The 433016-nt window shown below is 41.0% G+C and overlaps 10 protein-coding genes across 21 annotated transcripts; 4 read left to right on the top strand and 6 right to left on the bottom strand.

Moving 5' to 3' along the window:
* Positions 1–23227: 23227 nt before the first annotated feature.
* Positions 23228–69386, top strand: ptchd4 (patched domain containing 4). Its single transcript, XM_056363539.1, has 3 exons — positions 23228–24403; positions 35725–36220; positions 52606–69386. Exons 1-3 carry the CDS (start codon positions 23804–23806, stop codon positions 54285–54287), a joined length of 2778 nt encoding a protein of 925 aa, XP_056219514.1. The 5' UTR covers positions 23228–23803; the 3' UTR covers positions 54288–69386.
* A 23256-nt stretch (positions 69387–92642) lies between these two features.
* opn5 (opsin 5) lies at positions 92643–149290 on the bottom strand. Its single transcript, XM_056363531.1, has 7 exons — positions 149041–149290; positions 135107–135253; positions 116192–116311; positions 102872–103042; positions 101828–102162; positions 101458–101702; positions 92643–99325 (listed from the first exon to the last, which is right to left on the bottom strand). The coding sequence occupies exons 2-7, from the start codon at positions 135237–135239 to the stop codon at positions 99259–99261; spliced, it is 1071 nt and encodes a 356-aa protein (XP_056219506.1). The 5' UTR covers positions 135240–135253; positions 149041–149290; the 3' UTR covers positions 92643–99258.
* Positions 149291–160198: 10908 nt separating this feature from the next.
* LOC130187854 (uncharacterized) lies at positions 160199–164687 on the bottom strand. Its single transcript, XM_056405779.1, has 5 exons — positions 164565–164687; positions 163077–163222; positions 161017–162893; positions 160613–160823; positions 160199–160507 (listed from the first exon to the last, which is right to left on the bottom strand). Exons 2-4 carry the CDS (start codon positions 163199–163201, stop codon positions 160657–160659), a joined length of 2169 nt encoding a protein of 722 aa, XP_056261754.1. The 5' UTR covers positions 163202–163222; positions 164565–164687; the 3' UTR covers positions 160199–160507; positions 160613–160656.
* A 9984-nt stretch (positions 164688–174671) lies between these two features.
* cd2ap (CD2-associated protein) lies at positions 174672–226409 on the bottom strand. 2 transcript variants are annotated; one of them, XM_056405068.1, is made up of 19 exons: positions 226068–226409; positions 214942–215099; positions 208695–208872; positions 206744–206844; positions 205968–206097; positions 204855–205033; positions 202497–202584; positions 201960–202054; positions 200234–200332; positions 199200–199253; positions 195981–196017; positions 194589–194651; positions 190526–190676; positions 190177–190286; positions 186797–186909; positions 185994–186077; positions 181980–182188; positions 181315–181378; positions 174672–178027 (listed from the first exon to the last, which is right to left on the bottom strand). In XM_056405068.1, exons 1-19 carry the CDS (start codon positions 226069–226071, stop codon positions 177986–177988), a joined length of 1959 nt encoding a protein of 652 aa, XP_056261043.1. In that variant the 5' UTR covers positions 226072–226409; the 3' UTR covers positions 174672–177985. The 2 variants fall into 2 exon arrangements, with proteins under 2 accessions (XP_056261043.1, XP_056261042.1); XM_056405067.1 differs by having other exon boundaries at positions 186797–186912.
* A 7941-nt stretch (positions 226410–234350) lies between these two features.
* On the bottom strand, positions 234351–239511 carry LOC130187704 (transcription factor 24-like). The gene is made up of 4 exons (XM_056405545.1): positions 238234–239511; positions 236758–236910; positions 236290–236454; positions 234351–235164 (listed from the first exon to the last, which is right to left on the bottom strand). The coding sequence occupies exons 1-4, from the start codon at positions 238399–238401 to the stop codon at positions 235027–235029; spliced, it is 624 nt and encodes a 207-aa protein (XP_056261520.1). The 5' UTR covers positions 238402–239511; the 3' UTR covers positions 234351–235026.
* Positions 239512–239786: 275 nt separating this feature from the next.
* ephx1 (epoxide hydrolase 1, microsomal (xenobiotic)) lies at positions 239787–247322 on the bottom strand. Of its 2 annotated transcripts, none has more exons than XM_056405543.1 (9): positions 247187–247322; positions 244317–244511; positions 244049–244229; positions 243748–243966; positions 242741–242870; positions 242259–242473; positions 241682–241790; positions 241398–241520; positions 239787–240810 (listed from the first exon to the last, which is right to left on the bottom strand). In XM_056405543.1, exons 2-9 carry the CDS (start codon positions 244497–244499, stop codon positions 240603–240605), a joined length of 1368 nt encoding a protein of 455 aa, XP_056261518.1. In that variant the 5' UTR covers positions 244500–244511; positions 247187–247322; the 3' UTR covers positions 239787–240602. The 2 variants fall into 2 exon arrangements, with proteins under 2 accessions (XP_056261518.1, XP_056261519.1); XM_056405544.1 differs by having other exon boundaries at positions 247199–247308.
* A 332-nt stretch (positions 247323–247654) lies between these two features.
* srp9 (signal recognition particle 9) lies at positions 247655–249997 on the bottom strand. The gene is made up of 3 exons (XM_056405546.1): positions 249814–249997; positions 249604–249672; positions 247655–248649 (listed from the first exon to the last, which is right to left on the bottom strand). The coding sequence occupies exons 1-3, from the start codon at positions 249883–249885 to the stop codon at positions 248530–248532; spliced, it is 261 nt and encodes an 86-aa protein (XP_056261521.1). The 5' UTR covers positions 249886–249997; the 3' UTR covers positions 247655–248529.
* Positions 249998–254562: 4565 nt separating this feature from the next.
* Positions 254563–366438, top strand: enah (ENAH actin regulator). 7 transcript variants are annotated; one of them, XM_056404553.1, is made up of 14 exons: positions 254563–254952; positions 307863–308028; positions 310694–310871; positions 328520–328592; positions 343041–343375; positions 348337–349143; positions 353168–353502; positions 354017–354159; positions 354402–354450; positions 355290–355341; positions 355570–355636; positions 359040–359124; positions 360310–360367; positions 361360–366438. In XM_056404553.1, exons 1-14 carry the CDS (start codon positions 254948–254950, stop codon positions 361395–361397), a joined length of 2391 nt encoding a protein of 796 aa, XP_056260528.1. In that variant the 5' UTR covers positions 254563–254947; the 3' UTR covers positions 361398–366438. The 7 variants fall into 7 exon arrangements, 6 of the variants coding, with proteins under 6 accessions (XP_056260528.1, XP_056260526.1, XP_056260531.1 ...); XM_056404551.1 differs by lacking the exon at positions 254563–254952 and adding an exon at positions 282015–282148; XM_056404556.1 differs by lacking the exon at positions 254563–254952 and adding an exon at positions 282015–282148 and having other exon boundaries at positions 348988–349143.
* Positions 366439–369912: 3474 nt separating this feature from the next.
* Positions 369913–382803, top strand: lbr (lamin B receptor). 3 transcript variants are annotated; one of them, XM_056363405.1, is made up of 14 exons: positions 369913–370056; positions 374158–374332; positions 374758–374973; positions 375407–375505; positions 375647–375818; positions 376226–376452; positions 377331–377385; positions 377810–378004; positions 378147–378250; positions 378939–379064; positions 379208–379376; positions 379640–379720; positions 380155–380277; positions 380758–382803. In XM_056363405.1, exons 2-14 carry the CDS (start codon positions 374162–374164, stop codon positions 380916–380918), a joined length of 1899 nt encoding a protein of 632 aa, XP_056219380.1. In that variant the 5' UTR covers positions 369913–370056; positions 374158–374161; the 3' UTR covers positions 380919–382803. The 3 variants fall into 3 exon arrangements, with proteins under 3 accessions (XP_056219380.1, XP_056219382.1, XP_056219381.1); XM_056363407.1 differs by having other exon boundaries at positions 376256–376452; XM_056363406.1 differs by lacking the exon at positions 369913–370056 and adding an exon at positions 370642–371850.
* An 8890-nt stretch (positions 382804–391693) lies between these two features.
* ube2j1 (ubiquitin-conjugating enzyme E2, J1) lies at positions 391694–432549 on the top strand. 2 transcript variants are annotated; one of them, XM_056405467.1, is made up of 8 exons: positions 391694–391756; positions 409642–409715; positions 410677–410808; positions 411379–411463; positions 419707–419812; positions 424863–424992; positions 425362–425490; positions 429038–432549. In XM_056405467.1, the coding sequence occupies exons 2-8, from the start codon at positions 409656–409658 to the stop codon at positions 429323–429325; spliced, it is 930 nt and encodes a 309-aa protein (XP_056261442.1). In that variant the 5' UTR covers positions 391694–391756; positions 409642–409655; the 3' UTR covers positions 429326–432549. The 2 variants fall into 2 exon arrangements, with proteins under 2 accessions (XP_056261442.1, XP_056261441.1); XM_056405466.1 differs by lacking the exon at positions 391694–391756 and adding an exon at positions 391816–392178.
* The last annotated feature ends 467 nt before the right edge of the window (positions 432550–433016 follow it).

Genomic DNA, 433016 nt, shown 5'->3' on the forward strand with positions numbered 1-433016 from the left:
AAGTATATGGGCCAGACTTGGCAAAGCTAACATGCTCACAGTGGCAATGCTAACATGCTCACATTGGCAATGCTAACATGCTGATATTTTGAAAGTTTACAATGTTTATCATCTTTGCTCAGCAATGAAGCGCGGTAAAGTTTTCTAACCCGCACTAAAGTTGAAGAATGCGGATGATGGCAATATTGCAAAGTGTTTTTAACAAGCAGTACAAAACTATTAAGTTTCATATAAAATGTCGAATGTTTGGACACTCAAAAACAGTCAAAATAAAAGCATTTTTGACAGCACACAGTGGATCAACACTCGACCTTTTGTCTGACCTCAGGATCCTCCACAACTGAAGCAGAAGTGTGTGACAGCTCTCGTACAGCGCGGCTCTGAGGACACTCGGCTCAGTCCAGACACTGAACTGTTTCCTACCGAGCTCCATAACTGAGCTGTTACAGTTGAAGTGGATGCAATGGTCTTGTGTCAGATGTCTGATCTTTTCTTTCTAGTTTTTCACTCTAAGAAGCAGCTAAGCTTTCACTTCAGCTTAAATTCAAGCGTCTAAATGCAACTCCATCAGCAAGAGTGAACAAACACTCATTAGAGGGAAGTCTGCAGCCGTGAAAAGGTGAAGAAAACATTCGTAAAACACATCTAACGAAGCACCGTAACTTACTAGATTTTTATTTCTAAGTGGATGTTTATTTGCTCTAGTCAAACTCAACTGGCCATAAAAGCTTCAGTCCCAGTGGAACTGTTGCATATATGCTTGAGGCAGAAGTCACTCGTCCAGGCTGTTGTTTCTTCTCCTCATACTGAGGGTTTACTTCAGATTTACACCTACAGTATTTTGTGATTAGAGGACACAGGTCTAACCACTGCACCAGGGTTATTGTAGATGATGGAGGTGTGATTCATTTTGTTGCTTCTGTCCAAATAGCTAATCATCAATAACTGGCGTTAACCCAAGACGGTTCCTGATCTGAGGACTAGAATGAAACTTAACACCTTCCTTAACCAATTGGTTTTAGCTGCTTAAAAGAAACTAAACCTTGACCATAAAGAACTCAAATGCTCGTATGAATTGTTTTTGTAACGGTCTATCCGTTTTCAGAGGCGAGGACAAACTACACTGTCCTGCAGACAGAGCTGACTGGGCTTTCTGATTGGTCAGCCATTTCTGATTGGTTGAAGTGAAAAGTGTGAGAGGCCTCGAGCAGCTTATTGAGTTGGAAGTAGAAAAGGAAACAAATCCTAATAAATAGAAGCATCATTAAGAAATCCTTCATTATTGAACTCAGTAAAGCTTAACTGGTTCATAGTTAGCTTCATTGATCCAGACCACACCGGCACTGCTTCAGCTGTATGTGATTGTGTTGGCAGAACGAGCAGCTCTGTGATTGATGTCTTTGTGTGTCTTGTGAATTTCGGATCCAGTCTGGTTGATTTCTTTATGTTTTTATTCACGTGTTTCTTTGTTGCTTTCACTTTGTAATCATTGATTCCCCCCGAGGTCGTATTAAGGACGGCGCTACGATGAGCGCGTGCACGTGAACATCCTGAGCCAGTTGTTCTGTTCCTCTGGACTTTACCACGTTAAATTTGAGGGAGGAAACAATGAGCTCTTTGTCTTTGTTCTTCCACTTTTGTTTTCCTGACAGCACTACTGAGACTAGTTCTTACCTGAACATGAAACATAATGCAGCTTGGCAGCTTAATTATCTCTTTGGTCTGACCCTCGATATTATCTAGCTGCTTTTGACCATGTTGTATTTAAAGCTACTGTTTCAATTTGTCAGGCTTTTGTCTGCGGGTGAGGGAAACATCCATTTAGTTATTATAGTTTCTCCAGCAATCATGGTGTAATGTATATAATCAAGCTGGAGAGAGAAACCAAGGTTTTATACTGTTGTTCTAATTATTCCTGCTTCAAACACAATCACTGGCTGGATTATGTTCAGAGGCAACATATTTTTTTTTTTTTGAGTGAATGAAGCGCTGCAGGAGCTGGTTGAGGTGAACCAAAGCGTAAAACTGTGACACAACAGACCGGGGTTCAAATCCAGAGTCCTGATTGGTTTAGGTGAGGGAGAGATCATGATTTGTGTTAAATGTAAATTAACAGCTTGTGTCTGAAGTCACTGTGAATAATTCTGTTATTAAACCAAACCAGGATCTTTCCCCAAACTTAACCTACAACCTTTAAAGAGCCGAAGAAGAGTCGAAAAATTAACAATAAATTCTGATTACAGTTGTAGAAAACATAAGTCACGTTTCCCACAGAACGTATTTACAGTTGCAGTTTAGCTGTATATAAATGTAATTTCTAGGAGACCAGGATATTTCTGAAAGCCCTGTTTTGTTTTGTTTTGTTTTGTTTTGTTTTGTTTTGTTTGATTTTTTTTCAAACTTTTTTTTTGTTATAGTAGAACAGAATATATTTTTACAGTCCTAGTTTGTGATTGTATGCATGGAAGAGCTCAGTCCGCTGCCTCTGTCGGGCACAAGAGAGAAACCGAGTGAAACCAAGTGTGTGACAAACAATTTCAATTTATGAATGCAAATCACACCCCAACTCCTCTCCGTCCTCTTATCGCTGATTTCTTCCCTTTGGTGCGTGTGTGTGTGTGTGTGTGTGTGTGTGTGTGTGTGTGTGTGTGTGTGTGTGTGTGTGTGTGTGTGTGTGTGTGTGTGTGTGTGTGTGTGTGTGTGTGTCACTGTAGCAGTGTTTATTTTTTCTTATTCATCAAGTTGGTGTCTGTCATGCTTCTGTGCGCACATATACATCTGTACACAAGCCTGTCGTGTGTGTGTGTGTGTGTGTGTGTGTGTGTGTGGTTTGTTATTTCTCCCTCTGGAGCTAAAGAGGAGAAAGAATCTGCACTGTTGATGAGTTTAATGATTTCATCCAGAGCAGCCACCGGGTCAGCGTCTTCCAACACACACACACACACACACACTCTGTGGCTTTTGACAGTATGATGAATTGGAGCAATGTGGAAATACAAACAGGCGCAGATGCATTCGGACACCCACACATATACACACCCATTCACTCCGTCGCCCACTGTATGAACATTCATGCAGACACAACTAAACATGCATTCATCTGTGTGTTTGACACACACACACTAAAATATTCACACAGCCACCGACACATTTCAATGAGAATACAGACACAATCTAATATATGCAAACAATTATATATTGCCACGATTGCATCTGCATTGAGACACACACACACACACACACACACACACAAACCACAAGATATTAAAGTACATCTCAAGCAGAAAGTAATTCGATTTTTTTAATGTTTCAGTTTGCTTATAGTTCTAGTCACAAAATATAAAGTGCAACATGGTGCATAGTGCACATTAAAAAGCATGTGTAGTTAGAGCTCAACAACAATAGTAAATGTATTTCTGTTCCTAGGCAGAAAACAAGTATAAAAAGGAGGCAGGAGAACATTTAATGAAGGAACGTGGGCTAACGCTGCAGGACGGTCACGTGCGCTCCTGTGCTTCGGTAAGTCTCCGTGCTCGTTGACAGTTTCTGCAGCATCAGCAGGTTTCATTCATGCTTCACAATCACCAGCTCATTCATCAGCTGTGTGGCCACCAGCTGACCAGTCACGCCCAATCATAGTCATGCAGGTGTCCTGACACTTTTAACCTACTTGTAATGATGCTGATACCTAACCTGGTCTTTTAGGTTAAATCTGTCTGTGACCATATTAATGTAACTGCTATAGATGGTTCATTTGATGGAGTCAGTAACTGCAGTATAGCTCAGATTATTTGACATTATTAGGAGGGTAAAGGATGAAGTCAAATACTGTAATTATGGTCTGTAAGATAAAGAGAGAAAATCCAAAGGATTAGGTGACATTGTGTTGCTAACAAACTAATCACTCACCATTTAATTCAATAAAGAGGTGTTGAGGCGGAAAAAGGAAAATTAGCTTGAATGTTAACGGGATAAGTTGTTATTGTTTATTTGCTGACCCTGTCCACAGCTCATCACTCAGCTTCTGTGCCGGTGCTCCCAGCTGTTTCTCTAAACTGGCAGTACGCTGATCTGAATCCTCTACAGGTAATACACTGATTATAGATTATAGATAACTACCTCACACAACCCCACGTGTCAAATAACCTGAACGGCCGCTTTAAGTTAACTTGGCTGCACGAAGCAAAATAGGCAGGATTCCTTTAAGCATTTGGTAAATGTAACTGGTTTTGGCCGCCGGAGCCTCCATACATGGTTCATATCATTTAAAGTGGCCTTGGAGCTGATGCCTGATGCCTTTCTACAATAATATAGAGCACTTTGATCTGGGGCAATATTTCCTTCCTCCATCTTGGAGAAAGAATCCATCCCTAATGTGTAGCTCTCCTAGACCTCGATGAGTAGGAAACTGACACTACAGCAGTGGGTAAAATTAGATTTTTGCAAAAAATTAAAAAAAACTAATTTACACTGTGCACTTTCCTTCAGTGTAATTTCCATTGATCTCTTTATCAGGAAACCCCTCTATATGAGAGACAATCTATTCTTTATTAAGTGTCTTCCTCCTGACTTAGCCGTGGATTTATGGTGCTGTGAGCCCAGTAAAGGTTATCCACTCTGCAATCGCTCAGTCCTCTTCCTCCTCCTCCTCCTCCTCCTCCTGAGACTCCTCCTCCTGCTCCTCCACATCGCTTCCTTGGCTCCCCCTGAGACGATAAAATGACCTTCACCCTGACAGATTGTTTCAGCTCCATGATCAACACCGGCCACAATGAGTCACCTCCACCAGAGTGACGAAGGAGGGGAAGGGGCGGAGGGCTGTTTAATGACGCAGGGAGAAAGGGATGGCAAGAGAGAAGGGGAAGGGCAAGTGTGAGAGATGAGATGATAACAAGACAGGTGTAGGAAGGAAGGAAGGAAGAGGGAAGAGAGAGAAATAAAATAAAAAATCTCATCCCTCTTTTTCCATTTATGCTGCTGCATTATTCACCATCAGAGAGGAGGAGGGAAAACCTCCTCAGGAAACCCCCCAGTCAATTAATTAGCAACTTCCTGCATGTGGAAGATGGGGGGTGTAAGAAAGGTGGAGAGGATTGCCAGCAGAGGTGGAAGGTTGGAGAGGCCTCCGGGACCGTGGAGAGAGTGAGAAAAAAAAAAGAAAAAAGATGGAAACGGAGATGGTGGAATTGAAAAGGAAGGGGAAAAGGCATAATCTCTCTCACTGCCAGGAGATGTTTGTTCCTTTTTTTTTCGATGGGGAGCAGGCTTCACCACTCGTGGCACATTCGGATATCCTATGAAAAATATGTTGAACTGTTCCCGGAATAGTTTTGGGAAAATACACGTATTTGCTTCTTTTTTTCTCTGTTTTTTTCTGAGAGTTAGAGGACAGCGCTGATACCACTCATAAATACAGAGCTGGAGCTGGGAGGAGATTGTTGTAGCTTAGCATAAAGACAAGATTCAGGGGGAAACGGCTAACCCGCCTGTGTCCAAAGAAAAAGAATAGCCAACAAAGCTAAAGCTGTATCTTATTTGTTTAATCCATACATCAACAGAAATATAAAAACAATGTGTTTTTTTTAGTGGGAGTAATGTGTCCTATAGATCTTGCCAAACAATTTCCAGATGCAGTGACTTCCAGGGTTTAACACAGTGAAGTTGCCAGATTTGGCTCTAGACTTAAACCTGAGCTTTTACAGATCATAACAGTATCTGGCAACCCGCGCTCTAGCTGGATGATTAGAGCATGTAACTCCCAGTGAAACCAAAAAACTGTCATTTTTAAATGTATGTTTCTGTACTAATTAAACAAACAAAACATATGTTGATTAGTGAGGTTCAAGGGGGGTTAATAGGTGTATTTTTTGTTTTTGCATTCTGTTTTTGTTTTTTGTTTTTTTACTGACAGGGCCAGGCTAGGTGTTTGCTGTGCCTGCAGTCTATGCTAAGCTAGGCTAATCCCTCCTGCTCCATACTGATAACTTTTTTAGCTTACTCTCACGATGAAAGTGGATAAGTGTTTTCCAAATAGTTGGAACAATTCTCTGAAGCCTTTTTGATCGCCGGCCCCGCCCTGATTAGTTTCACCTGCTCCCAGTTACCTTTACCTTCCTTGTGTGTTTAGTCGCTGTGTTCTGTTTTGTTCCTGCAGTTGTTCCCCAGAGTTTTACTTTCCACCCTGCCTGGTGTCACTGTTTATGCTCCTTCATTCTCCTCAGTTTTTTTTTCCAGTGCTTCAGCCTGCACTCTGGACACTGTTTAAAATTTAAAGCACCTTCACTGCACCTACTTGCCTTTGTGTGTCTGCATTGGCCCGGACATGATTGAACTGCAACACTACCAGCGTATCTAAGGTAACATAACATAATCCTATCTATGCTAACTGAGCCTGCTAGCTAGTTAGCATAGCTACTAAAATTAGCTTTGCTCAGCTCAGGCAGCTTGTTCACAATCTACACCAGACATTACTGAAAATATAATATATATTATATATAATATAATAATTTTAAAGAAATTATATTGTTGTATTTTTGTAAATGTGCACAAAGTTTTCTCAGCTTATGTTCAACTGGAGTAAATAGTGCATTTGTTGGGGACTATTTTCGGCAGACTAACATTTGGTGTGCCAGCGAATATTTATGGCGGCAGCAGAGTGGTGAGGCTCATTTCCATGTTTCAAACAGCTGTGGACACACAGACACAGACAATACTTGTTATTCATTACTGGATTTGGTCTTTTCCTAACACTTTTTTTTTTTTTTTTGACAACGAGAAAAATATAAACTATCACCAGACTTATCCCCTAATGAGCAAATGTTGAACAAAAAAAACAACAAGCAGCATTTGCTTCATGCCGTGCCAATGAACTCTGGATATTTTTGAACTTCTCTCAGACTCTGTGCAACAACAACACAGTGCAGCAGAGGAGGAGATTTTAAAGGAGGCATTCCCTGCTTGGCTCATGGCCGATGGCGGTGCTTGGCTGTATTTTAGCTTCGGGGAGGGGGGGGGCAGAAGAAGTTTTATTTCAGGGAAAGGAAGCTAAAGTTGGAACTAAATGAAGGGTGGGTGAGAGGATGAGAAGAACAGATGGAGAGGGGGTTACAGGTGAGAGAGCAGAGCAGGTGAAGGGGTGGAGAAAACATGCAGAGGACTGATGGAAAACATGGAAAGAAGATTGAGGATGGTTGCACAGGGACCCCACCCCCCACCCCCCACCCCCCTTCAGCCTGGAGGGCTGTATATTTCCATAAATGCTACGTCAGCATGGCGGCAAATCAGCTGTGACAAGTGCCGATGATTAATGAGGTTAGGAGCGACTGCTCCAACATCATTTAACAAGTGGCCATATTTTTTGACGGAGACTGTTTTACAGTGCATTTCAGAGGCGGTTAGAGAATCTCCATGTGCGGATACAGGCACCTTGTACATCCGGCTTACAGCCGCTCCCACCACCAGTGTTATTTATGCATTTCACAGAGGAATATATTTTCTTGACGGTGTCTGTTGTAGATCAAAGGTGGAGGATGCAGGCGTGCAGCGGCGGATAAAAGATTCACATCCTTCAAGTTGGGTGTCCGTGCTCCACATCCTTCAACAACATAAATTAGTATAAGTATATACAATTAAAAAAAATATATATATATGGAAAGCATAGTTCAAGCCTTTTGAACATAACATGGCGTCTTTATTTGAACATCAGAATATTTTAAATACTAAATAAAATATATCCTGAAACCTTGGTTTGCTCCGTTAGCTCCCCGTGCTACTACAAGCTTCATGGGTGAAACAAAAGGTGGTGCGTTCACATGCTCCTCAGGCGGTCATCTCGTTGTGTTTGTGTTCATGTGCTTTTAAGTCGTAATGTGGAAACATTATAAATTAAATGTTGCAAAAAAATATAATACTTTGCACCATTAATCAAACATTTCGGTCAACGTTTCAGCGTCATTTTGGTATTTTTATTTAAGTTCAAGAAATGCTTACATTCTCAGCTTTATTAAAAGTCCATTATGATTTCATTGCTGAATTTTGAAACTCCTGAAAATCTTTCATGACTTTCATGGTTTTTGGGAAATGAAGACAAGTAGGATGTACTCTGCTTTACTTGATCACAAGTCACACATATACGTACATGTAAACTGTGAGAAATGTTCCAACAGTCCTAACAAGTTAAGGACATTTCTTGAATAAGTAATAGAGTAATAGGTTTTGAGCTTTTTCCTATTTAGGCAAACTTGTTTTTATATAATCTAGTCAATTCCAGATGTTATAGTGGAGGTTCAGTTTCAGTTTTTCATTCAAACTGGTCTTCTTTGACCTGCCCCCTCTAGCAGTGCTGATTAAAAACGGATCAATAAATAATTACAATATAAAATCCATAAGATGCCCTCTTCCATACATGTATGTCCAGACTCCAACACATACATGCCATAAATGAACTGTATATGGAGGTCAAACAACAGGAATATCAACATGTAGTGCTTCTTCTTTCTCTCCTATAGAGATAATGAAAACCATTATTCCCTTATGCTTTTTTTTTCTTGTCATTCAGGTTTGACAGAAGAGAAGAAAAGATGAAACCAGCATCAAACCTGGAGCTCTGGGAGCAAATGATATGAACCGACTGATTCTTCAGAAATTTCCCATTTCATATAGTACAAGTACATTATCCAGAATTTCGTAGCATATGTCAATATCACGGAGGCACTTACACAACTGCAACCATTGTTCAGGTAACAATGTGTATGTTAAGCAGGCTTCTAGCTTAATCACAGCTGCGGCGACTCTTTACGAGACAGTGTCGTAGCTCCAAGTGCAGGGGTGGTTGGGACTTTGCCATCCAGGCTCTTAGGTTTTTACTCAGTGACTAAGAAGCTTAGGGCAGCAAAATGAGGGTGATAGTTGACATCCCTTCACAATAAACATCTCTGCAGACATGCTTTTTATATAATTACTCTGTTTCGTTTTGATTGGATTTGCCTGTTTTATATGCCTATTATCATCATATTTATTGGTACTGCAGCAGGAACTATGCGTGTGTTTTTTCATCAGCAGAGGAAAAGGAAATGGCAAGAGGAGGAAATCCAAACCTTTCTGTTAGAAGGCCTCAGGCAGCAGGTTTATCAAGGGCTGCAAATTTCAATTCAACAAATGTGGAGGTCTTCTTTAACCTATTACAGCCTAAGGCATCCTGAGCACTGTTTGAAAACAACCTCCAGAAACCTGAGGAATTTTTCTTAAAAAACTTGGTGTTCACCAAAACCTTTTATTACTCAGCCTCTGAAGCTGATAGAAACATGAAACATAAACCATTCATGTCTGTCTGTATGTGTGTGTGTGTGTGTGTGTGTGTGATTTGATGTTCACCAGGAACATGCTGCAGACCGCTCACCCAAAACTCCAAGGACAAACCCCAGAGCTGATTCCCAGAGGGCCAGTGGCGGAGGACAAGGGTCAGTGCCGACACATTAAAAAAAGTGTTCCCAAAAGGTGAAATGTAATGTAAAGTACAGTGTCTTGTCTTGGCCGGGGGGAGAGCAGTGGATTTCTTTCTCCATCTGTGGCCTGTGGTCACATGTAGACTGCACCGATTGAGACCACAACTACATTTACCACCACTCTGAGTGACCGAGTGAGTGACGCAATTTTGATGAAATTGTCGTCATGCCTTTGTCGTTTTAATCCTTGTGAAGTTGGAACAAAAATGCTCCTGCTCCTGTAATATTTATATTGCATATAAGCTGTAGAGCAATCTATAATGAAACAGTGATTCAATCTCGCATTAAGGTCCAAATTCACTGAGCATTCGTCTATTACAGCAAAAGAGGATGAAATGCATTTTTGACTTGTCTTCCATTTACTGTAAATTCCCCTTTTCAGAAATGTAAAAATGTGATGCACATCTCATCGTTGAAAATCAATTAATCAATCGATCAAATCATTATCAACGCTGCCACTGCAGAGGAGTTACGAAATGTTAAATAATCATAGCTAATGATAGAAGCAGAGCTAAACTTGTGGTGATGCAGTCGCCTGGAAGATAAAGGTTATGAATTACTGCTGTAGTTTAACCCCCTTCACTGACAGGGGAGCTGTGGGTCAGTGAGGTGTACGAGTATCACTCCCTCTGTACCACTTAACAGGCTTTGACAAAGCCACTGGACCCTTAACTGCTCAAGGAGTCGCCCAGTAGATAATAATAAAGCTGTGGGTTGGACTGGGCGGCGTCCAGCTGGGCATTGCTTGTCTCTGAATAGAACAGACACTGAGCAGACCCACTGTCGTTTATAATAAAAGAGACAGACTAAAATGGGTAAAAAGGCCAAGCTGCACAAGCATTAGACTGGTGACACGACACAAGTTTTTCAATCCATTTTAATTATCTTATTTATTTACTGTCCAATGGCAGACCCTGCTATCCTTTGAGGAGACGGAGAGCCAGAGAGTTCAAAACATCTCATAGCCGTTAGCTGTGTTGCACCATCCACCCTCGTTTAACCCTTTAACCCCCGTCAAAACATCAGTTGCTCCACAAAAAGTGACACACTTTACAGATACAGTAGTTATAAGACATTACTCAATAGTGCAAATACATAAGTAAACAGTCCTAATTTGTTGTCCTGTTAGCGACTGATCTAGCTACCTTATGCACTGATAGTTTAGCAAGGTCAGCTAACACAGAGAGCTGTTGTGACGGAGTAGCACTAACAGTTTCCCTGGGTAGCGTTTCCCCAGCTGGCTAGCATGTTAGCTCACCAGCATTTGAAGAGAAAGCAGGTGAGGATATGGACATGGATGACACCAAGTTACGATGATGTAAGTGCTACCGCACTGGTAAATTTTTATGGAAGCTGTCATTTTTTTTGTATGTGTAGGCGGATGTGAAATGTCCCTCCTGGCCCACCCCTCCCCCACTCCAGAGGCTCGCCTCAACGTGGTGTCAGACCTTCAGCTTTATGGTTAGCACCTAGTTAGCACCATCTATCTTGTGAGGATCACTCATAGCTGCTCTGTGACTGGACATTCAAGACCAGACTGACCACATTTTGTTTTCTCCTAGGGAATTCTGGGTAATATTCTGTAAATTCCCCCCACCCATCCTGAGAGGAACAGCCACTGAGCAATTGCCAATTAAAAAGGACAGACTGACAGATTGGATTGTGGCATAAAATGGGCGGACATACTGACAGACATAGGTGATTTATGGTGTGTCTGTGTGTGTGTTTGTGTGTGTGTGTGTGTGTGTGTGTGTGTTTCTGTGTGTGTGTGTGTGTGTGTGTTTGTGTGTGTGTGTGTGTGTGTGTGTGTGTGCGTGCGTGCGCGTGCGTGCGTGTGCAAGTGTGAGGAGGAGAGGTGACAAGCCTTCCATTCAGGGACCACCAGTGCAACTGCTCATAACCTCTGCAGAACAGATGGAGAGGACAATGGGCACTTAGGGAGGATGACACAGAGGTATGTTTTATCAAGTTGAAAATCCTCCGTGTGTGTGTACTGTATCTGCTACCTGTGTTTCCCACTCTCATAAGGACATTGCTCAGTGCTTTCTTTTCTCCCTGCAGGTACACTGATGTGATGTTAGAGGCCATAAAGATGCTAACTCTGCACAGGGATTCCTCCATCCCCCTCACAGCAGCCGTTGACTTCTATCATCTACCTCCTAGTATTTTTTCTACTCCCTTGCTCTGCTGCTCTGTCTCTGCGGAATAAAAGCCCTTTTCATGTCGGTGAGTGGGGGAAGAAATCTGGAAGGGTATCTCTCTCTCTCTCTCTCTCTCTCTCTCTCTCTCTCTCTCTCTCCTACACAACTTTAAAACCATTCCTTCAGGGGGTTGTTATGTACTGCATCTGCAGATTCACAAAACATGCTTCCTGGTAAGTGTCCTGAAGAGTAAGCACTGCTGCGTGTTCATATGCTTCGTTCATCAATTATTAACACTGTGCATTTGCGTTTCCACAGTTATTTTCTAAATAACAACAAGGGAATGAAAATCAAGCAAGAAAATGACAGATTGTGCATTTTAATAAACATATGGAGCATCAAAAAAATCAATCATAAAATCAGACCTGTGCACATGCACCTAAGTGCTGATTGCAATACAAGAACCAGTAAAGTCAATGTTAGTGGTTCATCAGGTTGTAGCTTGAAATCCTCCGGCAGCAACTAAGAAACCACGTGCAAATTCAGACAACATCACTAATTTGACACCACACGCGGCTGCAAATACTCACAACACACAATACAACCATATACAGACACGTCATCTGTGCTGCTTGTAGCGGTTCCTGTATTTGGTTGCATGTTTGCCATACTGTACCAAGCTGTGGTGAATATGTCAGTGTTGTGTTGACAGCCTGTTGCACGGCCCAAAGTGTCTCTAAATGATCAAGTTAATGCAGGTTAAATGCAAAGCTGGAGTCAGGACATGTAGCAAGAGAGAGACTGGATTCAAAACAGCATGTGGCAGAAAGAAAAGACAGTGGATGGATTGGAAAAACACTATAAAAGATAATGATCTTATCATGCAAACATTAACTTAATTGAGAATGAGCATAGCAGCGCAGAATGGCTAATGTTCCTCATCCATTAGCCACCTACACGAATATCACAATATCAGTTTAGTAGCCTCAGTGACATTCAAGACAATCGCTGTTATACACATAATGCATTTCTTTCTCATGTGCATACTTCAATAATTGGTGTAATAAGAGGGTCGAGTGTCACTGAAGGTTTCCTCAATTTATATTTAACAAACCGAGAAAGAGAAACGATGGCTCCGTGCTCTGGAAACAAATCCCAGCGCACCACAAGTGTTTGAGAGTGTTTGCTCTGGACAATTTGTGCCGGAGAAACAAGAAAAAGATACAATTATATCAAACCTGGCACTATCGCTGTGTTGTCTGCACTTGACCGTTGTTCAACAGAAAATATGAGGTTACAGCAACTCACCCTCAAACCACAAACATTTCTTCCATTTCTTCCTCTACAGGTTAAACAAACACTGGTGTATTTTTTACTTTATTGGACAGAACAAAGCTAGGTATCCATCTCTCTCTAGCCTTTATGCTAAGCTAGGCTAAACAAATCCAGACTACTGCTCCATATTTAACACCCACACGTGAGAGGGGTTTTCTCATCTCAGTTTCAGGAAGAAATTAGAAACAGTCACAAACCAAAAAAGATGCTTATTGGTCCTGGTATAGGTAATTACTTTTGAGCAGGGTGTGATGGCCAGTTAATGACACCCAATTTGGGTTAAGTGGGCTTACTATGAACAGTAGAAGACTCATTAGGGTCTAGTCTGTGGGGGAACAAGCAGAATCAATCAGTGAAAACGCTCATTAAGCAAAAGCTGTAGATTTTTTTTTTTTTTTTTCACTAAGTCAAATTAATAGGCAGATGAAAAAGTTTCTTCTTATTAAGATTTCTGGAGAATGAATAACCCGAGAGGCTGCTAAATTTAGCTAAAACTGGTTGAAGATGTCTTTCTGTAAAGATTAATGGTCATTAGAGGAGAAGCCGAAGTGAAAAAGAGCATGAATCCGGTGACAAAGGCCTGTGTTTTTGTTCTTGACATAATTAGGTGGAGTCTGTGTCTGTGTGCACTTTAGGATCAACCCGTAACGCAATGACAGCCCCCGCTATGCTCACCATGTGATGCTGCATCGGATGAGTTCAGCAGGTTCAGATGTGCCGCTGTCATGAAGGAAGAAGGGTGCAGTCATCGACTGTTATTGATGGAGCGGAGACAGAAATAGAAACATAATGCCTCATTATGTGCAGGTATTTTTGGGACACTAGTGACACTTTTCTGATGTTCCTTGTGCTGACTGTGAGCTATTTCCAGGGAAGCAAACGTGTTTTCTTTTGATTTCACTACTTGAATCAGATGCTTTGTAATAGCAAGTAAAGGTCTAAGCTGACATTCAAAATTTAACAAAAGACAAGTGGACCACAATGTCTGAAATAAAAATCTTAAAGTCACATTATAGAAATGAAACTGAATCGGACATCGAGTTTAAAATAATAGTTTGACAGATGCTTATTGACTTTCTGGGGGAGAGTTAGATGATAAAATCGATATCTCATACTTGCCCTCTGAATGTAAGGCTACAGCCAGTAGCCAGTTAGCTTCTTAGCTGTCGGTTACTGTTGGAGACAACCAGGCTATTTCCTGTCCAGCTAAGCTAACTAGCTAACATGTTTCATATTTACTGTAAAGATGTGAGAGTGGTCTCACTCTCCTCATCTAACCCTCCGCCAGCAAAGCAAACAAGTAGAAGAAGAAAAACAGTTGAGCAAGAGGTGGGAGGGAAGATGGACAATCAGGATGGATAACACAGTAATTACTGGCATGGCAATGATGAATGATCAAAGGATCCTGAGACAATGTGGCTGTGGGTGGTCCAAAGTGACAAACCTACTTGGAACCGTGAAGCCACCAGGGGAGGCAAAATGCAGCAGCAGCAACCAGATGCAGCTTTTGCAGTGCTGCAGCAGGTCAGACACGAGGCATCGAGGCCAGGTGGAGCACCACACTGGTCCCACCGTTGCAGCTGGTGAGAGAAAGGAAGAGCAGTCGTCCCTTAAGGATTTGCGTCGACAACAGCATGTGGCACGAGCATCACAACGAAACGCTGAGCAGGGAATCAACAAGAGGGACATCAGAGAGGCCAATCCCAAAATCCAAAGTCAAGTGGCCAAAAGCCAGTGACGAGCATGCATGGAGAGGCTTCGACCAGACCCTACACATCACCCTCCACAACAAGCTAAGAGGAAGCACAACCTCTAAACTGAACATCTTTAGTTGAAAAGGGAGGGAGAAATCCTCCAGTTGGTAAAGGAGTGGCATCTTGTGCAAAAATCATGGAGGAAAGCCAAGGACCACAAAAAGGAGGGCTAGAAGAATCGGTGGAACCAGATCAAAGTAAGACTCACACAGGGAGAAAGCAAGGGTGAGCTTCTCCCAGGACCCCTTCAAATACGACTGAGCCATCCAAGAGAAGGAGACCAGGACTTGGACCACTGAGCATAAGCGTTCTTCTCAGTCGTGGCAAACCTCACGACCAGCTACCAACTCCCCCATCCTTTTCTCAGCATTTGAGATCATCCTAACATGTGGAGGACATGTTCCGAGGAGTCCGACCCCAGTCAGGGTCGACGAAGGAGCTACAAGGTGACATCACCGCCCAACTTCAGACAGCAGCGTGTTCCTCCACACTCCTGAAGAGGCTTGAGGAGAGCTAACATTGACCCAGATGAAAATAAAACCAGCCAAGTCCTGCGGTCTCTCAATCTGGAAAGGAGTCAGGAAGCTCCTACAGCACAGCCTGAGGTCATTTTCTTCACTGTGTCTGTTATTGCAGCTGTTCAACAATGGCCTGGTACTGCCACACTGTACTCAGCTCAGCTAGGAAAGGTAATGCAGTAAAAAAAAAAAGAAAAAAGAAAAAAGAAATACCTCCCAGCTCAGCTTCAGCTTCAAGATGACGATGCACTGATGACAGAGCAAATTATAAACTGCTGCCACATCTGAGCCATTAGGTTATACAGTGAACACTATGAAACATTTAGCTTCCAAATGTAATTACATTTCCTCAGATAATATGGACACATTTCAAAATTTACAGCCGTGTGTTTGTAGTTTCCGTTCACTGGAGCATTGCCATGCTTTGCCTGAGCTGCCCAGCCAGTGTCTATAATGGCATTTCAGAAAAGGGGATATTACTGATGGGAAGACCAAAAATAAAAAAAGAAATGACGTACTGTATGTACGTCTTTGTAGGAATATACAGCCAGGATTCCCAGCACCGGTTCAGCCCAGTCTGTATAATGGAACCAATAACATTATCAATAGGAGATATATTTATGTAAGAATTACCTTTTCTATGAAGAAGAATGTCCTTTTTCCACTGAAAATTACAGAGAAAGAAGAGCTTGTAGAGTCTTGGACAGGAAGACTCAAAGCTGAAATGCTGCCAGAGGGGCTTCTTCAAAGTGCTGAATTAATGGTGTGAATAGTTCTGTAAATGAGAGATTCCAGTTTTTGATTTTTTAATACATTTTCAAATTTCTAAAATGATGTTTTTACTTTATTATAGGTAATTTAGTGTTTGTATTTTTGACAGATAGGCCTTTTAATGCCATTGTTAGCTGAGCTCTGTCTCAAACAGGAAAACTGAGGTTTAATTCCACAACCAGTAAGATTATTTTTTTTGCCCTCAAGGAGACGCGTGTGGGGGTGTGTGATTTTGTCAATCCATTTTCGTAGATGTAATGTAAGCATGAAAAACTGGCTTCCTTTGTGCTTGCATGTGCGTCTGTTTGTGTGTTTCTGTGTCTACAGTTGAATTTGATCATCCTATTGTGAGTGCTGCCTTGTGTTTGTGTGTGAGTCTCTGTTCTTTGTGGAGGAGCTGATGAATGGCTGTGATTAGCAGGGAGGGTGACACCGGAGCTTCTGGAGCGCCCTGCAGGATTACAGGACATCACCGGCGTTTGAGAAACAACCACTGAGGTAGAAAATCGCCACCATGAAGTGACACATTCATACACGTACATACAGAAGCATTTCAGTGACTTAAGAAAAGACAGATAAATATACACGAAACACACTAGTATATTATCTGGAAATACTTAGAGGCTGCACTTAAAGACATACAAAGGTTGGAACACTTGATTGAGTCTGTGCTAGAGCTTTTTCCAAAAGTCAAGCCCGAATAAATTCAGAATAAAATGTAATTTCCTTGACTTTACAAACACAACCCATATACCTTAATGTTTCCTGTTAACAAAGATAAAACTTTTAAAATAAGTGTTTTAGAGCCAGATAAGAACGATTAAACATCAGAGGTCAGCTTCGTCCAGTACCGTTAGAGACCACAAACCAAGCCATAAATCAAGCATAGACTCAGACCTAAAATTTAATAATAACATCGCATCTCCAAAACAAATGGTAGAAAAACATAATATTTCACAAAAATCAGACCAAAACATTATGTCTCGGAGGGGCTGCGACGCGAGCTGTCGCTAACGTTTGCTCAAGTCATTTCTGTAGATATTTTAATGTGGAAAACTTGTGAATAACTATCTTTTTAACCCTAAAAATGCAGTTTGTGAAATATTTTTCATGAGACCTGAGTAATGTCTGCTAGTATTCCTTTCAATCTGAATACAACGCCAACACCCTCCAGCGATAAGGGAGGACAGTCTGTACGTAGCCTGAGGGGGCACAGCAGTAGTTGATGGTGATTCAGACAGTGAAGTCAACAATGTTCAGAGAGAGTTTAGTAAGAAAATAAATCGGAAACAATAAAAGTGACAGAGAAATTCTAAATTGGATATGAGAGGGACATTATACCCTGTGCACAAGGCATTGGAGTATCAAGGGGTACATTTAATTACTTGGCATTCTTGTGCCTTTACAGGAGAAGTGTGCCGGCAACCGGATACAATGTCTCTCATTGATTTCCCAATCTGAAAAGGGCATTGCTGGTGAAATATGCATTTTCCTGTCTGCATTTGACTTGCTTTTTATTTTTTTATTTTTTTACTGCCATTTCATCATTAGTTTGCACTTTTACATAATTGGTAACCAATATAGGGCATTACATTGAGATACCTTTGCATTCCTGGCAGCCAACTTCTGTATTTAGATAACCTTGGTTTGGCATGAAACCAGGGTCATGAAAAATTTATGTACAGTAACTCAGCGACAACATCCGCTGTCAATTACAGTAAAAGAAAGCTATTATGTACACAGCGGTTTACACAGCGGTTTACACAGCGGTTTACACTGGTTTTACACGCTGTCGCTCCAGCTATCATGTTACCACTGGCGACCCTCTCTTCACTGACCACAGACTTTGGTTTCCGAGGGGAAGCACTTGGCATCCAATCAGAAGCTAAGTGGGATGTGGTCGTTGGGTGGCCTTTAACTGAGTCCTTCCAGACGGGAGGATTTATTGTTCTGGAAATTGAAAAGAATAAGGACGTAGTATTTTCTCACCCACTTAGGCCTGTAATCCATGAAACATTTATTTTGCCGCAAACTGTGCGTACAGATGAGAATTCAGGCTTTAGCAATGCATGTGACAGCTAAGTCATACTGTAGTATATATCGGTGGTGTGCTGTGACTTTTACAGATAGGCAAGCAGAGCCTTTTTCTCTCTTAAATTCTGGGCCTGTCCTGTCTCATCACATTTTTTGTGCTGCCTCTCTTTCCTGTGCTGAAAGTCTCTCTCCTGCATCTTGCTGCTCTCTGCCTTGACATCTTCACCTTTTCTCCTTCCGATCTGAAGACGTTTAAGGATTATTCTTCTGAACTGACAGTCAATATATGAAATGTGCAGTATGGGGGGAAAAAATATATAAAAATTGTTTCTATCAAAATACTTTTTCCATTAACTGACAATGACAGACTCCAGTGACAATACAGCATCCTGTGTTTTCCTGCCTCAGTGTTGTTAATCTTTTTTAGCTCATAGTCTGGACTGTAGTTGGGAAGCACAGGGGAGACGCAGGAACGCCGGTCTTTAGAAATTGTAGCTTTAGTTGTACCACAAACAGCCTAAAGAGCATATACATCGCACTGTACGTTCACAGCTGTACTGCTAACTGCTAACTAACTAGCTAACTCTTTCCTCCAGACGCCAGCTTCACCGCGCTCTCTCTCTCTCTCTCTCGCCAGCTAGGCACACAACCTACATACTGAGCTGTTCCTGAAAGGAGCTGCTCTACTCCTGTAACAATATTCTGTCTCAAACTTCTCAAACTTACAGCAGATCTTGCACAGAGATGATAAATCTGTGTAATGTTCTCGTTTACTTGCTCTCCTTTCCTCTTGAAGCTTAATGCGAGAGTTTAGTTTCCACACACTCCTGCGCATGCATATAATGCTGCAATATCATAACTGATCTCAGAACGGGGGGAGAAGCTGAGTCAAGAACAGCTTGACAAGCAAACAAGGCTAATGCTAGTCACCAGTCAAAGATTTCAGGATTATCCTCAATGCGAAATCCTCCAAAAAAAGGCTGCTGTCCCTTCCACTTGACAAGTTTGAGCCTCTGTCAATGGGACACGTTCACACCCGCAAAAATGACAGAACCGGCAGATACAGAGGCTGATCGTCAAGCTAGCTTACAGAAACAATAACCTGCTGCCACCACAAGTGGGCAGTAAAGTACATAAAGAACGCAAAAAGGCATCAGATCCTTGATGTGTCCTGTTTTGGATTGTTGAGGTCCACTTTAAGAATATTTAGAAACTTACAAAACACATTGTTTTCACATTTATGAATTTGACAAATGCTTTAAGTACATATTATTATGTTACTTAAATTTACAAAATTTGGTTCACAATCCCTTAGGAAGGGGGAGACATGTCCCCCCCTGTCCCCACCAGGATTTCCGCCTATGGGTCTGAGATCAGATGTAAGGACAGATATCACTTCCGAATCAGTATCGTTCTAATTGATGTCTATTTTTAGCTCTAACTGGGCAAGCTGTATGCCTTGCATGCCACTCGTACATATCACGGCCTGGCAACAAATGGCATGGCACTGAATTTGAAATGATCTTCACTCAGTGGGTAACATGTTAGATATAATACCAGCTTTAAAATGCCCCAATTCTGCCTCTCTCTGGCACTGAATGGGCCGTACCAACCATGAGCTCTTTGATACCAATGTTTTGTGTTAGATAAAGGCTACTCCTACCCAGCTGATAGTGAGCCACAATAGAGGGTTGTTTATCTCAAGTCCTCAGCAACGGAGGCCGTTGTGCAAGCTGAAGAATGGGAGGAGGAGGAATGCTGAAATGCTTGAAAATTTTTAAATAACTGTTTGTTCAACAAAAGTGCACAGACGTGAATTCTGCAGTGGTCTAATAATCAGGGTTGAGGCTTTGTCATGTAAATCAGCAGGTACATCCAAACAGCACCTGACAATCAAAAGGAACAAATGAGAACAAATAAGGCTGCTGCATCTTTAGCTCGGGAGGCTTGGCTGGCAGACTGCTGGATGAGGTTTTACTCATGCCAAGAAATTATTCAAGTGCAGAGGTAGTGACTGTACATGCCCTACTTTTTATGCTACTTCACTGCTGTTTCTCCAGTTGTAAGAGGTGCTGCTTGTAAAATCAGGCTCCACTGAGGCGATATTAAGTTCTGGGTCAACAACAACGGCAACACTCACACAATGAGATCACAGTTCGGGGGATTCTTCAGTGGCTTCCTTTGTATACAGATTGGGATAGGGGGGTTCAATGATGATTACCACTGTAAACCCAAGAGTATACAAATGGTATTAACCACGTAACAAGCACGAGTTAATCCTGATCCTGGGCTGTAATGGATTTTTCAGTGATGAGATGTTCACTAAAAGATGTTAGACCAAGACGAGGTTTAATCCGTTATGTGAGACTAGTCAACTAGCTGCAGGCAGCTATGTGAATGGGCTGGCTGATTGTAGCACATGCCGTAGCACCTAATGTCATTGGCGCAAATTATTATTATAGAGGTTTCCATTTAGTGAGTAGATTTATAGTCAAATTATTTAAAACAAACATTTGTTGATAAGAAACAAATTGCCTCTCAGGGGTCACTAAAGTACAACAAAAATTGAAATGTTAATGGCCTTGAAGCTACCTAATCTTGAGGCATGGTCTTATAATGGAGCTGCGTATCAAAATCTACTTTTAAAGATTCACTTCACCAGTCTTAAAGGTCCCATATTGTATAAAGATTTCGATGTAGTTTTTGATTATAAAGCAGATATAGGTTCTATATTAATACTGTGAAAGTATGAAAGCGCTCAGTCAACAGAGAAATGCCCCGACAAAAGTTGTGTTACAAACTAGGTGTGTGGAGTTTCTATAGATGCTATGGAGAACTAAAGGTCAGGATATCTCAGCATCTGCTTCATTGACCATTCATTTGAGGATCTATCTCTCACAAGTTTCTTTTATGCCAATACAACATTAAATCCCTGCAGTGCCATTTTAATACCTTTTAATATGTCAGTTTATATTATGATTAAATGTTGGCTATTCATAAATAATGTGTGTTTAATTTCAGATGATAACATGTTACACATATTCCGAGGTAACAAAACAGTTTAGTACAATGATCCATGCAGCCCTGACATTACCTCACAACAGTAATGAAACCCCTTTTTAGATTCATAGTAATTATAGGGTAGGGTTTTGACCAGGGCTAAAAGGATTAGGCGATAAATCAATTAGTCAACCGACGCTGAAAAATGAAATGGAGAGAGAGAGATAGAGAGAGAGACAGAGAGAGCATGGTGTCAGCTTTTCAAAAGTGACAATTTGCTTCTTTTTTTCTTTTTTAATCATTTGTAATGTTATGCTGAAAATCTTTAGGGCTGGCCAAACAAGAAATTCGACGACATCATGCTGGGCTTTAGGAAGTTGCCATTGCTTTAATCATGAAAATAATCTGCAGCATGAATCAATAATGAAAACAACTGTTAGTTCCAGCCCTAGTTCTGTTACAACATATTGTACTTGCAAGCTGCATGGAGAGGGAACGCGATCTTTTAAGTATGAAAGCTGCAGCAGCAGTTTAAGTACTGAGAACAACTGCATTATGCAACCAATGCAGTTCCGCCCGAGACCTTCACCTGATAACCTCACCCTAATCGGGGCCGTTGTATTTTGGTCCTGGATGGCTCTCTCATGGAACCCAGGAAGTTTAGTCACAAAACCATTACTAAAATATGAAATATTATTTGACAGGAAGAATGTCGAAAACAAAAGAAGAAGTAGCATGATGTTATTTCAAGAGCTTCAAAGTCCATGGAGGCACAGTGTCAGGGTAGATGGATGGTTAATTATAATTATAATTCTTTGAACTGGGAAGTTGTTGTTAATTTCCTTTTTCCAACCATTCACATTGCTTTAAGCCATTATGATGACGGTTCCCTGACATTTAAACCCAAAACATGGTTTTTCTTTGGCCCTAAAACATATTTTTTGAGCCTAGACCAAAAGTTGACAGCCGCATCAGAAAACTATCATAAGAATCATTTTTGTAATGGTGATTTGTAACGTTTGTTTTGCTATTGCTACATAGCCAATGTCAATATCTGTTCACTCACCAGTCTAGGAGAAACGTTGCATGTTCAGCATCAAACTTCATTCTTTATCTCGCCAAGAGCTGTCTCCAGTGGTGGAAAGCAACCTTCTTGTTTTACTTCTATTTCTATCACTTCTTGTCTTGTACTGAAGTGAGCATGCTAACCAGCTAGTCCCGGCCCAGTCCGACTGTCACTTTTCCGATACCGAGTCACTGTAGCGTCCAGTCTGCCCTGAAGAACAAACGCTACTCAGAGGATGTATTGGCTGAAGTTAATGCTAACTCTGGCTATGTAGCAATAGCGAAACTTACAAATCCTGCAGTAAAAAGTGGGGTCTTGTCAATACAAACCCATGTAAAATCTACTTCATTTGATTCAATCCATTGCTGGATTTCTTCCTTGTTTCCTGACTAATGTTGCACAGCATCATTGCACTGACTGTCGCCAGTGAACCGCATTGATATCTAAAACTGCTGTCTATTTTTGCTGACGCTTTGGTGCAACACCTGGAAAGAGACGACTCAAGGTCAAATCTGGTAATTTATTAAAAAATACAGCATGTCTGCTGCTGCTGCCATAAAACCTTGTCCATCACAATGGACATCTTTCAATCATTATCACATCTGCCCTGTAACATTTTCACAGAGTTAAAAAATTGCCTGGAGGCTTCAATCTTCATGTACCTGCTCCATTCATACTCATAGAAGCACAATAGATAGATAATTACATGTACCAGCCTCCATTTAAAACAATAGATTCGATTAACAGAAGTGTTAACGGCTGGGGTTGTAGAGTTATGTGTGTGAAGTCACTTAAACAAGCAAAAAAAAAACCCAAAAACCAGGGAGGTCTGTATCGTCTGGACCAGTCACACCACCCTGCCTGGCCTGTATAAACCACTCAGCATGAGGCACAACACAAGGTGGGTTTCCCCCATTCATGAAGCTGAACACTGACTCATCCCTGCAAGTGCTTTTTGGTCATTCAGCCACCTGCAGGAACATCTTACAACTCCCATCTTGCCTGTTGCCTCCACTGTTCCTAAAATAACCAGGCACCACCATCACCCCCCCCCCCCCTCTCTCTCCTCCCTCCCCTTCCTCCTCCTCCTCCTCCTCCTCCTCCTCCAGCCTTCTATCCTCCTCTTCAACCCCCGCCACATGGTTACAGTGAAGTACATAAATCAGGCGCCACGGCTGCTGTGAGAGCCGAGGAGAGGAGGCAGACAGGAGGAGTGCACACATGCACATCACACCGTCACGGCTCGTCGCTGCTACTGCAGCCGGTGCAGCGGAGGAGACTCGCTCGGCTTTTATCCATCACATGGAGGCGGAATGGCTTGAGCTCAGTCAACGCGGACTCGTCTCGATCGGCTGATTGCACGATGCTCTTCTGACTGTCTGCCTTTCTGTGTGTGTGTGTGTATGTGTGTGTGTGTGTGAGAGAGAGAGAGAGTGAGAGAGAGAGAGAGCGAGAGTGTGTGAGTGTGTGTGTGAGTGTGCGTGTGTGTGTGTGTGTCCATCCGTCCGTCTTGCCGCGAATTGCTGCAGTGCTGTTTTTCCAGGTGTTGTGGTGTGTGTGAATGTGTGTGTGAGTGTGTGTGCGCGCGTGTGTGTGCGTGTGTGTGAACGTGTGTGATGTTGTAGCCTGGTGTAATTCTCTTACGAATTGGACTAAGCCGGGGAACGGAGTCTGATGTCACATGTGCTTCATCGGAGGAAACGGGGCATCTGCAAGCTGGATTTTGTGGAGGATGCTGCGGCAAGTGATACACAGAGGGCTCAAGGCTTCGTTCTACTGGCTGGGCTTATTCGTTAGCAGGCACCCCGTTTTCTTCCTCACTGTCCCCGCGGTCCTCACCATCATTTTCGGATCTACCGTTCTCAGCCGATTCAAGCCGGAGACGGACCTGGAGGTGCTGGTCGCCCCGACTCACAGCCTCGCCAAGATCGAGCGGAGTCTCGCCAACAGCCTGTTTCCCATCGACCAGTCGAAGCACAAGCTGTACTCGGATTTGCACACCCCGGGCAGATATGGCAGGCTGATCCTGCTCGCCAAGTCCGGGGGAAACATCCTGGAGCTAGCCGACCAGGTCCTGCAGGTCCACAAGCAGGTGCTGGATTTACGCGTTAATTACAAGGGATTCAATTACACGTTCGCGCACCTCTGCGTCTTGAGCCACAGAGACAAGCGCTGCCTCTTGGATGATATCATCACCATCTTCGAAGATATCAGGCAGGCTGTGCTCTCCAACAGCACTTTCCTCAAGGTGCCCGTGAGCTATCCAAACACAACATTAAAGGTGAGTTTTTTTTAGTAGTTTTTTTTAATTATTATTATCAGTGTTTGCACACACTGCAGCTCCTCTTAACATGCATGTGAAGCCGGGCCTGTGGAAACTATCCAACCCCCGAAATCTCTCCTTCAGAGCCGTGGTGACAGTGCAGCAGCAGTCAGCATGTGAATATCTGGAGCAGGCTGGCCCTTTGGTGCTTGCCATAATTTCTGAATGAACACAGTGGGCTTGTATTCTCCCAGGCTGTGATGTGGGGCTGCAGATTGCTACATATATCAGCCAGTGAGGGAACCCTCTCTGTAACACAGACAGCCGGTTTGCAGTTTTCACCCTCCCTTGTTGGTGCAGGTGAATTGATTGGCTGCATATAGACCCTGACTGCTCCACACATACTCACACACATCACACACATACAAAAGGATATCCTCTGTCTTTTTTTTTTCTTTCTTTTTGATGCAGTGTCTCCCTCTGGCCTTTTCCTGGCTGTACATGCTTTATAATGACATTGCTGTAGAAGCTAATAGACTCCTGCTTCTCTCTATTTTCCTCTCTGTTGCTCAGTGGGATTTGACCGCACACATTTGTATCAGTAACACACGAGTTTCTCCCAGTAGTGAAACATGTGGATATGCTGCATGTGGTCATACAGGTGCTCACTCTGTAGGCCCGCCAGTCCATCAGGTGCAGATGTGCTCTGCAGAGTGTGATCAGGTGTTTGTGAAGCAAGTGAGGCTTTTAAACTGAAAAACTGTTGCACGCATGCAGGGTTTGAAACACTTACTATTTACCTAGCTTCTTAAAGATGAAAACCAATTTTCATCACTGTCACAACACCAGGCAAAAACAGTGCGAAGGTTATGGGTTTATTTTGCATCAGCTGCATGGTGTGTGCTTTTTATTGTACGGCCTTGAGGAACACTCACTGCACTGCACTGCACTGCACAGCTCTGCTAGAATATAGACATCACTATAACGACCAGCTTTATTCAGCACTGCTCAAATGGATTGTGAGGTCCATGCCACTGTATGCTGATATCGCACGCTCAAACTGTCACAAGCAGCATATTCAGTGTATCACGAGCCTGGCAGGTTGTAACTTCCATTGAGGAGCTGCCACAGCAGCGAGAGCCATCCATGCAGCATCAGCGTCCGAGCGGAGCGGCGAGGGCCATTCATCATCCTGTTGCTCAGCTTTTCTTTCAAAAGTTGACATTTACAAGATCCGTGGTTTTTTGCAGGGCATCGATGGATAATCAGATTTTTTACAATAACACACAGAAAAGCTGCACGGTTTACGCTCTCGTAGAAATGATCGACACAGAGTTTAATGTGAAAAGAAAATATACATTAGTGTCTTTGCTGCTGGAGAATGAGGCAATTAGAATGAGTCACTTCTATATCTACAAACAGCCATGTAGAAGTCAGTAGATAACTGTATTCAGTATCATTCTCCTTTTTGAATTTACCCTTTTGTACCTCTACATTTCTCACGTTGTCATTGACCTTGTGTCATATGTAATATTTCTTCAGTAGGAGGAAGTTCCAGTCAAATACATTCATACTGTCTGTGTTTAATAATATCCCTTTTGTAGCGACCACTACACTTGAATTTAAATTTTCACTTGTGGAAAATTGGGGCACCACCTTCATTAAATAGACAATGAGAGACCAAGTCAGTCTTATAATCAGAGGCTCTTGATACAGAGATCTGTGTATGTGCTTTGAAGGAATACACAAGACCATGACTTGGTGATAATTGAAGATATTTCTTTATAGCTTAATGTCTGTAAGGAGCTGAATAAATGAGGCATTGATGTTGATTACATAACAGAGAGGTCAGATGAGTAAAAATGATCTTTTGAATGACAAACTGATCACTTCATTTGGCAATAATGAAATGAAGTAAGTGGTTCAGAGTCACCAGAGAAAGGTGGGACGCTCTGAAGGTAACAGTTTCTCTAGGACTTAAAAATAAGAAATTCAAAGCACTGAGTGACGTGAACTCTTAGCACAGCAGGAGTAAAGTCTTCCCACTATTGGAGCGTTGTCTCAGAGCGGGTTGTTTCACTGGCGACTCTTCCCTCATTTTTGCAAGCGGAAGTTCGTAGGCGATACGGCTCCTGCTGGTTCCTGCTGGTTCCTGCTGGTTCCTGCTGGTTCCTGCTGGTTCCTGCTGGTTCCTGCTGGTTCCTGCTGGTTCTTGCTGGTTCCTGCTGGTTCCTGCTGGTTCCTGCTGGTTCCTGCTGGTTCCTGCTGGTTCCTGCTGGTTCTTGCTGGTTCTTGCTGGTTCCTGCTGGTTCTTGCTGGTTCCTGCTGGTTCTTGCTGGTTCCTGCTGGTTCCTGCTGGTTCCTGCTGGTTCCTGCTGGTTCCTGCTGGTTCCTGCTGGTTCCTGCTGGTTCCTGCTGGTTCCTTGGTACGTCATGGTCACTTTCCTGGACTAGACTCGTTGAAGAGTTTTGAAAGTAATTTTTGTTGACTAGACGACAACACTTAGAAAATACTGTCAAAGTGATACTTTCTGAAGTACAGATATGTAAATGACAAATTGAGGCTTTCATCTACCAATTAAAATGTAGTTAGCATAAATATGGCCACATCACTGACGACTTGTCACCTCTTCTCTTCGTGGCAGCTCTTTACTTTTCAGGTTTCTGTGACTGTTGAGCTGTTGCTTTCTGTGTTGACACACAAGAAAAAGAAAAGCTTCCCCTCCAATCCAACTGTCCTACTTTTGATATCGAAACATTAGTATGCGGAGTGTTTAGCTAACACAGCTAATCCTGCTGACGCTATACTACAGGAAGTGGGGCTGTTTGTCCTAAAAAAGACTTTCATATGATTGCCTAGAAACTGGTTTATTTCTGTGATGTGACTGAAGCGATGCCACTTATCTTTAGAATATAAAACTATCCTGTGGTCCAGCCTCTTCTTTACCCATGCGCATGCTAACTTGTGCCTGTGTGTCTCTATGTGACACATGTAAAAGTTTAACACGCTTGCATGCACTCAGGCACATGCACATTACTATTAACAAGTCGTGTGCGACATGAAGGACAGTATTTCTCTCTTGAAGGTTGATGTGACCTCTTTCCTCCGCGACTCTCCTCACTCTGTGTCAGGCTCTCTGCGCTCTCCATGTTCCTGAATCCTTATTCTCTCTGTCTGCCTGTCTGGCGAGCTGTCTGGGCTAATTCATTTGCCTGACTTCTTATGCCTCATCCCGCTCTTTGATGTCACAGCCGGGATTTATTTCTGTGCTTGTTATACAGAGGTAGACTTCGTAAAAAGTCCTACTTTTTGCTGAGCTGAATGTTAGCTCTGTTCCCAGGAGAAAATGCTTAAAATATATTCTTTGTTTTGCTCTGTCTTCTGTATTTTCAGTTGCGTAATCTTTTGAAGCTGTCAGGTAGTACAAGAATAAAAATGCATCAAAGAATACTAGAAAAAAGCAAAGCAAAAGCAAACGGGGCTAAATGAACGAACAATGGACAATTCCAACATATGGAGGGGAAATATATCTAACACTGAAATACATACATTAACAAGAAATACCTGTGGGTTGTGAGTCTGTAGCTTCATCCTGCATTCATACCACCAGCAACCTGATCACAATGCCAATTAGAGCTTAATTAGCGCTTGTTGATTGTTAGTCCAAGTGCAGAAGTTGTTACGGCAACAGATTGGACCTATGGCAACGCTGGTATGTGATTATCTGCTTATAATCGATGGGCCCCAAAATATCCTGGTGGACCAGCTTATTTTAGATAATAACAAATATGGACAGCTGTTTTCCAGCCGCCCAGATGTTATACATTAAAATGTTTGTTGTCACTCTCGTTAGCGCAAAATCACATCTTAGTCATCTCATTATCAAACATCAACAAACATTTTTAATAAGGATTCCTTGGCTTTACTTTTTCGAAGAGGTCTGATCCGAAGGTGCTGTTTACAGTTGAACAATAAACTTGTCAGTGCTCTCTGGTAGACAGATTATGTAATGTAAACAAGGCTGGGGAAATGTGACAGTGTTATAGTGCTGCAAAACCTATTGGGCAGCAAGTGGAGACTGATATTTGGGAGAACAATGTATCAGATTTTGAATTGCAAGACGATCTGTAGCATCCTGTCCTTCATTAGCATGTTGGTTTTTTATCACCATAAAGTAGTTTTGTTGCTCTTGTCCTTACTAAACCTTAAGGTTCCATATTTTACATTTTGTCAGTGTTTTATTTGACGTGATGATCCATAATAAAATATATTTGTGGTTTACAGGAAGTCCTGACGACTCGTTTCAAGGCTCAGTGTCTGAATACAGGCTGTGAGCATTTCTCCGTGGACTGAGCGCTTTGATACTTTCACAGTATTAATAAAGAACCTAGACCTGATCTATAATCAAACAACACGTTGACATCTACCTTTATACAATATGTGACCTTTAACCATGAATGTGACGGATCATTTGCAAAGATTTTGAAAAGCACTGACAAACTGTGGCACCAACTTAAAGGGTTGCTAGAACGGAAAATAGGTTGTTTTGGAAGGGAGTCACAAATGACTAGTGGGAGGACTTTTTGAATTGCTTTAGTTTAGTTAGTCATTCTCCCACGATAGAAATTGTTTCTTAACATACCCAGTGTGTGTGTGTGTGTGTGTGTGTGTATATAAATATATATATATTACCATTGTTTTCCTGACCTACCTGGCTATAAAGTTTCTCTATTCTCTTGTCAAATGACTGAAGCTGTATTTCATTGTTTACCTCTGGTACCAAACGTAAAGTCTCCTGTACCTGATGTCCTGGTCTGCTCCATCAGGCTAATTCAAACTGTTCAGCAACATTAATTGGACATCTCATTTGGGATCTAGCCTGTTAATCATAATTTTGTTTCATCTCCTTATTCAGTCTCATCATTGTGTTCGTGTTAACCACTATCCGTCTGTGGGACTGTGGGGGGGACGTACCCGTGTCATCAATGTCATTTTCAGTCAACATAAAATGGGTGAGCAGTGGCAGTTGGCTTGGAGCACCTAATGTTTTTCAGTCTCAGAGATATGCTGATTCAAGAGTTTTTATTTTATTAAATATTACATGATATTTTCAGATAATATAATGAAATTGATATCTGAAGATAATGGGCTTAAAATATAAAATGCACATGGTTTGGACTGAAGGTTGTGATTTGTCTCTGTGAAATTGTGTGGTACTTAGTGTCAAAGCCCATTATCTTGAGAGAAGAGTTTGATATCTCATGATAATTAGATAATTAAGTTGTTATCTTCTGATAATGAGGGGCAACTTTGGCCGCTCTGGGCTCCTGTAGTTGAAAGCTCCGGTGGTTAGAATTGATTTATATAAAAAAGACACACAGGTGTGCCATCTCTGCATTACATTTATCCTAACACTGATAATATTGTGTTGGACAAGACCAAGCTTCTTGTTCCATTCATGAGGGGACAGTGAAATTGAGTGCTGGATTGAATTAAGTTATTGAGCAGTTTGGGTTGTATGCAGCACGGCAATGTCAAGCTAAGGTCAATGTTTGTTTTACACCCCCATTCTCTTTAATAAATCATAAAACTGGAGGTGAGAGCGGCAGCGGTGAGGCAGCAGGAAAAACAGCTGATATGCAGAAGCAGGTCTGTGGCACCTTGAATGCCGCAGCAGAGCCGATGTGATGTGTGGAGGATGGGAGGAGAGGAGACACGGCGCAGGAATTAGCCGATGAGGTTAGGTATGTGGATGTCAATAACTGGCTCGCCCCAGGGTGCGTTTGGGTGGCCGGCAATAAAAAATACAAAAGACAGTCAATAGTGTCTCCTGAAACGACATTAAAACCCTCACGTAGGCATTTTCAGTATAAAATACATAAATATTTAGTAGGCCTGACCGATGTGGTTGAAATCAATCTTAGAAAATACCGACAATACTGCAAATGTGAAATGATGGTATGACTTAACTCTTAATGTAAAACAGAACCTTTAGTAACGCGTCGTTAGTATTTCCTCACACTTTGCTTGGACTCGTTCATTTAAACAGCAGAATGATTTAAAACAAATCATTTTATTGTGATACAATGCAACTGAAATAATAGTAATAATAATATTGATTTACTTTTTTTCTATTTGATGAATAGATTGGCTGAATGAATGAAAGCCAGTGAGTAAAACAAATTAGAAAATGGTGCATTCATGACCAAAAATACTGTAGTACATTGTTGCTAATCTTAAGTAGCGTCACTTCAAGGTTTGTTCGTCAATGTTTTGGATTTATGATATCATCAAGAATGGAAATTTTTTATTTTTGGATATTAATCAAACATTTATAGCTGCTAGTTTGCAGGTTTCTTGATTTAAAGGGGTGCCCCAATGATTTAGTACTTCCATAAAGCTGGGGGAGTTGTGAGGGGCAGAATAAAAAGAGACAATACCTGATACTTTGACATGGGGTTTGATTTATATGATTTCATATTGCACTTTAATTATATTCCCCTGGTAGTTGTGTTTGTATTCATTCATTTCACGTTGTGATATAGAGTTATAGTGGACTATACATGTACTTGCAGAACTTTGGTTCCAGTCTCAGGCTGCATACACTTTTGGAGCAGGTTTTCCTCCCCCCATCGCATGATGCTTCACCGTAGGGATGGTATTTGCCAAGTGATGAGCGGTGCCTAGTGTTTGCCAGACATAATGTTTGGAGTTCTGCTCAAATGATTCAATTTTTGTCTCATTAGACCAGATAATTTTTTTCCTCATGCTCTCAGAATCCTTTAAATGCTATTTGGCAAACTGTAAGCGGGCTGTGCGCTGTTTACAGAAAGTGGCTTCCCTCTTGCTACTCAACCATAAAGGCCTGATTGATGGAGCGCTACTGAGACGGTCGTCCTTCTGGCAGGTTGTCCCATCTCTGCAGAGGACTTCTGAAGCTCTTTAGAGTGACCATTGAGTTATTGGTTAACCCCCCTGACCAAGGCGCTTCTTGCCTGGTTACTGAGTTTGGTCAGGTGGCCAACCCAATTCCTGGCGGTTTCAAACTTCTTTTATTTCACAATTACTGAGGCCACTGCGCTCTTGGGAACACTCAAAGCTTTGGAAATGGTTTTATATCCTTGCCCTGATCAATGCCTGGCCACACTTTTATTACCGGAGGTCTACAGAGAGTTTTTGGATTTCACGGCTTTTATTGTGCTGACATGCGGTGTGAATTGTGAGACCTTATATACGCGGGTGCATGCCTTTCTAAACTAAATGTCCAATCAATTCCAACTCAACTCAAATCGAGTTCTAGACACATCTCAAGGATAATTAAAGCAAACAGGAAGCACCTGAAGTTTGAAGCAGATACTGAATAATTATGTGAATAACAGATTTCAGTTTTTGATTTTTAATACATTTCTGAAAGCATGTTTAGCCGTTATGTACTAATGAGTGCAGATTGATGGGCAAAAACGGCATCACACTCAGCTTTACCTCATGTTTTCTCTTTACCAATTAGCAAATGTATGCATGCTAACACGCTACACTAAGATGGTGACCATGGTAAACACCAGCATGTTGACATTACCCATTTGAGCATGTCCGTATGCTAACACTATTGTGCCAATGTTACAGCCTGACAGAGCTTCTGGCGTTGCTGCACACTCTTGTCTTATACTCACACAGCCACAGAATACATTGTACGTTGCCATGTAGAATTATGGTGCTACTTCAACAAAAGAGTGTTAATATGCAAAAGAAATATCAATTAGGTTGCCTTAGAAAAGAGTAATCGTATATTAACATTCTTTTATTGATTTTTTATTTATAGTTTTTCTGTTTAAATTAGTTAGAAAAACCTGGAAACACCTCTCCCAACAGCCACATCCATCTTTTGTCAGGGAGCTCAAGAGGTGTCACATCCCCCCTTTTCACTTATCACTCAACCTCTCACAGATATCACACATACTTGCTGTTGTGTGGTGCCCCATCCACACCTACTCTCACTCTGTCGTTCTCTCTCTCCCACACACAATGGCACCGAGAACTATATTTTGTCTTTCTAAAGGCTGCCACAGACAAGAAGAGAAAACTAAATCCTGCGCATTTTCAGAAGCTGAGCTGAGCAGACATTTTGCAGATGATTTAGAAATTGTTGCCCTGATAATGGCACAATATTCACCGTGTTGCAGCTGGTTATGGGTATGCATGTGTTTCAGCAGTTTCAACAGTCTGAGCATGTAATGGCTCAGTCTGGGGTGCAAAAGTTTATAGATAAGTGTGTTGTGACTGTTGAGATTTATCTGAAATGCTTTAGTGAAGTTAGGAAGTCAATGTGGTAGATTAATTTCAGCTTTGTGCAATTACACAAGTGAAATGAGAGCTAAAGCTTTCCGAGTTCCCTTAGCAATTACTGAGTGATTACATTACAGAAACACGCTTGTACACTGTCATGAAATGATAAATTTCAAAGGCTGAGTAGGATTGTTTTGAGAGTAATAATGTAGTATAAAAATAACATGCAGATATTGTTTTATATGTTAATAGTGCTAATATATTAGAGGTAGTCAGGAAACCTGGCTCTTGACTTATGGATGGGATCAGTTATGTGACTTGAAGGTTGCAGTTACCACTGTGGCCGGTTTATTCTGCTGCCCACATAATGCCAGAGGAGAATAATGCATCCATTTTTGTCTCACTGCAGCAAATTGCTTACAAAAATTGAAGCAAACAATCATGGGGATTTATTTATCTAGAAGCGTGAGATTTATATCAAACTCCCCACTGTGAAACAACATATTGTGGCTGTTTGACTGTGCTGGATTATTGTGCTCATAACAAGATAAATCATGTCTACAATAAGCTGCAAATTAAGTTGACATTGTTGCAACAACAAAACAGTGTCATGTTGGGGTTCAAACTCACATCAAAATGTTGCGTGTGTGTCTTGCTGCCCTGATTAAGTGGGCTTAGGAAATATTTATTATGTCAGTGTTTTATAATAATATATAATATATTGTACAGTTAAACCTGGCGAATAAGCCTATAGCTTTGATGTAGTGTATGTGCATGATTGCAGGAAATGCGCACTGTACTATATTTAAATGTGTGTCACACACAGTGTCTGTACATAAAGACGGATGACATGTCCCGGATAGGAGCGTTGCCATCTTGTTGACATCATGTGTAGCCAGAGTCTGTGCAGTAGTAATCATGAGTCAATCACAGCTGTCAATCATGATGTCACACTCCCGTTTTATAGCTTCAAATAACTAATAAAAACTAAACCTATCAGAAAAATGAACCCTTGAATACACAATAGTGCACTGAGAACTGACAGAAACTATGTTTGGGAAAAATGTACTTGACATGTACTGGCGGGGTTATGATCTATACTGCCGCCAGCCACCAGGGGGCGATTGAGATGTTTAGGCCTCACTTTTGGGGAGCTGTGATGTCGTCCATCTTTATATACAGTCTATGGTGGCACCCCTAGGTGGCCACCATTATCCCTGAAAGCTGGCATGAATTTGCATGACGAACTAATGCTGCACTTTTCTTGTACATGAACTGTCAAATCTTTAACGCTGATTCCTCAAGCTGAACTGTATCGCTGCCTGAATCAGGATCAAGCATCCTGCATTGGATACTCTGAAAAGTGCCCTTTTCATCTTAATTAAAAGTAGTTACATGAAATTCCTGATTTATGAATTTCTGGTAGCTAAGTAACAAACTTAGCATGTGGGAAGTAGGATTCCTTTGAAATATCTCTTCAGAGACCTGACGGGGCAAATTCTCATAAATATATCAACATATTATATTGTAATTTCATTTTGTTTCACTGTCTTCCTGAGCCAACTCTACTATCAGACTGGACTATCACAGGCACATTTTAGTTTTTTTGAATGAAGCATTTCATTTAGTAACTGCAACAGAGTCGCCAGGAAGTGGGTGAGGTGGATGACGGAGATACAGAGTGCACGGCTGTCAGACCAGAGAGATCAGGGTTCACATCCACATTCCCACCTGTTCTTAGGTTTTAGGCAGCAAAAAAACTTTCTCTAATATTAACAAAGTGCTGTGAGAAGCTACACAACCATAAACAGTTGAATAATACTGTAGCAAGATCAGATATTTAATTCTGTGAAGATTGTGCAGATATGTTCAGTATCAACATATTTGTGCAAAATAAATCCAGTTCAGTTCCTCTTTACCTTAATAGAAAACAGTGATTGAAATCTGTGAGCCGGTCACTTTGTGATAAGTGATCTCTCAGGAAACTCAGACAATGTCTTCAGCAGAAGCATTTGTTGATCCATCGGGGAGGAGAGATAACTACGTCACACTTTCTACGTTACCAAAATGCGGTTGTTCTGGATGGAGCCACATCACGTTACTGACTATTGTTTATCTCTTCAGTGCTTCTTTCCCACCCAGAGAAGATGTGCGTAAATCATGACCCTGAGGGCAGTTATGGCTATTCACCGGAGACTCTGTCTTGTTCTATCTCTGAGGGTCTGTGCTCGACCTTGGTTGCCACGGTAACTGCCAATGGGGATTGGGCAGTAGTGGACATGTGTGTGCCCTGCAGAGAAACATGGCCTAATACTTAATGAGACCTAATAATAAAGGAAAAACACCTAAAGAAGGAAAGATTCCTTCACAAAACCCTAATCCAGTGGCAGTTATATATGTATATATATGTTTTGTTCTCGCAAATTAGTTGTATGTAAAGTTGTTTTCTTGGGGACAGGGTTGCCTGAGCTGCAAACAGAGAACTTCAAAATCTGAACTACTGTATCCACCCAGGCCACACTTTTATGTCAAACATGAGAAAGGTTTTGCCAACAATAACCTCTTGTCTTTATTATGCTCTGATTTGTTCCTGAGAGACTAATGCTGCCCACGTTTATTGTCCCAGCTGTCTTATTGAACTCCTCTTCTTCTGCTCTGCACATTTCTTATTTCACAATTGCATTACCTTCAAACACTCGACACTGTGATGTCTTGCATTCACCGTATAATTAGATTAATTTAAAACCTCGCTATGGAGCTCCACATCTACCTTCGCGATATATCACCTGCTTTGTCCGCAGCTGTAATAAGGAGTTCAAGTCGAATGATGAATCAACATTAGAGCAAGTAAGGCTGATAACTACTGCTGCAATGCTCTGTGGGGTTGGAAGTTTCTAGCATGTTGTACAGCAGGCTCTTTCCCATCACTGATGTCTGTTGTCAAGGGCAACATGCCTGTGTAGCCACGAGCACTGCAAACACGTAGAATAATGTATTTTTATGAATTGTACCTTTCGTCAAAGCTAATTGTCGGATATCTCTAAATCCCCTGCAGGATGGCCGCGTGTCCTTCATCGGCCACCAGCTGGGCGGCGTGTCCTTCTCGCCCAACAGCCGAGACCAGCAGGTCAAGTTCGCCCGCGCCGTACAGATCACCTACTACCTCCGCAACCACGGCCCCGTGGTGCAGGATGCCATCGCCGAGCGCTGGGAGAACGAGTTCTGCGCCCTGGTCAGCCGGCTGTCCACGTCCGAGGCGCCGCACGCGACCGACCAGCTCCACATCCAGTCGCTCACCTCCTTCAGCCTGTGGCGGGACTTCCACCAGACGGGCGTGCTGGCCAAGGGGGAGGTGCTGGTCAGCCTGGTGCTGGTGCTCCTGGCCGCCACCATCTCCAGCTCCATGCGAGACTGCCTGAGGGGGAAGCCGTTCCTGGGCCTCCTGGGAGTCCTGACCATCTGCATCGCCAACGTGACCGCCGCGGGGATCTTCTTTATATCAGACGGGAAGTTCAACTCCACGCTGCTGGGGATCCCATTCTTTGCCATGGGTGAGCATGGGTCACGACTCTGTGTGTGTGTGTGTGTGTGTGTGTGTGTAGTGGTTAGTTAAGGGGCTTATCAGGGTTCGACACTCACTGAGGGTTGATTGGGGAAGGGATTAGCAGAATTGTGTTGGGCTTTTCCTCGGAGGGGATGCCGGCAGTTCATTATTGTTGTTGCCACCAAACAGACAGAGTGGCATGTGTGTGTTTCCCATGTGTGTCTCTGCAGTTGTGCAGCGATTTCTTTTGTTAGGCAACTTTGCATGTTTAAGCATCGAGGACACAGTCCCTCAGTTTTGTTGTGCAGGTTTTTTGCTGAATGAATGTTATCTTCGATGTGGATTTAATAATAAACTCGATCACAGTTCACATCAACCAAAAGAATCCATCAGAATCCCAGAGCACTGTATGGGAACAACACTGATGGAATTCATTATTAAAACACATACAAATAGATTTATTTCATGTTTGAAATTTGCAAGTCATATTTCAGTGGTGTCACACAACTATGATGTAAGGCGTTGTTTGCTGAAAATGATTAGGAGTGGGTGCTGTAAACAAGGCAGGTTTGCCCTGTGCAAAAACTTGAGCTGATAAAATCATCAACATTCATACAATTGAGTCATCGCTGCGCGCAGTCGGGGGGGCAAAGGAAAGGAAAAGATGATTTTCAAGGTACATGATTCTGAAGGTTGTGAAGCAAAAGCCTGTGCAATATAATAGAATAGGATGGACAGTAGGGGGTGTTTAATGTTCTGACGCATCAGGGATATAGGCACGATTTTGTCCCTTAACCCCTCCAACAAAGAAGAAGAAGATTTCTTCTATTCTTTTTGTATTTGTTGTCTGTTCATTTATATTTCTAAAAATTCTTTTAAATGTGTAGAAAACAGATTTCTTTAGGGAATTGCAGAGCTGTAAAATTCATTTTAACTGCAGATATGCAAAAGCCCCAAATCCCCCATCCCCGAATAAATTGCAAAGGGCATGCATTGTCATGAAAATGAACACACTTTTTACAGTATTAGTTACTTAATGACCAATATAGCATCATTCCCACATTGCATCATCATTTACACTCTTGTTGTCTCAGACTCTGTTTCTCTCCCTTTGTCTCTTCCCCTTTTCTCCTTTTTCCTCCTCTCTTTACGTCTTCTCTTATACATTGTCTATTTACAGCACAGTATATCTTGCATTTCCTCCCAGTAAGGTCACTGGGTCCCTGGGGCTTTAGCACAGCTCTGCCGCAGGCCAGCGGACAAAACTGAAGTTTAAGTAAGACTCAGAAGCAGGAGGCTGGAGCAAGTCCATGTGACCTAGAGAGGAGAGGAGAGGAGAGGAGAGGTGTATCATGGGGGGTGGGGTACTGAGAGAGGCTTAACAGGAAAGTCAAGGAGAAAAGAGCAAAGAAAAAAATGTATGTGATGTATAGGAAAACGGAGGGTGCAGAGAAAGAGGCAGGGGAACAGACTGAGACTCAGAGGGACGAGGTAGAGGAGATGGCAGAGAGAAACTCGCGTACAGACGGAGGAGGTGGAGAAGGGCCAAGGAGATGGAGAGGACCTGATTAAGTCTGTAATTTCATGTGACAGGACCTCAGAGGCAGCAGATGTCCACCTTCCTCTTGGGAGGTCCTTACTGAGACACACCCCTATCACTATATCAACGCCACATCAGGGCAGACACTGAGAACTCAAATGGATACTGATACCCAATCTGTCAGAGAGGCGCCCTCTGTTGAGAAGTCATCACTATTTAAAAGCTTTCCGCGGATTTTGATTTAAAGAGCAACTCTGAGGTTTATTTCCTCACTGAATTTAAACTTGAGGCTAAATGGAAATGGTTTGGTTTATATTGGTTTTACTTTGTGTGTGTGTGTGTGTGTGTGTGTGTGTCACATTATCATTGTTCTATAAGTCTGTGTCCCTGCACACTTTAGCAGCAGTGAGTCAGTTATCTGGATAAACTGTCATCCTGGTTTGTTATTGTGTTACTGCAGTTTTAAACTACAGGCTGTCAGGACACTGGGCCTCGTGCAAGAACCAGTGGCAGATACAAGTGATTTACCTTTGTGTAAAGTGGACAGTTCACAATCATTAGACCTGCAACTCTAAAGCCAGAATTTGGAGTTTGAATATTGAGATTCCAAAACAAACTAAAAGAAGATAGATAACTAAAACAAACCTGCGTTCTGCTCACTCCATCATCATGATCATGGCTTCCTAATTTACTGATTATATTATTGCTGTATATGCTATAATATTATCCTGTCTAACAGGTGCCGTCATTAGAGTGTCTATTGACGTACTTTTGTAATCTCATTTAGCCACTTGTTAGCGACCGGGCCTTTTTTAAGAGCTATTTTATGTTGTAGAATAAAACGTGAAAATGTCTTAAACTTGTGTTAATTAGGCTTTACATCTGATATCTAACCAAAAACCCACATACTTTTGGACAAGGGAATTGTAAGTGCTAACATGCTAACTCATTTCCGGGGTTTAGGATTAGTCACAGGCAGCTTTGCTTTACAAAAGACATTTTTTTAGCATCTAACATATTGTTACTGCAGGGACTTCCTGCGTCCAGCTGGTCAAACCATTCGCTCTTTATTCCTACAGTACAGCGCCGTTCTCACTACATGTTGTTGACTATCATACTATTAATATTTATGTCTCAGCGCCAATGACAGCTGTGGGTGGAGGCATCGTGTTTTCGGGTTGCCCATCTGTCTGTCCCACTCTCATGAACGTGATATCTCAGTAACACCTTAAGGGATTTTTTTTTTCTAAGTTTGGTACAAACGTTCACTTGGACTCAAGGATGAACTGATTAGAATTTGGTGTTAATAGGTCAAAGGTCAAGGTCACTGTGACCTCATAAGATACATTTTTGGCCATAGCTCAAGAATTCAGACGCTAATTATGACACAATTTAACACAAACATCTAACAAGATAAAATGATGAAGTGAGGGACATTTTATATCCAAAGGGTCAAAGGTCACATTCACTGTGACATCGTAAATGCTCTGCACAGACACGTTCTTGGCGGAGAGTTTTGAAGAATGTTTTATATTTGTTATTTTGAGCTAATGCGTTAGCCCGCAGCGGCTGGTATCTGACAGCCACATGCTGAAAAACGTCTTTACTGAAGCAGAGGTACACAGACGCTTCTGAGCCTCAGTCTGCACACTCCCATGATTCATTTGTGGTGGCGATATACACCACAGACCTAATTATCTTATCTGAATACGGTCCCATGGCTTCTTAGTTGGTTCTTGTGCCCTTCATCTCCTCTGTGGAGACAACAGTAACACTTGGGATCATAGTGTTCTATTTAAAACCCCTACGTGTAAAATTGTTGGGTTATTATAGATTATTTGAAATTATACTGACAGTGCAGGTTTTTCTGTGGAGAAAAAAATTGTGTTTTAATGTTATGTTAATTACTTGCGAACGTTAAAGTCAGCCACGTGTTGTCACGCTCTTCCAAAATCCTGCAGCTACATTCAGTGGCTTTAGAAGTGATAACACCTGGTTTGTTACCAGGCTGGGCCGAGGCTCTGGTAATGTTATGGTATCTCAGATTGCGTTTGAGGGGGAAGTCCACAATATGAACAATGGTCTCCGCTTTCCACGGTACTTAAACTCCTCCATTAAAGCGCCATTGGGCACTATAAGGAAAGAAGTGAGTAAAAGTGTATCATTAACATATTCTTCTTTACTATCAATATGCTAATATAAAACACATTATAACAGCACTCCTATTTATCTTTGTTTCCCCTGGTCTGTAGCAAATTTACTAGGTTGACACATATTAGAAAGGCACATACCTGCCCTTGTACGATCGCTTCAGTAACTGTCCACAGACTTCCATGACAGTATATTAAAAAGCACGGGTGAAAAAAAAAAAATGCATTAGCAGTCCTGTGAGCACGCTGGGCTCCATCACTGTGAAGTAGAAAAAAGTGTAGAACAACCAAAACTTCCATCCGCCCCTGAAGCTCTCTGTGCGGTGAAGTGGCCACATGAAAGCCACTCCTGAGTAAAAGCTAACCACCCAAATGGTGTGTGTCCTTTTGGTCGCTTGAAGCCGAACAACTCTTCTGCTTGATGGGATGGAAATTAAACTCTGACATGAATGTTAAATGCCCCCCCCCCCCCCCCCCGAATTTAAATCGCTCAAGCCTTTTTAATTTACAATACCAATATGATACCAGAGTTTCATATTGAATTTGATGCCACATTTTGCCCAAACACATTAGTATAAAATTGTCAAAATTACGATTTCAAAGAAGAACGTCCTGATCAGAAAATAAGACTATGTGGTCCTACTTTCTGTTGCTACTAAAACGTACTGAGGTTTGATACCCAGCACTGTGAGGCACATAACTTCACATAAATTTAACATTCAGAGAACAAACAAAAAGATTTTTGTGACAGAGAGTTTGGTAGCATCTGAGTTGTTGAGACAGAATTTTTTCCCCCTGATTTGGCTTGTAAAATGTAAAGCTGTGTCATGGTTTCCCTGTATCGCTTTCATCAAAGCCTCCTCTCACATCGTAGTAAAAACAAATCCATTATTCTCTCTGAACAATCCTGCCAATGTCACCTCTGGCCTTTGAATCACGTAGAGGAAGAAACCCAGCGCGGGGCAGGTACCACCACGTGTCGCTGGACCTTTGTTTAATATGGAGCAGCTTCTCCTCCTGTCCGTCTCCCCTGTGTCTATCTGCCCTGTCATCTGCGAGCTGGCCAATTACTGCTGAGCTGAGCTTGTCACTTCGTTCTCTCTCTGGATATGTGATGGCTGTTAGAAGTGTAAAAACTGGCAGGGACATGAGAGGAAAGAAAGCAGAGCAGGACTCATGAAACATACATGCTGTGACATTACAGAGGAAGTGATGGCGCTGTCTGTCTCCAACAGGCCAAAAAACTGTATTTTATTTTCTTAACACAACATGCAGCGACTGTGTGTCCCACTGGGACATGATGGTACTCCTTGGTGCAGAGCTATAATCCCATTTTTTTCACCTCGGCCACATTTGACTCACAGCGAGAGCATAAATTGTTTCAAATTGCTGCTGTGCATGAAGTGTGTGCAGGTGTTGGTGTTTTATTTCAGATAGGAAGTCAAACAACAACCGTGATCGCTCGCAAACATTCACACTTTTACACCAAACATCCCCTTTGTGGCCACAGCAGTATTGAGGTTACGGCATGCTCTATGAAGTCATATCAAATATTCTGAACACAAGGTCACACTTATTGAGCTATCACTGACTTCCATTTGCTGAAGAAGTCCATGAGATACGGTCAAAAGTGAATAGCTACTAGAGTGGACCTTGCATTTAAAATATTAAAACGCAGATGTGGTAATAACTGTTTCTTTTACAGGCCTTTAATGGCAAATAAAATACAGAGATTTAATTGGATTTAATTCCAAGAGGAGTTTAGCAGGTGTTTCCATGGATTTGCTTGTTTGCAGTGTTGTGGATAATACTGGGCAGATTGGACAGTTGTAATATTATTACTTTGTGATTGGCACCAATACATTGATTTATATAAAGTTTTCTTATTTTGCTGACTGTAATCACGGTTCTCAAATGCACATGTATTCCAAAAAATAACCCGATACTGATTGTAACCAGGTAGTAATGGATCAATTAATAGAAGAAATACCTGATCAGTTTTGTGCTCAGGCGCTGCCAAGATGGCGACAGCAGAGCAGCCCACTCTGAGCTTTAAAGCCGCTCTTCTTGTGGGTGACGTCACAGAGGCTTCGTGTATTTTTCTCATGACAATAATGAATCAGGCTTCCATATAATAAAGAACTGTGTTTGTCGACTTACTCTAGTTACCGTTTATATACTATTTAAGTTTCTGGTATGAATTTGGATGCCTGTAGGAGGAAGGGTGATTAAAGATGTGTTGATGGAGGAAATTTCTCTCCCTCGTGGCCGCTGTCTGAGCTCTGCCACATCAATCTGAACCTGTGCTGTTCCTGTCACAGTTACTGCATGATTTACAAGCTGTTTGGACTTTTCTCTGTCTGGACACTGATGTTTTTAAGGCCTGATATTTTTTTATTATTTTATTTTTTTGTATCCTGTGAGTGTAAGATAGATAGTGACACTCAACATTCATAGCCGGTCATGCGCAGTGGCCATCACCGCTGACCCTAGAAAAGCCTTCTGGGAATTCCTGCCTGTTCCAATAAGCAGGTCTGGATGACTGATGATCGATCTATGGATGTTATTGCCGTGAGTGGCTCTGGGATGATGGCGGTATGACAGCCTCAGGGTCGTTTTTTAAGGAGCGGGGGGGGGGGGATAATAAACCAGCTCCATACATTAATTAATATAGCTCCAGGATGATGTGGTCCCAAATTGTAAAATACACTATTTCTGGAAGAGCAAGTCATTACAATATCCCTGATGTTTCCACCAGAATTTTAATGTTGCCGTGAGCAACAGGAAGACAGATTTTATTCTGGGAGCTGGAGTCATTCCTGGCCCCATTCCCAGTATCATGTACTGATTTTATTTAGATTTTCCACTCGTGTCCCCCCTTCTCAGTTCATAATTATATAACCAGTGCTCACTAGCCTGTGTCACAGCATCTTTAATTGAAGACTGTGAAATTTGCACTCTGCTGTATTTATAGTATAACGAGACTCCGTGTTAAAACTGACTGCGGTGTCAGGAAGGAAAAGTCACAGTCTAATTAAATCTCACAGCGCAGTTTGCGACTGCTACGTCCCTCCACATCACCATGGTGATCTGGGAACCTGTAGGAGGGTTATTTAATGCTACCTGGAAAGGGGAAGTTCACTTTTGTATTTATTTGGCTAAAATAAGGCTACTTGAGGACAAAATCCAACCTCAGGCGCTCGACTCCACCAGACATAGAAGGGTTTTTGTTTTTGTTTTTTTATAAATTCATTTCCTGAAAAAACGCCCCGGAAATGAAAACATTAGTGTGGACATAGCCTTAGGTACAAACTGGGGGGCATGGAGTTTGAAAAACAAAGGGGCTTAGGAATGATGCAGTTGCATTATGGGAAGTGTAAGATCCAGTGTTTTCCGAGCTTGACCCCATAGAAAAGACTAAAAGTCAGGATGTTCAAGAACACAAGCGGTGAGGACAGGTTGTAAATGAACCTCCAGCTTAATCCTAGGATGAAAAAGGCAATTTAACAAAGCAATTTATGACAGAAAAGCAATTTCTTTCACTTTCACTTTTTACCCTTAAACCATGCTGTGATAATATAATTGGTATTTATTTAAAACATCTCATTGTCTGAGTGCAATTTTTCCTTGGCCTAATGGAGTCATTTTTAAAGAAAGCCAAATATGAACATGAACATCCTGCTGCTTTGATTTTTGTAATGATTATTCTTTTTATTTAGCTTTGACATAAACCTGCTTGTTCCCCACAGTATTACTCCCTAAACCCGATGTGGGGCAAATGAATAATAATAATAATAGTTGTATTTTGCAGAATTATTTTTGAATTTGCGACCAGATGCTCCCAATCCATCTGAGTCCTGGATAGCAGAAGTAACAGACAATAACAACCTTTTTCCCCCCAACTGAAACAGAAGCTTGTGGAGTTTACTTTGATTCCAATCTGTTCCGAACTTCTGTATCTGAAAAAGCCTCAAACATGGACATGAATTCTCAGCAGGTGTCTGGAAACAAAGTGCAGTGTCTGCTGCTCAGGCAGCGACTCCAGCAGCTACACAACCATCTAGAGACACACCTGATAATAAAGAGTTACAGCCTCATTTGTCAGCTCCCTACTGCCTCGCTGCCACCAACCGTGAATTAGTTGAGGTGTTTGGTTGTGTGTGTCTCCTCTCACAGCTTTTAAAGTTTACCTCCTTGCACCTTCATACTGTCATAACCATGAGGACTGGCTCTTTTGGGGTGTGATGTTGCATTTTTATATCCTGGTGGGGACTTACACCTGAATACACATTAACCCATGGAGACTCACAACACCACAGGGACAAAACACTGAGGTGGGGACTGTTTTTACTTAAAATAAAGTTACATTACAAGTTACAAAAACAAAATACAGCAACAATAATGATTAACATTAAGAGTCACACGTGCACGTTTAGTTGCAGGATCTGCACACGGACATACCTACACATGCACAGCTGTAATTATACATACACACACCACAAACAGTATATGGCTGAGATGTGCTAATCACATACACACACACACGTGAGAGTTTTAGTGAATAAACACACAAGTGTATGTATCTGCATTTCATCTTCACTGTCAATTTTCACTCCCCATAGGGTGTGTGTGTGTGTATGTGTGTATGTGTGTGTGTGTGTGTGTGTGTGTGTGTGTGTGTGTGTGTAGATGTATGCATGTGTCATATGTGGCTCCTCCCCATTATGTCAGAGAGTATTGATCCACATATTACTTTCTGAGTCCAAAACAGCTGACCTGCACACCCACACACACACACACACACACACACACACACACACGCAGCACACGCAGCACACTCTACTCAACATAACCATGAATGTGCCTTGTAATGAATGGCAGGGAGAAACACACGGAGAGCTAATGCTGCTCATGCTAACGTATTTAAATTCAAACCGTAGCATGAAGTGTTTAAGTTAAATCATTCCAATCTATTGATTTACCAGTGTGCACTAAAATGTGACAGAATTTTAATCAACACTAGCGATATCACATCTCTCCAAGTGTGACATATTATATGCCATTAATCGGGCAGCTGTATAAATCTTCATTGATGTGTGACAGGGAGTAATGGAAACATTGGATTTGAGACCACTGCGGGTGATGGCCTCAGGTCTGCAGCACGCTGAAACAGCACTCTCATGTTCAGGCTTTCATAGAGAAGAGAGATGATGATACACAACAATTACTGGCATCCTTTTCATTAGGTATCAAGATGGCTAACTGGCTGACAGTGAGTCAATTTATTTGAAAATCGAATTTTAAAACTGCAAGAGCTGAGAGTTTAAATTTTAATCAGCAATGTCGGGGTTAAATTCGTCTGAGTTATACTGTGAGAAAAAAAGAAATGTGACCTGAATCTAAAAATCACAGCTTGTATTTCCTGTGTTCTGGTGGCTGACAGTTTATTGGCCCATTAGAAGAGCAGCAGAGCTGCACCACACATCTGTCCCTTTATAGTAATGGCCAAACTGACTCAGACTGAAATGCCCCAAAAAAATGAGACATTCAAAGGAAAACTATACGACTCACGAGCTAAAAATAAAAACAGAAAATTAAAAGATGGATAATTGAGTCTTTATCTGACAAACTGTCATTATAAATAACTTCTACAATAGACCTGAAGAGTGTAACTTCAGTTCCATTTCACATCTTACAGTCTCAACCATTTTTATAATTAACTATCTCAACACTTCTTAATTATGGAATGCCATCTTAATTAATATTAAATAAATAAATCAATACATGAATAAATAAATACAGGTAAATAAATCCTGTAGAAACATATAAATAATAATAATAATAATGTAAATATATAAATGACTCAATAAATGAAAAACGGAAATAAATAAATGTAGAAGTATGAATAAAAATCTCCTGACATAAAGGTTTATTTATTTATTTATTCATTCATTCTTTTATTGATCTATTCATTTATGTATTCATTTATACAACTATTTATTTATTTATTGACACACTTCTATATTTCTATTTACATTTATTACCTACTTCTCCCCAACACTGTACAGTATGTGCAGCTTAAAAAAATTCCCCTTTTGGGTTTTTTTGGGGTTTTTTTTTCACAATTCCACGAACTGTATAATCAATATATTTTTTATTGCGTACAGAACGAAAGAAAAACCCCACTATAATTAATTACAACAAGCCCCACGATGCTGCCTCCTACATTTCACCCTCTCATTAGATTTGCCATTTGTGTCAGCGTGTGAACATTGACCGGGATGAGAACCACTTTTATTGATGAGAGTCAATGAGCAGGTGTGTGCGCAGGTTAATTAATTTTTAATGGAACATCCAGCAGGAAGTGGGTTTTGAAAGAACCCCCCTCATCACAGCTCTAAGTATTGCCATCAAAGCGTCGTGAGGTTGTGAATTTTTAATGGATCGACAGCAAAAAAGGTCTAACTTTTGTAAACCGCGCATCATCACTTCCTGTCTGTGTATTTCGGGTCTGTTGTGGTATTTTTGCGCCGAGTGTCATCAATTGCTTGTGAAGTCATTTCACTTCAAAGATGAGACAGTGGCAGCGATCTCAGGCCTGTGACAGTCGTGTTGATCGCTGTGGCTTTTTTAGTGACAGATATACAAAATATTAATCACTTGGGCAAAATTTAGAATCAAAAAAGGCATTTGATTGTTCGGTGCCTGTGTGTAATGATAAGTGTTCGCTCTCTCTGCTTTAACACTTTAAGGCAGAACTGCATCCAGTAAATTATTCGTCAGTTTTATTCATCCCAAAGTCAGTGTCCACTCCTTATTTTTCTGTTTTCACAATTCAGTCAAAGCTCCAAACAGCACAACTCCAACAAAACGCAGTACAGCAACAGACACTCACTCTCAGGATCTGATGCAGTCCAGGAGAAACACAGAAATCTGATTCTGAGTAGACAGACACATTTTTGACATAGCTATGTATATGATGGTCTGTGAGTTTGGCATCGGTGGTTTAGTACAGCAGCTTGGATAATGCATTTGTCCTATAACTCAAAATGATCATGCTTTAAGTGCTGTTTCAGTGTGGTGTAATATGATTGATGGGGACCAGCTTGTTGTGTATCTGCAGGCCGACACCGACAGAAACAAAGGCCCATAAATAAATTAAGCTGTGCAAACACACAAATTCAGGGAGCTCCCTTTCCTTAAAATAATAATAGCATAGCCAAGTCTGAACGCTGCAGCTCTTCAACAGAGAGAGAAGCTACTTTATTAGATTGTTACAACAATAAAACCCTGCTGCTGGAGAGAGATGAAGAAAACAGGAACGAAAAGACATATATAGATGTTAAAAACGAAGAAATTTTGCTGCAGAAAAGCAGCAGAAACATACTTTCCGTCTTTCAGAAGGGGACGACTTAAAAATGCAAATGACCAGATTTGCCATTTCACACCTGGAGGCAATTCCAGAAAAATCTGTTTCAAACTCTGCCAAACTCCTACACAGAAACCAGGAGAACGTACCGAGCTGCGCTGGGGAGGGTGTGAGTGTACGTGGGTGAGTTTGTGCATATGTACATTAATGTGTGCATTATTAAAAGTATTAAAGGTGAGGAGCAGTATTACATTTTTGCTTGTGATACTAATTTCCATTGCATCATTGGGTCAGTAGTAAACAAGACTCTGTTTGATAAGCAATAAATGAAACCCACATATTTATTATGACACCAGCTTCAACAAGTGACAGGGACATTCTGTGTTAAAACCAACCACTGGACGATTCTGCAAAAACCCCAAATGGTGCCAATGACGTCTCAACTGAAATAGTAAAATATCTTGAAAACTATTGGATGGATTGCTGTGAAGTTTTGGTACATACATTCATGGGGGTGATTTTTAATCATTTGAAAGCGGCTAGAACATCAGAGTTACCACAAGTCATTTCACAAGTTCATTTTCCATGTCAGCATCTCTTGACAGAAGCAGTGGCTTGCAACCAATCAGAATGCAGAAGTGCTCCACACTAGAGAACACTGGAGAACACGACCATGTAAACTTTTGTTTGGTGTAGCTAAAAGAAAAGTATGTCTTCATGTAGGAACCTCTTGCTCATAGAAAGAAGCGGAGTGAGAAAATAGGTTTTGAGGATCTTTAAGTGTAATTTGAAGCCAATGAGGAAGGACTCCCTGAACTTGTTAGCTTTCATTTAATAGCACATCTGATTCTTTGCCTGAGAGCAGTTTGTTAATCTCACCCTGCAGTCTGGGTAATGATACTGTCTTTTAGCAGTCATTACCTCTGTAGCCCTGCAGCAAGGTGAAACTCACCTCCAGGAAAACAGTGTATAAGCAAACAGCTGCAGTTAACTAGGCCAGCAAATGAAGGTAGCATTGGGGAAATGTGTGTCTGAAATTAAGAGTGAAATTGTAGAAATTTCCTTTATGATGGAAACCGGGGTTTATATGATGTTATTAACCAAATATTGATTTGGAAGTGAAGATTGCTGTTGGTCTCCCCTGTGTCCCCTCTTCTGCGGCGGGACCTCCTCCTTGTGATATTGGCTCCTCTGTCATCACCACCTGTGTGATGAGCCGGCTTGGTTACCAGTCGTCCTGATTGGAAGAATCCACGGTGGGCGGGAGCGGCCGATGTGCTCTCTCGCCACATGATGGATGTGCTTCTGGGGTCGAAGTGCCACAGAAGTTTTAGAGCAGCAGTGTAGTTTAATGACTCGGTGGCCGGTGTGGGCCAGGGGAGGAGGGGAAGGCAGAAGGCCTCCATTATAGCCTCACTGTGCTCAGGCTGTGAGACTATAAGACTATTTCTTTCTCTTTTTTTTACACCCCCGCCTCTTGTTTGGGAAGAAAATAGTCTACAGGACAGCCAGTGACAAACTGCCCTCTTACAATCCATTCAGGCTTGTACCTGCATCTTGGAGATGCTCGATATACAAAGCCTCTTGCCTCCTCATCTTTCCAGTCTGAGCTACAGCTTCTCATCTTTCTTCCTCTCTTTATCCATCCCTGCCTCCTGACACACTGCTGCAGTGGCTCGCGGACAGCACAGGCCATCCCCCATTAAACAGACGGGGAACAGGTGATTCAGTAAAAGGTTGCAGAGGGTGTATAGAGGCTCTCAGTTGTGCTTTGCAGCTGCTGTCTTGGTGCAAAGGTTCATCGTGTTGGAGGTAAAAAAAATTACAAAAGGTTATCACCAGCGATACCAGTATTTATACTGAAAGAAACAACGAGGGCCAGAGCCAGCGTCTGAGAAATACAGAGGTCATGAGACTAAGTGCCTGCTGAGACTCGAATAAATTACATAGTAATAGTCAAGTCAATAACAATCGTCAAGCCTGGCAGAGATAAAAGCATGCACGACCTTCTCAGGGTCTGCAAATGAGAGGATCACAGTGTGATCTGAGTAATATGCTTTACACAAGATTGCAGTACGTTAGTGACCTGAGCATCATATTACAGGTCAGAGTAAAATAAAAAAATAACACCAAGATTACAGCCTTCCCATTCAGATAGAGCACCCAGACTAGACATTAGATATATTAACAGTGCAAGTACTGGGACCGAGGGAAGGAGTAATTATAGGGATCTGTGATTTCGAGTCGTTCAAATGGTCATTCAGCACTTAATATCAGCAATGTAAGAGATAATAGAGGGCTGCGGGAATGACGTATTTTTGTTTCAGCAAAAAGCCAATGGGATTTTTATACAAAATAAATGTTAAAGCTAGCTTAATTAGCCCTGTAGAAGACATGGAATTTAAGTAGAAGAATAGCTCTTATGTTGCATGGCAGCTAGTTAGCTTTAGCAATACAGTATAGTATTATACAGCATAAACACTGTTAGTTCTTTGTAACATAAGACTGTTCAGAAGTTTAGCAGCAATAGAAATACTTAAGTCACTTAAAGAGTAGTTTCTGTGATTCCAACATAGCCAGTTGATTAAAATAGCAGCGTCCACTGTCTTGTAGTCACAAGAAGAACTGATATTTTTTTGTTGTAAAAACGTAACTTCAAAATAAAAACAGCGAAGAAATTATTGAGGACTTAATGTAATTGTCCCCAATAGCAGCAGGAAGCAGCTAAACCATGCAGCATGAAAAGCACATCTGATCTTTATTTTTTTTCCCAGGCTGACATTACTGGTAACAGCCTGCTATTATCTCAACACAATCCCCAGCCATTGCACTCAGCTGTTCAAAGATACTGAGGACCAGGTCCTTCACTGCAGCTGCCAGAAAGTGTGTTACGCTGCCTGCAGTCTCATATAGAGGCAAATTCATTTTGCTGTTCTGCTGCTGTCTGTGTGTGTGTGTTCATTCCAGTGTGTGTTTGTGTTGATGGCGAGAGTCTGGTCATCCCTGCAGACTCATAGTTGTAGCTATAAGGTGTGTGTGTGTGTGTGTGTGTGTGTGTGTGTGTGTGTGTGTGTGTGTGTGTGTGTGTGTGTTTGTGTGCTTGATTGTTTAGGGGTGTTCATGGTGACATTTAGTTTGGTTTCGTTTTCATCACTGCAATAATTGTGGCAAATGGGAACCTCTCTCTCTCTCTCTCTCTCTCTCTCTCTCTCTCTCTCTCTCTCTCTCTCTCTCTCTTCTCTCTCTCTCTCTCTCTCTCTCTCTCTCTCTCTCTCTCTCTCTCTCTCTCTCTCTCTCTCTCTCTCTCTCTCTCTCTCTCTCTCTCTTGCTGTTATTCCCACGCCCCATCTGGCCTCAGTAAAAATGTGGAAGTTCAGTTTTGCGTCTTTCAGCATTCAGACGTCGACAGAACTGTCGGTTTTCTCCAAAGATGATTAGCATTGAGCTTCAGTCATGCTTCCAGCCATGTGCTCCTCTCCCTCCTGCCTTTTCACTTTCTCACTGATTAAAGCTCAGGCTCTGTCCACACTGTGCAGGCTTTGCTGGTTTTCCATCATTTGTCGATTACATTAAATTCGTAAATCCATCACTAACTTTGTGTGTTAAGTCTCTAGAGTGAGCATAAAACTTTATTTTGGCACCTGATTTTGATTTAGTTTTACACCAGCCAGCAGAGAAGACTTTGTGACTGAAGCTCCTGCCCCAACAATGAACCCTCTTTCAAAGTCACTTTGATCTTTTCCTCTTGCCATGTTGATCATGCAAAGTCAGAATCAACTGGCTCTGCTCAGCAGTTTTATACATACCACAGAGCGTGGCTGGATGTTTTCTTTTTAACTTCGGGAGTTTACAATTTAACCTTAAACCAATTAAGATTACCAATTATTCAGATTATTCATTGAACTTGGACTGGAATTTCTGAAATTAAAATCAAAAAATAGCAAGAGGGCGGTGTTCCAGAACTTTTGACTTGTAGTGTACACACATACATACATGCTATAGATAGATATATTTGTGGTTTTAAGAACCAAAAACCATCTCAATGTGGTTTTACATCTCCTCTCTCAGGCTTCTCTCTGGAACTATAGTAACAACAGGTCGGTGAGCCAATCAGAAGAGAGGAGGCTCTGAGCCTCTCTTCTGATTGGCTGACTGTTTTTTGAGTGATCTAATAGAAATATAGCAGATTTCATGTAAAACACCCAGAGAAACCAAATCCTGCAGTGATGTTAGCACTGATACTAACCAGGGACACTTTACCAGATGGGCTCATTGTTTTTATCTATCTCCACCTGCCAGCAATCAATCACTGTAATGAATCCCCGAGCTTTTCCAATCATGTCTAAAAAATGACACACTACTTAACATCCTATTTGGTAACTAGTGAAGGGAAACACATCCAGATGCCCCTGGTGTAACATCGGAAAAACAAGGGGTGTGAATTTCCTCTGTCTCCACACCCTCTAAACCAACTGACACTAACTAATTGACTTGCAGCACAGCTTAATAAAACTAAAAGCAGGAAGAACCATCTAGCCGACTCATTACATAGACCTAATCCTTTATAGTGAATTAACTTTTTTCCTCTGTCAAACAAGGGGAAATTTATAATGCTGCCAAGGGTAGCAATCCCCCTTATTCCCCCTGTCCACCTGCGAGGTCTGAAAGGAATATTTTAAAGCTGATGTAAGCAGAGAACATACGGATGGGCCAAATCCACGGTTCACTCTTACTGAAATATTTAGTACGTAACCCCCCCCCCCCCCCCCCCCAAACACACACACACACACACACACACACTCACACTCAGAAATGCAGCTCTGGCATTTTACAGATAAGCGAACAGTGTGCTTGGGTGGGTGGGTGTTCCTGTGCGGGGCCAAGGATGTTCAATGTATGTTAATCTGCCTTGTAATACTAAAGTTGTTTTGATGTCTTTTAACAAAGCTCTTTTGTACTGATGATTCAACCAGGAGAGTTTCATGCCCTTCAAGCCTTTGAAATAGTTTCTCCCCTTTCATCGTCTATGCAGGAAATGAACAGGACTTCCAGAAGCCAGGGTGCCTGAAACAATTCTTTAAAATCATAAGAAAATTATTCTTCCTGCTTTACAACAAAACATACATGTAAAGTCACAGATAATCAAAGCATTGGCAGTTTGGTTGCACGTCCTATTCATCATGCAATGGTACAACAAAATATCTGAAATCCTGCAGAGACATGGACCATTTGTCTTCCCAGGAATGATCATATGATGCAAACAGAACAGCTTTCCAGACTGTCATTTTGGATGTGCACAGTGTTAACACAGCTCTCTCTCTCTTTTCTTCCAGGCCATGGAACCAAAGGAGTGTTCGAGCTGCTAGCTGGCTGGAGGAGAACGAGGGAAAACCTCCCCTTCAAGGAGCGCGTGGCGGACGCTTTTGCCGACGTGATGGTGTGCTACACCATGACCAGCTCGCTCTACATCATCACCTTCGGCATGGGTGCCAGCCCTTTCACCAACATCGAGTCGGTGAAAATTTTCTGCCAGAGCATGTGCGTCGCCATACTGGTCAACTACTTCTACGTTTTCTCTTTCTACGGCTCCTGCCTGGTGTTTGCCGGACAGCTGGAGCAGAACCGCTACCACAGCGTTTTCTGTTGTAAAATCCCCTCGGTGGAGTATCTGGACCGGCAGCCCACTTGGTTTAAAACCATGATGAGTGACGGCCATGACCTGTCCACGCACCACGACAGTGTCCCCTACCAGAATCACTTCATCCAGCACTTCCTGCGAGAGCACTACACAGAGTGGATTACCAACACTTATGTCAAACCCTTTGTCGTCATTCTCTATCTCATCTACGCCTCCTTCTCATTCATGGGATGTTTACAAATCAGTGATGGGTCGAATATCGTCAACCTGCTGGCCAGTAACTCTCCGAGCGTTTCGTATGCTCTGACCCAGCAGAAATACTTCAGTAACTACAGTCCTGTGATCGGGTTTTACATTTACGAGCCCATCGAGTACTGGAACTCCACGGTGCAGGAGCACCTGAAGACCCTGAGTCATGGCTTTAACAAGATCTCCTGGATGGACAACTTTTTCCACTACCTGCGGGTGGTCAACGTCAGTGCGTCAACAAAGAGCGACTTCATCTCCATCCTGAAAGGCTCCTTCCTGCGCAGCCCGGAGTACCAGCACTTCACCGAGGACATCATATTCTCCAAGAACCGTGAGACTGACGAGTACGATATCATTGCCTCGCGGATGTACTTGGTGGCGCGGACGACAGAGAAGAAGCGCGAGGAGGTGGTGGAGCTTCTAGAGAAGCTTCGTCCGTTGATGCTAATCAACAGCATCAAGTTCATTGCCTTCAATCCCACATTCGTGTTCATGGACCGCTACAGCTCCTCCGTCATCTCGCCCATCCTGACCTCAGGCTTCAGTGTGCTCACTATCCTTATCCTCACTTTCTTCCTGGTCATCAACCCCTTGGGGAACTTCTGGCTCATCCTCACGGTCACATCCGTGGAGCTGGGTGTCTTGGGTTTGATGACCCTCTGGAACGTTGGCATGGACAGCATCTCAATCCTGTGCCTTATTTATACCCTCAACTTCGCCATGGATCACTGTGCACCACACCTGTACACTTTTGTGCTGGCCACCGAGCACACTAGGACGCAGTGCATCAAGTTGGCACTGGAGGAGCACGGGGCCGCCATCCTGCAGAACACATCCTGCTTTGTGATCGGGATCATGCCCCTGGTGTTTGTGCCTTCCAATCTGACCTACACACTGTTCAAGTGCTCCCTCCTCACTGCGGGCTGCACTGTGCTGCACTGCTTCGTCATCCTGCCGGTCTTCCTGACCTTCTTCCCGCCCTCCAAAAAGAGACACAAGAAAAAGAAACGGGCCAAGCGGAAAGAGCGGGAGAGGGAGAGGGAACGGGAGAGGGAGAGGGAAAGAGAAAGGGAGGAGATAGAGTGCATTGAAGTCAGGGAGAATCCTGATCATGTGACAAACGTCTGAGTAGTCTGTAATTTTAGCAGTGCACATCAGTGGGTATCCGTCAAAGTTATTGGTGGATGAGAGGTGTTCTCCAATTGTTAGGCGCCTCTAGAGGTGCAGGGGAGTCCGATATGTCCCCTGAGGAGTGGGCACTCGTCACTCCCAACGAATAGCAGCTAAGCTGGCCAGAGTAGAGCGCAGCCCCACTGGTCAGTCATTCAGTCCTTCAGTCTGGACAGTGTATCTCATTTGCACAAACTGCAACATGCTCATGGTTCTAAAGCTCTTTCCCAACTATTTGGAATTTAAAAAAACAAGTTAATTGCCAGAACCTATGCTTGCTAAATCTGTAAGTAAATTCTAAACACACAGTATGTTAGTCCATTTCAATATTAGCAATTCTATGTTCATCTCCTGCAGCCCCTTACCTCAAACACAGCGAGTGAGGAGCATAGCAGTCTGTTGGTGAAAGTGCTTAGGGTGATGATACAAAGGTGTGCAGATTATACCTGTGCACAAGACGACTGTGCACGCACCTTACTCCTCACACCTTGATAACAAAACCAAATTCTGTGGAAAGAGAGAAACTGTGGACCGAAAGCACACTGCATGCTTTTCTCTAACATGACAAACAGCTGAACAGCTGAACTGGGCAGATGGCATACACTGTGTCCATTATGAAGAATTATCTTGCACATTGCATTATGTGAATAGAACTGTCGAGGTTTATATAAGCAGGAAGGAGGCAAATATTTCAGAAGTCATATGAGGTCTTAGGCAATGGCAACAGAAACTGCAGTGGGCTGCAGCCTATGAAGAGGAAATGATAAGTGACTATTGTGCAGCAGTATTCTGAAAGGCAGTAATCTTAGAGTATGACTTACGCAAATCCTGAACTGCTTTTGCAGACCAGTAAAAACCAAAAGTGAAGAGGAGTTTCCAAGGCGGGAAATATCAAACTTTCTAGAAGATTGATAACAATGGGGAAATTTCTGTGAGTGCAAATATCTTTGTGATCCACTCACCGGCGTGGCACCGGTAATTGGAAGTTCTGAATGTGATTCAATAGTCGGTGGTGCCATCAACTTTTCTTTGACAGATTTCTATAAAAAAAAAACAACAAACAAACAAATAAACAAAAAAAAATCTCAGTTAAGTTTAAACTTTCACACAAAAAAACAACCATGACTCATGAATTGTTCCAGCTGATTTGAATGATTGCTATTCAGTGTTGTTCAGGTTTGTGAAGCAGATTATGAAGCAGGCTTTAGATTAAGCAGCAAGGTACTTTCTGGAAAGTGCACTGTCTCTGAATAGAGCTGAAGTGAAACTACAACTTACGGGTTTTGTTCCAAATGTAAGAAAGTTCCATTGAAAATCACATTAATAAAGCGAATGACTAAAAACCCAGCCCTGCAACATAACCCTGCTGAAGAGCATGTTGTTCACTCCGTTTGTCTAGACAGGAATGGTACACTTGTTTTATTAATATTTTTTTTTTTTTTTATGTTTATGTCTTTATCAGCTGAACTAGTCATTATTTTTATGTTGACATTGCATCGAATGACTAAGTGTAAAATGAAAGGGGTCGATCATAGGAACAGGGTCATCACCCGACTCTGCTTCAGTTCCCCTCAACCTTTTAGCATCAGCTTAACTGTTTCGGTTCACTCTCACCACTCTCATCAACCGTGTTTCCAGCAGCCGGCAGCTTTTGCCGGTGACACAGCTTCATCAAAGCTTCCCTACGCTACCTGCCCTGCAGCAAACAGCAGGCAAACAAACTTAGTAACTACCAGATGAACATAGTGGAGCACTTAGCAGCGAAAGAGCCTGACATTTTTTCCGAAGGAGTTGGTGGAGACCAAAACAGGGCTAGAGTGGAGATTCAATACGACTCCAAGTGAGTGCTAATGCTACTCCGTTGTCTGCTGGATGTGTACATAGGGAGTTGTTTGCTAACTAATTTGCCACATATATTTAAAAAAGGTGATGAATTGTCGACGCTTTGTTTTGTTCCTGCTGCTCGCATGTGGCCAAAAAGCAAAACCAACTAATGCTGCTTTAATGAAAACCCATTCCCTGAGACTAAGGCCATCTTGGGTTAATGTCAACAGCTTGATAGACTGGATATCATGGACAGGCTACTAGCTAAGGAATTAACAGTCATGATGTAAAACACCTGCAAGGCTATGCTCGGAAAGTTTCATAGATTTTTTGTTTTAATGCTAATAAATTAATCCTTTAACTTTGTTATAATCATGAAGGTTCTGCATAATAGCATATACACTCACTGAGCACTTTATTAGGAACATCATACTAATACTGGGGAGGGCCTCAGCCTCAGTTCTTTGTGGCACTGACGCCAGAAGATGTTGGAAACTTTCCTCTGAGATCGTACTCCATGCTGACCAGATCGCATCACATCATTTCTGCAAATTCATCAGCTGGTGAGTCAGTGTCCACTGCAGCCTCAAAGTTCTGCTCTTGGCTGACAGGGGTGAAATCTGATGTGGGTCGTCTGATGTTGTAGTCCATCCACCTCAGTGCTCTACTTTCTGAGAAGCTTTTCTGCTCACCACAGTTGTAAAGGGTGGTTATCTGAGCTACCATAGTTCTGTCAGCTCCACCAAGTTCGGCCATTCTCCTCTGACCTCTTTCATCAACTAGACATTTTTGTTCACAGAGCTGATGCTCGTTGGACGTTTTTGTTTTTTTTCTTCATTCTGAGCGAAAACTCTAGAGACTGTTTGAGTGAAAATCCCAGGAGATCAGCAGAAATGCTCAAACCAGCCTGTCAGTTGTGACATCATTCTGACGTTCGATGTGAAGATTAACTGAAGCTCCTGACCTGTTTTTATGCAGTGCACTGCTGCCACATGATTGGCTGATTGGATGGCTTAATGAATAATCAGGTGCACAGGTGTTCCTAATAAAGTGCTCATTGAATGTATGAACACACACACACACACACACACATAGAAATATATATATATAGACCTGAAGCTTATCTTGTCCATGTAATAACCAAGTCTATTTTAATGAATTACTTAAAATAACATTCTATCACAAAAAAAAAAAAACTCTCCATAAAATCCCTTCTTCAATTTTCAGTCCAAAATGGCTGCCGTTTCCCCATTGGGAAAACACTTATCTACGTCTGCCAAGCCCGATAAGAATCTCTGTTGCAGTCCGAAAACAAACACACTCAAGGTCATCAGGCCCAACAGATACCGATCTCACACTGACCTCTGGCAGGCAGATCTTATCCAGTGGCAAGTGAGCAGATGCGGCTGATTGCTGACCAGTCAATACCTTGGTAGGAGACTGACTGGGTCTTACAGGGCTGACATTGAGGGGGACACTGCTGTTTTTATTTCTCTGCGCTGCCAGCAAGAAAGTGGATGACTCTCACACAGGTCAGCTAATCAGGCAGCTGGAGGGAGGTTAGAGTATTCCTACTGGACCAGATGTCCAACAGTACGTGTTGATGTTTGACAAAGGAGTGCATACAAATCGCTAGTTATCAAAAAGGCTATTAAACCTACTCCTTAAGTAGATTAATATCAGTGAGAAACAAAAGGTGAAAGCATCATCTTGTGCTCGTCATACTTTACCGTGAACACGTCTCCCGCTTTTGTGGAATTAGAAAATGTTGACTCGTCAAGAACCTTATATCTTTCATCAACCAGACGTAGAGATGAGGAGTTTATGGCGAGCTACTCTCTGCAGCAGCTGCAGTGAACGTCACATTATGTAAAAGCCATGTTGTGTATGTATAGCAAGAAGGCATGAAAATGTTTGAAAAATGGGAAAGAAATGAAAAATCTTAAATAATTTACTTCACAAAATGGACTGTGTTTGCATGGCACTGTATTGTATGTATGCATGTATTTAATTTTTCTGTATGAAGTCTGCGTATTTTTTATTTTCTATTTTTTTGCTACGCTGTAGTGCTTTCTGTTTGTTGTTTCGATGGATATTCTGTAACACCATGTGCTGCAAAAGAACAAAATGAGTCATATCTGTTCCAAAACTAAAGCCAGAGGATATTTCGTGTGTAAAATACCTGTAAATTACTCTTTTCTATATTTTCTAAGAAAAAAATATATGATAGAAAGATTTTTAATGACAGAATTTTCTTAAAAAAAAGAACAAAAAGGGAAAAAAGTTGAACACAGTAGGCCAGTAACAAACAGTGGAATGTTACCAGTATACTAGATCTTATTCCTTGCACACTACAGTGTCAATGTTTGTTGATGATTCACGTTTCTATGTGGGAAACTGTTGCCACCATTTTATTGTTTGTTTGTGTGTCTTGACTCCTTTATAACATCTACTTAGCACTCACATTTATTCAGCAGTCCTTTTCTAAACAACAACAACAACAACAACAACAACAAAATTCTATCATGCTTTGTAATGATCATTTTTAACAAACAAAAAGGTTAGAAATTTACAAAATATACATGGAATCTCCGATTTATGTCATGAACATCTGCTATGAGCTTCGCAGCTAAGATATCAATATTTAGCATTATTGTTAACTCCTCCGAAACATCACTTCTAGATAGAAAGCTATTGCGACTGGCTTTTTGTTTTTACAATTAGCATAATTCCCAATGCCAAATGCTGTCTTGATTAGGCTACTATGTATTAGCACCATCATATGGCTTCATTAGAAACTAATAGAAATTCCTCTACAGCAACACACTGAGGACTCACCAATAGGTTATTGAAACAGCATGTGATCTGTGATATTTAAAACACACTTTATCAAACACACTTCATATTGTTTTTGGCAAACCTTTCATGGAAACCCTGCTTAAAGGATTGAGCCTGCAATTATTTAATATTTTCCTAATGTCAACAAATCCCTTGAAAAGATCAAAACCAACAGTTTCTCAAGACTTTCTGACTTCCCTACCACGTCAAGCCTTGTGGTTCCCATCATCAAAAACTTCATCATTATAAAGACTAATTAATTCCCGGAAACAGCAGGGCACTGTAGTATTTATCAAATGTTACTAAAACCGTGAACTCATATGTTGCATGAATCTGATCAAATCACCAGTACTACAGTGCTAACAGTAGGTCTGGCTGGTAGCCAGAGTTCAAGGGGCAAAAAGTGTTTGAAAGTTTGGTTCAGTTGAGCCCTCTGGCCCCTCCCCAACCGTGATGTAATAGGAAACACTACGAGTTGTATTACAAATATAAAAAGGAGATCAATGAGTCACTGTAGACTGTTAGCTTTAGCTAGCTTTAATAATATTTAGCTCTCTGCAGCGGCATTAAACGCATGGGCTCACTAATAACTGTACAATACTTTTGTATTGTTTAACAAAGAATTTAAGGCTGACAAACAGCAACATTAACTGTGACAAACACAAGGCTATGACTACACTCCCCTACAAACACAAACACACACACACACAAACACACAGACCATAGAGCCTCTTGTAGCAGAACTGCTAGCACAGCTACAACATAAAGCTCTGCCAGACTTAATTTTTTTTGACAACAGTGGAGCTTTATGGCACAGAGGAATATGATAGATCAGGCTTTGGCCACAAAACAAGCAATATTTGTACTAGTAGGATCAATGGATTAATGGTTTTGGTCTCTCATGGGATTTGTAGACGACAGCATTGCCAGTCTCATTCTTCAAAAAATAAACCTGGTGTACTTTATCATTAAATCTGAAGAGGTGCCAGATACAGCAGCTGACATGCATTTCCTCTGCGTGTCTTTGCTCAGAACATTATACATGTGTTGTAAATTTTGGTTGTTTGAGTCACATTTACACACCTGCTTTATCTTCATATGAAAACTAACTTTCATCTATAAATGCAAAAAGATAACGGTGACCATTTTTACAGTCAGTCAAACCTCTTTAAGTGTTGCACATTTTCTAATGTTACAAATAAGTCATTAGGTCCTGCTGTATTATTGCCCTTTTTGTCTTCTATGGTGATACTGTGATATTACAGCTGATGTATCCTTATGACAGATGGGCTTCAAATGGGGTGTTAGGTGAGGTTACCTCAGAATCTTTTTTTTTTTTTTCACTTAGACTAATGAGTACAATGCATGATAATCAAAAACGCAAAAGCAGAATTAAAATAGAAATATATACGACTAAACATTTGCTGGTATTTCAAAAGTCAGTGTTTTGGCAGGTAGATTAGATGAGTGTACTGTATGTCTCATGGAGTCCTTCTGACCATGCACCAGCACATTTTCAGTTTCTACAACCAGGGACAGCACAATATTTCCACAATACAGGGCAATAAAATTATGCAATCGCCACTTCGCTTGTTGAATAATCTACTTGGTAAATCGGTTTCAGCCACGGCCTCAGAGGACAAATTACTGTTTTATTGTAACTCATCTATCTCATGTGTCAAGCCACAAAAAATAGGCCCGTGCTCCCCTCATTCATCAAACCTGTTATTTAGTGGCATCTAGTTCAGCATTTCCGATGATGTTTCAACATTGTGCAGAAGGTAACAAGCTCAGATGGAAGTGAGGTTATTTTAGTAACATTAGTCCCATAGAGTTCGGTTCCTGTTGGTGAAACAGGCATATTCTATAATGTTTATCTTCTATCTATCTATCTATCTATCTATCTATGATGCAATGATTTGTTTTCTTCATAATTCATTCTAATTACTAACCTGGCAATACTCATAGGTTTTGCATTCCTGTCAAAAAGCTACTGTTGTGCTACTGTTTCCCTATCCTTGCCCACACAACACTGTCTGACTGATGGTCTTGTATAGCTTTCCTGGTGTGACTTTTTTTTGACCCAAACATCTGGAACAAGGAGCATACGGTGGAAATGTAAAATGTGCCCATGTAACTGTAGTAAGAGTACACTTTGTTGTTTGTTCTTATTATAAGTGTGCATTTGGGGGATTCTGGTCTGTTTGATTTAGCCAAAGTCTGAGCCTTATACTGTGTCTTAAAAGGGTATACCACCTGATTTAAGAAGGTACATATGCAATGTGTTTTTTGTGTTTTTTGGACAGTCCTGTCATTAGCATGGTCAGCTCTCCCTCAAACCACACACTGCAAATAATAGTTGCAAATGGCAAAGGAACACACTTTTAGGGTTACATATGGTTATCCCCATACACATCCCCTGAAAAACGAATATGTAATGTATCTGCAGAATTCCTGGTAATACTTTGACTGTAAGATAGACCGCACAAAGCTTTCTACTTCTGGACTACCAAGAACTAATTTGCTACTAATTCTGGGTTAATTCTTAATTAAAAATGAAATCTTTTCAAACTGAACACATGGCAGAATGAGTTATGGCTTCAATCTGCCAAGCTTCAGTCACTCCAGCTTAAAGCTTGTAACATTTAGGCTACAGAGATGTTTTCCTATTTATAGCTGGTACTTCGGGTGCAGCAATAACAGTTAAAAATTTCAAGTGGCCACAGCTGTCTCTTTAAATTGTTAAATCTTTCTTTAGCAAACCACAAATTCTTCTTTTTGTCAGTTAGCAGGTATTACTAGTCTCACATCTGCTATATTGTAACACAAGTTGTGTAACATTATCAAGGATGAGGTTGTTGTCCATGCCAGAGCAAGAAAGGTTGTAGCAGCTAAACTGTTCTGTAAAGATAAAGATTTAGTCATTGTCCTCCGGATGCTCTACAATCATATTTTAAAAGTAACCATGTATAAAACATCAGTGGAGTGTTTCCATTGGTTTTATGAGTCTGGTTATTCATTCTGGGAGTCAAAATGTTCTTCGAATTTTGTACAAATTTGGTGCGTTTCTTAACGAGTCTGTAACATTTCTGAACGGAAGAAAATGTTGTTGCTAAACTGTAACTTGATTGAACAGTGGCAACAATGTCAACAAGGGACAAACGTGAGATAATGCTGAATGGTAAAATATTATTTAACAGTAGCATAAATTGAGAACTGTCATCAGTCAGTCAGCTCAATGACTGACTGCATCAATGCATCATCTTTATTAATGTTAGCTAACATTAGCTAACACTAGCCGACATTAGCTACGAGTCATAGCACAGCAAGAAAGGTTGTATTGGCAAAAACCCTGAGTTGAATCAGATGTAGAGAAATCAGATAAAAACACAATTCCCTTCTAGTTAATCTGCGGTACATTTTAAAATGTCATTCATTCAGTCGCTGTCTGGTTTTACTGAGCTGCTCCAAACGTTCTGGTTTTGAGGTAGACATGATCATGAAACCTGACCGGACTGTTTGACGAGGATAAGTTTCTCAAACTGGGTGGTATTCCTCTTTTAAGAATTGTAAGCACCTGGTAGCTTCACACGTCCATGCTCTTCATGTAACCAGTAGCATTGCCTTACGTATGTTTTCCAGTATTTGCGGTACTTTTCTTACATTATGACCGAGATATCAGAGTAACGTTACGTCTTCAGAACCAGGTGCAGGAAAGATCACTGTGAAGAAACGATGTTGATTCTTTGCATGTTGTGTGAATAGGTGAGTTTGAAGGTAACTTGTCGCTGATACTGTGGAATTAAGGCTTTACAGTGCTGTTTATTCTCAATGCCTTTCTCATACCTATTCATCTTACAACAGTCACTTGCAGTCACATGACATTGTACCTGTGTTGTTGTTATGAAACTGAGAGAAGAGCATGCATGTTTGTGCCCAGAAAATTATGATTCACATTTGTGCGATTTTGCAGAAATTGTAATCCCCTTCTCCCCACCTCGAGTCAGCGTTAACATTCCCCATCTTGTGTAAATGCTTGTGTCGCACAGCTGTTAGACCAGTGTACAGCTCTGCATGGCTTTGTATTGTACACAGACACGTTCACACATGTGGCCAAGGTATACTCTTCTAAAGAGGAACAGGAAATCACCGGCTCAGTCTTTGTTTTGATCGTTTTTTTTCTGGTCGACTTCTCGGTAGTTGGCAGAGCTTGAACTCTGTTTTGCTAATCTATGCCTCTTACCAAGCAAGCTGGAAGATTTAACCTCATTTGACTGCAGTGACAGAGAGAGAACTACAAGGGGAGAAAAAAAAAGAGAGAGCTAGGCGAGGATGAGAGAAATGTTAGAGGGAGGAAGAGATAAAGAAAAAGGATGCCAGCAAAACAGGAGGTAAGCCCTCATTTGAATTTGAGAAGATTTCAGCAGCAGGGATGATGGGAAGTTTTTTTCCGGTGAGGGGACTTGTCGTGTGAATGGAGGGTGACTGCGGCACTGAGGGAAATGTTCATATTAAGTCCTTTGCTAATGTGATGAGTCTTTACCGGCTTAGTTTACTTACCGCACAGAGGAAGTTGGTCGGTTGTGACAAAATGTAGATTTGCTTGTTTCAGAGGAAAGGACTCCATCTTGAAAACGGCACATTTTTACCGCTGTTGTCAAGACGATGTCACTCTTATTTTCCCCAGAAGAAAGGCGAGTTATCTGAGATTTATCTAAGATTTTATGACTTTTTACAGGGGTACTCCAGCATGTTCAAATTGCATTGTCATAACTTGGAGAACTTTCAAATAATGGTAATTAATGCAGCAAAAAGCAAAATATCTGGATTTTTAGTTCCTACTATGCAGGGACAGATTAACCCACTATGGGGCCCTAGGGCTCATCAGCCTAATATCAACTGACATTTTAAAGACCTACATGAACACAATATTTCAGCCAATGTTTGAACAGCTTTGGTTATTTCACATGAGAGATTTCTGTTCCTGTGTTTTTGTTCTGTCTTCTCTCACTGGTTTGAAGTGGGCGGGGCTCAGCTGGACACAGATGATGTCACATATTTCCTTGCTCCAATTGGAGATCAGCAACATTTGAATCAAAATGTGATCACAGCTGAGGAGTAGTTTGCTCACAGTATGTTGTCAGCACTCAAATGTGTTCAAACCTCACCCACACGGTTCTGATGAAACTGAATAAAATCTATATAAACTAAAAATGTTTTCTACCCAACTTTAACTTTTATTGTTGCTTATTGCGATATCATGGATATTAAAGGTACAGACGCCCAGTCACAGCCTCATGTGGGTAAAAATAGAGCAGCCACCGTGGGGCTTCTATCATTGCAGTTTTTAATTGTGCTTCACTGGTGCATACTGGCAAACAAATTTTGTAATTAATCAAATTATAAAGTAGCTGCCTCACAGACAACCTGGGGCTTTTAGGGTCTAGGTCGCTGGGGCAGTTGCCCACTTTCCCCTGTTTCTTTGCCAATATTGGTCAAGCTCCAAAAACGCTGGATCTTACACTTTCCATAACGCCACTCGATGGCATCTTCCATTAAACTGTTTCTGCCTCAATCAACACCTTTAATACAATTTACACTCCAGGTTATTAAACAGGTTTCCTGCTAAAATTTGTAGTTTGACGTGTAAATTGCTGGAGTGCCCCTTTACACCTTGGTAAACGAGAATTCAGCTTTTAATTTCTTCTCAATTTGATGGTATGTATCAAACTAATATGTCTTATATGAAGCCGTAGAGAAAGTAGAAAGACGGCAGTGTGTGTTTGGGCTTTATACTGCATGGCAGTGGAAGTTTTACTGTACACAGCGACATCATAGGGGCTTTTTACAATCCCCTAACGTTTTACTTCCTGAACTGACGGAGACTGGCAGCGGGAGCGGCTGCTGTCGTGTTGTGCTCCGTTGCAGTATTATTGCGCCAAGCTGCCTTGGCCAGAGATATTTTTGGCTCCCACCTTGTCTTAATCCTGTCGTGATTCTCCGATGGATTATTCATGCTTCCTCTCTTCCTCTCCTCCTTCCCCCTCTCACCCCGCCTCCTCACTTTCTCACCCTCTTCTTTTTTTTTTTTCCTTTCCTCATTTTACACTACCCCATCCTCCCCTCCTGAGCACCTTCCCTTTCCACCAGTCTTCCTCTTAATAGAGCCATATCATTATCATGCCTGCGTGGTCCCAGCCTGAAAGTGTGCGCTCCCATGCTGGGGATCATTTCTATAATTTATTCATTCATTAGGTTATGTAATGTATCTGCAGTTCTCTCCATACCCTCCAAATATATAAATAAATAAATATTAAATCAATAATCCTGTTAACACCACAACCGACCTTTTAATGTATCCCTCTTCTCTCCCCTTCATTTAGATTGCTTCTGCTCATAACCTGTTGAAGCAGTGTGAATTCCCCGCCGAGGGCTGCTGTGATAATTACTTGACAATTGTCTCCTTTGCTCTTTTTCTCTCCCTCTCTACCTAAAGAAAAACCACAATGACTTCTGATGATGAATATAGTTGAAAAGTATATGAACATATATATTTCACTAGAGACTGAAAGTCCATTAGCCTGAGTATGAGAGAACTGCGAGGGAGAGTGAAGTCTTTATTATTTTATTTATGGTTTGTGACTATCACTGTGCGAAGTTGCTCACGAGTAGTGCAGCAATCACAGGAAGTTGCTGGTCGTGTGCTGAGCGGAAGTGACGCTCAGGCTCAGTTGGTTATCTAGGTAACTGTAGTTCTAATTCTATATTTTATGCTGTGTCTCAAATCAGATACTTCAGTCAGTACACTCACATGTAGTACACTGTGTACGCAGTGTACTCAACTGGCGTAGTGTGCGAATCTCAACAGGGTAGTGTTGTCTCGACTGAAACACTTCTGTTGTGCTCTCACCGGAAATGACGATTGCAACATGCGACCTCGATAGTCAGCCGCCGCTTTGCTCGCTTGATTTGAAAATGAACGCTTTATTTTCCCGCTCTGTTATGCAACATGGAAATTGAGCCGCCGCCTTTCAAAAGTTTGAAATTACATTCATGGTTCCTGCCCTTCCACTACGTAGTCGAGGTGGCGACCGTTGAGATTGAGAAGTGTCCGTCACGAGTTCAACATCCGGATACTTGTAGTGCACTGCATGGTGCCGTACCTGACAATGTGCACGCACCTATGCACGCAAAATAGAAAGTGTGAGTTCGGAAGTATGTGAACTGAGACGCAGCATTAGTTTGTCTTAAAGACTATGAACAGATCTTACAACTTGCTGACCTTAGTGTGCATCCAGTCCACTTTCAGTTTCAGAGTACGTCCACACTAAGCCAGCGGGATTTGAAAATACACCATTTCCTCTTCCATTTTGGCGCTTTGTCCGCACAATATTTCACTCCTTATATACGACAATAGCTGTGACCGAAGTGTATTTTAATGCTTCGAGGCTATTTTCTTCCATTCTACATTTGCAGCTACACTGAGTAGAGTGCCTGAATGCATCCTGTAGAGACGCACAGGGACGACTGACGCTGCTGCAGCTCTGCTAACATGTTACACAGGCTGTGTAGGCAGCATGTAAGCCGCTCACCCAAAGACTGTGGGTTGGTGCATTTGACACCGTGTTGTGTGTTTTAATGTATAAACAGTGTAAACACCAATTACAGGATGTATCCCTACACGGTAGCTAAGATTTTTTGTTGCCTCTATACATTTCGGTGATCACTCATTTTAAATGTCACTATAGCAGATTCTCAGTACAGGTGTTGGGATTAAGTTGTATTCATGATGATTCTGATCCATGTCTCACTGCAGCAAAGCGGGATTTAGTCTTTGTCTGATTCAGAGGCAGCTTTTATAGGAGCTACTAGAAAAATAAAAATATATTGATGGTAAAATTTGTACACGGGGGAAAATATTTAGAGGGTTTGATCCTTTTAACACGTATCTATCATACTACTGAATGAAGCAAGGATTAATAATCTATGTCAGAAAAACCACTCAGAGCTGAGTATACATCAAACACTGTGCAAGTCCCATTGGTGTATTTATGATGTATTTAACTTGAGATATAAAGAGAAATTCATATCAAATCCATAGGCACAGATTTTCTACTATATGACCCCTAAGCAGCTCTACACTTGCTGTTTCGAATGACAACAGAAACAGAAAAATAATGTGAATGAGAACAACATTGAGTGTCAATGCTTATCAGATGCTACCAGATGCCAGATGCCATTTTCACTTTGTTTTGGCAGTTTACTGTGAACAGAAGTTTTGACAAAAATGACCTTAAAATACTATTGTGGATTGTTAAATTGAGTCACTTTTATTTAGACCAATCCTTCAATTAATTAATAATTAATTAATAAATTCAACTAATTTAAAAAGGAGAAAATTTATAGTATAGTGTGGATGAGTGTTGTTTTCACATTTAAATAGTGTTTTAAAAAATGAGCTGGCTTAGTGTTGACCTACTTTCAGACTGATGACTGTAGTTGGCTAGGTGCTACGTTGTGTCAGTAAGTGGTCTGTAGACAGGAAAAGTCAAGAGTTTAAGGATTCAGTGATGAGTCAGTGTGAGTCAGTTAATCAACCTGTTTTCAACAGAAGAATAATCTGCATAGCTCTTGATAATTATTTCACGTCATTTATCAAGCAACAAAATCTCTTTCCAGTTCCAGCTTGTTATTTGTGAAGATTTGCTGGTTTTCTTTGTCTTCTGCGACACTCAATTTAATTTTACCATTAAATTGAACTAATTTAACCTTTTTTTTTTTTTTTTGGACATAGCAAGATATTTGATGACATCACCTTGGGCTTTGATAAACTGTGTTGGGCAGTTTTGACTATTTTCTGATGCTTATAGACCAAATGATTAATCTTGGAAATAACTAGCTGTTTAATCGATCATGAAAATAATAGTTGTAATTTGTCACTACTGACTTTCTAAAATAAAGTAATAGCACAAAAAAAAGAGTTATAATAGAAAAAAGTAGTTCTGATACACATTTAATGTCGTTTTAGGCAGTGTAATAGTATCGTGATATTTATCATTACACAGATTAATATTTAAATTCACCCCAAGTCTTCGATAGATGTTGAGAAATTAAAATTTGGATGAATCATCCACTGCAGCTGCTCATAAACAACATACGTATGCATGAAATAGCTACAACACAAATACTGCAGCATGTACTGGCCCTTTGGTCGTCACTGATGTTCTGAAATAAACACACATTATCCAATAAGGATTAGATGAAAGCAAATACATCCTGTCAGCTTGTGTGTACTTCTGTGATGTGTGTGACTTCTGTTGCAGCTGTACTCTCATGAACTCTACTTTCCTCTCAGATGTCAACATCAGCTAATGTGGAATAACACAAACCTTCACGACAGCAGCAAATGAACAAGCAGTCTTCCATAAATGCAGACATATAGGTGACAAATTATCAGCGGGGAAAAAGACCTCTCGGACATCCTAGCTATAGTCATCAATAATGAACAATAGAAAATAGAAACGGCAAAGGAAAAAAAATGCAGAAGGGTCAGACTGAAATCACCTGGGTAAAATATTATCCTGAATCCTTTTCCTAAAGCTTTTTCACAGTGACTGATTGAACAGCCAACTGCATCATCTGCCAAAATTTTTCCAATTTTTGGCAACAACTGCCGAATCAAAAAAGATCCGGACGTACACGACACGTGGAAGGATTTTGGATAGGATTTGAGCCCAGGCTTGTGTACTGTATACATTACTCTTGTAGCTGAAGGAGCTAAACACCACCAATCAGACCAGCCAGAAGTAGAAACCATAGTGAGTCGATGATATACAGGAATGTCTCAGTTTCAATTTATTAGACGACGTATGCTTTTGAATGCTCTGAATATTTTAAATGTAAACTCTTTTTCTACTGCCTGCTATGTTGAAGCTATAAATAGTATGCATATGATCAATCTTTTATACTTGACAGAAAAAAAACATGATTTTCATTAAAAGAGCTTTTGTCTATGAACCACTTGCAGTGACGTCTGTTGTTTTTGTCTGTTTTAATTTCATTTCTGATTTTAGTAAATTCCCATCAGCCAACTAAAAAGACATGGCTGTGGACAGGTATGGAGAGTTTAGCTTTCTTCTTCTACAGAAGCTTAAAGCACCTGCCTGTTGTAATTGTGAGATCACAACTGTAATTATGTCCCTATTGTGAAATAACACCTGAAGTGTTGTTGCTGCCGTTGACAACATTTTTATGGATTATTATTAACATACTTTGCAAGTGATAAAAATATATCCGAATGTTTTTTATGGCCAAAGATGAGGGATACAGTGTGTAATAAATTTAGAGGCAGTGAAACCCTCTTCCTAAGCTACTGCAACTTTGAAACATATTTAAATAAAGTCCCTTTTGATCTGTTTTCATTCATCAGAACTGTGTTTCCTCCTTTGTAGCTTACTAACTTTTAGTGCTAAAAGTACTCACTATAAACAGATTTGAAAGGACTTGCTAGCCTAGCAACATTCAGGCTACATATGCAACACTTTCTTGCAAAGAGCTTCATCGTTGCATTTACAATACAAGAGGTTATAATATGCCCTCTGAGCAGTGCTTCAGTTGTCCAACTGGAATGGGGCTAGCTGGTTAGCATGCCAACTTCAGTACAAGAGAAGAAATGATAGAATTTGAAGGAAATTAAGAGGGTAGTTTCCCACTGATGGAGACTGCTCTTTGTGAGTAAAGGAATGAAGTTTGATGCTGAACTTTCAATGTTTCTTCTAGACTGGTAAGTAAAGAGCTGTTAATGCTAACCTTACCTATCTAGCAATAGCAAAACTTACAAGTAACTACTTTAATTGATGTAATGCATGGACACACAAAAAAACCCAAAAAACAAACAAAACAAAAAAACTCCCCACACCATCAGCTTCTGTATCAAGCTAACATGTCTCTGAATGAACCCACAGAGTGAGTGACATCTCCTTTAATGAGGTAGAAGTTCAGGAGTTTACAACTCGGGAGGGTTGTGATGGCAGCAGTCTTATCCACTGTCTCCACAATTGCAAGGTAAAAAGTACAATGGCTTTCACATTTCACCCTTGAGAGACTTTACTGTACATTCAGACCGAAAGCAACGAGAATGTTAAAGTGATCAGAAGTCAGTCATTGTCCATGTGAGCCAGCGTCTCTTGACACTGAGCAAATAAACAAAACAATGCATGGACATAGGTGTCTGAGATTGTAGGTTCTCCAAGTGAGTTAGTGAAGTGTAGCCTACAATGAATTTTTGTGAAAATAGGAGGGAATTGCAATCATAACTAGCACCATGGCATGCAAAACAGCAGACATGCTAGCTTTCTACATCAGAGTGCCCGCAAACTTCAACAGCATCCTTGGCAGGGCAGCCAGAGCAAATTTTTTCGCAGCTTGGGTCTGAGCGTACAGTTTGATAACCTTAGTTGAATATACATGTTGTCAACAGGAATCTGCTGTTTTGATCATATCACACTCAAGGTCAACTATGTTCTGTGGCTTCTGTCTAGTTCAGTTGGATTTGTGTGTAGCTGTGACTCCAATTTTACACCACTTGCAGCAATCACCAGATTGCCCATATGTGATTGTGGTTTACTGCTTTTGCCCCACTGTTCCACATCGTTCATGAGAGAAAAGCCCAGTAAACCTGACAATGGTCAACGTGTAGATTTACAGGAAGTGGAGGAATGCCAACGGACCAACACATATTTTAAAAGAGCCAGCAAGAGACAGATATTGCTACCAGAAGCAATCACCTAATTAATCTTGAGATCACAAGGAAGTAAAGTTTGTCATCTCAAGATGACTGAGGCGAAACAAAAACTACCATCAGCATCTGCTCTTGACTTCCCTTTTCAACAAATTACATCCATCAAAGTGTTCTTTGGCAAATGAACTAACGGCTCCAGTGGTGCCGCTCTTAGACAAATGGAAGAAAATGGTGGTTTTACAGAGCAGCTCCACTAAATGAAGGTGTGAAATGATTAAAGTGGGAAATTGGACAGTGCTGAACCGGGTCGTGTATACTTGGCAAAGCTTCCCAGCATTAATCAAAAGTTGAGGGCATTCACATTGTCAGCCTGATGCTAATATGCTAACATGGTACACAGCTGAGTAATAAAAGTGAAACATAAAAGATTTGTTTGATGTAGGTTTTGAAGAGAATCAGACTGTTGCAATGCTGACATTTACATACAATTCATACAGTCTGTATATCATAACAAAATAGGCTATGTACAATATAGAGGGATATTCCTTTTGTCTATCTATGTGACACATATGGTAACATCATACTTGATATAGGGACATATATGTCATATATATGTTATAAATCATCGTACACTGAGGCATAAAGTAGTATATGTGAAGGCATGAAAAAAGTCATAGTATAATAAGGTATAAAATATGTCACAGTATAGTAAAGGATAAAAATTTAATAAAAAAGTCATATTATAGTGAGGCATGTGAAAGTCATAGGCATAAAAACATCAAAAAATGTCATACTATAGTGAGGCTTAAAACCTCAGAGTATACTAATGTATAAAACATCATACTATAATAAGGCATAAAAAAGTCATTAAAAATGTCATACAATATTAAGGCATGAAAATGTCATAGATAGTAAGGCATAAAAATGTCAAAAAATGTCACAGTATAGTAAGACATAAAAACGTCAGTATAGGAAGGCATAAAAATATCATAAAAATATAATTGAATAGAAAGGCATTAAAAATATCACAGTATATTAAGGCATATAAAAGTCATAAAAGTGTCGTAGTAAGGCAAAGTAGTCATAGTAGTAAGTTTGACAGCCCCAGGGGCTTGACCAGGGTTTGTGTTTGTGTGTTGTTGCTGCTGTGTTGTGTTCTGTGTTCATGCAGGGTCGTGGTTGGGCGGAGGTGGAAGTCATCAGGGAAATGGAGGCAGCTGGCCCCTGTCCTCCACCTAGATCATATAACACCTCCGCATCGTGGCACTACCTATCTTCTGTTGGAGTTTTGATTTTCTGTTTCCTTTGTTAGTCTGGTGTTAGGTCCATCTGCCTGTTTCATTCGTTGTATTTGTTATTTTTGTGATCTTTGTTAAAACAACATAAATTTCTGTCGAATAAAATTCCTTTGTTTTGGTTGCCTTCCCTTATTTGCTATGGTCTCAGAGGTGGGCCATAACATAAGCCATTAAAAAGTCATAAAGATGTCATAGCATAGTTAGACATAAAAAGTAATAGTACAGTAAAACATAAAAAAGTCATAAAATATGTAGGGTATGAAAAAGTCATAAAAAATGTCATAGAAGGGACAAAAGTGTCATAGTGGAGTAAGGCATAAAAAGTTATACTAAAGTAAGGTATAAAGAAGTATAACAGAGCATAAAATAATAAATTTCATAGTATAATACAGCATAAGAAAAGTCTTAGTATATTAAGGCAAAAAATTTGATAGTATAGTAAGGTATGAAAAAATCATAGTATAATACGGCGTGAAAAGGTTAATGTATAGTAAGGCAGAAAAATGTTAAAAAATGTACCATAGCAAGGCATAAACAGTCAAACTATAGTAAGGCATAAAAATGTCATAGTATAGTAAGGCATGAAAAGTCATAAAACCATCATACTTTATTGAAACATAAAAAAGTCATAAAGTACAGTATGTAGGGTATGAAAAAGTCATAAAAAATGTCATAGAAGGGACAAAAGTGTCATAGTGGAGTAAGGCATAAAAAGTTATACTAAAGTAAGGTATAAAGAAGTATAACAGAGCATAAAATAATAAATTTCATAGTATAATACAGCATAAGAAAAGTCTTAGTATATTAAGGCAAAAAATTTGATAGTATAGTAAGGTATGAAAAAATCATAGTATAATACGGCGTGAAAAGGTTAATGTATAGTAAGGCAGAAAAATGTTAAAAAATGTACCATAGCAAGGCATAAACAGTCAAACTATAGTAAGGCATAAAAATGTCATAGTATAGTAAGGCATGAAAAGTCATAAAACCATCATACTTTATTGAAACATAAAAAGTCATAAAGTCATGGTTTAGTATTCAATAAAAAAGTCAATGAATAGTAAGGCATGAGAAATCATAAAAAGTCTCAGTAAACTAAGGCATAAAAAGTCATAAAAATATCACTGTGTAAGTAGACATAAATACTAAAAGGCATGGTATAGTAAGGCATAAAAAGTCATGGTATAGTGAGGTATAAAAATGTCTATGGCATGGAAGGGCATAAAACATCATTAAATAATATGGCATATAGAAGTCAAAAAATGTACATACTATAGCAAGATATATAACATCATAATGTAATAAGGCATAAAAATGTGAAAAAACGCAATATATTAAGGCACAAAAACGTCAAGAAACATAATAGTATAATAATGCATAAAACATCATAGTATAAGACATAATAAAAACGTTTAAAAAAAAGTCATTATATTAAGGCATAAAAAAGTCAATAAACGTCATTGTATACTAAGGCATAAAAAGATCAAAAGATGTCATAATACAGTATGACGTAAAAATGTAAAAAAAACATAGTATAGTATGGCATAAAAAAGTAAAAAAATGTCATTGTATACTAAGGCATAAAATATCATAGTATAGTTAGGTATAAAAACGTAAAAAAATGTAATAATATAGTAAGGTAGAAAATTCATAGTATAGTAAGGCATAAAAACATCAAAAAACATCATAGTATAGTAAGGCAGAAAAGTTACAGTATAGCAAGGCATAAAAAAGTAAAAAAAACGTCATAGTAAAGTATGCCATTAAAAACATCTAAAAATGTCATAGTATAGTATGGCATAAAAACTTCAAAAAAGTCATTCTATGGTTAGACATAAAAAATTCAGAAAACGTCAATGTATACTGAGGCATTAAATGTCATAATATAGCAGGGCATAAAAAAGTAAAAAAAATGTCATAGTGTAGTATGGCATAAAAACGTCATAGTATAGTAAGGTATAAAAGCGTCAAAAAACATCATAGTATAGCAAGGCATAAAATAGTTAAAACATGTCATAGTATAGCAAGGCATAAAAAAGTCAAAAAATGTCATAGTATAGTATGGCATAAAAAAGTCAAAAAATGTCATAGTATAGCAAGGCATAAAAACTTCAAAAAACGTCATAGTATAGCAAGGCATAAAAAAGTCAAAAAATGTCATAGTATAGTAAATCATAAAAAGGTCAAAAAACGTCATGTTATAATAAGGTATAAAATGTCTTATTATAGTAAGGCATAAAAACATCTAAAAATGTAATAGTATAGTAAGGCATAAAAAAGTCAAAAAATGTCATAGTATAGTATGGCATTAAAACATCAAAAGATGTCATAGTACAGTATGACGTAAGAACGTAAAAAAACATCATAGTATAGTATGGCATTAAAACATCAAAAGATGTCATTGTATACTAAGGCATAAAATATCATAGTATAGTTAGGTATAAAAACGTCAAAAAATGTAATAATATAGTAAGGCAGAAAAGTCATAGTATAGTAAGGCATAAAAACATCATAGTATAGCAAGGCATAAAAAAGTCATAGTATATTAAGGCATAAAAAAGTCAAAAAACGTCATGTTATAATAAGGTATAAAAATGTCTTATTATAGTAAGGCATAAAAACATCTAAAAAAGTCATAGTATAGTAAGGCATAAAAACGTAAAAAAAACATGATAGTATAGTAAGGCATAAAACGTCATAGTATAGTAAGGCATAAAAACGTCAACAAATGTAATAGTATAGTAAGGCAGAAAATGTCATAGTATAGCAAGGCATAAAAACGTCAAAAAACGTCATAGTATAGTATGGCATAAAAACGTCAAAAAACATCATACTATAGCAAGGCATTAAAAGGTCAAAAAATGTCATAGTATAGCAAATCATAAAAAGGTCAAAAAACGTCATGTTATAATAAGGTATAAAATGTTTTAGTATAGTAAGGCATAAAAACATCTAAAAATTTCATAGTATAGTAAGGCATGAAAACGTAAAAAAACATGATAGTATAGTAAGGCATAAAACGTCATAGTATAGTAAGGCATAAAAAAGTCAAAAAACGTCATAGTATAGTAAGGCATAAAAACGTCAAAAAACGTCATAGTATAGTAAGGCATAAAAAAGTAAAAATGTGTCATTTTGTAGTAAGGCATAAATTGCCATAGTATATAGTAAGGCATAAAAACATCTAAAAACGTCATACTTTAGTATGGCATAAAAAGCTCAAAAAACGTCATTCTATGGTTAGGCATAAAAAAGTCAGAAAACGTCAATGTATAGTGAGGCATACAATGTCATAATATAGCAGGGCATAAAAAGGTCAAAAAACGTCATGCTATAATAAGGTATAAAATGTCATCGTATAGGAAGTCATAAAAACATCAAAAAACGTAAAATTAAAGGAAGGATGGACTGTGGCGAAAGAGAAGTACATGGAGATAATCTTCAAAGGCACAGGGAAAACACGGCAACTTCAAAGAAAAGTACAACAAGCTGGAATCGATCCAAGACCCTTCTCCTTGAGAGGCAACGGTGTGAACCATTGAACCATCACATCAGCCGGATGCTTCCAAGAAAAAATACAAACATATTTCAGTAAAAGGTAAATATGTCGAAAAACTTCACGCTATTGTGAGACTTAAAACATCAGAGTATATAAATGTATAACATGTCATACTATAGTAAAGCATTAAAAAGGTCATTGTATAGTTTGTCATTAGAACCTCAAAAAACGTCATACTATAGTAAGTCATAAAATGTCATAGTATAGCGAAGCATAAAAACGTCAAAACACATCATAGTATAGTAAGGCATGAACATGTCAAAAAACGTCATAGTATAGTAAGGCATAAAAAAGTCAAAAAATGTCATAGTATAGTAAATCATAAAAAGGTCAAAAAACGTCATGTTATAATAAGGTATAAAATGTCTTATTATAGTAAGGCATAAAAACATCTAAAAATGTAATAGTATAGTAAGGCATAAAAAAGTCAAAAAATGTCATAGTATAGTATGGCATTAAAACATCAAAAGATGTCATAGTACAGTATGACGTAAAAACGTAAAAAAACATCATAGTATAGTATGGCATAAAAAAGTAAAAAAAATGTCATTGTATACTAAGGCATAAAATATCATAGTATAGTTAGGTATAAAAACGTCAAAAAATGTAATAATATAGTAAGGCAGAAAAGTCATAGTATAGTAAGGCATAAAAACATCATAGTATAGCAAGGCATAAAAAAAGTCATAGTATATTAAGGCATAAAAAGGTCAAAAAACGTCATGTTATAATAAGGTATAAAATGTCTTATTATAGTAAGGCATAAAAACATCTAAAAAAGTCATAGTATAGTAAGGCATAAAAACGTAAAAAAACATGATAGTATAGTAAGGCATAAAACGTCATAGTATAGTAAGGCATAAAAACGTCAAAAAATGTAATAGTATAGTAAGGCAGAAAATGTCATAGTATAGCAAGGCATAAAAACGTCAAAAAACGTCATAGTATAGTATGGCATAAAAACGTCAAAAAACATCATACTATAGCAAGGCATTAAAAGGTCAAAAAATGTCATAGTATAGCAAATCATAAAAAGGTCAAAAAACGTCATGTTATAATAAGGTATAAAATGTTTTAGTATAGTAAGGCATAAAAACATCTAAAAATTTCATAGTATAGTAAGGCATGAAAACGTAAAAAAACATGATAGTATAGTAAGGCATAAAACGTCATAGTATAGTAAGGCATAAAAACGTCAAAAAACGTCATAGTATAGTAAGGCATAAAAACGTCAAAAAACGTCATAGTATAGTAAGGCATAAAAAAGTAAAAATGTGTCATTTTGTAGTAAGGCATAAATTGCCATAGTATATAGTAAGGCATAAAAACATCTAAAAACGTCATACTTTAGTATGGCATAAAAAGCTCAAAAAACGTCATTCTATGGTTAGGCATAAAAAAGTCAGAAAACGTCAATGTATAGTGAGGCATACAATGTCATAATATAGCAGGGCATAAAAAGGTCAAAAAACGTCATGTTATAATAAGGTATAAAATGTCATCGTATAGGAAGGCATAAAAACATCAAAAAACGTAAAATTAAAGGAAGGATGGACTGTGGCGAAAGAGAAGTACATGGAGATAATCTTCAAAGGCACAGGGAAAACACGGCAACTTCAAAGAAAAGTACAACAAGCTGGAATCGATCCAAGACCCTTCTCCTTGAGAGGCAACGGTGTGAACCATTGAACCATCACATCAGCCGGGTGCTTTCAACAAAAAATACAAACATATTTCAGTAAAAGGTAAATATGTCGAAAAACTTCACGCTATTGTGAGACTTAAAACATCAGAGTATATAAATGTATAACATGTCATACTATAGTAAAGCATTAAAAAGGTCATTGTATAGTTTGTCATTAGAACCTCAAAAAACGTCATACTATAGTAAGTCATAAAATGTCATAGTATAGCGAAGCATAAAAACGTCAAAACACATCATAGTATAGTAAGGCATGAACATGTCAAAAAACGTCATCGTATAGTAAGACACAAAAAAGTCAAAAAACGTAATGCTATAGGAAGGCTGGACTGTGGGAGGAAGCATAAGTATAAAGAGATAATCGTCAAAGGAAAAGGGAGAATTTGCCAACTCCGCAAAGGAAAGTCCCATAAGTTGGATTCGAACCAACATGATTTTGTTGAGAGGCGACAGTATTAACCATTACACTACTAAGCATTAAAAAGAACAGACACAAGTAGGTTATCTAACAGAAAGACATAGAAAGGTCAACAGTCTTCATGCTGTAGTGAGTTTTAAAACGTAGGATTATAATAATGCATAACATGTCCAACTATAGTAAGGCATAAAAACATCATAGTATAGCAAATCATAAAAACATCTCAAAATGTCATAGTATAGTAAGCCATAAAAACGTAAAAAACTGTCATAGTATAGTGTGGCATAAAAATGTCATAGTATAGCAAGGCATAAAAAAGTCAAAAAAAATGTCATAGTATAGTAAGACATAAAAACCTAAAAAACTGTCATAGTATAGTGTGGCATAAAAATGTCATAGTATAGCAAGGCATAAAAAAGTAAAAAAAATGTCATAGTATACTAAGCCATAAAATGTCATAGTATAGCAAGGCATAAAAAAGTCAAAAAATGTCATAGTATAGTATGGCATAAAAAAGTCAAAAAATGTCATAGTATAGTATGGGATAAAAAAGTCAAAAAATGTCACTGTATACTAAGGCATAAAACATCATAGTATAGCAAATCATAAAAACATCTCAAAATGTCATAGTATAGTAAGGCATAAAAATGTAAAAAACTGTCATAGTTTAGTATGGCATAAAAACATCCAAAAACGTCATAGTATAGCAAGGCATAAAAATGTCATATTATAGCAAGGCATAAAAAGGTCAAAAAATGTCATAGTATAGTATGGCATAAAAACATCAAAAAACATCATACTATAGCAAGGCATTAAAAGGTCAAAAAATGTCATGTTATAATAAGGTATAAAATGTTTTAGTATAGTAAGGCATAAAAAAGTCAAAAAATGTCATAGTATAGTATGGCATAAAAACGTCAAAAATCGTCATAGTATAGCGAGGCATAAAAACGTCAAAAAACGTCATAGTATAGTATGGCATAAAAACATCAAAAAACATCATACTATAGCAAGGCATTAAAAGGTCAAAAAATGTCATGTTATAATAAGGTATAAAATGTTTTAGTATAGTAAGGCATAAAAAAGTCAAAAAATGTCATAGTATAGTATGGCATAAAAACGTCAAAAAATGTCATAGTATAGCAAGGCATAAAAACGTCAAAAAACGTCATAGTATAGCAAGGTATAAAAACGTCAAAAAACGTCATAGTATAGCAAAGCATAAAAAAGTCAAAAAATGTCATAGTATAGTAAGACATAAAAAAGTCAAAAAATGTCATAGTATAGTATGGCATAAAAACGTCAAAAAATGTCATAGTATAGCAAGGCATAAAAACGTCAAAAAACGTCATAGTATAGCAAGGTATAAAAACGTCAAAAAACGTCATAGTATAGCAAGGCATAAAAACTTCAAAAAACGTCATAGTATAGCAAGGCATGAAAAGGTCAAAAAATGTCATGTTATAATAGGGTATAAAATGTTTTCGTATAGTAAGGCACAAAAACATCTACAAATGTCATAGTATAGTAAGGCATAAAAACGTCAAAAAACGTCATAGTATAGCAAGGCATAAAAAAGTCAAAAAAAGTCATAGTATAGTATGGCATAAAAACATCAAAAAACGTCATAGTATAGCGAGGCATAAAAAAGTCAAAAAATGTCATAGTATAGTATGGCATAAAAAAGTCAAAAAACGTCATAGTATAGCAAGGCATAAAAAAGTAAAAAAATGTCATAGTATAGTATGGCATAAAAACATCAAAAAACGTCATAGTATAGCAAGGCATAAAAAAGTCAAAAAATGTCATAGTATAGCAAGGCATAAAAACGTTAAAAAATGTCATAGTATAGCAAGGCATAAAAAAGTCAAAAAAAGTCATAGTATAGTATGGCATAAAAACATCAAAAAACGTCATAGTATAGCAAGGCATAAAAAAGTCAAAAAAAGTCATAGTATAGTATGGCATAAAAACGTCAAAAAACGTCATAGTATAGCAAGGCATAAAAACGTCAAAAAACGTCATAGTATAGCAAGGTATAAAAACGTCAAAAAACGTCATAGTATAGCAAAGCATAAAAAAGTCAAAAAATGTCATAGTATAGTAAGACATAAAAAAGTCAAAAAATGTCATAGTATAGTATGGCATAAAAACGTCAAAAAATGTCATAGTATAGCAAGGCATAAAAACGTCAAAAAACGTCATAGTATAGCAAGGTATAAAAACGTCAAAAAACGTCATAGTATAGCAAGGCATAAAAACGTCAAAAAACGTCATAGTATAGCAAGGCATAAAAACTTCAAAAAACGTCATAGTATAGCAAGGCATGAAAAGGTCAAAAAATGTCATAGTATAGTATGGCATAAAAACATCAAAAAACGTCATAGTACAGTATGACGTAAAAACATAAAAAAACATCAGGGTATAGTATGGCATAAAAAAGTAAAAAAATGTCATAGTATAGTATGTCATAAAAACGTTAAAAAACGTCATAGTATAGCAAGGCATAAAAACGTCAAAAAACCTCATAGTATAGCAAGGCATAAAAAAGTCAAAAAATGTCATAGTATAGTATGGCATTAAAACATCAAAAGATGTCATAGTACAGTATGACGTAAAAACGTAAAACAACATCATGGTATAGTATGGCATAAAAACGTCAAAAATCGTCATAGTATAGCGAGGCATAAAAACGTCAAAAAACGTCATAGTATAGTATGGCATAAAAACGTCAAAAAACGTCATAGTATAGCAAGGCATAAAAAAGTCAAAAAATGTCATAGTATAGTATGGCATAAAAACATCAAAAAACGTCATAGTACAGTATGACGTAAAAACATAAAAAAACATCAGGGTATAGTATGGCATAAAAAAGTAAAAAAATGTCATAGTATAGTATGTCATAAAAACGTCAAAAAACGTCAAAAAACGTCATAGTATAGCAAGGCATAAAAAAGTCAAAAAATGTCATAGTATAGTAAGGCAGAAAAGTCATAGTATAGCAAGGCATAAAAACGTCAAAAAACCTCATAGTATAGCAAGGCATAAAAAAGTCAAAAAATGTCATAGTATAGTATGGCATAAAAACATCAAAAAACGTCATAGTACAGTATGACGTGAAAACATAAAAAAACATCAGGGTATAGTATGGCATAAAAAAGTCAAAAAATGTCATAGTATAGTATGGCATAAAAACATCAAAAAACGTCATAGTACAGTATGACGTAAAAACATAAAAAAACATCAGGGTATAGTATGGCATAAAAAAGTAAAAAAATGTCATAGTATAGTATGGCATAAAAACGTCAAAAAACGTCATAGTATAGCAAGGCATAAAAAAGTCAAAAAATGTCATAGTATAGTATGGCATAAAAACATCAAAAAACGTCATAGTATAGCAAGGCATAAAAAAGTCAAAAAATGTCATAGTATAGTATGGCATAAAAACATCTAAAAACGTCATAGTATAGCAAGGCATAAAAACGTCAAAAAACGTCATAGTATAGCAAGGCATAAAAAAGTCAAAAAATGTCATAGTATAGTATGGCATAAAAACGTCAAAAAACGTCATAGTATAGCAAGGCATAAAAAAGTCAAAAAACGTCATAGTATAGCAAGGCATAAAAAAGTCAAAAAATGTCATAGTATAGTATGTCATGAAAAGGTCAAAAAACGTCATGTTATAATAAGGTATAAAATGCCTTATTATAGTAAGGCATAAAAACATCTAAAAATGTAATAGTATAGTAAGGCAGAAAAGTCATAGTATAGCAAGGCATAAAAATGTCAAAAAACGTCATAGTATAGCAAGGCATAAAAAAGTCAAAAAACTGTCATAGTATAGTATGGCATTAAAACATCAAAAGATGTCATAGTACAGTATGACGTAAAAACGTAAAACAACATCATGGTATAGTATGGCATAAAAACGTCAAAAATCGTCATAGTATAGCGAGGCATAAAAACGTCAAAAAACGTCATAGTATAGTATGGCATAAAAACATCAAAAAACATCATACTATAGCAAGGCATTAAAAGGTCAAAAAATGTCATGTTATAATAAGGTATAAAATGTTTTAGTATAGTAAGGCATAAAAAAGTCAAAAAATGTCATAGTATAGTAAGGCATAAAAACGTCAAAAAACGTCATAGTATAGCAAGGCATAAAAACGTCAAAAAACGTCATAGTATAGCAAGGTATAAAAACGTCAAAAAACGTCATAGTATAGCAAGGCATAAAAACTTCAAAAAACGTCATAGTATAGCAAGGCATGAAAAGGTCAAAAAATGTCATGTTATAATAAGGTATAAAATGTTTTCGTATAGTAAGGCACAAAAACATCTACAAATGTCATAGTATAGTAAGGCATAAAAACGTCAAAAAACGTCATAGTATAGCAAGGCATAAAAAAGTAAAAAAATGTCATAGTATAGTATGGCATAAAAACATAAAAAAATGTCATAGTATAGCAAGGCATAAAAAAGTCAAAAAATGTCATAGTATAGCAAGGCATAAAAACGTCAAAAAACGTCATAGTATAGCAAGGCATAAAAAAGTCAAAAAATGTCATAGTATAGTATGTCATAAAAAGGTAAAAAAAACGTCATGTTATAATAAGGTATAAAATGTCTTATTATAGTAAGGCATAAAAACATCTAAAAACGTCATACTTTAGTATGGCATAAAAAGCTCAAAAAACGTCATTCTATGGTTAGGCATAAAAAAGTCAGAAAACGTCAATGTATAGTGAGGCATACAATGTCATAATATAGCAGGGCATAAAAAGGTCAAAAAACGTCATGTTATAATAAGGTATAAAATGTCATCGTATAGAAGGCATAAAAACATCAAAAAACGTAAAATTAAAGGAAGGATGGACTGTGGCGAAGGAGAAGTACATGGAGATAATCTTCAAAGGCACAGGGAAAACACAGCAACTTCACAAAGAAAAGTAGACCAAGCTGGAATCGATCCAAGACCCTTCTCCTTGAGAGGTAACAGTGTGAACCATTGAACCATCACATCAGCCGGATGCTTCCAAGAAAAAATACAAACATATTTCAGTAAAAGGTAAATATGTCGAAAAACTTCACGCTATTGTGAGACTTAAAACATCAGAGTATATAAATGTATAACATGTCTTACTATAGTAAAGCATTAAAAAGGTCATTGTATAGTTTGTCATTAGAACCTCAAAAAACGTCATACTATAGTAAGTCATAAAATGTCATAGTATAGCAAAGCATAAAAACGTCAAAACACATCATAGTATAGTAAGGCATGAACATGTCAAAAAACGTCATCGTATAGTAAGACACAAAAAAGTCAAAAAACGTCATGCTATAATGGCGTATAAAACGTCATACTATAGGAAGGCTGGACTGTGGGAGGAAGCAGAAGTATAAAGAGATAATCGTCAAAGGAAAAGGGAGAACTTGCCAACTCCGCAAAGGAAAGTCCCATAAGTTGGATTCGAACCAACATGTTTTATCATGAGGGGCGACAGTATTAACCATTACACCAATAAGCATTAAAAAAAAACAGACACAAGTAGGTTATCTAACAGAAAGACATAGAAAGGTCAACAGCCTTCACGCTGTAGTGAGATTTAAAACGTAAGATTATAATAATGCATAACATGTCCAACTATAGTAAGGCATAAAAACAAAAAAAAAAAAGTCATAGTATAGTATGGGATAAAAAAGTCAAAAAATGTCATTGTATACTAAGGCATAAAATGTCATAGTATAGCAAGGCATAAAAAAGTAAAAAAATGTCATAGTATAGCAAGGCATAAAAAAGTAAAAAAAAATGTCATAGTATACTAAGCCATAAAATGTCATAGTATAGCAAGGCATAAAAAAGTCAAAAAATGTCATAGTATAGTATGGGATAAAAAAGTCAAAAAATGTCATTGTATACTAAGGCATAAAATGTCATAGTATAGTAAGGCATAAAAAAGTCAAAAAATGTCATAGTATAGTAAGGCATAAAAACCTAAAAAACTGTCATAGTATAGTGTGGCATAAAAATGTCATAGTATAGCAAGGCATAAAAAAGTTAAAAAAATGTCATAGTATAGTATGGGATAAAAAAGTCAAAAAATGTCATAGTATAGTGTGGCATAAAATGTCATAGTATAGCACGGCATAAAAAAGTAAAAAAATGTCATAGTATAGTAAGGCATAAAAACCTAAAAAACTGTCATAGTATAGTGTGGCATAAAAATGTCATAGTATAGCAAGGCATAAAAAAGTTAAAAAAATGTCATAGTATACTAAGCCATAAAATGTCATAGTATAGTAAGGCATAAAAAGGTAAAAAAAATGTCATAGTATAGTAAGGCATAAAAAACATCAAAAACATCATAGTATAGCAAGGCATAATAACATCTACAAATGTCATAGTATAGTATGGCATAAAAACATCTAAAAACGTAATAGTATAGTAAGGCATAACAACATCAAAAAAAGTCATACTATAGTAAGGCATATAAATGTTACAGTATAGTATGGCTAAAAACATTTTTTAAAAATCATATTATGGTATGGCATAAAACCATCTCAAAATGTCATAGTATAGTAAGGCATAAAAACAGTATAGTATGAAATAAAAACATCAAAAAAGATCATAGTATAGCAAATCATAAAAACATCTCAAAATGTCATAGTATAGTAAGGCATAAAAACGTAAAAAACTGTCATAGTATAGTGTGGCATAAAAACGTCATAGTATAGCAAGGCATAAAAAAGTAAAAAAAATGTCATAGTATAGCAAGGCATAAAAAAGTCAAAAAATGTCACAGTATAGTATGGGATAAAAAAGTCAAAAAATGTCATTGTATACTAAGGCATAAAATGTCATAGTATAGTAAGGCATAAAAACAGTATAGTATGAAATAAAAACATCATAGTATAGCAAATCATAAAAACATCTCAAAATGTCATAGTATAGTAAGGCATAAAAATGTAAAAAACTGTCATAGTATAGTGTGGCATAAAAATGTCATAGTATAGCAAGGCATAAAAAAGTCAAAAAATGTCACAGTATAGTATGGGATAAAAAAGTCAAAAAATGTCATTGTATACTAAGGCATAAAATGTCATAGTATAGCAAGGCATAAAAAAGTCAAAAAATGTCATAGTATAGTATGGCATAAAAAGGTCAAAAAAATGTCATAGTATAGTAAATCATGAAAAGGTCAACAAACGTCAGGTTATAATAAGTTATAAATAATCATAGTATAGTAAGGCATAAAAACATCAAAAAATGTTATAGTATAGTAAGGCATAAAAAACATAAAAAACATCATAGTATAGCAAGGCATAATAACATCTACAAATGTCATAGTATAGTATGGCATAAAAACATTTAAAAACGTAATAGTATAAAGGCTTAACAACATCAAAAAACGTCATACTATAGTAAGGCATATAAAGGTTACAGTATAGTATGGCTAAAAACATTTTTTAAAAATCATGTTATGGTATGGCATAAAACCATCTCAAAATGTCATAGTATAGTAAGGCATAAAAACAGTATAGTAAGGCATAAAAACATCAAAAAAGATCATAGTATAGCAAATCATAAAAACATCAAAAAACGTCATAGTATAGTGTGGCATAAAAACGTCATTGTATACTATGAAATAAAAACATCAAAAAACGTCATACTGTATTAAGGCATAAAAACTTCAAAAAACGTAATATCATAATATGGCATATTGTAAGGCATATGTAATATGACATGTAATAAAGACATTTTAAAAAATCATATTATAGCAAATCATAAAAACATCTAAAAATGTCATAGTATAGTATGGCATAAAAATGTCATAGTATAGTATGACATAAAAACGTCAAAAAACATCATAGTATAGTATGGCATAAAAACATCAAAAAACGTAATAGTGTAGTATGGCATAAAAATGTCATAGTAAAGTATGGCTAAAAGCATTTTTAAAAAATCATACAATAGCAAGGTATCTAACGTCATCATATATTTAGGCATAAAAATTTCAAAAAACATCATACTATTGCAAAATGTACAGTGTGACGTAAAAATGTAAAAAAAAAAAACGTTAACATAAGGCATAAAACGTCATAGTATAGTAAGGCATAAAAACGTCAAAAAACATCATAGTATAGTATGGCATAAAAACATAAAAAAAACGTCATACTAAAGTAAGGTATGAAAACGTCATAGTATAGTAAGGCATAAAACCATCAAAAACATATTATAGTAAGGCATAAAACTTAAAAAATTGTCGTAGAATAGCAAATCATATAAACATCTAAAAATGTCAGTATATTAAGGCATAAAAACATCAAAAAACGTAATAGTGTAGTATGGCATAAAAATGTCATAGTAAAGTATGGCTAAAAACATTTTTAAAAAATCATACAATAGCAAGGTATCTAACGTCATCATATATTTAGGCATAAAAATTTAAAAAAACATCATACTATTGCAAAATGTACAGTGTGACGTAAAAATGTAAAAAAAAAAAAAAACGTTAACATAAGGCATAAAACGTCATAGTATAGTAAGGCATAAAAAAAGGCATAAAAATGTCGCCATACTCTACTAAGACATAAAATGTCATAGCATATTAAGTTTAACGTCATAGTATAGCATAAAATGTCAAAAAACTTTATTGTATAGTATGGCATACAAAAACTCATAAAAATGTCATAGTACATTGAGACATAAAAAATGTCTAAAAAATGTGGTTTATTAGACCGTTTGTTATAGTACGGCATAAAAAGTTATAGTATAGTTTAGTTTAGTATATAAATTCATAAAAATGTCATCGTATAGTAACATTAAACACATACCTTGATATAGCACCATTTTATGTTTACTCCTGCTAGCAAGCTGACTGCCTGCCTACAGAAGACAGAAGGCAGGGTTAGCTTGCTAGTTAACGCTAGCTAACATGGTTAAATAACATCACTGACGTTAGGTACCACTGTGATATTCTCACATGACGTGAGCCTTCAGATAGCTCCCGCCCTTTCAGTCAATCAAATGCTAGCATGCCTAAATCAGTTGTCTTGGAGACGAAGCCTTTTGGAGAGCACACTGGAATGATCGAATATGACTTCACTCCAAACATAGAGTGAAAGCGTTCACTCAAATATTGGTAGGGACAATTCTGTCCTCCCAAAATATTGATAGGGACATGTGCCCACCATCCATATGCAAACCTACACCCTTGTGAGGGAGTATCTGTTGGAGTAAAAGGCGTGAAATGTTCCACACTATTGGAGACTCTATAATAAGAAGCTTCTTGATGCTGGTCGTGGTCCTCTTTCTTTTTATTTCCCCCCTATCTACATGTGTGTTCTAGTATTTTTGACCTATAAGCTCATTGGTACTAATTACAAAAGCCAATCAGATAATGAATGTAGTCCATCTGGCACGGTGAGAGGCAGGTGAAAAAAGTGAAAGAGGCAAGAGGAGTGAGGAAGAGGAGAGAAAGATAGCAGCTGTGAATTCTTTTAAACCTGCCACTTTTCATCCCTAAATCCTTCTCACCCTCCTCCTGCCTGATGCCAGAATCTCTCCAGAAATGAAATATTCATCGAAAAGCCCTGGATTTTATCTGTTCCTTATCACCCTGACAGCCTCCTCCTCTGCTGCTGTTGCTGTGGTCACTATACCACCACAGCTGTGAGGCCACCGCTGCCGCCTGCATTACCGCATTACCACTAACACTACCGACACCTACTGTATCTTTGCACTGTTTATTCAAAGAGCTCCTCCAGATATGCAATGACCATCCTCCAGCTACACTTCCAGCCACCCTCCCTTTCTTCTTTTCTTCTTCTTCTTCCCACCCACACGGGAAGACAAGAAGAAGAACAAAATGGTGACTACAGTACAGTATAATGAGGGAGAGGGGGTGTCTTTCTGTGTGCAGATATGACAGAAATGGGAATATGGAAGATTCAGTGCACATTGTGGTGCATTTGGGAAAAGCACCATTACTGTATAAGAATGTAATGTTTCCTATTGGTCTGAAATGAACTGAAATCACATGAGATTTCAGTTTGGAAAATATTATGGAAAATATTCCATATGACTGGAGGAGGAAAATAAGCACTGGCTCCATTTTTAGACCTTGTAAAATAAATTCACAGATTTGCTGTCATTCATGCTTGTGATGCTGAAGGTGCTTCAAACAAAGAGCAACTGCGCCACCTAGAGGATTCTCTGCATTCAACTGTTTCATATTAGATTTTTATTTAGTGTTCAAACAGTTTGAGCTTGTAAGACACTCTGAAAAGTTACAGTTATAATTAATCTTATTTTTTATTATGGGCAAAGACTCATGTTACCTACTGAAGTGCATATTTGACACAGCTGAGTACACAGGGAAAACAAAAACTTATTATTTACATATAATTGCAACCTCACATACACTGATACTTCAACACTCAACACACTTTTTGATTTTCATGCTTTAACTTTCCCTTTTCTATATCCTGTTCTTAATTATTTTGCCTATTATAAAAAAAAGTTTTACTCTTTTTTTGTCTTGTAGCGTTTAAAACTTAATAAACTAAACTTTACAAAAAAATCTAAGTGTCTTTATTTTTATTTATTAATTTATTAGTTTTTATGTATCTAGCTATGTAAACATGTTGCATCACTGTCATTTAATCACCTGTTGTTTTCAAGCTTCACTAATGAAATGACATTTGAAAATGCCACCGATTTCTTGTAATCTGCTTCTATGTGTTCCATCTCTGTGCTAGTGCTGGATTTGTTGTAATGAAGTGAATCTAACACTGTCTGTCTGACTGTGGCAGTACACTGAGAAACATCAGCTGAAACATTTCTGCTTGTTAGTTTACTGCATTATAAAACAATAAAGTAACTTAAATTCTATGTAATTTTTTAATATATTATGAAAAATGTTATTATGTTTTATTGTAGCTGATTTACCTTCACTGCCCTGTAGAGAACTTTGTGTATGGGCTTTGAAAAGTGCTATAGGAATAGTTTATTATTCTAATGGCAGTTTGCTACTTGCAGAATCTTATAGAGACAAATGAATGCATATGGGGTCAAAGGTCAGGATTAACAAGAAGCAGCTCAAACATGAAAGTAAGTTAAGATCACATCCACAGCTTCTGCAGATGTGGAAACTGGTTTATGTTGTTCATATACTTCACCACTAGATGGCAATTGAAGCAAAAGGAACCACAGTCAACAAACACTAGGAACATCAGTCAATAATGTGACCTCTTGTTGCATTCTGACCGTCTGACTGATCTTCTGTTTTATAATGTATGCCTTGTCATACCCCCATACCCCCCCCCCCCCCCCCCCCCCCCCCCACAAGATCCAAGTTACGTCACTAAAGCACAACAACAAAATAAATAAAGTGCCCTTAAGGTCTTGCATTATTACATATTCCACATACCCTGTCTAATAGAGGATCCTTTCCCACAATCTTTTAAGACTTTCAGTATTTTACTTAATATTGAGTTTACACGGTGCACCTGCCAAATTACTTAGTCTTTAATTAAATTACCACATACATATGAACTGCCGCACAACAATCCTAGGGCAGCTAGTATTCTGGTTTCTAGAGCTCTGGGCAAAATATAATGAAAGCCTGTATATACTGTTGTGTGAGCTGTATGTATAGAGCACATACTACACAGACAGTGGGGGCAACAAGGGGTCAAAAGGAGGCCACAGGTCTTGGGACCGCTAATCCAACCATGGGAAAGAGAGAACATGAAGTCAGAAGCTAACCTTTTGGTTTCAGGCTAGAATGATAAGAATTCAGTGGCTGGAGCAGTAAATCGAATTTTTTAAAGATGGAAAGAACACGTTAGCTCGTATCTGACTTTGATCATTTGCAGTGTATGCGTGGGTGATTCAGAAAACAAAATTCCTGTTCTATTATTTCCTGTTATTTTTGTGGCGTCCAAAAAATGTTATTAGGTCTATTCAATTCAAGGCAGTGAATCAATCAAGTATCTTTCAAAATACTAGAAATACTTGTCTGTTTAACACAGTACAACTGAACAACAGACTGATGCCAAAAAATGCCAACGTCCACAAATGGTAAAGCTAGTAATGCTATCATGATTAAGATTATAAACTGTCAGTCTGATAAATGTAGTGAAATTTCATTGAATATTTATGAATAGGATCTTTGATCAAGTCTAAGGCAGAAGCTGCTCTGAGCTCAAATTCACATGCAGCTCGGTTAATTTTAGGCAACGTGAGGGAAGCCCAAGACTGTCAGTCCCAAACACTGGCTCATTCTGATCTGTGTTATTTAATAAAACCTGACGTTCAGAGTTACAGCAGGATATTTTGATTCTTGACTTACTTCCTTCAGAAGCACTTTTATTGTCTAAACAGCAGTACTTATTAGTGTCACAGGGCTGATAGTAATTGGACAATTACATATAAATAGCCTGCCTTTCAGCCATTTTCGTGATGTTTAAAGATTGAGTCTCCAGTGACCAATATAGTTCTATTGATCAGGTATCTCCTGATTAATTACTCAACCTGGTTTTTGAAGGATTTATCATTAACTGAGAGAGACTGAGGCTAATTCTAGTTTTTCATGGCACAATGTTTAAATGACTAAAACTCAAAGAAGTCAAAGAGTTTAAAAAGAGCTAGTCAAGAACAGTTCCTCTTAACCACGTTTTCTGCACACATGCACTGGATAATGTTTACCCTTTGCATTTACCTTCCTTCGCTCTACCTCTCTTTCTTATCTATTATAAGTGTGCTCCCTCACCCTTTCCATCGTCTTTCCTCTATCCCTCCTCTCTTACGTCTTTCTGCTTCCCCCATATTATTACTTCCTCGTCACCTCACCTCCTATAGAGGTGGTTCCTGGTCTACTGGGGATCTGACCTGTAATGAACCAGCCACCTCCTTCAGGTCTCCCCATTATTAGATTTGTTGCCTTCACATTACTTGCTCCACAACACTGCTCAGCCTCTGATTGGCTCGCAGTCAGCGTTCCAGTTCGTGCCAGAGGTGTCGAGGGGGCTGAGGTCAGGGCTCTGTTGTCAAAAATACTGTTTGCTATAGCATTAAGATTTCCTTTAATTGGAACTAAGGGGCTGAGCCCACACCATTAAAGAAAAAGCCTCAGACCAAAAGCACACATGTGGGTGGAGGTCTCCATATGTAATATACTGGTATTTAGTTTTTAGTCACTCAACAGGAACTCATGATTAGTCAAACATAAACAACTACCGAACTTAAATCTAACAAATCAACTGAGAATGAAGGAATGAGTATATGTTGTGTGAGGTTTTATATAACTATACTAAAAGAAACTAAAAGAAATAAGAAAAAGATAGATATACTGTACATAAAAAAAATACAATGCTATTTACATGCAGATGTACTATAAACGAACCGATTAAGTTTAGTTTAATGTGACCTCTTAGTTCATAAAGTCTTTCTTGCCAAATCCTTTCTATCCATTTGTACAGCTGTGGAGATGTTATTTGCAGCCACTACTAAGTAATTAATTTCAAAGCCGTCAGTCTTAATATTTTCAACAGACTCACTTCTCGGTTTATCATTTCTCTCGAGGTTGACCAGAACTTGCAAATAATAGTTTATACAAAACGAATATTTAACGACATGCTCCATTTCTTGTGTATAACTTCCCAAAATGACTTTGATTCAGGGAAACACCAGAGGATATATATGGGAAATAATAATAACTGTCATTTATTAAGTAATTTACTGAGCAAAAGTCCAAATGTATTCCTCCAGCTTCTCACATGTGATTCACATGCTTGTTATTTGCTTGTTTTCTTGGAGAGTACAAAACAAACACATTACACAAACTAAATGTGGCTCATGGGGATTTTCCTTCACTAATTACCAACAATTTATAGCAGTTTATGTTGTGTAATTTTTACACAACATAAATAATTTCTTACACAACATAAAATCTTTGTGTTTGGTGCAGACCATCAGAAACTCTTGACTTGACTGGACAATAAATAAAGGAAATATGGAGTATAAGTTGTGGACAATCATTATTAATCATATTTGAACACTTTAAAAGTCAAACCCAGTATTTGGTCTATCTGTATCATGAAATATTCAAGACTAACTCTAATTGTTATTAATTTAGGCGGGTCAGCGCGGTGGCGCAGTGGTTTGCACTGTCGCCTCACAGCAAGAAGGTTGGACCTTCCTGTGTTTGCATGTTCTCCTCGTGCCGGTGTGGGTCTCCGGCTTCCTCCCACAGTCCGAAGACATGCAGGTTAATTGGATGATCTGAGCCCCGCCCACTTTCACCTAGTGAGAAAAGACAGAGTAAAAACACGAATCTCACAAGTGAAAGAAAATCAAAGTTGTTCACACTTTGGCAGAAAGTCTTGTGCTTATGTAGGAGCTCATGGCTCATAGTTAGAAGCTGATTGAGAAAATAGGTTTTCAGGGCCTTTAAAAGTCATTACTTGTCCATAATGAGCTCAGAAATAACACTAAACACTGACACTACAGTAGTTATGTCTTCGTAATGGAAACCAGGGAGTCATTTACCATCCAAGAATCCAAGCTAAATAATGAAATTCACTTCTTCTTGATTCATAGGTGTCTGGCTCAAGGGAGCAGCTGTAAGAGACGCAGTGAAACAAGAGGGAGCAAAACACATTTCATTCACATGTACGTGCACTGTTGCACCTTTATTTGAGCTTCGATCCAAGACTTTACAGAACATGACAGAAATCTGCACTGCAAAGTAGGTGATAAAACAGTACAGTCAGTGTGCAACATATGGTGCTTCAGATACACAATAACACCTCACTGGAGTGATTCACGTGATTTTATGTGACTTCTTTATCTCCTGGGATTTTCCCATCAGAATTTCAGTTGTTTTTTTCCTGCACAATAATGTGAAAAATAGACAGATCCTGGTGTATAAGAAAATAACATGTTTCTTTATTGGAACCTACAGATACCAAGTCACATTAGGAAAAAGGAAAATATAGATTATTTCACCAGTGTATCTCGTGATATGATATGATACTTACTACCAGTCATTCTAAACCTCATTATCAAACACTGGAAATACAGAACAAATTCTTCTTCGAGCATATTCATACAGATTTTTGTAAATATTGCCAGCGATCAAACATGTTGGATTCAATCACATCAATCACAAACCCAAGCAAATATTATAACAAAACGGTAAATATTAGCCAGGCCATCTGTGAGAGCTCGTTGTGAGTTCAGCTTTCCAAAAAGAAATAAAAAAAATAAAAAATGAAAATTATTATTTTCATGTTCAGATAGATCCGAAAATCACCACACAAAACACTGAATTTAATTAAAGAAATAAAAAAAAATATAGAATAAAAATAATAAAATAAATAAATGAGTGATTTCTCGGCCTCACAAGCACATTACTGTTGTTTGCACCGTGTTCACCAAATCATGTGCTCCAATTTTAAACTGTCCGCAGATCAGTCTCAAAGAATCATATGGATATCACATGAAAAATAAATACAAATTCAGAGAGCGAGGGTGAACACACTGAACATCGACTGGACTTGACACTGCATACAAGTGAACAGTTGGTGTGTTTGGTACTCACAGGTGGACAGTGTATGGGGTACATCAGGTATCAGTGTCATGGCTATATTCTGTTTTTATTCTTAAGAGCACATACTGTTGTTTTCCATCTTTATTTATACATATTATTGTATATTGTCTTGACTTTGTACATTCATTGTGTGACTATCATTGTTTTCATTTATCTATAGATTCTGTCGTGTCACTCTAAAATCACAAAATAAAGCCATAAACACCATCTTCCCATCTTCCTTGCTTTGTTGTACATTAAAAAAATATGTAAAAGCAAGCAAATGTTGCGACTAGGAGTTTCATATACTTGATAGGATAAATTCATTGTTTCCTTTTTCTTTTCATGAGCTCAGGAAGAAGAAGAAAAATATTGAATATCTCCCAGCCTTAGGCACAAAGACAAATTATTTGTTTTTTGAGAACAATAATTAGATCCCTGTGTAGTTAAGTGAAAAAGCAGTGACGACAGATCAGACTGGGCAAATTCCAGGTGTATGTGTGTGCAATAAATAATAATAAAGGATAATAAAGACTAAATGATCATATTCATATGAATGAATATGCATTTTAGATTTCTTAGTCATCCAGGTTATTTACAATACTGTATGTGGTTCCATGTGGCCCACAGCTCTACTTATCAGCTCGGTCCTCGGACAGTTTCTGACCAACTAACAACTGTAACTCATGTGACCGATGAATCTAACTCGACGTCACAAAACCTTCAGGTGACATCAGTGCATGAAAAAGATGATAAAATCAGAAAACAGCAAATCCAGCTGCACATTTGAATAGAGTGAAACAGTTTATTGTGGTTTATATGTCAGTGTGTTCATGGAATATGGTAAATAAATAATTGCATGCCGTTACATTATATCTGTGAGTCAAAATGAATAATAATCATGAAACACATGTAATACTGCTGCCGTCTGTGTAGCTGGATATAACGTTCATAAACAGAAGTGATTGACAGAATTAAACAGGAAATATGTACAAAGTCAAAACAATGTGCAACGATAATTCAATGTGATACACAAAGATGAAAAACAACAGTAATCTCATTGTAAATTCTGACAACAGTATTGAGCCTGTGTGTAAGAACATTTTTGGAACAAACGTAACTCCCATACATTCCCCATCGACCGACAGACTAGAAACAGACCGAGACAACTAACAACCAATACCTGAGATTCAATTTGATGCCAAACAGGGACATCATAGTCTCCACCACCATCATCATCACCATCATCATCAACAACAACAACAACAGGCCAGGTCACCTCAGTTCAGGATTTCTAATATTTATTATGTGAAATATTAAGGCTTATGATTATTCACCAAACTTTAGATATGAAACTCTCCCCGGCCAGTGATATAATGCTTTACTTTGTGCATAAACATTAGCAGTATTGGTCCTGACTCTCAGTACACAGTACAGTGTGCTCTCTGGAAAACTAAACATCAGTTTCCATGTTGCTTCTATGTTGACATTGGCTTCATACAGACCTGACTGAAATTACATAACATGACATCTGAGCCAAGGATATTATTTTCTCCATTTACACATAAATAATTATGGGCAAAGCAGCAAGCTATGAGGGTCCAAGCTGTATAGAAGTAGACAGTGCAGAACCAAAGCAATACTGAGCTGGTGCAAAAGGTTTGGTGCAGGAGTGTTTTACAGGGGTCTAAGGACACAATGTACTAGGATATATGCAAAATGAGAATTGTGCACAAAAGCTAAGTATTGGTTACTTGTGTGATATTCCCAAGACGTTACAGAAGAGGGTTAAAAAAAAAGGGGCTAATTTATAACAACACAAATGACACAACAAAACTGATGCGAAGACACAGTGTGTAAATCCAGTGGATAAATTTAGACTTGAATAAGTGACACTGAAGAGTTGCTAGAGAATCCACAGTGTCTAACTTATGTGTGTTGCAGTGATAATAGAGGCCAGTCAGGTGTTTAAGACAGTAGGACATGTCCAAACACTTAAGTTTGAGCTGAGTGCAGACACACATGGGAAAACAAAAGAGGAACAACGTGGCATGTTTACAAAAGGCACAGCGAGACAATGACATACAACTTTCAGCAGCAAAAGGAGCATCGCTGCACTAGAAAAGGTCCCATATTACCAGAGAATTCAACGAAACTGCAGCCATTTGTTGAAGAAATGTTGTACAGGAGGGTTTATTGGCCACATGTTCTGAGAATCAGCCAAATGAATAAAAGATCTGCACTTTGATGCCGTCTTTTACTGTGACTATGACTGATTGCTTTGACATTGTCTAGTGCAGTATTTGAGGTAGGTCCAAATATAATGATGAAAGTAGAATCATCTTCTCCATTGGTATAGATTGTCTAATCACCCAACACAATTTCAAAAAATTACATTTGTTTTACCGAAAGTAAAGTGACAACTTTCAAACCCAATGGCCATAGACATCATGTCCATACTGGAGTATTCTGAACTTCAGGATTTGATGTCCATTGCCAACATTCAGTGCCACTGGAGGAAGCATTGGTCCCTTTATGTAGCGATCGGGATTGTAGGGGTGCGGATGGTCTAGGTGGTGGTAGGTTGAATTTGTGGAACAAACTTGCAGAGTTCTTCATCATTCAGAGGGCTTCATCTAGAACCAGTTCTCATCCTACCAGGTGTGACTGCAGGAACCTGTATTGCAGAACTTGACGTGGAAAGGTTCGTGGTCCTCAGGTCATTTACATGCTGAAATAACTCAGGCTTGATCATTACAACCCAACCTTTGCATGAGCCTCGTGTCACAAAAGGATCCTTCCCCTTATTTTAACTTACTCCCTCACACCCACTGGATGACACTGAAAAGCTTGATCGAGTACCTTCAACAATTTATGAATGATGGCGTGAAGGTGCAAGCGACAGACGTGCACAATCTGCAGTAAGTGATTTTTTTTTTTTTTCTTTAAATATTGCTCATGTTCATTCCAGATATGTGTATGCATGAACATTAAAAAGAACATTTTTATGAATGAGAACCCAGGTGTGTTTTAAAGGGAAGACGTTAAACCAAGTAAGTATTGAATTTAAAGGAAAAGATGTTCTGGGATACATTTACACAGTTAGGTGGAGATAAGTCTGGCCATAGGAGACTACGATACATCTAACTGTTCAGACAAGACTTTCAATTTTCAAGCACTAAGACCTGCAATACAAGGGTTCAGCGGGCCACGTTTCAGTAGGTTAGAGGAAGGTAACGCTGAGCACAACAGTCCTTGTAAACCAAGAAAAAGTCCATAAAGCAAAAACACAATAAAGCCAATTTGTTTTTGTATTGTTTGACCGCTTCTACGTCGCAATATTGGCCATCCAGCTGTAGACATGCTAGCAGTTTAGCTTGCTAATGTTAATTCTAGCTTCATTGTCCCAAATTGGTCACAGGAAACTTGTCTTGCAGGTCATACCAGCCTGTCACTCTCATGTATCTCCAAAAGCCTTAGTTATGGAGCTGGAGCTAGGAGGCGAGTTAACATTAGCGTTGCTTTACATCTCTGGAGACAGCTCTTGGTGAGTAAAAGAATGAAGGTTGATTCTGAATTCACAACATTTCTTCTACACTGGTAAGTAAACAGATGTTAATGCTAACGTTAGCTATGTAGCAATAGCAAAACTTAGAAAATAGCTGCTTTAAAAAAGCAAGATACAATGTGTTAATAAAAAAAACATGGTTAAGCTAGCTGCTTCCAGTCTTTATGCTAAGCTAGGCTAATTGCCTCCTTGTCTACCTTCTACCTTCATAAAAAAACATGAGTGGTATCCGTCTTCTCCTCTAACTCTTGGCATTAAACAAAATGAGTGCATTTCCCACAGCGATTTCTTTAATGCATCATGGGAAAAAAAATGATTATTTCTGGCTTTGGCAAAAAAAAAAAAAAAAAACCACAAGAAAGTGTGAACACAGATTAAAAACGGTTCCTGAATTAACCATAAATGTTCTTGTGTCAATTTTGTTTTCCGATACAAGAACATAAAAGTCTGGAGTTGTTTCTTTGAATGAATATTGTATGTCCATCCACTTCTCTGCAAAACTCCACAACATATACTATACATGTGTAACACCAAATTCTTGTCAGTGCATAATGAACTGTTTTGCAAGTAAAGTGCACTCATCCTGTCTGTCTGTGTGTGTGTGTGTGTTTCCTCGTGAAGCATTAAGCCTTGAGCCGTTTAGCTCACTCGTGAACACTCATCTCAGGAATAAAAAAGCTTTTGATAAGTTCTGCAAAAATACCCTGGAAAAGCAATATCAAAGTCTCGGTTTCACTGATTTGACTCACAAAATGTCTCCTTGTGTGCAGTTTAACATCTGATGAGAACATAAGCTGAAGAGATTCAGTGTCCTCTGAAATACATGCACCGAACACTTTATTTAGAACACCAAACTAATACTGGGTAGTTCCTCCCTCGTTGCCCTCATAACAGCCTCAGTTCTTCGTGTCATGGATTCCACAACGTGTCGAGATTGTTCTGCATGTTGACGTGACCACATCGCATCATTTCTGCAGATTTGTCAGTTGCACAATCTCCTGTTCTAGCAGATCCCAAAGATGTGGTGAGAGGGGAGGCCAGCGAAGTTCACTGAGCTCACTGTCGTGTTCATGAAACCAGTTTGAGACGAGCATTATCCTGCTGGAAGTAGCCATCAGAAGATGGTGAACTGTGGCCATGAAGGGATGAACATGGTCGGCAACAGTACTCAGACAGTGGCATTCAAACTGTGATTGATTGGTTTTAAAGGGGCCAAGAAAACACACCCCACACACACACATCTTTACACCACCACCACCAGTCCGGACTGTTGACACAAGTCAGGTTGGATCCAAGGATTCATCTGCTGCCTCAGCAGAAATCCAGATCCATCAGACCAGTGTACGTTTTCCAGTCTTCACCCGTCCAGCGTTGGGGAGACTGTGTCCACCGCAGCCTCAGATTTCTGTTGTTGGTGACAGGAGTGAAATCTGACGTGGCCCTCTGATGTTGTAGTCCATCAATCCTCAAGGTTCGACATGGTCCTCATTCTGAGATGCGGTTGATCTGCTGTAGCCTCTCTGTCAAGTCCAACCAGTCTGTCCTCTCTCATCGACAAGGTTTCTGTCCACAGAGCTGCTGCTCACTGGATGTTTTGTTGTTTCATGCATCACACTGCTGCCACATGATTGGCTGATTGTATAATTGCACGACTAAGCAGGTGCACAGGTGTTCCTGATAAAGTGCTTGATGAGTGTAGTCAGTATACAAGCCACAGGTGTAGGAGCAGCTACAGTAAAAATACAACTTTGTGCATGACGATTACACCCAAACCAGATTTGAAGATGGCTCACATATTGTTCTCGTTTTTTAGTTTTTTTTAATTTGCAGTTGAACTTTAAAGACACGTTGAAAATAATTTTAACAAAAAAAATTCTTATAGCGTATTCACTCTTTTCCGAGTTATAGCTCCAGATTTCACATGAATCTTCTTAAGTTTTCAAACCTGAGTCGAGCCACATACTGTTGTCACAACAGTGTAGTCAGTCGCCCCGGTGACAGGCGTGTTTTTGTTTTGTTTTTTTGTTTTTGTTTTTCAAAGCATGACAGACAGTGTGTCTGCGATACTGAAAAATGAAAGTAAAGAAGTCCACGCAACATGTCACTTGAATGTCATCACCACTGTACAAATAATGTTAAAACTCCACAGATTGAGGAAAAACCTTGTGGGAAAGATGTGGGGGAAGAGCAGCACGAAACTCCAGCTTGGGTGTAAAAACAAGCAGCGAGACTGACGGTGAGCAGTTGATGGTGTCACAGCAGATGACAGGCAGCGTGTGACTGGGAAAGTGCAGGGCACGGAGGTCATGGAACATGGCAAACTGTCCTAAGTAAAATAGGTAAGGGGGGGGGGGGGGGGTTCACACAGTCTAAAGTGTCTGTCTCACATTTCGATGTGAGCGTCTTTGGCTGGTGGTGTGTCCTTTAACGAGCCAGAGATGGTGTAGAACCTGCAGGGACACGAAAACAGGAGAGAACGCAGGTATCAGTGTTTGTTTGTTTTAAAGACCCCCTCCGATGAAAATCAAGCGTTTCACCTTGTGAACATCCATATGATGGTTTTTATTTTGTTTTTTTTAATTAATACAATTAATGAGAAATAATCAGTCAACACCACGGCTGAGTATTTCCACCTCAAACTGCAGTGAACCAATGACCTGTAAACCTTGCCAGTACAGAGAGCGAGAGTTAGCATTAGCACAACCACTAACTCTGTGTCAGCTACTGCCAGTTACAAGCTAACAAAATAAGCTAACTGCGCTAACTGCTCTGATACGTCTGCTAGTCTCTGATTCTGGTCTCAACAGACTCCTGATCTGAGTCTGAGTCTGACTGAGGCTCAAACATGTGGCTGAGTCTCTCTGATGTTTCTTCATCTTCATCTTTCACCTGTCAACCTGGAGCAAGCAGGTGGTGGGCGGGGCATAAGGTCTGATCCAGAATTTTTCTCGATGAGGAAAGTAAGTAAGAGTAAGTAAGAGTAGATGAGCTTCACTTTTTATGTGTGAAAAGCATGTGAAAGAAAATATTAATCACAGCAGAGTATTTTTACAGAGTTTAAAACATGTCTGGAGGGGAACATAAAACTGTGCAAATTTACCTCTAACCATTTACTTCTAACTTTTACAAGTTAAAGAACAGAAAACTAAGTGTAACAAATAAGTAAACACACACATGGACATGACACGAGCTGAAATCACTCCCTGCACTTAAGTCGATGGTGAAGTTACTAACAATAAAAACAGAGCTCTCTGTCAGACGTCCTTGAGAAACATATAGAAGTGCAGTTTTTCAATTAAACGCACTGAACGGTGTTTCAGTTCACGACAACGACAAACGATTAGAACCCCTGCACTGCCCACAGTCTTACTGCACATATTGTTGTATTTCTCATTTATTGTGCGGTTATGCCAAAATGTGATGTTTTACATAATTTAAAACTGTCCATGTCTACAGTTATAAAAACGATGATAGTGCATTATGAACCTTATATGTCAAAAAATGTACTAAAACTGTAAAATGACAAGAAAAAAAAAGTCAGTTTTATAGATTTTGTTTTCCAATTTCCATTTGAGCACTATGTTTCAAGGTTTGGCCCTGTAGTTCCCATGATGCTCAGGGTGATGGAAACCTGAGGCATAGTGATATCATGTACACACTTTTACCATGCACAATAATTACAAAAGGATTATTACAATAAACTAGTTGCCACACAATGAACCCCAGGGTATTCAGCGGTTTCCTGCTTGCGTAATGATACTGAGAGGTGAAATAAGGGTTAACTAAATTAATTCTTTAATTAGAGTTCAGTCAGAGACCTTTTTTATTTATCAACTAATAATTTATAGTAAATTATTATAACACTGCAGATTTGGTGGAAAAGGCATTACTGTTCAAAGAAGCTTAAAAAACAAGGATTCTGCAGAGAGAACTAATCCCTACTTAATAAACATAATGATATATGAACGGAAACATAACAACAAGAATGTCACGGTTCAGTGGTTTCTGCATCCAAATGCAGACACACACACAAAGGCAGGTAGACGCAGTGCAGTGTAATACCTGAAGGAAAACAGGCGGAGGGGTGGATAAACAGGAGTTCAGTTAGATATGCAAGCAGGAAACTAAAAGAAGGAGATCCGCACTGAGGTAGCAAGACACAGCGTGATCCACAGGAACATGAACAGGAACAAAAACAAAAAAATTCAAATGATATCAGTGGTAAACACGAGGGAATACGGACAAACTGACAAAGAATGAGGAAAACACAGAGATTTAAATACAGGAAGGGAGGCTGGGGTAATTGGGAACGGGTGAAACATAGACTTGAAGACCTGAAGTAAAACAACCATTCCAGCGGGAGATTGTGACAATTGCAAAAGCTTGGCATACAGCAAGGAGATACAGCACGGACATGAGCCTATTAGCAGAGTAAGTGTGTGAAGTGTCAGGTTATAATGTCCATAACATCAATTATGTATCTAGTCAGCTGATAGCCACACAGCAGCGAGTGAGCCAGTGATTAGCCAGCGAATGCAAGTGCAACTAAATCAGCAATAAAGTCAAGAAAAATCTGTTTTACCTCGACTTTCTAAAATGACTGCGTTTCTTCAGGACCTTAAAACAGGAGGATTTTGCACAGGAGTTTTTCAGGTCCACAACCTGGTAGATGATGGGGTTGTACATGGCCGACGACTTGGCCAGCAAGGTGGGGATGACAGACACAGGAATGGGCACCGAGTCTGGCTCACCAAACGCAGACACCACTGACACCACTGCATAAGGGATCCAGGCTATCAGGAAGCCTGCACAGATCAGCATCGCCACCTGGGAGAGGATACAAAGCAATATTTAAATCATGTCATGTCCTCTTTCCTCTACTTCCTCTCTGTAGCAGTGTTACTTTGTTCTGCTTATTTTCATGGCCACCTCTCCTCCAAACCCTCACCCACCTTTGTGAGTTTCATCTCAAGGTTGTGGTTGTTTTTGATACGGGCGTCGAAGTGCGAGATCTCCTTTGCTGAAGACTTGACCTTGACGATGATCATGGCGTAGGAGAAGACGATAATGCCAGTGGGGAGGATGAGACAGAAGAACAGGATGGCCATGACGAAGCTCTGGCCGGACACAGAGGCCTGGGCCAGCCACCAGTCCAGTGTGCAGGAAGTCCCGAAGGGCTCGGGGGCGTAGTTCCCCCAGCCGACCAGGGGCATGGTGGCCCAGAAGGCTGCATACACCCACACAAACACCAAGCACAGGAAGGCATGGTGGCGTTTTAGCCATGTGCCTGGGAGTGAAAGAAAAGAGAAGTAGAATGATGGATGGCTTAGTGGTGAGATAGATAATTAAAAAACCTATTTTTAAACTGTCACACTCCAACCTTATCTTCTGACTCTGACCTCTGGTGCGGTGTGTTGATCATGTAAATTAATCTGGCATAGCTTTAAGATGTGTGTCCCTGCTTCTTTGCTGTGCAGCTGTGTGAGATGTGTGTTTCAACTACAAATGATTTCACTAAACCAGTTAGGGGTTGGTAATTGCTCACCTTTGGGCAAGAGACAAGTTTGTTGTTAATCTTTCTGCTATCGCTACATAGCTATCGTTAGCGTTAGCATTAACAGCGGTTTACTTAACCTACCGGTCCAGAAGAAATGTTGCAAGTTCAAACTTAATTTATTTAATCTCCAGCGGTGGAAAGAAACGCCAATTCTTTTTTTGCTTATCCTATCACTTCTTTTCTTCTACCCGAAGTTAGCATGCTAACCAGCTACTAACTCTGGCCCAGTCTGCCCATTTCGTCACTTTCCGATACTGAGTCACTATAGCGTCAAGGCTGCCCTGAAGAAGTTGCGCTGCTCGGAGGACGTATTATAACTTCTTGTCTTGTAAACACAAGACTGGTAAATAAACAGCTGTTAATGCTAATGCTGGCGATGTACCAATAGCAGAACTGGGTGGATAATAATAATAATAATAATAATAAAGGAGATACTGACCGTATCTGAGATGGCAGATTTTGAGGTACCGGTCCAGGCTGACCATGGTCATCGTGATGAGGCTCCCGCAACCAAAGAAGAAGCCGGCCCAGCCGTAGAAACGGCAGCCCTCCCAGCCGAACAACCAGCGGTGGGAGAAACTAGACACTATGAAAAAGGGCTTTCCTGTCACTGCAAGGACAGAGAAAGGGAAAGATGGAAAGATGAGGAGAAGGAAGATAAAAGAACAGGATGTATGAAATAAAAATTGGAAGGAAGAAGATGGGAGGAGAATGAAGAGAAAGAGAATGGGAGCAGAAACGTAAAGAGAGGAAGGAGAATGGGGTAAAAATATTAGTATCAAATTCTTTAGGTTAAAGTTTCTCTGAAAAGTTTGATTTTAATCATGAAAACACTGTGACAGAAAATACACATGTGACTTTTAATGTAAACCAATGATTTATTAAATAACCAACCAACTTTAACTTTTCAATGAACAATAATTATTGATTGATGAACTCGTAAACTAATGGCTTTATACAAAGACAACATATTTCTCCACCACAAATCACACACGGAATTATTTGTTAGATACTCTATGTGACATATATAAAAATATAGATGAATACACTGCTTCAAAACCCTAAACTGTATTTTCATTAATACAGGCTCGAGTGCTATAAACTTGAGCCCCAGTCTGTCAATATGACTTAAAAGTTAAACTTGCTGGCCCTGCCGTGAGGCAGAAAAATCTCAGTCAATGTCTTGTAGTGCTGGTGACAAAAGCTCCTTTCTCCTTTGCCAGTGTTTTAGATTCAAAGGATAAAAAGCATAAATACATGTGACAACTCTTGTGACAACTTAAAGAGTAACTCATTAATGAGCAGTGCAAAGGGGAGTAACAACAGAGAGGGGAAGGAATCCTCATTGTAGATATAAACATAAAGGATGTAGTAGTAATTCTGGTAGTAAAGCTTCCTTGAACGCTCTTGGCCCTGAAAGCATGAATGCACTGTGAGTCATATCCTTTAAGGTGGCAATATCCTCCACACACCACAAAGGTTAATGAGCTCAGCACAGCGCTCCGGTGTACTCCTTAGTGCAGCAAATCACAGTGAGTCCCTGATTGTGGCAGTGTGTGTCAGATGTGGGTTCTTCCTGAAGAGTTGGACGGGCCAAGAGCCATGTGTCATGCAAAACCCGAGTGGCATAAAAAGGGATAAACATCAAAACCTCTCGAGGCAAGGCTGCATGACACATGATGAGCCAAATGTTTTCTCGGAATCACTGAAAACCCAGCGGGGCATGTACACACGTTTGCACATGGTCGCTCACATGTTCGAAGGCTAAACAGCAATAATTCTGAGTCACGACAAAAACCACAAACAGACTTTGCCCTTTGACTGGTGTAGCCCGGTACCAGCAACAATCACTGTTATTTGTCTTCCATTTCATGTGGAACCTTGTTGCCTGAAGGTATGGAGTTGACATGAAGATGAAGTAACTCTCCATCAAAACATACACCGAATTCATTTGGAGTGGAGGATTTTTACATGCTCCACCCCCACTTCACATTAGGATTGGGCAAGTTTTTATATCTCGATACAGTCCGAATATCGCAATATACAATATTATAGCTGGAAAACAGAAAACTGAAAAACAGTTTTTCGATATTATGAAAAAATGAAAAATATACAATATGGTGGTAAATATCATGATATTCAATATTATCTAATATCGGTCCACGCCTACTTTAGAGTAGGGGTGGCTGTCTACGGGTGGCTGTATAAATTGCTGTATTAACAACAAGCAGGAGCAAGCATAGAAGAGCTAAGCAAAAGTAGGGCTTGATCTGTATGAGAGCTATTCAGTAGCAGCTCTCTCTAAAGGATAAACACTGGTGTCAATCTTTCCATCTTCCTTGATCTGTCTATAACTTTCAGCCTCGGGCCTTTCTGTTCCTCCTGCAGATGTAAATCGCATTTACTGATTTTTTTTTTTTTTTTTAAAAGGGTAAATCCTTTCCTGGGTTCTGAAGATTTTAGCAAATGGTGTTCAAACAGGAATAAATAGTACATTTGTCTGGGACTATTTTTGGCAGTGGATTTGGCTACGGTGCATTCACAGCAGCAGGAGAGTTTATGTGGGATTCATGTTAATGAAGAGACTGATTGCAATGGTGTGGCTTACTGATTTGTTTTTAATCATTTTTGGACAATGACGGATTTGGATTCATGGACAGTACTTTTCAGTCAGACTGATTCATTGTATGATTTATTGACAATGATAAAAAAAAATAAACAAAATGAAGAATATCACAAGGCTTATCTTTAATGAACTGTTTCAAATATTTCCTCAGATAACTACAAAGTTCAGAAACATTTCTTGAAGCTAACAGCACTGCACTGACTGACGTTGTAAAAATATACACCACCTCAATGTGGGCTTTTATTCTGTAATCACAGCAGAGACGTGCTGAGAAGCACGACTATCACTGAGCCTCTGCCTTGTCCTTGAACAGTCTCCCACTTCATGTACAGCAGAACTAAGAGGTGTATCTTGACTGCGTACAGATTTACTGGCACAGGGATTGATGATACCAAGAGCTTAAGAAGTTTGTTGCTAGGCTCGCTCCTCACTTGCATGATGGGACTGGCTTTTGTGAGCTGGGGTTAAAAACAAAGGGAAACGTCTCTTGGCTCCCAACCAGATTAGGATTAATCCTCTGGGGATCACCATTGTGAATTTCATTAAAACAAAGCCATCAGTTTTTACAGATGAATCTTGCAATTGACAAAAGTGTAGGTCAAGTGGAAACACTGATGTGGTGGTAGTGTTTGAGGAAAGAACAACAGTCTTAGGAAACATTCTTTCTAAATTTGATGGTAATTTTGGCCAGAAAATGTCAAGATGATCTGCTCTGGACCAAAGTGTTGGATGGAAATACATGTCAACTCAGTGAACCAGCTGAATGACCTCACTCAGTCCTTAAGGGCAAAGACTAATATCAATAATGGAGAATATTCATAATGTTAATGTATTTGTCCTCTTTTGATCTGGAGACTGTCTGTCCTGGATTGATCTTCACACGTAAGGACGAGACAAGGTTCTTCTCAACTGCAACTCTCACTGTTACTTCTATCAATTCTCATCTGTGTTTTTGTTTTGAAATGGCAAAAAATTTGAAATGTATTAGCCAGTTTTTTGACACCTCAAGTAGGGCTGGGACAATTATCCGACGTAATCGACGCTGTCGATTATAAAAATTATTTGACGTGGAATTTTAGTGTCGACGTGTCGTGTAAAACCACACAGGGTAAATGTTCATAGAACTAAACCGGAACTTTCTAATGGGACCGTTTATGTCCATCGTCTTTGGTTTACCCGGATACAAGCGCAGCGCAAGGGCTGGGACAACGCGGTGACGTAATTGAAGTCATTGACTACGTGAATGATTTGCATCTGTGTAATCTATTTGAACAACATGGCGGCGTCTACTAGCAGTACAACGGAGCATGTGGAGCAACGCGGCAAAAAAGGCTCGCACACAGTTCTCCAAAGTTGTCATGCACGAGCACATAAAGAGGAAACACCCTGGTGCAGCGAGTCAAGATGGCAGCAAAACTTAATTGCAATAAAATTACTGTTAGGTTAATAAAAAAAAAATAATGGTTAGATTAGTCGAATAATCTAAAAATGAATCGCTAGATTAATCGTTTAAAGAAAAATCGTTTGGGACAGCCCTAACCTCAAGAGACTAGTTTCGTTCAGGACATTATCATTTTCATTGATGATCAGGGAGAGCACACCGTGTCCTCGTAAGTCCCACTAAAAGGCTTAAGGAGAGAACAGGTCAACCAGAGAAGGATTAGAGAGGATTAAAGCTCTGAGGATGACATCAAGTATTATGCAAGGTAAAGAAATATGTAACTTCAAGTTTCAATTACATGATTTCACTTAAATAACATCTAAAAATAAATAAAAAATAAAAATTTTTTTCAATAACTACAAATTATCTTTAAAAAAAATAAAATAAAACTTTCCCAATTGTATTGTACAAATAAAATAATTATCTAGTGTATAAGTGTATGTTTATGGTATGTAATAAAAATAAATTCTGACATCATCTTCCTCCCCCGAGAGGTTCGTCCATCAACGGATCAGCTGCATTACCTAACAGATCGGTCAATGTTCTTATTTCTCTTTCTAAATGTCTATCTCCACACAAGAGCAATCACAAGGAAAATCAAAGAAGCAAAGCTGTCACTGCCAACGTGTAATGACATGGTTCAGTTCACAATCAATACTGTATATTTCTTATAGAGCATATCCTGTCTCAGTTTTTTTTCCTGGGTGTATATTTGTGTGTTTAACAGCCACACTATCTAAATGAAATCTATGCATACGGTGTGACATACAATCAAAGGAAAAACACTATCTGCCATGCATTCGATGTTGTCACACTTAGCATATAACTTGTATAGCATGCGATGCAATAAAACTAATTTCATGCATGATTGAGCCTGAGTCACATACAGATTTTTAATACAATTCTCATAAGAAATGTTAAAAGGAGCTATTTGTAAGTCTTGCTATTGCTACATAGCCAACGTTAGCACTAACAGCTGTTTACTTAGGCCTACAAGTCTTAGCAAGAGCTTCAGCCGTCGTTTGTTTTTACAAGACATGAAGTTTTAATATGCCCTCTGAGCAGCGTTACTTCCTCAGGGCTGAACGGACGCCACGGTGACTCCCGACACCTGCACTGACCAGTAGCATCCAACAACAAAAAAATAAAAAACCCAGGAAAACATGGCTCATATATGTGGTTTGCTAACATTGTTATGGAGAGAGCAATGAGAACGGAAAGAGTTTTTAAAGACCACAGAAATGATTTTCCAATTGTAATTCCATTGTAATATGTAATATTCAATGTAAAATTTCCTTTTGACTGTTGAATTCATCCAAAAAACACATTTTCTGCCGGGGGGTTGGATGTGGTTCCTTGGTCTGCCATTTTTAAAATTTTGTAATTAAACACAGCAGTGCTTTGAGTGAAGTGTTAACATCAGCATGCTGTGGTTTTATTGGTTTACCATGTTCACCATCTTAGTTTAAAACGTTAGCATGCTAACATTTGCTAATTAGCACTACACACAAAGTACAGTTGAGGCTGATGGGAATACCAAGAAAAAAGAAAAAGTCAGGGGAAAGTCGTGAAGATCCATCCTCAATTGACCGATTTCTGTAACAAATTTCATCCAAAATGATGTTGAGATATTTCAGTCTGGATCCAGTTGAACCCCGAAAAACCCTAAAGTCACGCCGCTGGCTTGACCAGCTGGATTTTCTAAGAAAACGCCTTAAGCTCTCCTAAAAGTTATACGCTCCTAATAGATGCGGCAAACTGGTCTCCAGCAGGGCCAGATGAAGAACTTATGACTGGTTCTAAAAGATCAGAGTGACCGAGCAGAACAGCTCGCAGGCAAGTGCCTACTGACTCAGTGAGTTCAGCTAGTCAGGTGGGACCATCACCTTAAAGGCTGTGTGTAATTCTAAGGGGCTGGGTGAGAGGTGGTTATTTACAATTTTCCTTCTCATATTGCAAAATCAGGAACCAGCTAGTCAAAACAGCCTCAGACCCAAATTCTTTTGCTGAATGGCTCTATTCAAAGAGAAGCACACAAGTACACCACAGACTTCTGTTAGGACCCTCCCTGTCAGATAAGATACAAATGCAACATTGGCCTCGTTCAGACCTGGATTCAGAATAGCGATCAGGCGATCCGATCACAAGTGGACAGCTCAGACTACATCAGTTCACACCTGCTATTAGAATGCGTCTCCACATGCGTCTCGAGGGACAACCCATACATCATTTCTGTTTGTGACATTTTTAACCAGTCTGACTATGACAAACGGGTTCAGTGTCCGTGTGTGTGTGTGTGTGTGTGTGAGAGAGAGAGTGAGAGAGAGCGAGAGAAAGAGAGAGAGTGAGTGAGTGAGTGAGTCGTAGCCATGTCGTTTAGAGGGGTGAAGTTACTCTTCATAAAAACCTTGTGAAGTTATAGCACAGTTATCAGTGGGTTCATTTGTTGTGTTTACTGCCACTGAAGAAAAAAATACTCTGTTGTTCTGATGGCATGGTAAAGTTTCCGTCACCTGTATGTTACCCAGGCTAAATTATCTTACAACCACAGGGTTCGGAGCTGCAGCTAAACCAGTACAAAATGGATAAATAATGAAAATAAAACAGCAATTTTCAAAGTTGTAGATACAAATCAATTCAACTCCAAGCTTAGGATCTGAACTCATGCAGTGTGAAATTTAAAGATCAGGCGGATCATGATCTTGCAAAACGATTGGCCACACCTCTAACAATCTGCTTTTATACTGAGAATATTTTCATCCCCTGATGACATGCCACAGTCATGCTTGTTCATAAGTGTGTCAAGTCTTCTGCTTATTTCTTACATCAGATGACTGTATATTTAGCCTGTCATTAAAAAAATAAAAATAAATCATTTTTAAATTTGGTAGAGAAACAGCTGTTATTATAGTTTCTATAATGGTGATGCAGTAAGAGCAAATTAGGATGGTTTCACTTTTTATATCGTGCAAAGATGCAATGTGCTAATAATTGTAGGACTTGGGAATTAATAAATGGTACACCTTGTTCATGTATTCAGTGGTATGAAGGGAAACTGGCCCTCGAAGCTGGGAATTTCTAAGCAGTGTGAAATTCAAACATTATCCAGCGGGACTGGAAGAAAAAGGCATAATTTTGTTTTTGATCTTCTGTGTCCATGTGAGCTACAAGACAAGACTGATATTTCTTTCTTTTCAATCACTCCAAAGCTTAGCTGCAGGACTCCCAACACCTGCTGGTCCAAAGAGACTGTGTGAGCAACTGAGATGGACCAGCCTCCATCTCTCATCATCCCACCACCAATGTCTGTCTTTGAAATAACAAGCACTTCACATGCAGACATCAAAGACACACAGGTCACTGAGGCAAATATACATTGCCTTGAAGCTGGATTGGTCTATATGACAATAAATACGTGTATATATGAATGCATATATGTGATTTATATATGTGACAGACAGATTTTAATGGATTATACTAACGTATATTTATTCTGATTTCAGTGTTGTTACAGCAAGAAAACAAGGATGGAACGAGGATGTATAACGACAAGCATAATCAAGCCAGTGCAGAATGGAAGGTGTGTGTGGAAGGTGAAAAGCACTTTGCCGATGCAGATCTGCCTGCGTTCAAGTGGACAATGAAGGGACAAGAAAGACGGAAAAGCAAGATAGAATAGCGGATGTGAAAGCGTTAACGGAGGGCACAAAAGAAGAAAAAACACTCTGAGGTATCAGTTAACATCAGTCCAAAATTCCCTCTCTTTTAGCTCCATTTTGCTTTCGACCAACTCTTGCGGGAAAGAGCTGTCGGTCTTGCTTGACACATCTGCCCTGCTGCTGTTGACAACTTTCTTATATACATTGCTTGTTCTATTTTTATTGTTTTTTTTTCATTTTTATTTTCTATCTTGAGTAATTTGTCTATATGTGTTTGTTGATGGTTTGTTATTTTATCCTTGTGAAATTATTATTATTGTCATTATTATTATAATAACAAGTTTGATGAGACTGGGTGACATTGAACTATTGAATAGTAAAGTTACGGACCATAAATCCAAAATAATGAGCTAAAAGTGGCTGAAATGTTGGGAACCTGCAGAGTTGGTGATAATCCTCTCTTTTCGTCATCACTCGTGACTTCTTCCACTGTCGATGTGAAAATATTGATTGCAGCTTTAAAGTGCATTTGTATTAATCATAAAATGTTGACCCTTTGTATCAATATTTCTTATTTTAAGTGAATAAACATGTATGGACAGTTCTACATTTCTGAATCGATTCACTAAAGCCAAAATTAATTTTTGTTTATCATTAATAATGTTGACAGAATTAAATCATACAGTTACATATTTGTAGATATTCCACGGGTTTCAGGATGGTCATTCCCCTTTGGCGATTTTAAAGCTTTACTACCTCTAGAGCCTCTAGAGGAGGATCTGGACCTCTCTTCTGATTGACTCTCTTTTGATTGACTCTTCTGACTGTTTTCTGAGTAATCTAATAAAAATATAGCAGATTCAGGTAAAACACTCAGAGAAATCAAATCCTGCAGGGTTGGACGGTGGGTTTTAAGACTCAGTTTCTGAATACAGGCTGTGTGCATTTCTCTGTGGACTGAGGCTTTGATACTTTCACAGTATTAATATAGAACCTAGACCTGATCTATAATCACACTACACATGGAAATCTACCTCTATACTATATGTATAATATATATACTATATATACAAGTAAAGTGAGAGCCTGAAAATATCATGACACCAGGAATTATGAGTTTCCAAAGATTCCCAGCCCTAAATTTGTGGTTTATTACAATGTTAAACAAAGTATGTGGTACTGATATTAATTTTTCCTATTTGATCATTCTTCAGTGTGTGCCAGGAGTTCTGCACACACATGAAGGACCAACACAACGCATCAGTGTCTGAATTATTATTGGTATCAGCATGAATCTCTGCATAGCACAAGCTGAACAGTCTCAGTATCCACTGTAGAAGCTGCAGAAAAGCACGTGTCAGTGTGCAGAGTGAATGTGAGGCTGATGGCCTTTAGATAGACGACTGCATAAGTGAGGCGTGATTAGTGTGTAAGGTATTGTGGGAAAACCATCGAGCTGAAGCAGTAGAGGTAAAAAATAAATAAATTAAAAAAAAGAATTGGTGAATCAGTTCAAGTCCTGATAGCAAACTGATTAATGGAGAATGACTAATCAAAGGAAGGAATTGTAGGAAATTACAATTTACACGTTAGAGCTGTTGAACTTCAGTCAAACAATCAAACAACGGGCAGAATGAGGATGTTGATGAAGCAGAGGAAATCTTCAAGCATTGAAAATGTCCAATAAAGTCATTACACCCTTGTGAACCGGCACAGCATGACCTCTCTGACTGAGGATACCCCTGTGTACCAAGACGCTGTGACCTTTACGCTAGTACTCAACTGGTGGATGACCCATTTTGGAATAAAACTCTCCACTTATTCTCAAATTATGCTGATTTCATCATTCATGTCACAAGGCAGACTTGTTTAATAACATTTATTGTGAGCCAGGACAACTGCGTAAGTAGCCGAGGGGAAACCACATGGGCTTGATAACCCAGCTTTGTTCACTTTCGGGACACACATGGTCTCTGTTGACTTGACTTTGACTGTGTCTGCACAGAGTGGGGCAAACACAGGTCAGCATCCCACACTGAGGTGCAGAATTCAAACAGAGCAGACAGATAAGGAATAAGGTCAGGGATCATCAAATGCCAGCAATGGTTTGTAGTAGTTTATCTATGAATTGCTCTTAAGTTCAAAACATGGATTGACAGGCAGCTCGTATTTTTCTAGTTCCCAGCTCCTCTCGACAGGAAACAACTGAAAGGGGAAATTATTTGACCTCTGCCTTGAAAGATGTCTTCCCCCGAGTGTCTCGTGGTTTCTGCAGCTGCACTCACATCATAGCCAAAGGAACAGAGTGATAATATTTTCTCATTATTTCAACCACCACTCATTATGTGCAACTCACAGGGACACTGACATTAGGATTCACCTTATTCAGAGAGGCTAAATGGGAACAAGCTGCAGCACACGTTGATCACAAGTGCACTGAAAATAACCGAGCTTTGACCCAGGGATGAGAGCATCTACAGAATCTGTTGATTTACTGCAGTATCTGCTGACCAAGTTGTTACAGCTCTACATAAAAGTCAAGTCATCTGCGGAGAATATGACAGAAACCACATGGCAAAACCACATCATATGTTTGCAATCTATTTCCATAGTCGCTCCTGGTTGGTTTGCACATGTTGTGAAATTATTATTCTATCTAATGGCCTTTGAGCTACAATTTATGAATGAAAATGTCTAAACAAGAGTCACGCTGGCTTACTCACTTGCCCAAACATTATTCTTTCTTTCTTCTTCTTTCTGTATCGGATCAATTTGAAAACACGTCACGGATATGAAGAAAAAAATAACTCACATAATCCAACAACCCTAAAAAGGAAAGTTAAAGTTTAAGATCTAGCTAGCTATTTGGCTGTGTTTTTATTACCCAAGATAGCAGCATAGCTTGATGTATAGCAGTGTCATCCGTCACCCGTGTCAGAACTTTGTTGCAAACTGCAATATCCTGACCACTATTGGATATCAGATAGCTGTGTACAACTGTATGGATATCAATTAATCCTTCAGATATTAGTGATCCCCTGAACCTTCCTCTAGTGCTACAAAGAGGTTGTTTGGTTTTTAGGTTATGGATTGCCACAAAATTTGGCATGGATATTTCCTACTCAGGATAATCCGTTAGAACTGATTTCCTCATTTCTTCTCTGACACCGTCAAGTCAAAACTTCAGTCGGTCCAATTGTTTGCTTTACACCCATACACCCGCAAAACTAAGGATGTTCCCATTCGAGGCACTTCTTTAACTGGAAGCTGCAGATTCATCAACATACCTGCCCTGCTGCCTTCAGATGGCTGTAACCAAAATACCAACAACCCATTTTTCTCATCTGAATGAGCTCTTTTTCCAACAGGCAGACAAGCAAAGCAAATTCTAAGGACAGGAAAATACAAAACTGTTAAAGCTATCCTTGCAATGGTCAAAGCACCACTACAAAACACCTTGGGTTGCACAAATCACCTTATGTTTTTCTACTAAAGTATGACATGTAAGGTTTAATTTCTCCTCAGCTGAGGGAACTCCTTAAGGGTGATGCAAAGAATCTCAAGGTTTCAAGGTTAACAAGGTTGTAGGAGCTATTTATTTGTTGTTAGTATTTAATTGTTGTTTTATTAATAATTAGTATTGTTTGATTGATTATTCTAGGTGTTTGCTTTATTTAGATTTGATAGTATTTTCTTTTGCTAGTTGTGTGCTTAGTTATTTCCTTGTTTAGCATATTTAGTTTTTTGCGTAACTAGTATTTTGTTTTGTTTATGAATTAGGTAACACTGTGGGCACCTGAGGTTATATAGGTAGGAAGGCAGGAATAGGACCAGAATGCACCTGGGTGGGCTTATGGTTTTTTTTTTTTTTTAACCAGAGCAAGAGAGGCCTGCAGGAAACAGGATTTCTTTGTTCTTTGTTTGCTTGCTTGTTTTTGACAAATTAACCATAAGAAACGCAGAAACTTGCAATGCAATGCACTTCTTTTGCCTGCGTACACCACATGCCCATTGTGCGTCAGTGGCCTTTTGATTTTATTCATTTATCACCATAAACTTAGCCATGTTGCAGTTAAGATAGAGTCAGTGGTATTTTGGTCGCTGAGGTCTTTTGTGCAACGGTTTGACTGACTTTAAGTGATTCTTTAAGTATAAGACTAAGATAAGGAGAAAACCTTAAATACTTCGGTGAAGGTTTTAAGGAAACCTTAAGGAGAAGACTTAAGGGTGTTTTGTGCAACTGTTTTTATTTTAAGAAAACATTAACTCGGACCTTGCTGCCTGGTTACTTCCACTTTGTGATGCAGAATTTCTGTCAAGCACAAGCTGAGCTTAAAGTAGCTCCTGCTCCAGAGCAACTGGAGACATCATTCAAGTATTTTTATTGGTTGGGTGGTATTACCCATGACAACTAAAGTGACCTTTACATGTAGAATCAATTCCTCCTTTAACAGCTGAAGGAAAATGTACTCCATGTCTTTGTTCTATAATGTGACAGTGTCCAGTGATGACTGAGTCATAATCTAAATGTCAAAGCTTTCCTTTGAGGTCAGAGATGTGAACTGAGAAATGAGTCACAGAGACACGTCAATTTTAGTTATTAAGGGAGAAAGTTAATAAGGACGGATTTTTAACTGATCCGTGGCTGGTGACAAACAGGCATTAAGGGTTTGAACATTTAACAGAGGACAACATAATAGCATGAATGTGATTGGTGACATAGAAAAACAAAACAAAAGTTAATGAAAAGGCAGCCGACAGATAAACAGCCCCATCTTATCAAGAGGGCAAACAACTGTGGGAATGGAAATTACTTCATTCCTCTGAGAGCCTCTACTCCCGGCACACTGTGAATGAATAAATAAATCAATAAATAGCCAAATGCAACATGTATGAAGACGGACTGGATGAGAGGAACATTAGCCGACCGACACTTGAGCATGCACATTTATATTCAGGCCTGTTGTATTTGTTCAGGACGAAATTTTAACCTCATGAAAATGTAATCATAGTTATTACTTGAAGGGTTTTTGTGCATCTTCAGACACAGTTGCGTGGGGAAGAGGTGGGTACACACTCTGCATAAAAAAGGCTGTCATGATTTTCCCTATTTCCTGTGATGTATTGCACTTACATGAATGAATCAAATATGGCACTGCTGTTATGATGTAAGATACTTGTATTTTTGATGTTCTTAAAAGAGATTCTTTCTTATTTATTCTCTCTGTAAACTGTGAAATCGCTTTGGGTGTTTCAGACTTTTTAGCTAAGTACTTGATTAGATAATTGGTAACTGATTTGATTGATGTCATTCAAACAAAGTCTGCCCTTAAGTGAAGAGTAAATCTGTCATGGTGTTTGTTTTTTGTCGTTCTCTAACTTTAAACCTACCCAGACATGTTTTGCAATCACTTTATCAGTGTTAAGAACCACTTGACCTGACTGTCAAGCTTTTGTTTCACTGTGTACTCCAGTGGTTTGTATGTATTCCAAATTTGAGATGAAGTAGCTCAATGCTCCTGATTGAGAACATTTAGGAGGCTATGTACTAACCCTGTTTAAAATTACAGTTTTCAGTTAAGCATTGCACATTTATTAGATCCACTAGGACTTGATGGGTTATTCTCTGGGTTAATCTACTGGTAGTTTGGTCCATAAAGTTACAGAAAATAACAAAAAAAACAAAAACACTCTTTCTCTTGAATGTCCCTAAAAAATGTACAGTTTAAAAATTGATTTAAAAATGTGTTGAAGCATTTATGGCATTTTTTGCTGAAATGATTTATCAATCATCCAATAGCTGCTGAATAATTTTCTATTGATTGATCCTTTTAGGCTACATATGTAAATGAGCTGTGTTGAGCTGTGCCGTCTAGAAAAGCAGTGGAGCACAAAACAAAGAGTGATTTGCTGCTGAAGTTGGAGTTTTGGTTGTTCATCGTGTTGTTTATATCACAGTAAGTAAAGATACTTTAGTTTATACTTGACAGTGAAATAATGCTGGTCTTGTGCTTATGAATTAAATTACAGTACCTGAAATGCCAAAGTCGAAAATGGCGAGATTAACAGTCATGAGCTCAGGAGGCTTCAACTTGGTCTTTCGTTTGATGGTCATATAGATGACGTAGCCATTCCCTGTTGCAGACATTATTCCTGTGAGAGACAGAGGAAGTTGTAGAGAAAAAACAGTTACACTTCTGAGACACCAGTCAAAGCTGCCTCCACATAAAATTGAATGCAAAGTGGATGTTCAGATTGGATAGTTCAAGTCTACTGTAGACGACAAAGTAAAAATGAATGTTTGCTCCTTTGACTGACTTTTGTTGGAGTGATATAAATACTGAGTTATCCTATTCAAGAAACATGTCATTTAGTAGAGAAATACTGCACAGAAGTCAGTGAACAATGCAGGTAAGCAGACAGAAACAGGTCGAACGGACATACACAATGGAGGAATCGAATTACTGAATCGATTGGAGTCATTGAAGCATGATATTTTGTTGTGTAGGATGGAGGTGGTACTGAACTGGAGCGATTTTTAGCAATGATGTAGACTGACAGCCAACACAGGAAAAAGCCAACACCCCATCAAAATCAGCTTCAACAAACGGTCAATATGTACGTTAGTATGTACAGTTAGAAAGATAAATGTTGTACATTACTTTCACACCATTACATCAACGGGAAACATTACACATTTGCATCAGTAGGTAAAGTACAATTTTGATAGAATTGTAGAAGAATTTTACTTTGCACTCGTTGAAAATTGGGGCATTTGCTACCTAACGGTAATATCAACTGGGTTACTGAATAGTTGGACAGTTAATCCACGATAATCAGAAACATAACCAAGGAGCAACATCAGTGTTATGTCACTTCAGGAATGCAGCTACAATTTATTACCACAGCCTGGCTGACTTCTTATCTCGGAGTCCAATCAGCGGTGTGTGTGTGTGTGTGTGTGTGTGTGTGTGTGTGTGTGTGTGTGAGAGTGTGTGTGAGAGAGAGAGAGAGAGAGAGAAAATGGGGTGTGTGTGTGTGTGTAAGACAGAGAAAGAGAGTGTGTGAGGGTGAGAGAGAGGAAATTACATGTTTAATTGTCATTTCCAGTTTGTTGAATGAAGCCTTTGAATGTGTCCTCACTACAGGACGTTAGGAAAAGTGTCCACACTTCTTGAAAATAACCAAACTCAATCCCACTCAAACGTAAGGTTTATATAAAAATGGACCCGTGCATCGTTATGCATGTTAGCTGTGTGTTTAGCTGGCTACTTAACCAAGCCAAGCATCCTAATATGTGTTGTTTTGGACAGTCTGAGTTTAGTTCAATTGTAAGAGTATTCCTCTTGAGATCCAAACAGCAGCAACCTATAGATGTGGATGAGGCGGAAAGACCTAATAAAGCTAACATTCTTACATAGCTAATGTGTTAGCAAACATTTACCTATTTACCTGGTGTACAAAAGTGCAATATTCAGTTTCTTTGGAGCTGTTTTCTGTTTTCACCTCCATCTTTGTCAACAGCTAATTTTAATTGCCTTCTCTTTAGCATACACCGGGTCAGCAGAGCTTTTCTGCTGCTGCAGGAAAATACTGGCAAATTAATGAGAGCAGTGAGACTGCATACAGCACATTGGAGGACCATAAAACCAAAACAATGAGCTATAAAGCTGCAATGAGCTGCACAGCTAGGTAATCAGTCCCTGTTGGTCAACTTCTTGTGAAAGTACAGCACTGTACTTGATTCTTTGTGCTCAGCAAACTTGAAAACTGACATAAGAGAACAAGGTCTCAGTAGAGCTTCATGCTATAGCTGTTTAGTCATGACTTTCTGATATGAAGTGCTAAAAGTTGAATGTTTTCAAGTCATAGATCTTAATAACTACTCCTCCCAGCCTCGCACTTAATTATCTTATGTCTAGTCTGGAGCCATTCGGCTGTGAAATATAATCCTAACCCTAACAGGCAAACTGCGCTCCAGGCCCGAGCCCAGTCCCAGACGGACCTATAACCTACGAATGATTAATTATTAATATCTATTTTAACAAGCACAGCTTTTCTAGGCTTTACGGCACTGGTCACATGACGCTACTCAACCAATCAGAGAGAATGGGGGAGAGGGATATAAGAGGGAAAGAAAGAGACAACATGGTGTTAAAGCTGTTCAATTGTTAAGATGTGTTGAGATTGTTTAATATAAAAATGCTTGAGACTGTTAGGATGTGAAATGGGGTTAACAAAAAATCTCAAGCTACATTCTTTTTATGTCACTTTTCTAAAATTAAGCACTTTATTTTAAGATGCACATATGTCAAATATATCTATTATTTATTACAGCCCTTATTACAGAGAGGAATATTTAGTCGACCATCCCTCCAGGTCCCCGCTGCCCAATGAGATGTTATTCAAATTCAGAATTAGTTGCACCTGATGTACACAAATATAAATTTTATATATCCCCAAATCATAATTGCGTCATAAAAGTGTCAGTCATGTAATAACACAGCTGCTAATGAACACAAATGTAATGCCCAAAGCAGTCACAGGAAATCAAGCGAAGCATAAAATTCAAATCGAATTAAAAACTAAGTCTGGTCTGATGAATCTCGACTTGTGCTAAGGCACGCAGATGGTGGGGTCAGAGTTTGGCACCGACAGAGTGAATCCGTGCATCAACTTGGCTTGTGACAACAGTCAAAGCTGCTGGAGGTGATGTAATGATGTGGGGACTATTTTCTTGCCAGGCTTCAGGCACTTGAATACCAATCAATCATGGTTTGACTATTGATGCTGATCATGTGCCTCCCTTTTTGGCCACAGTTCACTCAGCTGTTTGAGAGACACAGTACTAGTGTGGTGTTCCTAACAGAGTGCTCAATGAGGGTAATTATTATCATGAATTACTCTTAATTACACGCTCAGTCGTGAGTTACACTCAAGTGTTTGATAAAAGCAAACAACGCGGGCTGCCTCACATCTATCAAAGTTAATAATAATTAGTAAATAGTAAATAATCCCATATTTTTTTTTTTTTTTAAAGTATATTTTTTTGGGCTTTTTATGCCTTTATTTGATAGTATAGTGGAGAGAGACAGGAAACGGGGAGGCAGAGAGGGGGAATGACATGCAGTAAAGGCCGTCCGATGCGGGATTCGAACCGGGGCCAACTGCAGCGAGGACTGTAGCCTCTACACATGGGGCGCCTGCTTAGACCACTATGCTACACGACACCCCAATAATCCCATATTTAATGCTGTTTCAATCATCCACGACTGCAGCTCAGAGCTACACAAGTATTCATTCAGCGCGTGAATTGTTGCGTAGATCTGCTCCCAAGATCTCAATAACAATAGCCATTGATTGAAAGGCCTGGAAGCTCATAATTTGTACCCATGGAAACCTATCCATCTTTCGACCTCTCCACACGTATTTTGTCCCACGTGACAGAAATGCAGCATTTTTGAGACTAAATTAGACAATTAATACATGAAAGATACGTAACAAGAGTCTTGTCGAGAGACACCCAGAATGCAACGTGTCGCATTTTACAGATAAGCAAATATATGTGCCACTACACCCGTCAGTCATGAGAAGATGATAATGTGTCCTAAGTGTCTAAAGTTTAAAGGGGTAAATTTTCCAGGTGTTGTCTGTGTAATTAGCCATTTAAATGCTTTTGTGTCTGTCGAGTTCTTCCATTGTTCACTGTTGTTTGTGCATAAACCTGGCCCTCATTTATGCAGCGACTGCAGTAACTTTAACTGTAATTTATTCTCATCCCTCATCTGGCAAAATAAAAACAAAATTTATAAAGACCATTTTTGGTGGAACACTTTGCCCCAGGAATGACTGAGCTTGATTGAAATCGCCCCATGAAATGACATAATTAAAAATGCCAGTCAAACCTGAGATGATGGAAAACCACTGAGAATGTGGCGCTCATGTTGGTACCATGCGTCAATTTCAGTCACTCCTCATCACTCCGTGCACACAGATGGCCAGAAATGTAATTATAGACACTCTGTAGTTGACTTTAAAGAAATAGTAAATTCATATGCTCTAAGATGCTTATGAGTCACCATCACTAAGAGTAATCTCTTTCTCTTTCTCTTTCATCTCTTTCACATAGTGAATGGGGAGTGATTCTGGACACAGCACCTGTCTTAAAAGCCACAGATGGAAAGAATCTCCAGCAGTTTCAGCATGTAACGTAACAAACTGTGGTCTGTTTATCTCTCCCCTGATCAGTTTACCTCTAAATGACATGTGGGGGTCTCAACCATAGTCCGTCCATGTGAGTCATCTATGCGTTTGTGTTAGTTTATGGACAATCGCTACCTGGTGAATTGTTGTTGTAACCGAACTGATGAAATGAATAAGCTATTTTCTTCTAAGGTAAGATATCAAATGTGTTATCTAGCTTCAGTCCACACAGAAATGCACAGTCTGTATTCAGAAACTGAGCCTTAAAACGAGCCGCCTGGACTTCTGTAACTTTGTGATGTCACAACAAAGCAGTCACCGCTCTCAGCCATGTTCCAAGCCCCGCCCACCTGGACCACCATACAACCTTGCAGAAGTTGGTTTCTCTGAATGTTTTAGCTGAAATCTGTTATATTTTTATTCAATCACACAGAGAACAGTCAGCCAATCAGAATCAGGTTCATCACCTTTTAGTGTCCCCCGGAAACACCTGCTTCGTGTTGTGAGTATTTGCAGCGCATGTGTTGTCAAATTGATGAAGATGTTTTCTGAATTTGCAGCAACCATTGCATGGGAATGTGAATGACACAAAGACAATAAAAGCTTCAGGCAGAACCATTCACATCAGGCAGTCAACAACCTCTGGCAGCAACATATTCCTGTCATCAAATCATCACTACACTAGGGACTGAAATATAAAAAAAAGATCCTGACATTTCCGGTGAAGAAGAGACTACAGGCTATAATTAGGGAGGAGAAAAAAAAGTAGAGTGGTGACGGAGAAAAATATAGCAGCATGGTAATGTCCCCATTCTGCATCCACATTGTTATCAATGAAGCACAGGATCCACCGTCAGATGACGTGACAGTATCCACAACAAGCAAACTGATTTTCATGGCCTATTGTGTGTTCTTCAGTTTACTGTACACAACAATGAGAAGAGGAATGCAGCAAGACATTTTCATTCAGTGCAACAAACACGTCATGTCTAATGTGAACTGACAGTGAACCCTGAGAGGGTTTGTCTCACCAATGAAACAACTGGAGTGTAAAATTGTATTGTAAATACGGTTTAAATATGTAATGTTATATAACATTTTTTTTCTTTCTAACTTGTAATAACAGATAATAAATCAAATGTTTGTGTGTGATGTGATGTGATGTGATGTGAAACGGCTCTTTAGCTTACAAATGTACAGAGATGTCAAAACTCAGAACAAATGGAACCAAACAGCAGACAAAGTTAGCGATTAGCTGGTCAGGAGCTAAAAGGGAGGTAAATATGTGAATAAGTTCTCCTGCTCCCAGGTATTAGTAAAAAAAAAAAAAAGTCAATAATTGCACCTTTAATGGAGCTATTTGTAAGTTTTGCTATTGCTACATAACAAACGATAGCATTTACAGCACCTGGTAGTGATGCGACAGTCTGCGGTCTGGCAGTGAAATGATTCCCACACAAAGTGCAGCAGTGTTTTCTATCGGCTGACTAAGCACATCTGCTCAGTCAAACCTGAACAAAGGTGAACTGTAACCTGTCAAATCCAGTGGAGCTGGAGATCGCAGCACAGACGCAAATGCATGATTGAATTTGTACATTGTGCAGGATTCAATAGCAATGAATGGGAAATGAAGCAAATATTCAGAGGATGGAAACGTAATGTGACCGTACGTTTACTGTGTCTCCGCCAGGCATAATTTTTGCAACTGCAGGAAAGCAAGTAGTCTAAAACAGATTTGTCACTACATACCTCTAAATACAATTACACAATTGACTAAACCAATCTCATATGTGGGACCTCTGAGCGATGTCTCAGTAAATACGAAGCAAATTGAAAAAAATATGAGCTCTTCATCTTGGATTTTTGACATGCGTCACATTGACCTAACAAGGCAGTTTAAAGATTAGCTGTTCACAGTAAATGTAGAGTTGACAGGTCATTTTGCAAAGCAGAAGAAAAAAGTGCATTTTCAGTGGTAATGAGTAACCTAGGAATTAATATGATTCTGTATTAATTTAAGGTCACTAATAGAACAGTTTAAAATGGTGTTTTTGATTGCACTTGGCTCGAGAGGCTGATCTGTGGGGATAGTCGCACGCCCCAAGCGTTTGGCATTAAGGCACATGGCACAAATATGATGCCAGGTGGGGCCGACTGTCTGTTGGCTCCACCACAATCTGACTGGCTATTTGTCAATTACTGTTGTTGTCATTACCTCGTACGTCTAACACACACACACACACATGTGAAAGTCTGCCCTTTGAGAGCCCAAATGGCTCAGTGATCACCAGCTGTAGGATATTGTTATAAACCAAGCAGCTGGTAAAAAATAATCTTTCTGAGAGGATTACCAAACATTAAAGCAGCAGGAGTCATGTAGATAACATGCTATAATTTGGCTTATTTTCTAACGGCGGATATAAATGGAAGGGAATCAAGCAGCATCATCAACAACATGTTCAACAAGCTGAGGAGATCAGGTGCCGAGTCACATTAATACCTGTATTAAACTGTTTGGAAAATGTGTAATAGTGCATTATGTCAAACTGCAACATTGTGTAATTTTCTGGTTTTGCTTCTGTCTGAAGTAACTGTTGCTGCACCACTTTTCAAACTATTAGAATTTACGCCTTGTGGTTGTACGCCTCCGCCAACCAGTCAAGTTACGGAAAATATGCTCACAACCTCTCCTTCCTGAGTTATAGCATTGAATAATAGTCGGAAAGTTTTGTGCAGGACATTATGATGTCACACTATGGATATTTAATAATAGTGACTAAACCTGGGGTGTTTGGAGCAGAGATTGGAAAACCGTGTGCATGAACTTATTCATGATATTACATGAGGAACAGAAAGCAGCAGCAGCGCAACTTACACTTATTATTGTGAAATATACAGAGCAAATTTAAAGACGCACTCAGTCCTGTTTCCCCGTTCTATTGTATCTTGCACGTACATGCCCTTTTGTCAGCACAGCTACAGCTATTAACGCAGGGACATTCTCTTATCTGGGAGCTTTCAAACAACACGGCTGTACAACTGAGCAGTTCAGCAACAACAACACTAATCATTTTCTCTCCTCGCAGGTTTCCATATAAAATAAATCTCATCCCTGGGTTAAGAAGAGTTAAACTCTCAGTCATAAACCTGCTGCCCTGTCAGCTGTTTTTCATTCACCCACTTTGACTTGCACAAATACATTTTTCACTGCTGAATAAACCTGATTCATTCCCAGTTTATTCATGAGGGCTGTTGAAATAAAATGGGAAATTAAATTAATAAATAACACAATGAGAGTACTGTATATCTCCTCATTTCCATGCACGCATATGATGCACTGCACAAGGAGCAGAAATAATAGCAAATAGAGGCTCTCGGCCAAGACTGGGCTGTTGGAACCACTGACGGAGAAAAACCAAGTAGGGAATTTGAATTGATAGAAATTGAACTGGATGAACTGCCTCTTCCTCTGTCCAGATATTTCTGTCCTCATCCAATGCAGCTTCTCTCTTATTCAATAGCTGATATATTGTTCGAAGAGGCTGATCCTCTACAGCTTCACTCGCATTGACCTCCGAGTTATAATCCACTTTCTCTGACTTGTCCTGTTGCTGCTGCTTAGTGTTAAAGAAGCCCCTCGGTCCGATCCGACGACCACAGGGACATCTGGAGACGGGCTTAGCTGTGCGTCACACTGGCTTATCATCAGGACAGTGGTTGTCAGTTTAATTCTTCTTACACTATGTACAAGCCCTGGCTTGTGTGTTTGCACCTCCTGACCAAACCTGGATTGGCCAAAAATTGTAAGAGTGAAGCGTTGTTGGTCCCCATTTTAGGTCTGGTCCCCTCAAAATTTCAGAAAGCTCCAGAAAAGAAGCAAAAGAAAATGCAAATGAATGAGTAATATTAAGAGCTGATTCTGCTCTCCTCTCTTCTGCTGTCAGCTGTCATCTCCTCCCCTTTCACCTCCGGTCCTCATATCCAGTGTCTAGGTCGAGCTCATCAGAGTCCAATCCTCATCACATCCAGATCTCCTGTGTTCTCTTCATTCCCAGTATCTAGACCCGGGGGATGTCCTATGCTACACACAACATCTTCCCCCTTTCTAATATGATAACATGACAAGGTCTAATCACCAAACACTCTCACATCTCTCACTTTTCCTGTTTCTGCACATGGCAAAAAAAGTTCCCTTGTTCAATCAACCTGAAGTTTCTCCTGATTGAAATAATATATGTTGCAGACATGACGCTCAATTGATTGGAGTGTTCATGCCTGAACTTAGTGGAAAAAAGTCGGCTTGAACAGGTGGAGGCTGCAGGGTGACTGAGGTAAAGTAAAAGCCAAATATAATGAGGCCGTGGCCTGGCCTGTTCCCCTAGAAAGAGGGAAAATAAGAGGATATAGTGTTGGAACAAACATGAGCCGGGGGAGATGAATATAGCAGTTCAGTACTAGATGTGTGTGTGACATTTTAAATATGAGAAAAATGTTATAAAATGAGTGGCGGCCTTTAAACTATCTTCAGTTATAATCACAGGAAGAATGGTTTCTAATCATGTAGTGAGAACTTTTGCTAGGACTTTGTGCTCATTACAAATTAGACTTACGCATCAGTAAGATTCCCATCAAGCGGGATCCTCGTCTTTTTCCACAAGAAGGGAGATATCGGCGGTGGTAAGTGACGAACGCGGACAGCCTTCATTAAACATACTGTGGAGGAGACGAGCAAGTTCGTCGCAAAATTGCTTATAAAATTCTCGGCCATAAGCATTAGAGCCATTGCTCCTGCCACTCCTCACAGATTCAATAGTGACTGTAATCTCTTCCACGGTAATGGGCTGATTAAAATGGGTGGCAGTGTCTGAATGTATAACAGGTTGTTTAAGTTATCAGTTGGACGCTCTGAGGTGTACAGAGAAGAAGTGTGTAATTTTTCTAATGTCCCTAGGATAGGAAGAGGGTTCGTGAAGCTGATCACAGTGCGTCTGTCTCCATAATCAAATCAGAAAAGGTTGTGTAATTTCATTATTATAAGAAGAGAGGGAGATAATTTCACCCCGAAGAAAAAGCCTTTAAAATCTCCCTCTGTAATGAATTGGAAATTAACTCTGTTTTTTTAATATCAAGAAATAAATCAACAGAATAAAAACGTTTTCAAGACCAAGCAGTAGAGAGTTAAAGCGCCACTTAGGGCGATCTATTGAATACAGGGTGAAAACAATATTCATTTGAACAGAGGCGTGATAGGTAATCAATGAATGAAACATTGTAAGTAATCAATCTGCAAATAAGTACGGTGGAGATTTATGGTGGAGCAGAAAAAAAAAAGATTTTGAGGAAGGATTTCAGAACCTCCAGGGGTCTATGTAACCACTGTTTGTATGTTATCTATAAACCAAGTCAAGGACCTAACCACTTTAAAATTAGCAGCTTTTTTGGGGCTGTATCTATCGAGAGCTGGATTGATAACCCTGTTCAAATCGCTGCCAAGTATGAGTCTTTGTGTATTCAGACTAGGAATGGAGGACCAGAGTTCAACAAACACAATCGGAAATCAAACCATGGACAATGAATGTCCTGAAAACCACACCACAAAAGGCAGGTTAACAGTCAGGAGAACCTTTTCCCAAACAAAGGAAAGTACAGGCGGGAAAAAACATGAAAAACTTGTGGGTTCCTGGCGGCCTCCGTCGATCTTTTCGAGCCTGTGCTCTCAGTCCGAGATGGGCGGACGGGGAAACCACTTACAAGCCAAAGACCGCAGGTAAACAGGCTGGTCTCGACCGCCATGATAAAATATAACTCTCCTTAACAGAACCTAAGGACTTGGTCTTGGTCACTGGCTCAGTGCAGAGGTCATTGGGAAGCTGCTAATGTTAGCATCCTCAGCTAACCCGGTTGCTGCTAGCCAAGCGGAGGCTACTTAAAGAACCTAAAGGTTACGTGTACGATTCCCTTTTATTTTATTTTTTTACTGCAGAATGCCATGCATGTATTGTCAAATTAGTGAAGATGTTTTCATCATTTCTTTGTGTGTTGTCTATCTAACCTCTTTTGAGTGCAGTGAAAGAAACAGACACTTTTGTAAGTCTGTGAAACAGATGCAATGCGAATCTAATTTTGTTTTCCTACACAACAACATCTGTGGAGACAGACATGTTAAATTGCTGTCACAAAGATATTGTCATGGAAAGATGCTGTCATGGAGAGATGCAGCACTCCCTCCTCTATTTAATGCTCTCTATCACTTTCCCACACAGGTCATCGGTCTCAGCAACCAGCTTAGCTTGATTGATTCAAGGCCTTTGACTGTTTATCTTGCCACCACAAAACAACACTTTTCACAGTTTAGCACTTTTCTTGTCAAGTTAGAAGTAGAAAAATATCTAAGAAACACATATTCAGATTTTGAGCAGAATAGAGTAATAGGCCTTCCACCTGACATGCCGCCAGTAGGAAAGATAGATCATGACATGGATGTTAGACCACCCAGGTGGAAGGAGGTTGAGGAGGTAGTCAGGCGTGCAAAGGCTTCTTCGGCCCCAGGGCCAAATGGAGTCCCCTACCGGGTTTATAAAAGCACACCTGATATCCTAAAATTTTTGTGGAGGCAATTAAGAATAGTTTGGGAGAAACAGGTTATTCCCAGAGCATGGCGTAGGGCAGGAGGTGTTTTTATCCCAAAGGAGAAAGAATCCTCAGACCTGAGTTAGTTTCGAATGATCTCTCTCCTAAATGTAGAGGGGAAGATCTTCTTTAGCGTAGTCGCACGGAGATTAACTAGTTATTTAGAAAGGAATAGCTTAATTGATACTGCAGTACAGAAGGCAGGAATACCAGGGTTCGCAGGATGTTTAGAGCACACTAGCATGATTTGGCACCAGATTCAGGCAGCCAAGACAGAGAAAAGAGACTTGAATGTCATATTTTTGGATTTAGCAAACGCGTTTGGTTCAGTGCCACATAGCCTTATTTGGGAAGCATTTGATTATTTTAAAGTACCTGGAGTAGTGGTTAATTTAGTAAAATTGTATTTCCAAGATATTAGGCTGTGCTTAAGCACAGCAGGCTTCACAACAGGATGGCAGAGGCTAGAAATAGGCATCATGGCAGGGTGCACGATTTCTCCATTGGCATTCACAATGGCGATGGAGGTAATCATTAGAGCTTCTAAGTGGGTTGTAGGTGGAGAGAGGCGGCAGGATGGGGTGCGCCTTACACCAATTAGGGCCTACATGGATGACATGACGTTGATAACTACAACGGTGCCATGTATGAAAAGAATACTTGAGAGACTTAATAAAAACTTAAAGTGGGCTAGTATGAAAATCAAGCCTAGTAAGTCTAGAAGTATCTCTATAAGCAGAGGGAAGTTAAGTGATAGGAAGTTTGTAATAGATGAAGAGGAAATTCCAATAATTAGGGAAAAATCAGTAAAGAGTCTAGGTAGGTGGTACAAGGCAGACTTGAATGACGGAGAACAGGTAGTGCAGTTTCGGAAGGATGTTGCTGAGGGACTGGATAGAATAGATAAATCAGGGCTGCCAGGAAAGTTGAAACTGTGGTGTCTGCAGTTTGGGTTATTTCCCAGGCTGATGTGGCCACTGTCTGTATATGAGATTCCAATATCCACTGCAGAAAAAATTGAAAAATTAGTTAGCTTTTACATTAGGAAGTGGCTAGGTGTTCCTAGATGTTTAAGCACAGTGGCACTGTATGGGAAAGGCATACTTCAGCTCCCAGTAACTAGTCTAGTGGAGGAGTTTAAATGTACCAAGGTTAGGACAGAGCTCCTGTTATCTGGGAGCAAAGATGCGGTAGTTAGTAAGGTGGTTCCAAACCCAATCAAGGGGAGAAAGTGGAATCCAAGAATCGCAGTGCAGGAGGCAGAAGCAACGCTTAGGAATACAGAGATTGTGGGTAATGTCCAAATAGGCCGGGGAGGCTTGGGGCTTGGCCCAGGCAAACCGGTGTGGAGTAGAGCAGGTCCCAAGGAGAAGAGAAAGCTAGTTGTGGAGCAGGTTCGTAGACAGGAGGAATTATTAAGGGGTGCTAAGGCAGTGGCCCAGGCTAAGCAGGGACAGTGGGTGAATTGGGAAGGTGTAGATAAGAAAAAGCTTAGCTGGAAAGAACTCTGGAGCATGGAGGAAAGTAGTATTAGATTCTTGATAGGGGCAACTTATGATGTACTGCCAACTCCCCAGAACCGAAAACTCTGGGTAAATGGAGACCCACTATGTTCATTGTGTTCAGGTACGGCAACTTTAAAGCACATTCTGTCAGGGTGTAAGGTTAGTCTGTCGCAAGGCAGGTATACGTGGCGACATAACCAGGTTCTAAAAAGCCTAGCTGCAGGAATTGAAGAGTTACGGAGGCAGGCAAATTTAGGAGGACCTAAAACAAAGAAAGGTGCAATCAAGTTTGTTCAAGAGGGAGAGAAAGTTGGTAAGACAACAAGAAGGCAAGGCAGCTTAGAAGGTGCTTGTGATTGGGAAATGCAGGTAGATTTAGGAGGAAAGCTTCTTGTTCCCCAGGAAATAGCCATTACAAAGCTAAGGCCTGATATAGTCTTGTGGTCTAGGAGTAGAATGAAAGTATATTTCATAGAGCTGACTGTTCCGTGGGAGGCCTTAGTTGAGGAAGCATATGAAAGGAAAAAGCTCAGGTACGCAGAGTTAGGGGCAGAAGCAGAGCAGCGAGAATGGAAAGTTAGGATTTGTCCAGTGGAAGTAGGATGTAGAGGATTTGTTGCAAGGTCTGTTGTCTCTTTGGTAAGGGAGTTAGGAGCAAGTGGACAGAGTGTGAGGAAAATTGTAAAGGACATGTCAGATGAGGCAGCAAGATCCAGTCAGTGGATTTGGATGAGAAGGAGTAATGGTAGCTGGGGGCCCAGCAGGGGGAGCACTTAGGATAGATAGACTCTTAGGAGAAGCAAGGAAGAAATCCAGGAAGAGGAAGTGTTTTTAAGTGGGGGTGTGGCCTGTGTGAGCCTCTTTGAGACCATGCGGTTAGTCCAGGTGAGGTGGCCTGTATTGTTTGCTTGTATCGAATTGGTTTGTAGTGTGTCTGTGGCTGTTTAGGTGAGTTTGTTTGTTTTAGGTGAGTTGCATGGTGTGGTGTTGGAGAGTATGGGAGGTGTAGAGCACAGCCTAATCCGGCGGGGGAGAGCCAGCCTAAATAGGCCCCTCTCCCTGACTCTACATCCCTCATTGTCTTGGAGAGTGGGGGGGTGGGGGGGGCAAGAGCACAGCCTAATCCGGCGGGGGAGAGTTTAGCTCAAAAAGGCTTCTCTCCTTGACTCTGCCTCCTTCAAAATGGCCGCCACTTTCTCCAACTGTATAGGGGAGTTTGTTTGCTGAATCTGCTAGTGTGTTTTGTCAGAGTTGATGATGGTGTTGTTTGTGGTAGCATAGGCAAGATAAAGAAAATGGTGGTGTGAGGAGCAGTGATGGCTGGCATTAGGGGAGTGACTCTGGGACGCCAGTGATCACTGTCTAGCCTCCTGGAGGTGTTGTGGGACCAACTAGACGAAACACTGGTGAAAGGAGGTTCCCACCTGATGACCCCAAAGACATGTTAGTTATCACTGCTCATTAGTCTGTACAGCTAAATTAATAGTTATCATAGGACATGTTAAGCTTAGGGAGCTATTCACTGAGTCTGGTCCATTTTCTGTAGCACAAGCTTTGTGTTTATCTTAAACTTGTCCCTATCATTTATACTGTGACTGAGCTGACCTATATCCCCATACTACAATCCATCACAACTTCTCTATTCTTCTCCCCGTTGTTACATGAAAAGGGACGGAAGAATTCATGCCTGTGTTCCCATGAAGGCACCAAGCAGGGTTGCTAGGAGATTGACGACATAAGGCAATTTAAGTATTCACCATGATTCATTTTTAGTTGCATAATACTGTTGCCTATCACTGTTTTTCCCACTTACTGGAATAATACTCTATGCTGACATAGAAAATAGAGGTGATGGCAGCCTGTATCTGTACAGGGGGGTAAGTGAAGAAGCCAGATAATAACTAAAACCACATAAGCTTATGACTGCTCACATTCAACGCTTTCATATCCCACTGCTGATATAAGCATGTCAGCAGACCTCCACTCAGCCCACTGACAGATAAAAGAATCTGTGTTTGTGTGGGATCAGTGTGTATGCAGACCAACACACAGATTAATATGTTGTTGTCAGGCCTTTGTTTAGATGAGGCCTCCTCAGGATTATCTTGTTCCTTACAGGCGCTTGGTCCGAGAGTCAGTGTGTGTGCATGAACTGGTGGGGTGAGGTGGGAGGGGAGAAGGTACAGAGCGGATTAAATTATATTTCTACATGATACTTGTTACACCGTGGCACAGCTGGTTCTCCAATGGAATAAAAATATTTTATAACTGCATTGAGAGTGGAAGCGGAAGACAATGAGATATTGTTGAAAGTAGAGCCCGACTGATCTATATTGGCCTATCAAAGATATATCGGTATTGGCACATATATTCTCAAATACGCGCTGATATTAATACTTTTGTTAAGAAGCAATAATGCAGTGGAAATGCTCGGGTCAAGTCAAGTTATATACGCAGCATTTTATGTATATTTTATTTACATTTTATGGATGTTTTTTATTTATAGTCATTTATTTTTATAGTTATTTTATTTAATTCCCAGTGAAATTTACCATTTCAGTGCATTGATGTCATTTTGGACAATAAAGTTTATTGTTAAACTGTAAAAAAAATCCTGCTTTCATTACATATCTTTTTCACAAAGGTTTACATATATATATGTACACATACTAAAGTGCCTCCTAATTAGATTTAATCAGGTCTGTCTCACCCTGTCTTATCTTAAATATCAAACCACCCACATGACACCTGACTGTATCACTATTTGAAAGAGGCACATAATGTATTTAATTCCTGTCTCACCCTTCACATTAAAAAGAGATGCAGAAGCCTTCGGTTTAATTTGTAAGTAAACAAAACCACCATTACTACAGTGGCATCTCACTTGTAAACCCACATACTAACACTGTAATGTATGTAAAGGATCTTTATTCTTGATTTGAAGAGAGATCCATTAGAACCTGGTGCATGTTGGAGATATATCCAACAGTTTCTTTTAAAAAAGATTATCTGAAAGACTCAAAACTCTTTGATCAAGTTTAGTATTTTAAACTGCACACCATGAACACCACAGTGACTATTCTGTGCTGTTATCAGCTGCTACAGCAATTAAGAAATTGTAAAAAGGAAAAATGTAATAGCAAAATCCACAAAGAAAGCTGGAGACTGAGCAGTCTGCCTGAATTTTCAAGTTTTCAGTGAATGATGTTTGGCATTTGACGAGGGTTAGGTCAGGAGAGTTTATTTAAGATTTGGGGAAGTTGGAAATCTTGTGTGATGCACCTTTCTTATCTTAAGTTAGGACAGGAACATTGACTTAGGAACCACTCTTCTCTGTATTGACTTTTGTCCTTAATCAGATCCTAACCCTTATTACCATTGTTACCAAACAACATTTCTGTAACATCGTTAACTCTGTTCATTGATATGCAACTTTGCCCACATGGAACCAGAAATACTAAAGGATAAAAAGTATTAAAGATTTCTATCATCATATAATGTAATCCTACAAACTGCTGCAGCATTAAAATCCACACTAACATACTATTGGCTGGATAAAAGCACAGGGATTGGTTACCCTGAAAACTCATTAGCTGCTTAAAAACACATGTAACTGGCCCTAAGCTCCTGTCCATGCCTCTGAACTACCATCAACTGTAATCTCCTCCATCAGTGTTCACAGATCAACACTGACAGAAATCAAAGGGCAGCAGTCCTGCAACAAAACTCTATTTGAATGTTTATGTTCTCGTATTTTGCCGCTAAAATTATCCCCATTTCCCACAAATCCCCTTAATAGCCTTTACAACTAGAACTTGTACTTCGCCTTCCCCATTAGACCAAAGATTTAATAGAACAAGGACATGATTTATTGATCTTAAAAAGAGAAAACAGCAACTTTACGTACTGTAGATTTGCCAGTCAGTACTAAACTTACACTGTGACCAAGCATGATCTTGACAACGACGCCCTTTGTGCTCCTGGCCGCCTGAAGCCATGTCCAAAGGGACTTTATTCCCAGGAACAGTCAGTAATTTGATTTGCTGTAGAATCACAGTAATTGTAGTCAGTCATCTGCACATTAAAAAAAAAATGTTCTTTGGAATAATTCTCGTTTAAATCCGAGACAATTAAAGAGCATATAGGTGGAGGAGGAACCCTGAGTAGAACACAGGGGGCAGATGGTCCTGAGGTGTGATGGATTCCAGGTCGAGGACGGGGGCCTTTGCCGCAGCTGTAACTTAGTTGTGAGGTAAGGTATCAAAGCACAGCCGGGTGTTTGCATGTAAAGACAATCAAAGATCTCTTGGAGGGGGCAGAAGATAAAACTGGATAACAAGTGACTGGATAACAAGGTACTGGAGAGCCATATTAGAGATTACACAAGCCCCTCCCCTGGCCTGTGGGGTTGTGTGGGGTGTGAACGCTGACACCGCCATTGGTCAGTGAATCTCAGCCCCAAAATCATTCTGAAATTACAAATTACAATTTCTTCCGGACGCGATTCCAAATTCAATTTCCCTTCTAAATTACCTCGACAAAATACAACAAAGATTAAAGAAAAGTCCAAAAATGAAAAGAAATTTGTGGAGTTTTTCTAGCAAAACTTTATTTTTTCCTTCTTTCCAGCCTCATTAATCACCTCTAAACCTCCTCAGATTCATCTTGGTTGGGTTTGGAATGATGCCGTGTCCCACTTCCTCCAGCGACGCTGCTCTAGTGACCCTCGTGCTACTGTTGCTTAACCACTGAACTTAACTGCTGTCTAGTAATATATTAAAAAACAATATAATAATCGGCCACAGGGGAGTTTTATAGAACAAGTACTTCAAGCATTTTTTGCTGATTTTACATCTGTCCTTTTACTTAAGAATGACTCTGAGTGCAGGACTTTTACTTGTAGGCGAGTATTTTTACATTGTGGTGTGTTGTTACAGTTACTTAAATTAAAGATCTGAGTACTTCCTGCCACTGACTATGTTAGGTTACTGACACACTTAAAATGGAACAGAGCCATTGTTAAGAGTATTAATATCTGATGAATCGGCCGGAGCCTCACAATATTCACTGTTTATTCATTTATTTTGCATGGCTCTCTGGTCAGTTAGATGGGAGAGTTTTTGAGTTATTTCTTCTTCTCTCTCCCCACTCTTTCTCCTGAAATAGGCGGAAACAGGAATAGAAATAAGCCGCCCACCCTGAGTCTGGTTCTGTTAGAAGTTTTTTCTGCGAAAAAAAGTTTTTCTTCTCCACTGTCTCCAAGTGCTGCTCCTGATGGGAACTGTTGGGTTTCCCTCCGTAATATTGTCTTGACCTTTCTCTGCAAAGTGCCTTGAAATCATTTATGTTACGATTTGGCGCTATTTAAGGAAAGTTGAACTGAATTGAATTAAATATAATTACATTTGTCCATCCGCAGTACTGGTCGGTAATTGCTATGAATTAGCTGCACGTATACCACTGTGTGGCTAACTGTTAGAGCTTCTTACATTTGCTAACTCACATGTCTCTGGTTTGTCTTCAAACAAGAAAACACAGTGACCTAAAAACACTAACAGGTGACATTATCATATGCGTCACCATTGTCTTTGATCCATCTTTTATGTATTTCTTTACGGCATTTATTTGATATTAACCAAGATTACATTACAGCTAAAAGAATTGCATTTCATTACTGCATGGATTGTGCTAGAAAAATGAATTAGAAATACCATAATACGCTTCAATAGGATATTTCAAGAGCATGAAATGAAACTAAAGTAATTCCAGCAATTACAACAATACAAAACCACAATGTTTCCAGTTGTGCTACAGTACATATGTGTTTTCCAAAGAGAGATAATACCAGTGACATTGATGCTAACAAAAACATCTGTAGTGGAATTGCAGAACGGAGCAGAAGTCTGAGTAACTGAGCGGATAACGCAGCTCGAGGAGAAGATTGAAACGCTGCATCAAATACATCAGAGTGAGCAATACATTGACTCTGTAACAGCTAACGTACAAGGTGCCAAGACACAAAATGCTAACATTGACATTTACAAAAGACAAGTGGCTCTGAGATCCTGAAACAAAGACTTTTCGCTGCTGCTGGAGAAATTGTTGATTGAACTGATGACGTGTATCGCTCCCCCCTCACCGCACCCACTGCTCCACATCCCTCTCAGTAGATACACTCACAGGTCTGTTGCATATTGTCATTGTTCTAAGAGACACACATGTACAAACCGAAACATTGCACAACTATAGAAAATAAAACACTGTGCACAGCAGCGCGGGGACTATGAACTACGGCATTCCTTCATATGCAGTCTGTCAAAGTAAAATCAAACCTTAATCACAGCTGCCTGTGTCCTGCACACCAACGTCTGGAGAGTTCAACCAACTAACATGACAAACCTCAACCGAACTGCTTCTTAGTGGCTTCATAACGTGTTATGTGTTCTCTGATATCAGTGTACATGAGTAAGTTCAGGTTCTGGTTATTGTATGCGCCATCTTTCTTCTTCTGTTTGATTGCAGCAACACTTGATATCACATTCAGTCAAAAGATGAAATAAACATTTATGCAGAGATGAAGAGGGAGTATTTTTCACAATAAGAGACCGACCTATGATGCAGATGTAAAAAGCCGCCACCATATCCGCCTCCCTGGAGAGTCTCGAGGCGAACGGGTCGCCACGGAGCAGATAATGGGGGACAAATGAGGGGTGCGGCCACGTCTCGTTCTCCATCACTGCCATCAATGGGGAATGCCCTGTGAAGTGGAGGAAAAGGCTTAAACAATGAAGGCGCTTCCACACACACACACACATATGGCATCAGGTAAGCAGGACGCATAACTGCATAAATATACCTACAAAACAATTCATGAGCCAATATATATCATGACTCCCCCCAAGCCAGCAATCACAAACAGATGCCACAGGTGTCACCAAGAGATTGCCTTATGTCACTCTAGCAGTGAAGGGAAACCAGCAGCACATTTTGCAGCTTTCCTGACGGATGAGATGATGATGAGCGACTGAGTGAGGTCTAACTCATTTGTGCAGGTTCAAAAAACAGAAAAGGAACCCCACAGTTTTTCTTCACAGAGAGACAGTAGGAAAACACACAGGTGTAAATAATAAAATGAAGCACGGCTAAATTTAATTTAGCTGCTGACGTGTGACATAGCAAATTGTAAACCTGTAATACAGACCAAAGTGAAGAGCCAGTGTTAGCTATGTTAGCTAGTTGTACAGATTAAAAATGTGGCAGAATTAAGTTAAATTAGCAGCTAAAATTAGCTGCTCCCATTAATACTGTCTCCTCACTATAATGCTAAACAATAAACCAAGCTCACAACCTAGTTAGCCAGTTAGATATGTAGCATGCACAGCCGTTACAATAAGTAAATTAAAGATGTTCTGTGTCAGATAGTTGGCATTGTTGTTGCTAACAGGTGCTAACTGGCTAAATGTGGTAGCAGCTGAGCTTATTTGTTTAAGAGGCAGGCGACATGTAATCGCCTGAAAGGTGCAATGGGGAAATGACAATAATAGGAACATTTTTTGTTGAGGTAATGGAGTCATATCTACACATCTTTCCTTCAGGAAAACATACACATGCCCTAATTTAAACATAGCTTACAGAACAACCAAAGAAAAACCACACCTGATATAGATTTTAAATCTTCCTATCCTATGCATGACATAAGGCCTACGTTATGTTACCTGCTACATCTCTGCTCTCCAACATTTTTTCACTCTGACCAATAAATAAAAAATAAAAAAATCCAATTCTGTCAGGAACACTCTCCTTCAAATTTACTGTTGGTGTCCTGGTGAGCTCACTTCAAAGCAACTGCTTCCCAATCTGAAGGTCATCTCAAAGGAACCCCTGCTTCTCCCCATGGTAATAAAAATGAAATGAGCTAAGACATGGCAACATGTTGGGCGTTATCTCTACATATATGACAACAAATTTTATGGGGAGATATATAGCTGAAATTCCTGGTGCATTATAGAAAGAGTGATAAGGTAATAGTACAGCAAGCAGCTGGGAATGCAGTGAAGCTGCTGACAGCAACAATACGACCAGAGACCGAATAACAGCCTTTAGCTGTGTGGAGCCATACGCTTAAACAGATTGCTCTTTGATGTGGAATGTGTGTGAGGGTGGATATTTGGCCCTCAAGCTGATTGCACCATTTCAATTGACAGGGCTAATGACTTGTTGTCCCATGAACCCTATACACTTGGGCTGGCTCTTTTTAGGGATAGTGGTAGAGAACAGTCTCGTATTGGTTAACAGGGGTGGGGGGTAATGAGAAGACGTGACCCGATGTCATGACAGCAATCATTGAAGAAGGAAGCTGTGGCAGTGGGAAACAACAAACAGCCCAATATCAATCAAAATTGTTGACTTCTGTTCCATATCCTGTTGCCCAATCAGTAAGCTAAGCTATAGTTGCTCTCTTTGCTAATGCAAAACATATAAAAACCGGTGATCTGTGATTAACAAAGAGTCATAACTTTAAAACATCTGAGAAGTAATGGAGGGATGCATCTTGGTTTCAACACCCTCCCTGAAAAAAATGGTGAATTAAAGTAAAGCTGTTGGCTGCTTTTAAAGTAACATTAGCTTGTCTTACAGCGTGCATTGTGTTTGAAATGAGAGCTGCAATTTCAAATAATGTTTACACACACCTCAAAGTGAACATTTACTTTTCAAAGACTAAAGAGAAAGAAAAAGAAACTGTGCTGGTTCTTCCAGCTAATAATCTGTGTCCTCCCTTAGAGAAGTGAATAGAGGTGGCAATTAGGAGTCACTTTGCTGATTCGAATTCTTTCATTCAGTTCAGGTGACGTATTCACAGTCACTGACAACAGTATGTAGCTGATAAGTAAAGCTGATATAATTATAATCAGATAATGATACAGCCACCAATATAACACATAAGAGAATCAATCAAGCTTGATACAGACTTGATTCAAGTTTTTTTTTTTTTTTTTTTTAAAGGCATTGTTTGTTAATTACTTTAAACCTAGTTTGGCATTTCTGTACTTAAATTACTCCTTACTTATCAGCCAACATGTACCTTGATACCATCAGCAAATATCAGCGTGGACAGTCATTTCAGTTTAAAGATTCTGTGTAAACAAACTGAACATTTCTACACAACTAAATAGATTATGTCCTCATTGCATTGTCGCTAGATTATGAATACAATAAATATGAGTACATTATCTGTGTTTGTGTGCAATGAAGTGATAATTGCGAACACTGTAATTAAGGCCGCGGTACCATGAAGCTGTTTACAAGATTCTATGAAGAAAAGTAATCAACTCTTCAGGTCATACATTTGGAAAACAGATGCTGATGATAGCTTATAGCTGAAATGCTGTCGTTGCTTGCCCCACATTAAATAATAAGACTATTTTCCTGTGAGTGCCGGCATCTTGTTCATACATTTGGAGAACCTGTTGGATATAGAGAAAGTTTGTAGTCCAGCGCTTTTAAATAAGACTGAACTGACAGAGCAGGCTCAGAACTTTCACTGATGCAAAGTGGATATAACACTTTAAATACACATATTTATGAAATGCAGCATCCACCATGTCCAAGCTGTGTACAATATGATCCACCATACAATCTATCAACTTGATAGACAAACAGCGCCAAACAGCCCTATCACTGGACAGAACATTATTAGATATTGGTTGATTACTATATCTGCACATGCAACTGCAATTTGATTAATGTGTGGTGAATGTCAGAGAGGTTAAGGTCTTATATCCACTATTAGTCTGAGACAAGATGCAATCTCCAGTCTGTGGTGTGAAAGTAACATGCACTCCTCCACCAGCCTGACCTCCACATCCTTTGTTTTCGCTTCACTGCACAAAGAACACAATTCAATCTGTGTCATCACAGAACATTACACTTATACAAGAAAATGGAATTTCTGTGATTGCTGGCTTCTGCAGAAGATTAACCTAAACTGGGTTGCTGGTATGAATTTGTATGAAGAAGCAGTTGAAGTAGTTTTAAGAGTAAGCAAAAATAGAAAGGGATGAAAATTGCAAACTTTCTTTGTAGGCAGTGAAATAAGTTTTAATGTGAGTCATATTGTGTAAGTGAGTTGAAATACTTAGAGACAAACATAAGTGCATATAGCCTATAAGCCAAACCGCATTGCTTCATAAATATCCGGAAATGTGCATGTGACTTGACCTGTGATTACAGAAAATGTATGTAATGAAAAATGTATGAAATGGAACTGGTTCAGACCATTAACTTAAAAAACTACAACATATATATGAAAGTCCTTAGAAATATTACTTATTCAAGTAATAATAATTATTCAAGTAATCAACTTAAATGTGATGATTGTATTTTCTTTGGCGCCAAGCACCCAAAATATCATTCACTGCAGATTTAGAGGAGCTATTTGTAAGTTTTGCTATTGCTACATCGCCAGTGTTAGCATTAACAGCTGTTTACTTAACAGTCTTGCCAATAGCTTCAGTCATTGTGTATTTTACAATACAAGAGGTTATAATAAGCCCTCAGAGCAGTGCTACTTCTTCAGGGCAGATTGGACGTTACAGAGACTCAGGATCGGTAAGTGGCGAGACGGGCCTGCCGGGCTGGAGCTAGCAGGTAAGCAGGCGAACTCAACTTTGTCAACTTTTTTTCCCCAGTACAGCGCAGGCGCGTGCTCCAGTGAATTGAATCCTTACAGTACCATGCTTGTTTAACTTAATGTCTACAGTCTGTAGATAAAGACGATGAATCAAATCCATAACACCAGCTCATGAAGCATGTACCACACAACAACCTTTGTAGTCAGGGCTCACTAACAAGGTATTCAAAAGCAAAACTGCCACCACATCAGATCCACACATGCAAACAACAACAGCAGACCATGTCACCAGATAAATCTGAGGAGTCATCAGATGATTAATCAGAGAAGAAAGAAGAAAAAACAAAGTTCTGGTTCACTAATCTGTTTTCAGTTTTTAAGACTTGTTCTCTAATCTTTGATTTTTGGTGAGATATTTGATTATTTCAACATTTATGGAAATTAAACCATGTGAGAAGTTTAGAGGGATAAAATCACAATTTGCTGGATTGTAAACAACTCACACATCTGAAATCTGACCCATATCAAACACTGCTTTTTATAAGATGTCAGAAGCCAAAACGTTGAAATGTACTTAATTACTTTGAGTGAAAGCAAAGAGGGTGTTTCTTTAAAACCTAATATCAAACAGGTAAAAGACTAACTAAGCCACCACAGCCACACAAAAGACTATTAAAATGAATAATAAATTCTGTGTCAATGTCAAAACTTCTCTCTCAACAACTAATCGCCCAACTGTCTCACTGTTCATGACTGAGCACCAGTGTTTGCTAACATTAGATACTGGTAATGAAATTACAAGCTAACGTTGGAAATGAATGGGCGCTGTCTGCTAGCTATCGTCAGTTAGCTAAACTGTAACTTGACGCAAAAGTTAGAAACAACATAACATCAGCGTTCGTCTGTAGATACTTCACACAGTCTAATTCAGAAACAGTGGGTAAGACAATAAAGTGTATGACGCCAACTGAGTAGTTTGCTAATGCCACTTACATTTTGAATCACTGTCGTACGGGGACACGGACGCAACGCGAGCAACTGGCGCGAGCAAGGAAAGTAAACAAGATTTAACGTGAGGGGTTAGGAAATGGTACGGTCCACTTAAGGGGTGTCTGAAATCGTATCACAGGATTGTTCCAAGCTGGAATATAGGAAATATATTGTAATAGTTTTAATTACAGGTTAGAAAAATATATAGATGTTGCAAACCCCACGGATTGTTGTTTTTGCCTCTTTTTTTTGGGGGGGGGGGTCCATATCTTAATCGGCCCCAATACCCCCCGTAATTCAAACCCTGCATATGGTCTCATATACCTGAATTACTGACAAGAAAGTGAGTTCATAGGCAAAGGTCATTATTATAATTTGTTTGTTTTTGTTTCGTTTTGTTCAAATTCATAACACTGACAGATTATCGTTATAAAATTGCTTGTTATTATTATAGCCTGTTACATATTCACTCCTTTTAGCTTTGCTTTTTATCTCAACCAAGAGAGAGAAATGTCTGGCTCTTTAGCTTATAAGTGCTCTGTTGTGCTCCTGGGTAATAATTCTCTGTTGGGATATCACTACAAGTTCCAAACACTAACAGATAAACCACAACCAAACTTATTCCCAGCCCTGCTTAGAAAGTCATATTGTACAGGCAGTATTTATGGAGAAGAGGAATTACCTACAGCAACAGGGTCCATCTTGATAGAATTAAGATGTTATTGATCGAGTCTTAAGTATGAGCCGTGAAATCCTGTGCATCCAGGATCACAAGACCAACTCACTTCATTCTTTCAGTTCATTTAATTGTGTGCAGCTGATTTCGGTTGAATTCAAGGCTCCACTTTTAAGTCCGATCAAAGTTAATCCACAGATAGACAATTATTCAATGATTGTGCTTTCCCCCGGAGCCACCTGATCTCTAACTAGGTCAGTCCATGCTCTTTTGTCTAAATTAAGTGCTTAACATTGGCTGTAAGAACAAAACATTTTAAGCCACTTTCTTAAAATGATATTTTTATTTTTCTATCTTAGATGACCTCTTCTTTATCCAGAAGACATTCATTGTCACATTAAGAAATTGCATGTGTTCCCTGCCTCTTTCTAACATGTATGTTAAGAGTTATTTTATCCTCTAATTTAGAAAACTTCATAGTCTGTCCTCTCTTTCATATAAAGCACAGGCTTTCGGCTTATAAGACTTTCCTCCTCAGTTTACCCATGCAGAGCAAAAAGCACCACATGCTGAGGATTTGCTGCCTGCACAGTGATGCAGCAGGTACCTACAGAAATTAATCTTGTTAATCACAACCTCTAACAGAGGAGCACTATGATACGGATAATTACAATTACCGGTAAGTGCTTAAATCACCAGTGCGGTCAAAATACATTACAATAGGACCCATTTTCTGCCTGTGCAGTTAACATGAATCACCACATGTCCTCAGGGGATATTACTCTTACAGATCCGATGATGAATCCTCATTGTGTTGATAAAGCTTTTGCCAGTTTATCTGTTTTATGACAATAATTAAAGCGCCAACCTTTAGGGCATTTTTTGGTGAAAAATGTTTTTTCATATGCGCTAAAAAATCACAGTACAGGAGATTATTATGTGACTTGGTTATTAGTCATGTGTGTGTTAGTGAATAATGTCTGTCACTCAGCTAACTGTGTAACTGTCTACAGACCAGTACATGACAGCTTATGCTAATAACACTTGAACATTGTTTTTCCAAGGAGGATTATATTCAAAGATCCCCTCTGATGAAAATCAAGACATCATACATCACAAACCTAAGGAACCAATCCTATGGCTAAATAAACCTGAAACCCTAAAACCTTGTCAGTGCAGAGCGCGAGAATCTGCGTTAGCACAATCGCCAACACTGTGTGTGCCATTGCCAAGCTAACAAGCTAACAAACAACAAATAAAAGATGCGCTACTACTGCTGCGCTAACTGTTCTCGTCCGTCTGCTAGTCTCTGATTTTGCTGCACGACAGACTCCTCATCTGAGTCTGGATCTGACTGAGGGTCAAACATGTGGTTGAGTCTGTCTGATGTTTCCTGCTGCAGGGCACAAGGTCTGATCCAGATCTCTCAATTAGGAAGTGAGAGTAGAAGTGCCTCCAGCCCCTGTCTTCCTTTTATTCACTTTTGATGTGTGAAAACCATGTTAAACAAAATATTAAAACATGTCTTGAGAGGAACTTTAAATATATATTTAAATATTTCAGGGTTTTTTTGTTTTTTCTATTATTTCGATGTAATTTTTTTGCTGTATGAAGATTGTGGCACCTCAAATCCAAGTAGCATGTTCTCATCATGTGTTGATTTTTAGCTGCAAAGCTTTGTAAGTCATGAATAATTTTTTTTTTTTTTTTTAAATCTAAGTATGAATGCATTTGGAGCATTTCTGTGTGTGACTTAATGCAGCAGAACAATCTACAAAAACAACACTGAGTCAGTTTATCAGAGCTGGACATTAAATATGACCAGGAACAGAACAGACTGAAAACACTTAATAAAGCTGAGAGGAAATGTAGATTTGGGTAGTAATTCACAGTTAATCTGTCATATTACAATTACATTGTCCATCATCATTTTTCAGCGCAAACTGTCGCTTTTTTGATCTTTTAATGGTCGTCCTTTCTTCCAGACAGACACTGTTTTTCTGATTAAAAATGAACAGGCAAAGGCTTGAAATGCACTCCACTAATCAAGTAGAGAGTAAGTCAAGAGTGAGCAGCATGTCCTCTCTTATGAATGTAAAACTGCTTGTTGCAGGGAGAGCACTCACTCCCATGAGAAAACCATGAAAAGGAACCTTTTCTATCAATACGATGCTGTATCGATTCCCTTAATTATTCCTGATCAATTTTCTGTGTGGGCAAAAAGGTAGGTCATCAAGGGTTTCGAATGTCAACCCAACTGTTTTATGATCTCTGAATCTAACCACAAAGTATAAACGGACCCTCAGTAGTGGACTCTATATAGACAGATCTTTCAGTATATTGCCAGACTATCCAGCCTTACTTGAAATGACCATTTTACAGACATTACAATGAGACCGGTCGTCATCTTTCTTTATGAAATGTCACTGTGTGTGACAAAGCTTTTCACTTTGTCGTGCAAAACACCGCGAACCGCTCAGCATACATTCTTATGAATACTCTCAGATACCGCCACCTCCTGGCATCTGATCCAGCGTTCATCGAGTGACGGTGCCAAGAGAAAGTTTGTAAACCAATTGAATTACCTGTTTTTCTGCTTAACCAGTCATAAAATGTGTCACAAGCATAGGGAAGATAATTTTGCATTTTTATGGCACAGTTCAATTAAATATTCACAGTACTGGTGGAAGAAAAAATAAGTAAACCCTTGGATTTTATTACTGGTTGAACCTCCTTTGGCATCAATAACCTCACATAAGCGCCTCCAGTAGCTGCTGATCAGACCTGCACAACATTCAAGAGGAATTTGGGACTGTTCTTCCTACAGAACTGCTTCATCTCTATTGGATTAAGGTCTGGGCTCCGACTCCAAAAGGCCGTTTTTCTGTTTAAGTCATTCTGTAGTACATTTACTCCAATGACGTTTTCATGTTGGTATGCAGTGCTTTTTTTACACTTTACATATTGATGCATGTTCTTCCCCAACAATTCGACCTTAGTCGTATCAGTCCACGTAAAAGAAAACATTTTCTGTGTTGGGGAGTTTCAATGTGCTTTTCTGCAGTGATTGTCTTTTTCAGAGCAGCGACTTCATCTGTGGACACCATGCTACATTCAACCATGCACCATTTGTGTATGGTCGACTTATAAACATAGATGTTATCAGTTCCAATGCTTTTTCTAAGACTTCAGCTCTTACTCTGGGGTTCAGTTTTCTGAGTTACACTTTCAGAGTCAGCTGGCCACCCACTTCAGGGGAGACTAGCCACGGAACCAAATCATCTCCCTTCATCGACCATTTGTCTCTTCAGTATGGACAGGAACAATACAATGCTTTGTGTGTCTTCGAAGACGCTCAATCACCCAGGTCATGGTATCCCTAAGAGCTGTGCAAGGCTAAAGGACTCGCTCAAGGTTCTTGAAGACGTTTCTCCTCATCTGAAAAGTTTCTACGTCAAGTCAAGTACAGCTCTTAGAGAATGCTTTGTGAGATATTCGTTGAAACAGATTGTGTTTGCTCATAATTGTAAGATACATAATCTTGGATGAAGATTTTACCACATTTTCAGTCAAATGTGTACATTAATGCAGGTAACGGTAAAGGGCTCACTTGCCACTATATTTAAGGATATTAAGAGTCCAGAGTCTGAGTGTTTATTGTTGTAACCGTGACAACCAAGGTCAAGTATGTGTACCACCAAAAGGGGCACTATTTCAGGAGACACTGCTAAGGTTTTCTGCCTGGGACCTGTTAGCTTTAGTCTGTGTTTCAGAACAGTACAATCACAAAGCTAACGTTAACTCATCTACCCAGCTAGCTGCAGCTAGAGCTACAGCTTATTTAGTTGGCAAAATTGACGGTCACTGGCTAGAAATGCGACCGTCAATTATATTTTCTCAGTTAATCCAATCAATCACCCAACACAGAGCATGAAGGTTAAAAAGGAACAGGTAAATAGATTATAAATTCTGTCATTTCAAGGATGCTTTATCTCAAAAGAGGCTTTGATTTCTTTCAGAACGAGTGTCGTCACAGGAGATTATGTTAATGCCGAAAAAGAATGAGACAAAGGTTACAACACAGATCTGAACATGGTCAAAGAAAAGAAGGAAAATCCAGGTTTTGTTTCCTTTTCTGTGCAGCTAAGAAGTCAGAATGTTTTTCAAAGAGAGGGCTGCTTTTTCCACAGTGGATTTTATAAGTCCGGTTAGGAGACTAAACACATTAGACTGCCATGGTCCATAACATGACGGTGTAATGTGGCTGGAAACGAGGGCCTGAACCTGATGCAGGGGCAACATCTAACACTTTGGAGCAGCGCTGCCTACAGCGCTCGATCAAACATCTGAAGGGGGATCAGTTTCTCTGATATCTGCATATACGGATGTGACCTGGAATACAAAACACTCCCTACATCAAAGAGTACGCATCACATATTCAATACGTTGGGAAAGTCTGGGGTGTTTGTGGTGAGAGCTGAACTGAACAGAGCAGCACACACAGGAAACACAGCTGAATGGTCACAATTTAACAGAAATGGAGAAGAAACAAAGAGAGAAATCTCAATACATTCACGATAACATCTAGAAGCTACCTGGGTCATTATTCCTGGAGTGATGATTACAAAACTGAATATGGAGAAAACAAAACTATTTTCCCACCTTACGCCCCTGCAGCTGTAAAATGAGAGCTTGAGTCATTAATAATTAAATTTTATTTGATCTTTCCTCATACTCATGCAGTTTGATCGGTGTGGTCAAACAGCGTTGAGAAGGTTTATGGGAAAATTTTACTGAATCTCAAAATGAACTGATTTTTTTTTTTAAAAACTGTGATAAAATATGACGATGGAAAAACAAGGAAGGTGAAGCGAAATCGCACATTTTTGCAGGTGAGGTTGAAAACAACGCAGCAGACATTTAACACCTCAGCTAGAAGTTCACACACGTGTGAGAAAAAATCTTTAAAAAAAAACATCTTTAGTAGGATCCAATTGGACCGGGGCCACAAACAGGGGCACGTAAAAAAGTGTTAAGAGTTAGACTAACACATGTCTTTGGTCTATTCATGAGATTTGCTGACAATAACAAAAAATATAGAAAATCAGCATCTTCATTCTCCAGCACAGACATATGTTTATCTGAGTCTTTAAAGTCAAACTTGTTACACAGCTGCGTGCGACTCCTGCCGAAGCCTCTCTCTAATCTCTTGTACCCAATCCAACTTTTCCAACTTTCTAAAATTAATTTATCATTATCTTATTGTATCTGTGTCACATCCGGTCACGTCTGTCAATATAATTCAATTTGACTACTTTTAAATGGATTCAGAAGGATTCAGTATTCCTCCAAATTTTTTTTTTTTTTCTTGGCAGAACAGAAAAGGCTTTTAAATTTAATCCAGCTGGTTTTTCTCCGGGATGAAATTTACACACAAAGATATTTGAGAGTTAAATGAATCAAAAAGGGAAGTATTTAAATACAGACTTTATTTTTGGTTTGTTTGGCTACTCTATCACTTGACTTAATTATAAAGTCAAGTCATCACCTGCTCTGACTTAATTATGTGCTAACAATCCACTTCAAAGCAGTTCTCCTCCAACTTCGATGCACTTCGCTTGGATTGTCTTTTCACACAGAAACATTTGGCATCTTGCCAATGAGTCAAACAGCGACCACACACTTCTGAAATCACTCAAAAGGTTAAAGGAAATTAAGCTGGTGAAACTCTAATATCGGTTAAGTTAAGTTAATTACATGAGCGTCTGAATTATGACGAGAAAGGCAATTCTTAATGAACTTAAAGTGCCTTCACATTTGCATTTTACTTGTTTGGGGGATGCCCGGTGACCATGAGACCATATATCTTCATATTAAATTTCACTTTGTGCTTTGTACTATCATGTTGTTATTGATACTTCAGGATGAACCGATAAGTAGTTCAATGATCATTATGTGGGTTATCAGGGTAAGTGTGAAACAAGCCATTAAACCATGTTTAAGCACCAACCCGTGTCTGGTTGCTGCAGGTTATTCATACACGTCTTGGCCTTGACGTCATGCTTTGGGAAATTAAAACCTAAAACCTAAAACTGTTCTGTTTCTGTACATATATTCATCACGTTTCATTTTGCTGCAGCCAAACCGTGATGATATTTGACATTTCATGCTTCAAACTGACCTGGGAAGCACTTGGAAATGTTTCCACGGCACAAGCAGCTGATTCAAACAGATCCCAGAAAGATTTTTCGCAAATGAACAACAATAACTTTTCAGCTGCTTTCAGCCTTTTTCCAACACAAGATTCAAAGATTCCTACTTGCTGTCCTTCTACTTACTAACTGAGCCTCTGTAGTTATAGTTCTTTGTGTGCTGGCAGTATTTATATAAATCATGTGGAGCTTCTCTCGTCTGGATATTTGCAAGTGGACAATGGTTTGCAAAGTTTAAGTGGGACAATTTTTTTCGAGAGTGCGGTGAATTACAACCCCAATGCCTGACTTTAAGGAAAATTTCATGCACATATTTGCATGAAATTGACAGTTTTTATATTAAATCTTTAAATCTGACGGCGCAGTTTAAATATCCAAACCTATTTTCACCACAAATCCCCGCGTTTCAAGTACATGTCTCCCTCTTTTCTGCTTTCAAACTACGCTCTCTTTTTCGAGAGCGTTTTAAACAAAATGTTTTCAAAGGAAGAAACTGTCTGAAGACACAGTTTTTACTGCGCTGGCAGATTTATTATAAGAAAATGAGGTTGAAATTTCCTCATATCATTCAAAATGGTAATGTTTCTGTTTCTCACACTACTATTACATATAATACAGATTATAAAATCAATAACTTTTAATGCAGGTCATGCAGTACACTCTGAAAGTGTATCTCAGATGTATTTCTGTGTTAGGACTGTTTACATCTCTTACCACAAAATACTGAATTAAAATACATAAAGTGTGTAAAGAGTTTAAAACTGAAATATCCCTCTAGTCATCAAAAATCTATATTTATCTCAGGAACACTGTGTTTTGTTGCCGTAGCTTTTACTGATCTTCAATTCAACCTTTTGATTTGTTAGATGAATCCAGATCAGCAAAAATACAAACATACTTTGCATAGTTTTACGAGGTTTATACAACATGACCTCTCCTGGTTGATGAGAATTGCCTTTCAACACGATTTCGAACTGATCACCTGATTTAATTACCTGCTACAGAAAATGACATATAATTACACGTGTTTCTGCTCCCACTTACCATAGCTGCATTTACATGGACTCTATATCTGGGATTGGTGTTGATGTTGCTCTTACACGACACTGCTGTTGGGTTTCTGGAGTTTTCAACAATTTATTAATGAGGGGTTTAACAGGGAGTTAGACCTGTTGCCCCCAAACATAACTGACAACACTCTGTAGGATAAAATATGAGGCTATACTGTAATTTGTTTTGCAAACAAATATATAGCCCATGTGACATATATAAACTTGAAATACTTGGTTTCGTAACAATGCTTTATGCTCATTTCTGTATTTTGTTTTATAAACCACCTCGTTGCAAAGGGAAGTGTCATCTTTTTTCTTACTTACATACTGGATTATATTTATTAGGTTTTCATATGGTCAATAAAAATTAAACAAAATACATATCTTATGAATGTGCCATGTTATCAGTATTTTTACACATGCAGCTGGGAGCTCTGTGGGACCCCAAGTAATGAGGGAGGAAACTCAGCTGAGAAAATCACACCTTGTTTGTTACATGTGCATCAAAATATTATATATATTTCTTCTAATACATTATGAAATAAACGTGCTGGCAGTATTTAATTGAACGATCTTATTTTATTTTATGTTAATTATCTACTATCGATTTTGGACACTAGACAATGGGAAAACAGCATTTACATGTTTTTAATATAATAAAGGTTTATCTAACAAAACGAAGCAGCAAAATAACGGGGACACATTTTAAATATTCAAATATTTGACTTTAAGGTAAATGTCGTGCACAAAATCGAATAAAATTACCATTATTTTTTTTTTAAAGAGAAAAGTCTTCCTACTTAATGAAGCCACAACAACATCGTTCAGTTTCAGCAGGGAGATCATTCAAACATTAAGACGTGTCATGTTCACACATGTTGATGTTAACATTATTAACATTTACGTGTTAAGTGTATGAACTGTTCTCACTGTGGGAGGAAGACACGAGACAATAAATACTAGGGGGTTTGGTTCATCACTCACCCTTTGGTCATCGGTCACCGGGCATCACGAGCACGAGTTTAACCGCCACAAATAAACTGTTCCGATGTCAGAAGAAGAAGAAGAACAAGAAGGAGAAGAAGAAAAGAAAAAAGCTGGAGGGAAAAAGTCACTTCGCGTCCTGATGATGAAAAATATCCGTGTGGATCAACTTTACCTCTGAGCCTCCACATGAGAGCAGAAGCATCAGGTCTGAATGTCTGACTTCAGGGATCATTTTGTTGAAGCGCGTTAGTCAATAAGCTCCATCAAGTGAAAAGAACGGCAACTTCCGGTCAAATCTTTCAACAATAAAACCCCCTTCTCTCTCTCTCTCTCTCATGTTTTCACATTAACCCTCTCTGGGACTGAGCGGTTCCTCGCAAAGCTGTGGACTAATTGTCTGTTCTGAAAGCTTTTTCACAGTGAATAAAGCAGCAGCAGAAGAGAATGCCTTTAGATCCCCAGGGACCGATTGGTTTATTGATCAGCACCGATGATGACTCAGTTTTTCTAATTTCAGGATTCAAATTATATTTAAGGCTCATTAAGGAACAAAAAGCAAATTGAATAAAACATTCATTAGACTGAAAGTCAACAATGAGCTAATGGACACATGAATTTCCCCTAGGGAATAAATAAAGGATCTATCTATCTATATTTTGCATTGCAGAGGCTTTTGGGGGACATTTGTGGTTAGGGCTAGTTTGACTCTCCATTGAGCTGCTGGACTCCTGTGAACCGGTTTCCTGCGCCAGAATGACACCTGACCCCAGATTTGTTGTGTGGTAATTTAACACAACACAAATGAATAAAGGAAATTGCATGTTGCAACATTAAAACTGAAATAATCAAAGTCTTAAACCAGATTCTAACACAGGGACCCTTTGCAAAACAGAGCTGCAATACAAGGTAACAAAGCTGAGCAACCTTCAAGCAGGTTGTATCCCACCTTCATCAATATAAGGCAACAGAGGCCATTGACTATCGGTAGTGGGAGAAGAACTCAGATCTTTTGCTTAACTACAGTGTAGAAATACTCTGCTAGAAGAAGTTTACTTAATACATGCAAGTATTAAGTAATGCAGACTATAGATTATAGATTCATATAAAAATATCAATATATAATATAACCTTTATTTTGGAAGGAAATTGTCAGATTTCCTGCTGCATGTGTGTGTGACTTGACCACCCGCTGTCTGTTGCAGAGCTGCTGCTCTCTGCTGAAGCGTTGCTGCAGACACTGATTGAATCTCAGGGAAAGATAAAGATGTGGTTTACTGAGTGACTACTGAGGGATTAGGAAATTAAAAACTTTCACGGAGCCATTTTAAACATGACAAAGAACACACACACACATACACACGACCACACACACACATACACACGCGCACACAACTCATACTCTACTATGAACAATTAATCTATAATTTTCAAAACAGCTTGAATTACTTTACTTCGTCTTAAAACTTCTGTGCACCAGTTGGATTTTGCAACGTTTGAATCAAAGTAGCTGCGTGAGTGTTGAACCTGCGAATGCATATTACATAACATCTTTTTTTCCCCCAAAATGTTGCCTATTTAGTCATGAACATTTATGAGTGATCCAGTAAAAAATGTAGCAGATTTCAGGTAAACACCAAAATCCTGCAAAGTTGGATGGTGGGTCCAGGTGGGCGGGGCTTAGGGCATGGCTGAGAGTGATGACAGAAGTCCTGACAGTTCGTTTTAGGGCTCAGTTTCTGAATACAGGCTGTGGATACTTTCACATTATTAATATAGAACCTAGATCTGCTTTATAATCAAAAAAGACATGGAAATCTACCTTTATACTATGTGGGACCTTTAATGTTATAGTGAAATATTCCAGATTTGAAACCAGATTTTCAGTGGCTTTAAGGCGGGAAACCCCATCTTATTCCACACACTACACGTCCTCACCATGAAGTGTAGGAGGAACCTCTAAGAGCAACTTTACGTTATAATGATTAACAGTATGTATGGCCAGAGCAGGAATAGCCAATGAGAGACAAGAATTTTACCCTCATCTGCCCCATTATTCATTCTTAGGAAATTCCCTCAGTGACATTCTGCAAAAACATAAAGTATCAACTTAATTTTATTCTTATTAATACATTAGACATAAGGAAGGGAGGAATTTTCTGCTGCTAATACACGAGGTACGTCAGAGAAAACGGATTTAGAACCAGATCTACAGGTGCGCACAATGAAGACGAGTGGAAGGTTATTGCAAACCAAATCAGTGCAGCTTTAGTCTTGTGTTGTTGTTTTTCACCGTTGAGAAATTACAGGGAAACAGCAGCTGCAAATTACAGGCTAAATTTATCCTATTATGTGTATTTCTCTAAATAACAAATGATTCATCTTAACTGATTCTAAACAGTTGTGCAGGGAAGAAATGCTGCATGTCCAGTTTCCCCGTGCGCCAACACATGACAAATGTACAGTACATGCATATAAATCAGCCTCTGGCAATGAGACCGAGACGTTATTTAGTGTTGGTTGTAAAATGAAAACTATAAGACTCTGTATTTGTCACCTTCCCCTGACCCTGACTCGTTCAATACACTAACTGCACCGTGCAGCATCGTGTAGCATTTAGCAGCTGAAACAGGTATTTCCACAGGAGTGCATTGATTTCCCTCCATACATCAGAAAGTGACAAGGAGCTAAATGAGAGGCGTGTTCCTCTCCAATGGACAGTTTCTCCTTTAAAGATGATAAAACTTTTCTCTGTTTTAACACCTTATTCTTGGCTGTCATTATTTCTGACATGCATAGCCACATAGCCACAGCGGCAGTATGAACAATACTACCACTGAATAAATGGCGACATCATTAACGGATTTGAAACATGACATCGAGTTGAAGCATCTGACCGGTCTTTTGAAATATCTGAGTGAATGATGATCACAAGAAGTCGCTAAGAAAGAGTGAGACCATGAACCAACAGCCGCAAGGTTCCTCCACCTGAGTCACACTCACAGCATTTATACAAACAACTTATGCTCACATTGGTTTTTCTTGGCTTTTAAAAGAAATCTCTGTCTGTGACTCTATAGTGATTGGTATATTTTGAGAAGGGGCAGTGATGTGAGGCTGGGATAGACGGGTAACAGGAGGTTCTACTAGGAAACATTTTTTTTTATAAACAGAAGAATTGAACGTGAAGTACTTCATTTATTTTTGGACTTTGAACTTAGTTCAAATTCAAAATTGTGAACCATGAACATGAACTAGTTCATTTTAACCCTTGTCAGCCGAACTTTGAGCTCGCTCTTCAGTACGTTGACGGACTGGCAAGATGTCTCTCTCCAGATGCATGCTGGGATTGAATTCAACCCCTGTCACCCTGAAACCCTGAGCAGTTTACTAAACAAGTGAAGGCAAAGATGAAGTGTCTATTGTTCTGTAACTCGCTCCAAGCGGATGTGATTTCCATTTTTTTTTTGCGTGCCTTTGTATAAGGCTGCAACAGTGACGTGGGCGCTTATGTGATGAATGAACTGCGTAGTATAAACCTCATACAACACTCAGTATTACGCGAGCACCGTACCAGTACCCGGGAAAAATAAACATAACATTCAGGTCATGGGCAGAAAAGTGGATGAAAGTAATGACTGAGGTGATTGACCCTCCACCTCACAGAGAATCAGCTTTCCTGCCGAGGCGCATGTTTGTGGATGTGGAGCTGCCTCAAGTGTTTGTGTCATCATTCATTACACTGAGTTCAGAAACAAGTGAGACACTGTCCTTTGTTCTAAGACCAGATCGACTGCTGCATCAAGGATGGACTTTTATCCTGTGATCTCAGCCTCCGTCATGGTCTCTGGCATAAACAAAAGCTCATCTTGTTTAGCTGCTCGGTGCAGCTGGGGTCACACTTTTAAAAATGCAATACACTGCACACTGGAGTATTTACAACTTGTGTATCACTGAGACTGATGTTATTCCCGGGTTGAATTTTTGAACTACTTTCAAGCAGCTGTAGTGTTGCACTGTCTGCATGTATAAAAATGCAATGCACCACATTGAAGGAATATTAGCAGTGAAAACACAAACACTGCTTTATAGTTCCAGTTTCACGCTCAGAATTCAGACACTCAGACGTAATGGTGAGTGACAGTAAAACCAAGTTTCAATTCTACATCCATTTACACAACAGCAGACTGTTTCACATAGGTGAGCTTTCATATTCTGATGGAGGACTCAGTGTACACCACTGCTGCTGGCAAGAGGGGAGGAATACGTCTCTTCAGATTCACTTCAATAAATGCTTTAGCTCACAGCCTTTCATCAGACATCAGCTTTACTGAGTTAAAGTAAGGGCAGATGACTTGATAGTGGTATGTCAATTGAATTTGAATTAATTCATTAGTCCTTGCCAGATGATCAAGCCAATTAGTCTGAACCTAGAGGAAGAGATTGTGATTATTAATTAATTTTCAGTGGAACAATTAACATGTTGTTGATCAACTGTCATCCCTCGCTCTCAGACGGAGCCATCGCTGCCTCTTCAAGCTTAACGCACAAAGTTTTGTTTCAACACACGTCTGCGCATATGTGTAGTGCTTCGATATCATAACTGATGTCAGAACAGTAGCAGTTGAGTCAGCGGTTGTGGATACTACTCTGGTAATTTTCTCTGCACCGTTGTTCTGTCTCTCATCGAGAGCGGAATGCATGGCGGTATATACAGCTTGGTTAGCGACCATTGGTTGTACACCACTTTTCACGCTGCATTGTGGGATACTATGAGTCCACTCTATGGGGTATAGTAATTATTAATATTAATATATTCGGACAGGACTACAAAATAGCAAACTCACCATATAGTGAATTATATAGGGGAGAAGTGAGTGATTTCAGACATAGCTAGCGTTCAGAGAGAATACCCTGCTGCTACCACAAGAGGGCAGTAAATCACATGATGCATGTAAACAGGCAACAGATTCTTCATGGGACGGGAAAGCTGTTCTGTGATCAGATGTAAGGAGAGTTATCGATTCCACACCTTTACCTGGAGGGACTCCGCTGACAGAGACACAGTGCGACTACTCCAGTTTATATTTTAGACGTTTCCATGCAATCCGTCCCCTCCAGTGTGGGGGGAAAAAAAAACCTGACACACCTGAAATTGCAGTGATATGCTGTTGGCAGCTTCCACTTAAAAATAAAGATTGATTTCATTCCTAGCATACCTCTCTGATACATAATATTGTATGATTCCCATTTACTTCTAGAGGTGTCATTAACTGGGAGCAGCTGAATCCACAGGAGACCTGGTCCATCATCGGTGGAACCATTTGGCTCCATCCAACATTATTGTCCCTTTTGCACGACTTACTCACTCCAGCCTGCTTTAACACCTTTAATGGAGCCTTTCAGTAGAGGTTCAGTCTCGGGTCAAAGCTCTAAGCCTATGCATTGTTTTTAACGGTTCTGTGAACTGTGAGAGAGCAATACTTACATTTTAAATTCACAAGAGAACCCAGATAAAATGCCAGTTAAGATCTCATTCAATCTCCATCCATCCTTGTGATGAAACTCCAGCAGCTGCCAGTTGAAGCTGGAGAGGCTCAGGAACATAGTCACAAAACATCCTCAGGTCAAAACTAAGATTACCACATAAGACTCATGCTTTTTCTTTTTGAGGTGAAATGTGTAGAAAACATACCTGCAGACTAGTCACCTACTGCTGTTTTAACCAAAAATTATTTGTGTGCTTCATCTGAAAAGTATCAATGTGCATATACAGTGCATTCAGAAAGTATTCAGACCCCTCCTCTTTTTTTTCACATTTTGTTATGTTGCTAAAATCAATTAAATGTATTTTTCCCCTCATCATTCTACACTTAATACGCCATAGTGACAATGTGAAAACAGACATTTTAAGAGATTTTTGCAATTTACTTAAAACGGGAAAACTGAAACATCACACTGACAAGTCTTTAGATCCTTTACTTGTTTGAAGTTCGGCAGTGATTACAGCCTCCAGTCTTCTCGGTTATGACGCAACAAGCTTTGCACGCCTGAATTTTAGGATTTTCTGCTCTTCCTCTCAAGCTCTGTCAGGTCTCTCCAGAGATGTTCGATCGGGGTCAAGTCAGGGCTCCGGCTGAGCCACGCAAGGACATTCACAAAGTTGTCCCCAAGCCTCTACTGTGTTGTCTTGGCTGAGCAACCCCGAGCAACTACTGAAGAACTCACTTCAGACATCACCGACCCGGAAGACACAGGTGATACCACTTACTGTACAGGGGAATGGCAGATTCCAGAGAGAAGGTATTAATCCCATAATACAAAAAGGATAAAGCTTATTCATTATTCTTGTTGCTGTCAGAAAATACTATGAAATGACCAAAACAACAATGGGGGATAAAGAGGTAAATGAAGAGCTAAAGACTACAGCTCAGGTAAATAGCTTGGAGCTAGCTACAGTGTATTTGTGTGACTAGCTTCTCCTTTTGGTTTAGCTAATTGTATATTTTACATTGGTAATGGATGACACATTTGGGGTTGGATGGTTCTTTGGAATGAGTTTATAATCTGTCCGAACTAATTTGTAAAACATGTAGTTCGACCGAGTCAGAAATCAAGTGTTTACACCGACCGCTCGCACTCAAAGGTGGACAGGTCACAGAGGTTTCTTTTCTTTGGATTTGTTGACAAGTGAAAACAGCCTGGTTCGTGAAGAGAGACCAGCTTGTTTACAGCACACTCAAGTTTACCAGAGCCCAGTGAACTGTCTCATGACTGACTCATTTATATATTATTGACAAGAGCAGAGCGGCTCTGTGTAGCCTCCCTACTGGTTTCAGTTAATTGGTTTAGAATTGTTCAATCAATGCGGATCCTGGTGAGGACTGAAGAGTCAAAGACATTACTGTATCACAAACACACATACTCCCATATGCACAGGCGTGCTCCTCCTCCACTCCCTGTTTTTCCGTATATCTCCCTCTTTACCATCTGTGCAATCTCTTCCTTTTTTCTCTCTCTCTCTTTCTACAACCACCAGTTACTTCAGTGACACTATCAACCAGCTTGCACCTGTCCAATCAACACCCCGGCTCCATCAGCAGCCCAAAATGGAAACACAGGTGTACTTTCATATTGCATGTCAGCACTTTGTCAAAAAAAAAAAAAGTGGTGTGGTTACTATAGTTAACACAAAGTCTGCACACACATTTCACACATGCTGCGTGTGACGCTGCTTATGGTTTAACAATATGTTGAGGAGCTGCTGAAATGTACAGTGGTGGAGTTATATGAGACTCATTTACCATAAGCTACTGTATGGACGGTTGAGAACGGTAATATTAAAGCACAGGTGGCACCATTGGCGTATTGTTTTTAGGTCGTCCGTCTGTCTGTGTACGTTCGACCGTCTCATTCTCGTGGACGCGATATCTCAGTGATGCCTTTATTGAACTTCTTTGGCAAAAACATTCACTGGGACTCAAGGATGAACTGATTAGATTTTGGTGGTCAAACATTTAGTCATAACATCAGCAAACTGTCTGTTAATATCTAGGTAAAGTTTGCTAATGGTAGCTACCATCACCATGCTACTGGGCACACCAGCTGCCCGTTTTCCTGAATTAGATTTAAGATCTTATTAATTTGATTTCACACTTGGAACATGAGGCACGATGGTAAAGTGATTGCAAAGGCTTAAATTAGACACTTTCGCATGAACACAAAAACACATGCAGCCACACCTAGGTCTCGTGGGTAATCCCTGACAGGGTGACTGACTCAAATGTTCTGCAGGAAGGAAATTCCTGTGGTGTAATTCAAGTTAGAGGAGGGATGATGGAAGTCTTTTTTTTTCCACCTGATCAGCGCCCCGCCGAAAACACCGTATGATCACAGGGATGAGGTAAAGGCTGATGCACTCACATGACCAGATGCCATGTCCTTCTCATGACCCTATCTGACCAGATAGCACTCGGGAGATGTGAGAACATTTTAATTTAATACATTTGATTGTTTGTTTGTTTGTTTTTTTTTGCACCTAATTCATTGTTCAGTTAACACTTTCCTGTCCAGACTTTTTTTATTTACTCAGTAATTAGAATTTACTTCAAAGCAAAATACCGCAACTGAAAATATTATTGCATTTAAGAAGCATAAACTGAAAACTAGCAGTAATAATCTGCTTAGAGAGTAAAACTGTGATTCCCTAGAGAAAATGATATTTGGACTTCAGCTGTAAATGATATTGATTCATCCTGGGCACAGCTGCTTTGTTGCTATTTTACTGTATAAACTCAACATGTGCCACAGCTCACCTGTTAAACCTGTGACCAGCATTCGGTTAATAAGGCTACAATAAGATCACAATGCCGCATCAGAAGATTTAAATAATTTAAAATGCACTCTCTGTCCTGCTTGACAAACAAACTATTGTCCATTTAATAAAAAAAAAAAAAGTCAGGGCTTTTTCCATCATTCTGTGAGCAACCGAGATCTAATTTTACACTGCACATGGTGTGGTACAGTGACAGGAGTTGTTTACCCGGTTGAGATGTTGGAGGCGTGCAGCCTGTCGCATGCAGCTCCTCATCTAACAGCTCCACTGTGGCTGCTCCTTCTTATTCAATTACTGTTAATCAATACCTGTGGTACATTTGTGTTCGTCGGGGAAAGGAGGCTCTGTGGCGCACACAGCACTTTATGCCTTTCAACAGCTTAGTTTTAATTATTCAAGTTTTTTTTTTCATGTTCTTAAATGGAATTTTAATGACATTTAATGTTTTAATTTTAATGCAGACTATTTCTCTGCCTCTGTAAAGCTCTTTGAATTTCCATCTGAATGGTGCTGTATAAATAAACTTGCCTTGCTCCATTACTCACTGCAATATTTCAAACCGATCTACTGTCAAAAAAACTACTACTACAAAATAACCATTGTCTTGTTTTGCAGACACATTTTTAATGACACTACTTCATAACAAAAGTGAACTCGTATTTCGCTATTTAAATGCTTTTAATGTGAAGCTGCAGCACTAAGAAAATGTCAGTTTTCATTTAGCATTTTTCCAGGAATGTCACCTCAGACCTCCCAGTTCATAAAACTATAAATGTATTTATTCAAAATTGGTTTATTCAAGCATTAAACCAAGGACGGAGTCTACGCAGAGTAAGATGTCCAGTTGTGGTGATAGCAAGTGACTTGACTTGAATTATGACACTGGGTAAAGTCGCACAGTAACATAGGAAGTTCTCAAATGCTAACAAGTTTGGCGCCACAACTGGTTCCTTTGCGTGTGTTAGCCCTGAAGTGATTAGTGAACCAATCAAATTACAGAACCAAGACTGTCGGTCTCCGCTGACATAGGAGGGAATATCAGTACAGAAAAATGAATAAATTCATTTTTTTTCACTTAAATAAGTTGCTTATTGTCTTGTTTTGTATTTTGATCTATTTTGTAAAGATAAGTTAAATCATTAAGTTAAATTGTGTTTGGTGTTTTGTTGTTGCAGCTACTGTCGTATTTCCATTTTCATTGTGCTTTGGACCAAGAAAACAGCACAAAAGCAAACACAAAGAGAAGCAGTGGAGACTGGTAAACACACATTTGTTGCAGGGATGACGGAGTTGAATGCAAATAAGAAACTGACTCTTATTGTCTGAGTTGAATGTGGATTGAAGCTAAGCTTGTTGTTTGCGTTTATTGTCTACGTTTTGTTTACGTACTTTCAGCAAACGGTACTTCATGTTTCCTAGCGTGAAGACATGAGAGGCATCAATCGGCTTTACATTTGTGCTTTCAGCTACATGCTGATGCATCCGCTCGGAGATTTATCAGCTGACTGAAAGCATCAGAAGTCAACTTTTTTTTCTTTTTTTTTCCCGGAGTAAAGCAGCTGCACAGTAGGTTTACGGTCCCCAGCTGAGATGTGCCGTCGTCTTGCCCACTAATTTCTCATCTTCCCGGGGACTTGTTCTTTACATGGTGAGCTTCTTTTCAAATAGCTGCAGCCTATGAATTCAGATTCTTTCTCTCACGTTTCCCCCCGTCAGACTCATTTCACATATGGCAAGACCAGTTTATTTCTATAGCACATTTCATACACAGAAGCAATAAAAGTGGTTTGCATAAAAATAGATTTAATAAAGAATAAATGTCACATTTTGGTTTGAATTAAAAGAATCAGAAATAAAAGAGGAAGAAGAGGGGAAGAAAATATGGGCATTAAAATCTACTAACAATATAAGAATAAGAATGAAACCAGAATCCTTTCACTCATTTATCAGTTGAAGGGAATGATAAATGAAAACAGCGGCGCAAAGGTTGGAAATAGGAACAATATACATTTCAGATCACGCTCCACTGACTGTCTCCTGAGAGGGAAGATTATTGCAATCTCTTCTTTTCTGAGGAAATAAAGAGCAAATACTGCAGTAATCTCAACTGAAATGTCTGGAAAAAGAACATGACGAGAATGACCCAGGATCTTCTTCATATATCAGGAGGGTTAGAAAACAATTGAATTTGCAAACCCGAGATTTAGAAAAGAAGATTGTACTTTTGAAACACAGACACTATGAAGTTAGGGGTCATTCTGTGAAGCGCTTGGTAAAGAAGTCGCAAAACAGGAAGCAGATTAAGAACAAGATATTTTAACATTCAATAAATCTTCTTAATAATGTTAATAATGTACAGTTTTTGTTTGTTTTGTATTATTTATGTTTTATAAAATTAGACCAAACAACACAATATTTCCAGAGCAGATGCTTAGTACCTCTGTGTTAATGTGTGTTAATGTGTGTGAGGAAGCGGGAAAGAGAAAAGATGTATTTTTCACACTGCATCAGTGAAAAGCGGCAGACTCTCTCTCTCTCTCTTATGACGCTCTTACGCAAGAAGTGAGTAATTACTGTCCACACCCTGTCAATACAGTTCAGCAACTGTTACTTGTTCTAAATGTTCATTGTATTCAATTGTGCTGTAACCATTATTGCACTTAGTTTCAAAGGCATTCAATCATTTATATTGTTATATTACTGGAAGTATTGTTTGTGTAATGATTAGAGCTCAGCACCAGTGTGTATTACAGTAAGTAGAGCAGGTAAGATCAGTCTGAGTAAGTTGCTGGTGGCGTAAACCATAAACTGCAAACCAAGGTGTGTAATGTCAGTCAGTTTTATTCATCATATTTGCAATAAATGGGAACATCAGCGAAAAAGAAGTAGTAGTAGAAGTGTATATTAGGGCTGCACGATTCCAATTATTTTTGGCAGATATTGCACTTGCAATGTGAGTCACGATTTCAGTTGGAATGGTAATTTGCATTTCACTTTCACTGAGAAAAATATAATAAGTGGCTTCTTTTCAAATAGGGCTGGGACTCCTCTTCTGTCGTTGGTCTGCAGAAAGGATAGGGGAGGAAGATTTTAACAATTCCCGTTCTGCTTTTCAGTGTCTTGTCCTGAGCTCTGCATCATGAATAAGCGATAAAGGCAACAAAGACAAAAAGAAAAGTGGGAAGATTTTTAACAAACCCTGGTTTTTAGAAATCTAGAGAGTTCCTCATAACTTACCTGTTGTGGATCAGATCTTCACACCACACATGAATGCTGGGGCTTTACTCGCTCTCTGGGCAGAAGCAAGTGATGAAGGGTCTGCCCATTGCGCTGGTAATAGAGGAGAACGTCCTCTTTTGGGACGAGCACGTCTTTCTGATGAAGGCAGGTATTCTGCACATGCATGGACACCAGCATCGCTGCGTTTCTTCCCTCAGAGAATCATCGTCTTTGTGTGTGTGGAAAACAAATGAATATATACATTAATTTCTTCTCGGGACCTGTAATTATTCAGCTATATTATTGATTCACTGCATGATCAATATAACTGCAATAAAAAATGGATTTAGTAATGAAATGTTGATATTTGCAAAGTGGGGCTCTCAGATTGACACTTGTTTGGAAAAAGATGAAGTATTTACCAGGAAGCTCATAGTCGTCCTGGTCGGAGGTTAGATCGATGACGGCGGTGGTCTCGCTGGTCTTCTTGGACGTTTTCTTGCAGCACAGTCTTTTGAATTTCTTGATGAAACCACAGGTCGTTTTTTTTGCTGCATTTTCATGAGGCGATGCCAATATTGGAATTCCTAGCTGTTTCCTCAGCGTGCTCACAATAGCCTCTTCAAAGCTGGGATCCCCTGCTGCCGTGGCCCTGCGCATCTCGCTTACAGAACCAAACTCCAGCAGGAGGTCGGCAAAGAGAGTCTCTGTGATGTCCTCACAGTTTTTATTCAACAGGGAGGCTTCGAGAGCCTCGTTTGAAATGTGCTCACATGCTTTCTTTATAGCCTCGCTCACTATTTCAGTGATTTCAATCCCTTTCTTAGTAAGCATATGCTGAATCAGCCAAGTCATCACAGTACACCTTAACAGCATGTCTGAGTGCGTCGAGGCCTGGGACTCACTGACTAAATCATACGTGTCATCCGAGGCTTGAGAACTAATTCTCAATGGCACTGCTACATGCTCTCCTATTGCATCTATTGTAAGAAGTAAGTCAGGCTGGAATAACAAGTCCTGTAAACTAGGACCCGGAAAGAAATGTCCAGACCTCTTTGATTTTAGCGCTGACCACAGGAGAACCTGCGAAACACAACGAGCGACAACCTCTTCTGTCTTCATGTAAAGGATACGAGCAACAGCGCCCGGGGCGCCGATGTCGGATCTCCTCAGCTGTCTATAGGTCACACTGTCGCACACGCGTGTTCTGGCTGGCACTAATGGAATCTGGTAGTCAACTCCGCTCATTATCACATTGAAGATTCTGTCTGTGAATTCTCTCATCTTAACTTTGTCGACATCCTCCAGCCCATCAGAGGCGGCTTTTTGAAGGTCGTATGTCTCTTCTGCCCCCTGCTGTTCCTCCAAAAACTCTTGTACCAGTTCATCAGCTATCTTCTTGATAATGTCTAACTCCTTCATGGGATCTATTTGATTGAAACAGCCTGTTATGCTAATTACAGGAGCTGAAAAAAAGGGAGGGCTCTTAGGATGGGACTTGGGTTCATCGCTGTAAGGTACAACGCCTGGTATGGCGTCCCAACCACCGCAGGAAGGCATGGAAGCTTCCTGTCCATGTGTTTCACTGTTTTCCACAGTCAAAATTCGTGTGTTCATGCCAACTCTGATATAAACATCTTGATAGTTGCTGAAGTTAATTTCACAAAGTGGCTTTTGAACTCCACCTTTTAGGACTTTGACCATGTGAATGATGTAATTCCTCAGCTGTTTCACTAAGTCATGGTTGAAATTCGAAAAGAGTATGGGGGGCTCCACTTCCATGCCAGGTTCAGGCAATGTGGTCGTGCTCAACTGAGCTCCAGTCAGCTCTTCAGGTGGCTTCTGAGCATCGATGGCTGCCATCAGTATGACGGCCATTTGGAAAGCCATGTCTGTAAGGTCTCTAATGGAAGTCACACAGCCACTGACAAACAACACTGGTATTCTGGACTCCAGGATGGGAGCAGAAGTGGACAAAGTCAGGACTGAGTTCACTGTCCTTGTGATGTGTCTCACAAGTAACTCTGTGAACGACTTGGTAGATACTAAATTCTGCACATCGATCTTCATACATTTAGTCAGCGCTTGTCCAACAGAATCCTCCAGGTAGGCGTGGATCTGGTCCTCAGTCACGATGGTTGAATAAAAGGCCTCATTGGTTCTCATGTATCTGTAGGCCTTCGGTATCGCACAGTCCAAGATGGCCTCTGCAAAAGTCTGGATAATATCCATGCAAGAGAAGGCCAGCCCAGTAACCACATCATAGGTGAGAAGGCCGGAATACAGGAAGTCCCACTGCCTGTAAGAAAACACATAAACAGTCCGAAATCTCAGCACAACTTATGTTATGTAATGTAAAGCAATTTGTACACACCGATTCTTTATCTCAAATGTCTCTAACTACCACACTGTCACTGTTGTAATATTATAGCCATGACTTTATATACCGTGTAAACACTGTATTTTAAGCTGCAGTACTTACTGTATTGGTAGCTGTATCAGACATTTACTGATAATAAATGAGACGTTGTCTTGATCAACAGGTGGCAGGTCAATATGCAAAGGTGTCTGCATCGATGCAGTGGAACACCCTGGTTGTTCTGTCATGGTGATGTTCCTCAATTCAATCTGAAAGACAGAAATCCAACCGGAACATTTTAATCTTTGCAGATGTTCCATTATAATAATAAAGGCACTGCAATAGATTACACAACACAGATGTGCACGATGATGTGTCGAACTGCGTGTGACACTAAGGACACCTCTTTAAAGAAAGTAGAGTTTGATAGAAGTGATCCAATATGCTAATACATGCATTAGGTGAGATTAGGCAGCGCAACAAGCTGTAAAACACAACACTGACATATTAACACCTCATTATTTTAATATGGAAAACAGCAGACACAGATCAACATGAGTGCTCTTTTTGGTGTCACAATTTGTAAGACCTGTTTAGATCTCCATCAACTCCTGAGAGTCTTTAGCTGCTTAATGCTCCATAATGTTCACCAGCTAGATATGAACTTTTTCCTGTCTACCGTTTGATGCTGGGCAGGTAGTGTACAGTGGATTTGTTAGCCTGCTGTGGCTAAAAACAATGCTATGATAGCGGTGAGGGTAAACTAAAACAATAAAGTTAAACCAAAACATTACGAGTCATTACGAGGGACTCCTTCCACATTTAACAGCAGTCATCTGAGCCATTGTTAATGTAAGAATATTGAGTTTAGCACCTTTAAGGCTGCGTTAAATTGTTGAGTCTGAGAAAGAGGTCTGAGGAGTGTTTTAGTGTCTTTCAGCTCATGTTTTAGTTTTTACGACACACCACTTCAATGCTTTTGTTCAATCTCCTCGCCCTCATTTCCACCCACTGCCTGTTTTCAGCCTGACAACTACAAAACTCAAAGTTCCTGGAGACCTAAACAGAGCTAAAAGGAGAAACTCATATACTGTCACTACGCTAACTAGACTGAAAGGGTTCATCAAATGTGTAGAGTTAACCTGTAGTACGAAATCTAAAATATAAATAAGCACTACTATAAATAAATTATATTAATATTTTATATAACCCTAATAGCAATGGGTGTTGCTCATAAAATTATTTAATCAAATGAAGATGGTAAGATTATTATTAGTAATGGCTGGGCGGCATGTAATACCAAAGCACGTGACACTAGCAGGCCACCACACCAGTGCAGATGTTTGAAATTATTCAGGCTGATAAGACTTCTGTTCAGGTTGAAAGTAGGTGAAGCAAAACTGGGAATTACATACTGTAAAAAAAACCAAACTACATGATAATGTTCAGCTGTCCTTCCCAAAAACCAGCTCAGCTCAATACCTGAAATACCTGAAAACACCTGTGTGCTTGTACCACCTTGTCCCATCCTTTTCGCTTCATAACAAGACTTCAGTAAACATAACACCGACCCACACACTCATTTCACCAGTAACTGACCAGCTAGCTTACCTTGTTGTCTTTTATAGAAACGATGGTCTGGTCGCTTCGGGTTTTTCCTCTCAAGTTCCCGCCGCGTTCAGTCTGTTTTGTGGAAAGTCTTAGAACGCGGAGCCAGTCAACAGTTGAGCGCCGTTTGACTTCGATGTGACGTCACTGCGACGGAGTTCTGGAACGTGCGCGCGTCACATCAATATCATAACATTACAGTACTGTACATGTACTATGTATACGTGTATATACACATATTTATCTGACAATATACATGTTGTGGAGTAACATATGAGGGGTTATGAAATATGATGTATTATTACAGATTAAACCATCTATTAATACACGATGCAATACATGTATCTGTTATACATAATATATAAAATAGCCTAAAATACACTTTATGATAATATAACACTGATACAAGCTCTCTGCACACTGAATACTTGTACTTTTGATTCTTCTTCACATTTTGCTGATAATAATGTATGTGTGTTTGTGACATTTAATGGTGGGATATTATTACTTTGCTTGATTAAAGGATCTGAGTATGTCTTCCTCTGTTGTTAAGTGATTAATTTAGAAGTTAAAACCAGAGGAGCCTGATAATTAAAAACCTGAATGTCATCTCTTTCTCAGATACAGAGGAGTTTCATCAGATTTGGTGCATGTTGTGTCCCATGATTAGGTGTCCAAATTATTATTAGATATATATATTATATAGATATTATATTATAGAAACATGGAAGAATGAGTGAGAATGGATAAAATTGTCTTAAAACAAAATATGTTAAAAAGAAAAATCTAAACTCAATTTAAAGGAGGATCCATCGCAACACAACAGACAATAATCTATACTTAAAAATGTGCAGGACTCAGGGTCAAGCACTACATCTGTTCTTTCAATAAATATCTTAAAATAAATAAGTTCTGGGTATTTTCCCTAAAAGCTATTGATTGATGCTGCATTTTAGGCTGCAGCGATATTTCTACAGTGAAAACACACCAATCATTTTTCTGCTAATAGATATTGGTCGACTCATTCACTCCTACTGGAGCTCTATCTCCTGCGTGCTGCCAGATGCTGCTCCAGTCTTTTACAACTGTCGCCTACGTTGAAGAGGAGAGGTTGCTTTCAAGGTTAAAAATAATAAATTCTCTGGTTACAGAAAATAACTAGTTGAAGCTGTCCTCCATTCATCCAGGCTAAAGAGGAGGGGAAAAATAACAACACAGAATCTAATCTTTTGTCTGTTTCTGCAGCCTTAACAAAAGCCTCTTAAATAGTTTGAATTAGCTCTCAAGGAAACCTACCTGTACTGAACAGAACATCACCTTTCCTTCATAATAGAAAAATGCCCTTTTTCTAAAGTGGAGGTATTTTCCCCAGTAACTTCATGCCATTTTTTCCAAAATGTCACATTTCATTTCATGTCACTTTTCAAGATTGTAAAAGGTCGTGTGCACATCCGCCAGACAACAGCAGGGTAAGTGCTGTGGACAGACAAGTCATGAAATACGAAACAAAGAGTCCCCGAACACATCACGCAAATACTGAGTCTGAGGAAGACCTGTTGGTAGAAACGTCACTAATAAAACATCGATGTGAATTTAGTGTGCAGATTCTCTTCAGCCATGAAGCTCACCGCATTTTACCAGTTCACTCTCGTCAGAGTGTCTGAGTTGTGATTCTGTGGCGTCGGTTGTTCATTTAAAAGCAGAGACTCCCTGATCGTCATCAGTGGATCAATGGGCATCTGTCAGCCAAATGTGATCTAATACATTTATATTCAAAATGACCAAAAACAAATGCAAAATGACCAAAACCAGATGCAAGTGTGTGTGAAATCTTTGTTTGCGATGGGACTGGCAGTTCTCAAGTTAGGCTGGTTGGTGAGAACTTGAACAATTAATAGTTTAATTTGCCTTGAATCAGCATGTAATGTGCCTTATAAACGCATTAAAGTGTAGTAAGTGCTAAAAAATGGGCATTAGAAAAAAGATGAGCGAACGGCCTGCTGAGTTTCTGGGAACGTCAGTGGAGCTGAAAAGGCTGATAATTCAATCCCGAGACGAGGCGCACAGCGGGAGCCTGATGATTGGTTTGCACTGATGTGCTGTGGCCTGAAACACTGCTGGGGTTGTGTCAGGGTTGGCAGTCTTGATTGTAATCTGTGAGGTCCTGCTCTTTGTCTGGGACACATGAGGCTGCTGTTTGATCCATGTGGCGTGCGGACATGTCAGAGGTGGACAGGAAACACATGCAGCGACAGGCATGTGAAACGGCAGCTATAGGTGCTCAGGTGGACGGGGGGTGCAAAAGGAGGGTGAGGGCTGAGCAGGCGAGTCTGTGGAACAGAACCAGGAGCATGGCGGGCAGAGCAGGTGGAAGATTCAGCAGAACGGGTAAACAACGAAGGAGCTCGGGAAGGCGAACACACACTGGAGCCTCAGTGGAAGGAGACCTGGAACACAGGTAAAGCACTGGGTTATCATGAGACAAGAAACAAACACGAGGAACAACTTGTAACTTGAGCAGGCCGTGTGTTAGCATCACAAGGCCGACTGAACGATCTGGCGAGGAGTGGAAGGATGATCCAGGGTCTCTGCAGAGGGTGATTAGTGAGTTGGCAACAGGAGGGAACTGGATAGTCCGCCCAGAAAACACACACACACACACACACACACACACACACACACACACACACACACACACACAAACACACGGACACGGACTGAGACAACCTGGGAACAAACAAGAAACAAAAGGGAGGGAATCACAGCTGAGACAAAGGGAAATGGGGAGGGGCGGAGCCAGATGAGTCAGGATGTTTCTGTATCACAGTTTAGCTAACATTAGCTAGCAAACACCGTTTACACTTCAGCAGCTAAACTCATTAAACACTGACACGTATAAAAGAAATATTAAAGCTACATATGAGATTTTAAACAATAATATAACAGCAAACAACTATTTTCTATGTAAAGATATAGTGGTGTAATGGCGTCCTGAGCAGAGAACAAAGCCACACCCCCTTTCTGTGTGTTGTAATCCAATTTTAATTTACTCAACTAATTCAAATACAACCCCCATTAATTTTCTATGAGGAATAGGGCAATTTTGAGTTACTAAAGGGATGCTGATGTTAGCCTGTTAGCCTAGCCTTGCAGGTAATGCTCTTTGGCTCAGCAGTGAATTTCCCAATTGTGGGATTAATAAAGTTAATCTAATCTAATCTAATCTAATCTAATGAAAGTACATTTCACTGGGAAAAATCTGGTCAAGCATTAGCATCAAAACTAATATTTAGAGCCTCTCACCGACTTAATCTTGCTCATGTCGGTTCATTTGGTTAATGCTTTCCCCAATATGTACGTTCATGAACTGTCCCCTTGACAAAATACCACCTCACGTGCAACCACGTGCAACTAGAGGAGGCTGAGACTTTTGGAAACCATGATGCAGACACCTGCCTCGCCTCCTGATTGAGCAGTGATGGATAACTATTAAAGTTAACTCCAACACTTTGTTTAATCACTTGGAACACAATCACATTTCCGAATATGCAGAGTGCATGGCTCAAATAAAGAGAGACGGATAAGCACCAAAGTATTCATTAATCGTAAGTTTGAAATAATTGTGGTATTGATTTAAAGTCATATCGCCCGGTCCTAATCCAGTCAGTAAATTATAGCCTGTTGCACTTTAACAATAAGAATTGAGCTGAACAGTACAAAACAAATATATGTTAGTAATATGGTAACAGTTCCTTTGCCAGTGGCTGCATCACAGTTTTTCTGAAGAAATTGAATGAAGCTGCTGTTTCTGCTGCTGTGTGTTAAAAGAGGAAAACACATCAGAGGATTTGTGAACATTAACAAGCTTAGTTGATGCACAGTGCTTGAGGCATGGTGAATGAAAATAAATTGAATTGGATGTTTACATGATATAAATTTCAACTCTTATTAACTGTGGAAAATAAAAAATTCTGCCCTATTAGCCCCATTACGTCTGCACTGAGAGCAACATGAAAATACAACAATTTCAAGAGTGTGAGTCAGAAGAATCTGCTCACGTCTCAGTGAAAAGGGTGGACAGGGCCACACACACACACACACACACACACACACACACACACACACACACACACACACACACACACAAACACACACACACACACACACTGAAACAGTCTGAAAAATGGCCTTTGGGTGAAGGCGTACTGTATGAAATAAAAAAAGGCGTGTGTGTTTGTGTGAGATTCTACGACTGTGAATGAGCTTAACACATGAGCTAACAGACATTCTACTTTTAACACACATTTAGACATGTATCTTATAGACAGGGGGCTTTTACAAGTAAACAGAAGGAATATACTGAAGGGATAAATTAATTAATTTCACTTATCACAAACCTGGAGTTGTGGTCCGTGACAAAACGTCTCAAAACCCTTCGTCCTAATTTGCTATATATTCATGGTTCCCAGAGGATGACTTCTAAAAACTCTAAAATCTGGATTAGTTAGTAGTTTTTTGGATGAGACATACTGTATGAGTGGATTATAGAATATGTGAATAAAATCATACACACGGCAGCAATGCGCAGAAAACAAATAAAGTAAAAGAAACAGTCATGTCTTCATGGTGAGTGTTAAAAGGCCAAAGAAAACAGCTGGGTCTTTGGAGAGGTTTTAAAGATAACACCGGAAGGAGAAAATGTAATAGTCCACAGTTCCAACAATGGAAAATCCTCAATCGACTTTGGACACTTCTATGGTAAGCAGTGGACAGAGGGCCGTACAGGGAAGATCACAGGGGGAGATATGGTCTCTCTTCTTGGTACCAGTGTGGAGTCTTGAACCGGAGAGAGCTGCAAGAATCGAGGTGAGAGGAAATAAAAGCATGACCTACATTCTCCAAATGTTTAACAAACAGGAATGATTTTCATTTTACGACTTAGGTTATATTCTGGTTTATCTGAAGGAAGCTCCACCTAGGATTTTTACATCATCAGTGTGATTCAGGAGGGAGTTAACGCTGCACGGATCACAAGGTTTAAGCAGGAGGTAAAGCTGGGTGTCGTCTGCATAACATTGGAAGGACATACCGTGTTTTCTAAAGATATACTCCAAGATATGCTGGGGATATAAAATAACATGGAGCCAGAAGGGTGCAGAGAAAGAGGACACATTATCAGCTCCAACAAAAGCTGATCTGATTTCTCTTTAAGATTAATGTGATCAGCACTAAAAGCTCTCCCTTGGTTTTTAATGTACAAAAAAAAAAAAAGTAATGATTATTGTTTTATATTATTTTCAGAGGCAAATTGTGTGATTATGTTTTATTTTTGAGACAGCATGTAAGGTGGATCTGTTTACACTAAAATCATTTAAATAATCATCCTCTAGACAGATTAAAGTCTGCCCTCACTAAGCTTTCACACTCACTATCATAATAGACCCTCTCCACGAGGCGGGAAACTGAACACCTGTTGTGCCTCCATTATAGAGTTTCATGGAGGCTGAGCCCGATGCCCTTTCTGTGGCAGTGCAATTATCCCATGTCCAATTATGTCTTCTGCTTGTCTGTGATTTGTCGTCACTATTCTGAAGTAACGACGGTGATTTTAGATGAAAGTGCAATAGTTTAGCGCAAGCATCAATATGCTGGGGTTTTCCTGACTGTGGTGGATGAGATGTGCAGTGATAATGACATGTTGAGTTGAGCCGCTAAAAGATACTATGCTGATACCATCTTGGTTTTCAGGGGAAAGTATTTAGTTGATGATATGGTGATTCCACAAACTTTCAAAAAGCAACAGAAAAAACAAAAACAAAACAAAACATTATCTTTCATTTAGAGTCGTTCGTGAGCCTAGTATTCCCTCTCTTTTCACATATAAATAAATAAAGCATCTATCTATCTATCTCTGTTTTTGGTTTCAACCAGCTCCTGAGGGAAATATCTTGCTCTTTACTGTGTTAATCAGCTAGCTGTAGTAAATAGTCAGCTGTAGTATTTATGTTTAATCTGCTGCTATTTTTCATCTTTTGAGTGGATGTTTAAAGGAGATCATTGTAAGTTTTGCTATTGCTACGTAATGTTAGCATTCACAGCGGTTTACTTACAAGTCTTGGCAAGAGCTTCAGCCATGTTTGCGTTTACAATACAAGAGGTTATAACACGTTCTCTGAGCAGCGCTACTTCTTCAGGTAAGACTGGACGCTAAGGTGACTCGGTATCGGAAAGCGATGAAACAGGAGCTAGCTGGTTAGCATGTTAACTTCAGTACAAGAAAAGAAGTGATAGAAATGGAAACAAAACAGGAAGGATGCTTTTCACCACTAGAGACAGCTCTGGCCGAGTAAAGGAATGACGTTCGATGCTGAACTCACAACGTTTCTCCTAGACCGGTAAGTAAAACAGCTGTTAATGCTAACATTGGCTATGTAGCAATAGCAAAACTTACAAAGAGCTCCTTCAAAGCTAAACTATGAACATTTTAATGTAAAATAAGTTAATTATTTACCATAAAAACAAACGTTAGGTGCCTCACACATAAAACAAGTCTCTAGGACATCCTTCTTCCACCTGTGCAATAGTGTGCAAATTAGAATCATCCTGTTTTAAAAGGAGGCTGAAAGACTAGTCCATGCATTCTCACCTGTAGACTGGACCAATCATTTCTTATCATCAGGATGTCCCAACAACTGAGTGAAACGCCTCCAGTTGAACCAAAATGCTGCAGCATGAGTACTGACAGGCTCAGGTGAGCCCTGAACCAGCCCTTAGTTATGCTGCTATAGGCCAAGGCTGCTCCCATGTTGCACTGAGCACTTACTGTCTCTCTCTCTCTCTCTCTCTCTCTCTCTCTCTCTCTCTCTCTCTCTCTCTCTCTCCATGCATTTATATCACTCTACTGCATGTCATTAACTTTGTGTTTTCTCTCTCCTGTAGTTTGTGCTTCTCCTCTTTGTCCTCATTCTGCAGGTATCTCTGACTCTAGAGCTGCAGGATTGAGATCTTCTACTGCTGCTCAATGGTCATCATCATCATCATCATAATCATCAATTTTATTTTTATTATACCTATAAATATCATTATTATCATTTTAACAACCGGTCTGGTGGTCTCTCGCCGTAAAAAAGGCATTTTCTTCCTCTCCACTGTCACCAAGTCCTCAATAATGGTGATAACTGTCAGCTTTCTCTCTATAATATTGTAAGGTCTTGACCGTACTCTGTAAAGTTAATGTTATGTTATAATGGTGCCATGTGTCGACCTTGTGTGCGTGCATCCCCCACCCCGTCTTGCTGCACTAATGGAGATGAGTCAAGGTTCAATTTAATTGTCCAAATTTAAAATATAAAAACCAGCGAGGGAAAAAAAAACATTTTTAAGCTGCACTGAGATAAGTTCAGCAAGTCCCAGTGGCAAAATGTGGACGGATGACTATAACCTATAATAAGAAAATGAAATGGCATCGACCAAAATTCACATGATACCGATAAAAGGGCCAAAGCAAAGAGAGGCCAAATTAAACTTAAGAAAGTGGCAGAGAAAGGAGGAGGAGGAAATTCAGATATCATGCTCATTTGTGACTGTTTCCTGTTTTGCTGCTTGCCACAGAAACCCTGGTGGATTGGTTTCATTTACCACAGGAGGCCTTTTGTTCCTGCTCTTACTGTCCAAACAAACATTCATCAACATGTTCATACACACAAGGTTGATTTTTATCTTCTGAGCTTTTTAAAATAGAAAAAAAAAAACAGACTTCCAGGAGTTTCCCCGTTTTTCTAATTTACATTTTCAGCTGCCCTCTGACCACGGCTCCCTTCCTCTCCCTTAAGTTAAAGCTCACCCTCATGTCAGAGAATGACCTTTAAGATCCTCTGGAGAGACTGTGCAGCATGCAGTTGCTTAGCGCCGCAGCAGCAGCAGATTATTCTGAGGAAGCAGAAAGAGAAATGATGTGCTGAGACATTTCTGCGTTCTGTATTTCACACTTTCCCCGACACGTATAAGCTAAGGTTGCATTGCAGTCTGGTCTACTGAGACAACAACCTTCCTGTCCTGTACATCTGTTCAACACAAATGTTCAAGACAGTGTGAAATGACTTGTTCAGAAAGAAGCTCTTGCCTTTGAATTATTGCAGACTGACACCTAAACCTGGTGCCAAATTCACTTCAACATTATATATCAGCAAACCGATACTATCAGACAATCTGGAGTAATATGTTTTTAACTATTTAAAAAGGTGCGGAAAACACTTTTTTCTCTATAAGCTTCTCACCATGAGTAACACACTACTATATGAATAAAACAAACAAACAAACAAAAACAAAAAAGGTGATGCCAGGTACGCACTGAGTTGGGTTTGAACCTTTAATTAGAACCTGATAATTGCGTGTTAGTTTAGTGACTCTCAACGAAATCTGAAGAAACCACATCCTTCCTGACGAAGCAGATTTTTAATTTTAGTTTTTACGTGTTCAACTCAAGGGGAGACGAAAGTTTGTAATACAACTCTGTGTGAAGAGTTAGAGTTATGGCTGGTGGCTGTAATACGACTGAATATTGCTTTAAGACGTGGAGTCGGAGTTTGGATAAGAGCAGATGCCCTGGAGCAGAATTATAAATCTACATTTATAATTCCTCATTTGTAAACACTGCACAGTCTCATAACTGGGCTCAGTCCACTTCCTATGCAGAATTTATAATTCACTGATAAATAACTGGCACACCAGGCTAGACAGAAAGGAGTCCGATACAATATCAGATGAACACATCACCAACGGCTAATTTCACTGTAAGCTGCATTTCCTAAGAAACTCTCTTTCTTTCTCTCTCTCTCTCTCTCCTCTGAACACTCAATAGTTTCCACTCAATATTTCCAAGAACGCTGACATTTTGAAGAATTCAAGCATGAAAAAGCCTCGAGGCTGTTGTGAGGCAGGGAAAACTTTTAAGTGATGCCAGTTGTCAGGGCAAACAAGGCACGCAGAGCTTCGCCAGTTACAGCTAAAAACAGACATCAGTTACAATGATACCAATTTACTGCCCCCTTATGGCCACAGCAGGCTATTGTCCCTGGACGCTAACGACCAGCCGCCGTATATATAGGTTGCGTCATTTTCATGGGCGTGGCTGTGTCCCATCGACAAAGGCTTTTTTTGGATGTTGCGCAATGTGGATAATCTTGGGATCCTTGACTGGTGATTAGCTAAAGCAGAAGTGTGCTTGCCAAACTGTCTTTGACTCAGCTTCTACTGTTCTGAGATCAGTTGGGATGTTGCACGCGTTATTACTCACATGTGCGGATGCCGGTGAAAACTAAACGGGCGCATTAAAAGATTTCTTCAACACTTTTCTTCCTAGGCATTCAGCGGTAGCATTAGCAAGTAAACTAGCAAATTACACTGTGATTTATCATCTCATTAATATAAGTCGTCTTACTAATCGCCTTGATCAACGTGCGTGATGTCGAGGAGTTAAGAGTTGAGGCATCATGAAGCTACTTGTAAGGTTTGCTGTTGTTACGTAGCTAAAGTTAGCATGAACAGCTGTTTACTCACCAGACTTGGAAAGAACTTCAGTCCTTTGAGCAGTGCTACTTCTTCGGGGCAGTCTGGACGCCACAGTGACTCAGTATCGGAAAGTGACGAGACAATCCAACCGAGCCGGGGCTAGCCACTTAGCATGCTAACTTCAGTACAAGAAAAGAAGTGATAGGAATAGAAGGAATAGAGTAAAGGAATGAAATTTGATGCTGAACTCGCAACGCTTCTTCTAGAGTGGTATGTAAACAGCTATGCTAATATTAGCTATGTAGCAATAGCAAAACCTACAAATACTTCCTTTAAAAGGGTAATTTTGAAGATTGCCATAGAAGTGATTTTTCTTTATCGTTTATTTTTCCCGTATACTTCACATTTGATATGTTTAGTGTCAGTTCAAAGGAATAGTCCTGATACTTGGAGTGCAGAAAGATGAAGATGTCCAGGCAGAATGCATCCAGATCCAGGAGCGCGGGGTGTAGTAGCTTCCTCAGCTCTGCTTGCCTATCTGTAAAAGTCACCACATGCCACTGAGGGACGCACAAAGACAAAGAAAAACAGAATAGTCTGTGACAGTAAATAAAGATGATATTTATTCATTTTTTGGAAAGAATCTCAGCTCATGCAAGGATACAGCTCATGTAAACAAAATCACTTGAAAATATGTTATAAATGTGCACAGATTTTTTGTTTTTCTTGGTGTCAAACTCTGGAATGTACAATACGTGATAGTTAAGCTGCATTACAGATATAACATGAAGAGCTGTCACCCAAACCCCCTGGTCCCTCTTTCCCCACATTGTAATTATTTCATTGCCCAGCCACATTGTTTAAGAGTCGTGTGCTAAAAGAAAGGTTGTTTTATTTACGTCAGGCATCAATATATTGCATGAGTGCCATGCTCGTTAAGGTCAGATATACAGTATCAACTTGGTCAAAGCGCTCCGGAGTCCAGAACTTAGCATCATGGACGCGGTTACACTTCAATGTTTTCGTGAGCAGACACCAGCGAAAGCATGCACACGCGCGCACACACACACACACACACACACACACGCACACACACACACACACACACGTTGGACACATGGAATCAAGCCTGAGGATGTTTAAAAGTAAAGTAACGCTTCTTTAAGACATTTGTGAGATATCTGCAAGAATTCTTTTTTCTTTTTTTAAAAACAAAACAAACAAAAAAAAAAACCCCACAGTATTAGATATGAAATAATTACAGAACATTTGACTTGAAAATTTAATCTACTGTCAATATTGTGACTAATACTCAGGGCTTAAATATCCCTCTAACCCGTATGGAGGCCAGAGGGGGTTACACTTGGTACTCAAAAGCATCTCAACACCGAGATAAACTGGTTATCGGCACAGAACTGCACACTGTACACTCAGAGCTCAGGGATACAAGCTAGGCCTCACTGAGGGTTACTCGCATCCTACATCGCATTAGTTCGACTTGCACCATGCTCTACATTTCTGCAGCCCTGAACCTTGTAAGCAGTGGTGAGAATCCACATATCCCAGTATTACAAAGAACAGTTAGTGTCCTAAGTGTAACAGTAGTTCTGTGCTGACAGAGCAGCAATGTGCAGTAAGCAACCAACCCTTTGTATTTTCTGTTGATGAGCTTCATCTTAAAGCCCCTATGTGTCCTGAACACTTCAGACTTTGTGAGTCAGCCAAGCTAGCAGCTCTGTGAGATTATTCTTTGAACTAAATGTTAACATACTCCAAAAATATGTTTCGTAACGACGTGACCAAATAAAGCAATTACAAGTTTTTGTTTGTTTGTTTGTATTTTTTGTACTAAAATCTCCACCTCAGAACGGATCTTAGTAGAACTGTTTGAGGGGAAGAAAAGGGATCGCTGTCATTTTTTAAAATATATATAATAAAAAAATGAATTGCTGCTGCTGAACTCCTTTGCTGGAATGACGCAGAAGTGTACTCCAGGGTGTGCGAGTACACTGTGACATCACTGGTGGGTGTGGTTACCCAGTAGAGTGTGGTCAGAGAGGGCATCTAAACACTGCTTTTCAGAGTGGTGTTAAAGTTACTCTAAAGTTTTGACCTGATGGTGGTGCAAGATGAGATGTCAGAGGATCACCAAAGTTAGAAGGACACATCATCCGATAATGATAAACATCTGTAGTAAATTTTGGGCCTGTGTATGAATTTAATGTTGAGATATTTGACCAAACCTTTGACCAGTTGGTTGGTGTTATGTAGAAAGGGGATCACCAGGGTCATCCTTTGGGGACCATGAATGTCTGTTGATACTTATCAACATGTTTCAATCTGGACCACAGCAGCGAACTGACCAATCAACTGACAGACCCACTGATGACTGATCTCCAGAGCTGTGATGCTAGCGTGGCTAAAAAAGACATTTTGGCAGGCACATATATTGCACCAATTTGCAGTGGGATTGTTTCAAGAGAACAATTTTTAAAGATTACACCATCACACAATTCTACACAAAGGGGCTTTAACCATTTGCTCCTCCAACAGAATGAGAATAAGGAGAATATGAGTTTATTTCATTATAATTTTACGCTTTTACTTTATGCTTCCAGTTATTTTAACTTGTGTACTTGGAATGTGGGAAGAGATGTGGATGAGACGACAGGCATGTCGCATGTACAACAACGACAGGACAACGGATGAGTGCTGTGCAAAACACAGTACAGAGCAGAGAGACGAGGCTCCTCTCGGATCATTAGTTTCACTTTGAATCAAAGAGGGATGGGAGACGGGAGAGGAGAGGTGGAGTGGACCGCGGCAGGGATGATGATGGCCAGATTAAAAATGGAGATGATTGTAATGAGGCTGTCTTTTCCATAAACGTGCCAACATCTTGTTGCAACAACTCCTTCCTTTCTCTTCTCCTTGAGCTTTTTTTTTTTTTTCTGCATGTGGAGGTTTGTCTGCATCACCTGCAGAGATTCTGGCAAAAAAGGTCTGAGAACATTCCCAGTGGGTGCAACAGTCTGACAAAAATAGAAGAGACCAGCACAGACGAGGCCCTCGGTATAGCATTTGACTAGGCATGTCAGTAGACTTTAAAAATATAGATATACAATATCATGCTGCAGATTTTCCAGACACCATCGTGGTAAATGTAAGCTCCCATCAAACACTTAATAGAGTTTTGTTTTTAACAGGCACAGTAGTGTTACCCTGGATAGGAATGCTAGAAAACATATAAAAGACAAAGAAAAACAGAAAGCAGAGCTGTGTCTCTCTCTGAAGCGCTGCAGCCGTGGAGTGGAGTACTGCTCACAGGCGCCGTGGAAGAAAGACAAAATAATTTGCTGTGAGGATCCAAAGTCGGTAACTGAAATCAAACATTTTCTTACTTTTTTTTTTCTTTTCTTTTTTCTTAAATCAACTATTTGTGCATTATCAAAAAAAAATATGAGAAAGAAAATTAGGCGAGGAAAGAACAAGCGCCCCCTGCTTTATACAAAGTCAGTAGTACTGAGAGTGAACCTCCTCCCTGAGGAGATCGAGGAACACCAGAGTGAAGGGGAGAGAGTGTGAGTGGCAGAGTTACAAGTCCAGCGCAGTAGTTTGAAGTAAGGCCTCAGTTTTTCTTGTGTTGGCAAAATAAAAAAAAAAGAAAAAACAGAAACATATACATCTGTAACTTAATTACATCTAGCTTGAAAAAAATTATATGTGCAAAATGTAAATCTTACAAATGTGGGGAGAGTTTATTTTTTTTGTAGATCACTGAAAGAGGATTGTGCTCGAGGTGGTTCATCTGATTCCCCACCCTCTCTCCAGCCGTCCAACTGCCCTCCTGCTCTCTGGTTGGTCGACAGGCCGGCAGCTGACATTGAGGCTTGCTGTTGACTGCAGCACGAGCTTCACGTCGAGTGGACGGTCCTCTTTAGCTTTTCAATCTCCATCTGTGAGGACACACACAAACACACACACACACACACACACACACACACACACACACACTTGCTCAGACTGGGAAACTAGACCAAGTTCGGGTGAAATAATTCACAGTGCTGTAGCTGCCAGAGGAGGCTGAGCCCATGATTCAGCCAACATCACCCCCGCTGTGAAGCACAGCGGTGGAGGTGTCCCGCTGTGGAAGGGATTTTTTAGTGGCGGGGATTAGGAGAATTGAAATGACAATGAAGCCCCATGCTGGAGGAGAACATGAGCTGAGCAGCAAATCTTAACAAAGCGTGTTCACACTGATTCTAAAGGTGACGGACACGACTTTGAAAGTCACTAATAGACCAGTTAAGTTTATTCTGCCCAGTATTTATATTTCTTTAGCCCCCTGTTTTTTTCTCTGACTTTAATAAAAGATGTTTGAAACTCAGTAATTTCAGGTCATTGTCTAAGCAGCAAGTTTGCTGTATTTGAAGGCGATCCAAGAACATCTTAACACATTTTTTAAGGAACACTTTTGGTTATAAAATAGACCGGAACAGATTAGGAAATTGATTTCAAGCATTCCATTCCTCTGAAAAAGCAACATTAACTCTTTATATGTGCAGATTGATCAGAGCGGATTCAACTTTTAACTGACTTGAGCAACAACTTCCATTGGACAAACAGTCCAAACACATACGTGCACATGAAATTTTCCCGACAAACTCAGAAACACCAACAGGACTTAATGGTTCACGAAACCGGACACCGCTACAACACACACACCCAACACACACACATACAACCAAGATGAAACGATACCCAGAAAACAAAAGAAAATGTTTGCGTTACGGAAATAAGAATGTATAGCTCTGTCCGACTGAGAAAGAGAAAGAGAAGCTGAAGCGGCAGTGGTGGTAAAAAATAAATAAATAATAAGAGACTCTGAGTACTTGTGAAGTCAGTGGAAGAAGATTTTCTCATGAAGGGAAAAGGGAGAAAGCTGTAAATCCTCCATTCCAATCATCATCTTGTTCCTGTAACCCTCATTACTACAACTACTACGATGGAAGCATCTGAATGAGCACCCTTAGGCGCTGTCTGACCCCTGCTGTTAACTACTGGATCTCTACAGTGTGGATTTTTCAACCCGAAACATTGTTAAAGACTCTGAAGGCCGCGCGTGTCTGACTATAACTTCGATTTTACGTAACACATCGTACATACGTGCCGTAGAACAGCAAGATGGTCCAACCGATTCCTCCCACTCGATCTGCCTCAGACAACAGGAGCTGAATGTGTCTCTGCACGCTGCATCACACACTCTGTGCAGCTTCACAAGAAGGAATTGCCATCACACTTGTTGTCCCAGGACTCAAGTCCTGAGGGACAACAAGTGTGACGGCAATTCTTTCCTTTATTCATCTTCTTCTTTGACTAGTGTGTGTGTGTGTGTGTGTGCGTGTGTGTGTGTGTGTGTGTGTGGGCTGTGTATGCCCGGGGCTCTCTGCAGGAGGTTCTCTCCTCTTGCAGATTGATTTATATTGGGGGCCATGCTGCGCAGGGCTGGGCCGTGTCCGCTGCCGTTTCACTGGAAAAATCTAATGGTCACAGTCCAGGTCACGTCAGAGCGCGAAGAGGCTTCTGACTGCAGCGAGGGAGAGTCTTGAGGGACTGTGAAGGTCAGCGAGTAAAGCAGCCGACCGACTGAGCGCTGCGCTAACAAGCTAGAATGGCTTGAGGGAAAAACGCTGGCTGGGGAGTTCTTCTCAGCGGTCACAAGACACTGTGTAAAATAGTAAAATTACTATTACTAAAAAAATGGGTTATACTTGTTCTCCATTTGTACTAACTGACAAACATTTTCTTTTGAGTCGTTCACGAGCATCTGACAAAAATAATAAATATGCAGGCGTTCCAAATCCTGGTCCTCATCTCTGCTTGAAGAGTTGCATAGTGGGTAATGTAGGCGCCAATTATTGACAACAGAGAAGGATGTTCTGGTTCTGCTGCGTAGATTTCGATCTGACTTTTTTTTTTTTTTTTATTGTCTGTCATGAGACAACGTTAAGAGTGCAATGCTAAATCTTAAGCTCCAAAAATGCTGGATCCTACAGTTCCCACAATGCAACTCCATAGTGAATTTCAAGAGACCCTCCCTGTCTCTAAAGATGTCTACTTCACTCAAACTTTGTAACTTTTGGTGAACATTTTTAAGTCTCAAGCTCAAGGTAAGAAAGTAATAAAACACAAAAACAAAAGCACAACCCCAGCTGGAAGTTTTATCTGATAAGAGGCAGTAGGAATCATGGGGCTGACATTTAACAAAAGAAATCTGGTTTTGAGGTATTAACAGGTTGATAGAAAACATGGCCTGATGTGCCTCCAGCAGATTCATTCACTTAAACACATGTTTAAAGGAGCTATTTGTGAGTTTTGCTATTGCTACATAGCCAATGTTAGCATTAACAGCTGTTTACTTACCAGTGTTGTGTTTACAATACAAGAGGTTATAGTAGGTCCTCTGAGCAGCTGCTTCTTCAGGACTGACTGGACGCTACGGTGACTCGGTATCAGAAAGGGATGGGAGCTAGCTGATTAGCATGCTAAGTTATGTGGAAGAAAAGAAGTGATAGAAATAGAGGCAAAATAACAGGGTTGTTTTCCACCACTGGAGACAACTCCTGACGAGTAGAGCAATGATGTTTGATGCTGAACTCACAATGTTTCTTCTAGACTGGTAAGTAAGTAAACAACTGCTAATGCTAACTTTAGCTATATAGCAATAACAAAACTAAGAAATAGCTCCTTCAAGTTGTAACAAACAGGGTTACTTTAATGAATTTAATGAACATTATCATATGGCACTGAGGCACAGAGGGCTTAGAGTATTTTAATATTAAAATGTATTAACTATGTTCACAAGCTGTAGCCTGGGGTCGCTCCCTGCAGCTGTGAAAAGTTATTCACAGGTTTCAGTTCCTTGTACTTCTGTGGCACTTTTCATATCAACAACTGAGGGCAACGTTATAGAGAACTGTCTGAAAAACAACTGTAAAAACATCTGTTTCCCAACATGGTCTCATGAAGTAGTTCTTGAGAGCCCATAGACCAGCTCTTACCACACTAATCAGAGATGGTCTCTTTAGCCTCTTACTGCTGTTGTTCGGTCATTAAAACTCATTACTGTATGCACCTGTCAGTTATGCGCTGCATTAACTCTGCGCATCAATATTTGACTAAACTAATGAGAGTAATTCATGTGGACAGCCCAGCGGTGTGTTGCTGTGTGGATCAATGTTACCTGCAGGGCCACACGCTTTAGCCTCTCCTCATCCAGCTCTCGTCGCAGCTCCTTTATCTCTTTCCTGGAAACAAATAAACACACACACACACGCACTCATTAGCACGTGTACACTGCCGCAGCATGATCTAACTACTGTGTGTTCTTTGCAAAAACAAGTTTAATTCAAACTCTATGGCGAACGTTTCTTTTGATATCAAACAAAACCTAAATGCCAACACACTGTGAGCTAAACATCCACAAACAAAAACTAAATGTCAGAGCAAATTCACTTCACTGAAATTACGAGTAATGCTCAGTGATCCATATTACGGATACAGACCTATATATAGTGTATTATGATATATAATGATACAGAAAAGTATTAAGTAACCAACATCACTTTGATGTGGAAAATGGGGGGAAAATTGGTTGAAAAAACAAACAAAAAAAAGAGCTTAGAGGGACTGGAGTGTTGTGGATGCATATGAACAGAAAATCACATTATTCATGTCACACCTCATCGTCTTTCCACAAGCTTAGAAACCTTGCGTGATACATTTGGTTTAACACATTCAATTTAACACTTCTGCCCCCTCCCCTCCTCGTCCCCTCCCCACAGCCTCTTCAGGCCGGCGTATTCAACCTCTTCAAACCCTGTTACCATGCGCACTGAGTCTCATTACATTTGCTGGTCCTTCAGCAGATCCACAGACATCAGCAGCTCCTTCATCTGGCCCCTCAGCTCGTCCAGCTGGGAACTCGGCTCCTCAGGCTCCGGCCGAACCCTGCTGCTCTGAGAGACGCTGTTGGAGCTCGGTGCTGCCGCAGGGCTCGGCTTTGTCTCGGCGGACCTCTGGAGAGACGGTGACGGGGATAAGGTGTTTGAGGAAGGCTGCGGAGATAAAGAGAGGAGGAAAAATGTAAAATCAAGGCAGACAGTTGGAGATCTTCAGGGTGTGGAAGTGTATTGGAGAGATGAACATATTCCCTTATCTGACTGAAGACAACGTTTCACATTATGTCCACATTCATCAAATTATCCAGTGACCCTTTGTGCAGGGCTTTGACATCCTGGAAGAGACCACTTCCATCAGGATAGAAACGTTTCATCATAGTAGGGGGAGAAATACCACGACAATTTCACCATTGCATCACAGTGGGGGGGGGTGTCAGCATTCAGGCCTGTGTCGTAGCTGTGATGTACGCCACACATCCACATGCCTATTTGTCAAGAACACAGCGAAGCATGACTCCTCCTCGGACTGTGTCACTTTATCTGTGGTTTTTGAACTCACTGGACTCTCAAATATGCCTTTGTCTTTGTAATGAAGGATTTTTCCACTGATCTCTATTGCATGCTTCTCTATGCAGATGCCGATGACAGTCTGCTTGATGGTGACGTTCTCTGTCATCCAATGAAGAGTTGCTGCTCGGTTTTTCTATCTGTATCGCACTGATGCAAAAGCATCAACTGGCTCTTCATCGACTGTGCGTTGTCTTTTGTTAAAGGTCCCATTTGTATAAAGGTGTTATCCATGTGCTGTTTGATTATAGATCAGGTCTAGCTTCTACATTAATACTGTGAAAGTATCAAAGCCTCAGTCCACAGAGAAATGCACACAGCCTGTATTCAGAAACTGAGTCTTAAAACCAGCCGTCAGGACTTCTGGAACTTTGTGATGTCACAACAAAGCAGTCACCAAGCCCCGCCCACCTGGACCCACCATCCAACCTGTGCAGGATTTGGTTTCTCTGAGTGTTTTTACCTGAAATCTGCTATATTTGTATTGGATCACTCAGAAAACAGTCAGCCAATCAGTAGAGAGGCTCAGAGCCTCCTCTCTTCTGATTGGCTCACCGACCTGTTGTTACTTGATGCTCCAGAGAGAAGCCTGAGAGAGGAGATGTAAAACTACATTGAGATGGTTTTTGGTTCTTAAAACCACAAATAAATCTTTTCATGGACATGAAAAAACGTAGAGTGGTTAAACGTCTTCGTCACAGAACCGTTTCCATTCAGACTCCAGCTGCTCCAGTTGTTCAGCTCCAGCCCAGAATCCAGTGGCTTTAATGTCTCCTTTCGCCCACGGGCTCACATACTTTCTTCTGCTCTCTTCCTTCACCGTCGTTGGTGAAGATGTAACAGGGGTCAGAATTTCATTTTGAAACATTAAGAGGACGAAAAGACGGACACACGTAGTGCACGTCCTGTAATTTCACCTCTGCAGGTCTGAGCCACTGTGTTATGAGAGCTCCAAGCCAGGCTTTACTCTGACTGGTCTGTGTGTGTGTGTGTGTGTGTGTGTGTGTGTGTGTGTGTGTGTGTGTGTGTGTGTGTGTGTGTTTCCTTTTAACAATAGGGTGGTCTGATGCTGTGTACCCCCCCAGCTGAACAGCCAGGTCTAATTAGTCTCAGTTAACCATGACCAATCCAGACTAGATAGCATCTGAGGCAATTAATGAAATCCTGAACTGGAAGACTGAACAGCAGGTGGTGGTCCACTGTCTCTCTTTCTATCTCCCTCGCTCCACGCTTTCTTCCGCCACAAACACACACACCACAGAGAAGTGTTTCAGAGTCTGGAAGGTGACAATTATGTGACATGTGTGTTTTGTTTTGTGAGGCTGTTTGAAGGTAAAAAACGTTTTTAGCTTTTTTTTTCTTTATGTTTGTGATATTGTTAACGCCATGTTGCTCAAAGTCCGGCGTCTGCACTGAAGTTATTTGAACTTTAGTTTCTTCTACGTTTCCATCACACAGTGGAATAACAAAGTGGGTGGCAGTGCTCTAGCTCTGCACGACAGAAGTCCATGTCATGCTTTCAAAGAAGGTGGATGTGACAAAAAGATTTTTAAAAAAAGCAATAAAAAAACAAGGGCGGAAGTGTTTCTGAAGGCCACACACTATGTGAGTGGTGATTGTGCATCTCTTAAAATCACGATCACCGGATGTCTTATATTTCTTTTCTTTTTTTTTTTACTTTTAGTTCCCTTTTTTTTTTTTTTAGTTTGGCTTTAGTTTCTTTTCCTTTCTTTTTCTCTCATTTTTCTTTTTCTTTCTATTTCTATTTATGTGTTTATGTTTATGTTCTCTCTGCAGTGAGTCGCTCCAGTAGAAGAAAAGACGTGATGGATAGGTGTTCATTTTTATTATTTTGAGCTCATGTTCTTTTTTCTTTTGCCTGTCAGCTCAATCTTTATCATTTCTATTATTTCTTTGACGCTGCTGAGATCTATATCGTACCATCTTGGTTGTTGTTGGTTCTGACATCTATGTTACTTTTCAATTCTATCATGGCAGCTCCAGTTAATCAGTGTCAATGGCTTGATTTATTCAATACCGTACAACAAAAGTATTGCCAATTTATGCTTGATTAATTGATTATGTGACAAATCATGTTCATTCATTCACAGAGGGCTCCCATGTGTAAATGAGGGAGGCGGATGTTGCCGAGACTGAAGCCTGTGTTTGTGGTACAATTATTATATGATCTGTGTGTGTGATTGTGTGACCGTTAGATGACTGGTGGTGTGATGTAATATTTTTCATGTCAGTTTTCTTGTTGTTTAGACATGATAACAAAGATTTTTAAACTTTTGCATTTGATCAAAACAGTGTCATTGTTTTTTTTTGGTTTCCTGAATAGACGGTGTACCCCCACACACTGTATAAGCTGTTCACTGGATGTTTTAATCCTTTCATTTTAATACGTGCATCCCAAGGGTAAAAAGCATTTGTGATGCAAGGTTAATGGTGAGGCTCAAATTAAACCCAGTGCGACTGGAATCAGGAGGAAAGACGAGGATTTAAATCCACCGGAACAGGAAGAACAACACAGAGCTGTTTTACACAACAGGATTATTTGACTTGTTTTTCCAAAGGGAACTCATTGGATCCGACCATTACTCTTCCCATGCACTTGTTGATGTCGTCATTAAGCAAACGAGATTGGACTGAAAAGACAAGTGGTAAAATAAGTGTGCTTATGTTTGAGCCAGGATTTTCTAGTGGCGGTTCAAGCGGTTATTTGTTTGTACTTTTCTGGAGGGTCGCTGCTTCAACACACGAGGACAGGAGACGCTGTGAAAACGCACAAACTGTGATTTGTGTGAATGGGTGAATGTGGCTTGTAATTGTATTCACCAGGTCTGTGTCAAATGTTTTAATCTGTGTTTTGCTTGAGGACAACTTGAATCTGAATCAGACCAATTTACTACAGCTCACATTTAGTGAGCATGACTACATTACTGTGATACTTTTCCATTATTGTACTCATTACATTACACAGAGGATTTATCTTATTCTACAATATTAGCTTATATTATATTATTATATGACTGTGATACAGTTGTCTGGTTGTGCCAATAATGACAAACTGCTAACAATTAAAGCTGATATCAGATATCATCCAAACTGAACTACAAACCCCTGCTACGCTAACATTAGCTGTTGGTCATTGCTCAACTGTTATCTAGCTAATGCCAGCTAACACCACCAGTTTGTGATGCATAGTTACTAGGTAACAGCCAAAAGTTAATTTGAACTTGCAAAATAAATGTTGACAAATCTCAGAAAATCAAAAAATGTGAAGGCTGCAAACAGTATGGATCCTGCTGTTGGTGGATAAAGTGCCATTTGTGTTGTTTACCATCCGTGACCATGATTGGAATCGGTGAATAATGTTGCTGTAACCTACCTTTCTGGTTTCTGTTAGCTTTGGTTTGGCTGCATCCTCTTCACTGAGCTTGAAGGATTTTTCCACACTCACTTCCTTGTTGGGCTGCGAGAGAAAGAGTTTTATTTAGTCTTTAATTTACATCAGTATTTTCATGTGATTTTGAGTTTACAGCTTCCTGACTGACTGACTTACCTGTCGTACAGATAGAGACAAAAAACATGTGATAATCATCTGCCATAGAAGTGCCAATCCACAGTGACATTAATCTTGCACAATTGCTTGGGTGAGTGCAGCCGACTGATATTTTGACAAGTCACTGCTCTGAAAGGTGATTTGAAAAGAGCCGAGCAGGCTGTCATTAAGTGGGCGTTTACCACCTCTCTTATGGTCAGGAAGTGGCTGTCAAAGTACAAATTGCGGATCCGTGTTCCACTAAAATGTGCAGCTGGTGAATGGTTTTTACCATCACCAGCATGCGTGAATGAAGGGAGGTGACAGGTTTCAGAAAACTGAGAGCTGAGGGTCGGCAGAGACAAAAGGAAATCAATGGAGATGCACATAAATTTGAGAAAAGAAAAATTACGGATCTGATGTATAAAAGGTAAAAAAAAAAAAAAAACCCTGGTGCATGCTGGGTATCAAACCTAAACGCTATTTTTGGTCACTGCACAAATGTGTGTCTAGCATCAAGTATTTAAAAACTGTCACAAACATGAAACTGGCACTAAATGTCTGAAGAAAAATGTATTGCCAACATATTCTTTGAGTAGATTTATTACAGAGCTGTGATCTGCGTGTGTGCGAGTACGCTGAAACCTCACCGAATGTCCTCCAAACTGGGCGGGCAGCCTCCTGCCAGGCATCTTTGGTCTGTTCGCAGTGGGGTGAGACAGCTTCTCCGAGGTAGACGACAACTCATCAAAACTCATCAGATCTGCTGAGGGTGCACGAGAGAGGTGGAGACGGAGAAAGAGATAAGGAGGGAAGATAAGATGATATTATTATTTCTAGTGGATCATTTCAGCCATGACTTAGGGAACAAACCACAGCTGAACTAACACGTCTAATTTCATTTCATTCAGTCTGAATGTAATCTAAGTGCTGGCTAACAGCTTGGGCACAGGTTTACTTCCTGCCAGCGATTGATAACAGCGAGCATAAAAATGACTTATTTAATACACTCATATGTTCAAGGGTGAAATGGTCCATCAAGCAGATAAAAGCTGTACTCAACACAGTGTAATTAGGACATATTTTAGGAAGTCAATACAAAAAAACAACAACATGAAAACAAATTGTAAGTTAAGTTAAAGACTCTTGAGTGTAATCACTTTGGACTTTATGGATTTTAATGGTGTAAGCACAAACAAAAAGCTCAGCTATAACATGTTCTGAAATTTTGAGTATGCACTTCCTTAGGCAGCATTTAGCCTCTTTGATGTATTAGCCAACAGGCTAAAGCTAGCACTATAAATAGATTGCATTTCCTCTACCCGTTTTACCTCTTTAGGAAACAGAAGAGTTAAACAATGTAAAGGATCTTCGACCTTATTAGGCTGTGTGTGTACTGAGCACGAGATTCCTATTTGGTTCTGTAGTGCCTCTTAGCTCTGATCTGATCATGGTCCCTTAGAAGTGGTGATACTCATGTTTTTAAATCTCATACTTGGTTTGGCTTTAATAAGTATAAACCTTGAACACATACTGTCAATGACATGAATGTGTTGCTAGTTTCCTTTATGGTACAGTAGAGCTCTAAAGGAGAGGGATTTTATTTTACTTGCTGCAGCGTCAGTGGTAGTTTAACAGCAATCGAAAAACAAGACTAGACCTAGCACGTGGCTCACTCTCCGTTTAGACACTCAGATTTGTTCACTTATTAATCCAAGGTGTCAAAACGCCGTTCTGGATCGTTCTGGTCCTGTCTAAACCCTGCTGGCAACTCTCTCGCATGGAAAGTAGCTAACCTTTGTCCAAAAAGTTACTAGATTTTTCGCTGAAAAAAAGTCTCTAAATCTAGCGACAAATGCGTTAAGTTAGCTATAAACTGTTCTTGATTCATTTTGAAAGAACGACGGCCAATGGGGAAACTCCAGCTCAGTCACGTGGCATTCGGCTGAACAATGGCGGAGCTATGATCACTCAGTCAGCCATGGACATTTGGGCTATGGTCCAGCCAAAAAGAGCAAAGTAGGAGCAACTGTAATCCATTAGTGAATGAAAACAGAATATCTGCTACAAAGAGAAACAGGAAACGGCATCAAGAGAAATGTAAATGTTAGTAAAACTGGAGAGTGTGTACTGCTATAAATAGACAATGAGGAATACACTCCTGGTTCCTTCTGCGGTGAAGGGGAAATAAAAGGCTATGCAGTTAACTGCTTATGTGTGGTACCTTGAAGTAAACACACAGCTTGTTTACGAGGGTGTCGGTATGAGGAATGAAGAATAAAAAAGGAAAGAATGAGTCATTCCCACTTTCATTATGTAACGCTGAAAAACTTTCTCAGCTGCTGTGTGACAGCACTTTGCACCTACCCACTGGTAACCTGCGACGGTTGGATGGCAGCGCTTGTGACTGGAGGAAAGATTGAATTTTCATGTTCCACGGTGAGGTGTGTGAGACTGGCTTGTGGTGAGCGATGAATAGCTTTAGCAGCTCTTTACCACCTTTACAAGGCATCTGCCATGAACACAAAACTCCCTAAGGTTGGATCTATTAAACCCATATCAGATGTCTTTCCTCTGTGACCTTTCTGCCTCCCTCTCCGCTCCACCCCGTGCCTCCATTTATCATGAAACTCTCCTCTCCTTCTCTCAAAACATCAACCTCCAAACTATTAATCTTTTCAATGATGTCAGTTCATGCCCCTTTCCACAGTTTCTTTATCACCTCCTGTCTTTTTTGATTTCTCTCAGACGTACACTGCGCTACTTTCGTTATGGGAAGCGATGTCAATTGAAGCTGCATATCTTCCTCTGGGCTTTCAAAGTTTTTATTGGAGGCACATTTGCATATTGATGCACAGATCAACTTTTCCAAACTCAACTGAAAGTTAAAGTATTATAAGTATAAAGTAAAAACTGAAAGCTGAACACTGTTAATTGACAGTTTTTTTAAAGGTTGATGTGAGGGAAAAGTTCATGAGGAATATTTCACTCACTGTTACCATTTATTATTTATTCTTCTACTCTAAACTGCAGCTAATTCAGCCTCAGGGTTTGATGGACTCATACTTTTAAAGTATTCACGTTTGTCTGAAACTAACTATAAAACGGCAGAAATACATTTTTTAATTTCTTCTTTAAACATTAAATGTGCAAAACCTTCCTTTTAGTTTCACTATTTGTGTTTTAATTATAGATAAATTATAAAAGATTTTTAATAGATTTTCTCTAATGGCAACTTGTAAGTAATAAACTCTCTTAAATGAATACATCAATGAAAATACAATCCGATCCATGTCTCTTCAACATGCAGAGAGACTAATCAATTCTCCATTGAGAACCGGATTCTTGATTACCACTGAAATCAATATCAGTCAATAACTTGCAATTAAGCTGATTGGTCCAGATGAAGGTCACTGTCTGACCAAGGAGGAAAACACAGAGAAATAGTGTCATTTACTGACCAGAATCAGTGGTTAAATGAAAACAGACGTTGGTATATTTTTCTGAAGTGAGGGACGAAAAGAAAAAACTTGTGCTGTTAATAACATTCTTTGTTACAAACGTTAGTGGCGGGAAAAGCCACTTTTATCCACAACTATGTCCAGATGTATGTCCTTTAAAATGAAACAGCCTGTGGACAGAGTTACTTTCTTATGTCGATCAGAGTTGCCTGAAGGTTTTATTGTGATTTAATACCAAAATTCGATTTTTGACATTCGTGAATTGATCCAGACTTGAATCGAAGAAGATAAGACTCATTCTTTTCAGTGTCTGCGAGCCGTCACTCACAGAGGTTGTTCACTGTTACAGGAAACGTCATTTGGGGAACTCGTTCGTCGGCAGCTTGTGGCCAAAAGACAAGAAACTGAAAAGCTTTTCCAGTGGTCAAGGTGAGAAGAAAACTAATTCTATACCTGAATGCAGCTCATTCTTGATAAAAAATTATGACAATAAAGATGTAGAGCAAAAAGAAACTCCTCCATTATCCAGGGTTTAGACTGTAGTTTGAAATCGTTTGCGCTGTACGTACCCATATCAGAGGACTTCTCCCCCCAGTCTCCAGACAGTGTTTTGGGTTTGTTGGGCAATAATGGCTCAAAGTCGGACTTTGGTCGTGTGGAAGGCACCTCTCCATTGTGCCTGCAGTTAAAAGAAAAGATAAACGATCAAAACATTTACCAAATCCACAAGAAACCACAGGAAATGAGTGAACTCTCTTTACAGGATACTATTTCCTGTCTTTGTTATAGAAGACTGTTTGGACAGAAAAGGACAGGTGTTGTTTAAAACATCAGTAGTGCTTTAATAGATGAACAAACACGCTGCATGGATGGAGAGGTGATAGACTGAGAGACACAGAGTCTTACACGGGGACTTACTTGAGGTTTGGCGAGGGAGCGAGAGGCTTGTCGGGCCTCTTTGGTGGTATGCTTCCCTGTCTGCCTTTCCCTGGAGGGGGGATCGGCTTCTTGGGTGGGACCACTGGCGCTGCAGGCTTGGATGGTTTGTGATCTGGCGTGGGCTTGTCAACTGAAACAGAGGGAGAAGAGTTGAGAGGAGGGTTGGAAAGGAGAAGGTGGTCAAAATGATGGGAAAACAGTGAATGACGTGAGAGAGGAGACGTGGCAGAGAGAGGAGGAAGAAGCACAGAGAGAGAGAGAGAGACTATATCCTCAACAAGAAATATAACAGTTAAACTGACGAGACTAAATTTCACCTTCCTGCTGAAGGTGACTGAAGTAAATAATTTTTAGTCTGAGTCACAGAAAGTCTTTGTTTTGTTTTTGTGCTGAGCTGAAATGAACACAGCTGAACTTTTAGTCAATAATCAGCCGTTACCTCATTTACCCGACAATGACATTTTGTTCTGAATGGAAACAACCAGTATGTGGGCGATGATGAACCATTAGAAACTTTCACAATATCCTCAAATCATGAAGCGCTGCAGCGGCACAAGAGAAATACACGAGCTGACTGTTCAAAAACATCTGGGGCTGCACAAAAATGACAACAATGAACCTCTCAAATCGTCCATCATCCAGGTTTGCCCACAGTCTGAACACTGCGTAGACGTTCAGCTTTGCTTCACGTATGAATCGCGAGCATGTGATTTAAATGTCTAATGAAGCTTCTGGTCGACTGAGGAGGTGAAAAACAGTCAGAGGAAAACATCAAATCTGTGCGGAGCGATTAGGAGACCAACGAGTGCGTCACAGGAAAAGGTTTTAGACCATTATAAGGGAAGATTGCTGATTATTGCATTTTAGTAATTGTCAATTAGTGGCTCTCTTTGAGGTTAGAAGAAGAAAAGCCAACAGGCTGCTTAATTAACTCAATTTAAAAATGAGATTATTTTATAGGGTTACTTTTCTTTAACTGGTTATAAGTGTTTTTCACATATTTAAAAGAAGTCAGATACAGTTTACTCAGCAAGTGTTACACAATATTTTTCTAATGTAATTTTCAGCTGGTGCAGTAATTGGCTGTTTTTTCCACAACACAGCTGAAGTGTGAAGTCTTCACCGCCTGTTTAACTGCTGGTCCCTTCTCACTGAACTTAAGTAAGACTTGTGGGACTGCGAGACCTCACGTCCCCGAGGACCTGCTAGGAAACAAGTGGAGGAGAGAAAAGAGGAAGCGGAGGCCGGTGTAACGAACGAGACTGCAGAGGCAGAGGGGATGAAAAAGCAACAGACATAAACAAAGGAAGAAAGAGGACAGAGACGTCGAACGCGTTGGAGCCAGCGGACTGGCGATAATAACAGCAATTACTGAAGTGAAGCCTTGCATGCAAAAAAATAAAAAATTAATAAAAAAATGAAGGAGCAGAAGTGCGAGCCACATGCATTTGCACTTTGTGACTAACACTTGAGTGTGTCAGAAAAGGTTAGAGCAGATATGTGAAAGACCAATCTGAGGGTGCCAACATCGAACCCTGCGGGCGCCGCGGTGAGGGGGAGGGTTTCTGGTTTATTTCGTGTATGAGAGAAAAAAACAGATACTCAAGTGTGCAAAAGTGACAGAGCTGCAGAAATGACTGTTCCGTCGCTAGGTGACCTGGAGGAGGTGATGCTGATCCCCCTGCCCCCTCACTGTAAGATGTTATATTTCAGCGCTGTCACTGTTTGTAGTTGGCTTGGAATCTGTCTGCTATTTTTATATTTATACTAAAACAAAAACTAAAAAACTCCTATAATGTGTCAGAAATAAAAAGATATCGTACAGTAACGAGACAAGCATGTTTAGATTGACTGATACTTTATCAACCCGATGAACTCTCACTTGTTTTCAATGAGAAAGTTGAAGTTAAAGTTTAAAGTCTAAACTAAGTTTAATGTCGCTCTCAGTCAAATCAGATACTTGTATGATGTTTATGCTCTTGATGCTGCGTGTGTGTTTTGCATGTGAATTAGCATGAACTCGTTTAATATGTGGAGATAAACTCTTCTCAAATGACTCTAAGTGACAATCGCCTGCGCTGCCAGTTTAACATGACATTAAAGAATAGTGAAATTTATAAATAAAGATTCACACGCTACACTGACACTGAGCTTTAATAGCTGCTGGGCTGAAACACGTTAGTGGATATTTAACTGCTCTGAATGATGGATGCACCTAGAAAATTCAAATAATGATACGATACTGTGACGTACAGAGGGGTCAAAGGTCTGACACCACTTCGCCGTTCATTTGTGGGAAACTGGTCTCATACATTTAGTCGATAAAATGACAAAATAACTGAACTGTGAAGAGAAAACTGAGAAAACATCCTCAGTGTACTTGCTTTGTTACGCCTTTGTTATTATTATATTATTATACACATTGTTTTCATATTCATCATGTAATTATCTTTTCTCCAGGAACACTAAATGTTCACAAGTTGTGACATAATTATAACTATTACTGTTCTATTATTGATCAGTTTTCATTTCGATTAACAAAGCTCATTATCGCCAAACTGAACTCTAAACAGACAATTCAAAACTGTGAGGTGCAAAAGATACAACACTGACTCAGCAGTTTAGGTAATTTCTTGCACATGCAAGCGTGCACATGCGCGCACACACACACACACACACAGCTCATTTCCTGTGTGTGGCTCAGTAACATAGAAACTGTACTGAGACCACATTGTCTTATAACCATGAACGACTTGACAAAGCTTCAACATGTGATGTGGTTACAAGGAAAACAGACTGAACTCAGGTATGAATGTTTCCTGCAATCACAGAGCAGCCACTAGTCACCACTAACTGTTAATGATTCATTTTCCTCCCCGTTTCTATTTTCTCGTAGTTTTAGAGCAATTAAGAAATATACAAAAATAGTAAAATGACAAAAGTATACAAAAATGATGAGTAAAATGTCCCCAAAATATAATTTAATTGAGTAAATAACCTAAAGTTATCAGTAAAATATCTGAAAATAATTAGCAAAATATGCTTAAAAAAAAAAAAAAAGGCCTGGTTTGAGAAAGTGAAGAAAGCTGAAGACTGAGAACTCTGAACGTCTCTTGTTGAGGAGAGTCAGGCATGAGTGACAACGAATTCTTAAAACTACAAGCACAACAACCAAAGCGGAAGCAGAAGTTAGATGGAGCAAAAAAAACAAAAATACAACAACAAAAAAAAACAAAAGAAGAAACACTGATAAGGAACCACTATGACAGTTTTGGTGGAAATAAAACTCTCAGAATTGTGCTGGTCAGTACGGTCACTCATCAGCATCAGAAAAGGACTGTCAGTCTTTTCTCAACTTGTCTTTAACTGGATCCCAAACAGGAAACAAACGTTCCACTTGTATTTACAGTTTAAGGGCTTCACGAGGAAAGGGAGGGAAGGATTTCTGATTTCTTTCCTTGCTCTGAGACAGTTTTCTTTTTCTTTCCCTGATAGCTTTCCAGCTTATCCTACACTTTGGACTGCAGGCTGAGTTTACTCTAACACCAGAGATACTGAGCAATCTGCAAGAAAAATGCATGACTGTCAAAGCAGAGTAATATATCTAAAACGTAATGTATTTAATCCAAACAAAGTTTCAGCTCTCGAGGAGTTTTCATGCTGCACGTTCAAACATTTTAATGTGTGGTTTCTGCTCTTTAAACTAACATTTCTGCAAACAGCCCACAACGCACAGAAATGTAATTCTCAGAACAGTCACGCATGAGCCAATGGCAGTAAAGAGGAAGAGGGCAACAGCAACAGCTTCTTGAGTAAGAGACTATACTGTCTTAATCTGACTGTCAGCTCTGCTCCTCACTCCAGAAAAAACCTGGAGGGGCGGCAGTGTGAGCTTCCACAGAAGAAAAGTTCCACTTCTGCTTAATGTGTGAAATGGAGGAAAACCTGTTACAGTAAGGAAATGAGAGGATGAGAGGAGACTGGGAGGATGAAAAGGGAAATCGGCTAAATGAAAGTTAAGGAGAGGAGAGTGCGACTGTACCTCTGTCCTCTGTCCTGATGGGATGGGGTTTCCTGTCGGCACTGGGAACCTCCGGTTTGGGACCTGAGAAACGAAACATGGTCCAGAGAACAGTCACCTCTGTCAGTCTCACTCGACGGACTCAAGACTCAACAGACGACAAGAGGGAACACACACTTTCACAAGAACAATTACAAGAAAAAAAAAAAAAAGAAAAAAACTACCTCACCTCTCTGACACTCACACACACACGTGCACACACACACACATGCATGCATACGCACACAGTGCCCTCTACCAGATATTGAGAGACAGACATATTACAAACATATTGATCCACTTTCATCTTCATCACTGTTCGTGTATATTTGTGTTAATTCATTTGTAGTGTTGTTGCTTTGAGACGTACAGTATGTTTAAGAATCTCAACACAGGCAGGAAGTTGTGCACATATTCACTGATGTATGTCTCAGAAGCAGATGCAGGCAGACACACACACACACACACAGACACACACACACAGACACACACACACAGACACACACACACACACACCACAACGGGTGCAAATTCTGTGTTACTTCCTGTGCAGACAGGAGAAGAAGAGTGCATTCTGCAAACTGTAGATCTTGGTGCTGATACCAAGCACTACGACTTTTACCCAAACGCTGAACCTGCTCTAAATGTGAAGACGATGATGCCTTTGACTTGGTTAGAGGAGTTTCCTTGGAAATTCCTCACCAGTATCAGGTTGAATCACAACTCAAAGGAGATAATTAATAATAATAAATCTAGAGTATTTAATCTCTGCTGTATGATTGTGAAAAATCCATTAAACTAAATTCTGTGTGGTTGTTAAAAAGGTCTTAACAATGTTTAAATTTAACTTGGTGAAACCTGCAGAAACCTCTAATTAGCGTGACTTGGCTGTGATATTTAAAAAGGAAAATGTCACACTCTTTGCATGGAGCAAACATCAGATATTCACGTTTCCTTTAATAGTTTTTTTTTTTTTTTTTAATTCCCAATCATGTTAAAAGGCCGTTCAGGATCTGGAGGGATCATCACTCCACCTTACACAATAAGCTTGTCCGACCCATTTTAAATTGACATTACTACACTGAGCCAGAGACATGCAACCAAGCATGTGAATGAGATAATATGTGTTTTATGGGACTTTTCTCTGTGTAACAGAAATGCATTCTACTACTCAGATCTCAGTCTTAAGTCTTATCTTTAATTACATACATTAGTCTTACTGTGTTCTGCTGAATATAAAGCAGAAGCATTCAAAATGAAGTGTGTTTTTGTCGGAGAGTGTTTGACTGCAGGATCCGTTGCCCTTCCCTCTTCACACTCTTTACTCCTGCGCTGATAGCGTTTAATGAGGTGAGGGTGTAAGGTGTTCTTTACCTATGCTTTTTGATGGTGGAGGTGGCTTCTTTGGTTTCTGAGAAGCGAAGAAAGAGAGAAGAAAAATAGGTCAGAGTTACATCAAAGTGGATGATGACTCATTAACGTACACTGGCATCTATTATCTCAATTACATAAACCTCAACCTGATGGGAAGGAGAAGACGGACAACAAATTAGGTTTGGTCTCAATGAGAAAATCTAATAACATCCACGATTAAATACGAGAACGCAAACCTTTTATGGCAAGGGAAGAAAACAAAGTAAGGAATTTTATATATATAGAGGAGACGCTACAATTAATTAATAATATAAAGAGCCAATCATGTTGTCCAAATCATGTGTGTACATCTTTTAGCTTTTTGTATCATTTTAAAATCACACTCGATTACGCTTCAGTTTAATAATCCAATGAACACCAATCAGAACTTTGCTAATGTAACATCATTATTGATCATAAATATTGTACATCATACTAGAAAAACACACTTCCACTGCTTTTCAATTTGACAAAATGGTTGTCAGTTGAATCTGATTTGTGCCAATTCAATACTAAAAATGTATGTTTTTTTTTTGTTTTTTTTTTTAAATCAATTGTAAAGTGATTTCAGCTGTAACACTGCATGGAAACAGAAACTGACAGTCTGCACTTTAAGCACAGATTCTAACTTGAAGAAAGTTCAGTTTCTTCCAGTAAATGAGCTGCTTTTGCTTTGTGGTCTAACACATTTGTGTTTGTGTAACCAATGACAGAATAACGTCTCTGTTCATCTCTGTGGGTCACGTACAGCCGAACACCTTCTTGGCCCAAAACATTCAGGGCGCTGAGGTCTCGAATAAATAAATATAGAAATAAAAAATAAAAAAATCGTATCCAAGCTGAAACATCTTTTTCTCATGACTGATCTCACTGAGGACTGTCAGCTCCCAGTCCTTGGCTCATCTCCTTATCAAAACTTGGTTTCCAGGGTAACAGCTACAGGTGCATTCATAATCTGTTCAGGCTCCATCACTTTTTCACATTTTGGTATGTTGCAATCCTTCAAATTCATGTTTCTCTCATCAATCTACACTCAATAACCCACAATGACGAAGCAAAAACAGACGTTTGCAGCATCAGCTTCTCTTTGTAGCTGTAACAGCAGGAGAGCTGCGAACATCCTCTCCACATAGTTTCAACCAAAACTGAACATGTAATGCTTCACAAAGCTAATATCTATTGTAAGGGTGTTGCATTAAACACTACAGTTTAAACATTTTTTCTTCCTATAACATTCACGTAGACTGTGCGACTGCCTGCTTTTTTTTTTCTATTTAATGAATGTACATTATCATCTTCATCAATATCCATTAGAGTGAAATGGAGTCAGCTGAATAATCAGGGATGGTGCACTGACTACTGACAGCCATTAAGTTAGCAAGTCATTTACAATCCAATCCTGTTGTATAACCCCTGTGGGTGTTACACTTTTTTTTTTTCCAATTAAATGTCATCCTGCCAGAGGGTTTTATTTCACACCTTTATAAACAAACACTTTTGATTATTTCTTTTTTATCAGGAGGATGTCTTGTGTACAGAGTGTTCGTTCTCACTGAATGAGATCAGTGTGAAGTGTGACAGCTTGAATAAATGAATTCTGATAAGCATTAAATAAGATTAAATTGAGGGTCTCACAACTAATGAATGAAGATAACCTCACGGTATCCTTGAGGTTTCATGTCACTGTATTCAACTGTGTGTGCAGCCTACAGAGTCTGAACAAACCAAACATGGAAAATCATCTCATGCAAGAATATGGAAACTGATGTCATCTCTGCATTGGATGTTATGAAGTAAGAAAGAACAGACGGAGGGAAGGCCAAGGTTTGTTTGAGTCTCTTTTCTGTTTACGAACATTTGACGAGTGTTTATCAATCTGCCTCTCAAATGGGTTTCATCGGCTTCAGATTTTTGCCCACTTTATTGTGTTTCAGATTCAACTGTATATGGATAAACATTCTGTCCATCAAACTACACTCGACAACCCATAAAGACAAAGTGAAAACCTATTTTTTGAATATCTTGCAAATGTATTAAACATCAACGATGTAAAACTCAGACCAGAACTATTTCTAAAGCTCCGAGTGTTCGCAGTAATTTTGAATTTGAAGAAGTTTGGAACCAGGACTCTTCCTTCTTCAGACCTGAGTAACCAGGCAAAGGTCTCCACTCCGTCTGGCTGGGTTTAATCCGTGTGCTCAGAGTTATTTCTCCTGCACAACACAGTTCAGACTCTGCAGCTCACCTAAAAAAAAAAAACACACATTTCTATGTTCCAGAAGGAGCTGTGTGAGATCTGATAAACTGCTTCAGGTGTTGTCACCTGAGTCGGCGTTGGTTGTTCCTGAAGACTAAAAGTTTGAAACTGTAAAGTGAAAAGTTTGGAGAAAATCCAGGGTGGATTTTCATCAGTGTTAACTTTGTCAAGGAAAACTATGATGAAAAATATTCATTGATGATCTTTGTTCACGACCAAAATGAGACACAATGTCTCACATATTTCATCAATAATTAAAAAGTGGAAAAATTAACTAATTGTGGTTTTAATTCAAAGTCTTACTCAACAACCTGCGTTCCTCTGCAGAGTCACACACCGCAGCTCTGGACTTACAAAACCGTTGATGTAGTTGCTTGACCTTTAATATGAAGCGTTTTAACTTCGGTCTGTTTCAGTCAGTAACTCGATGTGATGTCACCACGTTTTTGAAGAAACCGATTTATGGAGTAGATTTCTTGTGCAATCCACTGAGAGTTAAGCAGCAACAAAACAGCTGGAAAAACTATAAAAACGTGCAGAAAGCATGTGAACGTCCATGAAAAGGTAAGTTACCGGAGCTTTACTGTAACTTAAAGTGCTGTGGACGTGGATGTAACGTTTGAGTTACTTTCAGTCGGCTATCTTTTCGTGTTGCCATCGGAGGGAATGATGAATATAAATCATCCTCTATGTCTTTAGATTTCCTCGGACAAAAATCCAATGACTAAAATTTGACTATAACAAATAAATATTTGTCTAAACTAGTTCCCAAACTAAAACCAGTGAGTCTGATCTGTTGCTATGGCAGAGGACGGGACTCCCTCAGGTATTTATCCACTGTCTGTCAAAGTGTGTGATCAAAATGTGTTACACGGCAGCAGGAGAACAAACATCTTCTTTCATCAAGGGCACAGCTCGCTTACCTCCTCCGACTCCTGCTTAGGTGATGATTTCACTGACCCTCTCGACATTGGAGTCTGAAAGATGAACACAGGGAATATAATCAAGCACGTAATCTGTACAATACCTCCAAATCACTTCCTTTAAGGACACCTCGGAGGGCTTTAATGTCCCTCACAGGAGCATGAAAGAGAGTGGGGATGAGAAATCAGTTAAGACTAAACAGAATTGACACAGTCAGCTCGAGCACTTTTAAACGCGATCTGGAGGCCGTCTTCAATGATCGTTATAGATGCCTGGGAGACACTTCTTAACGATAAGCTCCTTTAACATAAAAGGCATCTGGCTGATTATCAAGAGGCCGTAGCACCAATGTGGAAAAAGCCTTCATGAGAAATCAAGCAGGATTTCTCGCATTGTAGATGTGAGAGCTGAGATAAAACCAGCATTTTTTGTGGATTAATCTCTCATCTCCTACTGTAAAATATATTATTTGTTTTAGTTCCTCTTTTTAGTTAAGTAATATTTATCTCCGTTAAGATGTTCCAGTTCACCTCCACTTTAACTTTTGCCAGACATTTAATCACAATACAGAGTGTTTGAGCTTTTTAACTGATAAAAGTGAAAAAAAAACAAGATTTTCATCATTAAAAGAATAAAAAATGTATTTAAATATGAATCTTTTATACGTGTGTATGTGTGTGTGTGACTGGTTTTTATCTCTTACCATGAGTCAAATACACCAAACAACATCTTTAAGACTTCTACATTAAACTGCAATTGATTCATTTTTAAAAACAAGTAATTATGTGGGAATAAATACATTTATACACTTTCCAGCAACACGCAATGGTGATCATTAAATTGTTTTGAATTGTTGACCAACAGTTCAAAACCCAAAGACAGTCATAAAACAAAGAAAACCAACAAGTCCTAGAGATTGGAACCGCAGTTCTACTGCTGTAATGTTTGGTATTTTTTGCTTGAGAAAAAAAGCAATGACTCAGTTTTCACAATAAATGCCAATATGTTCATTTTATTCCTTCTATGATCTCACCTCTTTCTCTGCCTCAGGAACCATGACCACAAAGTTGTCAGGAAAGACGCCTTCTGCGCCACCGACCTCCCCTCGCCACCAGCCAGGCTCTCCTGTGTCCTGTGAGACAAGCAATAGAAGAAGAAAAAAAGAGTGAATGGTGGCTGTCTGATAATCTTATTATCTCTCTTTTATCTCCTTGTTGTCTCTTTATTTTGCACCTTTTAAAGTCAAAGCCAATAAAAGCTCCACTGTAAAAACAAACACTTTAGCGCTACTGGTCATTTTACATGCATTTCTGTACAGTCGCCACTAGATGGTGGTAGCTTTACAGAAAACCTCTGGCCAGTGAAACTGAATGAATTGAGGTTATGTGTCACAATTCTCCTGCCATCAAATATCAGAGTCAGCATACTCAAGAGTCATTCTTAAAGAGCTGAGCCAGTCTCTGGATGTTTGAGTTAGCTGGTTGCCTTGTAATGGATTGTTGTAAGACTCTACAACAGGATTAAATCAGTCAACTGAGACAGCTAAAGCTAAAGGGGCCCCTTCAAAAACCTGGAGGTGTGACAGAAAGATCATAGCTACTAACTATGCACATTCAAGTCAGATAACAAAACTGAAATGATGAAGAGTAGAACAAAGCCCTCTCCTGCTACACGGCAATCACACCATTGTTTGTAAATCAACAAGTGTGAAAGTGTGAAAGAAGGAAATGAAGACATGCGAGGTGATTAGTGAGTGACAGGTTACTGCCGTCTTCTTGGAACACGTCTGACTCTGTAGGGAAAAGGTTCCTCTCTCTCAGTCTGCACAAACAGCCATCACCACGTCAGACACACACACACCGAGGGCCACACAGTAACTCGAAGACGAACGCCGGAAATCGGTCAAAAACTGTTGCAACACCGTGTGCATTTACTTTGAGCCAGTTTTGAAACTTCAACATATGTTTTGTTTTAGTGTAGTCACTTGTATGATCAGAGCAGGTATTTTCTGTTAATTAAAAAAGTCTGTTCCGTTGATTTTCCAATGACACAAAATCTAACCTGCGACCTTTATCTAAGCTTTATCTGGCTGTCCACATCCAAGCTGACAGAGCTCGAGAGGATCTGTAGAGAAGGAGAAAATCCCCAAATCCAGATGTGCAAATCTTGTTTTGCGTAATACCCAAGAAGACTCGAGGCTGCACTCTCTGCCAAACCTCTCAGAACTTAGTTGAACAAGCTTCAAGTAAGTACTGATAAAGGTTCTGAGCACTTCTGTCAATGTGATATTTCCTCTTTTTATTTATTTATAAAAATTTCTAAAATTCTGTTTTTGCTTTGTCGTTATGGGGGTATTGAGTGTAGACTCGTGAGGGAAAAAATGAATTAAAAAATGTACATAAATGCTATCACTACATAGCCAACGTTAGCATTTCAGCATCAAAATTCATTCCTTTACTCATCCAAAGCTGTCTCCAGCGGTGGAACTTTAACTCTTGTTTTACTTCTATATCCATCACTTCTTTTCTTCTTCTTAAGTTAGCATGCTAACCAGTTAACTCCAGCCCGTCCTGTCTCGTCGTTACACTGAGGAAGTTGCTAATAAGACTTCTTGTCTTGTAAACACAACAATGGCAGAGACTCTTGTTAAACGACCTTCAACACAACTACCACCCACAACAACCAATCTATCAGGTTAGTTCAGCTAGTAAAACTTCTCTGGTTTCACCATTTCAATGCATAAAGGACTGGAAGCTTACCTTGCTCAGGATGTGGATGATATCACCCTCCTTCAGGCTCAGCTCGTCCTCGTTCGTGGCCTCGAAAGCAAATGTGACCTTGCAGTACTCTTTAGCTGGGGAAAGCAGAATATTGGCATCTATTACTGTGGATACACAGATCACAGGGGGTTTACGTGCAAATGCACAAAGGGAAAACATCCGCATGCTACATGTAAGTATACGAAGCTATTATTCGACTATGCTAGCACAAGCACAAATGCGCATACACAAGCCAGATCTTGGTTTAGCTTAAAACTGGTGTATCTGAAAGTCAGTACATCCTGTCTGCCGAACACATAAACAACCCTGTGACAACTGTGACACAGGGTTTTCAGACAGTGGAGCTGTAACTAATGACAGATGTAAATAAGGCTAACAAAGCTAGCACAACAACTTCAAGCACGTAAACAGGACAAGCAGAGAAAACAGTTTTTCTCTCACAGTCATGACCTGATGACGTTAAATACACTTTCCACATGTCAAACCATCCTTTTCAGCACTTTTATAGTCTTTTACCTTTGGATTTGCTGTCTGCGTCTGCTCTCTGCAAGTCTGTCGTGTTGGGATGGGCGGGCTTTGCAGCAGATGGTAATGATGGGACTGGCTAAAATGAAGCAAACCATACATATGGAAATGATTCATTGGATATGGGTGGATATATGGCCTCATGTAGAGGAGTCCTGTCAATGAGACGGCTTGCGTCAGAGCTGAATGAGTTGAATCATCTGATCGTGGCTCTGTGATTAAGTATAAATGAGTATAAATAATGCTGTTAATTGAAAGAAATATAACTGAAAGAGCAAGTAAAGAGTGAAACATAGAGAGGGCTTGGATCTTTTCTGCAGCAAATGATGATGAGCAAGTCACAAAAAAAAGAAAAAAAAAAGAGTTATATGGCAATTAAGAAGCTAAAAATGAAAAGGGATATGTTAGTTTTGAACTTAACTTCTTTAAAAGTACAAAACAGAACTTTTCTGTGTGATAGAAAATGATCAAAAACGTAAAAAAATAAATAATAAAATGATAATGTCAAAAGAAGGATGCTGCATGTCTTTGATATTTCTACTGCTGGGGTAAGTGGATTATGTGAGCTGGTCGAGGCCAAATGAAGACACCTGAGGTTGTGAAAGGGAGAGTGTGAGAGCATGCGACGTGGTGGCATGTGAGGAGTGGAGGAGAGTGAAGGAAGCCGTGTAAGTGGTGAACCAGAGTGTGAGGGCTGTTGGGAAGAGGAGAGAGAGAGAGATGGGAAGAAAGGGAAGTGTTTCAGATCAGAGCTAAACTGAGCCTGTGTTGTTATTTGTTGTTTGTCAGTGTGTTAAATCAGTGAACCACTGGGCTCCATTCTTTCATGTGTCTTGTTTGTTAATGGCAAAATGCAAGATTGAGCAGCTGATGACCCACACAGCATGATCTTCACTTCATTGTTTGCAAACTGAACGAAATGATCCACGACAGAAACAAGCTTCAATCTAAAATACTGTGTGAGGTGAGGGCAATATTTCCTCACTGAGTTTTTTTTTTTTTTTTGTCAGGTACATTTGCTGATGGCGGGGGAAAACAAGTGTGTTCACAACAAACAGAAACTTCAAAAGAATCTGGGCCTGTTCCTTCAGTGTAAGCAGTAAACAACAGAGCTCTGACGCTAAATCTGTGTGAGGCTGAATCAGGAGATTTCCTCCAAAACAATAAAGAATGGAGATAAATGACACATGCCATGTAGATGTAGTAACGTGATGTTATTGAGACTGCGGAGGATGTTTACTTAAGACTTCTGCAAATACGTGTCAGGGGGGATATTTTTGGTAAAACTTATTATCGTCTTTGATTAGATTATATCTGTACAGAAATTAAACACAAACGTAAGAGGCCGTTTTTAATAAACGTATGATTGGCTGCTTCGTCACGCTGCACTGGACAGAAGCTGCTCTGAGTCACTACGTTAGAAACAAACAAACACACTCGTGCCAGACACCAAAGAGAGAAAGAGAAAGGAAAAGTGGTGTGAAAATTAACAGGCTGGTGCATCACTGCTTGTGTTGTGCTGAACAAAGATCTCCTGTAAAGTAACAATCATAATGCATCTTTTTAATTTGCTGTAAGATTTTTTTAGTTGCATCACTTTGGTGTTTTTCATTGTTTGAACTAGTGCGACATCTCACCCTCTCACTCTCTCTCTCTCTCTCTCTCTCTCTCTATCTGCTGAAACTTCCCTCCGTCTGTGCAGCTGATTTTACACCTGCTGATCTCGGAGGTTAGATTTTAGACAGGAAAATAGGCTCAGCACCTGGCTGTGGACTAACCACTGAGTTTCCTTTCCCGCTTTAAAATACACATTGCATGGGCCACATCTTAAATTTCATACGAGGAAAACCTTGGTGTAGTCTGTAAGTAAATAAGCACATTTGCTATCAAATTGTTTAATAAATAAATAATAATATTTAATAAATATCCTCTCAAAAAATAGTAGTAAATACAGTAGATGTGCAATTTAAAACTACATGTTTCAAAAACTGTTTTAAGAGCAGTTTTAATATCCATGTTGAAACCCACTTTGGTGATCTGTTTTAAAAAAAAAACAAAGTTTAAAAACCTTTAAGTGCTTCAGTTATTTTACTTTTCAATATAATTCAGCTGTTCTAAACCATTTATTTCTGAACAATATCTTCTAAATGTTTGATGCTCAGTATCTCCAAACTGATCGTTTTAATACTGGGGAATATACAACGTTTTGCAGTGTTATGTATTTGCAGTGATAATCATATATGTAAATATACAGAAAGGACATATCATGATGCTTTTTTCCACGTTCAACTTTCACATCATTTCTTGTCATCATGTACACTGTATATTCTGAGTTTGCTTCACACTTACTCTGTCCTTCTTCTCCTCCATGTCGGGGCTGGGCAGTCGGACCTTTAGCTTGACCGAACCTTCCCTGAAAATATCTCCGAAGCCGACGCCTCGGATCTTCTTGGGCTGAGCGATAACGCCGTTCCCTGAGGCAGGCTGAGGCGATGTGGGGGTGGTCACACTTTCCACTGCACTTGCATCTGGGGAGAAGATACAACAGTGAGTGAATGAATCCACGAGTATCACATTTTACTGCTTTCCCTCCCGCTGTAATACCGTGTAGCACAAGACAAATGATTTGTCTCGTAAAATACCAATTTTATTCCCCTTTCAGCCACCGGAGGGTGCAACACTTGTGTTTGTGTATAACCTAAGCTTTACAGTATTACGCAATTACATATATGAATGAAAAGATTAATTCATAAAAGCTCAGTAACTCAAGTCACCACATCTCTAATGTAGAACAGATGCAGGATGGGGGACTTGTATCATATTCCATTTAGCACTAATATTTATCAAATTAGCACATTCAAACGCAGTCTCACACACACACGCACACACACACACACACAGAGCTGTTAAATGAGCTGCCGTACCTCCCAGTCATGTAACTAGCAGACAAACGATTTAGCAGATTAAAGCCTCAGCCAACCTTCTTGTTCAGACTTGTTTCAACTGGGCTGCATTCACACCTTAGCAGCTCCACCACTAAATTTAATTATACTGACGTGCACATTAATGTGTGATAATGCAGCAGCAGCAGCAAAAACAACAACAACAGGGTGGTGAAAAACGCTCTGCATTAACAGTTCTTATATTTCAGCCAGAGAATTAATGTCTGAAAAATATATAAATATCTGTGGATGTAAACAGCTGTTGTCGTTAACTAAAAAACTATGTGAACGTCCTGCTATTGTTCTTGTACAGTGTTCCTGAACATCATGTTCATTTTAAATGTCACTGTACACGGACTTGACAGCCACATTAAAGTTTACTGAGCTGCAGCAAATGCACCTGCCTTGAGCTTTGTTTTGGCATCAAGTCTAAGCAAACATTAAATTCCAGCCTCACTAAGCTGCACCCTTCACACTTCATAAAGTCCTGCTTGTTTTTTTTTTATGTCTCTGTCTTTACCGGTCTCATCTGCTGCTGCGGCGTCATTGGACTCTCCGTCCTCTCCCATGGCGTCCAGCTCTTTGACGAAGTTGGAGGGGAACAGTCCCGACTTGCCGTTCACGGTGCCGCTCCACCAGCCCTCTTCAACCTGCACACAGACAAATAAATGGAGTAATGCAATAAATCTGATGGTGCTGGGGTCCTTTGCTTCCACTGGGCTCAACTTTAACAGGAAGCTGCTCTGGATAATGCACCTCACCCACTTTTTCTTATCTATCCACAATGCATAAAAGAAAAACAAAACAAACACGTTGAACAAGATCTGAAGCGGCGTCTCCAATATTCAATCCTGCAGTTAAGGAAGTAAAAAAAACAAACTGTGAGGAAATTCACCAGGATGTTTAAAATCAATCGATACAGAATAATCACAATGATCTGTTTTCCTTCTCAAGTCAAGCTCACCACACAAAATTGTTTTTTCTTTTTTTTTTTTTTACAGAAACATATTGGAGCTTCTTGTTTTACTCAAAGTGCTCTCTGCCGCTCGGATCTCTCACTTGTTCCAACTTGCCACGACCACTAATAACCAGTCATCAGTCAGTGTATCTTCAGTGGTTAAAAACATAACATAAATGTAGTATTTTACTGAAGTCTGGTGTGTTGTTTAGCTGAAACACTGGTCTAAAAAGACTAAAGCCAGTGTAGATGTCACAGGAAGAGAAGGGGCACTCAACGTGACCTGGTCAGATTTCTTGTGACATGTATGAATCAGTAAGTGATGATGTTAAAAGTACCTCTTCAGTGATTTCTATGATCTCTCCGATTTTCAGCTCCAGCTCATCTTCATTCTGTGGTTGATACTCAAACAGCACTTTGCACTGTCTCTTCTTGGGCTCTGTGAAAACAAAGGGAGTCAAAGAAACAGCAGTTAGTCAAAGCAACCTGCTGTGTGGTCTCACATGGGCCCGCGTGCCCGTCTGCGTTTTTTGTTTTTGCCAAATAAACCGTATGAGCACGTCTCTCTGGCCTCCTCCTCCTCCTCCTCAATGTCAAAGGGGGTGGTGTGAGAACTAAGACAGGTGACATGTAAGCAAGGTTAAAATCCAGGAAGTAGGAGGGCAATAAAGAACCCCACCCCTCAAGGAACAGCCGGACTGTTCTGCAAGGTGATCCCGTGGCAGGCAGCAGACACACCCTGCTTAACAACTTTAAAACCAAAGAAGAAATGGTGTAAAGTCCAGTGACTGTGTAAAAAACTTAAAGTGAGTTTAGGTAATAAGAATACAAGACATTATGTTTAATGTGCATGGGGCCCAGTCTTGTGACGCACATTTCTGTACGAAGCAATAACAGACATGTTGTATGATCTTCAGGTTTAAACACTGGCCCTGGGTATGTTTCTTTGTTATAAGATTTCTTCCTGAGCCTCTTCCAAATGCTACTGTCCCTAAATCCAAATACAGACAGGTGACAGCTGCTGCTTTAGGTTGATATTCTATCCTGCTTCTAAATGTAAAACACATCTTTCAGGAAGGTACACGACAGACTGACTAACTCCATTTTGAGCCACCATCCAATCAATGAATAAATCATCAGAAAATCCGAAAAGGCATCAGCAATCGTCTTTTCAATCATTCAATAGTTGGAGATCATTCAATAACTGGCACAAGCCTGGTCAGTTTTATTTTATCGCAGTATCATACTGTCGACAGGTTTGAGCGTTTGCATTAACGTGTGCGTTTGTCCCGTTTCACCTGTGTATCAGTTAAAAGTGGTCGCACAAAATTCATCACCATGATCAGATTTCAAACAGCGCTGTTTTGTTTACAGGTGAGTTTTTCCCTGAAGTCGATCTCTGATCTTTTTTCTGTCGGAACAGAAACACAGTAACAGCAGCTCAGGGGGAGACAACAGAGACAAAACTGCATTCATGATAGGATCTCTGAACAAGACTGGACACGGTGGAGGAATGCAACACACATACATGTGTATGTATACATACGAGAGTGACTCAGTGGAGGGCGTACCACCGCCAAGCTTCGCTGTGGCCAAACATTACGTAATCCAGATTATTATCTGCATCTTGTACAAAGTCATACACCTCCATAAATGTTCATAAAAATCTGAACATTATTTCCTAAGAAACTGAAGAAAATGTAAAAAAAAAAAAGTTTTACAATGTTACATCAAAGGGATAAAAAACTTCCTGGCTCCGCCCCTTTAACCAGATCTTTAATGGGATCTGCCCCATCACTCGTGCAAATCAGTTCAGTATTTTGTGCGCAATCCGGCCGACAAACCAACAAACAGACACAGGTGAAAACATGACCTCCTTGGTGAAGATAATAATATTGTTTTAACCTGCGAAACGCCACATGCTTGGGATTTGCAGCAGAAATGTAAAGACAGTTTAAGTCTTGTGAGGCCTTCGTGTTCCTGTCATTATCCGTTCAGCGAGTCTAACGTGGCCAGCTGCAGTAAGAAGTAGGGATGTCACAAGACTTCAGTACCAAGTCAATGCCAAAATGCTGAAATCATGACGGTACTTGTTTTTCTACAGTACCATAGGCACTGAATGTAGTGAAGATGTCAAAGTGCAGGAAATGAGAAGGCAGAGCATAGTAGCAGGTCCGCTGTGAAAAAGACAGCTCAGGCATTGATAGTGGTAGAATTTCAACAGTGTTGGTACATCCCGTGTACGAGGTATGACTTTATCCGAACACACACAAAACTGAAGCATCTTACTCTTTGCAGCTGCGGGCGGCTGAGGCTGGAAGCCGCCAGTCGGGATGCCGATGGTGCTCATCCTCTGAACCAGGTTGGCCACGTTCCCTGCGCTCTTCTCTCTCCTCGGAGGCTGAGAGGCCTCTTCTTTTGGCTCGTTCTTTGTTTCCTTGACCTCTTTGGATTCCTTCTTCACTTCCTAAAAAAAAAAAACACACATCACACACATTAGGTACTACTCATGTCCTGACCACTGACCATAAACAATATTTTCTAACCTCAACCTACAATCCTGAATTAAGTAGATGAGGATATACATACTGTGTCAGAAGATCGGCAAAATAAAACCCCAAAAACCCCTTTGTTCCCCTTCGGACTGCAGCCAAACACAGTGTGGTCACCAATCCTCTGGATGTGGTCAGAGAAACATTTTTCCCACAATGACAATAAACAAAACTCATCTCCAAACTACAAACAACAGCTACGCTTACACAAATGCACATCGGACAGGAGGCAGGCACCTGAGACACTGACAGTGTCATCAGAGAGGGATTATCAAGATGTTGTTCAGATGGAAAGGGGAAATGTGAACCACCGTGCATCGTTTTCACATTGCATAAGGGGAAGTGAACAGTGTGTGACGTGACGATCAGCGTTCTGGTGAGCTACAGAATCACAGAATAAATCGGAACTATGGCAACCAGCACCAGCGCTCAATGCAGCATTGTGCTAGTCACAGCCCACTCATGCTAAATCTAGCTATTGCTAATGATCCCAATTACATCACAGTGAGGCTGTAAAACAGCTGCCACATTCTCCCAGCCTGGGAAACTCCCTGACAACAGCGCAAAGTCCAAAACACACCTTCACTAGATACTAATCAGGATAATAAATGGCAAGTGTATAGATGTATGTGGATACGCCAACATAAACGTGCACATACAGACTGCCACATTCACACTTCATTTACACCTATGGGTCATTTAAGAGACTCCCATCAACCTAAACTGCATGTTTTCTTTGGAAGGACACTGATGCCTTCATCACTCAGCCCTCTCTGACTGTGTGCATGTGACATTACTGACACATTAGTCAATGACCAGGTGGCTATAAAAACTAATATGTAGGAATCCAAGTGTCTTACTTAACGTCACAATCAGTTTTATCAGGTAAATCCTGAAAGTCCAAACTAACTCTTTCTCCTGTTAAAGACCTTTTCACCTCAGTGCAGCTACTGACACGTGCATCATATATGCATCGATCCACCCTCCATTTTTATGGAGATAATTCCCAAATATGCCTTCCACTAAAACCAGGAGACCCAAACTGTATTTAGGCTCATAATGGGCTTATAGTAAATCTCTCAACAATGAAGGCACAGAAAAAAAAAAAACCTTTCTTTTTACTCCTGACTATGTGATGGTCTTTATCAACTTGGAAATCAGGGATGTCAAATAGGTGAAATGCATAATTTACCATCTTGATAAAGTCCATCTCTAATATTGCAATACATGATATGATCACGAGTTACATTCAGTTGTTCTTTTTTAATAAAACAAACTTATATTATTGTATTTTATGAGTCAAAAAACATGAAGCAATAGAAACAGTTGTGACCAGGTTTAAGAGGGTGGTGCATCCCTTGCTTTCTGCAGCTGAAAAGCATTTCAATGGTCTCCTCAAAACTCAGACGCTTAACCACACTTACCATACTGCATCTAAATTGTTCACAATAGATAAGATGTAAGTAACACCTGTTTTTGTATCTCTACATTGAATTTCCCAAGAAACATTACTGATTTATGACACTCAGCATATCCTGCAACCCCCAGGTCACTCCTGTTTGTCACTCAGTGTAAACCGAAGTCAAAAGGAGATCCCAGACGCAGAAACAGGGCAACAGAGTCAGTATATCATCTTTAAATCTCAAAACGAACCTGCTATATAAAGAAAATGCTCATGATTGTTGCTCAAGTAGACCAAAAGAGATTGGACTGGTGCTAAGTCGTTTCCAGATGTAGCAGTTAAATTAAATGTGTGAGAGAGACAGAGAGGGAGAGAGTGTGTAGCTGAACAATGATCCACTATCCACTTCCTGATTCACACACGCTGACTTTGCAATTTCACTAGAGAGGAAGTCCAGCTGTGTGTGTGTTGGTGTGTGTGTGTGTGTGTGTGTGTATGTGTGTGTGTGTGTGTGTGTGTGTGTGTGTGTGTGTGTGTGTGTGTGTGTGTGTGTGTGTGTGTGTGTGTGTGTGTGCGTAAAAATGAATCAGCTACAGAGACAGATTCATTAAAGTTCACAGCTCTGCTGCAGAAAACTGACAACTACGAAGAGAAAAGTATGGGAGGACGATGAATAAACACAAACGTGTTACTTTGCCATTCTCAGTTATCAGTGAGTTGTTCACCCACAATGCTGAAGAGTGTGAAGGGGTCTCTGCTGAGCGCTTAACAAGTGTGACCACACATCGCCCCACACACACACACACACACACACACACACAAACTGTTTTCCACTTACTGATGCCACACATCCAGGGTGTTAATTAGATCGCACATACACTGAGCACATCAAACACGGGCACCATCTCTTCTCCCAGCGTGGTAAGCTAACTCAAAAGCTTTCTCAGTTTCTTCTTGTGTTTGACAATCTTATGCTTGAAACTGTGAACTTTGCTAAGACAACAGCACAACTCACTTCTAAGAAGCACTCTGCTCTTTACTGTAGGAGGTGAAATTAATTAGCGTTGCATTAAAGCACATCCCAGCTAGTAGATGTGTTTTCTCTCAGCAGCACCGACTTCAATGCTCAGTTGGCAGTTTTACAGTTTCATAATCATCATGAGTGGATCTATCAGAGAACAGTGACCCCCCCGACAATGATTTCATCTAATGAAAATCCACTTCCATCACCAACAGGGGACATAAATAAAGGGGAGGGCATTATTTAAAAAGGTAGTCTTCATTAACTTCGCCAGACTCATAAACCAGCTGGTATTAGCTTATTGTAGATAGATAAATATTGATTTATAAGTCAGCAGATAAAGAAGAAATACTGGTAAAGAGATGGCAAAGATATATTTGAGGTGTGCAGTCTGTGTTTGTCTTAAATCTCAGCTGATTTCTTTCACAAATGCAGTATTGGTCAATTTATAATGTGTCCTTTAGGGAACATAAGAGGTGTGCTCCACTGACAAAAGGAGAGGGGGGGGCCTCTAAAATCATAAGGAGTTTAATTACTGTAGTTTGACCATTAACAGTCAGCAGCTGGAGCTGGAGCATCAGCTGTTATACACTTGTGGAGGTAATTAAGCGACGTTAAAACCCTCAGCGCTGGATCGCTTTGTGTCAAAAAGTGGATTCTCTGAGTCACAACTCGACACACAGACATGAAACACACACCTCTACATTCAGTATGATTTGCGGTTCTGAGTGTATCAGTATCTGTGACATTCATCATCGTCTAAAACTGCTTAGGAAAAAATGACGCCCCTCATAGAACCTGCCTGAGAATAATCATGTTTTCATGTTTTCTCATCAAAGATCTAATCAGTGTGAAAATAATCCAGTGTCTGTACATCAACGGGTTTACTGCAAACAGGAGGCGTTAAAGAGCTAATTCAGCATATTTTGCCAATTTGACAAAATGTAAACAAATATAAACCGAAAAGAAAACAAGTCTAAAGTTTTAGTCCACAGCGCAGCTCAATTAATATAATATACTTTCACCAAATTATTGAACGTGGCAAAATCTGTTGACTGATGTTTTACTAGAGAATGAATACTAAATTAAGTTACTTGTTTTGTGGTGGATGTTACTTGTCTTAATGTATTGAATTCATAAAACAATCGAGATCTTGTTTGTTTGTTTTTTTTCTTTCTTTCTTCAGTATATGTGTATTTTTTTTTTTATGTGTAATTATTACATGGGTGTTGAAATTCCTCAAAGTGGGTCGTGATAAAATTGAAAACAAAACTCACCAACTGTATTCCTCCAATGTGTCATATACACACACACTCACATAAAATCATACACATTCAGGATAAGCAGTGAAAAGTGGCAAAACAAATTTGTTCCAAATTAGAACTGAATCCAAAATGCCAATTGAATTTCAATTCTGCTTATCGGTTCCTGAGCACAATAACCCTTTATTATTACAAAGGCTACACTTCTACCTGCCAGCACATGTCTATCTGACTATGTCCCCTATCAACGCAACAGCACGTCTATTTGTTTAGATACGAGCTAGCATGCATAGCTAACGTCACAACAGTGTCGACAACAGTTAAAGATGGAAGGAAGGGAGAAGGTAAAAGAAAGGAGAGAAGAAGAAGGAGATTGTGGGTGTATTCAGGCTCCAGTTTGACACTTTTGAAACATCTATCTCTGGAAATAAATCCATCTCTCCAGCTGTTCACCCTTCCACCTTTGTTCAAGTGCTTTACTTTAATACTTGTGTCACTACAAATTACAAAGAACGCAGACCCCAAATTCACCGTATGTACAGTGAATTACTCAGCAGAATCAAACACACACAGATATTTTTATCTTTATGGCAATCTTCCACTGATTACAATCATTTAAAGGTTACTTAATCAACAAGATAAAACTCAGTTAATCCTAACTAACCATGGCAGAGCTCAGTTACATTCCTTACCATCGCAGGCATGTCTCATGTCCCCCCGATCGCTCAGCTACAACGCCAATTAAAGGGAGCAGGAAGAAGAAATGCAACATCTCAGCTGACTGTAACTTTGTTGGGAGTAAAGTTCAACAGCCAGCAGGCTCCTTAGAGGATTAACTATCCAAGCTCAGTGACTGGGCCAGGCTGTTTAGCAGATTACCTATCTCACTTCACAGGATTATGGGATGGGGAAAACAGGAGAGATGAGAGAGAAGAGAGGCCAGAAGCAGTGTAGTAGACTCATTTCACACTGCATTTGCTGGTGCACAGAGAAAGGAGATTTCAGAGCAGAGCACTGAGGTGCCTCAAGTGCTCGACCAGGACACAACAAGAGATGACTATGACTCAACTCGCCTCTACACAGATCCCACTGGTCTGCTGTATAGTTAAGTGTCTGCAATCATCAACTGCAAACTGAGTTTCCAAATTTAACTGGGAGCATGGTCTAGTGTCATCATCATTTACAATATGCCAGTGACATTTCACATCAATTCATTTGAATTAAACAGATTTTTTTGGCAGTGGAGCTGTATATATTGTTCAGTTATTCATTTGTCACAAAGAAAACCTATTTGGTAATGCAAATATTGGCAGTGGAGCTGGCTTTGTCCATGATGTCTCCTCACGCCAGGTATGAACTGATGTACTTAGAGCTGAAATCAAATATTTCTTAAGATGATAAAAGTGAGACTGGACCATCTAGCTAACATTAATTTCAAACTTAAGGCTGGAATCAAACAGGAAAACAGGAAACAAGGATTAAGACTAAAGATGGCTAATGTAGCCAGTTCTAATCTTAGACTAAAAATAGCCTTTATCTGCACATTGTAATAATTTTCAAATGATGCAAAACCAGAAATTAGAATTAATCATAACAATTATGTGGCCCAGCCCTAGCCTGAGGAGTAACATGGAGTAAACTGTGTGCTGTGTTCACTGCGTCAAATTAAAAGCCCTCTGTTGATGACAATATCTAGACAATTAGTATTTCTTTTTTTTTTTTTTTTTGCCACGATGAATGGAAGTAAAATCATGTGGCGCTGAATGATTCTAAAATCTAATTTCCCTTAACAAACATCAAACTGCATCAACCCACGCTATCAATAGTTTGTAGGCTCACAGGGAAAACACAGAGCAGATTAAGAGCTGCTTTGAAATTGTCCTTGTGATACCAATAAAGGCTGGAGGGAAACATTTGACTCTTTATTTTTTTACCATCAATCACCTCACACCCGATTCAGCAAAAACAACGACAGGCCTGCACATACACACTCTTGCTGCATCAGTTTGTGATGAATTACAGACACACAAACTCTAAAGCCGCTTTTCCACTGGTCAAAAAACCCGTTAAGGGTTCGCTAACGCCAATCAGGCATTTATCTGTGATGGAAAAATGCTACAACTGGCATTTACTCCCAAGGTCAAATGACTCTTCAGTAGTCACAGGTATTTATCGGCTCCGGCTCTGATCAGCAGTGATGTAATCACAACACCTGAGTGAACACACAAATTTTCGCCCCTTTCTTCGCACTCGCACTTACACCCGTCAAATGAACATAAACTAAACCATTTCTTCTCACCTTCACAAAGTTGTCAGGAAAGAGCCCCCGTTTCCCATTGAGGTCGCCCTCCATCCAGCCGTCCTCCTCTATATACCGCACGTTCTTGATGATGTCGCCCAGCCGTAGGGTCAGCTCGTCGTCATGGAGAGCTTCATACTCGAACTCCACCACCACCTCTGCTCAGGACAGGGTGAAGGAGGAAATACAGAGAAATAGAAAAGGAGACGGCGGAAGAAAGAGAGGAAGTCAAACGAGGGTGAAACAAGGAAAATTAAGAAGAAAGGAGAGGCAGAGAGAGGAAGGCCGTGGGAGAGGAGAGATAAGATGAGGAAGTTTAGGAAAAGAAAGAGAGGGTGGGGATAAGGAAAACAATAACACACAGAATTTAACAAAAGATCAAATTGACATTGTAATGAACAATATGTTCAAGTAATATTTAGAATAACTTTCATGTGAAAACATTATCCTTCTACTACGGTAATAACTACAGCCCGACAGATTTATCAGCCGATATCGGCACATCATCACAGATATATCGGTGCATATATTCTCCGATATGTGCTGATATTAATACTTTTATTAAGAAGCAATAATGCAGTGGAAATGCTCGGGTCAAGTCAAGTTATATAGGCAGCATTTTATATATATATATATATATATATTTGACCCTTTGTTTTCGTTCAAGTTAAATATTTACATATTTGTTCTTATGTTTTTTTATTTATAGTTATTTTGTTTAATTCCCAGTGAAGTTTACTGTTCCGGTGCACTGATGTGGACAATAAAGTTTATTGTTAAACTGTAAATCCTGCTTTCATTAAATATCTTTTCCACAAGTGTTTATATATAAATATAAATATATATATCGGCCGATTTGATTATTGTTCAATTTAGGTTGTTACATGTTTGGTTTATTTTTTGGTCCTATCACCAACCTTCACTATCTATTATTGGCCTAAATGTTGGATTTTTGAGACCAATATTGGATACTGATGTTTGGAAGTTTACAAAACCTATAACCTACTAAGCTGTACCCAATTTTGGCTGATAGTAACACAACACAAACAATCTTGATACACTGGAATTCCTGTGAGATTCCCGCAGGATGGAAATCAATTTCACTATTCATCACGGGACTGGGATGGGGGCGGGAAGGTAAACAGGGGCGGGCAGGGTGGGAAACCCTAACCCTACAAACAGAACAACAAACAGTGATGATAAGAGAGAGGCAAGCAGGACTTACAAGCAGAGTGACTGATTCCAGTGCAGCAGGTTGAGCAGCCTCTAAAAATAAGCGGGCTACAAAGGACTACCTGGTAGTGAGGTATTTTACTATGTGGTGTGGCCCTTTCACACATGACTCACAGCTGAGAGACTCCACTGGCATGCTTGGCTTCACACCAAGCACAGCCAAAACAAAAACATGCACTCTTCACCGCATCTTTGTGTCTCTGTCCTAAACACACACACACACACACACACACACGTACACCCCTAAAACACCTGGACAAAGTCATTCAGCACTAAACTACATGGGTCAGGCAGGTCAAGATTAACTGCTGTAAAACTTGGCTCAGTATTAACGGTTGGTGCATCTGTCTGTGCCTCTGAACTTCATCAATCTTGGCTCAAACACCGCAGCAGCCTGAGCCAACCTCTGGCAAGAAACTGGTCCTGGCTGATGATTTCAGACCATCTTTCCTCTCCACATCAAGTGCTCAGTGTTTAAGACGTTGAAAAAAGGATGAGAGCAGCAGCAGTTCAAGGGGAGGGAGAGCCTGACTGCCAGTTCCGCTATCATACTGCTGACTCAAACACACAAAATAACAGGGTCAGGGGGTCACGTATACACTGTTGATGAAATTCAGGGAAACTCCAAACAGGCTGGTAACGATCACCATAATGTCATGGCAAATTCATTGGAAAAAGCAGACAGAGCCAATCATGAATTGGTTGCTTTCTTCTTGAAAGCATAATTTCTTGCATAATCCCACATTCATGTCATAAGATTTACACTGCGATTATATGAGGCTGCAAAGCTGCCAGCTCTGACAGTTACACCTCAACAAAATCCAATGTTAACACTAAGACTGTCAATAAAGCTTTTTTAAATGGAGTTACATATTGTTTTTTTGTATCTGGTTTCATTTGTTAGCAAAAAGCCTTAAATGCATTTACACTCCCACAACTCTGTCAACTAAAGCTGCAACGAAATTAATCAGCAATCATTTTGATTGATTTACATTTTTTGGTGTTTTATTTGTTGATTGATTGATCAAGAACATAATCCTCTCATTAAATAATAATGAAAATACTCATTAGTTGCATCTTTGTTGCTGACATTGCATTACTGCAGCAAAAGACAACCTGCAAAAGCAACACTTTAACTAATGTAATCCATTTCATTTTTGAGGTTGGACCCACAACACAAAATATTAACACATCTCTTGCCTGAAATGTCAGAAAATATTGAAACATGTCAATCCCAGTTTCCCAGAATTCAAGGTGATGTTTTCAAATGTTGTCTAATCAACAACAAAGATACTCACTTTACAATGATGTAAAAACAGAGAAAAACAGAACATCTTCACACAGGAGCTGAAGTAAAGGATAATAAACTTCCTCAGCTCAGGTTTGGTGGAGACCAGAGAGACATTATGGATCAGAGAGGGAAAACACTCTCAGGCAAACTGAGTAACACTTCCTTCTTTCAGCCTGTAAATTACGAGCCCAGCTGCTGCCCAGTGGCGTCACAACCCTCAGCGCTGCACCCTCTCTCTGGCCCACCGGCAGACCAACCACAGGACAGAACCAGGCGGGACTATACATGTTAAGAAAACAGTCAGCTCTGAGCATTACACTCTAACCAACAGTCTAGACACAAGAGGCGCAGGAAGAAAAAAAACACACCACACACACTGAGAAATACACAAATAAACAACTTAGCCAAGGCCCCAGACAGTAATTTAGGGCTATCTGTCCATGTAACCACAGGAAGAGATACGGTCTGCTCAGCTGTAGTAAACAAAACAAGAGGCCACACTGACAGGCACAATCATACTCCAGCGAGCTAATTCAACACACGGGGCAGTGCTCATCTTCCAGATGACTGGATGAGCAGCAGAGGGACTTTTGTGCAACCACAAAGATTACAGTCCCTCAGCAACCGCACAAACACACCCTGCCCGAGGAACGCAGGCCAACCAAATCACTTCTACACACACTGCTATGATGGGATTCTTCCCACCGAACTTATCTTTACGACACAGCATAATAATGTGTTACTTGAATTATTGTTATTGTGGTGGAAAACCGACACAAAACTAGGAAACAGGAAACAGTTTGCGTGATTTTGTTATTTTTATATTCATTACTTTAAACTGCTTTTAAATGTGTTTATGTGAAAAGAGTTCAACAAATAAATAAATCACATGGAGGACATGATGTGACTGAAATTTTCACAATAAATAATTTTCAGTCTGAGTATGTTTGGATGTTGGACTGTTAGGTTTGGGATTTTGTGACGGCCATTTTTCACCATTTTCTATACATGTTCTAGACAACTGAATAATTGATTAACTGACAAAATAACTGGAAGATTAATTGATGATGAAAAGTTAGTAGCAGCCCTATTACAGTGTTATTGCGTGTGGCTTGTTTCCTTCCATCTACAAGGTGGATTAGTTCATACTTGAAACCTCTTGTTTGGGAACTGAGCAGACTCAGTTTTGTTCCTGTGGAGGATTCTGGTACTGGTATCTGTACTTTGGATGTAGGAATGTGTGGTGATTATAGCTGTAATTGCAAAATGTCTTCTTCTTTGTTGTGCAAAGGTCAAACACAGATGAACCCTGGTCATTTTTCAGGACTTAGTGAGGCCGCTGCAGCTGAATGAGTGCAGTGAGCGATAGGTGTTGGCCTGCGAAATACCTCAGAGGTTTGTTCCTCAGGAGGAAATGCCTTTCTAAATACATTAAATGCAGTCAGCATACAGGTGGTTTGTGTGTGCACGTGTGTGTGTTTGTGTGTGTGTGTGTGTGTGTGTGTGTGTGTGTGTGTGTGTGTGTGTGTGTTTGTTTAACGATATTCCATGGGGTCCCAAAACCCGGAGTCCACTATACTTGTGGGCTCTGTCATCTTTGTTTTAAAGGCTGATTGAGGGTTACGGTTTGGATTAGGGGTTATGGTTAGGTATTGAGTTGTGACATTTAATGTTAGGGTAAGGGAATATATTATGTAAATGTTGGTCCCCAGGAACATAGAAAAACTGAGATTTGTGTGTGTGTGTGTGTGTGTGTGTGTGTGTGTGTGTGTGTGTGTGTGTGTGTGTGTGTGTGTGTAGCCAGAGCAAACTTCCTGCTACTCCACTGCAGTCAGGCAGCAGCAGGGGGATTCTGGCCTAAATAGCTGTAATCACTCATGAAGGGCAGAACTGAGATTTTTTTCTTGAGAAATGAAAGTGAAAAGAAAAACAACAAAAACAGAGAAACCTGGACTACAACCATCTATTGTTAAATCACAAAAGGGCCTTCAATCAGGGTTTATACTCTGGTTTTTGCTGGGGTTAGAGAATTGTGATATTCATACTGGCTTATTATTAAGCTTTTCCAGGCAAAGTCAGTTTACTGCCTGTCTTTTTTTAGTGCCCATAAAGCTTACACTGGTTGTAAGTTGGTAACTGACTGAAAGAATGCTAAAGCCATTAGTTTTCACTGCCAAAGCAGGAAGCTAGCTGGCCTGCATGCACGCCTCCCTGGCTAGCTCTGTGCTAATGCAGCAGTGAGGATGTGGGTCAGCAGGTCTGCTAGTCACTCATGGCCTAAGTGCGTCACATCAGACTACACAGCAGAACGCAACAATATGATGCTTATATCCTGTTACAAACATAACAAACTCAAAGGAAGTGAATTATTATGTGACATTAATTACATAGCTTTAATTCCAGTCAAATTATTAAAAGGATATAAAACTCTATCAACAGCTTTCTAAAACAACATCACGGGACACAGCAGCAGCAGCCACAAAAACACTGCAAAAGTTGTTGTGGTGTCTTGGCATAAGCACAGAAATAGGTCAAAAAGCTAAGAGCTACAGCCAAAAGAGCATCCACTAAAGTGTGTGCTGCCAAGCAGATGAGAGCAGAGACGAGAGCCAAAAGACTGTCCAAGAAGTATATGATATACATAAGCAAGATTAGAGATGGTGCCGAGTGTCCTGCAGTGGAGGCTTCTGGCAACAGTATCAGGAGTTTTGATCGACATCTTAAAAGTATTGTGATATTTACGTTACTGATGACGTGTCTGAGGTAATCCTGTAACAATTATTTGATGACACAGCCTACACTTCTAGACTATAATGACTGTGTAAGTACCCAACCTCAGCTGCGGGTAAACTGTCTGATACATTCTAGGCTGCAGAAAAATTGTATCAGCATTACTCATATCCTGACTTTTGCTTCTCGATGGCCTAGTTGAAATTTAATGCGTGTTAAAATCCATGTGAAAGTTATTGGATACGTAATTAAACATCTACAAGACAAAACAACAGGTGCAGTTGCTGTTTTTTAGACAAAAGAAATGACAAATAATACAGACATGAGTAATAAACGTCTCTCCCCTCCAGAGCTTTGTGTGTATGAGATATGGATTGAGATATGAGGTTTCCGTTCACTAGCCTAAACACCGTTTGACTGTATGATACAGAGATAAAGATTAACCACATCTTTAGACTTACACAAACCACACTACCATGCTACTTCCTGGCTGATTATTTGGTGTAGTCCACGGGTTTATGGGACACCAGCGACAAAGGGAAAACAAAGCGGTGTTTGAAGAAAAAAAAAAAAAGTGAGAGACTGTGAGAAAAATAAGGAGGAAAAAAGAAACATGCACTAACACACACTGGGGAATCGTTCTCATTAACAGTGTGGCATCACACCTCGGCCTTAGGGAGTGGTGGCAGAGGATTCCTGACATATTTGCTACAGCTGACACACATGGGTGAGTGAGGGAGAGTGTCGGACGGGCAAAAGCAAAAGGAGTCAGTCTACAGCACTTGGGTTGAAACATGCCCACTGAGTCCTTGTGTGCACCATTGCCTCTGCAGACGTATATGCAACAAGTTGTGACAGCAATCCAACAGAAATCATGTCCCACTCACATTTTCTTTGCCTCTGATGATCCTGATCCAAATTTTTATCTTTTGTGTATTTCTATTATATTTTTGTTGCTTTCTACACCGCACAGCTGCAACATGAATACTCAAAGTACTCAGTAAGCCTACGTTCAAATTACTTAAGCATTACTTATTAAGAAAATTCAGCCTGCTATAGAGCTTCCTTTTAATAAATGCATACAAAAATGCAATGGAAAATCCTTTATCCTTTATATTGCACAGCCAGCCATTAAAAATATCAAGCTATACTCCACCCCCAACCCTTTAGATCCCCTCGGGACGATTACGTTGACATTAAGATTGGAAACACATGTAATTTGTGACTATAAATCAAGCTAGTGTTGTTATATCCAGTGGTATGGGTGAGTATGGTGAATGAACAAAAACCAAAGAGGTCAAGAGACTTTGCGTTGAACAAATCACATTAAACTACACTGCAACACATCATACAGAAACTCAGTGGAATCAGATGAGTTGAATGAATGAGCTGCTGATAGTTCGCTCAACTCGCCCAACAAAACTAGAATATTAACAGCTGAGGGTTAAAACTGACGTAATAAGTACTAAAAACAAAACTAACCATGATGACGTTTAGTATTGAATTCAGTCCCAGCCCTGTACACTAAGTGACTGGGAGCAGCCTCACAAGTTGTCTTTGTACCGACTCTGGTACAAAATGACTTCAGCAGCTGCAGCTGTAAGTTCTTCATGTCAAACGAAGAACTGACTCTTCAAACTGAGAAAACATTAAAGGAAAGCAAATCTGTCTGTAATGACTGTCAATGTGGCTAAACAGCTGATTCAACTTCAGCCGATTCATCTTAAGTTTATTGAACTTGTTTTTCAGTTCAGTTAATTGAACTTTAATTTAAGTTAGTTTTACAGTTTGAAACTCATAAAATGAGGTTGACCTATTGATTGGTTATGCATTCATAACTAGTTATGTTCGTCTTATCAGATACAATGCAGCTTTCTTCCCCCCTCAGAGTCAAATTCACCAAACTTACACATTTAGAGTTGGAGAGCGACTTCAATACTGCTATCTTTCACCATCAGTATTGAAGTTGACAAATTCAGTCTCGCTACACATATTTCCAAGTGTTTTTATCAGTGTTATTCATCTCTGTATTATTGTTGCTTTCAAGTGTAGCAAGTAAAGACATTTTTGATCGTACTGCCTGTTCCTGTCTGTGCATTGGGTCAAAGTTCAGCAAACGGAAAAAAAACAAAACTTCCAGGTTATTGAATTTCCCCCCCCCCCCCCCCCCCCCCGCACAATGCTTCCAGGTAAAGAGTTTGACAATATGGGTCTTATATAAGCCAGTGACAGGGAGGAGGATGTTACAAGGGAGGGAGGGAGGGGGGGAGAGGAAGGAAGGAAGAGAAAGAGAGGGGGGGAAATACTCAAGGCCACGCAGGCGAGCTGACTGCCAGGCAGACTGTCTAGATCAGTGTGCTCTCTGTGCTTCTCTCAGTCACTCTCACACACACAATCAGAAAAGAGGAAACCCATAACTGCATTCCCTCTCACTGCTCTGAGAGGTAGCTGAGGGCAAAGTGTTACCGGGAGCAATGAAGTGGAGACAGAGGAGAGAGAGAGAGAGAGAGAGAGAGAGAGAGAGAGAGAGAGAGAGAGAGCCTGCTTCCTGCTGCTCACCTTCATTTACCCGCAGGATAGTGTGACGATAATAGCTGAATATGTGTACTTACCAGCCCCCTACCAAACATTACACACACCTGGGAGCTAAGCTTGGGCAACCAGACAATCAGATATGCTCTGAACAGGGTTATTCAGGTTATCAAACCTGCCCCGCTTCACACATTACATAACTAATAGTTCTAGGAGTAAACAAAAGAACTACAGCCCTTTTTTTTTTGTTTTAAATTATAACCAGTACTATCACCATCAGACTATTACTTGTTTAAGTGCTGAAATAATGAATCAACAACAATTTATCAATCAACAGAAAATAAACTGTCCACCACTTTGATAGTTCGTCGTTTAAATCACTTTTAAAGCACAAAAACAAAAAACTCATCCACAATATAGCCTGACTGATGCTAGATTTTTGATCATGATATAGCTATGAATAGTAAGGTTTTTTTATAGGTGCTATTTGTACGTTTTGCTATTGCTTCATAGCCAATGTTAGAATAGTGTTTACAATACAAAAAGTTATAATTCATGGTCTGAGCAGTGCTACTTCTTCAGGGCAGACTGGACGTTACAGTGACTCGGTATCAGAAAGTTACGAGGCCTGCTAACTTCAGTAGAGGAAAAGAAGTAATAGAAAATAGAAGCAAAACAAGAGAGCTGCTTTCCGCTGCTGGAGACAGCTCTTGGCCAATAAAGGAATAAAATTTGACGCCAAATTTGTAACGTTTACATGCAAGTAAACAGCTGTTAATAATAACATTGGCTCTTTCAATGGCTCCTGTCAATGTTCTGACCTGAGTACTCAGTAGTTATTATTATATTATTACATGAGTACTCAGTAGTCATGGTTCGCAGCACATCCCGTCTTCAGACTCGACCTTCATTTTGATCTCTACTACACACCTGTAAAGTTTTGTGCCCGTATCTTGCACATGACACTGTCGTGATGATAAACATACAGATAGACATATAAACACCTGCCTAAGTACTCAAACCTCCTCTGTGGTAGTTCCCGCTACAGTAGTTGTCTCCAGCAACACGTTGCGCTACGATGACACACACACAGACTCACAAGATGAAAACAACACCAGCCCCTGCTGTCGCGGCTGGTTACAATCTTTATTCAGATTCCTTAGAATTCTTTTTTTCGCTCTCCACTGATATTTTGCACATTTGAGAGACACAGACAAGTACAGAACTGTTTTGTCAGGTTGTTATCAACAAAGACAACACCTGAGTTCCTGCAACACAGTTTTACATTTGAAGACAGTGATCAAAGCTGTATTGTTTTTGTACAGCTTTGTATTTTCTCTCACTAAAAAGGAGTACTGGCCGATAACCATGACCTCTCATTCATCAGTGTTTGGTTCAGTTTTGCAATTTAAAGTCTTTTTCTCTGTAAATTAGTACAAAAGGAGTAAAAAAATTACAAATAATGAACTTCTAAGCACCAGATTAGCCAGGCTTGCTAAACTGACCTTCATCAGTTAAGTTAAAACCAGGGTGGGAAACATGAGCACATTCCCGTAAATATTGAGTGAGGCCACAGGGGTTAATGTTCAATCAGACTCAGACGTTCTGGCACATATCCAGTCTTTGTTTAGGTGATTCTGTGGAATGCTGCAGTGAAGTAATGAAATAACTGGGGCGTCCTGGTAGTCTATGGGTGTAAGAAGTCCATGTAATCACAATGTCCTCTCTTCAAATCTAGATGGGGACCTTTAATCTATGTCACGCCAGCTTTCTCTCATCCCACTTCCTCTCTATACCATCCACTATCAAAATATAGGCACAATATAGCAAATATAGGCACATGCACCACAAATTCAGATTTTAGTTCTCAACCAGTTGGCAAATAGGCTGCGTGTAGCCTGAGCTAAGTTCAGAGGAACGCAACCATGCAGAATGTGTAGGGCTCTCAAACACACACAGCTCGGACATGTTCAAACACAGCACAGAGATACCCTAAGCAATGAGCAACCTGAAGAAAGAGACATACCAAAGAGAAGTATAAAGCATTACAAGCTAGAAATGGATACTAGTTAAGAAGCCTGTCTATGGTGGATTCTCATATAGACCACAAAAGAGAGATCAATTTTATTTTTCTCCTGGGTTCACATTTTTAAAGAACAACCCAGCTTGTTCTCTGATAATCCTCCCCACAACTTTTTTATTCTCTGTGCAATAAATACAGTGTTAGTTTCATATGTCTCCTACACCCTCCCTCTGTTATTTCAAGCTAAGTTTAAGCACCAGTTTAACAGAGTTCATGCAGAACAGCTTTGTTTTAAGCAGTTCTGAATTAAGAGTGTGCACGCAGAGTCTGCAGCTTCACACATCTGAGGGCTAATCGAGGCCAAGATTAAAACCTGTTTTACAACATAGCACAGTTCTTGAACACGTCCTACTGCAACACAACCACACGAACTACAGGCTGTGCATCTAGCAAGAAGCAGTTGGCAGGTTTACAAAAGGTTTGCAATGTGCACACAAAGACCAAAGTTTCCTCTACATTTGACAATGACAACACCCACTAGCTATGTGAACAAGCATCATCCACTCCTGTTTATGACATCAGGGACAGCAACTATCTATAGCTGCAATGACAAAGTTTCACATAGAAATACTTTCAATCTCATGATAATTGACTCCATCACCTCGGGAATCATGGTCGTTTAACAACCTACTGTAAGGTTAAAGTCAGGGGTTCATTTCGGTTCAGTGTTAAGTGGTGACAAGTCAAGTGTTGCATTTGTGTGTGGGAAGTCTGTCACTGTCATGTGTTCACAATAAAAATATCTATTCCTTCCATGAGCCTTAAATAAAGTGACAAAAAGAGGAAGTATAACCTATAACATCAAAGAAAGCTTACTTGATGTCAGAAGTTTCCTGTCGGTGGGATTACTTCAACAAATATACACTGAGAGCACTTTTAACTTTGGATAACTGAAGAATAAACTGTGAGTTTCAGGCTTCTCCGGTGTTTTCAGAGCAGTAAACATTTTTTTGCAGAGGCCGTGTTGACATCAGCTTGAGGTAGCTCATGTTAACATTAGCTAGAAATGCAGCCAAATCCAGGGATGGAGGTGGCGTTATCCAGTTAACCAAACAGCTAGCTGGCTAGGCTAAACGGCTAGCCAACTGGCTTGCTAACTTTAACTCCTTATTGCCAAAAGCTGAACGTATAATTTAAGACACTGACACTTGGTTTAACGCTTTACGTGGGTTCGACTTGTTTTATGTGTTGAGTCGAAAAAGAAAAGAGCAGTTAACGTATAAACACAACACAAGCGCCACATCATGGAAAACTTACCCATTCCTGTCCTTCGCAACGCCTCGCTATCAAATGTTGGGAATCTCGTATCCAGCGGGCTCGCTGCTAGCTAGCGACTAGCCAGGTAGATGTGTATAATCGACCACAAACTGTTTTTTTGTCGATTCACAGCCGGTAAAGAAGTCAATTCAGCCGTTTATCCATTCGCCCTTGCCCCAGCAGCAGCAGCAAGAGAAGCAGCAGCAGCAGCAGCACCGCCAGCCTCCCTCGTCCTCTCTTGGTGGTGGTACAAGATTATTGTGCAGGAAGTTAACCAGGAGTCTCCACCTTTCTTGGACTTGCCTCCGCGGGTTACCGCTGGCTGCCTGCTGCCAACAAAATACTAAATAGCAGGAAACTTCGCGATGCTTCAGGCGGGACAGTCCCGCGAGAGGAATGTTTAATGGAATGTTGATCCCCCTCCACTTCCCCCCCCCCCCCCTTCCTTTATTATTGGCCCACTCAGCAAGTACAGTAACTACTGTGCGTGTGTACAGTGCGTACAGTGTGCGTGTGTGTGTGCGTGTGTGTAAGAGAGAGAGAGAGAGAGGGATAGAGATACCTAATTACTTAATTAACTTCAGCCCTTCCTAAATATTGTGACACTTAAGATTGAGGTTCCAGGGATTTTATGGACGTATGAATCGAATAACCGTATTGAAAATGTACAAAATAAATACTATGACTACTTATAATAACTGCTAACGGATTATTGTTTGAATACTGTATATAATAGGGTAATAAACATAAAGTCAGGGTTTTAACATAACAAAAAATAATCAATAAAGATGTGTTTAAAGGCAGAAGCCAATGTTGACAACAAATGGAAAAACAGCTATTACTTGTATGTAAAGTGCAGACTGTAGGTAAACCAGACACAGGTGTTAGGCCAACCTGAGTGATGGTATGGTGGGTAATATGTTGTATGTGGTTTTTGGCTGGCTTTGATAGTTTCCTGTAAGAAAAAAAAAAATTCCACTGCCACAACTCTGAATGAAAGAAAAAAGTAAAAGAAAAAAGACATTAAAGAAATGACATTAAAAAGCCACAAGTTATATCCCCCACTGGCAGTTTACTAGAAACACCAAAGTAAAACTGATGCAGGACAATGAAACACCTGCTTGTATAACCTTCATGAAGGAGGATTTATTGCAGGACTGTTGTATTAGATTTCATTGATTGTAGCTTAGTGTACCTAATAAACTGCCACCTGAGTGTATGCATTACAATACCTTTGACAACACAGGTGAACCGTAAAAAGTCCAGTCGTGCAACTCAGCACTGCAGCCGTGATGTGTGAACTATACATGTGTATATAGTATAAGTACATTCTGTAGCCAATCACCAGACTAAAAAGAAAGTAGGGTGCATGAAGGTGTTGTTTAGTGTAATGAGGATGCAAGTAAAGGTAAGTGTTAGTTCTTGTGGTGGTGTGGTGGTCAGGGTGAGAATCAGCAGCCACTACTGTACAGCAGTTTATTTTAACCATGTGAAGAAATTGTAAGCGCACAAGACAAACCAAAACCAATCTTCTATTTTTTTTATTTTATTCAAGTTCCTATGTTTTCTTTTAATATGATTCCTCAATATTTCCAATATTTCTTATTTAAATCTTATTTGACGCACTGAGTTTAGGACAAGTCATAAAATAGTTGGCATGAAAAGGGACAATAGGTTCCTTCCTGTTGGCTGATTGACAGCAAGCAACATGGGAAATATTCACACCACACCCCAAACAACGTGGCTGCAGGGAAGGAAATGAAGTGAAACCTGTTGAACATATATTTCTGCTATAGTCTAAACTATGTATTGTAAATGTAAATGAAAGCATCTTCATTTCAAATTGATCAGATTAATGAAATTACCTTCAAATAAAGTATGTATGACATTTTTATTAACTTTCTGGTGATAAATTGACGTGTACATTTGTAATGTAAATCTTTAAGACAAAAAAGGTTTGACCTTGTACTCAAATGCTTCCTACTATTCTGTTCGAAGGCGAGCTATTGCCCAACAGTTGTGGCTGCAGCTGGCACACTGCCCCGCTGTCAATTACACCAGAGAATGAACTGTTAAAAAAGGAAGTAGTTGAGGGCAAACTCATTCTGACAGACGCCACTGAAGCAACATGTCAACAACCTTTCAAAGGGCAAGGTAAACACAAAATCTATGCAAATGTGTTTGACCGCTACCACACAAACACACACACACACACACACACACACAGAGAGAGAGAGAGAGAGAGACAGAGGCGCACAGAGTGAGGTTAATTTTCGGTCAGTATGATCTCTTTTTTCAAGCCGTATAAAAATAGACATACACAGTTTATACATAGACAGATACACATAAATTCACGGGGATGAAAATGGACACAAACAGATTCATTCATACATTTTCACATTCAAAAAAAAAAAAGGCATGTGCAGGTGTGATTGTAAATACATAAGAACAACCTTTTCAAATGTTCCAGTGAAATAAGAGAAGATAACTTCATTTTTTTTTGGAGCTCATTCTACTTTATTATATTTTGAAAATTGAAGATAACATAAAAGGTTTAGATTACTAGCTGCTCGGGGTTTGTGGAAATAGCTCTGGGATGTAGTTGTATATAGAAAATAAGTTTTCAACTGGTACCTTTGCAATTAATTCATTTCAATGAACTGCTAGGCAACGCAGTGAGCCCTTCACTCGGAGCACAGCAGTCAGCCACACATGAAAAAATGTAATTTGTCTACGGGCGAATAAAATTCAACATACTACATGTACAGTTCATACAGCACATGAATAATAAGAAGCACTTTATGATCTGTTTCTATATAAAAATATAGAATATAAAAAATCTCTTAACCACATAAAATTTAATTCATTATTAGTGGAAAATTTATTCTGAGACATTTCCTAAAAAGAAGTCTTTAATGAGATGTGTTTCCAATTAATTAATTCCAACTGATATAGTTCAACATACATAGAGTCAAGTTAAAAATGATCCATGGTAATGACTGATTGTTTGGTTTCATATGGAGCAAGATCTGTTTTCTTTCGGCCTAAAATTCGACCAAACTACTTAGTGCTCCCTGGAAACTCAGCCTGACGTTTCTCTATGTGGCTCATCAGCAAAAGTTTCCATGTCAGAAGCTGCCATCAAAGATACGCTGACAAAGAGCACTTGACAGGAACACTGAAGCTGCTCAGTGTCAAACAGTGACAGGCTGCAGTGTGGTGCGCAGCTGGCAGGTATTTCAGGTGTTGGTAACTCCGGTGATAACGGGACATTTGAATGTGAGATTTGCACAAAACTGTCCTGTGACTGCCTTAAAAAACAAAGACAAATCAGATGAAAATACCGGGAGCTGGTCCCAGTGAGAAGCCTTCCTGCAGACAAACATCTACACTGGACAGTTACTGGATAAAAACAAAGACTGACACTCATAAATTTTACGTTGTGCAGGAAACGTATTGACTCTAAGCCCCTCCAGCCCTGTTCAATTGCATCATCTGCTGTAACTGTGCTTACAAATTAAACACCTGTTGCTCAGTGTGACGCGGCTTCACTGTGTAATCCAGAGCCACCTGGTGGGTGACATCTGAAACTGCTCATATTTCAGCCTGCACTTTATACTGTTAAACAGCAGACGGTACACAGAGATGTGTGTGTGTGACTTTAAACTGAGGTCAGGACACACAGCTCCCTCCAGAGGTCACACTGAGAAGCTGATGTGTGATACCAGTTGTTTTAATTGGACAAGTTTATTTTATTTAATTGATAACTAGCCAATCTGGCTAGTTTTTAACTACACTGCTGAGTAACTATTGGACCAATTTATTGTGTTAATTTAACCCAGCAAGATGTGTTAAAAGTTCAATCCAAATGCTGGGTCATTTTTAGCACAATGCTGGGTAAATTCTACCACATAAACTAGTTGATTGATTGATTAGCATGTTCCTCACCTAGCATATATGCTTTACATAGTTGAAATACAGTTTTCTTTGCATTAACAGTGTAAAAACTTTAATAAAAAAAAAACATTTTCCCTCTCTATTTTGCGTGACGGGGAGGTTGGGTTGAGCTCAACGAACCACATGTAACATGAAAAAGCAACAAATAAACAAATATTAAAGAAGGTCAGAACTTGCCTGCTTCTGTTCCCGGCGGCTCCAAAGCCTCAAATGTCACTTCCTCTTTGTGATGTGGAAATGTTCTAAGGAAAAATGGCTAGAAATAGTATGTTAGTCTTTATAAATAGTATTTTTCTCATGTAACATCACAGCAAGAGTACTTGACTTAATGGTTTTAAGATTTGGAAACACACTTTTGCACATTTTTGTGCTTTATGCATCTCATCAAACGTCGCGGACCCAAATGACTCCTGTTTCATAGAATGACTCAGCTTTCGTCTATATGGGGATATAGTGGTATGGCTTTATTGCAGATCAACTTCTGTTAGTGCATGTACATGTGTGCGTATACACGTCTTGCTGTGGTTGTGGGGACACAGTTGGGTTTGAAACCATTGGTGTGAGGTTATTTTGGACAGTTGTGGCAGCTTCAAAAGGCTTTTAGAGGGACAGGATGAGTCTCTACGACATGAATGAAACTGAAAATAACGTCTTTTGTGCAGATGGAAACGTGAGGAGTGAAGTACAAGCACCAAGCAGAAGGCACATTCAAAAGTTCTCCAGGAATTGACTAGTTATTTATTAGTATCTTGAACTTCGCACACAGCTGCTGTTGGACTTCAACCTTCACTTCCCGCCACAGTTCATGGATTTTAGCTGCAGCTTATGAATTTTGAACATTCCTCTGGATTTTGTGTCACTTGCAGCTGGACTTCCTGTTTGCTGGTTCACTCTTTCCTTTCCCGTGTCCATGAGACAAAGCTTGCAAAAAGTTATCTTTATTTCATTTTTCTTCTGTTATTTGGAGTATGTGGTGGGACTGTTTTATTTATTTTGTTATGTATCATTTTATTTATTGATTAATTCATTCATAATAGGATAAGATGAATGAAAGTGATTTTATTTCCAAAAGATCAAAGGTCAACTTCACTGTGACATCGTAATGTTCTGCAAAAACACAATGCTGTAACTCAGGGAGGAGAGATTGTGACCATATTTCCTGCAGCTTGACTGGTTGGATTTTAGTTCTAGTTAATTTGTTGTTAAACTGAAGCAGTTGCTGGTTTTATTTCAAGCTTTGTGTTTTTTCTACTTACTGAAATTCCACACTGAGATGAAAGACATCCTGGTTCATAATGTTAATGTCGAACCAAGATTAGTTTTACAACAGTTGAATATAATCCTATCTCAGACAGATCTGTGGTGATTTATTTATAACATTAGCATTGCTCAGCAGTAGAGCCAGTTGAAGGAAAATAATCATTTGTCAGCATCATGCTTCTCCTCACTGTTTTCATTTGCTCTCCTCCCACTTTCACCTTCATTTTGTGATTTGTTCTCCTTTGTCCTCTTATCTTCTCCTTCTTTATTTTCTCCATCGTCCTGCTCTCTCTTCTTTCCACCATCCTCCCCTCTTCCTCTTTCTCCTCCTCCTCCTCCTCCTCGCTGTCATCCTCTCCCTTGACTTCAGCCCAGTTCAAGCGGAGGCTCAGCCAAAGCGAAGTGGAGGAGGAGTGTGGCCTCACAGATCCATAAATCCAGCCCTGTAATCAGCATGTACCGGCGATAATGAGCAGGAGATAGTGAAAATATGTTGATTATCTCCCAACATGAGGGGATGAGGGGGCAGACACTTTGGATACATGCTTTCTTGAAGCTCTTCCAGTGGCATAAATAGCTGTCTTTACATGGGAGCATGGGCGAAAACACACACACACTCTCTCTCTGAAGGCGGCCGTATGGTCTCCAGATAGAGATATTCCCACAGGAGTCCTGCAACAGATGCTCTGGCCCCCGCAGGGCCCTGATCTCTACATCATGGAGTCAGTCTGGGATTACATGCAGAGACAGAAGACACTGAGACACAAGTGGATCTGCTGAGTGTAGATGGGGGGGGGGGGGGGGAAACTGGATTTTGTCTCTACACTATCCTGTGCCTACGCCTTCACATGCACAGTCGCAGCTGTGAGCCCGGTCCTGCTTCTCCTTCGACCTCCGTCTCTCTTGCAGTTGCTTTACCAAAACATCTGGCCCCTCCTTGTCCTTCTGTAACCTCCGCCTTAGTAGTCAAGACTCTGGCAGCTCCAAATTTGTCATCACCACTACACGGGAAATCGGGAGCTCCACCCCCCACCCACCCCAACGACCCTCCACCCACTCCACAGCTGATTTATAGAGCTAGCCTTGAACGCAGGGCTGTTGCTTGTGGAGCAGAGCCCATTTTGTTCAAGGACGAGAGGATTTCAGTGAGTCTGGTCTCTCATCTATAGTAGGCTTCTCTTATCCACTCCGCATGATCATCAGTGTGATTTACTGCACTGCACTTCAGCACTGAGCTCTTATTTCGGGAATTACAGTGTAATCATACAGCTTTTCACGATACGTAGTGAATTACGAGTTAAGATACAGGAACAACAAATATTGTGAAACAAAGAGAACACTGGGAACTGTCACTTCTTTATCTCAAGATGTCTATTCAAACTGTGCTAATGTTTGGCTTGAAGGTTTTTCAAAAAGCCAAAGTAAAAAAGTCCCATATCACAGGAGGAAATGCCCAAACACTGACAAAATAAACTGCAGGATGCTTCTAAGGAATCAAAATGACTCCATCAACTGTTCAAAAAGCAGAATATAGTTTAGAAATATGGGGATTTGGACATTGAGCTTTTAATTATTTCTCAGTTGACAAAGCTTTGATGTGCTGTGCAACATCTGGGCTCTATGGCATCTATAATGTTAGTTAAAGTGATTATGGAATTTAATCTCACTTTTTGTTGTTTATAAAAATGCATATCTGAATGTATATTGAAATCACTATTAATATTTCTTTTTGTGAGGCTATTATTCTCTGTACTCGGGTCTCTCTTGTGTATGAGATCTCGATCTCAATGTGACTTCCTGATTTGAATAAAATGTCAATAAAAAAAATAACACAAAATTTGAATCTGAATCTCACTTGTTGTAAATGCTCAGAGTGAAAAGGCTGCTCCACTCGGCCCTGGTGTGTTATATCATCAACACGTCAGTCAAATGTTTTCATTAATTTCTCAGGTTTTGATTATTTAATACACTGATTGTGAGATCTTTGTTTTACATCTGTAAAACTGACATTTTGTTCAACTTTGTGCACGTATGAATAATTAGTGTTTTGTCGGCAGTAACGTAAGAATTCAGTGTTTACAATTGTCAGGTGTTCTGTGTGTTTGTGTTTGTGCGTGGAGCTCACCCCCCGTACTTACCTGGGTAGGTGGTATGTTCCAGTCAGGTGAAGAGGAGAAGGTAAAATGTAAAAGTTTTTGTCCTTTCTATAGAGTAATGCCCCATTCCCCATGTGGTAGGATCAGGCAGTGTTTGTCCAGCTGTGCTCTGATTGGTTCTACCTGGGGGCAGTTTGACTCTCACTCATGTAGATCAGTCACCTGCGTGATGAGGTGAAGCTTGTTCTGCTTTGTGTCGGTGATTTGACAGAACCTGACGAAGATCCCTGTCGATGGAAACGTTGCTTTATTAAAAGTGCTGGGAGCTGAAGGCCAAATACGATCCTGTGTCTTTTATGCTTCACTCAAAGATGCTCTCATTCATTTTAATCAAAAGGTTATTTTTTCTTATGCAAGGTCACAATAAACTGTTCTTACCATCAGTCCCCATAGAAATACTGCAGAACAGATAGAGCAACTCTTATATGGTTAAAGCTGCAGCAACAGTCACCTGCTGATACATATGTTTGATGATTATAGATTATTGTTACATCTGACTTTTGTTTGTTTTATATTAATTGATCACAATGAAAAAAATCTGGAATATATCATGTGAACAAAATCATTATTTTTATCAATTCTTCCATGACTGAAATTGGGAGGTTTAGCTCCACCCACTGAGGTCCACTGCAACCAATGGAGTTATTTCTGCCTCTAAAGTGTTGTTTGCCCCACACAACACACACACGCTGTTATTGCAGGTGGTGTTTTACTTAAAAAAAAAAAAAACTAAAGAAAACTTGGGAAGAACAAGAGAAGTGGTCATTACTGCAGGCTGCCATGTTCCCACAACAATCCTCCCTCACTGCTAATCTGTCTGCCCCCTCGCCCCCCCACCCCCACTCAACACACACACACACACACACACACACACAATATATATATATAAAATAGATAAAGAAGGAGAACCTAACAAAGATAGATTTTTATTTTTCTTTAAAGAGCACACAGGTGATTGAACTCTTCCATAAAGTGAAAGTAAAATAAAATCAAAACACTGCATAAACCTTTAAATCAAGATAATAGGTTACACACTGTTCCTCCATGTAGTGATTTGTGGCATAATTAGTCAAGTGAAGCAGCTTTTTCATTTCCTTGTGTTAAATCCGGTCCTGACAACCTGCTGTCTAATGCTCAGATAATGATGTATACTGTATGTCTTCCTCTTTTATTTGAGGGCAATGGAAAACCATGACTTTTTTACAAGCTTTTTGTTTTTTTCCCAGTGCGCATACATGCAGATACACGTGACAAATCAAAACTTAAACTTTTATATTCATCGGGATGTTGAATTAAGGAATTAAATGAAATAACTACAAGGAAAATCAGCTTTCATAATTTATTGTCTTTTCCAACGGTCAGAGATAAAAAAAAAAAAAATGGCTACTGTCCTTGTAGCCGTACATTTGAGCCCTGTCCTTCATACTTAGATAAACAGAAAACTGCAAGACTGTATTCAGTGAATGTATCTGGGAAAACTGGCTTTGATGTGTCCTTTGCCATGAATAGTAGCTACATGGCTAGTTATGATAGAAGATAAAAAAAAATAAAATTAAAAAACACAGTGAAAGTCACATGCTCTATCGTCACTCTTTATCTGCTTCCAAGGAGGGTGACAGAGGGTGTGCCCCATCCCGTCCAGGTGGGGGCATCTGATTGGCAGAGACTCCTGATAGCAGCTCTCCCACGCTGCCGCAGTAGAGCAGGGAACGCATGGGCCACTTCTGAGGAGACGGCACAACAAGTCAAAAACCATCTGGGTAAATGTAAAAGTCTTAATTTCTTCACATTATGTTACCAGACATTTCATTAAAATGATACGATCAGACAAATATGTAATACACTTCTGCCGCTAAATCTGTGGTCATGAGGTATTTTGGCTTTCATCTTGCTGTCAGGGAACTAATAACTCTTTTGTTGGGCAACAGCTTATTTAGAGAAACTTTAAGCAGCTGTGACTTTAAAATTTAATCTCCCGTATTGATTTGGATGGGATAAGCAGTGAAAATAGCACAAAAACATGATTAGATTATCTCTTCTGATTGAGCCACTTTGAATGTTACCTTATACTGAAAACTTTGTCATTGAACCGGGACATGCCATTAAACCTCCTTTGTGTGTGTACTACAGTTAATAATGTAATAACTAACAGAGCAGAACTTTATAAAACGTCCCACTGAACAGAGTAACTTATTCTTTAGAGCCACTTTACATTATCGGTCAAGACTGCAGAAATTAGATCTTCAATTATGACTTAATAAATCATGTTTATTATATTAATATAATACATACAATATAATATGTAATGTCTTTAACCAGCACTTTGTGTTGATTGACTGGTTTTATGAACTTTTCATCCACAGACAGTATTTCAGGTAGTTAGCTAGCTCAAGCTAATTAGCCAAAAACAGCTAGTTATCTGAAGGTCATAATGGTGGTTTTATAACTAGCTAAAATAACTAGCTGTCTAGATGTAATATTGGCAGTTTCTTATAACTAGTTTAAACCAGCTAGTTATCTGAATGTTATGATGTTTGTTTTATTTACTTATAAATAGCTAAGAATACTTCCTACATATAGCTAGCTAGCTAACTTTTAACTTCAGTAGTCAAAACACATTATATATATTTATTATATATAACCACATTTATTATTATTATTTTTTTTTTTTACATCAGTGTACATCTTTCAGTGTCTTTGCTCTTGACCACCTGACAAATATGTTGTTTTAAAATCTATTTCAGCTTCTGGTGGGGGGCCCCTGAGGGCCGCAGGCCATGTAATGTTCATCAGTAACAGCCAGTGTAAAGTACTATGATTAGCCAGAGGCTATTGGTTCCCAGCCTCACCTTAACGGGATGGAGGTATCCACCCGGCCTGGACGACAGGGTGTGCTCAGCCACAATCCCTCCCTGATCCAGGGTCTCTGTTAAGTAGGCGATGTAGTTGGTAGCCAGAACCAGAACATCCAGCTTGGATAACTTGGTGTCGGGTGGGACTGAGGGCAGAGCGGCCTGTGGGGAGAGGAGGAGGGTGGACAAGGCTGGATTCAGCTCTGAATCTGTTAGTATTAAATTCAAATGTTTGGGTAAAGGTAGAACTGTACTTTTTTTTTTGTAAATGCAAGTAGAGAGGCTTTTTTACTTTTTGTATTTCATTGAAAGCATGAAGAGACAATGTCAACTTTTGCAAATAAACTCATCAAACAGAAAACATAAATATCCAATCAGTGAGAGCATGAGAACCACAACAGCTGGCGTTCATAGTGAACTCGCTGAGCTGGTGGGGAGTGAAACGTTTGTCTGTGTCTGGTGTACCTGCAGACTGTGGAAGGCCTGTCGCAGGTTGCGTACGCGGCTCCTCTCTCGTGCCGCATTTTCCGGCGAGTGATGATTCCTCAGCGACCTGGGCTGGACCGAAGACCCACAACTGGAGCCAGAGTTTGATCTGGACCCACACATAGACTGTACCTGCAGCAGAGGACGTGTTTAGAGCCGGACATGTCTGCACTAACAGGACATGAACATAAAACAAGATCTTATTCAAAACCTGTCTTTTGAAGATTTATATTGAGTCTGGAGAGAAATCTAGTATGCATAGGTTAACAATCACCAATATGAAAAACTTTGACAGAATAAAATTAATCATACTCTGTTAATTAATTAATTCTTCCTGCAGTGCATATTATAAACATATACTTAAGGTACAGGTGAAAATCAACATTTGTCTGCCCCAAAATCATCAGTTATCATTTAAGCCCTCTTCCATTATTATTACTCTCATTTACACATTGGACATTTACAAGTACCACATACATATTCAGCAGAAGGCTGTCCACTAATGTTCATGCCACTAAGAGAAGCTTTTTGAAATTATGTCAAGAGTCATGAAGAAAACTGATAACTTGTGCTTCAAGCTACTGGACGCTTTAGTGCTTGGAAAAGATTTATGTGCGATTACTAGAAAATAAACTGACAGACCCTTCTAATATAGGATGTGATTTGTAAAAAAAAAAAAAAAAGCTGATTCTTTAGAGTGTGGTTTAAAATAATAAAATAAAAAAACAGTGTTTAACCCAGCCAGCATTGCTCAGGACAGCCTCTAAATATACTCGTACCAGAAAACAGGCAACAATGAAGACACAAGCATCATCCACATGCCTTCTTCATGACTGGCCTGGATGGGCTCTTTTAATGCTTCCATCTAATACTTTACTTGTTGTCACCGTCGCTCATCTTCAGCTTTACAGCTCATACTAATAAGGTAGAGTCAGGGAGCCTCATCTGACTGCCACAAATGTAAACTACATAAATCTCGGATAAAGGGACAGATGCATCCTTCATCCTTCACTTATCCTGCTGCAGCAAAACAAGTACAATGTGTGTATCACTCTGTCGGAAAGTATTGCATGTCCTCACTAATACTCTGTAAGTTGTTCTCTGATACAGAAGCCTGATTCACTACATTTCTGCTAATGGAAGATTTACGAGGTTACATTTGTGAACAAAAAAAATTTTTCCAGTTATATCCTGGTATGTTCACAGTGCGGTGAAGGTTGTGCGACATCGCACTGGTTCCTCCGAACTATTAATTGCTGTAGCAGTAGCAGATCTGTCTTTGAAACCAGGATTGTGCTTCAGTTTTAGCTGTGAAAACCGTATGCTGCATCATATTTACTTTTACATTATCTTTATACACAACTGTAACTACCATACATAATTATTGCCTGTTTGTTAGTGTGATTAAGGTGTATCCTCGGATGACTTTAAATTGGACTGTTAACGCAGACTTACCCACTTCCTGGGCTCCCGGCTGCTGTGCAGGCTCTGCTTATGTCGGTGCAGGGATGCTGGGTTGCCGGCTGCACCGGGCTGCTGGCTCTGTGGCTCCGTCGTGGAGCTGGAGTCCAGCTGGTGGTTCGCTGCAACCGTCATGAGACCTTCCAGAGGATTAACCGCCATGGATGCTACCGAAGTGGCCCAGCAGACCCTCCTCAAGACTCACTTTTGTTCAGTCTGCTTCTATTGGCTGATTGAGAGTTTTCTTTCCCGTATTAAAGATTGTCGTCAAACTGTCATCTATTAAGTCCTTTGGTAAACACACTACAGAAATCAGTCTGAGGTCATCTTTCCATCTAGTCTGAAAGCATCTTTTAAATCTTAGTGAGATTTTAAAAAACTGGCTAAACAACAGCTGAGATTACTCATCTACTCTCAAGAAAAGCAAAACAATCTGTTCTGTGATCATTTTTTATGCCGCATCTAAAGACTCCACAAAGTCCACCGGACCTCTGTGGCGACCCGGTTCCACTCAGACCCTCAAACAACTGGTGAAAGCGCCATAGTCACTGTCTGGTTCCCTAAGCATCACCGTCCATCCAGAGAATTCCTCTTAGTCTGACCCTCTCGCTCTCCCTCTCTGTGTCTCTCTGCTTGTTTCCTTATCGGGTGAGGTAATGTGGGGAACTTCATATGGTCCTTATCTCGGCAGCCCGGTCGTCCTGATCCTCCCCTGGCTGTTTGACTGCCAAGAAGAGCAGGCAGGCAGGCAGTCAGGCCTGGGGGAGTGAAGCAGTGGGAGGGTGTACCGAGCCAGGGCACTGGGGGGCTTGGGAAACTCAAAACTCTGCTAAAAGCTGGACTGGGGTGGGATTGGAGGCCCGGGACAGTGCGACATTGAAAATTAACAAAGATAGGCGGAAATGCTTTTAGGTTTGGTTGGAAACGTTTGTGGCATCTTAGCTCTGTTGGACTTCTACTGCATCTTAGGCAACGAACCTGATTTTGTGACTGACTACACACCAGCAGCATTCTGGGCAAATGCAGTCCAACTCCAGAGGGTATTACAGCAAGCTAACCACATCTGCCCAGAATTTCCCATCCCAGCAGAGGCTCAGCTCGCCTCAAGTTTAATGAAGCTCTGTGTCTGTTTAATGAGAATATAAGCTAGTGGATATAATTCACTCTGTATTTTACTGTATGTGCATATTTATGTATGTGCTTCTCTGGCTGTGAAATTCACAGCTGTCTCTTTAAGTGTCCATCATCTTATGATGAATTGAAGTTGTCAGTGCTTCTGTTTCTGTGGTTTAAATGTGTACTTATCTTGATTGTTAAAATCCGGCTTGAATCTTCGATGATTTTGTTTATTAACTTTAACCAGAATCAGTTTTTTAAGGATAACTGAAGTCAGGCTTTTCACAATAAGGTCTGGCTTTCTGAACTTCCTTTATAGAATAAAAAAAGGAAAAACAATAACATAATGACACACAATACATGTGATTTGCCTTTACCATTGGAGCTATGTGGATGCCCCAGAAGCTGTTTCAAATGACAGATAGACAGTGTTCAGTATTCAGTACTCAGCTTTATCTGGTCAAAAATAAAACGTCATGATCAGAGATACAACATGTCATTCTGCTCATCTTGAAATGGTAGCAGACACTGCAATTCATTTTAAATGACAAAGTCTAAAAAGGGAAAGGTCTGATTTTAACATAACTGTGAATGGAAATAGTATTGAAGAAGTTGGAAAAGAAAAACATCTCTAATGAGTTAATTTCCAATAATTTACATAGTATATATATTCTGAATACAGATAATCTGAAAAGATATGTTCACTCTTCTTAATATATCAAAGTAGTGAATATAAAAAACCTTTAGAAGAAGCTTCTAGTCTTGAGGTTGAAGTTTAGCTAATCAAAGTCAATCAACGAGACATGTTAAGTCGATGCATGTTACAAACACTAGCAAATAAAATTTAAAAATCAAGCATAATTTGAAGGTTTGAGGCAAATCATGTAGCATCATGGTTGTGGCTTTAGTAAAGTAAATGTTTTATGTTAGTAGTAAGAGGAATGCTGTCAACACTACAACACCAAGTGCCCCCTGACCTCCCATCTGCAGCTGCTTAGCAAACTGTTCTCAAGACTACAAGGCTTGTTGTGAGTCGGAGACACTGACGCTAGTGTCCGGTTCCTGACTTTAAACTGCGCTGACACATGAAGCTATGGATTTGTTAGATACTAATGAAGCACGGCAGCTCTTATCTCTCTTGACCTGGTAACACATGTGTCTTGTCACTGCTCACCACACTTCTCTGCTGATCGGCACTTTCATTCTCTACTTTTAGTTCATTCACCTGTTCATCAGTCCACTGTCAACTACTGCTTTTTCTTCTCCACTGTCTTGGTGAACTTCTGGATGTCCTCGGCCATCAGCTGGGGCTCTTCCATGGCAGCAAAATGGCCGCCGCGGACCATGGGAGTGTAGGTGGCGAGTTTACGGTATTTCTGTGTGACCCACAGTTTGGGCGTGTGCATCAGCTCGTTGGGGAAGCACGCGAACCCGGTGGGAACATAAACCGGGATCCTGGGAAGAGATGATGATGGGTTAATATCAGTTTTAAAGAGAGGGGGTTATGGAGAACAAGAACTATCCAGAATTTTAGTATTAGAGATGTTAATACATAATTTAGATAAATTACTTCACACAGTTTCTACATCTGTTCTTTAGGCACCACGAACAATCCAACATGCTACGTGCAGCGACCCACATGTGATCTCCTCTGCAGGTGTGTGTGTGTGTGCACTGTCCGCAACAACCTATATGTGCGTATGTGCCGCGCTCGCATCCCTGTCGGAGTTGTTGTTGCTCCCTGACACTGCAGTGGGAGCGCTGTGGACCAGTCTGTAGCAAGTGCACAGGAAGGTTGTTGTAGAAGTAGAAACCAGGAGCAGCCGAATGCGACTGTTCTTTGACACTTCCAGTTTGTGCATGGTGCCATTTTACAGCATGCATGCTGGGTTCTACTTGCTTTTATGTTCGTCTGTTTTGTTAAATAAGCTGGTTATCTGATTATCAGTGTTTTGAAAGGGAGCAGAAAAAGGAGGTGAGCATAACACTGTTTTTGTTTTGTATCTCTCAGTGTAACCTGTAACTCTTTGGTTGGCACTCACTTAGAGTGGGGCTGGTCCAGGCCTTTGCCAAAGTTTTCCTTGTAGAACCTCATGGATGAGATGATGCATCCAGACACCCAGTAGATCATAACATTAGTCAGCAGATCGTCCAGAGAGAACTTCCTACAACACAAAGCACAAACAACAACTTATATTATAATAATGACAGTGGTAGACGCTGGAGGAACTGTTGTTTCACTGCTAATACATATGCTACTGCTACTAATGATATTTAGATCACATATCAGCACTGACGACCTTCTGTTCTGTTCCACTGTCTTTACCTGGTGAGTCCTCCATCCTCCAGGTTCCTGAAGTCACGGTCCGTCCATGTGGAGAACTTCTCCAGGATGTAGGCAGCCAAACCCACTGGAGAGTCATTCAGTCCTCGACCTGAGGGGAAACACAGGGGCGCAAATTATTTGATCATGGATTTGTTGATCAATTAAATTGTACAATTTGTACGTTTGTTGTGGCTATAAATCGGTGAGTTTAAAGGGGCAGTTCACCCAAATCAAAAAAATATTGATGTGCTGACCATTTAAGATCCTATTAATCCTTTTAAGCCCTGCTAAAGCCAGTTTAGGAGACTACAAGCATTTTTCTTACAGCAGTGTTAACTGAGAAAGTGCACTCACACAGACACATAAAGTTCTCTAGGATGTCCAGTCGATGTTTATGTTTTGCTCATGCCTACTTGCCTAAAGTACCAATAAAAAGCTTCAGCTGTGGTGATGCTGCTTAAAACTTTTTTTTGCCAGTCTCCGTTTTTTTTTTTTCTCTCCAACAAAATAATCTCACGTTGTAAAGTGCAGTTTACAGCATGTTGTAACTTTGGTGAAATGGGCCCCATGTCCTTACCCACGGTGTCAGGCTTGGTGGCCTGAATGTGCATGTAGCCGGACTCTTTGATGGACTCCACCACCAGTTTTTCCATGCAAGGGTAGAGACGCTGAATATCCACGTCAGTGAAACCGAAGAGCTTAGGGAAGCGACGGCCAAGCAGGATGGATAAAGTCATGGGCAGACCGGGCTTAGAGGGTGGGGCAAAGTTCACATGCAAGCCTTTGACTGACCTGTGGTATGGAAAAAAATTAAAACAAAGGCAAAACAGGGGGTAATGTAGTGTTACCTCATTTAAGCATTTACAAAAACAGTGCACAGAAATACATAAATATATATTTCAACAAATGTCTGGTGTCTCCAGGAAAAGTGGTTGTGCTCTGCAGGATTGATGCCAGCACACTTCATGCATACAATATGGAGTAAATTAAATAAGTGATGTGAAAGCGTTAAGTATAATTATTATTTCCAGGTGTTGAGATAGTTCTTGTGTATATTACTTGGGGTCCAGCTGAGCCATGTTGGTGGTGACCAGCCATCCCCAGTCTCCTCCGTGAGCGTAGAACTGCTGGAAGCCCAGACGCTTCATAAGTTTGTGGAAGATGTTTGCCGCACAAACCGAATCAAAGCCTGTGCATACACACACACACACACATACACACACACTTAGAAATCGCCGTATGACACTATGCAGTTTCTACAGAAAAGGGGAGGAGTGAAATATTTACACATCGATATGATGTGGATTTTGTAGGAAATCAGCTGTACAGCTTTATCAATGTAGTAGGCCCTGATCAAACAACATTCACCTTTTTTCATTGTTATTGCTAGTTTGTACATTGCCTATATGCATGTACAGTTTATGCCTAGCTATATCTAAATTGATCTAATACAATAGCCCATTACCTACATTTTGTACCTATATCTTTTACTTTGCTGAAATTACTTCCATTATGTGACAGCTGGTTGTTTTATTTCCTGTCTTTGTCCAGTTTCCCTCCATTGGGATAGTCCGCCCCACCCTGATGTGTCTCACCTGTGACCAATCATCCCTTCCACCCTTATATATTTAAGTGTCTGTCCCTCAGTTTGTCTGTTTTTGCTCCTGTTAGTTGCCCCAGTGATTTTCTTTTTCTTGCTGCACCAGTTGGGACTTTGCTTCTCCCCTAATATCATAATAATGCCTAGTGTTTGTTTCCCTTTGTTGAATAAATCTTCTAAGGTCTTCGTTAAGTCAGTTAATCGTTCATTTAAATAAATCTCTGGTTTGGAGTTGGTGTGCAACTGTTACACTTCTCACCAATGCTGTTTTCCAGTAGCCTTACACGAATAAGTAATCTGTTTCTCACGCTCCTCATATTTTTATACCTAGTTCCTGAGAGAAATTATATTTACTCAGCTGTATTTTTATGGTTCAAATGACAAGAAGCACAAAAGCAGTTTTTCTTCTTAAAAGGGGATATCCAACTTCCCACGTCTGCAAGAAAAAAAACATTCCCAGACTCACCTTTCTTATGTGGTGCTTCAGAGAAGCCGTACCCTGGTATGGAGGGACACACCACCTCAAACACGAGGTCGTCTGGATCTGATGGTTCTGTCAGCAGAGGGATCAACCCATAGAACTCATAGAAGGAGCCAGGCCAGCCATGGACCATTATCAGAGGAATAGCAGTAGTTCCATCTGGCACCTTCTTGGGCTTCACATGCAGGTAGTGGATATCAATGCCTGTATGGAAGGTGATTAAGTAATAACAGGTTAGAAATAGGACAAAATGTTCTTCATGAAACTGTCAGCTGTGCAGCCTCACCTTCGATTTTGGTTTTAAAGTGGGGGTACTGGTTGAGTTTGTCAATTTGTCTCCCCCAATCAAAGTCATTTCTCCAGTAAGAGACAACCTTCAGCAGATAGTGGGAGTTGAAGCCATAATTAAACTGGCTGTCCTCCAATGAGGCAACAGGACGGGTCTGGTCTATCCGGCTGTACAGGTCCTGAGAGAAAAGAGGGGAGGAAATGTGAGGGCTCCTGCAAGCTTTAAGGCTGTTTTAATGCTTAACTACCTCATGAGGGTATCTAACCTTCAGCTCTTCATCACTGGTGGTGACTCTAAATGGTCGAATGGTGACGTCCTCCTCGCCATCAGGAGGTGCTCCAGCCCCCCACCAGCCATCCTCTATCTTCAGAACCTGGTTCCTGCTCCTCTGAACCAGGAAGAAGATAAGTCCTCCGATCACTAGACCAAGCAGCACCTCTATGAACATGTTGCTCAGCGTCTACACCAGGACAGGGATGGATACAGTGTATTCAGATCCCTTCTCTTTCTGCTTGTTGCAGATTTAATTTTAAATACATACCGAGGTCACGGTGACCTCAATCTTTGACCTTTGACCACCAAAACATTATCAGTTCATCCTTGAGTCCAAGTGGCCGTTTGTACCAGATGTAATGAAATTCCCTCCAGTCGTTCTTGATATATCGCGTTCACAAGAATGACACAGGCATCAGGTCACAGTGACCTTAACCTTTGACCTTTGACCACCAAATTCTAATCAGATCACTCTTCAGTCAAAGTGAAAGTTTGCGCTGAGCAAACGTAATCTTACGCCTTTAAATGAGTATATACCAAAGATAGAAAGCAGTTGATAAATGCAGGGAGGACAACAGTTGGTTAAGCATCTTTTGTTGTTTTACAGGCTGAAGAGATTATGTTAGACCACGAAGATTATGTCGGAAAAGCAGTGGATTTGAAATCAAAATTTCTCTTATGGGGATATCCCTTCGATTGGGAGGAACCATTATAAAAGTCAGCTCTAGAGAAATCTCTCTTTGACCTGTTAAACAAGAGCCAGACAGAAGAAAAACAATTTTCAGCTATGTGTAAAACCACCTACTATCCTCAGAGTCATCTGTAAGGTCACCAGCACCTTGACCTTGAGCTATCCCAAATCTTCAATGACCCACCTGTGTTTTTATATAAATAGCAAGTAATTTAAAAGAACATCAAGTTTATGCACATTTTTCCCATAAGAAAACAGGAATTCCTGATGCTCAATGTCCCACGACACAGGAAAAAAAAAAAAAAAAGTTTCCTATGCAGATTATGCACCAGTGACCAACTTTAATGAGATAAAACATGACAATGTCATTTAGGTCAATATTAAATAGATAAATATATACAGAAATAAATCAATATGCCTAAGCTGTTTATCCTGACTCCCTTCATGAAGAAGGGAAGCATGATAGGTTTATGGGTCTTGTGCACTATTTTATCCCATATAACATATGATGACAATGAGCATGCTTTTTGACTAATTGAAAACTTATAATAATAATAACAATATTGAGTCATTTTGTATCCGTCTAACCTTTTTAATGCTAATTTTTGACTGGGGACGCATATGCTTTGAGTAAGAGATCATCATTCAGACCAATCTCTGTAGTCCGCTTGTGATGCTGCCCATACATATGATTAAGGCTGGACAGACTGAAACGTTGTAATAAATATTTCTGCAGTAATCCAGACAGTGTTTGGGAGTTTTTTCTCTGTTTTCAAGTTGCACCCTCCTGTCACTCATTCAGGTGTGCAGAGATCTTTTTTCCAAAATAAGCATCTTTTGTTAGAATCCAATAATTTGATTGTTCAAGTAACATAATACTCTATAAACCAGAACGAACTGAAACACATTTACAAGTGAGTAAAAAAATACCAGTGTGAATAGTAAACAACGGTCTGACACAACACAATGAACACTTATCACTGTGACTCTCTAATGTAATTTGAGTGTAGGTTAGAATGATTTTATAAGTCATGAGTTTAGAGAAAAATGTGGGAGCGGCCAAACAAGGGTGTCACTGTTGTTGTAGTCTGTGAGCAGCTGACAGGACTTAGTAAAAAATAAAAATTGGCTGACCAGTGACCAAGCCCCTCAGCCTCAGCTCCTGAGACCTGCACCACAAAGCTTTACCTATTCAGGAGAGCTGCAAGCAACCCAAACTCCGTTTCTATGTGGTTACCAACCTATACCTGGACATTTTATATAGAGATATCACAGCTCAAACTGACAGACATTATTAAGCAAGTGAGCGTTGGACATTGGTACTCTGCATGCTGGAGTTCAACGACCTGTCAACGGCCTCATGCACACAAACACAATACAGAGCTGCTTTCTAGAATAGACTGGGGGGGGGGGGGGGGGGGGGTGGTATTTGTTACCTGATTAACAAGCCTGTGTGCTACATACTGGTTTGAACTTATAGTATCAAAAAACAGCCGTTAACCGTTACTCGTTTTACTCTGTACGTACTCTGTACTCTGTGCTAGCTAACGTGAACCATAGCTACAACAATCAGTTAACATAACTGACCACCATTATGACAGTGGGGGGGGGGGGGGGTCCCTGCATCAACAAACCATGCGACCCCCCCGACATACCAACAGTTAGTACAGAAACAGAGGTATTTGCTACCTGATAAACAAGCCTGTGTGCTACAGACTGGTTTGAACTTACACCAATAACAGTCGTTAACCGTTTCTCATTTTACTGTGTACCTTGTTAGCTAACGTGAACCATAGCTAAAGCAAAATGTTAACATGTTATCAAGCACGACAAAATTATTTACGTCGACGAAGTGCAAATATTTTCCCACACATTATCTCTTGAAGTTACGTAACTGTGTCGAGCCATCCAAAGCTAAAGTCGTTGTTTAGTGTGGATGCGTGTAAATAAAATATCTTTACTTTTAACTTTGGGTCAAAACAAGCGATTCTGCTCAGAAAGTCCCGGCCCCAACTCTATCCTCATAACCCGGACCAGTTAGCCTGATATCTGCCGTTCGATAGCTCTGTTTCAGATGCTTGATACGTGTAATAAGTCAAACGATTCAACAGTCAGTGTTATTTTACCAGAACACATCACATGTAACACAAAGTTTTCGTTAGTTTTTTTACCTGTTGTCTTACCGCTGCGAGGTGCGGGATCCTGGAACCTGGACACTGCCGCCGCCGCTGCTCTCCTGGGTCCCGTTCGATTACTGATCTGTGCTCCCTTCCCAAGCTCCTAGCTCACTCCATTGTCATATTAATGACAAGCTGACAAATTTAACTTTTGAATTTAGCTGAATAAAAGTAAAAGTTTATTGTTCACATCATTAGACGTGAACATGGCGGGGGTTAGAGGGGATTAAAAAAAAAAAAACAACTCCTAAGAGCTAAGTGTGTGTGGAAATATTGAACTGGATGACAGGACATGTGATTTGTATGAACAAGCTGAAATGGTGCCTATATATGCAAATGGAGTTGAAATGTAATATCCATAATAATAAATAATGTTATATCTGCATCATCACCTGTAAGTATATGTTTCAATTTTTGTTGTTCAGTAATTCATTTTGTGCAGAGAAAATGTTCATAAAGGTGTAAACTGTAGTTTGTTTTTAATTAACTCGTCTATAGTATGCATCTGTTCTTGTACTTTCTGTACCACCTGCTGCCATTTAGGATCAACAAAGTATCTCATTCACACAACAAGGGCAATTTCTTCAATATGCACAATACAATACACTCCACCACAAGATGAATACAGGAGAGATACCAGCTGTACTGGGCTAAATAAACATTTATTGAACATGTAACTCAGTATAAGAAATGGCATGTGGCGATGTGGCGATGTGGGGGGGGGGGGGGGGGGGGGGGGGTAGAAATTGTAGGTTTCTCCACATTGTTGTTGGGGAATCAGAAGAGCCCTGCTTCATTCATGTGGCACAAGTCCATGTGAAAAAACAAAAATAGCAACATAAATGTAAATAGATGAGACATATGGCTTCAATGCCCCGTCCTTTTCATCCTCTTTAAAAGTGACAAAGAAACCAAGGTGCCAAAGCTGCTTAGACAGCAGCAGGGGATTTGTAATTTTTGTATGTAATTAATGTATGTCATTTTCCCATCATTATATTCCCCAAAACTCCCCAGCAGCCTACCTTACTTTATATTAATACCATCAAGATGTGATCAAAATGCCTGACAAGGAAAAACAGGATGATGGGATTTTTAATGACTACAAATGTATCATAAAAAACAAAATCCTGAAAATAAAATATATACAGTATATATATCGCATCTCTGATAGTATTAAATCAGTGTAGGTGGTCAGATCAATCCCACCACATTCCCTCTTTACCACCCCCATTCTCTCAGACTCCACATCGTACTCCCATGGTACTGTGCTCTCAACAATCACCAGGTCCACTGAACTCAGTCCAGGTGCTCTAGAAGGTCAGTGCTTCTAGAGCATTTTAATCCGTCTCCATGGAACCACTGTGCGTCTCCTTGGACACCATGAGTCTCATCAGTTTTCCGTGGAGCTTTTCGATCTTCTTCACGTCTTGGGCCTGGTCTGTCTTGTACTGTAAACACTGAAAAGATGGGGGAAAAAAGACTAAATGAGGGCACTGAGAACTACCGTTACATTAAACTTGCAAATTAGGGTGGCAATAAATTTTGAGGCATGGATTTATAAGTTACATAAAACATAGTAGTAGTAGTACAAGAGTACTCCGTACTGGCTGATACACAAGCTCAGGTATTGGAATCAGTATCAGGAAGGAAAAAATGGAAAAAAGGACTTGACTTGTCTTACAACAGTGATGACATTAATAATGACATTCAATTCAAGACCTCTAATAAGAAAAGCAGAGGGACACCACTGCTATGGCCAGGTGAAAGTTAACTGGAGTGTAGACATTGTTATTGTTATTAGTTGCACCTGAGTTTTCCTGTTGTGTCCAAAGTGTGTGCTGTGAAAAACAAGCTTTCTATCCCTGTCTTGATTCAAAACATTTACCATGTAAATCTGTTGATTAACAGAGTACAAAACCTCTTCAGTCTGTCAGAAATCCAGATAGATTGTTGTTAAATTCTGCACAGACATTCATGTTGCCCAGAGAATGAAGCCTTCTGATTTTTTACTACTGAATTTTACTTGCGTACTAACAGGCCACCATCAAGTCAGTTTTTTTAATCAGTCCAATTATTGGGCTTATCTATCAAACTGACAGAAAACTAGTGCTTAACGTTACAACTGAGTAATCTCCACCACAAAACATATTGATTAGCGCTCCACAATTATTAAGTTTTGTTACCGTGTCCATGATACATGTCACTGTAAAGTGGGTACTACCATCCTAACTCAGTTTCCACACACTGTTTGTCAGTGATAAACTGATACCTGAAAAAACTGGTACGGAAAGCTTTTCTGTACATTGGCCACAGAAAGATATTAACAGTTCGCCGATGACATAGTTAGAGGTAATTTTCACTAACACTTTGTATCATTCGTTGTTAATAGTGCGATTAAAATCTTTCCTTACCACGGCATTGTCGGTCACTTTGATGCATAGATTACCGTCGCAGTGTCTGTACTTGAGAACCACTCTGACCTGTAAAACAAACAGCAACCAGTGAATTGGGAAATTTTAAGAGCAGCAGTTAGCATGGTCGCGTCGCTAAAGAGCTAACCGGCTAACAAGCTAGCTAGCCAGCTAGCGCGTTACCCTACTCATAAAATTAAGCGTTTTCACCTTCATGGGATCTGTCAGATACAGTTTTTCTGCTGCGCGGGCGAACTCCTCCCAAGTCTGATAATAAGGCATTATTTTAATAAAGAAAAGTTACTATTCCACCGAAGAATCTGTTTGAATCAGCCGACCGGAGTTGCTATCTTCAGAACACCACATCAGCAGCAGCGTGAACACAGCCAATCAGAATCAAGAGGAACGTGGGGAATCTACTTCCGGGTTACCTTTTCAAAACAATAGCACGTTAGGCATAAACTGCAAAGTCTGTGCTATTAAGTAATATTTAATAACAACAAAGTAGAAACTCAATTAGTTAATATTTATTTGTAATTGTAAACCGCTCAATTCAAGATTAAAATGTTTCACAACAAATACATGATCTACAGACAATTCACCAACTCCCCACTCATTAATTATAACTGCTGATGTCTTTCCAATTGTCAACATCCATATTTCAAGGACTTTCTAATATAAAGATAAACAGTGATTCTGTCTGTTGTTGATTCTTTGCATTGGGTTGAATCAATTACCAGTCAGAAAAGAGATACATAGCAACTACTGCCACCTTGTGCTCCAGAGTGTGGATCAGACAATGGATTGTTGATTTTATAATCTAAATCCCAAAAACCTACACACACACTGAACTACACTTTATCCTTCCATGTTTTATAACCTACTATAAATACTATACTCATACTATAAAATCTCTATCCACGTCTGCAAACCTATTCCTGTTCTTTTTAAAAAAAACCTTGTATCCTGTAACCCATGATGTCTCACTCATGCTCAGTAATTCTTTTAATGTGAATCCCTGCACCTCTAGTTCCCTCAGATTATTCCTCACCATCCTCATCATCATACGTCCTACTACTAAGAACTACTTGCTCCACTGACTCCTCTTCCTGAAATCCCTCACACCAGCCTTTCTGGCCCTTCCCTGCCATTTTCAGTGTTTTACAATGTCCCAACTTTAACCATGTCAATATAATTTCCTCTCTCCTTTGTCCACTCTTTTGAATTTGAGATAGATATCTCCCTCTCCCTCTCTGTCCCACCTTTCTCAGCTCCACTGATACTTATTTGCATTTCTATGCTTCCTTTCTTTTTGCCAATTCATTCACCCTCTCATTCCCTTTCATCCAACTGTAACCCACTTAAATTTTATCTGACCTTGCTGATTTGCAATTGTTGAGACAGAACTTCATATTGCTGTTTTAATGGAAAGACCTTAAACGTGCTATGACTGAGGATAAATCTGAACATATCAACACTTTACCTTGTTTACTTTACCTGGCTGTAAGTGGTATGTCATGGTTTGTCCACCAGATGGCAGACAGAGCTCAGATGTTTTTATTGGTGGCTATTTATGGATATTGAATGAACACACAAGACTGAATGAGCACTGTGTGGACCTGACTTCATACTAAGCTTAGGTTAGGAGGTTCATGTCAACATTTGGCTGGAGAGGATCCTACAGTGGGAGCAGCAGGAGAGTGAGCTTCACTTCCCTCTGATCTAATGACATTCACTGCTTCAGCGTGTTAGATGTCACAATAACAGAGCTGGTGAGGAGTGGGTGGCGTGCTGACGGCTCATTCATCATCAGCTGAGTCAGCTTCAGCTCAGTCGCTCGAGTGAATGACTTGCATCTGTTTCAGTATCCAACACAGGGAAATGAAGGAGTCAGTGTTACAGTTACCACACCCACACATTCAATTCAATTCAATTCTGATAATTCATTTGTCCCTAAAGAGGCAATTTGAGGCAGTGAGCGTGCAAAAAAAGCACACACACAGGCAACTCAACTATACACATAAAAACAAACTTTACAAAGAGTTCAAATACACTAGAATCTATAACGGTGGCAGGAACAAGGGGCAAACAGTGTCCAGCACCACAAAGGTAGCAAAGAAAAGAGCAAACTTCAAAATTACAAGTGCATTTTTCAGTTAATACAGAATGCAAACTGACTATTTCAAGTCTGCAACATACATGTACATAAACACAACATGGAAACATACAGCGACATGTTATTAGAATTACTAATACTTGGTCCTGGGAGGTGGCATTGACTCACAGACCTTAAAGGTCACATGTTACACTACACGATCCATAAGAAGATAATTTTGTGGTTTCAAGAACCAAAAACCATTTAAGTGTAGTTTTACATCTCCTCTCTCAGGCTTCTCTCTGGAGCTCTAGGAACAACAGGTCGGTGAGCCAATCAGAAGAGAGAAGGCTCCAAGCCTCTGTTCTAATTGGCTGATTGTTTTCTAAGTGATCAAATAAAAAAATAGCAGATTTCAGGTCAAAACTTGGAGAAATGAAATCCTGCAAGGTTGGATGGTGGTTCCAGGTGGGCGGGGCTTGGGGCTTGACTGAAGGTAGTGACTGCTTTGTTGTGACATCACAAAGTTACATAGGTCCTGACAGCTTGTTTTTGAATATGGGCTGTGTGCATTTTGTCCATGGATTGCACACTTTGATACTTTCACAGTATTAATATAGAACCTAGATCTGCTTTATAATCAAAAAAGACATGGACATCTACCTATAATATGGGACCTTTAACATAACCTTTTAAACACACAGTTATTTAAATATTAAATCCCCCTGAAAACTCATTGTGGAAGCAAAACTGCATCCTATAAACTGCTCGAATTGTTTCCACACAGATGAAACTTTCCATCAATGTGCAGCAGAAGCATTACATAAAGGGAGAAGAACTCACAGTATGACCTTTGCCTTTACCTTTTTATTCTTCAGAAAATTCTTTCATAATCCCATCAGACACTCTGCAGGGGTTGCCCAGCCTCCTTTAAACATAATCATCAGGGCATATCCACAGCAGCTTAAGGGTTCAGTCATGTTATTATTTTTTATTATGCATCACTGTCTTCATCACTACAAGTCAGATACAATCTGAGGCAGGGCTTTGTCTTCAGCTGGGTTTTATTTGCAAGGTCGGAAAGGAAAGATTCACTCTTCTCAACAACATTCTCATGATGCTTTTTTTGCATTGCACTCTGAATCCAAAATCCAAATGTTAATGAGAAGGCAGTTTTTCTCACTCATTGAAAAGATGGAATAGCAGCGATACAAAGTTTTCACAAGTTTCCAGTATTTTTTGTTTGAACTGTGGTCTTCATAAATGCTCCTGTCACGGTCAGTTGTTGCAGCAGTTGGCTTTATTTGACAGATAATACAGTGTGACCTCTCTGTCTTGTGACCTTGCCACACTTCATTTAGTTATGTCCCATCTCAGCTGCAGCTTTCCAGCCATTTTATACACACTTGTTTTTCCCTGACTGCCTCTGACCTCATGCATGTTTTTGTACTTTGCCTTTTGTCTGCTGCCTTGTTGCCTGGTGATCCTGCCAGCTTGTTACTGACCACTGCCTGCCTGCTGACTACAACCTTTTGCCTAACCCATACCTGCTCTTCCCTGCGCTACCTTTTAATAAGGGTGATGTGTTTGAACTTTTCTTTGGTGTCACTTAGCTGTGCGTTTGAGTCATGACATTTCCCACACTTCTTTAATGATTTAAAAGCGAAAAATGTCACGTATAGATGAAGTCACTGAAAATAGATAGACCAAGAAATGCAAACAATTTAGTATAAATCAGGCACATTCCTTTTTGTATGTTTATTGGTATTGACTTATTTAAGGTTGTGTTTGAGGTTGTGGTTGAAGCTATTTTTATCTCATCATCATTATTAAGACATAGGAAGAATAACAATGAAAAAGTGGCCATATTGTTGATGTTCATGACGTGGAAAATGGATAAACTTTCCTCATTTAAAATGCAACTACTGACATGAACCTCAGGTGACCTCGGGCAACAGCTTTATACTTTACAGATTTGCTGAGGTTTTTTTTGGCATGATAGCAAAATTTTAATCCACACTGTTCACATCAAACTCTATCTAATCTGTAACAGAGTTTATAGAGACCTTATGTATTGTCAAAATGTCACAGCTGATGTGATCACATCACAAGATGTTGTTAATATCGTTAATGGTTCATATCTACATTTAACATACTGTTTTTTCAATATTTGCCGGCCACTTTGGTCCCAGCTCATCATCTCAGACAGAAACACACAGCTAGAGAGATCCAACTCAGTTGTCAGGGGCAACCTGTACGTGCTACGTCCCACAAGTTGCGTCACTGCTGCCTTCACGTCCAGTTAGAAATCCAATCGTTTTAATACAACGCGCACGACAGAGGCAACAAGCTGGTTTCTTAAAGGCTGTTATAGGCTATACCCAAGTTTACAGGTGTAGGTTTTAGGTAAAGGACAGTAAAAAACAGAACTAGCTTAATACTGCCTCCGTCTAATAAATTACCCTCACAACCGGGGACAATGTGTTATCATCTGTATTCTAGGCTACAATGACATGCAACAGGAAACTAAGCTTCAAATAAAATTTCTCGTGTTTTCAAGTAGTTTTGAGCAAGTAAATTACATTTAATAAGATGCATCATGCTGACCAACTAATAATAATAATAATAATAATCCTTCCATCGCTTCAATGTGTGAGATTTGTCTAAAGTATACAACCAGATACTCGTTCTTTCTTCTATTAACATCTAGCTAGCTAAGTTAGCCGTTTAGCTAAATTAGAAAGTGTTTCCAGTGTTTGTTTGTTTTTTTTTTGTTGTTTTTTTTGGTGACTGCGGATCTTCAGTGTAGGATCTCACAGTGCGACCGTGAACGCAGCACGCACAGCAGCCAGCAGGCAGCGGCAGCAGACCGGTATCCGAGCGGCACAGAGCCGCATCTCACCGACACAAGTGCTTTAGAAAAAGCCCGGAGAAAACGCCGCTGTTGTCCACTTTCCCTCCCAGTGACTCTTCGCCACCAGCGGAGCCGCGATGCTCTAGATCATGTAGGATCGGACTGTTTCTTCTTTTTTTTTTCAATTCCTATTTTCTTTTTTCTTTTCTTTTTTTTGTTTTTGTAGTACTTTTACCGGATAGCCTGCAAACTGTGAAACCTCTCCATAGCCCCCATTCATCTGGTCGCCTGTAGCCTTGAACCGAGCGGTGAACTTTTTGTGAAAACTACAAAAAACAAGTCTCCCGTTGTCGATACCCAGTCTGTGATATATTTGGCCTGACAGCACTTGCGTCATGAGGTAAGAAGCTCTTAAATGTCTTTCTTTTTTTTTTTTTTTTTTTTTTAAATATGGACTATTATTAGAGAAAGTGACCGGGCAGGGGGCGATGACATGATCAAAGTCAGGACTTGAGGCAGCAGAGAGAGAAAAAAAAACACACACAACAGAGCAATCAGCTCATGTTGCTTTGAAACGTGACAGACAGCAACGCTGGTTCAATATTGTGCAGCTCCTATTGAAGAAATGAACGTGTGCCTGCAGTGCCACGTTAGCCTTATTAAAACAGTCTGCATAATGTCAGCTCTGTAACGCCGACAAGCCGCCGACGTTACACTGACTTTGGTGCTGCATTTGTGGACGTGCATGGGGTTTGGAATGGCGCTGCTGCTGCTGCTGCTACTTCCACGCTGCATAAGAGGGATTATCTTCCAGCGCTGGTGATGGGGTTGCATTTGTTTGATGCCACATTATAATTGTCACACACACGCACACACGCACACACACACACACGCACACACATCATGCATTCACCACGACCTTTTGTGTGTGTGTGTGTGTGTGTGTATGTGCATATCGCTGCTTCTCTTTTCTATCTGCTGCTTTAGGGGCATTGGAGGATGACTGGCAAATACCCATGAATGTCTCTTTGCCCATAAACACACACAGCAGACCCCAAGCCTGTGCTGGTGCAAATGAGATGACACACCACACACTCCTGCAGACTTCATGACACATGTCAAAGGTGGCAGGTATAGGCTGCACCCATGTGACACCCAGTCTAGAGTCTTGCTGCTCTTATGTGGGATCAGATGTGCAGTTGTGAGGCGATGCATGTGTGGCTGTTGTGTAACATGCATGGAGTCATTGTTTCCTCACTGAACATGATGTTGGCTCTCTCATGAAGGGCCAGAATGACCCCAAGCTGTGTGTACTTAAAAGACAGTCAGCATTGATCAATACTGAAGGGTGTGTGTGTTTGTGCCGGGCTGAAGATTCCAGTTTATTCTCCTCTGAGTGAGTTGCATCAAACGTTGTTAGTGTATTTCACTTTCAAAGATACTAAATCTCCTGTAGCATTATTGCTGCACGCAGCTTGGAGTCCCTAAATCGTCTCTGGCAGCCTCACATTTGCGAAAAAAAACCCTCGCTGCTATGTTACCACCTAAGTGTCAAGGTCCTGGACTGGCCTTGTTCAGTGAGGACGGCGTGCTCGACTGCTGCCAGAGTAAATCACTTGAATCAGTTTTTGTTACTTCATGTAGAATTTCCTTCCCCTCAGGAATGTGTCCTTTAAAAAAAAAAAAAAAAAAAAACGCCCGGGGCTGCTGATGAGCGTGACTTTAACTGGAATCTGTTGGACATGGCAGATACTTCCTTCTGCGAGAAAGTTCAGATGTCAAAAGAGCTGTGTGACCTTGATTTTTATTTATTTTTTTCTCTATCCATGATCTAACTTTGTGTGTTAAGAAGTGAGACACGCAGCGTGGATGGGGCCGGCCCCCTTTAAGAAAGCCCCTAATTGAATCCAGCTGTTGGAATCTCTCTGTAGGCCAAACTGCATTTTAACAATAGCTTTGTTTGTTTCAGAGATTTCGCATGTTAGGGTCCGTGTCCCAGAATGGAAACCGCTAACTCCTTCATCTCTCTCTCATTTCTTCCCCCTCTTCTTCTCTCGTACTTATTAACAACTCTCTCTCGTCAGCTGTTTGGAGCCTGATGTGTTTTGGAGCTGATCTCTCCTCAGACTGAAACTGAACATGGTCAGACCAGTTTTATTCAAAGGGAGAAATGTGTGTCCGGAGGGGGTGTATCAGTGTGTTTGTGGGGTGTAACAGGTGTGTGTGTGTGTGTGTGTGTGTGTGTGTGTGTGTGTGTGTGTGGTGGCCTCAGCTGTTTGGAGCTGACTCACGCAGGACACTTGTGGCAGTGTGTTTGTGTGCCGTTCGGTTGTGCGGTCGTGTGTCCCAGGCCTCAGTTAATGGGCCACCGGCTATTCAGGACATAGAGGAGGAGATTGGTGTTATCTGGTCATTCGACTTGGCACCAGAAGCAGACTCATTTCCAGTAACTGAAGGTTGAAGGCTGAGAGATTTTTGTCGTGCATGAACGTTTCACGGTCAGCAGCAGTGAAAGTTGATGTGAAGCTGGAGGGGAGGGAGCAGATGCAATACTTAATTCTTGGTGTCGCCTCTGATTTCCTGAATCGATTCACAAGGTCCTGATTCGTATGATTCAGTTATTTTAGTTACAACACCAGTTCCTCAGAGAGCCGATGCTGGTAACTGTTCCTCTAACCTGCTGCTTTCTATAAAAAAAAAAATAGAAATGTTAACAGTTACATTAATGCACTTCTTAATTTAACAAGACACACACTTCCAGACCGGCTGCAGTGTGTACCGACGGCTTCTTCTTCTGTCGGCTTCTTCTCGCACATCTTTCCGTATGGATTTTCCTTTTGTCCAGCTTTTCTCTCGTCTTCACAGTTTTCAAACTCTGAAATGCAGCCTACACATTTGCCTTCGGAGCAGATTTAGTTGTGTGAGCTGGCTGGTCACGGGAGACTAATGAGGTTACAGCTTCACACATCCACAGGAGACTGTAAAAGGCGAAATATTAAAGATTGGTCTCGGGATTTTATGAATTGATATCGGATTATTCGATTGAGGATTGATTTGAATCAGAAAATGTTTTCGACCGAGCCTTACTAACACGACCTTTAAGTTCCTCTCGTCTTGTTGAAATGAAAAAAAAAACAAAACAGGTTGACAGGGTAGAGAGCAGAGAGTATCCAGACGCTTAGAGGAGGAAACATCAGAGACTGACAAGGTTTCAGGTGTATTTAGCCCCGCCCCCTGTCCCCACAAGTCGACAGGATTGGTTCCTTAGGTTCGTGACGTACGAAACCCTGGCTGTCTGAATCTGTTGTCATGAGACTGTCATCAGTTCACAGCAGTTCAAGGAGGAAACACACTGTCATGGTGTTGACTGATTGTCTCACTCATCATGTGTCTTGTGTTACATAGAAAACACCATATGGATGTTGACAAGGTTAAACTTTACTTTAATGGTTTCAGGGCTGCAGATAATGATTATTTTCTTTATTGATTTAAAAAGTCCAAAACCAAAATCATGTGCTCCAGTAGTAAAGAACCATTTGACCATACTGTGAACCACGGCAACAAGAGCAGCTGGTTTTATAAACAGACTTGGTGGTGGGTTTAACCCGTCTGTTAAGGTCACAGATACCTGGCCGGGGCACATTCCTAACCCGTGAGGATAAGATTTCATATATATAATGGTGGTCTGTTTGTTTCCCTGCGTCGTGTCAGGCCCACATGTAACACTGATGTCAGCTTATCTCCGGCCGCTTGATAAGCCGCGTCGTCGGAGCGACGGGGCTGTGAAGTGTCATGGTAACGAGCCTTGACAATCGCTGAAAGGCCTCATGCCTCCCGGTCGCAGCAGGTTCACACCACGCATGAATGACAGGAGCTGAGGCCGGGAACTTTTTATTTTTTAAATCTATCTAACCTCAGCAGTGGAAGGAAAACAGCCTCAGACTCTGGAGTTTATGGACTGTGGCTACTTACTGTATGTTGTCCCATCCAAATGAGCTATTAATGAGGTCAGGCTGAGTTTAATTTGAGATGTGAATACACTTGTCATGTACATTGATTTAAAAAGCTTAAGCCACAGTCACTGCTGGAGTTTTATTGAGTCTAGACAGAGAAAGAGAGAGAGAGAAAGAGAGAGAGAGATACACAGACACAGTGAGAGGAGAGCTGATAAATAGGCTAATAGATCACGGAGCTGTAATATCGTTATAAGACGTATGACTTCATTATCAGACAAACACACCAACCTAAATCTCAGTTAATGTCAATATCATAGTTGTTGTTGGAAACTCCCAGGGCCTCAGATTCCCTCAACAACAGCACTTTGTTTGTGTCTGTCCTGTTGTGGAACTAAATCTATCCCCTAAAGACGTGTGGATCTCATCAGACAATGAGCTGTGTCCTGATTCAGGGGCCTGCGAAGGTGTGGCCCTTCGTAAACCGGACCGGCGTGAGACGGTTTTGGCCTCGCAACCTTGACAACGCGTAACTTTTTTTGTTTTTTTTTTTCAACTTGGGTCATGCAGCCTCCGAAGGAAATTAAGTTTTTGTACGCGGCTGTAAACATGTTTATTCCTGCTGTGAATTTGACGTGGGATTCACTCACTTTCAGCCTCAAGTGGCCATTCGGAGAAGTGCAGTTTTCAACACTTCCTCGTTGGCTTCATTTTTCAGCCCTGCGGCAAACTGATCATGATTTTAGTCGAGGAGACTTGGAAAAATGTTTCCAGGGCGTCCGCACTGGAGGGGAAAAAAAAAAAAAGGTCTTTTGATGCCAAATGCATTTTTGTTAAGTTTATAAATCTCTTCAGTCGCCTCTTCTCTGTTATTGTCCCGGTCCAAGTGCAGAGACTAATCCAAAGTTTCCCTCCAGATCCGCTGTTAATCCATGCACAGCCATCGATGTGACTTTATATTTCTCTTATGGCGGAGACTCGACTGTAATATTGAATAATTCATATAAAATGCCAGATAGAAATCATTAAAACTGACTAATCAGCTGGAAGAGCCTCAGTTGAACTGTTCAAGCCAAACTCGTACAATGTCTCCTCTCCCTCCAACCAAACTGTCTGTTTCTCTGCAGCTCTGACTGTTTCCAGAGGGGAGATCCAGCTATAAAATGCTAAGTGCACGTGAATGGGAGAATGAAGTTATTGTGCTCCAGTGATTTTCTTTGAAGTTTTTTTTTTGGGTGGGAGATTTGGATCGCGGCTGGCACCTTGCCACCATCTGCTCCTTGCACCCCCCCCCCCCTTATCTCTCTCGCTCCTTCTCTCCTCCCTCTGCAGCTTCTCTTTGCCAATCCATCCTTAATCACACTCTCTCTCTCTCTCCCTCTCTTGTTCCCCCTCCCCTTCTGTCTGCTCCAAAAAGAGCCAGGATTTCTTTTTCTCTACCATCCGTTCCCAGACGAGCGTCATCCCTCACTTCTCGCGTCGGATTTTGATCGACTGTTTGCAGATATAAAGTCACACATGCTCAGGTCACCACAGTGAAAGACGTCACCTTCGGCTCTTGGGTGCAGCCACGAGCTGCGAACATGGTGCAAGTCACATGTGGTCGCAATATTTAAATATAAAAGGGTATTTCAGCTTCGTTTCTGTGCTGTGAATTAGCTTTTTTAACCTGCGCACACTCACAGTTTCACACATTATTACCACAATCCTCAGCTGATGACCTTTGACCCTGAAAACATTACAGACCAGGCTGAGAAATCACCTTCTGTTTCTCTCTCAGATGGTATATTTTGTTTTCTTTGTTTGGGAGCTGTTTGCAAATAATGCACCTACAATGCATTTTTAACCAGTAAACATATGTGTCACTATGGGTGGTGCTCGTCATCATCATCATCACAGAGCATTTCCCGTCCAACTTTGTTGAGGTTATGAGTCACATTTTCTTCCCAGAATTCATTCTTTGCTCAGCGGCTCTAACAGACCTGTTAGCGTGGCCTGACGGTCGCTTTCCCCGCACTGATTTGTCCTGAAAGCATCATTATCCAAGTCAAATCTGAGTCACCGGCTCAGGCTGAATATTTGACTTCTGGGTCGAGTCCTCGTCCGTATTTAGATTTGTCATGTGCTTGTGATTCATGCTTTTTCTTAAAATATAAATGCTCAACATTATGAACAATGTTTTTTTTACTTCAAGACACCAAACTCAATCAAACTCAAAAACAGCACAATGGAGTTGTGTTTCCACAACTCCATTGGGGGGGGGTTTATTTAAATCATTAATATTTAGAGGGCAAGGTTATTTTTGCACTGAGCGTGTGTTAATTTAACCCAAGAGGATAAGATTTCATATATATCTGTCATCATCATCTCTTGTCTGCATTACCCATAATCCTCCTCCTTCCTCCTACTGAAATCAGTGTTTTCACGGCTTTTCCATCTTTGAGCTTTACTGACTAGAATATGAATGAATAGAACTCATTGATCGTTGATCATATCTCCACTGGCTGGAATGAGGCTTATTGGCCTCATTGTCTTTTTCGGTGAAGACATTGATTGACATCTGTTTAGTAATAATTAAACAGCTGTTTCAAGAGTTATTGATAAAAGAAGTCATGCAGTGAATACTGGCGGGAATACTGTCATATAAGAAGTAATTGTGTGCTATAAAGACGTACTTTTCCTCAGCCTGCAGTCACATTTCTCTTCCTCCCTGCAACAGAAGAGCAGCAGCATAACACTGACACTTGTATTTCACTTTTCACACATAAACTGTCAAGCACCTGTTAAAACTGCACAACAACAACCCAATAAAACACGCAACTACACTCCAAGTGTTGCTAATGTATGATGTATGAGGAGCAATATCAGTGCGCACTTGGAGAGGTCACAGACTGCAGCACTGATGCGAAAATGTTTCTGTCAGTGTGTGTTGATTGACGGGACTGACGGTTGTGTGTGTTTAACCCTGTGAGGCGTTTCCTCGCCGTGCTGTGGGTTTGTGGCGCTCCTGCCACTGACATCACTCTCTGGGATTGAGGAGGATGAATGGTGTGAACCTGTAGAGCGGTGTCTGCACCTGGGGCAGGGTCGGCTCTCAAGCATTAGTCACTGACGAGGATACATCGCCCTGCGGTGTGTGTGTGTGTGTGTGTGTGTGTGTGTGTGTGTGCTGTCAGGTTGAGAGCACTGACAAGAATACATCCTATACATCTGTCAACATCAGCCCTCTCTGTCATGAATTACATTCATATGCAGCTAATTAATAACAAATAATTTACATTCTCTGTGATATAAGAGTTTGCTTTTATGAATAATCAGCAAAGACACAGGACATGATGCTGTAGGAGCTGTGGACGTGGCTGAGGCACCGAGCAGACGGGTGCGGCAGCTAAGATCGATGGGAAAATGGCAGCAGTGAATTTCACATTTTCTCTCTCTGTAGTTCGGCTGCTCAGTCTCAGTCAGGAAATAGATTACAATGGATTTCTAACCCTTAAACATTGTATTCGTTCTTTAAGGAGCGGAGAGGTGAACACACTGAGGAGGGTTCGGCTTGTTTAAGGGATTATTTTTGACCTTTTAACCTTCGGTCAGGTCACTGCACAGATGCCGCACACGCACGTTTGGCAGTGTATACAAAGTTCGGATAATTGACTACAAATCTTTATAATAAGCATAGTTTTCTGTCGTCCTGGTGATGCATTGTGTGTGTGTGTGTGTGTGTATTTATGCATTAAAACATTACAGATTCACTTTTTGACCTACGTGCATAAAAAGATATTTCTCTCTTTCATTCACGTCGTAGCGATCCTGTCACTTCATAAAGAAACAGTTAATGCAACTTCCCATTTGTCTCTCAGCACTTTAAACTGATGAGAGACAAATGGGAAGTTGTATTGTTTTTTTTTTTCCTCTAGTCATCACTTCTACATGAACACTGCTCCGTGAACTGATAACGTTCCTCCTTCGACTCCCTTTACAGCTCGTAATTTACAGTCTTGGACCAAAGAACAGGGAAGGAGTCTTATCTTTCTCTTTAATGTGTGTTTGTGTGTCAGACCTGGCGTCACATGTGAGATTCACTGCAGCTGATGAACAGTGTTGGGCATCAGTGATTCACTGCGCTACATGTTTTACTCTTCTTACTCAGCTGTCCACTTTGAATAACTGTACACACCCACGTCTTTCTTTCTGTACTTGGAAACAGGAAAACCTTAGATAGCTCAACGTTAGCCCTGGTGACGCTTGATTCTGTAGGCTCACCAGTGGCTAATGTTAGCGAGTCGTCTAAGAAGACACAGCGTGTGACTGAGATAACTCCGGACTTATTGAATTTCAGGTTGTAATCCCTTGCACTACTTGTTACTGCAAAAAATAATCACATTACTGTACATGCATTACAAGCTTAGGGCCAGTTTATGTTCTCTCCGAACTACTTCTCCAGACGTGCTGCGCAACCGTGTTGGAAATCAAATTATAGTCGCTCCTCACAGCCTCAGTGAAAGGCAGAGTGAAGAACTGGCTGTAACATAGAAGGGGGAGACGCAAGATAACTGAACAAAAACAAAAACAGGAATAACAGTGCATGTTTTCAGACGGTCAGTCCAGGACGACATTCACAGTGTTGCACTTGGTGCTGCAGTTGTGTAACAAATGAAAAAGAGAGCAAGAGAGAGAGAGACTCCTCACTCACCTCACAACAGCCGCTCAAACACAGCGTCAAGGTTGGATTGTCAGTGAGACACAGACAGTTTGGGCCAAGCCATGATGAGTTGTTATGGTCTTATTGTTGAAGGAAACACTGTAGATTACAGCAGGATCCATCTTTGCTCATATGAAGAGTTTCACTCTAAAGTAACAAACACTTAAAGGTCCATATTTTACACTTTTGTGGATCCATAAGAAGATATATTTGTGGTTTTAAGAACCAATAACCATGTCAATGTAGTTTTACATCTCTTCTCTCAGGCTTCTCTCTGGAGCTGGTTGGTGAGCCAATCAGAAGAGAGGAGCCTCTGAACCTCTCTTCTGATTGGCTGACTGTTTTCTGAGTGGTCCAATTAAATTTTGCAGATTTCAGGTAAAACACTCAGAGTAACCAAATCATGCAAGGCTTGGATGGTGGGTCCAGGTGGGCGGGGCTTGGTGACTGCTTTGTAGAGACATCACAAAGTTACAGAAGTCCTGACGGCTGGTTTTAAGGCTCAGTTTCTGAATACAGGCTGTGTGCATTTCTCTGTGGACTGAGGCTTTGATACTTTCACAGTATTAATATAGAACTTAGACCTGATCTATGATCCACAAAGACATGGAATTATCACTTTCGACAATATGAGACCTTTTAAAATGTGGAATAAAGCTAATTAGGTGATGCCTTATTTATTCAGAGTGCAGCATCAGAAGAGCTCCACTCAGCCCCCTGCTGATCATCACTATCTTTAGCCTTTTGTTGGTAAAAAAAAATGCTATTAAGTGAATAATTAGCTTCTCTCCTCTTTAAATTACCTGCTATTTAGGATTGTAATTGTTACAAAGGTCAGGCCGTGCATGGAAATAACACCCCCCTCTCTTCTCCCACACATACACACACACACACACACACACACACACATTCTTCTGTCATCAGAAGTGGTCGTCCGGCAACACAACAATGCCGCCAAATTCACTCCTTTTTCAGCCAGTTGTAGCCTTGCTACGTCTCGAATGAGCGCAGAGGAGAGGAGAGGTAAGAATTGCAGTTCCAGGAAGATGGAGGAAGGAAGGCAGGAGTGGATGGGAGGGAGGAGTGTAAAGAGCAAGTTGTGAGCCATAGCAGTCAGGCCTCATTTGGCCTCCATAATGAAGCAGCCCCGGACAAACCTCTCCATCTTTGTTCCCCTGGACAATGGCTGTGCAGTGGGAGAGAGAATCATCCGACACATGAACTCCCCGCGGTCAGCTGAGCTCAACAGGCTGGACTGAGGGGGGAGGGGGGGAGGGTGGACCCAGGCCTGCCAGAGAGGACACTTTACCCTTCGCTCTTCTTTAGCGTCAAACAGGAACTCGTTTAACCTTGCAAATGATGTTTGGAGCACCACAATCCCTTTTCCACACTTCCTTTTCCAAACGGGGGGGGGGGCACAGTTTATTTAAAACAAATGTATTTTTGTATCATATCTGGTATAAATGTGTTCACAAAAAGTGGTTAAAACTTCCAGACTTTGCTCTTTAAATACTTAATTCAGCTGAATGATGTGCAGCCAGCAGCCATGTTTGATGATCTACCCCTGGGCTGATGTACTTTTGGTTTAGCTTTAGTCTCTGTGTTTAAGTGTCAGGGGTTTGAAAAGTTTGGAAGGATACTTCAGAACGAGGACGAATGTCAGACAGAGGAGAACGCAGCTCTCTGATCCTGCTGCTCGTTCAGCTGCTTCAGTTCCCTGCAAATATCACCCTCTGTTGTTCCCCATAAACACATAGATAGAACAATAACTTGCTTGAGTATCTTATATATATATAAAAAAAAGATCACTTACAGACTGGAATGACTGAAGCAATACAAAATAAAAGGCATGCTATCCATTGCATAGTCCAATAATAATGACTAGAGAAATACTCACCTTCTGGAGGCTGCAGTCAGTCCTGAACCAGGTTGTGTTGCTTTATTATTAACCAAAGTTATGGACATATATAACCGCGCTCTTTGCTAACATCAGCTGCGTTCACATGGCTGCATCTGCATGGCTAAACCTTGGATTAAAATAGTGCAAAAGAGTAATTGCATGTTTTAAGTCGAGTATAATCCCTGGGAGACTCCATACTCAACTGACTCAAACAAGCTCAAGCTGCTTCTGCTTTCAACACAGGAAATAATGAGTTGCAGGAATCTTGACACTGATAATTTTAGGTTCGACTTAATTGAAGAGAATAAATAGTTAATTTGAGCTAAGCTTCATTTTGAATATAGGTAGTATGACAACTAGGGGCTGGAACAAATTCAAACTGGCACTTAAGTTGTTCAAACTAATTCAAACACAATCCATTTGTTTCAGTTCAGATATTTATTTTTCTCCCACATTCGAATTCATCTTCGAATTTCGAATCAAATTCGACAAACCTGCTGTGAACTGCCACATGACACAAGTGCACATCACACACACACATCAAGTCCCTCTTCATTCAGGGTTGGTAGCGATTCTAGGAAATGGTTTTCTAATTATGTATTGTCAAAACGAGGCACGCTCCAGGTCTCTGTTGCGGCGTGAGAACAGCACCCCGTGCTGCTGAATAATTCATGTTGGCTGGGTAAGGCCGCAGTTTGCAGCCAGCTCACAGCAGCTCTGTGTTTACTTCATTGTCAGATGCAATTTCTTTACAGATTAGGCTTTGTGATGTAGCAGTCGAAATTATTAGTTGTTCTTTTTATGCTGATTTGATGGCGAAACGAATGATGTACATGCTACTGTCCTGTCGTTTGGTGCCACCATCTTTCAGAGCAGACGGGGCTTTTCTGGAGGGAGGCCGGAGCTAAAGACAGAGGGTGGAAACAGGTGCTGAAATGTTGGCACATTATACAAAATATATAACCATGATTGCATTGCTCATGGTAATTGTAATTCTTAGCATGATTTCATTCTTTACATGTGCATTTGCTGTAAATGGGTCAGGTGTGAAAAACAACAAAAACACCTTGCAGGATGAGGGAAATCTCTGGAAAAGCCTGTTCTTCCATCCACCAGTCAGCTGGCTTTGATCTAACACCAGACCCACATGGTTGTCCAGAACAAACAGAGCGTACAGTACCGGACAGCCAGCCGGGCTGGGTGACCTCTGCAAATCCTCTTTTCTTCTAGAAGCTGCCCCTCATCTCTAAAAGGAGACACTTATTAAACTTTCAGAGGTCTGTGGTCACACGCTTTCTCCCCTGACAGCCACACAGCTGCCGTTCAGAGGCAGCCTGCTCATCACCTGTTGCCACTTGAGAACACACAGACAGTTGTGGACGTACGTTAGCTGTCAGCCTGACCAGGAGACTTTTGGTGTTGTAATTACTCTGGACAGGTGCTGTTGTTATCCTCTCCTTTAGGTTCTACCCCAACTGCATGTCTGGGCCTTCGTCTTTTTTCTTTTGCACCATGTAGGAGGAAACTTGTTGTGCTGCGGAGTTAAGAGATGAACAGTAACAGTATAGGAAGAACGTATTGGCAGAATGGGCTAAGATCCTCACACATCAGCTTCCACTCTTCTGACGAGCTATCAAAGTAGCTACCATAGACTGTATATAAAGATGGACGACGGTACAGTGGGAGGAAGTTGAGACATGTCGTCTAGCTACGTGGTTAGCTAGCTAGCTAATATAGCAAATGAGTGCGATAAGCTTGAGAGACACGATAGCTGTCAAAGGAGGGAAAAACACAGGAACATTGTTTATTTACTTTCTAGCTTTGTGTCTCACCAGCTAGCTAACAACATAGCGTGAAGTCAACAATACCCAACAGACTCAATCCACCACCTCACTGTTGTCTGCTGAGCTGCAGAATGAATGGGAGGAGATGCTCTGATGCTAACGTTTCAATCCGCTACGTTACTGACTGGTCTAACAAACAATAGCTGGCTAGCTAACCTCGTCTCCTGGGCGTAGGCGGGAGGAGGTCAGACAGTAATCTTCACAGTGGACGTTTGACAGATTATACTAGATTACTGTTCTCTCCACTGGACATCAAGGAGTCCAGCACTACAGGAACCCACAGGACTTGATTGTTTTTTTTAACCTCTGTGTCTGATCCCAAAATCATTTGTTTTGCTCACATAACAGAGGGCTGTGTACTTGGATATTAAGGCAAGTGGATTGTCGAATAACCGGGATTACTTTTTGACTGACAGGAATGCTCTCATTCTCCCCTTATTTTATCCAGAAGCTTAAGTCTTATTAAGGCATGTTTATCAGTGTTTACACATCAGCGCCTACATGCTGTTAGTGTTTGTGTACATGTTTGTGTGTGTGTACACCTGGACTATTGGCTCGTTTTGTAAAAAGCCAGCATGAGGCGGGTTAAGATGACAGTCAGATGGGATTAGAGGGGTGAGACCTCGACTAGACATCAATCTGTTTTACCACAGCTGGGACAGATCTTCACCGGCCTGCTTTCCGCTGCACAGCCTCACCTCACTCTGCTGTATTTTAAGATATACCAGCATTCAGTGCGGGCACCAGCATGTGGTTTTAGACTCCCACTGTCACTGATATTTGAGCCCAGGGTCATGGTACTGAGCTGCAGCTCTGCACCTGGTGTGGGTACAGTGTCTTTCTCTGGGACATTTCAGTAAGAAGGTAAAGTGTTTTTGTCTGCTGATAAGAGTCCCAGACTAATACTGTTTCCTTACAGCTGCATGTGCACACTTCAAGTCCCATATTTTACACTTCCTGTGTTTTATTTGAAGTTGATCCATAAGAAGACATTTGTAGTTTTAAGAACCAAAAACCATCTCAATGTAGTTTTACATCTCTTCTCTGAGCGATCTAATAAAAATACAACAGGTTTCAGGTAAAACACTGAGAGAAACCAAATCCTGCAAAGATTGGATGGTTTGTCCAGGTGGGCGGGGCTTGGGGCATGGCTGAGAGTGGTGACTGCTTTGTTGTGACATCACAAAGTTACAGAAGTCCTGACTGCTCGTTTTAAGGCTCAGTTTCTGAATACAGGCTGCGTGCATTTCTCTGTGGACTGACTGTGATTGTGACAGTCCAGATACTCTAAAATTGCATTATGGGAAATATAGGATCCAGCATTTTTGAGGTTTGACTCATACTAGGTGCTAAAAGACATGATATCTGAGCCTCTTGATGGCTCTCATTTATTATTTAAGCAGCAACAACTGTGGCAAAGTCAACAACCTATAAAAGTACCATAGGTGTTACCAAAATAACAACCCTCCCTCACCGCCATAAAGCTGTACTTTGGCACAGTTCCTCCCAAGTGGTTCGGTCTCATATTGACCGTGTTGACCACAGCCTTGTAAAACAAGAAGCTGTCAGTTCTTTTTTTTAATGATTTGTACTGAATGAATAAAATGACCTCTATTATTCAAATCCAATTTAGTTTTCCAGTTTCTCCTCTATGACTGTATCATATTTGTGCACGTCATATTCCCAGTGTTGCTCTTAGCGCTGTGCTGTATCCGCATACGTAACCTCAGGCAGCAGATGTCACTGGTAGTAAAAACTAGAAGAGGCTTATGTGGCAGCCTGTTATGCTTCTGCCAACCTAATGCCCAATACCCTACCCTGCCAGCTAGCTTGTGTGTGTGTGTGTGTGTGTGTGTGTGTGTGTGTGTGTGTGTGTGTGTGTGTGTGTGTGTGTGTGTGTGTGTGTGTGTGTGGTGTGTGTGTGTGTGTGTGTGTGTTTGGTGGGGGCTGGGGGATCCAGTCCAGGCTGGATGCTCTCTTCCTCCTCTCATACTCACTGCTGGCCCTTTTTTCTGTGTGTCAGCTATTTAAACATGCTGCCTTTTTGAATGTACATCCGTGTGTAGCATTTGTTGACCAGTGTGATGAGATGCTCAGTATTTGGTTGAAGAAAAACTGAGTATCTGGCTGTAAGTGTGTGTGAAAGAGTAAAAACAGGTGGCTGCTCTGTTTGTCCATCTGTCCTCTCTTCCACAGCAGCTGTCTGTCCTCCTCTCTCTTCCCTCTGTATGTTGTTTCTGCTCAGGTCAAGGGTCAAGAGTTCGTACTTTCCCATAAAAAACACATTTGGTGCCACTTTAGCAACAGTAACGGCCTTCATCAGGTCGTTTGCATGTGTCAGCTGGAGTGAGACGTGAGAGGTGATGGCTGTGTGTGGCTTCTGTGCAAGGTTTTATTTTAGAATGACTTTATTTTATAGAGAAGGTTTTGGATGATGATGACAGTCCAAATATTATAGCAGGGTTTTTTTTTTTTTTTCTTTCGATATGATGAAAAATATTGCATATGGCATGAAATATTAGAAATGATCGAATATCGGCCCAAACCAGTTATAAGGCACTGAGGCTGCAGGATATGCAAAAAATTATCATATTGTGAATGCTTTTGCATTTAATTTTCACTGAAATAAATTAGAAAATGATATTAAGTGATTAAGTGATTTTTGAGTCCTGTCCCAAACAAAACATTGGTACGTCTGGAGAATATGATTTGTTGGCCGGGGCGTCTCTGCAGCACCACAACGCTTATGGTGCGAACAATGCACATTGTTGTGACACGTTTTACCTTCATCAAGCAGCATCGCACTTGGCCATATTGCAGTTTCAGTTATATTTTGATTAATTGTGCAGCTCTAACTTAAAGTAATAAATCAAAAACATTAATCTTAAACAAGTGACAAGTCCAGAGGTGGAGATCGTGCTCATGGGGAGTTAGTAGATCATAGATTTATAGTGTCGTAGATATTATTTAAAATTGATAAAAGTGACACTTTTGCCCATGAATCCTGATTACAGACAGTATTTATACCCATAACTGAGTACTTTCTCTTCCTGACGGAAATATTCTACTTTTTATGCTTTTTATTTTTCTGTCAACAAACCGAACGAATCACTGACGAATCATTTCTGCTCTACAGGTGCGTTAAAAAATGCTGCTGAAAATAGTCCCCAAAAAATGCACCATTCCCTCCTAGTGTCCATCTGTGTGTGTGCGTGTGCGTGTGCGTGTGTGTGTGTGTGTGTGTGTGTGTGTGTGTGTGTGTGTGTGTGTGTGTGTGTGTGAGAGACGTGGAGTAGCGTCTGTCCTGCCTCTCACACTGTGTGAGCCAAGTCTGCTGTTATCAACTCCAGATAAAGAGAAACACTTCACTTCAGCTCCACAGCTTATCTCTGTCTCTCTCTCTCTCTCTCTCTCTCTCTCCCCCTCGGCTCCCTGCTCCCTCTCTCCTTCTTCCTGTTTTGTTTGATTCTCGGTCTTTCTCCATCTCCTGCTATTTCCCGTTTGTATCTCCATCAAATTGTGAAGGACATTTGATGCGAACGCTTTAATGAATGAGCTTTTAAATGTTAAAATCTGCATTTTACTATCGATTTCTAATGTTGTAAATCACAGTATGGCTGAAAAGGCTCTTTGTGTGAGAACAGGGCTTTAGCTGTCTTCTTTAATTGCCTGATTTCACTTCAGTTTCTCCGCTCTGAGGCTGCATGTGAAGCCTCCACCCATCTCTCCCTTGCAGCCTCTTCACAGTTAAAGTGTCACTTTCTGTGCTGATGCAGCTTTTTACTCTGTGAAAATCACTCTTATCTGGATGCTTAACGCTGATACTCCACCTTTTTTAGTTTTTCTTGCCTGTTATTTTTCCTCATTAAAATCTGTGTGTGCGCTGTGCAGCGGCGGCAGGTGCATTAGCGGCTCTTTAGCAGATCTCTGACAAAGCGAGCGCCGTTTTTCGGCTGCTCTGTCTTTCACTCCTCTCTCGTTCTCTCTCTCTCTCTCTCTCTTTTCATTCATTTATATCTTGTTCCTCCATCCTCCTTCTCACACCTCACCTCTCAGTCGCTTCTCTCAGCTTTCTCTGTCTTTCTCACGCCCACACTAACAGATGGGTCGTAGCTATTGTTTCACGCAGCAAACACGGCCAATTTTTTTCGGGGGCTCTGACAGCAGTTATGAGTGTGTTTATATCTGTGTGTGTGTGTGTCTATTGGAGACTGAAAGAAATCTCCCAACTTCCTCAGCTCAGACTTGGGAGTTATCAGTATGCAGGTCCAGCGCTGCCCGGGGCTTAAAGCTGCAGCTCTCTATCTGAAATACATCATCTCCACTGGAGAATCCAGCGGCACTTGCATCGACTGAAAGGGAAAGTGAAACACACACACACACACATGCACACGCACACACAGACTTGAAAGGGTCTGGATTCTTAGTAGCACTGTCTGAATATTAACACTGCTGTCCCACCAGCTCTTCTGTTCCCTCCTCTGTCTGAGTCTGAACTGGATCTTACCACTGAGAACCATCTCTACCATCTCTGCACTTAATTGTTCCCCATAAAATCAAAAGGCAGGATCAGGGCTGTTAGCATTTTTGTTAGCATTTATAAGCGGTTCCTCTGCCACCAACATCCCAAAGATCTTCTGCTGGATTCAGGTGTGGAGACTCAGGAGGCCGCTGGAGTTCAGTGAACTCGCCGTCATGTCTGAGACGACTTTTGCTTTGTGACGTTATCCTGCTGGAAGTAGCCGTTAGAAGATGGTTAATAAAGGCTGGTCATAAAGGGAAGCACATGGTCAGCAACACTGCTCAGATAGGCTGTGACCTTCTGACCACGATGGACTGGTATTAAGGATTCTGGTCTTGGTGACGGGAAGTGGAACCTGACGTGGTTCTCCTGCTGTTGTCGTCCATCCGTCCGTCTCAAGGTCGGATTCGTTTCTTCACTCTGAGATGTTTTTCTGCTCAGCAAAGTGGTAAAGAGTGGTTATCTGAGTGACCATATTCCCTCGCTGCTCCAGCCGACCCTCTGACCTCTCTCATCAACAATAACACAGGTTAAAGGTCAAAGTCACAGTCACCTCCAGAATTCCCAGGCTAATGGACTGCGCCTGCACTGTGCGGCGGTGATATAATGCCACTTGTGAACGTAATGATGAGAGTGATAGAGAAGCGATTTAAGTATCACGGTATTGTAGCTGACATCACCACGTGTGTTCGGATTCTCTTGATACGGTTGAAGTTGATTTCCAGCGAAATGCCGGTTAAAATATTTGTGAGTAACGTCAGTTTTTACGTCACTTAAAAGTGACCTTTCCAGAAAAGTGCTAACAGAAGACGCCCCCTCCCCCACCCTTTACTCCGCTTCTCTTTTTCCATCTTTTCACGTTGCGATCTGTCCAAGGAAACTTTATCAACACCAGAAGCAGAAACAGTGTGTTTCTCTCTGGAGGGGGAGGAGAGGCGGGAACATGCTGCTCAGTCTGATAGGTTTTATGACTATAGGCTGCGGGCTTGACTTCCATGAAAATGATCAGCAAGTTGAGGAAACATAAGCAAAGAGGAGAGTCAGGTGAGGAGGAGGAGGAGGGTGAGGAGGAGGAGGAGGGTGAGGAGGAGGAGGAGGAGGGGGGCTGGCAGCTTCATCAGGGCTTTTTTGTTTCTTCTGCTGATGCTTTTGCTGAGCTCCTGTTGTCTTTGTGAAATTCCTGGCTGAGTGTAAAGACCTCTGCAGAAACACCAGCAGGACATACAAAGACTGCGACCACACTTTTACTCTTATCTGCTGTTTGCAAAGACTTGGGGGGGGGGGGGGGGGGGATACTGCCGCCATACTGCCGCCATTGCAGTTTTGTGATGATGCATCTCAAAGATAACCAGTTTGTTTTTATTACCGGTATTCTCACCAATATATCTGGCATCACCCAGCAGGGAGGATTCAGCCTGTAAAACTGCTTTTATTTTGACAACCAAGCACCTATATAACATCCTCTTCACTCTAATACCATACTATAAAAAAAAAAAAAAACCAATTTATGTAAATGTGCCGTTATGAGTTATTTAATAAGACGAGAATGATTCAATTTGAATTGGAGCCAATTTTACTTTGACCACTTTGTGTTTCCACATCAGTTTGTGCAGAGTCTGTCAGCGGGATATCTCAGGAACTGATTAGGTTTCCGTGGCGGCCTGGATCTGGGATTCCTGCCAGAAGACGGCAGTGAAGTTTTCTTGGTTTTTTAAAAATTTTTTATTACATTTTCTGTCAGTGACAGCTCCGTTCAACCTGTCTTATTACTTATTATTAGTTTCTTAAAAAAGTGGGACTGTGGCGGCGATTAATGGGATTGCCTTTATAAAAGAGTAAGAGCTGTCCTTTGAGTAGTTTGATGTGTGGCTAGCTGGTGTATTATGTTTCAGCTAACCGCTGCTGTGGCTTTTCCATCCTGGGCCTCACTGACTCACTGGAATCTGCTGGAGAGGAGGAGGAGGAGAGAAAAAGGAAGAAGAATTTAGTTGTTGTCTCATGAATCTTCGTGTGAGCCGATAGCTGAAGTCGATTTTTCCACTGTGGTGGAGTCACAGTAATTCTTGCATCTCGCCACATGGATCATACCACTGTGTGTGTGTGTGTGTGTGTGTGTGTGTGTGTGTGTGTGTGTGTGTGTGTGTGGGTGCATGTACTGTGTGTTTCCACTGCCTGTCAAGCCTTCATAAAGGAATGTGGAACAAGATATGCATGCACACACACACACATGTTCTCACACACACACACACACACACACACACACACACACGTTCACACACAGTCAGCTTGATGACTCTCCAGGTGATTCATACCTTTGGTTCAGACTGTGTCGGCTCGGTCTGGTCTCATCTGGACCGAGTCACAGCACCATAAACCACAGCAGGTATGGAGGCCCAGAGGAATCCGCTTTTTGTTAATTATTATTTTTTATTTGTTTTTTTCAGCGACTTATACAATTATATTCACAAATGTTCCATTTTCAGCTGTATTTTTATTATTTATAAATAATTTAATACAAGAAAAGGAAAAATAAATCATCAATATTTCACTTATTTTCCTCAAGTTTGGTTGCCATGTGGATTAATATGACACAGGGGTTTTTCCTGTGAATTTCAGCTCTGAAAAACATTTCCAGAAAACAGGGCGGCGTTGGTGATGATAAGCTGAGACTCTTCCGTGGCGTGACTTCAGCCTCAGGCCCGAGGCGTCTTCACAGCAGCAAAAAATACCTTGTTAATAAAACGGAGCGATTAAGTCGCAGCATCTCGTACTTTCAGAGCTGCTGCTTTAATTAATAATAGTGTTTGTGTTGCACTTCTTCCAAAAGTTGCAAAGCGTGAATGGAATGGGAAAAAAAAAAACGAAACAGTCAGCTTTTATAAAACAGGACTAACAAGGTAATTAATGAAGGCTTGTACTGCTGAGCCGCTAAAAATGCTGTCGGCTAAAAGCCCAACGTGTAAACTGAAACAGCTTCCTCTCCCGTCTGCAGCCAGGTTTCTCTTTGCCTCTACGCCATCAATCTGCGTCTTCTTCCTCCCTCTCTCTCTCTCTCTCTCTCTCTCTCTCTCTCTCTTCGTTTTTTCACCAGCTCACCAGCTCTATGTTCTGACCTCTGTAGTCTCTGACACTTATTGATATCACGGAGCTGCTGGAGCTCAGACCTAATTTAACACCTCAGCTCGTTCCTCTGTCCAGCCATTGGGTAATCTAGAAGTAATGTAATTACTTAGCGTGTGCCTGTAAAATCTAGACTGAAATATCTCGACAACCACCATTAGATTTTGTACAGATATCAGCTGTGCCCACAGAATTCACCCTGTTTACTTTGGTGATTCCCTGACTTCACCTCTAGTGGCAGCAGCAGGTCAAAAGTTCATTTTGTCCAAGACTTTGGTTTGTGAGGAACTACATGCAAAATGAATGAACTATCTATCAGCTGCAACTGTACTTTGTGCTTTGGGCTGATGAGGAAATGTAAGCACGCTGACCCGACTAAACCAACTAACGTGGTAACAGAAGTAAACATGGCTGAAAACAATGTTGATCAAACTGTGCAGAAATGACAACTTGCACTCACACATTAGAAAAATAACAGTTATTCTTATTATAATAACAACAAGATGATGACGATGTGAAAAGAATATGCCGATGTGACCCTCATCAACACGGCTACAGAGCCAGATGTTTCCCTCTGCAGCTGGTAGAGACCAAAAACAGAGATAAAAGAGAGCGATTATTGGGCTCATATTCACTCTTCTGATTTACAGTTGTCTGTGAACGCTGGGACACCCGGGCGAAACATTAAACAGTAATTGTGGCACTGGCACCCTTCGCAGTGAGTAACCCCCCCCCCCCCCCCCCCCCCCCCCCTGGAAGATATCACAGCTTGCAAACGCCTTCTGTAGCAGCTAACAGTCTATTCTTGATTCAGGAATTTTCACCCACTTGTCCTTGCAGAAGTTATTTGAGATATTTTGAGACACGCGCAGAATACTTCAGATGTAGCCGAGGGTTTTCAATGATGTTGATTGTGAGTTTCGTTCCAAAAGCTTGAGCTTGTGTTTCTTGAAGTGGTTCGTGGTGGATTTTTGAGGGTTCGCTTTGGATCATTGTGTCTGTTCATTTTTGTCCATGCACTGTTTACTGAGCCTCTGGCTGCCACAAACTTCCAAAGCAGAGCATCTCTATCTGCATGTGTGCTGCTCTGTTTTTAACTGTTTTCCTTCCTCCGTCCGCAGCACTTGTTTTCCAATGTTCCTTTTCAGTCTTCTTGACTTTTGTGTCTCATGTAAACCCTGTTTGTGTGAGCAGTGCCGTGCACCAATCATCAGTCCTGTGGCAGCTAAACCCGCAGGTCCTTTGCAGGTGTGTTTTTTTGGTTGCCGTTCTGCCCAGCTGTTTTTATCTTTTCTAACTTTTCTTGGTCTTCCATGACACGGGGCACGAAGTGAAATCGTCTTTCTCCTCAACATCTCCTTGAAAAAGAAGCTCCAAACTTTCAGCTGCACTGAAAATCTTGCTGGCCACATCTTTGTGTCGTTTCTCTGTCACTACAGTTAACTTAGATCGACTTCTCTTTGCTTTGAGCTCAGAATAATCCAGCGTGACTCCAGTACAAACAACTCGCGGCTCACAGCAAAGCCTCTGATTCAGACTCTGCGATTGGCTGCGACAGCGGCACCCGCTGGAGCCAGTAAGAGCGTCCGATTCAGAAAGGCGACTCTGTACATCACCAGCAAAGATGGAGGATGAGAATGGAGAGATATACATACAGATGGAATAAACAATGCGGCAGGAAAACTTTCCAACTTTATGTATCAGTTTATTAATGGAAGTAAACGGCTCACGTGGACAAACGGGGGCTTGTTGGAAAACCTCTGATTTTCTCTCTCTCTCTCTCTCTCTCTCCGACCATTGACGCTCCAAAGACAACCACATTATATCTGGGATCGTGTACACTCCCATTAACTTCCATTTCAAACTGGAGAACTTTAATTACCTTTTATCAGTTAGCTTCATTTTCAGAGACGTTGTTTAACCCGAGGTTTAATGAGTTAATCAGCTCTGGACCGTCATCAGCTGATAACAACTAATTCTTCATCTGTCTTACAGTCCTATAATACCAATCAAGGCCTAACGAGTTCACAGGGTGCTGAGTATTTTACAAGTGGAAGAGCGTCCAAACTTTTTGCACAGCCAAAATTACTGTATTTTCTCATGTATATTTTATTTTATAAGTTCATGAAATAAAAAGCATGTTTATCCGAATAAGTTTTTTTTTTTCCAGGGGTCAAACTTTTACATTTGGTGCTAAAGATTTTTATTCTGACACATCCATCTGGCCAGTTATTACATTTCCTACTTCACTGCAACGAAGATAAAAAAAAAAAAAAGTTGATCTCTACTTTAATATTTAAACTTTATATTAATATACATTTTGGTTTCCTTGACAGTAATTGTCACAGACATTTACTTACATACATATAGCATGGCCTTGGACTCAAACAACAGGTGACTCCTGTGAAGCGCTGGCATGGCAACCCGCTCCGCTTCTTATAATATCAAAGGAGATCATAAATGTGGTCTGTATGTACGGTACGTGAGGCCAGTTTCAGATTCCAGAGGAGCCTATGGCGTGTCTTTGAAATGCAGATCGAGATTTCCTCTGCGGTTAGAATTTCATCATCCTCTTCATCATCATCTTCATCAAGTTGTTGCTCCACCGTCGAGGATTTCTCTACCTTTTTAATGAGAGCGTCCACCCGCTGCTGTCAAGCTCTTGCTTTCATGTTTAGATGTTCCTCCTGTAGCTCATCATCTTTCACGCCTGCACAGCCTCGTCAGATCGTACGGCGGTTGGTACAGCAAAACACAGAGGGCACACACACACACACACACACACACACACACACACACACACACACCCTCACGGTCCCAGGAAACGCTCCCTGAAAGTCCTAAATAAAACACCCACACACTCACAAACAGACCCCTGTGTGAGAGGAATTCCACAGGCTCAGCACAAACCGGCTGCAGAGGAGGCAGAGACAAAACTGTTATTTTTTTTTACAAACCGCTGTCCTCTTTTTAACGTGAAGGAAGTCGGTGGAAAACTGGACACTTATTTTGTTAAAGGAGGCTCGAGGGGAGATTTGGCGTGTGAGAAAAGACACAGCTGTGTTTTTTACGTTTTTTATGAGAAAATGTGGCACGAGTGACCAGCGTTGTTTATATGAAAAATATTGATTGGAGCAGCTTTAGTGTTGATAGTAAAGAGGGAATTTTTGCTGGCAGGAACATTTCAGTGTGAGACGGTGGCAGAAACAGTGAGTCTGCAGAACCTGCTCCTCTTTTAGATCGATCAGCGGCTGACAGCGGAGGACAGAGTCGTACAACAGATGTAACTGTGTGTGACTAAAACATGTAATTTGCTGGGGGCCGGTGGAAAAGCACCACATGTATTCAATAAACTTGCAGATGATAAAAGGCTGAAGAAACAGAGCGAGGGCTTTGAGACATTTCTTACTCCTGACTCAGTGTTTGATTATGCTCAGTACGTTCCAAACACCAGAATACAGCTAAATGCACCGCTCTCATGTTGCATGAGCCTCCAAAGCTGTGTCAGAAGCTGTGGATTTAGCTATATTTGGGCAAAAGTTTAGGGCTTTTTGGAACGCACCGAGCATATAGATTGACAGCAGAGACGTGGGTTATACTGCGGGATAAGTTTCTAAAGACTTTTGGAGCTTGTCGGCTGCAACAAATCTTGCTGCCATTGCAATCCATTGTAAGAGACAAGAACTAAAGTCTACCAAGTCTTTCATATGAGGAAAAACTTTTATAGTATAATGTTTAAAGGTCCCATATTGTATAAAGGTAGATTTCCATGTGTAGTGTGATTATAGATCAGGTCTAGGTTCTATATTAATACTGTGAAAGAATCAAAGCCTCAGTTCACAGAGAAATGTACACAGCCTGTATTCAGAAACTGAGCCTTAAAACCAGCCGTCAGGACTTCTGTAACTTTGTGATGTCACAACAAAGCAGTCACCGCCCTCAGCCGTGTCCCGAGAGAGGCTCAGAGCCTCCTCTCTTCTGATTGGCTCATCGACCTCCTTTGTTACTAGAGCTCCAGAGAGAAGCCTGAGAGAGGAGATGTAAAACTACACTGAGATGGTTTTTGGTTCTTAAAACCACAAATATATCTTCTGATGGATCAACACTTCAAATCAAACACAACTGTAAAACATCAAAGCTTTAAAGTTTTACCTTGTAATTTTTACTCATAGTTGTCGTATTTTATATTCTACCCCCCCCCCCCCCCTTCATCTCATTCAGGGAGTTGAAACCCAATCCCCTCTCACATCATAGAAACAATGATCAGTGATCTAACTGTGGACAGGAAATTCTTTCATGACATTTATCCCTCCTTCACCCACTCGCAGTCTTGTGTGTCCCCACATGTAAAGCACACTGTGGTTTGATGGACGGGGCTCTTGGTGCTTATTGTAGCAACAGAGCATCGCTACCAAACACAGCTAATGTTTGCTGTTCGTGTGACTCGTACTGCAGCCAAGTCAGCAGCATGATGCTGGCTGAACTTTGTTTTTATGTTTTTCATATACACACTTACCCGCACGCACATCACACACACACACACAACACACACACACATATAGCTGTATAGACGTCTTGGGAGTAATAAACCCTGGGCAGAAGTATGTGTGTTAGTGTGTGTGAGATGACTTGGAAGGAGTTGTGTTGTGATGATGAGTCAGTCTGTAAAGATTAAGTCAACGAAAAGAAAGTACAAATGGGCGAAAATGGTTAATAAAGCCCAGAATTGTTCAATTTGTGCAACACCACCATATTTAAAGATGTACTTTGCAGCCAGCCAGAGAGTGAATGAAGACGTCGAGTGGCGTTTGAGGGCAAAGCTGTGAATCGGAGAAATAAAATGTTCTTATTACTTCATGGCCGTCAAACACACACACACCTCCACACAACCCTCCATCCTCAACACGACACAATAAAAAGAAAAGAAAGAAAATAACAGGCACAGTGTCTCCTAGCTCATTAACATTAACAATATCTAATAGTATTTGAACGTGGCGTTTATTGATTGCTGTCCAACAGGCTTTTTGAGTTTACAACAAGCTAACTAAGCTAAGCTACGCTAAGCTACTGTGTGTTAGATTAAGATGAACGTATTTGTTCATTTAGTTTTCACTCAGCGTGAATGAAAAATGTTTGAAACAAAAGTAATTCAGCTCACAGCAGTCCAGTCTGTAATGTTGTGCTTATTGACGCCTTCATTTCACGTGATGTAACAGGTGCAGGGTGTAACGTGTGAAAGAAAGATGGATACTCAAATACAGGACCTAGAATTCGAAGAACTACGGATTCAAAACTCACGTGCACACGCGCTCGTGTCTGCTTTAAATGGAAAAACCTGGAATGATCTTTTCATCACTGTGTGTAGCTCGTAAACACTCGCTAACACACACACACACACACACACACACACACTCTCACATTCACATTTTGCTCCGTGTCTCCCTAATCCCGTCAGTCGGACACCGGCCTGTTCCTCTCCACTGGAATGAAAAGTACATCGCCATAGAGACCACGTCAATGCCTGAGAGGAGAGGTGAGCTGAGGAGAGGAGGAGAGAGAGCGAGCGAACAAGAGTGGAGGAAGAGGGAGATACAGAGGAGAGGAGAGGAGCAGAAGCGTGGACTGCGAGGGAAATGATAATAACTTTATTAAAAAAAAGAAGAAATAAAAAAGTAATCCAATGAAGCCCTTACTTCTCGTAAACATCAGATGGTTGAGAGAACCAAGGGAATCACTGTGTTTATGCTTTTATTGCTTATTTCTTCATTTGGGCAATTAACACTTGAGAGTAATGAGGAACAGACTGAATTCGGGGGGGGGGGGGGACTGAAGTGTGTGTGTGTGTGTGTGTGTGTGTGTGTGTCTCTACATTATTACATGTAGTGATGACCTCATTTCGGAAACAGCTTTAACTTCCTCCCTCCACTTCCATCCTCTTCCCCCTTTTTGTCCAAGTCTTCATTCATTCATCAGCTTCTTTATTGAATATATCCACCATGTCTATATACCCCCCCCCCCCCCCCCCCCCCCGGCAGCTGATGACTGGTCATCATCACTTGAGTCTGAGCGTGTCTGGACTTCCTCAGACGGGAGAGTGTGATTGCCTCTGTTGTTGACGGACTCAGTTCTGTTTTTGAGCTGAGTCAGTATTTCTCCCTCCTGAGTTTTATCTAAAGGAGATCTATCTAAAGCTCCCAGGATACTTCTGGGTTGTAGCTCTTGCTAATGCTGTGCGGGTTCAAGGAGCGTTTTCTCATGCGATCGACATTGACTTTGACCATGTGTCGGTAATCTGCTGCCTCAGGCCTCTTACCAGCGTCTTTTGAGCGAGGGGGAGGGGGGAGCTCATTTTGTCCCATGGCACCTGGAACCTGTCCAATCAAATGCTGTCCGTGCACAGAATGATTATTTGAGTGGCGGGACGACACGCCGACGGAGGACGCAACATTTTTGCCTCGTTTGGGACGTTTCCTGTGCATCAGCCTTCAGGCGTCGGGCGTGTAGCCTGCAACCAATAACGGCACATCTGTGAAACGTAGCGACGAGGTGAAGCAGGTCGGGGAGGAGGGGCCAATAAGAAATGCAACAAACCGCTGCTCATTCTGCCTTTTAAATGCTAGTGTTCTGTGACTTTCTACTTGATTACTTGACTTAATTTTCGCGTACGCCAATTTACTCTGCACATGGGTATTTTATTTTTTACAGTGTAGGCATTTTTCACAGCAGACATTTTGACTTGTCACAGCAGGAAGAGCTCAGTTGTTATTAATAACATTGACAATGGCTCTGCTCAATAAGCCCGTGACAGTGTGACGGTGAGTCAGCGTGAACCGGGACACTGAAGCCGAAGCAGCTAAATGGAACTCGGCCATGTAGGTCAACATTTCGACACATGGCTTTTGGGTTTGGCCGAAACTCGGCTGGATGGTGTCACAGATTTCATTAGTGGTGTCGTTTGTTTTTTGGAGGATGACACGTTTCCTTCTTTGGTAACCGATGGTAACGTGTGTTTCTCAATGACTAAACCTTGTATTGGCCTGAACAATCCTCCACATAATCCAGGCTGGTGATGTGTGCAGGTCAGAGTATCTATTTTTGGACAGGGCAGAGACATTCTTCCGTGGGGGGGGGGCTGCCTTCCTCAATGACCCCCCCACCCCCCAACTGAAGGCTCATTGCACCCCCCACTCAGCTGCTCCACTTTTAACCCTGGCACCAGTGAGGTTAGTGAGTGTGGGTGGAAATGGGGTTGGGATCTACTTCCAGCAGGCCTTGCGGGTAGGTGGGTGGGCGGGTAGGTGCCTCCCCCCACTGTCCCTGTCCGTCTGAACACCGGTTGACTCCCCCCCACCCCCACCCCACCGCCCCACCCCCCACACTCTGAAGTCCGACAGTCAGTCCAGCAGCCAGCGAAGCAGCTGCTCAGTCTGCCCGTCTGTGGAGAAAGTGAACACTGGAAAGAATCGGAACGAACGCAACCCAACAACAGATTGTCTTTGTCGGTCGGAGACGCCGGATTCGGGGCCGTTACTGATGCCAAGATGACTCGTGACTCGTAAGTTTCAGTGGGGCGGTTGAGAAGCAAGTGGAGCTACTACAGGATTCAAGGGGTCGAGAAAATCGCAGAGACTTAATCAGCTGTATTAAACATTTTTACTCACCCTCCGTATTATCACCTGTAAAGCAGCTTTAGCATTTACAATCCGAGCTCGGAGGGATCTTAGAAACCAGTTTGTGATTGAGGATTATCCCGGTCTTCGAATACGTCGGCCTCTGCCTTTCTACCTGTCTATCTGTACCCTTGTCCAACTGCCTCCCACTAAGATGACAAAACTAGCTTTAGCTTTTAGCGCCATCCACCTATTCATTCATTATTCGGAGCCCTTGTCAAAAAAGGCCTCTCTCACCAGATGAGAAGCGTCTATATTTATAGAAGTGGCTGTTGAACTTCGCCGAGTCCAATCGAAGGGAGTTTCTCTCTCTCTCTCTCTCTGTTACTGGATAGGACTCATCCCTCCGTGAGGTGGTGGGACACCTCTGCTGCTGCCGTTTTATTTCCTGAAAGACTTGCAGCCGAGAAACATGTAAAAAGCTCTTTGCAGACTCGCTCCCCGGGGCTCCTGTAAACGTGCGTGTTAGCGGTCACGATGGGGGAGTTTTGTGTCCCTGCGATGGTCATTTCTTTACTGTTGGCAAATCCAGCATCTGCGGCGTCGTGTCGGTGTGAGCGCTGTGGAGAACTTGTGGAGAACGCACTTGAATCCGTTTGTTCCCTCCTTCACAAAGCTGCAGTGTTGACTTAGCATCTGTCTGCACGGCACCTTTTGTCGCTCCCGTCGGCTGCAGGACGAGTTCACCCGGCAACAATGACATCATTGTCCAGCGTGGACAACAAAAGCAGTGCAGGTCAAATGACAGCAAGTCACAGTCGTTCCTGTCCCGCAGAGAGGATTGTAGCGTCCTGCTGTCTGTTTTTGCTCCGAGGCTGTGAATGGGGGAATTCAGTCAGATGTCAGTTCGGGTTGTTTAGACGCTTTAGTTCTCCTCATAACCTTCATTTTTAGAGCTAAACACACTGATCTTTGGCTTCAATAACAGGATATTCATATTGAAGGTGAATCATTTGTCAATGTTATTGATTACTGAGCTATATTTGAACCATGACAGGTGAAAATGTCATTTGAGTGCTTTGAAAACGGGCTGTTGAAGTTAGAATAAATAGTGTTTAGTGTTATTACCTGCTTGGGTCAGGGTTAGGGTGACTTGGTGGATGGATGGAGTATTGGCCAGTGATGACATCATTACATTTTGGGACAGATCTGAATGATTTACTATAAATTAAAATTTTTCGGATACGTTGTTTGATGCTGGCCTTTGCCGGAGGTCTGCGCCCTCTGAGTGCACCTTCTTAGTTAGTAGTGTCTTCCTCCTCGGTCGTTCACACCTGTCCCTCATCCTGACGTTACCTTGTCTACTGTGAAACATCGTCCTGATCCTCAAAGCGACCGCAAGGACAACCAAGGTCGGCAGCAGCTGATAGCATGAAGTTGCAGATTCTGATTTAGTTTGTTTCATTACAGACGACTCGACTCTGTTGAATTTGTTGATCTGCAAAAACACGCCAGAGTGCTGCTGCAGCAGACAAACAGCTAATTTATTTTCCAGCTTTTGCCAATTAACTTCTGGCTTCAACATTTACTCATTACTGATATTATCTGCCTCCAACGACCTTTTGTCATTTAAATGGATGAAAGCAACTGTGAGCGTCAACCTGCTTCTCTGCTAAAAGATCTGTTTGCCTCTGATCTTCGCCGATCCAGGTGTTTTTATTAACCTGGAATCCAGGTTCAAACAGAAACTCCCTCCACCAGAGTCTGTGTATTAGCGCTCCTGATAAATTGCATGTGAACCCCTCATGCCCTCAAGTCTCTTCTAGATGTTTGTCAAGAGTCTTGTGTAATTTCTGCTTTTATTAAAGACGCTGCAGTTTTCTTTGCTGACACACCTGCCAGCTGACACGATGTCACCATTGGCAGGTAAAGGCTTGTTGATGTCATATTAGATTAATCACTGATACCAAAAAAAAAACAGCCTTAAAAACCTGCTTGACTCCAGGTGGGAACTAGACTCAAGGCTGCACTGTTCTGTTTTAATGAAAGATATTCGGTCCGTGTGGAAGTGGTTTGCTCCTCAGGGTCAAGATTTCGATGAGAAGTGAAAAACAAAATGCCAGAGCAGCACATCAGCTTCTGCTGAACAATATCAGTTTCAGGTGCGCCCTCGTGTAAAATGATCCGCCGTCGGCTCAGTGTACCTGAAAACATCCTGTCAGAGATATCTGAGGACAAAAAGCGGCTTTTTATTGCGCGGCAGTCTGGTGAGTTTAGTCCTTCGGGCAGTGATCTGAGGCTCTCTGTTTATTGGAAGGGGGCGTCCACACACCCTGGGTGTTGTGTGAACTATATTGTCAGGACGCCTTTGTAGAGAATTAAAAAGCACCATTGTTATCCCAGCGACGCCGCCGTCTTATGAACACGCCACCCCAGCAGTCTCGGCGCACCTGTTTGCCACTTGATATGGAGCTTATTAGCTATTCACTCCCCCTGACACTCGAACACGTCTGTGTTTCAGCAGGAGGGAGACACTTTTTTTTTTTTTTATCGTTACCATGAAACGAACAGTGTTTCAGCGCCGTGACGGCAGCGGATGGTTTGTGACCTCGCTGTCACCTGCTCATCTCTGTCTTGTTTTGTCTTCGGACGCCGAAGTTGCACGAGACGCTATTAATGACCCTTTCTGTTACGATCAGCTTTCCAGTATTGTCCGCTGTCGCTTCCTCTCCTCTCCTCCCGTCCTTCTTTTCTCCTTCTCTCTCTCTCTCTCTCTCTCTCTCTCTGTTTGTTTTGCCTGTGTTTTGCCGTCCCCGCCTGTTCTCCAGTCACCTTGGGAAACAGCCTCGCACCAAAACAATTCATCTTTCTCTTTGCTCACTTTGCCTAAAAATAAGTCTCTCTCTCTTTCTCTCTCAGCGTCCCTCTCTCTCCCATCTCTAGTTTTTAAGGCGATTCAGATTCAGCCATTCAAGAGGATTTTATTCATAAGTGTATTGGCCTGTTACAAAGCTGGGACGGTGACCAACATCTGAGTGGAAATATTCATTTGATCAAAATATAAAACACTACCCGAACCAAATAAACGCTTACACTGATGCTATAAAGTAATAAAACACAACCAAACATAATAAAATGATAAAATCAGCGACGCAAAACAGGACGGAGGAAAGTCTGGAGATTTTAAGACACAGTTTATATTTAAGTTTCACTGTTCTGGCCTGAAGTGTGTGTGTGTGTGTGTGTGTGAGTGAGTGAAAGTTGCACTCAAGTTAATTTGAGTTTTATTTCTGAGGACTTGACCTGCTTTATCCTGTGTCTCGTCAAACATTTGGCTCATTCCCATCGCACCAACCTGTATGAAGAGTGCTAACCAAATGAAGTTTGATCGATTGGTTGATTGGGTTTAAAAAGATTACAAGACCATTTATCGAATGTCATCTTTTGTAACTCGTGTAGAAAACCTAGTTTCAAATAACATCCAAGTGAAAAATTAGTAGCCAAGTGGGAAAGAAATTTAAAGGGTTAATAATCAGAAAGTAACCTGCTTTAATCTGATAATCAGGGTCAGTCGGTCACGGTTGAAAATTCTCAAATATCTTGCTTTTATTTTGAAGGTCCAATGAGCGTAGCCGCTAATAACAACTGTAGCTGAACACACACACACACACACACACACAGAAAACAAAATAACGCCACCTACAGAAAATCAAAGCTCTCAGTCTCTGTAGTCAGCTCTGTTCTTCTTCTCTGTTCTTTGTTGCCCGCTGTGGCAAAAAGGACTGCTGACTGGCCTCATGATGTCATCTCACACACACACACACATGCGCACACACACACACACACACACACACACACACACACACACACACACACGGACGTTGAGAGGAGGAGGCTGTTTATAGAGTTTAATTAAAGAGGAGGGCTGATGCTGAGTGAGACTGTGTCAAAGGGTCATTTTAAAAACCGTGCTGACGTTACTGAGACAGAAGATCTCTAATTAAATCTGGTTTTCACTGTAATATTCATGTCGTTTATTTCAGTCTGAGAGAGAGAGAGAGAATCAGACAAGTGTATATGTTACCTGTATGATCTCTGTGTGTGTGTGTGTGTGTGTGTGTGTGTGTGTGTGTGTGTGTTACTAACAGCCGCAGCTCCTGGTTATTCCTTGGATTAGCGCTTGGATTTCAGCTCTGGTTTAAAATGTTTTGAATGATTTGAAGATTCAGTGTCAGATCTGTGGCCGTGTCGGTAACGGCCTCTTCCTCACCTTGAAACACTGTGTGTGGCGAACGAGAGAGACCGGAGGTATTCAAAGGGTTTTAGTGAGTAACTACAACTCGTGATTTATTCACATTAGAATTTAAATGACGTGAATAAACCCACTGTCTGAATGAAGCAGGAAACAGGAACGTGTTGTTGTTGTCCATAGTTAGTATTTGCATGGATTACAAACACGTTTATTTCCTGTACATTCGTACATGTAAATACACTGAGAACATATATGAATGAATATTAAAGTCAGGGGGCGTTTGAGGCAATTACTGTCATTAAAATGGCCGACTGCGATGGCAGGATCCAAATCACTGACAAAAGTTTCCATTGTCAACGTGCAGCTTGCTCGCTCTGAGGTGGTTGGTGTTTCCTGTACGCTCTGTGTGTGTGTGTGTGTGTGTGTGTGTGTGTGTCCGTGGCATTTGAGCCACCTGTGCCCGCAGCCTCCTCCGGTGACACAACCTGAAATGGCATCAGGCCTGAGGGGGAGAGGAGACTTCACCTCCATCTCTCTCTCCTCCCCCGCCGCCTTTTGTTCCCGTTCACGGGAACGTGGCGGTATCTCTGTCGTCTTCATCCGCTCTTCACCTTCTCCCATATCTCACCTTGATATGAAGCGAGATACTTCCTGGAGCCCGACTAACGTATTAGACTGATATCCTCTTATCTTATTGCGGGTGTATGGATAACAACGTGTGCTGATCAGTGGTGACTGGTGTAATCTGTACACTGTTTGACTTTTAGGCCTCTTTACAATAAGAATACCCTTATAACGGATTTATAAATGGTTTATAATTAGGTTATCAATTCGGTTGTCAACACTTTATTAATCATAAATAAACAATTATAAAGAAGTTATAACACAATACTCATACGTTGATGCAGACTCACTATTTATTTGGCAAAATCAAGTTAATGATTAATGATAAAAACAAACATTAATAATATTTGATGGTAGTTAGGCTTTTGAATTCATGCTGAAATCATGTCTGCTAATCATTACATCCGATGTGTGGGGGGGGGAGAAATCTTCCCCTGGGCCAGTCTTTATTTAGACTTTAGTCTTTCAGTCTTTATTTCACATAAAATCAAAAACACAGCAGCTAAAAACTGTTGTGGTCCCAGGAGGGAACAAACTGTCTCAGTTGTGTATCATCTCTTACCCGTCCTGCCGTGGGCTCCTCCTATCATTGCGCCCTCTCACCTGACCTTGTGCCAGGCCGCCGTTATCTCATGTATTTGTTACGTGATATCAGGAGTTCCTCGTTTTTTTTTTTATTAAAAAGTTGCTTCCCATGAGGCGTTTCTTGGCCCACTTCTAGCATCACAGCAAATAAATGATTATACTACTACGAAGCCACCGATGGTTGGTCACCTGGATTATAGGCACGGACCTAAAGCTGAGTTAAACTGTATTGTGACATTAAAACTGGACATATTTTTTTTAACTAATATGAACAGAATTTGTTACTGACTTTATAAGAAAAGTGATTCTCTGCTTCTTTTGAAAACACCAGAATATTTTCACTTGTAAGAATGAGTTTGTGCAGAGTCACCACAGGCTGCACTTATCAGGCTTCTGTGTGTCCGAGGCTCAATCAACCACTTATGCTTTTATAATGGACATTATGATGAATCATCTGATGAATGGGCGCTCTCTCTCTCTCTCTCTCTCTCTCTCTCCCCCCTCCTGTCCAGCTTTCCCCTCCCTCCTTCCCCCTCTTCCTCCTCTCCTCCCTCACATCATCTGTGCTGCTAAAAGAGGCAGGAGCTTATTACAGGTGCTCTCTCATTCCCCCCCCCCCCCCCTCTCTCTCTCTCTCTCTCCCCGTCGTTCTCTCCCTCTAATTGATTGTAATAGCTCTTGATGTGTGTGCAGTGTTTAGACAGCTTTTGACTGTGTGCTTAACAGCAGTGTGACAAACCGTTCTCGTCGTACACCTTTCATCCGTCACAGCCCGTTTCCCGGGGTGCACGCCGCCTCTCCCCGCTTTAAAAGACTCTTTTAACGCCGCCACGCCGGCAGCAGCCGTGGCCACAGGCATTATGTTTATGGGCTGTCGTCCGTTGGTCCCGCTCTTGTGAATGTGATATCTCAGGAACGCCTGGAGAGGATTTCTTCAAATTTGGCACAAATGTTCACTTGGACTCGAGGATGAACTGATTATAATTTGGTGGCCAAGGGTCAAAGGTCAAGATCACTGTGATCTCACATCCATCCCATTCTTGTGAACGTAATACATCAGGAACACCTGGAGTGAAGGAAGAACTGAATTCGGGGGTCAAAGGTCACGGTCAACAAAACACACTTAAAGTTATAATATGTAACTTTAACACATAAAAATTTGATATATATGTTATATGTTCTTCTGCTTCATAAGCTGTTAAAGAAAACAATCGAAACAAAAGTTAGCAGCAGTGTTAGCTAACGACAACAACCACTCCCATGATCCCACGCTATTTCACGACGTTTTGTTATTGTTTTGATTGAGAGACCCCTAGTGGCAGAAGACACATACTGTGTGTTTAATACCTTTTCATTGAAGTCGTTCAAAGTCTCCACTACGTATTCTATATGAATCTGGACAGACGTGGACGTAAACACAAACTGCGACTGGTGGGCGGAGGTGTACGACCACGAGGCAGCAGTTGTAGTTAATATGTGCATTAGTGTCGTAGCTTCATTTTTAGACCACAACAATAATTGCATACAATCAAATACATTAATTTATTCCTGGGTGTGATTGTAGAGTTTGGATGCATTAGCAAAATATATGTGAACAAGTGTTGTAGCCATTATTTCTACTACAGTTGATGATAATTTAAGCAGTAATGGCGTGTGTGTGTGTGCGTGTGTGTGTGTGTGTGTGTGTGCGTGCGTGCGTGCGTGTGCTGAAGCGTACATGTGTCAGTGATGTGTTGTGTTGATGGCTCAGTTAAGTACAGCGCTTGCTCAGAGCGTCGGCGTGCGCGTTAATGTGCTGAACAAAGGCACAAATGTTTATCTCTCCTCCAGCCACGGTTGTTCCGACCTCCAACAGTTTGGTACAGCCTCGCCTCGCAGCCCTGTCACTGAATGTCTATATATGTGCGATGGTGTGTGTCAGTGCCCTTTCATATGTGCAGTCCACAGCCTAAGTATTTAGAAGTTTAGGTTTTTCTTCAGTTTGAGATAAAATAATGGATGCTACATTAAAGCTACAGAATGTGATTTTCCCCCCAATTCTTTTTAGTCGAAATATCTTGATGTGGAGATATGCTGTCAAAGACTTTGACCCAGGCTCACTAAAGTTTTAGAGGGAGCTAGTATTAGCTGCTGGAAGACTTTGCTGTGTCTGACTCACAGGTTGGCAATCCCCTGATTTTTAGCTGAGACAGCGAGCATGATGGGGGATGTAGGTGAATGGTAACAGAGCAGGGAGAAATCCAAGTCTCATGCTAGTGCTAGCTTGATTTCCAGAACTTCCATGTTGTAGCTTTTAAGTGCCAAGTCTCAGCTTTAGTTTGAGGAGATTTACATCGGTACTGAAAGAGCTTTTAACACATGGAGCCCAAATTACAAAGGTTCACAAGTAATTGGACACTTGGCTGCTAAGTGTGAGTTCATGCACAAAAGAGCTCACACATGAGTCATAGATAATTAGGGGTTAAAGGTCCCATATAAAGACAGATTTCCATGTATTGTTTCATTATAGACCAGGTCTAGGTTCTATATTAATACTGTGAAAGTAACAAAGCCTCAGTCCACAAAGAAATGCACACAGCCTGTATTCAGACACTGAGCCTTAAAACGAGCCGTCAACAAAGCAGTCACCAAGCCCCGCCCACCTGGACCCACCATCCAACCTTGCAGGATTTGGTTTCTCTGAGTGTTTTAACCTGAAATCTGCTATATTTTTATTGGATCACTCAGAAAACAGTCAGCCAATCAGAAGAGAGGCTCAGAGCCTCCTCTCTTCTGATTGGCTCACCGACTTGTTGTTACTAGAGCTCCAGAGAGAAACCTGAGAGAGTAAAACTACACTGTGATGGTTTTTGGTTCTGAAAACCACAAATATATCTTCTTATGGATCAACACTTCAGATAAAACACAGGAAAAGAGGAAAATATGGGACTTTTAAGATTTGCCATTCAGACTGAGGTGGAGCTGTGTGTCAGTGTGAGGAGTAAAGAGGAGACCACGCATGTAAAGATGATAATAATATGTCTTTTTACAGATTATACAGACATCTTCAAAATGCTCCTTTACATACACATAAGAAACGGCCAACAAGCACCCAGTAGTTGGCATAGCAACCACTAAAACCCAGTAAGGGTTGCAGTACAGCCTCCAAATCCTCTGGAGTCAGATATCAGATATCATGACGGTGCTTTTAATTACGAATTCACATGGAAGATGAGTGAGCATAATAGTGCGTCACGTGCATTTCGTTTCGTACGTGCTGTATGTTTTTATTCGGCACAGTGTCGACGGATTACAGCTGAAACGGAGAGTGCAGCCGCACAGAAGCTCGCCTCACAAATGCACATTCAGGCAGTTACTGTGAAGCCTCGCAGTGTTCCCGCGGGTTCCCTGCGCGCTGTGAAAAGGAGAATCCCTCCTGTCAGGACCGTGTTTTTGTCTAATGCACGGCAACGCTTGACTAATCCTTGTTCCAGTGTCACCAAACATCAATAATTCTGGCTGTACCTCCCCCCATAACTCTCTTTAGCATATTTGTTTTGGAGAGAGAGGGAGAGAGAGGTGAGCTGGGTGGGTGTACGGTGAGTTAGAAATAGAGAGATTATGAGCGTGTGGATAGTCACACAGATAAAAGCAGCGCGAGACTCTGTGAGGGAGGGAGGCACAAGCAGATGAAAGAGGGAGAGATCAAGTGAGAGATGAGATAGATGTAGCAGAGGGATCCAGGCGAGAGAAAGAAAATTGACAGAGCTCTAGAAGAGGAGGACCCCCCCACCCCCCGCCCCCCCCACCCCTCACCATTCCACACACACACTAACCCACTTGAACCCTCTTGAGCCGAGTTGTGCCGGGCTGCGTGATACCACCCTGGTGATTGACCCCCCCCCACCCCCCCACCCCACCCCACCCCACCCCCCTCCCACGACCAGCTCCCCGACAACCTTCGCCACGGAGCTCAGAGAGTGCGAGAGTGGGTTGTGCAGGAGCAGGATCCTGTTGCCTGGATACCCCTGCTGTCGCCGCGGCGGCAAAAAGCCAGGATTGAACCGTGTGCGTGTGTGTGTGTGCGTGCATGTGTGTGTGTGTGTGTGTGTGTGTGTGTGTGTGTGTGTGTGTTTGCTGGCTGGTACCGCTGCCATGGGAAAAACACAGCTGGCTGACTGTCTGAATGGCTCCCTCGCTGACATGCACGTATGAATAAGGGAGGAATCACCCTGATACGGGGGCTTTGAGGAGAGGAGGTGGGAGGCAGGGGGGGCTGCCACCCTGCTTTGGATGATGAAGAAAGCTGTTTGGTAGGTAGGAAGAGAAACAAGAGAAATCACCTTGGCTACCGAGTGAAAGAGAGGAAGCTAGGGGGAGAGGACACCCTGAGACGGGAGAGCCAAGGAAGGGAAAGGCTGGTGGTGGTGGTGGTGGTGGGGGGGGGGGGTAACGAGTGGAGCTGGCTGGGTTAGTTCAACAGGAAGGGGGGGGGGGGGGGAGGGTAGCAGCCAGCAGGCTGTGTGGAGCCATGCAGATCCAGTGCTCTGGTCCCCAGTCCAAAGCCTCCAGCTTCATCCTCAGTCAGAGATGTGTGCTGGCCTCCAAAATGGAAACTCACCGGTACGTAGCGTCCGCCACACGAGCCGGCTCCTCTCACGTGTTTCCGCCTGTCCTGCTCATCCTGTAAGAACCATGTCTGTTTATGTTGCTGTTCGCTTCTCATCAATGAGTGGTCCAGGCCTCATGAGCGAGCGCCTCAGCTGATGTTCATTGAAGAGCGGGAAATCTCCTTTGACATAGAAAGTGGCCTCATGCAAAGTGTATGGTGAGAGTCCTGTCTTTATTCTTGAAGTGATGTCGATGTGTCACATTATCAGATTCGTAAGAACCAGCTAAGCCACGCCTACTGTGGAGCTGAGTCAGTCCTGCCTCTGCAGTGTGCAGGACGAAGCAGATTTATTGCATACGGACAGTGTTGGAGAGCAGTGAACTGGTAGTTAACTACTGACCACTACTGTGGTTAATGACCTGTGAACAACTGGGCACTTTTTGCAACCAACTCAATTGTGTGACTTTTTTGTATTAAATGTTGTTATAATTTCATATCACATGTACATCCAGACAATTTCATCCTTTTTTTCCTCCACAAAAGTGGTTTGAACTTCTTTTTCTAAGTAGCTTTACTGAACCAAACTGTATTTCTCTTTATAGTGTAGCTGTGCTGCAGTTCTTCCAGTGTAAAATAATTGGTAGCTCGCAACGCTCTGCTTTCAAAGTAGCTTCCCCAACACTGCACACAGGTTGGGATGCAGTGTGGAAACAAACTAAACTATCATTTATGTTGATTTGAAACTTGAAACTATATTTGACATCCTTTGCTGAGGACTATTCCCCCAAGGTAGTTAGTCTGCACAACCCAGTCTCCTACAAATTTCCTTTTAACCTGCAACAGCACATAACGTTTTGCAGGAAATGTAATTGCGTGAGTATTGTGAGGAAATGTTGTTAATTTATGTATCTGGCAAGTGGCGGACATGTTGGTACTAAATATAAGACTCTCACAGCAGTTAGTTAAGGTTAGGGGAAGACTGTGGTCTGGTTTAATACAGAAACACACACTATTCCCTTATTACATTTAACCACAATATTTCCCTAACCAAAGTGCTTTTGTTGCCTTCACCACAGACAGGACTGCGGATGCCAACCCTGTCATACACAGTTGTGCACCCTGTACAGCCACTGTCCAGCCCAACCACCTCTTTGCAAATGCACTGCTGTTAATAAATGCGTGGCTCCATGCCGCAAGCTACAGTGTTACGTTCCCTACAAGATGTATTTGCTGTTGTAGTTTAGTTGTATATGAAATCAATTTTAGTTTTACATAAAATTCAGAGAGAAATAGAATGATGTAGTTGATATAATCTTTGATTTATAATCCTGTTTCGTTAATCTAAAAGCCAAGTCATTAAGTCTGAGTCAGTCTGACCCAGCTGCATTTATGATAAATGTAATACAGCACTTAAATCTACAAAGGTCAAAAAGTGGCGGCACCATCACGGACAATCAATCAGTAACAGGCAGATAATAGCTTTTTCCCCACTTTTAATGTCAGAGCTCTTTATTTAAAACCTTCTCCCTGCAGGAGCTCTGTTTTTTTTTCTTGGCAGTTTCATATCTGAATGTAGGATTTCTGAATTGTGGTTGTGAGACGAGGATTTTCGTCTCTGAGTCGACTCTCTGTTGGATTTCCCGTCTCATGACTATGTGCCTGTCCGACCCCCCCGAGGGCTCGGTTAGGACTCCGCCAGCAGCATCTCTGACTTCTACATTTACCAGCTGTAACATAATGTTAAACAAGGAGATGCTGCTCAATTATTGATGCAGTTCGCTAAAATGTCAGAAAACATCTTTCTTAAGCTCAGTGGTCCAAGTGTAATGTTCACTTGAAGGGAGTGTTTCTTTGGAAGGGAAGGGAATAAAGCAAACTAACCAAACTCAGTGTATCTGTATTTCCTAATGGATCAATAAACCGTCCGCTAGCCCGGCTAGTCCAGGGTTGATGGTCTGTAGCTGACCTCTGACCTTCCTATGGACAAAGGCTACAATTACCTTGCAGCATTAGTCTTGTATTGTATAGCATTTAGATATAAAATACTGACTGAACATGGGGTGGGGGGAGCATTTGGCTGGTGGCTGTTGAATCTGTGATTCAGAAGGAAGGGACATTTTGCCTGAATTTATTTACTTTCTAAATGTGGTTAATGCTAATTAGAGAAATCCAGTGTCACCAATTTCGTCTCAAGGATGAGAGGAAGGAAGATAAAGTGGAAGACTCACTAAAAGTACAACCTGAAAAGTGGAATTTAAACATCCCGGCTAAGAGAAAAGTAGGAGATGTTGTAGTGATGTGGTGTTGCCATAGAGACTTTAGGCAACATAAAAAACATAAAAAAACAAACAAAAAAACAGTCCAGAATAAACAGGAAAACAGATCAAAATCTCATGTTTCACCAGTCACCCTGAATCCCCCTTTTCATTAAGTTGAAGCTTGATGGATAAGGTGAGCTGCTGGTTATTCTGCTCTGTCTGTCAGTGTTGTGCCTAGACTAATGAAAACCAGTACTGTGTGTGTGTGTGTGTGTGTGTGTGTGTGTGTGTGTGTGTGTGTGCGTGTGCGTGCGCGTGTTCGTGCGTGCTTTGGAGTGAGAGGTGATTGATGGCCGACATTGTGTGGTGGCACTAAGATCAAAAACAGTGCTGCAAATGCACACACAAAAGCTCACAATAGAATCTGCTAAGATTTCCTCCCGTGCCTGAGTTCAGTTACTTAAATGCAGCTCAGGCTACATTTAAGTAAAAACTCATTAGTGCTAAAGACGTTAATTTTATTCCCTCAGAGGAAAAAAGAGCCTTTGTCAAGTGATTAAAAATACTGATGAAACAAAGTTAAATTAAAAGCAAGATGAAGCTCAGTTCTTAGTGTCGCCATGAAAACAGTCAGGGTTATAAAAATGTAAATAAAAAGTTAAACTAAAACAATAACAACAAAAAAAGAAGATGAAATTCATGAAAACATTAATACGTGAGGTCATAGAACAACAAAAACATAAAATAAGACTTTCGGGCCGGAGCTAGCTGGTTAGCATGCTAACTCCAGTACATAAAAGAAGTGCTAGAAATGGAAGCAAAACGAAAGGGTTGCTTTCCACCTCTATAGACACCTCTGGGTGAATAAAGGAATGAAGTTTGATGCTGATCTGACAAGGTTTCTTCTAGACTGGTAAATAAACAGCTGCTAATGCTGCTAATGTTAGCTATGTAGCAATAGCAAAACTTACAAATAGCTCCCTTGAAAAAACAGTTTGACTAACTATGATAAACTTGGTCATCACTTTATCAGATATTTGAATTATTATTACTTTCTTTTATTAACAGAATAACTGTGTAATTACTTAATTACTTTGTGGTTTATTGAAATAATATTAATAATCACATTGGATTATTGACCAGTCCCAGTTGTATATTGTAAGTCATTGTGTATGACTGTCATAGAAAAAAAAAAAAATCTGGCTTCACAAAAAGCGGAAGTTTTCCTGACATGCAGCAGTTCGTTTTTGAAACCCAGTTTCCCACACAAAGGTTCCCACAAGCCACCTATGGTTGCCCGAAAGGGACAAATGCCCCATTCACAGGTGAATATCTGGCAGCTCAACAGAATTTCACTGGTATTTTATGAACTTTTAGGGCCATTTTTGCCTCAGTCCCACTGTTGTGTTTCGACTGTGGTTGAAACAAGTGAACACTGTTCATCTGAAGGCTTCAATTGTTGGTTTCCATGGTTATGTACGAGGAGTGAAAGCTGATTGCCGCTCGGTCTGGTCCAGACCTGCTCTGCTGTCAATGTGTCCCCTGTCTCCTGTGTGAATGGAAACGTGACTGGACTCTTTTTAAAATGTGCCAAGCTCCCAGTTAACACACAGCCTTCGCTCCGAGCCCTGAGCAACCTGCAATACACTACTCTGTGTGTGTGTGTGTGTGTGTGTGTGTGTGTGTGTGTGTGTGTGTGTGTGTGTGTACCCGTCGTTAACATGTCCAGTGACCCAACACATGCTAATATGCACACTTCCCCAAGAGAGAACAGAGAGTGAAGTGTGTTGGGGTCCTGTAGCCATCAAGTGTTACAGCTGTGAAAGAGATGCTTGCAAATTTGAACTTCTGAACTATTGGCAGATGCTACAATTTACAGATGTCCCCTAAACGCCTCACATGCAGACTATCTGTGAATGTTAAAATTTACAGATATTCCCAAAACGCCTCAAATGCAGACTATCCATAGGCGATACAATTTACCGATGTCCCCTAAACACCTCACATGCAGACTATTTGTAGATGCTACAATTTACAGATGTCCCCTAAATGCCTCACTTGCAGACTATTAGTAGATGCTACAATTTACAGATATTCCTTGAACGCCTCCCATGCAAACTAGGGTAGATGCTAGCAACAGCACACATCATCATCAGGGGCTCCACTTAGGGGGGGGTTTGTGCAGCAGCGGTGCACTGTGTAGTGTTAAAGGGGTTTTAAGGGGGTTTATAGTAGACATCACAAAATGTACTATTATTAGGGGCTATCAGGGGCCCCCTTTTCCCCCTGGGGCCCCAAACATTTGCCTGGTTTGCCTCTGCTGATGGTGCACCTCTGTGCTTCTTCAGGAACAGTTGTTGCTTTATCGTGGTAACAGCTTTTCTACTTGATATCACCTCAGCTCGCTCCTCCATACGTCTTGAACAGTAGGTCGGCAGTGAGAGGGTCCTACAGCTCCTCTTTGGATTGTATGTGACCCACTCGTAACCCATTTGACAGATTGTGCCGTTTTATTTAATGAAAGGTCAGACAGGCTTGTTGAGGGGATTCCCACCCTGCTCTCCAGGGGGTGATAACAAAGGTGCTTATTACCGTGGTGCTGAAAAGGGCAGAGTCATTAAGGGCAAAGAGCGGGGGGGGGGGGGGGTGGGGGGGTGGATCCCGCCTCTGGGGATCTGTGTCTTTAGTCAGCTAACGGTTTCTGTGACTGACTTGCTCAAAGCCTAATTAAATCCAAGAGGATTCTGTGTGTCAGACCCGACGACTCATTAAAGGAGCCTGGAGCTTGAATAGGCCGGTCGATGGTCCAGGTAATTACTGGGAAATCATGTTTTATACCGTAATGACCTGCATTAGGTGACTGGGAAATAATTAGGGAATAACAAAGCTGCACTTTTGTAATGTGGCAGGACTGTTTTTGGATTTTGTTCTCAGTTACATTCAGTCTAAGAGGGTTCAATGGTTAAAACATAACAGCAGAATTATTCGTGTGATTAGTTTTATGAAATGAACCACTGAATAAAATGTGTAGGCAGCCAGTACTATAAATATCGTAGGCTTGTGCCGATATTCGATTATATTAAATATCGCGACATTTCCCACCATATGTGACATTTTTCATATTGAAATTTAGTTTTTTCTTCCTTTTTTTTTATTGCATTTTCTGCAACTTTGAACTGCTGTTTAGAGGCTGCAGCGATAATTTCGTATATCGCGATATTTTTGGCTGGATTATATCGATATATTCAATTTAACTTGTAGTGTGAAGTTTTTCTGCAAACTGCTGACTTTCCCCATCAGTGTCTGTCATATCATCATGTGCTTTCATTGAATCTTCACAATCTTCGTCACACTTCCTCACCGAGCAGGACGCCTGCAACGCTGCCGCAGCACATTAATCTTTTCTGTCACTTGTGCACATGAAGTGTCCTTGCTGATACCTGCAGCTGATAACATGTAAATGGAAGAACAGACTCAGAATAAGCGCTTTATCTCTTTTGTCGACAGTTTTGATGTATTCCCTCGTCCTCCGGCATTTTCTCAGCTGTTTCAGCTCATGTTGAGCAGATTCACTGTCAGCTAATCAAAAAGTTAAACTGGATATTATCACCCCGAAATCAGAATGAATCACTTCTTGGCAGGATAACTGACTATGACAACGATGCTTTTCCATCTGTGTTCATTTGGGTTTAACATGTGTTTTTAACCGCATATGAATCCAGGTGTAAATGCATCCACGCTGCTGAGCCTGCTTCGTGTGAACTCTGACCTCTCCTGGAGGGATGAACACCGTTTGATGATGGTGGTGGATCTGCGCTGTCAGTCCAAAATCTCCCATAGGTGTTCAGGTTGAGATGTAGTGACAGTGACAGCCACGGCGTATGATTGACATTGTTTTCATCCTCATCAAACCATTGAGTGACCCTCGTGCTCTGCGTGGAGGCACCTGCATCCTGCCGTTTAAGGTTTTCCTGTAACTCTGACACTTGCTCTGACGTTATAACAACACAGGGTTTTTGAGATTTGTCAGTTGGTTCAGATTCTGTTGAACTTACTCCGTTTCTCCGGTTGTATTTTGGCAGTTTTGTGTAATTTTTTTTTACCAATTATTGGATTTTGTATCAGTGTGATAGAAACTGATGACTAGTTTCATTACTGATCAATCTGCTGATTAGTTCCCCCAAATTAATAAATAGTTTTTTCGAGAAAATGTGAGAAAATGGTGAAAACTGTATGTGTGGCGAAGGAGACCATCAAATTATCTCATTAAAGAAGTTGGAACCAGCAAATGGTTGAATTTCTTCTTTTTTTTTGCTTAAAAATGTCAAAAACAGTCGTTTAATTGTTACAATAATTTGTAGATTAATGATCTGTGAATCAGCTAATTGTCTCAGCTGTTGATGTGAGCTGATACGTATCTTTAATGTTCCTGGTGTAAATGTCCCTGTGAGGCCGACCCGAGGTCGTTTCTATTTCCGTGTTCCTTAATGAGCTTTTTCTCCTGCTTCTCTTTGTTAATTTAGTGTAATAGGCTTTTTAGTGTCACAGTTTTACATCATGGCTGCTGTGCTGCCCTTTGAGACGCTGACTGATAACACTGCGCCAAATATACGACAAGTGTAACTCCTCCTTGTTCCCGCTGATGTTATTGGCCAGACGGTGACCTTTACTCGCAGGAGCATCACTCCATTTCTCAAAGCTGCTGTGGCTGTTCGTCGGGCTGGAGGGCCTGTGTGTGTCACGTACACACACACACACACACAAACACACACACACACACTCTTACTTTGCTGGGTTAAATATAGCTGCTCGTGGTGGTGGCTCCTTTGTCACACTTCAGGTGTTTTCATGCTGCACGCTGGTCCTCTCCTGCGCCGTCTCCGTCTCTCTCACCATCTGGTCGAGTGGATGACTCATGCTTGTGAGCGCAGGGTATTTTCTCATGGTTCCACCATATCGTGAGTGTGTGTGTGTGTGTGTGTGTGTGTTTGTGTGTGTGTGTGTCAGCAAAGTAGAAAAGTACCTCCGTGCAGACAAACAGCTGTTCATGAATGAATGGTGAACAGGTACATGTGTGCACATCTGTACACATGTGGTCTCCTCTTTTTCCCACACTCTCTCTCTCTCTCTCGCTCTCTCTTTTTAGCTGCGCAGACCTTCGCCCACATACGAGGCTGTGTTGCCAGGGTGACGACTCGGTTTCGCAGTTCCTATAAAAAGGCGGTAGGGGTTGGAAAGGGGAGGCGATGGGGAGTCCTGTGTAGGATTGTGGGACTGTGCCAGTGACCAGCTGTTATCATCTGGGACTCTCAACATCGGTTTTGTGGCGGGGTCCATTTTATAGATGCCAGACACCGATAATTAGAATTAAATAGACGGTTTCTTTCAGGAAGTCGTAGCCACTTGTCACTTTGGAAGATTTAATTTGCTGTGATGCCAAACACTGGTACGGTACTTTACAAGCAGTGGTAGAACAGGGACTCTCTCTGGTCTGTGGGGGCCCCTGCTCCTCCCCCCCTCCTCCTGATCACTTCCATATGGGCTGGAAGGACTCTGCATCTTCTGCACCACAGCATAAGTGATGGCTGATTAATGAGAGAGAGAGAGGGAAAGGGAATGAGAGGGGAGGCAGAAAGAGACGGATGGGGGGTGAGGAAGGCAGCGGGAGGGAGGAAAATTGAAGACACGGGTTGCAGAGAGAGGGGAAGGGAAGGATGCAGATGTGGCTGAGATGCTCCCCAGAGCTCCTGCATCCTGAAGCTCCCTCCATCCGTCCGAAGCCAGCTGCGCCCCCCCCCCCCCCCCCCCCCGACAAAGCCTCAGGTCGTCCCTCACTCCGACTACACCGCTCTCTTTCTCTCCTTCTTCCCCTGGAGTCCACACCCAAGCCGTCTCTAACATTTACAAGGTTCTTCCTTCTCATGTTTTGTTTCAGCTTCACAGGATTGATCCCCCCCCCACCCACCCCCCCCCTTGGAGAGATGCCACTCTGGCCTTTCACAGGGGAGCAGTTTATCGTCAGATGGTTTACAGCCAAAAAGGGCAAAACTGCAAAAAAGAAAAAGGAAATCAATTTAGAGAGAGAGAGAGAAGAAAAACCTCGGTTGTGAGTCAGTTCACTAATTAATCTATTGTCATCACAGACAAAAGTCAAAGTAGTGTGTGTGTGTGTTTACGTGTGTGTGTGGCAGAGTCATGTACCTTCTTTTCCAACCTCATCTCCAAGAATTTAAGTTTCTATACAACTAAGCCCCAACAGTCGATTTTATATTTTCAGTTTTGTTTTTGTTTTTTTAAAATGAATGAAGCGCAGCGTTTATTAATGGCAGCAGAGTCACCAGGAGTCGGTGGAGGTGGGCGGTGAGTGTTCAGACACCGGGCGCCGATCCACAGTCCCGTCTGCAAACAAAAGCACTTTGGTTAAGGTTTCGGGAAAGAGTGTGGTTACAACTTTTCTTTTTTTCCTGATTAAACCAGACCAGGATTTTTCTCTCACCTCAACCAAGTTCTGTCAGAGTCCAGACAGAAGCATAAATAACTTTAATAAGGTTGTAGTCACTAGAAGTGGAGATTGTGCTGATGTTTTTGCAGAAAATAAATAAATCAGTGAACATTTTTCAACATTATTTGTGACCTAACTAATGTGTAAATGAACCCGTCCGTCGATTAGCTATACTGCTCGTCCTCGAGGGTCACAGGGTTGACACACCAGTGAAACCTGCGTGTCTTATGTGAAGAGGAAACCTGATCTGGTTGTACTTACGTTTCGTACTAAAACATATTTCACTCCTGCAGTTCAGTTGCGTAGAAACATCTTTTATTTTTGGGGGGATGACGGGGTTGTTTTGTCAGTTCGTCTGCGCTGAGGGAAAAAGAGGAAACACAGAAGAGGTTGAGCGAGAGAGTTAAACCATAATAGCATCCAGCTGAGAGAGGGAGGCTGAGCAGCTGAAATGTTGACAGTCTCTGTGATCACGTAGGAAACTATGAGAGGGAATGTGCCAAACCCGCAGAGGGTTAAATAAAATCACCCTCATAACTGGAAAACGAGTGAACGCTGTAAACAAACAGCTGAATGTGAACACGCAGCAGTAAGATGGACTGTATGTTTCAGTGCGTCTCGGCAGATTGTAGCTGCAGACGAGCGAGAGTCGTGTTCTCGCCGCTCTGACACTCGCTGTGATTATAGGTCACATCTCTGCGTGTGGTCTTCAGTGTGTAATGTAAAGGATGCTTTATGTAACAACAACAATAAACACAAATCCATAGACAATATGTGCAATAACTGCTTCTGTTTTCTAATTAATCGGTTGATTTTATCAGCAGGTGAATGAAGCGTTGGTATATAGTGAAAAAGTCCCATCATTCATTGCTGGTTTTGTTCAAGCAATAGTCAAAAAGACAAAAATATTCAGTTTATAATTGTGAGAAAGAAAAGCAGCATTTAATATGATACTAATATGAAACTATTAGTTAAACTATTAGCTGTTATGATTATTGTTGCTGAATAAACTAAACTTTTTTTAAGCAGCCAAGAAGCGACGGATCCACTTTAAATGTCATGAAACATTCAGTGTTTCCGCTGCCGACACAGTTTTCAGCACAGCTCTGGTGTCACACGCCGCCTTTTACATAATGATCATTTCACTGAGCAGCAAATGACGTGTGTGTGTATGTGTGTGATTGTGTGTGTGTGTGTGTGTGTGTGTGTGTGTGTGTGTGTGTGTTAAGGTATCAGAGTCGGTACGGAGCTTCGCTCTAAAAACAAATGGCAGCCATAACAAGCTACATGGACTGTAACTGTGTCACAGTCTCAGCAGGTCAAAGCTTCAGATGAACTGAGTGTTTGTTACTGTGTCTGTACAGTTCGTACCAGAGGTTCGCTGATATCTCTGTGCACGTTGCAAAAACGAAACAAGGTGTTGACTGAGGTCGTCATGGTTATACACAGTATAAAGATAATCAGTGACACCACAGGGGTCTTTTATTAAGGTAATAAACTGATGATACTCATTAGATTAGAAACTTTACCGTGGACGTAAAGCTCTGAAATGCTGTCAGTCGACTGTGTGAGTCTGTAATGTGATGCCGTGTTGCTGGTATGAAGGTCGTGACGTCATCCTTTATCGCCTGGGTTTGTGACAGACATGGCCGGAGGTGTTTTCGGGTTGTCCGTCCATCATCCGGAACATCTGGAGGAAATTGAATTACATCTGGCTCAAACGTCCACTTGTACCGGAGGGTGAAGTGATGAAATTTTTGGCGGTCAAAGGTGCAAAAGTAGGACCGGACGACCGGGTTAATTCGGTTCATACTTTCCACCAATGCGTGCGTTCGTGAGCTGTCTCTTTAAATAAATACCACCTCATGTTCAGTCACGTGGCTCCTCCCCCCTGCAACTAACGCTAGTCCACGAGTGCGAACACTGACCCTCAACCCGAGCGGCTTCAACACAAGAAGAAGCCGTGTTCATCATTTTGACACAAACCAAACAAAACTCCACCGACGTGTTTAACTTCACTTGGAAATATTCAATTAATAGTCATAAATAGTTGATCCGTGTGTGTTTCTTTAGATCATTCAACACGTTTTCAGCCATAACTCAAGAATTCATACCCTCATTATGACAAAATACACTTATAAGTTCTTGTCTTCACTACATGTATTGTAGGAGTGTGGATGGACGTGGATGTGAACTGCAACAAAACTTGAGGCGATAATTCTGGTTTGGTTTGTTTCTATTTTTAGTCTCAGTCTTTCTGCTGGTTACGTAACTTTGGCCCATCAGCAATGAAATTAGTCACAATTTCCACCCGTAGTAGTGATGAAGTGAGTCAGTCTATCAGACAGTGTGTCGGGGGGGGGGGTGTCCTCTCTGCCCTTCTCTCTATCGTCGAATGCCTCATTAATCAATCATGATATCAATTACTTCAACAAGCAAAAGGTCAGGAGAGGCCACGGCAGCGATGCGCTTCCTCCAGTCATTAGTCAGATTGTTTATTTGTCATTGCTTCACCCCCCCCCCCCACCTCACTCCATCCTGGCAGGTTATGACATCACGGCGGTGAAAAAGTCCCTTGAACCATTTGGTTCCTCTTTGAAGTCGGAGCCGTTTTTAACTCAGTGCCTCATTAACATTAATGAAGGAGATGGAAATATTCTAATCTCATATCCCATTCTCCATTCCCGCAGATTCTTCCTCTCTCTCTCTGTGTGTGCGTGTGCATGTGCGTGCGTGCGTGCGTGCGTGTGTGTTTGTGCGTGTGTGTGCGTGTGTGTGTGTGCGTGTGTGTTTCTCCATTACAGACCTTTAACAGGAGAGTAATGTGGGAGACATGCGAGCAGGATTTGCTGTTCTGCGTCTGTGAAGCTGTTTAATCACCTTGAAACGAGAAAGAAAAAGTGTGACGTGGGTAAATGTGTTGACGGCCACCAGGGGAACTCGAAGCCCAGAGGATCTGAGTCTGCAGTTGCCGGCGGTTACGTGGAAAGCTCAGCTCAGCTAATTAAGAAATAAATAAATAGTGATTTGATTAAAATATAGATCCACACACTAAGTCGGTTACAACACCTGAACATTACATGTCATGATTAACAGTGTGTGAACACTCGTTAGCTAGCAGAGAAATCTAAACTGTTCACTTAAGGTAATAAATGAACAATGGTTAAAACAATCTTTTCAATGGTTAAATAAGCAGCTAAAAGTAAATAATTAGGTAAATATAATAGATAAGTGCTTGAAATAACTCAAAGTAATTAATAAGATGTAATTAAGTTAGGTCAGCAGAGTTAAAGAGCTGAAATAGTTTTAAATATAACTAATGACTAATAAGTTATAACTAAAGGTTTTGGATAAATATTTCTACTGTTATGCTGCTATTACTACTGAATAACATCCTGTTTAAAATCAACGAGAGGGTTGTTGGGGTACGTCAAATAAAAAATAAAAAAATTTTCGTTGAGACGCCACTTTCTGTAGACGTGACGGCAGTGGAGAGAGAGAGAGAGAGAGAGAGAGAGCGAGAGAGAGAGAGAGATCAGTGTGAGGGTTAACAGGAAGCTGAGGAGGGTCAACAACAGCAGACCACTCCAGTCAAGAGCCTGACAAGTGGAAATATACGTTTCACTGTGATTATCCGCGAAGACGAAAGGAGCGATGCACCAACACATAATGTGCACTAATCTCAAAGAGGGGAACATTAACGATGTTACTGATGCAGGTGGAAGAGGAGACGTCTCGCGTCTGCGTCTCCACAGACACATGAAGGAGGTTTTTCTCTTCACGTGTCACGTTGCATGTTCCGCTCTCTGGAGTCGCCACATTTCATTTTGTTGTTTTTCCCTCACCACAGTTTCAGACAGATTTCTCTGGCTCCGACCTCACAGCTCAGTCGCACACACTTACAGTCCTCCTCCACACACACCACAAGAATGTACAGTTTACACATCTGCAGGCTGGTGTTAATTTTGTCCACTATTTTTAGACCATGTTGGTTTTAGTCATATGTCGTCAACCCCATCCTTTTTATTTTTAATCAACGAAAGATCTTGTTTTTTCAAGGGTATTTTTCAGTCTGTAAATGAGTCTCTGAGGATCTGGAGGAAAGAAATCTTTCTAGTGTTTTCCTTTTGCTTTTCCAGACTGCAGGGTCGCACATACAACAGTGTATCTTGAGCTAATAAAGTTTCAGTGCCTGGGTTTGATAATATATTAAAGGAAGCATTTGACATTTTTGGGGAAAAAACATATTAATACTTGGATGCTTACTAAAATAGAGTAAATGTTTAATTAATCATGTGGGAAATGCTGGACAACAAAGATGTAGATCGATACAGCTCTCAGTAAATATGAAGCTACAGTTAGCGGCCGGTTAGCTTAGCGCGAAGACTGGTACCATACGTCTACCAGCGTCTCGGGTCAAACTCCAAGTCACTGTGAGTGTAATAAAAATATATATATATAAAAATAGTCTTGTACATAACCCACTCTAAAATGACAAATTTAGATTTTTGTGCAGATTAAGCAAACAAGATTTAACTAAATGATTGTTTAGTACATTGTACTTTGGCATGTGACAAATAAAACTTTGAACTGCTGTTTAATACCTGAAACATAAAATACAACAATATGATTATATATTATGAAAAAAAAACACCTGAAACATAAAATACAATAATATAATTATATTACAAAAAAACTTGAAACTTGAAAAATAAAATACAAAAATATAATTATATATTATACCACAGAATATAATAATAAAATTATATATGATTAAAAGAAAACACCTGAAACATTAAAAAACAATGATATATTGTAAAATATATATATATATATATTTATTGAAACATTTATTGAGATATTACACTTTCGATATCGCCCAAGCCAAGAACACGTGGCTTTTCTGAGCCTTTGTTAAAAATGAATGGATCTTAGTCTTAGAGGTGTGAGGTTTAGGAATTTGCCTGTAGAAAATGTAAAAATCTTCAGCCGCGGCAGCGAGTCATGAATTAATTATCATTTCTCTCCTCCACTCCATCAGCGGCTCCTGTTTTGTCTCGGCTCCACAGACGCAGCCATGTGGAAGTTCAGACGCGACGCCGAGGTGTTAACTCTTGATGCAGCTTCCACACGGACCTGTGATGAAAGTCACTGAAATAAAAATAAAAAGAAATTAAAAAATTAAAAAAGGCCGGAGGTTTCGATGGTAATATTAAGTTCATCAGCTGCTGCAGAGCGTGAACACGGCTCAGCCTCTGTTGTCATAATGAAGCACATTAGCAGAGGTGTGAAAGTGTACGTGAAAGCCTGATGTGTGAGAAGGTGCGGATATGGATACACACTTGTGTGTGTGTGTGTGTGTGTGTGTGTGTGTGTGTGTGTGTGTGTGTCCTTGAGTCTGCCACACACTTGTAAGTACGCAGTACACACAGGAGATAAATGTTTCAGAGCTGTTTCTAGATGATTCTGTTTCGTTTTGTTTGTTTGTTTTATTTTTTTATGTGGGAATGATTTCAAACCCAGAGTGAAACACAAGTAGCTTTGTCACGTGCAGCAGACTGTTTGCACTGCTGTGTGTGTGTGTGTGTGTGTGTGTGTGTGTGTGTGTGTGTGTGTGTGTGTGTGTGTGTGTGTGTGTGTGTGTGTGTGTGTGTGAGTTTTAGTCCTCCTCTCATCGCCCCCTCCTCTGGCTCTTTTCACTCCTCTTTCACTCCTTCTCCTCATCTCCCCAGGCGGTTTACTCCACTTATACACTCTCTGCCTCCGAGCCTCTCCTCCCTCTCTCACTTTCCCCACGTTGTATTTCAGGGTTGTCAGTGTTGCGGTGACGTGCGGGAAATTCATAGTTCTGAGGTGCTTTCATCTCACCTGTTTCCTCCTCTGTCACTCTCTGCCAATTGGTAGTTTTAGCAGAAGTCATGCGATGAATAATTGACTGGTTCCCTCCCTGCAGTCTGTCGCTGCCTCTTGCACAGCGGCCCGGTGCTCACATCGTGCATGTATTAACACACACAGCCGCACATTAATGCGATAAAATAAAATACAGATTCTCCAGATATTATTAGAAAAAATAAAATAAATAAAAGTATTTTTTACAGGGATTGTGACGCGCAGATCAGTGTATTCACTGTTTTCGGGCCAGCGTGCGTCACATGATGAACATGGAAGTTGTCATACGGTTTGGCCGCTCCACCAAAATCATCACTAACCTCTTTGTAAGATTGTTTAGTTATTCAGCGACAGATATAAGAGAAGACGTGTTCATGTTCCCGTGTGCTCGTCTGTGGGCTGGAGAAAAATGATTGAAGTGATGGTGATGTTGTGCATCTTCCCTCTGTGTCTGTCTCCTCTTCACTTCCCCTCATCACTTCACTCCTCTGTGATGTTTCCAGAGAAGTGTCAACAGGATTATCAGTGATGTCATTAAGGAAAATGGCGGCATGTGACGGGTTTTTGATTTATCTGTGCTGCGCTTTAGGTTTCCGGGAAGTTGTTCAAACTGATGACATTTGCTCGCTAAATACGAGATTGTGTGATTATTGTGTTTAATAACAGAGGTTAACACCTTCAAACATTATTTCATTATTTCATTAAATATGAAAATCTTGCTTTAAGGAAAAAGTAGCATTAAAATTAAAGAAAAAGATTCTGTTGCTCTACAACAAGAATGAAAAACGTAAAAATCTAAGATGTTTAACAAGCTTCCTTACGTCACGTGAGTAGCATCAGTAAACCATCGCACGCTGTCAGCTGCAAGGAATATTTGATCATCAGATCAGGTTGTTATTCTGTAGGTAAATGATGTATCATGATCTTTTCTCTCTCTCTGTGTCTTTTGTCCACGCAGTGAACAGAGCATCTGCCAGGCGCGAGCCGCTGTCATGGTGTACGACGATGCCAACAAGAAGTGGGTCCCGGCCGGCGGGTCCACCGGCTTCAGCAGAGTCCACATCTACCACCACACAGGCAACAACGCCTTCCGCGTGGTGGGACGCAAGATCCAGGATCATCAGGTCAGTGGCTGAAACCAGGACCTGGACACACACACACACACACACACACACACACACACTGTTTGTGAAATGAAATAAATTTTGACTGCTTTGTTGTGACATCACAAAGTTCCAGAAGTCCTGACGGCTCGTTTTAAGGCTCAGTTTCTGAATACAGGCTGTGTGCATTTCTCTGTGGACTGAGGCTTTGATACTTTCACAGTATTAATATAGAAGCTAGACCTGATCTATAATCAAACTACACATGGAAATCTCTCTTTATACAATGTGGGACCTTTAACAACAAGTATAGTCACTGACGTTTGTTTTGTAATTGACTTATTAGTTAGAGTTGATGGTTAAGTCACAATTAAATATCCAAATAAATAGTAAGAAAAATGGGTCAACCCCCCACCACAAATCAAAACACAACACAAACTGTGAAACCGTTGTCACCCTCAAAATGATTGACGGGTCTTCTTTTTTTAACTCAGAAATTTCCAGTCTCAACATCTTATTCATGTTATATAACATGGCAAAGAGTTCATGGCCCGTTTCCAGTGACCACCCATACAGCAGACTGAACATGGACCGTGTTGAGTGTGACAGGTTTGGCAGGAACATGTGCTGCACAGCAACCACAAAGTGGACTTTAGGTTTATAGAGACTATTAGATCTGAGACGGTTACCAAATATGGTGCAATAAAAAATATGTGAACATATGACTGCATAGCCAGGGAATCCTGTGGTGAGAGCATGTAATGGCTGCAGCACATGCTACAAGTTATTCAGCAAGCTCTTACAAACATGCACCAGATATGACGGCGAGGGCTCAGCGCTCTCGAGGTTGACAAAGGCCTTTAAATAATTGATATTAAATCTAAAATTCACAGTCTAAAGAATCTAAAGTTAACCCTGTCAGTAAGTATGAGGGGCGGAGTTATTTGGGGTCAGTGAGTTTATAAAATCTTTTAAAAGTCTTTGTCTGTTGTATTTTTTTGCATTTTTTTCCCCCAGCTAGTCGCAAAGATTATTTTGAAAAATGAATGTGTGTTTTGTTGCCACTTGCTTGTTAAAGTAAACAAACACTGTTTCCTCACACTCTGCAACCATGTGGGGAAAAAAGACGTGAGATGATCTTTTCAGAAAGAATCACGATCCACAGTCTGAATCTTGAGTGTCCCTACAGATTTAGTTGAATTCATCATCACATGACTAGTTTTGCATATGGTTGCCTGGATACAAATCCTGTGATTTCAACTCAGTCCCAACTCACAAATCTCTGTATCCTTTTTCTACTCTGATTTTAATCTGAAAGAACTGACCAGAAGTTGTGTTTTGTAGCTTTTTCCAGCTGTTTCTCTGCCCGCTGCTATTTTTTGCCATTTCATTATAAAGTTCAGTCGCTGCTAGGCAGCTGGCCCCGGCTTGTCCCGCCTTGGGTTGTCCTGCCTGCAGGCTGGTCATTTGTCCTGCAGGTGGACTGTAACTCCAGTCTCTGGGATTGCAGCTGGTTCTTGTTCTGCTCCGGTGGAGAACCGGTTCATGTGGCGCTACACCAAGCTCACGGAGGCAGCAGAGCAGAACAAGGACTGCTGTCACCAGCTGCAGTTAGCAGCTAGCTGTTTACCTGTTAACAATGAGCCAGCCAGCTGCGACTTGAAAGTAAATATTTAAATATAAGCACAACTTGTACAATTCATCTGAAAACTAGATCATATGCCAAAGTAAAGAACATCCACGATATAAGCTCATCAGCCCTTGACCTGTTTTCTCCTTGACCCTTCAGCTCCTCTAAATCCAGGGGATGTCAACACATGCCGCTGACCGCTAAGCTCTTATTCCTAAGCACACACACACCAAAGCATACCACACACACACACACACAAAAAGCTAATAAATGAACGCACACACATATTCACGCATACACAGCAGAAGGTCAGATGAGCATGGTATGGAGGAAGCAGAAGTGTAGTTCTGGTTCTGTGGTTCCCACTCTGTGAGATCCGTCTCAAGGAGTCACGGACATGATGGCCGCCGTAGACCTTTGTGTCCAGGTTTACAGTTGTTGATATGGACTGTGATGGGATTTATGATGGCTGCCGTTAACGATTTGTGTTATTATTGTGTCTGTCCATTGGATGAGCTTTTCCACGTCTCAGTCACAGAGGAGTAACTCGAGGCGTTTCCAACTGGCTTCGTGCCCAGGACAGTAAAAAAGCCCCGGAGTGAACAGTGAAAGCACCTTAAACACAGACTGAGTGGATCATAAAGATCATAAAGTAACTTTACGACCCAGTAACAATGATCTTTTACCACATTATGAGCTACAGTGTTTGTGTTGTGATAGATTGAGCATCGTGTTTAATCTTGTCAGCTCCTGAGCCTGGCACCAGGTGCACAGAGGTGGTGTCACACCTGAGAGTGACTGAACCTTTACTGCTAGTTGTGATTTCTGTTCTTGTGCCACTACGACATAAATCTCAGGGCAGCTTCAGCACATGGTTTCAAATACACTTTCCCAAATGGTGTTTTATGTCTTTTTAAAGCCCCTGGCGCTTCAGGCTGACAGCGCGAGCAGCACACTGTCACGGTGACGAACTTGTGTTACAAATGCATTAGTTACCGGTTAGCAGCCGATCTGAGGGACATCTCCTTTTTCTCTCCCTGTCGTGTTCGTCACCAGGTGGTGATAAACTGTGCAATTCCCAAGGGTCTGAAGTACAACCAGGCCACGCAGACCTTCCACCAGTGGCGCGACTCCAGACAAGTCTACGGCCTCAACTTTGGCAGCAAGGAGGACGCCAACGTATTCGCCAGTGCCATGATGCACGCCCTGGAGGTGCTCAACTCCCAGGACTCGGGTAAGCCTGCCTCGTACTGTGTGCGCTTTTCAATAGCACTTGAATGCAACGTAGGGATGCGTGCGATGTAGTACTGTATGTAAGCTGGTAATGTGTCTCGTCTTGCTCGTCTAGTTTGTTCGGTGCTGTTCTGCCACCGTTCTTATGTTTTCATGGTGATCTGCTAATGAACTGTAGATGAAAATTAGCTTTAAGCTAACTCTTATGTTGAATATTGTACTTGTTGTTCTATTACCAGGGGACATGCATCGGAACATCAACAAAGCAATGTTGAGCCTCCTGTCTTGTCTCTTATTTAAGTTTTTGTGAATGATATTATTTCCCAAACGGGACTGAAATATAAATCATGGGTCTTGTGCCAATTTTTTCAGGTTTAAAGGAGCTATTTGTAAGTTTTGCTATTGCTAGCTAATGTTAGCATTAACAGCTGGTTACTTACCAGTCTAGAAGAAACACTTTGGGTTCAGCATCAAACTTCACACTTTTACTCACCGGAGGTGGAAAGCAGAACCAGTGTTAACTCTCCATCACGTCTTTTCTGCTACTGAAGTTAGCACGCTAACAAGCTAGCTCTTCATCACTTTCCGATAGCGACTCACTGTAGCCTCCAATCTGCGCTGAAGACGCAGCGCTGCTCAGAGGACGTATTATAACGTCTTGTCTTGTGAACGCGATGATTGCTGAAGCTCTCGTGAAGCTCGCTGAAAATCAAATACTTACACACCAGAAAAAATATAGAATATCCAGCTATCCTAACCTAGGCCTCCAGAATGGCAGGGCTGTAACAGAACAACACAAAGTTGTGGCTTTTACACCAAAGGATAAGGCTGGGGAGGGATTTACATGTATTTAATAACCGAGTATTAGATTGGAGCTGTTTCTGCAGATAACTACATGGTTTCATTGTGACTCTGTGTGCAGGAGGAACAGATTGACTTGTGGGTAAGAAATCCTCAGAGACGGGAAGCTGTAGAACACAGGGGTGGAAAAACTTCAGGAGCAAAAACATCTGTCAACAATAAAAATGTTTCTGAGCGAACAAGAGTTACTAATGGGCTTTAGCAGAAACAATGATTAGAGTTAATTCACCACCCAGAGAGAGGGCTGCGGTTACTCCTTCAATCCGACGGCCTTGACTTCTCTTAATCAAAACTTCCATTTGGAGCTGACAGTCTGAAAGCGCAGCAGGCAGCTAATGATAGACGGCTCCTGGTAACGGTGTCGCTTAATGGGATGATGTATTTTTAGCATCAGGGAGCATGATCGGTACTTACATCTGGCAATTATAAATCATTTATATAAAACCTGTAATTGAGCATAGGTCTAAGCATAAAAGGGAACAACCGTGTGGTAAGAGGCCGATTCAGTATTCATGTCACACACACACACACACACACACACACACACACACACAGCACACACACACACACACACACACACACACACACACACACACACACACACACACACACACACACACAGCCCAGTCTAGTTCTGCCACAAAATATTTTACTGTCAGTGGTTCACCATGACCTTGGTTCTGTTCACCATGCGCTCATTAACTCAGCTCCATCCTCCGGCTGTGTGTATCTACATTTTGCCCGCCTGCTGTGACGGATGTGGGGGGGGGGGGGGGGACTAATCTTCACCTACCACGTTTTTGAAGCTGAATTTTCAGCTGATTCCCTCGTCTTTTCTTTTCTTTCTTTTTTTTTTTTTCTATTATCCTTTCCAGATTTTAATCCAACAAATACGCAGCAGAGGTTTTTAATTGCAGCCTGTTTGTATTTGCGTGGTTCCAGATGCCGCTCCACGTGACCCACCGTGACCCCACATCCTCCTCTCTGCCCTCCTCTCCATCGCACCGTCCCGTCCTCTCTCTCCCGAAACCAAGACTCTCAGCACACTCTAATCCCGTCCGCTAATTAACTTTAGAGTGATGAGCCTCATTATGCTAATGGTGCTAAGAGGTGTGTGTGTGTGTGTGTGAGGATGAGAGATAGAAAAGACTTGGGGCAAATCAGACAGACAGAAGAGAGGAAGGACAAACTTGTGAAATGTCGTCCAAAATTTCAAAATATGGAAGTGAAATGTGTCTCAGTGGAGGATCGTTTCTAACTGTCGCCCTCATGCGTCGATACAATAATGTGTGTTCCTCTTTTTATCTGTTTTTCTAACATCAAAAACATGCCAGTAAACCTCGTTCAATAAAAGTCTTTGCAAAATAAATAGAAGATATATGAATTATATGCTTTAATACACTTCTGTAACAGCAGAGCAAAGATTAAAGCTTCGCTAATTAATGAATAATTGATATTGAATTTCCCCTAGGGGATGAATAAAATCTATCTATCTATCTATCTATCTATCTAGATATCTATCTATCTAATTAGGTTAAGTGTTTTTTATTTTTGCTGTCTTGGTAGTTGTGTCACATATCTGCTGTGAGTAATCTGCTTCTTCATAAAACATGGCAGGACAAACCTCTGTACCAACTCGAGAGGGCATCGTGTGTGGCAGCACGTTGGCTCGCAGCTCCTCCTGCTCGAACGCAATAGCTTGAATACGACAAAAAACAAATGTCACCTACAGGGACAAGCGTCTGTAGAGCTTTGCTGAAATGTAGGTCATTCACGTGGATGACACTGACTCTGGGATTAAGGTAAACAATACCCAGAGCAGTAGCCAGTGAAGGATTCCTCCTCCTCAGAGAGGGCACATGTTCACCATTGTTTGTGCGACAGCAGACATCACTTTCAGGTGTATTTCTGGTTCAGCGCTACTAAATAATCAAATGGTAAAATTCTCAAATCGTTGGAGTCTGACCTGAATCTATATTTCAGAGAGGTCGTATCTACACAGCCACATGCTGTAGAGTCAGAGGGACTATAGCCCTCGGGAGGAGAGTCTCGCTAATGAAACAGCCCGACCAGAGACTTCAGATCCAGACACGTTTCCCCTCGTCGTCTCTCTTAATTTTCTCCGTCTTTGTTCCCCTCGTTTCTCCTCTCCAACATTTTCATATTTTACCTCACTTGATCTCTCCCAGCTCCCTCTGTCTGTCGCTTTCCCATTCTCCTCAAACACTACCCTCCTCACCTATCTCCTTCCCTCTCTCTCCCTCCCTCCCTCTCCTTTGCCTCCTCTCAGCAGTTTGGCGAGCTGCATACAGGAGCCAGAGGAAGGCGACAGGGTTTCCCCCTTTCACCCCACTGTTTTGCTAATATATTTGTGTCCCGACAGCTGCTCTCGGCGGCGCCTGTTCCACTCGAAGTCATCTGTGGACTTGACAATCCTTCCCCTCCATCACTCACTCGGTGGGTGTTAAAACCCCTGCCACATGAGAGAGCTTCAGATCGCTTATTTTAGACCTCCATGTGTTGTTATGTGGTCGTATGTGCTGCATGAATGATGGAGAGGAAGCTTTTAATGATCATTTTAGCTGTGATGTGGTGTATTTTGGCTCAGAGCCACTATCACCATGTATGAATTTACATGGAAGCCGTCGTCTGTTTGACTCGTTTTATGATCCTCACACCAACACATGGACACAAAGTGTTGATTACTGCTTCAAACTGGCTACCTAAGCTTTGATTTGACCTGATCCAGGCGGTGAGGATGGGTAAATGGAAACTTTCAAGTGAGGATAATTTATGCAGCTTCTTTTACATTTATAGTAGTTTTCACTTTACAGGCCTGATTCAGTTCTTTGCTCTTGGCGATTCTCCTCTCTTATCCCGGACCTGAGAGCTAAAGTTAAAACGTTTATTAGACTTGAAAAAACAAGAAGAAGTCTGCTGTTAGGGGAGAGATGAATGGGGCGTAGAAATATACAGTAATAAAGAAAAAGGGAAACCTCAGGGCACCGCAGAGGGTTCCATCGGATTCATGAAACCAACAAATCCTCCAAATTAAAATGAGAAAATGTTGTTTATCTGTGCCCTGTAGAATAATACAGAAGTGTCTGATCTGACACCGGTGGGCCTTCAACCCCCCCCCCCCACCTCTCTCGAAAAAGAGAGTGAGAGGGGGGTGACATGCAGTAAAGGGCCCCAGGTCGGACTCGAACTCACGGCCTATGCAGTACACGCTCTACCAGGCGAGGCGCCCAAGAAAAAAAAAATGTAAATGAAAGAGATTAAATATAACTTTTAAAATGGTTCCGTCTGACTCCTCTATCAGCAGAGCAGCTTCATTTGTCTGAACCGTCCAAAACTGTTACAAATCAGTTTTTTTGGGAACTTTAAGGTCAGGGGACCTTCATCGTCATGGTAACAATAAGTAAGGTTATGGACGATTATGGTCATAACATCACCTGACTTCCTCCTTTGCTTCCAGCGGTGGAGGCTTTTTTGTAACTTGAGCGTAAACATATGTGGGTTTGGATCACTTCCTAAACTGTGCTGTAGTTCACAGTCTCTACGTAAGCAGTGTACGCTCAGTGCTGCAGTTGACTACTCTCTCCGAAGGTTCCTGGTTCGAGCGCCTCGAAATGTCCTTGACACTGAACCTCTCACTGCTTCTGATGCTGCGCCATCAGCCTGTGAATGTGTGTATGAATATGTGTGTGGGTGGGTGGGTGAATGAGACATTGTAAAGCGCTTTGGGTGGTCGATCGACTAAAACGGCGCTATATAAATGCAGTCCATTTACCATTTACCAGTGATTCACAGCACTTCCACTCGTGACCTCTGCCCTCAGCGACCTGTTTCCCTTTCTGTGATCTCGCTGCCGCTGTGTTGTATCTAATGAAGACATGCTCTATAAGTACACAAATAAATACAACCACATGGTAGGTCATTTTGTAGATAAAACAGATTCCTTACTCTCCTAAATGTCTCTTCTATCTGAAACTGCTTTGATATCTGTCTTTGAAGTTTAGTTTGACCCAGATTGATTATTTCAGCTGTTCAAAGGCTTTAGAGGAAAATGAATAAATGTGCGAGTGTTAGATTTCTGTGCTGTTGGTGTTTGGTTGACACAGAAAATGAGCCAAGTGTTTCCTAGAGTTATTTTCTGAGGTTCACACAACGGCAGGATGAGCTGCTAGGATGGGTTGGGGACAAAAGTCATGACCACAATAGGGGAAAAAGATGAATTTTGGGGTCAGTGGTCAGGGTTAGGGTTGGGGAGCAAATCCCATAATATCTTATCACATCTTTGGAAAGGAAGTGGAAGTGACGACCGCTGACATGTGGAAAGTGTTGTGTATGTGTGTGTGTCTATTAGGACTCTTAAAATCATGGACAAGACACTCCTAGCGTTGTGAGGCGTTCAGGGGACATCTGTAAATTGTAGTGTCTACCAATAGTCTGCATGTGAGGCGTTATGGGGACATCTGTAAATTGGAACATCTGCCAATATTATGTATGTGAGGCATTTACGGGATAAATGTAAATTGCACCGTGTACTAGTAGACTGCATGTGAGGCGTTTAGGGGACATCTGTAAATTGTAGCATCTTCCAATAGTCTGCAATGGGGGGGGGGGGGGTCTTTGATGGGCTTCTTTGCCCCCAGAGTCTAGGATCTAGGATCGCCACTGCACACCACTTTCATCATCTGGTCTTACATCACTGAAAACAGCTGGATCCTCTCTTCATTGCTATGTGCCGAGTCAGAACAGAAGGCGAGCAGCCTGGTCCTCTGACTCAAGCCAAAGTGACGTAGTTTCAAAACTGTGAGCTCACACACACACACACACACACACACACACACACACAGACAAGTGGAGATCCAGCCACACACACTCTGTTTATCTACATTCATCTTTTCTCCTAAAAAGGCTAAAGCGGAGCCGGATGGAAGGCCGGGATTAGGAGAGGGAGGGATGGGTCACCAATGGCCGGGCGTCTGTCTGTGTTGTGGTCTGGCCGGTAATCCGCTCCTCTCAGGTCATGGCAGGGAGGGGGAGAGAGAGAGACAGAGGAAGAAAGAAATGAGGTGAATAACAGAAAGCCACAGTTTTATAGGTGGGGTGAGCTGTAGAAAGTGGACCAGAAGTGGAGAAGGTAGACGTGTTTTGATGGATGAGTAGATTTGTGTCTTAATGTGACAACAACATTTTTTGTTATAATTCTGTGACAGGAAACAAGTTTTAGAAAGATCCAAGTTTCACAATATACGATGGCCGACTAGTTCATCATTATTATGGGGACTTGCTTTGTGTCCCCATAATGAAGACGAGTCCCCAGAAGTTGTGACATTTTCAATTTTCTTGTAGCAGTGCAAAAGGTTTTCAGTTTACAATCATCTCAGCGTCGTCTCTAACTAAAAATCTCTAACTACAGAAGTTTACACACTGTTGGACAATTTAACCAAAGAAAACATGTCATATATTAATAATTAATTAACATACCATAGTTTTTTATGTAAGAATTGTATGTAAGTGTAAAACTGAGAAATCACTCAAATTTCACAAAGTTACTGCCTTACTACAAACTAACTGTAGTACAAGTACAATAAAATGTCAAGGAGTAGAAATATAAAGAAGCATAAAGTTGAAATACTCAAGTCTAACACAAGTATCTCAGCACTGATATTAAACCTAGTAGTTGAGCAGACCTACTTGCTTATTTTCCAGACGTTAACAGAGCTTATAATTCATCATAGAATAAATTCTTCATGGGCTCTTGCCAGAGGAGCAGAATCTAACTCTCTGGTCTATTTGTCTGGACAGCCAGACTCACATTTGGCAGCAGCTCTTGTCTCCACAGAGACATGTGAAAAGTTTCTAACTGGGGATTATCATTTATTTCCAGTCTCTACGCTCCCTGCCAACACTGCACCATGTGAAACCTCTGTGGAGGGGGGGGGGGGCTGAAACCTGAGCGAGGTGGAGGTGCGGAGAGGTAGAGCCCCTTCATCCCCGTCTGCGTTCCCCCACCACCAGAATGAGTTTGTTTTTTTAAGGTCACGAGGGTGAAAACACGGTGTAAACATTCAGGGGTGAGACAGCTCCTTCCGACCGTGCGCCACATCAGTCTGGCATGTGTTTACGCTTTTTCGGATCATGACCGCCTGCCAAATGTAGGCTGGCGAAGTGGCAGACTACACACGGGAACACAGCTGGACAGCAGCAGACAGAGATTCTTGGTAGAGAAAGAGGAAGGAATAGTTGTGAGAGCTTAGAAAAGGAAGGAAGGGGATTTAAAAGATAGAACAGTAAGGGTAAGTCAGAGGTCCACCAGCTTTCTTGTATATTTTCCGACTGTCAAACCGAGGACCCCCCCCCCCGAACCGAGGCCCCCGTCACAGTGGTATCCACAGACATGCCTGCTGCAGCAAGGGTTAAACGATTCTCCCAGGATGCACAGAGGATCAGCCGCGCTCAAATCATCCTCAGGAGTGAGTAGTCATTTCAACATTGTGCTTGTATCTGTTTCCTAAAGGCAAGCGTTGGTGGTACTTCCTGCTTTCTGTCTTTGATTATGACTGGACCTGGGAACACACAGGTGTCACGCAGACGCAGGTGTGTTCGGGTAAAATGTGCTGAAGCAACTGTCACTAAATGAATCAGTGATCGAAAATTAGAGACAAATTTTTGAGTCATTTATTAAACAAAAAATGCAAAAACATTCTCTGGTTCCAGCTGCTTAAACATGACGATCTGCTGCAGTATTGGATTAGTCAGGAAGTGACTAATCCAATACTTTTTTTAAAAATTATTTTATAAACAGTCTAGATTGACAGGATTAAAATTGCACAAGCCAAAATAATAAGCCAAAAAAAAATTATAATTATAAATCAAAATCTAGAGATTACAAAGTGCTTCACAAGGATAACATAAAAACAAACAAACACATGCAAACAAATGACTCGGGATAAAAAACTAACACAGGTAAGCAATGTAAAAATATGTGAAATATTAAAGAGATTAGAGGAGAATCTAAAATGAGAGACTTATTGCTTATAATTAGTTTTGTGTTACTTTTCTGCCTTTATCCGATCAGATCCACAAAGACACCGAAACTGTAAAAGTAAAAACTTAAGTCAGAGTTTCAAAATTGGCGAGAGTGGGAGAAAAAATCAGTTAAAGTGAAAATCACAGATGAATTTATTCCACCGCTGCTTTCTTCTGTAACTAATTATACAAGTGAAAAATCCTCGAGTGTGTGTCAGCGTGTGTTTAAACGTTTTAATTATTATGTCCCATACGCCTCAGACGTGTTGTAGCCGGGAGCGAGGACTATACGGAGACTTCCTGATTGGCTACAGAGCCGCTCTGTAACGTCGTTGGTTAAGCCGTGCTCTGGTTGTCATGTAGCAACAGCGCAGGAAGGCTGGAGGGAGGACCGACCAGCTGCCATGGTCTCCTGCTCTTTGAAAGAGCGGTTTCATGTTATAGGGGAGCCGCAGCACGACTGTGTTTTAGTTTTTTGTCAGCAGTGTGAACTGTGTGTGCACATGATGAGAATACAAAATGCAAAATGGGGTAAAACTAAAATGATAAACCACTAAATGGCTGACGTGGCGAAGAATGAACAAAACAGAAGCCGCCAAGGGAATCTGAAGAGTTCAAAACACATTGAGAAGCGTACATGTATAGTGATGGTGTAGCATGTCGGGGCTAAGCGCTAGCCTGGCTCCAGACCTCAGAATAGCTTCCTGTAACTTTTTGTTTTTTTAGCGTTTCAAATATGTCTGGTGTTGTGCTCGGTGACAGCTGTTCCCTGGCAGGAGAAACTACACGCAGAATGAGGACGTCATGTTCCTCTGACAAACACAGGAATGTAATGAGAGAAAAATGAATTAAGTGTATTTATTTATTTGGACTCATTAGCCGCTACCAAGGTAGGAACTACTCTTCCTGGGGTCCACTGGCCGACAGTGTTATTGTTGTTTAAACATAAACACCCTAAAAAAACAGATCTTGTAGATTAATATATTCTATTGTGACAGATAGATTGAGTGGCTCTTTTTACAGTGTAAAAATGTACTGCACTTTTTTGTTCCTTTATAGGCCGAGATACGCTTTCACCAATGAGCTGATATCGGCCTGTAAGTGATAGAAAACCTTCTTTACTTTGTCCAGAATATACGGAAGAACACAAGCCACTGAAAAATGTCTTAATGCTGCTGAGTTCAGGGCCAAAGACTTAAGTGGTGGCTGGATGATTATCGCTGCAGAAACATCTAACCAAACCTAAAACCTCCACAACGTTTCCAAAAGGAAGTTTACAGAACACTTGCAGTTGCAGCCAAGACCTATCATCATCTCTTGGCTGCGACAAAAAACTCCATTGTTACCACAAGTCGTTGCTGATGCGTTTCCATCCTTTATAACCCTCCACATGGGCCAACTTCTCTGACGTGTCGTAGCTTTCTCACAAATCAGTTTCCGTTCCATCTCTCGGTGGAATACACTCATTAAAACCAAATAATCATAAACACAAGTGAGCGAAGCTGAGAAATCATGTGGATCTGTAGAAGCTCATCAGCTGATCACATGCACCAGTAAAATGTTGTTGTTGTAATGTTGCATTATCAACCCGAGGCTCTTTCTCCTCTTAAATCTTTTTAAACGCTCTGCTGCCGTCTCCGACATGAGATCATTCGTCTTAGCTGGGGGTGATTTTCTCCAATACTTCCGTAATTTGAGAAAAGTGATTAACGAGCTTTTATGAGCTGCGTCATCTCATGGGCGGAGACGGATGCAAACAACCAGAGTTGTGAGTGTTAAGGCAAGAGTAGCAAGTACCGGCTCTGAGTGACGCTGAAAGTCTTTCTCAGCTCCAATATCGAGTTGCAAAGAAAACCGACATTCCTGACTGCACGTCGTGCCGCTGACCATAATTGTGTATTCGTGGGGATCACGATGATGAAAGCTCCTACAGATGAAATATAAAAATGACTGGTTTAGCTCCCATGATGAATTATAAACCAGCATCGCACTCCCCCCTGCTCTCCCGCTGAAATGATCGGCTGTTGTCTCTTGTAATTTACCGGAACCAAAATGAGCTTCCTCGCAATTTATTGAGCGTCAAGCGCCGGTTATGAATGATGTGAGACTCATTTCGCTGGAGAAGCTGATGAAGCACATTTGTGCACAGTTGCCTCCTCCTCCTCCTCCTCCTCCTCCTCCTCCGCCTCCTCCTCTGCCGCTTGCTTCACCCCCCCCCTTCATTTCCTCCTCAGTTCATCATGTTCTTTCTTTTCTCTCTTTTTCTTTGTTGTTTCTGTTTATTTTAAGTTTTCACAATGAAGATGACATCTGTCGGCAGTGATGCTCCTCTTTGTTGTCTGATTCTGTGTCTCACACACTGTGGCCACCATCCATCCATCCATCCATCCATCCATCCATCCATCCATCCATCTATCTATCTATCCATCCATCCATCCATCCATCCATCCATCCATCCATCCATCCATCTATCCATCCATCCATCCATCCATCCATCTATCCATCCATCCATCCATCCATCCATCCATCCATCCATCCATCCATCCATCCATCCATCCATCCATCCATCCATCCATCCATCCATTTTTTTTTAGAAAGATGTTTATGGGTGAAGTGGAGGTAGCAGCTAAACAGGAAGATCCCGGCAACCTTTTCACTGCTTGTCAATCCCCACTCTCAGTCAGCTATGAGTATTTGTACTTTGTCTTGAGAGCAGGCCCAGCACATTCAATCTGAAATAAAATAGTGGATACTAAATTAAAGTGCCAAGTCTCAGCTTTAATTTGAGTGGGTTTACATCAATATACACACAATATACACATGCACAAAAGAGCAAATGGTTCAAAGTTGATTGAGTTTAGAGTTGGCATTTAGATCGAGGTGGAGCTGTCTGTTGATATCAGGAGTAAAGGGGAGACTGTGCAAGTGAAGCAGATAAACATCTATCAAGAGAGATATCAAAGGTTGGTTTGTCAGAAACAGAAACAGGTGCAGACAGGAAAACTAGACAATGGAAAAAGACCTGGTTGACAGGAGCAAAAGTCTGCAGTGACCGCACAGGAAGTCAGGAACGTTCTCCGGGACGGAGACTTCAGGACCTGAACCTCAAAAACAAAAAAGGCCAGACTGCAGTTCACAAAAACACACAAAACTAAACCTGTGAACTTCTGGAACAAAGTTCTAAACACAGACGAAATTTTTAAAATAATCAACCTCTATCAAAACGATGGAAAGAGGAAAGTGAGGAGAAAAAGGAAAGGAGCAGCTCATGACCCAAAGCTCACCACCTCATCTGTCAAACATTTTGCTTTTGGGCTTGTGTGGCTGCCAATGGAAAATGTTAGTCTGTGCATCCCAGGATAGCAAATATTTCCAGAAGAATTTTTTTTGGGGGGGAAATGTGTTTAAAATGAAGAAAAAAAAAAGAGACGTACAACTTTTCCATTTAATGGAGGAGTGCAGCCGTCAAAATATGGACGACCAGATACAGAGTAGATACGACACTGTCAGACGGTGCAGAATGAGATTCATTTTCCGACCTTGGAAGCTACTTGATATGAAAATAGATGGAAAAACTTTGTTATGGGTGTATTTGTGCATTAGTTATTAGTCAGGCCAGTTTTAAATTCAAAAGAGTCTCGCACTTCTAGGAATCTAGATGAGCTTCTGTGGATGTGTTCGGTTTGCTCAATGCTTTTGACCCAGTTCCTGTCCCACGTCCGTGATGGAGAAGATGTCATCTGGTGCCACTTGTTGCCGGGCAGATCTGCAACTATAATAAGTACATGTTTGCGGGTTGTGTCACTCTGACATACGATCCCTCTTGTCTGACACCGCTTTCAGGATCATCCCTGCCGTGTGTCACTCAGATATCCTGACGGGTTGGTGGGTCGGAATCAAATGTCCAACAGTCAGACGTGGAGGGGGCGGCGGCGATGGAGATGTGGCACTGGGCAAGGACGCCGGAGGTTTAGGTGTCATTATCCCACTGCCCCCTCTAGACATCCTGACTCCCTAGAGCCCCAAAATAACCCCCCCCCCAAATAGAGGTCACAGCGAAGGAGTCGGAAATGGACACAGATGGAAACAGCTGGGTTCACACTGGACCTACAGTGAATTTAATCCCCTACAAAATACTCTGCACTGGATCCAATGCTAATTAACACATTAATTAATGTACTTTGATCAAGACAGAGGTCCTATGATAATACTAATCCTGAGTGAACCAACTTAAGTTGAGTTTCTTAATCAGGATCTTTAACAAATGCATTCAGGGTAGAAAATGAGCAGAGAGAATGTTAATCATCAATCATCAATTCATTTCCCTGGATCTTCAGAACTTAGAATAAAACATTATATACAGTATTTTCCGAAACAGCATTGAAATTCATCCGTGTGCTTCAGGACTTTGGAGGTTTGCTTTCCAAGAGCAGCCGTTTTAAAAAAGAAATGATTTCCCTCTGGTTTCTTTACAAGATGAAAACCTCAGGAAGTGACTTCTCGTAACAAAAAACAAAAAACTTCTGAGTTCCTTGAAACATCCGCAAAGAAAAAAGAGAGAGCGTGTCCGTGCGAGCTGCAGCATCAGCCGTCAAATGAGGTTGATGTCAAGGTTGTTTTAAAGCAATACAGTGGTGGATAAGGAGAAGGGAGGTAAGGGTGCTGACAGAGAGGACGGAGGTAGAGAAATAACAATTGATGAAGAGAGTTGGACGCCGGATGGAGATTTCAAATTAGGTTTGTGTGTGTGCCAAAGAGCCCATTTTCATTGGCCATCTAACATAATGGCTATTGATGGAGCCTCTTAATAAAGAACTCAAACCATTTCACCTTCTTCTGCTGGAAACGCCGACGTCAGCAAGAAGCAGGAAAGGGAGACAAAGCTGCTGTTGGCATCTTCCCAACTCTAACAAAAGCATTAATAATAATAATAATAATAATAATAATAATAATTTTCTTCATTCTGCATGAGTGCAAACTGTGAGGTTTATATTTATCAACAGTTTCTGAGGCCAAAGAAATTTCACAGTGATGTGTATTTTTGTGTGGGACCAGGTGTCGAGAGTTTTATCAGCTTAACTTTCTCCCGTCACAGTCAGTATTTAAGAGAGCTACAGAACGCTTTATTGACCTCGACTGCAGAAGGTAACAAGCCTTTATTTCTGACTTCCTGTTTGATAAGTAGAATTGGTCATATATTAGTTGGAAGCCTCATTTGCCCTTTTAAAGTTACTGCACAACACTGTTAATAAAAAAACTGATCATGTCCTGTAAACTGTTTCAAATTAAAAGCACCTCTAGTGTTGTAGTGGACAGAAACCCCTTCATTTCTTAACAAGGGCTTTTATTGTGAAACAGGAAGCCTCATAAATAACTTTCAATCCTCCTCTGAAGGGACAGTAGAAGTGGTTTTAGTCCTAGTTTAACTTTTCACTAGACTCCAGGGAAGAATTTTTAGTGTCCTGTCGTCATTTTCTTTTTGCTGCTGAGCCTCTTGGGCCGTCGCCAGTCACAAGTTGCAGCTGCAGATGCTGTCATTTTTTTTTTTTTTTTACCCGACAACAGATCTTGGAGGATGACATCATGAGCCACACATGTTTCTATATGTGTGTCTTTCCAAAGAAATGTGTCCACTCTGTAATCCTGCCATGTGACCTTTTTAAACCAAGTTGTCTAAATAAACCCGGACGACGTGGACGTCTGCCGTGCAGTCAGGTCGACTTTGACCGAGTGAAGACAGCTGGAATTTCCTTCCACATTTTTCCACAGGAGTCCGTCCGTGAGTGCGAAGTGTCCAGCGGGGTCGATGTTGCAATCAGGTGACTGACTCTGCCGGTCAGAGACACTCCACCTCCTCACCCTGAAAAAGCTCTGTGGCTGCTTTGTTTATATATTTAGCACCTTGTCCCGCTGCGTGATGAAAGGTCGTTGTGATGCATTTGCTGCTGTAGACCTCTGCGTTCGTCCTGTGGCTTTAACAGTGAAATCATTAAGGAGGAGGAATGCACTGAACAAATGCTCACACACACACACACACACACACACACACACACACACACACTCATAGAAACACTAATACAAACACGGATGAATGGCAGATTTGATGACAGGTTGTTGCTCTGCTAGTAAAATGGATGGGTGAGCAGGTTAAAGACGAGGTAATGACCTTGTCCTTTATCTCTGTCCACTCATATGATTTACTCTGTCAAACACTCAATCTCTCTTGCAATCCCCCCCCCCCCGGTTGTGTCTTCATCCACCTGTCCACAGGTCGTAAAGACAGGTGGGTGTGTAGTAGCAAGGTGTTTAAACTTAACCCGAATCAGTGTGTTTTATTAAAGCGTTATATTTCACAAATTCATCAAATGGTTCAAATGGTGCGGCGCGGTGGTGCAGTGGTTAGCTTCACAGCTAAAAAAGGTTCTGGGTTTGAAGTCTGCGTGTTCTCCTGGTGTCTGCATGGGTTCCCCTCTGGCGTCCCTTCGCTCTCAGTTCCTTCACGTCATGGATTCCACAAGCTGCTGGAAACTTTCCTTCCGCATCGTTTCAGCCGATTGGATTCGGACCTGGCGCTTTCGGTGTCACGGAGCATTATCCTGCTGGACGTGGCCATTTAGAAGATGGTGGCGATAAAGTGACGCACATGATTCGGCACAAACATTTCCCTCAGCGTCATCTTCGCGTCCATAAAAATATATTTTCTTCCAGTTTGGATGAAACGACTCTCTTTACTATTTGATGCTTTATTCTGGGATCTGAATGAATAATTCAGGTGTAAGACATTTATGAAACGTCAAACTGTGGGAGTTCTCGCCGGTTTCTCATCCACTGTATCCGTACACACACACACACACACACACACACACCTACCTCACACACACGCACACACGCACGCACACACACTGGTAATGATATTGAGGGCAGCAGCGTTGTGTCCTTCTCTGTATCCAGTGTATGAATAATAGATTGGATCCAGAAAGTACAAACTGGCTGACCAGCCCATCAGGTAGCAAGTCCCACCACATCCTGTACACAGCTCTCTCTCTCTCTCTCTCTCTCTTTCTCCATCTCCCAGTATTTCCATCTCTCTCTCTCTTCCTCGTGTGCTTCGTCTGTTTGCTTTCTCTTCACTCTTCCTCTCTGTCTCACTCTCCTTCTCTTTTCTTAATCTCTTTGTCTCTCTCTCTTTCTCTCTCTCTCTCTCTCCCTCTCATGTTCATCCCTCCCTCTCGCTCTCCTCTCTCTGCCTCCCTCTCCCCTCCCTTTGTTTCCATCAATTATAATCTATTGGAGAGCCGGCACAGAGAGCAACCACGCCGGGTATTTCATCGTCATCTTTAAAGGTGTACCGACCGAATACTGAGGCATCAGATTACAGAGGATGAAGAACTGAACTGGCAACAAAGGAGATCCACTCTTCTCTTATTCAGGCTGTTTTTTTCCTGCTGGAGTTTTAATTCATCCGTCTTCTGGATAATGCAGAGCTGAGGAACAGGAAACTGAAAGAAGGAAGCTCCAGAGCCTGAGCTATGGTTTTGTATGCGACCTCCTCCCAGGATTGCTCTGGGGGAGCGGGGTTTGTGGGGGGAGCCGGCGGCGGGGTGGTGGCTACCCTGAGGCCTGGCGGCGGGTCAGACGGGGCCCGGCGCGGACTGTGGTGCTACGTCTGCTGCCAGAGGAGGCCCACACTGACGCTGCCGTCATGTAGGTACAAAGCACAGTGATGGGAACTGTGGGAAACGATCCCCCGTGGGATTTCGTGGTTGACGTCAGCTAGAAACTTTATCATCAGTTGTGGAAACGGGATTTGTATTTATTGTATTTATAGACACTCTTCTTTTTTACGACCGTGACCTCATAACTGGTTATTATTTTCTCTTTCTGCTTTTCTCTGTGAATGCCAGAGCTGCTCTCTCCTCCAGCTTTGTGTGCCTCCTGTCTCTGTCTCTTCTTCTCTCCTTTCTTTCACAGCATTGTGTCAGACAGTGTTTGGGGTCACTGGACCAGCTCAGATCTCTTAAGACTTCCATTTGACTGAACGTCTGTTTTCGAGAAGGCACCTTCACAGTCAGTGGATGGAGTTTAGGAATTTTTAAGATACTTAAAAAAAATTTTTTTTAAATTGTTCCTTGTAGTGAAATTGGTGAATAATTGGATACAGTAATAAAAGTCTTGGTCTAAAAGGAAGATGAGGCTTAAACAAACGCCCAGCGCGCTGATCTGATCCTCCTGAGCAGCTTTCGGGGCCGCGGCCCTGCAAGGCTTGTGTCTGCGTTCTGTCATTAGCACATAAGCTCTATTAGAGCAGACAGTAACACGATTACACCCACCGGCAGCGGAAGATGAAGACGAGAGACCATGTCTGCAATTACACTCACAGATATTGACTGCCTGTAGACTCGGCTTAATTCAATAGCATTTCAGTTCAGCCCGTACAAGAAGGAAACTGTGGGCACAAATTAGGGCCGGTAGGATTTTCAACTTGTAAAAATAATTCCAAAGTTTGTGTGCATGTGTAGATAAGACTTGTGTTTATGCATTGAGAGAGAGAGAGAGAGAGAGAGAGAGAGAGAGAGAGAGAGAGAGACTGTGTGAATAAAATCTGTGAACATTTTTCATCAGTGGTGAGGTTAAACAGGGACACAGTGAGACAAGAAATAGCTTGGCCAACATCTGTGCACAGATGCAGAGCTGTAAAACTCAGTACTCAAAGTTCCCACACTGTGCGTGACGCAGAAGTGCGAATTTTGACCCTGTGTCAAACTGTCCAATCAGACGGTGGTTCTGTTGACTGAAGGTGCAGTGGATTTTAAAGGTGGATGATGGTGCAGTTTTTCATACAGTAACGTACATAAAAAGTAACACTGATCTAATATTTTTTTGATATCTTACTTTACTTTTCATATAATTTTCTAACAAAAAAAAAACTTTATTGCTAATTTAAAAATATCATGTAAACACCAAAAAACATATTATTATACACAAACAGCTTTACAAGGCTTTTACCTGAATAATTCATGGTGTAAAATATATAAAGAAGCATGTGTCAATTTTTATTTTGCTTAAAAAATTACATTTATGATTAATTTATTATTAGCCTATCATAACCCCCCCCCCCAAAGTTATACACAAGATACACAACAACTAAAAGAAACATGAACACAGAGAGAATGAACACTCAGCATTCACATGAATATAAATGCTAATGCAGGAGGAGGCTGGGGAGGTGGAGGCAGTTCATTTTGCAGTGTAGCTGTGTGTGTTAGTGTGTGTGTGTGTGTGTGTGTGTGTGTGTGTGTGTGTGTGTGTGTGTGTGTGAGAAACATGGGACTACACAGCAGCTTCTCTGGCTGAACTACCAACATGTGTCGAAGGCAGGACTTTTTCTTTCCTTTCGGTTCCGCGACTTTTACTTAAGGAAAGGTTGCAAATAAATCCACAGTACCTGACAAGGTACTCTGTCGGTCTAGTGGTTACTTACAGCTTTGTGCTGGAAGGTTCAGTTTCCACACCAGGTGATGTGTCCGACTATAACTGTCTTCACTCGGTCCAGCAGCAGTTACCTCTTTTAGGTTTAAAACGCAGCTCACTGTAACTTTGTATTTTAATCAGTTTGACAGGAAGTGTCTTGCAGCGCAGTATTGTGTCCATTATTTGTTTATGAAGCTAAAACACAGGGAGTTGTGTGTCAGTCCGAATGATGATGATGTCTAACAGGAGCTGTCTTGTGTGTGTCGCCCTCTACAGGCCCCACATTGCCCAGACAGGGCCCCCAAGTTCAGAATGGCCCCACACCAGAGGAGATGGACCTGCAGAGAAGGTAAGACCCACACAAACCTCATCAGTTTAGACGAAGGCTTCAACACTGTCTCTGCATTAAAATAGAAATCGTCTGTTTGTGTCCATTGTGTCTACCACCCCTGTCTCTCCCTTTAAATACATTTCTATTATTTTTCTCAGTTATTAACATGTAAGTAATTATGTTTTTCACCACCTATCAGTCAGTGTCTTACACGGACACACATGCACTAGAGCGAGTGTATGAGTCGGACAAAACCGCACACTCAGAGTTGCTTTACTTCCCCATACAAGGCCAGTCTTTTCCTCAGGTAATAATGAGGTTATGGAATAGCCAGAAAACACATCACACACTTACTCACACACAAATACTTGCACACACACACACACACACACACACACACACACACACACACACACACACACACACAGCTGTGTTAATGGAGGCCAGCTGTTGGCCAAGGTTTAGAACCTTTTCAACAGAAAAGCCTGTTCAAGGATTTAAAGCTATAGTATGTAATTTTCTTTTTCCAATATTTTTGATCTATCTAAAGTTTTAGTTGAAACATCCATGGAGAGATGCCGTCCAAGGCCTGGAGCAGTACTGAGATATTGCCCTGTAGAGTTTTTGAGTGAGCCTCGCCCTGACCAATCAGAGAAGGCAGAAGTCAAGGGGGTGGGACCTAATGACTGTCAGTCAATACATGAATGCATTGCTGGTCTAGCTCTCCTCTCGCACTGAGGCTTCAAGCTAGTTTTATTGTACTGCTGTCAGACATCACATGGCTAGTGCTAGCTTGATTTCCAGAACTTGCATATTGTAGCTTTAATTAGAATGGATTGCTTACACACACACACACTCGTATATAAACATAGGAGCATGGACAGACACTAAAGTAAAGTGTGTGTAATGTTGGTACACAGTGATAGCTTTACAGCCAGACAAAGGCACGGCATGGACATTTTATATTTACTCATCCCTGATCCCGATCCATGACCACACACAGAGATGTAAGCATCTAACTTTAGTGTTGGTTACACGAGCCAAATGGTGACGACTGATTTGGTAACCGGCTCAGATGAAGGGCGGCTGCTGCACGCCACGCTATCATGTCATGAAAGGCAGCTGGAGGGATAGCTTAACATGGTAAACATACCTTTATAATCACCTACATTAGAATATTGATTATTCTAAAATACAACATGTTCATTTTGTTTGAGTTGGTCTCTCTCTGTCATATATACACAGTAGCATGCAACGACTTTCAGAGAAAGGCAAGAGAAGCCAAAGAAGCAACTACACCTACTTTATTTGGTACTGCTACCTCTTGAAGGAACTATTTATAAGTTTTGCTAATGCTACATAGCCAGCATTAGCATTGGCAGCTATTTACTTACCCGTCTTAACGAGAGCTTCAGCCATCGTTGCGTTTATGATACAAGAGGTTATAATACATCCTTTGAGTAGCACTACTTCTTCAGGGCAGCCTGGACGCTACAGTGACTCGGTATCGGAAAGTGACGAGACGGGACAACCGGATCAGAGCTAGCTGGTTAGCATGCTAACTTCAGTAGAAGAAAAAAAGTGATAGAAATTTAAGCCAAACAACAGAGTTGTTGATACTGAACTGAACGTTTCTTCTAGTTTGGTAAGTAAACAGCTATTAATTCTAACGTTGGATATATGTAGCAATAGCAGAACTTACAAATAGCTAAATACGAACAAGGAAAACAGTCATTTTCTAATGCGCAAGTACAGATTCCATAATGTTTGCAATATCTGATCTTAGAGCAGTGGAGGCTGAGTCAAAGGCTACTTCACAAGCACACTTGTCTGTAGCTAGCTATAGCTAGTTACTCGTCAAAGATCTCAGGATTATCCACATTGCGCAAACGTCCAAAAATGTTGTGCCCCTCTCTGCTCGACAAGCTCCAGCCTTTGTCATCGGGACACGGCCACGCCAATAAAAATGACAGAAACTACAGATGCAACGGCTGCTAGTCAAGCTAGCTTCCAGAGACAAAAGCCTCCTGTGGCCACAAGAGGGCAGTAAATTACATGGTGGATGCAAACAGGCAATATCAGATCCTTTATGGGACAGAAAGCTGGTCTGAGATCAGATGTAAAGAGAGGTATCACCTCCACTCCGATGTTGTTCTAACTGATGTCTATTTTTATCTTTAACCGGTCAATCACTGCTTGCCTTGATTGTCCTGACGGCACACCACATCTCACCTCACATACGCACATACGTAGAGAAGCATTCTTCAGGTGTGAGTCAATGGTTCGTCTATTTCTGTTGGAGGTGAACTTGGGTCTGCCAGGAATTTTACAGGATGTGTAGATCTGAGAGCCTAATGGATCTGGCTGCCAGCCGTTTTCTCCCTCCCCATTTCTTTCTTCTTGAGATTTTTTGTCCTCCCTCCCTCTTTGCTTTCTCACTCTCACCCTTTTGTTTCTGTCTGGCTTCATTTGCCTCTCTTTTCCATTCTTCATCCTTTCACCCCCCTCTCGGTTGCTCCATATTTAGCAGCGGATGACAGACAGGCAGCGAGTGGATCAGTGACTGAGGTCATCTGCTGATACAGAGGCCAATATCAGCCCCGCTGGGAGAGTGAATAGAGGATGCGTAGAGCGGAGTGAGAATCGGATGAGAGGAGGGAGAGAGAGAGGAGTGTAGTGTCGAAATGAATTGGCGACACACTCTCACATCAAGCCTTCTACTGCTTGAAAAGGAAAGCTAACATACTGAAAGCTTTTGGAAGATGTTGAAGGTTTGCTGGGACATAAACACTCTCACGTTATTTTTGAGTGGCTGTTTCACATCTAATCAGTGCTCTGCTCTCATTAATCCAGTCAGATTTGTTGATTGTTGATTGAAAGCTTACAGACTGAAAAAAGCATCTGGACTCTGGATTTATTTAATCCAACCTTTAAACCATAAATTTAAATCATGGATTTTAATTTGTAACATAATTTGAAACATATAAGACTTTGTAGCTTTGGCTGACCTTTAAGTTGTTCTATTAACCAGCTGACCAAAATCAACATGTTTGTTAATTGTAGGATAAATGGCACTAGTATCCTGGTTTAGATTATTATGTTCGTCGTGTTTGCATGGAGCAAGAAAACCCTGCTTATTCACCTTCCTCTGTACATGATTTAACAGTGTCCAGGTTTTCCTCAATAGCAGTCATACTGATGTCTAATGATGGGATACACTCCTTTACATATTCATAGAAGCACTTGATCCTCTCACAACCATTCGGGGCTGGCAGTCATGATATCTGAGCTGAGAACCTCTGCTGTGTGTTCAAAGCAGCATCATTCATCCTTAAAACACTTTCTCTCTTCAGAAGTCAAGCTAGTCTGTCCTGTAGCTCAAGGCTAACTAGCTTAACTGTCATGAGGAGTGAACACCTCTGTCACTGCATGCTATTTTACTGGGGTTTCTAAGTCCAACTGACTGACTGCTTTCACCACGCTACTCCTAATAATACGGTGCTGTTGCTTTGCTTACAAGCCAGCATAAACCTAGCAAGCTAACACTAAGCATAGCAAGCTAACAATAAGCCTAGCAAATTAACAAGAAGCTTAGCAAGCTAACAATAAGCCTAGCATATTAACAAGAAGCTTAGCAAGCTAACAATAAGCCTAGCAAGCTAGCAATTAGCCTAGCAATAAGCTTAGCAAGCTAACAATAAGCCTAACAAGCTAACAATAAGCCTAGCAAATTAACAAGAAGCTTAGCAAGCTAACAATAAGACTAGCAAATTAACAAGAAGCTTAGCAAGCTAACAATAAGCCTAGTAAGCTAGCAATTAGCCTAGCAATAAGCTTAGCAAGCTAACAATAAGCCTAGCAAGCTTACAATAAGCCTAGCAAGTTATAAATAAGCCTAGCAAGCTAACAATAAGCCTAGCAAATTAACAAGAAGCTTAGCAAGCTAACAGTAAGCCTAGCAAGCTAACAATAAGCGTAGCAAGCTAGCATTAAGCCTAGCAATAAGTTTAGCAAGCTAACAATAAGCCTAGCAAGTTATAAATAAGCCTAGCAAGCTAAAGGTAAACACATACTCCATCACAGCTAGCTTACTTGACAATTATATCTATCACTTCAGATAATTTCACTCTTTACTTTTGCCAGACTAACACACACACAGCTGTGAAGTCTTGAATGTGCTCAAACCACAGTTAATGACTCCAGTTAGTGCACCCTCTGTTCCCTGTTTACTGAGCCTCTGTTGTCGACGGCCCAGCCTCTTTGAGAGGGATCCACTTGTCACTGAAGAGCTGGGTTATACTGGAACAGAATTCATTTGGACGATCTGTTGTGCAACCACGTTAGGAAAGCAGAAAAATGCTTATACTGTATGTGTGTGTATAAACATATTGATTTACTGGAGAGCTGGATAGCGTTGTTGCGTGCCACGGTAATCTGGTTGCTTACTTGGATTACTCAGCATATTCCGGTTTCCTAAAACCAGGATAAAGGTTTATTTAGGTTTCAGAAACAAGGATATGGTCTTCACATTCACCAACACGTCATCAAAATACTCAAAAAACATATTTGGTAAAATAAAATAAAATAACAGGCAGAATTTAATGATGCATTTCTTTATTCATTGATTCTTTCATCAATTTTTACAGTCGCAGACTTTTCTAACCCGCCTACAACTACGATTTTGGACTCCATCAATCTATCAACATGCCAGCTAATGTTTTGGATATGTCTGACTTCATTCAGTTACAATGCGGTTCATCAGGAATGTGTGTCACACTCAGCCATGTAGCCTGAAATGGAGATGGAGGAAATTACGATTCGCATTTCCTTTTCTTACTCACTGTCTAGTCTCCACCTCTTTATCCATCTACTTCCTCCTCCATCCCTTCCTCTGCGATCCCCCTTTTCATCGACACGTACTGTAGATGGATGAAGAAGAGTTAGAGCACCCCGGCCTTGCCGCTTCAAGGCTGATTGATGGAAATATCCTGTGCATGTTTGAGTGGATTCACGCATGGCTGAGGGAAAGACTGCCAATAAGCCACCTGTTCAGAAATGCTGGGTGCTACCCTCAGATTAAAAAGACATGAGCTGGAAATAATAGGCTGTGGTGTATAAATAGTCAAGCGTTGCGTGGGAGAGAGGGAGTGTGTGTCGAGAGAGAGAGAGAGAGAGAGAGAGAGAGAGAAAATGTGTTGCATCGCTTTGAATGAAAGTGAGGATGTTAGCATTTAGCTGCTGGTATTTAGCACTCAGAGGATGAAGACACTAGCCGCTCCTGGCTTACATGAACACATGTTGACATCTGCATTTATTCTCAAATGACAGTCACAGTTGACTGACACACACACACATGCACACACAATCATCCTTGTCTCACTATAAATGTGGCACCCAGTCCCTACAAAGCACCCACAACTACAGTAAAACAAGGCCATTAACACGCACGCTGTGCCATGTTAGTGGGACGCCCGACACATGGAGTGTGTGTGGGCGCGTTTGCATGTATATGTTGCACATTTGGACTCGATCCTGACCTGAGTAGGTCCATGTGGTCCATCTGGGCTTCAAGTTAATTCGGGCAACATTTCCTGGTTCTGTGAGCCAATCAGGCGGTGAGCTGCTGGGTAGTTGGCCAGCAGATTTTCACCAGACTTCAGCGTCCCTGGGGATTTAGCACAGTTGTCACTTGTGGCAAAGTGGCATCGTGACAGATAAAATCGATCCATGTCAGTGTAAGATATTGCGCTGAAAACCCGACGGATGCCTCACGACTGATGTACAACACCATTTGTGATTAAAGTGACACAAAAATGGTATCAACAAAAACAAATAGCAGCTGAAATGAGACTTTGACCAATATTCTAACCTGTTTATAGATGTATATTTAAACGGGTCTTCTGTCCACTTTATGTTGCATGCCTGTAGCATGGCTCTAGGGTTGGCATAATGTCGGTCAGTGCACCACTTTGGTCCGGACTGAACGGTATGCAGAAAAAAAAAATCATCTTGCAATTTTGGAAGATATTCAAATAGCATTTTTCCATTATTTTATTTTCACCGAATATGAATTATAGGCTGTAGCATCACAATGCTTCATTTATGTTATGTTGTGACACATTTTACATTGTGATTTCAATAATTTGTGTTTCAGACTGATGTATCTCACCAATTTTTGGGTAGATTGCCATGAAATTTGCTGCTTTTCATCCAGCAACATCCTCAGGTCAAAATATTTCACAGCTGAAACGATAAGTCGATTGGCAGGAAAATTATCAGCAACTTTTTTTGCTAATTTATTTAAATCATCAACTTCTCAGTAGTGACGTGTGTGTGTTTGCTGCTTTTCTCTTTCCTATGTCAGTGATTCTCAAACAGGGGATGAAGACCCTTCCTGTGGTTTCCAGGTTTCCAGTTCTTGAGATGCTTAATCTTTCAGGGGGTTATTTGTGAAATATTCAATATTTTTAATCCTCTTTCGGGCCCTTAAAATATATTAAAATGAATGCGTCACAATTAGACACTGCTTCATTTTAAGAGTCGGAAAGAAGTGAATATCTGTAGTGTCTCAAACAAGCAGTTTGATCACATCAGATCCCGTCATTTGAACGAGGACAGCGTGGCGTGCGCCGTGGCCGTGGCAGTGAGGAGATAAGTGTTAAAGCTGGTTGGAAACAGTGGGTGTATCTCTATACAAGACCCTGTGGTGGGTTGACGGTGGGAGAGGGAGGGGAGCCGCTCTCAGAGCAGCATGACATCAGCGGCTCCAGGCTGTGACTGCAGTGACACCTGTCAGACAAGACGAGCTGAGCACGATGGGTGAATTTAAAACTGATCCTGCTGCATTCTCACTTTCTGTGTAGTTTCATTTCATCGTCATCTTAGTCCCACTTTCCATTTGCCTTGAGAGTGTCTTGAGACTCTTTCCTTCCTTGTGGAGTTTTGTCATCATTTTATTTCTAACATGCCAAGTTGTGCCGCTCAGGTTCATTATGACTATTTTAGATCAAGTGATCAGCTTGATAAATCCCTCAGATTTTTCTCCACTGCAGAATATGCAGTTTTTTTAAGTCCCTTTTGCGGGAATTCAGGCCGTGCCACTGCCCACGCTCCCTTAGCAACGGTTTCCCTGGCAACTTTTGTCAAGAGGCGAGCGAGATGCCAGTTAAACGGTGCAGGAGGCTTTTCACAGCTTTCAGTCCTGTGACGTTTCGTTTCTGCAAAGCAGAAGGGGGACGTGGAGGAAAGAGGAACCTGCTTTAGTTTTTGTTGCGGAAATTCAAAATAAAAAGTCAAATCCAATAAACAGTCTTTGCTCCAAATGTCAGAGCTTTAAACACAATGCACAGCTCTCTCTGTTATATTGACAGTTTTTCTTCACATTCTGAATTTGAATGATATAGACTACAGTTGTTTGTTGCACAAATTACATACTTGCAATGTCAACGCACTGTTACTTTTAATTTCATGAACTTAAAAAAATACACAGTAATTTATGGAATGTGCAAACCTGTCTACTTCTGAAACACTCCATTTACTTGTTAGGCTTCAATTGACTCGTTCCGACTTGTAACGCAGGAGAAGAATTATCATTAGTTGTTATCAGCTGATGATAAATCACAGCTTGATAAATTCTTTCACCTTTCAAAGTTTGTAGAAACATGAACAACCACGGGCTCCTCTGAGCAACTGACTGAGGATCTGAAAATGAGGCTAACTGATGCTACAAAACAGGAAAGGCTATAAAAAGATGCGTTTCCAGCTTGAAATTTCCACTGTCTTGAAATGACAGTTAAAAGGAAGTTCGAGACGAGAATCTGGAAGACCGAGAAGAGACGTCCGGATAAAACTACAGGTCTGCTGGCAGAATCAAAACCTCCGTATGACTGTCAAGGTTTAGTTGAGTGCTGAGGCACAAACGGGGTCTGCAGGAAATTCAGCAATCTCTGGGTGCAAATGTCCTGCGGCCATTCAAAAAGTGAAAATGAAAAGAAGACGGCTTCTTTCCCAGTCAACATGTCTACTGTAAAAAAATATTTTTATCATCATTATCATGTGCTGTAGGTGAGACTTTCTTGGTGCTGTATTTTTTTTTTTACAGTTGAAACAGAAACTGTGTCAGTAAGTGAAAGTGACCTCAGCAGGTCTGACCTTCCTAGCTTGCGATCCGGCTCGTGTGAGGACGGAGGTCGTCTCATTCTTTAATGAAAGTGTGTCGTACTCTTGAGGTTTTGGCGGCGGCACGGAGCTGCTCTCACTCAACAGGAATGTGCGAGCGTTACTGTCCTATGACATCAGCTGCCAAAGCTACGCTGCGCTGTTCACCCAGAGGTGTCCCTCTGATGAACGACATGCTCGCTGTCCCCTGTCTGCACGTACACACACACACACGCACACACACACACACACACGCGCACACACACACACACACACACACACACACTCACACACAATTTCCCCAGACAAAGACACACATCTCAAACACGCCTCTCCAAACTGGTTATTTTAAGAGTGTGTGCACATTGTTTAGGAATTTCATGAACTCCTGTTTAGGGGGAACGGTGAGTTTTATGTGTCTGTGTGTGTGTGTGTGTGTGTGTGTGTGTGTGTGTGTGTGTGTGTGTGTGTGTGTGTGTGTGTGTGTGTGTTTGGGTCAGGAGCTGAAACACGTTCATCAACGCCGACAGATTTAACTACAACAGAGAAACAACAGCTGAGTTTCGTCTCTCTGCTGCAGTTAGGAGATTCAGAAAGTTCATCTGATAAATCTGTTTATCGCAGATGTTACGGAGGCTGAAGGGTAACGGGTCAGGTCACGTGTCCTGTGGAAATGTCCCAGCACAGTACAGGATGGTGAACTTCAACATAGCTCAAGCAATTTCTTTAACCATGCATCTGTTTCCACTGTGGAAAAAGTTTACTATTAATGATTGAAGTAGTCATTCGTATTTACTCCGACATTCAAATTCAACCTGTTCATAATTATTATTCTTCGAAGCCACTTGAATCCTCTCTGGATCCCCCCTGTGCACCTTCAAATCCACTTAAACAGTTACTGATTCAGAAGTGCAGATCTCAGTTGTCTCTCAAGTTGGATTTCTTAGCTGCATAAAAATGTTCTTTGGATTTGAAATCCAGTCTCACTATCTGTTGTAAATATATTTAAAGCACTTTAAACACTGCTCTATTCTCCACTGCCTCCATTCAATCTTTTAATCTGGTGCTTTTTACTTCTTATGCTTCATTAACTCAAACAATATATTATATATATTATATATATACCCAGACAGCTGAAAACCTTATTATTTAATTTGGCTTTTAATTAATTCTCTCATATTTTATTATTCTTATCATGTACTTTGTAGCACTTTGAGCTACATGTCTTGTCTGAGTGCTTTGTAAATAAATACATTTTTTTATTTTATTAATATTATTATTATTATTATTATTATTATTATTAGTATGAGCTGATGTGAGAGACCAGGTGTTTTTTGTGTGAACAGGTGGATGTGTCATTTTGTTGCCATCATTGTTTGGACACTATGGCCACATATAAGCATTCATTTTATAGTACTGCACTTTTATTTAAACGTTAAAGAACAATGAACTTGTTTTTCACCCACCTGAACTCCACCAGCTCCTGGTGCGATACCTGCGGCGTCGCTGGTAGACAGACGGAGACTGAGACCAGCTGCTCCACCTCCAGCCTGCCAGCGTTTGGCTGTTGTTGTTGTTTTTTTGTTTTTTTTGGCAGTTTCTCCAGTCGAACACTGAAGAAATATGTGAACAAAACTGCTGTACCGTTTCTGATCTGCCAGATTAGACTTGATTTCACTGCCATCGCACAAATCACATGACGAGATGTATTTCATCATGAGGATGTTCTGCTGCCGTTACGGCGCTGAGGATCCCACCGGGACAGATTTGCTATCAGAGAGAATATATAACGGTAGATGAGATGAGGGAAGCCCCCGGAAAAGACTGTGAAATCCTCAGAGACGCGGCTCTGCCAAGCTTCCTTTGGCCACGAATCCAGGTTACCTCTGTGTTTCTGCAATTACATCAGTGGACCACTGAAACACCGTGGGAACTGGGGCACTTTATGTGTTTCTGTGTGTGTGTGTGTGTGTGTGTGTGTGTGTGTGTGTGTGTGTGTGTGTGTGTGAGGGTGCAGCCAGGCATGGGGGCTCTTGTGTGTTGGGTCACGATGCGGAGCGTGTAACACCTATCAGTTCGATTTCCATATAAAAAATGAACTGTAGAAATTGTAGCAAGACGAGGCATGACTAGAAATAAAGGTACTCTGATTTTTCTAAACAACATTTCATAGATAGAAATATGAAAAAGAACAAGGTCAATACCATGATTATACATTCATGTAACAACAGCTGCAAATTAAATTTTCTATTTTTCATTTTTTATGTGGAAAATCAAACTGTTTTATTTTTGGAGGAGGACGACAGACTCGCTGTAGACGGGGAGAATCTCATGCTACACTCACTCCAGTAAAGACAGGAAGTGGGACCGAGGGAGATTTGAGTTGTATCAGACATAAAGGAGGAATTTTCTGAAATCTCCTTCGTGCTTTTCTGAAAGCGTCTGAGGTTATTTGCTCAGAATAATCCTGTGGAGCAAATCGGCGGATGAGAGAGGCCTTGAGCTTTCTGCAGCCAGGTCACAGCTACGCGCCGCGGTTATAATGCAACCAAGAGATGCATTATGTAAAGTCAGTGATTATATCCTGCTCCTCCGGGGGAAGGTGTGTGAAGGGTGGGGGGGGGGTAAAATAAGGCTTTTTAAAATTCTCCCTGGAGGTTACGCTGACAAGAAGTCATCGTCTTTGTTACGTCCATGTGCTCTGACCTTGATTTGTTCTTATTTAAGTATGAAAATGAAACATTTTCCACATAATCGCAGCTCATGACAGACTTATCTGGTGCTCACGCTGGGAGAAAGCATCTGTGATGTCCCAGAGGACTCTGACGGAAAGTCGCCTTGAGTTTGTTTTTTTTTTTCTGCGCGCTGCCGTCTTGACAGTTACTGAACTGGAGATAAGACTGGATGGAGTACGTCCTAGTGTACTCTTGAAAAACGATGCAAACAAATAATATGTAATGAAATGAAATTGCAGTGTTTGTCCTAGATTTAACATACAGCTGATACCAGCTAAACTAACGTCCTATAAGCGTAATGTTTTTATAGAAAGTAGCAATGCACAGCAAACACAGTTTTCAACTTCCTTTGAGAGAATAGAAATGCATCAATTTCATACACATTGTATGGAAAAGCACATCAACAGGGGACCTTTAAACCTGCAGTGTGGAAGGATTAACTTCAGATTAATGTTGTCTATTGCTGGAGATGAATGGATTTATTTGGATGCAAACAAAACGCAATGGACGTCATTTCACTGCTGCAGACTGTGGCATGTACAGTATACTATTTAATATAGCTATAATATAATATAATGCACATAAAATACATGCATTAATGCGCGATAATATTGTATATCACAATATGGGCTGGATGTATCGCATCGTATCGAGATATTAGATTTTGGATATAATCTATTCCTAACTTTTTTAACTTAATCCAGGATTGTGTAATCATCAGTAGGTTTGCGTATATTTGTAATGTTTCTGATACCAGTGCCAATACAACGCCAATACCAATAAGATACTATTGAAAACAAGTTTTACCCTTTTTTTAATGTAGCGAAATGAAGAGGAATTTTGCCAAAATAAAACAGACTGAAAGTTAAGTTAGTTAGTTAAGTTACTATCTCATCTAACGAGACACTTTTGGTGGTTACTCAGAGAGAAATGAGGTTAAAGCCGCAGCTCTGTGAATAAGCAGCTAATCAAGATATAAAATGTGACCCAGAAAGTCTCAGTTTAAACTGAGATGAATGCTCCTCTGGTGCAGGTGAGGTCACCTGCTTCTGGTCTGGAGGTGCGTGACTGTAGTGGACCTGTGTTTGTTTGTCTGTTGAGTGATTTGGAGTAAGAGGGATACTGTTCCCACAACATACCGTGGGAACACCACCACCACCACAACATCACCGCCACTGTGTGTGTGTGTGTGTGCAGGTCCAAACATGCTTTGAGAAAAGTGTGTGTGTGCGTGTGTCAGTGGTGGAGTAAGGTTCATGTGTTGCCATGCGTCACCAGGGAAGATGGAGGAAGAGAGGGGAGTGAGTGTTTGCATTAAGCAACAATAACGCTGATGATCGACTTTTAGCTGTGAGTCATGTTTCAGCAGAACAGGATGAGTGAGGGAAGACGAGCTGACAGCATCTGAGTTGATGTGTGTGTGTGAGTGTGTGAGTGTGTGTGTGTGTGAGAGAGAGAGAGAGAGAAAGTGTGTGTTGGCATGTAGCTGCAGTTCCCATCATCTCTCCCCTTTTGCTTTTGTAATTTATAAATGAAACGCTCGCTCATTTGTAGCCACTGAGATTTATGACCAAGTAAATCATAGATAGTGACAAGAGCAGCGAGGCTTTCCAACTCAATGAAAGATTTCCTGGGAACCGCGTGTGTGTGTGTGTGTGTGTGTGTGTGTGTGTGTGTGTGTGTGTGTGTGTGTGTGTGAACCTGACAGATTACTCCCTCCCACAACTTGTATCTGCTCTCACCTTTTTGTTGTTTTTTTTCTCTCTCTCACTTATTCCCACCTACACACACACACACACACACACACACACACACACACACTCTCTCCTTCACACTTTGTCAGTCACTGTGACAACGACCTTTACATTTACACATCTACAATCTTCAACACCTGTCAATGTGAGTGTGGACCAGTGCACATCCTGCACACACACAGTATGCTCATGAATTCAGGTTCACTAACAATGACACACACACATCCAGCTGTGAATATGCACAGAACCATTTCTCTCAGGTTTTGAACCGGATTGCTGCGAAGACGAATGTCTCCGTCCACAGTCGTGCAGAACATCTGTCCATCTCAACTGTTTCTTAATCTGTTTTTCTCACACTGAGATTCAGGAGTTTTCCGGCGCCACAACTCAAACACGTCTTTGTCAGTGTCGCCGTCTGTGCGCTCTGACACGTGGACGATCTTTATGTTGTTGCGTCGGGACCTGTTCTCCTGGTCCTCCTCCGTGTTGATAGCCTCACTCAGCCGCGCCCCTCTCTCCACTACTTTTACATTTCACACGCCGAGTTCAAGTTTTATATCCAAGCTGGAGCCGAGTTCCTTCACTTACCCTTAGGTACCAGGCGATCCGCCTCCTCACCTCCCGCCATTTCCTCCGCAGGTTTTTCTGGTTCCGACTGAGTTTTTTCAGTCAGTTTTCATGTGTTTTTGCCCTAAAGTTCACACAGTGACATTTGATTGTGCTGTTTCTGAAGTATTGAACTATCTCTGAAATGTTTGAAAACGTATTTATTCCACGAGCTCAGATCTGCCGTTCCTACTCTCTCCGCATCCGTCTCCTCGTGAGTTTCCCTTTGATGTCTATTATATAACTCTTCTGCAGTATATTGTATATTTCTTATTTAAAGAGACGCCTTTTCATTCAGTCTATTTCACTGTGTTTGAGATGAGCGGTTACAGAAATCTGTCCGTCACATTCAAACTGCTGCAGCAACAGTCCTGCATCCCCGCGGGCGTCCTCACAGGTGTAGTAAAGGGGGAAACTGGCCACCATTCACTCCGTTATGCCGAAACCCCGTTCTCTCATGCACGCACACACTCACGGACGCATTTGCATTTCATTGCTCACATGGTTCAGTTTCTCCTGGTTCAGTCACATCACCGGTCTTTCTACCGCTGCTCTCTGCTCACACCTAGTGGCCAAAACCTGAGTCTGCAGACACGGCGCCCAACACCCTCAGGAAACTCTCCCTGAACACATCTCACCCCCCCCCCACCCCCACCCCACCCCACCCCAACAAAACAACAAAAACAAAATAATGAGAGTTCTTATATTTTATTTAATGTTTTTTTTTTTGCATCTCCTCTGTCAGACACACAGCTGCTGCTTCTTTGCAGCTGAGAGACAGTTTTCACCTCGGGCAGCTCGATGTGTGTGTTTTTAATGTGGCCAAATTTTTTTTGCAAAGCTGGCTGTGGTTACGTAACAGCCTGCTATTGTGCCTAAGAGAAATTATTATATAATGACGTGTCTTACATAATGACAACAGGGTCAGAGAGGTTAAGACGGGCCTCACGCTAATTTACTCATTTTGACTCGTTATGACACTTTTCCTCTGTCACATTTTCTCTCCGTCTCTTTTGATTCTTCGCCCCCTCAGCTGTTGGTTTTCTCGTCTCGTTGACGGTAGTTGAAGTTGATTTGGAAGAAACGTGTTGATCCTTTGATTAACGCCAAGTTTGATTGGATTTTGTTTTGATGTGCATTGTTTTCACTCCTCCTCCCTTTCCTCTTTTGTCTCCTCTCCTCTCCTCTCCTCTCCTCTCCTCTCATTACTCCAGGCAGCTTCAGGAGCTGCAGAGGCAGAAGGAGATGGAGCGAGAGCGCCAGGAAAGGGAGCGTCAGGAGCACGAGCGCCTGGAGCGAGAGATGCTGGAGCGCGAGCAGGAGCGAGAGCGTCAGGAGAGGGAACGTCAGGAGCAGGAGCGCCAGGAGAGGGAGGCGCAGACGGAGAGGGAGCGGATAGAGCGCGAGCGCCAGGAGCAGCAGGAGCGCGCCGAGCACGAGCTGATGGAGAGGGAGAAGGCGGAGAGAGAGCGGATGGAGAGGGAGCAGCAGGAGCAGTTGGACAGAGAGCAGCAGGACTGGGAGAGAGGGAGACGCATCTCTAATGCCGGTGAGTGATACACTTTGGTTTCCTGCTTATACACACTCTCACACACACTCTCACAGACACACACACACTCTCACACACACTAGGGTTTGAGTGTTTGAAGGCCAGTGCTCAGACTGGAGATCCATAAAATCTCTAATCTTTACAAAGAAAGAATTGATACAATGAATGACGATCAGTGAAGGAGTTTTTAATACTTATCGACCTCTCCGTGGATATCCTTGGTTTTCACACGCTCCTATTTTTTAATTAGGAATTTATTTCCTTTAAGAATTTTATCACAGAGTCAGATTTTGAACCGAGGTAGTTGCTGGTTTTAATCTGGTGTAAAAGTTGTGATGAGGAAGTTTGTATTAATCCCAATTCCATACTACACGCTAACTGTTGTGCACAGTACATACTGTATATCAGTTCATCTTAAAACACTGTTTCTGCTGTTAGTATTACAGCACCTGTCAATCAAACTGCAAATGTCACTGCAAATCAAACTTAACAAAGAGGAAGTCGAGATTTAATCCTTGTGTTTTCTGCGTCATTCACACAGATGTTTTACCACCATCCACAGTTTGCTCTACGCTTTTCTACAGCTGTGATCGCTTTCATCTCCTCTGCATTGTGGGACAGTTGCCTACATCGACACATACTTTGTCCAGTGTGAGGAAACGCGACGCGCTTACAACTGACTTAGCTTCAGTGTTTAGTGTGGAATTGGGACACAGCTTCCATCTGAAGCAGCAAGGTGGACGTCTCGGCCTTAGTTTAGTTTAATCCTCGTCCAGTTTTACTATGAAGCTGAGAAACTCGCACCCGGTCTCGTGTGACTTGTGAAACATGTTTCTAATTAAAAGGCCACTGGATAAAGGCTTCGACTCATGGGAGGTGGACTCCTGCTGGCCGGACAGTGGCTCTCTAGTCGGTGCTAACATTGTTAGCTAGCCTCGTCGGTGCTGCAGCGCGGCGCCCGCGCTCTGCTCATCTGCCCACAGGGAGCACAGGAGCTATGAACAGATTGCTGAGCCACTGGGGCATGAGGCAAATAAATGTGTGAGTCTTTGCACGTGAGTGTAGGCGTGAAGGGGGGGGGGGGGGGGGGGGCTGATGGCCCCTGTACCAGTCACACACACACACACACACACACACACACACACACACAACTACTGACACATCTAAAAATCTAATGACGGAGTAAAGGTGACAGACGTGTTGTCTTGATGCAGAGCAGCTTTGATGTGAGAGGAAATTCTAATTTACTGCAAAAAAAATCCCCAGATTATTGACTCTGATAATTATTCTTGTCTTGAACTCAGAATATCTGAAGCTTTCTCATATAAAAATGGCTGAACATGTTTCCAGTCCAGTGTAGTCGATACTGTGATCCAGCAGCATGGACATGGGGGAGAGCCACAGGTGGGAAACACAGTCTGAACCGGACTTTTCTGGATCAGGTGTTAGTCGTGTGAAACTGTTAGAAGGGACGTTTCCTACATTTAAGGACTGGGTCAGTAGGGAAGCCTACGCACTGTGACATGCTCCACTGCCGCGGTCGGCCTATTAGCATATGCATGTATACACACACACACACACACACACACACACACACACACACACACACACAGTTTGGTGGTGTTACTCAGAGGCTAAAAATACATCATCAGGGAGAATGCTGGTGAGACCCCCAGGGATGAGTGTGTGTGTGTGTGTGTGTGTGTGTGTGTGTGTGTGTGTGCGCATGTATGTCAAAGCCCCCAGGATGAAAAGGGGAGGAGTTATTTCACATGTCACACACAATAACACGCAGAGAACAAACATGCGGAGTCACACAGAAATGCAGGAGCAGCACACACACACACACACACACATGCACCGTGTGTTTGAACATATGGGTTTGATGTGAGCTTGTGATGTAACATTTAACGCTTCTCAGTTGTGTGTTTCTCTCTTACAGGATGACTGTATGTGTGTGTGTGTGTGTGTGTGTGTGTGTGTCAGAACTTCTGCAGCAACAGAAGTTTTTTTTTTTTTTTTTAATTAAATCAGACTGTTGACAGAAGAAACGGTCCATGTGTGATCGCTCTCAACCTTTGTTTCCTTAATGAGGCACAGTTTGTGCTTTCGCTGGCTGAAAATGACCAATTAGCACGTTTAGCGTCTTTCATTAGAAACACTGGGCATTGATGAGCACCGACAGAACTGACTGATTCAAACTGACTCCTCTGTTTTAGGGACAGACATTATTTCTGATGCAGAGCTGAAACCATTTTAAAATGAAAACGTATCAGTGTGGACGTAGCCTTTAACAAAAATTAACCTTATGTACAATGTTTTTGAGGATGTTCAGTGTCTATAATTTTCAGTTTACAATGTAAAATGTGAACCGACCGCACACAGGTGGGACTTTTCTTAAATTAAAAGCGGTCCAGTGGCTCTCCGGCCATTTTTTCAGGCTTTTCATGTCGAAGTTTTCCTGAAAGTCGAGTTGGTTTCACACACAGGAGCGTGGCTGCAGTGCGGCTGTGTTGTGTTCACATGTGTGCATGTGCCCTCCATACTCTCGTGTGCACGTGTCCAGCTGTCCGTATAATTGGTGGCAGAGCAAAAGCTGGGGCCCTATCAGTCACATGACCAGCCCAGAGCCACAGAGAGAGAGAGAGAGAGAGAGAGAGAGAGAGAGAGAATGAAAGAGGAGGGTGGTGGAATGATGGAGAAGAGGTAATATGGGGAAGGATGGAAAGGGTCAAAAGTTGAGAGGAGATCATTAAGAGTCGTGGATCGGCGCAGGGAGCAAAGCATGAGGGGGGAATTCGGGGTTAGTGAAGAAGAGATGGAGTGTGTGTGTGTGTGTTGAAGTGGAAAAGTAAAAGAGAGATCATGTGTGTAGCGGAGTGGAAGTCGGGACGGAGCGTTGACTCCAGTTAGAGAGGATCAACGCTGTCAGAGCGTTCAGCTGGGAAAATAAGCAGAAGAAGAAAAAAAGAAAAGTCACATGGAGCGAAGCAGTCGTACAGTTTTATCAGTTTGTCCGTCTCATGACTGATGATCAGGTGTTCACGTGAATTCCAGTAGCATTCCTGCTGTGTGTGTGTGTGTGTGTGTGTGTGTGTGTGTGTGTGTGTGTGTGTGTGTGTGTGTATGTGTGTAGATCTGAACCACGTCTGTGAGGAAATGTCAAAAGAAAATTATTTATTGTGAATATTTTCATAATCCAGGTGGAAGGACTCAACTCTAATTTCTATTTGAATAAAAATAGTAAACCGCTTCCCCACACACACACACACACACACATACACACACACACACACACACACACACACAGGAAACATATGGAACGCCCACACAACACCAGATCAGCTTATACTAAGTGCTGCAGTACTCAAACACAATCGAGGTAATTAACGAGAGAGGACGACGCTGAGACAGGATAGACACATACAGAGAAGAGATTAAAGACGCAGTCACCACGGTTACAGCAGGTGATATTAAACAGTGAGTTGTCCCTCCCACCCGCTGCCTGTAAACCCCGTGAAACAGAATAAAGACCGGTATTTAATTCCATCAGGATCTGTAAAGTAGAGGTGGGTGTACTTAGATAGCACAGATTAAAACTGAACTGGACATTTACAGAAGACGATGAGGAACAGAGGAAACTCGTTCATATGAAAAGACACTGATAAAAAGATAGAACAATCAGCCAGGTCATTTCATTTCTCCTCGCTAGAATAAACTAAAAGCAGATGTGTGTATGGGGCTGTGTGTTTGCACCGTCATGTAATTCACATGTGCATAAGATGAAGTCGAGGCGCCACCTAAAATCTGATTGGATGACAGTTTTAATAATATAATAATAATAACTCTATTTATATAGCAGCTTTAAAAACAGAGTTTACAAAGTGCTCTGAGGCAGCAACAACAACATGACGATAGAAATGAGGTAAAAGAGCAAAGACATAAAATATACTTCAATAAATGAAAACAACAGGAGAGAGTAGAAACAGTGATAAAACAAAAACCTATGAAAGGACGATAAAAATGGGGTTTAAAAAGTGATCTAAAAGAAGTCGCTGATTCTGCTAACCCCGCCTCCTCCGGCAGAGGAGAGCTCGGTTCTAAAACAGAGGAGGAGCCGGAGAAGAGAAGACGGGATGTGATGTCCTCTGTTACTTTTTGCTGTTTTGTAAGTGAACAAAAAGAAAAAGAAATTGAGAACAGAATTGACGTTGCTTATTTTTCTCACATGCGCTCGATTAAACTTAAACACTAGACACCTCGAATAGATACGAGCTCACTTTAATTCACACGGAGATGAGAAGCTTGTTTCATGGTTGAGTATTGAGTTTTTAACTGTCTCCACTTTGAACTGGAGTTTGACGAGCGTAACATGAAGTGGTGCATGCTGGGTCTTTCGGTAGATGTGGTCGAAGTCTGTATATTACCCTGGTGTTGTTTCTGGAGACTTGGCGACACTGGTGGCGATGAGCTGCGTCTCAATGGAAACTCTCTCCTGGCTGTGTGCCGCACTTCCTCCCTCTTCTCCTGCGAACGGGACTGTGAAAGCTTTGTGTGTGTGTGTGTGTGTGTGTGTGTGTGTGTGTGTGTGTGTGTGTGCGTGTGTGCGTGTGTGCGTGTGTGTGTGTGTGCGTGTGCGTGTGTGCGTGTGTGTGTGTCCTCAGCGCTAACACCTGTCCACTAACATCAGCCGAGAGAGTTCACACAACCTGGATTAAGACGTATTTATATATTTTAGCTCTGTGCTGGTTTTTCCTGCTTCATCTGCCCCCTTCTCTTTTTTCCTCCCTCCCTCCTTCCTTCTCTCTCTCCTGACCTGCTGTCTTTCCCTCCCGTGTGCACAACGGCTGCTTCCTTCCTGCCTTCTTTCCTTCCTTCTGTCTCCCCTTCCCTTCTGTGCTGTCTTGTCCTCGACCTTGGTTTTGTCCATTCGGCGTGGCGTGGCGTGGCGTGGCGTTTAGCTTTTGAGAGCACCCTGTACACCCCCACGCCTCAGGAGTACGGCAGAACATCCTCCACGCCCGTATCTCCATCCACGCCCACCTACCCAGCTCCTGGGACGCCATCACCCTCCTCCACCACCACGCCCCCGACCCCGCCGCTCCGGCACTCAGCCTCCCGATTCGCCACGTCACTCGGTTCTGCCTTCCACCCAGTCCTGCCTCACTACGCCACGGTCCCGAGGCGACAGCAAGCCTTTCCACAGGCCCCGCCCCCTGCTCCCGCGCCGGCCCCCGCCCCTCCTCCTCCACCCAAGTCTGTGGTGTGGTCAGCGTGCAGCTTTACCCCCTTGCCACCATCACCCCCTGTCATGATAAGCAGCCCCCCAGGGAAGGCCACAGGTCCGCGGCCGCTCATCCCCATCGCGGCACCTTCCCCTCTCACCCAGAAGCCCCCCTCGCCGTCCCCCAACGGCCCGCCCATGTTCCCCGCACCCTCTCCCTTGACCATCCCGCACAGCCATACCCCGAACAGCATCACCAGCCCCACCCCACCTCCCCCACCCACCCCGCCCCCTCTCCCCTCCCCTGTAGCCCATCATCCGTCTTCCTCCTACGCCTCGTCTCCCCCCTCCTCATCCCAGGCTCCCGGTGTGCCCTCTCCCTCCACAGCGCCCCTTGCTGCTGCAGCCACTGCCGCCACCTCTGCCTCTGTCGAGCACCTCTCCCTCCCCGTGGGCCTGGGCCTGTCAGGGCCGGGGGAGGCGGACACAGCCGCAGGCCCAGGGCCCCACCCGCCTCATGGGGGCTTCTCCTGTCAGCCCCAGGGTAAGGCCTCCAGTCTGGATTCTGCTCTCTCTTTCTCACTGCTTCTCTGCCCTCTCTCTGTCACTTCCTCTGACTCACACACTAACAGGGGGGCTACTGAACACTGTTGGATCTGTTATCAATGTAAAGCCGGACAACTTGACTTTACTTAAAGGTCCCATATTGAATTGAGGTAGATTTATAAGCGTTGTTTGATTATAGATCAGGTCTAGGTTCTGTATTAATACTGTGAAAGAATCAAAGCCTCAGTCCACAGAGAAATGCACACAGCCTGTGTTCAGAAACTGAGCCTTAAAACCAGCCGTCAGGACTTCTGGAACTTTGTGATGTCACAACAAAGCAGTCACCAAGCCCCGCCCACCTGGACCCACCATCAAACCTGTGCAGGATTTGGTTTCTCTGAGTGTTTTACCTGAAATCTGCTATATTTTTATTGGATCACTCAGAAAACAGTCAGCCAATCAGAAGAGAGGCTCAGAGCTTCCTCTCTTCTGATTGGCTCAGCGACCTGTTGTTTCTAGAGCTCTAGAGAGAAACCTGAGAGAGGAGATGTAAAACTACATTTAGATGGTTTTTGGTTCATAAAAACTACAAACATATCTTCTTCTGGATCAACACTTCAAACACAGGGAAAAGTGTAAAATATGGGACCTTTAACACACAATGCAAAACATGCATCAAAAGTTTATTTACAATAACATAACATCAATAAAACAGACATTTCTCATTGTTTTAAACATTCAATATCATGCATCTTCAAAAATAATAATTTCATACTTTAAGTCAGAGCAGGCTGCTCACCCCTACGCAGGTTCAGGTTGAAGTTAGAATGATTATTGATGCACTGGGTGACTCCAGGTGCAGTTCATTGGAATCACATTGAGTTTTGAGTCTCATCTCTTTGAAGATAGTGAACTCCCGACAGGAACGTCTCTTCACAGGATGAAAGAGTCAAGACGGAGAGGAGATAATATTGCAAGTTAGCATTTGTAGGTAGTGCTCCCATTTCCCGATGATTTGCTCGAACGATCTGGAATCACTGAATGTTAATAGCTCTAAATGTAAACACGGTCACAGTGAAATTCAAATGTAAGTAATTCTGAATCAATTTGTCGATTTAAGCCTGAACTTCCTGGCTGTCAGATTCGTCCATATTCATCCAGTGATGGTGGAAAAATGTTAACCAGAGAAAAATGGCAGCTTTAACTTCCACATCACTGATCCACTGCTGAGGAGAAGCTGCTGCCTCGGAGCGACGGCTTGAGAAAGAGCACGGTGGTTGTTTTCTCTCTCACGAATTAAGACCTGATCAAACCCAACGACTTGAGTGGATCAGCCAATTAGAAGCTGGCAAACGGCCGCAGCGCTGATGAAGGGCGGCGTGATCCATGTATCGATTCAAAGATGATAGTGATCACAATAAAAACGATATACAACGATATGATGCAATCAAATGCAGTATTTTTCAGCGATATTGACTTAAATTATGTAAGAAGAAATAGATTTCAGGCTTCTACTGAACTACATCACATATCACTACACCTCAGTCCTGGCTGCCGTGACCAGATCCAGATTTCATCTGTCCGGTGACTCTTTCTTCTCAGTTCTCAGGCTGCAGTTTCTGACATTAACACTGTTGCTGCTGCTGCTGCTGCTGCTGCTGCTGCTGCTGCTGCTGCTGCTGCTGCTGCTGTTGTTGAGGGATCTCATGGTGCAGCAGTCTCTGCTGCACAGGCCTGTCTAACTTCTTTGTCAGTCTTTTGTCGTAAAAACTCCTGTGACTGTTTCTCCATGTGCTTGCTGGCTGCTGAAACGTGTCTGGTCCCTCAGCATGGCGCTCTGTCTCCTCTGATAGGAGTGTGTTATGATACAGATCACCGACTGAAGTCTGTATCCAGCCACCACCTTTTGATTTCTTTCATCATCATCATTTTTCAACTTAAGTTCAACTTTTTTTTAATTTATTTTTTATTCTTGTTTGTTTGTTTTTGGTTTTTTATTTCTCCACTCCTGTGCTGATCCTGTGATTTCCGTTTGATTGACCCTCATCTGACACTTGAGCGTGCAGCCGGTCCAACTCTCTGTGTAGGAGATAGTGGCAGTGGATCGCTGGCCATCCCGGTCCAAGTCAAATCACATTCCCATCAAATTATTCTTACATCACTGCAGCTGATTTACTTAGATACTGTTTGAGTTCAGCTTCCAGCTCAAGTTTCATCCTTAAAAATGTAAAATAGAGCTGAACTTCTCACTTTTAAACAGCTACTAAAACACTTCAGTTCTCATGGTAAATATGTGTTTTCAACATTACGTGCACTCATCCATCCTCATCTGTTAGAGATCAGTTAGAAATATCCACACACAAGCTCTCCTCTCCATTTTTGAGGGTTTTATTAATATTTTCTACGATGAAAATTTAAACTCACTTCTTGTTTACTTGCCTTTAAAACTCCAGTTTTGCATTTATATGCAAATAAAACCGCTGCTTCCCTGACCTTTGTCCCTGGGCATTTCTCTTCATTAGCTGCAGCAGGAGGAGGAGGAGGAGGAGGAGCTCTAACGACCTTTGACCTCTGTGATAATCGAAATGATTGGATTTGAAGGGACTGGACTGCTGGTTTTAATATTGATCACACGTTCACATTCCCTCATGGATTATTGATCATGGATTTAGGTCTGTGACGAGAACAGACTTATTATCCTTCTAATTATCATTAGACATGAAGTTGGAGAAAACAAGTTCAAACTTATTGAAACTTTTTATCACATACAAACAGATGATATCGTCCAAAACAACAACTGCTGCCTCAGACCCTGTGTTAAATGTCTTTTGGTCATTATGTGTTTTTATGAGTGTGTGTGTGTGTGTGTGTGTGTGTGTGTGTGTGTGTGTGTGTGTATGCGTGTGTGTTTTGTTGACTGTTCTGTCTCTCTTGTCTATGTTTATTGGAATTTATAGGAAATATGTTCGGCCAATAACAGAATTCATTCTAATTGTTTATAATTAACAAACGAGAAGCTACTTTAATGTGTAACTGTAACCACTGTTTCCATGCTGCCCAGTCCGACCTCTAACCATAAACCCAGTCACTACTGCTCACTGAAGCTGCATGCTGATATGTTGTGGCATGCTGTCATTCCTAATGTGTGTACTCCATGTTCTGTTTCATCTGAAAATTTACATTACTGCCATTACTGCCCCCCGCAGAGATGACAGTGGTGTAACCTGTTGATGTGACCTGACAAAGAATTATTCAGGCTGAAACATCGTTTATTGCTGCTGTGCTTTTTAGTGGAGTCGTCTAATTGTTTCTTACACTGACATGATGATGGGGGAAAGAGACAGGGAGGAGAGGGAGGGAGGAATTTACTAAATATTGACACGTTTTTTTTTTCCAAATGTAAAATCAGTCATGAATTCTGCACTATACACTCACTGAGCACTTTATTAGGAACACCTGTACACCTGCTTATTCATGCAGTGCAGTGCATATAATCCTGCAGATACAGGTCAGGTCTGGTGGTGGTGGTATAATGGTGTGGGGAATATTTTCATGTCACACTCTGGACCCCTTAATACCAATCAATCATGGTCTGAATGCCACAGTCTATCCGAGTATTGCTAGTAATGGCTCCTTCCTGCAGAATAATGCTCCATGTCAGCTGACGGATCTGCAGAAATGATGTGATGCAGTCGCGTCGACGTGGAGCAGAGTCTCAAAGGAAAGTATCCGACATCTTGAGGAAGAACTGAGGCTGTTTGAGAGCTACCCAGTGTTAGTGTGGTGTTCCTAACAAAGTGCTCAGTCAGTGTATATGAGGAGTTAAGTGAGGTGTTTTCACAGTGATGGAAAACATGTCAGACGATGAAAGAATTGTGTTGAAGTCCACACTGAGTCGACAGGTCTTTGCTCTGTGATGTTGCTCTGAATAATGACAGTTGAACTCAGTTTTCCTTCCCTGTGTCTTTGCCCATCCCCCATTGTGTGTCTCTACCCCCCCCCCCCCCCCCCCCCTCCAACAGACATGGTGCAGACCCCGGGGTTGACCACCCCCACCCCTCCCCCACCTCCACCCCTGCCGCCCAGCTCCACTGTGACCTCCGCGACCGCAACCCCGGCCGCCACCCCCACCACCCCGACCCCCCACCCTCCTCCGCCCCCGCCTCCTCCACTCCCTCCTACGCTGACTCCTTGCGGGACGCCCCCACCTCCACCAGGTCCGCCTCCTCCCCCCGGAGCCCCTCCCCCTCCCCCGGCGCCCCCACTCCCCGCCGGACTGTTCTCTCCCGCAGAGGACCACCCCGCCTCGGGCCTGGCCGCCGCCCTCGCTGGAGCCAAGCTGCGCAAAGTGCCAAGGGTGAGCGCTTGATTGGTTACTTGATCAATGGAAGGCCTGACGCGCACGGCTCTTTGTATCTGAGCCGTTCCACATAAAGTACATCAAGGCTTTATTAAGCTGCGTGCGCACACACACGCTTAAACTCTCGTGTCCTTTATTTCAGTGAAACACACACATATGTTATCACACAGAATCACTGTCACTGAAACATTCACACACACACGCCAAGCTCATGGTTGATTACACACACACACACACACACACTCACACTCACACAGAGTCGTCATCTGCCACGTCTCATCTCAGACGCCAAGATTTACATATAATGCTACAGCGTCCCCGCTAAACAATACACGCCTGCTTGTGTGTTTCACATGACAAAATACACACGTCATACACAGATATGACAAAGAAAACATTGTGTTTTCTTAAATTATTTATGACTTTTCTTTTTCAATTCTTGTTTATTAACAGTTAGTAAAGAACCTGTAACAGTCATTAGTATTTCACATGTCGCCCTGTGTCTCCTCAGTGTGACGACGCAGGGGCAGCTCTGGCAGCAGCCATGACGGGGGCTGGAGGAGCCGCAGGGGCCAAATCTGAAGCCAGAGGCAATGGCCCTCTGCCTGGAGGAGGGGGGCTCATGGAGGAGATGAGCGCCCTGTTGGCCAGGAGGTAGTGTCACGTCGCTGTGTGTCTCAGACATACACACTCCACACATGTTGATTTTGTTATATCCTCTGAAGAAGTAGTTCATGCGCTCAATGATTCCCCCGTGTTCTTCAACGTCATGAGTCGATTTGTAGTAAAATCCTAATTTAAGGAGAATAAATGTAGAAATTAGGAGCGATCTGAATTTAAAAAATCAGATTGTTATTCTGCAACATTATAAACCTGTGTATCTCCGTATCCTGCAGGAGAAGAATTGCAGAGAAGGGCTCGTCACCTGAACCTGACCAGAGATCAGTAAGTACCATTAGTGCTGCTCTGTTTTCTGCTGCATCTACAGCGGCTTTGATTTAGCTCCAAATCTGTCATGACTACTTTCCCTCCGCCGCCGAATCGCACAATGGCTCGTCTGTGTGATGATACGCATAGTCTCCTCAGTGCAGGCCGCGCAGTCTGCGCTGCATTCACCACATTTCTGCCTGTAACGACTCCTCAATCACTCAATGCTTTATCTGTGTGATGGTCGACAGGCCTCGGGTGGATGTTATGCACCAAATTCCAGTCTGTAAATCTCTGCTGTCAGATGCTGTACAGTCTCAGATACTTACCCATAATGCAAAGAAACCATTATTCAAAACAGTCTTATATTAGTCTTTATTTGTTATGTATGAATATATTTTATTATATTGTTTCCCTGATTCTTATCTGCTTCCATTTTCATATGTTATTGAGGCTGTTTGCTCTTAATAAAAACTCAATACTTTATCAGTTGTCTTTATAGATGCAGTATAAAGTACATTTCTTAATGACTAAATCAGAACCTAAATATAAAAGATTGAAAATAAAAACTAACTAAAGCAGAACAACAGAGTCATGTCATACGCACCACACTGCTGCTTTATTGAACACACAGCATTTGATAAAGGTGCAGGGGCAGTTTTGTGTTTATCTCTGGTGTTTTGGTTTAAATTATAACAGAATCGACAAAGCGTCTCCCTCCTCTCGACTGTCTGCTGCCCGTCTCTGTTTGGTATCTGTTGCTCCTGTGAAGCAACTCTCTCTGATTATCACATCTGTGACCCCTCTGAGTGTGACTCATCTCTGATCTTTAAACCCTGTCCCTGTCTGTCCAATAGGAGGAGGGCGAAACAAACACAACCCCTAAAATGTCAGCCTGTAGCACACCAGGTAAGTGTGTCTGAAGGAAGACGAGGGGGAACCATCAGCAACAAAGCAACAGCAGTTAACATGCATCTTCCTAACACAGGCGATGAGGATCCAAGTTAGCATTTAACTACTTACATTTCTTCTTGGATTTTCTGTTTAACAGTTATTGGAAGTCAACTTGTTTTTTCTGTGATGATGATTACAGGAAGTGTTTCTCATATTTCTTCTGTGTTTTGTCTTTTTCTGCAGACATGCCCAGGAAGCCATGGGAAAGAACAAACACCATGAATGGTAGCAAATCTCCAGTTATTGGAAGGTACGGTGTTTACTCTCTGCTTCTCTTACACTGTCATATTGTTTATCGTTGCACTTAAAGTACATTTTATATCCTAAAAGGGTTCAGAGTTAATTTTATCTACCATATTATTTGTGTTTATTGCCTAGCTGATTAGCTAGCCGCCATGCTACTAGCTTCTTTCCTAGTAAAAGACGCCATAGGGGAACGTATTCAAACATTAGCGTCAGCTAGCTTTAGCATGATGCACTGCTGGGGCCGCTCAGTGCTGGCTAACATCACTAAAGCTTATGTAGCCTTCATGTGCATGTTGGACGTACGTCAGACACCCAACTTACCGCTGTGATGCGAATGAGCAGGAGAGAAGAAGAACAGGGGACGATCAGATTAGCAAGGCTGCTGTTTTTCTTTTGGTTTTTTATTGTTCGGATGAAGCATCACAACCACACGTATCATCTATGCCTCATTTTACTGTAAACTCTGGCTGATATTCAACATGTATTCAACACATAGGTGCTTTTAAACCTCCAGATGTGCTCATAGTGCATCTTAAAAAGCAATGTCCGAAGCACTAATTCTCTTCCCCAGTAAAGAAGGGGAATCTGAAAGTAACTGTTTGACCAGAATATCTTCATGATTACAAGTAAACAAAAGTACACAAATGTAGTCAGAGCCTCATAATGTTGCTGTAGTAATTAGTTAAAGGTCCCATATAATATAAAGGTAGATGTCTATGTGCTGTTTGATTATAGATCAGGTCTAGGTTCTATATTAATACTGTGAAAGTATCAAAGCCTCAGTCCACAGAGAAATGCACACAGCCTGTATTCAGATACTGAGCCTTAAAACGAGCCGTCAGGACTTCTGTAACTTTGTGATGTCACAACAAAGCAGTCACCGCTTTCACCCATGCCCCAAGCCCCGCCCACCTGGACCCACCATCCAAACCTTGCAGGATTTGGTTTCTCTGAGTGTTTTACCTGAAACCTGCTATATTTCTATTGGCTCACTCAAACAGCCACCTGAATAGCCTCAATTACAAATAAACAAAAGTCCATACGTGCAGCCAGAGCCCTTATAATGTTGCCGAATAGTTGTTGATAATACTTTCACTTCAAGATCCTGCTGTTGTAATTGGTTAAATGATACTTCAATAGAACAGTGCTAAAGGTTCAGTAGCATCTAGCTGGATAGATTCTTCATCGTCTTTGCATATTAAAACAGAAGCAATCCTTTATACTTAGCAGCCTATAAAAATCGAATAAATAGTAAAGGCGAATAAAATAATAAATATAGAATAAATATAATGAATAAAATGTATTTGTTTAACTAAAAATAGATTGAATTGCACTTCAGTAATGAGTTCAGCAGCTTTTACACGAACAAGCTGTTTTTCAGTCAGTGGGTCCGTGCCCTTATGACCTTAAGCCTCTTATATCACCTGATAGTGTTAAAGTGAGTCTCCTCCAACAGGAGTTGAAAACCTGAAGGTAGATGGGTGTCGTGGACCCGACCCAAAGCCATGTCATTATTCTGGGGACATACAGGACACAGACAGATGCTAAGCTGTAATTTGTAAAGCCAGTGTCTCTGCTGCTCACACAGACGAGAGTCTCCGTGGAGATTTCCCATGGGAGCAGATTCCTCCAACAGGTAGAGAGAAAAGGCAGCGGAGAGTCCGAGAAACCCTTTGCTTTAAAACAAATCTCCTTTTTTTTTTTTTTTCATTGAGGTTTGCTGTGATGGACATGTTTTTTAGTTTTGTTTTCTTTTGTTTTTTGTTTTTTTGGAGAGGAGCTAATTTTAAATGTTTGAATGAAAAGTGTGGAATGAATTCTGTGTTGTCTTTGTCTTCCAAACCTCCCGGGCTGCAGGGGTCGGCTCTGCTCCTCTGTTGTTTTGACACGTGCCACTTCTGACAATATGTCATGTGGTTTCTCACCCAGTCGCTGCCCGGAGGGTGATCTCTAATGTAATCTAGTTACAGCTCTTGCATGCTGCCCAGCCCTCAAAAACCTTTCTTTTTTTTTTCTCTTTCCTTCAAAACAGGGAAATCCATATGTGTGCGTCACATGCCATACACCCACCCTATCATACACCCAAACACAAAAAAACGAGTGTCCACCCAGTGCAGAGTAGACTTGGCACGGTGTTATCGTTGCAGAGCCAGAACAGATCCAGCAGGCTCTCGCAGATAAGACCCCGCTGTGTGTGTAAATGTGTGTGTGTGTGTGTCTGTGTGTCTGTGTGTGTGCGACCAGATGGGCGTTTTTTATTGCAGCTTATTAAAAGTGACTTTAATATGTGACCCAAAGAGAGCTGCTGCTGGTGCATCTGTAAATAAGTTGTTACAGTAATTTACAATTTCAAAAATAAAAACATCCTTTATTCAGCATGGAGTTACATTAACATGCACTGAGAAGCATTAAAGGCAAGGTGCCAGACTGAGTGTCTCACTACCTGACTCTACCTCACCTCCTCTGTTTCTTTTGTCCTGTTCTACGTACATTAGCTTTAAACCGGAAACACCCAGACAAATAAAACTGAAGGACTCCAAACATAATTTCCGCCCGCCGGTGAAGCCCAGCTACTAAATGACCTTCCTGCGAGCACATTTCCTTTTCTTTCGCTTCTGCTTCCTGTCGCGCTTCCTCTCTTCAAAGTGATTGGCTGCTGGGTGACTTTTTTCCCCCCTCGATGACTCGCACTTACAGTAAAGAGCTGGCTCAGTGTTTCTGCATCGATGTGGCTCTTTTCATTAATTGCTGGCTCCTCCTGGCTCGTGGCTGGGCTGTTGATAGGCCGAACTTTTCATTCAAAGATGTGTGAAAAAAAATAATTGTGAGGTTGTTTCCACATGTGGAACGTTTCAAAATAAATTACAGATGGACACACTACAGGATCATTTCTTGACATGTTGGAGAGAGTGTGTGGAGCTGCAGATTTCTAACATCATGACTGGAGTTTTTTTTTTTTTTATATATATATATATATATATCCTGTGACCTGCTGTGAACAGTGTGTGTGTGTGTGTTTGCATTTGTGTGTGTTTGCATGCATGTCTAGGTGTGTGCATGCTGGATCCTAACTGCAGTTTAGCCCGCATTGTTTTTTATGTGCAGACATTTTATATCAGGTGATGAGGAAAGTAGAAAATCCCAAAGATTTGATTGGTGAAAATCTTATTTCTTTACATTAAATAGATCATTGGTTTAACATGAAGCAGGCCAGACTATGATAGTTTATCAAATCCACTGTCCATTCAAACAGGTCACGTTGTTACATTATCTCCCAATGAGGATGTAGGACAAGAGGGCAAAGGGTGACACGTCCAGCTCTGCATTGATTTGACAGACATGACAATAATGGTGTTGCTCTTTCACCTCATCTCTGCCTCTTTCTTCTTTTCTGTCTCTTCTCTCAGACCTAAATCCACTCCTACACCTACTGCATCCCTAAGTGCCAACGGTGTGCCAACAGAAGCTGTTGACTATGACAGATTGAAACAGGTTTGTAATTTTATGATTACTTTATGGCACAAACATCTGTTGAAACTACAATAAGCCGGCTGTGTAACAAAACATTAATGTGCTTGTTTCATGCGTCCATTCTGTTCATCTCTTGCAGTCCCACATTACATATCATTTTAGTACTTTATTAAATAAAGCATTTCATTTCTTAACAAAACCCTTCCGGCTCTTTACAGCTTTTAAGACCTATGTGCAGGGATTAGCTGTTAGTCCTGCTTTCTCCTGTGAGTTGTAATAACTGTAAAGCTTATATACTGTATGTTTCCTGTGTTCAGACCTACAATGTCCATAATTTGCAAACTAAAAAATACCTGCACACACACTGGTAATCTGACACCATTTTCATGTCAAACTGCATTTTAGTGGTTTACAGACGTTTTTTTTGTCTGTGCTGTATTTTTTGGGTCAGAAACTTTGTGTTTTTCACTGTTACTCAGCACGGAGGCCATTACATTCAATGACATCCACAGATTATCCTCGTTTTATCAGTAAATTTGGCTGAAATATTCTAATATGTTGCACAAAACGTGGAAATGGCGAATAAATGTCTAAATTCTGCTTCAAGATTGTGAATCATATTTATATATAATACCAAAATAAAAGATCTCAAGCAAAGCCTCCACGGACAGAGGGATTTTCATTGGTCAGTCTTTCTTCCATTACTAATGCAGCCCTCTTAGTAGTAAGAAGTGTGGGTGTGCACAGTAGTGCTTCCCCCTCTGACCTCTGTAACGAGCCTGTTAGATAACTGTCTGCCGCAGTGCTGCCTATCTGTCACCACAACTGGTCACAGCAGCGGGACTGTGAGACAGATGACACCCTCCAAAGCCACCGCTAAGCTCGCTGTCGTTATCGACCCTCTCAGTCGCTGTGCTTATGAAAGCAGGAGATCATAGCTCACACTTAAGGCTCATAATGCTAATGTAGCCTCGTGCTCTCTCTGTCAGTTTGTTTACATCTGTCCGTCACTAAGTCAGTCTTTGGACCTAATCTCACAGGGATTAGCTTCTTTTCTAAAGTAGACAAAGAACCTCTGTTTGCCAGTTGGCAGCAGCTCCACTTCGTCAAATCCAAACACCGCTGTCAGTTATCATCTGAGCTGAAGGTGAAGATGAGTCTGGTCTGCTTTGATCTAATGACACTGTGTTGTTTCATTTATTTTAGGACATCCTGGATGAGATGAGGAAGGAGTTGTCGAAGCTAAAAGAAGAGCTCATTGATGGTAATTTCTATTCACACTTACATCCTGCAGTCAATTTACACATCCATTAGGAACTGTTTAGTATATTTAACCCTGAAACAGTGTCTGATGACAGGAAGTGAAATAACCAACACGCTCTCTTCTCAGAAACATCAAGCAGTTCTGTTAGCACCAGAGCTATAATGACTCATAACTTTAACAGCTGCACAGAATGTGGTTTTTCACATGCAGAAAGATTATTTGGCGTCAGCAGCACTGGTGTTGCTGCAGCAGTGGCAGGATTTTCAGTTTTGCAGACTGCTGCAGACACACTGCCTGTCGCTAGAGCTCAGGTATATTTAACAGTGACATCTCCTGCCAGAAACAATGTCCTGGTTATTTTTGGATAAGCCACAAACCTCACTGTCAAAAGTTTACATTGTTTGTGTGATGTTAAAACTTTTTTAAATGTCTTTTTTTAATTCTTGTACAAATGAAATTTCATTCATCTCCACTGCATTTAAGTTGGGGAGGATAGATTTCTCAAAATGTGGAAAAAATAAAACTAAAACTGGCAAGATAGGTTGTCACATGAGCTGAGCCTTTTAAATGTTGTACGTTTTGCTATTGCTACATAGCTAGCGTTAGCATTAACAAGCGAGTTCAGCATCAAACTTCATTACTTTACCCACCAACAGCTGTATCCAGAGGTGGAAAGCAACACCAGTGTTAACTCTTGTCTCTATTACGTCTTTCCTTCTACTCAAGCACTCTCAAGTTAGCATGCTAACGAGCTAGCCCCGGCCCATCTCATCACTTTCCAATAACGACTCACTGTAGCCTCAAATCTGCCCTGTATTATAACCTCTTGTCCTGTAAACAAAGCTGTTGTCAAGCAACAATCACCAGCACCTGCCTCTGCCAAGAAACTACTTTTGCCGGCAAAGAAAAATAAAAAATAACCGCTTTAAGTAAAAATGGGTGATATATAGCTTTGGTTAAAAATAACTCCGTCTTTCACTCCGTGTCCTCAGCAATCCGGGAGGAGCTGGGCAAGTCCAGCACGGCATAGAGGATCCGGACTTGCCGTTCAGAACACCTACATCCACGTGACCCGACAGACGAACCCGACGGTCAATTTAAGACATGACAAAAACGACAGCAGCAACACGACGGTGGAGACGGTGATGATGATGATGATGATGATGATGATGGTGGTGATGATGATGATGATGATAAAGATGATGATGATGATGACAATAATCACATTAATACTGAGAGAGGACTTTTTTGGGGGGGTGGGGGTGGGGGGAAGAAGCAATGGACTAAACAACAATGGACAGGGGTAGTGGTGATGCAAGCCTCCAGTCCCCGCAGATCCCCCACCCCCCCACCCCCACCTCCCCTCCCCCTCCCGCTGAGGGCGTCTCATCATGAAGGGGGGAGGAGGAGGGGGAGGGGGCAGTGCATGGTCTGAAAGAGAAGCGAAAGTCTTTATGCAAAGATGATTTCTGTCTCTTTGTCCAATGATAGCAAGAAAAAAAAAAAAAAACACACACACACAACACAAAAATAATCCTGAACTCTTGGATGAAACTGTATTAACCATCGATGAGCAGCGACGGTGACGCTAAGAATCACAGCTGTTGGGGATTTATGATCAGTAAATTGGCGAGAAGGAAGAAGGTGGGGATGGAAAAATAAAAACGTTTTTTTTCCCATAATGCCATAGGGGTAGCGTGCGTGCGTGCGTGCGTGCGTGTGTGTGTGTGTGTGCGTGCGCGTGTGTGTGCGTGAGTATGTATGGGGGACTGTCAGTCTCTGGTGAAGTCCACCACTGCAGGACACTGTAAAGCTCGTCTTCCTTAAAAAAAAGAAAAACAAACAAAAAAAAAACTATTTTAACCCGAACATGTACAAAAGAGAGAAAAAGTTATTTAGAAAAAAAAACCACACACACAAAAACAAAAAAACGCGTATCTATCCACCACGTCTGTTTCAGTGTAGATCTATGGCCATATCAAGTAGCTCAATAATCCAGTCTTTTAAACAGGAAGCTCTCCTCTGTCTGTCGTCTCTTCATCTGTGGAACCATAACCAGACGTCGTCGTCGTCGTCGTTTCCCTTCCTGGAGTGTGGAGACATTTTACCGTCATGCTAGTTGACCATGGCCAGACGTGTAGATAGAACTGACTTCCTTTCTTGTACCTTTTTTTCCCCCAATTTGAAGACTCTCTACTTCCCCTCCCGCCTTTCTTCGTCAGTCTCCGTCATGTCCGTCACATTTTGGTTACTCCGTTTTGGTGCACGTGCGGTCGTTTTCTTTACGAGGTGAAGGTCACAACAAGTCTGCCACGAAAAAATTGTATTGACTCTCACAAGTTTTATTACAAGCAATAAGTGTAGCATCTATTTTAAGGCCCACCTGCCCGAGTCCCAACGCCACCAAACATATTTCAGTGTGTGTGTGTGTGTGTGTGTGTGTGTGTGTGTGTGTGTGTGTGTGTGTGTGTGCGTCTTGTCCTTTTTGGCCCTCCTGAGCTCTCGTAGGGGCCGTTTTTTTTACTGTGTTTGACACTTTGCCACCTCTTGTCAACTGTGTTGCAGATTTTCTGTGAAACTGAAGGCGAACATGAAAGAATATCAGAACAACACTGTAACAATCACAACACAACACTCTCCTTTCTTTTTTTTTTTTCCTATGAAATCCAAGGAGACTGTATCTTTAGCCACATTGGAGTTGAATTTTTTTATGGTTTATTTTTATTTTACAGCGTTTATAAGAGTAAAACTTTTTTTTTTTTTTTTTTTAAGGTGCACAGGTCAACCCAAATGTGTAAGAGATGGTGTCCCAATGAGGACATGAATGTGCCATTCACTCTTTTCACCAGTGCTTACTGATGACGTGTTTGTTTCATCTTTTTCGTCTTTGCCTTTTTCTCCTGCCTCTGTCAAATCCTTAAAATGAGAAGCTGTATTTTCCCTGAAACACACACACATAGAAGGGAAGTGTAACTTTTATTTTAAAACACTTTTTATTTCAACATTTCTTTCAGTTGAGCGCTGAGTTTTGTTGAGTACAATCAACCTGAGAGGGATATGTTGGGAGCTGAGACTGGTGTCCATAAACTGTAGCTGTTGTTCTGAGATTGCGTTGTCAAGGGGAAACGTTCATGTTGGTCTCAGTGCTGTTCTTTGTTTCCACATGAGGTCCTGAGGCGGGACGGCCTCCTTAATACAATCAAACCTCATGACTCTTCAACAGCCACTTTACGTTGGAGTCTGCAGGAAAAACATGGGGCTTAATAACGACCCTTTGACCCTCCAGAGGATTCTGAGGTGATAGGATATCCTAGAAAAAAAGTTTTAATAAGTAACTTAGCATTCTTGGTATCTTGATGGTTAAAAGCATCAAACTGAGAACTTACAAGGCAATACAGTGTAAGCACTATGACTGTAGTTCATCCTTAATGTCACCACTCTGGCCCCTTTGCAACAGTAAGAGTATTTGTACCTTAAAGGGGGCACTGCAGTGACTTCAGATTTAGCTTCCATAAGGTTTGGGAGGCTTGCAATAGGCCGGTATTTCAAAAATAATGGTCAAAATGTCAACATCGAAGGCCAGGAATCTCTGATGATGCTTGGTCCTTCAGTTCCCATTATGCAACTTGATAGCATCTTTTCATGAGAGTCTCTGACTTGCCTGGTCATCATCCACGTCTCTCAAGATCCATACCACCACTTTCTACTGGTTTCTGATCAGATTTTGGAGTTGCCAAGCCTGAACCAAGATAACCTCTATGACATCATTATAAGGTCCTGTTCACACCTGGCTTTAACATCTGATCGGATCTCACTTCCCCCGCTCTATATGCAAATAAACACGTATATACGTTGTTGTTTTTAGCCAATCAGAGAGAGAGAGAGAGAGAGAGAGCGGGGTAAGGAGCGGTTGAGCGGCTCGTTGCTCTGCACACAGCTCTACAATAAACTATGGTTTTACCCATTTGAAATATAGTCAGTTTGTTATGAAACTGTGTTGAGACTAGACTGTGGCAGAGGACGTCAGCTGAGCAGGCGTCCTTCAGTGAGGCCCAGGACAGATTTGCGTTCACACTGTTAAAAGAATGTGGCCTAGACCACCTCCAAATGTGGTCTGATGTCAAATGGCGTCCTCAATGCATCTTGGGTGCGTTCACACCTGAACCTGTGATTGGGTCACCTGAGACAGATGTTGATACCAGGTCTGAACATAATGAGGGTTATTTTTCACAGAAAACATTATTCAGCTGGTCTCCAAGGGCTGAGTAGCACTTGACATGTAGACTGATTTTTGATGTGTAAAATCTGTAGAGTGCCCCTTTGAATTACTGTTAGGAGAAGTGGCTAATGCGTTATCATCATGCATAGCTTTTAAACCTGGTATCCTACCAAAAACAAGGTTTTGTTAATCAGGGGCTGTCATACAACACAGCTGTTCAAGGGCTTGGATGTTATAGCTTTATTACAAAAGGTTTTTTAAAAATCAAACACTGAGAAAATAATTCCCCCCCTCAGTTTCTGTCATTTGCTTGAGTTTGGGTCGAATTTGTTAAATAAATACTGTGGTTAAAAAAAAAAAAAGACATGGTCTACGTCATGCTCTAACTCTCTGTTGATAAAGTTGTGTCATCTCCTCATCCAACCTTTTTAAATGGAAACACGCAAGCCAAGAAGGCTCCCTGTCCTGAGTGTTTACACAGCATCGATTGCACTTTAAGATGAAAAACAAAAAAACAACAAAAAAAAAATAACCCACAGAGCAAAACCAACATCCTCTGACAACAGTTGCTTAAAAGCCTCTGTCGCCAATAGTGGGGGCTATCTCACCAAAGGATTCAAGCCGGCAGTCTCCTGCTAAAACATGATCACTCTCAACGAAGTCGCCTTTTCTTATTTTTGTATCATTGTTGTCAAAGAGATCTAAAAAAAAACAACAACAAAAAAAACAAACAAAAAAAAAAAAAACAGAAAGATGTCCATCTCTATATTCAGTCCTCCGGACGCGATGGCGGGTGAAATGTTTGGATGGAGAGAAGTTTTCCTTTGTGAAACTATGTAGTCTGTGCCTTGTTCTGAAGTTGCATTTATATGTCAAAGATATAAAGATGACTAGTAATAATATCTAGGGACTGTAATTATGATCACATGCAGTTGTTATTTTGTTTGTCTTTCTGTTTTTTTTTTTTGTTTGTTTTTTTGTTAGTTTTTTTCATCATGGTCATTTTATTTTGAAGGGAGAGTTCAATGACCTTGGTACTGTTGTTCCCCACCAGGAAAACACCTTTGCACCAAGATCTTCTTTGTTTTTTTTGTTTTTTTTTTTACATACACGTGGTTTCTTTCTATACAGTTGCGAGGTTGCTTTTCTTACAGCTCAGAAGTACAATCAAACCTTTTAAGAGATGAGGCTTATAAGGGTTCAAAGATGATCTTTGCGCTCAGATGATGATTTTTCTAAACCTCCAAAAAATCCCTGTTTGGAAGTCCAGATGAGTCCCGGCTGCAGTGTTCTGTGTTCCCTCATTGCCATTTAAACGTCAAAGAGACCGCTTGCGTTTCAGCAGCTAATCTTTCTTTCCACACTTGGAAATCTCTCCGAAAAAAACAAAAACAAAAAAACTCTTCTTGTCTGCTCCATGTTAATGTCAGATTGCTGATGGAAACATTTATCTTTGTCCGTAAAACCCTGTTTTTCTGCTGAAGGAACTGAAAAAGAATTTGTGAATTTTTGCAGGAATGAATTGTGGCTGAAGCAAGTTTCATTGGATGGGTTTCCAGACGTGTTCTTTTATCATCTGCATTGTACCATACTGTTCTCACGTTAATTAGTCTTTCTTACATGCTAACATATTGTTTTGTTTGAGCAAATTAAATAAAAATTGCAATATAAGACTAGAAGTTGTTTCTTTTTTAAATGATGACGACTGTTTTGACCTTTGATTAGCTGCTAGTTATCAATTAGCTACTGGTCATACCAGACCAAGGAATGCTGTAGTAAGAAAAACGTGTGTTGAATTAAGCAAAGGTTGTGTTTTATTTGTTTTGAATTAAACCTTTTTTTGCCAGAGGAAGTTTAAGTTATTTCTTCTTTCAAAAGTTATATAGTGTCACATTAAAGGTCCCATATTATACACTTTTCCTGTGATATACTGTATATGTGGGTTTCAGAACCAAAAAACCATCTCAATGTAGTTTTACATCTCCTCTCTCAGCTCTAGTAGAAACAGGTCTGTAAGTTTCTGAGTGATTGAATAAAAATATAACAGATATCAAGTTACAGAAGTCATGACAGCTCGTTTTCAGGCTCAGTTTCTTTCTTTCTTGCTGTGTGCATTTCTCTGTGGACTGAGCGCTTTGATACTTTCACAGTATTAATATAGAACCTGGACCTGCTTTAAAATCAAAGAACACATGGAAATGTACCTTTATATGTACCTTTATACATATATATATATATATATATGGGACCTTTAAGTTAATAATGACGTGCTGCCCTTGTTCCCTCCCTGGTACGTCCTCATCTGTCGTTACACCAGGTCAGCCAGAGTCACAGCCCCATTAACTGTGACATCAGGTCTGACTGCGCCTCGTGCTAACACTCAGCGGAGGAGAACAGGAAGAGAAAGACTAACTGAAAACGTGTGCCTGAAACCTTTTTTTCCCTTTTAGCCTGATGTGTTTACCTTCTCTGGTGTCGGCGAGCTGAGCCGAGCTGCTGCTGCTGCAGGGTGAGACCAAGATTTGAAAATGCAATACTGCAAATTGTGGGTCAGTATGCTCAGCAACAAGGAATATTCTCAGAGGATTTTATACTGATCCACAGGAATCGGACACTTCACAGCTGTTTAATATTTATTTTTATTTTATTTTATTTTTTGGATCGTCCAATATCAGGGTTCCCCCCCCACCCTTGCACAATAATTTTTTTAAGGGCTATGCTTGGTTTCCAGTTTCCAGATCTATCTCAGCTTTTTATCAAATGCAGCTCGCCTTATTTGTTTTTTTCTGTTCAGAAAACTTTGTTACTCACCGGGTCTGGTGATGTGTGACACTGAGAGAAACAGGGTTGAGCAACAGGGAGCGCTGTGGAAAACAATACAGAAACATATAGAGTATACATTTCTCTCTTCTTGTATACAGTGCAAGTATTTTTTGTTTGGAAAGATTAAAATATGTCACTATATCGACTGTACTTTTGATAATATAGATTTGTGGATATGGTATTTTGCAAAAAGAAAAAAAGATTAAATTATGTATATTTTTCTCTTATTCTTGCATTAAATTCTTATCAACCAAAAAGCAGATTCTCTAAATACAACATAATGTCTGACTTTATCTTATTACTTAGGAACTTCATAATAATCTCACTGGCACAAACTTCAAAAATTTCTGGTTTGCAGGGCGGAAAAAAAACCTGCGTTTAAGATTAAAGGAAACTTCCAACACTTAATTGTTTGTAGAAAGAAAAAAAGAAATAGCACTTCTGTGCAGTTTCACTTTACAACACAGTAGGACTGCACCAACACTTCCTGTGGGCGGAGAATAAAGAGGTCTGGCAGTGCATCTGCAGTTCATTTGAGGTTTTGTTCGACTCGCAGCCAAAGAGAGGTTGCGGTGTGGCACAAGATGCACTACAACAGGAAAACAACCTGAGCTCAGAGCGGGTATTGATGCTGTAATTGGATTGGAGAGTTTGAATTTTCAAAATCACTTTTCTTCCTCTTATTGTGTCAAGGAGCTTTGGCTATAACTGACAGTTGTGAATAATGTGTCACAACAGTCGGGTCTCCGAGACGTGTTTGCTTATGCAAATAAGACAAGGCACGCAGCTGTTATTGACTCCATGTAAACTTCATGTCTGAGTGAATTCATATGCTGAAGGTAGTTTGATACAAACAGTGTTGATGCACTTTGCTATAACACTAACAAACCAAGTGAATGATTTAAAGATAATAAGAATAAGTGCTGAGATTAAAAAACTGGACTTTTTTTTTTTCAGTGGGTCAGAAACACTTGGGAGGGAGACCCAATTAAAATTCATCATCACCTTGACAATAAGTGATGTATTTAGTCCTGTATAGTCTGCTAATCACTTATTTTTGTGGTATTGGTGACATATTGGATATACTGACTCAATTCTGTCACTATTTTGAGGATGAAATTACTTCCACGTTTAAAGTTTTACTTTATCATGCAGGATTAGGTCAGATGTTTATGATGCAAACAGTTCCAAGTGTCATTAAAGATTTAGCAAATGTTTCCATGAATGCGCTATGGTATATTATGCATCACATCCATGTACAGCCTATGACGATACTGACACCACCAAGTTATTAATGGGAATGCAGCTGTTCTCAGAGCTTCTATGAGTAGTACAGTCCAGTACCATTATGATGACAGCCTGCCCACAGAAATATATACCCAAATAGCAAAAATATATCCGGCTCATACTTGGGCCACATGCTTGTTTTCTTCTGGCCCAGCATACGTCCCAGTTCCACTGCCCGGATGTGACCCATATACAGCATGGTTGTCAGATGTTACTTCCACGCCTGGGCCAATTCTGGTGCACACACAGAGAAAAATCTTCTGGCTCTCAGCAAATACAGGAAAATAACAACAGGAATATGCCAGGATGTGGAGGTATACGGGCCAGACTTGGGCAGAGGATCCAGGTATATGTCGGGTCAGAAGTTTCATTTTGCTATCTGGGTAAAACGTACACTTTCCTCCTTCAGTTTTCAGTACATAAAAAGAAACATTTTGCCTTGAGCATAAAATGTAAGAATGAATGTAAACAGACTAAACTGGGCAAATTTTGATTCAATTTCAGCAGCACCAACAGCAGCACTCTTGTTTTTGTAGTCAATGTTATACCAGGCTTCATTATAAGTAAAATGTAATCTTGGTATTTTGATAATACATTTAAGTGGATTTGTATTTGAGTATTTTCTTATTATATTCATTTCAACATCAATTACTTTATTATTATGGGACTGAAACTAACTCTGGTTAACAAGTACTCACCTACTGAGCCATGGGCACAACAGACATTTGCACTGCTCTATATCTACACCGTTCTGTCCATTGCTTACACAGAGACAGCTGCACATCACCTTACATTTCTAATTTACACCACCTCCATGACTGGTATTACTTACTGCTGTGCAGCTGATTTTTTTCTATTTAATTATTTATGCCTATTTTTATTCTGTTCTTTATTTTTTGTGATTTTGTTTGATTGTTATATTGGGTGGATAGTGGGTTTTATATGTGTCGTGTAAGCTACTTGATGCCTGCATTTCCCTCGGTGTTAATAAAGTATCTATCTATCTCTAAGTTTTTTCCCCCTCTGCCCTTCGCTCCTACCATTTTGTCTGACGGTAATTTGACACCGGTAAACAAAGTAGTCGCGACTCCTTTCAAACCAATCCCAATCGAGCTCAAATCCACCGTTAACCAATGAAATTGTAGAACAGTTTGAAATGAACGCTGAGCTAGCCAATCAGCAGCCTTCGCGCCTTCCTCGTCACTGGTGGATTTTGCTCAGAGAGGGAGGGAGAACGAGCTTTACGTCAAACGTGAGCAGAGTCCGATTTAAAATATTAAGAAAATTTTAGATTAATTCCTCGTAGTTTGGATAATATATCATCACTTTTACTCACTTGGATTATTTGCGTCATACTCAGGTAAGTGCATCTGTCCAACGCCGGTAATTATGATGCAAGATAGCAAATCGCTTTATGTTTCTCTTTGTTAGGAAACTGTTGCTTAGCCGAAGCTAACTCAAGCTGCTGTATAACGGTGCTGTAGGCTCCGACTAGTTCCTGGAATCTTAACTTGTGTATGCTGGTAATTTTCCCCCTTAATGTCTCATATTTTTATTTAAAAACACTTGGCAGAGACTTTCACTGCGATGTTAACTATGCAGTTGGACGTGTTACACGTTTTAACGGTACGCAACCATTAAATGATCTGAAATTCGACGGTGCATTCTTAGTTAATCAAGTCCATCTTTAATAGACTGTAACGCTAAGATTAGCTCAGTCGACTTTTCACTTTTCTGAGCACCATTAATTTTAAAGTATTTTTGCTGGGGGATACCGTCACTAAATTTAGCCGTGTCAAAACTTGCGCTCATGGGTTGATTCGTTGGCGGATGCGTTTGGTTTCTTTCCCAACACCGTTTGAATGCATGACGTTTTCCCTCCTTTGAGTTAACAACGCTAACGTTAGCCGCAGTTCGTTAAAGACACAGCTCTTACGCATTATAATTCACTTGTGGCACAAAAGGATATGCGACGACTGTTCTCAAAGACAAACCACACTCGCATTTGCGTGTCAAGCAGTAAGATATCGAAACTTTATGGACCTAAAAGTGAAACGTTAAAGCTCCGGGAAGCGGCTGTGTACTGTCATAGACGTTAGAAGGCACTACACTCCAACGGGGGCATGGGAGTTAACCAGTATGAATTGTAATGTAAAACTAGTTAGTCCTCTTTTTAAACCCCATTGTCCGGTAAAGCTATTTAGAAAACTCTTCCGATAAAGCATTAAACTCATCTTTGAGTCACTTGTCGACGTTTGTTTTCGAGTGTGGAGCGGGGTAATTGTTGCCCCTAGTGGCCGTTGGGGTAAAAACACCCACGACGACTGCGGCTCTCGCCAACCGTCAAGTATCAGCGGGGCCTCCGGCCTCAAGGATCAGCAATGGGTCCACGACGGCTGAGAGCACCACTGTCAGACGAAGAAGACGCAGCACTAGAAAACTCAGTATGCCAAGCGACACAAAGATGAGCTATGTGCTTTATCTGAAGTGTTTTCTAACAACATTTTTCTGGTTTGCAAGAGAAAAGACTTTAAGCATGGGGACTAACTCGTTGGTTTCCAAAATGTACGTCGGGTTAACTTCCCCACCTTCGTTAAAGAGCAATTTCCCGGCGATATTCAATGGAAGTTTCCGGGACTGTCTCACCCACTGTGTGAGGGACAGTACTAAGCGGGACTAAAGTACAGATTAATGTAATCCAGTGGCTATGAATCTCACGACGTCACAATATACATATATCATACAATTGGTGGTGCATTCATATAGGAGTAAAGTTTTTGTTGCAGTGAGTTAGAGGCGTTTTTGCGGTCCAAAGGAAAGCATGCTGATTGTCTGCCCCCCCCCATAAAAGTTAAATAATACAGTGCTGCTATGTTAACAAAACAGGTTATCGCCTCTTTGGTGGGAGGTTCACACGTTAAATTCCAAAGGGGCTGCATACCAGGTGGAGCTTAATAGAAGTTTTCAGTACAAAGGGGGGATGTGTGCCTGACTTCTGTGTAAAACCCCACCCACGTTACAGCCGGATCCTGTCATCAGTTCAGCCTGAGATCTGATGGGAAACTCTCATCACGATTCAGCCCTGACTTTCACATCCCATATGGAATTCGGCAGAGAAGCCAGGAGAGCAGCACAGGGACTTACTCTACTCTGGGTGTGTCTTACTGAGGTGGTTTCCCCTCAGATGTTTTGGATTTTTGTGTTTTTCAGGATTATATCAGTTACTGGGGGACTAGGGGGTTGACTGCATATGTTTGACTCTCCCTGCTTGTTTGTAGTAAACCCGGTGAGCCAACTTCTCAATGGACTGTTGGACCTTTCTGCTGTAAATCAGTGTGTTTACAGAGGCTTTCAAGAAATTGATGTAGACATCAGATTGGATTGTACAGCAGAGTGGTTTAGTTGTCAATAAACTCACATTGTCAGGTTTAGCCTTTAAGGCTTCTTTTAACTTAATTTCTGTCAGATGGTCATCAAGATCTCAAATAAGTTTCTATGTGCTACCTGCCATTTAATGAAGCATGGTGCCATGTTAACAGCTGGAATTTGAATTAGCACGGCTCCTGACAGGAGGCTGTCGATATGGTATGGGGCTAAAATCTGCTTTGCTTGTGCTGAGTATGTTTAAGTCAGTGTTTCCATTCCTCGAGTAACATAATTTTGTTGTTAAAACACTACTAATCAAACATGTTGGAAGGCGTCCTTTGTGTTTTTATGCTGGCAGTGGTAAGATGAAATGGAAAAGTGATTAAGAGTAACAGAACCATGCATGTTTTCCTTTTATCTGAATTCATTTTTATGAATGAGCTTTATTTAACACAAATGTGTGTGTGTGTGTTGACTTCACATTTTATTAATTCTCAGTTGGAAGTTATTTAGGTGCTTTCTGGTGGTATTTTCTACAGAATTTCACATTGGTCCACAGAACTCTGTGACTGTACAGTTGTCAAACTGGCCAGCTGCTATTTTTATAGCTGACCTCAAACTGGCTCTGAGAGTTGGCACACTTAACAACCACAACCCCAGTGAAGTATAGTCTCATGTGTGCAGGAGCTGGTGTAAAACCCCCTGCCTGGTTGGCTGTGACTTGAATGGCCCAACGCTTTCAGACAGCTTTGGGTAAACCTAGCAGGGACAGACCTGTCAGCAGTTCTGCAGCAGTGTGGTGGTTTTCTAGACACTGAGGCTCCCTGGTCACTAATGTTCCATAATGCTGACCTTGCCTGGCCCACCTCATTGTGTCCATTGGGGCGTAGTACAAGGATTTTGCAGTTCTAAAGTGTTAGCTGATGTAGGTTGTCCAGCCTCTCAAAATGTTTGGGTGGTTTTGAAGTTATAAACTAAGAAGATGTTTGACAGTTTGATCAGGTGTATAAACACAGACACGATTTTAAAACTTGAAGATAAACAGAACAAAAATGGTGCTTGATATTCTTAATTCATTTTAGTTAATTTATTTCACTTTATATATTCGTTTTTATTGTTTTATCCTTTTGTCAAGCATTTTGTAGCTTTGATAAGAATTGTGCTGTGTAAATAAAGTGAATTATTATTGGTATCATTATAATTATTAATGCTTTAAATTGTGTAAGACTGTAAGGAGATGATCAACACTTGCAATGGGGCGGGAATACTATTTCAAGTGTTTCGGCATTAGTGTGACCTTTTCAGAGCTTAAAGAGCAAAACAAATCACATTATATATAAAGCTTCACGTGATAGTCCGTTTGAAAGGAACAGTGACAATAAATAAAATCTTACAGAATTCGATATACAATATGTAACAGCACAGCTCATATACCCTTCAGCCCTATATGTACAGTAAACACTTAAAGCGAGGGTAGATTTTCCAAAGAAAACATCAGAATGAAAGATGTTAACTTAAATATAAACATCAAAACTCCTCCACCACAACTCCTCCTGGGCTTTTGGTCTGGACTATGGCTGTAGCTGTGTGGTGTGTTGTAATAATAATGTGCGTTTGGTTTTTCTCATCTGCTTATCCTTCCTTCCTGTTTTATCTCAAAATAAAATCCTTTGTACAGGCTTGCTCTGATCTTTAGCTTGTGTCTGAGATTTTAAGATGCCACTGCTATTGTCATTCAAGCAAATTGTTGAAGTTTGAGTTGTACTTGAGTGGACTTTATAGAGACAGAAAGGGCAGGCTGCAATGACAGTGTCTGTCATTGTTTCAAATCATCCTCCTTAATGTACTTACCAAAGGCATATTAGGTTTGCACTGAAATGAAACACCCAGTGTACAGTGATTTTGCTCAAAATAAACTGTAGTTTAGGGAAGCTGTTTTTACCTGCTCTTTTCTCTCATGTCTCCTGTCTGTCTACTCTCATGTCTTTCCTCTCCTTTATCTCCTGTGCTCTCTCTTTCACTTTCTCTTTCTTCCGTCCTCTTTATACTTTCTTCTACTCTCACTCTTTATCACTCATGTTTCACTCTCCCTCAGGTCAATGAAGATGCCTGTGGTGAAGTACCAGAGAGGGGACAAGGTGATGGGCCGCTGGCCCGGCAGCAACCTGTACTATGAAGTCAAGGTGCTGAGCTTTGACACCACCAGTCAGCTCTACACTGTCATCTACAAGGACGGTACTGAGCTGGAGCTCAAGGATCAAGACATCAAGGTAGAACTAGAGTCACAGAGATGCTGACAACCACAACTTCACTCTCTTTTCACTTTCTCACTTGGTTTAAATCATTTTGGATTAGTTCTTTAGGTTTAACAAAAGTTCTCTGTTATCACAGAAAGCAATATTATAATCTAACATCTATAGCATTATGGCCTATATTAGTATTTTTTTAGTAATACTTTTTAAATCAAAGTCAAATTCCGTTGTTGATTTAATAATTTACAAATGTGACAAATGCCTTGATACCCAAATGAATTGAAGACATGTCATTCTACTGCTGAAAGCATTGTGGATGACCTTTCTTGACCCCAATGTGTAAACGTTTCTATATTGTTTCTGTATATATACTTACAAAGAATCATCAGCTGTTGCCAATGGTTGTAATCTCCTCTTATGTTTCAATTGCTGTTGTCCTTCAGAGTGCTGCTGGTTTCCAGACCCGATCCAGGTCTCGCTCTCGTTCTCGATCACCAGGCCGTCGTCGTAGCCGGTCACGCTCCCCAGCAAGGACAACGCGCCGCTCGTCCTCTCGTACAGCAGCGGCTGTCGCTGCTGCAGCCATAACGGACAGCATGCCATCCTCTCATAGGGACTCAAGGCTGAAGGATAATTTGGAAGTCAGGCTCAGCCCCCTGGTAATTGTTATATATTTTGTTTCATTGTAATATTATGTTTCCGGTGTTTTTATGTTTTGTTTTTTTATAATATAAAATTATTATCACTTACATTATCTATTGTATTCAGTGTTACTGAATATCAGCCTACTGTAGAGGAGATCTAACAAATGATTCTGTGTTATGAATCTTGGTCATTTACAACTAATAAAAGTTAATTAATTTAAAGGAGGTTCACAGTTTTTCTGGCAAATTCCTGTACATTGTCAAATGTCCTAAATCATCAGCACCTTGCTGTTGTGGGAATGAGGAATGTGTCAGTTTCAGCCTCTGATTTTGGATTTTGAGCATAACAGAGTCACGTTCCCCGTGTGTGGTCCTCACGTTGTGTTTTTTTTCCTCCCCTTTTTGTCTCTTCATCTCCATCAACCCCCCTTCATTGTTTCATGGGCAGCAACCGACAGAGGCAACCGAGAACAATAGCAACAATAAACATGAAAAGCAAGAGGAGAAACAAAAAGAGGAGAATAACACGGCTAACAAAGTGAATGAGGTGAGTTTTATCTTGAATTTAAAAAAAACTGTTCATCTGTGTGGAAAACTTAGGAGAATTTGATACAACTTTGTTGAAAAGTTGCACATCATGTTTTTAAAAATTCTAAAATCCTAAATAAGCCCAAATCTCTCTGCGAAGGTGGAAGCAGAGCCTGAGAAGAACCAGGGCCGTTATAATCTACGTCGCAGGAAGGACGACGGAGCTGCCAAAGAAGTCGCAGTCAAACAAGAGCAGCTGGAGGAGGAGGCCAAGAAGGCTGCAGCTCCTGCTGCCGCCCTCTCCACCCCACTTGACTTCGGAGGGAAGATAGGTAGGTTACAGGGTGCAGTTCCATGTTGTATGCAGCTACTGCGGAGCAAAGCAAAGTCTTCCCTAATTTGATTTACAGCCAGACGGATTAAACCCTTGGACAAGGACACTGCTGTTAAGCACACAGAAATGTAATTGGTCACATTCCAGTTAATTTATGTATTTTCATTTCTTCATTTAATCATTGATAGAACTAGACAGACTGTAAAATGAGCATGAACCTATGGTGTCATCAGAACAGTACTGTGCTATCATAAACTGGACACAGCTTTTCAAATTACTTAAAGAATGAAACACTGCCAGTCTAGATGGCACAAAAACCTCACAATTTGTGCAGTACATAACTTTCCTCACTAGAAATGCAGAAATATTATGATAAAATGAACCTGATCCAACGGAGGACATCAGTATCCCTGATGTGTCTTTTCCTTCCTGCAGGAGCCTATTTCTGGCTGCTCTTTCTGCCGGCCTGGGTTCTCTTCCTGGTGCTCCAAATCAATCAGGGGGACCCCAGCCTGGTCAACTTTCCCCCTCCTCTGCCCCCTCTTGAAACCCTCTGGGATACCCAGGCCTTTGGCTTTGTCCTCCTCTGGATTGTGTTCCAGGCTGTGCTCTACATCCTGCCTGTTGGAAAGGTGAGTGAGAGGAGCCGAGAACTGTACACACAGTAGTGTGTAACATCATCAGTACAGTATTACTGGGTTTGTCTAAAGGCCAATTCATGGTTTCTGTGTCCCCATGTCTGCGAGGGTTCACATGATGTAAATTTAATCAACTGCCTCAGTCCGCAAGGGTCCACATGGACCCTGTGCAGTGTGTAGTGCGTTACGTGTCCACACATGCATAACCCAGTGTGTATTATGAATAGAAACATGTCCGTGTGTGCAGTCAGCCTCAGTCCGAGGGAAAGCGGAAACCATGAAGCGGCCTTAAGTAAGGTGGTAGCTGGTTAGCCCTCTGTACTCACTCTGCACTACTATGTGTACAGGACAGACACGTGTGAATTGGCACATGACTTTGTCTGTTTAATGACTTTGGCATGAGGCACAAATTGGATCAATGATCAGGAGTCACAGTCAATGAGATACTCCACAGTAAAAAACAACATCTTGGTCTTTCACTCCAGGGTCATTTCTTCTACTTGATATTTATACACATAAAACATTTTTGTGCTTTTCAGTTGAAGTATTAGTTTTTTCTAATATAGATAAAAAAGCTGATGTTTGTCTTTAATCTTCAGTGTTTCCTCCCATTCAAAAGTCCCTACAGTGGTAAAAGTGAGAACATAGTAATCGCAAAATAGATTTCTCCCCTCGTTGATGTTTACAAGATCCCCATCCCTCTGATTGGCTCCTCTAGAGATGTCGCTCCTGTGAGCTAAAAATGCCATTAACCAGTGGGTCCATATGTTTAAGCGTGCTTGTGTTTAACTTGTGACTGAGTGACCCTCATTCCAACCATGACTTCTCCATCCACAGTGATCCCATTAATCCCATTTCTTCTGTTTCTCTAGTTGAGCGACGGCATGCCGCTGAGGTCTGGGGAGAGGCTGAAGTACAGAACCAATGGTGAGTCTATGTGAACCAAACCTAGCTAAAACCAATACAACACTGCTTTGTTATATCCTCAAGCACCTTCAAGAAGATTATAATTCTCAGTTTTAAAAACATTTTTAGAGAGGTGTTGATTCAGCGGTATGGTCATTTTGAAGGCTGCAGTTTGTGTTGCTATTGAGTTATACTTATAAGTGGTTCTGTAATTTTATTCACCCCATTATATCAATGAGGGTAGGCTAAATAACAGAAACACCTCTCTGTGTAATATTGTTACAGAACACCTGCCTTTTACCAGTTGTTACTGAAGTTTACATAATGTAATGTCTCTGCGTGCTCTGACATGAAAGCGTCAAATAAATACCGAATAAAAAATTAGCTTTTTGTCTTCCACATGTCACATTTTTTCTGTCTGACTCTGCGCTCTGCTTCCTAACAGGTTTCTTTGCCATCGCGGTGAGTGCTGTAGCAGTGGCAGTAGCGGTGCACCAGGGTGTTGACCTCACCTACATCCACAGTCACTTCCTGCAGCTAGCCGTGGCCACCTTCCTCATCTCCGTCCTGCTGAGCGTCTACCTGTATGTCCGCTCTCGCTACGCTCCCACAGAGAAGCTGGCGCTGGGGGGAAACTCTGGTAAGCAGAAACATCCTCAGTCCCTGACTGACTGATCACTTTCATTCTGTTTTGTCTCTTTTATTATTTCATTTATTGTGACTGTAGTCTGTTGTTAAATGTGCACAGTTGCTTCATTTCTTTTCTCCCTCTTTCTCTTCAGGAAATGTGGTTTATGACTTTTTCAAAGGACGTGAACTGAATCCTCGCATAAAAGACTTTGACCTGAAATTCTTCTGTGAGATGCGCCCTGGACTGATAGGCTGGGTGAGAGGAACTTATTTTAAAAAATACATTTAGTAAGCACCTTAAGGAAGAAGATAATATTGTTATTATTATTAATATTATGGGCAGAACACGCCTCTCTCTGTTGGTCAAACTGACTTGCAGTTATTGTGTCTTGATTCATGCTGCATTCGATACTGAAGATATCGCAACACACTGCCGTTAAAAATGGTACTATGCCGCATTTCATTATTACATATCCTTTAAAAATGACAGTGTTTTAATCACAGCCGTTATTATCTGAGTTGTACTGATGATCCACTCACCATGATAGCGACAAACCAAGAGGCATGGCTGCAAATACAAGTGCTCTTGCCGACTGTCTGTGGCTTGTCGACAAAGCAGATGCACAGAGCAAAATATTTAACTCACACAGCCGACAGTGAGGGTGAGCCTGCCTGTACAAGATATTTTAAACCTACACATTGCACTGCAGGTTTAACCCTAGGCATGTGACATTAACTCATTGATCACATTAAACTTTAACATGAACATTTGAAGGAAGGTTTACGTCTGTTTATCTGCAGGGGTTGTGTTTACTTTTCACTTCAAAAATCAACAAAACAAACCAAACTTTTGCATACACCTGTATCTCCATGAATTGATATTCACCATTCTGCATGATCACAATTCATACTGATGATGGATTTTATCCTCTCTGATTGTTCAGTGTTTGATCAACTTTGCGATGGCGCTGGCTGAGATGAAGAAGCACGGTCTGGACGCTCCATCAAACAGCATGATCCTCGTGAACATCTTCCAGCTGCTCTACGTGGTGGACGGTCTCTGGAACGAGGTAACAGAGCACGTTTCCTCAGAGGGAATTAGATAAAACGCATTGATGAATGAAATGATTACCTGCATGGTCAGGTAAACAACTTGTAAAACCTGCTTGCTTCATAAAACAAATAATGAGTGAATGTGTGCTTGTCTCCTCAGGAGGCCATCCTGACCACCATGGACTTGATGCACGACGGCTTCGGCTTCATGTTGGCTTTCGGTGATCTGGTGTGGGTTCCCTTTACTTACACCATGCAGGCTTATTACTTGGTCAACCACCCCAACCCCCTGAGCCTCCCAGCCGTTACAGCCATCCTCATGCTCAAACGTGAGTGGGATTTACCGTTCAGCTGAATTCACGATCTGGATTATTGAGTTCACATAGCTGCATTTACCGGTCATTCTTGTTGCTTTATCGTAAAGTTCTACACAGAAAATCATTTAGTAATGTCACAGGAATTTAAGATAAAGTACATTTTAAATAATTGTGGTTAAATATTTCTGTGGTAAGACATTGTATTTGTTTCAAAAGGAGGTATGGATGGGTGATATATTTGTTTCTAACGTCTTCTCTTGGTCTCTGTCTCTCAGTTGTCGGCTTCTACATCTTCAGGAAATCCAACTCTGAGAAGAACGCATTCAGGAGAAACCCATCAGACCCAAATCTCTCTTGTAAGTTCTCCTGCAGCCATAGAGCTAACTATGTCTTGGTTCTGTGATGAGATGATATTTTTTTCCCCCTCTGCATTTCTTTGTTTCCCTCCAAAGGTGGAAGAGTCATTAGTTAGTGATGGTTGAGCTCTAGTTATTTCCATGAGTGATGTCTGTGACTGAGTTGTCAACAGCGGTGGAAACCAGCTGCAGCTTGTTGTTAAAGTAGCACCAAATTTTGAAGTCTGTGTGTGAAACTTAAATTATGTCAAACAGCCAAAATTGAATGAGGTTCTGATAATTAGGTTTAGCCTTTACAGGTTCTGTTACTCACAATAACTACAACATCTTTCTAACAGGACAAGTAGTCATATTTTCTATGCCAAAACTTTGTTTAAAGCTTTCCTTTTTCTTTGTCCTTCTTGTCACTCTAACCTCTGTGTCTGTCTCTCCAGACCTGAAGTCGATCCCCACAGCTACAGGGAAGAGTCTCCTGGTCTCTGGCTGGTGGGGTGTGGTCCGCCACCCTAACTACCTGGGAGACCTCATCATGGCTCTGGCCTGGTCCCTACCCTGTGGTGAGTTGCACTTATAGCATTTGCCATATTAGAAACCAGTGAGGTCCTGACTGTTTGGTAATGAAGTTTAGAGTCCAGACATCTATAAGAAAAAAAAAAAAAAAAGTTATATAGGTTTTAACTGCAAATGTGGTTATTGTGCAAATAATTCACTACGTTTACTTGCACAAAATATTATTGGTTTTGCCCTTATTCTGAAAAAGAATATTCCTACTAAACTAGACTCCAGTTAATTAACTCCAATTAAAAGGTCAACATTGCAATAAAGTGAAACATACTAGAAAAACATGAGAAAAAAGGTGTGTGGGACTTTCTTTTATTTCTGGGGGTTTTGCAGTGATAGAACTACCACAGAACATGAATCTATTAAACTGAGTAAAAATGCTGTGAATGCTGACGGATTAAAAGCAAATTACATTGTTTTCAAATAAACTTACAGACAAGTCAATCGTTTTTCTTCTGTCCTTTTACCATGTGCAGGCTTCAGCCACCTGCTGCCGTGGTACTACATGATCTACTTCATCATTCTGCTCGTGCACCGAGACTCGCGCGACATGAGCGAGTGCAGGAGGAAGTACGGGTCGGCGTGGGACGAGTACTGCCGGACTGTTCGCTACCGGATCATTCCCCGTGTCTACTGAGGAACCTGACGCTGGACGCTCGAGCTGAGGCCTTTTTTTATTTTTTCACCCAGTATAATGGCTGTGAAGGCTCGCAAAAAAAACAAAAAACAAAAGAGCAAATGCGTACGGATTGACTGAATTGACTTTTTTATTGTTTAAACCAAGAATCTTTAAAACGGTCTGGATTTCTGGACTGAAGAAGCTACAAGTTTTAGATGGAAGAAAAAGACTCTCATTGTAATTATGGACTGTTTCAAGAATTTTTACATAAATCTTAAAATCTTAAATCTTAAAAAATGGGGAAAACAAAATAAACGCCTCCGCTAGGAATGTCTTGTTAGGATGTATATTATTGTACATACACATTTGTTTTGATACTTAAAGAATAATGCACCCCTTGCATAATTTCTAAGTTTTATTCTTTGCTCCCATATTCAGAATTACAATATCATTTTGGCTATTATGAATAATTGTAAGTACACCTTCCTACTATAATTTCCAGCTTGTGCATGTGAAGGATGCTACGTTTCTTTTTTTAATTTTTATTTTCAGTACGCTGGAAAGTAGGACTCATGTTCTTTCTCAGGACCCAGAATTTTGTAAGAAAGTTGAATTAGAAAAGTTTTGTCTTAATATTTTTTTGTATAGTTTTTATAGATATCTAGTTTTGACTTGAGAGTGTAAAATTATTTTCAGAGGTTTCAAGAAAAATGCACTAATGCGTGAAGGCATTTTTATTTTATTATTATTTTTTATCAGTTCCAAAGTGTATTTGATTTGGCTTTGCTACCTCAGGTTCACCCACTGTCCACTTCTCCTCTCCTCCGCGTCCTCTGGTCTCAGGCAGTGTGTGTGATTGTGGGTGTGACGTCACTGCCGAAGAGAGGAAAATGAGTTAGACTTGTTTATCATTTCACCGACAATGTGACCATCCGTTATCCACATCCACAGGTGTGTGACGCTTTTTAAAATGAAATCCCCCCCAACTACTTTTATTTTTGTCTTATTTTTGTCGCATTGATGAAACCATCTGTATCTCGTCCTGCTAGTTTCTGGAGCGTACTCTCTCTCTCTCTCTCTCTCTCTTTCTATATCATGAACTGGTCGTTGATTTCCCGCCACTGCCACATGAATTTGATTTTTACTTATTTAAGCTTTAACTACCCAGCTCATATGAAACACACCGTTTTGATGAAATTTAGACTGTGACAACATGCAGATCTGTGGACTGTGTTTGCTTTTATAACCTGTGCATTTGCGAGCCCAAAAAAAATATTTTTCTGCCTGTGCAGCTGTAGATGAGTACATACGTAGCAATACAGTTTCTATATTTAGGTAGCATTTTTTTATGCTGTGCTGACTGAATACTCTGTAAATATATATTTTTTAATCATGTTAATTTGAGTAAAAAGAGGTGAAAGTAGTGATGTTTCTCAGTAGATATTTAATGTTGCTCTTTATTTTAATTTTTTTTTTTTTAAGTTAACTACTCATTTTGACCACTGTAGTTATGTTTACACCTAGATTTGCCATGTTTCTGGGCAGTTCTTCAAAATGTATTAAAAACATGTGTAATGGTCTGCCACTCTCATTTCCTGACCAGAGGGAGAAATAAAATACTTTTACCACCATCCTGTTGAACCCAGGACTCATTATGGTGATTGGGATACTTTTAATATTATGGTGGTGACCTTCTCTCCAGGGTTTGGCTGTGAGTCTGTGAGTGGAGAGCAATAATAAAAGTTGGATGTATTTTTGATATATGACAACAGAGAATGAGACGTTTTAAGCTCCATTGGGTTCAGTGAAGATTAATCAAATCAGCAGCAGTGGCTGGAAAAAAAAAAAAAGCTTATCTGTACAAATGTTGCAGCATAAAATAAAGATTTACAGGATTTCCTTTTCCTGCTTCATTTATTGACGTGTGGAGGAATTTATCATTAAAGACTGTGACTGTGTGTTTGGTCAAACTTTGCTTTTATACTTTTCCTGTTGTATGCTAAGTGGGATGTGTGGACTCTGCTTTGTGATTGGCTGCAACGCTACTATTTCCTGCGGTCGCTTCCGCCTCATTGGAGCGGCACCTGTTCCAGCCACCAACCAGCTGAGGACACTAGATGTACAAAAGTCAGGCCGGCGGACATAGATCCAGTCTCAACGTTTAGGCCCTTTTTACAACCTTTTTCTGCAGCTCAGCCATTCTGGTTCGGTTGCCGTGGTTACCAGGGGAAGCCCGGAAGCGACAGAAGAGCGGTTGACAAACAAGCATGGAAGGTACGAACCCTACTGTCAACATTGTAAGAAAAAAAAAAAAGGATCAAAGGCAACATAAACAAAAACAGGACAAGACGGTAAAGAGGGAAGACATACAAAATATTTCAAAGTTAAAAAGGACAATTAGAGAGACGAGATGTGGTATCAAAGCACACACATTAAAAGCATTAGAAGAACAACAAAGAACAGTAAACCTCTTGTGAATTTTATTTTATAATGATGTCATGGGGGAAAAAAACTGTCTAGCTGCACTTCTTCTATTAAACCAATAGAGGGCAGCAAAGGCTAAACCCTGATAAGACCGTGTAGTGGCGTCATGATACTGGTGGTGAAAATCTGCCATTTTAGGGGGAAAAAAACAAAAAAATGCATTTTAAATAATCAAATCATGAGAACACACAACGTGCCGTTTCTAATGTGATCAATATATGTTCTGTGATATTTTTTGTGACAGAAATGTGCTGTTTGTCATCTTAAAGTCAAGACTTCTGCACTGTAACACAGCACTAATAATTATCATAAACTGTCTGTCAGTTTCTCTTTGCAACTGACAGATTTACGCCTGTCACACACACACACACACACACACACACACATACACACTTACATGCACATGCACATGCACAAACACACGCAGAGTTAATCTGGATTTGGTGGGTGGAAGATTGCTGCACTTGATGGCAAGCCAACCTCATGACATTACATAAAGCTTTTTATCCGTCTCTCTTCATTAGAGATTCGTCTATACACACACCAGCTGTCAGCCGATGGTCCAGATGTGTCAAAATCAAACACCATCGTTTAAAAAAAAAAAGAAGAAAAAAACTGTTGCAAAAGTTTGAAGTCATTATCACAGACCGTTGAGCAGTTTAAGTTGACGTCCATAATTTAAATCGTTTGACGGATAAAACATTTTTTTGGCAGAGCAACGGAGAGAAAAGTCTCCACTGTGAACGTGATGCACGAAACTGAAGAATAAGCCGATAAAAAAAAAGTCAGATTAACTGTAACATTTAAAAGTGTTTAGTTTTTCTCCCTTTTATTTAGACAAAAAGCTTTGTATGTAACGCAAATGTCTTTTATTACATGGGGCTGTGACCACTATGGATTTTATAAGACTTATATCTATACCAGTAAATATAGATATAATCATTTTCATACCAGAAAACACAAGTGTTCAGTATTTGAACTATAATTCTGTTCTTGGCAGAATGGAAAAGCCTCTGAAACAGTTTTTGGACCATCATGATACACTAACATTCTCCATTAATCCCACATTAAAACCTAAAGAAATTTGAGGTAATAGTAAAATATTTTGGGAAATATTAAATATATTCTCTTTCTTTATAAGTGTGTTATAAGTAGACTAATATCGATGTCATGTCTGTGTCTTGTTTATTCTTTACTCACACAGAAATGTAAAAAAATACAATTATAATCTTGTGAAACAGATGGATTTCTCACACGTGATTGGCTATTGGCTTGTTCTGACCAATCAGTGTCCTGAGAGGGAGGAGCTACTGGCAGGTGTGCCGCAGGTGTGTCGACAGCGACAGTTCGGCAACAACAATGGCAGCTTTTAAAGAGGTTAGCGCTAAAGAGTCAGTTCTATCAGAACTGGAGAATTTTTCTTCATCGAAAGAAAAGCAAAGACCGACAAAAGAAAAAGAGTTTGCTTTACCAGTTATAGAAAGTGATAGAAAAATGCTTCATCCAATCATCTGCCAAGTCGTTTTTTTCAGCACCTTTCCAGCTCCCTTCGGCCCTTTTTCCAAACAGTTTTCAACAAAGCCTTCGCAGATTGTTCTGTTAAACCAACCATCTGGTGCATCAGGTTGGGAGAATTGGTGCTTTTGTGCAGCACCTCTGACAATAATGTGGTTCGCTAAATACAGTTGGGGAGCATACCTTTTGGTCTTGACCTCTGTACCAACATAATTATGAAAACATAGTAGTAACCTGGATGTAACTCCAGTTCTATGAGTATGTGAGTAGCCCTAGAGCAGGCTTAATTATTTGTTTATCCCCCTTTAGCAGCCTGAGTCAAATCTTTGCTCTCACTAAGAGGTAGCAACCACACAGTAACAAACCCCGTCACAACCGCTGCCTGTCTCCCTTCGAACTACTACGTATCTACTCATAGAACTGGAGTTACATCCAGGTAACTACTATTTCCATTTTGCACTAGCTGCACCCATCTAACTGGCTTCGCTATCGGTTACCACCAGAATCAAAGGTTGTTAGGGATGTGATGTACTCCCAGCTGGTCTAGTCCAGACCCAACTGCTCACCAGCTAAGAAACAGACAACCAGGTGCAGTCCAGAGGGCTACGTCACTGGGGGCTAGAGTGGAGACGTGGAGTCTGGACCGCTGTTGAGGTTAGGTGCAAATTCCAGGTGCACAAAGCCAACGCTAAGATTCCTTCTGTGGCAACCCGAGGCACTTCCCCAATTGAGCCGTCGACATTGTCACAGAGGTATCGCTATCTCTACCGTGACCTCAGCGGCTCCTCATTCGCCGCCATGCATTCATGTGACAAACATGTGCGTTGCGCATGAATCCAGGCAGAGAACGAGACTGAACTCACGGAAACTGACTGGAAAGCACTTTCAGTGTTATGGCATGTGATGTAGGTTCACTAGGGACATTTGGGCTTGGTTCAGTTAAGTGTTGGGGCAAGTGTCAGTAATCATCTATAGAGGGTAGAAGTCTCTGAGAAGATTAGCCACAGTTTCCACACACTTGGAAAACATATGCATGAGAATTGCCAAAAAAGGAGGCGGTGGTGCTGAAAACACTTCCTGGAGGCAAACATACATTCATACATGAACCAGAAAATCAGAGGAATTGCGCATCCACATGAGGAAAATAGTGTCGTGATGGCTCCTTTCCTCATCTCTTCTTCCAGGGGCACCGTCACAGTGTAGCTGGAGAGGGGGGTAAGATGCCCTCCCCAGAAACCCTGCCCGGCCAGGAAGAGGATGAACCATTGATTCATATCCACAATGAACAGTGATGCGCATTTGTGATGCACAAAGAAGAGTGGGACCACCCCTCGTTACCCCCCCCCCCTGTGTGGGCCCCGCTGCAGAATGCAGGTAATGAGCAACGGGGGGCTGCATGACAGCGTAGCATGGCAGATTGGCATAATGGAAGATAGGAATAGCTCAATTCTCGTAATTGGCAGCAATCCATCTTATGAAATATATAAAACACCAATAGTATGCAAAGGGTAAGTTTCACCAGGAAATGGATGACTAAAAATGGCCCAGATCACCATCATAGATGAGGAAAAACAGTGACGTGTGTGGCAGATATCCCCTGAGGGGACTGAGTGCACAACGTTGTCATATTGATGTCAACACAACTGTATGTTAGTGGTAGTAAATATGGCCAGAGGGCCAGAAAGTGGAAAGGGAATAAAAATAGCTCATTTATAAGCCACTGGCCTCCAGTGCTTCTTGGGAGTAGACCACGCCTCGGTGATGAAACCGTCTGTGAATCCATGGATATGGGCGGAATCATCAGTGATTTAGCTTGCAGGAGTCTAGCTCTTTTCTCCTTGCGTCTGGCACAACACCGCACATGAAAGGGGGCTGGTAAGTACAGGGGAGAATATAAGGGAAATGAGAAACAAGTAGGAGAGGAAGTTCCAGTGATTGGGAATGGGAAACAGGTGGGCAGGTGGATCTGGAAACAGGAAGTAAGTCCAAAGACATCTGGTGGGCCAGAATAAACAGGGCTGAGACAGCAATCCAAGCGGCAACCTCCGAGGCGGAAAAATGATGCCAACATGGAAGTGCCAAGAACTGCAGTTCCTCTAATGACCCCTGGAGTCTGCCTCAATCCCCATAGACTCCCATGTTATAATGTGCAAATTTATAGCAGAAATAAATGTGTTTACAGCCTGATACAAAAAGTTTTGGTGCTTATAGCTAATTAACTCCTTCATGACAACTGTATGAATTTTTATATAAATCACCTGTTTTAAAGCTATGCATAATTGCTTTGAGGGGCAGGTGGGTGATTCTAGACACAAACCATCAGGCACTGCCAAGATGGCGACAGTGGAGAAGCCGCCTCTGAGCTTCAAACCTGCTCTTCAAAAACCTATGTGTGAGGTCACGGAGGCTACGTCCATCTTTATTTATGGTCTATGCAGCGATCATGACAGACTAGAGGAGACACACAGGCATCTGACTCTGCCTCCTCCCTATTCACCCCACCTGAGTTAAGGAGAGAAGAAGAAGTCCACGAGCATCTGACAGTCTCCCTTTGATTCTAGCTTCTTTTAGCTTCTTTTGATTCATTGTTTTGCTTTTACAGCACATTCACTGTGTTGGTTCAGTCTTGTTTCCGGCAGCAGGAGGCAGCTGTTTTCGGTGAATAAGCCCAGATAAACCCGGTGTACATTATCTGCTCAGCGCCAAACAAAAGACACGCACAGTTAGAGACTGGCTTGTGATTATGATGAAGCTGTCAGCTAGAGCCAAATATTTTTCTCAGGAGTTCTTGGATACTCCGAATATGACAGATACAGTGATCATACCAATGTTGTAAACACGGTAACCTTCTTTATCACTATCTCACATGACATGAACATAACATGTGGGGTGGATTTTCTGCCTGATTTTTAGTTATTTCAGTGGAATGAATTGTTTGCAGCTCATTGTGTTCCCTCTCCCTTATTTTGAAATCCAAACAGACTGTTACCAGCTGTTGAAACATCCCCTGCAAGCTACATCATTTCAGATCAATTTCCCTTCTCTCCTCTCCATCTATTTTGCTCAAAACAGTGGTGAGATGTGTTACGTCCTTTGGGTTATGTGTATGTATGAGAGGGTGTGTGTGTGTGTGTGTGTGTTTGTGAAAATACATGCATGTCACAGATTAAAAGAAACAGAACCAGCAGATTAACATGTGGCCCTGCATGCTAATGTGCAGGTGATTTAGAGGGTTTATTGTTCTCATTCTCATTTTGCAACTATAATTCATGTCATTCCTCACTGTCTAGAAAAGCAGACATAATAAAGAACTAAAGGAGGCTGTTGATGGTGAGTTATGATTCTCTCAGGATTTGGCAGTTTGCTTGTTTATATTGTAAATCTGTGACATTAAGGAAACTGCAGAGATGATGCACAGGTAAGAAGTTGCTGTGATACACTTGATCAAAAAGAGATAAGTTGAGCTCTGAGCTCAGGGCATTTCTTGGGAACGTGTCACTCAAATGAGGAGCATGAGATGGATTCAGAGTGAGTGAGCACTTAAATAATCAGCCTGCTGTTTGTTTGTGACATTGAGATGACTCATATTCCTCTGGTACTGCACTCCTCTGCAGAAGAGAAGGTCAAAGCAAATTTGAGGTTAGTAATCTTCTGCTCTGATCAAGTGTTCTTGGACAAGCCCAGCAGACATCGGACATAGAAGTAACGTTAGAAAGACCAACGTTGGCCATCCTGATATTTAAAATACAGGCGATACATAGTCGTGAGCAAAATCCAACGTCTGCTAAATGTCAGTTAGCGTTGGCATGAGACATTTGGAGGACATTGGATTTTGGTGACTTAACAACACAACTTAAAACCAACAAAATATCAACACCGGCTGCCGTCAGTATTCTCCGACAAACTGATGTTGGCATTCGATACGTCATACGTCTTTGTGTCCGACGTTACAACCTCTCCGTCAAATGATGAGCTTTTTTGAAGTAACTCATCTCTTTAGTAAAAAGGCGAAAGTGTCCTACATATGGATTTCAGCCACATGATAACAGGTGGTATGTGAGGGGAGATGATAACCCGTGTCTTCAAAGATGGTCTCTGGTGTCATGTGACAATATCACCCTTGATCTGTCTCCAGTCATCCGCTGACGACTTTAACCTCTTCTCTCTTGTGAGTGGACAGCTGACGTCGGCTTCTAGTGTTCATTCAGTCTTTTCATTTGTCCTGTGCCCTTGCTGTTGCTGTCACTGATGTGATGTGATGTCATGATGATGTCATACACCACTCCGCCCTGTCTTTAGGATGTACCAAAACAGAGGTCAAGGTGTTGAACGATTTGTGGTAACTTCTGAAGACTGTTGATGCAGCAGCCTCCATTGTGGCCTTAAGTTGAACAGGACTGTCATCATCCACTCCTGCTTCCTGCTGGCCCTGAGTGCCCCCCCACCCCCCACCCCTCCCCCAGAACTGCAGCATCTCCCTCTCTTTGCAACTCTTCATTGATAAGATGTTGTGCTGTGTGTGTAGGATTAGGGTAAGGATTAGGGGGTGAGGGCCCTCACCACTCATCTTTGATGCTGCAAGTGGTGGTTAGAGTTCAGATTAAGTTAAGTCTTGAGAGGGTTAAGCTTCTGTGAGCCTTTACTTGAGCACAGGTGTTTAGCGATAGCACCTTACCATCTTTATCCTGTTTACTACTTCCTCTTTGTGTTAAGGTTGTCGCTGGGCTGTTGCCCCCCTTTATGTGATTACTCATTTTGCACCTGAGTTACAGGATGACACTTGAGCCAGTTCCATTTTTTTTTAATGAAAATCATTACATGCAAAATGCATAAGACAGCAACAAGTTTTTTCTAGAGCTTTAATACTTCCAACGTCCTCCTGAAGCTGTCTTGCTGCCATCTGCAATAATTGAAATGTTCGTATGTTTGGCTCCTTTATTCCTTTTGAGCGGTGCTGAGTATTACACCTTGCACCAAAGGTTACTGGTCCATATGACATGCTCGTGACTCCAGTGAGTTACGCCATTGCAGTAGTGTGTTTTGAATGCCCTTGGCATCAGTATATGACCAGAGAAATCAACTGCGATGGTTGAAGTGCGTGGGCACACATGCAGAATAACTGACTTGATGTGTTGCCACATGAGTCAGTGGTCAAGCTTCCCTTTGTTGCTTTTGCGATGTGATCTGGAGAGTTGACGTTCATTTTGCCCTGTGGTTGGCTTCAAATGATGATGTAAAGAGTTTTAAGATTAAAGACTCGTCTATATTTAATGTTGCATAACACTGATATGTTCCTCTGCTGTTGAATACACCACATTGCAACCACAGATAAAAAGCATAGGAGTCACTGTCTGTGCCAAAGGAATATTTTTCTTCTCCATGTCATTCTTATACACAAGAATAAATATCTTTGCCTTTTAATATACAAAAAGGAAGCAATGACTGTTTGAAGCATTATAGGTTGCAGATGTCTACATTTTGTAACGGTTTTACTGATATTTTATCTATCTATCTATCTATCTATCTATCTATCTATCTATCTATCTATCTATCTATCTATCTATCTATCTATCTATCTATCTATCTATATGTGTGTATTCCAACGTGTGGAACAGTACCGCCATGGACTGCAAACACTGCTGAGAAGATCGTCAGGGTGCCTCTACCATCTCTGCAGGACATCTGCCGCCGGTGAGTCCATAGAAGAGCCTGCAGCATCATCAAAGACACCACCCACCCCCAACACAGTCTTTTCACTCTTATGCCTTCTGGCAAAAGGTACAGAAGTGAGAAATGTGGGACCGCTTGGCTGTGGGATAGTTTTTGTCCTCAGGCTATCAGACTGATCAACAGATCTACTGCCCCTGGCCCAACCTTAACCCGCCTCACCATACAGGAAGCCTCACTCCTATGTTCTTTTATCCCTCCTGCTATTTTATTTATTTTATTTTATTTTTATGCATTTCATCTCTCATACCTCATGTTTCTTTGATAAACAGCATTCAGAGTGGAAGGCAAAGGAAGAATTTCATTATACAGAGAAACCTGTTTTGACTGTGCATATGACAATAAACATTTCATATAGTATTTCATTATTATTATTAAACATATAGTTTTGGAATATCGGTGACTTTAATTTTCTGTATGTATCTGTGAACCCTAAAAGGTTATTGTGCTGAAACTGACCACTGGGAAAAGAGGGGAATTCAGACCACATAAATTCATTTTCGAAGTAAAATATTTGTGTTATACATTCAGTGGTATTTCAATTTCAACATTAAGTATTCAGCAGTGATTAAATGTCAAAATGATTTATTCATTTGTTTTTAAGATTCAAGTCCTTGTGGTCACTGTCCTTGTGATCAGAAATTGTCCATTATCTCTACTATTGTACAAACTATACAAAAAAGATCCTTATTTTTTATGTAATTGTTATTCTAATGACTTAACTTTCCCTACTTGTATATTCCTTTCATATTATTATATTATTTCAACATTTCAATTGTGTTTATTTTGTTTTTATTTTCAACAATATCTATGCTGCTGTTGCCTCCTTTGAGAAATTGATGTGTGTCCTTTGGATAAACTGAAAACATCCTTTCCCGGGAAGTGTGATTCTGTTCCGGCCAGGAAACTTTACCCTGTTTGAATTATAGACCTACAGCACTGAGTTTTTCACTGTACCTGTCTTCCATGTGTTGTAAATAAAGTTGCTTTAAAAAAACAAAACCCTAAAACCCTAGTGTAAGTGTAGTCTGATTCTCTCATCACCGTCTTCTCCTGAGTCTCCTAAGTGAAGTCTCCTCCACATCTCTCCTTGACTTCGTGGCGTTTTCCATCCACGTAAAAGAAAAATGGTTAGGAAATGATTTTTTTGTTTTGTTTACTACTCAAACGCAGCCCACACATTCACTTCCTGTTTACGTTCCCACAAATGACGTCACGCAGATAACGTTTAACAAATAGTTTCAAAACCGAAACAACGGATAACTTGAGAAACAACTCTTCTCTGCTCTTGTATCGGCTGGGTTCAGACTGTCTCTATCTTAGCTACGTACCGGAGCACCGGAGAGAGAGGACCACCTCCGGTTTCAGCCGTATTGCTCTTGTTTTAAGGATCGAAGAAAGCTAGCCGAGGCTGCTAAGTAAAGCTAACGTAAAGTAGGTAGCTGGTAGCTAGCTAGCGAGTTAGCGACTGAAACTCATCAGCACTTCATCGTTTTAACTGAGGGCTCCACGTCTGTCAGTATGGAGAATAAATATAACCTAAAGAGTCCAGGTAAGCTCGTTTTCAAGGGTTGTTTTTCTGCTGGGCTGCAGCTGTCAGCGAGCTTTGCTAACACGACTAACACATCGAAAATCTACTAGTTTACTGTTGACATTTCTTAATTAACATACAACAATTTGTTACGAAAGGTCCGTCAAAACTAAATTACTACACTGACACGACCTGTATGCTAAGTATATTGACTCTGTTTCTCAGTGTTTATGTTTGCTAGCTTCCTCCACTTGTTTACTCTACATGGAGATACTTTTCTGCATCATGCTGTATTCAGAACAAAAATCATCTTAATATATACATGTAGCTTCCATGGGAACTGCGCTGGCATAGCTCACTTCCTGGGCTTAAAGAGTCCCCTGGTGTTATTGAGCCGTGTCATGCTACACTTTGTTTGCCCGTGTAGCCTCAGTCATTGTCATTTGGGAACAATGTTTTCCTGGTTTTTAGGTGGAACAGCTGGCAGAAGTGAGGGCTTTGAACACAGAAGATGACCTAGGTGGGGTCAGGCTGCTAGTTCGGACTTGTAATGATATTCACAGGCAGTGGTCGTTGTACACTGGATGTGTTATTTACCAAGCTAGTGAATCACAGCTAGTATCAAAACTCCGTATGTGATTCTTGCAGATCTGGCCTATAGATGAGGCTGTATAAGACTAAAAACACATAGCAATACTGGTATGTGTGCAGGACTGCTTTGTAAAATAAGACAAATATTCAAATCATTTAAAAGTAAACTCAGACTTTATTTGGCTGGGAAATGGATAGACAAGTTAAAGCAATATAACTTTTCATGCCCAAGATGCATGACATTTATAAAAGTGCTGCATTAGTAATGATTATTTAATTACTGATTTATCTGCTGATTATTTTTCAATTACTTTTTTTTTGTAGACAAATTTTTTGGTCTACAAACACAAACAAACAAGCAAACAAAAACAGCCTAAAATCCTCACATTTGATTTGAATTTGAAAGCATTTTTGCTTTAAAACAACAAAAATGTTTAATAAATGATCAAAATAGTCGCAGCACCCAATCAATTAATTGAATAATTGCCGCATGGAAGTCAGTTAAGTGTCCTAAATGACAAGCAATATGTAAACTGTACAGAAAGGTACATATATTTTTCTCTATTATTATGTGTATGTGCAGGTGCATGTTACGATGTTATAAGTGTTACACATTACAAGCACATGAACATGCAGTATGAACTAAAAAAATAAATAAATCAATGATTGAACTGCATAAAGTACAATAAATACTACCAGTAGAAAGAAGGGAATAGAATAGACTCAGTGGATTGATTTTGAGATATATAAGAATAGTGCATGATAATAAACCTTGTGATTGACAATATTAAAATGGACATTTGTATCTAAGTAATGATCAGATTTTATACCAGTTATGTATATGTCATTAGCATGTTCACATGCTAACATCATAATGTTTTTTAAGAAATCTATATGATCCCGGTTTTGAGAAACCAAATATACTATCAGGGTTACAGCAGTAAGAAATCAAAGAGACACCTGGACCTAGACAAGAAACTACAACTGTAGAAACACAGTTAGACTCATGTATATATGTGTGTCCTAAATCTGATCAAAACCAGGAAAGTAATGTGCATGTAAACAAACATAGTGTTCACCAGGAAGAGAGGAGTTACTGTTAAACCAGCTGTACAATCAGTGTGACAAAATGACACAGCAACGTTATCATCAAGTCATTTACTGGTTATTTACCACACTGGTTGTTAGGCTTGTGCAAGTGAATAAATGTGCTTGTGATTGTATGTTTGTTGACATTTGGACATGTGCTTAGTCTCCTTTGTTTTTTTTTTTTTTTTTTATTTCAGGCTTTTATTGTGTAACAGGCAATCTGAATACATCTTTGCACCTAGCCTAGAACTTGAAGACAAACATGACGTGCCATACAAGTCATTATCCAGTTGATTTCCAGCTGTTTAGATCAGTATAAGATCTAGTTGACTATTACACACTTACAAGTGAAACTCAGAGTTTAGATGGTCAGCTGACTCAAAAATCTAGAAAAATGACACATGTAACATAGAGGAAGCACTGAGCTCATGCCACGTATCACTAAGTACTAACTAGTGTAGCGTGTCAAATGTTTGCTCTGCTGTTGTACAACTTTGACTCCAAGGACAGACACACACATACAAGTATGCACACAGACGTGCAGGTACATTATTTGGTTAGAGCCATCTGGCTGGAACCGGTGTTTCCAGCTTTCAGTTTCATATTCAGAGTTTCAGAATTACTGTACTCTTGATCTAACTTTACTGGAAGTTTTGTCTCACAGAGATTAAAATAAGACCAGAGGACAATTCACATATATACAAGCTCACAACAGAACAATGTTATTGTTCGACTTTAACTTCACTCTGTTGAATATAAGGGCTGCAAGTAATGATTATGGGTCCAAGTAGTGAAGCTGCTGGAACCTGATTGTTCTCATTATTCTTTCCTTCGTCTTATTTATCTCTAATAAAAGAGTTTGTGCAGTAAAAACCAGCAAAATTCACTTAAATTGGCAGGTGCGTCACTGCAACTCCATAAATATATTTTTCAAAATATGCAAATTAACATTGATATCTCCATAAGTCTTCATTCAATTGTTACCAAATTGTGCACATTCTTTGGCTACTACATGTTTCACAGGATGAGTGTGACATATGTCAGTGTGTGACTGTAATCTGTGGACCCCAATCATTGCTGCTTGTGCCTGTATTTATTCTTTATGCTGATTATTTTGCCAGTTATTTTTCTCAATTAAACATTCTGTTCATGAAATGTCAAAAAAGTGAAAAATGAATTTGTGAAAATTTGCCATCACAATAACCCGTAAACCCAGTGACATCTTCAAATGAGCAAGATATTCAGTTTAGTTTCACACAACACAAAGAGAAGCAGTGAATGCAAATGCGTCAACACATTGAACGTAGAACTGAATAATTATTTGCTAATTGATTATTTGACAATTATTTAATTTTCTGTTGATGGACCAGTCCATTATTTGACTCATCATTTCAGCTTGATTGAATATCAGCAGCTTGCATCGTAAAGCCTAGTGAATGAAAACACTGGTCTGCTGATGCCTCAGTGATGACCTCTGACCTTCTTGTATAACGATGATGAGGATGATATTAATAACAGTGATGAGCGCGATAGCTGGAACAGTAGGAAATCGTATCCAGTGCTTCATGTTAGTGGCAGTGTGAGATGAATGCTCCTCTCCCTTTTTCACTAGGCCCCAGTTTCCCAGCAAGGTTTTTGTGTTAAATCATTAATTTTATTCCAGCATTTCAGTTAATCTATTAATTTTTCTGTGCTCGCAAAGTGTGCCCTGCCGGAAGGTTTCTATGTATCTGCCGGCACCAGACGGGCTCTTGAGGCCTAAGTATCTACAGTGCAATTGTGCACCGTAATGAGCAGGGGAAATGTCTGTCTAGCTCACATATGAGATGCTTCAAGGTTTAAGAAAATAATTTTTTATTGCCCTTATTGGCCCTGCTCTATCTAGCCCTCCTGCCTCTGCTTCTCCTGGTACAGCAGCAGCTGCACTTTGCTCCCCTCCTTTTGTGCTCCTGTCCTGCTTCTCGTTCAGCTGCTCTGCTCTGGCCTCCACTCACATCTCAGCTTCCCTGCCTCACCACCTGTTCCGTCTAGTAGGAGACCCATCCAATAAAATTGTGTTTGGAAACATGTAAAACCTAAAAAACTTATTATCTCCAAAAAATTGTGTATCCATTTGCTTCCATTTCAAAGTATTGCTGCCAGACAGCAGAGACAGAAATCCCCTCCCCCCCCTAACTTTACCAGTAACCTCCTCCGTGTCACCACTGGCATCACTTCTCCTTCTGCTTTTGATCAACCAGCCATTTAAACTCAAATATGTGAATGACATACAAGGTATTACTTTATGTGTGACCCATATCACCCACTGGATGTTAGCTAGCCGCTAGCTAGACGGGTCAGATGTTTATAGATATGTGCTTTGTTGCATATTCATATCAAATGAGTGCGTTTGTTGTAACGTACAGGGGACTGCTTTCCTTTCGTGATTGATAATCCTGAATGTGTGATCAACATTGTTTGCTTCATTGCTGACATGCTGGTTGTTATAGTGATTGTACTGTCACTTTCAAGGTAAGCGCAAAGATTCTCCTCTTCTCTGCAAAATTTCTGTGAGAAGTGATAAGAAAGGGTTTTCTTCTCTCCTCCTGAAAAAAAAAAATCAGCAGTGGCGTTCATATTTCAGAAGTGGCGTAACAGAAACACCGTCTTTAGTTTCTGGTTAATTCTAGTAAGGCTGTGCAGAGGAAGCTGGTTGTAGCTCAAAGCTAGTAGCACGTATGAGGTTCATTGAGAAATGCTGGGAGTGTAAACAGGCTGCAGTAGGAAAATGAATATTTCCTAAATAAATGTACTCCGGTGCTGCACCCTTGACAGACAACTCCTGAGTCAGCCAGCTGTTTCCTTTTTGACTCCTGGCTGGCCTTTTGTTCCCAATGATCACATTCAGTGCTGTACGGTGTGTTTTCTCATTTCAGTGTCTGCAGTCAGTGCACTGTGTGGTGTGTAAAATTTATGTCATACCACCCTTCCTTACTGTACCTTATCATACCCCTCCGTTTTCACAAAATTCAGTCACTGACTCAAAGAGTGGGATTAATTCTTTTTTGTACTGCTGGCTTTACCTTTTAGCTGAATGTGCTGGAGGCAGCAGCAGCTGAAGAGCAATAAAAAAAAATATTCTCAGACTTCTGAAGAGTCTCTTCCCTCCCTCCCCTGTGCGCAGAGCTTTTCACATCTTTGGAGTTGGCTTGTTATTACGCAATAGTATCTCCTCTCTCCCCTCTGGACCAACTATGAATCATTCCCGGTGGCAAACACTCAAAATGTGTGTTATATAAGACGATGTGGCATACAGGGATTATCACCCTACTGCCTTGAGCTACTGACTGGACCTCTGCAAACCAAACAGAGGCCAGAGACACTTGTGCGGGAAAGGGCTTTTCCTTGTCATCTCTGCTCACTGTTACCAAAAGGAAGAACCAAAAATGGGCATGGAAATGAAACTCAGCAGGGGATATGGAGCAGTGAAGCGTCTGTCACAGTGCATCAAGGCCCTGGCAGGGACAGTGGTGTGAAAAGGGTGCTATGCTAAAATCTGGAATGCCTTGTCCTCTCCTCTCCCAGCTCAGCATCCCTAGGAATTACAATGCATTCATACTGGACAAATCTGCAATGCATTATCTACGTCCACTTTCAATATTTGCTGTCAATCCAGGAAGTATAGTCCTTTCCACTGCATGGTACTGGTTCCACTCGACTCGCCTTTGTTTGGTTTTCCATTGGGCAAAAGGTTATAGATAGTACCTGGTACCTGGTATTTTTTTTTATATCACCTCCACTGAGGTTCCAGGTGGGCGTAGGCGATACCAAAAGGTGATGTGAAAACACTGCAGACTGCTGATTGGTCAGAGAAAATTGTCACAACTGCGTCATTGTGCTAGACGGGACGTCCTAAACAAACCCGGCATTTTTAAACATCCAAGTGAGTGAACGCCACTCACTGCAGCCCGTTACGTTTCTGTTAGTTATTGTACAGCTGATGCACCGCTTTCCTACGCACAAGCGCACTGTGTTACGCTGCTTTCTAATTCACTCAGCTGACCTGCGGCTGCGACGCATTATGGTGCGTTTGTGTGTAGGAATACGGTAGTTCAGCGGTTGACAAAATGTAGTGCCAAAGGAAAGTGTTGTTTTCCCTGGAAAATAAACCACTGAAAATATTCTGCTTGAAGCGTACATACAAACGGATATTGGATTGTTTCATTGGGCGTTTTTAAAAGTGTTTAAAACACGTTTTGTCTCATGGCCCCGTGCACAGCTACACATCGCTCTGCCACTCGGCCGGTGCCTCGGTCCACTGTAGTTAATGTATCGACATACATACGACTTCCTCACACAACCCCACGTCAAATAACTCAAACTATCCCCTTAAATAAAGAGGGAACGGATAAGTTCCAAAGTAATTGTAATTGATGTAATTATGTAAATTATTTAAAAGTTTGAAATAATCACGATATTGATTTGAAGTCAGCCCTACGTTGTTGCTTTAATAAAAAGGCCCCATTGAGGGGGTGCTATCTGCAATGGAAAGTACCTTTTACCAAAAGCAAGTAGAGTCGAGTCAAGTTGAGTTGGTGCCATGAGGTTGAAAAACACTGTTAAATTCCCAGGCTATGGGTGAGCTGGCCCCGTCATCAAAGCTGGAGCTGCCAGCCACCATCCCAGAAGATCCTGGTGGATGAGGTTCTGAGCCGACCCGGCTCATCTCTCATTCTGAAGAGCCTGTCCTGCCCTGATAGCCTATCACACCTCTGAGCTATCCTTATTCCACTCTGCACGGCACTGATGGATTCCCCGAGTGGGAAATCATGACTAACTGGTGGACTAAAAGACAGACAGGACGATTTAAGCTGAATAGCTTTTAGCTATAGCTCTTTCAGTCTCTCCATTCCTCTTCATCTACCCACCACCGAAAAGTGTCCTTGATTTCTAAAACTTTCTTGGACAAAGAAAAGTATGATTTACTTTTTATGAAGTGAGAAAAAAATATCTACAGTATTTAAACAGGGTATAAGAACCGCACATATGCATACAGTATGTGGAGATAGATAACTGTGGGAAGGAGGATTGCACAAAACGTTTTTTCCTGCTCACAACTGCACTCTGGAGCCTGTCTCTTCTGCACACTCACTCCTCCTCCACACAACCATAATGTGTAGCTTAATGCCTCATTTGCTGCTGCTGCTGTGGGAATAAGGCCCAGTGCCACTGGCTTGTGCCAAGGCCTGCTGGATAGTTGCGGAGGAGACCGCACTGCCTGTGCTGTCAGGACAACTTAGGCAACACATCAAACTTTTGCCGCCTTCGGCAATAGGCATGTACTGTACACTGGAGTTGACCTTACTGTATACAGTACATGCAGACGCACACATAGTAACTGGGAGCCATCCACTGCACTGTATGTTCCAAGCTTCCTACACAGGTGACTAACAGAAAAATAGGGATATGGCTGAGTGAGTCATCATTTTTATATCTCCATCATAATTTGAAAGACTGTGATTGTCAAATTGCAATAGCCACAGTTTAATGACACATAATTATCAATGTCTTAAGAATCTGTAGGAGAAGTTTTGTCAGAAATGCCAGATTGAATACAAAGTCAGTTACTCAACCCATTAACAATAATTTTGTTGTTAGGTTGTTCTGCTCCCTGTACGCTGGTGTCAGTGCTATTCACACTGGACCAAAGATGATTTTGTGCTAAAAGACACTGCTCTTTATAACTTTAATGTTGAGAAGTTGAGAACACTAGCAGAGAGTTTCACTTGGTCAGTTGGTTTGGTAACTGCCTCTCTGTCTGATCAGTTAATGCAAATCACACGGAGTTTACTCGTCCAGCTGGTCAGTATCTAACTTTAAAGGAGCCATTTGTAAGTTTTGCTAACGTTAGCATAAACAGCTGTTTTGCTTAACAGTCTCAAAGAAACGTTGCGAGTTGAGCATCAAACTTCATTCCTTTACTCAACAAGAGTTCTCTCCAGAGCTTGAAAGACAACGCCAATCGGGGTGTCGTGTAGCGTAGTGGTCTAAGCAGGCGCCCCATGTGTAGAGGCTACAGTCCTCGCTGCAGTTGGCCCCGGTTCGAATCCCGCATCGGACGGCCTTTCGCTGCATGTCATTCCCCCTCTCTGCCTCCCTGTTTCCTGTCTCTCTCAACTATACTATCAAATAAAGGCATAAAAAGCCCAAAAAAATATACTTAAAAAAAAAAAAAAGAAAGACAACGCCAATATTCAATTTGTAGCGCCTCTTTCCTTTTACTAATGTTAGCATGCTAACTGGCTAGCCCTCTTTTGTATTGTAAACACAATGATGGCTGAAGCTCTGCTAATGTTAATGTTAGCTATGTAGCAATAGCAAAACTTACAAATAGGTCCTTTAAACTAACCTGACAGAGAATCTAATGTAATCTCTAAAATGTATTCATCACAGCGATCAGTATTTTCTCCCACATCCTCTCTTGATATTAAATGATTGAGGGTGAGTGTCCATAAAGCATTTTATTTCCTGAGCACCATTGTCTGTGCAGCCACTCTGAATACCCCTGTTTAAAACTTTCTGAACTTTTCCGTAAGTCACTGCAGCCTCTTTTCGAGCAAACCAATCAGAACGTGGTGGGACACGTCACCCCGGTAACCAAGAAAATGGAGGAGACGCTTGTTTTTGACCATTTCTGACTATCCGGAGCTTTATGATAAGTCACATAGAAAACTACCACAACAGAGACAGAAAAAGCCCAATTGTGGGAGCAGATAAGCTGGGCACTGAATTGTGGTGGTGGTGGTGATGTGTTGTCAAGATATTGTTGCCATAGAAACAAACCCCACACGCAGCGCTTTTTTGACAAAGTGCGGGGACGAGGCGCTCCTCGGTGCCCTGCCAGCACTTCTCTGCAGGAAAGAAACACTGTGTTGACACTTGTAAAAACAGAGGGGTTTTTCTTTTTTTTTTTTACAGACATGCAACCTGCTGCTCAGACTGAGTCCCACAAAGCAGACACACAGTGTGACTGATCAGTTACTATCACCTACAGAGATCAATTACACAGACCCTGATGCATGTAGTCACCTCATCATGAGTGTAGTTGATAAACGATGGTGTTATTTCCCTTGTCTTCTTATTTTCCCTTAAGCTTTATATTTTACTTCACACAAAATGTGAATGTAAAATTGCTGTTGACAATCTGTATTTCAAACAACACAGCGTGCCTTCATTATAATTGGCTCCTGGATGGATGCTCTAAATAAATGATCTGGGTGATTACATATAACGTCAGCGGCTATTCAGGTAATTATCAAGTGTAAGTGACAGAAAGCTCATAAACAGTGTTGTCCAAGTCGCCCGTTAAACTTTTAAGCATATCATATTAGTGTTTCAGACAGGCCTGAGTTTTATTTATAGAAAATATATAAATTTTTTCAAATCATGCAGCCTTAAGTAGAGAACATCTGTAGAGTGATATGGCCTAGTTAGCATCCATAATACCACCTGCTTTTCCATCAGCATAGAATATTGAGTAAAGACTTAAATCTTTTAATGCAAGCAAGGATTTAAGGTCATAAATAAAGTGTGCAATCATGAAATGGGGGAAATGTAGGAACCCTACAATAAAGGAAATACACCCACAAAGATGAAGACAGACAGACACACGCTGGAATTAGACGCCACACTCTCAGCAATGCAACACATGTCCTGCAGCCTTTCCCCCTCTCCATCTCTTCATTCTAAATAGCTGTCACTTATTTTCCCCTTCGCTCTTCCTCTCTCTCTCCTTATTTCTTTCCTGAGCACAACTCTCTTCCTCTCTCTTGCATAACAATTCTGCTGTCTCAGGAACATTTTCGAGGACATTTCATTTGTGATCCTTGCTCTCCTGGCTCCCAGCTGCTTGTACTGTCGGTGTTAATGGGAATTCTTAGGATTATTCTAGTGTGTTTGTGCCAAACATCAAAGGTGCTGGTGATGTCCAGGCTCATTTTCTTACCTTCAGTGAATTTCCTCTGCTTTTATCTTTTATTTTTCCTCTGCATGAGAAACGTCACTCAGACTAGAGTCAGAGTCAGAGTTAGATCCTCGAAAACTTTTCTATTCAAGAGTTTGTTTTATTGTTATTTTAGTTTACACGTTTCCAAAGTAATATGAGTATTGAAAGACCTTCCCTGTAGACTGTGATTATTTCAGTCTGTTTAATTTTAATTAGTCTACGTGTGCCTCAGTATTAATACACACTGTAGAGTTATACATAGATATATATTGATACTGTCATAGGAGATTAGATACCATCTAGAATATGTCAACGTCTTGATCGTATCTTTGTCTGGCCTTTGAAACTGACCAGTAATGTGACATGACAGTAATGTAAAAGCATTTCTATGCTTCTGTTTCGTTCTTATTTCTGCAAATGCTATTTGTATTTAATGTGTATTTAATGTGTGAATCAGGGCTGCGAAATGTGACAGAAATTAATAACACAGTATTAATGTGAATATTTTTCCAATGTCAATATTTGTAAAATCACATACAAAATTACTAAACCGATGTCCAGTGTAATGAATTAACTGCTTTACATGCGTGACGTGTGCGTCTCCCCGTGAACATAGGCAGAGAAAAGACCCGTTGATGTCATATTGGCATCATACCAACAACATTACACAAAACTGACACCTTTCACTAGAGTTTCTACATCTAGGCTGAATCTGTATATGATATATGAAAACATATGGATATATTTTTTAACTATTTTAGCAGATGCATGTGGAGACACATTTTAGTGACATTTTCTGGCAAAAATAAATCAGAAATGAATTTATAATGGAAAGAAATCCAACATTCAAGTAGTCTGCCAACTCTGTATAGAAAGATATTAATTTAATATTAATATAAATAAAAAATAAATCCATAATTTGAATTTAAATTTTGTGAAAATAAAAAATTGTAAACACAATGTGATTACAGTCCTTTTTAGACTTTGATATGTAACATTGTTGCTCTCATCTCGTTTTCGTCATTTCAGACATTGTGTACAGTAATTTTACAGTAATGATTGTTGCAGCCTCTTTCACACATGACAGCACATTTACAGAAATACAATGCTGCAGCGATGTGTGGCATCTGGTGCAAAAGAGGGAGGATAGTGAGAGAGAGAGAGAAAGGGTGAGTTAAAAATGTTGATGAAGATAAAGATGAGTGTCCCAACATGCGCAGACATGAAATGACAGGATGTTATGTTTCGGACCCTCGTTTGATTCTTAACATACTCGCATGCGGTATGTAAAGTATTTCTCCTGGATATTAATGTATTGAACCGTGCAGCTGGCATGAATGATCATTACTGTGGTTGTTCAAGAGCTTTTAATCTCTCTTGCTCCAGTTACACTGCAAGAGAAAAGTAGCTTTTACAGATTGATCTGACCACCTCCTCCCTCTGAAAGGTTACTGCTTGTAGTCTGGGTCAGTGTCCTGCCCGCAGCATTACCAGATTTATTATCTGTCATAAGTAAATAGCTGGTGAACACTGTACTCTGTATCTGTGGGGAAGAAAGAGAAACAGAGAGATGAACTCTTTTCAGAAGCAGGACTGCAGATTGCCTTTTTTATTTTTTTTTGCCCATTACTTACAAAACTTGCTAGCTAGCAACCCACATGAATATGAAAGTTACCCCCCCCCCCCCCCCCCCCCCCCCAACCCTCCTCCTCTGCACCAAGTGAGTGTGTTTTTAGTAAAGTCACAGCAAGAGGAAAAACAGGAGCCACCTCTCAGGAGAGCATGTGGAACTACTGTGCTTTCTGCTCCACAACCTGCTGCTGGAGCGCTGAGAGGTGAGCGGGAGCAGGCGTTCAAATTTTAACTTCAGTTTTACTTGTTTTTATTTATCCTTACATTATTTATTCAGTCCTTGAAGATCTATTTACTAGGGCTGACCCAAAAATCTTGAAGCTTATTATTATACATGCATTACCACAAAAATCCCAAATAGCACATGAAGTAAGACATAGTAATCCAACATCATTCATTATGCAGCAACATTAATTCATTATTCACAGACGAGGACGCTGATCTCCATCCAACATCAGTTAGTGACACGACACCATGTGAAGTTACAACAGCGCTAGCAAGATGTCGAAAAGGTCAAGCGTGTGGATTAGCGTCCACATTTGAGAAAGTGACCCCCAAAAGTTGGTGCACCAGATATGCCATGCTCTCTCTCTCTCTTTTTGCCTTCACGTTAATCTGATGGCATCCAGTTCATACTTGTGCCGCATTGAGAGTGTCATAGAAATGTTGCTGTTGTGACTTGAATATAAAAGTGACCAGGGTGTTTATTGAGACATGAGACTGATGTTAAATTAGCATCAGATTAACTCAAAGGGGTCAATAAATTTCAATAAGATTAAACTCAACCTGCAAGAAAGTTTGCCAGCGTCCAAGGTCCCACAGTGACTCGGGACCACACAGAACACACACAAGAAATGTGATCATGAAATATGTTCTAGTGCAGGGTTGGGAATGTCGGAAGTTAGTTTTATCTTTGATTCAGTTCTTGGTTTTACCTGATTTTGCCAAGTTGCAATGGGAATGTCCTGAGGCAGCAGATGGACTGTGACACAGAACCTCTATCATCATAACTTCTACCAATCAGATTCTGCCTCCTTCCCGTTTTTTCTTGACCAGCGAAGCCGGTTGAGAGAAGAGAGAAAACATCTTTTCCATCAGACCCAGTGTCGTTCTTCGCTCTTCTTTCAGTTACGAAATACTCACCAGTTCTGATACAACTGGTGCCTTAGCAGCATCTGCGCTAACCGTGCTAACACTGATTGGTCCAAACCACCGTGGTTCGACCACAAGCCAGTAGCTTTGAACCTGGCAGGATAGATTCTCGTTTGCAAGGAATCCAGCTGCCTCGCCGGTGCTCACTGTCGCTGTCGCCGGGTAAAATGATGGACATCCTCTGCAGCATTTCTGTCCACTGTGACTAAGCTTAATTCTGTAACAGCTGAAATTAGAGCTGAACAGTTATTTGAAATATGGAAATTCAAATATGGCCAAGTGCAATATCCAAGTCGCAGAAGCTGCAGTTTTTTTGATTGAAGGTAAAATGTGTCACAACAGACCATAAATGAAGCATTGTGGTGCAACAGAGACGCCTGGGCCTCCAGATCATTATCTCCAGACATAAGGGAACATGCTTGCATCAAAAATCACATCATCATTTTTATATTTTTTTCACTGAACATGAAATGATCATCAAGCCATAGCTAAAATTAAATTTTTGGCTCCTGTCTGTTTAATGTGCTCGCTTCAAGCTGGTCAGATAAAGAGGACTGTGTGTTTCTATAGTTCAGTCAGACTAACAGAGTGGAGATTCATCTTCCTTTACATCAGTTTCAGCAGAATCTGCCAGTTACAGTTATATGCATTGAAACTTTTTAGTATTTGTAGCAAGCTGCCCATGAAAAATAAGGCCTGCAAAGTTGGCAGGCTACACCTACACCTGTTAATTCAATGTGTCAGACAGATTTTTATGAAAATTGAATTTCCTCTGCTGCCAGTTTCATTTTCAGGCAGTAGCTACAGGTTGTGAACAAGCCGCAGGCTGCCCCGCCTACAGCTGCCTCATCATTTGTGAATTTGAAATGTTATCTCGCTGCTCTTGACGGATGGAGCTCACACAGTCGAGCGCTGCAGCCGCATGTTCGGCTGTTCACAGTTCAGCGCACGGGTGATTCACTGCACACTTAAACTTCCTGTCTGTCATTGAGTTTGTTGGCTTTATGTACAGCACAGCATTTGTCATAAGCTGGGTTCCTGTTGAGGCTGAACTCAACAGATTGTCATTAATGAAGGAGGAATTATGCATGCACGCATATGTGCAGTGAGAGCAGAGACGACGCTAGAAGGTGGAATCAAACTTGCAACATTGAAAGCACATGCCATCACACCCGAGCAGTAACATCCCCCAAGCAGGTTATTTTATCGTTCAGATAGAGATGTAACTCGGCTCCGCTCTTCTCTTTCGGAGCTGTCAATTACTGTGTATATTTGCTGGAAAACGTGGGTACAGCTTTGCATTTAAGACTGAAGGCTGAAGTCCTGGTGCCGAGTTTATTACCCCGGGATACCGTGAGTCGTCTGAAGGATTTTTGCAATGCAAAAGCGCCAGAGCATGAGGTGTATTTTGATCAGTTTTGGGTCAAGATACTCGAGTAGGCTGATGCATGGAGGCTGCATTTATTCACATAGGATCGGTTTCTCATCTGCCCTCCTGTCTTAATATTTTTAAGCTCGAGTAAAATTGCAAGCACTCGATGACCCCATGCACTCCTTTGCAAAGAGGAGGAGTTGGGGGTGGGATGGCCATGAAAATGCATGCATTTTCCCCTAACTCTCTCTGTGTGCGTCCAGTGCGGGCTTACAGTGATAGGTTCACATCTACAGTGAGTGAGTGTCTGTCCTCGGGCAGAATAAGACAGAACACGTGCCTTGAAAGCCGCGTGGTGTGAGGCCATTCCTCTGCTCCACTGCTTCACTACCCCCCTGCAGCCTGCACATCCTCTCAGCTTGCCAGGACTTCCTCCGTGCTATTTGCCCTCCCACCCATCTCCCCACTGCTGCCCCTCGTCGTCTTCTCCTGTGTTCATTTCACAATCTCCAAACACCCTTGCAGTCCACGCTCGATTGGATTCCAAATCAATTTTGCCTCCATGAATACCTCTTAGTTCTGCTTTCCCTTTTCACAATTACTTTACAATTTTCAGCCCCGTTCTGTTTCCTCTCGCGGCGCGCTGGTAGCTGATAGCTGGCGCTCTGGTTAGGATCCCTTTGTAGAACAAAAACAAGGTAGTTGACCTCACTGACCAAGAGCTCAACAGCTCCTTGAAACTTATGATGAGCGCTTTGACTGTGTCATAAGCACCTGTTGTTACATTGCCCCCTGTGCCAGAGTGTCCTTGTTTCCCTCGCTGTAAACCCTCCTGACATTCATCATCACCATCACCATCATCAGTCAGACTTGTGTAACTATCCTTTTTCTAGAGCGATGAGGTTATCTGTATTCAGATTAACGCAGAAGGTCTGAGTGCGTTTCGGGCTAGGTCAATACATAAGGGTTAATGCCAGCAGATGTTTCTCTGGCGCCTCGTTCCGAGAGCATGTTGCGCCCACACATAAACTCAAAAAACGCCGCCATGGGTAGTGATTGACCCCTTAAACAGCAAAAAGAAAAAAAGGAAAACTTGTTTACTATCTCTCTGCCTTGAGCTGAAGTTACGAGTTCAGCTGTGTTGCCAGCACGCAGCAGCATCATTACATCTGCTAATCATCTGCTCATCTTCAATAAGAAACTAATAAGCAATCTCTCAACTTCACCACAGTGATATATGTCTACGTATCATCAAAATATATCGACACCAACTCCAAGGTTCATCTCGTCCTTCCTGCAATAAGCAGGTTGGGAGGAAACTTAACTTACATTTAGAGGGTTTCTTAACATGAGAAAGTGTAGACTGTCACATTTAAAGCATACCAGGAAACAGAGGCATTATGACCTTTGAGCTGCTGGAAAGCTTTTATTCTGACAGCAGCTTAACAGCAAAAAAAACAAAACAAAACAAAAAAAGCAGCAGAGCTGACTTGACTTTAATTTTAATATAACTTGAATTAGTTGGTCAGTGAAATGAGTATATGAGAAGGCAAGCGTTGAGTACGACATGACTCTGTTTTTGTACTGATGCAGTAAGTGGTGTGGAAATGTACATTACACTGAATGCATCAACGAAACAGGTTAACACAGAGGAGCTGTTGAGTTTGTATTAACAAGAAATTAAAACAACAGCAGATCAGAAAACAGGGATTCAGGCTTTTTCACTGAAATTCGATGAAATATCCTTTAGAACTTCGGCATCCACAGTGATGTACCCGAGGGTCTTCCTCTCAATTCAGTTTTATTTATAAGATGCCAAATCATGACAGAAGTTATCTAAGGGCACATTTCACATAAAGCAAGGTGTGCACCTGACTTTTTACAGTATTACTTACAGACAGACAACATTCCCCCGTGACAGTGGCAAAAAAAAAACTTCCTTAGAACAGGAAGAAACCTCGAACAGAACCGGGCTCTGGGCGGGTGGTCGTCTGCACACACCGGCTGTTAAAACCTCATGATTTAATCATGCAGTATGTCAGTCCCCTCACCAAAGGCTTCGTGGGAGACTATGTAGAAAAGCGTATAATTGAATAGTTGTGAAGAAATGGCAGCTCGAGAATTAGTTTCGAACCCGAGTTCTTTGGCTTGCACATGTGAAGAAGCGTTGTTGTTCCGGCCGTTTTCTCCGACCGTTTGAATGAGTGTGACAGTCACATTTAGAGCAGACTTTGTGCACCGCCAGTGCTTGGAGTCCTGTCCCTCTGCATTTTCTTCTCATGTGTCCATCTGTGTTAGCGTCCTGTTATCCAGGAGAACAGCACGTTCGCAGCCCTTTGCGTCGGGGTATCAGGAGCCTTGGCCTGTGAAGCTGCTGCAGTTTGAAATGTATTCAGACATTTGAGTGGAACTGTAGAGCTCCACTCACTAGATGTGGTCCTGGACTGCTGCAGAAAGTAACTCTGGCAGGGCAGTAAATAATTATATGACAATGCAGCCAATATACATATTCTCTAAAATTCTCATAAAATATTCATACATAGGATGGAAGTATGGCACAGAATCCTGACTCACTGTGGTGCAGCCTTAAATTACATATACACTGCACTATAAGCATGCACCTTTTTCATATATATATATATATATATATATATATATATATACACTTTTTTCAATATCTAAATATAAGGTCCCATATTGTATAAAGGCAGATGTCCATGTGTTGTTTGATTATAGATCAGGTCTAGGTTCAATATTAATACTGTGAAAGTATCAAAGCCTCAGTCCACAGAGAAATGCACACAGCCTGTGACACTGAGCCTTAAAACCAGCCGTCAGGACTTCTGTAAATTTGTGATGTCACAACAAAGCAGTCACCGCTTTCAGCCATGCCCAAGGCCCCGCCCACCTGGACCCACCATCCAGCCTTGCAAGGATTTGGTTTCTCTGAGTGTTTACCAGAAATCTGCTGTATTTTTTATTGAATCACTCAGAAAACAGTCAGCCGACCTGTTGTTGCTCAAGCTCCAGGGAGAAGCCTGAGAGAGGAGATGTAAAACTACATAAAAAAAAGAAAACTACAAGGAAACCAATCTGGCTGCTCGCTCATGTAGTAGCATTATTAATTCAGCTATAGCAAGGACAATAAAACAATGAAACAGTCACAAAGCAGATGGATAGAAACAAGGCTGCGTGGCAAGTGAGGAAAAATGAAGAGTCGGAGCATGAAGCAGCCGAAAATCAAAAGGGAGACGCCGCGGAGGGGAATAGCAGACGAACTCTAGGTGGTCAGAGTAAAAAAAGAAAGCTACGAGCCATGCGAGATGAGCAGAGGAAGTTTAAAGAAGCACAGATAATTGTTTATTTGTCCTCCACAGATCCAGCCTCTTGTGTTTAATATGCAACCAGTGTTTCTGGTTTCAGGCGAAATGGCTCGGAGCACAGTTTCCAAATCACACACACAATGGTGTTTGCAATAAAAGTGGCTCTCCTATGGACTGAGTTCTGCCAGTGTGGCTCACATTTAAAAAATAAAAAAATATTGCAGCCCGGTGATGGGATCAGTAATGATTATAAGGAACATGTGAACTGTTTCAGCCTGCAGGCACTAACCCCAGGTTTTGTTTTTTTTTTGTGTGTGTCTGTGTTTCTTATGAACAACCAGCGGTGAAGAGGCTCATGAAAGAGGCTGCTGAACTGAGGGACCCCACAGAACACTATCACGCCCAACCACTGGAAGTAAGTCCACCACGCAACACAACAGTGCTGCAGCACCTGTCAGTATTTGTCGAGGATCTCAACGACAATAACGCTGCGTAGATAAAATGGTGAATTCATTGACATGGACATTTTTGTTTTGGCGTGATTCTTTAGTTTTGTCCTTCATTTCTATCAGTTAACAGTAATCAGTAAAACACTGCGCTCACCAAAATAATGAGATCTGGGAACGACGTGACACAAAATAAAAGTCAGCTGGGTCAAAAAACACAAGCAGTCAGAAGATCAGTTTGGTCATAAACAAGCCCCCAAGTTAGTCAAACTTATTTGGAAGAGAAAACTAACTGGAACGGTACCAAACTGCCCACAGTAAACATCATCACAGTTTTATTTTCATGTGCTGTACTCTACAGGGATTCAGTTTTGCCTCCAGATAAACTGGTTTAAATGATCTGGTGACAGTACTTTAGCTCCGGTGCTGGTTGGCCAATATCCAAACTTTGGCTCCTTTACAACCTGTTTAATCCGCTTAATGTTCGTGTCTCTCTCTTAGTACTAAACTGTGTCTGTGCTTGTATATTTGTGTGCATCTATACTGTATGTATACACACTGGCCACTTTATTAGGTAGAAAACTGCAGGCGCTCACAAATAAGAATAAATCACAATTCACAAATCATATTAAAAGTGATTTATTCTTATTTGTGAGTGCCAACGACTCTTGGTCGGCCAAAATTTCACTTTTTAGAAATTTGAGTAACAAAATCAATAGACAATAGCTGTTTGTTGTGAGCACTATCTGAATATTTTTACATTTAAACACCCTCTGCAGATCCTGTGGTTATAATAACTGCTCAGCATTAGCACGACAAACAGCCACCGTTCACAGTTAAAGTGTTGTCACTTCAGACTAGAGATGAGAAGCCACTGAGCTCTCATGTCTGTAGCATGTGCTCAGTGTGACATTCCCGTCTTCTCCGCAGGATAACCTCTTTGAATGGCACTTCTCCGTACGCGGGCCCCCAGATTCGGATTTTGATGGCGGGGTTTACCACGGCAGGATCGTACTCCCCCCGGAGTACCCCATGAAGCCTCCTAGCATCATCCTCCTCACAGTAAGAAGCGGACAAAGGCCACATGTCACCCGCACGCCATTATTCTCCCGCTGAAGCGGAACAGGGAGACATGAGATCAGATGATCAAAGAGTGTGAAAATGGACAGCGTGTCATTTAACCTTCAGACATTTCTGGTTGCATCACACGCAGAGACAGTTGTCAGAGTAAAGCTCGGGCTGTCACAACACTGTCAGAGGAAACTGCACTGGTTTTTGTGAGAATATGAGATTGTCTTATTTTATTCAGACGACTGCGTGACACCTGCACTAATGGCAGCCTGATAAAAGCCAGAGTTCTCTTGAATTGTTTTGATAGACACTTTTTCATTTTGTCCATCTACTTTTTCTCTCTTTTTTTTAATTCTATGTTTCTTTTTCTGTTTGCATTCGTTGTTTGAAAACTTTTACTTTAGCAGAATAGCAGCCTGCATTTCCTTTTTCTTTACTCTCAAACTCCTTCAAACTTCAACTTCAGTCTGCTTGTCATAACTTTTGAGAATGTATGTTTTATTCATTTCTCTCCAACCACATACTCATCTCCACCCTCTTTTTATTGACTTTCCTTTCTAGCCCAATGGGAGATTCGAAGTTGGGAAGAAGATTTGTCTGAGCATCTCTGGCCACCATCCGGAGACGTGGCAGCCCTCTTGGAGCAGTAAGTTTCCTCAGTGATAATCCTCAAGTTCTCCACAGTCCCTGAGTCGCTCGAGTTGGTTCTTCATACAATTACAGGTCTGTGTTTTAGTGGAGCTGGAAATTCAAAGAAATTTCTAGCAAAAATTTGGAAAAACTATTGATGTTCTCTGAGGATTTACTCTTCTCTGCAGCAGCGTATGTGTCAGCACATGCACAGTTATGAGCAACGTTGTGAGTTCAGCATCAAACTTCATTCCTTTACTCACCAACAGCTGTCTCCAGCGGTGTGACGCAACGCCATTGTTAACTCTTGTTCCTATCGCTTCTTTTCCTCTACTGAAGTTAGCATGCTAACCAGCTAGCCCAGCCCCTCTCGACACTTTCCGATAGCGACTCACTGTAGCCTCCAGTCTGTTTGTCAATTCCTTTAATAGTTCGCGATCAATTTTCTGGGAAAAATAAGAACTCCTACACATGTTTATCCACACAGTCGCACCTGACACCGAGGTGCTCCCAGTACTATCCTCCCTCCAACTGTCTAAGAATCAATACCTATACAGAACAGTATGAGTTATAAACAAACAATATTTATTGAATAGAATATTTTCTATACAATCTTAAGCTGACTGAATATTAACATTAACATAAATAAGATATGGTAGAAAATATAAAATGTAGAAAATAATAAAATATAACTGAGCTTTGGCTCTTCTGCCTGGTGATTAGTACAGTCCGCACAATATTCAACAATTAGCCTGACTACACAATGTAAACATAAACCTGGAGGCTATGGCTGCAGCTGTAATTAATTAATATTATCAGCTGAATCAGGCCCATTCAAACAGGCTCCCCCAGATTACATTTTATGCATTTTTAAATATAAAATACTATTTATTTTTACGGCTCGGCTGAATACTTGATGTTTATTTTTTACTGAGCGATGTGAATCCATATTGCCCAGCATGTCTAGCTAATCAGCATTTTAAATTCATTACTTAATCAGTAGTCAATGTCAATCCAATCTTGCATTAGTCCAGAGTTGCAAGTAAACATTGACTGAGAGACCAGATAATCATTGACTTGGAATTTCATTTCGTGCATATGAACGCATGTTTGTGGATAAAAGGAACTGATAAGCTCAGGAGTATTCTGATGGTTCAGACGATTTGGAACCGGTTCTTGCCTGGAACCGGCTCTCAGTCCCCATCCTGAGGTAAAAGACATTGAGGGTTGGTGCTATTATTTGTACTTAAATCACTCTTTTCCCTTTACATTTAGTCATTAGGCTGATGCTTTTATCCAGAGCGACTAACAAGTGAGGCACATCACTGAAGCTTCAGTGCAGGAGGAAACCTTGCTGTAAATACTAAGTGCTACATGTATTTAATAAGTGCAAGTAGATAAGGTATAGAAGTGCACTGAAGGTACAGAGTAAGTGCTAGTCAGACATGTAAGGGTGTTAAAGGTGTTTGGAGAGGACGTGGTCTCTGAAGAGATGAGTCCTCAACAGATTATTGAAAATAGAGAGGGACGCTTCTGCTCTGATAGCACTCAGTAGCTTGTTCCTCCATCAGGGAACCACAGACCAGAACAGTCTGGACTGAGACTGTCTTGTGTGAAGGGCTGGCAATGCCAGACAGCGTTCTCTGGAGGAACGCAGTGGCCAAGAAGGAGCATAAGGCTGAATGATTGAGTTCAAGTAGATGGGTTGCTGACCCAGAGGTCACTCTGACGGCATGCATTAGAGAATTTGATTTGGACGGCCGTGGGCAGCCGGTGGAGGTCAGTGAGCAAGACTCACATGGTAAATACAACACGATGTACATCTCCACGGTATTCATTTCATCACTACAACAGAGTCGTGTCAGGCCCACCACTCTGCTGCAGAGTTTCTCTTTTTAACACACATGCATTGCCTGACCATCGGTGAAACTAAAGACTTCCTGCAAATATTTAAAGAAACAGAAGAAACTATTTCCTTTGAGGTGGTAGTCGGAAGTGTTGGGTTTGATTGATGGTAGAATATCAGCAATCAGAGAAGAAGTGTTTCTGAGTGAGCCACGACTGTGTTGTACTGACGATGATGAATTAATGAAGTGTCGAGTTTGTATTGACAGCAAACAGCATAAACAGCAAATTAAAACAGGAGCTTATCGGTAAACAGGTAGGCTTATATATATATAATGACATATTTATAAAACTGGGGAAATTAGAAATGAAGGCTCTGTCTGCTGTTGGGGTAATTAAAGTCTATATATGATACGGTGCTGTAGTGTTTGGTTGGACTTGAGTATTGAAGTTCATCTACAGTATAATGCAGCAGTTCCCAACCTTTTTCCATTTCATGGCCCACTTGAAAATCTCAAATAATGCAAATAATGTGTTCACAAATACTGTGTTCTGTTTATTTGAATAACGATGGAACATGCAGGGCTGAACTGAACATGTAAGAAGCTCAATTTCTCTTTTCTCATCCGTCTCCTGACTGTTTTTCTTTTTAAATCTTCCTGTTGCTGACCAGCTTTCCGTTTTGATTCTCCAGTTTTTACCATGAATGTAAAACAGAGATGGTAAATAGGTGTACAATGTGGTCTGGTGGCAAAGTGGTCCCTATCATCATTGGCTTATCACTGTGATAGGTCTTAATATGAGAAAAAAAAAAGTTTTTAAACATTTTAAATGCTTTTAAAGATAATTTCATTTTAAAACCAGAGTGTACCCCACCCTCGCCCGCAGCTGGAATAAGAAGAAAAAAGGGTAGGCAGTATTGCTAATCAATACAGGAATAAATGAGCATTTTTAAAAATTATTTATATGTATTTATAAATATATTTTAATAATTACATTTTTTTCACCAATATTGTACCGTTTTTTTAATGATTTGTTGGCGCGCAATACCGCAATACCAATACCTTCGCAGCCCACCAGTTGCCCACGGCCCACAGTTTGGGAACCACTAGTATATTGTGCAACATGGACCCACCAGAGACGGGCTGGGGCTAGCTGGTTAGCATGCTAACTTCGGTAGAAGAAAAGACGTGACGGAGAAAAGAGTTAACATTGATGTTGGCAAGTAAAGGAATAAAGTTTGATGCTGACCTCACAATGTTTCTTATAGACTGGTACCTAAACAGCTGTTAATGCTAACGTTAGCTATGTAGCAATAGCAAAACTTACAAACAGCTCCTTTAGTGTTAACATTGGTCACGGCAAATTAGTTAATATTTTTTGAATACCAGAAGGTGAGGCTGTTTGTTGGCAGAAGGGCATGTTCAGAGTCAAAGTTGATAATTTGTTTCTACCAAGAACTCATTTCAGTTCTCTTCTGGCGATCCGTCCTTTTGCTGAGTTCTGCTTTCATGTTCCTTCTCAGCATGAGACTTTAATCAGTGGGAACTCAGTGGGACACGGTGCATCTTCCTCAAAGCACTTCTCCCTACTGGTTTCCTCTCATAACCAAAAAAAAAAAGAAAAAAGGTTTAAATCAATAACACAATTAAGTGGAAGATGGAAGGTTGTTCTAAAGCTCTTTTTCTTCTTTTTTTTTTACCAACATGCTGCATGTCACATGGCTGCCCATGCCTTGGAGATTTGACTTTCCCTGCTGTGTTCTTAAAATGTTGTGTACAAGTTGTGTCTCATCCTGCTTGGAATGACCGCAGGAGGCCCGGCTCTATAATTACACTGGGTTCTGAGCGTTACAGGCAGGCCAGCTGTAGTGATGCCCTGGTTATGCTCATTACTGTTGGCTGCTGCTTTAGTTCGTATGATACGCCTACATATTTAATTAAGTGTGGCTAAGTAATTCAAACATTCCCTCTGATGTCACTTTGTAGAAGATTTATAAATTCCATATTTTACATATTCCTATTTATTTAGATACATATATGAATATATACTTATTTATGAATATGTTTATACATTTTTCCTCAAGCTGTTTTCTTGGTCTGTTTGTACTTAATAGTGTTTGTGTCTGAAAATAAGACCGCCAATTTCTTTTTACCACACATTTTTAATTTACATTCACACAGGCTGTCAAATAGAAAAAGTAGCATTCAATTATTCAGACTCCCCTCATCAATCTGCACTTAATACCCCATAAAAACAGAATTTAAAAATTTTTTTTGCAAATTGAAACTGAAATCTACATTGATATAATTATTAAGACACTTGAAACTTGAAATTTAGCTCAGGTTCCTCCCATTTCTCCTGATCACCTTTGAGATGTTTCTACACCTCGATTGGAGTCTATAATACAGATGTTTCCAGCAGAAATATTTTTCGTAGCCTTCCCCCTCGACACGGTCCTGACTCCGAGCTCGGCACCTCACGACTTGGGTGGTTCTGGCTCAGGAGGTTGAGCAAGATAGTTTAACTTAGTTTATGATAGAATAGTTTTTCTTTTTTAGTAAAGTTTCTGTTTTCACTTGGTCGTTATGGGGTGTTGAGTGTAGATTGATGAGGGAAAACATAAGAAAATGTGAAAAAACTGAAGAGGTGTGAATACTGTCCGTATGCACGCGGATCCATTCATCTTTTTCAGAACCTAAGAAAACTCAGAAGTTAGAAAGCTGGCACTGAAAAGAACTTTATCTCTACAGACACTCTGCTGCGAAACTAAAATGTGCTGCTGCTTCAACTAACTTTCTACTCTTACTTTGAGTTTTCTGTTTTTTTCTACTTAATTCAAATTAAAGTGTAGTCCAATTTATGTAATGAGTTTCCATCTCAAAGCTCACTGCACCTTCATGATTTGACAAGGTGTGAAGAGCGTACACCACTAGCTCAGTTTGACGGGGGAAACGTCAATCTAATACATCACAAAAGCAGAGGGTTTTTCAGCAGCAGATACAGGTTGGTGTTGAAGAAGTTACAGCATTTTGTTATGAAGGGAATGTTCAAAGTTGCCATAAGATAAATTCATTGTAATGAAAATGAATTATTCAAAATTTCCCATAATTCATAATTCAGTTCATGTTCACTTTGGCGTTGTAATGGTTTAAGAGTCTCTTCATGATCTAAGAAGGTCATCCCAAAATGTAAGTTACACACCATAATGGAGAGTTAATGAGGTGTAATTATTAAGAGGTGCTCATGGTGGTGGCTGCTGTAAATTAGTGTGACTAGACAGAATAATAATCCTGATTATGATCAGGTTTTTGGAGTTTGTGCGTGTAAACATCAGGATTCATGGATGAGGCGCATCAATAGTATGTACGTGTACTGTCACACAGATGTAATGATAATTCCCTGAGTGCAGTTCTTGTGGACTTTATCAAAGAGCGTTGGCGGCTGCCAGATGTAAAGAATAAGGTGATCTTCCGATGCCTTTACTGTGCTGCCATGTACTGTAGCTCTGACATGACTTCTGAGTGGCTCAACTTATCTTGTTGTAAGCACAAACAGGAAGTAATTAACCTCAGAGCAAATAAAATAAATGCCGCATTTCCTTTTATGTAGTACTTAGTACTTACGCCAAGGTCTCTCACACTGTGCTGCAGAAGCTTTAGTGTTGTCCCTCAATTGTAAGTCGCTTTGGAAAAAAAGCACCTGCCGAATGAGTAAATGTAAATGTGTTTATACGTATCAATAAAATTGATCTGCCAAACGACGGAGTGTGTTAAAGGGCATTAAAAGCCCATACCAGTTATTTTGCTTGTTCAGGCCAAATAACTACCATCCACTTACACTTTTTTGTTAGTGCCAGTCATGTCATTATTTTAACTTTTCTTTCTGAATTCTCTGAACTTTCAAAATAAAATGTTCGGGTTCTACACCCACCTTAAAATTCAGTGCTTTGCCTGACAAAACAAACTCACAATAATCATGAACAATCTTTTAAAACATAAAACATAGGCCAGACTGTTGCAACAAAACACAAACCATGAAGCGTTTCGATCCTGGGTCTGAAAAACAATATGGCCGTTTACACATTCATACAAGTTCATTCTGACTGTTTGCCAGATAATGCCGACCAACGCAGGTCACGGCTCATTGCAGTCCAACATCCAGAATAGGATATCAACACACCGTGGGAGGTATCACACATTAAGTGTGTGCAGGGATCATTTTACTGTTAATGACTAGTCGTCAAAGGCTGCAACACAAGGCAAGGCTTTTTGTGGAGAAGCCACAAAAAGAAGAAGTCGTCAGGGAGTTTCAATACAGATCACAACATCTGAGAGGAAACATTTTTGTGTGTATGTATCAAACAGTTAAGGTTTCTATAGTTTCAGTCGACAGCAGCTTCAAAATGCTACTGAAAGAAGCTTAATTCACTCTTATAGTAAGTTTAACAAACTTACGATGTACGACCAAATGGAAATCTATAGATCATTTATAACAGGTACATATAGCTTTGTAGTTTCTGATATAAGTGCCTAGTTTATTTGCAGTAAATAGTCAATCTGTTAATTACACCGGGGCTTCAGCATTATCCGTACCCTTGAACCCAGAGTAGGAAAAAGCAGCTCTTCTCCTCCTTCCCAAGATGTTCTCCTGTGAGAAACTACTCCAGGAGCACGTGGTATGTCTCCAGTCTGCACTGGCTAACTCAAAGGAAGAAGTAGCCAGAGGTTTATTATGGTGAAAGTAAATTAACTTGGTCATCAGACAGGGTACCATCAGGCCCCTTCAGCTACCGGCCACTTCTTCCATTTAATTTTTGAGCCTCTTAAATAAAAAAAATTTAAAAAAGTGTCCAACACAGCAGGATTCAGGTGAGCGCTGAAATCATTCTGCTGTGAACACATAGTCCACCACCATCTGTGCTCTCTCTCTCTCTCTCTCTCTCTCTCTCTCTCTCTCTCTCTCTCTCTCTCTCTCTCTCTCTCTCTCTCTCTCTCTCTCTCTGCTCACCTCAGCACCATTTCGTTCTCAGTATACTCTGGCTCAAACTGATATGGTGCAACAGTCCCTCCACAGAAAGTGTGATTGTCTTCTCCTTAACATATCGCTGCCTGACCTTTTCCTTTCAAAGTGTTATGACTTTGCAGAGTTACTTCTTTGCTAACGCCGGTTTGTTTACTAAGAAATATGCAGACTCTCAATTTCTGATCAACCAATGAGAGTGAACGTAGAAGGGGTGGTGCATTTATGTGCTATCATGCAGCTAAAACTTACTTAGCTTACTTCCTCATTAAGAAATCTGTATCAGGACTTCAGCCCCGCCCACTACGCTTCTTGCCCCAGGTGGACAGGTGAAAGAGCAGAGAGTATCACGATGGTTCGAGGAGGAAACATCGGAGAGACTCAGCCACATGTTTGAGCCTCAGTCAGACCCAGACTCGGATCAGAAGTCTGTCTGTTGAGACCAGAATCAGAGACTAGCAGACGTATCAATACAGTTAGCGTAGTTAGCATCTTTTATCTGTGTATGCTGTTTGGTAGCTTGTAACTAGCAGTGGCTGACACAGTGTGAGTGGCTGTGCTAATACTAACTCTCCCTCTCTCCCTCTCTCTCTCTCTCTCTCTCTCTCTCTCTCTCTCTCTCTGTGTGTGTGTGCTGACGAGGTTTCAGGTTTATTTATTTTTCATCAGAGGGAAGTCTTTAACACAATTACATTTTTACAAAAACCAGTGTTGATGTGTGTTTCATTATGAGGCGTTAGCTGTGTTGGGTAAGTCTGTGTGAGTTGATGAAAAGAACCGAAATGAATGAGCCCCTGTAAAGTGGGAAAAACCCATTTAAAAATTACAGTGCCACATTAATTGTGAAATGGCTTTAAGCAGACAGGATTTACTGGGCCGATGCACTGCGATACCTCTGGAATGGTCCGTTAACATTCAAACCCAGAATACTGGAGTGCATGTAATGTCAGTGTGGATGTTTGATAGTTATTAAGATAAAAACCAACGTGGAAAAACCTTCAATGTAGGCTTATCCGTCAAAGACAGATATAAAGGGTTTCCAGATGCTTCATTCAGTATATTGGATCAACCAGAGCACAGATGAAACACAGCCAGTCATAACATAGACACAAACAAACCCCTGACCTCGACCATATTGTAAAGCGTGTCTCCTGCCAGCTGGAGAATGTGTGAGTACAGACTCATGGTAGATGTCCTCACAGACGCCGGGGCTAAATCCGGGCTTACACTCACAAAACAAAGCATCATTCCCACTTACGTAACCCGGGTTCTGAACATGACGACATGTGCAACCTGTCATGTAGTTTAACTTTCTCTGTTTTAACAAGCAATGTTTAACATGTTCTGTTTTTAAATTTTCTAATTTTCTCTTCCTGTCTGTTTCTTCTCCAGTCCGAACTGCCCTAATAGCTATCATCGGATTCATGCCAACAAAAGGAGAAGGAGCGATAGGATCTCTTGATTATACCCCAGAGGAGAGGAGGGCCCTTGCCAAAAAGTAAGATTTGGTAGATGAAAATCTTTCCAATGTTTACTCTCTGCAGAGCGTGTGTGTTGTGCATGCAGTGTTGTGGATAGAGAATGATAATGAGGGAAATGTGTGTAGCCATGTGGAACAGCGTGTATCATATAGATAATATGATCTTGCCAGTGGGACGAACAAACACGCAGGTAGATGATGATATCGGTGCCGGCGTCACGTCGCATGACGCCGGTTCAGTGGCATCGACACCGTACGAGCATGTGAACGTAATCAGCACCTGAGCCCCCGGAGGACACGGCTCCTGCTAATAACTGCCTAATCACAAAGGGAAAGGAGCCCGCCCAAGCCGGTCCTGCTAATGCAAGATGACAAATTCATTATCGCCAAAATATCCGGTCCCTGGAGGGAGCATGAATGGGCACATTGCTCTTCTTTTCACACTGCTTCCCCCCCCCCAAGAGAAAATGGTACAAAGCCAGAGAGGGATAAAATCCAGCTAAAGTCGCTCTTCTATTAGCAGATGAGGCGGGGTCTTGATCAGCCGGCTGTTTCATTAGCACATGGAGATGAGATCGACACTAAGACGCACTTTGCTATAAATACGTGGCTGCTTATCTCCCTGATGGAAACCCTTCTTTTTTTTCAATCCAAGGTTGAGGCAGCACTTCTCTTTTGTGTGTGTGTGTGTGTGTGTGTGTGTGTGTGTGTGTGTGTGTGTGTGTGTGTGTGTGTGTGCAGCCTGTTGCAGTGGCTCCTGCTTGTTTTGTTATTTTTCTAACTTTTTAGGTTTCTAGTGTCTTCATACTTTTTATAGTTTTTTCTCTGTAACTTATTTAAGCTGTGCCATCTCCAGGGTTAGGGGTTAGTGAAAAGACACCATGGAGTTACTTCTTTCATTCAGCTACCTTTTTTTTTTTTTGAATGCTATCAATCAGCCGCGCTACCGCTGTACAGAAACTCCAGCATTGCCGCCAGAACAACAGACACCCGCACAGAAATCAAGGGGGACGCACAGAGGATGTAGAAGGAGGAACGAAGTGTCAAGCAAACAGAGATGGGTCTCTGGTGGAGGAGAGCGAATCTCCCTCCTGTCATCGTCGGCAACATCAGGTCACTGAGCAATAAGATGGACAAGCTCGCGGCCCTAGCAAGGAATCAATCAGTCACTGTGTGTGTTTCATCCCTCGGAGAGACTGTATCTGAAAACTGGTTCCAGTACAGCGGTGCCCCTAATGCTCCGATTGATGGATCCTTCATGGCCCAACCTATCCCAAGATTCATTGTGCGGCGGTAATGAAAATAACAAGTCAGGAGCGAGAGGAGCGGAGCTTTGTGTCGCGACAGTAAAGGCGGACACGGCTGGTGACGCAAAGTGAAAATCCTCCCTAGGCCAGACCATTTGGCTTCGGCCTTCGCGGTCGACAGTGGCGTTTTACTTCTTTACTTCCTCTTCCTTCCTAACGACGTGCTGTATAATAAAAAAGCAATTTCTCTGCGAGGATCAATAAAGTTTTTCTGATCCTGATCTCCGGTTTCTGTGCCCCGGGTGACGGTGAGAGCTGTCAGTCGGCGAAGGCACGGCAGGTTTTCAGAGTTTGTCAAGTTCACGACTGACAAGTGAACTGCCACCAGAGTTGGCTAGCTTGAGATGTGGCGGGACTAACGCGGAGGTGTGGTCTGGTGGATGTGGACACTTGGTAAAAGATCATTTTCAGTTAACGGTTACTGCTACAAATGAGGTAATTTAGTTCAACAAATCCAACGTTTTTTAACATCACATAACATCACATCAGAATAACAAAAATAAATATGTATTTTACAGAAAGAGAATATGAAGGAATACACTGATATAGTATTCTCTAATAGTTTTTGTACATCCCCACCCTCAAAGTATATTTCCCATAATCCCCAAATGGTGTCTCCACCACCCGTCAGTTGAATTATGTAAAGTTGCAATGTGTTTTTTTGGGTACAGTAGTTCGGTGCAGTAATCATTTCCCTCTATCTCCTGGAGAAGGGTGCCAACATTTTCTGTTGCTTCAAGCTGTGTAAATGATTGTCTAGCCATAGACTTATGTGACTCGCCTGTGGTGGGCCGGGGGGGGGCAGCTGTCACAGCATGCATTAATATTTGACAACTCAACTCAAGGGGCAGTTTTTATTTTTATTTTTTTCAAGGAGGCCTTCGGATCGAGCGTTTTGGAAACTCCTCATGCCATACTTTATATATTTAACATTCTGCATGTTTGTTCTGTGAAACGGGATCTTACAACTTATAACAAGTATAAAATAGTAGCTGTGTGAATATACGTTTGCACATTTTTGATTGGCCTCTGCATTGTGCTGCAGCAAACTTTATCTGAGGTCCAACTTTTTACTTGACAGCCCTACATCTATTTTTTTTTTTTTCTTGAAAAGACCTCTTGTTTTGGGAGCCACACTATTCTGAGAGTGGTCTATATGTAATGGATATGGCTTCAAGTCTGACTCCGAGGACAAAATTGTTCCAAATGGCGACTCTCGAAGGCCCCGGGGGAAAAGCCCGCTATCACAACCTCCTCCTGGCTGCATCCTACTGCCGCCCCAATTTCTCTCCAAGAGAATGTATCATTGTAATCCTGACTGGAGCAATCATACAAGAGTACACACTTTAAGACACACAAAAAGCGACGGACGCAGTGAAGACCCTGACTACGCTTAGATCTCCCCACGCGATTGTTGGATTGTCTTTTTGGAAAGTTACCAAAGAGACAAATTTTCCCACTCTGCTGTTTCCACTTGGGGGGGGGGGCAGTGAGGGAGGCCACACACACACAGATACATCTGTCACAAAGTTATTTATTTAACTCAAATGAACAAACACACTGCGTCACAATACCGACGCGTTAAAACTTAATGATTCACGAACCAATGATTGACACAACATCGTTAAACTCGCTGCTGTCCTCTCAGCATGTGTCCCAGATTTTACAAGCCAAATCACCAGCTTTGGCGTCTCTCCGTGCTGAGATGTGTTTTCCTCAACGATCAGCGCTTGTTGCCTAAAAGGCTTCTAACGGTCGTCCATCAAACAACCACGGAGCCTGTCTGCGTGGCGTCCGCTTTAGGAGACGTAAACTGCCTGTTAAAGCTGTCATAGTCCAGTGGCGTGATGACTGGAGGCATAAGAGAACATTTGCCGTGCCTTGTGAAACGCCGGATGCCTAATAAGCCCTGCTTCTTCCCCATCTACATCTTAACTTCACTTGAATAGGATCCAATTCCCATTTTTTGCTCCGGAGGTAGACTGTGATTTGGATCGTTTAATACCATGATGTATCCAAATCTATCCATGCCACCTTTAACCTGAGGAGCTGTACAGTCCTCTTTGCAGCTCTTACATCAGTCCATTAGCCGCTGCAAGAGACGATTAGATTCTATAAGACAAATCCGCAGAAACCTCTTTTATTTGATGCATTATTTTTATATTTTTTCCACATCACTGCACTAAGCAGCTGCGTTGATCCTTCTCTTAGCAATATGGCACTGAACCTCACCTCCAGGACTGACATGAGGCCTAAAGGTGCGTGCAAAGGTCTGACCTCCAAGCAAGGACCTGCCACGGGTGGTGAAGACGCTCTAACAGCTAATGACATAAACGCACTCATGGGCAGCTCAGTCTAAAAATCTTTCAGACGTCATAATCATGGTGCAACATTACCACTGACCGAGCACCGGATGACGGGACTTTTCTTTTTTTTTCTTTGGCAGATAACTTAGTGAGTCATCCTCTGCGTAGGCCGTTTACTTTGTGGGATTTGACATTTAAATGCATTTAAACGCCTGAGTTCTTTGTCTGGTTTCTCTTTCTTTGTTCGTATCAACCACGGCACACTCTACAACGTCAGCCAGCAAATCTAAACTGGGGCTCTGTATCAAACACACTGTTGACTGGATGCCCAGTTCACTGCTCCAAAATAATTGTGTATGTGTGTTCATTCATGTTCACACTGCCACAGTCAAGATATTTTGGGAAATCAACTCTCCTTCAAGGGGCTGGTTGAGGAGCAGGACTTGATTTTAGGGTTAAAGTTAGTTGGGTTTAGATTAAGGCGTAAGTTTAACCAATTATTAATGTGATTAAACACGTTTTATTTACCAGAGTAATGAGGTAAATGGATCTGGTGTTCTCTTGACGTCTTTTTCAGCCGTTGGAGAAACCATCACAATCAAGAGTTTTGTGTTATGAGTGGGGACGTCATCATCCTACGTAGCTAGTTAGCTACTTAACTATGTTGACTATACTGACAGTGTTGTTGTCACTTGACAGAGATAACAGCTTTTAAATTATATAACTATTTAATCGGTGCATCAGGTTAACGTCTCCTAGCAGGTGCTACCTAGACTGGTTGTAAACTCTTTAGGAAGTTTCCTAGGAAGCGAAAACAGAGGCAACTGGTAAAATTACTGCCCAAATTATGTGGTGATGCCGGGTTATTTTTCTAACGTTCACAAAACAACATATACTAGCGGCAAGCCAGTGACAGGAAGTGACAGGCTCGTACTACGCGGTAAATGCTATTGGAAAGCCAAAAAGTTGGAAGAAAGATCCTTAAGCTACAGTTGCTAATACCAAGAGCAAATCTCTGTGTGAACTTTCAGTCAGACACAGACACAAGAATTTGAAATAATTTATGAAAGTTTAAAGTTTTTTTGGAAAGTCTCAGGAACTTCTACCTGCTCAGGTCTGTACTTATTCTGCTGGAGGCACCTTTCCCAAATCTCTACAACAGAGATGGTGAGAGAAAAGTTAATGTGGCCCAAGAGGAGAATAAAACCTAGGTTGAAAAACAGTAGAATCTTGAAGCACGTGGTTGTGATATTGTGTGTTTAAAATAAGGCTTTGCGGTTAATGCAATATAGTGGAATAAGACGTGTAGCTGGAATCACAATCCCACTTCATTGCATCCACGTAGCGTGATGTATTTTAGTGAAAAATATCGATGCTCTCAGAACGTCAAAGCGTAGGATGAGAGGTGCCTTTGCAGCAGCATGACCTCACCATGTACCGCCTGTTCTCCGGCAGGTCCCTGGACTTCTGCTGCGAGGCGTGTGGCTGCTCCATGCGCTCCGCCCTCCTGGCCCTGACCCCCAACAGTCATCCCAGCGCCGAGGACCACAAGGCCAAAGAACTGGCTCAGCAAATCAACTTCAAGGTAAAAAAAAAACAAAAAACGCTTGCAATTACAATAACTTCCTCTGTCTTGTTGACTTTTACTTAAATTATATGCGTAACTATGTGAATAAAATCTGCAGTTGGGGGGATGAGTTGCATTGACAGTAGCTTAACGATCACATTGAAACAGGCAAAGTGATAAGAAATAAATAGTGACTGAAGATAGTATTTACTGTCTGTCCTGCTTGGACTCTAACATTTTTTACTTTATGGTAACAACCAGTCACATCTGTTTCTCTTGAGCCCACAGTCCAGTATATTATTATTGTTATTATCATTGTTTAATGTTGTCTGGGGAATGCACAGTGTGGACGAGGAGTTGTACGCAGTTGTCTGTGTGTTGATGCAGGCGGAGTCCAGTTTATCCAGACAGGCGAGCGAGAGCGGAGGAGCAGAGAGCAAACCCTCCACACTCACCCAGGGAGACTCCTCCACGTCTGCCAGCCAGGAAGAAGCTGACTGGCCCCAGGCCGAACAGGTAGGTGTTGTACTGTTCTGGGGTTAAACAGGACGGCACATACCCTGCCTACGGCCAAACCACCACCTACAGAAGAGGCTGTCCCTCTGGTTTTTATATGTTTGTAGCTTATCAACCTCAAATGATGTAAAAACAAAAAATGACTTGCAATAATATCATAAATGATTTGTTTTGTTGTTCTCACATGTTTTACTATCTACAATTTCAGTTCATTTTATCATGCTAAAGCAATTACCTTGCATATTCTAGAAATATGACACTAACCACTTAGTCACCTTAGTTATAATTATATATTTTTGTCAAGGTGATATTGTTTTTTAAAATGCAGCTGGGAGCCGCTGAGTTTACCTCCTGAATTATTCACTCTGCTGGATTTATTTAAATCATTGCTGCAGCCCACTCCACTAGCTGTTGCTAGTAGGGATCGAAATAAAAAATAAAATCTGAGGAAATCAGGAAGTCAGTCTAAAAACTTTAGCAATTTTGGTTTGTTAACATCATTATCATATAATTTCTATCAATTATGAGAGTATTTTATTCACCAAGGTAATAAAGACTGTTGGTAAAAACCTCAGCTTGTGCAGCAAATGAAATATCAAATCGAGACATCATCACATTAATACAAATATCCAACACCACCATAAAACGGTCCTGTTCATTCGTTCGCAGCATTGCCAGTAATGTCTTTATACAACCAGAGATATTAAAGAGATATAGAAGTATAGAAGTAGTATAGAAAAATATTTGACAACAAATTTTATATCATCTGATCGTATAAATCTTCAAATTGCCCAATTTACATCGTGTTTTTCCAACCTCCATTGATTTAACTTCTCACCTTGCTGCAGGGATGTACAGTGTCCTCCCGGGTGTGTGTGTGTGTGTGTGTGTGTGTGTGTGTGTGTGTGTGTGTGTGTGTGTGTGTGTGTGTCAGTACACTGTGACATCACATTTGGGTGTGGTGCCGCACGCTGCCTTTCAGTCTGGTTTGAAGTTACTCTTCAAGTTGAATTTCAGGCGTGTGAAGCAACGTGCAGCTGTTGTTCCTGATAAAGTTTGTGAATAGAATTCAGTTCTTCTCCTTGTCTTCCCGTTCTCCTCCGTAATGTTGCAGGAGGATAAAGATGCAGTCAGTTCACATGCTTCTTCCACAGGGGGCGGGGGAACAAAACGGTTAAGGTTTGGGAATAGCCGATGTTGTGAGGCATATTGAGAGTTTCCATTCGCCCCGCTCAGCCTCCTTCACCTGATGTTTGGCATAATTAAAAGACAGACGTGTCTGTAGCATTCTGCATTTTGTTTTTCAATCCATTTAAGCTCCTAAACATTGGACAGAGCCGTGGGTGCTCCAGGTCTCCACAGTGTACAATCAAAAGGATTATGTGCTGCCTGCCTGTAGTCAATTACCCATCTTTCACATTGTTCCTTTTAATTGGTGGCATGCTTCATCACCTGCTGACGGCCCACTGAGCTCCCAAATCATTTTGAATTCGTATGGAAGGAAGTGATTCTGCATGCTGACTGTGCAGCAGCGCCCTGCCAGCTGTGTTTGTTGTTAGTGTGTGAAATCAAGCAGCCAGACATCAGCGCTCTCTCTTAACATCATTGTGAATGTGTCACGGGAGCTCGAAAGCTTGTGTTTCCACAGCCTCTTTCCACCACTTCTGATGATGTGGGCAAAGCTCTGGTCGCCTGAGAGGATTGATTTTGGCGCTAGTCGCCACCCACAGAATCGCAGCCACGGTCTGAAGGAGCGGAGCAGAGGCTGAACTGAGATTGGCGTGTTTGAGTTCGGGAAAAAACGAAGAGGGCTCACCGTCTATCGCTGCAAGTTGGAGAGAAAAGACTTAGAATTTGTCCAGAATGAGACAGGCCGCCCCACGGTATCCAACACTGCCATGCTGCTGTACCAAGGGATGTAAGAATACTGCCTGTTTCTCCAGGATCCCTCCAGCCATTATCTAATTGGGTGAAATTTCAGTTTTCTATACAAAAAGCTGAGGCACAGCTTGTTAGTCATTCTCCTCACAGCCTCCCGTCCACCACAGAGGACTCAGTCTGTCTGCACTGGTCACTTTAAATGGACGTGAGCGTTGCAATTTTCTCTCTAACTAACTCTAATACTATAGCAGTTTTTAATTGTGCTGATCCGGGAAGTTCATGAATTACACATCATTTCTGTGAAGGGACAGAAAAGGAGAAAAATGCCTTGCACTGATTCTTCAGTGCTTTCAGAAAGTATTCAGACCCCCTTCACTTTTTTCACATGTTGTTACGTTGCACATTTTTGCTAAAAAATAACGATAATCATGAAAAACTGAAATATGACATTGACATAAGTATTCAGACACTTTCAATTTTGAGACATTTCTACACCTTTGTTGGAGTCCACCTGTAGTGGAGCAGGTCGTCCGTGGGTTTGGTTCCTCCTGGCTCCTCCTCCACATGTCGAAGCGTCCTCGGGCAAAATACTGAACCCCAAACTGCCCCCGATGTCAGTGTATGTGAATGTGTGTGTGAATGGGTGAATGTGGCGTGTGTTATAAAGCCTTTTGATTGGTTGATAAGACTAGAAAATTGCTATATAAGTGAGGTCCATTTACCATTTTCCATGAGGAGGAGGGAACTGCCTGCAGAGCTCAGAGACTGAGGGGAAGGAGACAGAAAAGAGGCCTCCATCGTTCTTAAATTGAGTCTCATAAATGATTAACCATAAACTTTGGATTTATAATTCATAATTAGAATTAACAAAATAAATGGAAACTCTAGTGAAATGATTAGTGTTTAAATTTAGTTATAATTATATCACACCCAGTAATGAAGATATCTGAAGTACTGTGTTCGCAGAGGATGTTGTTGCGACTTTTCCGAGCTGGTCAGCCGGTTCGGGCTTTGCGTCTCTCGCTCGGAGAGTCGTCAGTGTTCAGAAATGAAAGGGAATCGATCGTCTTCTGCCTCTGTTGAAACTCGGTGACTTGTATTACAAATGAACTGCTTACAACAGCTGATGAGTACATTATCTCGCACAATAAAACTGTGGCCAGGTTTAATGTAAGGAAACAGGGTGTGTTGGTGTTTGTCCTTCGTTCTGCCTCGGCGCAGCAGAGAAGGAAAGAAGTTAGTTGATAAGACGACGTCATGCGTCGCTGCCTTACACTGACTGTGACTGTTCAGGCAGGAAGTTGATTAGCTGAGGATTATGGAAAACTTGAGTCCATGTGGAGCCATTTGAAAACCCCTTCAAGTTCATTTACAGCCACATAGCACACATCTAAATGAGCTGCAAGAATGTAATTACACTTGTACACGGAAGCTGTCAGCAAATTAACTCTAAACTGTACTAGAAATACAGCTGCTGAAGAACAGATGCTGTGTTTCTGAACAGTTTCCAGTGGATATCAGAGGTGCAACATCGCCATGACTGAGCTGTAGCGCCACCCGAAAGCAGCACAGTCAGATCCACTGGACAGTGTAGTTGACTAATTGTTTCACCTTCTAAATGCGGGTTCTGTCTCACTGATACTCTCACTGCCGTCCTCCTCCACAGCCAGAGGCGTCTCCCGCCGCTGAGGTATCCCCGCCCCACACGACCCCCGGCACCGGCCGGCCTCTCAGTCCCCGGCAGCGTCGCACCCAGCAGCACAGCCACCAGGCTCAGAGAGACAGCAGAGAAGCGGCCAATAGGCCGGCCTTCGCCGCGCCCCCCCGTCAGCCTCAGGAGGAAAGCCACGCGGGCTCCGCCGTCCTCATCGTGGTGCTCACTCTGGCTCTGGCTGCGCTCATCTTCCGCAGGATCTACCTGGCTCAAGAGTACAAGTTTGACTACGAGCTGTGACCACACACCAGGCCTCCCCTCCCTCCCTCCCTCCCTCCTTCCCTCCCTCCCTCCTTCCTTCCCTCCCTCTCCTCACCCCCGAGTCAGCCCTTCCTGCCACCACCCCAAACGAACTATGACCAACTGATGTGGAAGCAGAACCGAGGCAGTGGCTGACGCACGCTTTCTGGTGTACTGCTCGTCAGCGGAGAGGCTTCGGTCTCCACCGAGGAGGAACTTTCATTCCTGCAGGGGAGGCGCTCCACTCACCACAACACCTCCAGGGTGTCTTTTAATCAATGTGAATTTTACTCTCCAGCGTGTCATGCATTTTTAAGAATGGGAAGCTTTGTTGTTTGTGATCAGCTCAGCAGCCGCACACACCACATCCCCCCTTCCATGTAATTGTCTATCCTCGGGCTGCTGCTTATTCCCATTATTTAATTAAAATTATAATACAACATGTCAGCAACATGGAATTATGGGGGATTTTATGTATGTCCTTTTTATGTTCTTAGGCACAGAGCTCCGTTTAACAGTGCAAGTGAAACAACCAGTGGAAAAAACATAGAGGAGCAGTGACTATTTTAGTTCATGCAGATGCAGTAGGTCCTTTGTGTCTCTCACATTGTAAACGGTCACATCATGTTGTAGCTGATGCGATGTGGCAGCGCTGTGTATTATAAGAATAATGCACGAAGGGAAGGAGGCAGTAATCGATGAGGCTTGTTGATCCGATGTCTCCCACATAAACAGACAGAAAGCTGGTCTACAGCAGACCAGTCTGTCGTGTGTGGCTGCAGGTTTTATTAATATTTAAGGAACTGAAGAAGGTTTTCGATAAAGCAGCTGTACATAACAGATACTGTAAGAATCTGTCATTAACCGATCAGTGCAGGCTGATTTACCAACGTTTGCGTGTAACTCCATATTCTGTGACCACTGTCATGTGTGCCTGCAGTCGAGCTGTTGCAGGGATGTTATCACACTTTCTATAAGCGAGCAGCCGAACGTGCCTCAAAGTCACAGTTTCTGACACAGTCTGTCAGAAACTGTGACCCTGTAGTATCTGAATAAAATCAATAAAACATGTTGCATCCAAATGCAACTGTCTCTCACCTTTTTATAAAAGCTGACAACAACAAAACAAACTGTCGAGAGTCAACAGAAGACGGGTCACTAGTTTTTCAGCATGAGAAAATGTGAGAAAAATACAGAGCGACAAGTTATTGTCAGGTGGGTCACCTCTCTCTCTCCGCCTTTTTAGAGAATGAATCACATTAACATCACTTGATTAGAAACAGCCACTTGTAAAAGTGTGACTGTTTCCTTGCAACAGCAGCTCCTGCGGTCACACGTTAAAGGGGAACACTTCTGTTTGTACACATCAAAGTGTGTGTATGTGTTTCCGACGGGGGTGAAGGGTCCAGAGGGATGTGTGAAGTCTGATAAGTGTCCTCAAGTGATGTCACATGAGTCAGCGTGGGTTTGGAGCTGAAGACTACAGGTTTGAAAAAATGATAATAATAATAATAATAATAATAATCTGCATGTGTGTTGGAACTACATTAGCTAGCATAACCATAGACTGTAAATAAAGATGGACGTAGCCTCCATGACGTCACACACAGGTTTCTGAAGAGCAGTTTTGAAGCTCAGAGTGAGCTGCTCCATCGTCGCCATCTTGGCAGTTTTTTGACTCCGCCCCCTAACTCCCAGCGAATCCAAAAATGAGCAAAGAGATGGGGCGTGTGTGTGACTTGGAAGAATGCCAGCTTGTGACAAGCATGCGCTTACGCACCTGTCACTCAAAGAGGCCACGCCCTCAATTATGCATAACTATAAGTCTTTATGAAATGTAAACAGGTGAGTTATATAAACAGGTGTCATGAAGGGGGAAATTAGCTTTAGAAAACAAAACAGTTTTTTGTAACAGGCTGTAAACGCATTTATTTCTGCTGTAAAGTTGGATTTTTTAACATGGGAGTCTGTGGGGATTGACTGGCTGTTGGAGCCAGACTCTAGTGGCCATTACAGGAACTGCAGTTTTTGGTACCGGTCGCCCGATGTTGCATTATGGGTGATGTAGGTGCCAGATTTTGATGAGGAAGACAGAAGGAAGACGCTGTCTCTAGTTCTGCTGCATAGATTTCGATCCATAGTAAGTCACACAGTGTTACAGGAGTGTACGGCTGCTTGCGTTTTTTAACATGGTCACAGAATATGTTGCAACACCTGCTATAATCTCATGACACTTTCATTTTCGAAGGTGATTTAAATGCATCTGGTTGGGCTTATTAATTAAATTTTTCACTCAAAATTTGAAGCATTATCACATAATTCATCAGTTTGTTCTTATTGACAAAATCACTAAATTGCCAAGCGTTTGCTTCAAAACGCCAACCACCTAATTTGTGCTGAATTTCAGCGAAAGAAAAAGTACCAATCTGCCACTAAAACAGAGAACACAGAGTAATAATTAAAGGGTGGCTGTTTGCCTCACTTACTGAAGTATAGCATGAGCTGCTTTGAACTGTTGTTGCCATATCGACATTTACCGATCATTTTAGGGATTATTATGTGCACCGGTAAACATGGTCTATGTTTTCTCTCACATCCTCAAACAGTTTTTACTCATCTTTATCTGAATCAGGAAGTCATGTCTTTCTGTGGACAGTGTAATTCCATTCATTTGTATCTTTCCTCCCTCCCTGCCTCTCTCCCTGTCTCCCCTGCTGTTTCATGGTATTCACACCACATCCCTGTGCATTAATCTCATTTGGCTTGCACTCTCTGAAGCTGTATGCAAACAGTCATCCCCCCCGTGCTTGTATAAATAGACCCAAACACTGTCTAACATTTACCTTCTTTGATATACTTTGAGTAGGGGTTTATCACTCTGATGAGACTCAGCGGAACTGGGAAGCAATTTAAATTCATTCTGATGGCTTTTGGACACGTACGGCAACTTAGCAGCATACAAATAGCCGAAGGTAGTCGTAGCAGTCTACCTGTTGAGTGGAACAAATCTATATTGGTAGTTTTTTCTCTCTTATTCGGGCAACATCTTATACCTGCATGTGTCCAGGTTTCACTTGAAGGCAGCAGAGATTCTCTGTGAATATTCATGTTCTTCAAATATTCATATTCTCCGAATCTCTCTGTATCTGCCTCTTCAGTTATTGTGCCCAAGGTTGGTATACTGGTGTATAAACAAAATAAATGACTTGAATGAAAGAATGTGATTGCCATGTCTCAGGTTGTATAATCCCTTACTACACCTACAGGGAATCTGCATTATTGCTGTTCGCGATTAATAACCCTGATGATTGATTGGGTAATTGTAGGTGCTAATGTGTTCAAAGAAATAAAGGAAACATCCACCTATGTAGTGATTATGGCCGAATTCAGAGGCAAGAGTGTAGATTATTAGATAGTTGATGTTTGGAGGAGCTATTTGTAAGTTTTGCTATTGCTACATAGCTAACGTTAGCATTAACAGCTGTTTACATAGCAGTCTAGAAGAAGCGTTGTGAGTTCAGCATCAAACATTATTCCTTTACTCACCAACACCTGTCTCCACAGGTGGAAATTATCTCCAGTGTTAGCTCTTGTCTCTATCGCGTCTTTTTCTTCTAGTGAAGTTAGCATGCTAACCAGCTAGCCCTACCACGTCTCGCCACTACTGTGCCAAAGGTGATTCAACCTATCG

Source organism: Seriola aureovittata, chromosome 19, assembly GCF_021018895.1.
Source record: "Seriola aureovittata isolate HTS-2021-v1 ecotype China chromosome 19, ASM2101889v1, whole genome shotgun sequence".
Classification (NCBI taxonomy): domain Eukaryota; kingdom Metazoa; phylum Chordata; class Actinopteri; order Carangiformes; family Carangidae; genus Seriola; species Seriola aureovittata.

Coding starts and splice junctions, on each gene's coding strand:
- srp9 (XM_056405546.1), bottom strand. CDS start 249,885: ATGCCTTATTATCAGACTTGGGAGGAGTTCGCCCGCGCAGCAGAAAAA. Junction 249,673..249,813: donor ATCTGACAGATCCCATGAAG/GTGAAAACGCTT, acceptor TTTGTTTTACAG/GTCAGAGTGGTTCTCAAGTA. Junction 248,650..249,603: donor AAGTGACCGACAATGCCGTG/GTAAGGAAAGAT, acceptor CCATCTTTTCAG/TGTTTACAGTACAAGACAGA.
- LOC130187854 (XM_056405779.1), bottom strand. CDS start 163,201: ATGACAGAACAACCAGGGTGTTCCACTGCATCGATGCAGACACCTTTG. Junction 162,894..163,076: donor CTGATACAGCTACCAATACA/GTAAGTACTGCA, acceptor GTTTTCTTACAG/GCAGTGGGACTTCCTGTATT. Junction 160,824..161,016: donor GGACGACTATGAGCTTCCTG/GTAAATACTTCA, acceptor ACACACACAAAG/ACGATGATTCTCTGAGGGAA.
- lbr (XM_056363405.1), top strand. CDS start 374,162: ATGAAGATGCCTGTGGTGAAGTACCAGAGAGGGGACAAGGTGATGGGC. Junction 374,974..375,406: donor AAGTCAGGCTCAGCCCCCTG/GTAATTGTTATA, acceptor TTTCATGGGCAG/CAACCGACAGAGGCAACCGA. Junction 379,377..379,639: donor AGCCATCCTCATGCTCAAAC/GTGAGTGGGATT, acceptor TCTGTCTCTCAG/TTGTCGGCTTCTACATCTTC.
- cd2ap (XM_056405067.1), bottom strand. Junction 190,287..190,525: donor GCTCCCTCGCCAAACCTCAA/GTAAGTCCCCGT, acceptor TTTTAACTGCAG/GCACAATGGAGAGGTGCCTT. Junction 181,379..181,979: donor CTGCTGAAGGACCAGCAAAT/GTAATGAGACTC, acceptor ATTTGTTTCCAG/GAAAGAGATAAAGGAGCTGC.
- opn5 (XM_056363531.1), bottom strand. CDS start 135,239: ATGGCAGTGATGGAGAACGAGACGTGGCCGCACCCCTCATTTGTCCCC. Junction 116,312..135,106: donor TTTTTACATCTGCATCATAG/GTCGGTCTCTTA, acceptor TGTCTCTCACAG/GAATAATGTCTGCAACAGGG. Junction 103,043..116,191: donor TTTCGACTTTGGCATTTCAG/GTACTGTAATTT, acceptor CTGTCCTTGCAG/TGACAGGAAAGCCCTTTTTC.
- LOC130187704 (XM_056405545.1), bottom strand. CDS start 238,401: ATGGCGGTTAATCCTCTGGAAGGTCTCATGACGGTTGCAGCGAACCAC. Junction 236,911..238,233: donor GCCGGGAGCCCAGGAAGTGG/GTAAGTCTGCGT, acceptor CCTCTGCTGCAG/GTACAGTCTATGTGTGGGTC. Junction 236,455..236,757: donor AGGCCTTCCACAGTCTGCAG/GTACACCAGACA, acceptor CTCTCCCCACAG/GCCGCTCTGCCCTCAGTCCC.
- ptchd4 (XM_056363539.1), top strand. CDS start 23,804: ATGTGCTTCATCGGAGGAAACGGGGCATCTGCAAGCTGGATTTTGTGG. Junction 24,404..35,724: donor ATCCAAACACAACATTAAAG/GTGAGTTTTTTT, acceptor AATCCCCTGCAG/GATGGCCGCGTGTCCTTCAT. Junction 36,221..52,605: donor GATCCCATTCTTTGCCATGG/GTGAGCATGGGT, acceptor CTTTTCTTCCAG/GCCATGGAACCAAAGGAGTG.
- ube2j1 (XM_056405466.1), top strand. CDS start 392,148: ATGGAGAATAAATATAACCTAAAGAGTCCAG. Junction 392,179..409,641: donor ATATAACCTAAAGAGTCCAG/GTAAGCTCGTTT, acceptor ATGAACAACCAG/CGGTGAAGAGGCTCATGAAA. Junction 409,716..410,676: donor ATCACGCCCAACCACTGGAA/GTAAGTCCACCA, acceptor TCTTCTCCGCAG/GATAACCTCTTTGAATGGCA.
- ephx1 (XM_056405543.1), bottom strand. CDS start 244,499: ATGTTCATAGAGGTGCTGCTTGGTCTAGTGATCGGAGGACTTATCTTC. Junction 243,967..244,048: donor CTTTAAAACCAAAATCGAAG/GTGAGGCTGCAC, acceptor CCTTCCATACAG/GCATTGATATCCACTACCTG. Junction 240,811..241,397: donor CTGGACCAGCCCCACTCTAA/GTGAGTGCCAAC, acceptor ATCTCTTCCCAG/GATCCCGGTTTATGTTCCCA.
- enah (XM_056404551.1), top strand. Junction 328,593..343,040: donor GAGATGGACCTGCAGAGAAG/GTAAGACCCACA, acceptor TCATTACTCCAG/GCAGCTTCAGGAGCTGCAGA. Junction 360,368..361,359: donor AAAAGAAGAGCTCATTGATG/GTAATTTCTATT, acceptor CCGTGTCCTCAG/CAATCCGGGAGGAGCTGGGC.